Source organism: Alligator mississippiensis, chromosome 4 (genome assembly GCF_030867095.1).
Source record: "Alligator mississippiensis isolate rAllMis1 chromosome 4, rAllMis1, whole genome shotgun sequence".
In the NCBI taxonomy this organism is placed as follows: Eukaryota; Metazoa; Chordata; order Crocodylia; family Alligatoridae; genus Alligator; species Alligator mississippiensis.
Window position 1 is genome coordinate 170,139,779 of NC_081827.1, and position 456,854 is coordinate 170,596,632.

Sequence of the window (456,854 nt, forward strand, 5' to 3'; positions counted from 1 at the left end):
CCTGCGCCCAGCCCCGCCGTGTTCAGCCCGCGGCTTCGCCTTCTCGAGTCTGGACGTTTCCTCCGTGTTGGCGCCCGGTGTTTGCAGTCTTGCTTCTCGACCTCTGGTGGGCTGAGGTCCCGGACTTGAGAATCGGGCGGGGAGGGCGCTGGCCCGTAGCCCCCGGGGCGCCGAGTCCAGGCGGTGGGGCGGGGAGGACGCCCGCCAGGGCCCCGGGGTGGGCGGCCGGGAGGAGGATGGCGGCAGGCTGCCACCATGCCTGGGGGTGAGGAGAGGGACTGAGTTCTGCCTGCTCCGGCCATGCGGTTTCGGGAGGATTGCGTTCTGCCCAGTCCAGGTGACTCGGAACGGGTCCGGGGTATTTGACCTGGAACACGAAATGTAGTATTAAAAAAAAAAAAATTCCCTCCCAACTGCCTGGTAACTTTAGCAGGGCCGCGTTCCTCGCCCTACTTCGCTCCCGTCCCTGAGCAGAGTATCACTGGGCAGTGTCCACTAGCTCCTTGGGCGCTTTTGAGGGTCTGTGGGTGCTGTCCGGCGTCCTGGGCCTGGCCCACGCCCCTGAAGGATGACAAATAGGCCTGGTAACTTGACCCTGTTCGGAGGCGGTTCAAACTTCCCGTGCCGGCCAATGGAGCTTGGCGCCTGCAGGGAGATGTTGGGCCGTGTTGATGTTCATCCTAAGTCCCTCCAGGGCTGTCACTAGTTGTGACTGTCGCACTTTTGTTCCTGTGGCTATCGGTGTTTCATCCAGTGGCTGTGCTGTGGAGAGGAAGCTTTTCTGTGATTTTACCACAATGTGGCCGTATAAGAGGAGCATCTTGTCTTCTGCCTCCTACGTTGTTTGCTCAGTCACCTCAAGCAAAGCAATTCTATCCACTGGAGAGAACCATCCATCAGCAACCAGCTAGGACTGGCAGTCACGAGGCTGCACCACACAGACCTGTCCTCTTCTTCCTTGCTCTTGCCGCCCCCACTCTCCTCAGTGACCACAGGAAGAACACCCAGCATCTCTGAGCCTGACCAAGTAACTAAAGCCTCACCAAACACCATTGCTTTCCAGCACTCCTGTGTTCCCAGTGTCGATCTGAATATCTTTATTACTACTATTATTTAAATATATATAATTATATTTGATTATATAGAATGGGATATAGCTATGCCCCATTCTATCCAGAAAGTTTAATACACTTATCTTCCCAAAACCCCTGTGAGGGAGACTCAGACACTTGTTCCCAGTGTGCAGAAAGGGAACGGAGGGACAGGAAGGCTAGGCAACTTGCTTGGGGTCACACAGGCAATCTGTGGCAGACCAGGAACTGGAATCCAGGCCCCCTGAGTACTAGGTTAGTGGCCTAACTACAGTGTCATTGTACCTTTAAAAATATCACAAAAAGAGATGTGAGGGGCTAGACATCTCCCTTTAGACATCTCCCTTAGACTAGACATTAGGAAGAACTTCACAGTTAGAGTGGCCAAAGTCTGGAATGGGCTCCCAAGGGAGGTGGCGCTCTCCCCTACCCTGGGGGTCTTCAAGAGGAGGTTAGATAGGCATCTAGCTGGGGTCATCTAAACCCAGCACTCTTTCCTGCCTATGCAGGGGGTCAGACTCAATCTATTAAGGTCCCTTCCGACCCTAACATCTATGAATCTTTTAAAAATGTCCAGAGGAACAAAGGCTCCATGCTACCTTCCTCACCCCCCACCTCAGGAGACTTTCCAAAGGAAAGCAAAAAGGTGGGAGCAATTGAGGGAATGAGGTCTGCTTTGTTTTCTTCTCCAAGCCCATTCAGGAGCCAAGTCATGCTACCAGTCTCCTCCATGTTCCTGGAGAGTTTGCAGGTTTGGGTGGAAGTCATGGAATCACCGAGACTCCAGGTTCATTTGAGTTGGCATTTCTGAGGGCTCCACACACAGACTTTGCATCCAAGATCTGTAGTCTCTGAAGGCTGATGGTCCATCCCTGCCCCCAACTCTTCAGCACACAGGGCAAATTCACAGTGCTACTAAGCCAATTAGTTTGTATGTTGTGAGAGAAGAGGAGCTGGCTTGCAATCAATGGATGCCCTGAACTGTGGGGCTGTATTGCCCACACTAGTCATTAGAACCATGTGCTGCTCTCTCATCTCTTTTGGTACTCACTACAGCAGCCTGTGGGTCCCTACTGCCACAGCAAGGATGGAAGATAAGAGTCCAGGAGATGCTGAATTAGACCCTTGCTTGAGACGAGGGTAGATGGCCGGCGTGGCCAACTTGCAGCACATGTACTGCAAGCAGCACAGGTAGCCTCTGTACATGGTACACAGCAGATCAGGGAAAAGGCAGGCAGCGCAACAACAGACTGCAGAAAACAGAGCAGCAGTTCAGGCAGGGAGCACAAGGTGGGCAGCAGAAAGCAGAGCAGCAGATCAGAAAGATGGAGGGAAGCAGAGTGGTACTTGGGGAGGGTGTCAGGGTAACTTGTAGCACACCTGTCAAAAAGGTTGACCCCCACTGGAGCAACCTAAGCCAGTGCCACCCCATGTCTCCCCTAGGACATGGGTCCTGTTCACCTCTTTGTCCTACTACAGGCCAGCCTGGTTGCTTCAGCTTCCGCAGGGACTCATGCAGGGATGGGTGTTGTTGTTATCATTCATATTAGACTTATTAACTGTTCATTACTAGCATTATCATTATTAAAATTAGCATCTAAGTCTCACATGTATTTTAACTGCCTTATGGCTATTAATTCATGCTCCTTGTGGCCCTCATTAGAATAAGAGCAGCGAGTGAAGATGATAACAACAATCACTATAATTGTTTGTTATTGCCACTGTTGATTACTTCACTGTGCAGTGCTTCTTGCCAGTCACACCCCCTGAGGCACCCTGGCAGCAGCAGAACACAGGGGAGCTACGCAGTTCCCAACCCTCTGCTACTTACAGCTACCACCTGCTCTGTTGCTTCTGCTTTTCACGCTGCCTCACCCTTCTAGATCCACCTACACCTCCACGCCCCTGGAGGTGCCCCACGGGGTAAGGAATATCCACCCATACTCAGTCAGCATCCTCCCTATTTGGTTTCTCCTGCTCCTCTTGCCTCGTGACAGTGAATGAAGCCCTTCACCACCCAGCTGTGTGTCTGGGCTGAGAAGCAAAAAAGCCTGCCTGTCTACCTCTGAGAGGAGGGCAAGTGTCCAGCATAAACACAATAGATCATTACTGCTATGCAAGGTGTCTTGTGTGTGTCAGTTCACTGAGGTTTGAGGGAATGAGCTAAGATGGTGTCGCAGCTGTGGTCACCCTTCACAGCCAGGGAATGGAAGTATTGTTAGTATTTGTATTGTGGGACTGCCTGCAGGCCCCTGGTCAGAACTGGGCCCTCTTTGAATGAGGCATCCCTGAATGAAATGCATAAAATGACAATCCCTGCGCTGATGCATAGGCAGCAGGAAATAGGGCTCTTAGCATCTTCCATTTGTAAAACTGCTTGTTTCCTGAGCCTGAGCCTGGAAAGTGGCCAGTGTCTAATAACGGGACTGGATGAGAGTTACAGTGTCAGTATAAGCAGCCCCCTGTTCATTCCTCACTGCACAGATTCCTATAAGCCCTCTACATAAGATCTGCCATTTACTGGGTAAACCATAGGTCCATCTTGCCCAGTATTGTGTGTCAGACAGTGGCCAAGAGTAGACAGTGAAAGGGAGAGTGAACTGGGGATGACCAGGGTTTTTTGCCACTTCTCTCACTTGCAGTCCCCAGCATTTAAGGTCTAGGCAGTTGATTCAGAGGCTGTACCCCTAACTTCTGTGCTCAATAGCTACTGATGCATATTTCCTCCAAGAATTTGTCCCACCCCTTTCTTGAATCAGGCTAAACTGACAGCTTCTACAACATCTGATGGCAATGAGTTCCACAATGCAATTACAAAGAAAACAAAGAGAAACTCTGACCTTTCAGAGGCCTCATTCAGTGGCTTTAGGGAATCCCAAGCCTTCCACCCCCATCTATCAGGCATCTACATCTACGGTTGAATTTGTAACTTGAACCAATTGCACGCCTGGACTGGGAATGGGGGCTCCCCCTTATAACGATTACACTGTTAGGTTTAGTAAGAGAAGGGAAGAAATGGTAGAGAGGGAAATAAATACTTTTTTAAAAATGTATTTATTTATTTGTGAATTTGGTTAAATTCTCATGACATTTTAACCGCTGGATCAGTGGCACTGGAGATCCAGAGAAGGGGAAGGAATATTGTGCCACCGGGTTGTGCCCTGCAGGAAGTCACCCTGTCCCAGTGGGTGTGCTCTGTAGAAGACATCAGCTGTTCAGCACTCCCTGAACAAACAGCATCCCAGAAATTCATGGACCTGCTGCCAGTCTGGGACACGGAGCCCCATTGGGCTCACATCAGCAAGGGGTGCAAGCAACAGCTGCGTTAGTTTCCTACAACCAGCACTCACCTCCTTACCCTCCGAGATGTGGCCTGCAAGGAGCCCCACAGTCCAGATCTGACCTGGGACCAGGATGAGTTTGGCACCCCTGAGATCACTGAAGTTATTCAGACAAGTAAAATGGCAGCATTTTGTGAGGAATTATACAGGTTAACACATGATACATAATGAAGAAGCATACCACATTTAACACTACCTATATTAAATGGGTTTGGTTAAACAATACCAGCAGTGACAAGTTACTGTGTCAAACCTGGGGAATGATATGACACTGTATTAAATAAAGTTTAAAAGGGTTTAGGATACCAGTTACAAGTTAGTACTGTGACCACTGTTTAATCAAGACAGGATTGCCGCGTGCTCAGATAGCATCAAGTAATGTGAAGGTGCCTAATCACATGTCAAAGCCAAAGCTCTAGGTTTTAATGCAGATTAGGGAGCCCATTTCTCTCAGTTCTCAGGAGGCCTCATTCCAGGGGGACTGAGATCTCTTGGCAACTTTCGTTAGAGGCAAGTGAATTCTTTGACAGGGCTCCAGTGGGATCTAGCCACAGTCACTAGGTGAAATCTTTTTCCAATCATCTTAGCTAAAAAGCCCTGGAGATTCCAGGTCTGATCCTTGATTACATTTCCTATGGATTCCTATGAAAAACATAGGAAATCCAATGCCAAAAGCTACCTGTTGGTAACAACACTGATGCTCTCACGGCATCCAAGTGATCAGTTAGTGCTGAAGCTGAAGGAACAACCTTCAGGCTGCTGCCTTGTGAATGTAGGCACATCCTTAAGTCTTCAACCACACAGTCATGTACAGTTTCACACAGGCTAAGTGAATACTTAGGTGTCTTCTGTAACTGGAAAGGAAGGTGCTTAACCCAGTTGGGGGTGGTGCAGGCGCCTACCCTGGAGATCTTCAAAAGGAAACTGGATGCACACCTTGCTGGGGTCATATCTGACCCCAGCAGCGCTTCCTGCCCAGAGGAGGGGGGCTGGACCTGATGATCTCATGAGGTCCCTTCCAGCCCTAAACTTCTGTAAATCTGTAAACCCTGCAGGCTGCTCCAGTAAGAGAGGTTTCCTAGTGCTTGCCTGTTTGCAATGCCCTCCTGTTTGTTTTTTTTCTGCCCAAGTCTCGCCTGTTGCCAGAGGACTGGACACTTAGTGAAGAGAATCAGGCCCTGCATGCACTCAGGCTCCTGTCTTATTTTCTCATCTCTGGGCCTTGCTTGCACATTTGAATGAAAGCAAGATAGAAACCAGTCCTAGAGTTGTTTCACATTGTCAAGCACTGATTTTTACAGCTGGGTGGCTCTTTTTATCCTGTGCTAATTACTTTGCAAGTGACTGGTCTAAATTTATTGCCAGATTAACCAGTGAATTGTGTGATAATTAGCTCCCCTCCACATGTGCAAGTAAAGGTGCAATGGGATCTAATGTAAGGCCCTGGCCCCAGCAATGGGATCTAATGTACAATCCCTCAATTGTGCCTCCTGGCATGCATGTGTGGCATGGAAGGAAGTGTGACTGTGTGAATTGTGCCTCCTGCCATGCCACAGATGCATGGCAGGAGGCACACTGTATTAGATCCCATCGTGCCTTATTGCCAGTGCAGGGGGAGCCCAATCCCAGGCTCCCCCTGCATCAGCAAGAAGCAAGCTCTTGCTGCTGGGAGCCCCTTGGCTGAAAGGCTCCCAGCTGCAACGGCACCCCACGCACCTCCAGGACTGGGAGACGCAGCTGCCGCGATCTCCCAGTCTCAAGGGTGCGTGAACCCCACCGCGAGTCAGGGAGACATCTGCGGCAATCTCCCTACCCCAGGGGTTTCACGCACACCCAGCACTGGCAGCTGGGACCCAGCTGGGTCCAGGCACCAGGAGACACACTACAGGGACACACTGTCTGCAGCTGGGGGACCCTGGGTCTAAGAGTCACAGGCCCAGCTGGGCAAGGTGCACCCTGTGGCTGGCAGCCCACAGCACTTTAAAAAAAAAGAAAAGAAAGAAAGAAATGTTTCGTGTTCCCAGCCAAATCAAAACCAAATACACGAGTCAGTCCAACACCACAAGTGGCCCTACAACGGGCAAACATCCACCACCCGCACCAAGGGCTTCCAATATTTCCAGAGCCCCTGGCAGGCAACAGCCCGGAGGCTCGGGGGCCCCCAGGTTTCACCTGCTCTCAGCCATATGGTGGCAGGAGCAAGCCATGTCCACGAAGCTGGCTTCAAGCCCCATGCCCTCGGCGAGTAGCACACCAGGCCAGCGGGGCAGGTCTCCCGGGGAGCGCCGCAGGAAAGCTGCCGTCCCGGACCCGGACCCTTGGCGCGTCCCCCGCCAGCACACCTGCACACGGGATCGCCCCGCTGTAAAGCCGGCCCCCCAGCTGTGGGATCTTGGCTGGTCCCAAAGTCACTGGGCCGGTCGCGATCGGCCCCCGTGTGCAGAGGGGCCGGATCAGCCGCCTCCACGCGGGCCCGCTCCTCATCCCCGCGCTCCAGCTCCGGCTCCACAGCCTCCTCCCTCCCCGGATGCCGGTGCGTGGGGCCGGGTCCCCTCCCCTCCCCTCCCCTCCTCCCCCCGCCCCGCGCAGGCCGGAGGGTCCCGGGGCCGCGGCCACTAGGTGGCTCCGGCTCGGAGCTTCCTGCGCCGCGGCCGCTGCATCCCGGTGGTGCCCGCGCAGGGCCCGGCCGCTCGCCCGCAGCCTGCAGGTAAGTGGGGCCGGGGCCGCGCCCGAGCGGGGGCTGCCAGGGGCCCTGGCACCGGGTCCCATCTGCAACCCGCCGGCGTGTGCCCCCGCCTGCTGGCCCTGGTGCCCTGGAAGAGGCGATGGGCAAGGATTTGGGGCTCAGGAGGAGGTAGGAGGCACCCCAATCCTCCCAGGGACTGGGAGGATCCTCGGCCGTGGGGCAGGCAGGCTCCTGGAGGGCATGAGCCCCCTTCCCGGGACCCCCGCGGTGCTGCCGGAGAGGGGGCGCAGCCCCGAACACACAGCTCTCAGGTGAGGGGCGACGGCACGGGAGGATGCCGCGGTCCCGGCCTGTTGGCGCAGCCAGGGCTCTCCGTGGCTTCAGCCCCCTGATTTGGGGACGTCTGCCATGCAGGATCCACAGTCGCATCGAGGAGTGGGGTTGCGAGGCAGCCTGGGGGTAAGGAGCCAGTTTGGAGTGACTGGGGCCAAATCGGGGCTTCCCGTGACCGACCTGCTTGGCGTAGGCATGACTGGAAGGTAGGTGCCAGCCTGGGGCCCGGGTGACCCAGTGGTGGGTTGTCCCTGGAGCAGCAAGGACTGACAGACAGTTTTTGGTTTCAGGTGCTGGTGAATTTCTCTGGGGGCCCAGGAGCGCACCAGGTGCCTGGTCGGAGGGTGTCACTGCAGGGACAGGATGCAGGAGAGTTACGAGTCTGTGATCTCTCTGGGTAAGGCCTGCGGGTCCATGGGATCACAGGGTCCCTGAGGTTGGCTTTGGGCTCCTGCCTGGCCCCTTGGCTTTTCTGAGCAGTCTGCCCTTCTAGATCACTTCCTCTGCCACAGAGAAGGAGACTCAGAAATAAGGCAACTATACTAATGGCTCCTCTCAGGGCTGTCAGGAGGGCAGGAGTAATTTCGTAGTAGGTAGGGTCGGAAGGGACCTGGTAGATCATCAAGTCCGACCCCCTGCCATGGCAGGAAAGAGTAGTGGGGTCACATGACCCCAGCAAGGTGTTCATCCAGCCTCCTCTTAAAGACCCCCAGGGTAGGAGCCAGCACCACTTCTCTTAGAAGTTGGTTCCAGATCCTAGCCATCCTGACAGTGAAGTAGCGCCTCCTGATATCTAGCCTGAATCTACAGGAGAGTAATACCTCCCCTCCTGAAGAGTAACACCTGCTTCCAGCATCTTTCATCTCTATTTGGGAGTGTAGACATGAGCAAATGGCTTATTCCTCTGCCCAAGTCATCAGGTCCCCTAATGCCTAGGTCCCATCCTCTTCCCCCCCCCCCCCCAGGGACACAGCTCACCCACCAGTAGGCACTAGACTTTCCCTAAACTCCTCCAGACAGTTTCTACCATCTGTTCAGACTTCTGTTCCCACCCTCAATGAGCCCCTGTCCCCCACAAACATGCTGCAAAGAGAGGGACCAGGCTTGGGACCAAGACGTTTCCTTATAGCACCTACTAGACACATTATTTCTAGTGTCACAGGTGGGTGCTGTGCTTCAGAGAAACACACGACAACTGCCTTTCCCAAGGAGACTGCTCATTGCACTCGTAAGCAAGGAAGCTGCTCTCTGAAAATCCAGGCCAAAAACTTCCTCTGGAAGGGATATTTCCACTTTCCTCAGTCATATGGGCAAATGCCTTTGACCTTGGGCTGCAAGCAGCCTGAAACTTCCACTGCTCAATGTTTTAAATGTCCCTGAGGGGTCCCCCACCCCCAATCTGGGCTGAATATTTGCCCTGGTTTTTCTTTTGTCTTCAGGCCAGAACTTTATTCTTTGTTGCACAGAGAAACTGACTCCAACACAGAGGGTTTTTGCCCTTAGTTTCGCAGTTTGTCAGGAAGGGTTGGATGGCGAGAAGCTTCATGTGGGAGTCAAGGTCAGGCTGATCTCGTATGTGAAGTGTCTCATCACTCCCCCCTTCTGTTTTCTGTCAGCGGAAGAAATTGCCATCAACTGGCCCCAGATTGCTGCCTTTGCAGAAGCCCATCGTCGACGAGGCCTGCCCTTTGGTAAGTTATTGTGGGGAAGGAAGGCTGCAGCTTCTGCAGGAGCGCATGGGGACCGCGTGTCTTTGTGTACGGTCAAAATCGGCTAGCAGGAAGAAGAGAGCCTTTGCTGTGTGTGGCCTCTTTCCATACTGTGGTTGGAGCCTGGGCAATGGGATGGAGCAGGGCAGGAGCAAGGGATTGTGGCTTGCTCCATATTGGCTGTGGCCCTGGAGCTACAGAGCGGCTCTTCCAATGGGGGAGGATTGTGTGGGGGCTGCAGCTTTCCTGCTAGGGCTGGATTTGTTCTGCTTCCTGAGCATAGTCAGCCTCTGGCAGATTGTCTGGGAATGGCGGTATTACTTTGTGTTCTCTCGTGCCTATGGCAGAACCAGGCAGCTTGAGACACCTCCCCCCCCTTTCCCTGCTGCCCCCAGCCATGCTCTGGACATTTTAATGAAAGCCACATTCATTACAATACCAATAGGAAACCAGATTCACCCAGAAGGTCAAGGAAGACAGTCCTCCCTGGGCCTGCCCTTCAGGCTTTCATCAACTTTGTGGCTCTGACAACCCCGGCCCTCACCTGCTGTTAGTTCTTGTTAGCAATTGTGATAGTTACTTCTACTATTACCAGCCTGCCTTTGACACCTGCTGCAGGGCTAGCCTGGAAGATCTGTTCTTGAAAGGGCCAGGAGGAGGTCAGTAGGCTAATGGCTCCACATTTCCATGCTGTCTGCACTGCTCTCTGCCCTCTGAGGAGGGAGGAGTTAATCAGTTACAAGGAGTCTTGTAGTTTTCTCCAAACTTAGCCAGGTCTAGAGACTCCCAGGGCCTGGGGGAGAGACCTTCCCAAAGGTGCTGTATTTGGGTTTTGAGGCAAGCATCAAACCTAGCCTGGCATATAATGGTTTGTGCCTCTCTTCCTGACCAGGGCTGCAATCTCTTATGATCCAAACAGACATCACATTTGTGCTGCTTTGCCTATTGTATGCCAGGAAATTCCCCTGCAGGGGATTCCTATGGCCTGCATCTGCAAGTGAGGATCTGCCTGATTGCAGCTATGTGCATCAAGTTGGGAAGCAGGACCTGGGGCTGTTGTCCTACAGGATCAGGCCCCTGAAGACCTGGAAGCAGCAGGAACCTAACCCTGCTGGTTAATGGCCCTAGCAAGACTTCTAGATGGCAGTGAAGCGGATCACTTGGGCCAGGACACATTCCAGTGTAGCTGATCCTGCTCCAAAATCAACATCTCTTTTATAGCCTCAGCCTCCATTTTCCTCTCGGGCACCCCAGAGCCTTTCAAAGGTCCCTTTGAACCAGGGGAACTACCTCTACATGCTCCACAAATTTGACTACATACACCTTGGCTAACTGCAGTCTGTCTATCCATGCATAAACATGTACCCTAGAAAAGCTGTTGACAGTATTTCTTACCTTAGCCTGATGCCAGTACCCTTTTGATCCTGATCCCACCCCCGCCACACAGCTTATGTTTCCCTGCTAATTGTAATTGATAGCAAAGTGGAACTTGCTGTGGATCTGGGGCCTGTGTGTTGCAAATACCCTTCTCCTTGCTCTAACCCAGCCGTATTCAAGACAGACCTGTTACAATGAGTTTGATTGCTAACGTCTGCAAAGAGTCCATCTACACTGAGTACGCTCTATCCCCTCCCAGCTCCTAGACTGAACTGCAGGGTCTCAGAGGCAGCACCATAATTCATTCCCTGGGCACCGGGCAACAACAGAGGCAGGGATCTCTGGACACAATAGTCCATAGTCACGTAATTAAAAACTTGAGTGTGATTCATCCACTCCAGGGGGCTGAATAAGTATGCAACAGCATCTGGCTTCTGGCATTAGTTAACTTCTGAGTGCTATCCTTTGCAAATCTGTATCATAGAGAATTAGGGCTGGAAGGGACCTCCAGAAGTCATCTAGTCCAACCCCCTGCCTGAGGCAGGATCATCTCTATATGGACCATAACCTGACCTCTACTTAAATCTACCATCACCCCTAACACAACACAGACCTAACCCCCTAACCTGCCATAGGTAAAGCAGGGGAAGCATGACAGCCAGTGTCCTGCTTCTATGACATGTTGTCAATATTGTCTCAAGAGGTTCTGGGTAGAGGACCATGCCTCCCACTACAGAGGAAGGCAAAAACCGCCATAATCCATACCAAGCTGACAATGGGGTAAAATTCCTCCCTGACCCCAAATATGGTAATCAGTCAGACCCTGAGCAGAGGGGCAAAACCCTTTAGATCCTCCAGCTTTGGTCCCAGCAGGAGCAATATTTTCATCAGTTATCTGGAAGATGGGATAGAGTGCACCCTCAGCAAGTTTAAAGATGACACCAAGATGTGGGGAGTAGTAGATATACTGGAGGGTAGGACTAGGATTCAGAGAGACCTCAACAAATTGGAGTATTGGACTAAAAGAAATATCTTGAAGTTCAATAAGGACAAGTGCAAAGTCCTGCACTTAGATGGAACAATCCCATGCATTGTTACAGGCTGAGGACTGACTGGCTAAGCAGCAGCTCTGCAGAAAAGGACTGGAGGATTACAGTAGGCAGTAAGCTGAATATGAGCCAACAGTGTGCCTCTGTTGTAAAGAAGGCTAACAGCATACTAGGCTGCATTAGTAGGAATGTTGCCAGCCGATTGAGGGAAGTAATTATTCTCTTCTATTCGGGACTGGTAAAGCTACATGTGGAGTACTGTGTCCAGTTTTGGACCCCTCACTACAGAAGGGATGTGGACAAATTGGAGAGAGTGCAACAGAAGACAACAAAACTGGTTAGGGGGTTGGAGAACAGGAGGCTGGGGGAACGGGGCTTATTTAGTCTGGAGAAGAGAAGACCAAGGGGGAATTTAATAGTTTTCAGTTACCTAAAGGGTGGTTTCAAAGAGGAGGGAGCTATACTGCTCTCAGTGGCAGAACAAGGAGCAATGGTCTCAAGTTGTAGCAAGGGAACTAAAGCACTGGAACACATTTTCCAGAGAGGTTGTGGAGTCTCCATCCTTGGAGGTTTTTAAGACCCAGCTAGACAAAGCCTTGGCTGGGATGATATAGCTGGAGATACTCCTGCTTTGAGCAGGGGGTTGGACTAGATGACCTCCTGAGGTCCCTTCCAACCCTCATTTTCTATGACTGGCATACCCCAGTCAAAATTCCTAGCCTTGGCTATAGCCAGCACCCAGTGAGAGGAAGTTGGATAACAAAGAAGCAGAATTGCCTGAGACAGAGGCATTGGGCCATCCAGCGTTTGTCTACCCTGAGTCAGACCATAGTAGGGATCCACATTGACACCCACTCTGCTCATGCTGCATACTGAAAAACTGTCAGGTAGCTGCTTTTGTTTGTATGTCCATGGCCTGCCTAGTGCTGGTCCTGGGTGAGGCATGTTCCTGAGAACAGCAGTGGTCACCCCCCAGCACCACTCAAAGCCATCACTAGACACTTTTTTCATCATATGCTACATGCACAGTGAGGGGGGTAAAGTGTGTTTCCCTAGCCCTGTCTGTCCTGTTGTGGACACACTGACAGAGAACTTACAGTTTTAGGGGACTTTTTGTGCCCCCTGCTGGGAAACTGGCCACATGCAGACATTTATTTTCTCCTGAGAGAGTCTCTGCTCTCCCAGGAAAAACCACAATTATGCAGATGTTCAAGCTTTTTCTCCCAAAGAAAAAATGACTACCAGGAGAAAAAGAATCTGGGAACAAACAGGATTAAATCATTCCTAGGAGAGTTTCTCCTGGGAGAGTGAACACTGCCTGTTCCAGCTCTCCCCTCAGCTCCACTCCACCCTTCTACCACCTTCCTTTCAATGGCCCCTCTCCTTTCCCTTTCCATATAGATGACCCCATCCTGACTAAACCCAATGCCCTCAAATTAATCATGGCTCTAACTTAGTGCCATGTCATGATTACACTACCTTTTCTCCTCCCTATGTCTTGTCTGTTTAGATTGTAAGCTCTTTGGGGCAGGGACTGGCTGCTACTCTGTGTTTGTACAGTGCTTGGTGCAGTGGGACACTTTTCTTGGCTGGGCTTTAGATGCTGAAGGTGCAGCATAGGTGAAGTTGGGATACAAGGTGTTTTAGACCTACCTGGATTCTAGGTGTGGAGTTGATGTGACTCCAGAATTAAAATCCTTCTTCTCCTCCTGGGGTTGATGTGACCCAGGTGTAATTCATAGCAGTCTCAGGACACTGTGGACTGTGCCCTCAGCATTATAAGATCATCCCAATTCACTTGCCATGGTGGAGGAGCAATGGGATCAGGAAAGAGCCATTCCTCTCCATCCTGTCCTACTTTCCACGGCCAGATATTCAGCCCTTGCCCTGTGCCCCCTGGATATAGTGAGTAGGGCTGTATTTTTCCCTGTACCCCCCACCCCCTATTTCATAATGATGTTGGCATCTCCTCATTACCATGCTAATGTCCGAGTTCATAATACAGTCATGCAGCAGTTGTCACACTATATGCCAGCTTTCTGCTTTGCTCCTGCATGCTCCTCTTGGTCCCTGGATTTTCCGGTGTATCCAAGCCAAACAGGTGCTTCCCCACTGGAATTGCCATCACAGCTACTTACTGTTATGTGAGGCAAGGGTCCCTCTGGGATGATTTGGCCCAGTTTATACAACAGGGGCAGACCCTATTTTGTTGGGGGCTTACATGGTTTCTAATGTTACAAGCACACAGGGCCCCCTGGCCACTGAAGCCTCTTGACCTCCCTTCTGACTGTACAGTTGTCAACATGGAGCCAAGACAGAGACAGCTGGAGCCAACCCTGGTTCAAGCAGCAGCCACCACTGGCCAGGGAGGAGGGGCTGTCTTCCCAGACTTCCGGAAGCAGCTGCGGGCAATCCTGCAAACTGTAGGCCGGAGGCAAGTGGAGAAGATGCTGCGGGAGCTGGTGAAGGAACAGAAGCAAGAAGAGAAAGCCAAGCGGCGCAGAAGAGCTGCAAAGAGCCCCGGGGATGGAGGTGTGGAGTGAGGGGAACAGGAGCAACACAGGGAAGGAGGGTTGGTGGAGGAGGGTCCTAGGAGAAGCAGTGTGAGGGCACAGTGGGATTCAATCCCAGCTGCCCCTGGCATAGCACGTAAATGTCTCCACTATTGCTTGTCCCTATCTGTGTAATGGGGAGAAGGGTACCTATTTCCAGTCTGGTAATTGGGAGGGTTGGTTATGGAGGGAAGTCAGTAACTCACCTTGCCACACTCTAGGGAAGGGCACCAGGAGGCCCAGCTCCTGACTGTGGTCTTGTCTGAAGTCACTGGGCTTCGCCTCTCCCCTACCCCCACCCCTTCAAAGCCTTTATCTCCAGTGGTATGACACTTCAAGTTGTCTCTCTGTTCAAGCAGGTGGCAGAATGCTGAATGCAAAGGAGGGGACGGCCCCTATGGAAGAACATGCAAAGAAAGGGGAAGGCCCCGGGGCATTCCCTGAAAGCCCCACTGGAAAAGTTCCTGAGGGCCCTGAGCAGAAAGCAGCCCCTGCATGCCCGCAGAGCTCAGAAGGGCTCCAGAAGGACCCTCTAGCTAAGGCACAGGGCAAGGCCATACATGGGGGAGGTTGCAAGAAAGCTAAGGACACCAGAGTCCATGAGAAAACCCAGGTGGAGAAGCACAGGCCAGATGCCAGTGAGGACTGCCCAGAGAACTGCGGCTGTGACTTGCAGAGACCCCACCCATTCAGCGAACATGAAAAGAGTTTCATGCAAGGTTTGTCCCTCCAGCCCCAGAGCCCCCGCCTGACAGAGAGCCCCCATCCCTGCCTGGAGCATGGGAAGCACCTCCTCCAGGAGGTGGAGCCCCCATCCCAGCTGTGGACCCTTCAAGGGGAAGGCCCCTCAGAATGCCTGGACAGCAGGAGGCACAGCGGTGTGAACCCTGCCCTCCTCCAGCCCCGGGGAGCCCCACCAGGTGGGGGGCAGCCTCCCCCTGTGTGCTCAGGCAGCGGGAGACGCTGCAGTGGGACTACTGGCCTGCGGCCTCAGAGACTCCACTCCCATCCATGTATGGCCTGCGGGAAGGGCCCTGCCCGAGGCTCCCACCTCCAGAGACACCCACACACCCACACGGGAGAGAGGCCCTCTCTGTGCTCTAGCTGTGGCAGACGCTGCATCTGGGTCACCCACCCTCCCCGGCCCCGCAGAGCCCATCTCCCTGAAAAGCCTCAGCAGGGCACTGACCTGGCAGTGGAAGCACCGGGCCTGGCTATGGCAGCAGCGGTGGTGGCACCCTGTGCCCCAAGCGGACGGCGGTCATACCCATGCCTGGAATGTGGGAAGGGCTTCACGCAGCGCTCGGCTCTGAGCAAGCATCGGCGCATCCATACCGGGGAGCGACCCCACCAGTGCACAGACTGTGGAAAGCGCTTCCTACAGCGCTCGGACCTCACCATCCACCGGCGCCGGCACACGGGTGAGCGCCCTTACCGCTGCCCCCAATGTGGCCAGCGCTTCAGCGTCAGCTCCAACCTGGCCAAGCACCGACGTGCCCACCTGGGCCAACGCCCCTTCGGCTGTGCTGTCTGTGGCAAGGGTTTCATCCAGCGCTCTGAGTTGGTCATCCACCAGCGCTCCCACACAGGTGAGCGCCCCTACACCTGCTCTGCCTGTGGGAAGGGCTTCAGCCGCCGCTCCCACCTCACCCGCCACCAGAGAACCCACATGCGGGAGCGCTGGCCCACCCCCATCCTGCCCTGCCCCACCACTACCACTGAGTCTGCATGCAGCCCACCCCACCATGGCCCCACATCAGGCACCTTGCCACTGCCCACTGTGTCCCAGGATTTGTCATGGGCCATATCCAAGTCCTCCCCTTCCAGTGCTTTCTCCCTGCCCTCCAGTTCATAGAATCATAGAAGTAGGGTCAGAAGGGACCTTGTAGATCTTCAAGTCCGACCCCCTGCCTGGGCAGGAGGAAAACTGGGCTCAAATGACCCCAGCCAGGTAGGCATCAAGCCACTTCTTAAAGACCCCCAGGGTAGGAGCTAGCACCACTTCCCTTGGAAGTTGGTTCCAGATCCTAGCCGCCCTTGCTGTGAAGTAGTTCCTACGGATGTCTAATCTAAACCTACTGTCCAACAACTTGTGGCCGTTATTCCTTGTTATCCCGGGGGGTGCTAGGGGAAACAAGGTCTCCCCCAAACCCTTCTGGTCCCCCCCAGTGAGTTTATAGACGGTCACCAGGTCCCCCCTCAGCCTTCTCTTGTGAAGGCTGAACAGGTTCAGGTCCCATAGCCTCTCATTGAAGGGTCTGCCCTGCTCTCCCCAGATCATGCGGGTGGCCGTCCTCTGGACCCTTTCAATGTTGTTCACATCCCTCTTGAAGTGGGGTGCCCAGAACTGGACACAGTACTCCAGCTGTGGCCTGACCAGTGTCGCGTAGAGTTAATATAGCCCATGGTGTCTGTGGCCTCTGAGGCCTTGGTCACTTGTGTGGTCTCCCCTACCCCGCTCACTGGGCTCTTCACTTCTGCCTCACCAGCCCACCCAGCCCTGCCTCTGCCTTCACCCCCTGCTGCCCCTACCCTGCCCCTCTCTCTGAGCCCTGCTAAACCTGGCCTCTCTCTTGAGCAAAGTCCATGCCAGCCACCTCCAGCCCTGTGTCTCTGTCTCCAGCTCCTCCTTCCCCTCCCCACAACTGCTTCTGGGGTTGAAGTGACCTGAGGTTTTCCTCCTTCAGTCCACCCTCAATGCCTCCCTCCCTTGGCCCACTCTATCTTTCCATCAGCCATTCTGCTTTCTGAGGCTTGGCCGACTCTCCTCTATGCCCATCTGTCCCCCTTCCCCAGGCGCCTTGCCTCCACTGCCCAGACTTCCTCACCCAGCAAGCCCAGCGATGCTGAAAAACAGAGGACCAAATTTCCACCTACAATTGGCACCAATACCCAGTGCACATCCAGCTCTGAACCACCTGGCTGTTTCTGTTGCTACCTCGGTGAGAGCAGAGTTCATTTAGAAACTCTCGCTCAACTCTCCTGGATCCTGGCTTCAAAACCCTCTTCCCCACAGAGCAAGACTGAGGCTAACCAACTGATTACTAGTGACACAATATACAAGTGGGAGAGGTGGCAGAAACATTGCTTTTTGGGACAAGTCAGCCAAGGCTGAGAACTATGAATTTGCTGCAGTGGTGAGAGACAGAGTGAATGTCTTGGTAGCCTCAAATGAAGCCTTCTGTGAACTAGAAAGAATTGCTATGGGCATCCTGGGAGCAAATGGGAGGGGGTCAGCAGGACCCAGACCCACAGAGATATTTAGGCACTTCAATTTCCATTGAGTTCCATAGGGGTTCGGTTGATAGAGTTAGAAACCACACCAGTGGGTTGGAGCCCAGATCCTAAGAGCCTGGTCCAAGCTATAGGTGAGACAATTCAGCAGGTGAAAACAAAAGCAAAGGTTAGGCTGGACTGAGAGGCTGAGCCTCAGGGTCTAGTCAGCAGCTCTGTCACAGAGACCTGCCTGGGAGCAACTTGAATTGGTTTCCCACCTCCAGACATGGACATCCGAAGAGAAATAAAAGTCTTTACTAAGATCTAGGAATGACCACTGGAGGTGCTGAAACTTCATCCTGCTAAAAGCAACTGCTGGCAGCCAGAGGAAATCCAAGGCTCCCTGAAAGCTCCAAGCAAACTCGAGTCTTTCCATGGAGCAGACACACACAGATTCCTTTGACCTTGAGACTGGGCTAGTGTCCCCTGGCTGCTGGCCCCTTTGTTACTTTCAAAGCCTTGTTTTGTTTATAGGGGGAGGGGAGGGTGGGATTTGGAAGCAGGTGTAGACTCAGTAAGGGTGAAGATGTGATGGTCTTTGGACATGGAGATGAGGGGAGGGGGGGGAAACATGATTTTTTTGAAAAAAATTATTCTTGCTTTGAATTAGGAGTGATAAAGTAGAACTTTGTTTACCAAATCGCCAGCCTGGACTCATATATCACAGGTACAAAGGAACCTTAAATAGAGTAAGAGGAGGCATATCTGTTTGACGGCCTTGTCAGACTATGCTGTAAGCCAAGCAAATTTTATCAGCCTAGTGCTGTTCAGCTTAATGGAGCAGTTGCATGTTAAGGCAAAAAAAACTGATTGCCCCTTCCCTGCACAGCTATGACTTGCCACTAGCAGCTTGGTGAGCACAAGTAGGACAAGGAGCTAGGGGAAGGACAGGCTCCCTGCTCTCTGGGCAGAGCAAGTGCTGCAACCCCAGCTCCTGGAAGCCATGGTGCCTCCCACCACTGCTTTGACTGGTTCTGTTTCCCTGGGAGCTGAGCCAGCCAGATCCGAACAGGGGAGAGAACAGCATGACTCGTACCTGACTCCATTGCCTGTTGGGAGCAGAGCCAGCTGCATCCGAGCAGAGGAGGGCACTGTGTTGCCTGGATGTGGCTCTGCTCCCCATGGGGGGCAGAGCCAGCCAGGTCTGGCAGGTAGTGGAGCCAGGTCTGAGCAACACGCTTCCCACTCTGACCCAGCTGGTTCTGCTCCCGGCGGACCAAGCAGTGGCAGGAGTCACAGTGGGTACACTGCCTGCTGGGATGCTGGAGGACTTCAACTTGGGCAGAAAAACTGCGGAGTGTACACAAGTTACTAAAATAACAACAAAATTAGGCAGATGGGAGATAATCCTGCCCTGGTGTGGGGTAACATTAAGCTGAATACATAGTGCTTTAAGCCACTTAAAAGGTGTTAACATCCAGCCAGTCCAGGAGTTAAGAGCTGCAGAAGCCACCTAAAGTAACAAGTGTAACAAGGTCCTGAGTCTTTAGGTTACTGAAGGCCAGGAATTTTGTAGGCCATCAGCTCTGCCAGAGCTTCCAGTAAGGACAGTGGGGAAACCACTAGCAGATAACATTAGGACCTGCTAGGTGCTGTACTCGAGGAACTAATGCACGCCGATTTGGTCCTAACTAAAGCTGGCTGGTTATTTGCCAACAAGCGTTGTGCCCCTGTCCTGCACGTCTGCAATATGAACATAACATTTTCAAGGTTTCCGTCCTTATCTTCACGGTGCTCTGTGAGCTGGGCTCAAGATGTAAAAGATGGGGTAAGGCTCTTGGATGAGGGGGTTAACAACTCCGTATTCAGGCACCCTGACTTTACCAACACAGGAAAAGCTTGTCTGTGGAAGGGACAGATCTTTCTTGGATGATGGTTCAAAATGGGATAAAGGGAACCCACTTTACAATGTAACACAGGGATACGTTCCAAAACCTTGACTGCACTGACCCCCAGACCCATTTCTACCACTACTACAAGACAGTTTTGGTACTCACCAACAGCATGCAATATACACAAGCACAGGGCAGTATAATAATGGGGATGACAGCTACACAAACACGTGTCGCAGACAATGAGCAAGGAGCACAGATCCACACAGGAGACTATTTTGGTGCACGTCACTCCCACAATGCACTGCACAAAGCAGCTGACTGCTGGCTTCCACCACACCAATAGCGTAAGAGTGAATTTACCTCGCATATAATGAATTTTTGGTATAAAAAGGGTCATAGGTTCATAGATTCATAGATTTAGGGTCGGAAGGGACCTAAGTAGATCTTCAAGTCCTACCCCCTGCCCCAGGCAGGAGAGAAAACTGCTCATATGACCCCAGTTAGGTGATTATCTAGCCTCCTCTTAAAGACCCCCAGGGTAGGAGCCAGCGCCACTTCCCTTGGAAGTTGGTTCCAGGTCCTAGCCGCCCTGACTGTGAAGTAGCGCCTCCTGATACCCAGCCTGAATCTGCTCTCTGTCAGCTTATGGCCGTTGTTCCTTGTTACTCCGGGAGGCGTTCAGGGGAACAAGATCTCTCCCATTCCCCGCTGGTCCCCCCGGTAAGTTTATAGATGGCCACCAGGTCCCCTCTCAGCCTTCTCTTGTGGAGGCTGAACAGGTTCAGGTCCCTTAGCCTCTCCTCATAGGGTCTGCCCTGCTGTTTCTGGATCATGCGAGTGGCCCTCCTCTGGACCCTCTCCATGCTGTCCACATCCCTCCTGAAGTGCAGCACCCAGAACTGGATGCAGTACTCCAACTGCGGCCTGACCAGTGTCTCATAGAGGGGGAGGATCACTTCCTTAGCCCTGCTTGTGATGCATCTGTGGATGCATGACAAGGTGCAGCTGGCCTTACTGACTGTGTCCACACATTGGCAGCCCATGTTCATTTTGGAATCGATAATGACTCGAAGATCCTTTTCTGCCTCTGTGCTTTTGAGCAGGGAGTTCCCCAACCTGTAGGTATGCTGCTGGTTCTTACTGCCCAAGTGCAGTACCTTGCACTTGTCAGTGTTGAATCTCATCCTATTCTCATTCGCCCATCCCTGTAACCTGTCCAGGTCCAGCTGTATCCTGACCCCCCCACTCCTAGCGTGCCCACCTCACCCCAAATTTGGTGTCATCAGCAAATTTGAACAGGGTGCTTTTCACCCCCTCATCCAAGTCGCTAATAAAGAAACTGAACAGTGCAGGCCCGAGGACCAAACCCTGGGGGACTCCATTGCCCACATCCCTCCAGGTCGAATATGACCCATCCACCACCACTCTCTAGGTGCGACCCCTCAACCAATTTGTTACCCATTTGACTGTGTAGGCATCAATGCCACAGTCGCCTAGCTTTTTAATGGAAATGGGGTGGGAGACAGTGACAAAGTCCTTCCTAAAGTCCAGAAAAACTACGTCCACCATGACACCTGCGTCCAATGATTTTGTGACCTGATCATAGAAGGCAATCAGGTTGGTCTGACAGGACCTGCCCCTAATGAACCCATGCTGGTTGCCCCTGAGCATCATCCCCCCTGCTGGTCCTTCCCAGATGTGCTCCTGGATAATCTCAAAGAGCTTCCCCAGGATCGAAGTAAGACTAATGAGCCTATGGTTGCCCGGGTCCTCCCTCCTCCCTTTTTTTGAAAATGGGGACCACATTGGCCTTCTTCCAGTCATCTGGCACCTCGCCAGAGCACCATGAGTGCTCGTAAAGCCGTGCCGGGGCACCTCGATAACCCCTGCCAATTCCCTCAGCACCCTGGGGTGGAGAGCATCTGGACCTGGTGACCTGAACATGTCCCGCCCCTCGAGAAGTTCCCTAACTCAGTCCTCCCCGACCCTAGGCCTGGCGGAGTTTCTCCTGAGTCCGTCCTGAATCTTAGTGGGGGAGTCCCGGTCCCTGCACAAAAAAATGGAGGCAAAGAAATTATTAAAAAGGTCTGCCTTTTCCTCTGGTGCAACCACCAGATTGCCAAGCGTATCCTGCAGGGGCCCTGCATTACCCGGTGCCTTCTTCATACTCCCTATGTATTTAAAAAAAGGACTTTTTGTTGTCCTTGATCCTAGCCCTCATTCCGTATCTGCCTTAGCTTTCCTGACCGCCCCCCTACAAACCTGAGCGATGGAGGTATACTCCTCTTTGGTGATAGCCCCTCCCTTCCACTGGGTGTACACCTCCTTTTTGGCTTTCAGGCTTCCTGAATGCCTTTGGTGAGCCAGGGGGACTTTTGAGCACTCTTGCCCCCTTTGATTCTCATTGGGACTGTCACCCCTTGGGCTCAGAGGATCGTCTCCTTAAAGAATGACCATTAGTCTTGGACACGCAGTTCCCCTACCCTCCAGGACCCCAGTGCCTCTCCTACCAATCTCTTCAACTCATTGAAACTGGCCCTCTTGAAGTCAAGGGCTATTGCCTTGCTGCAGGCCCTTGACACCCTGCGCTGGATGGTGAATTCCAGTAGGCGAATTCCAGTAGGGTCATCACATAAGAGCAAATCCGCACATGCAGAACCCGCATAAAGCGACGAAAACCTGTACATATTTATGCAGTCCCACCTTCTCCAATATAGGACATCCAAGCCAACTGACAAAGCCCAGACCTCCCCATGAGAGAGAACAAAACACACACAACAGCTATGGACTGTGTTACTGAACACACTTACAGAGGGTATTCAGACACTGCAGTGATGACAAGGGTGGACAGAATGGGGGGGTATGGATAAGATGATGGTTATGCCTCACCTGTACAGACATTGTATGAAGGTGTACTCACCTGTCTGTAGACCCAGCCAACTGACCACCTCTTCACCAAGGCACAACACTGCCTCAACCACGTCACAATTGGCTCCTCAGTGACTGGAGGGTTGGGAATGTGGCTGTGACTTTTCTGATTCCCAGCCTCATTGTGGGGAGGCAGCCCTTAGACCAGGGGTGGGCAAAATGTGGCCCATGGGCTGAATGTGGCCTGCCAGGCCATTCTATCTGGCTCGCAGGGTCCCTAAAAAATTTAGAAAATTAATAACTATCTGTCCTTGGCTGCCTGTCATGTGGCCCTCGATGGCTTGCCAAAACTCAGTAAGCGGCCCTCCGCCCAAGATAATTGCCCGTCCCTGCCTTAGACTCTGTCCACCCCATTTTTCCCTCAAGTGTGAATAGGCCCTTTCAAATTTCCCCATGAGCTAGTTGGATCTATGACATAAGTTTCATCTTGACTCAGGTACCTCAGTTAGTGCCATCAAATTCACAGGACAGAATTGAAAGTCTTTCAGGACTAGACTGTTTGCTAGCACAGCTCTGCTCAACTTGGGGTGGCCCAAGGCAGGGATGGAACTTGGATGACTTGTGCAGCTGCCAGCCTACAAAAAGGGTCCTAGGGTCTATCCCTACTGGTCACCAACCCTAGAGGCCCTGGAGCTGGGTACTACCTACCTACCCCTGTGCTCTGGACCTTGGTTTTTGCCTGTCTTAAAAATAGTCAAGGCTCCTCACCCCTTGCTCAGCGGGGCTATTACTCTGGATTCCATTGTGTAGCCTGAGGCCCATCTCCTGGAGTGTTGAGACTATAGGAGGAGACTTTTGGTTTCCTTTTCCTGGGGCTCCTGGCTGGGGAGCCCACTGGGAAATGTGGCCCTAAAGGATCAATATCCTGGGGGCTCTGGTGCATGATCTGACAATCCCACAGTTTTGGGGTGGGGAGGGCTGACTCCTCATAGATGCCTCAGGAGATCAGCTGGGCTATGCCATCCACTGGCCCAGGGGCATGTTAAATTGGGTCCATCTTGCTCCATCCAGGCTGTCTCTGTGGGACATTGCCTCTGACAAAGCCATGCCTTCTATGCCTCTGACTATGCAAAAGGCAACTGGCAGAGCTGGCACTGGTAGGTGGGAGATGGAGCAGCTGGAAAAAGCCACCCTCCTCTGACAGCAAGAGGTGGGTGTCTGAGCCCTGCAGCAGCTGAGTGACAAGGTACAGGAAAGGGGGGACTTGAAGCACATGGCCTAACACCTGGGGGGGTGGGGGGTGTTCCCTGCCACCCAGTGGGGCAAGTGTGCTGAGGACCTGGGCCAGCCACTCCTGCAGGGCCCCATCTCAGTCTATACAAGTCATTTGAACCCCTATCCAAACATAGTTTCATAGTTTCCAGGGTCGGAAGGGACCTGAATAGATCATCAAGTCTGACCCCTTGCCCTGGGCAGGAATGAGTGCTGGGATCATAATACCCCAGCCAGATATCTATCCAACCTCCTCTTGAAGACCCCCAAGGTAGGGGAGCGCACCACCTCCCTTGGGAGCCCATTCCAGAGCCTGGCAGCCCTAACCATAAAGTAGTACCTCCTGATATCAAGCCTGAACCTGCTCTCAATCAATTTGTGGCCGTTATTCCTTGTTATCCCAGGTGGTGCCCAAAGGAACAGAGCTTCACTTATTTTCCGCTGGTCCCCCCTGGTGAGTTTATAGATGGCCACCATCCATCCCCTGTCAGTCATAGATCCCCTGTCAGTCTTCTCTTGTGGAGGCTGAATAGATTCAGGCCCTTTAGTCTATTTTCGTAGGGCCTGACCTGCTGTCCCCTGACCATGCGAGTGGCCCTCCTCTGGACCCTCTAGAGTGCTAGCCACATCCCTCTTGAAGTGTGGTGCCCAGAACTGGATGCAGTATTCCAACTGTGGCCTGACCAACACTGCATAGAGGGGAAGGATCACCTCCCTGGACCTGCTTGTGCTGTAGATGCACGACAAGGTGCGGTTAGCCTTCCTGACTGCTTCCTCGCATTGGTGGCTCGTGTCCATCCTGGAGTCAACAATGACTCAAAGATCCCTTTCAGCCACTGTGTAGTTGAGAAGGGTGTTCCCCAGCCTATAGGTGTATTGCTGGTTCCTTCTCCCTAGATGCAGTACCCTGTACTTGTCTGCGTTGAATTCCATCCTAGTATCATCCACCCACCTCTGTAACCCATCTAGATCTAGCTGGATTTTGTCCCTCCTTTCCAGTGTGCCCACTTCTCCCCACATCTTTGTTTCATCAGCAAATTTGGGCAGCGTGCTTTCCACACCCACCTCCAAGTCACTGATAAAGATGTTGAATAGCACAGGCCCGAGGACCAAGCCCTGGGGAACTCCACTGCCCACATCACTCCAGGTCAAAAACAACCCGTCCACCACCACTGTCTGGGTGCAACCATCGAGCCAATTTGCCACCCATCTGACTGTGTAGGCATCAGTGCCACAGTTGCCTAGTGTTTTTATGAGAATGGGGTGCTAAACACCATCAAAGGCCTTCTTGAAGTTCAGGTAGACGACATCTATCTCAACACCCACATCCAAGGACTTTGTGACCTGGTTGTAAAAGCATGGAGAGCCCTGCTGGGAGGTCACTGCTAAAAGCTCCCGAGACAGGTTCCAGAGTGGTCCATGGTGCACAGCTCTCAAGCACCGCAGGGAAACCAAGCCATGGACACCACCCACGTGACCTTAGGTGGAGCTGCCGTGATGGCCACTGAGGCAGCAGCCGGAGCAGGGAACACAATGCCCTCCATGTATGCCCAACAGGGGATGCTGAAGTATCTGCCCCGGGGCCTCTCCACAGCCAAGAGCCAAGCTGCCAGCTGTCTTCATGCTGCTCTAGCTTTCCTCTAGTACCTGACAGCTGGGGCTGCAGAGGAAGAGGCTGGGGCCCCTGACAGCCCTGGCCACTGGACAGTTATGCAGCCAGCCAGGGTGGCCAGTCAGATCCCAAGGCAGGCAAGGGCACCGACCTGCACTGCCAGCTCAGGAGTTTCGATACAGCCCATGAGGAGCTGCAATTAGGCAGCAAGGTACACACTCTTTCCCCCAATTCCCACCTCCCCCCATCCTGGGCTGGGCTGCTGGGACATTTGGGAAATGTTGATCCAGTGCAGAAGCTGCGTCACTGGCCAAGAACCTGTTGCATCAGCTGTGGCACAAGGCCGATGCTGCTCAACTCTACTGTCAGGAGCAGGCAGGTCTCATCTGGCCTGTTCCATGTCTGCAGCTGCCTTAGAAGAGGCCCCTGGGCAGTCCTAGCAACAGGGCTCATGAACCAGGAGCCCCTAACACCTGCAGAGACCCTGAGAAGCAGAAGATGCTGCTGCCCCCTGCCACTTACATGTCCAGCACCATGCATGCAGGGTGCAGTGCTCTGAGCACCTGCAGTTTGGTCCCTGACCTGGTTGGGGATGTTCCAGCAGAAAGGGAAGAGTAAACTGTTCTGGGCTGTGAGCAGGGAGTACAGGACCTCACAGCAGCCTCTGCCCCTCACAGCAGTCTCTGCCCCTCACAGCCCAGGGCATCAAACTGGATCATTTACACAGGCTGCCAAGCCAATAACCACTGTTGACGTAAGTGGCTTGGAGATAAGAACTGACCCATGCCATCAGTTCAGACTTTTGCAGCTCCGGCGGCTGTAACTGGCACAAAGTCCACTGCTGACGTGCCCCCAGCACTGCCTTGCTGGCTGTGGCCTAAGGGCACCTGGCAGCAGGGACCAGAGGTCCTTTGTCCTGTGCTGTCAAGTATAAAAGCCAGCTGGGGCCCTGCCAGGGGCTGTACCATAAGGCTCTCCCAAGATGTAAAGGGCAAAGCAAAAGCCAGTGTTCCCCACCTCTATGCCCAGGGCCTGGGAAGAGGGAGACCTAGAGCCTAGTGGGCTCCTACCACTCACCCCAAAGGCAGACCGGGCCATGAAGAGATGCCTCAGGGCTCCAGCAATGCATTGGCTCTTCTGGCCCTTGGGGTGAGAAGCCCTTTGCTTCTTGGGGAAAGATCCCATGTGCACCAAAAGGAACACTCATGCTCTGCAGGGCAAATGCAGTGATTTCTGCCATCTTAAGCACACATTGATGCTAGCATCAAAGGCCGAGGGGCACTGAGCCCCACCCTGGTGGACGCCAGCATGACACAGGCCACACTGTATTATGCAAGGCACTAGGTCCTGGCCCTGTGGCACCAGCCCCCAAGCCTTGCTGTAATTTCGGCACCTAGCTCCACAGTACCCATGTGAGGACCTGTGCCTGGGGTAAGAGGACAGAGCCCTGCCCTGAGGCCCAAGTGCAGGGTCTCTGTGGTGCCTTGCTGCTCCAGTGCTGTGGGGTGGGGCAGACTGCAAGTGCTGTGGGTGGCTGTGGCAGCTAGGGTAAGTGGGAAGGCTCCAGGCCCCAAGACCAAGCCTGGCCACATGGGGTGCTGAGAACATGTGCTGCCCTCTGCTCCCCTCCACTTAACAAGAAACTCAGTGGCGTCATGTCCGCCCCTCCTCCCCCGCATCCACCCAAGACATCAACCCACAGCTGCTGCCACTTCCAGGGCTCTGGGCTGCTCTTCCCCAGTGCTGATGCCTCTGCAGAGTCACTGCAGCAAGATCCCCAGTTCCAGCCTCCAGACCTTGCTCAGATGCAAGGGGCCACCCATCCTTCAGGGCAGCTCTCTGAGACGGCCCAGGACATCCTGGAGCCCAGCAGCAGGAAGAAGTACTGGCTGGGCAGGCCTGCATGGATGGCTGCTGCCTGCACACGGTGCATTTCAACAGGCCTGAGTCTTCTATTTCCTGACATTGCAGGGTGCTGATGGGGAGGGGGCTGGAATGCATTCCTTCCCACCCAGCTAGTGCAGTCAACAGCCATTTTGGCTGAGGGAACACACTGCACCAGGCACTTCCCAAACACAAAGGCAGAGGCCACCTGTCCTCTGCAATGAGAACAAACCTCAAAGGTGGTGCCAGGTTGTGTGCTGGGTCCTGGTACCAGTGGCTGGACCATAGATGCCCTGCTGAGCCAGGACACAAGGCCCAGTTGGAGACCAGTAGGTACATTCGCATGCAAGAACTAGCCCTCAGCGCACAAGCACTTGGGAGCTGTCCTGGTCTGGGAGTTTTATAGATTTCATAGACATTAGTGGTATAAGGGACCTTGCAAGATCATCGGGTCCAGCTCCCCACCCAAGGGGCAGGAATTCTCCTGGGGTCAAATGATCCTAGCAAAATAAGCATCCAAACATGTCTTAAAGGTGTCCAGAGTAGGTGCTTGCACCACTTCTGCAGGGAGTCTGTTCCAGACTTTGGGAACCCTGACAGTAAAGAAGTTTTTTCTTATGTCCAGTCTAAACCAGTCTTCCCGGAGTTTGTGACCGTTAGACCTTGTCTTGCCTTGGGGTGTCCTGGTGAACAGATGCTCCCCCAGTTCCAAAGTTGTTACCCAGATTGCAGGTAACCCTGTGGGCTGGCTACTGATAAGAGAGACAGAAACAGATGGACTTTTTATTTGCTTGTGTTTCAAAACAGAAAACCAAACATTTATCCCAAAGTCTATCTGGCTACCCTTGACAGCACAACATAGATTCTCACCTATATCAGTAGAGGAGAGTGCCATGCAGATTGGCATTTGGTCTTCTTGAATTCTCTGCGTTCTCCAAATTTTCCTCCAGCCAATATCCCATATTTCTAAATGGCTGGTTCTAATATTCTAATGAATGACCTCTGGTTGGTTTTAAATATCTTTGTTTCACTGAAACTTTTGGAACTGAACCAAACTAGATCTTTCATGGACTTTGAAGGTGTCAGTTAGTTGGGATTTATATCCTCCAGCAAGTAAAAAAGAGAAGGTTTCTTATCTCCTTTCCTTCCCCATTGTGGAATGCTGTTCAGCACTGTCCTGCTTCTTCTTTACCTTAGCTTATGATTTTCTTTGATGGCTGTTTCATTTTTACAAATTATCTAAGCATCTTAATAAAAATATATCTGTTATAGCAAAATAGCGTCTAATACATTTGGTTGCATCTATCATTACTAGTAATATTTTTAAAATAAAGCTATGAGATAGTGTATTTGGATTATTTAATGTACAATCTTCCCTTATAATGTCTCCTTTTAGGCCTTGTGATTTGTTTAACAGTATCTCATTACTGGTTTAGTTAGACACGTTGAAGTCTTCTTTTACTCTGCTGATCAAGCTAGTTGTCACATCTGCAAAGGTTCATGTTACAGTCACTCAGAAACAGGCTTTGGGTCCTTCTGCTTAGCCACACTCTGCAGCTTGGCTGACAAGTCTTGGCCCTTGGCATCACTCAAGTGCCTGGGGATTAATAGCTTCCTGCTTGTAGCTCTGCGGCTACCCAGCTACAGGGAGACCCCTCCCCATCCAGTCCTCACTCACCCACGGTTCTGCAGGCAGTGGAAAACTCCCAGCCAGGCCTGGCTGATTCTGGAGGCAGGTGGGGGTGGGGGGGCAGGAGAGAGGGAAGTGCCTTACGTCATTCACCCCTAGGCAGCAGGCATTGGTCCTTCACTCAGCTTCAGGCATTGCCCTCACTTGGGATGCACAGCATAGCTCTGGCACCACAGCAATACCAGATCCTAGCCCTGTGCTGCACAGGAGCCATGGGGCCCTGCTTTATCCCAGAGTATATTGGAGATGTACATAAGGAAGCCCTGTACTCCAACACAGCCGCAGTGCCACAGCTGGGTGCATCCACTTTCTCTGGGGAGCTGCTGCCAGGACACCTGTGTCTTCCACAGCTCCCCTCCCATCTACCACTCGGTGTTTTGGTGTGTAAGAGTGAGATGGGCAGGAAGCCAGGATTAGAATTCCCTGGCCCCTTCCTGGCCCAGTTTCACTTCCTCGTCAGCTCAGCAATGAGCTGTTGCTTCATTTCCCAGAAACTCAGAGGCTGCTGAGAAGTGGTAAGACTCTGAGCGAGGAAGTGGGGCTGGGAGGGGGGACAAATGCTCCAGACAACAAGATTCCATTCAAAAGTTTTTATTGACACCATTAAAAATAGAACCTTTTCCATTCGAGTCTTGTGCCTGCCTCCTCCTGAGATTCCACCATGGAAACGCACTCAGGAAATGGGCATTTTGGTCCTTGTGCCAACAGCAGCATTAAATAGAAACCACCACGATTACAAAAATAATTTAATCTCCAGGGCAGGGGGTTAAATAGACATAAATAGAACAAGGCCCCAAGGAGGGTGACTAACTGTGTCCAGGCAAAAACGTGGACAGAGCAAAACGAAGACAGAACCTTCTAATGAGCTCAGAAGGGCACCTCCATCGGAGGGGGGCTGCGGGGTCAGCTCCAGGTCCTGTCACAATCATCCGCAGCGAGCTGCCTGGAGGCGCTGTCGTGGCAGAACCTCAGCCTGTGGGCCGAACAGCTTCTTTGCCTGGGCCTCGAAAGCTGTCACCATCTGCTTCACCACCTCATCGAAGAACAGGGTGGCCAGCCGGGAATGTAGGATAGACTTGAACTCGAAAGAGACCTGGAGGGAAGATGCAGAGCCTCACAATGGGGCTGGCTTAGGGTTCAGGGTTGCCCCAGTCTCAAGATGTGACAGGCTTTGGCCACCCTTGACTCTCTCCAGAGGAGATGCCAGCAGGCTATAGGGTCCCCTCATCATAACCATTTGGGGGTGGAGGTTGAAAGCCCAGCATGCTTCCTGGACTGCATGAAGCAACCCGTGGCAAGAAGCCAGAGGCAGAGACCAGCCAGCACCCTCCCACACCACCCAGCATCACCAAAGGGCCAGCTCAGCAGGGACACTTACCGAGAAGTCTAATGTGCAGGTATCTGGCTGCCCTGGCCGCCCTGGCCCAAACTGCCACAGTGTCTCCAGGTGGTTGAACATCCGGCCATCGTTGCACACAGCCTGTGGAAGAGGGAGCCACCTGCCTCAGTTTCAGCTGGCTTGGGCCTGGCCGCAGCTGCCAGAAGTCACCTTAGAAGGGCTGCTGCTGCTTCATCACAGCCAACCCTGAGGAGCAGCTGGCACCAGTGGCACAGAGATTGCACTGATGCTGGCAACCAGTGCCCGCTGTCTCCCTGCTCATGATTAAGTCTTAGCAACTGTAAATGCTCACAGGAAGCTCTGAAAGTGGGAGCAAGTGAAGAGGGCACTGCCCAACTAGACACCTGGAGCATCCATGTGCAGGCCAGGTGGCCCATGATGGATAGCAGCTGCATCAGCCTGCTTTGGGGGAATACCCATGCATCAGCTCCCAAGGAGGTGGGAGCTCTTTTATTATTAGCCCAGAGCTTCCCCAAACTGGATCAGATACCAGAGCAGTCTTTTGAGCTGATGCTGGCATTCTGGAATCCCATGATGGGAGATGGGGGCATCTACACAAATGCTATCTGGAAGCTGTGTGGAAACCATCCCAACAGCTGCCCAAAGGTTTAACAACCATGCATCCTCAGTGCCTGGGAAACCATGGCCAGTGTCCTGCTGCACCTAGGTGCCCCCCACTTGATATGCCTCAGAGTGATCTGCCAAGGTGCTGAACAGCTGATCCTCCCACAGACATGAGATAGGGGCCATGGAAGCTCAGTGCCTCCAAGCCAGGCACCAGGTCTCAAGCTGACCACCCAGCAGTCTCTGCACCACCCCTTCCCACCCTCCCCTTGGGAAAATCCCAGCTGCAGCCCCCTGCCAGCCCCTTACCCGGATCTGATGGGGGCTCAGGGAGATTTCAGAGATGTAGCGCTCCACCAGGGGTGAAAAGCCAACTTCCAGCTCTGCCCTCATGAGCCCTTTGCGGTGGGACAGGACCCTGGAGCTGTTGCACCATGGCACGAATAGCCGGTAGCTCTCAATGTTGGCCACCACATTGTACATCTGCTTCATTGAGTACCTGCCACAGGGAGAGGAAGGGGGCTTCAGCAGAGACAGCGAGGGGATTGCTGCAGCTCATAGACCTTATTGGGGGGGGGGGGGGGTGCACAGCTGCCTGCTTGCTCCAGCCCTTCTTTGCAACAGGTCATCCAGCTGCTCTCCACCAAGCAGATGGGGTTACCAGGAAACAGCCTGTTCCTTGGGCGGGGAAAGGCTTGAAGGGTCCCACAGGGGGCTGGTGACCCTAAGCTGCCCCCTGCCCACTCCAGAGCTCCCAGGGAGCTAGTGCTCCCACCCTGAGCTCCCTCCAGGACATCAGAGTTCCCGGCCCCCCCCCCCCCGCACTCACCCCACGACGCGCGCCTCCGAGTACTCCATCCGCTTGTTGCCCAGCAGAGGGGCTGCCAGGTGCAGAAAGGGCCTCGCCTGCTGGCTCAGGATTGGAGCCGGAGCTGGAGGGCGCTGCTTGGGGGTGCATAGTGCTAGCACAGCGCAGGAGCTCAGGCACCTGAGAGAGAGAAGACAGAAGCCTGTGAGAGAGGGAGCCCCTGACAGCCTTGCCACCCCATCGCTCTGCAGGTCCCCCGGGATGGGAAGGGGGAGCCCCAACCCCATGGGAATGTGGAGCCCCAGCCCCAGGGCTCGGCGCTGCTCCGATCTCGGCTCCCTCTGACTCCCACCCACCACCCACACCGGGGACCGCGACCTACGCAGGCACCCGAGCTTTGCTGGGCCCCTGCTCCCACCATCGTGGCCCTGCTCACCTGCCCCTGTCCCCCAGCAGCGCCCAGCCCAGTGCAGCGCCCCGAGCGCTCCCAGCCATGGTTTGGCTCTGCCCGTCCAGAGCGCCGGCATCCTCCTAACTCTGCCCATGACGTCAGTGGAGGGGATGTCCCCGCCCACGTGACACTCCCAGTGATGTCACGGAGGAGTGTCCCGCCGGGCCAGTGGGACAAAGGGTGCTGCATCCAGCCAGGCTTGCCCCCTGGCAGGCACAGCAGCCCCACAGGGACAGGAGCAGGGGGTGGTGGGGAGCTGGGGCTGGAAGCCACCCCGGCCTGGCACTGGGGGAGATGTCCCGCTGCAGCCCAGCCCCTGCCACAGCCCCCTGGGCCTCACCAGGTCACAAGCCTCAAACTCAGGAGTCCCAAGCCAGGCTCTGCTGGATTTGGGCACCTGCAGGGACCTCACCTGGGCCTTCCCCAGCCTCCCCCCAGGTCTGACCCAATTAGGCAGGCAGGCTTCTTTGAGTAGCTGTGGTATCTTTTATTAGACCAACTGAGTAGTCGGAAAAAAGTTCTTAGCAAGCTTTTGGGTGCAGTCACTCTTCTTCAGACATAGGGAGTCACTGCTGTTCTGAGGCTCCAAGAAATGAGAGAAGCTAAAAGTATGGCAGGATGTCAGTGAGAATGTAAATAGGCAGAAATTAGAAAGACAAAAGGTAAAGCACGGAAGGGGAGGAGGGAGTAAAAAAGCAGGAGTGGGGGTGGGAAAGAAAGCCAAAGGTGAGTAAGGGAGACACTACAGTGGTGGTAATTGAAGGTGGAGAAGAGGCTGTCTGTGAAAAAGGAAATAGCTAGAAATTAGGAAGACAACCATCAAAAAAGCGGTGGGGGAGGGTTGTGAAAAGGAAAATGTAAAAGATCAGGTCAGGCAGGTACCTGGTGAATCAGATGTCTGGCAGATTGTAATGCATCATAAAATCAATGTCTATATTGAGTTCATGATTCTTTGTATCCAGTAGATTTATAAAGTGAAGTTTGTAGGCTTGTCTATGAAAGGAGTTTTGTAAGTTCCCTTTGAGGATTAGAACTGAGAGATGGGAGAGGGAGTGATTGTCCTGTAAGGAGTGTGCCCTCGAAGGTAGTTAGGCATTCCTGTCATTGGATGCACACCGAAAATCTATCATTCTGGTGCACAGCTGTTGTTTGGTTTCTCCAAAATATTTTCCATCAGGGCATTTGGTGCACTAGATGAGATCTATAACATTTCTGGAGGAGCAGCTGTAAGATCCAGGAATGGTGATGGTTCTGTTGTGTGGGGCATAGTTATAGTGGGGGTGGTGGAGATGTGTTGGCAGGTTTTGCATTTCTTGTCCTGGCATGGTCTAGATCCAGTTGGTGTGGTTTGGGTTATAGGGAGATTGCTTCTGGTGATGAGGTTAGTGAGGTTCAGTGCTTATTTAAAAGCTAGAATCGGTGGTTCTGGAAAGAAGTCTTTAAGAATTGGGTCTTCTTCTAGTATGGGTTGCAATTGCTTGAGTATTTTCTGTGTAGGTTCCAGGGAAGGGTGATATGTCATAACTAATGGTGTGCAATATGTGGGGATTTTCTTTTTGTACTGCAGCAAATCTTCAAGTGGTATCCAGGTGGCTCTTTCAAAAGTGCAATCTGTCTCTCACATTGGCTTCTGGAGGAGGGAGGGAGACAGCTGGCTCCTGCGCTTCTTGGAAGAGCAGCCACCCAGATTATCCTGTTGGCAGAGCAAGGCACCAACATGCAGGTGCCACCAGCTGGGAGCTGAAAGGCCCCTCTGCCCAACAGCCCAGGGGGGGACTGCAGCCAGCTAGAGAATGCCAGGCCCAATACATCTAGTGAGGGCAACAGAGCAGCTGTCACAGAGAGATGGAAAGGAAGGAAGGAAGTCCAAGAAAGCTGGAGCACACGTCTCCCGTCTTGCAGAAGGAAGGGAGGGATGGGGAGAAGAGGTGCCCTGGCCAATAGGGCACACTGGGACATAAAGCAATAAAGCTCTTTGATTACTCCTGCTTAATCAAAGCAGCTTCTGCTGAGCTCAGGTTTGGGCTCCAGCCCACAGCAGCAAGCAGTGTGGGACACACAGCTGTCTACTCTTTTTGGGTCTATGCATGTCCGGTTGCTGTTATGCAAGTGACCCAGAGTTAATTCAGACAGCCAGGAAAAGAGTACAATGACTTGTTTTCTTCCTGGAGGGCTCCAGCCAGACTGGATCAATTGTACAACTGTTTCCTGCTATTACTGTAGCCCCAGGAGTAAAGTCCTCACTCACCCCCACATTCCATGAGAGTGGGCATAGGTGACAGCACCAACACACCTGCCTGGCTTACCCTGGCATTCAGGAAGTCAGACCAGCAGGCCCAGCGGAATTTTTTGCAGGCCTTACAGGTGGAGCATGGTCATGGTAGCACCAGGTCAGGGCTTGGTTATACAAGTCATTCTGTAAACTCTGGCTGCTCCTGATCTGGGAGGTGACTCACACTGGGAATATGCAGAACAGAGGACAAACATCCCATCCCAGCGCAGCCACTGCGCCAGACCAGCTGGTCTGAATCAGTCAGTTTGGGATGTAATTTCTCTTCCTCCATGAGCTAAGGAATGTTCCAGTTCTTACCGCTTATCCTCCAGCCTTTTGCCTGTCTGTCCAATAGCACTTTGCCCTCAGAGACCGCTGGCTTGGGAAGACTCCATTTCTGGCACAAGAGAACGCAAAGCCCAAGATCCTCAGATTCCATCTGAGGTCTCCAGGGTATCCACCCTGTGGGGCTGGGTTCACTCAATCAAATGGCTCCCAGCAGCTGAGGGGGATCAGAATTTTCTCCTTGGAGGTGTGAAAGGGTCTCAAGGGTAAAATGAAGCAGTGTCACTCAGATCAGTATTTTCTCCTGGGTACATCAAATGAATCCTCACAGGACCAAAGACAAGCAGGTCCACACTTGCTTGCATGAGCCCAGTCCCTCCTGGGGATGGCAGAGATGGAAACCACATCCTCTAATTAGGGGCTACTGTGACAAGAACATCATGGGACTGAGGAACAGCAGGGATAGGGGGCTCGCTGGAGCAGACTCAGCCAGGGAGATTTCTAGGCTGAGAAGGAAAGAACTCTGTCAAGAGCAGCCCACATGCCCATTCAGCAAGGGGTGATGCAGAGACATTTTACCTTTATCACTAGATCAGCTAAATAAGGATTAACATTTTGCAGCTGTGGGGCAGAGCTCCTGACCCAGCCTCCTGCCACAGGCTGCATATCCCCACCAGCCCTAGAGCAGCCCAAGCTGCCTGTGCTTACCCTCACTGCAACTTCTCTGGCAGGGAGAGCAGCAGGAAGGGCTGCAGAGCAGTACCATGGCTATGCTCCACCTATAAGGACTGCTCCGGGCACCTGGGTGCCTCTCATTCCCTCATGCTAAGTCAGACCTTCATGGGCCTGAATCCAAACTCTTCATAGGCCAGATCCAGCCTGGAGGCTGTTTAGCACTGGACCTTGAGCTAAACCAAGCATCCGTGACAGTAAAAGCCTGCAGGGATGAAGCAAGCAGCTGTTTCTGTTTAGCCTATGGCACTGTAGAAGAGGTAAAAAAGAAAAAAGCCACTCAATTCCAGAAAAGCCCTGCAGGGAACCCTGCCACCAGTCTAACTACATCAGTGTGACTCCAAATGGTTGCCCAACTGGTGGCCCATGGGTTACATGTGACCTGTGACGGATTTAATTCTGGTCTACAGGGCTTCTTGGCACAGCTGCAAGAGCTGCTGCATTAGCATGGCTCCAGAACCCGGAGGGCGAATGCCCCTGCTGCTCACCCCTGTACCCCAATCCCTGCTGCCAGTGACTCAATTCAGTGGCAGAGGAAAGGGAGATGAACAGCAGTGTTTATCCCCTGGTTCCAGCAGCCACTACTGAGCTGCCACCAGAGATGTGTCATCTGGCCCATGAGAAGCCATGAAGTCTGGATCACACAGGGCCAAATAAGCTGGACAGCTCTTAGCTCATCCCAGTATAAGCCTCCCACCCTTAGATGACTTACAGTGCCTCAGATTCCCCGACAGAAGTTTAATTGAGTAAGCATTTCCTCTGGGCCATCTGGAACCAGCAACACTTGTTCCCATCAAAGGACATGGCAAAGAATACAAAGGAAAGGGGAGGAATCAGAGGTGCTAGGAGTGGTGCACACAATTTTAAATCAAAGTATTAGCTTCCCAGGGAGAGGACCTATGTGACTTGAGGCCCTTAGACCTCTTGGCCAGAGCTGCTCCCCCTGCTGGCTGCCTGGCACCATGGCAAGCTTCATTGTACAGTCATTTCAATACAAGTTATTATTTCTAGCTGGGCACACAGCAGTCATATCTGGATCCTGCACCAGTGATTTGGGGCTGTCTGCTGATATATGAACAAAAGCACTGGGCACTTCTCAAATGCACTCAGGTGCTTAAGGCAGGCTCTGGGCACAGAAGGTCTGGCACAGGTATGGAAAGCTCAGAGCAAACTGCCATACAAGCTCCACACCTCACAGCCCAAACCAAGCACCCACATCCTATCTAAGGCTTGGGCAGAGCTGTTAGAATACAGCAGAGGCTGGATCCCTCCAGCAAATCAGATCCTAGTCCTTCATCAAAGCTCTTGCTACACTGATCCATGGGGAGGGTACACAGTAGGGCATTCAATCTCATCTCACTGCACCCACGGACACAGGAAGGAGAGAACAGTCCAGACAAGGAGTCTCAGGATACCTCCAAGATAACACAATCTGGACCCACAACCCTGCTATGTAGCAAGAGCTCTGCACAGGGTGTTTGTGCAATCCCTCTCAGAAGCCTTGGGCTGGCATCACCCAGGCTTGACACGTGCCAGCCAGACAATGGCACCAGCCAACAAAAGGGCAAGCTCTCTAAGGTCCCAGTAGTTCCCGGGCCCTGTCCTGGGCCAGATCTGGACCCTGCAGTTACTGCAGGGAACCTGGGCTGCACTATGAGTGGCAGAGGAGGGGATACCAGAGCCCTCTCTAACAGCACCCATCACAAGCCCCTGGGCTCCTCTCTGTGACAGAACTGCTTGACCTTAGATGCATGCTGCCACAGGGCAGAGCTTCAGAATTAGGGTGCAACACAGAGGAAGCCAGCATGGCAGAGGAAAACAGTCACCACACGGAGACAGATGCTACAAGAAATTGACCTTTAACCATCACACACGTACAGGTAACAAGACATCCAGCACCATGCAGCCTGCAAGGCAGGACAGCATAGCCCACTCTTGATGGTAGTGAGAAGGTGAGCATACTCATTGACCACAGCAGCTCCAAATCAGGTAGGGGGGAGCAGAGCTGGGCTTGCTACTGGGGTTCACTGTGGGGCACAGCCTAGGATGGTGACAGGAACACCAGCTTGGCACAAACCTGTTCTGTGTACTCAGCAGGTGCAGAGGCCATTTGCCTCATCAGAGAAGAGCTGCTCCTGCCTCACTGGCTGATGTCCATATTACCAACTCAGAGTGACCACAGGTAGCTACCCCTCCCATGCCCTGCTGCCCCTTGGTCCTAACCTTCAACAACAGTAAAGCAGAACAGTCCATGCCCACAGCCCTGCACCCTCTCAGTGCAAAGAATTTGCAGTGAGCAGCTGTAACCACCCCAATAGGATCCAAACCATGCCCTGCTTGCTGAGGGCATGTAATGTAAGGACCCAGTACCAGATGCACAGCCATAGGGCTGTTCAGGCCCTCCAGCAGGTCCCGCCAGTGCAGTTCTTGCCAGTCTGACTGTGCACCAAGGTAAGACAAAAATAAGAGGAATGACGGAGGGGTGCAGGACTTTAATCGGGGGGGATGCGCTGCTGCAGCAGAGCCCAGGCCTTCTCCACCTGCCAGAGAGCAGACACAGGAAAGCAAGTGAGCAATACAGTGGCAGAGGCCAGGCTGGCCCTATAGACAGGGCATTGATTCCAGCCATGTGAGGAGGGAGGTGTCCTCTCACTGAGCAGGAATGAAACTCCCAGGATAGGGAGGGCCAATGCCTTTCAAGCTATGGTTAGGGACTTTCAGGTCACCCCAGGACAGTGGCACTAGCAGGATGTGTGTGTGGCTATCCCTGGCCATTTTATTCCACTGTCACCTATTTCCACTGCACTACAGCAGCAACTAGCTACCTACCCAAATGCACTGCCTTCCAAGGAGCTCAGGATGTCTTACCCCCTGCTTGGAAGGGAGAAGAGAACAGCACAGATCCTACATAAGGGAGTGACACAAGGAACCTCTGGCTCCTTGTCACTTCCATCCATGGGCAAAGACATGAATCACTTGGCTGCTCCTACACACCAGGGGAGCCTATCCACACATTAACACTCAACCTGATTGTAACTGTTATGGCAGTGCCAGCAAGCTTGGCTTGTCCAAGGCTTCATGAGGCAAGCCAAGTCCTACCCTGGCTGGGTTGTCTATGCCAGAGGTTCCCAGTCAGTGGGCCATGGCCCAGTATTGGGCCACGAAGGAAGGGTTGGCTGCTGGGTCAGGCCCCTGGGGTGAGGGAGGAAGTGGGGCTGAGGCACCCAATAGAACCACAAGCAGCTCATCTGGGGGGCAACTCCTGCTGCTGTGTGCACCCCACCAGTCTGCAGTATAAAAAAGGTTAGGAACCACTGGTCTATGCTACAACACTTACATCCTCTATGTTGGCTCATACTGCAGGGCACTTGAGGCTTGCCAGAGCTGTGTGTCTAGCAATGAAATTGGACCCCAAGACCCTCCTGCCCTCTGATTATGTAAATTTCAGCTGACCTACACTTCCAGGCAGCCATTCACTGGCTAGACACAGTCATAATAATAGAATCATAGAAATTAAGGGCTGGAAGGGACCTCTAAAGATCGAGTCCAACCCCCCTTGCTCTGGGGAGGAAGATCAAATGATCCCAGCAAGATTTCTGTCTAGTCTCCCCTTGAAGACTTCCAAGGTTGGAGACTGCACCACCTCCTCGGGAAGTCTATTCCAGATTCAGGTCACCCTTACCAAAAAGTTCTTCCTTACATCCAACCTGAAATCATCCTCTAACAGTTTATTGCCACTACTCCTTGTCCTCCCCTGGGGCACCCTAGGGAACAGCTTTTCTCTCAGTTCCCAATATTCACCCCTTACATACTTGGCCACTAAGTCTTGCTTCAGTCTTCTCTTCCCCAGGCTGAACAGTCCCAGATCCCTTAGTCTCTCCTTATAAGATTTATAGATTTCATAGACATTAGGGCTGGAAGGGACCTTGGAAGATCATCGAGTCCTGCCCCCTGCCCAAAGGGCAGGAAGTCAGCTGGGGTCATAGGATCCCAGCAAGATAAGCATCCAGTTTCATCTTGAAGGTGTTCAATGTAGGTGCTTGAACCACCTCCGGTGGCAGGCAGTTCCAGACCTTGGGGGCTCGGACACTAAAGAAATTCTTCCTTATGTCCAGCCTGAAACGGTCTTGCAGTAGTTTATGACCATTCGACCTAGTCGTCATCCCTTGGGGCGCTCTGGTGAACAAACGTTCCCCCAGATACTGGTGGTCACCCCTGATAAACTTATAGGTGGCCATCAGATCACCCCTGAGCCTGCACTTTTCCAGGCTAAAGAGCCCCGGGGCTCTCAGCCTGTCATAGTAGGGTCTGTTTCCCTGACCTCTGATCATGCACGTGGCTCTTCTCTGGACTCTCTCAAGCTTCTCCACATCCTTTTTGAATTGTGGAGCCCAAAACTGCACGCAGTACTCCAGCTGCAGCCTCACTAAGGCCGAGTACAAGGGGAGAATGACATCCTGGGCCCTTAATCTTTCTTGTGGCCATTCTCTGGACCCTTTCAAGATTCTCCATGTCTTTTTTGAAACGTGGTGCCCAGAACTGGACACAGTACTCCAGCTGGGGTCTCATCAGCACCAAGTAGAGAGGAAGTATCACTTCCTTAGCCCTGCTTGCAATGCAAAGGCTAATGCATCCCAGTATATTATTAGCTCTGTTGATTACAGTGTTGCACTGGTGGCTCATGTTCATCCTGTGATCAGCCTTAACCCCAAGGTCCCTTTCAGACAGCATGCTGACCAGGACATCTCTTCCTAACCTATATTCATGTTGCTGGTTACTTCTCCCTAGATGAAGCACTCTGCATTTATCTTTACTGAACTGCATCCGATTCTGCTTCACCCACCTTTCTAGCTTGTCCAGGTCCACTTGGATCCGCATCCTATCCCACAGCACAGGGGTTCCCCAAAGTTTTTATGCCACGGCCCGGCAAAACACAGCCCTGAAGCAACCACGGCCTGGCAAACTGCAGCCCAACAGTCACAGACTACTGTGGCTGGAATTTCTGACCCGAAGACAAGTAAAAATACCCCCACATCCTGGTCAGGGGGTGGGCCAAACCCTATACTACCACGGGCAAAAGGAGCCACAGTTTGCCAGTACTGGGCTGCAGCCCAGGGATTGAGAACCCCTGCCCTAGCGTAACCACTTTTCCCTGCAACTTAGTATCATCCACAAACTTGGCCAGTGTGGTTTCCACATCCTCATCTAAATTGTTGATAAAGATGTTGAACAGCACGGGGCCAAAAACTGAACCCTGCAGGACACCACTGGCCACCTCCCACCAAGATGATACAGTTCCATGATTCTCACCTGCCTGTGGGTGACTTCAGGCTCCCACAGAGTACACAACACAACATGCGACTGCTCCACCCTCTGACTGTTAGTCAGCTGGCTTTGCAGTCTGCTCCGAGCTGCCTCCTCACTCAGCCCGTCCCTGGCCATGATGCGACTCAGAGCCTGGGAACACCAAGAGAAGAGAGTCATTTGCACGTGCAGAAGCCAGGAATCAGTCACTAACCCCAAATGGGTGAGGCGGGACATCACCTACCTCCGTCTCTGGGATGATGGCTGTCCACACTTCATGGACCATGTCTGACCAGCCAGCCTCCAGCAGCACAGCAGCATCCAACACGCACACGGCCTTACCTATGGGAAAAGGCAGCTGCCATTAGGGGCTGCTCATGCCAGCCACCTCATGGGTTCTGGCAGACTGGCGACAGAGAATCACTTTATCACCAAGCAAGAAAACTCCATGCAGAAGAGAAAGCTGCAGGCATCACACTGGGAGGTGCTTACATATTTCAAACTTGATAGAAACACCTTCACTGGGCAAGATGGGAGAAATGCCTCTCAAGCTAGCAGTATTCTGGGGTACTTCTCCCTGGGGCCTCACATGATGCTTTATCACTGCTTCAAATCTGGGTTAAGAACCAGTTGAGGCCTTCTGGAGTGGGGGATATGGTGGGGCATTTCAACTCTTTAATCAAAAGCTTGTAGCCCATGCCTGAAAGCAGACAGCCCCATTCCAACCAAAAGGCTGAGATGCACAGCAGTGCTGAGAGGCAGACATGGCTTCCAGCAAAGCATAAACATTTGAGTTGGGAAAATTGAACAGCACAAAGCTGATAAGAAGTCTGGGCAGCTGCCAACTGGGGTTTGAGGCAAGCTATAGCTCTGGTGTGTACTCTGTGGCAGTGTGACACGATGTCCCACCCCTCTGTTTTCGTTAAAAGCAGACAATCCTGGTCACCTTGAACAACTGCCTCGTTGATCTGCTTCTTCACCATCTGGGCAATCACAGGCCACACAATGTCTGTGAGAGACTTCAGCTGTTCCTAAGAAAGGGGCATGATGGAACTTCAATTACTTGCATTAAAAGACAGTGACAGATTACCCGGGTAACCCCACATGTGAAATGCAGGGGCTGCTGTGGAAGGCACCCCTAATCTGCCTCCTCCTGCAGAGGCCCCAGGGTTTCCAGATGACTTGTATCCCCCTGAATGGAGGGGAGGGGCACACTTGGGAAAGAAGGCACAACCCTCTATCTCCTGCTCTCAGGTGGCTCCACTATCCATAGCAGTGTCTCAGCCACAGCTAATGAAGAGGAGAAGCCTTTCCCAGCCAGCAGAGAGCAGTGGAACTCAGAGGTTCTGTCAGCCCCAAGCAGACCAGCAGCCAGGTGATACCAAGACTCAGAGAGGAAGGAATCCTAGAGACTGATCCCTACCACACCCAGCTCAGTGGGTCCCAAATGGGATTCTCACTGCTGAACTATGTAGGAAGAGTAGGAGCCCAGGAGAGAGGAAAGTAGAGCAATGACCCATGTGCTCACCACTGCACTGCCTGCTCCTGCTAGGGGCAAGTCTGGGCCACACAGCGCCATCAGACCAAGCCAGTGCTCAGACCATCCACAAGAGATGTGCTCCCAGAATCAGCATGTGGAAAGCCCAACAACTGGGTCCCACCCTGGCAAAGAGGAAAGGGAAGGCATATGGCTCCCTCGGCAGCAGGGAAAGGCTGCTGGTTCATAGATTTCATAGATTTCTAGGGTCGGAAGGGACCTGTTAGATCATCAAGTCCGACCCCCTGCTCTGGGCAGGAGAGAGTGCTGGGGTCAAGTAACCTCAGCCAGGTGCTTGTCTAATCTTCTTTTGAACACCTCCAAAGAAGGAGAAAGCAACACCTCCCTTGGAAGCCCGTTCCATATTTTGGCAATGCTCATCATAAAGAATTTCTTCCTGATGTCCAATCTAAATCTACTCTCCTTCAGTTTATGGCCATTGTTTCTAGTAACCCTGAAGGGTGCCCTGGTATTGCTGGTTTCCAGCAATAGATAAAAAACACTCTTGAGAGCCAGGTCAGAGAGAACAACAGGCAGCCATGTGTCAGCAGTGCCAAAGCAGGAAACAACAAGCTGGGGCCAAAGGAGAAGAGCCCTCAGTGGTTAAATATTGACATTCGGCTGAGTTGGTTTTACCTGGTTCCCAAACACTTTGGCCCCAAGGACTTTCCTGTTAATCGTTCCATCTTCATTCAGCAGGTCTGGAAAACAAAAAGGCAGCAGGTTTCTACAAAAACAAAAAAGGACACAGTTCAGATCCCCCCCAAACAGCCCAGCCACAGGGGACAAGCTTCAATGCTAAGGAAGGAGGGCATCTCCACTTGGGGTTCTCTCAAAGAGACACTTCCAAAAGAGTGGGAAGGAGGCTGCAAGTGCCAGGGAGGGGCCTTTCATGGTTTTTTGCACGTGAATCAAAGGACAGATTGCTTTTCTCTGGATACTCTGACATTCCTAAGGGAAATTGGGTCCTTTCTTGCTCCAGCAGGAGAACCTGTAAATCTCAGCTGGAAAAAGGAGAGGTCTCACCCTTTAAGAGAGAATTCCTTTCTCCCACCTGCTCATTAGGCAGCAGAGTTTAAAAGAAATCAAACAGAAACCCTATAAACTCCCAGTGATCTGCTCAGATGTCATGCGGCTAGACACCCAATCACCAAGGCCTCTGCCAAAGCAGACAAGACCTGTCTGTCTCATGGAAAAGACCAAAGTTATGTTTATGAACAACCTACTAGGCTTCCCTACAAATCAGCATTTTCCCAGTTCCCCTTGCAGAACCCCTCTGAAGTAGAAGATCAGCTCATGTGCTGCCTGCAAGGCTTAGTGCCACATAGCACAGTACAGCTACCACCTTTTACATAGAAGCCAGGTCTAGCAAGGCTACATTACATTGCACTATACACACACTATTGTTACATTGCACTATACACACAGTAGCTTCTGCTTGACCCCAGTGACAGCATGGCACCCTGGGTCCTGTGTACTGAAGACAAAGACACTGTTTTATGCCACCACAGGCAGCCTCCCCCAACACTTCTTAGATCAACAAGTCTGGGTACCTTTGTTTTGCAGGGTCTTCCTGCCCCCACCCCCTAAACAGCTTAGGGGCTCCCAACCCAACATGTATAGAACAGCTCCTCTCTGTGATGCAACAGTGGCAAGCAGCTGTTTGTTCAGTTCAGACCCATCCTCTGCTGCCAAGTTAAGCAACAGCCACAATCTCCCTCTAGAGAGCTAGGCACTCTACCGCTTCACAAGCAGCCATTCTCCAGTAGGGGGAAGCACACATTAGCAAACCCCCTGGGCACAAGGCAGAGTTGAAACATCAATGCACCACACAAGGTGCATTCCAACCAGACTTTGCTCCCTGTCATCAGCTCCTCATGGACACATTCTCCAAGGAAATGCTAGTTCTGGGACAAGGCCCAAGCCAGAAGGACAGAGAGACAGTGCGGAGGTGGCAACCCATCCCCTTTGCCCTACGGCTCCCTGCAAGGTTGCTAGCTGTACCTGCTCCAAATGCCTCCACCACCTGCTCATAGGCAGGGCCTCCTGGGGCATATGCCTCATGGCCCAGCCTGTCGACATCAACCAGGTAGGCTCCAAGGTGCTCCAGGTGCCTGGCAATGGAACTCTTTCCACTTCCTGTGCCTCCAGTCAGACCAATCACATATGGGCAAGAAGGGAGGTCCAAGTCTTTCTAAGGAAGGAAAAGAAAAGTCAGAGACTCTGGTGGGGGCAGGAAAGGCTGGGGAGAGGAGAGGGCCTGCATGTGAACCCTGTACAAGCCCTGGAGATGGCAGGACCAGTTGGACGCTCCTCCATGAAACATGATCACAGACATGGAATTAATCTGGCTCAGGGGCTCTCCTTTTGTCCAACAAGAGGATGATACTAACACAGGCCAGTCTGTCACTGCCCTCTAAAATTTCTTCCCTGTGGTTGAAAGGGCCACCACATCCCTCTCCTTCTAGCTTGGTAGTCCAGGGGGAGGAAGCTGTCAACAAATCATCCTGGCATCCATGTACACTCTCATCTTCATTCTAGCAAGCATCTCAACAACTTATATATAGTGTCTACAGACCCCCCTAAGATCTTCCCAAAGCCGCTGGTCCTGTCCAGAATTGACCGCCTGGTGTCCCCTGATCCTGTCCCCATGTTCCTGCTCGCATTCCTGCCCTTACATGGCATAAGACATGTGGCACTTCCATCATCTTCTTCACCCAACCCTTGAGGTCCAATAGACTGATTTCCTCCACCAGGAAAAAGGCCACAATAAACCCGCAGACTAGAGGTCTTGTGACAAGGCAGTTCCTCTAGTTACCAACCTCATACCTGTGGGGGCTGCAGCAGTGTCCCGAGCAGCCTGTGCCGGAGGCTGGAAGAGCTGATCTTTTCTTCTTCATTTTCACTATGCCGGAGATCTTTAACCAATGGGATCTCATGGAGAGCCAGCTCAGGGAGCCCCTGGGACAGAACAGGCACCACACTGCCATGAGAGGGTTGAGAGCCACCAGCACCCACTCCCCAAAAGAAGGCAAAGCCATGGCAGCATCTATGCAGCCCACTGTGGAAGCCCCAGGAATTAATCTGTTGGCAAGAAGTGCCAGAGCCAGAGCCAGGCAGGAGGTCATGGCCTCATATTGAATAATGAGACTGGTGTAACTGCAACTTCACCTGCTGCCACCCACCACAGGTGGGGAGATGGTGATGGAAGGAAGACCCTAGAGCCAGGTAGGAAGATACCTGCCAGGCCAGGGCTGATTTCCAAGGAATCAAGAATTTCTTTCCACCAGGAGGGACAACTTCCCTAGCACCCTGCAGGCCCCAGATCAACCAGTAACTGTAGCCTGGACAAGCAGGCTAATCTGCAATTGGTGTTCTGGAGATTCGGGCAAGAGCAGCCAGTGCTAAGTACAGACACATTACTAAGCTAGAACACTGGTCTGTCCATAAGCCAGGGAACAGAGCCTAACCTGTTAGGTTAGGGGCTGTCAGAGCTGCTAGGATGCCACTGGGGGGGTGGGGTCAGCGGCACTCAAACCCTCACCTTCCAGCATGCAGAGAGAGGGTCATTTTTCTTTTGCATGAGGAGCATGCCCTGCTGAAGGCAAGGAAGCCTAGCCTGCTACAAAGGCCCAGCAGTGAGGCCGCGAAGTCCAATCAAACCCCAACTTAAAAAATAAACCCCAGCTCAAAGTGACAAATGTACAGGACCCACCTCCTCAGCAGCAGGCCCTGCAGCACTGTACTGGAGCCAAAGGCCAACTGCATGCACCACAGAGCAGAACACAGCATCTGCCACTACAGCAATTCACTGTGGGCTGCCCAGTCAGCATCACCCCAGGCAAGTCTCCAGCCCAGACATGAGCTGGATCATTCCCTCCCAGGGTACAGTTAACAATGGAGGAGCAGAGGGAAAAGAAGGTATCTTCCTCTGGCCCAGAGGGGGTGTGGGCAGAAAGATATGGCTTTACACTCGCTGCTGTGAGCCAGGCATTCATCAGCAAACTTCAAAGATCCCAAGGGAGGGCAATGTTTCTGCAGAAGGCCACAAGAGCCCCAGCAAAGTGGTACAGATAAGCCCTGGCCATGGCTGCCAATATACCCCACAAAAGGAGGCTTCCTCATCATGGCAGGGGGATCACTGTGTGGGAAAGGAGGGGTATAGGACCCAACACACTGCATTGCTCTGTTCAATCCAACCATTCCCTGCACTCTCCACTCAGAACCTTCTCTTTGGAGAGTTCACTGTTCTCTGAACCCTCTGCATCCTCCCCACCCAACATGCTTCAGGTGGGCAAGTCATCCCCCCAGCAAGTATCACTAAGCAAGCAATCACATTGACAGCTCACAGCAAGAGGTGCACGTGTGGAGAGCCCAGGGCAGGCCTTGCAGATTGGGGCTGGGGGGCACTGGCAGGCCTCTGCAGGGTGGATCTCATAACTGGGATAAAAGGGAGGGGCTTGCAGGTCAGGACTACAGTGCAATGAGAGCTATCCAGTGTGCCCCACTACACCTTGCACTCCCAGGGCCCTATGTTCAGTGCTACCAGATTTATTCACAGATGCCAGGAGCAAACAACCGAGTGAGGCAGGGATGTATTCAAAGTCAGCTGTAAGGGCATTACATTTTCCAGTCTCTTCTTGTTCACGGCCACCCCTCCCTTGCGAGTTTCCTCACTGACTACTATACACTTCAGGTCAGGGTCCGTTATCGATGGGCCATAGGGATCTAGCAGAGGCACAGTGTCATAACGCAAAGAGGGCTTGATGTCCACCAGGAACTCACAGAGCTTCTCCACTCGCTTCTCATAGGGCTGGATTAGCTCCTTTAGCAGCTTATCTGGAAGGGACAGGAAACACCAAAGGGAATTAGCTCAACAGAACAGAGACCCCCACACCAGGAGCTAGCAGAAAACAAGGATGGAAGGGAAGGGCCAGGAAGGATGGCACAGAAAGCATTAGCAACCCTGGAACAACCCGAGTTCTCTCCTGCACTGCTGGGACATCACATCAGCAACCTCCCCACAGTGGAGGCTCCTCTGCATCAGAGAAAAGCATCACTCTGGGGACATGATGACGGTACAACTCCTTGGGTACACTATCAGAGGAATGTCGCCTCTGCACAAAGCAGCCACCAGGACAAAGTGACTCAGCTTCACTCTGCTTGGCAAGGAAAATTTAACAGTGGATGGCCTGAGAAAAAGGGCAACATACCTGTCATAAACAAACCAGGCAGCAAGGTATATTCAAGAGATGCAAAGAAGATAACAACCCTCCTCCTCTCCAACACAACAGCCCCAAGTTCTCAGCATCTTTTCAATGCAGATGCTGCTACATTCCCACTGGCCAAGTCAAATGAACAGAAGCAGCCTGACAAGTCTCACTTATGAGCTCTAGCTCATTTCAAGTTCTCAGGCACAAGGCCAATGCAGTGCTGCAGAGGAAAGGCTAAGGACATAAACCCACAGGCACATTATTAGTCCTCCCCCCTCCCACAGGGCTTGGAAAAGTCTCCTTATAAAGGTTACAAACTGTGAAGCGCTCTCCTATCTCATTAATAAGCAAGGCTTCTTAATTACCACCAAGCCCACAGCATTGAAGCATCTCTTCCATTCCTACTGACAAAAGCCCAACTTCCCTCTCCTTTCTCTTTCAGGGTCTCTCTCAGGAATTTCCCCCTCCTGCCATCTACACAAACCACTTTAGCAGACCCCTCCCCACACCATCATGCTTGACAACACAACTGTGCTCACAGGCCGTACAAATGGCTCCCTTCTGTGCCGCTGCAGCTTAGAGAATCAGAGGGAAGAGAGGAGCAAAGGTAAGAGGATAACCGATCAGGGCAACTCCAGTTTTACACCCCACTCACTTTCCAGGAGATTCTTGTCAGAGATGCCCAGAAGAAGCCGGTTCTCAGCCAGCATGCAGCACGTGCTCAGAAGGATCTTGTGGGCGTTATGTAGCCTATCAAAAGTGCCTCCTACAACAATGTCACCATAGCTGTGCAGGGACATGCCATCCCAGTCTGGTTTCTGCAAGGGCTGCTCCCCCTCTCCTGTGCCCGGCTCATAGTCTGGGTACAGCAGCACAGAGATAAGATTGGGCCAGCAGCTGTAACAGCTGGTGGCATAACGCTCCAGCTGCTGCTTCACGGGGTTGTACTGGCCCCCATCGCTGGTCTGAAAATCAGTCAGGACCACCTCAGGTGGGTGGGAGAGATTTTGCACTGAGGATAGTGACTGTGGCGCCAGGCTCTGGTTGCGGATGTTGGTCAACAGGACCCGCACGTCCAAGTGGCCGTGAGCGTCAGCATCCGCGTACAGCTTGTTGATGACGTTGTAGACTTCACGCGTAGCTGGCACATAGGTGGACTTGGGTTGTGACGAGCCTGTTAGACTGAGCCCTGGCTGCAGGTGAATGTAGAGTGTGTCCTCCACAATCCGGGAGGCTGAGGCCAGGATGGGCACAAGGCGTGGGGACAAGGCAGACAGTGGGGCTGTGAGCACCAGCAGGCCCGAGTGGAAGACAGACATGCTGCCTGGAACAGACACACGGACAGGCAGGAAAAGGCAGTTAGCTGCGTCAGTCTGATGCCAGGCAGAAGGCAGGGCAGCCTAGCAGCTAACTAGCTCAGAGGAGCACAGGTGTTCAGAGGTGACAGCCAACTTCATCAGGGGCTATGAGCCTGACACAGCACCTGATGAAGTAGGTCAGAGGGTCTCAACCTTTTTAGACTCAAGGCAGCCCTCAGGCAATGCCAGCTCTCCGCTTGCACTTGTTTTCTGACTAGAGAAAAAGAGCACAGCAAGTCTTCTGCTGCAAAGAGCTCAGGAAGACCACAGCTAGGCAGCTTTTTAATGTTACGGATTCCCAAAATCTCCTGTGAATCACGTCTGCACACTCAACGGTGCCGCGGCAGCCAGGAAAGGGCCTCCAGGCAGCCCAGGATGCCGTGGCCCAGTCGGGAATCACAGAAGTGTACTGTTGCCTATGACAGTTCACGCCTCTGACCCAGGCAGATCCAGCCAGCGGCTCCAGCCCTTTCCAGCCAACGGCAGCCCGGCCCACGCCGGCTCTTGGCTCCTGCTCGACTTGGGCTACAGCCAAACAGCAGCATGCGCCTTGTGGCGCACAGAGCTCAGGCAACTGCAGCCGGATGGGTCGAGCCGACAGAGCAGCGGGTCGGGCCGAGAGGGACCTCCTTTGGGACGTGCCTGGGCCTGTCACGCGAGTCCCGCCCACCCCGTCACGCTGCCCGCGGCACCCGGGAGGAGCTCAGGCACCCTGGGGGGCACAACCGCCCGGCCCGGCCCGGGGCACACGCAGGCGGGAGGAGCCGCCGGTGGCAGCGGGAGGAGAAACCGCACCGCCGGCCCCACCACGAAGAGGGGCGGGGGGTGACGTCAGCGAGCGGCCAACGGTCACTCACCGAGCGCCGAGCTCGAGGCGGCCGCCGCCCCCGCTCGGCTTCCCTGAAGCCCTGACCCGGAAGTGCTCCGTCACCTGCCGGAAGTTCATCACCCCAGAGGGAGGGGCGGCAACTCCTTTCCTTCCACCCACCCCAGCAGCCGACGCGCAGTCAGCTAGCGCCGGGCAGCTCGCGGCTCTGGCCCCGAGAGCTCTCGCGAGAGGAGGCCGCGGGCGGGGCCGGCGTGGAACAGAGGGAGTGACTTGAGCGGGTGGGGGCGGGGCTTGGGAGCTTATTCTAAGCCCCGGCACAAGGACGTGAACAGGGACACGGACACGGAGGAATGCGACGTGGGGCGTTTATTGACCCGGGTCGCGGCCGCGGCGCGGGGTGTGCGGCGCGCCTGCCCGTCTGATGGGGGCGTGTGCACACGTCCGTGCGTGTTGCGATGCGTAAGCGCATGTGTGTGCAGGTGTGTGAGCGCACGTGCGTATGTGCCTATAGATGTGTGTGCACGCCCATGCGTGTGAGCATGTGTCTGCGTGTCAGTGGCTGTAGAGCAGCAGGCTGAGTCCGCACGGGATCCTCCGTGGCCACGGCTGGGGGTTGCCATGATAAGGCTTCACCTGAATGGAAAAGACAAAGTGCGCTGAGCCGGCGGGGAAGGAGGGAGAGAGACCACAACACACACGTGGGAACGGGACTGTCCCGTCTCCTGCTGCCCCAGTCGTACACACGGGGCCTTCGTGCCTCATGACAGCTGTGTAGACCATAGGCAGCTGGCACGTCCCGTTTGCTCCCTGCAGCCAGGCTGCTCCAGCTTGGAGAGCGCGATGGGCAATGGGTCATAACACTGTCCAGTGCCGTAGCAGTGAAGTTTGGCACCCAGGGCAAAGCCTGCAGTGGCAACCCACCCTCGCCCCACACACAGATCCAGGGGGAGCACCCCCCATGCTTGCTCTGGAGTGCATGCAGCTGCAGAAGCCACCCTTCCCCCGTCCCTGCACCCTCCCCCCCCCCCCAACAAGCTGCTCACAGCTCTGTCCCGTGCTCCACCCCAGCTGGGCAGCACCTGTTGCCGCCCCTTTACTTTGGTGCCTGGAGCAGTTGCCCCACTCACCCCCCACCTTGTCATGGCACTGGCACTGTTAGCTAAAGGTTGGGAAGCAGAGAAGACTGTTCACAATACTGAAGATGCCCAACCCTTCCCTGGAGCTTTCCTCCTAAGGGCTCCTTGCAGCCCCCTCTTTCTTATTTTTTTTTAATTTCATGTCCTAGGTTGACTCAGCCACATCAATTCTGAAATCTATCGACTGAGCAGAACTCAATCATGCAAATCTGGGTGGCACTGCCACCGCAAGTATCCTCTTCCCAGACTTATCAGCCTGGGGCTTCAGATACTTCCAAAGCCATAGCAGGCATCCTACGTGCAGGCCCAAGCCCAGAAGTCTTGGGGTTCAGATGCCCCCAAGTGTTGCTTGCCCTTAAGCAACAGGCCAAAGGAGCAAGCTAGGGGGAAGTCCCCCATCTCCATAAAATAGGGGTGTAGCTGAGATTGCTCATGGGGGGGGCTGCCTGCAGTGCAAGGACAGGTCTCCACCTTTTACTGCATGTAGACATTCAGAGATCAGGAAGCAAATCTTCCTTTCTAATCACAGCAGGAAACCACCTGGACTGATACTACAGTATCTCCCCTGCCAGCCCTGTCTTTAGAAGGGGGATCAGAGTCATCCCCCTGCCTACCCCCTGGAGCACAAGGAGCAGAGGAGACATTTCTGAGGGCCCCAGCTGCTCACAACTGAGATCTCAAACATGCCGTGCTTGGATTCCAGCCCGGAAATCAAGGTTCTGTTGGCTAAGCCTGCACTTGTGTGGGAAGCTCCCGTAGCTAAGCAGCGCTTTCAACCCCCAGCATTGTCTGCATCTTGCCCTTGAAGTCACCATTAAAAAAGTGGGGGGGGAATAGAGCAATTACCTGCTGTTGGCTCAGCCTAGTAGTGCACGCCCATCACAGCAGCAGCCTCCAGGTCTTCCCCCTCCTGCCTCCTATAGCTCCCGTGCTCATGATTCCTTGGCGGTGGGATGAAGGCTGGTCCAGTCCTCTCCACGTGGATCCCTCTACTGCTGAAATAGTTCTGCAGGGCACTTAGGAACTGCGGAGGGAACCATTTCGGAGTCAGCTGGGGACCAACCTAGAAGCAGCCCTGATAGCTGCTAGCACAGGCTTCATCCTGCCTGCTGCTGGCACCACGCCTAGCCCCTGCAGCCCTTGTTTGGCAAGGGAGCAAACAGCACAGACCTGGAAACCACTGGGGAAGACTACATCTGCCTGGTGACTGAGCACTGTTGGCCCCAGCCCTTTCCTTCGCTGCTGTGGAACCTGGATCCCCAGAGACCCCAGCCTGTGCCAGGAGTGCTGCACTTTAGGGACAAGACCCCATTGTTGTCCGGTAGCCTTTAGGCTTTAGCTTGGGTCATTGTGTCAACATTCTTCTCAGTCCAGGAACAGCAGCAAGTGGGGAGAACCTCGCAGGTTTGTAGCTGGTCTGAGCTTTCATTCCTTCAGAGGGTTTGACCCATTCCTGGGCCTGCCAGTGCGTGAAGGCCCTGCCCTCAGCCCTACTTGCTCTGCCTATGAAGGGAACCAGAGGCATGCAGACATGGGAAGCAGGCTCAGAGGGCTCTCAAGGTACACGGAGTACCACCATGTCCCCCCTTGACGCTCCATGTCAGGGGAAGAGTTTTGCTCTTCAAGCCAAAAAGCTTTTGCTGTCCCCAGCAGCAGGGTGGTACTTGGCTGCCTTGCTTCCCTGCCATGGGTCAGTCCAATGACTGTGAGCCTCCCTTGAGTTGGCATTCCCATGGGAGGATAATCTGTCTGCTCTCAAACACCAGTTGTGCCTCCCATGGGTGGGAGACAAGGAGAGCAAGAGGCCTCAGCCATCGTGGCTGAGAAATTCATCTGGTACTCACGTGTTGTTTAGATACTTCTCTGCTCATTATTGAGGCCCTAATGGGCACTTGAAAATAAGCCTCCTGCACAACAGGCACCTCCAGAGGCAGCAGGGAAAGCCAAGTGGCCATTCTCAAGGGCTACACTAATGATGCAGCAGCCTTAAAACCACTCACTGCCTCCCTAATTTCCTTTGATCCTGGGCCCGTGTAATGGAGAAGAGCCTCGCCCCTTCCTTCAAATCTAAAAGCTTCAGGCAAGAGATGTGTTCACCCCTCAAGAGCCACTTTCAACCCCTGCCTCTCTGTAAATGGCAGCCCCTGGGTGCTGTATCTAGCCCAGTTCAGCTTCTGCCTCTGCTGTCCTGAGAAAGCAGCGTGCAAAACAGCTTGGCCCCAAAATGCAGAGGGGGCCTTTTGGCCCAGCCCTCCACTCCTCACCAGCTCTCTGTTCTCCGGCACTTCCAGTGGGTTCCACCTCCCATTCTGCTGGGGTCTGTTTGAAGGCCGGGCCTCTGCCAGCAGGCACAGGAGGCTCAAGAGGGTGACTCGAAGCATCAGGTCCATCTCTGGAAGTAGCCTCTGCTAGCTGCAAGGAAAAAGGACATTACATGTCATGACCCCCAGGGATCCCGGCCAAAGGCAGTGCTGGAGTAGCAGCATCCTAAGGCATCTGGGAGTATATGGCAGACGTGGTAATTAGACTGAGGAAGCCTGCCCTGAAAATACTTGCCTGCGTGTGAAAGCAAAGGGGTTAATCCTTACGCCACACTTCAAATGCACCAGCCACTGATCTACTACTATGCGTGTGTTTGTGACCCTCCTCCCGGCATCTTACCTGCCTGCCCATTCCTTCTGTAACACGCTTGGGCATTCCTGGTGCTGAACTCCTTCCGAACATCCTGGGTAATCCCCTACTCTGACCACCCCTCCAGGGAAGTGATTTGCTTTTTCAGACCTGTTGCTGCAAAGGTATGCTGAGTTATTGTGTTATTTTTTGGGATTTTATGCCAAGGGAATAGTCATCGTGTGTCCTATCCAATAGGCAAGGGGAGTCTGGAAGACCCCTCTAGCTGGCCATGTTTATTATTATAAACCCAGTGATTGGATTCCCCCATACTTTCCCCTTCAGTAGGTTTGATTCCACCCTGAGACAAACACAAAGCCCATGGAGGTTTCTTACCTGTGCTTTCTCTGCTCCTGCTGTCCTCAGTGCCAAGCCCAGCATCTAGCAGGCAGCCTTTCCCTCCTTATATATCCAGCCCTATGCCCCTGGGGTGGGTAGGCAGGGAAAGGGGGAAGAGACAGCAACTTGCAAAGCCCCCGCCCCCTTTCTCAGGGAGGTGGTGGGTGGATATGTATTTGCCAAGTGAATGGTGTCAGCCCTTGGGAAGACATAGGGTAGGGAGGTCACCAGGTTTATCTTCTGTGCTCAGACAGCACCAAAGTTGCTCAAAGGATCCCTCATGGAGACAGGCAGTCCTGAGACGCATGAGGTGCAGAACCTCTTGACGTGGGAGACTCACTCCCCTGTCTCAGAGTAGGTGAGCCTAGGCTTTGGAAATGGAGTCACTGTAGGCAACGTGACCGCACCGTGCTGGGCAGCTAGCCGTGAGGCACCCCGAGTGGTGGATGCAGCCAGTTTCACCTGTTTCCTTTGACAGCAGGAGTTGAGTGGTCAAGGACCCAAGCACTTCAGTGTGACTGCCCTACCCCTGTTGCCTATGGTTGGACTTGCCTGTGCTGTTGCACCCGGTGCTAACAAAGTGCAGGGTTCCACCAGAGAGGCTTTGTGCACAACCACCCCCACTCTCTTGATGCACTTGGACCCCTGACCCGTAATCCCCCTCCCCATCCCACTGGTGCATCTATTCTGTTCCACCCAGTTCTTTTGCTGGGCTCCACACCACAGAACCTGTGCACCATCCTGTCATGTACCGAGCAACATGAATCATGTCCATCACATGTGACTGGGTCTCTCCTCCTCTCCCCACAAGGGGTCCTGATGTGGTGGCCTGGTTTGCTTGCGTAAGGTTTTTAACTGCCCCAGTTGCTACATGCTCATGTTAGAGCAGGTCAGAGCAATGTTCCTGGCATGGAGAGCAGGAGATGGGGAGATCCAAGCTGGGCCTTCCCTCCTGGGTGAGGGTTTGTTCCACAGTCTTAGGCCATCAGTGCACCTCCACACACCCTGCACCTTCCCTGTAGCAGGGAGGGCATTGCAGTGGGTGGTACAGGGGCAGCAGCTAGAGAATTCCTGCTGCTGGGGGAAGTGTCACATGTTTGCCACTGACATGCATGTTGAGCAGCCAAAAACCCACCTGGTTTTGGTTGCCAGAAAAGGAAATGACATTTCCCCCTGCAGGAATCAGCCACTGGCTGCTCCTTCTGAACCAGCATTGCTTCTCTGTCCTGTGCATGGCCCAGGCTGGAGCCAGAGCTATTGCAGGGAAGGTGCAGGGTGTGGAGAGCTAGGGGTCAGGGGGACAGGAGGGTAAGGTACCCCCTTGTTCCAGTCCAGTGCCCCCCTTAGGCAGCACCCCTGGTTCATGCCCTGCTTGCCCACCCATCGTTTTGCTCCTGTAGCCCAATCTGTGCCAAACCTTGGTCTCTGGCACAGCCCAGCCTGATGCGTCATGAGGAGTTGTGCTGGGATCAAGGAGCTGTGCTTCCATACGAAGGACAGAGCAGGCAGGTTGGGCCAGGGCTCCTGGGTTTTCTTCCTGGTCTGGCAGGGAAGTGGAGGCTAGCGGTTGGAATGGGGTGAGAGAAACCCAGTGAACAGGACTTTGTTCTCTTCCCACCAAGGGCTGTAGACCAGTCAACTGATCAAGAGCCCACCAAAGTGAGGGAAAGGACCACCATCAATGACAGCAGGCTTCTGTGACTCTATTTGCCCTCCTCCATACTGCAAAGAGGAGCCTGCCTCCCTCCTGTATCCAGTGGGTGTGTTTGCAGAGTGTCCAAGGAGGGGGGAACAGGAAGCTAAGCCAACACAGTAGCAGAGCAAACTCATTGCCAGAGACAGACGGCTGCTTGGCCAGGTAAATAGAGACAGCAGCTCCTGGCACTATGCAGAAGGTGTGGCTGGCGCTCCCCTTTCCCATGGGAGTTTCTGGCCCTCCTGTATCTGAACAATCCTGTGGGAATTGGAGAGACCTACCTGCCACCTAATTAGGTAATGGGAACATGCTGTGCCAGGAGCACTTCCTCATCTGCCTGGATGCAAAGGGGCTATCACAAGAGAGGTAGAGACTCTGTCTCCTAGGACTGCCGATCACATTGCTGGCTCAGGACCAGCCTCCATATTAATTCATTCAGGATGCTAATCACCTCCAGAGTATGAAGGAATGAATTACCCATGAAATGTGACTTTTCCCTGGCCCAGCTAAAGATAAAGCTCTTGCCGGAAAATGTAGGTTTTGCTTGTGTGCAAAAGGCACAGGGCATGATGGAGAGCTGTGGCCCAAATCCCCAGTCTGCCTGCCAGGCACAACAGAACAGCACAGCTGAGCCTGTCTTGGACAGTGAGCGCAGATATGGTCAGAGCAGCAGAGTGGCTGTGATTCTCTTGGTCCTGCTGATGGAAATACCCAGTCACTGTGGAAGGGACAAGGGCCAGGTCCTACCGCGTGACTGCAGCACTCTTCCTATTTTCCATTCCCGGCATGCACTCGGCTGGCTTTTATTACCTGGGCACCAGAGTCCACTGGGGGTGGGGACTGCACACTGGTCAAGGGACAAATGGGAAAGAAACCATAAAATGACTTAGGGTATAAAACTCTTCCACAAAATACCTCACAGGCTCCTCAGAGCCTTTGGGAATTCAGCAAGTCCTTGGCACTGGCTGGCCCTGTTAGCCAAGTGCTGCCAGCCCAGAAGGTATGTAAAGGCATTATGATGGGTCCTCAAGGGCCATTCTATCCAAGCCCCATTGACACTGGCAGTGACCTTGCCCTGAACAAGCAAGAGGGAAGGAAAGCTTCCTGAGCTCCTCCAGTCCCCCAGCTCCTGCAGTCCCATGCCTGTAGAATACAGCAGCATCTTCTGTTAATGGCAGGACAATGGATATAAGGCCAAATACCCTGCTAGCAGGACTCCATAGTACTTCTCCAGAGAAGTGCTCCTTGCATCTGTTTCCTTCTTTCCAAGCAGAGAGTCACATGCTACATAGAACCAGTGGTATGCAGGGATGCTGGGACCATGGGAAAAGCAAGCCAAGAGACAGAGAACAGAATCCAGGGAGACTAGACCACATCTGTCCTTTGAGAGTCACAGCCCAGCCCCCAGCTCAAGGTGCTGTGGGTACAGCCACACCAAGGCATCCTCTCAGACAGCTCTCTCAAAAATCACTCTTCAAGGAGTAGCTGTCTCCCTAAAACCTCCTGGAGACAGATGGGTTGTGATGTGTGCCTTGAGGCCATCTTTGGCCGGGAGGGTGGGGAGGGGGAGTTCCCATGCAGAGGCAGTGCAGAGAGAATGCTCTGCTAGTTGCTCCTTTCCCCTGCTGTTAAGGGACCCCTGTCATGCTCATTTCCCTGCTCACAGCAAGGGCAGGGCCTCCACCGGCTTGTCCCTAGGTTGCACAGCTTCCACTCCTCTCCAGGAGACATACATATCCCCAACCTGTCCCCCACCACCACCCCTTGTGCACACACAGGTGATTCAAGAGTTCCCCAGTGGATGAAGGGAAGTGACACTGCTGTGGACCAGGTGCCACCCACCTAGTCCCTGCCCCCAGGTTTGGTTTCACACCCTCAACTGGTTGGACCCCTGGGACAGCCACTTCTACAAACCCCAGCTCCACCTTCCCCCTCCAGCAGAGGGAAGGGGCTGTGGCCTGGGTTGTTCCAGACCTCAGACCAGGTCCTCCTGGTCTTACCCTACAAACACATCATGCAGGAAGGAGGCAGGGTCAAGCCTGAGGGACAAGAACTGCTCAGGATAAATTGAGTAAATAATTAAGCTCTGTCATGGAACATGATCAAATGACAGTAAAGGTGAGCACCCAAAGCACAGGTTGCCTGTAGGAGATGAGCTAAGCAAGCCTAAGGCCTTCACTGGGGGCTGGATGCGAATAGTGGTGTAGGTAGTATGGAGCAGTGGGTACATGCAGGCAGGAACACCATGGAGACATGGGGAAAGCTGCAGACAGCCCAACACTCTTGTCCAGGGACAGATCCAGGGAAGTGTAGTGGCACAGTTACACCCACCTCTGATTCCTGCTGCCCACAAACTTTAAAACCAACTACCTGGGAGGGGCAGCAACATTTCTAGTCAGACAGTGCTGAGGGAGTCAGTTGACTTCATGGCTCATTCTAATCTGCCTGATCCTTTCTAAACCCTTCATTCCACAGGTGTTAACCCCCCTCTATCCTTTTTAATGGTCTTGATGTTCCACCAATCAAACTAACCCTTCTTTTGCCATTCTGCTGTCTCTTAGCTGCTCCTGGTAGTGAAACTCTTATTTTACAGCCCTGCAGCTTGTGTTTAACTAATTCCAACAAATTTGTGTTTGCTTTTGCTTCAAGTTCAAACTGAAGAGTACAGCTCTAGGTCCATAGCATATTAGTAAAGCTTGTAGTTCATTTTTAACTGGAGAAAAACTTGTGTTTTCTATGTGATGATGCACTGCACCATCTGCACTCCTGTTTTCAAAATTCTAGATCCATCCATGCTCTTGTCACAAGAACTAGGAAGAGAGAACAAGCAGAAGTGAGTGCTTTCGAGTACAGTATTGCCTGGAGACAGAAGTCTTGAATCCTGGGACAGGAAACCACTCCTGCCATGCACACGGAAGCAGGACTCTGTGTGCATCACTTGCAAACAAGTAGGATCACCTCAAAGGAACACTCAATGCTATCATTGACTTATAGTGCCAACAGCCAACTGGTCTGTGAACACTTCCCCATAGATTTCATAGACAGGGCTGGAAAGGACCTCGGAAGATTGAGTCCAGACCCTTGCCCGAAAGGCAGGAAGTCAGCTGGGGTCATAGGATCCCAGCAAGATAAGCATCCAATTTATTCTTGAAGGTGTTCAATGTAGGTGCTTGAACCACCTCCGATGGCAGGCTATTCCAGACGTTGGGGGCTTGGACAGTAAAGAATTTCTTCCTTATGTTCAGCCTGAAATGGTCTTGCAGTAGTTTATAACTGTTTGACCTCGTCATCCCTTGGGGCGCTCTGGTGAACAAACGTTCCCCCAGATCCTGGTGGTCACCCCTGATAAACTTATAAGCGGCCACCAGATCACCCCTGAGCCTGCGCTTTTCCAGGCTAAAGAACCCCATAGCTCTCAGCCTGTTGTCGTAAGGTCTGTTTTCCTGACCTCTGATCATGCACGTGGCTCTTCTCTGGACTCTCTCAAGCTTCTCCACATCTTTTTTATATTGTGGGGCCCAAAACTGGACGCAGTACTCCAGCTGCGGCCTCACCAAGGCCAAGTACAAGAGGAGAATAACGTCCTGGGATTTGCTTGAGAAGTATCTATGGATGCAAGCCAGCATTTTGCTCGCTTTACTAGCCACAGTATCGCATTAAAGGCTCATGTTCATCTTGTGGCCAATGATGACTCATGGGTCCCCAGGGGGAATGGCTGTCAAGCCCTCACCTTCTTTCTGCTCCCCCTGGAGCTTGCTATCCCCCCCACCCAGCTCTGGAGCTGCTCCCTCACCCCTGAAAAATGTATGGGTGAAACTGTGCCAGCAGCTGGCATGGATGGGACAATGATGGAAGAGCTGGGCCTGGTGCTGTCTGCTGGCTGTTCAGCGCTGGCTGTGGCACCCACGCTGCTTTGCTTGTCCTGTCCTGCCTGCTCAGCTGAGCCCCACGGCACAATCTGCAGAATGCCGCCTAGCCCCGAGTCTTCATCTGTGCTTCTTCCTTGCGGGAAAGGGCTGTAACTTGGCTGGAAGTTAAAGAAGCAGCTGTTGGCAGCGCATCCTGTACCTGGCACTGCAGAAGCCATGTGTGAAGGAGGCATGTAGTGAACTTCCCTAGGGAGAGGGAGCAGGGCCCCCAGCTGCCAGAAAGGGGCAGCTCAGGTAATTTGCAGACAGTCTTGGGCATCCTCAGACAACCCTCAGCCTACTAGCTCAGGCTACTCTGGCCCTCCTCCGCCATGTCCGATGCACTGGGGTCCTCCCTTGACCCTACATGAAGCTAACTTCATCACAACCTGCTGCCAAGCACAATGTGCCACTAACCTGACCAGCTGCTGCCTCAGCTGAACCCCAGCTCCATCACTCACAGCGGGCTACTCAAAGGCCTCCTCCCTTGCTGCATTGCCATTAGCATCATGTAGCAAGAGTTCACTGCCAGGGAGAAGGAAATGGCTGGGTAAATTCTGGGGCAACCCAGAAGAGGAACCCTGAGCAACCAAGTTGCCTTCAAAGCTAGTAACTAAGGCACAGTAGGCTCATGACCGGCACTATACACCCTGGGTGCTTCTGATGGCAAGGATTGAGCTGGGTGACTCTGGAGGTCTCTTTCTGCACACAGTTCTATGTTGCTAGCAGGCCTCAAGGAGAGGCCCCAGCAGGGAATCATAGAAAGTAGGGCTGGAAGGGACCCCAGGAGGGCATCTAGTCCAGCCCCCTGCTTAAGGAAGAATTGTCCATGACTCAAGCATTGCAGCCAAGTGTCCATCTAAGCAGCTCCTGAAAACTTTGTGAACACCCCTCATGCACAACTACCAGGCACAGTGCCCAAAATATCAAGAATATTCTAACTTGCCACAGATAAAGCAGGTGAAAGAGGGCACTGTCAATGTCCTGCTACCGCAAGGATAGAGGTAATTTGTTACAAAACTTTTGAGAGATCCAAGAAATAGGGCCATGCTCGCTGTTATGTTCCATGCCACAGTCCGTGTCAATCTGATCATAGGATAAAATTCCTTCCTGGTCCCAAATGTGGTGAATGGTGTGACCCTGACCAGAGGAGCAAAACCTTCCAACTGGGAAACTGCTGGGTTTAAGTCCTAGAAAAAGCATCTCTACACCCTGGCCTTGGCTTCAGCTAAAACCCAGTGCTTCTGAGAAAGACAAAAATAAGGCCCTCCAGACACTAATAGCTAACAGGAAGGAGGAAAAAAAATCCTTGCCAGCCCCATGTGGCAACAAGCAAAGCCCAGAAGCCTAGGAAAACTAAACACCTTCCACTCTGCACTGCAACCTGGGGACCGCAAACACAGCCCCACACATCTCACACCCTGCCTGGAGAGCCAAAACTTCCTTATATGTCCCTCTGTCCTCTCATAAACTTGTCCCAGCTCTTTAATCTTGTTTCAGGACCAAGCTAGTTGTGAAGCTCTGCACAGTTTTCCTGTTGCCGAGCATGGTCCTCTCCAATTCCCACCCTCTCTGTGCTGCAGGGCTTTATCTCGTTATTTCTAAATGTGTGAGGATCTCCTGGGCTTCTATAAGTTTCTCTTCACAGCACATCTCGGCATTGCTACTCCTAAATCACCCCTGACCAATGCTTATCCAACCTCTTCTTGAACATCTCCAATGAAGGGGATACTACACCTTCCTTAGGCAGGCTATTCCACTGCCTCACTATTTTAACAATAAAGAAGTCTAAACCTACATTGCTGCAATTTCAAGCCATTGCTATCCAGCCTTCTGCAGAGAGGGAAAAAAGCTGTTCTCCATATCTGGGGCAGCTTTTCAGATATTTGAAGATTGCTATCATGTCTCCTCTTAATCACCTTTTATAGGAGCTGAACTTCCTTATTTCTTTCAACCTCTCCTCATATAGCTTGCCTTCCTCAACCTTTTATCCTTTTACTCACACACTTCGGGCCCTCTGTAACTTCTCCACATCCTTTTTAAATGCAGAGCTGAGGACTGCACACAGTACTTAAGATGAGGCCTAAAGAGCACCAAGTCATGGCACTACCACTGATGCAGCCCCAAACCACATCCACCCTCTTTGTAGCTGCAAAACAGGGAAGGGTGCAGAACCAGTTGGGGCTTGTATCAGAACCAGAGGCTCACACGTCTGTTTCTTCAATGCCAAAAAAGAAAAAGGCAGGCTCTGAGTTGTCAGCCCTCATGCCTGAGAAGAAATGTTTTTGCACTTGTCCTGAGCATAACCAGAAGTCCAAAGGCAGCCTGAAAGAGGCACTTACTGAAGGGAGAACCCCTTCCTCTGCCCCCAGCCTCTTTCATGGGGCATTCATGACTAGAATTCCCCCTGGCACTTCAGGGCATGCATTAACTGCTGAAATGCCAGTTGTACGATAGAACTGGGAGGGGCTGGGCACTGGTAGGGGGGAGGATGGCCAGGAGGAAAGATGCACAGAGGCCAGAGGGAGAGAAGCAAAGGGTAGGGGGACAGCAGGAGAGTGGTGCAGGGTATGACAGTGCAGTTCTGAGCCTGGCCAGGGACAGTTCTCCCCTCGTACCTCCCACAGGTGACAGCTCCAACGTAGTAGGGTAGGGCTGAGCATGCAGTCCCAGCCCAGGGCCACATTAATTAGAGCTTCCTCTGCTGCCACTGAGACTCCTGTGCTCCCCATAATGCAGGGAGGCCAAGGACCTTGTTTAGAAGTCTCCCATCCAGGGCAGGACCTTGCCATGGCTACTAAGGGCCATCAAGCTCTAACCAGCTCCTGGAGGATCCCACAGCCCATGTCCAGTGCTGAACACCCCCACCAGCAGAGCAGGTCTCCAGTTTGCTCCAGCAAGCAGCCTGGCTCATGAAGGCAGGACGCGCACCTCATGCTCAGAGGCTGTAGGCAGCTGCCCACGCTGGGCTCTGTGCCTTGGTTTTGCACTGGGGAGTCCCCATGCAGCTAACTGGGTGATAGGTGAGCTGCTGGTTCTGGGAAGGATAAGCTGCTGGTTCTGGGAAGACCAAGCAACCGTGTGCATGTTGAAATGTTACTAATGATCATTGCCTGAGGGAGCAGGCAGAACCATCACCAGCCCTGCTCTGTGTCCTTCCTCATGCCTGGCACACACAGCAGGGGAGCACCAGGCCCTCCACCCAGATAAAGTCTCCCTGACCCTGCTGGGCCCTGGCCACCTGCCCACCCTATGCTCCATTCTCTGTTGCTTCAGTGCAGCTTTCACAGCTCTGCTTTGCAAAGATTTTAGCAACTAGCAGGGATTCCTGCAGGGCAGGCAAAACTCAAACGAGGCCCCCTCTGCTCCCACGCTGCCTTGACCTTCCTGCAGCAAATTCCTCGCACAGTTTAACTTCCATAAGTGCTTGGCCTCTGCACTGGGGCTGCCAGCAAGATGGACAGAGCCAAGAGCCAGGAGCCAAGCGAAGAGCAGATGGATTTATTTAAGCCATTCTACCTCAAGGGAGGAGCAGAGCCCCTGGTACAAAACCAGAGCAATGGGGGCATCCAAAGGAGAAGGGCACCATGTTGAGCCAGGATCATTTGCCCAAGGTGTCCATGCTGCTTCCCCCTTAGGCCTGGTCTCCCTGGGGCTCACTGGTGGAGAACACGAACTTGTGCATGGCTTGGACGTACTCAGAGCCATCAGGGCTCAAGAGCTTGAGCCTGGTGAGTGGCATGAAGAACTGGGTGGTGAAGCAGCGCAGGGGTGGGTTGGGGGTGCAGATGGCATCCAGGAACACCTGGCAAAGGATGAGGAGGTTCAGGTCAGGAGGAGCTGGCTCTCAGGCAAGGCATGGTGCCTGCCAGGGACTGTCACCCTTCCTTTGGGACACTGGTCTTGCTATGCTGTCAGTGACTGGTGTGGAGCTCTGCACACTGCAGTGCCCCCTGGAGCAGCCCCCACACAGAGCTCCTGTGCCAGAGAGGCCTGGGGTGCAAACTTCATGCCTCCGCTCCCTCAATCACTTGTGTAGGCAGGGCAGGGGAAGCTGGAGCCAACCAGGCACCCCCATCTCCCCAGGGACATGAGGCTAGAGATAGGCTCTAAAAGGAGCAGTTTCTCTAGATAACATAGGTAAACCACTTTCCCCAAGCCAGTCAGCTGCTCTCACAGGGCTCGTCCGGCTTCTGGTTCCAAGGTTAATTCTAGCCCCTTGTCCCACCCAATCCAGGTGCCTGGGCAGAAAAGTAGCAAGAAGCCAAGAGTGACCTGCAGGACCTCGTCGGTGTCCTGAGCAGCGTCCTGGAAGAGGCTCTGGCAGTGCTGGAAGTACTGGCAGTACAGGGCATACGTTTTGGGGTCCAGGCCTTGCAGCTCATGGCCCTCAGGGTCCATACTCTGCATGTTGGACAGGAAGCTCGTGTTGACAGGGCCGCACTCGATCAGAGTGATGCTGCAGAAGGAGAGAGCGGCAAAAAACAGGGCTGCAACTCTAGCCAGCCCATCACCAGCACCGCAAACAGAGCCCAACCCCACTCAGCAGACACCCCTGAAACAGGCCTCCTCACACAGATAACAGACAGAGTGCTGCATTTCAGCTGAGGGGTAGGGGCACATGGCATATACTTCAAGTGGCACATCTTAAAGCAACAGCCCTGCAGAAGTGCTAAAATATGTAAGAGATGCCACACAGTCAGACCACAGGTCCATCCAGCCCAGTGTACTGCATCTCACAGGGCACTGAGCAGATACCAAGGGGAAGAATATTTATGCAGAGCCTATCTGGACTAATCTATCTCTTACCCCTCTCTCCCTCCAGCTTCCAGCATTCAGAGATCTAGGAAGTCCTGTTTTTGAGGCTGCACCCTATCAGGCTTGAAACCAGTGGATGGACCCGTCCTCCACAAATTTGCCCAGTCCCCTTTTGAGCCCAGTTAAATGATTTGTCTCCACCACATTCTGTGGCAAGGGGTTTCACACTTACATGCTGTGTGAAAAAAAAAATTGTTTGTCTTAAACTTGCTACATCATTCATCACCTATCCCCTGTCCTAGTAGTGTGAGCAACAGTAAACAGTCAGTCCCCATTCACTTCCTTCACACCATTCATGATAGACCTCAACCATATCCTCCCTCAGTTACCTTTTCTCTAAGCTGAAAAGCTCCAGCCTGTTTTCTCTCTCCTTATGCAGAAGTTTCTCCAGCTCCCTGGTCATCATTCCTGCCTGTCTCTGTCCCTCTCTGGAGTCTCCAATGCCTCCTGATATCCCTGGCATTTCCACACCAGAGGCTGGAGGGTGGCTTTGCCTTACATTAGTGAGACCAGGGCTGGAATATTTGAGCCTCTCTCTTGGGTCCATGTTTCCAAAGAGAAAAAATGCCAGGCAGGGAGCAGGGGAATGAACTCAATCTGGTCAGCCTCTCTGAGGGAGAGGGGAGAAGGGGCAAGAGTCTTAATGGATTGATGGATCACTAGTTTTCCTACAGGTATTCTGTACCCCCTGGAGCCTCTGTGGGGTACCCGGATAATGAGGCTTAGTTTCCCCAGGCTTCGGGGGGGGGCTGGGGAGGGAAGGGTTAAGTCAGTGCTATTAACTTTGTGCGCTTCTCTTTAAAAAAACCTACACACATCCCTCTGTAACTGAACCTGTGTCACACCCTGCTAGAGGCCCTGGCACAGCAAGTCCCTGCACATCCTGGCACTCACTGGATGTTGAACTCCTGCAGGACAATTGCCAGGCTCTCGCACAGACCTTCCACAGCAAATTTGCTGGCGCAGTACACGGCATTGAACGGCACCCCTAGGACAGGGAGAGAAGACCACGAGCAAGGGTCACACTGTAGGGCAGCTGATGGCCCAAGCATGTCACTCCCATCCTCACCCTGGACAATGCATGCTGGGTGAGGAGTAGTTCTGGGTCTCCCCTAAATCCCCCAAGGTTTCTCCCTCCCAATCTCCAGTGCAGCAGCAGCAGCTGCATCTTGCACCCTGGGACCAGCCTGTTGTGACAGACCCAAGTCCAAGGAGCAGGTGAAGCAGGAAGGCTGGAGCTTCCCTGGGAGGTCAGGACTTCCCCTGGGCCTGGTGAAGTGTGCCTAGTTCTGGGCAGTGGAGGACACAGCAAGCTTTAGGAACAGGGCTATGCAGCCTGGGCTGGGATCCTATCCCCCCACAGGGCTCCTCACCTTGCAGAGCCCCCACACTGCTAGTGATGATGATCTTGCCAGCCTTGCGGCACTTCATGCCAGGCAGGAAAGCCTGGATGGTGTTGATGGTCCCAAACAGATTCACATCAAAAACGACTTTTATGGCTTCTTGGGAGCAGGTCTCCAAGGGACCCATCAGCCCCACTCCTGCATTGCACACTGGGGCAAGAGAAACACCACACAGACCTGCTGTTACTAGGGCACCCCATTAATGCAGTGCCCCCATTGCCCACCCCACACATCCCATGGTCTGGAGACAGGCCCCAAAATGTCATGACTGGTGTGGGCTGAGCCTTTAGGGCTCTCCTTTCACAGCCCTTACTCCGTTTTTTGGCTGGAAATTCCTTGTTCCTTTCTCCTGCAGAGGCCCAGGGGGGCTGGGGTGGATCCCCTCCAGAGCTGCTGCCTGAGGGACACATGCACAGCTGGTGTGGCACCTAAAGGGGGACGTGGCTGCATTCCCCTGGTGCCGTGCCCACCTGGCCAGGAAGCTGAAACTCCTTCAGCTCTGAAAGGGCCCCCTTCCCTGCGGCTGGATGCAGGATCAGGAAGTAAGAGGACATGGAGGGAGCAGCAGCGAGGCTGCCACTGGTGGAAGCAGGGGCCCAGCAGGGCAGGGCTCACCCAGCACATCCACATGCTGCTCTGGCACCCGCTGAATAGCTGAGGCCACCGAGGCCGGGTTGGTGACATCCAGCTGCAGGATCTCCAGGGTATCCCTGTGGCAACCCTGCACGCACTCCAGCAGCCGCTCCTTTTTGGCCAGGTCACGCATGGTAGCAAAGACTAAGAGAGAGCGAGAGTCCAGTTGGGGGGGGGGGGGAGGGGGGTTGGTGTTCATGATCCCACCCCCACAGCACAGGGAGCAACAGGGGGATATGGGGAATTCCTTGTCCCTAGGGGACCCCCCAGCTGAGACCATGAAAAGTCCTCCCCATGAAGACTGTTCCTAAGCCCTGGGGCTGGTGCAGGGACGCCAAGAGCAAGGACACCTCCCAAATGCCCCCTACCACAGAGGAGATATCAGTGCTCCTGCTCAGACTGGCAGTCTAGGAGATGGCCTGCCCCACCTGCCCCACCAGTGTGCTGGCCCGAGGCATTGCTTTCCTCCAGAGCCATGAGGGAACAGAACAAGCAACAACTCCTCCAGCCCCTGGGATGCAGCCCACAGGAGTGATCAAAGCAGGGTACTCATCTGCACAGAACAGGGGCAGCAACTGCCCAACCAATGGCCTGAGAGGCTCAGTATGGTGTGTTCCCTGGTTGAGAATCACTGGTTTCAAAGGTGCTGTGCCACCCCGTCCCTAGGCAGGCCCCTCCCTGCAGCACACCCAGGGAGTGTCCCCATCTCAAACCTACAGCCACCCCTCCCCTGGCCTGGGGTCCCACAGGCCTGTTCCTTCCACACAGGACCACACACGCAACCCGAGGACCCTGGGACACTATCACTAGCCCAAGTTGGGGGTGCAGGCTGCTAAACCCTAGGGTGCCTGTTACCTTTAAACCTCTGGGAGCTGTCGGAGGCCAAGCGCACGGCTAACCCCAGGCCGATCCCTGAAGAGCAGCCGGTGATGAGTACCACAGTCTTTTCCATTGCCAGATCTTGGATGGCGCTTCAGACACTTCTGCAGCTTACAGAGTTTAAAGAGCCTTGGAGCAATCTTCCCCTCCCAGCACCAGCTGCACTCTCTTATTTTGTCTGGTGCCTTATCTCAAGGCTCTTCCACATGCCTCCTCTGCCCTTGATGGATTCTCTGTTTTGCCTTCAGGCTTTCAGCCCCCAGGATAAACCTCAGCCAAGGTGACCCAGGTACAAGCTGACAGGGGACTGGATGCCTAGATTCTGTGGGAGCAGGGAGAGGGAGAAGAGGTTGAGGAAGTAGAAGGTGGGCACTGGGGCAGGATTTGGGACTGGGATGAGTCATTGGCAGGGGGAAGAACAGCACCCCCAGTTGCCAAAACATGGACGCCATGATCAAGCCATGACCCCAAGTCCCCACCAGCGGGGAGGGAGCAACTAGCTCGTACACAGCACCTTTCCCAGAGTCTTATGGATACTAGGCAGGTCTCACCAGTGTGTGTGTGGGGGGCAGGGGGGTGCTGTCCCTAGTTTTCCGAGAGTGAGCAGAGATGCAGGGATAACGTCTCACCCAAGGCCCCTGACCAATCCTAGAACACAGCCAGGTGCCGACCCCAGGACCTTGAGCCCCAAACCACTGACAAGCAGTACTGCTTCCCTGGTGGGGATATAACACATAGCAGTAGTGCCTGGGACCCCTTAACAAGCAGGATCTAAGCCTCTAAGACTTCATGCTTGCCATAAGAACCAGGGGTTCTTGGACCAATTCTGCCCAAAATGACTTCAGCTCCTGCCATGCTGGAGTCTACAAGAAGCCTTAGTGAGGTGACTGCCAGGGCCTTCAGAACATCCCCCTCCATGCATCAGGCCTGGGGGATATAGCATGGAGTCACTCCTGAGAATGGGCATCACACACACTGGCTTCATCCCTGAACATAGCACAATACCACCCCCTCCCCCCAGACCCCTAAAACATCCCATCATCAACCAGATCTGCAGAGGCTCTGCCCTCACTTCCCTTCCCCAGACTAGACCCCTGACTCAGCTCTTTGAGCTTCCAAACAGCCTTATGTGGCTCTTTGGAGTAAGGCTGGCAAGAAACCTGCTGAGCTGTCTGATCCTGCCCTATGAGTCACAACACAGGACCCTTCCTGGGTGCCAAACTGGTGCTATATCCCAGCACCCAGGTAAGATTCCACCCCCCACCCTGGGAACTGTTATTCAGGACAGACTGACCAACGAGATGAAGTGACTTGCCCAGGACACCCAGAAAGGATGTGGCAGAGCAGGGAATGGAGCCAGCTCTCCCAGGGCCCTGCCTATGCCCTAAGCTTTGCCTGAGCCTTTGACAGCACAAGGGAAAGAGTGCCAAGCAGAGTGCTCCCCACCCCAACTCAGAGCCACGTGTTCATTTAAGACTCCACTTCCATGCAGCTTGAATGGTATTCTGCTACCTTACCAGCAAACTCCACTACAAGGCTTCAAGAGCAAAGCTGGGTCCCATGATGCCATGCCAGCCTGTAAGCAAGGGTGTGTGGAGGAGGGAGAGGCTGCCCCTGTACCACCAGTCTCTGGCATGCACGGTATTGTGGCTAGCTTGCAGCTATCAATTCCAGCAGTAACGGTTCCCACAGATGTGCCCTGCTGGCAGGAGGGAGTGAGTCACCGCACCCACCCTTCCCACTCTGCTCCTGGGCATGTGGAGGGCTGGGAGATGGCATCCATCTGCCGTGAGACTCCTAGTTTTTGCAGCTGCTTCCCTTACCATGACAGCAGGAGAGCGCATTCACCCCCCACCCCCACACAGATGCACTCACCCCAACACACACACACGCACCCAGCTATCAGATTCCAGGCCTTTAATCATTATGTTCTTCAGGCACATTAAGGAAGACCTCAGGAAAGTGCTGCCAGTTCCAAGCACTTTTATACAGCTGTATAATAAATGTTAGGCTAACATGCCCCCCACCCCCCTGCAGCCCCAGCCCTCAGCAAGGTTTGCTCTGGCAGACAGGAGAGCAACCAGTCAGCAGAGAGAGCATGAGCTCAATGGCATCTCAAGCTGGTCCATGAGGGGCAAGGCCTGGGGGAACCTTAAGGTGGAGAGGTGTTGGGAGCGGTTCTTCAGTGTATAAAAATACTATCCCAGTAAAAAAATATTTGTAAAGTGTCCCTTTGCTTTAATTTGAAGGCACTGAGTCCTGTGAAGTGGGTTGGCACAGAGAGGGGAGGTAATCATGGCAACCTGGCCAAGGCAATGCAAGCCCAGGGTAGAGCCAGCAGCAATGGGGAGAGCCCTGTGCAGGCGGCCAGCTGTCCCACCATGGCTCTGCCACTGCTCAGGTATGCAGGGAGGGGAGCAGGGACAGCCCTGGGCCTAGCAGAGGCTCTCCGGGGCTGCAGGAGGTGACCTCTGCAAGCTAGGGACTGCTGGTGGAGGCAGTCAACATGAAGGTGCGTTGGCCTGGGCAGAGGGTGAGAGCTGCAGGAAACCCTGGGAGTCAAGCAGTGCTGTGTCCCTGCCATGGCCCCCAGAAGAGCCAGGCGCATTTCAGAGCAGACTTACACTAAGACCAGCCCTGCCGGTCTCTCCCCACTGCTGAGGCTGAGGGATCTGCCCCTCTGGCCTCAGCTGGGTTCCCATGCTGCCACCTGCTCAGCTCCAAAGCAATTATTTCCCAGGACCTCCGGGAAGAACCTCCCCTCTTGTTTGCAAATAAGGAGCAGCTGGCAGTGGCAGGCAAAGTGCTTCCTGCACAGCAGGCTTTGCCTGCAGGGAGGGCCCTGCCCATATTCGCTTGGCCCTGCGGTAGTTAAAGAAGCCACAGCATGTACAATCCCACCTCTCCTGTGCACCCCTCACCCCCACCCATCCAGGAGGCAGTTTTCTCAGGGGAGAGAAAGCCCCCTGCCATGCATGGCAGTCTGCATGCCTGACTCAGAATCCCCCATATTGCCCCGACCCAGCCACAATCTCCCTTCTACCCACCTCCCTGAAACACTGCAACTGGCTACCAGGGACTGGCCCCATTGAAGTAGCCAGCTCCCTGGGGGCCAGCGCAGAATCAGATGTTGCAGTACATCGCCTAGGAGCAACTTTCACCATCAGCTGCATGGCAGGGGTGGGCAGGGGCTCCCAGCCCAGCACTGCTGCCTCCTGGTTCCATCCCTGCCCACAGGGAGAAGTCTGCACATGCAGTGTGAGCCCCTTGCTTGGCCTCTCCCTTCAGGCTCCTGGCCTTCATCCAAGCCTTGGCAGGGGCTGAGGGTGAGGGAGACCTTGGGCCTTCATTCCTGCATCTCTGGGATGCAAGAGACCAGGCAGAGGCAGAGGCCTGTGCCCTGCATGGATGGCCCCTCTCCCTGCTTCCCCCATGGCCCAGGCTGGCCCCACAGGCAGGCACCTCTGACACAGGGCTTCTTTATGCAGCACCCATGCGGATCCTCTGCATGGAGCCAGGGTAGTATTTGAGGAAGATCTTTCGGACGATCTCCAGTGTGTCACCAACTGGCTTGGAGGAATAGTGCTTCCCATTGTAGATGAAGCCCCTCTCCACCTGGAAGACGGCCTGGTTGAACTGGTCTTGGTGGAAGGGAGTGCCAGTGTTGAGGCTCTCCACCAGGGCTGAGACAAAGAGGCTCCAGCGCACACCATAGTAATCCAGCACCAGCCCCCCAAACTCCTTGTTGGCATAGTCCAGGATATTGCCAGTGGGCCCCCACAGTGTCAGTTGGTTGCGGGCATTCAGGTCATACAACTCAGCTTCCTTGTCACTGGTGGCCATAGCCTGAGCCTCCTCCAGCCAGCGGCCCAACAGGAAGTGGCTGTCGCTGGACAGGAGGCTGTCCAACTCCGGAAGCAGGTCATAGACCAGCACGCCTCCAGCAGTGAGCAGGTCTGGCAGCGAGTGGCTTTGGAAGGCCTGCTTGATCTCCAGGTAGTAATCACCCACCAACTGCTGCATGGCCTGGCGGGTCACATCCACCAGGTCATAGCGGAAAAGGGGGCTGGCACCCAGTTCATCTGCAGCACCCACCAGCAGCTGCCAGGCCTCATAGACATCACTCTTGTTGTACCACAGCTCCGTGTTCATGCGCAGGGATGGGCGGTGCACCAGGGGACTGTGGTTGTGGTTCACACAGGGCCCTGAGCAGTTGTAGACACTGCGTAGAAGCAGCTGCCAGGCGCCAATGGCCCTTGCATTCTTGGCACCGTAGCGTCGCTCAGCATAGTTCGCGATCCACAGCGGGAGGTCGAGCAGCTCCCAGCGCCAGCCCAGCTCATTCATCAGCTCGTACATCACGTCATTCTGCTCGATACCCTCTGGGGTCAGGCCAGTGCCCACCATGGTGGAGTTAGGGAAGTGCCGGGCATCGAAAGGGCCATGGTTGACGCTCTCCACTGCACCAAAGAGTCCATGGTTGCCACCAAAGTTGTGAAGCATGCACCAGATGAAGGGCTGCCCATAGAAGGACTCTGTCCACAGGTACACAGGCGCTGACTCAGCAGCAAGGTCCAACACAATCATGCGACCCAGGGGCACACCCTGCAGCAGTGCCCGTACCTGTGCTGGCTGCCAAAAATCTGGCTGGTGGTGGAACAGCCAGCCCTGCATGAGCCACAGGGCACGAGGGTCAGCTGGAGACAGACACAGCAATCAGTGAAGGACACAGTGACGCCAAAGCCCCGTGCTCCTGAAAACAGCCCCACCCCTTCCCTATACACATCACTGCATTACAGCATCTGCAAATGGAGCTGGCATCTGCATATGGAGTTTGGGAGGGAAGGAATCTCTCTACTCCACTTTGGGACATGGCTGTGACCTCTTCCTCACACTTTCTGCTTTCCCCCCCCACACACACACATACACACACACTACAGCCAGAAGGCAGTGGCTATGGCATTGACCAGGGATGCAAGGGAATGGGAGAGCCCATTTCAAGTCCCTGCTCTGCCCCACTTGGACCAGAGCCTTGAACCTTAGATCCCACATCCCAGGTGAGAGCCCTGACCCAGCAACAGACTGTAAACTGGTAGGTCTCTCCTCCTTTGCCCACCCCTTCCCCCTCTCTTCCCTTGGTTCTCAGCAGAAATCCCACCCTAGCCTGCATCTCCCTGCCTTCCTCCTACCTCCAGTCATAGATCGGAAGACAGCAGCGCTGACCCCCGACAGGTAGGCAGGGTCAGAGGAAAGGGGCCTCATCTCGTTGAAGGTGTCAGCACTGTAGATGTGATCTGTGCCAAATTCCTTGATCATCTCCTTCAAGAAGAGGGTCCCAATCACTTGGAACATGGGGTCCTGAGGGTCCAGGAGGTAGGAGCACGAGTACGAGCAGTCAAAGTTGCCCCAGCTGCCAAGCCTAGTGACATTTACTCGAGGGAAAACCCTGTAGTGCAGAGAAGCAGTCAGGAAGTAAGAGCAGGGACTGGGGCCCTGTGCATCTCCACCATGCACCAGGCCCACAGACTTCCCCAGAGACTGCCAGACAGATGGAAGAGAGACAGAGCCAGGCCCACCCAGAAGACCAGACTATAGAGGCTTTACAGGGGTCTCTGGGAAGGCAGGGAGTGTTTCTGTTGTTTTCTGACACACAAGGTCATGTCATAGCTCAGAGTTGCTTATATGCACCGAGGAGCAGGCAGATACTCATCAGGGAGCATGAATTAAGCCAGGGCTAAACAGTACCCTTTAAGCCCCACCCAGAAGCATGTACACATGGCACGTACCTCAAGATGCCCTGGGGCACATGCCCCGCAAAGGCTGGCAGCACTGGGATCATCCCCAACGATCGCATCCTCTCTAGGATCCTGTACTGGGAGAGAGGAGGAACAACGGCATCACGTGGCTCAAACAGGAAGGCAGATGCTGTTCAGGAACCCTTGGAGGGGACTGGGCTACCTCCTTGCTGGGTTATGCATGTGCCAGTGCATGCAGTCACTGCTGGAGTCCCACAACTCTCAGACACAGGCCAAGGGGAAATGTAGTATAGGCCAGGGTGCACTCTAAGCTCAGAGAGAAGCAGCAGGCCCTTAGGCTCTCCAGCAGCTCTCCCTGGCTGAAGCAGAGAGTAGCATGCTTGGGCCTTGCAGGGGGATGTATCAGGATGGACATGTGTGCATTGGTCTACTTGACTGCCACCCCTTCCCCCACTCCCCACAACAGTCCAGGCCAGGTACCTGCAAGTAGAGCTGCTTTAGGTTCCAGGCATGAGGCAACGGCCCTGCCCATTTGTGCAGGTTCCCCATGCGGTTCCATGCCAGGAAGGCTGGCCCGGTGAAGTACTCATCTATCTCTGACTGGTTCAGGCCCAAGGACAGGTACACCTGGAGCAGAGTGGGAGGAGGGAAGCATGCAGAGAGCCAAGTCAGCGCTTCTAGCTGCCTACTTTTGGGCTCCAGTGAGAGGACAGGGTTAGCCTCAGCCTCTGTGGCTCTTCCTGGGTGGCCCCGAGGCTGCTAATACTGAGGTGTGGCTATGTCAAGGCGTGTTAGCTTGGATGTGCTCCACGCTCAGCAACAGCAATGCAACAGATTCCTGTCGGGAACAGGAGGCAGCAGCCTTGGCCACCCAGGATAGTGGCACAACCGCTATCCTCCGGAAGCAACTGACACACCTCCAGATGCAATTCCAGTCACTGAGGAATCAAAGTCTCCCAAGAAGCACAAGCAAGACCCCCACCCCATGGCTTCCCTTAAGACACAAAACAAATACTCAACCCTCTGCCAAATAGCCTCCTGCCCGGTGAATGCCAGTGCCAGGTTGATGCCACTGAGTGCCATCCAGTCAATCTCCTTCTCCCAGCGAGCCCAGTCCCACCACACGTACGAGTAGCTCTGAGTACAAACGTTTTGGTAGTAGCGGAACCTGGGAGGGCAGACGAATGGAGGTACATTAGCAAACATGCTGAGCACCTGGTAAAAGTCCCTTCCAAGATCCCTCTGCAAAGCCAAGCCAGTTAGGGCAGCAACAGCAAGGGAAACCAGGACATGGGGACCTTGTAACAGAGGCACAAAATGACAAAGCTGCATCCCCAGGCAGCACTGGCCCCACTGGGTCTGGAGACTGATTGGCTGCTTCAACCCACAGGTGGGAAGTCTTACCATACCATCCCCTGACCCCTTATGTTTAGCATTTCAGTCAGAACAGTTTGGGGCTGATTCTACCCTCCCACCCCAATGGTGGGAGCTAATGGACAGCCTAACTGGGAGGCTAAATCAGCTGCTTCCCCAAGGCTGTACCTCCCCTTACATAAGTAGCAATGGTCATTGTCCAAGGCTAGTGAAGTGCAAGCAGCGAGCAAGGGCAGGAGGAGGAAGTGCCAAGGCCAAAGAAGTGCCTTGCAAAGCAGATCGCTCCCCTTTCATCTCCTGCTGTGCTGGCACTCACTGTGGGGGAAGTTTCTCACTGACCTCAGCAACCAGCTATCACACGCTGCTCTGTCATACAGCAACAAAAAAGGCTGGGCCATCCCTGCAACTCCCTGAGCGTGTCCTTTGGAGTTAGGACAGCAGCAAATGCAACCTGTTGTCTGGCTCTGTGCCTTCAGGCTGACAGGGAGAACTAGCTACACCAGATGACCAGCCAAGCACCAGGGCCAGGCTCATATGTCTTTGGAGGGGAGATACTCGGTTTCCAAAGGACCATATGTGTAACCCCTCAGCTCCTGGAGCCTTTCTTCCCTCCACGTGGCAAAACCAGTCAAGTTTTTCAACCCACCACGTGCCTGCCAGGACCTTTGCAAACTTACACGCAGGGGGACAGATCCTCTAACAAGCCCCAGGGTCAAAGCTAATTGTCAGAGGGATGCTGGAGTGAGACAGACTCAAATGGGGACATGGCAGCACACAAACAGGGAGCACTGGTCCATACGGACAGTGCAGAGACAATACTGCATGCCCCTGCAGCTGCTCCAGCCCATCATGGAGGCTGCTGCTTGCCTGGGCAGCTCCCAGCAGTGGAACATGGCTCTATTGCAAAATAGGGCCCTTCCTATGACAAAACCCTCTTCTGCATCAGCCCAAAACACTCCAAGGGAAGGACAGCTGAATGGCTATGGCAAGGAAGTGACATTAGCAGTCTAAATCAGGAAGAAACTCCCCCATCTCCAAATCCCAGTCATTCTCCTACCAATTGCTCAATAAGACGCGTCCAAGTACACACATGGTGTAAGCTCCACTGAGTTTGTTGCCTCACACCACTGGCAAACACCCATTGTACCCAAGGGCCATGTAGGATAGGGGTTCAGAGGGCAAGTATGCCTGCAATGAGGGGAGAGGCTCCCAGCTGCAGAAAAAACTCTGAGCCCTGGTGGACAGGCAGAAGATAGGCAAAGAAAAACCCAATCCAAGCCTCCTCCACACCTGGATAGGGGTAGGGCTGTACTGGATGGAGCTCCTGGGAGCCTGCTTTTAACACCCCCCCCCCCCATGTGTCCTCAGTCCCAGAGCCTTGGAGAAAGGAACAGGCAACAGCTGGTTTTCCCTTTTTCCTGAGGAGACTTCAATGGTGGGGAGAATCTGACAGGGAACAACACCCCAGAGTCCCAAGGAGGCCTCTGTCACCCACAGGGGCACAACAGTGGGATGAAGAGTTGTGCCCTCAGTAAACCAGGAAGAAAACAAACATGTAGCACTTCCAAACGCCTATCTCAGGGCAACAGCAGTGCAGGGAAGCTGGGCTAGAGACTGCACCCAGGGGCTTCCCTCCACTCCCTATGCTAGAACTGGCCCCAGTAACCAAGAGCACCAGTGATATCTCCCCACCATCATCCCCTTGCCATAGAAACTGAGCCAGAAGAAGGTGAAGAGTGACCACAAGCACGACAGACCAGCAGCAGCAGGTAGAAGTGCCCATGGATCTGGGCTCTGACTACCTGTCCCTGGTGGCTAGTCCTGCCTGCAGGAGGGGCTGGCTCCAGTCAGCTGAACCAGCCAGGATGGTCCCCAGGTGCCTGGCCACAGAGCCGTGCACCTGGGGAGAGCAGTAGTTGCCCCAGCCACCCTGTCTGGCCTGTGCACAGTGAGACATGCCCCCATGGCCCAGCCTCCCCATGCACCAACTACAGCCGAGCAAGCAGCTCGACCCTCAGAACCACCAAACCCAGGAGTTCCTGTGTGTGTGTACCCATGTGCATGTACCTGTGTGCATGCATGTGCATACCCATACGAGTACCTGTGCGTGCACGCACATGCCCATGTGAGTACCTGTGCACCTGTGAGCACCTGCATAACCACCCGTGTGTCTGTGAGTGTACCCACGGGAGGACCTATGCATGCACCCACATACTCATGAGTACCTGTGTGTGTGCACATGCACCTGTGTGGACCTGTGTGTATGCATATACCCATGTGAGCACCTGTGTGCACGTGTTCCTGTGTGCCCCTGCACATGCAGACCTATGCGTGTGCACATGTACCTGTGTGCGCCCCTGCGTGTGCATACCCATGTGAGGACCTGTGCGCGTGTACGTGTACCTGTGAGCACCCGTGTGCCTGTGTGCAAACCCATGTGAGCACCTGTGAGTGTGCATGTGTACCCATGTAAGCACCCTTGTGCTCCTGCATGTGCATACCCATGTGAGCACCTGTGTGAACCACCTGTGTGCACGCCCGCGTGTGCTGGTGCACGTGCGCGTCCGCGTGAGGACCTGCGCGCGCCCCCGCACGTGTGCCCGCGCGTGCCAGCAGGTTACCTGTGGGGGCTGGCGGCGCGGACGGGGTCGGGCAGGCGGGGTAGCGGGTCGGGCAGGCGCAGCTGCGCGCCGGCCCAGGCCACGTGGGCGCCGCAGAAGTCGCGCAGGTAGCGGTAGGCGCCGGCGGCCGCCGCCACCCCGCTGGAGCCGGCCACGTGCAGGCGCTCGGGGCCGCCGGGCGGGGAGCTGAGGCGGTAGCAGTCACCGCCGCCCGCCGCGCCCAGCGACCGGTTCACCGACACGCCGATGGCGGCGGCGGCGCGCGGCCCCAGCACCCGCCGCAGTAGCTCCCGCACGGCTGCCGCCTGCCGCGCCTCGCCCGCCCGCGGCCCCCGCCACGGCGCCTCGGCCCGGCCCGGCGGCGCCAGCAGCACCAGCGGCAGTGGCGGCAGCAGCAGCAGCAGCAGCAGCGCGGAGAGCGCCATGGCCTGGCCCGCTCTGCCCCGGCCGCTCCGCCCCTCCCCTCCCCTCCCCTCCGCGCCCGGCGCCGCCCCGCGCCTGCGGCCGCCCCACCCGCCGGGCCGCGCTCCCCGGGGGCTGCCCTGCCCTGCCCTGCCCTGCCCGACCGCCCTCGGGACTGAGGTGTCTCTAGGCAGCTCGGGCCGGTGCTCGGCCGCCTTCGCAGCCGCTTCCTCCCCATCTGCACCCGCAGCGCCCCTGCTGCTGGAGCCTGAAGCCCTTGTCTCCTGTGAAGCCCATCTCCTCTGCGATTTTTTTTTTTAATTTCATGTGGCAGGCCTCTTGAAGGATCAAATCAAGCTTCTTAACTTGGCAGGGGAAATACCATGTATCTGTGTCCAAGAAGACAGTTTTCCTGAACCGCACCCCGGGAGAACTGCTCTTCTGGCATGGTCCAGTCCCCGCCGAGCTGTGGCGGCTTTAAGGCCACTTTATGGAAATGGAAGCCTCCTCCCTTGCTTGCTCCGAGGAGGGCCTTATGACTGAGGGCAAGCGAAATTCGGGGGTATCCGAACCCCAAGCCTCCAGGCTTGGGCCTGCAAGTAGGATGCCTGCCAAAGGGTTTGGAAACACCTGAAGCCCCAGGTGCAGGTGCAGGATGTTTGCCGGTTGTAGGGCCACTTATGGTTCTGGACTCTTGGATATGAAGTTAGTTTTGGCTAATTTGGTCTTGGATACAAATTTTTAAAAAAATCATGTCTTGGGCCAAATCAGTTTCAAATTCTGTCAGCTGAGCAAGAGTTCAAGTCCATGTGGTGTTCCCTCAAGGGCTGCCCTGGAGATGCCAGGAATTCGATAAAAATCTCCAGGAGACTGCTGAGAGCCACCCAGGAGATAATGATAGGGCATTACATTTAAATAAATTCATTAAAATAAATATTAAATGTTGAATTTGATTTTATACAGTAGTCTAGTGGGCTTTTAAAATGTAATAGTAATGTGCATTTGCCTTCCTGATGTTAAGTCTGCGCACTGTAGCTTAGCTGGAACTGATATGCACAAGCACGCGGGCACATGTGCATTGTGGCAGGTGTGCAAACAGACCTGGCAACCCTAGCTACCACTGGCAAATCTCTGTCCCACTCTTCAGCCTGGAGCTTCAGATATTCCCAAATCCATGGCAGGCCCCAAGTCCAGGCCTTGAAGTTCAGATGCTTCCAAGTCTCACTTGCCCTTAGCCCAAAGGTCAAAGGAGCAGGGTAGGGAGAAATCCCCCATCTCCATAAAAATAAAGCATGTAGCTGAGATCCTCCTACTGAGAAGCTATGGTAGACATTGAATCATCTTTAGTGAAAAGTGCCAAAAAGCCCTGCTGAAGCACCCAATCTTTACACACACTGCAGAGCTGGGGTGAAGTAACCTGCTGCTGTTTCTGATAAACCTGGTTTTTGGGGTTTCTTTTTTAATGTCTGCAAGCAGAAAATGGCAGTGGCTCATGGGTGCTGAGCACCCACTAATTTTTTTCAGTGGGTGCTTGAGCCCCAGAGCACCCATGAAGTCGACGCCTATGATATTAGACTCTCATGGGGAGCCCGGTCTGCAGAGCACTGGACAGGTCTCCACCCTTTACTACACAACACCATTCAAGGTGATCTTGGCCCTGGGAACAGACCAGTGCAGCCCAGAACAGGTTGAATTTTATTAGCAGATGGTAAGAATCATGAACCAAAAAGATGACAAAGCCATAAGGGAAATTCAGAGTGCCCAAGCAAGGGACTAACATAAGAGGGATGGGGGCAAGGAGGGGAATGCAACTAGGTTACAGGAAATACAATGTTAGCCAGCTAAGCCCAGAGGCAGGGGAAGGGGAGGAAGGGAGGTCGCAACATTGAGAGAGAAAGAAGGTAGATGCACACAAACCCAGTACAATGGTCCGCAATGGTGGAGGGGGTAGGTTAAAGAAAGTTTCTCAGTTTATAGAGGTCTTATGGCAGGGGGCCTCTTCGGGTGGAGCAGAGTGGTCTGTTGTCAAAGATTCCTCTCAGAGCCCATCAGGTGCAGAGGCGGGTTCAGGCAGTTGCCTCTGGGGGTCTGGCGGCAGTCGGTCTGGCGGGGTTGGTGTACTGGCAGTGGCCCATGATGTGCTCAATGTAAACATCATGGGAAACAGCAGATGGTGTCAGACACCATGAGGCAGTGCATCAGCTTGGCATAGCAGTGGGAGATGCAGGCATGCAAGACGCTCTTGTTGCTGGGGTCCCAGGCTCCGAGCAGTCCCATGATGAGCATGTCAGCTGTCACGTTGTAGCCGCAGCCTCTCAGGATGTTGGCCAGTGGGGCATACTTCTGCTTGCAAAGCCAGAACTGGTTGACTTTTATTAGTAGATGTTAAGGATTGTAAATCCAAAAAGATGACAAAGCCGATAGGGAAAAACAGAGCGCCCGGGCGAGGGACTAACTATAGAAGGATGGGGGTAAGGTTGGGAATGCAACTAGGTTACATGCGATACAAAGTTAGCCAACTAAGCCCCGGGGTAAGGGGAGAGGGGAGCGGGGAAGGAGAGCGGGGGGTTTCGCGACGCTGAGAGAAAAAGAGGATAGAAACACACATACCTGTGACAATGGTCCGCAATGGTGGAAGAAGTGGTCCGAGGAAAAAGTGTCTCAGTCTATATATAGTCTATCACGGGGGTCCTCTTTGGGTGGTGCAGGGTTGTCGTTCGTTGTTGATGAATCCTCTTGAAGCGAAGGTCCATCTGGTGCAGGGGGGGGGGGGTTCAGGTGGTCCCCTCTGGGTCCGGTCCGGCGGCTGTTCTCCTGGTGAGGTCTGTGTACTGGCGGTGGCCCATGATATGCTCCACGTAAATGTTGCGGGACCACCGGATGGTGTCGGACACCATGAGGCAGCGCATCAGCTTGGCGTAACGGCGGGAGATGCGGCAGGCACACAGGACGCTCTCGTTACTGGGGTCCCAAGCTCTGAACGTTCCCACGATGAGTGCGTCGACTGTCACGTCATAGCCGTGGCCCCTCAAGGTGTCGGCCAGCGGGGCATACTTCTCCCGCTTGCGAGCCCGGGCATCTGTGAAGGCTTGGCGCTGGTTCTCGAACGGGATGGTGACGTCCATGATGACTATCTTCTTGGCCTCCTCGTCGGAGGACTACACTTGATCTGAGCCAAAAGGCCAAGAAGCAATGGACATACCCTGAGTCAAAATGCTGAGAAGCAATATATTTATTTATTATTTATTTAAACTTTCCATATTCCAAGCCAAATTAGCCAAACCAAATTCCAAATCCAAGAGTTAGTCCAGAACCATAAGTGACCCTACTACCAGCAAACATCCTCCACCCCCATCTGGGGCTTCAGATGTTTCCAAAACCTTTGGTGGGCATCCTACTTGCAGGCCCAAGCCCAGAGGCTTGAGATTCAGATGCCCCCGAGTTCTGCTTGCCCTCAGCCGTAAGGTCCCAGAGGTAAGCCAGGGAGGAGTCTCCCATTTCCATAAAGTGGGCTTAAAGCCAAGACCTTCCCATTTCAACAGCTAATTGGGAGGTGTCCAATATATTACCTTGGCAGGTATTATCCCTGTGCCAGGAGAGCGGTCTTCCCCAGTGCAGCTAAGAAAACCGCCTTTGTGATCACAGTGTTTCCCTTGCCCGGTAAACAGAGACTATGCTTGATCTGAGCTTTCAAGAGGCCAAGAAGCAATAATTGCCCAGTGGTATCTCACACTCATGGTCTCAGTGTTCCCCTGGTCAAGCTCACCTGTCTCCCCAGCAGCCACCACGCTTGCCCAAGCTAGGGTGACCAGCATGGCTTCAGCAACCCTCAAGCACCAGCTGCCACCTCAACCAAGCTGCAGCCCATTTCAAGGTAAAATGTCTTGCCCACGAAGCAGAGAAAAGTGTGGAGTAAGGAAAAGGAAAGGAATCCCAGCCTGCAGCCTATTCTCCTCTGTGGAAAGACCCGCGACCTCCGTGTACAGGTCTGTGACTCAAGGATTGGCCACTTAAGTCACTTCAAGACCCACCAATGAGCCATGGTAGAGATCATCCTTGAATCAAGGGATTGCTGTTGCCACCGATGACCTTTCCCCTGCAATTCTGCAATTCACAGCTCTTGCTGATGTAGCTCCTAGTTCCCAACCCTACAGACAGTTTTTAACTCTAGCTAGAAACATGAACTCTGGTGTGGAAACCTGAACTGGGGTGAATGTCAAGGTAGGTGCAGAAATAGCTTTCAGTGAGGCACTGGATGCACTGTCAGGATGCTCAGGAAGGCTAGATTTTGTTTTATGAATCTGAAAAACAGGCATCCATTTCATTCTAATGACAATGGGACTAATGCAACCACGTTTTTTATTACTTTTTGCCTAGCTTCTTGCATTGTTTAAGGCATAATGAATGATGCAGCAAAGTAATGCACATTCCAGTAAAGTGCAGATGGTGAAGTGTGGCACATTTTTCTCCAGTCAAAAAGAAACTAGGGGCTTTACTAATAAGCTGGGGGCCCAGGGCTGTATTCTTCTGTTCGAGATTGAAGCAAAAGCAAACATAACTTTATTGGGATGTGTGTTCATAATAGTTTCATAGCACTTAGGGGTCAGAAGGGACCTGAATAGATCATCTAGTCTAACCCCCCATCACTGGTTGGAGCACATGCTGGGATCACACGACCCCAGACAGGTGTTCATCCAACCTCTTTTTGAATTTACCCAAGGTAGGAGCGAAGAACACTTCCCTAGGAAGTTGGTTCCAGATTCTAGCTTCCCTGACAGCGAAATACTGCCTCCTGATCTCTAACCTGAACCTATTCTCCAGCAGCTTCTGGCCATTGTTTCTCGTCACCCCAGGTGCTCCTGGGGGGAATAGGACCCTTCCTATTTGCTGCTGATCTCCCCTAACAAGTTTGTAGGCAGCCACCAAATCCCCCCTCAGCCTCTGCTTGCTGAGGCTGAACATGTTCAGGTCCCTCAGCCTCTTCTCATAGGGCCTGCCCTGTTACCTTCCAACCAAGCAGGTGGCCCTCCTCTGAACCCTCTTGAGGCAGGCCACATCCTTCTTAAAGTGCAGTGCCCAGAACTGGACGCAGTACTCCAAATGAGGCCAGACCAATGTCACATAGAGGGGGAGTATCACCTCTCTGGACTGGCTTGAGATGCATCTTTGGATGCACGACAAGGTGCGGCTGGCTTTGCTGGCTGCGGTCTGGCATTGGTGGCTCATGTTCATCTTGGAGTCAGTAATGACTCCAAGATCCCTTTCCGCCTCTGTGCTCACAAGGGGGGAGCTCCCCAGCTTATATGTATGCTGTGGATTCCTTCTCCCCAGGTGCAGCACCCTGCATTTATCTACATTGAACCTCATCCTATTACCATCCTCCCACTTCCGTAGTCTGTCTAAGTCTAATTGCAGTCTCTCTCTCCCTTTGAGCGTACCTACCTCTCCCCACATCTTGGTGTCATCAGCAAACTTGGACAACGTGTTTTCTACCTCCTCGTCCAAGTCGCTGATGAAGATGTTGAACAGTGTAGGCCCCAGGACCGAGCCCTGGGGGACCCCACTGTTCACATCCCGCCAGGTCGAGTACAACCCATCCACCACCACTCTCTGCGTGTGCCCCATCAGCCAATATGTGACCCATCCAACTGTGTAGGCATCAATGCCACAGTTGCTCAGTGTTAATTTGCTATATCATATATGGTGTATAAAAAGCACAAAAATAGGCAAAAAAATCATCAAAATATGCTTTGTTAGCTGTACCCTCATTAGAATCATAGAGAAGTAGGATTGGAAGGGACCTCCAGAGGTCATTTAGTTCAAACCCCTGCCTGAGGCAGGATCATCCCTATCCAAACCATCCTCTGCAATCCATAATCTAAACTCAGCATAAGACTCCCATCAACCCTGACACAACTTCATCATGCTCAGCAGCAGGGGCCAGCACTCTTGGGCTTCGGGGCTCCCATGTATTTCTGTCAGCAAAGGCTTCTGTTCCTTGTTTCACTTGATTTTCCATCTGTTGGTGCTTGCTGGAATTCCCCCAAAAGAGATAGCTGCAGTGCTGTGGAAAGAGTATGCGGGTATGTGTATGCCCCGCCCTGCCCTCCCACAGGACCAAAGGCAGGGACTGCTCCCAGCCACAGTCATGGGCAGCAGACCGCACTGATTGCAGAAGAACGGCACATGCTGGTGAGCTGTCCTGGCTGCTAGGAAGTGACTGCACCCTCTCCAGAGAACCAGTAAGAGGCACGAGGGAGCATAGAGCAGGTTGCAGAGTCCTAAAGCCAGGATCTCACCAAACCAGTCAAATGGAGCAGACTCTGCTCTCTGCATTGGTATAAGCCAGTGATTCACAGCCAGGGTGCTGGGGCACCTTGGGGTACGTTAAGATTCTTTCAAGGGTGGCATGGGACACCACACAATGTCAGTACTTTTGGATGTGCAAACACAATTCATGAGATCAAACCAGAGATTTCAAATAGGAATGTGTTAAACACATTCTGCCCTGTTGTGGTCTTTCTGAGTTCTTTTGCAACAGAAGAATAGCTCTATTATTTTTCTGTAGTAAAAAAAAAAGTGAAAACTAAGAGCTGGCATTTTCCAAAGGGTGCCTTGAGTCTAATGAGGAATACCTCAAATTTTAAAAGGTTGAGAGCCACTTGTACAAGCACAGTGCAGTGATCTGGGAACCCATCCTGGCATCCATACCTTCCTCAGGGCTCTCAGTCCATAGGAGATGCTTGGATGGATGTCCCTTCCAGCCCCTTGAGTGGCCGGTGGAGCCTGTCCAGGAGCGAGCTGAGACTGGATTTCCGAATGTAAACTCCCACTAGAATCTAGGGCCAGAAGTCCCCAGGGAAGGCAAAGAAGTCATGGGAAGGGCAGGCTGCAATGTGCTCAGTGCTTCTAGCCAGTGGTTTTACCCAGGACCCATTCCCTGGTCCCCTCCCTAAGCTGCCACAAGGGCCAAAGGTGCCTTCCAGAAATGCAAATTCAAAGCAGGATGTCGTCAGCTGCGTCAACGAAATGATGTTCTCCTGCTTCCCAGGCCAGCTGGGACTGCACTGTTGAGCTGTTCACTGCCCAGCAAGCTTCTGTTTCCCCAGGTCCCCAGCTGCCAGGCCCAGTGCTTGCCTGCTGCTGCTCCTTGTTGCTGATGGAAGGCACAGAGCCCCACTGCTGGTTCACCCCTTGAACAGCCCCACTGACCTCAGCAGCTCTGCAGGGCTTCCCATCCCATGAGGATAACCCATGGGCCATCCATCCCTCCTGGGCCTGTCCCTCTCAGCCTGTCCAGTCCCCTGGGCCCTGTTTTACCGCTGAGGGGTGGTAAATCCACACGCTTCCCCAGTGCATCAAGGCCCGGACTGGCTCCACCCAAAGCTGCCTCCTGCCTACTTCCCTGTTTATTTTGGCTGTTTTCCATCTCCGCTGGGCTACAGCATCTCCAGGGATTTGTGTCTCTGAGGCAAGGGCTTGTTCATGCTCCAGGAATAGCAAACCAGGTACCAAACAGTGGCTGTCTCCTTGCCCCAGCAAATGTTTCCTGCAGCAAGTGGGGTCAGACCCAGACCAGACAGGTGTAGTCAAACATGACTCAACCCACGCGATGTCAGTGCTAGCGGAGACAGGAAGGAGCCATTGGGGTAAAACCACCAGCTGTTACGGTTCCTCCACCACTATCCCACAATGCACCAGAGCCCTTTCAAGTCCTCAAGTGGAGAGAGAGTGCAGTGGGTCAGACCACAAAACAGCTGGCTAGTGCCCAAGCCTGTCCTTGATGCCCTTCTGTTCAGCTGCTTCAGGTCAGAACAATGCAGGACCCTGCGCTGACATGCCCCAGTGACCGTAGGCACTTCCATGCCACGGTGCTAGCCTGGCAGTGGTAGATCAGGCAGAAAGGGGCCTTGCTCCGCTCTGCTCTGCTCTCAGAGGTCCTGTAATGGGCATCTGCAGTCACTAGTTCCATAGGCCTTGCTTGGCCCAAGGACACACTAGCCCTGTGGGCCCCAAACAGCCCTGGAAATGTTGATCCTGGAAATATTCCTCCCCACTGCATGAACTTTCCATGGGGTTCAGGTGCCCCCTGCTGGAAGGCTGCACAACAGCAGGGGAAGAGCCCAGCCTAGGTGAAGGGTCACCCAAGCAGAGGTCTGTGTTTTCTGCCCCAGCTCCCTTAGAATCACTGCCTCCAATGTGCCCTCCAGTTTATGGGTGGCCAGAGTCCAACATGGGGCCCTGACATGCTAGGGTGGTGAAGCACCCACAGCTTGCACTGGTCTCAGGAGCAGCTGCACATGTTCAAAGGGAAGGTGCCTTAAGGCAGGAACCTGCACCCAGCAGCCACTTCTGGGCCCACCAGCCTCTCTCTCCTCTCCTCAAACTGGTGTCTCAGATAGGTTGAAACCAGGGGATGTTCCACTGGGTGTTCAGCTTGTCATATGGGCAGCCTCCATGGTATTTGCATTGTCACTTCTGGCTCCCTGGCTACAAGGAGCCCTGCAGGGCCCATTGCTACAGCCTTGGAGGGTCTTCAACCCCTCACACCCCGCCCCTGCTGCCAGGGGAGGCCCTGCCTTGCTGCAGAAGGTCTCCATGGGGCTGGAAGGGAAAATGCTGCACCTACCCATCTCTTAGTGAGCAAATCCCTCTCTGGGAACATATGCTCAGACCAGCCAGCAGGAGGAGCAGCAGGTCCAGGGAATGGCACCAGTGCCCAGGATTGGGAACACCAGAGTTCTCTGGGCTTGTGCGGAGTGGGTTGTTTTGAACAGGGCCACGTGAGCTCTGTCCCATTGTGCAGCCCGTGCGTGGTGGAGAGGAGGCCCTTCATAGTGCCCAGCAGGAAACCTGGTTACATAACAGATCTGTTGTTTCTATTATAAGATGCCAGTGGTTTCTAGGGGAGCTCCATAGTGTCTGGAGGACACCAGGCTGGGTGACGGGCATGTGGGTGCAGGCCAGATGTCGGTGCATGGGGGAGGTGTGGGCTAGCCCCTGGCGCCTGGTACCTCATGCACAAGGTTCAGAGGGTGAGATGCGGGCCAGGTGCATGCCTTTGGTCCTGTGGGCATGCAGACTCAGTGCATACTGGGGAAGGTGCCTGAGCGCAGGGCTTGGGGCATGCACACAGCTATTCCTGCCTTCTAAGAGGCTGGTTCCCACCTAAAGAAGCACATACTGGGGGTGAGGGGCATCTCAAAGTGAGCTGGCTGCAGCTCAGCCCCTCTCCAACCCCTTCAAGCCAGGCTGGGGTAGCTGCAACTAAGCCACCAGCAGCAAGATGGCCTTTGCAGCAGGTAGTTCTGTCTACCTCCCCCTGCCCCCACAATCCCCACAGCCCACAGTGGGGACTGAGGAGTGGTAAATCCATGCACCTCCCCAGTGCATAAAACCCCTGACCGGCTCCACCCAGAGCTGCCTCCTGCCCACTTCCCTGTTTATTTTGGCTGTTTTCCATCTTTTCTGTGAACAATAGATGGGAAGGCGAATTCAGCCTGGGCGATTCCTCCCTCCCCCTAGCAGAGGCCAGCTGGCTGCCAGCCTTTCTGGCCTCTGGGGTAGGAAACTGGGAGCAGGGAGAACCAGGGTGGGTTTGGTTCCCAGCAGGGAACAAAAAAAAGAGGTGCCTGTAGCTGTCAGCATCTGTTCCCTGCTCTTGGGGCTTCTATGAGTCCAAACAGGGAACTTCTGTTCCCATCTCAGCCCCGCTCAGTTCTCTGTGCCTCAGCTTGCCTTTCTGTAAAATAGGGCTAAAATTTGTGCTATGGAAACTGGTGCTCCTACTGAAGGAGGTGCTGAGCAGGGCAGGGCACCCCTGCAGGGCCAAAAGCTCTTTGACACAAGCAGGGTTAATGCTGTTACATATAATCATTCCCCTCTCTGGCTTATTCCCACAAAGGCTGGGAGGGTGCCCAAGGTGCATTTGTGTCTGGGGTAGATGGCAGCAGGAAGTAGACTGAGAGGCTCCCAGAGAACCTACAGCGCACACCTAGGCCCACACAGCTGGCACAGCTGCTGGGCCGCAGGTGCACTGGGCTTGGGTCTGGGCTGTGGGGTATGCCTTCCAAGGAAGGGGCCTGAGCCTAACTCTGCTGAACTGCAGCAAAGTCCTGAATGCAAAGCCTTCACAGGCTTTGTGGGAACCTGCCCTCCCCCTCAGCAACCCGGTGCCCAGGCACCTCTAGGGCCAAACAGGGCTTGCAACCTCAGAGTCTATGTCTATCATGCTCCAACACACATGCCTGACACTTGATGGCACCTGCTCCCTTTCCAGAGGCCCCACAGGGTGTAAGCTGGAGAAGGAAGGGGGAGGTTTCAGTCCCCTGGAAAAAGGAGCCCACATCCCAACAACACCCTCTGCACATCCACCCTCTTGCCAGTAGCCTCCTCTGAGAACGCAGGGCCTTGCCAGGCCCCAGGACCTGAGGTCTGGTCTTGCCAGGGCTGAAATTCAAGGGCAAGGGGAGGCTGCCCTGCTTTGGGGATGCCCTCAAGAATACCCATCTATAGGACTAATGACCAGATCCCTGCACCATCAGCAAAGAGGCTGTGGTAAGGAGGCGAGTCTAGGCAGGCCCTGGCTGAGACAGGCTGGGGCAGAGCTGCCAGGTAACGAGTGCGAATAACACCGTAATTTATGGATTCTTCTGATGTAACAATTCTCCAGCCCTGGTGCGAGGCGTGGAGCTGCACCCGCACACAGGGCAGGGTGGGGAGCTGGGTGCCTGCCAGGCAGGCCAGGGACACAGAGCGAAAGGCAGGGCAGGCACGAGCACCGGCATGGCACACTTTCCTCAGCTGGGCCCAGCAGAGGATGGATTTACCAGCCATGGGCGGAAAGTGCAGAGCAGGGCTCAGGACAGGGCATCTCTTCACAGCACTGAGGGGCTGAGCCTGGGGTGGACCTCACCCTGTGATGGGCAGGATTTCTGCATACCCTCTGTTTTTCCATGCCACAGCTTTGCCAGTGCCCCTCAGTCCTCATTCACAGGCCCCTGTGAGCCCAGCCCTGGGCTCCTGCCAGCTGTGCCAGTGCCCTTCTTTCCTGACCCATAGGCCCTGTGATGCCAGCCCTGTGCTGCCTGCATGCACCTGCATGAGAGACCCAGCTGAGGTCTTCCTTTGTTTCTGTTACACCTGAGGGTCCCTCCATGGTTTGAGAGACCCAGCCAACGGTCACCAGAGCATTAAGCCTGCTCCCGGGGGGCAGCCCGTTCACTGGGGTACCAGCATGGAGCACACTGGGGGGTGGCCTCCATGCTGACAACCCCTGCCCCAGATGCTCCTGCCTCACAGCCCCTTCTGCCCCACACAGTGCACATCACCCACCCTGTGCCCTTTGAGAGGTGAGGGGGGACTTGGTGGCCTGCAGCGTTCAGAGGGGGATGGCAGTGGGGGGGGGAGAAATAGCTTTTGCTATTGAGGTGGGAGGCCCTTGGCAGCTCTGGGGAAGGGCTGACCCCAGAGCCAGGCAGCCTTGTTCCCATAACCTTCATACCACCCACTCCCTCAGGCTGCTCCTGTCCAGGCTCTTATCAGTTTGGCCTCTTTCCCAGTGGCCACTGGAAACAAAAAACTGGTGGGGGGGGCTGGCGTCTTGGGTTATCAGTATTTGTGGGGCCCTGGCCTGTGGACAGAGGCTCCCTGGCAGCCCCCAGCTCCCTCTGCTGCAGTGGTGGGAACCCATCGCCCGTAGCAGAGCACTGCAGTTCCACCCCAGTGCCTTTACTGCCCTGTGATCATTTTGCTTGGAGCTAGCTGCCTCTTCCTGACTCAGTTAACCCCACCAGCCAATTTTCCTCAGACCTGAGGGTCTCCCAGGGAAGTAGGGTGGGGAGCATGAGCTAACACAGGGATATGGGGCTGGGCAGGATTCTTGGGTTTCATTGATAGTTCTCAGCAGTCAAGGAAACCCTTCCCCCCACTTTCCCATGGAGGCTGCAGGGAGGATGCCCCTGCCCCACCATCTTGGGGCGTTTACCAAGGTGCTGTGGGTAAGAGATGCAAGAGCCACTTGTCCCAGCAAAGGCTGCACCAGCACCTCAGGCTGCTCGTGGTGTTTGAAATGAGCACAGAACCATAGCAGTCTAGAGGGGATGAGGCTGTGAGCTCTGGAGCCTGGCCGTGTGAGTCCAACAACCCAGGCTGGCTCTGTAGCACCGTGAGGGGGCAAGGCCATGCACCTGCCTTCTGCCCTATGACGGTCCCAGCAGACCAGGCAATTGGGCTGGAGACAGATGAGATTCTCCAGCAAATGTGGCCCAACAGGGTGCCCTTCCCTGTCTCCTCTCCTCCCCACTGAGTGGAGAACCACCCCTATCCCCTGTGCCAGCTGCAAGTTACCAAATCCGCCAAGGAGGAACCCCCATGGTGGGTGGGGCCCATTGGGACAGCTGGAGCAGCAGGAGTGTAGTGGGTAGGCCCTGGCTGCCTCTGCAGCCCTCCCTCCCAGCCTCTGCCCCAGTGCAGTAAGGTCAATCCCTGTTCCATAACCCAAAGCAATCCCCCCCCTTTTCCCCCCAGCTGCAGCCCAGGATGGTGACAGAAGCTAACTGATGGACTCAATCCCGCCTGGAATTTCCTGACATTGAAAAGGAACCATGGGACTCAACCTAGGACAGGCCCTAGGATACAGCCAGCCTGCCGCAGCACTAGTTTAAGACAGCAGCAGCCTTGGGGATCCAAAATGAAAGATCAAAGCCCAGCAGGAGCCTGGTTACACCCCAGCAAGGGGTGCCTGGCAGGGAGAGGGGAGGCTTGGTGCTCAGACCTTCAGAGCCTTTGCTTTGTACAGGGGCAGGGCCTGGAACAATGGCATGGGGGAGGAAGACCAGGGGCCTCAGACCCCCGACCCTGGCCCAGTGCTACAAAGACTGATGCTGAGGTCTCCCAACCTTGGGAGGCAAGGAACCTCAGCACACCGCCCTTGCCACAGGGATGGAGAAACTGAGGAAGAGAGGGGCAAGCATTTCCCATGAGATCGAACTGTAAGCCAGGAGCACAGACAGAGAGACCCCAAATATTTTTGCCTTCCAACCTGATCTGCTGTCACCCCCTCCCCACCCCTCTCCCAGAGCTGAGCTAGAACCCAGGGGTGCCTGTACACGAGCACAGAGGCTGCTCCAACGCTCTGTAATTACAGCATGTCAGAGAAGACTCAATTAACTGAGTCTGCTGGAGCATGGTAATTACACTCCAGCAGCCTCCCACATCTCATGTAACAGTTTCTCCACGCTTCAAAATGGTGGCAGGGGCACTTGAACTAAAGCTTGTTTGACAAGGACACTGATACAGGAGACACCGCAGCACTTTAATTTAAGTGGTTCCCAGAGCCAGTCTAATTAAAGCACTGCCTCCCCACCATCCTTGGAGCAGCATGTGTAAAAGTGCTCCAGGAGTCCTGGCTCCCTGCACCCTCCCTGGTCTATGCTCCTGTATCCCCGGCTGTGTGTGATGGCCTCTGTTTGGTTCCCTGTTCTGCCTCCCCTGGTGCTACCCTGAGCCTGCTGCCCGTCCTCCCTTCCCCACTCCCCAGCTCCAGGCATGATGCAGGAGCTTGTCCTCAATCTGGGATGCCCCCTGCTTCTGAGAAAACCTTTGGGATCCCTTAGATGGGAGCAGGACGGTAGAGGAGTCCATAAGTGCCCAGGGCACCACTCTGTCCTCAGGCTCTGTGCTCTAAGAGTTTGGTGTCAGGCCCATGCCCACGTATGGGGTCAGGGCATAGGGTGGCCCTAAGATCCTGCATCTCTCCAGGCCTCTGGTGATGGCTGAGATGCTGGGAGGACCCAGGAGCTGGCACCTGGGCTGAAGACACAGTGGTCCCCTTGGCAGGCCCCCTATCAGGGCTGGGGAGACTCCCCTTTGCTGGTTGCCAGCCCCTGCAGTCACTCATGGCCCAGGCCTCTCCCTGTTTACAGCCAGCACCATTAGCATGAGAAGAGGGGCTTTGTCCCCTGACAGCTGTCTGCTGTGCCTGTCCCTGCCCCCACTCCTGTTTCTAGCCAGATGCCACAAGGATTTGGGCTCAGGCTGAGGGATTCTTGACCTGGCAGGCTCAGAGCTGCTGCACCTGGTTGTACTGTCATGGGGTGAGGGGGTTCCCCTGGCCAGAGCTGTGTCAGTCCCTGAGGAGATTGCTTTGTGGGACTGACAGGGGTCAGGCATCTGCCCAGTCCCCCTCCCTCACGCACCTCCCTGTCCTCCAAATCTCTGCCCAGACAGGTGGCTCCTTACCTGCAGCCCTTTGTGGGAAGAGCCTGGCTGCCTGCCCCATGGCACAGCAGGGCACTGACCACTAGTGGGGGCATGGCTGGGAAGCTGCTGGCAGGAGCTGGAAAGCAGGCTTACTCTGGTGCTGGCACTGGGGCTGCCAAGAGACATGCTGTCTTTGGCAGGCAAAGGGGAAAGAGGCCAGGAGCAGAATCCCTACAGCTACCTCTGGCCATAGGCCATACCAGCTCCCTGCCCCCTGATTGTACCATGGAGGCGAGGCCCTTCTCTATGGACAACCCTTTGCAGAGGGCCCCTATTTCAGCAGTGCTCTGGGTGCCCAGCTGTGGAAGTGGGGAAGGGGCTGGGAGGAGTCACAGATATCAGGCTGGCAGCACATCACATACTCAGCACATGTTCCCTCCCAGACTGGCCAGGCCTCTACCTCCTGCCCCTAGGAGTGAGCCCCAACCCCAGCCCCATCAGTGAGCTGGATGCAGGGCTCATTCCAGCTCTTAGAGGCACAGTGTACCCATCATGTGCCTTCCAGGCACTCAGCAGCCCCTCACAGTAACTGGAGCAGAGATCAAGCAGTTGATAGTGTCCCCAGGAGCCCTTGGCAGAGGCATATGGGTTGGGGGACACTGGAGTTCCTTGTGCAGAAGAGCTGTTGGTGGGGAGAGGAGGTCCCATAGCTCCAATCAGCCTCCAAGCTCTGTGTCTGGTTCCCAGGTGGCCCAGTTCCTTGCTCCCTGTCCTGTCAGTCCCTCACACTGACCACATTCATCCTACCCCAAACCACCAAATTCTGAGGGCAGAGGACTCTTGGCTATAGTAGGTAGAGCCAGAACACCAGTGGGGGACAAGCCAGGCTGCAGCTGAGGGGCAGATGTCTAACACAGAAGGGCATGAGCCTGCAGAAGAGCAGACCTACAAAGGTAAGGCAGCTTTCACAGCACCTGGAGGCCTGAATTACATCTAGAGGTGCTGGTGCTCAGCCAGAAGGGACAGCTGGGTGGAGAGGGCTCTAGCATGAGCCCCCCTGGGAGGTCAGATTGGACAAGCACACCCTCCTAGCTTTCAGCTACATGAACACACTCCCCACAGCCTGCCTGGCTCTGCCTTGCTCTCCCTGCTACCATCCTGGCTGGTTTCCATTGGGGATGGAGTCTCCCAGTGAGGCTCCAGGGGTTGGTCTGGGGGCCCCTATCACAGTAAGAAAGGACTCACTCCGGGGCAACTGGGGCCTGAATCAGAACTGGGGGAGCCCAACCCATTCCACACCACTCCTCTGCGCCTCATGTTTGGGTGCCCATGGAAGGTGCAGGAGTTGGGTGTCTGGGCTGTGCAGTGCAGCTCGCCCAGGGGTGGCATCTGTAGACTTGGTTCCACTTGGCCAGCTAGGTTTTGGGGTGGTGGCTGTTCTGGGGGAAGGTGATGTGGCATAGCCAGGGCTGGGATGGAGGTGGGGGTAGTGAGGGACTGGGGTATGAGCGGCACTGCTGTGGTTTCATAGATCTCATATGTGTTCGGGCTGGAAGGGACCTCGAAGATCATCAAGTCCAGCACCCTGCCCCAGGGGCAGGAAGTCAGCTAGGGTCAAAGGACCCCAGCAAGATAAGCATCCAAACGTTTCTTGAATAAATCCAGAGTAGGTGCCTGCACCACCTCTGCAGGGAGTCTATTCCAGACTTGGGACAGGCAGGAGCCAGTGACTGCAGCACTGCCCCTTCCCCCCCCCCCCCCCCCCCCCCCCCCCCCGCCTGTGCTCACACAATAAAACATGAAAGAATTCCAAGTGGAAAGATTTTAATGGGATTTGGGGTGAGCGCGCCAGGCAGGAAATGCCTGAGCATCGCCAGGGGAATCTGGGCCCAGCTCTGAGCCTGCCGGCTCCTGCTGTATGGGGACAGATACTGCTGAGGCCTGGTGACCTGGGTTCTGGTCTGAATTGGACCAGCACTTGCTTGGGACAAGGATCTGCAGCTGCAGGGACATATGGTGTCTGATTCCCCTCCCCCACTCAGGTTTGTGAGAAAGAAGAGTCCTGTGTCAGCCCCAGTGTGACATGCTGAACCCAAATGGCACCAGCAGCCACTACTGAGTCCATGTGAGTGCAACCCCTCTGTGTCCCATGGTGGGAAGCACAACCTCAGCCATCCTGTCCCTGGGCACTGAGTTACCTGGGGCAAGGGGTGAAGAGAGAGGGTGTTTTGCTCCCTCATTCAAAGTGCCCCTCTCTTCCTTAACCAGAGAGAGTGTTGATGATTCAAACCCAGCACATCACAAGGGGAGCCAGGAGCACCCTTGGGCCATTTTGGGGGAGGGGGCACCAGGAAACCCACCCTGCAGTAGAGAGGGCATCAGGACACCTCTCTGGGCTACAGGCCTGTCCCTTGGACTGGATTTCTCCTGGCAGGTTCTCCTGTGGGGGGAACAAGCAGACCAGATTCAGCTTGCTGCACATCTCCACCCTGCAGACACCCTGCCCAGCTGGTCACTCCACACCTTGCCCCAATCCCTGCTCTCGGGCCACCCTGATTCCTGTGTCCAGATCCAGGTTTGCTGGGGACGGAGGGAGCAGAGCAGACCAGAGAGGTTTCTCCCCATGAATCCAACCCTAAGTGCTGCATAGAGAGCAGCAAGAGCTACAAGGAAAGATAGGGTCTGCTTTCCAGGTACAGGGGGGTGTCTCCAGGAGGGCCAGGGGGATACAGTGGAGGAGGCCCTCACACCTGTCATGGGGCTGCCAGGGGTTGTGGGAGGGGAGACATGAGGATTACAGTGTGCTGTGGCTGCACTGCCCTGAGCACCAGCACCCAGCTGCCCCCATCCCCACCCCCACCCAGTGGCTGCTGGCTCATGGCCAAGCCCGCCCGGCCCCATGGCCCCAGCCCCCCCCGGGCCACATACTTCTCATATTTTTGGTGCACTAAGTGGAGGGGACTCAGCTGAGGTTTCCTGTTTATATGAAGCAGCCTCTCCGGCCCAGGCTGCAGCTGGCTTGGGGGCAGGGGTTGGGGAGCAGGGGGTGTTGGGGGTCATGCTGCAGATGTCCCCATGGAACTCGTCTGCTCTCCCCAGGGCAGCACAGACCCAGAGCAGCTCCTGGCCTGGTCCTCCATCCAGGGCTGAGCTAGGACTTAGCTTTAGGGTCCCCTGCCCAATCTAAGTCCTGGGGTAAGGGCTGCTTCCCAGTTGATGGGCCAGGCCTTGGCCCCTCCCATTCCTCCACATTGTTCAGGGACTTGGCCTAGACCCACAGTGGACTCTGCAGCCCCTGTGGGCTATCCAGGGCTGTTTGCACTCGGGTAACATCTAGCCCCTTGGCAGAGCTGCTCCTCTCTGCCCTCTGCTACCTATCACTTCTTAGGATGGGCACTGTCCCCTTGGGGCTCACCCCTGCCAGCTGGACTTTCATCTACCCCGATATGCGGGGCCAGGGGCTGCTGCAGGGTGGGATGGGGGAGCTAGGGCAGGAGACCCCTACAGACTCCCCTTCCACAATGGGAAGGTGCTACATATGAGATACCCTGTTATGGTTGTCAGGCCACCCCACGTGGATGGCTTATTGCCCAGGGCCAGTTCAGCACCAGCACAGCAGCCTCGTCCTCTGGGCTTGTTGGGCCCTGGAGAATTCAGCTTGTGGAATTCAGCCCTGGGCTTTGCTTTTGAGGGGAGAGGGGATTCCAGTGTTTGAATCAGGGTGGGCAGGGGCCAGGACTCCTGGGTTCAACCCTGGCTCTGCTACTGGCTCAGGATATGGTCACAGGTGGCCCTTGCCCTGCTCTGTGCCTGTCTTCCATGGGTGTAAGAAGAGCATTGATCCCCATGCAGAAGAACTGTCCTGGCCTGCATCTCAGTATCCCAATTGGATCCCAGCCTGGGCATCTCCACTCTAGGCAACCCAGCAGCCTCCACCTTACACCATGCTGTGGCTCATGTGCTCTCACCTACGGCAGGTTGCTGATGTTGCCCCACAGCTGTCCGGCAGCTCCATTTTAGGGCAATGACCCCCTATAAGCTGACTGCGGGGGGAACTCCAGGACTGGCTACCTGAGGAAATGCCAGTGCTGTGCTGCCCTTACTGCTGCACCTATGTTACAACCAGGCATCTCTGAGGCATCACCCTGTCGATGAAGTCATCAGGCAGCATTTAATGAGACCTGGGTGTTGCTGGCTCCCTGTGCCCAGAGAACAGCTGAGCTCTGTGAGCCCCAGACTAATAAGCATTAAACCCAAAGCAGCCAGCACAGTGATTTAAGGAGAATAGGAGATGGACAGCAGCAGTTTGATCACCCGGTTGCCCTGGCTGGTGCAACCCAGAGTGGCCCCCTTGGCTGAGTCTCCTTAGGGTGCCGGCAGCACTCTTTTCCCCACTGGAGATGACTTCAGGAAGCTCAGCAGAACTGCAGGCTCCTTATGGATAGAGTCAGCCCCTTCATCAGGGATGTCGTATCTTGGCTGCCACAAAGCAGTTTGTGCTGCTGGAGTGCTGGGCAACACAGAGACCCACCCCTTTAGAGCTGTCTTCCCCATCTGCACTGTTCCTGCAAGCTCAGGCCAAGGGGCAGCGACCCTCAGTTCAGCACTGTCTGCAGGAGTTCAGGCCCAGAAGGAGCAAGGGGCACTCCCCCTCCAACAGCTAGCTCCTGCCCAGCCCTGCGCTGCATGACAGGTTGGCGGGGGCTGAGGGGAGGTGTTGGCACCCTACGCTGTGTGAAATGAGCCGTGGGGCTGTATCGTTCCCTTCCCCGCTTGCCGGCGAGTCCAGACAGGCAGGTCTGTTTGCAGCCGCGGCAGCTCATCCATCGCAAAACCCCAGGAGAACTGTACTCAGCGAGTGTGTGGGGCACAGGCCCCCCATCCAAACCCAGAAACCCATCAGCTGGGGCTGAACCCCCAGGCTCCTGCTTCTCCCTACCCATCACCATGGAGCTGTGGCCCTCATCAAGTGCCATGCTCTCTGCCAGCCACTGATCCTCCTTGACCACAAATTCTCCCTCAAAAGTAGGGGTAGGGGACAGACAGATCCTCTGGGGCTGGACTATGACCAGCAGTGTGCCCTCCTGCTAGGTGAAAAGGTTCCCATCCCTGGGTCCAGCACCCTGGAACTGACACAAAATGAACTTTATAAAGCACCTTCGAGTCAGCCTCCCCTGAGGGAACAGAGCCCTGGCACAGGCACAGTGCTGTGGGCTGTGAGTGCCCCCATGGCCAAGGGGAGGGGACGCTGCGTTCATAGGGTGGGCGGGGGGTGGTCTCCAGCTGCCGTCTGGTCTGTGCATGAGTGTCTGGACAGCCAGACGCCCTCTTGGGCTGGGCAGCCGAGAGCCAGTGTGGGCTGCAGAGTGAAGCAGCTCATCAAGATTCCCCATGTCGCTCCCGTCTCCTGCACGGATGGAATTCCGGTCACAAGCCCTTATCTGTGCTGGGTGTAAGAAAGCCTCTCAATCGGGCTATTCATGGGGAAGTTTGCTTTGCCGGCCCCCTCCCCCACCCCAGCTCCAATCCCCCTCTTTGTTGCATTTCCCCCCCTTCCCACTCTGGGCTGATGTCAGTGGGGCCCCTAGTTAGCACTGGTCCCACCAGCCCATGGAGGGCAGCCCCTGGGGGCACTGGGAAAGCTGTGCTGACAGGAGCCCCCAAAGGCTGGGTGATTTGGGGTCCAGCAAGAACACAGAGGCTGGGGCTGGGGCTGCTGCCTCCATGGGTGGGAGGGAGTGAGCCTGAGTGAGAGGCAGGGGCTCTGGGCATCAGGGGATTCCTAGAGGAAGGATGCCATGTGGGAGTGTGGTCTCTCTCAGCCACCAACAAGAGCCTGACAGCAGATGTCTCTGGGCATCTGCTGCACGAGTGTTCCTGCTGCCTCCCCTGCGTGTTCTGCTTCCCTTCCTCTCCTACAATGTGGGTTATGGGCAGCAACTCTCCTCCTGCTTCCCCAGAGCTGGGAGCCTCATGCTGGTGAAGGGGAGGAGATGGCAATGCAGCCTTTGGTGTGACAGGTGCCTCAGAGCTGTCAAAGTGATTATTCACGGTCTGGAATGAGTCAGGACAGTGACTCAGGGCTGATGGCTGGCATTTCCTTGAAAGGTCTCAGCCAGTCCCACTGCCTGCCCCCCGAGAGTCCTCTGGCAGGTTTCCTTCAAAGGAGAGGAAAAGCAGAGACAGTGGCTTCCTCCAGCAGGGGCTCCTTTGTCTGGAGCAGCCTGACCTCCTCCCAGGCAGCTCCCCCAGCTCTGCCAAGGTGCCTTGCAGCTGAAGTGTTGGGCTTCAGGGCCACAAAGGTGGGCAAGGCCTAGCTACTATGTCCTGGCACCAAGGAGCACAGGACTTTAGCCTGAACCCGGCTCTACAACCTGCTGGGTGCTTGTTTCCCTGGTGAATCAGCTTTCCTGTAAAAAACTCTGCCTCATTTTCAGCTTGCCTTTGCCTGTCTTCAGCTTCTAGATGCTGGTTCTAGGTCTGACCTTATGGGCTTCACTAAATGGCCATTGTATATCTGGCATTTCCTCCCCATGTCACCACGGAGATGCTGTGAGCCAAATAGACAGTGCTCCTAACACCTCCTCCTGTGGGGCACGTTCTCCAGCATTCTGCCCTGGATATTCCTGGCTCTGTCTCCAGCCCCTACACCTAGGGCCTGCCGTAGCCCACTAGGCCTGAGCCTACCCAGGGTCCCAGTGTTGGAGGCAAGGTCTCTGCTGCCTGGCACTGCATGGGACCAGCACTTACAGGCTGCCTGGCAGTGGGCAGTCCTGCCCCTGATTTCCCACACACTGAGCCCACCCCTCTCCTTACACCTCAACTGAGAAGCTTCCTCCTGCCTCAGGGCTTTCTGGCTCCGTGATCCTGGCAGCTCTGCAGTTGTGCTGGTGACAACATGCTGGGGCCCCTGTCATTAAGCAGGATCTTCAAGGATCCTGAATGTGGTGCCACATGTGGTGCCACATGCCAGCTTCTGCCCAGGACCAGTGAACACAGAGGAACCCAGGGGCGCCCCGCCAGGCTGCTGCTGAGTGAGGGGCAGCACCAGACCCGCAGGACTGCACTTGCCAGCCTCAGCAAGGGCAGTCCTGGGAGGGAGGGAGGATACAGCTCCTTCCCGTCAATAATAGAACAGGAGGCGCAAACAGCCCACGAGGAAAGATGAGGGGACTTGGGACCCATCTCTCTGTGCGGCTGGGTGACGTCTCCCTGCTCCCTCTTGCACAAGGGGCTGCGAGCTCGGCCCCGGGGCCTGCGCAACACCCAGCACAGCCAGGCCGAGCCCTGGGGGTCTTCTGGCTGGGGGGCCAGAGCAGACGAGGCGAGTTGGTTGTTGCAGAGTCTGCTGTAACACCAACAGCGGAGGAGGGCTCCTGGCTGAGGGGCAAGAAACGCGGGGGTGCTGCTGGGGGGCAAACAACAAGCCTTGTTAGTGCAGGGTCTACATTAGTGAACAAAGGGGCCGCCCTGGGCACCAAGCCCGGCGCCTGGGCTGCCCCAGCCCGGCGGAGGGGCCGGGGGCGGGGCCGGGCTGAGCTCCGCCTCCCCCGCCGGGCTCGGCCGCTGAGTGCGCTCCCGCTGTGCACAACCAGCTGCCAGCAGCGCGGCGCGGATCCCACCCGGCGGCTCCCCCAGGACCCGGGCTGACCCCGGGCAGGACGGGCAGCAGCTCCAGGCAGCCAGCGCCAGCCCGGGCACCTCCTGCCAGCATCCCCCGCCGCTGGACCAGTCCCCTGGGCTCCATCCCTCGGGGCATCTCCTGCCAGGACCAGGATGAGCCGCCAGGGCATGATCACCCAGGCACAGACCCGCATCCGCACGGACCCCTTCGCCGACAGCTACAGCCTAATGGGCAAGGAGCTGGGCAGGTGAGCCCAGGGGGGAAGCGGGGGCTGCTGGTGTGCAGGGCAGGGTACTATACCTCCCCACTTTGCCCCCTCTCTTCTCCTCTCACACAGGGGCCTGTGCGCCCCCCCAGCTGTGCCACTCCAAGGCTGGCAGGCAGCAGGATCCCTCCATTCCTGACTGGCCTGGGACATCACCTCGCTGGGGGCACTTGACCGCAGTTGTCTTTTCCTGCCTAGTGCAAGGGGACTGGACCCGATGATCTACAGGGTCCCTCCCAGCCCCGAACAGCTATGAATCCGGGTGCAAGTGGAATTGGCGCCTGGTTGTGGGCACACATTTGTGTGAGCAGTGGGTGAATAAAGTCTGGAGGGTTGTAGCAGTGGGGAGAGAGGAGGGTCCGGGGTGAATGGGTTGGGTAGTGTGTTACCTTAGTGAAATAGCTCGGGGTTTGTGTCTGCACATGAGTGTGCATATGTGTGATAGGCTCAGTGTAAAGAGCTTTGGTGTGTGTGTCACTCCCAGTGAACAATTTAGGGTTTGTACCTGTGTGTCGTGTGTGCATGTATCCTTGCAGGTGTTTTTCTCTGCCATTCTGGGTGAATGGGCTCAGAGGATGCGTTGTTCTGTGCATACAGACATTTAAGGTTTGTGTGCACGAAGTGTTATGTGTGTGTGTTGCTCTGTATGAGTGGATTTGGGGTATGGAAACAAGGTTGAGGGTTAGCATGTGTGCGTGCTTGTATATGTGTGTGTGCGTACATGCATGCATGCACAGTTTGTACAAATGGGGCTGGGAGTGTATGAATATATTCAGGATTGGTGTGCGCTTGTTGCTTGGTGTGAATACATTTGGGGTGTATGCTGCTCTGTGTGTGTGGAGTTTCAGGGTTGGTGTGCATGAGGCAGCGTATGTGTGTGCACACCTTGTTCAGGGTAAATGGGGATGGGGAGTGTAGTGCTCTGTGGGTACATGGACTGCGGGTCTTGTGTATGTGTTGACAAATGGGGTTGGGGTATGTGGAAACATAGGTTCAGGATCTGTGTGTGAGACAGTGTGTGTGTGCATGGGCATGTGTGTGCGTGCGCGCATGTTGTTCCATGTGAATGGGGTACGTGCAGCTCCATGCCTCTCTTTCAGGCAGCGCAGCCAGAGAGGTGAGTTCTACATTGCCAGCCCCTCTGCAGCCCGGTTAATTAGCAAACAGCCCGGCTGGGAGCAAGTCAGCTCAACTCTTCTTGGCAGCACCCACTGGGGAGGCTGCCAGAGTCGACAGCACAGAAACATCCCTTCTCAGAGTGTCGGAAGTTGGTAGCTGAGCTGCAAACACCCAGTGAGAGCAAGAAGGGGGGTGGGGGATAGATGCAGTGCTCTTGGCTCTGAAACAGCCTGCAATGCAGCTGTACTCAAAGGGGCAGGCTCTGAAGCGGGGCAACTGGGGTGAGGAGGAGCAGCCAGGGGGGTGAATGCAAGTGCTTAGGAATGAGACCCCATTCTGTGGTGCTGCCACCTCTGAGCCAGGCAGACGGAGCCCCATGCCCACATGTGTTGGGAGGCAGCCTCAAGGCTGCTGCTGGAGAGTCGCTGTGCATTGAGTTGTGGCTGGATGTTTCTCTTCTAAGAAGTTCCTTCCTTGGGTTCTCAGTACTGTCCTGTGGCTTTTTTACCTGTGGGTCACATGTAGTAGGGACCTTTCCCTGCATCCCAAGACCTAGGTGAGGGTCATCTCTCTCTCACAGTGGCAATATCCTCACCTGATCCCACAATGCCAGGCTAAAGCTGCAATTTGGCTCTCTCCTTCTATGGCTATTGGCAGCACCACAGAGGGGGCACAGAGGCAGCTTGCCTGGGGGGAGTGGGGGAGGGCACAGTCACCCCCCTCTGATGCAAAAATATCACCATTATAAACTTCTTCAGGGCCTTGAAATAACCTAGCGGGGGTAGAGGGTGACACAGAAAGTGGCCTATCTCTGTCACGTCTCTGACTCTCCTCCCTTTCATCACTGATTCGTGACTAGTTCCCCTTTTCAGAGAACCATCAAAGATGCCTAGACCAAGCTGCAGGGTCTAGGACAAGTGCAGGGCTGGACACAGGCATAGGCAAACTGGGCAGCTGCCCAAGGGGCAGACAAAAAGCAAGGCTGAAAATATCCATTTTTTTGTCTGGTTATTATTATTATCATCATTATCCCTGGCAAAGGGGGGCCTGATACTAAAAGTTCACCCGGGGCCACCAGGAGTCTAATTATGGTGCTGGAGAAGGGTTACGTATGCAGGTGCAGAGCTTTGGGAGGCTAGTCTCTCTGTCTCATGTGCACTGACCCAGACATGGCCACCCACATGCTCTACACCACCCCCAGAGACCTTCCCCAGGGGTTGTACTTGGCCAAATGCTTTACTTTCACCAGCACTTGAATTTGGGGGCAATATTGGAGCTGCCTTCCAAGAGCCATTTTGGGTTCTAGTTTGCATTTGTCCCACTGTCTCCAGCCTTCCCGCTAGAAGGTAGAGGGGCTTGGGGCTGGCAGTGAGGGGCTCCTGCCGCTTTGCTTCCCTACGCTTCAGAGCTCTGCAAACAAGCTCATTTGGCTTCTTTCTGATCAGAAGCTAAGTGTGATGTGGTTTCTTGGTTGCGCTGATGGAACAAGCTGAGGCTTTAGCTACTGATTTCCTGTGAGTGAAGAAAGAGGCCACTCTTTCCAGTTGGCTCAGCAGCTTGGAGCCCTGCTGGTTCTCGGTATGTGTCACTCCGCACAGATCTGTCTAACTGAGTCATTGAGAGATCTTTGGATCTCCTCTCCCAGCAGGTGAACTGTCCCCTGTAAATAGCTCAAGCAGCCCTGAGCGTTGGGTCGTTCCCTTTATTTATCCGATTGCTGGCATTTTAAAAGCATCCCTGGATTTTTCTGTGATGACACTGGAGTCCCTTGTCCATCCCTGCTATATTTAGTTGCACGTGTCTGTTGGACTGTCTGGGGCCAGATGTCTGCACTAGGATTTTTTATAAGGAGGTTATTTTTGTGTTGGGAGCCCGCTGGCCTTGACTGTGGTCAACGCCCTGGCATTTTACTGTGGCTCATTGCTCACAGTCCAAGGCACATTGGCCCATTTGCTGGCCCCATATTCAGGCCCTGAGAAATGTCACCTGAGGAATCTGCTGGGCCTGGTGCTCTCACCTCCTTCTGTACCAGGCCTCATCCTGGGCAAACTTCTTTGATGGCTGTGCTGCTGCTCCTCAGTCCTGGCCCACAGTGCCCCCTGCATCCCCTCCTGGGGCTACTCCAGGGCTGGGTCTCTTCCTCACAGGTCTTGCTTACCAGGCTGGATGTGCCCAATGGAAGTGCTCTGTCCCCAGTTCTTGGACCCAGGAGCCATAAGGCAACTCCTGGGAATCCGGCGTACTGTGTGACAAATCAGCATGGGCCCAGATGAGTGACGCTGCCCCCACTTAGCCCCCTGGCACTGTCTGATCATACTGTTACTCCAAGGAGCTTTCTGGATATTGGCCCAGACCCGGCACTCTCTGGTACTGGTGTTTCCTGGAGGCCTTGCCCTGGGCACTGAGTGAAACAGGGCATGGGAACCTCCTTTTGGGCACCTGGCCCATGCTTGCTTCAGGGTGGGGCCCTGCCCTTCAGTGCCCTTAGGACCCCTCCTTCAGGAGCACACAGCGTGGAAGTCAGTGTCTCATTTCCTGCAGGAGGAGACATTCAGGCAGAGTCTGCTTTGGCCGCTCAGATTAGCACAGGGTACCCTGGGGACCACACCACAGTGTGGGAATGCAGAGTGGAGGTGGGGCTTGGGCTCAGCTGCTCTGCAAAGCCTTTGCTCACCAGGGCTTTGCCCATAGCAGCTGGAGGGTGGCTGGGTCACGAGGCTTAGCTTATTGCCAGTGGAAGCTGAGCCCCTCGTGCTGTCCAGGTGCCCATCTGCAGCAACGAAGCATGTGGGCACTAGTGGAGGGTGATGAGCCCCTTCTTTGCTCAGAGTGCTGGCCGGAAACAGCCCTCTGCAGCAAAATGCTTCCAGCTTCCTCACCATTAGGGCAATGAACAGGCTTTCTGTCCCTCCCAGTGCCTGTCCCTGGGACACATCAGGACGAGGATTGTGGGCAGGCACAGGCTGGAGGGGCTAGGAAGCAATATGCTGGGAAGGGGGCAGTGGCTGGAGCAAGGGCCTGATGGAGGGTTCCCAAGGGACTGCCTTGCCCAGAGCTAGTGCACCTGTTCCTGCAGCTCCCCCTGCCAACCCAAGCCTGGGGCTTCGGCTCCAGCAGCCCCTGCCCAGCTCTGTGCTGTCTGGTCTGCAAGACAGCTGCAAACTCTTTGCAGATCTTGGCTGCCACCTCACCAGGCTGCAGGGATGGGTTTCGCTCAGAGGGCAGGGCCTAAATCCACACCCCAGCTCCAGCTGGTGTCAGCACCAGGCTGGTGGGTGAGCCTCTGTGGGGAGGGGAACTGGCAGGGGCATTTCTAGCCTGCGATAGTAACAGCTGAACTGAGGATAGGCTTTCCACAGAGCTGCAGCCTGTGCAGAATTTCCAGCCCCCACTGGCAGCCCAGTTCAGCAGCACAGAGACCAGGGTGCTGGCTCCCAAATACTCCAGGCTCCCTCATGGTCTTAGGCTGGCTGACCTCTGAATAAGGCTGACCGTACCCAAATAAGGCTGACCCGACTCAAATCAGAGACATCCTGCTGAGGCTGTGGGGTGTGGGTGAGAAAGGGGTGCCAAGGCTGGCTTAGCCTAGGCCTACAGGTCAGGACACATTGTCACCAGCAGAGCTGGAGAGAGCCCAGTGCTGCAGTAGCAGGGGGACTATGGATTAACACACAGGCTTAACCCCTTTAGCGTGGCTCCTACCACTGGGATGCTCCTGAACCACCATCCCTGTGGCTTCCTGTATTGAAATCGTAACCTGTTTTTGCATGAGCAGGAGCAATGGCCTAGTTCTGGCTTGGGGAAAGAAACGGTATCACTTTTGTAGGGGAGGCTGGTGGGCATGACAGCCCTGGAAGGCACCAGCAGAGCTGTATATTTCAGCAGGAAGCTGAGAGTTGGAGTGGTTGGGGGCTGTGGCTCACTAGAGCCTCTGTATAGGAATCCCGCAGCAGCCCCTCAGTTTTCAGCTATAACTCTCACTCTGGGGACACCAGTGAGAGTAGTGGGGTGAAGCACAGGGCCTGGTTTTTGCGAATGCAAGATCCTCTTGCTATAGAGAACACAGTTCACTTGGTGCACGTGTCCACAGCTCTGGCAGGTGAGGGGGCGGATGGGCATCCCACCCGTTGGAGGCTCCATGGGCAGTGCCCTTGGCTGGAACCCAGGCCACAGGGCCTTGGTGGCGCTTGGGACCTAAGGACACTGCAGTAGGCCAGGGGATGGCTAGGTGGTGTGGCCTGTAATGTGCCATCTGGTGCCCTTGTGGAGGGGACAGAGGAGTCCTCTCCCTGGTGGCACTTGCTAACTGCATTGCATTGGCTTCATCTTATTTTTCTGTGGGGCCAAAGACACAAGACTGGGTGGAAGACAGGCTGTGCTGAGCACTCAGGTAGTCCCGAGCACCTCTGTGCTGGCTGGAGCAGCCCCTGCCTCTGCAGCACAGGACAACACGTCAGACCTTAGTGGGGCTGTGAGCAGGGTTTAGGGGGTGCTTCTGGCTGGTAGTGGGATGGTCTACTCCAGCTGAGGTAACAGCATCCCTCTTGAAGCCAGAGGCTGCAGGCTTGTTACAGGTTTAGCAGGGTCCCAGTAGTTTGAGGCAGGGACAGGTTTCTGAAGCTCTCAGCCCAGCCCATGGCTTTGGCTGGAACCTGCTGGGCTCTTAATGCATTTTGCTTGAGTTCTTGGATTTGTCCAAGCCCAAGCTGTGGGGCAGTGGAGGTGGGGAAGACCCAGACAGACCAGGGCTGCTGAGGTAAATGTGGCTGGAGTGCTGTGTCCCCATGATATAGAATAGTCACAAGAGCAGCTGGGGCATTTGGGCCAGCCCTGACCCTAGGTGTGGCATGCACCAGCCTGTGACTTAAGCACAGGGAGGTCACAGCACCTCCCCACTGGTTGCTGCCTGGGCTCTAGCTGGAGTGTAGCAGGCACAGCATGGATGAGCAGGTGCCCTGCGTGCCCAGGGACTGGGATTCTGGTGCCTGGCATGCCGTGGTCCTGTGATCGTCTCTGCTTCAAGCTACCATCTCCCCAGGAGCAGGGCCTGCTGCCCAGGACAGATGGTTTCCATTAGGAGATGGAGGTTCCTGGAAACAGCAGCACGAGGCTGCAGAGCCACTGGCTTAGGGAATGTTCTGTTCAGGAATGTCGGCTTCCTGCTGCTGGGTGACCCTTCTGCCCGCAGGGACAGAGCTCCCCCTCTCCCCACAACTGCTCCTACAACATGGCTGCTTCTCCCTGGTGATCCTCTATGGGACGCTTCTTCTGGCAGGGGCCAGTGCTCACAGTAGATGCCAAGAGCGTTGCAGCTCTGGGATCAGGCCTGCTGGGCAAGGCCTGAATAGAAGACAAGTTGAGGGGCCGGGGGTCATGGGTTACATTGCTGGACCTGTTGTATGGTTAATGGGATGTTTTAGGGGCTTTATATGGGGGGTACTGCCTGTGCAGTGTAGGGGGGTTCAGCTGCTGGGCTGTGCAGCTCCCAGATCCCCTTCGTAGCAGCACATAGTAGTGCTGGGAGGGCAAATGTCTGCCCTGCTACAAGCCCATCTCAAGCTCCCATTGCTCTCTCCCTGGGCTCCTGCATCAGTCTGAGGCAAAGTAGCACTGTGTGGGCCTAGGCCATGGCTCTGCAGGCTGGGTGCAGGGGTGGGTGAAGGCTCCTTCTTTCTCTCTGTGTTCCAAGCTCTGGCTTAATACCAGGCTGCTCCTGTATTGCTGTCTTCAACAGCTTCCTGTGGTGAATGCACAGCTGATGGCCTGGGCATATTTCCTGCTGGGGTGCAGGGCAGGGAGAGTAGTGTCCCTCTTGCAGAGAACAGGAGCAGGCACTACAGCCTGAGGAGGTGGGGAGCATTGTCTACAGACCAGGACTCTAAGGTTCGGCCTATGGACCACCCCCTCCCAGGTGCGAGGGTCTGGGAGGCACCATCCACATACAAGTGCAGGGTATAGTGGGTCTCCAGGCCATGGAGCAGGCTGGGCCCCTTTTGTGCAAGGGCAGCTACCATGAGAGCAGGTGAGAGGAGGCAGAAATGGAAGGTGGTAGAGAGGATGGGATAGGGCAGGGGTGGGCCATGCCATGCAGGGAGGGAAGGGGCATCGGAGGGGCGCAGGTCTATGCATAGGTGCCTTATGGCTGCTCTCCGCAGGGGGAAGTTTGCGGTGGTGAAGAAGTGCCAGGAGAAGGCCACGGGCAAGGAGTTTGCAGCCAAGTTCCTGCGAAAGCGGCGCAAGGGTGAGGACTGCCGACCAGATATCCTGCATGAGGTTGCTGTGCTGGAGATGGCTGCCCCCAGCCCCCACGTGGTGGATCTGCATGAGGTCTATGAGACACCCGCCGAGATCGTGCTGGTTCTTGAGTGGTAAGTTGGGGCCAGGAGCCCCATGGCTCAGATGGGGCTCAGCGCTGTCAGGGTGGGGAGATGGGTTGTGGGAGTAAAATGAGGGGAGCGAGCAGTTTGGGACATCTCCTGTGTACTCTGTGCACCCAACTGCCTTCTCTTGCTTTTGCCTCCTTACACTCAGGCTGGTGCTGGGGCACCAGATGGGCACTCTGGCTGTGAGGGATGAAGGCTGCAGCCCAGGCCCATTTGTATGGTAGCTAGGGGGTGGCAGCAGGGCTGAGCCATGCCATAGTAGTACATGAGTGAGCCTAGGGGAACAACTGGCCAGAGGTGGCTACCTCAGCATACTAGGAGCTGCCTAACACTGCTTAGCACCCGTGCTTGCACTCCTGCTGCCTAAGGAAGGAGTTCTCAGTGTACCGTGCGCACGGCAGGAAGTGACTTAACCAGAGCGTGTCTGAGAAATGGTGTCAGCTCTACTTCTCAGCAACCTTTCTGGGCAGCTGCTGAAGCTCTGGGCCACATCCTCCCCACACGGCTCCACCACAGCACCCTGTCTGGGTCCCCTAGGAGTACGACTTCCTGGCTGGGGCCTCTGCAAGAACCTGGCTGTGCACAATTACCAGGAAAGAGACCCAGGTGACACTGGGACAGTGACGCAGGGAAGGTGTCACATTGCGGGGACTGACACCCCTCTCCTCTGCTAGGGTGCTGATGGGCTGAGGGCCTGACCAAGGGGGAGGAGTGGTGCACAGAGGCACTGCATGGCTGTCTCTGGGAGGTGCTGTCTGTAGAGGGGGAGCTGGCTCTCTCCTGCGCCCGGGACCAGAGTCTTGACGTAGAGGACAGAGCCCGTACCACTGACAGGGTCCCTGGAGGGACCTGCTCCTCTCCTCTTCCATCCCCTCCTTCCTCCTTGCCCAGGAAGTTCTCCCCTGTGAAGAGAGGAAAACTCAGCCCAGCTCTTGGGCCTCGGTGCTAGATGGGATGCCTGCCTGGACTGACAGGCTGCTTCCTGACAGGATTTGTTTGATACAGGGACCCAGGGCTGCTGGAGACCATAGTGGCTGCCCCTGCATCCCTGCCAGCTTCTTCAGTGGCCCTGGAAATTGTGGGAGCTGCCCAGGAAGGGCTGGGCTGGCCTGGGCTGCTGAGCCAGCTATTGCCAGTGCAGCACCAGGTGTTTGTGAGGCATAATGAGTGCCTTGGAGGCTAATGATACCCTCAGGCATGCACATGGGTATAAATACTGTGCCATCTAATTACATAGCACCCAATGGGTGGCTGGGCCAGGTGGGGTGCTGCGTGAGATTTGGGGATGGGGGTGAAACAATCCGCTCTGGGTCACTTCCAAGAGCTGCCCCTAGCCTCAGCAACCAGGTCCTGCAGAGCAAGGGTGGGGTGGGGAATCCATCACCTAATGCACAAGGCCCCCAAACCAGGACACAACCCCTGGCAGGATGGCCCCAGATAGGCCCCTTGGCATATGTCTGATGCTAAGCCAGGTGGGGAAATATGCGTGGGTGACATCCTCTTGGAGACGCAGTGTTGAGCTCCCGGAAGTGGCCTGTGGTTTGGAGCCTGAACTGCAAGGTGGCTGGGCCTGCACTGCAACCACAGGGACCGAAAACAAGACGTGCAACTCATTTCCAAGTAAATGCCATCTGATCTGAGCGCTTAGTCTCATTCTCACCCCTACCTACAGCTGCATTCAGAAGGGGCAGCTCAAATCAGAGCCCTCATGTAGTATCTAGGACAGTCCCAGCCCCTGGAGTTGACCACTTAAATAAGCAGATGAGGGGCAGGGTAGACCACAGGTGTAGAGAGGAGAAGGCATGCAGTGGGGCTTGCACAGCAGGTCACTAGAAGCCAGGCGTTGTGACTCCCAGCCTGGTGGCCCATGATCTGCATGTATGTTCTTTCCCTGAGTTGTGGTGGCAGAAGAGGATTGGGTTTGCCTACAGCAGCGTGGCCCAAGCTGAGGACTTGCAAGGACAAGTCTTGGCACTCCACAGTCGACTCAGGGCAAGGTCCCGCCTCCTGCTATGCAGGAGAAAACTCACTGGTTGCAGAAAGGAGTAGGAGCATCTCCCAGAAGTGGGGCCTTGCCCCACACTGCCATTTCAAGCTGTTTTCTCCCACCCCAAGGAGGACAGGCTTGGACTCCAGCTTCCTAGGCAAACTGGCCCCACAAGAGGCCCCAGCCTGCACAGAGCAGCATGTGTAGGGAATCCATCTCCTCAGTGCTCAAGCACCTCAGACATGATTGAAGACAGTCAGTCTGGGCACTAGGGCAGTGCTGTTACCTGAGGTGCAGCCAAGGAGCTAAGGGCTGGTCCACACTGAAGTCACTGTGACTGTAGTGCTTTGGAGAGGTCTCCAAGCTGGCTGTAACTGAATATCAGAAGCAATCTAGCCATGGCATAACAGAACACAGTGCAGACTGATCTGTGCAGAGAGGCTCCATGACTGCAGCACAGACATAATCTGAGGCCCCCAGAAGTGATTGGTCAGGATTACTCAGGGTGTCTGTGGCAGGGCTGGGAACCTTGGTTACCCATTGCTTTGTCTGGTGCCCTGAACACTGCTCTGCGTTGGCTGGGTCCTTCTTGTGTTGGCTTGGTGGTGCTATTGGTCTGGCTTTACAGGAGATTCCTGGAAAGGCACCAGCATCAGAGGCAGTGTGGGTCATTCTGGCACAGGACAGGACATGCCCTCTCCCACATAGGTTTGAGCAGAGCCAGGAGTGGCCCCTCCCCACAATTAGCCAGAGCATGAGGCTGGCCCTTACCTGGGGTCCCCCTGTAGCTGCCTTGGGGGCAGCCTGGAGCCATGTGCGGTGCTGCAGCCCAAGCCCCACCTGGTTGTGTTTGCTTTGCCGGAGTGCTGGCAGGACTCACTGCAGAGGCGTGCCTGGCGGCAGCTGCACCTCACGTTCCCCAGCACGGTAGAGTCTGCTCCCAAGCAGGTGAGACGTGCCAGATTGACAGCCGTACAAGGCAAAGTGCTGGATCTAGAGAACAAGCACAGCACAGGGTGGGACAGGATCCCTCCTCTGCCTCAGCCTCCCACTCTCCCTCCTCAGGCCTCTGCACAGGGACCCCAGGCACCTGGGCAGAAGGGGAAGAGATGGGGCAAGCTGCACTCTTTAGGGGAGGGCCCATCTATGTCTCTAAACCTGACCAGTCCTGGGTCATCCTGGTGACCTGCCAGTGGCAAGCCATTTAACTAGATGTTGGAAATGGCATGGCCTAGGATACAGGCATCAAAGTGCCCTGTGCCATCTTGCCCAGCTGCAGTGCAACCTCCATCTCCCCTATCACCCTGCAAGCATGCTGATATTTGTGGAAGCAAGCCCCCCACTCCAGCCTTCACTTGCCCTGCCCTGTTGGCTCCTGCCTGTGGCTGTAGGAGGCGGGGGTGAGGGAAGGCTGTATTCCCAGATGATGGCAGCTGGGCTTTGCTGGTAGCTGGGGAAGTGCCACATCTGCCAAGACGCCAGCCACCATGAGAAAGGGAGTCTGGGTTTCAGTCCACATGGGTGCCAGGTCCTGACCAGTAGCTGTCTGAGGAAGCTAGGATGAGCAGCAGCTGGGAGGACACTGGCTCACGGTGCCTTCTCTGAGCCTTCTCCATTCACTGACTTCTGGTGGGAGGCGCTGACCAGAAGTCTGCACAACTGCTGCCCTCCTGCCTGGCATTTCCTCAGCCTAGTGATTCTGTGAGCTGCAATGACCCCACCAAACCAAGGGTGCCCCATGCTGGGGAAGGAAGGCCTCTCTGTTCAGCAGCTTCAAAAACACCTTTCCCTGCTCTTTGTTTCCTTCTGAACATTCAGGATCTACCGGTCGTGCTGCCTGGCATCCAACCCAGCAACAGGCCATAGCCTCAGCCTCTGCTTGGCTATGTGGGTGGCACCTGTTATCGCCTCCTAATGGCAGATACAGAAATGGGGTCAGGGCAGAGTCTGTCTCCTTGATTTCCTTTGGTCACCTTGGAGGTGCTGGCAAAGGAAACGTGGCAGCCTGTCCATGGGGCACTCTGAGACTGGGCAGACAGGAGGGCAATGGGCAAACATGCAATCACGTCACTGTCTGCTCCCTCCTGGGCCTTCACTGGGTATCAAAGCACAAATCCTGCTTGAGCAACTGCCCCCCCCGGGGCTTCCAGATGGGCCTTCTCCATCCTGTTGGGGCCTGTGGTTCTGTGACCCCACAACAAGGAGGCTGGAGAAGCCACACACCCGTTTGATGTAGAGACACCCTCTGCCCCAGTGTTAAACCCTGTCAGTGACCAGAGCACATTCAGTTCTGGGTGGCTCCCTCTGCAGCTTCCCCTACAGCCCAGCCAGAGCCCTAGCTGGTGGTTGGGGGTGGGGGGTGTATGTGAAGCAGGGATCCCTGCACACATGCACCCCCCACCAACCCTATGATGTGCCTCGTGCTACTCCACCCCAGTGGTGTGTCTGATGCATCCCCATGTCCCACCTCCTGCCCAGGGCTGACCTGGTAGTTGGGGTGATGGGACACGCAGGGTGCTGGTGGGTGGCATGCATGGCCTTGCCCCTCCTGCCGCTGGCACTGTTTACATGGTTACATAACAGCCCCACCCTTGTGGGTGAGTAATAGGATCAGCTGGCTCTAGTGCTGGAGTTCAAGCCAGGACGCTGAATCGCACAGCATTGGCCCAGGAGGCAATGGGAAGTGGGTGGGTCCTACAGGAGAGGGGCCTGGAACCCTCTTCCCTCCACGTGACCTGTGCCCAGGCATGGTCACCCTACCCAATGGGTGTGGAGCAGGCTGCAGTGCCACTTATCAGTTCCCAGGACTGGGACACTACCCACACATAGGTCAATACCTGGCTGTCTTGTGGGCAGCCTTGGCCTGGCTGAACTGTGTTTGTGCATCCAGGAAAGGAGTGTGCCAGGGTCTGAATGGGCAACTTAGGGAGGGTGATGCTGATGGGCAACATGCCCTGCACCCACTCTGGGGAGGAAAGAGCCAGGACTCCTGGGTTCTAGCCTTGATTCTAGGGGGGGGAATGGCATTTAGTGGGTTGGAGCAGACCGGTGGGGGCTGAGAGTCAGAGCAGAAGTGTTGGCTGCAGGTCTTGGTTCCAACAGCCCTTCACCTGCCCCTTCCCATCTGTGTTGCAGTGCGGATGGAGGAGAGATCTTCCACCAGTGCGTGGCAGAGCAAGATGAGGCCTTCACTGAAAAAGATGTCATCCGGCTGGTCCGGCAGATCCTGAGCGGTGTCTCCTACTTGCACAGGAACAATGTTGTCCACCTGGACCTGAAGGTACCAGCCCCACTGGGGTGGGGGTGGCAGGACCTAGTGGTTCTTCCTGCTTTCTGCAGGGCTGGTGCCAATCCTGAGCTTGTGGTCCAGAACCTCGCTGCCAAGCTGGGTATTTCTGGGAATGTTTACATGTGTTCTGGGGGTGGCGGTGATACATTTTTAAGTGTGGGGATGCTGATACATGAGACACAGGAGGCTGCTGGAACACAGTAATTGCCACACTCCAGCAGACTCGCTTAATTGAGTCTGCTCCAACACACTGTAATTCCAGCATGTCAGAGCAGCCTCTGCACTCATGTATAGGTGCCCTCTGGTCCCAGAGAGCAGTGTCTGTCTGTGGCCATCTATCTGTGCCCAGATCAGAATTGGCTGGTGTCCCTCTTGGGAGAGCACTGGTCACATCCTGTTCCTTCCTCACTCAAGCTCTGAATCCTTCCTGCCCCTGTAGCCCCAGAACATCCTGCTCACCTGCAGCAGCCCCTTAGGCGACATCCGCATTGTGGACTTCGGCCTATCCCGGCAGGTGGACGCCGTGCAGGAGGTGCGCGAGATTTTGGGCACCCCAGAGTATGTAGGTAAGTGGTGCATTGGGCACAGAACAGCCACCCTGGGGGTGGGGGACTGCAGGCCTGGCTCAGCCAGTCTGTCCTGAGCACCTGCGTTCTGAGCCCCATGTCCCAGGATTCCCCCACATACACCCCTCCCTCCAGTGGCGAAGGGGAGTAGTGCCTGGGTCCTCTCTGCTTCTGCGGCCTATTCACTGGATGGTATGCAGCATGCAACCCACCCACCCCTGCCCAGAGGTACTGATCTGCTAGCACACTAGCAGGAACAGCTGGCACATGTGGGGCTCTGAATCCTGGGAGGTACTGGAGGAGCTTCAAGCTAGTTGTACAGTCCTTAATTCCCCTGTATTTCCCTTTGTAGCCCCTGAGATCCTGAACTATGAGCCTATCAGCACAGCCACCGACATGTGGTAGGTCACTCTGCCCTCTCTTGGCTAGCTCTGAGCTGCTGCAGACAGGCCGGGGCTGAGGTGTCTGTTTGTCCTTCTGTCATGTTGGGGTAAGGGGCTGGGTGCCCGCAGGCTCAGCAGTTCAGCACTCTGAACTGAGTCGCATCACCCTTGCCCCAGTTGCATGCTCCCTGGATTGGGAGGAAGTAGTGTCATGCATTGCCACAGTGAGTGCAGTGCTGAGATCTTGTTCACCCCCTGGGCACTACATTCACTGGCAGGAGCACTGGAGATGCAGGAATCTGCCCATGCCCCACCCCCCCATAGATATTCTCTCCCACAGATGGCAACGGCCCAGCAGAGCCCACCTAGAAGCGGGTGCGTGGTGTTTCCCTCTCTCAGCAGGGATGCCCACAATGTGGGGGAGTTGCCTCATGGGGTGGTAACACCTCAGCCAGGGTTGGGGCCCTGTTGTGAGTAGCAGGGGAAGGTAAATGTGGCACAATATAGAGGCCTGGGTATCCCCCAGGCTCATGCAACTGCCCAGCCTCAGGGACAAAAGCTCAGCTTGTTGAAGGGGGAGCACTTGGGGGCAAGGAGCTTGACCCAAGGACCTCACAGGCCCCAGGGTCAGCCTTGGGAAGGGCCCTGCAAGTAATCACAGGAGGCAGTGAGTCTCAGGCCTTTGGCCTTGCCTTCCAGGGTAGCTTCATCTCCCAGCCCTGACCCAACCAGAGCAGGTTAGCAGAGAACAGCGGCTTCTTGGTGATGTTGTCTCCATTGCCAGTCTCTCCACTGGCTCCTCATGACCAACTCCTTCCCCCCCCCCACAGGAGCATTGGCGTCCTGACCTATGTAATGCTGACAGGTGAGTCGCCCTTCCTGGGTGACACCAAGCAAGAGACCTTCTTGAACATCTCCCAGGTGAACGTGGAGTACCCATCTGATGTCTTTGAGGGCATCTCCGACCTGGCCATTGAATTCATCCAGTCCCTGCTCATTAAGAATCCCAGGTACCTGCTGTTGCCGCCTCACCTGCCCCAATGGCCTCGTGCATGTGGGGTCCCTGGGCAGAAGCTGCCAGCTGAGCCCTCATCTTGTGGTGGGCTGCGACAAGGGAATTGTCCAGATTTGGACTTGCGATGACTGTAGGGCTATTCAGCGATGTGCTTGATGGTGGTAGAGGGGGGAGCACTTGGGAGGAATTTGCTTGTTGCTGGGATGTCACCCTGCTGCCCTGTACATCAGAGTACATGGGGCAGGGGTTAGCTGGGCTCTCTGCAGGGGCAGAGGTGGCTGTCCTGAGCTGGGGGATGTGTCCTGTGCGTGAGGCTGGGGGCGCTGTGGGGACACCTGGGCTGCAGACACTAGCCCTGTTCTTCTCCTTGCAGGAAACGAGCCCAAGCTGAGCAGTGTCTCCAGCACCCCTGGCTCTCACCATCACCTACTTTGGAGCTGTCATCCCCACTGCTGGTAGAATCGGAGCTGGTGGCAGGGAGCGAGGACAGCAGCCCAGAAGAGGCCCAGGAGCTAGTGCTGGTGACTTCCTACACGGTGCGCCGCCCCTGTCGGCAGCCGCAGGAGACAGAGCTGGCTGGCACGGGAAAGACGTTCCCAGCACTGCAAGAGATTGCCCAGGAGCTGGTGTGCTGAGCCACGTACCATGCGCCCTTGCCTGCTGCCTCAAAGGATCATGCGCTGGACTTGCTGCTGCCCCAGGCCTGCTGGCTGCTTCAGGCCTGTGGTGCCTGCCCTGGAGTCAGGCAGCCCCTATACTCCAAAGGGGTGGATGCCCCAGAGTGGGGGTCTCCTGCTTGCTGACCAACCCCAGGAGGGGAGTAGCTCTGCCTTAGGGTCTCTCAGGAGCCAGATGGATGCCCAGCTGCTGGAGGCACCTGTGCTACTGCGCATGGAGCTGAGACTCTTGTGTAAATAGGTTTGTGGGGGGATGGAGCCCCCAAGCAGGGCAGTAGCTGCTTCCAGTGCTCCAGAGAGTATGGGAAGGTTGCTTATGTCTGCTGTGCATGCGGAGGGAGGGAGATGCCCTGCTACTGGTCAGGGATTGCTTGTTGGGGTGTCATGTCCCCAGTAGCCAAACCCTCCCCCTCACTTAGGCAGCAACTGCAGGAAGAAGCTGCCCTGATACCTCTGTGGCACCCCTGAAAGATTTTGGGTTTCTGCAAAGGGGGATGTTCTGACCGAGGGAGCGCTCCTGGTCACAGGACTCAGGCTGGAACTGGAACCTCTACAGAAGCAGGTCCTGGAGCTCAGTGTCCCCAGGCAGGCCTGGCAGCTGCACAAGGAGCACCATATTCTGGCAGGGCTGTGCCCTCTGGATTGCTGGTGGAGCCCCCACCAGCCCACCATGGAGCCCCATCTCCCTGGAACAAGGAAGCACTGCCAGGGGGGAGCTGGGCCTACAACCAATGCAGGCAGTAACTGCATCTTTTTGGGGTGCACTGGGACCCAGCCCATCCCTGCAAATAGGCTTCATCGGGGGAGCTGACGTGCTTTGTAAATGGTTTCTGAACAGCTTTAATTAGCTGATTATTTAATAGCCCTGCTGGGTGGGGGGAGGGGAGGGCTAGAGGGTGAAGGCTCACATGCTTCCCGCTCTGTCAATGGGCCATGGGCAGGCTCCAGCTCCCAGGGATGCTGCTACCTGCACCTCACTTGTTATTCAGGGTGCCCTGGTACCAGGGAAATTAGCCGGCTGTGGGGGCAGCATTGCTGCCTTCCTGCCCTCCCCATTGAGGCCACTGCCTCAGATACTTCTGGGGTGTGAGGGGGAACTGCCAGGAGTGGGGCAGTTTCTTGGATAGAGGGTAGAAGCAGTGGGGGCTGGCAGGGGGTTGATACAGAGCCCAGGAATTGATGTGCCCCCATCTCCCATTCACTGTCTTGTGTCCTGGGTCCATCTGCTCTGCAACATACATGACTCAAGCACAGGAAAATCAGTGGCTCAAAAGGCCCCATGTCTTGTAAAACCTCCCAGTGCCCTTGGCTGGATGTGGCAACAGCCAGGGGGAGGGGGATTCCCAGCCATGGCCACCTCTACCCCATGTAGGTATTTGAAGCAGAGGGGCCCCAGGGGGCTGTTGTTGCAGGGGAGTGATGGTCCCAGGAGGGAACACGCTGCTGTCTGTTGCCACTTGTTACTTGGTTGCTGGATTTTGTTTTTTAAATAAAGGATTAATGTTGATCTATGCAAAGGCTCTTGTTCCTCTCCCCTGCTCCTGCGGGTACCTGCTGCATAGCCCCTCCCAGTCTGAGCAGTTACTGACCCTCAGCCCCATGCCCAAGGCCTGACCAGCTGGGCCTGGCCTCAGTCCCTACCAAGACCCCTGACTCCCAGCTGGCCCCAAGCAAGACTTCCCCCTGCACCTGCTTGTGTGTCAGGCTAGCACGGCTCTGCCATGCACAATGAGCTCCATGCAGGGAGGGCAGGACAGACAGTTGTTGGCTCCTAGGCTTCAGTGGGGCACTGGGACCCCTGGGCACTGCCTATGTGCTGGGCACCAGGGCCATGCCCTAACTGCACCTGCTCTGCAGAGGGAACACCCACAGGCTGCACTGGTGCCTACCAGGGGCAGGAGCAGGAGCGGTTTGCAAGTGTGGCTCATGTAGCAATGTGTGGGAAGGATGGAAATCGGCTTGGCCCCAATCTCTTGGGTAGATCCTGTGCAGATGCCAGGCTGGCTGGCTGGGCACACCCCGCTCTGCCCACTCCCCAGCAGCAGGAGATGGCACACACCCATTTCAGAGCAAGGGGACAAGCCAAGGTGCTGGCATGGTCCCACTACAACAGCTTGGTCTCTCATGGCCAACCAGTGGCAGGACAAAGCTGTTGCCCAACAGCACAAATGGGAGAGGAAACCTGACTTACTCAGAGACACTCAGGGCAAAGAGGAGCACTTAGATGTCAGAGCCCTTTTCTTTGCTGCCTGAACCTCGGGGCCATCCTGTCGCTGGGGCACCCAGCCTGGGTGGGGCCTACACCTGCACCATAAGTATGTGACCAGCTGCATGGCCCCGACCTGGGACTCCAAGGCTGGGAGCTCTGATGGCACCTGCAGCAGAAGGATGGGGCAAGGCCATGCCTCCCCTGTGCCCAGGCTGGGGCATCCATCTCCCTTCTCCAGAGGCTGCTCAGGTGTCAGCAGGCCCCTGGCTGAGCTGCCTTCCTAAGAGCATTGCGGGTAAGTGCTCTTGCTGTGGGCAGATGCATGGGTCTCTGCTCTCGCTTCAGCTGCAGTGAGAAGACACTTTGCTTGGTCCTCCCCAGGCCCCTGCCCACACTCAGCACTCACTGACATGAGCTAAGCACGGAGCCAGCATGCGTGCACCCGACAGGAACCTGGGCATGAGGAGTGGCAGCACAGGCCCAACAGCCCCCAGCCGTACCACACAAGTTCACACAGCCACACGCATGTGCACACGGCTGGGCGCTGCCCCCAGCACGGGAGGGTCTCTCACAGGCAGGTGCCAAGGCCTGCGCCAACTTTGAAGGCTGTGTGCCACACAGTCAGTCGGCGCTGGTGGTGGGCTTTGGGCAGGGCATCTCACCCCCAGCACTGCAGCTGCCCTCGGAGCAGGCCCGGGCCCAGCTCCTTCCACACGGGGCCCTTTGGAAACAAGGAGCAAGGTCTCCTCTGCCCTGGGAGCAGAGCACCCGCCGCCAGCAGGGCCAGAGCTGCCCCATGGCGGTGCCCCCAGGATCCGAGCTGCCCCCTGTGCGTGCCAAGGGGGCAGCTCATACGGCCACGTGCAGCAGTGCCATGCCAAGGCCATGGCCGGGCCTGTCCCAGCTCCACGTGCAGAGCGCAGTGGCCGGCCCCCTCCCTGCCCCTGGGCTTCGCCTCCCTGCTCCCCTCAGCGCAGCCCCAGCCGCCCCGCTCTGCACAGCAGCCCCTGGAGCAGGTCTCAGGGCCCCGCCTCCCCCAGGGCTGGCACCCTGAGGAACCCGCACCCGCCTTAGCCGCAGCCCCGGGACGCCCGACGGGACAGGCCCCGCTCGCAGCCTCTGCTGCCACCTGGCGGCCGCCCGGCGCCCTGCGAGCAAGGCCGGGCCCTTCCCTGCTGCTGCCCCCACAGGCCGAGGAGTTGGGCCCCCGGCTCTGCGGCAGCCCTTCCCCGGGAGGAGCCGGGCGCGGGGCAGAACTGCTGGAGGGGGAGAACGCGCGGATGAAAGTTGCTTGTCCCAAAGCAGCTCCAGTTGCCCAGCGCGCAGCGTGCGAGCGGGGGAGGGAGGGGTCGGACTCCCCGCGCATGCGCAGAGGGGCGCTCTGCCAGCGAGGCCCGCCTGGCTCTAGGCAGCTGTGCTCCAAGATGGCGGCGCCCAGCGCGGGGGACGAGCCGGGCGGCGGCGGCTTCGGGCTGTGGCTGTTGGGGCGGCTGGAGGCGCTGGGGCTGGACCGGGCCGTGTACGGCGCCTACATCGAGGGGCTGCTGCGGGAGGAGGAGAGCGACGAGGAGCGGCTGGACGCGCTGCGCGGGGTGCTGGCCGCTTGCTTGGTGAGCGCCGCCGGGCCGGGGCACGGGGCCCGCACGTCACGGGGGCCCGCGGTGTCACAAAGCCCCGCGACCCGCCCAGGCTGCGCTGCTGCCCCGTGGAGCCGGCGCTGCCCCTCCCGGGAGCCCAGCCGAGGCCTGGGGCCCCTTGCCCCGGGCTCGGGGCCCGCCCGGCTGCGGCACTTTGGCGAGCAAGTAGCACCGCCCTCCCCTTTCCTCCCGCGGCCGGCTCCCCAAGTGGGTCGGGGCCGGGCCGCACACGGGTCATGGTCCCTTCTCCCCCCATGTGGACCAGGCGGCCCCCCTCCACCTGGCCAGATGGGGCTCTGCCCTGTGTACCCTGGGGCCGGCTGGGCTGCTGGCTGAGCACTGCTGGACTAACTGAATGGGAGATGCATAAGCTTTTGGGAGCAAGAGCTCAGGTCAGCAGCTGCTCTGGAAGGATGCAGGCTCTGAGCGCGCAATTCAGACATAAAAGATGAAGAAGGGAGGGCGGCAGGGCTAAGAGAGGCAAAGAGGAGACAAACCCATGGGGACAGAGGACAGAAAAGTTAATCTAGGGAATGGGTAGCTTGGTGCAGGGCCTCCTCATGGTACAAGGTAAATGTGTTGTCAAGATCCCCAGTGCACTGAGGTATGCCGAGTCTCTTGAGTATTCGAGGGGCATGCTGGTCTGGTCTCTGTATCTGGACTGGAAGGTTTCTTGTAACTGATGATCCAGAGAGGGCCAGGGAGTAAGTGAGAAGCAAGGGTTTTGGTTTCTTTTCAGGAATCATTTTTATTGGAGCAGCTGTGCAGTTGTAAGAGCTGTTGGACAGAACTTCAGCCAGAACCTCAGCCCCTGAAGAAAGGCAGTTTACCCAAAAGTTTGTCTAATATTCTCCCACTGACACAGTTGGTCCAATAAATTAGAACATCCAAAGGCCCTTGCTTCTGTCCTTTAAGGCAGTTAGTGAATGAGACAGGTGAGTTGTTCCTGCAGAGGGTTTCTGAGGACATGGTTACGCTGATGGAGTTTCCCCGAGTCTGGGGACTCCGAAGCAAAAGTAGGAGGTAAGTGTTTTGGGACAGCTGCACAGGAATGAACAGCCATGCCAGGAAGGAGCCACCCTGGATTGAAACCAGGGTAACATCTCCTGTGTTAAAACAGATTTACATCTGTTCAAGCGTTTGTACACTGAGAAGACAATGCTTTCCCTTCCTTTTCTTCCTCTCTTTAGGGGCAGTTCCTGTTCATGTGTCAGTGGCCTAAGTGAAAAATATGCAGTGAATTTTGGTGACAGTTTCCTATTTTGCTAATTATTCCCTGGTCCCTAGACTTGCATTTTAGGGGGAGGCCCTGGACAAAATCATGGAGAAGCAGGTGCTGGCAGCTGGCTGGTTCTCAGTATTAGCTGAGTTTCTGTGATATTCATGCTGATTGCTTCCCATTTCTCCTTTCTCTTGGTTCAGTTGGCAGTGAGCAAACTTGGATTGTTTGCTTATCTTTCTTTCTCTGCTGACACAGTATTGAATGTTGATTAGATAATTGCTGATCCATCCCTAGGGAGCTCTTTTGGAATGATAGAGGGCTTTCCTTGCTTATCCTGCTCAAGAAGAGACAGTTGGCTGTGTAGGTCTGAATCATAAGCAGGGCAGGGTGGCACCTGAGAGAGTAACTGGTTCAGAGACATAATAAGGTTTTGTAGGCAACTGTCTGGCTGTTATCTACAAGAGCATATGCCTCTAACCAGTTAGTCTCTAAGGTGTGTGCCATCCTGCCGTGCTTTGTTGTTTAAGGTCTGTGTAAAGCTGTAGAGGGAGAGACAGTGAGATGGTACAGGCTATGATCTCTCCAGTATGTTGGTGAAACTTACTACTATACCTCTTAGTTTCATTAGGTGTATTAGAATAGTTGCCGACCTTTCTGAGTGTCCACTGGCATTGTGATGACAAGAAGTTGACAGATGAGACTGAAGCTTGGGAGGAGAATTAGAAAATAGTGGGAAATTTATATTAGCCCTCAGCCAGAGGGCTTCTGTTACACAGATTCATAACCTGGAAGGCTTTTGGGATCCTACATGTATCTGCATAGCCAGGTAGCAGAAGTGGTTAAATGTTTCTGTTCTCTTCTGTGTCTAGTTAAGATTTCCACCCAAGTACTTTAAGGTGGTCTTTTCGGTACCTTGAGCCCAGGTCATGGAGAACTTTGAAGATAAGTACTGCAAAAAGATGGGTAGAGAGTGGGAGACAGGTCTGCCAAGCCTGTCCCCTGTGCTGAGAAGATGTGTTAGCTGCCTGTCCTAGTTGGAATTTCCTAAGGGCTGAATTTATGCAGGTTGACTGAGAAATAACAAAGGTTTGTGTAACAAAGCCAGATCATTGTCCACCAGAATAAATATTTCCTAGCCAACTGGAGAGCATAGTGACACATGCTGCTATGGGAGATCTTCATGTCAGTGAGAAGTCCAAAGGTACTTCCAAAATAAATGACCAATTGTGCATGTGCACTTTGAATTGAAAGAGACTCTACCATGACTGCAGGGTTGTCAGTATATGTTCTTCTGCCACCAGCATTGTCTCTACCTTGCCTGGGGTCAGTTTCCCTTGGCTGTTCCTCATTCAGGTTTTGGGTCAGTTTAGAGGCAGTGTGGTCATATATGGTGAATGAGAGAACTAAGATACTGTGATTTATTGGCCCTTGAGTCCTATCATTTAAACAGATGCTTGCAAGTGAATGTTGAATGGGCCTGAGACTCCAAGATGAGAGGTAAAGTGGTGTGTCCTTCTCCCTTGCCTAATGCTACCAGAAGGGTTCAAATCATTGTAGTGTATTCTTGGGACCCTTGCTCTCTCTTTCACTCAGGACAGCAGTGTCTCATGGTTAACAGTCTTGAATATTGCAGAACAGTTAAAGAGGATGAGATATGACATCTGTCCCATCCTGTCCACTGACAGGAGGAGACAGTCTATCAGTGCTACCAGTGCAGTTTCAGTTCAATTTATTGGTCTGAATCCAGCTTGTTTTGGGTCTAGAATATTACCTTTAGTTAGATGAACTTGTATATTTGGCTACTTGTGTATGATCTTGCTTATGAATGGAAAGGTTGACACTTGGGCAGTAGGTGACTAGAACCAATATATCAGGATGTCTTTCTTCAGCACTGTTTGGACTAGAGTAGAGGTTGGCTGTCCCAGAGGTTCAGCTGTAACAAGTCATCTCTGTTTCACACTAAGATGAGAAAAGTACACACACAATCTCCCACAATGCTGCAAAGCCACTGAGGGGCTGTTTCATAATCTCTAGTGACACTTGTGTAGGGATCAGGTGAATAACACTGCCTGAAAGTGAGGAAGGTGAACTGGCTAAAGGGATTTTAAACTTTTTTTTTGAAAGTGTGTAGTTCAGATAAACAAGGTTCCTTGGGTGAATTTGATATCTTTTATTAGACCAACCCAAATAGTTGGAGCATAGTTATTAAGCAAGCTTTTGAGTTCAAAAACCCTTCGTCAGACTAAGGAAGTTTTAGCAGTTGGCGTGTGCTCTTCCTGGATGGAATGAAAAGTAAAGAAGCCAGGGGCTGGGCTGGGGAGTCAGTTGCCAGGCAGATTATAATGTATCAAAAATCCAATGTCTATGTTTAGTCCATGATCTCTAGTATCCAGGAGGTTGATGAAATGGAGCTCATAGGCTCCTCTCTGGGAAGTGTTATGTAAGTTTCCCTTGAGGATCAGGACTGAGAGATTGGAGAGAGAGTGGCCCTCCTGTGAGAAATGTGCCCCCACCGGTAATTGGGTGTTTCTGTCTTTGATGGATTTCCGGTGTGCGTTCATTCTTGTGCACAGTTGTTGTTTGGTCTCTCCTACATAGTTCAGATAGACATACTTGGGTTTCAACTCAGTAAGCGACTTAAGCACATGCTTAATGAGAGGTCTCCCTTCACAAGCTACATTTTTCAGGCTTGACTCTTTGCATTCAGATTATTTGGGGTTGGCATTTTCCATATTTTGAGTGTTGCTGATTCTAAGGCAGATGTACCTTTTTTAAAACTGAATTCTCTCTTTCCATGCTAGGAAGAAGACCTATTACAAGATGCTTGCAGGGAAATAGTCAAGAAATGGTCTGAATCTCAGATGGTTGAAGCCAAAGAGAAAAAAGAAGGTAGAACTGATTTTTTTTTTTTTTTGGGGGGGGGGGGCGCATGCCCATGGCCAAATACTATCTGCAACTTAAGAACACTGTTAAGATTGAAATTGTGTGTTTTAACAAAAGTAAATACTCTTGGGAAAACCCTACAATTGTTAACTTTCACAGACTGTTTTTCACCTATGCAGCTCCTTATTTACAACTTATCTTGAAACATGAGCCCCAGTTGGTCAGTTTTGCTTCTGGTCCTCTTTCACTAGTGCACAGCTCGTATGAGAATTCATAATCCTTGGGGAGTTCATGACTTCTGACAGAAAAAGAAGTCTCTCCTCACAAAAAAATTAAGTCTTGGTCTACACTTAAGCTTGTAATAGGGCTGTGTTGCTGGAATGGGCTCCTGGGCCTAGAGTCCAGTGCTTTGTTTTCAGGCAATCCCTTGCAAGGAATCCCCCAAAAGCACCCCTTCAAACCCTCACTCCCAACTGCAAGGCATGAAACAAGGGATGCCCTATATTATGCTGTAGATAAAAGTGGGGAAAATGAGGAAATGGCCAGTGCCCTGCCACTGGAATGACAGGAAAGAAGCTTGGTTTTAATAGATGCTCAGAAGATTCTATAGCATACATATCCTCTCCTTAGACTTAGAGGAAGGCAATCCCCCCCTTGCTAATCTGACTTAAGGGGACAATTCCTTCCTGATCCTAAATTTGGCAGTCACTGTGATCCTGAGTGGAAAACCAAGACCCTCTAGCCAGAACCCTGTAAGCTTTCAAAATAATGGCAGCAATAGCAGTGCACCGCAGTCAAAACATTCTGCTATTTCCCCAACTGCTGGCTCTAGCGAGTGGTCTGAAGAAGACGGGGATGTGTGTGGAACTTTCCGGTTCCTTCAGGCAATCGGTAAAACCCCTAGAGCAGAGTTGGCAGCATTTTTGGGCAGAGTCCCCAAAACACCCGTTACCTCAACTTGTAAGATGTTGGCATGCCAGAGGTGGATGGCAGGGGAGCTGCAAGGGGCCTGATCCTTGTGGCGGCATAGCCCTGGCCCCTTCCCCTCAGTCTGCCCCAGGGCACACGTCCCAAGCAGAATGCCTTCACATGTCACACTCTGGCACCCGTGCCAGGGATTACCTACCCCTCCCCTAAAGGATGGGATTGCTAGGCACCTACCACACTGCAAGGAAGTTACCTGTATACCCTGAGAGGATGTAATCACATTTTGATCGCTATTTACCTTTTGGGTTGTTAGAGCTTTTAGTGACCTCAAAACTTACGTCCTGTTACTGCAAGTCCTTGTAACAGCGTGACAGTTATGTTGGGCTCTGTTGCTTGGGGTAACTGCTATGATAATAGAGGACTCTTGAGAAGGTTTAAAGGGGCACAATTAACTTGCACCTGGCCCCAAATCTAATTTTAATTCTAAATCCAAATTTTATGGAAACTAGATCTCTTGAAACCTAACACCTCCTAGGAATGTTTCCACACTTTAAAAAAAAAAGTTTAAACACTAATATTCTTGAGACAAGCAAATCCTATTGTGATGCTAAGAAACTGACATTGAAGGTAGGTGTAAATAGTGGATTCATTGTTATTTTTCACTGTCCAAATGGAGTTTTTAGCATAAATAATGTGGTGTTTGTTTATATTTAAACAAATTATTTCACATAAGCAATCACTCAGCAAGCAGTACCCACCAACTGCTCAAAGTAGTGTCCTGCATTGGGTCAGTACCTGCAGGTGATCTGCAAAATGGGTTGGGTTTGGGTGGGAATGTGAACTACTTGTTTGGCAGTTTGGATGTGGGTCTGAAGAAAATTTTTTTTTGAGTTAGACTTGGGTCGGAATATAAGCCTCACCACTGGCTGCTGACAGACGTGAAACAAAATGCACTTTACCGGAAGTGGCACTGTGGATGAGATCAAACAAAGAAGGAAGAATGGCTACGAAGGAGATCATACAAAAGATAGATCAGGGCGTGTCACCATTTGAACACTGACACGCTGCTTTCGGTAAAGTTGTGTTTTGATTTTCTTTTCATGTCTGTCAGCAGCTGCTTTGTTTGAGTGTTCATTTGGTTGTTTTGGGGCCTTGTGCTTTGAGCCAGAGACCTGTGTGGGTCTGGTTTTAAAGGCCCACTTCTGACCCACACCCAACATTATACAACCAGACCTGCAACAACTCCTTACCCGCAAACTGGCCTGACCTGAACTCTGTTAAAGTTAAAAACGCTGCTGACAGACATTAAAAAGAAAAACACATGCTTTCCTGGAAGTAGCAGTGCATTAGTTTGACCCGGCTCTGCAGCATCTTTATAGATAGGGTGTCATAGTGGGGCTTTTTTGGTGCCCAGCCTAGACAGACACTGCAGAACTGGGTTAAACAAACACGCTGCTGCTTCTGGGAAAGCACAGTGATTTTATTTCCCCCCACATCTGTCAGCAGCTTTTTTAACTTTGTTGCTAATGTGGGTTGTGGGTTCAGGTCCGGCCATATAATGTCAGGTGCGGGTCGGAAGCAGACCTTTAAAATCAGACCCGTGCAGGTCTCTGGCTCAAATCTCGTGTCCCAAAAACAACCAAATGAATGCCTACCAAACACAGAAAGACCAAGCTCACTTATGGTCCAGGAGCAGGATTTGGTGCCTGACTCCTTCCTCTTCCTCCTCTTGTCCCCTAGTGAACTGCTTGCAAACTGCCGTTTGCTCACTCCAGCTTCACTTAATCCAGGGGTGGGCAAAATGTGGCCCGTGGACTAGATGCGGCCTGCCAGCCCATTTTATTCGGCCCACGGGGCCCCTAAAAAATTTAGAAAATTAATATTTATCTGCCCCTGGCTGCCTGTCATATGGTCCTCGATTGCTTGCCAAAACTCAGTGTGCGGCCCTCCGCCCAAAATAATTGCCCACTTCTGACTTAATTTAACTTGGTGGTTGTGCAACAGGCAAAGAGATTGTTTACAAACCTGACGTTTTGGTGAAATTTGTCTACAACTTCTAAGGAGAGGCTTAGAGCAGAATAGATTTTCATTGACTGGAATGATATTGCTAGAAGTACACCGATACATTGGTCTCATATCAGATAGGGATTGATACAGGGAAAATTGACAGTATCGGAAACTTTTTTTTTTTTTTTTTTTGCCTGATATGACCGATAAATGCCCCATGCATGTGGGCAGCTGCAGCATGCATGCGGCCAGGAATGCACCCCAGCAGCTCGAAGAGCAGCATTGGGTTGGTAAGTCTGTTGTGTGGGGAAGGGGCGTGGGGGGCAGGGCAGGGAGGTAGATTGAGGCCCCTGCAGTGAAGGAGGGAGAGGGGCAGGGGCAGATGCTGCTCAGCTGGGGCAGGGCGCGGGACAGCCGTGAGCGACTCGTCTGGGGGGTGCAGGGGGAGTGGGGCAGCTCCCACTGCTGCATGCACCCGAGCAGGGGGCACAGGGGGCACGTGCCTCCAGATCTGCGCACGGGGCAAGGCAGGCTGTTGCTGGGGCCGTGCCGGGCTCTTCCCGGCTGGGGGTTGAGCAGGGCTGTGTTTGGGGCAGGCAGTGGTGCTGGGAGGGGGGCTGTGGTGAATTTTGGGGTGGCCATAGCCCACCCCAAAGCTCCTCTCCCAGCACCACCACTGCCCACCCTGAGCACAGCCTGGCTCAGCTCCTGCCAAGAAGAGCCTGGGACTGCCCCATCCTGTAGCAGCAGCCTACCCCACCCTGTGTGCAGATCTGTCCCCCATGCCTCCCTGAGGATGCATGCAGGCTGCCCCCCACACCCTGCGGATGAGGTACTTGCGGCTCCATCGCACACGCCACCCCAGCTGAGCAGCGCCTGTCCCAGCCCCACTCCCTCCCTCACCACGGGGCCCTTGATCAGTCCCCCACATCCCGACTTACCAGCACAACACTGGTCTCCAAGCTGCCTGGCTGCATATCAGAATCTGATCAGCATTGGTCAACATGGCTCCTTAAAAATCAGCCGTCGGTATTGGCCCAAAAAATCTCTGTTGATGCACCCCTAGTTATTACTGTATTTACTCACATACCATACATGCTTTTTTTTTTTAAATTAGCCTTCCAAAATTGGGATGCATCTTAAATAGGAAAGTTGATTTTCTGCAAAGAAATTTAAGCATGTGACGGCTGCTCTAGGTTGTGCTTCTCTTCTTTGACAGAAGGGAAAAAGTGCACCCTTCAAGGCTATAGTTTTAACTCTATTATGGCCAATGAGTACTAGAACTGTATTTTGAAAACTACAGTCAAATATTGAGTGATGCTGAGGAGTAAGCCCTGCCCCGCCTGCCTAAGGCCAACACTGCCATGTTGAGCCTGTGGATTCTGGAAAATTATTTTTTTCCCCTTCCCAAAACAAGGTGAATGTATTATTTGGGAATATATGGTATGTAAGCAAATATGGTAGAGAAATGGGAGTCCCTTTATCTTTGCCATAGGCTTTATTTATGCTGAATGCACCCATACCTTATGTGAGAGAGCCTGACATTGCCTTCTACTATGTTAGTAGTCCCATGAGCTGTGTTCCTTCCCTGAGGCTAAAATCAGTGCTGTTATGGAATAAGGAAAATACTTGCTTCAGCACAGGGACAGAGACCTCGCCTCTTATTGCATGGAAAAATGCTATATGATCTTTCACATGTACAGAAAGCGGAAATGCCTTCTTACAAATCAAAGATGGCAGGTTAAACTGCTGTAGTGAGGATCAAATTGACCCCCTCCAGCAGCCAGTGGCTTCAACACTAAGTAATAGCTCTGCAATAATATAAACTCCTTCAGGTTACAGGTTTGATATGGGAGGGAGGGGAACAGCACTGCTCCTAGTTCTTCTGAACAAGATGCCTAGTATTCTGCACCCCTCACTCTATGTTACAGCTTTGGTAACAGCTGAACCCTTTGCCCTAGGTAAATGCCAGAGGTCCAAGGAAGGAGAGTATGAGGGAGGGTTTTTTGGCAAAACTCCTTTCTTTTTAATCCCTTAGTCAGGTGCTACTGGCATATTCATCCCCTGAGGTGGCTGCATATCAGTTTTGATATACATGCAGTTACAGTGAAGCTTCCTTAAAGATTTTGTGGACATACAAGCCAGTGTCTCTTGAACAAAGGCCTATCACATCTGTCTAGATAGGCGAGAACTGCAAGCTCCTAGCTGTCGTAGAGGCTCTCATTAATGTCCTGATTTCTTTCCTTGCCAGATGAGATCCAGGCAATTGCCAGTATGATTGAAAAGCAGGCCCAGATTGTGGTGAAGCCAAAGGAAGTTTCCCAGGAAGAAAAACAGAGGAAAGCTGCCCTCCTAGCTCAGTATGCCAATGTAACAGATGAGGAAGAATATCCTTTTCCTATAGCAAGCACTCTACTCAGGTTGCTTTGTGGGTTGCTTTGTGGGCAATAACTTATATCTCTCCCAAGGCTTTCTTGCCCTTTTGCATTTTAGTTCATGCTCTGGGGCCATGCAGCTCACCTTTTTTGTTTATAGTTAGCTTGGCAGTAGTTGCACCCCGAGGCACAGTCCCTGTTACTGCCAAGCTTCCCCAGTAAGCAAAGTCAAGGCAGGGATGGCTCCAAACTACTGGATATGGGAGGCTGTTAGAAAACTGTCAGACTTGTTTCGCTCACTGGTTCTTTCAGTCCAACATCCTGTTTCCAGACTGTCGGCCCATTACCTCTGGTATCTTGCCTCTGGCAGCAGTTGGTACCTAGTACTTTGAAGGGATGTGCTTTAAGAACAAATAAATCCATCTCTATATTGCACCTAGCCAGCTTTCCAGTGCTGCATTCCTGACAATGGGCAGAAATCTGTCCCTACTCTGCAGTGATCTAGCACTCTCCAAAAGGAGTCTGGCTGTGGACTGCCAGCTGCTGCCTCTCTTTTAGCACTGCCTTGCCCCCCTCAAACTTCAGGACCCATCAGCAACGCAGACTAGGCCATAGGCAGAGACAGCTTGTGGGATCTGTCCTTGGAAGCAGTTCCAGGCAACAGAATATGCTGGCCGCAGTAGCCTACCACCAAGGCATTGGTAATAGCTGAAGTATGGTATGCAACAACTTTCTGGAGGAAAATCCCTTACACCGGTCTTATTAGTGTTTACATGGGGCAGGTTTGCAGTTCCCTCTTTACATTGTTGGAGGACAGGCTCTTCATCAATGTTGGGTAGTTAAAAGAAGGAAGCTCTTGCCTGGGAAACTGAGCAGGTAACAGGGAATGGGATTCTGAATATGCATTCCTTGCTCTGGGTGACCTTGAGCAAATCTCTTGATCAATTTCTGGCCCCTCCCCTGGGTGCGAGTATTGGATGTATTTTTAGATTATAGGAGGAGCGACTAGTGGAACAAAGTTTTGTTAATAGCCTCCACATTTCCTTAACTCTTGCACTGGAGAGGATGAACAGAATGGCTCCATCGCTGCAGCATTGCCCATTGGGTCAGACAAATGTATCCTTTTAAAACCTTAGCTTGCTTATCTGTCAAGAGATGAGTTCTGCCTGAAATTCCATTTTCCCCCTCCCTGTACTGGCTTTTGCTACTGCTTTTAAACTTCGTGTGTAGTATTTTTCATTAGTCTCCTGCATTATCCTGATGCCTTCTGTTGAAGGTACAGGTACATCCTCTGCTTTCTGTGAATAGGTTTGGGCCAACTCTAAACAATCCTGAGTGTCTTCCCCAGGGTCTCAGAAAGGAAAGAGGAGATTCGTACAACTGGCTGTGTGGAGGGACAAATGGAATTACAGCTCTAATGGTGCTATCCATGTTATCAAATTCCAGGTAGCTGTGCCACAGCTGGAGATCCAACTCAGATACTGGGGCAGGTGGAAGCTGTAACCATAAATTTAACCTGAAATTTGTGGAGAATTTACCTAAAACTTGCTGGGATTTGTCTCTGCATTTTGCAGGCGATTTGTGCACCTCTGGGACTGCACTAGGGAGAGCTCTGCAAAGCTGTCCTGTGTTCAGGCTACTCTCAAGGCAGTGTCCTGAGTCTTTCTGTGAAGGGCAGTATAGACACATGTCCCAGGACATCTCAAGAGGCATGCCTGCTGTGGGTCACAAACCCCTGCTAGCCACTTAAGGAGCCACAATGCCCTTCCTGGTCCCTAGTCTTCTCCTATCCCCCTCTACCCCAACTTGCTTTTCTCCTGCCACTTGCTGTACCAGACCACCAGAGGTTGAGGGGGCTAGTGGGGTTGGGCCTGGATATGCATAAGTTGTGAGATGCCCTAGGAAGGACTGTCTCCTACTTCTCTGGTCATGCTGGGGTTGCTTCCTCCCCTCCCCTCACTGTTGTGTCTGGTCTATCTCTGCTCCCTTTACCACAATGTGCCAGCTCCTTACCTGATTAAGCTGGGCTCATATCTGCTTCTCTGGCCAGTAAACAAGGGGCTGTACCTTTCTGCTAGGAGCAGGACTAGATGGGACCGGGATGTAGTACAGTCTGCTTCAGGGGACATGGGGGGGTTTCTGGGCTGCACAGGATCAGGGCCCTGAAGCCTTGGGAGCCCGTGTTCAGCTTTCCCTGTTTTTAGAGGTATGCCTCAAGTTGAAATCCCCTGGCATGCCTCTGCAGGGAGGAAAAGCTGGGGGTCTCCACTTGCAGAGGTGTGCACCAAGTGTTGTCCCATAGGATCAGGCTTCTGGGACCAGAAAGGACCCAACCATGTGGGAACACAGGTGACATCTGTTTCACCCAGTGAAGTGCATCAACTGTGCTGGGACACATCTCAGCACAGCTGATCCGCTTCATTGGGCAATGTCTATGGTCTTAGGTTGTTACTGCTACAGTTAACACACACCTAACACTCATTTTAGGAAGTAAGAAATCAGCATGCCCCTGGCAGACTGCATCCTTTGTCCTCCTTAACTTACATCCAGCTTTGTTTCGGAACACAAACATGGAGGATGTCATGAACGCAAGGAAGCTGGAGAGAGAGCTTCTGCGAGATGAGTGCCAGAAGAAGAAAGAGCAAGACAGGCTCCAGCGAGAAAAGGACAAGCTAGCCAAGCAGGAACGGAAAGAGAAGGAAAAGAAAAGGACACAGAAGGGAGAACGGAAGCGATAGCTGTGGTTTTTCCCGTTGGACTTTTTCAGAGGATAAAAATGAATTCTGCATATCGTGTGTTCTAAAATGGCAACAGCAGCTTGGGGCAGGCAGCGGGCAAGCAGGTCTTTGGAAGCATTTCCTCTTGTTTACACAACAAAAAGAAATTGCAAACACTTTTTCAACTGAAAATGTGCCATGTGCGTGTGGTGTGAAATGTGCCGGTAGATTGTTGTGGCCAATGTCTGTACCAAAGAACTATGAAGTGACTACTTTCTCTCTTCAGATCATTCATTTTACTTGGAATGAGGTGTAGGAGGGGCTTCCAAAATGGCTGCAGCTTTGCACTGCCCTCAGACCTGCAGCAATGGCATGTTATTTTACTTGGGTGTAACCAAAGCCCTGGTTTCTGAGATGCAGCTGAAGGCAAGCTTCTGTGGGCTGAACATGAATTTGGTGTAGCCTTGCAAAATTTGGTTTAACTGGGGCAAACAGTGTTTTTTTTGGAAAGTGAATAAAACCCAAGTTTGGGGGTTTTTTGATCGTGGTTGGAGTGAGTGGGTAATATTTATGCTGAGCTGGTAGATATTCACCTTAATTCTGCAAGAGCCTTATGAAATATAGGGCCATGAAACACTAACTTGCTGCTGTTTCACAAGGGGTTCCTCTGTCCTGGGGAAGTGCCATAGTACTCTGGATATTGTGCAGAGTGGTGATAGAAACATCAAGACTTGACCCCAGTATCCTGGAGAACAGAGATCTCTCTGGAACTGAGATGGGTAGTGTAGGTTTTATTGTGTATGAAATTGTTTCATGGGTTTTGTTTACACTTAAGGATTTTTTTCTAACCTCTCCAGGGTGGTTGGAGCAGAAAGGGACAGTGTAATATATAATATATATTTTTAAATGATGGTGGCCTGCAAGCACCTTGTCTATACTCAGTACTACTGGTGTAGCTGCATCAGCAGAAACATGTTGGTGCAGGTGCAGCCTTGGAGCAGAGAAATGTTAGCAGATACATCTGAACAAATGAATGGCTAATGATCTGTGCTCTTATGGCCTTTCCTCTCAAACTACAAAGCCTCTGCAAAAAGAAACACTAGTCTTCCCAAGTTCTGTTTCCCTGCATTGCTCTTCACAGTGGCTTGGGATGAACAATTAACTTGTGCATCAGCCACATTTAGCAGCAGTGTATGCTTTCTGCTAGGTCAGAGCATAATGCACATGCAAGACTTTTCTGACACCAGGCAGCTACTGAATCTACTGAGTGAGTTCCACACAAAATCTACTAAAGGTCAGTGCATTCTATTCAGCAAACTGTTGAGAGTGCAAATACTGGATTGCTTTACCTTTTGATTCAGATAATAAAAGTGTTTGGGCCAAGAATAAGGAGTGTTCTATCTTTTTTTCCTGGGCATACTCCCCAGAGCACTGCAGCAAACAGCATTAACATCTTCCATATTACACACACCTTTTCCTCAAAATGTTTTGTTCAGGCTTTTTCCAAGTTCTAAGATATAAGCCTTAAAAAACAAAACAGAAAAAACGTGCATCTCTTCAAAGGTCTGCAAAAGTGTAATTAATTTGTTTTATATAAAACTACCTGTGACTCCTCTGAATTTGATAAGCATCATGGGTGAGTTTTTGCAGCATGTCTGCAAATTCTCCACTCATCTCCGCATACAGTCATGTAGCGCACACGTGCTTTACTGCAGTTGACTAATTAGCTCCATACAGGCTGCATCACAGTCTACACATGCTCTGGTATTGGGGTGCAGTAAATTAACTAACTCCATCAGGGACAGTACTATCCAAGTCAGGCTAATTGCATATGCTACAATGCACATGTAGGTGTTGACAGGCTGGCTGGGGCATGAGGGTGCTTATGTGTGGGGGCTGCCTGCTGCCAACCCATGCACTCTAGCACACTTGTGCCCTTGCCAGCCCTGACACTGCTGCCTAGAGCTGACCCTCTGGACTCCTGCCAGCCCAGAACTACTCTGCCCCAGCAAAAAGTGCTGCAATCCCAGGCACATGTAGACACTACCCAGGAGCAGCTGACTCCAGTGCGAACTGTGCTGGAGTCTTGTCCCCTTACTAGTACATGTAAATGCACCTAGGGAGAATGAGGTTAGCTCTGCTCCTGAACTCTTGCATGTCTTTAGTTGTGGATGACTAGACCTAAACTGCAGTAAGTTGGTTTATCCAGTGAAACTGCAGCATTTAAACTCCCCACCTCGTTCTTTGTCAGACATCAAACCACTGCCACTCTTGGAAGGAAATCAAGTGATTCCTGCACTTTCCAGTAGGGCCTTGACATGGTTTAAGTGGGATTAGGTTCAGCAACTGCTCCACTGGTCCTTGAGAGCAGTAATTGGTAACATCCAGTCAGCAGGCAAGTTTTGTGGGGGGTTTTTATAAAAGTAACAAACTTTTAGAATCAAAACACTTCTAAGAAAAAATATCTTAGCCCAATAGAGATGTCCTGACTACTAAGGAGAGAGGCAATTAGCTGTTAGTGTGAAGCATGGGCAACTGGTGCCTCTCGAGCCAGGGGGTGTTCCTATTTCCCCACAAAGTCCCAATACCTGTGCATCAGGGAGTGGCAAAGGCAGCCGGCTCCATTGTGTGGGGCTTTCCCTGGTGGTGCACAAGTGTGGGAGCTGCATGTGCACTGCAGAGAGCCCTGTGCAACAGAGGTGGGCTAGCCTGGCTAGGTTCCTCACCCCCACGTGCAGTGCTGGCCAGTCGTGTGCCACCGGTGTCAGCACCTGCTACTGGCAGGGGCTGTGCACCATGGGCAGTGGGAGCGCAAAGCTCAGATGGGCAGAGGGTGGGCCCCCCCCCCCCCCCCCATTGCCCATCTGAGCTTTGGGCTCCCTTCCCACACCCCACCGGGTGCAGGCTCCATACTGCCCCAGGCTCATACTCTGCTCTCCCATCCAGCTGTAGCTCCCTCCTGCCCCCCCACTCCTGCTACTTCCCTACCTGGTGCCTGGAGTGAGTGGGCTGCTGAAGAAGCTGAGCAGGTCCCTCAGTGGCTGCAGCAGTGGCAGCAGCAGCATTGCCCAGAAGCTCTACACCCACTGGACCGGGCCATTCTGGGCATAAAGGTGGAAGCAAGGTGCAAGAGAGTATGTTGTGTGTGTGTGGCGGAGGGGTGTATATGTTAGCACCTCGCTCCCACCCTCATGGGTGGAAGAGCTGGGTGGGGCACAATTAGTTGGTGGGTATCTGCAGGCTGGATGAAATTGCCCATTGGGCCAGATCCGGCCCGCAAGCCGTATTTTGCCTGCCCCTGTTCCAAGAGATATAATCAAGTTACAGTGCTATCCTTCTTTAAATATTATTTAAGCTAATTCAATTGTAAATTAAGTATTCATATTTAGAAAAGTTAGGCTGCTTAAATATGTCTCAGACGGCTGAAGCCGACTTGAGGAGGACTGCTGATTACTCGGCCGTCAGGCGGGCTGGTGGATGGAGAGGCGGGACACAGCGTATTGGTTGCAAAATAACTTTTACTTTAGCTTTACTTACACCGCTGGTGGTTGCGACGCAGGTGGTAAGGTTGCTTACGTAGTTACAGGTAACAAGTTGCTTGCGGGGTTATAGGTAACTGGCGACCAGAACGAGCTGGCGAGTTTGTAGACAGTAATGAGCATGCAGGATGAAGGATACGTCGGGACAGTCGAGGACGGGGAGATGTTGGAGGATGGCCAGTCTGCCAGCTTTTCTCTTCCACATGGCAAAGTTCTCTACACTCTACCACATGCTCAGAGCTCTCCGACTTGGGCGGAAGCTGCACGGATTTTTATATGTTTAGAGTAGACAATAACAGACTGCCAGGTAGGAATAGCTAATGAGGCAGAACGTACCAAATTTGCAGTTATTCAAGGCAGTTCTATTGTGACAGGGGCACTCAACTTATTTGGTTATGACATGCTCCCTTGACCATGTCACAATAGACAAGGGAATTAGGTTACAAGTAATTTTCGTCTAGAAACTCGTCGTCTTTACAAGGTTCAAGTGGTAAACGGGTATATACATAAGCAGATAACTTAACAAATCGCTTTTTAACAAACTGTAAAATACAACAACCCATACATACAACAATGGCTATTACTATTAATGGTAAACACAAGGTAATGAGGGGAGTTAATAAATGCATTAACCAAGATGACGTGTCCCATCCCATCCAGCCGAAAACGTTGGCTAACCATCCCTTTCCGATCCCAGCGATGTTGTTGGTGTCTGCGGCAATTTGTTTTATGCGGTCGAGTTGATCTTCTAGTGGAATAGTAATGTTAGGTATGCTAATAAAACAGTGTTCCCTAGACAGATTAAGGAATTGACACACGCTTCCCAGATGTAGTAACATCGTGTTGAGGGCTAAGCGGTTTTGCATGGTCATGTGCGATGTAGCCTGCAATTGCTGGTTTAATAACCGTAGGGATGCTTCGGTACTATTGGCTAAAAGCTCAACTTGTTCAGCTAACTTAGCGATAGCGACTCTCGCCTTACCTATCCCTATTCCCCATGCAAAATAACCTTCAAGTGCCCACATGAACTTTTGGTTGAATTTTTCTTTGTCCGTTAACTCGCTCCACACCGGAGCGCGTCACTTATGGCGACGAAGTACAGCCAGACTACTTGGGTGAGATGTGTCAATACTTAAGGGGGAGCAGAGCATAACTGTACTCAAAAAGCATTGGACGCCCGTTAAGGCGGCCGGGAGGTTAGTATAAAGCTGCCCGTCCGAACAAGCCCATAGCAGCCCTAAAGGGGCCGGCGTACTAATTAACGCACAGCTCTGACCTTTTCATGCAACTAAAGCTACCTTGCGAGGGAGATTGGCCGTGTTGGGGGCCACGTCGTAGCCATGGCACCACTGACTGAGTCTGGCCGCCCTTAAGATGGGGTAAAAATACGAGCGCCAATCTTGGGCACCCAGTACATTGATGGCTAGCGACCCATTCCAAGAGACTAAAGATCGGGGCTGCTGAAGGACGGATGGAATTGGGCCAGACTCATTTCATGCCCTCGTTTTGTTTGGGCCTGGGGGAAGGGCTAGGTACCATGTTGGAGTAATGGCTGTGGGGTTCCAGACTAACGAATTATCGTTCCTGGACCACTTTACTCCCTCTGGGTTAATCCCCCATGGTATCTCTGAACACGCAATGTTATAGAAGAGCCGAACGGGGGCAGGTGGAAACACAGCCTCCAATCTGCAGACAGAGCGGTTCATTTTAGCTAAGGTCAAGTTATGCGGCCATGAATACCGATGATAGACGGTGTGTTGGCGCTGAGAATATAAGAGTGTTGAGTTATCATAATATTGGGGTTCGGATTGGTGTTTCGGGCTTTGAACCACTTATCAACAGTAAGAGGGTATACAAATGGGGTTAACACCGGGTCTTTAACAGAAATAGGTAGGCGTAAGCATGCGGTGAGTCCTGACTCACTACTATCTCCCCTGATGTTCGCCCAGAGTGATAAAAGGGAGAGGACCAAGTTAGAAGTTGCGAAGTCAGGTCCATTCACGAAGGAACCCGTCGGGAACAGCAGAAGCATGGCGATGATCCCGTTCACAACATGTGAAGCAGCCATCACTGTGTCGACCCAAATGTGATGATCGAGCAGCTGTAGATTGCCGCTTCGTCACCGCCAGGCCTACAAGGAAACAAAAGAAACAAAAGAAAACCGTAATCGGGTTCACTACAAGGAAACTGGGTGATCGGCGGAACGACGAGTCAACCAGTTGTGGTGAACAATAATGGGGGGACGATCGGGCCTTTCCTCCAATAGGACAGAATAGGTGTTGGAATACTGTTCCGACCGTTGAACCGTTCCCTTGTAGACTTGTGGATGAGATTGACGAGGGTGCGGTATCGAAACCCACACTAACTCATCGGGTTGGAATTTAGGTTCCCAGGGTAGAGGTTTCTTGGGATCGGCCTCGTCCCATAAGGGCTTTGCGGTGTTCATCGAAATGAGGACGTCATGATTATGCTTAGTCCAGTTTTTGTACGTCCCTCCCCCTCTGAGGCGAAGTTGTTCTTTGTATAAGCTAATGTGTCACTCTACAATGCCGTTGGATTGTGGGTGGTACGGCAAATGGAGATGCCATGCGATATTGTGAAGACGAGCGAATTTGTCTAGAGCGTTAGAGTTAAACAGGGGTCCTCTGTCAGACTGAATTTCATGGGGTGGTTGCCAGGCGGCAAATGCAGCGGTTAAGGCGGAGACAATGGCAGTGGCGTTGCTCTTCCGCAAGGGAATGACTTGTAACTGGCGCGTTCCCAAATCAACGATGACTAATCCCTTATTTGGTGTTTTGGACCCCGGGAGGGGCCCAAGCAGGTCTATTTGCCAGACTTTCCCCGCCTGGAATTGCGAGGGGTTGAAGGCTCCGTCTTGACGTTTGGTTCGATGGCACTTCTCTTTAGCACGTCTCACAGGCTTGTGCTACTTTTTCCCAATCGCGTCGAACTCCATATGAGGTGAGCTCTGTTGCGGCTTGGAGCCAGCGTTGATGGCTGGCCCGCGGTCCCGGGTGACCCCAATTCTCATGAAGCCATGCGAGGAACGGACTTACTTCGGGATTGGGGGTAGTGGTGATGGGAAGAACTACATCGGTCCGGAGTGGATCTTCCAAGAGCTTGTAGATGACCTCATGCACCGGGTTAGTGTCAGGGTGGTGTGACTTGGTGTGCTTAACCAGTGGGAGCCGTGTAAATTTAGTCAAAGTTTCCCAGATGTCTTCCCAATTATTTAAATTTTCGGTGGGAAGGGCTGTGCCAGTAAGGATCTTATAGATGTACTGCGAGTCGATTGCGATGATTGGAACTGAAAGTGTATCATTGTGGTGCATTAGACAGTGTTGCAGTACCTTAAGGAATCCCAGCAGTTCGCATTTTTGAGCAGAATTGTCATCTGGGTGGGCCCAGAGTATTTCCACGTTGTGGCAGGCCTTACAATAGTACCTGTAGCCTCCGCCGTGTCGGGAAGTTCCATCCGAGGCCATCCAGGCCTGGGCGGAGGTTCCATACAGCGTTGGGGGTTTTTCCTCATCCCCTGAGTTGGGATCGGGTGTTATGTCTTCAAATTTCCAGCAGCACCAGTTGTAATGATGGGTGAGCACCAACGTGTTCCACGTCTTAGCTTCTCCTTGAAAATACGGATCGACCTTTTCTGCATCTAGCAAAGGCAACAAGGTGGCAGCAGGAGCACGGAGCATTCCGTGCCCCCTTGCTAATGGCTCTACTAGCTGTCCAGCCAAAAGGATCTTTCCTACGGCCCCATACCGGTGTTGTGCTGCTTGAAGAGTTTTATGAGCGGTGTATACCAGGTCACTGCAAGAGTTGTGCACAACAGCCCACACGTGGTTAGTGGTGAACCCAAGAGTTACGATTAATGGTTCACCAAGGTTGATTGCGTGGAGCTGCGTATCCTTGACAGCGGCTAACAGGCGATGCAGGTTCCGCTGATCCCCTTCCGTCCAAGGTGTGGATTTTCAGGACTTGTCACGGACCTGTCGCTGTAACTTAGTAAGGAGCATTAGATGGCTGGGGTTAACATAGTGCCGGTACCAATTTAAGTGACCCAAAAGCTGCTGAAAATGTCTTTTAGTTACGGGCAGGGGTTTCATTAATGGGTCGATGTCGGGGCTATCATGCGAAATTCCGTGGCGGATAGAGCTGACAAATTGGGTGCTGAGGAACGTGATGTCATTTACGGGATGCAGGCATGACTTTTCCTCGTTAACTGTCCATCCCTCACCTTGAAGGTGGGCTACTAGTTGGTTGACTATGCTGGTAACGATGGAGTTATCATGGCCCATAATAGCAATGTCATCAACATAACTCCAAATTCTTAATTCCTCTTCTGACAGAAGGGTGTGCGAGGCACGAAAGTTCTTTAAGGTACTATTCATAGCACCAGTGGCCAACGATGGAGCGTTGCAGTATCCCTGCGGACAGACCGTCCATTTGTACATAGTGCCCTCGATGCACATATTTAACAGTCCTTCAGGGTCAGTAACCGGAATCGAGAAGAACATGTTCTTTAAGTCTAGGGTGACTCTGACCAACTCGTCTCGCTGAAATTGGGCCATTTCGGACATACATTGTGGTAGGGTGGAAGGGTTGGGTTGCTGAAGTACTTGACACCTTTTGTTGGCCTCCCTACGGATTTTTATATGTTTAGTGTAGCCAATAACAGACTGCCAGGTAGGAATAGCTAATGAGGCAGAATGTACCAAATTTGCAGTTATTCAGGGCAGTTCTATTGTGACAGGGGCACTCAACTTATTTGGTTATGACAAAATACACATAAAAATGCAACACTGTTCCCAACAAAAGCTTATTTATTTCTTACTAGACAGACTAAATTCAGTACAGTATTCTTTGTTGTAACATCCAACATATCTTATGTCAAACTTAAACACTCTTGTGCATTGACTATTGTGGTATGATGATATATTGCTTTTCTGCCCCTATGCAATTCATTATGGCAATACTGCAAGTCATATCAATGATCAATATGGTTCCACTACAGTTTCTCCTGCATTTGCAATCAGTTTCTCTCTCACATCATCTAAAGACAATTTATGTGGTGTGATTACACTTTTTGCAGAACAGGATCTCTAAAACCAGGAAGAACAGGCTTTTAAAATATCAGCATACCTAGCCAAGGGTAGTTCAATAAATTTAATCCACACATTATAGTTTAACTCCATGCTAGAATTGTTAAAACCCCAAGATCTCCTCAGCCACATAATATCAACATTTCACATTAATGAATAAATTATTCAAAGATATTGAGATAAGAAATGCAGAAAAACCTAAGCATTCAATAGCTCTCAAAAAATACAGAAGAAAACTAATAAGTGTAACAAAATATATGCTAACTGATCTCAAACCAAACTAGTCAAAGAGTAACTTTAAAAAAAAAAAGAAAAGAAAAAGAATACTTTTCATAAACTCGTGATACCCTTTTTAAAAAGTATTAAATCAAGGGTATTAGGAACAATACTCATTATTTCAGCTTCTGTGCAGCTTTTCAGGATTCATACTGTGTAATGTTTTGATTACACTTAAATACTTTAAAACAGAGTTATTTTTAGAAAGTATGCATGAATGATTTGAACAAGTTTTACGCTCACTAAATCGCATGGTTTCATAACAGCAGTTTCGGAATATCACTAATTTAGGAGAATCTAGTGCATTTCCTTTCATAAATTTAGATTCTAAAATTTCAAATTTATAAATATGCCTTTTAAATATGTAATTTGTACATTAATATTGGGTATCTTTTGCATTGTTTTCCTCCTGTCTCCAGGTATTAGTTTGATAAGGAAAACATTTTTACATCACAATCACACTTGTGTGTTACTAGACTGCAGCCACTGTTGGTCACAGTCCTAAGATTCATTATTTAAGAATGTACTCACTAACACAAACCTAAAATAAACTTAAATTGAAGAAGTTCCCATTGGTGCTTACCAGCACTGCAGAATGGGCTAACGTTTTAGCTGCTAAAAATAATCAGAGTACTTAAACTGGTAAGTTAATTCTGTCCAGTCAATGTTTTGCAACAGCTATTAACATTTTCTGTTACCTCAGTGTGTTGTCTGGTAATTAGCAATTAGAGTCTTGAGAAGCTGAACTTGCTTCTTCAAAGTATCAACTTTAAATCTGGAAGAAAACTGGTTAGTTTAAGCTGTAAAGGTTCATTTAAATATGAAATACAGGTTTTACCTACACTGATATTTCATTAGTGGGTGTTTGTTTCAGTCCTTTGGTTTATGAGGTTGCTGCTATTCATATTTTCACATGCTTTATCTTCAGACTGTACCATCTCCTGAAAAGCTTTCTCCACGTCTAACTGTCCAGATGTAGTTGTAGTTTTTGGCAAGGTCATCTGAAGCGCACACCAAAGGGTGGTACGTGCTTTGCGTGTTGCTGCACTCATCTCTTTAATTGCCAGAGCAAGCGCAAAGACATCTGTGGGAAGAAAAAGGTGTTACATGTATATAAAATCATTTGAGAAACTGTTTGCTTGGATTCAGATGACGTCCTGAAAAACACTCAAAGCTCTGCACTATCACCCATGAGCAGGGGTGGATCTAGGGTTTAGTACAGGGGAAGGTGCAGCACACCACACCTCAGACTGTGGTGGAGGGTGAGGCAGAGTAGGCAGTCCCTGGGCCAGCAGGGGAGACTGGGGGATGGAGCAGGAAGCAAGTGCAGGAAGGAGGAGGGGACCTGCCCTTGCTGCCACTATTTCTGGCTTACCTGGGTGTGTGGGGCTTCTCTTATTTTACTGGACCTGATGGACAAAGGGGTGGCTGCAGGGAGCAACAGTACAGGATGCCAGGCTCAGCTGAGGACAGCAGCAGCAATGTGTGGGTTCCTCCTTCCTGCACTTCTTGTCCACTTACCCCTCTTCCCACACCAGGCATCCTCTTCCTGCCTCCTAGCATGGCCTAAACCAATAGGCTGTTGGCTAATTTGTGGCTAGGATATGTTTTCCTCTTGAAGAAGTTCTGTTTTGCACAAAATTCAAAGGCCCAGAGGAAGTGTAAGCATGACTCCCTAGCTTAGTGGCATCCACCTGGCAAAAGGATCCTGGATTCAAACTCCTGTTTCAAGGTCTGCATTTTACATTCAACTGTTACCGGACTCCTGGTTCCCTTTTCAAAAGAAAATGCATGGATAGCTACCTTCAGAAGGTGGTTCTAAGCCAGAGGTCAGCAACTTTTTTGGCCAGAATACCAAAAACACCCCAACCTCGACCCATGACTTGGTGTGCCACAGGCAAACAGCAGGGGAGCTGTGAGGGGCCCGATCCTCATTGCTGGTGGCAGGTACACACATGACCTGGGAGGATAGCAGGGGAAAGACTAAGGCTGTGCTGCCCTGGCCTCTTTCCTGCTATGTACCCCGAGGTGCACATGCAGTCGCTGCTGCCACGGAGCTGGTTCTGGGGCTCTAGACCTCGGTGCAGCTGTTTACAGCCTGCCCACCACCTGCTGCAGCTGCCCAGAGCCCTGGCCAGCTATGGTAGACAGCCAGGAGGCTGCAAATAGCTGCACCAGGCTCCAGAGCCCTGGCCAGGCTCCATGGCAGTGGCAGCTATATGTGCACCTCAGGATACACAGTAGGGGAAGGAGCCTGGGGCAGTGCAACCCTGGCCCCTCTTTCCGAGGCACGTGTGTAGCCACCTCTGCTGCCATGGACTCTGGGCAGCTGCTACCTGCCATGGAACCTGGGATGCTCGCAGCAGGGCTTAGCCTCCCCACTGCCTGCTGTGAGCAGCCAGGACTCCATGGCCAGTGGCAGCTGCCCAGAGCCCGGACTGGCTGTGCCATGCGGAGCAAAATGATCTCACATGCCATGCTTTAGCATGTGCGCCACACATTGCTGACACCTGTTTAAGGCTATGCCTCCCAGTAGCACTGAGAAAGTTGCCTAAGCCCCAGAATTTAAAATACACCTCTGTCCTCAGAATTTCCTTATTAGCTAGTTTAAACAGTTCCTCATTCAGCTTCTGTGAATCTAATTCTAAAGACACTTTACTCTTCTCATACACTGTATAAAGAGTCTACATGTCCAACGCAGAGTTGTCAATTCCATTATTGGGGCCTGATGCACAAGTGTCTCTTAAGATCTGGGCCTTGGGCATAGAGCTACATCTATTAAGGCAGAATTTATGCACAATTTGACAAAGTGCTGCCTAAATATTTATATACATGTGAACACCAATATACTTCAGAACATCCATGTGTGTTCCAGAGTTTAGGAAAATATAAGCATTAAAGAATACACAAATCCTGTGCATTTTGTTTAATATCTGCATGATAAGCCTAAGGCAGACTGAAATCAAGAGGCAGGGAGGCACATCTAGTCTCCTAAGTGTATTTATAATGTACCTAGCCAATCAGCCACACCACATATGAACTTAATGTTTTTGGGAGTCTGATTAGTCCTTTAACATTCAACTGTAATATAACTAAAAATAAAAAAAGTGTTCAAGCCTTGTGGTACACTTACAAGATTCAAGATGTATTTTCTAGTGTCTGGTTGGGTAGGAATTCTGAGGAAAGCACAGTCATTTTTGTTAACACTAAATTTGGTTTTGCTATGTAGGGGAACCAGTTTTTGCCCCTCTGTCTAGATACAACTCTTTGCAGCTGGATTTTTAAAGGAAAATCTCTATGACAGTGCACATGTTCTTACATTTCCAACATGGACATCTCCCTGGAGCAATCTATGAAACTGCAATTATTTCTGCAAATTAACAGTTAGCTGTGAAATAATAAAATCATGTCTTCAGGATTATAACTAAAAGAGACACCAAACACTTCAGGATTATTTCTGTGTGCCTTCAAGAAAGGCGCACAGAAATACAACATGGATCATAAGTAATGAGATGGGTGTATTTCACACCAAGAGATAGTTTATAATCTGACCCACATCAATTTATTTTATATATCAACGTATTTGGCTTTTGTGAAAGAACACTTGTGGACATTTCCCCCCGCCCTCCCGGGGGATGGGGGAGAGGAGGGAAGGGAATCCATAATAAATGTAACCACAAAATGTGAAAAGACATGAAACAACATAGTAGCAAAACAAAGGAAGGGAAAGAAAGAGCTACATCCTTCCTCACTAGTTAAACCCTGACTGCTCAGGACTGGGACTGCTCTTTGCTGCCATTGTGAAAGACTTTCAGATCATACATGACATTAAACCACAGTGCAGGAATTTATATCCATTTAAATAGAAATTAATTTAAGTGCCCATGTCTATATGAGGCTTTATGTCACTGAAACCCAGGAGCACATGTGTGAAAGCTGCAAGGCTATGCTTAACTGCTGCCTAGTCCAGAAAGGACATAGGGTGCTAAACACGCTTCCCTTTTCTATACTTCCTTTTCTCTGACCTCCATGGAGCATGCTGGTTGTTATGAATACTGAACAAAAAAAATGCTTCTGCATCTCCAGTATAGCCAGAGACATAGGATGCATAACCATTTTTTAAATCTGCTTACAGAAGCATAGACCTATATTCAGAGAGGACCATGCACAGTATAACCACACTTAAGCACCTAACTCCAAAAGAAGGTTTGAAGCTACAAATCCAAAGTGAAAGGATGTGCTATCTATCTCACTTGAATTTCTCGAAAACCCAAAAAGTTCTTGTCTGTGAAATCCTCTTTGCCAACAACACAGCAATTTTTAATTATTCAAAAGCAGGGCTGGAAAGTATCATGGATCACTTTTCTTGAAGACAGTAGTCATGGGTCAACAAGTTGACTGTCCTCCTGAAGTTAGAATAAATGATGAAAGCCTAGAAGTGGTTGGAAAATTCACTTACTTGGGCTTTACCATCTTGCAAAATTTTGGCTTGGAAACCTAAATAAACACATGCATCGGAAAGGCAAGCAAAACCACGGCTAAACTTCAAGAGAGTTTGGAAAAACAGAGCATTCACTCAATGGGCAAAGGTATCCACCTACAGCACTTAGCTGTCTACTGTATGGCAGCAAAACATGGACTCCTTATGTCAATAAAGAAAACAAGTTTCTATCTTTCATGTCTCTACCATATACCTAGCATAACGTGGTGTAACAAAAATCTCCAAGTTTGCTATTCTGGAATGGGCCAAATACCCCATAGGTTTGTGCTCCTAAGACAGATTCCTCCATTGGTTAGGACTTGTGAATCGTATAAGCAATGGCTGAATCCTCAAGGACACTCTCCATGGCAGGGACGGGCAAAGTCCGGCCCGTGGCCTGGATCTGGTTGGCTGTGGGATCCATTTCCCGCCTGCATGGCTTGGGCCAGTCTCCATGGAGACCCCAGCCACACCTGCATGGGAAAGCTCAGATTGGGGTTGCCATGGAGACCAGCCACAGCTGTCTGGCAGGGGTGTGCAAGCAAGGGATTGTGGCTCTGCCCTGACTCCAGGCTGTCACCGCTGCAAGGAGCAGAGCAGAGCCACAATCCCCTGCCCATGTGCCTCTAGCCAGAGCATGCAGGCTACAGATCATGGCTCTTCCCTGGCTCTGAAGCAAGCTGCCCCCATCGCAAGTTCCCAGCAGCTCCGGAGCAGCCCCCTACACTGCCAGCACAGCTGCAGCTGGTCTCCATGGCAACCCCAACCTGAGCTTTCCTATGCAGGTGCGTCTGGGGTCTCCATGGAGAACGGCCCAAGCCATACAGGCAGGGACTGCTGAGAAATGGGGTCTGGCTGCCGGCCAGATCGGCCATTTTACCCACCCCGATCTATGGTGAGCTGGCCACTGGCAAATGTCAGCTTGGGCAGCCCAAACTATTTTGTTGATGTCTGCAAAAAAAACAATTTGCAAGCTGCACATCTATGACCAATGCTGAGAATTAATTGCTTCAGACTGCTGTGAATGGAAAACTGCCAGGAAGCAGGGCCTACGTCATTTCAAGATGGAGAGGGTCAACAATGAGACAGAGAAGATGCATCAGAGGCTGGCAAGATAAGGCAGTACTCAGCATGCCAGTGCAAACTCAACCAAGTTTATACATACAACTTGCCAGAGGGTCTGCTCGTCATGCACTGGACTCCTCAGCCACTCAAGAAGCTGGGGTGGTACTCAGTAACCCAAAGGTGCAATCTCCATGGTCTCCCAAGACCAATGGCTGCCAATGACGACTAATACGGGCAGTTCCCTGCTTAGTTTGCTGGTTTCCAAAGATTCCATTTCTAGAAGTATTTCTCACAGCTGTTAATTCCACTAAGCCAGTGAATCCTAACCAGGGTACCAAGGAACTTGGGATGTGCCTCCAGGTCTTCTGAAAGTCATCTTGAGGTGTGAGGAGATAAGCAGATAAGTAGATTCCCCACCCCCTACTGCCCAGGCCCTCTGCAAGGGCAGGTTCCCCACCCCCTACTGCCCAGGCCCTCTGCAAAGAGGTAAACATTTTAATATATAAATTAGTTTTTGAAATTAGGTTCCACTTAATTCACAGAAGTTCGAGAGGGTGCCTCAAGTTGAAAACGGTTGAGGACCATTACACCAAGCAGCAACATGCCCTAGTCCCTTTTTGTGGATTTGGGCCTAAGATATGGAATGTATTGATTATAGCTACGTCCTCCTGACCTAGTTTGGTATTTCTCACTCTCTTGATTTAATGGCCAGTGAACATGGCAGTAGTCCTTAAATCATAGTTATTCAGGAAAGGATAGGTAATAAGGAGACAGAAGCAAAGAGTGAAAAGAAATAATTATGTCTTTATTAGTCAACTACACTAGTAATAACTCATTTTCAACTACTTCTCTAGTTTACTGATGAAGCAAACAGTTGAACGGATTAAATCTATGTGCCTAATATTCAAAAGGCTTACTGTATATTCCTAACCAAAAACATATCAACTTAAACCATGGAAATATTGGCCCAATTTTTTGCCCTTCCCCAGGCTAAGCTCAAACCTAGAAACTCAAATCAAAGTCTACTAATGAAAAAAACAATCAAATAAAAACAATATGTTAAGAATTATTCTACCATGGAAAAGTATATATATACCTCTGTCATCTTGGCATTTGGGAGCTCCTTGCCTTTGCCGATTTGAAGCATTTACAATTTCATCCTTTCTACGTGACTGCACTATATGAATTATCTCCAGATGTTTATCAAGAGCAGTAGAAATGTTAGCATGAAGGGGAGAACTGCGAAGACGTTCCATTTTTCCCAGTAAAGTCACAACCTAATGAATATTTTATATCTGTTACAATAGCTCATATACTTTACTTATCTAAAATGTAAGTGAAAATTGAACTGACCAGATTAGTACTAGACAAGCAACACCTTTCTATAAAATATCCTCCAAAAAAGTTAAGCTTTGGAAACAGGCAAAATCCTTGTCAGTAATGTTGGTTTCTCGTTTAGCGAAGATAAACAATGCTTAGTTCTGTGATCATTACAACACCCCAGTATCTAAGTGTTTAGTCTAAGATTCCCAAAATTAATCTAGTGATTATGGGTGCCTCAATGTTTGAATATATAACTTGAAGCTTCTCTAAAAACTAGCTGAATTCAGAAAGTGCTGATCATCTGCTCTATGAAAAGTCAGGCACCTTTGGAAAGAAAAGAGGTAGCAAGTCAAGAATCTGAAATCACCAGTCACCTTTGAACATCTGGATCTTTGCCTTCCTTTCAGATTTTTAGCAGACACAGTATTATGATATCCCCAAGCCATGGGTTGGCAACCTTTTAGAGTAGCAGGCTTCCACTTGTACCCTAGCCACTGCTGCAATCCCCTCCCCACAGCACCCAAGCTGCCTTCTGCCACTTCCACCACGTGCCACTTGATACCTATTCCCAATGGTAATGGGGAAGGCCAAATGTGATGGAGGTGGTAGGCAGCACATGCCACAGGAGGCAAAGACGCTGGCAGGAATCATGCAGGCAGGGATCAGTGGCATGGTGTGGGGCAGAAAGGAGGACACATAAGGCCAAGCTGCATGCCGCTGATTCCCTATGCTACTGCAAGCCAGATCCAAGCACCTCCCAGGCAGGATGTGGCTCAAAGGCTGCTGACCCTGCCATAAAGTAAATGCCAGCATCTCCTTCCAACAAACTTGTAACCCTAGGCTCTAAGAACCATGTTAGAAGAGTAGATTTAAACATACACATGTGCACACACCATAACTGAAATGCTTTGCTATACATTCACCCAAGGAACCTTGTCTGCCTATGTCCTTAGACCAACATGGCTACAACCCAAACCCTTGCTATACATTTAGATTTTTAAAGCTAATTCCCTTGAACAGCTCCACTTTTTCCACTAATAACAGTGGAAATGGATGCGCCTAATTCCTTTCCGGCCAGGGGGTCTCTCAAAGCATTCTCTCTCATAGCTCCTCCTTGGTGGATGGGCAGAACAGCAGGTACCACATAGAAGAAAAACATTCAAAAGAAGGTTTTACCATTCTTGTAATAAGGTACTTAAGACTTAACGTAAAATACTCTGTGTGATACTGGCTACCATGGGGACAAGATTAGTACAGGACAAAGATTTTCAGTTTTATTATCAAAGTTAAATACTTCAATATTGAAGTACTTGGGTTTTTCTGTAACTGAAGATGGTGAATCAAAAGTAACCTGAATTGAAAGGATTCATGGAGGTGACAAAGTATTACACTGGTAAGGATGGGAAGAGAGTCAGAAACAAAGGCCCCATCCTATTCTACCTACTAGGTGCCCAGGCACGATTCTATTCCACGCTGCTCAAGTTTCAGAAAAAGAGTTATCTGCAAGAGGTGGATCGGTCCTCCTCCTCATTGCTGCTTTTTGTGACTTAATAGCATATTCCAAACATAGGTGTATTAACATTTTTTTCAGGGACTTGAACAGGATAGAACACAACCGCACCTGGGCACCTAAACCTATTTACAGGTCTTTCCCCATTCATAACTTTTTACAATATGGCCAAATCTGCAATACATAAGTTTTAAGTGCCACAATGCATAAGTTTTAAGCACCCTGCCTCCTAATGGCATTCAAAGTTCTGAATAAGGCACCTAGGTAAAAGAGTACCTAATTTACAGATCCTGATAGGATGTGGGTGCAAATTAGTTGTTCAGCTGCTCAGAACTTTCAAGGACTAGTCTGCATCTTATATTACCCATAACTGCCATTTAGGTTCCTAAGAACTCTGCTGATGAAAAATTAAGTGCTTAGGAATTGTAAAAGCCTCCAAAGTTAGGTGGCAGCCAGGCGAAAGTTGTATCTAAATTTTGGAATTAGGTGCCTAAGTGGCAATTAAATGCTTAGGTCCTTTTGTTGATCTAGCCTTAAAGCACTAAAGGACATCTGACCAACATAATTAAGTAGCTTAAAAAGTTTAAATTAATTGTAAAGAACTTGAGTGAAGCCTAATGGCTTTGATATAAAGCATCTGTTCCACAGGCCAGGCAAAATAGTTCTAAAGAACTAGAAAAATAAAAGTATGGCAGATTCTTAAAGATCATTTTTCTGTAAATGTTATAGCTTGTGTTTGTTTTAGAACAGAACAGCAGGGGCCAACTTTTTGGCAGGTTTGTAACAAATTAGCCCTGCACCCTTCCCAAGTGCCACTGCAGTCTCTTTCCCTTGTCTGTTCTGCCGCTCTTTCTGCCCTACACTCCCCACTCTATCCACTGCTTTGCTGCCTGACCCCCTCCCCAATCTGCCATGTGCCACACAGACTGTCAGTTGCCATTTGTGGCACATGTGCTGCAGGTGGCCACCCCTGCTTTAGAATATCCTTTCTAACTTTACTTAATTGTATACAAGTATACATTGCTTCCATTAATAACAAGTTCTATGATGTACTTTTTAAAGTTATTTTAAAACTCACTCTGGCTTGTTCACGTAGCTGATCCACAATTAAGCGATCAACTCTTGAAGGGTTTGATGTAAGCCTTGGAATTGGTGTGTTGTTAGTACTAGAAACCTTTTTTCCTGGGTAGTTCTTGGCAAGAGCAGATTCAGTCTGACAAAGAAATGCAAAAACAAAATGTGACCCTTTTTTTTTGGTCAAGTTAATGAAGTGCGTTTTCTAATTTTTCCTGCAAGAAGCAAGAACAAATCAGATTATAAACACATTAAAAAAACAAACAAACAAACAAACAAACCCCAAGAAGCCACTCTTCCTAATAATTCTGCATGTGTACATCCTAAATTAATTAGTAGTTATAGATATCATTTGGATAGCAAAATGTTAGTCTGGATAGTATTCAGTCTACCAGTTTCAAAAAAAGTTACTACCTGATCACTAGCTCTCTAAGGGGGTGAGTAGACAACACGGACATTAATGTAGAGAGCCTGAAAAGTTTAACACGGACAGCTTTTTTTTGGTGCAGTGCATTTTTGTTCACACGAACGGCGCTTTCGAGCAAGTTAAGCCTCGTGTGTCATTCCTCACAGATTTCAGTAAGGGGAGGCAAATACCAATTTACCCCCTGATATGGTAATCCTCTGCATTCTTAAACTGAAATTATTCTGTTCACTCAAAGTAACTGTTATTTAAAATAAGGACTTACTCTAAAGCTTTTATCCTGAAACATGAACACTGAGCACTAATGATGCCACAACACTATGCACCACAGTATTAAGCAACCATTTTTAATAATTATACTTTTTGATTTCTTGAATGAGGCTAATTCATGTATGTTTTAATGGTCATTAATTTGCAGCCAAAAACTAAAGACAGAACAGATTAAATACTGAAAACTTAAGATCAAAATATATTACACACAAGTTGTCTTTAATGCCAAATCAAGTATTGTAAAACCAGGAAACTTAAGTCAAAAGAAATCTGTTAAGATCTGAATATGCAGAGTTAAAACATTATTTTTTTCCCTGTAGGCACACCACAAAACAACCACTAAATTATGAATATGGCATTTTATTTATTTTCAGAAGTAGGTTTTGATGTTTTGGTTATTTTCATCCTCTTAAGTGTTAAATACTGAGCAGTTGAAACCATCTGTGTACATGATTCATACCTTAACATGATCATGACTTCAGTTTAAAATGTACCTCTTTAATTTCCTGAGTAAAATTATCCTGGCATTGTATTTTACCTTATAATGAATTATATGCACCTCAACCTTAATTCAATTTTAACACAGTATTTGTCTAAAGTTATTTTGCGCATGAATAATAATGATAAAAACTGATACTACTATCGATAATGTAATTATTTTTTAAACTGTTGAAAGATTATATTTCATATTTTCAAATATACTTTTACCATCAAATTCACAGCATATGAGGACTTTATTCTACCTATCTAGAGTATCCTAAAACAACCAGGGTACACTGGCCATGTAAAATGAGATTAGAGCTGCTTTGTTTAACTAGAATACCACAAAAGCACCATAAACACAAACCTTACTGTTCACTTCCCTCGTAATCTTTAAATTCCCTTTAATTTTCTATGCACATACACCCATTTCTTTTTCTCTCCTCCTGCATTTTCTAAAGGTATACAGATATAAATATCCCTTTTTCTACCACCTTCCTTGTTCAGCACATCTGTTGCAAAAGTAATTCATGATAACTTTTGCCAGTATATTTCATACCCATAGTTTTTTTAAACAGAGAAGGGCAAATTCTTTTTCAGAAAATCTTGAGAACTGCACTTTCATAACGGCCAGTCTCATTATTCCCAAATAGGGTATAGCCAGCTAAATTGTCAGGAGCTGAAAGCTGTCATATTTGGTGGGGGATAGTCAGTGGCCACAGTCCCATTGAGTACTATAAATGGCAGCCATTTTGAATAAAGTAGTTCTTCAGTTTTCTGTATAAGAGGCTAAAGAACACTTTTTATTAATAGGTGAGTAAATTTGTGAAAAATAATGGATATATTATTGATCCTAAAAAAATCGTCAAATATCAGATATATAGCATATGATTCCACTGAATTTTAATTACAAGGGAAGTCTGAAGAATCTGCTACTAGGATCATTATTAAAATTTAAAAAGGACTACCCCTATGCATTAAAGGATCATTTTAAAACTCATTCAAATTCCTAAATTAGATAATAGATTTACTTGCAATTTCTCCAGAAATTCATTTTATACTCACAGAATAAGCTAGAATTTTGGTGAGTTGTACTCTGTTGCAAATGCAGCCTAAGCTGCAGCCAGAACCAGTGCATGATATCTCTGGAATCAAAGATTATCCTTTCACCTCCCATTCTCATTCTATATCATGAAAGTATTCTTTTCCCTAAATCCCCATAAAGTACTTTACTCTCAAACCTTAAAAAATAAAAATTAAAATAACCAAACAAACAAAAACCTGTCAAGATTTAGACTTGCTGCCTTAGGGGAATAAACTGTCATTTCTAAACTAGACTCATGACAAAGTATACTGGAGTTATCTTTTGCATAAATATTTATTACCTTTTTTCTTTCTTTTTCCAAAGCTCTCCATTGTTCATAACATTCTTCCAGCCTAATATGAAGTTCACTGGCAGGTCCACTACGAGTTTTAATTGGCCTTTGAAATCCAAATGTTGGTACAAAACCAGAGAAAGAACCATCACCATATATCATGTCATTAAAATAAGGATATAAATGACTTAAATCATCATAAGAAAATAAATCATAGGAATCTATCAGAGGAACAACAGAATGACTAAATGGATGAGTGGATCTCAAGGGAAACCCATTCGAACCAAGTTGTTGAAAGTTAGAATTCTGTCTTAAATCACCCATCATAAAATTGTTTGAAAAGCATGAAGCTGGTGCACGATTCACACGGTTACTGACAGCATTACTATCTCCACTTCCTTGTCTATGACTATTAAAGTGACCCTGCGATTCCAACAGATCTTGGTAGGTGTTCTGTGACAATCCATCTAAGTGTTTCTGTCCTTCCTCGGAATCATAATGTCCAACCTGCAACTTACTTTGGAAATTGTGTTTCTTCACATTTTCAATGATCCCATACTGTTGAGGTGAGTAGTTCTCACAAAATCCATTTGACTGCTTTATTTTCTTGTCAGTAACTGCTTCAAAGAGACTCTCCTCTCCAACCTTAGTTAGTCCTTCCATATAATTAGCAGACTGAATTCGTTCTGCAGCATTGTAACCAAAATCAAAACTAGAAAACGCTGATGAATTATCCTGGCAGTATTTCTGAAACAAATTATTATTTAAAGTTAAATTTAAAGATGACAATTGAGGAAAATCATTAGAATGACTGGAACCTTTTGCAGCAGCAGGTAAATGATTCAACTTCAAAGGACCTGTATTCTGGTATGATACAGAAGTATTGGGATTAGTTTGAATACTCATCCAAGCTGGCCTTACATTGGTGCCTGCTGATGTCGTTGCTGAGTGTGATAATAAGCTAAGCGTTTTAAAATATTCAGAACTCTGAGGATCAGATTTGGAAAACTGTTGCTTTTCTGTGGCATTTGCGAACTCACTACTTCCTGGACAAGCTATATGTGATTTTAAACCATACTCTGATTTTAACCCCAGATCGGTAGTAAACGTAGGCTCATTTCCAAATTGCTTTTCTGACAATAGCCCTGCAGTCTTTGAAAATGTGAAGTTCTGCTGATCTGCAATAGTATCTTCCATTTTTTTCTGAATTGCTGGCTTCACTTGAAATAGTTTAGTGTAGGTATCTGTGTCCATAACTGGTGGTTCAGATATTCCATTGGCTAATTTCTTACCATCTTGGACATTAAAGTTTGTACTCTTATTATGTTTTGCTCTAGGATTAGAATATTCGGGGTACCTACAGTAGTCTGTGTTTTCACTGTATCTATTAAATTGTGAAAGAAACATTTCTGCCCGCTTCTGTTGCAACTGTGCATCAGGTCCTTTGGAACATACCTTCTCTCTTCCATAAGAATATGAATCTGCTCCCGATTCTTTTATTGCTTCTGAAAATCCAGTTTGTGGTGTATAAGAATTTTTGTTATATGGATAGTTTTGGAATAGTGGTGTCTTAGCGTTCTCATTAGTCTGCACGTTGTAACAGCTGACATGATCATTCCTAGAAGGGTACAACCACTGCTCTTCAAGGTCTAGGCTAGGAAATCCATGATAAAGTTCATCTGCTTTCTGTTGTGATGCAAGATTACTATTATGCAAGTATTGTTTCTCAGCAGCGGATGTGGATTCACCACTATAAAAAACATGTTGAGATATGGCTGCAACTACGGGCCTTTTACTTTCTGACAACAAATCATGGTGGTCTGCAAGTCTTGTGGTGTTCACAGGCCATACTGATTTTAAATTGGAGGTGCAGGTCCTAGAAAAAGGAAACATGCATATATTTACAAATCTGTCTTTGGTTTTCCTCCCACAGGAAGCACAAAAAGAACTTGGACAATCACTCTTCTTCCCTTTAATCCACCAGTTTCCTTATACGATAGACATCCCACATCCCAATATACTATCATTTCCACCATCCTCCTTTCAACTTTTGTTTGTGATTCCCTTTAATTAGTTTTCATTGACTTTTGACTTGCAAAAAACCCTCCATATCCCTTCCACAGACCACAATGCCTTTAAAGTATTGTCTCCTACTTATGCAGCAATTTGTATATATAAATTATCTGGATGTTATATCTCGCTGGTTCACAACCTGCTTAATTCACAATGAGTTGCCAAATGAAACGTAAGCCACTCAGCCACTTGCTTCAACTTTCACTTCAAAGGGCACCACCTCTTAGATCAGATGAACTTCATCAACTGAGCCACATATCTAACTGCAGAAGCAATGCTATTTAAAATAAAAGCCACTTAAAATAGTTGGAACATCTCAGTGGTCCTGCACACCTATTTGCTTTGGCTTTGTATATCCCTAGATAATTCACAACATCTCATCTCTGCAGGGGGCTTAGGAATCTCTCTCTGCAAAGCATAGGGGTTCTACTGCAACATTTCCAGATAGCAGCACTATCTGAACTGCTCAGAAGAGAAATGTTTTCAACAGGCTATGATGTTCCATGACCATTGTATTTCTCTTAATTTGGAAAAACACCATTGGGTTCAATCTTGTGCTCCATCACAGAAATCCTGTGTAACTTAAGGCAAGTCACTTAGGCCCAGATCAGCAGAAGTACATCAGTGATTAACTTCCATAGACGTCAACAAGCACTAGGTACTCAAATATTTTTAAAGATCTAGACCTAATCCTCCTATACCAGCTTCCTCTCTGTGAAGTAGGCATAATACCTATATTGTAGAATGTTAGGATAAAATAGTTAAAGATTATGCAGTACTCAGAGACCACAGTAATGAGGACCATATAATAGTCATAAAAGCCCCTTCTAAGTTTAGAAAGAGTACAAAAATTCTGTGCATGTAGCCCAAAGTATTTGTTTTAAGGGATAGAAAAAATGACAGATGCATCACAAAATATTAAATGAACTACTGAAAGAAAAGCAAAAAAACCCAACCCCCTCCCTGTTCTTTGTTTATGGGTTTCAATTAACTAGGGGAAGGCATCGGGTGAGGGGAAAAACAAAAACAAACAAGTAAACAAAAAAACCAAAACAAAACAAATCAAACCTACAATTTAAATCAGGATGTCAAACCCAGCTTGTGCTAGGATCCAGACTGTGTGGCTTCTCATGGATTGGACCTGGCCTGGGGCAAAGGCAACTGCAGCATGGCTAGATGGGCTGGCAGTGGGAACAGAGGGACTGGTTGTAGCAGCAGCAGTAATATAAGCAGGACTGTATCAACTGAACCCTCGTTCACCCGCCTGCCTCTAAGGGCCTCAAATTCTGTGGGTGGTCCCACCCCCTACTGGCTATGCCCCCAACTTTCACACCATCAGACCAGATACCACAGTTCTGCAAGCTAGATATAGCCTGTGGGCCCTATCTTTAACACTCTTGATCTAAATCAATCCTGCTGCAGAAAATTAACCGGAGAATGTGGCTATAATATGTTTACTCATTTCCAGAGTACTAGCTAATACAGTACTATTTATAGTACTTGTCAGAATACAAGTTAAAATCTAGTGCAATGATTCTCAACCAGAGTCTTGCAGCACCCTGAGCTCCCATGGTTTGTTTTTTTTTTTTAATTTTTACACAGGTGCCATAAAATATGAGCACTATTAAGTGTGGAAACATCTATATGTGATTTGCAAGATAAGGCCAGAGATTTCAAACAGGAATCCATATAATGTCAAAAACGTTCTGATCTGTTGTGGTCTTTCCAAATCATCTGAAACAGAATTGCTGTATTACTTTTCTGTAGTCAAGAAACAAGCAATAACAAAGAGCTGGCTTCTTCCGAGGGTTGCCTCAAGTCCGATGTTGAGAAACACTGGCCAATAATAATGCAGGCCAGATCAAGCCCACAGTCTGTGAGAAGCCCCATGGGCTATGGCCCTGCATACTAGATCTGCTGCACAGGGTAGTATGGACCCCAATCCCTGTATATGGGTCCAGATGGAAGTGGCACAGGGTCTTGATCCTTACGTATGGGACCAGGCAGAGGCAGCATGATCTGGATCCAGGCATGCTGACCTGATTTGGGGGGGAGGGGGGGGCAGGGTCTGATCTGGCCTGCAGACCTGCCCTATACCAATCATTTGGCCCACAGGGACAAAGGTTGAGTACCACTGGTCTAGTCAGAACTTTTTACATCACCATCTACTTAGTAAAACTGGAAATGGGTTTAAGAGCTACAGACTTCCGCCATCAGTGTATGTTGACTGGTTAAATAAACAAAAACTTGGAAAATAAGTGCTTCTGCAGGAATAAATACACAGTATACTAACCCCTCAGTAAAATATGGCTGTGATTTATCTTGTTCTTCCAAGATGTTAGATACAAGGCCATATAAATCTGTTTCACTACCGTATTCATTTCTTTCAGTCTGAATCCTGAAAGAAAAAAAGAAAAATCTAATCAATATATAATTTCTTTTAAGAAGCCAGGGTAAAATCTTAAGTATAACTCAAACAGTATTCCTCACTTTTTAGTCTTTATTCTGAAGTTGGTTTTAAATCAGTTGAACACTTATTTTTGCTATGCACACCAGATTCTGACAGCATAGTACCTGCTCTACTGCAATTTGTTGAGCTCCTTCAAATTCATGTTGACTTCTAGTAGGTTTGAAGTTATCCAGCACTTGTCAAGCATCTTTACATTTAAAAGGAAAATAACTGATCCCCTCAACATCTATCTTGCCTTGCACTTGTAAAAGTACTTTCCCAGTTTCTCCCTCACGGGCCTTAAATGTTCCAACTACAAGATGTATTTGGCTAATTTATTAAACATCAGGTATAAATGGATATGCATAAAATCCTATAGATGACACAATATGTATCCTTCAGTTAGCAACTATGCAGCTACAGCTTGAGCTTGATTTGTTTTAGCATTTCAGTGGCACAATGCTGGATTAAAAAAAAAAAAAAAAAAAAAAAAGCTTCTTATAATATTTATGTTCCATTAAGACAATGTAGTCAAAGATGAAAAAAATTACCTACAGAGCTAGTAAAATAATAAATTTTCTAAACAACTGTAGGGAAGCCACAAGCAAAATTTAAAGCAGTCTAATCAGAGGAAGCAACTATATATTTACATTCTTCAAAAGTGTTCAAATTAATAATTTCTAAAGAATTTCAAAAGTGCAGCAACACCCCCATAACAGCAAGGACACACACTATTTTCCTCAAAACTAAGATTGTTCTCAAAGACATTTCCACCCCTAAATATGCAGTTAATAGGATTTTCAAAAGTGCCCATTTTCATCTTTATGTGCCTAAATACTTTTCCAAATTTGGCTTTTTGCTATTTAGGTGCTTTTGGAAACTTTGTCTCAAGTTCAAATAAGAAAATATTCCTTTTAACATGTGATATCTCATTTTGTCAAAGTAACCTGTTTAGCATACCTGTTTTTTACACTAATCTGAGAAACAGAAGATTGTTTATCATCTCCATACGTAGACCATGGTGCATATAAGAGAGAAGGATCCACAGAAGCTGGATATTCTGATGCTGTAGAAAGTGAATAACTGTAGGCTGGAGGCAGATCTACACTGTCTTCATTCTGCATTTTAAATACAATAAAAACAATTGGTCAGTGCCAAAAAAACCCCAAAAAAACTCCTAACTATCAAATCGCCATGTCTAAGCTGCCTGTTGGCCAGTGCAAGTAGCAAGCACAGTTTACTGATACCAAAAACAACAATAGGCAATTTTCCTATAGAATTAAGATATTATTAAAGTGTTGCTACTGGCCACTGTCTGGCCCACCAGTGCACAGGAGCATAAAATGAACTCTTTGTTAGCCCAGAATCTAGGCACCACTACAACTTACATGATTAAAACTGAGAATTTTACAAGCAAGATTAATTTCTCTGAATTACAGGAAATGGAAGCCTTGCTATTCTTTAGGCAAGGTTTTTTGAGTAGACATGATATCTTTTATTAGACCAAGTGAATAGCTGGAAAAAAGTTCTTAGCAAGCTTTCAGGCGCAAACACCCTTCACTCCTTGACGGCTCAGAACAGCAGAGACTCATGCTGGAAGAAGGGGGATTGCACCCAAAAGCTTGACAAGAACTTTTTTCCAACTTCTCAGTTGGTCTAATAAAAGATATCACGCCTACTCAAAGAACCTTGCCTACCTATGTCCTTAGACCAATACAGCTACAACCAAAAACCCAGTTGCTATTGTTTAGACAGTTTCAGTTTTCATTTCTCCTATGATAGAAGGATACTTCAATATTCCAGATGTTACAGGAGACAAGTCTTCCAATGAAACAAATTTATTTTCCCAAAAATTTTAATACATGAAAATATGAACAGGTTTTGTAAAATATTAACAAAAAAAGAGAGGCAAGAATTTCTTAGGTTGGTATCTTTTCTTGCACCAATTGCATAAGAAAGTTAGACAAGCTTTCAAATGCATGACATTTTTTATCAGGTCTGACCAGAAGAGCCAGGCAGAAGAGTCTTATGAAGAATGTCTTTATCTGAAAGCTTGTCTAACTCTCCTACACAGGAGGTTCAATAAAAGATATCATCATCATAAAAAATCCTTGTTGCCTCTCGCAGAATTTCAGGACCATCAAGGCTACATCACTCTTACGCTATTTTTGAAGACAGGGAAAGTTTGGAGCTTAAAACACCACAGAATCTTTTCACATAAAAACTTACAAAACAGTACAACTCAGTGGCTACATCAAAGGACAGATTCAGAAGATGGGCTCTATTCTTACCTCTGCTACTGGTTTCCTGAGACACATGCTGGGCAAATCTTTTTATAACAGCCTCCTGCCTCAGTTTGTTTACTGTAAAACAAGAATGCTTAACAGCCGAATGCTACTGAGGATCTAATCCTAGCTCATACTGAATTTAAGAGGAATTTGGCACCCATGAACTTTTGAGGATTTGGGCCTCACCTCTTTTGAGGTCTACAAAAAAAAATCAGGTCACAAATGAAACATAGTAAGGTGATATCTACACCACTGTTTAAACCCAATAGCTCAGCAGTTAAAGATCTAACTTGGGATACAGAAACAACAAGTTCAGAAATGAAAACTCCTCAGCCTGAACTGAGCAGGGACTGAACCCATGTCTCCAAATTCCCACAAGAATGCTGCATCTATTGGACAAAAAACATTTTCTGTCCTCTAAATAAACAACAATTTTAACAAAATTGAACACCTTGAAAGGGAGAGGGAAGAGACTAGAGTCCCTGCCAAAATACTTTACAGCTCAATGATTGGGCTATTTTGGGGTGGTTGGAGACAGTAGTTCCATACCTTTCTTTAAAACAAGTAGAAGAGAAGTGTGAATGAACACCTCCCACATCTAAGGCAAGCACTGTAATCAGTGGGATTTTAGGTAGATGGTGACTGGAACTTTTTACTCATTTGTTTGTAGGGAGGAAGTGACTTGGCTTAGATCAGGGGCAGGCAATTATTTTGGGCAGAGGGCCGCTTACTGAGTTCTGGCAAGCCATCGTGGGCCACATGACAGGCAGCCCAGGGCAGATAAATTTTAATTTTTGAAAAATTTTAAGGGCCCCGCAGGCTGGATAGAATGGCCTGGCAGGACACATCCAGTCCCCAGGCCACATTTTGCCCACCCCTGGCTTAGATGCACGAGAGTTTGTAGCTTTGAAACAAAGTGGAGAGACACTCATCTGTTAAACAGCAGAATTTAGCACCATTTTCCCTTTAATTATCCAGGAAGAAATGTTAAATGGCTCCTCTTCTCTCCATGTGGTGGTTTCTTAGACTCCCATCCTTAGATGCCTAACTCTGCATGGATTGTTTACAGAAGCCTAAGCATCTTGCTTGGGGGTTCTGACTTCTTGGCAGCTGGGTATCAAGAAGTTAGGTGCTACAGCACTTGCAAAATCTAGCCTATGGTGTAAATATGTCTAAAAAGATACCTGAAGGGAAAGCAGAGTAGAGCTAGCTCTTTGAGATGGTTAAGTTTAGTCCACTCCACTTTTGACATCAACTGCCCAGCCCTTCCAGTGACCTTATTTTGCTTTACTTCTAAAACTCACAGAAGCATAATTTGCAACACTGCCTGCCCCTGAACTGGAGGTAAATTATTTCAGGTGGAGGGAAGCTTACTGAGTTTTGGCAAGCCATCAAGGGCTGCATGACAGGCAGCTGGGGGCAAGTAACTATTAATTTTCTAATTTTTTTAGGGGCCCCGCAGGCTGGATAGAATGGCCCAGTGGGATGCTTTTTCCCCACCCCTGCTCTAGCTCCTCTCTTCCAACACCATTTTAGTCTCCCATCTCTTCTGGATCCTACCCTCCCAAATTCATTCAAACTTGATGAAAGCAATTTTGTTCTCTCTGGTCTCAATGCAGGCCTCTATTCCATCTGCATAATTCTCAACCCGTCTACTTTTGATCACATCCTCCTTGACATTTGATTTTTTATCTACATTCACAACTAGCCTCTCCTTGTTCTTCCACTTCTGACTGTTTCTTTACTATCACCTGCCAAGTCCTCATATATTCATCTTTCAGAATTTCAGTCATCCCATCTTTTGTATTTAGCATTTTATATTTAAGTGGTCTCATAGTTTAAACTGTTATCTTTAGATTAGATTCATCTTTCCTCTCTCAAGATATTTCTCTCAACCACTCCTATATCTTCATTTTTCTGACTTTTTTTTGCCTTGTCATCTTGACCTTATTACACACAAGCAGAAGTCCTTATTTTTTTCTCCAGTGCCCCACATTCTCAACTAATATTAACACTATTTAATCCACCTTAATCCATCTCTCATTTCCCCATGCAAACATAAAAGCTTTTTTCACCCTTCTCCATGCATACAGAATGCTCAGTATGAACATCCGCTCTACTTTTCTCATTTTAATTTCTCCTCAAAATCTACGTATGAAAACGTCTGTAAGGCAAGAGCCCAGTAATGACAGTGACTATTCATCATAATAGGATTTTTTTTTTGGAAGATACTTGACTATGCCTTCCTCTAAAGTCGCTTGCCTAAGAGGTAGGGATCACATCTTTCTGTTTATACAGATCCCTACCACTCTGAGTAGGGCCATGGGGTACCATTTAATCTTTATATTTTTATAGGCCTGATGCCAACAACCTTTGAGGGGAGTACCCCATTATTGTGAAGCACCTTCCTGTTATTCTGACAGTTTTCAAATGGAAGCATTTATTTGAGAATTCATGTCATTGCAATGATACAGAGAATATTTTGGTTGGTCAAAGAAAGCAAATATTGGACACAGTAGTGGATCCCTTTCTTTCCAGTGAGGAAAGAGCAGAAACAGAAGAATGAAGAAGTTGAAAACAGTAGTCAGTTTCCTTCACTAGTGTTGGGAAGAAATGAAAAAAAGTCATCCATCCACATATGAGTACCAGCTTTTTAAATAAACATTTATTTCAAAGCAAAAACATACAAAACTTTTGCATGGGTTGCTGTACAGACAGCTGGATTAAATATAACATTTTTGGTTGGATTTGTTTTACTCAAAGAAAGAAAAACATACCTGTAAATATATACAGATACATTTATTAACTTAGAAACAGTTAAGCAAACCTGTGATTTGTAGCAGTCATAAAATGAGCCAGAGCCTGTCATATTAATGCTACTGAATACATCAGGCAGCCTGCTGCTGGTCTCTGCAGTGCTCCAACAGCCACTGGTGCTCCTGAATGCAACTTTAGGCTATGAAGACAAGGGCGAGGGTAGAAGATGTAATTACATGTGGAGTCAGGTAGAAGCAATCTCCCCCCACCTCCCACATGACCCTGCAGATTCCACCATTGAAGCTAAAACCCCTTTATATACAGAGTCCTAATGACTCCTTCCCCTCAGTTATGCATGGAAGGTTAAAAAGCAGTTCACAAAGGCAACTTTTGCTCTCTTTCCCCACCCCAGTTCCAAATCGCCCAACCAGGGAGCTACGCAGCTCGCAGCACTGTTGCCAGGCCTATGAAAATTATCGCAGTCGTACCATAGTTTCAATCCTTGTACAACGTATAATCAATACTAGTAAAAGTGCCCAAAACGTACACTGATTTTTGAGGCAACTAACTGATGCAGCAAACGCAAAACCCAAGTCACTCCCAGGGAGCCTTAACTGACTTTTGTGTTTGCTGTCAGCAGTTTCTTGAAGCCTTTCTTTATTTCTAGGCAAGCAGCTGTAACTTTGGGAACCCCCTGGCTCGCTGGTGGGTTACAGTGATCCATATCAAGTCAGTAAGACTTATTTACATATTTATTTATTGCATATTTTTCAGTGTACAAGTTTTTCAGCCAACACGATAATTTCGAGCTTCCGATATGATATTTAAGACGTGGCAACGCTGCCTCCTCCAGACTGCAACAGCTACTGGCGGCCCCAGGGAAGCCCCATCACGAGCCCTTTCCCCAGCAGCAGGTGTCAGCGGACCCAATCCCCGAGTCAGAGAGGGCCTGGGCGGCCCTGTGGTCACAGCCCAGAGCCCCCGCAGCTACCACGCCGCTCCACGGGACGCTCACCTCCATGGGCGACCCCTAGCGGGACTGGCGCAGGGGTCGCCCCACAGGCAACGCGGTCACTTAGCGGGCGAGGCAGAGTCGCTGCCGCCGCACCACCTCCATGGCCGGAGCCGCCTCCCCTCAGCCGCACTGAGGTGCCAAGCGGCCGTTACCGCCTCGCCCGGCGCCGGGGGGAGGGGGTGGCACGGGCTGCCCTCGAGCGCCGGCCGCGGCTGCCTCGCGCCACGCGATTGGCCGCCCTCCCGCGCCCCCCACCAATGAGGAGCCGCCCCTCCTCTCCCTCGCGCCCTCGCCCCAACGCCTCGTCTGCCCGCGAGAAGGTGGGAGGTGCGCGCAGTGCCCCGTCCTCCTCCAATCAGGAGCCGCCTTGCGGAGCCGGCCAGCCAGCACGCGCTCGGGGCGCCGGCGCCGGCCTGCTCCTCCACCCACTTGCGACCGCTCCCCTCTGATTGGGCCGCCTGCCGACCAATGGGGAGGGGAGAAGTGTGGTGTTTACCCGGAGACATGCGGGAGGCAGTTGGAGCGGCTTCAGCCTCTTCCCGCTCGAAACGGGCGGCGGCTTTCATTGGCACTCTGCACAGAAGGGCTCGGGGAAGCCGGACGGCGATTGGCTAAACGCTGCTGCCTGGGCCGGGCTTCCCCGCCTGACCGCTTGTTGCCCTTGCATGGGCCGCCCCGCCCCGCCCCCCAGCCCCGGGCGGGAGTGGCTGGCAGAGCGAGCCTGCAAGCTGGCTTGGCTGCGGGAGGGGTGATGCAAGGGTCGTTAAGGACACGTGAAGCGGGGCCATTGCTCAGACCAGTTTTTCAACCCGTGAGTCGCAAGAACATGTGAAGGGGTCCTGAACAACCTTGAAAAATGGATTCCCCATTAAAGGGGGAAACGGTGGCTTTTCCCTCGCAGGCTGGCAGCCTTCCAGCTTGCGAGGGGCTGCCCCCATGCCTCACACACTGGTCAGGAGTGAGAGGCACTGGGTCCAGACTGGCCATTGAAATTCACAGATGGGTCCTGGTCCAAAAAAGGTTGAGAAGCACTGGTGGGAGCCATTCCATCTTTGTTTGAAATCAGAGCACCCCTCCTTCATTATCCCACGTTTTGGCCGTTGCAGTTACCCACCCTGCATGTAAAAGGTCAGGTGGGCCATGCAAGTATTGTTACCATGTGTGCGGCATCACAGGTTCCCCAGCCCCCCTGCTTCTCTCAGAGTAGCCAGCCCCTGAAGCCACCAGCTTCTTGGACTCTGAGACCTGGGCCTTTGGTTTCTGACCTTAATTATTCACGGTCCCCCTTCAGAGAGCTAGCTGCCTTCTGGCATAGCTCGTGGAGGGATATACGCTCTTTGAGGGTGGAGCGCATCAGCCCCCACGCTCAAGAAAGCGGTGGTCTTTTGAAAGCAAAAGAAAGTTTATTGGTCCTCAGGGTTTCAATAGGCAAAGTCCTTCTGCTCCAAACAGTTGCTGTCAGCAAAGGCAGCCCCAGCTCTTCTGTCTCAAGCCTCTCTGACAGCTATCTGCCTTTCTCCCTCATCTCTGGGCATCTCTCCTTTAGGACCCTCTTCCAGGCATCCTGCTGACACAAGACACAGCAGGGAGCCCCTGCAGGTGCCTGGCTGGAGTCCACTTGATGCGTCGGTATACGCAGATTAGCTCTTTGTTGCTAGATGGCCCATTACCTTTTAATAGGTCTCCCCAGCTCTACATCCAAACATAATCAACCCCTTCTATAACTAGTTTGTACACAGGGGAAAAAGGCACAATATTATTTAAACCAGGACTATTATGACAAAACTGTTATCTGACACACGTGGCAACACCGGTCTCATGGCTTAAAGGTAGTCTGAGACTTAACTCGAAGGAACTGAATGGAGGTGCCCGTCTGTTCTTGGGATTCGCCAAGCTTAGCTCTCTCTTGGAGTTAAACACCTCAGGCCAGCTCAACAGTCTCTGAGTAAGACCAGCCTGCCCCATTATACTTAAAATCCTTGTGGTCAGGGCACCTGGGACATGACACACCTATTTTCAAGTCTGTACCCCAAGTAATTCAAAGAGAAACTTCAATAGAAGGCTCCCATAAACCTAAGAGTGCGCCCTAGCCATCAGGCTATGGGAAATTCCAGGGTAAATATCTGTTTTTCCTGCTGAAGTGTTTTCAATAAAGGACAAGTGTTTGTATTAAAGGACAAGTACTTAATTATACAGATTAATTTAGCTCACCTGTGTACATGGGTTAATTTAAACAACATACACTTTAATAGCACCAAATGCAAGGTTAGACAGTCAGAGATTCGGAGTTTAGGGTCAGAAGCATTAAGGACAACAGACCATCTGACTTTAGGAGTATTACATGTCCTTTGATTACATCCAGTTTATCCTCTTTGAGCCCAATAAAACATTTAATTAAAGCATGTGTTCCAGAAAGACAGTTCTTGATCTGAAGATATTGATGGACAGAAAATCCACAACTTCCTTCAGTAGTTTGTTCCAGTGATTAATGACCGTCACTCTTAAAAATATACATGTAGAATGCGAAATATATAATTTGAATGTCTGGCTTCAGTTTCTAAGCATCTGTTCTTGTTCTGCTTTTCTCCTCTCAGTTAAAGTTCCCTTTGCTATTCAGTATTTTCTTTGGTGAAGGAGAAAGCAGAGGATGGACTTTCATGTACTTTCAAGTCGACTGTCAGAGTACATTTTATACCATTTGTACTGATTACCATTGGAATGAGTGTCTTTAGTTGGAAGGCAGGGCAGAGATGTACCTTACAGGCTAACTAAATCAGAGATTCATAAGCTTTCATGAGCCTGAGCTCACTTCATCAGATGCTTTGCCATAAAATAAGGCCTTAGATATCTTCAGGTCAGCAATGAGAGTGAAAGATCTGTATCTAGACCATCACAGCTCAACTTTCTTAAGCATGCTGTCAATGCTATAAAAATTACCACAATTAAGGACTTTGGTGTTGAGAATCTTGCTTTACCATTTCATCTTGCAGATAGATTGAAGGCAGCACATATGGAATTCAGCAAGCCTTCCAACACAGTAGCAATTTCTAGTCCATGTCACAACCATAAAGGAGCATGACCATCCACTATTCATTAGTTTAATGCTGCTCCTTGTCTAAAGGTGGTGTGTCAATATTCCAAAGGCAGAGCTGGCTTTGACTATGGATATCTCATCTCTTCATCAGTGGGATGAGTGGATATCTCATCTCTTCATCATTTATAGTATATTGTTACACCATGCTCCCTATGTATTAAAACCTCTCCTGGAATCAAGAAGTGTTGTTAATTGTAATAAACAGATGTGTGCAGTACTTCAGTTTTCTTTAGACTGATCACAAAACAAACAGTGCTTGGCTACACAAGCAAAGTGATTGATTGAATGAGAGTGACTTGAGTGAATGTGCTTACCAGCTAACAACAAAAAAAAGCTTTCCAATGAACACATTTACCACTCTTTTGCAAGCATAGAAACACTGCAGATTCAGCAACTTCCCAACTAAAAAAGTAATCCTCTGGCAATGTCACAAAATGCCACACCAGCACAGGTAAGGACAGGATGGAAAAGTGAATGGGAGCATCTAACATTGTTTGTGCCATTCATGACTGGAAATAGGTCAGAAAACTTGTTTTCTGCTACTCAGGTCATCACCCCACCATGAACAGATCATGCAACAAAAATTAATTTTGTGCAGTACTCAAAGGTATAAATACGTTTCCAGGGTTCCTCACAATTTGCAGTGTCAAGAGATTTAGGTAGGTCAAGGAACACAATGAAAAGATCATGGTTTTGATCTTTTGAATATGAAAGGCTATTAAAATTGTTTATGCAACCTTTTTCAGTGTTGACTCCATGTCTCTAATTTACTCTTGCAATGCAAATGTGAGACAAGAGCTAATCTGTTTCAAGATGATTTGCATCAAATTAGTCCTGATGTATTCTTTCAACACAGCTGAGAACTTCAGAAGCCATCTTGTATACCGTATCCCAAACAAGTTTGCAGGTTCTCAGTTTCCACTGTGCTCTATGGGAAGTACTTTCATGAGTTTCTGCTGCTGTTCAGAGAGTGTTGGAAGACTAAAGAATTGTGAAAACATTTTGTTTTTCCTCACTGGTCTGGGATGCTGTCAGTCTTGTTTGAGATCAGCATGGGGAGATCTGATTTCTTATGAGTCTCTGGTCTTAGCAGCAGCCAGTGCCTCTCATGACACAGTTGAGCCTAATGTCATGGAAACTTCTACATTGTACAATTAATATAATCAATCACATGCTCCTGTAGTGAATGCAACTGCATGCAGATTAATTTATACTTGTTGGACTATGTGTTGATGCTGAACATACTGCTCAGTATGTTTTGTTAGTGTGAACATTACCATTTCTATGCTGACCCATTACATTACTCCATGCTATGCAGTTTCAACCAATCCTGTGTTTGCAATTACTAAATACAATCAGTTTATTGCTACATAGAACTGATACGACGACACCGTTGAGGTTTTTCCAGCAAAACTGATCAAGTCCACACTCAAAGCTTCCCTGTGGTAGCAGAATACTTTGTCTACTTGTAGAGTGACACTTGCTTTGAGAACGACAGAAGGCTTCTGCCACTCCTGGAAAGCTACCAGGAAGCACAAGTAGGTGTGACCAAGCTTTCTGCTAGCAGCTGAGGCCCCTTTAATAGCTGGTGTTCTCAGGGTACACAGCTGCTGTAGTGGCGCTGCATGGAGCCATCAGAAGTTCTATAGGTGTGTATGTACTCTAGCAGTTTTCCTGTGATGGTAGCTGTGTCTGCAGAACCTCTGTTGACATAAGGCTTGTAATGTAGACAAGCATGGAGGATTAACAGTGTCTATAAATAATAAAAGACTGGAACTGCCTTTTGCAGAATGCAGATACATAAGTACTCCTACTGCAGTCCCTTTCATTTATACCTAAATTTAAGATGTAGCCATTTTAAAAAGCAAGGTTTTTAATATTAAAAAACAAACAAAAAACCAACAGCAAAAAAAAAAAAAAAGCAAGTCAGGATTAAGGCAAACTGATTTTTTGCCTATTCAGGTATCTGTCTACAATTGATTCCTTCAGACCTTTTAATTGCTGAGTTCCTGTTTCTGAGGTTTACTCTACAATTCGAAACCAATTGACAGAAGCATCATCTGCTCCTTAGGTTCTGTGAGCTTACTACAGTGAGTTGCTGCTTTACAATAAAAGTACCACTACAAACAAATGATCCATCCTCTCACAACTGTACTCTTCTTTCTAAATTCAGCTTTTTTTTGCCACTAGACAATACACTTTTCCTGGGGATCCAAGAAGGTAAAAATTAGTTGGACGGTCATCTCAACATTCTTCCCAAATAGACACATCTAATCCCTCCAAGAATGTAAGCCATCACTTGAAAACAAATGTTTTTACAGCTGTTTGACTCTACTTGAATATTCTAAACTTACTGTGAGTCAAGTGTACTGTTCTGTGAAAAAAGAGAAAGCCTACATCAGCTACTTCATATGGGCATCCCTGAAGTGTTCAGCTCTCATCAAGTTTGATGTAAACAAGTGACTACACAGTAACCAGAGGAGTTACTGGGCAGTAGCATTGCCAAACAGCTTTCAGGTGAAGCTGACTGCACAGTAGCTCATTACTATGTACTGCACAGTAGCAACAAGTTACTGCACAGTCAGGCTCTTGTGTAGATGCAGCCAGGTTTCTGCAAAACAGTGCCATTAAGGTTTATTGCCTGCACCAATATATTTGCAATGTTGCATTGTATGTATGGTGCTAGCACCATGCAAACTTAATTCCTGGCTTTAGATATTAAATTATTTGTGCTGCAGTAGTCAGACAATCTTCTGTTTGAGCCACATAGCCACTTTTTGTATCAAGGTTAACTCCTTCTGGGTTTTTTGTTTTTTTTTGTTTGTTTTGTGTTTAGGAACAAACAAACAAAAACACAACACAAAATCATAAAACCCACAAAACCAAAAGTTGCAGCATTAGTTCTTGGGTACATAAGAAATATGCATGTTTCTATAAGGCATCTTCAGCATTTTCTTAGAGACAGAGGGCAACTACTTTTTTCTTGAGCATGTCTAACCTAAGCAGCAAGGAAAATTAACTTGTGCAGAGTTCCACACTAGGAGCAGCTAAATGCATCTAGTACCCAAGCTAGCCTGGGTATTCCCACATTGCACAGTATTTTGTAGTGTAGATAAACACCAGTCAAATGAACAGCAATGAGTATGATCTGTGTTCAGTCATGGCTGTACTAAGTTTCACTAGTAACTACTCCCACTTGAACTCAAGGTACAACTCCGTTAACCAGCAGCAGCAGACGACTATCTCGTAGCAGTTCAGTACTACAAGGGGGATTGTGTCACAAATTTGAAACCATTATGAATTACAAAAAACTTCTTTCCATTAGATGACAGTTATTTTTTAGTGGTAGAGTAGAGCAACACAGCCATAATGGTCCAGGAATTATGCAAAAGGTATGAATAGCATAGGACTTGTTTGTTTTGGGGGGGGGGGGGGGGGAGGAGGAAAAAGAAATACAGACCAACTAAATAGGTAGAAGGGTTAGATTAGCTTCTTTAACAAAACAGGTGACCTAAAGTAGTAAGAGATATTACCCTACAAAATCCTTGCCTCAGATGACTACTTTGACATCTCCCCACCCCCAAACACACTAGATGGTGCCAAAGAAATGCAACCAAGAAGGAACCAGCTCCAGCAATGCAAAGCTTATGTAAAGAATGGGCATGGAAAAAAGAAAAAGGAGTCACTTCTTGTGTTAGGGGGACCCCCTTCCTCTCAATTTGCTTGGATCTGGACTTCCTCTTGTGGAAGAGGAATAGAGTAGCTTCTTTATGCATCTGTGGGAAGCAGCTGATACTTTAAAGGCTTGTCTATACAAGAGGGAGAAATACACAAAGTTAATATGCTTCACTACAAAATACCAAACAGCATGCCATCACAAGGATCCATGTTACAATGGGTAACACCCATGAAACAAGTTTGTGGCAACAAGTTTTCTAGTGGAGAAGAGGAACCAAAACAACCACCACATGCATAACTCTCTCAAATCCATGTTGCTTCTTTTTCAGAGAACCTTCTTCTAGGAAAGCCTGCAGCTCCTGGGTTGAGGCTTGGTGCCTTCTCTCCAGAGCCAGCTCTCCCTTGGCACCTTGTGACTCACAAAAGATGCCACCACATGTGCAAACCAACAGTTATTCCATTGCTATTTCTATTCCAGTACTGCTAGAACAAACAGTGTTCCTGTTGCCAGGGCAAACCCATATCAAAATTCAAACAATCTTGAATTAGGTCCAGGAGAGAGTAGGAATCCCTTGATTAGTACAGATGCTATACCACTGAAGTTCACACTAGAGACACCAGTGAAGTGGCTGGAGAATAATAGGTTGCACTGATCTTGGTCTATCCGCAACAAAATAATTTCTCATTTCAAGATAGATTTTCTTTATTATAGTAGCATCTCTGAAGTGCACAACATTGTTAAAAAGAATTCAGATACAGGATTTGGCTTTTATTAGATTCATGCTTTACATTCCTCCCCACTCTGGATTCATATGTTTAAAGCTTAAATTTTGAGACACAATTTATGATTCTTTTTAAATGAAGTTTCCCCCTCCCCAAGTGGTCACAAGTATTAAAAATAAACCTTTAAGAGGCAAAACATTAAACTTCACATTGTGTTCAATGTTTGTGCAAAGCATCATTGCACAAAGCTCACTAGCCTTTTCTTCCACATTGGGTCCATGTGGAACAGACACACTAAGTAGAAATTTCAGGTGAGATGAACCAACTAAAAGAAGGTCAAGAGAGAAGTTGTCAGACACAGGACTGAAGAACTTGGCAAAATGCATGCAGTTTGACAACAGTGAATGGATTCCAGTAATGAGAACTGCAGTGTTAGTGTCCACATGGATCTGCCTACCAGGTGCAGCTAATCTATCTGTCCTAATCCCCAAAGTTGCTTCACCTCTCCCCCTTGATACCAAAAGGCTGAAATGCAGACAAATTAATAAGGTTCCCCAGAATAAATTTTGGATGATCATAAACAAACAAACAAACAACTTGTGCAAGATAAAATCATCTTTAAGTAGTGAATATCCTGCTAGTCTGGGATACTTGTATAAAGAGAGTGGGAGGCAATGCTTTTGGACGTCCATTTCAAGGCTAGTGATTAAAATACTGAAATTACACCAGTCACTTGGCTCTTCTTTTTTCAAGCTTCACTCTGGCCATCTTACAGCAGCCCCTTTAAAGTGCTCATTGCCCAGCTGACTTTTCTACTGGGATGGCAAATGGATTAGCTACAGAAAGATAATCTGTGAATGGGGTTGATGAAGCCTTGGTCCAAACAACCCCTAACAACATTGACAATGAGGTATGTTATATATGGGAGAACAGGTTAGACCAACTCCACTAGAGAACATAAAATGGTCTCAACTGATGATCAACCTCAACAGGAAACATCTTACACTACAAGAATACTTTTGCTCAGGGTGTGCAGTAGCAAGTAGCATGCTGGTTTATACGGTTCTATGACGTTAGTCAGGACTATTAAAAGCTATGTTTCTCCTCAAAAGTGAATGAAAGGAATCAAATTGTGCTACAAAACAGGCTACACAGAGGAGGTGTAGAAGACTTAACACAAAACACTATTAAACTAGAATTCAGATTTTACACAAGAGGTTTTTCCCCCCTCCAACTGACCAGGTTCTTTTTTCTGATCAAGTACCATGATATCCTTCAAGTTTTCCCTTGCTGGTGGAAGAATGCTACATTGCTATGGAAGGTAGTGTTTAAAATACAATACAGTTGGTTTCGTTTTATAGCATGTTTAAGGCACAGTGTGAGAAAAGCTGCTCCCATTTTCAGATCCATGCACACACCCATACATGCACTCTTGCAAAACAGCAGAGCAGGGCTCACTTTGCTAAGATATGCCACAAAGGGATCATTTCTGGTTTTTAAGCTGGTTGGACAGCCAATCCAAACCCTCATAAAGCCCATCTCCGCTGGTGGCACACGTTGCTTGGATGTACCAGTTTCTCTGACGAAGGGAATGCAAGCCAAGTTTGTCTGTGATCTCTGCAGCATTCATAGCATTGGGAAGATCCTGTGGGGAAAGTCAAATCAGACAGTCTTGTAACAAGGGACACAATTAGTCTTTTAAAGTGAAACAGGCAAGAACATTTCAATAGGAGACTGTCCCATGTCAAGCTACAGAGATCTCCAACCCAGTAGAAGTGCTGAGGAAGCCACTAGAGGAAAAGCTGCAATGCAGAACTGTTCAGGGACCACAAGAGATAAGAAAGTCAATAGAGGCTATAGTTGAACTAGTAACTGTGTCTAAAGCTTAACAACTTTCAGTTATCCCTGAAAGCTTTTAAATGAAAGGGAGAGTAGCATAGTTATAATAAATAAGTTGGAGTTCTTTTAAAGTGGTCTAGAAATCCATATTTGGATGCATGTTTGTATTTAAAGTTTACTGTGGCAAAGCACATAGTATTCACCAACCTGTCCATTGCAAGAGAAATAGTGGGAGGGGAGGGAGGAGCAGAAGAACGAGCAAGTCTTTCAGGCAAAATACTAAAAGCTGGCACAGTTTACAAGCATATTAGAAAAAGATACCTAAAAGAATCCAGACAGCTGCATTCAGCAACAGTGCAGACTGACATTAGGTCAACTTTGCAAGAGAAACTATAAAATTTTACCAGCTCTGATACAAAGTCAATTTATCCAACCTGACCACGAGGAGAAAGTTTAGGACATTTTACTTGCTCCACCCCAGAAGCACTCTTCCTAGGATGCCTTACAAAGCTGTATCCTCCTGAAACATGTGCAACTGGGGGGGGGGGGGCTTGCCCACTGTCTCTGGGTAGTACTTAACAATAGGGCAGTCCCTATGACGAGCTTAGTATAGCACTGGCTTCAAATTGTCAACTATGTTAACTTCAAGAAGAAAAAAAAAAAAGTCTATCCATAGCCAGTTAACTGGCTATCTGGAAAGCTTTGACTGGTTAAGTTCAGATAGCAAGGTCCATAAGAGCCTGGAAGAGGCCAAGACAAGATGGTACCTTACCTGCTTGTTGACAAACACTAGTAACACAGCATCCCGCAACTCATCTTCTGCTAACATTCTGGTGAGTTCTTCTCGTGCTTCATTTACCCTCTCCCTGTCATTGCTGTCCACAACAAAGATTAAGCCTAGTTAGGAAGTCAGAGGACATGAGTCATCAGTGTTCAGCAATAATTGGATCATTTTGATCTACTTCAGCAGAAGGAATGAGAAGGACACATTAAGCTTTGGACACGTAACCAAGACAATTACTCGACCTTTCATAAGGCAAACCACCCAAGTTTATGTCAAAATAAGCATACAAACAAAAATGAACATTAAGATGGTACACACTCTTTATCTCAGCCTGGTAAAGAGATGGACAATTATTTGGGCTGGAGTGCTACTTAAGCAGTTTTAGTGAGATGCTGCAGGGGAATGAGGGGCCACTTTTGGCCCCACGATCCTAGCCCCAGCCCCAATCACCACCTTGTGATCCAGGCCCCAGCCCCATGCTGTTATTGCCCTGAGATCCTAGCCCTGGCTGCTACTCCCTACTTACTCATGGCCCCATTCCATACAACCAGCCAACCATGCCCTGCCCATAGGGGTCCTAGGCTAGTCTTTGTGGAGACCCCACCTACCCCAGCAGTGGGAATGGAGTGGACTGGCAGCAGCCAGGCAGTGAGCTGCTGTTCTGGGAGCTGCTGGGAAGTGGAGTTTAGCCACTGTACCACCCCTGGCAAGCTACATGCAGAGGGCAGCAGGACTGGCCACATGTGCCACAGCCTGGGCTGCCCCCTGTGCCTGGGCCAAGGGACCTACTGCAGGCCAGATAAAAACCCCTGGGCAAGCCATATTTTGGCCATCCTGGTCTAGTAACTTGTAGGAACTAGTCAGTCATTCTCCATACTGTACTTTGTTCTTCACTGAGCCATCAAATAACTCTAGATCCCCCCCATACCATTCTATATAGTCTGCTTCCTGCATGTCCTGCTGTCCTCTGCCAAGCCAGAGTGTAGCATTTAGACAACAGGTGTGTCCAAAGCATCCAGAGTTTTTCCCCCATTGCCATATTAATGATATCTTTTGCATCTATCCTTTCCCAATAGCCTTGATGGCTACAATAAACCACTTTACCTACCACGTTTCCAGAATTTGGAAGTGTCAAGTTGACAGTGGGACAAAATGTCTTGTAGCCTCTAGCAGACCATTCTGCTGTATGGAGCATACACTGAACTTTTAGGCCATGAACACAACTTGTTAGCTCATGCAAAAAAAATCAAGATGTCCCAAAAACACACACAAAAAAGAGCAAGCTGTAAACAAACTATTAAACCTTTCAACATAAAACAGCTGCTGTCAGGACATATCAGGCCCCAGACAAAGTCAAGGGCAATTTTTTAATGCTTTCAAGCATGGCTTTCAGGCGTGCACACCCTGCCTGATTGAGGCAACTGGTTTGCCAGCTGTCTCCCCTCATATTGGCTTGCTCCCTCAGTCTAGGTCACCACTGGCCTTTGTATTCTACTGCTCTGCCATCACTGTGACCACATGCAAAAAGAATACACATACTTCCTTTCTACAAAGCACCTCAGTACCTTCAAAGAAGCTTGGTTTGCACAGGTCTAGTTGTGGAAGCAGCAGGGTTCCTGGACCTCTTCACATTTGAGATGCACAAGTTCAGAGCAGTAACAACATTATGGTGTCAGGCATGTGTTCCTGCACTAGCACAATGGTCTGTAGTACAGCTCACTGGCCAAGCATCTCAAGTGATCCTACAATGGACATTAACCCGTGGACACTAGCTGTGCCACAGCTCCTGCTACAGAAGAAGGGCCAAGTCTTACTGGAGGATGCCAATGCAGTGACAAGCCTCAGTGAGACTGTAAATCAGAAGCACTGAAAAGCAAAACCAGAGAGGTCCTGCCATCAGATGGATGCTCAATGATCTTTCCACAGACTACTCTACTTATCTTCCACAGAATGCTCAGTCAGATTATGTCGCAAAATAAGGATACGTACTAAAGGTAAACAATATTTATATAGGGCATTTGCCTACCTGAAGGAGCATGTACACAACCAGGGAAGCAAGTGCTTACCTTGAGTGTTCTGGAAGTAGTGGCGCCAGAGCGGTCTGATTTTGTCCTGGCCACCAACATCCCAGACTGTGAAACTTATATTTTTGTATTCAACTGTCTCGACATTGAAACCTGAAACAAAAGTGTTAGCAAGCTGAGTATATGTAACTAGTCACCAGGGCCACCCACCATCTAATAGAGTAGACTACATGTTTTCCCTTGCTTACCCTTAATCCAAGACAGAAAGAGACCTTTTAAAAAGTGTTAAACTTGAGAAGGAGGCAGCACTCTTTATTCAAATACAATTATTTAAGTGGAATATGATAGTTTAGTCATATGCAGCTATACTCAGTTATAGATAAGGACATACATGTACTATTGGAACTGAAATTTAAAGTATAACGAACAATCTTTCCAGTTTGGAATTTGGCCCAACTCTGAAGTTCATACCCAATGCCCTTTCAGTGGTATTGTGGATCTGCAGCAAGTCACAGCCACTCTGGACTATTTAACACAGCAGACTGGAACTGCTGTAATGCTCCCTACTATTTGGGGAGTGATGGTTCTACACAGATGCTAAGGGAAGATCAACTCCTGCAGCACTCAAGAATAGTCTCAAATTGTTTCCTGTTTAGGTGCTAATCCAAGCCAAGCCTGCCTGTTTTTAGCTGGGAAGGTGGGGAAGTGAAAGAGGGGAATAGAAGTTCACAGCACAAAAAGGACAACTTTATGCTGTAGAAGAACATGCTCTTTCCCTCTGCCCCCATCCACTTTCTACAGCACCATCACTTAACTGAACCATATGTTGAATAGACAGAGGCAGATTATATGAACAAACCAAAGTGGTTAGGAAGGAATCTTAGCTACATCAGAATTAAGTTAGTATATGCTATTTATTAATATTTTCTGCAGTTTAATTATAAGTCTGGTATTCTAGGTTTCGTAACTCCTTTAGGTCAGCAAACATCAGATTATGTGGTTCAGGCTACCCAACACTGGCCGGAGAATCGCTCAACAATGCCTGCATCTTCACCAGTAGTTTACTGTTCTACACAGAACAGTATTGCTGCTTTGTACTTTTGAAAGGTTGCAGTGTTCTGCCTAACAAGCACTTTGCAGATGAAGCAGTCTGTATTAGTCTGAAGCTCCTCAGATAAGAGGAACTGCAGAAATGAAAGAATTGCATCAGCCCAGCACTAAGTTTTCTGGGCAACTAAGTTCACAAAGTTTGTAAACAGGCAAAATAGAGTGTTTAGCATTAAACACATTTTGAAGAACCTCCAATATTTGGTTCCGTGTTAAAATTTGAAGCACTTGTATCAAACAAGCCAGGAGCTCCATGCAATGTTTAGTGTAAAGGCTTTTAGGAAAAAATAAATCAGAGGTTTCTGCATGCACAGTATAATAGAGTATCCTAGTTCTGAGAAAAGGTACTTGGATTACAGACACTGATTAAGCCTCCAGTATCACCTGAGGAAGACTTGAGAAAGTAACAGCTTTGCTGTATCCCAGGGGCAGGCAATTATTTCAGGTGGAGGGCCACTTAGTTTTGGCAAGCCACTGAGGGCTGCATGACAGGCAGCCAGGGTCAGATGAACATTAATCTTCTAAATTTTTAGGGGCCCCACAGGCTGGATAGAATGGCCTGGTGGGCCGTATCTGGCCCACACCTGCTGTATCCCCTCAGCATTTCAAACATTAAGTAAAAGCCTTTTGGGATGGAATTAGGAAGCACAACAGTTTTGTTACTGATGTATGAGTGGTAACTTAAAAGCTCTAATGGGCATTCTAGCAGATAAAACACTTTCTGCCATAGTAGAGGCCTTCAGAATAACCCTATTGCATTGGATCTAGACCCATTTACCAGTATCTTAATTGAAATAGTTGCATGCTTAGATCTACAGTGATGCCCTGTTTATAGCTGTGCTAAGGAACGTGTTTTACCTGGCCACATGAACACTCAAACCCAGCTCTTATTATTAGCACTTTACTGTTGAAATATTATGCTCTTCACCTCTAGCTTGCAGATTCAAGGCAGTAACTCAACCTTTCCACTTGAAGATCTTTATAGTTAGTTCAGGAGTAGAAGAACTAGCTTAACTCAGGTTTCCCCAATTCATAAAAAACACTGGCCTTAAGTGACTTACATTTCACCGTGTCAAACCCCCATCAGTCAAAACCCACCACTATTAATATTTTGCATTAGAATGAAGTGGTCACTAATCATTTTAGTATCAGTATGTAAAATAAAGTTAAAATTCTATTCCCAGACCAGGCTCCTCCACTCACAATCACTGGCACTAGCATGAGCTGTGAACATATAGCAGGGAAATTAGAGCTAGCATTAGAGTCCACTGTGAACCAAATCAGTAAGACAGTTCCTTCTTCATTTGTAAAACCTACCTATTGTTGGAATAGTGGTCACAATCTCCCCCAGCTTAAGCTTGTAAAGGATGGTAGTTTTCCCTGCTGCATCCAAGCCTACCATTAGAATTCGCATTTCTTTCTTTCCAAAGAGGTTTTTGAACAATTTTTCAAAGATGTTCCCCATTGTAGCAATGTCTGCAAAAAAAAAAAAAAGAGACATACTTATTTAAGATCCCCTTTGTCAATCACTGGCACTTTATCGTGGATCAGCAGATGCATGACGAACAGATCCAAGGAGGTGATACTTTCCCTCTATCGGGCGCTGGTCAGACCGCAGTTGGAATACTGTGTGCAGTTTTGGGCGCCGCACTTCAAGAGGGATGCGGATAACCTGGAGAGGGTCCAGAGAAGGGCCACTCGTATGGTTAAGGGCTTGCAGGCCAAGCCCTATGAGGAGAGACTGGGGCACCTGGACCTCTTCAGCCTCCGCAAGAGAAGGTTGAGAGGCGACCATGTGGCTGCCTATAAGTTCATCACGGGGGCACAGAAGGGAATTGGTGAGGTTTTGTTCACCAAGGCGCCCCCAGGGGTTACAAGAAATAATGGCCACAAGCTAGTAGAGCGCAGATTTAGACTAGACATTAGGAAGAATTTCTTCACAGTTAGAGTAGCCAAAGTCTGGAATGGGCTCCCAAGAGAGGTGGTGCTCTCCCCTACCCTGGGGGTCTTCAAGAGGAGGTTAGATAGGCATCTAGCTGGGGTCATCTAGACCCAGCACTCTTTCCTGCCTGTGCAGGGGGTCGAACTCGATCTATTGAGGTCCCTTCCGACCCTAGCATCTATGAATCTATGAATCACACAAGCATGCAAAAAAGCTTGGTAGCCTTCTTTACACTGCAAAGAGTAAGCTATAATCTTATTTAAATACACCTTTTCAGAAGGTTCTTTAGAACAGCATTTCTCAACCCATGGGTCACAAGAATATGAGAGTTGTGAACAAACTTTAAAAATGGATTCTCCCTAAAAGGAGACAGAAGTGGGAAATCGTGACTTCCCTTGGAGGCTGACACGAGTTCCAGCCTGCAAGGGGCTGCTTGCCCCCCTCCCCCCAAACACCCGCTCCCTGACTACACACTGGTGGTTTGTGGGTGGGGAGCAGGAGTGAGGGACCCTGGGTTGGGACTGGCCATTGTATGTTCACAAATGGGTCCTGGTCCAAAAAAAGTTGAGAACCACTGCTTTAGAACACCATCACCATACTTTCAGTGATCACTGAAACATGCAAGAGTCCCCTCCTTTTCTCCCCTAGAAGTTTGGGGTCCTGTGAGCCATGTTTCCTCATATTTACTTATTCAGACAACTGTTACCAGCTGTTTTAAAGCAATCAAGACCAAAAGTAACTGAACTAGTTTGAGTGCTAAATCAAACACTGAGAGTTTAATGAGAAGTGAAAAACCACTAAGTTGGGCAAAGCAGCTTGGTGTGACAACTAACAGCATTAACAGTTTCACTAGTTAGGAACCAGCAGTATTTCTAAAGCACAGAGTATACCCCACTTACATGTATACCAGGTTAACATCCTATTTGCTTAACTGCATAAGGCAATGCTAGTACCCAGTTTACTGTCCACTGCTCACATTGCAAGCAGTAAGCACTTAACTAATGTTTCACTGCATAGCATCGGTCAACTCCCACTATAAACACTCCTAAAGGATGCAACCCTGTTCATGGTATAATTTTTGTATCCCCAGATCCATGTAGCTCCCATCATTTTAAAGGCTTCTAGTGACAACTGACAGTCACCATCAAAAGCTTTTAAAGTACTGCAAGCTCATCTATTCCAGAACTGCCAATACCACAGCATGGTTTGCACTGGCTACATGTCCCAAAGTAGATAGAGTATAGCACTGAAGTGTTTGAAAGCCATCACAAAATCCCCATGACCCAAGCACAGCAGTCTTGCAATCCTTGCAGAGCTGGTCATTTGCCTCCCCTCCCCACCCCCCAAAGTGTTTCTGGGAACTATACCTTAAGGCAAATCAAACCCAAGAAGTTACTAAGTAACACTTTCTCCCATTTACAGTTAATTCTGACACTACTCAGTGTGTGGAGTATCCACTTCATGTTTCCAGAGTTGAGCAAGCAACCTCAGTGCTAAACAGGCAAGCAGCTGTCATGGTGCAAAAATAGCTAATCTCTTCCTCCCATTCTCCCCCGACTCTCTCCACCCAAAGAAAAAAAAAAAAAAAAAAAAAAAGAGAATGGAAGTGTAGACTAAGCATATGCCCAAAGCCTTGCAAGAGAGCCAGTACCAGTGTTATTAGCTACAGCCCTGCTGCCTAGCCCAAGTGGCACTGCCTTTTCCTTACAGGAACACTATCAGATACCAAACATAGGCTTTGTTTGCAAACAAGGAAGTCAACGGTGAGAGAGGACTCAACACATGCAAAACTATAAGAAGCTGAGGGCAGCAGCAACCTTAGGGGAGGGCAAACCAGGCGACCACCTGTAGCCCCACACTTTATAAAAATAAGTTACACTAAATATTTATTATTAGTATTGTAGTAAGATACTTTTATTGCCATTTCAGGAACAGGGCAAAGTTCAGTTGCAATTGAAAGTGTCCAACTTGCTTATAGGTCATCAAAAATTAAGCCTTTAAGGGGCCCCAAATGACTCTTGCCCAGAGCCCCAACAACCCTAAGGCCATCACTGCTATGGGGAAGAGACTTCTGCACTTCCTTGTATTTTCCCAGGGCCCACAACACTGGGGATGCTCTGCCAGGCAAGGAGAATCCCATGTCCACTATGACATCATGTACAAGAAGATGTTGAGAGACATGTGTCTTACACAGCTATAGAGGCACATACATGGTGGAGAGCAGCCAGAGCATTTCAGGAACCCGGCAGGGAGGAGAGAACAGCACCTGCAGCCACCCGATGCAGCCAGCCCAGGGGCTCACAGTGGACAAGGACGCCGGGAGGAAGGCTGGCTTCCTCTCTGTCCCGCAGCCGCAAGTGAAGCAAGCTGGGGCTCGCAAAAGCTTGTGCCCCTCCAACGCCACAAGCCCAGAAGGTGCATCTTCCTCAACCCTTCGCTTTTTTTCTGGGGCCGGGGCCCTGCTTCCAAGCGTGCGGGGGCGGACACAGCTCTGGGTGGCCAGAGCCCCCCTCTCAGGGGCTGGCCTTCACGGACACCCCCTCCTCCGCAGGCTGCGCCCCTCCACCGACAACCCGCCCACGGCCCCTGGAGCCACGTGGAAAGAAACAGACATGCGAACCTCGGGGCGACCCCACCCCGCTCACCTGGCGGCTGCCGCCCGCAGCGGCGCAGCTCCCGCTCCTCACTCTATGGCGTCTGCAGGACGCTGCGAGCCCCACCTACTTCCCCCTGCCCCGCCAATCAGGAGAGGCGCTCCCGGCCACGCTAGCCAATGAAGCAACAATGGGGCCGAAAGCAGCGTAACCTGAAGCACAGAAGAGAGCTCAGACACTCCCACGTGACACCTCTGCCGGCCCTCACGTTTATAACCCTCTGCCCCGGGAGGCCTGACCAATGGGCGCGCAACAGCTTGAGCGGGCCGTCCAATGGCGGCCGCGGCCTAAACCGGCTGGCCAATCCCTGAGCGGGGCCCGGCACTAGCCGTACTTAAGGAACGCTCCGCCGGGTGTTCTATTATTAGAGTCGTGGTGTTAGCTGCCGGCTTCGGGCCTGGTCATGTATCCCGTCCGGCCGACCCCAAGCCCAGTCGTGCTGCTTGTACCCTCGGCCCAGGCACTGTCTGCCAGAGCCCCTCGGGTCCGCAGCAGGGGCCCGGGGCAGGCCGAGCCGCCTTGAGCTACTTCAGGGAACCTGCGGGTAGTGTGAGGAGAGGAGCGAGGTGCTAAGCAGAAGGCAGGCTAGGGCTGCCCCTGCCTGACGGTGCCTCTCGCGGCCTGCTCCTCTGCGAGGAGAGCGCTGTCACGCATTTGCTTTTGCAATGGGCACTGCTCCATTCACAGGAAGTTATGGAGGGCATCTTGAGTCTGGAGAGGTTGAGAACCAAGGTGGTTGCTCTGAGCCCTTCAGCACCTCTGTGTGCATCAGACCCCCCTCCCCCACCTTGCAGATTGCTGACTGGGGGGAGTCCCTGGCTGGGACAGGCCAAATCTTGTCTGAGGAGGCTGAGGTTGATTCTTTAGTGAAAGAAGCTCCTGGTCCCAGAGGGAGGCACTGAAGCTTTTTTGGAAATCCCTACTATAAACTGAAGTATTGAGTCATAACCCATGAAAGTTATTAGTGATAAATTGTAATGGAGCTTGGGAATGAAACCAATTATGCTGGACTGAAGACAGAAAATGCTTCCTGGGTCACCCCAAGTGCCTTGTTGCAGGACTAGCAAACTCATAACATTTTGGATTAGGCACTGCCTCTGCCCCACAGCTCGCCTTTCCAGTGAACTGCGGCCCTAAGAAGCCTCCCCAAGTCCTTTGGTTTCATACCTGCTCAGGGGCCCATGCAAAACTAACATAGACATTTCTGTCCAGTTGCCAGAGGTCTACTCTTAAAACTGAATTATGATTGACACCACTGTGTGTATTCTCAGCAGAGACGATGGAGAAAGATGGATGACTGAGGTAATATGTCCTGTTTCCTCAGAAAAAATTCTTCTTTTCCTGTACCTGTGGATAAATCACTCCATCACAGTTTACAGGTAACTTGCTTTGCAGCTCTTTACTGATTCAGTAGAGGCTGACAACATTCAATTACTCCACAGGACAGGAACTGGAAAGCTTCTCCCTACACCATGTACCTTGATCTGGACCTGAAGGGACTTCTCTAGGCTTCAGAATGGAGCTCAGTCAGCAGTATCCATTCAGTTGTTTCCTCTTTTGAGGCTGCCGATGATCACAATTTCCACTCTGGATCCTTCTCATTGTTCTTTGTAGTGCCTATTTTCTTCCTTAATGTGCTGTATTTGAGGACAGCACATAAGCCTTTTCCCTTGCACTGCACAACACTGTCTACTGAGTCTTTTACTGTAATATTAATAGCCTTTATTCTGCTCACAGATGAGAAACCTCTGTGTTATGAGATGTGATTAGGGATAGAGGCAAGGCAGAATGATTTTCCTTGTCGGAGAGATGCTTTCGAATTACTGCATTATAAATTTGCCCTTGTGCTGCAACTTGACATTCAGGAGTTTATTAGACATCACAGGAATAGTATAAGCTGCTACCTGTTGAATTAGTTTTTTGTATTTTAAGTTTTTACCTGATTAGTTAGTGCCTTCTCTGTGTATTTAAATTCGGTCTGTAAGTTTATCTCCTTTTCCAAAGGAATTTTTTTGATCCAAACATTGTTTTTACCTCCCTTTCCCATCTTATCTACCTGAAGTCTTCCCCCAACCTTCTCCCTTATCATTCCCAGGGTCTGTCCCCCGGATGCATGCTTTGGAGCTTAAAGTTTAGGGGGACAGTGTTTTTTCCCAAGTGAGGTACTAACAGACATGTTTCACTGTCCAGACCCTAATGTCTCAGCTAGGGGTATGGTGTCTCAGCAGGTATGGGGACTGCAGCTTTACCAACATGGCAGATGAAATCGAATCCCTAGAGCTTCTGTCCTATCATTGCAGGATGCCCCCCCTTTTCCCTGATGTGACTCTGGTAAAGGTGACTGAAGCGGCGAGAAGCCCCCACAGTCGCAGAGGACACTGGGGACAAACCTTGGTGTTCCCGGAGGGAGAGAGAGCACCCCAGGAAACTTACTGTCTGGATGGGCTGGGGCAGCGCAGGAGCCATGCGACCGGTTCTTCAAACAGCTGCTTCCCAGGCGAGGCGGCACCCAGCTGATTGCAGCAGCTGACATTGCCACCGCAGGAAATTTAAAAACCTCGCCAGAAGCTGGCAGGGGAGAAAAGGAAGTCAGCTGGGAACACGCTGGCTGGGCGGGTGCTGGCTGTGGCATCACAGAAGACACTGCCCCACAGCAAAGGAGAGGGAGCAGTGTCTGGCATCAGGCTGGGGATGGGCAATCCTCAGCCCCTCAGCATTAAATCATTCCAGAGGCCTCCCTTTTGGTGGAGGATGCCAGATGCCTGTGGCTCAGACCCTTGAGACCAGGGAGTGAGGCTCCAGGCTTATCATAGTTTCATAGTAGCTAGGGTCAGGAGGGACCTGAACAGATCATCTAGCCTGACCCCCTGCCACAGGCAGGAATGAATGCTGGGTTCACAAGACCCCAGACAGGTGATCACCCAACCTCCTCTTGAATATGCCCAAGGTAGGGGCAAAGACCACTTCCCTGGGAAGCTGGTTCCAGATTTTGGCCACCCTAACTGTAAAATATTACCTTCTGATCTCTAACCTAAACCTATTCTCCATCAGCTTATGACCATTGTTCCTCATCACCCCAGGTGGTGCTGGGGAGAAAAGAGCTCTGCCTATTTGCTGTTGATCCCCCCTGATGAGCTTGTAGACAGCCACCAGGTCCCCCCTCAGCCTCCTCTTGCTGAGGCTGAACAGGTTCAGGTCCTTCAGTCTCTCCTCATAGGGCCTGTCCTGCTGCCCTCTCACCACGCGGGTGGCCCTTCTCTGAACCCTCTCCAGGTTGGCCACATCCCTTTTGAAGTGCGGCGCCCAGTACTGGACCTCAGTACTCCAACTGCGGCCTGACCAAAGTCGCATAGAGGGGGAGTATCACCTCTTTGGACCGGCTTGAGATGCACCTTTGGATGCATGACAAGGTATGGCTGGCCTTGCTGGCTGCGGTCTGGCATTGGTGGCTCATGTTCATCTTGGAGTCAATAATGACTCCAAGATCCCTTTCCGCCTCTGTGCTTTCAAGAGGGGAACTCCCCAGCCTGTATGTATGCTGTGGATTCCTTCTCCCAAGGTGCAGCACCCTGCATTTGTCTACATTGAACCCCATCCTATTCTCATCTGCCCACTTTTGTAGTCTGTCTAAATCTAGTTGCAACCTCTCCCTCCCTTCAAGTGTGTCCACCTCGCCCCACATCTTAGTGTCATCAGCAAATTTGGACAGGATGCTTTCCACCCCCTTGTCCAAGTCGCTGATGAAGATGTTAAACAGTGTGGGCCCTAGGACCGAGCCCTGGGGAACCTCACTGCTCACATCTTGCCAGTTTAAGTATGATCTGTCCACCACTACTCTCAGGGTGCGCCCCATCAGCTAATTTTTTACCCATCCAACTGTGTAGGCATCAATGCCACAGTCGCTTAATTTATTGATGAGGATGGGGTGAGAGATAGTGTCAAAGGCCTTCTTAAAGTCTAGAAAGACTACGTCCATGGCGACACCATCATCCAAGGATGTAGTTACTTGGTCATAAAAGGCAATCAGGTTGGTCAGGCAGGACCTACCTTTGATGAACCCATGCTAATCCCCTGAGCATGATCTCCCCTGCTGGTCCCCCATAGATGTGCTCCTTGATGATTCTATCCAAGATCTTCCCGAGCACCGAGGTGAGGCTTACAGGCCTATAGTTACTTGGGTCCTCCCTCCCTTTATTAAAAATTGGGACTACATTAGCCAGTTTCCAATCCCTACCTCTGATAAGGGACAATCCCCAAGATTGTCCCTTATCAACATCCCAGTGATGGGCCGGACTACTGAAGCCAACGCCGGACCCCATAGTTAAGGGGCCAACGTAGATCGTCGGGGCAACAAGCGGAATATCTGAGTGGACAGGGTGTAGGGGAGGCAGAGCCCTAAGGAACACCGCAGCACACTTGTGAGTACCCTGTCTTCGGGCCTATAGGGGAAGAGAACACCGCTGAACCTTCTCTTCATACACCAACAAGTCGTGGCAGGCAAGTGGGGGGACCCCGACCTAGGGGGCGGTGTTTTACTCACAGCACCTACTCGAGGCATTACAGTGACCGAACAGTGGAGAAAGGAGATGTTCACTGAGGCAGGATGCAGACCCTCTACTTATGCTCTCCTCCTTCTGGAGGAGATGGTGCTTTTAGGTGACTTCCAGAGGTGGAAGAGGCAAGCAAGCTATGACCGGTCTGCAGAGATAACAAGCATCCCTTTGAATGTGAGGTTCACATTCAACAGCTACTTGAGAGAGCGGTATGAGTATCTTGCTCCCCATGACTTGCAAGAGATCAAAACAGTCATGAATGAGACTCTAGCCTAGTGCATAGTTTGGGCTTCTCTCCCTCACCCTCGGGAGAGTCCTTGCTCCCCCAACATTGCAACATACTGGCTGAAGGCATGCTTTGAAACTCATAGCATAAAGGCGAGAACACTACAAGCATCCATGCCTACAATGCCCTCCCCCTCCAAGCCTATCCTCAATGCTGTCACCACTAGAAGACAGTGCACTGCTCCATAAAAAGCCTGTGGTGACACTGGACAGTTCTTTTAAACCTCCTTCTCCTGCAGGCGAGAACCAGGGATGCAGGGCAAAACAAATCATAGAATCACTGAGAAGTAGGGTAGAAGGGACTTACTTCCAGAGGTCACCTAGTCCAGCCCCCTGCCTAAGGCAGGATCATCTCCATCCAACCATCTCATACAAACCTATAATCTAATCTCTTTGTAAAACTACCATCAACCCTGATGCAACACAGGGCATATCATCTTAATCTGCCACAGGTAAAGCAGATCGACTATGGTGGCCAATGTCCTGGTGCTGCAAAGGTTGTTGATACATGTTCAAGAGATTGCAGGAAGAGGACCATGCCCCCCCCCCCCCCAACTGACCCTGACCCAACCCCTAAACGGAACAGAAGAGGGACATTTTTTCCAGCAACTTCCTCACCCCCCGCTAGCCCTTGACATCCCATGATGACCACCCTCTGGTGTTTGCTCATCTCTGTGGAACCTAAACAGGACTCAATGCACCATCACCGTCCCTTCAACAAGCAATCAATACTAGTGGACACCAGCGTGGCAGGGGGGTGAAGTAATCAGCCCGACTGTAAAAAAAAAAAAAAAAAGCTACCTTTGGGACTGTTCTGTTTCCTGTTAACCTGTGAGTGGCCCTGCAGGAATGAGGTGTCAGCAGATAACTTAAAGACCTGTTAAGTGCAGGGGAGCTCACAGGAACCCACTGTAGAATGGACACAGATCTATGAGTGAACAACGCACATTGTTCCCCCAATGCCAAGGTTTAATTGTCCCGTCCATCTGCATGCCCACCTCCAACAGCAGCCACTGGGGATGGAGGCATGGATGTGGGGACACCCTGGACAGGTGGGTAGTACTATGCCACTGCCCCACCTTTGTGCACCCTCAAGCAAAGCATGTCTCTGTCTGCCTTGCTCACAGGGTCTAAGCCTGTACTCATTACAGGGGCCAATGATAAGGTTGCATAAGTAAGACGGGTGGGGAGCAGGGCCTGTGCAACAGCATGAGGTTTAGTTTGAAAAAGTGGCCTCTGGTTTTGTGACCAACTTGCACCAGGGTGTTTTAGAAGTATTGAGCACTATAGACTGCAGCAGGCATGAAGCTGTGATGGCTATCTCAAGCTAGACACCCAAAGTCAGGTTGCTTTGGAAAATCTATTCCCCAGGCTTATGGAACATAGATGTGACAGCTTGCTGGGTCTAAAAATAAACAATCTGATTGTATTTAACACTTACTTTGTATTTGATTTTGTCTGGGATCTTACAGACCAACTGGAGCATCTTTACTATGGAAAAACATTCAAGTCTCAGCTTCCAGGAGGGGATGAAAATTAAGGCAACCATTAACTCCTGCTGGGCTAAGCTTCAACAACAATCTACCCTTCCTGCCCTTGAATGCTTCTGTTTCTTCTTGAGGTGTTTGATTTGCTCCTTGCACTGCATGGTAGTTGATTTGACACCTGTCTCTACTAGGCTTTTAAAATCAGCTCATCTGGATAACCGTGGGTGAAATTCTATTATTTGGAATATTTGGACCAGTGATTTTCCAGAATCACACCAGCCAGTTAGCAGCTTTCTGCATGCAAAGCACCTCGTCGTTTTCAGGGCTGGACCAAGCAATATAGAAACTGAAGCAAGCTGGATGGGAAATGAAGGGTTAAAATGCCAAACAAATACTTATGAATCCGCTGATAGCACATGATGCAAAATAGGGAAGCGGAAAGTGACATGATGGATCCAAGGGTTAGAAAAACCTGGGAATGACAGTGAAGGACTATTTGGACTCAAGCACAGCACAATAGCAAAATAACTTGCTAGGGAGCACAGCAGTTATACATTAGCTTGGTTCCATACCTCCAAAAGAGCCTGTCAGCTCAGGTTTTACTTGCTTATGGATGTATGCATAAGAGCTGGGAGGGTATATAATAAGTGCTTCAGCACCGTTGCCGGCTGCAAAATATAACTAGGCTCCACTGTATCTACATGCCATGAATCAAGTATAAAGCGGTGATCTCTCTAAGAAAAATGCTGCAGTCAGTGCAGATACCACTCTGCTTTTGAGTCACGTTTGATAGTTGCAGAGTTGCATTTAGATACAAAATATTGCAGGAATTATCTGATGATCCTTATTTCTGAGTCACTCTATGTTGTGAAATACAACACAGAAAGAAATTGTATGGTGTACAGCAATGGTATGGTGTGGTTATAACCAGAAAAGTGTCTGGACAAAAGATTGGTTCAGAGAAGTTCCTTCCCAACCCACTCAGGTCTACTGCATAAACCTTATGCAGGTCTTTTCTGCTCCTGTGGTCCTCTGTCTGCAACTAGAGAGGCTTTTGCTCAATTTTTCCACCTTCCAGCTGGTCTCACTCCACAGATCCTTCACCTAAAGCTAAAGGTCATCTTGCTATTTCATAGACTCTTCCCCAAACTCAGGCTGCCCTTTATAGCCCAGCAATTAGCATAAATGACTAGAGTAAACAGCTAGACATTAGGGTGGATGACAGGAATCAGTTAAATTCTATTTGTAAAAAAGCAGGAGAGTCCTAAACTACTTTAATGCAGTACTGCCATTTCACTTGCAAAATCTCCCCTTTAGGAATGCTTCATTCTCTATGCTACCACCAGTTTAGCAGTGTCATCTCATGTGTGCTAGAGCTAAGCAAACTGCAAAGCACAGTAATTTTTCACTTAAAATATGTTTCTCTTGGGTCCCTATCCTGCAAAATTTTATGCAACTGGCTGGGGCCCACTCATATATAAAAAATGAATTGCACAAGTAGCTATTTGTAGAATCCAGACTATATAAAGATACACAACACAAGCCCCTGATGAGCCAAGATTGTACTGCAGATCACCTCAAGCCAGCTTCTGACGGATACCCACATGCTCTCAGCAACTGACTTTTGAAGTTCTCATTACCACACCTGAGTTGAGCAGGCAATTGTGCCTTTGCCGTGGAGTGCCTCACTGGCCACGTGTGGAAATCCACCAGGGTCCATTCCTCCCTGCTTTTAAAAGGATTCTAAACTGATGTTTTTCCTCCAAAGCTGTTTTTAGAATAAAGCTGGGGTGCCAGAGCAGTTATTTTCCCTCCCCTGTCCTTGATATTTCCTTCTTACTCTTACTAGGTCTTCACCTGCTTTATCTTGTCAAAGTTACTAAATTTTAACTTATCATTATGCCAACTTCTCACAAGCAAGAGGGGGTAACTAGACAAAAATACCAGAGAAACTAAGAGGATTTATTAGCTCAAGGACAAGAAACAGCAGCAAGTAGCTGCAAAATGGTAACCATAGAGATGAAAAGACCAGTTTTAAAAGGCATACTGGGAAAAAATGTTCCCATTGACAGGTAACCTTGCACTAGGGAAAGTTAGTACCAAATAATATTATAAAGAAAGGACTCCTAGGACAGAGGTTCTCTCTGTGTGTCATATACCTTCATATTGGGGCATAGAAGTAAAGTTGTGCAGTTCTCTGAGCACTGGAGCAGAGGAAGAGATTTTTTTGTGTCATGACAGGGTGACAAAAGCTTCCTTTACCTCTACTCATTGTGTTGCCCTTGTGTTTGTCAGGCTGAAAAAAAAATTAGAAATTTAAAAAATCTGCAATAATTTAAGGGTTTTAAATTTGTATCAATATGCATTACAATTTTTGTTTGTTTGTAACAATATCACCTTGCTGAGTCACAATCAGCCTTATAAACTCCAGAAATCCTCTTCTGCAGTATTGTGCTCACCCATACGTTCCCCATTTTGTATTTGTGCATTTCACTGTTCCTTTCCCAAGTATTTTGAAGTTTGCCTTATTTAACATTACTTTTTTTTTTAATTTATCAAGATCCTTTTGAATCCTATTCCTGTCTTCTAAAGTGATGTCAACTGAAAATAAGGATACTGAAGAGAACTAGACTCAGGAAAGACCCTCTGGGAATCCCTCTTTATTACTACCTCTTTCTAGTTTGACATTGAGCTATTGATGGCTGCCAGTCCAATCAGTTATGTACCCACTTAATGGTAGCTTCATTAGATCATATTTTATTAGCTTATCTTTCAGAATATTGCATTCTTATGAGAAGGATTTGAATAGTATGCAATAAATAAGGCCAAAAGCCATACACACAGAACAGTGAAAATAAAACAAAAATTGGATGGCTGCTCCATCAGCAAGTATCATTCATCTTATGCACTGACAGATGTGGGATCCTTTTACAGAACAGCATGTGAACATGCCATTAAATAATGCACAGTCAGCTTTAATATTTGTATTTCTTAATTTCTGTATGCCTGGTTTTGCAACCTTAACATTTTTTATCTGACTTGCCTTGCAGCAAAACAAAAAATCTTCATCATGGCTGTGACACCAGCATGCTAATGAAAACACATATCCCTGCTCAAAAGGATTACAGTCTAAATGGTCATATACATCAGACAGACAGATGGACAGAAAAGTGGGCATGGGAGGGAGCAGGATAACAGAAACAATAGACTGTTTTATCATCTTCTAGTTTCTTGCACAATTTTTAGGTTGTATGATATGTAATGCAATTGTGTGGTGATGCATTCGTTCTGCACAATGGTGTCATAAATACCACACACATTAATGTTGTATTAGCATATAGCAAGGGTGTCAAACAGAGATGTGGGTTTTCCAGAACATTTTGAATTGGAAAATTTTCTGGAATGCCCTAAATAGAGCATGATCTGATTTAGCACGTCTATTTGACTTATATTTAGTAAACAAACCTAAAAAAGTTCCCCCATGTTAATTTTATGTCCCAATAGCCAGAAGTATTTGAACTGAAATATATGATTGGGAAAAAAATTAAGTACAGCACACTTAATGTGGTTTAAATGTTATATTTTAACAAATTCAAAGCTTTATGTGGAAATAAATAATTTTTATTGGAATACTTGTAAAAATGTAAGGACAATGCACAATAGTGTGTACTTCCCTTACACTGTTTGTTTAAACTTAAGAAAAAAAACAAAGGCACTGAAGACTGTCAACACTAATTTTAGCACACCCAAAGAACTGTGCATGATATGCCATGGTTGCCCACTCATCTACTTCAACAGCGTCTAACTCTCTTCCACTGAGGTCATTGCGGCACCTCCAGTTTCACTGTCACTATCTGGAGAATCACTTGTACTACTTATTAGTTTCATTTCAGAATCAGATTGAGACAAACCTGATTCAGAACTACTTGAACCACATTCTCGTTCACTAAAGGATGGTTTTACCAATGAGTCTATGGGCAAGGGCACCTTATCATCACACTGCATCTTCTTCATTAATTGCACTTCTGACTGATTCTCCAGAAGCAAGAGATTTTGAGAAATTGAAACAAACTTAGCCAGGACCGGCCCGCAATTTTTGGGGGCTCCCTGCAACAAATAGTTTTGGGGGGCCCTGACTTGAAGAAGCTGGTGGCGGCAGCAGTGGGGGAGGGTGGCAAGCAGCTGGACATGAAGCCAGCGGCAGTGGTGGCAGTGTCGGCAACAGGGCGGGGGAGGGGGGGGGGGGGCGGGGTGGATGGTATTGAGCAGCCAGATGCAGGGAGCCCCTTAGCTGTAGGACCCACTGTGGCCACAGGTTTTGCAGCATAGAACAGGCTGGCCATGAGATTAGTGGTGTGTTCATTTGGTTTTGATTTGACCTGCACAGCCAATTAGGTGAATTCATAACTTGATTTTTGGTTTGGATTATTCTGTGAGTGTATTTACCCTCTTGTTTATAAATCAGTAAAACATGTATGTACTCTCTCATACACTTCCTAGGGATAATCACCTGAAAAGCATTAATTACAACTTTGAAACTGCCAAGCTTGCCTAATATTGTATTGGCATCTATTTATTGTTACTACTGAATTTTGCAAAACAATGAATTTTTAGAAATGGAAAATCTCCCATGGAAAAAATAAAGCACTGGAAAATTTTCCACCCCATGTCTCTGGTGTCAAATATGCAGGCCCTGGGTCAGATCCAGCCTGCAGAGCCCTACCATGGAGCCTGCCCTATGGGCCCTGGACCAGCCCCAGGCACAGACTGCAAGACAGGGCATAGACCAGGGGTATCAAACTCATCTGGCTCCAAACCTCTCTGGGGCTGGTGGTAGGACGGGGCCGGTTCAGGGCATGCACTGGTTCTGGCATGGGGAGGAGGGGGGGTCTGTCCTGCAGACAAACCCTGTGCAGTCACCTACCCTGGAAATCTTCACAAGGAGACTGGGCAGTCACCTCGCTGGGCTCCAGTTGTCTTTTCCTGCCTAGTGCAGGGGGCTGGACCCGATGATCTACAAGGTCCCGTCCAGCCCCGAACCGCTATGAAGCCATGTGCCCCTTCTCGGGCCCGCGGAGCTGGATAGGGTGGACACCCCTTCCCCCATGGAGTCAGTGACGTTGCATGCGGCTGTCCCTGCAATCCCTGTGCCCCGAGAGCCGTCAGCGCAAAGACTCACAGCCGGCGCGCGCGGAAGCACTGCCCGGAGGCGAGCAGCGAAGGCGGCACCACGGCGCAACTCAGCCACGCCGGCAGCGCGTGACGTCCGGCCGCTGCAGGGCGATCTCTGGCCACGCCCCTCACGCTGCGTCGTGCGTAGCGGGGCGGGGAGCCGCGGCAGCTGCCTGTCAGTCGGCGCTGGGAGCCGGACGCACCGGGTCAAGATGGCGGGACGGGTGAGTGAGCTGGTGCGGCAGGGCAGGACCGCATTGCCCCTCTCCCGCGCTCCTGCCCGCCTCGCGGCGGCTTATCCTCCCCGGGGCAGCAGCGTGTCCTTCCCGCTCCGCCCCTGCCCCTGCCCCTGCCCGCGGGCGGGGTCCCTGGAGGCGACGCAGCCCTCGCCCGGGGCCGAACCGGCTGCACGCATGGCCCGCAGGCGCCCAGTGGGGCCCGCGGGGTTCAGGTGTTGCTGGCCGTGACACCCCCCCGGTGCCGCAGTCCCTGGGGCCACCGGGCCCGTGTCAGGTGCGTACCCCGCTGCCCAGAGGTTTTCGGAGCTTGGGGACCCAAAACAGTGTCCCTCCCCCTCCTTTTTTTTCTGTCAAAGAAACAAGTGAAAATTAAGAGCTGGTGTTTTCCAAACAGCCCCTCTCATCCACGGCTGAGTGAGAGCGGGCCCACGCTGCGTAAAAGGATGCCGTCCTTGTTTTTGCTTCTAGTGCTGGAACCACAATAAAAATGAGAGCAGCGACAACCCCTGGAACAGCTGGCTTCATCTGTTTGGGTCTCCCCCTCTTCCCGTTTCCTCCCGCACCCCTGAGAGATCACTGCACATGCGCTAGTCTTTGTTGTCAGGACATGACGGGTAGCGAAACAGGGCTGTCTCATATCGTGTAAACTCTTCCATGTTTTATTTTTACCACCCTGTATCAGATGTTGTCTGGATTTTCCTCTGATCCATCACCTGTCCCGTCACGTTTTTTTGGAATTTGCTAGAAATGGTGCTGTTTTTACAGCAGAAGGGGGAACTCACATGCAGCAGTCTGGCCTGATGGTGCGAAGGATGACGACGAAATGGTTGCATGGTGCAGTGTTTTTAACTGCGCGAGAACACGTCTGGTTGTGCTGCTGGCTTTTCTGGGTGAAGTTAGGTAGGGTGAATCTCCAGGTTTACGATTGCGAGTAAAGGAGAGTGCTTGTAGGATTTCTTTCTTTTTCTAGAAGCAGAGTGGCAAATGTTATTTAAAAAATAAAGGCTTAACTGCACCAACTTATCTTTTCCAGCACTGAGTGTTGCATGAGCAAGTCTTATTTTAAGGACTAGTGGAGCTAAAGCACCGAGTCTCATATGCTTAAAACCTAATAACCCTTCCATCCCCTTAAGAGCATGCTATTCTAGCATCAAAATGCAACTTGTCAAATGATGGGTGCCTTCAAATAATACTGTATGGCTAATATAGGTGTTCCATTGTGTTCACAACATAATCAAAACAGAGAATAAATGCTCGTGAAATCTAAGAAGCCTGACTGAGAGGAAAGTAGTCTATTTTTAAGGGAAAAAGTGATTTTAGTCACAAACATCTATTGCTTGTTTAATGTTCCTATAACTCCGTTGTGGCATTATCTTTGAACTTTTTAAAAGTTGAATGGTGTTGCCTACAGTTTCCAAACATTTTTCCTGATACGCAGTTGGTTTAAGTACATTGCAGCTCGCCAAACATGAAGTGTTTAGACTGAAAATAGTCTATGCCAAGAGGCTGTCTCAATCTGAACACCTTTTTTTGTTTGTTTTTTGGAAGTTTCAGCTAAGACCGGTTAGGCTATTTCATAGATTCATAGAAGTAGGGTCGGAAGGGACCTTGTAGATCATCAAGAGAATGCAGTTGGGGGGGAAAAAACAAACGTGTTTCTGTAGTGTCTCCATGCCTTACTGCAAGGATTTGAAATTTGGTAAGACGTGACTAGTATCAGGGGATGTGCCTTTTAGCTTCCCTCCATGTAAGCTTGTCTGAGAAGGCCTCTGAGTAAAACCCTCTGCACATGCTCAGCAGAAAATTCGCTGAAGACTCAGTAAATGCTAAGCATACTCAAGTCCAGGTTGTTGAAGCTGAGCTGGATTTGATCTGCTTCTTGTGGCTGCTGCACCAATAGCCAAAAGTACAAAGATGATTTTTCTGTGCTCTCTCTGCTGCTGTGTTGCAGCCTGCAGAATAGTACAGAGGTAACAAATGTTTTTGCTTGAGTTGGCTTGAATGCTGGAAGCAGGTTACCTGCAGCAGCGTTTGGATGAGCTAATTTACTCTGCTTTTTCAATTAGGTAAAGCTACCTTGGGTATGTTGTTTTGGTGCAGTCTTCAGCATACACATACTTGGGCCAGGGTTGACTTACTAAAATGAATGTTGTTGCTATTTAAAGATTTTATTATTAAAAATAAAGATGTTTAAAATGAAACTTGACTATAATACAAGATGGTAAAGCCTAAACAATGTACAACTGCCTAAAACATTAAAATAAATAATCCTCTAGCAGAAGCTTTGAGTTACAGGCTGCAAGCTTTTCTATATTAAAGAACTGGGGGAAGAGAACATCTGACTTCTGAGGGAGGTCAGGTATTATGAATATGGCACAACTACAATATTAAGAGAGTGATTCTGTAGGGTACTGGATGCAAAAGACTGACAAAGAGTCCAGGTCCCAATGCCTGAGGTAACTGAGTCCAGGAGATGCCAACATGGGTCTCAGCATGATTACATTTCAGTTACCACCCTAAGGTAGCTCTTTGACATGACTCAAAAGTTCATTCCGTAGTGAAAGTGTGGGGGTTCACCTTTTTGGGTGGCATGCCACTAATTAGCCCTAAACACTCTCTGAGTGCCATTGTGATCCCCTTCCTCTGTCTAATCTACTGCTCTGCTTTCTGCTCCCTTCTCTGTACCTGATCTCCTGCTCTGCTTTTTGCTTTCTGCCCTCCTCATCTGTCATATTTAGAGACTTCCCATGCTGCTGTGTGGCACTCATGCTGCAGGTTGGTCACCCTGATCTAGTGAGTAGGAATATATATTTCAGTATTTTCTAACATACCAAAATGTAACATTAATATTAATATTAAAATTAATTGATAATTATTTGAAAATATGATGCTGTAATGCTTTTTAAATTCATGTCTACAGCTAAGCAGATTCTCCTAGATTTAAGAAAGATGCATCAAATTTGGTGCAAAGGCTCTATTTAGTAGGAGCTAGATAGCAGCATAAGAGCAGGGGATAGTGAAACGGTGTGGATCATTCAGAAGCTAGAACATGGTTCCATGTAACAATTTCTGTATTTGCTGCTATCTTGAATAGCAGTGATGGGGGAAATGCCTCACTTCAGAATTTTAAAGCTCTTGGGTTTGCCTTCCTGAATGATTAAAAAATCAAAATAATGAAGTGTTAATATTAGGAAATGACTTTTAAAATACTGCTCTAGAAAGAAATTACTCGGATTTAGTTTAGAGCATTCTTCCTGTTACTGCAGTCATGGCTGGGCTGCTCAGATTGTTTGTGACCTTGACTCTGAGGAGGAGTAAAGAAGAGTTAATCCTCTGTCCCTCCTCCCCATGAAAGAAAGGTATTTTAATATCTTCATGCAGAGAGTAGTTCACCTTTGGTTTTGTACTGAAGGTCAGAGTTCTGAAATACAGAGGGGCCAAATACTGGAGGCTTTTTATTTCCACTTCTGCTTTACTCCATGGCTTTTGTAGTATATAGATGCTCTTATTACCTTGAAATCCACCTTTTAACTTTAAACATATAGGTATTAAAGATTATTTATATCATGCCCAAACCACCTTCAAATCTGTATATTGTCAGGGAGAGAGAACATTCTCAAGCTATTATAGGGTGATTGTGGGCTTTACAGAGACACTTGTGTAATGCTGGAATTGCTATCAGGTGATATGATAGTGATAATTCATTACAAACCTGTTACCTGAAATTCACCTGTGAGTTCCCTCCCAAAGCCTATTTTGGGGATATTGTACAGGAACCTGTGGACACCAATGACAAGGCTTTACCATTTTGAAATATGTTGTATCTGCAATCTAGAGTAGCCTAGTTCTGGTTTATTTTGTTCTGTCATTTGGGGCTCAAAAAATACTTGACAGAAAGTGAATTTTAACAGTTTAGACTAAAATGGTATAATGAAGAACAATGTCTGTGTAGTCTTTTCATTTCTAAAATTACTAGGTTTGCCTGAGTCGTCATCACCAATGATTTTTTCAGTTGGGTTCCTAGGAGATATTGCTTCCTTTTATACTGCTAGAGAGGGCCGTGTGATTTGAATGAAATGCCTTGCGGGCATTCAGAGAGTAAACAGGTAAATAGTAATAGAAATTGCCAAGCTTGGCAAATTCTGTATGGCAGAGATGATATCTCAGTGCTTTACAATACTGGGATGCTGTTGGCACATAATGTTATGCACCTTGTCTTCTATATCTGTCTCCAAGGAACAGAGAGACCCCTCTACACACACTCGCTGTGCTTGAAGTAACCTAGTAGAAACACTGAAATGGTTAGGATGTTTCACTGTTTGTTAGTCTTTGGTCTCGCCTCCTTCCCCATTCCCTTTTAACATATGGAATCAAAATCTTCAGATACAAGGTGTCATTAGACATCTATAAAAACATATTAACTTTTGGACTAATTTAGCTTTTCCTCTGCTGATGTGATATTCATCCATTTTCTTTTTTGAGGTCATTTATTTTTCTTGGTAGTAATCTTAGTATAATACGTTGAATTGGCTTAAAATAAGAGGGAGCTTTATACTTCAACATTAAAAGGTGGTGTCATCTTAACACTTGTATCTGAATTGGTCCAAGGCAGGGGTGGGCAATTATTTCGAGCAGAGGGCCACTTACTGAGTTTTGGCACGCCATCGAGAGCCGCATGACAGGCAGCCAGGGGCAGATAAATATTAATTTTCTACATTTTTAGGGGCCCTGTGGGCTGGATAAAATGGTCTGGTGGGCCACATCCGGCTCCTGGGATGCATTTTGCCCGCCCCTGGTCCAAGGGATTCCCATGTAAGATCTTCAGCCTTAAGAGATTCATAGATTCATAGATATTAGGGTTGGAAGGAACCTCAGGAGATCATTGAGTCTGACCCCCTGCATAGGCAGGAAAGTGTGCTGGGTTTAGATGACCCCAGCCAGATGCCTATCTAACCTCCTCTTGGAGACTCCCAGGGTAGGGGAGAGCACCACCTCCCTTGGGAGCCCATTCCAGATTTTGGCCACCCTTACCATGAAGAAGTTCTTCCTGATGTCCAGTCTAAATCTGCTTTCAGCTAGCTTATGGCCATTATTTCTTGTAACCCCCAGGGGCGCCTTAGTGAGTAGAGCCTCACCAATTCCCTTCTTCGACCCCATGATGAATTTATAGTCAGCCACAAGGTCACCTCTCAACCTTCTCTTGCAGAGGCTGAAGAGGTCCAGGTGCCCTGAATAAACTGTAGGCACGCCTCATGCAAGACTGTCCCAGGTACTCTGCTGACTCAACTTTTCTGTTCTCCCTCTCCCTCAACTTTTTAAAGTTGCATTTTAATACTCTAAATGTTAACAAACATATTGATGTTCCGTGGTTTTTACATTTTTCCATTATTTTTGACAGTGAATATAGGGTCTGATCCATTTCAATTCAATTTTACTTTCTGGGTTTCATGCTGAAGCTCATGGTTGTAAGTGCCACAGAAGGAACATTTAAATTCAAACTATAAGGTCTTTGTACTAGATTTTAAAAAATCATGACACATCCATTCATAGACTCTTATGAACCTGACTCTGTGCTAAATTGGCTGCCTCGTCACATGAGCTCTCACAAACCCTATGAGATCCGCTGGACCTTCCCCATTGACATACTGAACTGGTGGGCTGGGAGAAACATCACCTAGACCAGGGGTTCTCAACCTTTTTGTGCTGAGGACCAGCAAGCCGTGGACCAGCAAGCCATGGACCAGCAGTGACTGGCATACTGTGGGCCAGGTAGCCAACCCTTTTTCATACTCAGTATAAAAGTTGAGTCTGCAGTATGCTGGTCACTGCTAGTCTGCGGTTTGCTGGTCTGTGGTCACTTCTGGTCCAGCAGCTAACCCTTTGTGGCCCAGCACTGGGCCGTGGCCCAGCACTGGGCCATTGCCCAGGGGTTGGGAACCCCTGACCTAGACAAGAGAAATAGGGAAACTGATGGAAAAAGATGCAAATACCTTAGGTGAACAGACCTACTCACCCTGTGGACTGACCTATCCATTGTTTTCTGCTCTTCAGGAGCCAGCCATAGATGAGAGGGAGAGCAGCTGAAACACTGACAAACAAGCAGGCAGCAAGATATGTTTTGTTCTGGGCCATTTTCCTTTCACCTTTTGGCAAGAGACATGCAAGTCAAGTGTTACCTTGCTGTCGGGTTCTGAGAAACAAAATGGCTCTTTCATGTCAAGGATATCCCTGCCTTCAGCAGGAGCTTAACTAATATCTATAAAAAGCCTATTTGGGAATCATCTCATAGTGACCATTCATGGGTTACACTTACTGCTGTGCCAAACAAAATGTGGGTCTCCTTTCAGGGTCTCTCTTCAGTGACCATTTGATATCTTGGTGATAGACACTTTTGGCTCATGAAGATCTGGGAAGTAGGTGTTAGGTTGTCTTCTAGCTTGGGTGCGAGGCTATTCCAAGAAATTTTACAGCTCCTCTCTCTACTCCAATGAGAGCTCTCCCTTGGGACTAAATTGTGGACTAAACACCTTGTACTGAACATTCTTCTGATCGTTTTTCAGGAATGCACTGGAAGTCCGTCTTTAAAGTTTGTCAACCTGCTTACATTCTAGTTTGGCAAGGAGCTTTTTGTAGGTTAAGGCCTTATCAGGGGGCAGTAGTGCTGCACACTTGATGCCAAAGTTTGCTAAGTAGTAAAGCAGTCTTTATTCTAAAAATCAAACCTAGTTACAGGAAATATTTTTTCCATTTCTTTTCACCCATATGTAAAACATCTAAAAATTAATCTGGCATACTGCTGGTGTCAGGAGAGCTCCAAAATTAACACTGAATGCAGTACCCAATTCAGAAATTACTACTAGTCTGCAGTGCCAAAGTAACTGCTCCTGGCACAGCTTCAGTTATTAGGTGGATAAATCTTTGCACTTCAAATACTAAGGGAGAAGCCACTTGTCTTCTATGAGTTTTTGAGAGAATATTATTTAATCATGGAAACCTGGTAGTTGGAAGAGTCATAGGCAGTGGTGAACCAGATATAGGAGGGTACCTGATTGTGTTTTGTACCTTCATTAAGTTTTACCATTTAAATTTTTGCATTTTATCATTTCCTGCTGTTAGCAAGGAGGTTCTGCACTCTGTGCTTTTCAGTTACTGATACGACACATCTTCCTGCTTATTTTTTTCTGCTCTTGGTAACGGACTGCTATGGAACATCCCATTGCAATGGGAAATCTTTCCGTGCAAAAAAACAGGAAAACTTTTCTTTTTGGTAGCAGACAAGTACCCAAATGGATTGCAATGAGCCTTACTCCTGATTGAAGTCCTTTGGAGACAAGTACTGCATTTGTCAAACAGGTTGTTCTGGAACTGGCCACACCTTTAAAGCCTTTCCCATTTTGAGGCTATGCCTCTACCATTGATCTTCAGGTTTTGAAGAGATTTAAGATCTTCCTTCTCTCACAATCCTGTACCAGGATGAAAATGGCTGTTTCTGGATGTTTCTTGCTTTCTGGAGCACTTACCATTAGGGGTTCACCGACAGAGATTTTTGGCGCTGATACTGATAGCCTGTTTTTAAGGAGGCATATCGGCCGATACGGATACAATTTCTGATACAGCTGCATGCGGCTGGTAAGTCTCTTGTGGTAGAAGGGGAAGCGGGAAGGAAAGGGGTGTGGAGGGGCAGATCAAGGCCCCTGTGGTGAGGGAGGGAGTGGGACTGGGGTTGGGACAGGTGCTGCCCAGCTGGGGTGGGGCGGGTGTGGGATGGAGCCACAGCTTGTCCAAGGGGTGCAGGGATGGGGGGGGGGGTGGCTCCTGCTGTTGTGTGCACCCTGGAAGGGCGTGGGAGAAGGCAATTGCATACACTTTCAATTTTTGTTTGGCTTAGCTAAACAAGCCTTTCTCTACATATGGTCCAGTTCTTCTTTCTTGAATATGGGTGACCAGAATTCACAGATTCACAGAAGTTTAGGGCTGGAAGGGACCTCATGAGATCATCGGGTCCAGCCCCCCCTGCTGTGGGCAGGAAAGACTGCTGGGGTCAAATAACTCCAGCAAGGTGTGCATCCAGTCTCCTTTTGAAGATCTCCAGGGTAGGTGCCTGCACCCCCCCCTGCTGGGAGTCTAGTCTAGAGTCTGGTCACATGAACCGTGAAGAAGTTTTTCCTTATATCCAGTCTGAAATCTAGGATTTTATGATCGTTGCCCTGGGGCACTTTGGTGAATAGTTGTTGTTCACCTAGCCCCTAATGCTCTCCCCTAAGAGTTGCCACCAAATCCCCCTGAAACCTTCTCTTTTCCAGGCTGAACAGTCCCATATCTGCCAGCTTTTCCTCATATGGCTTGCTCTTCAGGCCTCTAATCATACGAGTGGCTTCTCTGTGTGTACAGTATTTTAAGTGAGCTCTTTCCAATGCCTTATATCAGGGGTTTTCAACCTTTTAAAATAAGTATACCCCTTCTGTCTCAGTTTCAGCTCATGTACCCCTTTATATTTTTTTCTTGTTTTTAAGGGGCAGTGTTGGGGGAGGACAGATCCAGACCCCTGTGGTGACGGAGGGAGGGAGTGGGGCAGGAGCAGGTGCTGCACAGCCAAGGCAGAGCACAGGATGGAGCTGGGAGCGGCTTGTCCGGGGGATGGGGGGCAGCTCCCGCCACTGCACACGCCCTGGGGGAGCCATGAGAGGTGTATCCCTGGATCTGTGCTTGAGGCAGGGTGGTATGCCACCATGGGCTGGGACCGGGGCAGCACTGGGCAGGGAACTACCCCTTCTGTCTACTGTAGATAACTTTTCCTGATACAGCCTGTAAACTTGTGATTTTACCAGGCACATCATATTAGTGATTCATAGTCATTCTGTAATTTAAGTAGGACACTCAGGTCTTTATCCTCCTCCTCAACTTCTGAGGTAGTCCCCATCTCCTTCAGTTTAACTAATAATTTGCACTTGATGGTGTCACAAGCTTCACTGAAATCCAGATTAGAGCTATTACAATTAGATTTCTCTCTAGAAAAACAGCTGTCTTGAGAGGTAGATCTAGTTGCGATCTACCTTTAGTAAGCCAATGTATTTTATTCTGTTTTCATTTGTATTCGTGTCTTTAATTATTCTTCCCTTCAAATTTTTTTCTCAGGTGTATGCAAAGCTTTAGGTTTGGCTAAGCCTATATCTTCCATGGTCACTTATTCTCTCTTGAATAATAATCACAATACCTGTTTTCTTGAAATCACATGGTACTGTCTCTGAACTGATAGCAAGGATTTAAAAAAAAATTTTCAGACTTCTGATTTGTATGCTGGTTCTTTATTTGATAGGGATTATCCAGTCCTCCTGACTTTAATGTATTTAGCTCTTTGAGGTTGGCTTCTACCTCAGCTATGGTAATTCCATTTCTCTACCATTAGTCCCCTTACCCATCTTTCTTTGTTCCCATGGTCAGCATCTGTGTCCTCATTAAAGGCTGAGGCAAAGCATTCCTTTTAGAATTTAGGCTATATCTGGATTTTTTGGCAATTTTGCCTGCATTCTGACTTCATAACAGCCTTCATAGAATCATAGAAAATTTGGGTTGGAAGGGACCTCAAGAGGTCATCTAGTCCAACCCCCTGCTCAAAGCAGGACCATCTCCAACTAGATCACTCCAGCCAAGGCTTTGTTTAGCTAGGGCTTAGAAATTTCAAAGGATGGAGACTCCACAACCTCTATGGGTAACCTGTTCCAGTGCTTTTTACTACCTTCCTAGTGAGAAAGTTCTTCCTAATATCTAACCTAAATTTCCCTTGCTGCAACTTGAGACCACTGCTCCTTGTTCTGTCATCTGCCACCCCGAGAACAGTCTAGCTCCATCTTCTTCAGAACCCCCCTTCAGGCAGTTGAAGGCTGCTATTAAATCCCCCTTTAGTCCCTTCTTCTCCAGACTAAATAAGCTTAGTTCCCTCAGCCTCTCCTCTGAAGTCATGTACCCCAGCCCCCAAACCATTTTTGTTGCCCTCCACTGGACTTTCTCCAACTTGCCCACATTCTTTCTGTAGTGGGGGGCCCAAAACTGAACACAGTACTCCAGATGTGGCCTCACCAGTGTCAGACAGTCAGATAATCATTTCCCTTGATCTGCTGGCAACACTCCTACTAATGCAGTTCGGAATGCTGTTAGCCTTCTTTGCAACAAGGGCATACTGGCTCATGTTTAGCTGCTTGTCCACTGTAACCCCCAGGCCCTTTTCTGCAGAGCTGCTGCTTAGCCAGTCAGTCCCCAGCCTATAGCGGTGCGTTGGATTGTTCTGTCGTATGTGCAGGACTTTGCACATGTCTTTGTTGAACATCATATGGTCCAATCCTCTAATTTGTTGAGGTCTGTCTGAATCCTAGGCCTACCCTCCAGCATATTCACTACTCCCCTCAGCTTGGTGTCATCTATGAACTTGCTGAAGTTGTACGCTGTCCCATCTTCCAGGTTGTTGATATTGAACAAAACTGTCCCCAGGACTGACCCCTGGGGCACTCCACTTAATGCTGGCTGCTAACTAGACATTGATCCACTGACTACTACCCTCTGAGCCTGATGATCCAGCCAGTTTTCTATCCACCTTCATTAAACCCATACTTCCTTAGCTTGCTTGCAAGAATATAGCAAGGCTTTTGATGTGGTCTCCCCACAAAAATCAAGATATATAACGTCCACTGCTCTTCCCACATCTACAGAGCCAGTCATCTCATCATTAGGGATCTGGGTTTTCTGTTTCCCATGGAAAATCACAGATTTTTTCCTTTAAAGGAGAAAAATGCAGGAAACCATGGGGTTCCCCTTGTGTGCTGGCAGAGATCCAGCCTATGAAGTGCTGCTTGGGGCTGGGAGAAATAGGATGCAGGGGGTGCCATGTGCATGTGTGCGCATGGACACATGCATATGGCCAGCAATACAGCCAGGCAGTGGTGGAGAACAGTTCCCCCAGCTACCTGCAGGTTAAGTCTATGAGGGGAAGGACATAGGCAACATGGGGAGGAACTGGGAGGAGGATGCAGACTGAGGTGGAGGTGGCTACGGTGAGGGAGGGAGTGGGGCAGGGTTGGCAGCTGGGGCTGGGGGTGGTGCCTGGGGTGCTGTGACTTGGGAGTGAGGGGCATATGGTACCCAGAGCAGCGCAGCAGGGACAGGAGGAGGAAGGTGAGCTAAGAAGTACCTGGACAGCTGCAGTAGCAGCAGAAGCAGCCCTGCTGGGAAACTGTGTGCACTGGCCAGGGCCAGGGTGGTGCCCTTGGGCATGGGGTGGGTGTAGGCTGCCCTGGGTGGGAACAGTTGGGGCTCAGCTCCATGTGAAGTGCTGTTGGGGGCACTTGCAGGTCAGGTGGGGTGGGTATGGACTGCACTTGCACCACATTGCCTGGGCAAACTGCTGCACGCACCCTCTGCCACTTTCCTCTCTTCCTCACCCATGACCGCCTCCTGGGACCTTGTGCATGAGTGACCCCCCATGCCTGCACAGGCAGCACCCACCCCCCCTTCACAATATATAAGAGTAAGACTTATTTTGAGCTATTATGCAATTGCCCCTGTATACGCTACTCAAAAAAATATATCAGTACAAAAATTCTTTTTTGAAATAACATTTTAAAATGTTATAGTAGATGTTTGATTTTTAGTATACGACTTGTTTTTTTATCTATAATTTGGTAAAATGATATATTTTGAAAGATTTTGTGTGCAGCCCTCAACAGCTCACCAAAACTCATTAAGTGGCCCACCAGCTGAAATAATTGCCCAACTCTGTGCTAGAGAATGGCCTTGCTGGCTGATTGCCTAGTACCACTGAGTATTGTTCTGTATGGCAGTACATCCAACTTCTGGCAAAAAATTTCCCTGCATCTGTTTTTTATTATTTATTTATTTATGGCAAACATTTGAATGCCCTTAGAAATGCTTGTAATGGAAAAAGTACAAAAAATACTTCTGTAATAATTGGTTAGGTTTGACTTCTTGGAACTTACTTTCTGATGGTTTTCCTCAGACCAACCCATTCTCAGGGATAATAGTCTCACTTTGAAATATATCTTAGAAACATTTATACAACTCCAACTAAAATTGAAAATGTTGTTCTCAGTGCAGTGTTTCAGCCCTCTCCCTCTATTAGACATTTCTAAAGTAGATGCCTTGGGATGACAGTGCAATCCCTGTAGCCAGGATTTTGCTGTATATGATGTAACAGCTGGTGCAGCTAGATCATCTGTTCTGGAGTTATTTTGAGATTTGTATGCATTTTGCTTAAATTTTCTAAACCAGATGTCAGACTTCTTTAGAACACCACTAACTTTTTCATGAAGAGGATGTTATATTTGTGAAATAAGGTTAGGAACAAAAAACAGAATTTCTAGTTCAGCAACAGAGTATGAAGATCACTTAGATTCCTTAACATTCAAAACTTGAAAGTAATTTCAGATACTTTTACTGCTCTAAGTTAAGGAAACTTTTAAAAAAGAGCTTTTTAATATTTTCTAAGGGTTCTACAGAGACTTTGTGTTTACATGATAATTCTATGCATGACCCATTAGGATGGAGAGAGCCTGCCTTTAGGATTAGCACTTTAAGAAAACTGCACAGATGGTATCTTCTCTAACCTCTCCAAAGCCTGGTGATTTGTTGAAAATGCATGCTATTGGCTGCTTGTCCTGTTTATTCTGTTTTGAAAATTGCCTAATGTGGGTATGGTGTTCAGTTTGCATGTGTAAAGTGGCATGCATGTTTTAATGGTGCTCTAGAAATACTGATTTTATAAACTTCAGTGTTGGTTTTTGATAAACTTGATAATGGTGCTTTTCATTGATGCAAATGTATTAACCAAGGATAGCTTTAGAATAAGATTTAACAGGCTTCTTGATCCATTTTGTTAGTGTAATAGAGCAGGGGTGCCAACTTCAAACGGTTTGGAGGGCCACATTCCCTCTTTCAGGTACCTATGGATGGCATCCCAGCTCTTGCGTTTTGGGGTTGTGGCCATGGTGGCAGAGCTTCCCATGGCACAAAGCCACACCCTAGTGAGAGGTGGCATGCTGGCAGCCTTGGCAACACTACAGGCAAAGCTTCTGCCACTGTGGCCAGAGCCCCAGCTGACCACGTTTTGGTCATGGTGGCAGGGCTTCTTGTTGCAGCACACTGCCTTGGTGCGAGCTAGGGTGCTGCCAACCTAAGCAGCGTCATGGACAGAGTTCCACCTCTGGCTGCAGCGGTGAGCCTTCCCATGGCAGTAGTCAAAGCCCTGTCTTTTGCAGGGTTACCAGGAGCTCCACCAGAACTGTTGGCAGCAACCTCTCTACTGTGGCTGAAACCAGGTCTCTGGCCATGGGGTGTAGGCCTTTCCACAGAGAGAGCCAGCACCTTGACAAGAGCTGGGTGCTATCACCCTGAGCAGCATTGGGGTTCCCATGGTGGTAGCCTACATCCCAGAGCCAGAGTGCTGGCAGCCCAAGAAGCACAGTAGGCAAACCCTGCCATTGTAGCCAGAGCCAGGGCTCTGGTTAGGTGCTGGGATGTCCAGTGGTAGAGATCAGTGCCACGGGAAGAGCCAGGGTGCAGACATCTCCAGTGGCACTATAGCCAGAAGCTCCACCACTGCAGTCAGAGCCCTCTGAGCCAGACTCTTCCCTCATCTCTAGCTATGGTGACAGGACTTCTGCCTGCAGTGCTGCTTGGTGCTGCTTTCCTTGGGGTACTGGCTGCTGCTGCAGGATGCCCTACCGCTAGAGTCAGGGCAAAAATCTGCAGGCCAGATGACCTGGATCAGCTGGCTGGATCTGGTCTGTGGACTATATGCTTGACACCTCTGTGATAGATTCCCTGAGTGGATATCATGAGCAAGTGTTGTGAGACAAACACTCAGATGTCATCTTGTGCTGTGTACCTGAATTTAGGTTCTGTGCTGAGATGTGATTATGTTGTAAGCGGAAGAATTGATTAAAGATGAAAAGTGTAGTAATATATTGCAGATGGGGCCAATCTGCAGCATGAGTGCCATAAGTTGCATATGCAGCCTCAGTATGTGGCACAGCAGATCAGTAACAGATAAGGCAGAAAGCAGGAGATAAGGCAGGGAGCACAGGGCAGGAAGCAGAAAGCAGAGCAGGAGATCAGGCAGAGGAAGGAGAACAGGGCTAACTTGTGACATCCCTGCCAGAAAGGTTAGTGCCCACTTATAGTGCTTGGCAGGGGCTGAACAACAAATTTAAGAACAAACAACATCTAGGCCAGTTAGTAAAACATAACATGTAGGTGTGTCCACTTTGGCACCTGCCTAAGAACAAGGGACCCTAATGTGAGGAATATACAAGTCTGTACACTGTAGGACCTAATTCAGAGCAAGCAGGCACAGTTTTGTTAGCCTTGCTTCCATGCACTTGTATCCTTTATAATCCTTTATTTATCCTTTAAAATAAGTTAGCCCTTATTTTACCGACATCATCAATACCTGAAGCATTGCTATCATACTGATATACATGCAGAACACAAATGTCATAGTACACTTGTTTCCTTTACAACATTATGTTTGTAATATAAAAATAAAGGTGACATGAAGGACCTTGTACACAGGAAATATAAGGTTTATCAGAGCATGGGGAGCAGGAGTAAGCAGATAAAAGTAGCTCAAGGCTTTGAGCATCTTCAGTTGTTTGTTACCTGGAACTGTTTAGGAGTTTTTTCAGGTTAGTATCCTACAGGGTTTTTTTGCTTGGCTCTTGACTGAGAGCTGTAGAACCTCTGGAATGGTGAACCGGGGGAATTGGTTTGCAGCCCTTCCTTGCTTCTGCAATACTATTTTTCTCACCTTTTATATGCAGATTTATATGCAGAATTTGTTTAAAATCCTTATTTTTAGCTTTGAAGAAATAGCAGTAAAGTAATTCATTTAAAATGTCAACAAGTGATGCCCATAAAACATAGGTGGGCAGTTATTTGGGCTGGAGTCCACTTAAGGAGTTTTGCTGAGCTCTTGGATGGGGAGGAGAGGACCTATCCGCAGCCCTTTCACAGCTGTTTACTTTGCACAGCAGTGTCCGGGAGTGGGGTGGGTGGGGCTGGGGCAGAGCTGTGATTTGCTCCTCACATGTCCCTGCAACAGGCACCAGTTCTGCAGGGAACCTATGTCCATCTCAGGGACATGTGGGGAGCAGATCACAGCTCTGACCTGAGCCCCGGTCCTGGTCTGTGATTCCGGCCCCACTACCACCACCTGTTCCACTCCTAGATGCCACATCCCACCTACCTGCAGCCCGATCCCTTCTGCCCGGGTAAGCGCACCCTGCTTGTGGGGGTCCTGAGTCAGTCTCCATGGAGACCCCGCCTGTCCTTTCCATTTGGCATCTCTGGCAGTGGATGTGGGGCGAACAAGCCTGGGGTGCCCAGGCAGTGGGGCTGGGGCTTGGGCTGGTGGCAGTGGTGGGGTGCACACCTGCTCCCAGGTGGCAGCAGGGGCTGCCAAGAAGCCAAGTCTGGCTTCTGCACTGTGCTGCCCCTGTTCTGCTGCTTAGCCCTGTAACCTGGTGGGTTGTGCCAGGTGGCACTTCTGCACCCAAGGGCAGAGACACCAGCTGCATGCACCATGGTGCCCACTGCACCTGGGCCAGGCAGGGCTAAGAGACCTGCTGTGGGCCACATGGAATCACTTGGGGGGCCAAATCCAGCCTGTGGGCTGTTTTACCCACCCCTGCCATAAAGCTTGAGGAATTATGATGGGCAATAAATTATTTTACTGAAATCTACACAGAAAAACTGTTCTCTGAATCAACTGCTTTAATAATCAAAGACAGTTCTGGTGTTTAAATGAAATATGTGATGTGGTAGGGGATAATGCATAATGGTGGCATAGTGTTCAGGAATACATCATAATTGTCCAAGATGTGGCCACTGTAAAATTCTTGTGCATACAAATTCTTATCCCTGCAGTAACGGTGTTTGGGGTTGGACAGGGCTTCCAGTAGGCAAAGCAAATTGGTTTTAAAATTCTCTTAATTCTATACTGAGAAGGTAGGATTAGATGTATAACTCATAATCCATTAACTGTTTGGTATCTGCAGACCATCACTCAAAAGTCTCTTTAGCTGTTAAACAAACCTCAAGGGCTGTGTTAAAATCCTGAAGATCCTTCTGGGTATTGACAGATGAGGGCTGTGTTAAATCTTAAAGATCCTTCTGGGTGTTGACAGATATGACAATTGAAACATTAAGTGAAACATTTGGAAATACTTCAAAAAAGAAATGTTTTATCCAGGGGACACACACATCCCTGAAATGTTTTCAGAACTAGCTAGTGTATGCAACATTACTTCTGCTGAACAGAGCCATTCTACTGCATCAGATGTCTAATATTGATAGGGATCTACCGCCACTACGATTTTTGTGGAAACTATGAATTTGGGCAGGCCCTGCGAAAAAGCTTGGGGTCTGCGGTTTTGGCAGGCTCCCAGGAAAAAAAAAACCTCACTGAAAATAAAATGCTGGCTCCATCTAGGGAACCAGCAGTCCTTGTGGTTGCTGCAGCCTGGTCATGCAGCCCACGGTGGGAGACAGAGGGGGAAGGGAAAGGGGCTGCCAGCATGGCAAGATGGCACCACTCTGCCCCTCGCAGCTGATTGCCTGCAAGGGCTGCCAGTCATGTGGCTCTGCCCCTTGCCACCAGTCAGGAGAAGTCATCTGCAGACTGGATTGTATTAACCATGGTGTCAATATGGACTGGATTCTTATCCAGTAATTTGAACTACTTGTTTACTTTGGTGTCCCTCCAGTTGCTAATGCCTTGTTCATCCCAATTGATTTAATCAACCCATCCATTACCTTTCTTAGCAGTTTCCCCTCTCCCTCCCTTTCACTTATACCTGTCTTTTCTTTCTGCTTGACCATTTGTACCATCTGACAAAATATGTTGTTCCCTACAAAAGCTCATGCTTCTCTGAATCAGCTAGTCTGTAAGGTGCCATATTGCCCTATCTTCTGCCTAAATTAAATGTATAATATAGGAAGCCTAGCCCACATTTGAGTATCTGGTTCTCAGTGCAAGGAACAAAATCTCCCAGCTTTAAGTGCTATTTTATGACCTGCTCTGTAGGATTAGGAAGTTAATCTTTCCTGTGTCAAATGAAGAGCATCTTTGCTTTTTTTTTTTTTTTACAAAGGCAGTGTGTTTATCTCCTATTCATTAAAAACTGATAATTTAGTGGCTTCTGAGCTGGAAAACATCATCTCCAATATGTCATTTAGTGCCCTCCAGTTCTCTATTTTACTAGGACTTAAATTTCATATTTACAGTTTAATTATTTTGAGTTTACTTTAACTTTATTCTTGCTGAATAAAATCCAAAGGCTGTCCTAGGGACCTCCCTTCAGACTCAATTCATTCTGCTTCATTGATATGCCAAACTTTTTCCACAGGATACTTTTTCTGACTTGAATAGACTAGGCACAGATTTTTATGCATGAGCTATATGTTAAAATAGCTGGAAAGAGATGGTTTTGTGGCTTAAGTCTGTCTTGAAATACTGGACCTTGTAGTACTATTGAGTTAATTCAGAATGTTAATCTTCTGCAGTAGAGAAATTGGAATGCATACAACCATTAGGATCTAAATTATTTATTTGCTATAGAGCCTTGTTTGTTCTGTTGGACACTAAAGTAATTTTTGTAAAATTGCCTTTGAGTCTATATGAAAACTTTACATGAAGTGTTTCCTTTCCTACTATTGTACAATATGACTTTGTACAGGTTAATTGCTGCTGTGATCCCAGAGATGGCTAATTCCAAGCCATGCTGTAATGAAGTGGCTTGTCCAGATACTTGTTTCCAGAATGAAAAGTGTTGCATAAGTGTAACATTTATTTTCAGCATCAGTGATCCTCCTGCCATTATATTCTCATAGTTGTTCTTCACACCTTCAGTAATGAGTTGATGCTAGTGTTAAGATTTGGAGTGATACATCATAAGGTAGGGAGGAACGCTTCCTACTGTGCAGCATAGGAGGTATTATTATAACCTATAGTCTTATTGCAGACTGGAAGGTGAACTTAAGTAGGCCATAACGAAGTATGTTCATGTGTGATTGCAGCTAGGACATAGCTGTAGTGGGGTGGAGGGAGGCTGGCAGCTGGAAAAACCTCAAAGTAGAGATCCATCTAGACTTTGGATTCCAGCTATCCTTTAGAGAACCTCCTCTGTCTTGTTAGGGGAGATTCCTCATCTGACATACCTGAGCAGGTTGATCACATCACAGCTATACCTGCAGGGAGCTGGGGGATGAGGAATTCCTCATAAGAATGTCTCCTTTTCTGTCATAGGCATCGCGGCAGCTTATGCCCCAAGTCTGGTTGAGTGCTCAAGGTTTACTTTGGGCTGCAAACCTGTCCAGGACCTTAAAAAAATACCTGTATAGCCAACTTGTGCTGACCTCTCTGCTGTGTGACTGTACTGTTGCCTATATCCATTCTTAGCTCAAATACAGTTGCCCCTCTTGCCAGTATCATAGCAAGGGTAGTGCACTATTGCCAGGCACCCTTGCACAGAGGTGCCAAATTAAATGGAAGTAACAATGCACAGAGTGTGTGTGTGTTGGTGGGGTGCTTTTCACATGACCTGCAGTAGGTGCCAAAATGTCTGGCTACAGCTGGACCAGAGGATGGTTTGGGATGTGTCAGTGTGGAAGACAGCTAGGCAAATAAATACAGATGCATCAAGAAACTTTTTATTATACAAAAGCTTGCAGAATGGGATGCCTGTATTGCTTTATAGAGCTGTGCCACTACATTTATGTGTCTCTATATAAACACAAGGGGTGTTACAGAGTGCTGAGCAAAGTTCAAAGCAACCTATTAAAGATTTGACTTCCATATACTAGATTCTTGCTATTATGTGTAGGTAGCAGTCTGTCACTTGGGATTAAAAATGTGTTTGAGGGTCAGTGTCATAATTGGTTCTTTAATTCAGAACCCCCTGGGGCAGGTATTGCATATCAAATATGTTTAGCTGCAGTTTTGTTTGCTGGAACAGTAAGTATGATTCACACAGAAGCCAAAGCAACAATGCTGAAGTAGCAAACTTGTTTCAAACAAGGCATTGACAACCTGAGGATTGTTCTTACAAGATAGATCAAATTTCTTTTTCCAAGCATGCTGCAGTGTATTTTTCGTGCTGAAAAATTATGAATTGAATCAAATGCCACCTTTTGGTACTGGCAGGCATATTCAAATTTCTTCGAGATGAAAAACAATTCTGGTTTGCAATTTTTATTTGTGTCAAGGGACAGCCTTTAAGCCATAAAACACTATTTACTTCTGTGCTCAAGTGAATTAATGTTAAATAATGTATAGGCATATATGTACTTCAAGAATTTTAGTTTTACCTGACTCAGCCTGGTTCTTTTAATTTTTCCTAACATTGAGAATTCTGGGTGACAAAGCATCCCTGCTTATAAATGTGCAGAGACTATTTTCTCCTGCTTGCCCCCAGTTACTCCAGAAAGGCCAAAGGGGAAAAATGGAGCAGAACAGTGACTCATCACAGGAAGCCTGCTTGGGGCAAGAGCTCAAATTATGCAAGAACAGTGACAGTGCTATTTGTTCTCATGTTGCAGTTCAAGTTTGTGCTTTGAACTAGAGAAAGGCCATTTGGAAGGAGAATGCTTTTTAAGCTAGTGAATATATAGGACCAACATGTCCACCAACTCTTACGTGTTGACCAACTCGCATGGTGATTCTGTAGTTGCCAGGTCCAGTGGAAAAAGAGTTTGATCAAATGTAGGAACACTGGATGAAAAAAACAGAGCCTGCTTATTTGGTTACCTATAAAGGCAGGTGGTACTTCTACCTAAATGTGATCCAGCATTGTTATAAATTAACAGTTCTTGTTTAGATTGGCAATTTAGGCTATAGCTTGAGTCTGCAAACCAAATGTTTAAAAAATGGTATTGTGGCATTTCATGTTTATTTTCTGTCCGTGACTCCATATCAAATGTCTTCCTTTTACAAGTAGGAGGTTCATGTTCCCTTCCAGAGATTCCCTTCAGATGAGCCTAATTCTCATCTTTCACAGCTGTTTTTCTAGAGTAACTCCATTAATGTAAATGGATACAGAAGTATAATGAAGACAGATGCTCCTATTCCACCCTTCTCCCTCCTATTCCTTGCTGCTGTTGCTACCCTGTGCAGTGTATACTGCTGTGGCGGGAGCATGACCTTTTAGAATAGTCATGTTTAATTTTTTGGCTTTTTTTGGAAGCTGACAAGATTTTGCTGACATGCAAATGATAAGAAGAAGAAATGACATGTTTCAAAAGTCTCTGCTAAATCTGAATAGTTTCTTAAGAGAAAAAAGGTTGATTCTGTCTGTACACTTCTTATTTTCTGTTAAATCTGATAGGCTTGCTAAAAACAATTGAGCTTTTAAAGCTGATTATTAAAGATTATTGGTTATATTTCCAATAATGTTAGGTAACCTAAATATAGGGCTGTGGGATCCTCCTGAGGTGAATTATCTTGTAAACATTTTTTTAATGTTGGTCTGAAAATTAATGATTCAGTCTTTCATAGTAAGGGATGGGACAGGGAGTTTTTTTTGTTTGGTTTTTTTTTTTAATGGAGCATTTTTGATGTATGATAATTTTTAATGCAGAGATTCTGTGGAAGTGCAGAGTGATCAGTTCAGAATTATAATACTGAAAACAACCATGAAGTAGTAGAAGTCCAGTTGAAGTGATAACTTTTGAGATTATTAAATTTACTCTTTTATTAAAGCAGCTGAAAAGGATGGGGGACTGAGGATTCTCTCCTTGTTTTTTTTCTTTGTGTCCATGCAAGTGCTCCTTTCCATCAGTGGATTGGTGTTAGCAATGCAGTCAAACTTCAGTTTTCTATGCAACACCTATGAATGCATTTGTATAGGATTGTTTTGGCAGTTTTGTTTTTGTGTGGCTTTTAAACATGTTTTTTTCACACTTTTCTTCACTTTTCCTTTCCCCACCCCTCCAAAAATAATTAGTGTTTGCTTGCAGACACAAAAAAAACCCAAGATGGTGCTTAAACTCGACACCTTCCCATGCTGAGCTCCATGCATGCCCAGAAGAGACAGTGTGTTACTTCAAGCCAGCTTGCCTGATTTCTGTAAAGATCAGGTGCGTTAGTGGGCACTTTAGTGGGGCTTTTTTGGCACTATTACCTAATAGCTGATTGAATTGTTTGATTCAAAAAGCCTTGTTGAAGAGCCCAATCTTAAGAGACACTGCAGAGCCGGATCGAAGTAATGAGCTGCTTCTTATGGTAAAGTATGTTTTAACATCTGCAAGCAGCGAAATAAATAATCCTGATCCTCATGTTTTGACGTATCAAGTTACTTCTTATATACAAGGAAAGGTCTCCTAGGCCTGTAATCTCAGTGTCATATATGACAAATCTCTTCCTCCTCATCCATTATCCTAGGTATGTCCTGTTCCTACTTCCTCATCCTATGTGATTTATCCCTGCCTATGCCTCCTCCCTCCCTCAATTTGAAACTTTTTTTTACCCTGAATGAGGCAGACCATTACAGGTATCTTTTTTTTTTTTTACTGCCTCTGCTCCTGTTTGTTTTAAAATCTACCTTCCAAAGTTGCAGTGGTTTCCCTCTGCTCACTTTCCCTCCCCCTGCCCCCCTCACCTGCCGCCCTCCATGCCCCCTTTTTAAATCTATTCATTGGCTTCCTGTTTCTCTCTGTCAAATTCATGTTGTTCTTTGTCATTACAAGGCACTATATGACCTCACCCCTGTCAACCTCATTAGTCTTGCTTCTTTTTTTTTTCTCCTGCATTCCACCTTCTGTTCTCAGCTTTATGCTTTCTGTGCTGGACGTAGTACCCACAACAGATGAGTCCATCCACTTTGCTGGTGTTCTTTTTGATCAGATCCCTCTTTTAGGATGTCTTCAAATGGTGTTGTCCCTCTTAATCTTCTCAGTGGCCCCCAGGCCCTAGGCAGCAGCACTTTTATAATACCATTTGTTTTCTTGCCCTAAAGTGCTTACTGTCTAAGAAGGGCAAGATTATGTAGGTTTATCCAGGTCTGTACATGCTGTGTAGATTAAAGGAGCTATGTAATATCTGTTTTAACTTGTAACTTGTGCATTAGGGATAAATAAAATGCACAGGGTAGGTTTACACTCTCTGGATGTTAAAACATGCTTATTAGTGAAATTTTTTTTTGCTTGCCTAGCAAGGTCTTTTTGTGTTGTGTATATATGGGACTGATTAGCCATTATTTCCTCGGGATTCTGAAGCTGCAGCATAATGTTATGGATCAAGAGTCCTTTCTTTCTAGTTAAGATTTAACTAGCTGTCTTTTATCTTCTCTGCAACTTTGTCCAACTGGGCATGTATAGATCCTTAACTTGTTCCAGGAGAGAAATATTTGGAAAGTTTATGGAAAACTGGACAGTTTGAGAGAGAGGGTTAAAGTTGGGGTCACTTCACTTGTGTTTCCATATGTACAGTCTTCACATTATAATATAAAATGTTTATAGGGAATCCTTAAATTTAGTAACTTTTATCAACTCCAATTACATGCATATCAGAAAGCAGCATGACTTGCTTACTGTATAGCATAATATGGATCTCTTGTAAGCTTATTGCATACATTATAACAAACATTGCTCATATGTCCAATTTAGGTGCATAAACTAGTTAAGTGTGTAGCAGTTTTTCAACCCTTTGTTCTACTTTGTAATTCAGTTGTATTCTTTTTAACTGCTTAATAATTGGCTCCAGAAGTAGTAAATGGAAAGCAGTTGTCCAGGTCTGCTATTAAAAGCCTGGAAAAGGATTGGAGCTAGTTGTTTCAGGGTAGCAAATAGTACAGCATTTGACCCATCTTCCACTGCACAGTCAGACTGTTTTTCTGCCAGCACTTTGAGTTATCTTCAGAATTATATATGGAACATGGTGCGTGCAACATGTTTTCTATGCCTAGTGTTACTAAGAAGGCTTATTATTTTCCAGGTGATTTTAGGAAAGTCGTATGTAGAAGTTGCAGCTTTCATCTTATCCAGAGGTTCCAGGGCGTAGATGTCTGGTCAGTTTATGCTTTAGAGAAAAACTGTTGCAAGTGTTTTTAGAAATCAATGGTATAAGAAGGTGCATTTTGCTCCTGACAGCAAACTCTGCATCTCCCTGGCATTATAAGTGCTACTATGATCTCAAGTGGGCAGTTTGCTTCCCATCTCATTAGTGAAGTATGAAAAATGTATGACAAAATGTGATGCTTGCATTTTTTGCATTGTTAGTGATTCCTCCCCTCCTTTTATTTTTTCCAATAGACTATGCAAGCCGCAAGATGTCCCACAGATGAACTGTCCTTAACTAACTGTGCTGTGGTGAATGAGAAGGACTTCCAGTCTGGCCAGTAAGTATCCACTATCACTCTTTTTTTAAGAAGTCCCAGAGAGTGATGCTTTAGCCTGAACACTATCAGTAACAGTTATGAAATGGACTTGTACCCAGAATCTAGATGTGCAAGGGCTTGATGAATAAGGATAGGTATCTCTGTTTTCAGAACAAGCATAGGGTTGGCAAGTTAGCACAGTCTTGCACTGCATTATCTTCAGAGGTTAAAAATGAGGGTGTGGCTTCTTCCTAAATTTATCTTTAGACGTAAGCAAAGAGGGTGCTTTTCAGTTCAGTATTAGTATACAAAATATGGGATGAACTAGTCCTATAGCCTAGTATCCAAGACAGGTGTTTTTAGATTGCTGTACTATTTTTTTTCTTTAATAGAATTTCTGTCTGAGAGCAAATGCTGGCAGGGTTCCTTTCAGGTAAGCCTCCTGCTGCTGCTTCAACATCAGAACTGATAAAGCTTTCTATTTAAGGCTTCTTTTTTAACCATGACCACCTGCTGCTGTTCTGATTATCTAGGAAAGGAGCAGCCTGAAAGGAGCACCCTATTTCCATCTTATGTAGCCTTTTTTTTGCTATGGGGGATATGGTCATCTGAAAACTCAGTACAGGCTGGAAACTCCTCCCAGCTCTCTGTATGATGACAGATAGGTCCTTAGGGATGCATTTTAAGTATTAAAAGGATTTTTCATGTTTCTGTGTGTGGGTCTGTGCATAGTGAAAATGTGTAGGATGGTGTTTCTCCACCTTGCTGCTTCAGAGGAAAAACACATATTTTAAGGCTTTTCAGCTTCTGACCTGAGATCCATTTAACTCCTCCAACATGAGCTACCATGGAGAGCTCCTTTAACTCAGGGAGCTGTCCCAGCCCACCAGTTATGATCTGTACCTGATCCGATAGAAGAGAGGAGGTGGCACTGGTAGGATGGCAAAAATTCCTTGCCTCCTGAAGCTGAGCATCATTTTTGGCTCCTGCATTCCTCAGTGGTCTTTGGACATGGTTTTGAACAGTGTACTTGCAATGTATTGTCCCAATTCATAATGGAGAGCTCTTCTTTTAGACTGCAAATTAAGGTACAGTTAATTGTTGATTTAAAAAATAAGGAATAGATAGTCCTTGTGACAAAGGCTTGAAGTAATTTTTTTTAAAGACTTTTTAAAAATAATTGGCCTGCTGCCTTTGGGATAGTGTGTAAAGCAAGGCGGAGAGAACAGTTAATCACGTCACATGCTGAAATGTACACTTATCTTGGCAGTATGAAATTGAAGTCTCCTTTGTTCAGATTCAAAAGCCTTTTGCCTTGTGCTTGGAATATGAAACTAGGCCATTCGGATTGCTTCTCTTAAGTTCTTGTACTTGTGTATAGGCATCCAAGTATAGTCTTGTACAGGAGATTCACCAAGTGAATCTGAACATGGTAAAATGGAAGGATTTCTGCCTGTCCTTGGAGAGTATATAGCCATTCAGGTTAGAAAGCTAGCTATTGTGTATAACAATAGGTGAGCCGGCATACTTTTGAAGCTGCTGTGTAGAAGGCTAGTTTGCTGTAGACATTGGCTTCTTTCCTCCTCCTTATGAATGCTTAAAATAGATTGGAGAAAAACACTCCCAAATAGCAGTTAGTAATGGAGCAAAATGCAGTAGTAGAAGTGTAAATATCCAGTTAAACTTTCTGGTTAAAATGTGTGCCCCGAAAGGAGTTAGATGGGGTTCCTGTGAATTGCACTCTGGTTTGGGCAGTGAAATCCTACATGTGTTCTTTTCTTTTGTGAATATTGCCCTTACCCTCTTTGCCTCAGTTCCCTATCTGTAAAATGGGGTACTCACTACAAATAATATTTTAAGTGTTCAGATACTAAGATAAGTAAGGCCATGCAAGAGGCAGGTGCCAATAGGTTGTCTGCATACATTGTACTTGCACAAATAAATATGAGTGGGTCACTTTCACAGTTTTCTTAACCTTTCCTCAAAATGGATTTCTTTTATTAATAAGCGACATTTATTTTTTTGCATGCTAAGAATTAGCATCTTTGCTAACCTTTCCTAAATGAAGTAATGGAAGAACCTAAGTTCTAGACCTGTAGGAGTCAACTGTCTTCATTATGGTACTGTATAGATAACTTATATGCTGCATGTATGAAAGTACAGAGAATAGTGATTACAAATTGGTGTATTGTAATCATAAAAGTGCTGGGTATGCTGCTATGTAAATTTATCACTCAGCCTAATAGGTTTGCTTGTTTTCAAGAATTTAAAGCTTGGTTGGGAACCATCACTGATTGTTGTTAATAACTAGAAATTGCTCTTAAGCTATAAGCCTGGAATGCAGAAGAATTGTTACAATATTAGACCAGAGTCAAAGAGCATAATCATTTATCTGCAATGCAGAAAATCTGAGTGAGCCCATCTCTGTTATCTGTAGTTCTGCCATAAAGCTGCATACAATCAGTTGACTTATTAATTTATAAATGAATGCTTGTCATATTACCTGGTCCTTGATTGACTAAAGAGAAGGTGTTAGCAGCAGCATATCCTGAAGTGGGCTGCATGCAACTTAATACCTTGTTAAGCAAAGAAGCCATGGCATGATTCTAAACCAACAAGCTAGGGCACTAGGTTTCAATAAGATCCTTTGAAGGGTGCTATGAGGTGTGAGGAAATAAGCAGATAAGCTATGCAGGTAAACCAAGCTCAGGTTTTTCCCTGCCCAGACGATCCTACATCTCTTCAGTCCCTGTGTAAAGAGGTAGGTAGTGCAATATATACATTTAGTTTCTGAAATTGGGTGCCACTCAGTTGACATGGAGGGGTGGCTCAAGCTGTGGAGGGGTGGCTCAAGTCCAAAAAGGCTGAGAACCACTGAGCTATGAAAAAATCATTGTATCTTAAATTTCTATATTATGTTTAGATATTCTCATCAATCCCAAAGCACTCTGGAAACAAACATGCATACAAAAAGTAGGCAGTCAACTCCATGGTGCTGAGGACAGCAGCATGGTAAAGAAGTGTCTGGGCAGGGAATACTATATTTACTCACCTACCATACACGCACCTTTTCCCAAAAAATCAACCCCTCTAAAATTGGGGAAGCTGATTTTTTTTTTTTTTTTGCCCAGAATAGAAGGACCCTGCTTTCATTCCTGCTCTAACAAACAGCAGTGGCAACATTTCTGTTCAGGTAGCTGAGGGAGTCATTTGAATTAATGGCTCACTGTTCTTCAATTCACAGGTGTTAACAATTCTCTCTCCTCTTTACTGGTCTTGATGTTTCACTAATCATGTTCTTCTGGCAGTTTTGCTGTCTACTAGTTACTTGGGTCTCTCTCCTGCTTCACAGCCCTGCATACTGTTTTAGCGGTCTTAAAATTTGTAGAACCATCCAAGGAAGTCAATCATAGCTAGGGTTACAGCTTTTTGAGCAGGAAGGGAAGAGTGAGCAAGCTGAAGATTAGGCTCTGTTCCTGCTCTGTGTAGCTATAACTAGAAAAAATATTTTTTCTTCATTCTGTCTTCCCAAAAACAAGTTGTGTGACTTACTTACAGACATGTAGTATGTAAGAAAATACAGTACTTTTAAACAGGAACCCACCATGCCTTGGAGAAGGTGGCTAAGGGATCTGCAACATCTTAATGGTTTTAAAAGTTCATTTCAGTTTAGTTTTTCTCAGACACAGAAAGCTGCTCATATAATTTATCTGGGATTGCATGCTCCCCATGCCCTCCCGGGGTGTGCACAGCAGTAGGAACCGCTGCACCCCCCTCTCCCCACCCACTCCAGATGAGCCACTCACAGGTCTGTCCCTGCTCTGCCCTTGCACCAGCCTCACTCTCTCCCTCACAGCAAGGGCCTCGATCTGCCCTTCCCACACCCCTTTCCTCCACCCTCGCCTCTTCCCCCACAACAGACTTACCAGCCAGGTGCCGCTCTCCATGCTTCCTGGCTGCATATCGGGATGGGATCAGTATCGGCTGATATGGCTCACTAAAAATTGGCTATCAGTATTGGCCCAAAAGATCTCTTGGTGCATCCCTAGCTTTTCCCACACTAGCTGATGCAAAATTCACATTTAGCATCTCCATTTGTGGGAATATACTGACTTGGGCTTTGAACTTGTATGCAAATTACTATTCATCATCTTTTCATCAGGCCAGAGTACTGGTGTTGAGCTGCCTGCATATAAATACAAGGGGCCATGCTACCTCCATGCAAAGGTAGAATGGTTATTGGACAAGTGGTGAAGAATCTGAACACTAAAACACTATCTTATGGAAGACCGATTCATTATTGCCACCAAAGGTTCTGCTGCAAAGGTTCACAACGAATCTTCTGTTTTCCAGAAGGGTCTGTATAACTTTTGTGAAGTACAAGGACTTAATCATCGCTAACAAGGAGGTGTAAGGAATAAATTATATCATAGGCAGCTGATAGAACACCAAATACAGCAGGGATTTTTTTCCAAGACCCTCCCACAGCCATCTTCAATATCTTATGTCAAACTTAATATCTGTCTTTTACTAGACGGTCCAATTTGGAAGTCAGTCTGTTCAGTGAGCAAAAGTAGTTTTAATAATTTGTAAAGTTAGTTAGCAATGTACATCTAAGCTATCTGAATGGTTTAGTACAGAAGTAAAATAGGCCATTTTTTTTTCTAACATGTTTAATAATGATTGCACTGCTTAATGTCTGACAGAGGTTTGATCATTTGATAATAGTGTGCACCCCTTTCCTGCTAAGCTACAGCTAGTGTACTCTGGTAAGTTAAGTCATCATAGCGCTCATTAGTTATTGCTGGATATGTGGAGAGTTCATGGATTATCAGTCCTGCTTTTTGCCATTTAGCTATATTGCTGCCCAGGGGTACCTGGCAGAAATCAATCTTTGAAAGCAGGTGCTCACCAGCAGCAATGTTGTTGTCTCTAAATTGGGTCATGTAAAAACTTTTTGCAGCTATGCTTCACAGAATGTCTAATTCATTTGGTAACTTAGGAACACATTCTGTGTGGTATCCACAAACTATGAAGTGTATTCTTCTTGGAGGCAGGAGTATAGTGCCAATACAGCCACTGTCGTTTTCAGGCATTCATTTGTTAAGTTGAACAGCTATCACAGAAAGTTGGGGTTGGAAGGGACCTCATGAGGTCATCTAGTCCAACCTCCTGCTCAAAGCAAGACCATCCCCACTAGGTCATCCCAGCCAAAACTTTGTATAGGCAGGTTTTGAAAACAGCCAAAGATGGAGCTTCCACCACCTCTATGAGTAATGTGTTCCAGTGTTTTACTACCCTCCTAGTGAGAAAATTCTTCCTCATATCTAACTTAAACTTCCCTTGCTGCAACTTGAGACTGTTGCTCCTTGTTCTGTTATCTCTCACCACTGATAACAGTCTAGCTCCATCCTCTTTCGAATCCCATGTAGTTGAAGGCTGCTGTTAAATCCCCTGTCAGTTCTCTCTTCTCTAGACTAAATAAGCCTGGTTCCCTTAGCCTGTCCTCATAAGTCATGTGCCCCAGCCCCCTCACCATTTTTGTTACCCTTTGCTGGACTCTTTCCAATTTGTCCATATTCTTTCTGTATTGGGGGCCCCAAAACTGAACACATACTCCAGATGTGTCCTTACCAGTGCCAAATAGAGGGGGACAATGACTTCCCTCAATCGGCTGGCAATGCTTTTACTAACTCAACCTAGTATGCTGTTAGCCTTCTTTACAGCAAGGGCACACTGTTGGCTCATATTCAGATTATTGTCCATTGTAACCCCCAGATGCTTTTCTGCAGACCTGCTGTTTAGCCAGCCGGTCCCCAGCCTGTATTGGTACATGGGATTGTTCCATCCTAAGTGCAGGACTTTGCACTTGTCCTTGTTGAACCTCATGAGATTCCTTTTGCCCCAATCCTCCAATGTGTCTACATTACTCTGAATCCTAGCCCTACCCTCCAGCATATCTACTACTCCCCCCAGCTTGATGTCATCTGCAGACTTATTGAGGGTTCACTCAGTGCCATCTTCCTGGTCATTGATGAAGATGGTGAACAAAGCCAGCCCCAGAACTGACCCCTGGGGTACTCCACTTGATACCAGCTGCCAACTAGGCATCAAACCATTGATTACTACTCTAAGCCCGATGCTCCAGCCAGTTTTCTATCTACTTTACAGTCCATTTATCCAGCCCATACTCCCTTAGCTTGCCTGCAAGAATGTCATGGGAGACCATATCAAAAGCCTTGCTAAAATCAAGGTACCCCACATCCACAGATCCAGTCATCTCATAGAAGGCAGTCAGATTGGTCAGGCATGACTTGCCCCTGGTGAATCCATGCTGGCTGTTCCTAATCACCTTTTTCTTCTCCAAGTGCTTAGAAATGAATTCCTTGAGGATCTGCGCCACGATTTTTCCAGGAACTGAGATGAGGCTGACTGGTCTGTAGTTCCCTGGATCCTCCTTTTTCCCTTTCTTAAATATGGGCACTGTTTGCCCTTTTCCTGATTGCCATGAGTTCTCAAAGATGATGGCTAGTGACTGTTAGCAATTAAAAACCTAGGATTCCGAACTAGCTCAGGGATTGACACGACACCTTGTTCGATGAGTGACAGAAAGACTTTATTTACTAGAAGTATTCAAAATCAAGTCAAGTGAGCCCAAACCAAATTAAAGTCCAGTAATTAGCTATAAGGTGATGATTTCTCACCAAACAGGCGACGAAGAGACCGTCTGTTTCTCTTCAAGTTCCCTAGTAAGTCGGACACATCAGCAGCTGGTGTCAGAGAGATTTCTCACTGTTGAAGTGTGCATGTTGTTTGCTGTTTTACTGCCTCTTATACCCTTAGTTTAGCATCTTCAAAGCATTCTTTTAGTTGTATAAATCAAGAGAGAGTCCCAAGCAGTAACTGACAGGAAAAGCCTGCTCATTACTGGTTATCAGAAATTTCTAATTCTTCTTCAGTGACAAGAGGTTATCCCAGTACTGATTAACAACCAGGAAAAACATACATGTCCTTGGACTAAATCAGGAGGAGACATCTATCACATATGAAGAATGTCTCTTCCTACACATAAACACGAGTTAATCGCAAAAGAAATATTTACCATACTAATTAATCAAGGATAGACATTTCACATGGTTAGACACCAGACAACTGTGAGCCTGCCTGAAATCATCCTGAATATAGCAAGATAAGCTGGAAGAGATGCTTCATTATTCCTTCTCAGGTGGCCTAGCCATGAACTCACATCCTCTTGCATTCTGCAGTTAGCATCAGTATTCTGTATTTTAACTTTTGTGAGTAGGCCCAAACTTAGCATGAGTTTCAGAGTCATCAGTGGCTCTGCAGTCATATTGGCCAACTCCCTCGGCACCCTTGGATGCAACGCGTTTGGCCCTATGGACTTGTACACATGAAGCTTTTCTAGGTAGTCCCTAACCTGTTCTTTCACCACTGAGGGCTTCTCCCCACAAACTATGCTGCCTAGTGCAGTAGATCTCAAGATCTTTGTTGAAAACCATGCAGTTAAGCTTTATTGAAGTTGAAATGATATTGGAAGGTCACAGTGCTAGGTTTGATAGTAGCATTTATGCCAGCTGGGCGATGTCTATAAATTCAGTTGGCCCTGGGTATGACTGTAAACTGCATGCAACTGGAGGGCCTGGTGGCAACACGGTGGAGCTACTCATGGTGGGGTAGCTCATATAAAATACCACAATATTGCAACCCAGAGTAAAGCAAGTATAGGGTGCCTCAAAACTCTAGTCCCCACTACCTTTTGATTTTGCTCCTGGATTGGAGAAAGGTTAAGGGACATCATACTGACAAATGTGCCCTTGCTGAGGCATTAGACAGCAGCAGTTCTTAACTGTTGTTGTCTGGCAGAAGCTACAACCATTGAGGCACTGAGTGTCTGGACTCAGTGTGGCCTTTGGATTCTCAGTGATCTAAAGCAATGAATGGTTTCCAACCTTTTTTGTACCAGGTGTTACCAGATTTGCTCATCACTTTGGGGTGCACTCATTTATTAGGGGTGTGTTTCTGGGGTCTCTGTAATTCTGTCAATGTGCTGCTTGTGTTACTTGTGTTTTTATATGAAGCTGTATCTCTCCCTTCTGCAAGTCCTCACCCCCCAATGGAGCTATCTATCAGGACTCAGTTTCAATGGGGCTGGGTTCATCCAGCCACCAGATCAGTCATGCATACACAGATTAACATGACATGCCTGACCCAGTCAGGTTGATCAGCATGTACAGGCTGATACCCTCATATGCCAGGAATCAGTTCATCAGGGCAACAAAATGCAGTCAGACACAAGCACACAGGTGAACAGAATACCTCTGAATCAGGCTGGGTGTCCAGCTGACACCCTCATGGGCCAGCATTCAGTTCATTAGGGCACGTCTAAGCCAAACTGGGTCAGTCAGCCTATACAAGCTGATCCCCTTATATGTCTCAAACTCAGCACGTCCCAATCTTTTGCTGTAACCGTCCTAGTAGTGGTAGTCTCTTGATGAGCAGACCCCACAGTATTTTGGGGCTTTACAGGGATATTTGGCTTAGGTAAAAGAAGTGTTGCTGCAGAGCAAGCTGGGAAGGTGAAGTAGAGAAGGAAAAATGCATCCGGTTACCATCAGTTTGACTATAAAAGTTATTTATTGCTAAGTATATGGAATTTATGATGGTACTAGTAATAACAGCCATGCAAGGAAAAACAAATAAAAACAATGACAATATTACCCTGGTTCAATTAAGTATTTGGAGAAACCTAGCTCAAACTTAACTAATAAAATTCAGGTTCAGAAAGCTATGCCTAGAGAGAAAGAGAGAGAGAAAGGAAGAGAGCAAGAGCTGGGATCAAACCGTTCCAAGGTAATTGGGCGGTTTGTTGACAGGCAAAGTTCCTAGCACGATTGTTGAATGTTAAACGGGCGACCAGAAGAGACTATCTGTTTATCCCATCTTCTCGAAAACAACAGCGGATGGTGTCAGAGAGATTTCTTCCTTTTGAAGCACACTGTTTGCTGTTTTACATCTTTCTTATACCCTTAGTCCAGCCTCTTCAAAGCATTCTTTTAATTGTGTAAATCAAGAGGGTCCCAAGCCGTAAATGACAGGGAAAATCCTATTTATATAATCGGTTTCAATTTAAATGAATTATCCCCTTGTCACTGAAAAAGGTATCTGGTTTGAAACATCTCAAGAAACTGATTAACAACCAGGAAAAACAAAGTTTTAAGCAGTAACCAGACACTTAGAAGCCGTCTTGATATTATTATGAATATAGAAGAGAAACTGGAAGGGATACCACATTATTTATTCTCAGATGGCCTAGCTATGCTTGTACTGTCAAGTCAGCACCAGTGTTTTGTATTTTACCTGTTGTGAATAAACCTCAGCTTAGCATGACTTTCAGATCGTACTGTAGTCTTTTACTGGTGCCTTGATTTGGTCTGTTTTCTAAAACAGTTAAATCCCAAGGGCACATGGAACATACTTCAGGGGACTGATTACTTGGAGTGTTCATAAACTTTGTGGGGAGGCCTTCCACCAGTCATCCTGGGAAATGTAGGAAATTGTGGTCAGGGCTCCAACGGGCTGGATGTTGTGATGAGCCCTTAACCATTGTTCAAATGTCGCCCAGACCCCCTCTGACTCGGTCTCTTGCCTCGGCATTCCCTAACCTGGCAACTGAGTTTTAGTAAATCAAGTTTAAATAGGCCTCTCATACTGGGACGGGAGAATGTATGGCCCAAGATGCCTATTAAGCTTTTCTTCTGCTTAGTTCTGGTTAGGTGATGTGTGGGGGAAGAAAAAGTCCTTTGTAAGTCCAGCAAGCTGGGTGCCAGCGTTCCCTCAGGAACACAGAGCTGACAGATAACACAGGACCCATTTGTAAACATCAATGGCCAGTCCCAACTCAGTTGTGTTCATGCCCCACACTCCCGACCTGCTGCCCCCAGGCTCCAACCTCCCAGTGTGTGGGGCAGGAGGTGGGTGTGTGGGGTGCAGGGGAGGTGGGCAAGCACTCCCTTGCAGGCTGGAGCTCTGCTAGCCTGCAAGGGAAGAACCAGAGTTGCAACCTTTTTCTTATTTAGGAGAATCCACTTTTAAAGTTTGTTTGAGACCCTTTCATATATTCTGGCAACCCATGTGTTGGGAAGTGCTGGTCTAGAAGGGGGGATGGTTGGTCTTGGGCAGCCTCCACTCTTCCATACTCTTGCCTGGGCGTATGCATCAAAGGTTTTGGTATGATGGTTGCAGGACTCCCTACAAGTGGATTCATCAGGCACCTGACTAGACCTCTTACATGTACACCATGATCTAGAGGAGCAATAGTTGCCTACACTATGAAGTTTGTATTGGGTCCAGCCCAGCTCTGGGTTGCTGAAAGTCATACCCTATTCAACTTGAGTGGTTTTAGACCCTGCTTTGAGTGCTTACTTCTCATCATACATTGCACAGAGAGCTGAAGTATAGGGTCATGACTTGCCCCAGAGGAACAGGTGCCCCATAGTTTAGGTAAGGACATCTAAGTCCTTTACCTGATCTGACCCTAAATCCATTAAGCCATTCTTAGTGCAACAATTTTTAAACTGCATTTTTGGTCATGTTTGAAATGCTTTTTGGCCAAGCTATGTCCCTGGTTACATTAAATACTGCAGTTCCTGAAATGGATTATAGAATGACTTTTTTTTTTAAGGTCTTATTAAATTATGCATGATGCATAGAAAAGACACAGCATGTGAAAAGTTAAACAGTGAAAAATTTACTCTGAAAAACATGTTGTCATGAAAAAAATGATACTGGGGAAGTTTGCCCATATGTGTGTGGCTGATCACGCTCCAAACTGATGACAAAACCACAGCTCTCTATGAAATGGTCAGGAAGGATCTTCAAAAAGCAGGGGGGGGCTGTAATTGCTTTGTTGGGCTTTTTTCCAGTGAACACTTTGCTCCCTGTAACATTCTTTGAGAGCTGCAGACTAACGTGCCTATTGCTACTGCTGTGTTTCGTTTTAACTGCTTGTTTATGTCCATTTTGTTTTACCTGTTGCCTTTGAAACCCTCCAGCACAACCGTGTCTCAGGAAATTCACAGATACACATTTCTTCCAGTGACAGGGATAGCAAAATATGATGGTGCCCCCACAGCATGTTATTTTCTCAGTATTGTGGCCAATGGCCTAGTAAACACTTACACTGTTATGATGACTTTTATTGTGGAATTTTATCTCCTCAGATTTAGTATATAAGCAGTGTACAGCAAAGACTTTGGGACCAGTCATGGTCTTTTCCTTCCATTTGCAGTCTTGCATTCAGTCACAGTAAAAGTGTCAAATACTGTTCTGCAAATGTTCAGTGTATTTTGCATGAAAAACATCTGAAGTAAATTAGTTCTTTGGAGATCAGTGAAATATTAGTGCACAGATGTGTTTAAAGGCTTGAGTTGCAAAACTGACCTTATTTGGGTTTGGGCATGTCTGCATCTAGGGTTTTTGTTCAGACCTAACCCTTGTGGTAATTGGCAGGGTAAGGGTGGGGTGTTTAAACAGAAGGGATGCCTTTTGGTGTATGTGGATAAGCTTCTGTATCCATGTGACACTTCATTAAAGACATAAATGCTGTTAAATTAAATTAACTCCACTATGTAATTAAAGAATTTTTTGCAAAAATGTAGTTGGTCTAGTAAAAGATATCACCTCTCCCATGAGTTCTGATTTCTTAACTCCACTAAGACTCTTTACAAGCATGTGCCTATTTACAAAACCCTTCATTTTTTTCCATTGTAGCACTAGAATGTAATTATTCTTATATACTTGAATGCTAAAGTTATGTATGGTGCTTTATATATTGAAGTAAAATGCTGATTTCTCTCTTTTAGACATGTAATCGTGAGGACTTCTCCAAACCACAGATACGTGTTCACACTGAGAACTCATTCATCTGTTGTTCCAGGGAGCATTGCATTCAGCTTGCCTCAGGTGATTGTGTGGTTTCACTTATTAATTACTAGGAAACAGGCAAAATGGGTTTTAAATGTGAGGAGACACTTCTATAATGTCAGATCGTTCAAGTTAAGAATTTCAATAAGAAAGGAAATATCTGTGTAGATAGAGCTTAGCTAGGATTTTAGGGAAGACTCTTGAGAACATCAGTAAATCTCCCATTAGTTCTTCACTACTTCTTTTCTTTTTTTTTAGATATAATTAAAATAGAAACAAAATGAATAATAGCAGTAATTTGCTTCAGTTTAATTTTTTAAAAGTACGTTATTGACTTCTCAGCACTTTTAGTCACTGTTTCTGTTTTGACAGTGAGGTAAAAGTTAATTCTGTGGGTCTTTTAGATAGCAGCATGAAGAAGGTTGGACTTGATGAGAGTTGTCCTCAATAGCCATTGCAGCTATTTTGTTGGGTTTGACCATTGATTTTGAAGTAGATGGATGTAATATTTTTCAAACAAAGACATCAGAGAGAGGAAAATCATGATTTCAAATATTTTTGTCACTATTGCTTTTTTGTTTCCTTTTCATTGTCAGTATTTTGTTATATCTTATTGGAGCTGCTTTACTGTTCAATCTATGCTGAAGTGCCAATGTTTCCTAACAGCTCCAATGAGGAAGTGAGCTGTTCTTGTGTGCAAATGGATGACAGCTGTCTGTCTAAAGTTTTTTTTTTAATTCTTTTACAGCGAAAATGGGCTGGACTCTCCATTGGACAAGATATAGATGGTAGGTCAAACACCTCAATGTAAAATTAACACATACCGATCAAAAACAACTCTTTCATTGGTTCCAAACTAAAGTGAAACTGGGCTGGAATTGTCAGCTCTTCTGTTGTCTGACTGAAAGTAACTTTGCTTCCTGCCAGACTGAAGTGTTGATCTTATGGCTGTGGACTTCTTATATCCAGCTGTCAGGAGATTTGGATGAGTTTTCTTGCCACATGCCAGTATGGTGTGTTAGAAGATGAGTACAGCAAATCCATGTAATAATCTGCTGCTTGTTTCACTTGGGTTTCTTTAGGCCTATGATTTTTAACCAGGGTGCTGAAGCCACACAATGTTCAGTGTTAAATGTACAAACATAATTCACAAGATAAACCAAGGGATTGCAACAGGAATCCATAGTGTTAAAACCATTCTGACCTGACATGGTCTTTCCAAGTTCTTTGTAATAGAAGAATTGCTCTGTTATTTTTCTGTATTTAAAAAAAAAAAGTGTGAGATCTAAGAGCTGGCACTTTCTGAGGGCTGACTTGAATCTGAAAAGGTTGAGAATCAATGGGCATTTATACACACTTTTTTTTCCAGTGGTGTGCTGATTGATGCTAAATTCACATTTAGCATCTCCATTTGTGGGAATATACTGACTTGGGCTTTGAACTTGTATGCAAATTACTATTCATCATCTTTTCATCAGGCCAAAGTACTGGTGTTGAGTTGCCTCCATGTAAATATAAGGGACCATGCTACCTCCATGCAAAGGTAGAATGATTATTGGGCAAGTGGTGAAGAATCCGAACGCTATCTTATGGAAGACCGATACATTATTGGCACCAAAGATTCTGCTGCAAAGGTTCACAACGAATCTTCTGTTTTCCAGAAGGGTCTGTATAACTTTTGTGAAGTACAAGGACTTAATCATCGCTAACAAGGAGGTGTTAGGAATAAATTATTGAGTCTGCTTCCCACGTGAGCTGAGGTGAACTGCACTGCACCCTGTACAGTTGTATAAGTGGCGAAATGTGTGTCGGCATGTAGAAAATGGCGGTGCGCTTTTGAACTAAAGCACCTCCAAGGTGTTTTAGTTCAAAAGCTCACCATCGCCATTTTCTCAGGGCTGATGTGCATTTTGCTGCTTATACAACTGCAACACCTACGTATGTAAAAATACCCATTGTGTTAGCCAGATTAGGAAATGACAAGAGTGACTTTGGGTGTTGCCAATGTCGAACTCTGGAGAGCTGAGGTTAGGAAGCTTTTGAGGCTGAGGGCTGTTATAGTATATCATCATATTCCAGCTTGCCAGACCGTAGGGCTTTGTGAATAGTATTGGTGTTCTGGTAAATGTGTGTTTAAAATACATTTCTATTATAATGCCAGCTATGACAGCATATATGCATGTGTCTAAATAATGTTTAATCTATTCCTGAAAAAATAAGTTTCGTTATTTTAGTGTGTAGGCCAAGCAATACAAATAAACCAGCCTAGCGTAGATGTTAAGTAATAGCTGTCTTAATATTAGAAAGTGATGTTATACAGGAGAATACTGCTATTGGCTGTCAGGTTACTAACGCCTACCAGCATGTAGCTAAATCCCATGTTAGGTGAAGGGTCCTACTTTAAATCCCATTCACCCATTGTCTGCCCATGTGCTCATCTAGTCTTTACTCTAAACTCTTCAGAGACATTAGTGGCTTGGCATTTGCTGCCACTTAGCATGGAGGTCTGAACTAATCCTTGCCTTTGCTTTTGTTCTTGCTTGTGGGTGTGATCAGGCAATGTTTTTGTGGAGCAAAAATTTGAAGATTTGAAGTTAGAGGAACAGTTAATCCATGTTTTTGGTGCTTTCGCGACTATTAACAGTAGTAGAAGTCAGTTTTCAAATACAGACCAACTTAACTAACAAGACTGAGGAGTTCCTTAGTTGCTCCTCTCTGGGAATTGCATACAAGTTAATACTGATTATTGTCTTTCAATTCAGGTGTGCTACTATGCGTGTCTAGCCGCTCTGCCCCTATGGGTCTCCTATTTATGTTTAACTGAAGCTGTTGTGCTGAGATGCTGTGTTTCTATGTCTCTGTCTCTCTTCTAATACAAACCTCCTTTGTATAATGTCTCTGGCTTCCTCTTTTTCTCTCAGTCTGTTTTTCCTTCACCTCCCTCTTGCTATCTTCTTTGTCCTCTCCTGTCTTCTCTTATTTTAATACTTAGTGTTAACATTAGCTGTGGTGTCAACACTGGAAGCATTAGCAATGATTGCTATCAAGTATTGGTTGCAATAATTGCCAGCAACTCAGCATGCCGTGCATGCTGTCTAAGGGAGATCAATTGTGCAATGCCAGATTGGGATTACACATTTGAGGTGTAGTCCTGTATTGTATAATGAACTTGGAAAATTAAGAAATAATAATTAAAAAAAATCCTCTGAAGTACCTTAAAAACAGATATTTGGTAACAGATATTTCATACCCTTCATAATGTTGTCAGTTAAAAATATTCTGCTTTGTAAGCAGTCGTGCTCCTACTAATTCAGAATAGCTAGAATTTTTCAGGAAGGCATCCTATAATGTAGTGTTAATGGCATCCATCACTCTTGTAATACTGATCTAAGGTCATTACAAATTCATGAGCTCATTTTCTTGGATGAGCAATGCTTTGGCTTCTCTGACGCACTGAGGGAATAACTCCAGCTCCTACCAAAAGTAGAAGAAGGAAGGGGGAGGTGGGGAACCATTTATCCCTCCAGCCTGCCCTAAGGTCTTTCAAAAGCTTTTGAATGCATACGTGAAACAAGTGTCTCAGTTTGACCAATGGCCTGCCTAAGATGAGAGAAAATCCTTCCATCCAAGCAACCACCTAATGCTTCCTACAGTCTCAAATTCTTTAATGAGTTTGGACACTGGAACACCAGTAGCTGAGTGCTCTACTTGAGCGCTCTCTCCAAGACAGTGAGTGCCTTTGCTAGTGCCTTCACACAGTTCAAACACTTTAAATTTCAAGGCTTTGGAGGTGCTCAGTTACACAGCCTCCATCCCCACCTTCTACCACCATTTTAAGAAATTAAACAAATATGTATAATATAAATGAAGAGATAGAATAACCTCTCTAGCTTACCTGGAATTTGGGACGTGCTAAAAGATTAATTATATTAGTCTCTTGTTCCATGTTACAGCATTAGTCAAATCCCACACCCATTGCATAATTTTTTTCAGTGCTTGCTGGCGAGGAATTTTTCAAATTTGGGTACATGAATATGCAAACTGCATAATGGTGATCAAGTAAGAACCTAATATGGTAACTAATTTGATTGCCTGGATAGTTCTGTCTGTACTACACATAAGTCGGCAATGTACCACAATCTCTCTTACCTCCACTGAGTAGCACATTAGTTTGCCATGCTTGTTTCTGTATGTTGTGTTTAATTTTACAGTTTGAATAGATTAAAAGTACTCAACTTGCTACCATATTGCCAAGATGCTCAGTTTTTAAAACTGACTTCAGTTCCAAAATGAAGAATTTTATAGATATATCTGGTTCTTCACAGGCCTGCTGTGGTGAGAGGATCAAGACAAGCCTTGTGTTTGTTTGCAGGAGGGTCAAACTAACTTTTGAGCTCTCTTAACTTTTGAACACTTACCTCTCTTTTTTCAGCTTGACTCTTTTTCCTTACAAAAATATTTTGTATATGGATATACATAATCTTTAGTCCATTAGTATGTGAAGATGCCTGTAATTAGAAAGATTGTCCCTCTGCCTGTACTGTTTCTCTTCCTTACTTGTGGTGTTGCATTTCAAAGCTAATCTAAATGCAAGGAAGGAAGAGCATTTCTAAAACTAAGGTGATGTTATTGACTATCTTTTTTTCCTGATTACTTCCATGAATATGTTAAGTCATATGTTTATAAATCATGTTAAATCTTTTAACTAGAGAAATGCATGCTTCTGTCTACTGTTTTAAAACCTGACAGGTGAATTCAGTTTTTATAGGTGCCTTTTGCATTCTTACCTTAGAAGACATTTGGCAGCCCTAATGTGATCTCTGCCACTGTAAAGTATGTAGGGACAACCTGGTGATTAGAGCAGGGAGCAAGGGATATTTATACCAACTTCATAGTGAGTCTGGGCACTCCAGTGATGAACAAGCCCTGCCCGTGTGTATGCGCCAAGTTTGCAAATTAGCTCGTGTAGATGGCTTAGGAGTGAGCCTGAGCGTATGCTTCGGCACTGTGCTGAGGCTCCCTATCCTAAGGTGTGCCAAACCTGATTCTGAACCATCTTTGGCTCATTTGTGGACCTGGGTGTGTACAAGCGGGGCTTGTTTCTATGCGCAAGCTCACTGGGAAGGAGGTATGAACATACCTTTTTATTAAGGCTGTGCCTAACAGCTGTTTCAATTTAGTTTCAGATTTGATCGTTTCGGAGGACAGCGATTCGTTTTGGTGTTTTGGATCACTGTCCTGTTTCATTTTGGCCGAATCTCCTCCAAATCTGTTCTGAACAGGCTGCAAGCTTCGCACAGCCCTACCCAGCTGGGCAGGGCTTGGGGCCTCAGCGGGGAACAGGACAGAAGTGTGGGCCCTCGGAACTGGGTGCCAGGTTTCAGCAGGCTGCCGCTGCAGGCTGGGACCAGCAGCAGCACTGCAGTCTTCTCAGTGTGGGCTGCACCAAGCAGCTGCTGCTGGCCCCAACCTGCCTACGCCTCCTGGGAAGAGCTGGGGAAATGATCAGAGAGCTGGAGAATCGAATCTGGAGCTAGATGTCAATATCAGAGCAGTCCTTCCCCCCCTTTTTCCCTCCCTGCTTCTTAGTTTTTGTTTCCCTGCAAGCCTAGCTCTGAAACTCTGAAATTCTCCAAAACATTTCTGGAACATCTTGGAGTCTTCTGTTTCAATTCAGATTTGGTGTTTCAGGCACTGGAACAGCCTGAAACACCTCCAACATGAAATGGCTGCCGAAATTTCGCACAGCCCTACTTTTTATGTTGGAGCTTCAGGAATTTATACCTGCTCTGGCAAACAGACTCCAACTTTGGGAAGGTAGCTTGGTTTGTCTCTCTGTTTGTTTAGTGACACAGCTTCTTTATGTTAAGGGTGCCCAGGGGTATCTTGTGTTCCTCCAGAATGGGGATCCAGCAAAGCTCAAACTTTTCAGACTGATGAAATAAGGTCATACTAGTATGTACCCTAAATCTGCTTTCTCAGTCAAAGATTCATAATACACAGGATACACACCCACACCCTGCCTCCTAGTTAGTGCAGAACGTTCGAGGAAAAGTACATGTGACCTGCATAAGAAAAATGTAATTCCTCTATCCCCCTGTGAAGACAAAACTTGTCTTCCCCTAGAGGGCATTGGGCATCAGGCAGACCTTTCACACAGTCCTTTCTTGTGTGGGTTTAGCGTGTTCAGTTCTTAATTTTGGACTATTTTTTAATGCCATTCAAGAAGCATACAACACTTTTTTTTTTTAAGGTATATACCTATCACAGAATCATAAATTATACGTTGGCATTGAGCAGCACATTCTAATGCTGATGTAGCTGTAAGAAGAGCTTCACCATCACATACAGTAGGTATTTGGGGGAGATTCTAATGCAGATTTTAAATATGGAGTAATGCTTTTCCAGTGTCATGGCCCATTTGTTGTGGTTCTCTTCTTTCATCTGGCTTTATACCATGAGATCAATGAGGCTCTGTTGTCAGAAGCAACAGTGAACTGTTTGCAAGGAATCAGGCATTCTGTGTACTAGAAAAGTTTTTATGTAGTATGGATTTTTAAAGCCTTGAGTGAAGTGACTTGGGAATTGCACTTGCCAGCCAAGTAGGCCACCACTTTAGTATTAATATTCTATATAATTGGGCAAGTTTATCACCAGTTCTACAGCATATTAAGTACTTAACAGGATCCCAATGCAACTCTGATAATGCTGAAGCTTTTTTTTTTCTTTTCAAGTATCCCCATACACCTTTGACAAGGTCAAGCACTGCATTGGCACAATGACAATTGAGATAGACTTTCTGCAGAAGAAGAGTATTGACTCTAATCCATATGACTCGGACAAGATGGCAGCTGAGTTTATCCAACAGTTCAACAACCAGGCATTCTCAGTAGGACAACAGGTGTGATGTTTGTTGTTCATGATTTCAGCCACTCCCATTCCCTTATTGTCTTGGTGACAAACTCACTGGTATGTGCAGTATTATGAAATATTAAGGGAATGCTTAAGTAAACTTGTTGTGGAGCATTCCCATTGTTTGTTTAGAGCAGAGGGTGTTTTGTACAGAGACCGTCTATAATGATAGTGTCAGTGCTTCAGTGTCTGCATTGGAGAATATGAACACAGTGTTGCAAAACCTGTCCTTTTCATGGTTTTCTCCTAAAGGAAAGTTAAGGGTGTTTTTTTTGGCAACTTTGGGAGATCTGGGCTATATTGCTAACTCAGTCATAGATTTCTTGAGTCAAAATCAGGCCTGATATAAGTGAATGGATCCCTTTTGTTATGCTGGGCAAGCTGCTTTAATTGAATCAGGTTTCTGCTTCCTCATCAGTTATTCCCTCATTAATGTGGTTTATTTTTTCCCCAGTCAGTCTCCTGCCGTGACTTCCTTGAAGTGTTTTTGTTCAGAACACTATTTTGACACTGAGCCAGTTTCATTGTGGAATGAAACTGCAAAAGGCAACATGCTGTTTTGTGTTGTAGAGTAAGATTCTAGTTCTCTTAAACTTTTAAGGACAGGAATGGACTAATTCATTTTCTCTTTGTGAGGTTGATAAACTTTTCCTTTGTAATGGAGTGCAAGCAGTCATTGACAAAGACCTGGAAAGTGAGCCTTAGAGTTAAACTACCCTCACTTTGCACAGCTGGGAGGGGGTCTTTGGTTAGTTTGAGGGAGAATATGAAAAGAAGTAATACAAAAAGACAAGGTTCTTGGAGGGAAAGGGTAGAAGACTTCTCCTGAGAGAAAAAGCTACGTAAGGGAGTGGGGAGAGGAAGAGCAGGTAAGGAAAAAGAACACTTGAAAACTAGAATGAAGAGCTGAGCTATTTTTATGGTCTGAGATTGTTTGTTTATTGGAGGGGTCAAAACCAAAGAGAGGTCCCCAAGAGGGCAGCAGCTCTTCAGTTTGTAGTGAAGCACATGGTTTATTATGAGAGAGAGACATTTTTGCCCTGGAAGGGGTGAGACACTAAAAGAATCTGGCCAGAAGGCAAGGTCCTGGACGTAGGAGATAATCAGAAGGACCCACATGGGAATGCTCTGGGGATGCTAAGCTTACTGACAACTTCACTCAGAATCCCATTTCTCAAAACCAACTGTGGAAAACCCCATCAAAATGTGTGATTCCTTTTCAGCAAGGTAAATCTTTGTTTTCTTTCCCCTCCCCACTTCTTTCCACAGCTCGTGTTCAATTTTAACGATAAGCTTTTTAGCCTTTTAGTAAAGGATATCGAAGCCATGGATCCCAGCATCCTGAAAGGCGAGCCCAGCACAGGCAAAAAACAGAAGGTAGGGATAGTGGGATTTATGGTAGAAACTGACTCTAAGGAAATGCATTTTATTCTCCTCTTGTACTCACCAGCCTTTTGCTGTCAATTTTTTTGGAGTGCAAATGCACAGTTAAGCCACCCAAACAACTACATGGTAAGAAGAAAAATGAAACAAGGTATTTTAAACATAAGTTTAATCTGGAAAGTACAAATATCATGAGTTTATCATGATAGTATATTGCTCTAGGGCAGAGCTTGGTTACTTGTGTATGCTGCTGGTTTATTGTGCAATTCCATGTTTTAATATACTTACATTTTATTAGATCAAACCTTTAATTCTGAACTTTCTCAGTTTGTAAAGCTTGCTTTGTGGATTTTTGTATTCCTCTAAAACTTTTTATCTTAAAGTTTAGTATATCAATAACTTAAACTATCTATTTGGGAGTTGCTTGTTTTCTTAGTCAAATTCATCTTCCCTACTAATTAATAGAATCTTCTCATTTTTCTGCTGGCAGGAAGGTGAGGGTTTGCTTCTCCAGCTGTATTGGGCTCATTGCAGAAATAACACATTAATACACGTGCTTTCAGAGTTGCATGTTGAATTTGAAGTGTTGGCAACTACATTTCATAGCAGAGAACCAACTTTACTCTTTGCAGTACAGATGAGCTGTGCCGAACTAAATTCATTGAGGGGACAGACAGAAGTGCAACTCCCCGCTGTAACTCATGGCGCTTCACAGGAAGCACTATGAGTTACAGCAATCCCCCGGACCCAACAGATATTTGTTGTTGGATCCTGGGGGCTGGGGGATTGAATTGCAGTTTAGAGTGGCTGTGAGTCTGCAGCTGCTCTCCCCTAGGTCTTCCCCTCCCCACTCCCAGCACCAGTGCTGTCTTCAGAATGGGAGGGGGGTAAGGGAGAGGAGGGAGATCAGTCTGGGGGTTGCCTAGCAAGCACTGGAGAGTTGGGCGGATGGATTGGGATCAGGCCCTTTTTAAAGGACTCTGAAGCTGTGCAGTTCTGTAAAGGCAGAGATGTAGAGCGCTTTCTGTGGCTGATCACATGACAACGTTGCTTGTGTAAGCACTCTGAGTGTCAGAGCCTTTAAAAAAAAGAAACCAGCTTTATAGTTCTTTTTAATTATCAGGACTGTTTGGGTATAAGAAAGCTTATAACTACAAGTTGTCACTCAGTAGTGACAGATGGATCTAATGGCTCTAATCTGACTATTCACATTCATTTGACAGCAAATTCCTTCAAAATGGAGCTTGTTTTGCAATGCTTCCCATCTTTTTGGGGGAAGTTAGTAGGGACCATCCACAGAAGACTGACTCTGAAGTCCACAGAATCTGAAGTCAAGACTGACTTCGAAGTTTAACAATTTGTGTTTGCCCCCATACACAGATTGAAGTGGGTCTGGTTATTGGGAACAGTCAAGTCGCATTTGAAAAGGCTGAAAACTCCTCTCTCAATCTGATTGGTAAGTTCTTTTGTACTCGGCACGAAGGCAGTGTAACACCCATTGCTCCATTGTAGCACGGAAAGCTAATATTTACTGACTATTTACTCACTAGAGTAGTCATGTAGGTCTTTATACCATGCTCACCAAGGAATCTATAACACATGCAGTATAAAAAGGTGGGTCTGAAACTCTAAACAGAAAAGGCTATTCAGCTTCCCTTTTCTATTTAGTTTTCTAACCCCACTACACCTGATAGTGGCTTCTGCAGGTATTTATTGACTCTGAATTTTTTTTAATAATGTGGAGTTGAACTTATTCATAAGCAGAGTAGTACAGTTTTAAATGAAAGTATGTATCATCACTTTATTTTTCAATTAAAATTTCAAGCAAATTGAGGGTATATATAATCAGATTTGAAAAATTGTACTGTTACAAGTTTAGAATAAAAATTAAATGAACCGAATTGTAAATGCTGCTGTTTTCCAAAGGCATGGCTAATAGAATGTCTCCATTACATTTTATATTGTAGAACAAGAGGCTAAAGTTGTATTTTTATGATAAAGTCTTAGAGACACAAAATCTTTTGTCGCTTCGAAGCAAAATTACTTCTGAGTCAGTAACTTTTTCATTGTTAGCAGTTTCTTAAAGTGATCTTTTTTATACGCACTAGCCAAAATTGTTAAAAGCAACAGCCTGAAATCATAGTTTGAAGGCTTTTGTAAATTTAATCTCTACTTCACTTAGGAGAACAATTCCCATCGACTTCAAACTACAAACTCAATGTGACAGGAAAATATATATTTGTAAGAGCATCTCAGATCTCTAAGGTACTCAGGCTAGCAATTAAAGATTTTTGCAAAAATCTAGCTGGTCTAATAAAAGATATCACCTGTACCATGAGTTCTGATTCCTTTTTATTTCCTGGATCTCTCAGCTTTTAAAAATTCAGTCTAGACCAGGGGTTGGCATCCTAAAGCCTATGATCCAGATCCAAAACAGAGCTATTAAGTCAGAGCACTTCAGCAATGTTTTGGCGGGGGGGGGGGGGGGGGGGGGGGGCTTTGCCAGCATGGTAGCAGCTACAGGCACTGGAATTGTAAGCAGAAGGGGGTGCAGGAGTAGGAGGTGGAGACTAGTCCCAGCCCTGGCAGAATAGGCCAGGTTGGAAGCAGCCTGTGGTTGGAGCTCCACAGCAAAATGTTGCTGACGTCTGATCAAGGTGAAGATGAAGGCAGAAGATTTGCCTGTCTGCTATAATTGTGGTTGTCATTTTCACAGTAAAGATGTTGAGTCTTATCTTTTAAAACTTAATGAGTTTTTTTTAATATAAAATTTCTTAGAAAAGGTTTTATGTAAAACTTGAAATTCTATTGGCAATTAAGAAACTAACTAAACACTTACAAAATAATCTTTCATACAACCTGAATTCAATGCCTTTGTGCCTATGTTTTATAATGTAGTCTTTAATTGCACAGCCGTTCTGGGTTTGTTTGTTTGTTTTTTCTACAGGCCCCTTCCTAGTTCAGAGCACAGGGTAGCTATTACTCTAAAAGTGCAGCAGCTGCCCAGTGTGTCTTTTTCCGTCAGTGTGAAACTCCAGACGTTAGATACCATGTGTCATCTGCTTCATAAACTATGCAACCTGCTTCATAAACTACACAAATTTGATTGATTCTCTAAGCACTGTTTGTCTTTTGTATTAAATAAGGCTGGGGTCCTTTGAAAGAATTGCACATGACCATGTAATAAAACAGAATCATAAAGGGGAATTGAATTTGCACAGATTATTACTACATATGTAGTACGGGGAAAAATAAATAAAAGCCATCCATTAGAAAGAATTCATAGTGTACAATTCCACAGGAGAGTTGAAAGGAGATACCTAAAAATTATACAACTGACTGCAACAGAGGAAGCAGTCATGTTTTACTAGTCTACTGTTCATGATCATTGATGAACAGGTTCTCTCAACTCTCAGGCATGTGTTTGTATGATCCATTAGAGAAGAAATTAGGATATGAGATTTTTTGACCTGGTCTGAGGCTAGATAAAGACATTTGGAGAGGTTAGATCATCACATTTTAAAAATGGCCACCCAATCTAACTTGGTTTGCTCAGGTGTGAACCTTACACTAGTTAGGTGGATCCAAGTGTGAACTGTACAAAAGTTCAGGACAGTTAGATTGGCTTGGCCATTTTTAAGACTAATCTAAGTTAACTCTACCTTCAAGGTGTACCTAACTTAGATCAAGTTGGCCATTTTTAGATCGATCTAACTGTCCTGAACTTCTGTACAATTCCCAGGCCTGAGAGAGCCCAGCCACTGGCCTCAGCCCAGGAGCTGTGCTTTTCCTACCTGCTCCTGTGTCACCAGCCTATTTGTAGCCCCCCTGCTCCCCCCCCACTCTGAAATAGCCAGCATGCCTCCCTGCCTCCACCACCCATCCTGCTAAATACACCATCCTTCAAGCCTCTCCTGGTGCCAGTCTAGTGCTGGGAGCTGAGCAAGTAAGTTGGGGGTGGGGGAGGTTGGTTTGCTGGTGGGGAGCAGTTGTTCATATGGGGGCGAGGGGGTTGGGAGGCTAAAACAGCTCCTGGTCCTGGGGCATGGGGAGGAGAGCACCCCTCCCAAGTCCCTGTGGACCCTGTGAGTCCTTTGATCCTGTCAAGCCCTCTTGGACCCCAGGAACTGCCCTTCAGATGCCACCTGCCCCCCCTTTCTCTTCCTCCCCCAACTGATTTCTGCCCCTCCTCCATCCCAACTTACCTTGGATCAAGTGGCCATTTTTAACTTGATCTAACCTCCCTGAATGTCTGTATGTACCTTAATTTAGGCCCATGGACAACCTTGTGCCAAATCCAAGTGTCATCATTTTTCTTCTTCACTGGTGTATCACACAGTGTTAATTGTTTAATATAGTTTGATTCTTTGATAAGCACTTTCCAGTATGTTATGGATAACTATATTGTTAAAAAGTAGGGCATAAAACTACAACAAATGTGTGCATTAAGGGTAACTGGCAACTAAGTGCTATTTTTTAAATTTCAAATTGCCTTTGCTCTCTATTTTGAATTAATCCAGTTCTCTTCATTTGTTAATATCAGTTTTATTCCTGTTTTCTAGCAAAAGTGTTTCAAATAAATTAATGAGTTTTATAATTACAAAATCAAAATGTGTCCATCCAGCTTTTTAATGTTTTAATATACTTCTGTAATATACGTCAAGTTTAGCCAGAAGGGGGCAGGATAGACTAAGAATAACTAATGCAGCCAGTAATTTGAGCAACATCTGTGTTCCTAACTGCTAGTTAGATGTAAAAGGAGAGTATGTATACAGTAATTCCAAGGAATCAAAGGATTCATGTTCACTATTAATTTTTGCAACCCTATACTAGGCTTATAATTCCCTGTTTTTCTTGATCAGAGTAATATAACATTATTTTTCAGTGTTTTTTATAGTGAGGAACCATAGAGATTAACGATAGCACCAATTAACACTCACTCCTAATGCTGGATTTTTCAATCCAACATGCTAGCCTAATATAAGGGGTGAGATGGTGTTTCCAGTACCCATGCCTGTACTTTTATGGTCTCTGTATTTGGCTCTGTCTCTGATTTGGAGTCCACATGATTTGTACCATACACGATGCCTCCTTGAATTCTAGGATTGCTACTTCTAGGTAGTTTCACAATGGATGTTAACAAAGCAAAGCAAAATCGCCAGAAAATCAGTGTGGAGAGTAAAAGTTTGAGTGCAGTGTTCCATGTAATATCTGTTGCAATGCTTTTTGCAAGCTGAATGGATTGAGCTTGAAATGGAACTACTTCTTTTGATTGGTGGCATCTCAGTTGTGTTTTTATTATAGCGTTTGTGCTTAATATAATCATTTTCTGTTATTGAAGGCAACTACCTAATGTGTGTTTTTTAAAAAACAATCCAAGTTCTCGTGGGGGGAATAAAGGTTTCGTATATATTTATTTTAATAAACTTGTGGAGTTTATCACAATGGTGTTTGTAACAGTATTGTGTGTAGACTATAAAATCTATGCTGGTGTTTCCTCCAGCATATCTAATTGGCTGCAATTCTGTAGTGCCCAATCTATGAAGTGGTTTCTTTTTCTATTAAGGTAAATCCAAGACCAAGGAGAACCGCCAGTCAATTATCAATCCTGACTGGAATTTTGAGAAGATGGGGATAGGAGGCCTTGACAAAGAGTTTTCAGACATCTTCCGAAGAGCATTTGCTTCTCGCGTTTTTCCACCTGAGATAGTGGAGCAGATGGGTGAGTATAGTACCAAGAAACATACCTATATGATAGGTATTCAGGCCTAGTTCTGCTTCAGATGGATCAGATACCAACTACCTGTATGATAACTCTGTGTATTAGTCAATTTATTTAGCTAAGGGAACCTGGTGAAATAGGAAAGCATACTCTTCTCACAGTTTTCAAACCTCTATGGTGCTTTATTTATTTAACTGACTAAACAGTGCAGTCTAAAAGTAACTGAAATGTTCAACACTGTAGGATACTTAGTTTTGTGTAGATACTTTTGTTAGAGTCCATATAACCTTTTTTCTTTCCAAGTGGACAGGGAACTTATTCATACTGATACTTTCATCCTTGACTTATTAGTAGTGGCCTCTTTGCTCAAATCAGACAGGATAGTCCATCTTTATTTTTCTCGAGTTTGACTTGAACATGATATCCTTTTACATTCTTCATTATTGATCTTATTGCAAAACTACATTCTCATATGCCTGACTAGTTTTGGACTGTCTGAATAAACCACACAGGATGCGATGCCTGTTAGAATTTGTAGAATCTACTAAACCCAAGTATAGCATTGTTTAGGGCAGGAAGGGTGGCTGGCTATGCTCTTGGTGAACTAACTTGTCTGGCATATCACTTAACTCCTGATTTCAGAGGTAGTTGCTGCTATAGCAGGCAAGCAAGCTTGTACTGTAGGATTCCAGTTTTGTCAGCCATAGCTGCAGCTGATGCTGATGCCATGTTTAGCTTTGGCTCACTTCATTATATTGCTGGACTGTTTAAATTCTGGATCTGCGGTAGCCCATGTTGATACCTGTCTTTCAGATGCACACTTATGTGTTCATCTGTCACTGCCTGACCTGTCTTTATTTCTAGCACTCATGAGATTGTGAACTTTCTAGTTTAGTTTCAGTGGGAGAAGCAGGAAGTTGCCATAGTAGCTGAGCTGTCAGGTTTTCTTTCATATCCATTCAAGAGTTTGCCCAATGTCCAGTTAGGATATTGAGCAGTAATATTACTAGATTGAATGTGCAGTGATACCCATCTGATGCAGGGCAAGATGAGGAAAACCATTAAGATACTAAAGACTGAACAAGGTTAGTGCCTGATCAAGTGTTTTCCCCTTTACCTTTTTACTTCATATGGGACAGTAGCCAGGATCTGCTGAATTCTCCTTCTGCCTCTCTTGGATATGTCATTTTATTCTTGTTCCTCAATGTGAAGGTCTTGGTCCTACTAACATACATAGCTCTATGAGAGTATTGGCATTGCTCTTCTACAGAGTGGAGGATGGAAGGGGTGCAATAAGGGGATTGAGGTAGAGGGAGGAAAACCTGGGCTATTATCTTGAGCTCATCTTTTTTCTTCTTACTGAAAGTGGTGCAAACATAGTTGAGGCAGCTGTTCATCAAATAAAGGTTAAGGTCTTAATGGAATGAAGAAAAATGATAGATGAAGGCTTTCATCACCTGAATCTTGACATTTGAAATAGCCATGATGTGTTATCTTCACAACAGTGATGCACCATTACTTGGCCCGTAGTGTTTCTGTGGCCAAAGAAGATTCAGGCATTGAAATATTTCTTCAGTTGAGTTTAAAAGAGATTGCATGAGGAGATTTGAAAGAATTTCAGTTCCTTTTCCTAGTTTTGATGCAACTACACCTACAGTTGCTTCAACAGAATACTGAATGACAGCACATTAACCAATAAAACACCACAATAAGATTATATTTCTCCAATGTTCTCATTGGCTTGAGATACCTTTAAATGCAAGACACTCTTATTGTGTGCAAAAATTGACTCTGCAAATGTAATGCTGAGATGGCAGCAGTATAATTCAGAGGTCAAGAACTTTGGGTATGTCTAGAAATTGGGACGCCTCTAGGCACAATCTGTTCTCCTTTGAAAGGCTGCCATAAAGCAGGGAGAAAAACTGTTCTCCTCTGCTATAGAGGGCAGGACATAAGGCAGTGGATTTAATCTACAGCAAAGTAAACTTGGATTAAATTTTAGGAAAAATTTTCCAAGTGTAAGAATGGTAAGACAGTGGAACCAAGCTGCCTAGAGAAACTGTAGAATCTCCTTCAGTAGAGGTTTTCAAGAGGAGCCTGACTAGGCATCTGTCTGAAATGGTTTAGGAATAGTATGTCCTCTGCTGTGTAGAGGTTTGGACTAAGTGGTCCTGGAAAACCCCTTCCAACCCTATTACGGTTCTCATGTTCAGGCCTTTCTTTTTCTTCCTGTATTAAGCAAACCATGTTACTAAAATGATTTTTCTTTGAAAGAGTACTAGTGTATTGAATACCACTGGCAATGAGTTAGAGATTGCCATGTTTGTATAAATACATAGACCCTTGCCTCTGCATGTTTACACACATACTACACAAAGAAGTATTTTGCTGGGAAGGGAAGGTTAAGACTCCCTGCAGAACTTTCCTGTTCTCTCAGATGAACCCTAGGGCTAAAGAGCTTATCTGAAATTTGAAAAAACAAAGCTTTCTGACACTCTCCCCCCCCTCCCCCATATTAGTCATAACTTGCTCTTCAACTATGTTTCAGATCTCAAATGTCAATGTGACATCTGTTCAGGTTAACATATAATTTATTAGGAAAGGAAAAGAAAGCAATTGCTTGCTATCTACAACTGCAGAAGTTGCCCTTTTCTATTTGGTGTGGAGTGCATGCACATTGCCTTGTGTTCAGAAGGCAATAAATATGCCATTTTCTACTCTTAACTGCATAGAGACTGTATTGACCCTTTAAGAATTGCTTGTAATGTGTGGTTTCCATAACTTTCAAAGTATGTTTAGAGATGGACCATATAAATTATCAGTAGCCACCCAGATCTGTAAAGGACAGGCCACTGTGAAAGGACACTGTGAAATCTGGTGTATGAGAGCTGAAAACTTAGGAGACATATTTTGTCACAACTCCTTTTGGTATTAAGAACCTCTGTGCTAAAGTAGTCCTGTGATTATTTCCTGGAAGTATGGGTTTAAAAGCATGCGGTTTGCCTTCCAAAACAGAATCTAATTTTTATATGGGCAAACTGAATGATGAGGAACTTCCAGTGTGAATTGTGAATAGCTGAGGGTGTTACCAAAATTGCATCATGCTTGGTGTAGCTGAAGGTTTCCATTAGTCTCTCTTATTGCTGTGGTACCATTTAGGAGCCCCGGTCATGGATTATGGCCCCATTGTTGTAGGTCAGGGGAGCATGATGGGGGGGGAAAAGGAAATCAGAAAGTGGGACGGGTTGGGATTAAGATGGGGAACTGGGGCTAGTAACCACTGGGTGGGGGCAAAGGAGACAGGCCTGACAAGGAGGTAGAAAGTAGGACAGAACTGGGACTGGCAGGGCAAAGAGATTTAGGACTAGGAGCTGGGGAATGCTAGGACATCATGTTTGAATGAGAATAACACACAGGCTGGGAGCAGAGAAATGGAGAGACCTGAGGAAACTTGGAATTTGTTTTGCAGATGTGAAATACTCTGTGATGCGAAATAGTGTGTAAAATTGAGTCCCAGGGGGATCAAATTAGAGGATACTTTTGACCTTAATATCTGTGCCTCAGCTTTCATCTGTAAAGTGAGGAGAAAATCCATTTACTTCACAGGGTGTTGTCAAAATAAATTCATTTATGTTAGTAAAGCTGATGAGCACCATGGCGAAGCCCCCGAGGAAATGAACAATTCTGTCTTGAGAGCAAGGTTTGTAAATAAGGCCTGGCACCATGCCTTGCACAATGGGGAGAAAACAACATTTTGAATAGTTGTTCATCCAGTGGGTACAATCCATTCTGTGCACTAGATGAGGCAGGGGTCCTGTGAAAAAGTAGCCTTCAGTGATGTGGGTAAATATGGTCTCATAGTGCATATGCACAAGCAGGCTAAGTTTAGACTTTATAAGCTGCTTTTGAATATTTGACATTGTAATCATAATCCTGTTCTTTTACTGTAGCTTGTGTGTAATTTTTCTCTATGTAGGAATGGAGCTTTTCATAGTTCTTGAAACCATTATCAGTTCTATCCATAGCCTCCTTTTAAATGTTGTGGCACCAGTGTAGATTACCAGACCTTCCTTTTCAGAAGGGAGTGTGATTAGTGGTTAGTGCAGTGAATTGGAAGCCAGGACTCCATGGTTTATTACCAACTTTACCATTGACTTCAATAATGAAACGTCACACTATATGTTTACATTGCACTTTATGGAGCCAGAGATAAGACCTGTTCTTACTACAAAGAAATTGCTGTTTAAGTAAATATTCTGCTGGCTTGATTGCAGGTTATTCTTGCACTTAGTTGTAAACTGCATATTTCATGTAATTACAGCAATTGCTTAACCTCTGTTACATGGATTTAGTAAGCGTACATGGGATGGAGTGGCAGCCACAATCAATTCATTTGGGAGATAAAAGTGTTAACCAGGGGAAAGCTCATGAAATGATTATGCTGAATGTCCTGTGTAGTATGCCCCTGTCCCTATGAAAATCAAGAGAGGATTGAACCCCTTCACTAGTGGGCAAAGAGTAAGGGGAACCTTAAATTGTCCAAGTTATTAGACCTAGGGAGAATGACTTGAAGGGGCAGGAGGTAGAATTGATGCTTCCTGAAGTGGAAGAATCAATTATAAAGCATAAGTTTTTCAGGATGGAGTTGGGGAGAGAAGAAAACTCCTCATTAGGGCAAAAGAGTTACTCTGTAGTTTCATGTAATGGGAAATTCATGAATTGGGCCCCAAGCAGGTAGGAGAAGGAAGTACCTGGGGCGTTAACCACTTTTCTGCAGTTGAATAGAGCTCTAATACAGCTGTAATCACAGAATAAAACTCCTCCTCAACTCTTGCAAAGAGACCCTTGGTTGCAGGTAGTTGTCCTGCTCTGTTTGTTTGGGCACACAGTGGTACTGTTAGGGCAGCCAGCAGCCCATCCGTATTCATTTGTTTGTAATTTTTTTAAAGTCCATTGCATTTCTAGGCACTTGGCTTTCAAGTAAAGTAGCATCCAGCTTTTAATACTAAAGGCTGCAGAAAATTGCTAGTGAGCCTTGTGGGTATTAACAGCCAGATGATGCACATGAATTACAAATAAATGTAAGCTCATCAATGATCATACTTAATATTAAATTAGATATTTGGCTACACATTTATTATCAAGCTGTTAAAAGATGAGGTAGTTGCTCTTTTGCTGCTGCAGTGGTGGCTAATGGGTAGATTAGTTTGTTTTGTATCCACTGTGAATTTGCCATCACAATCCCATTTTGGATTATGTTTTTTGATTGTGTAGCCAAAGGCACTTTGTGTATGTTGGAAACTTGTACTTAGGGATGATTTATTCTCATTTTTATCACATTCCATCTGAACAAAACTGATAAATGTCCTACCATTGCCATAAATCTAGTCGGAGCCTTCTGTATGTAATATATGTGCATTAAAAAAAAAAAGAAAACAAAATAAAAACCTTCCCTTCATGGCTATACAATGGATAATGAAGAAAAGCTGGGAGAGGTGGTTTTTAATGGCTTAGTAAGACCATACTGATATTTGTGGATGGATTTTTTCTTTGTAGTAGCATGTGATTCATTATGTCAAGCATCTGGTCTTTAAAATCTATTTAAAAAAAAATTCTGGTAGTTGAGAAATAGGACTGTACATACTCCAGCCTTTGGAGTAAGAAGCAGGAGCAAGTTTCTTCAGTGTAACTTCTTGTCAATAGTACTTAAATCCCACAGAGGTTAACTAGAGGTAGTGTATCTAGGTAGGAATAATGGAAGGCTTATTTGATGAGTGGAAGGGGAAATTCCATCCAACTGTGTGTTAATGGAAAATTTCTCTTCCATGCGTGGCAGGTGAAGGCTTGGAACCATAATCATACCCTAACCTGCTTGAAGATTAATGTATAAAGATAAATATCTCTCCTGCTGTATTCAAGGCTGGTAGGTTTCTACAGATGTTGGTTTCTCTTAGGTGCACCTGAATGATATGATCATACCAGAATGCTTTGATTTTAAGTCAAGGGGGAATTACAGCGCTAAATAGGAAAATCCCTTATCCATTTAGGCAATTTTGTGTTGATGTTTCAAGGGAGGCAATGTATTAGGAGAAATAAATTAATGGTTATTAAAGTTAGTTTAATTTTTGCTAACTTGGAACTCTGACCAGAGTTTCCATTTGTGTTTCTATCACAAATGACCTTGTAGTAATGGCCCTGCCATTGTCTCTTTGAATCTTTATCAGTGTCTCCTAATTTTATTACCTGTTGATGTCTTTTTTTCTTGCCTATTTTGCAGTTTGGATCTACATATGTATCGTTAGAGACTGAATCGGTAATTAAATTGTGAGATAATCCAGTATCCTATTACATAAATGACCTTAAACCTAGTGATAGTCCTAATACTTAGCCTGGTGAGTTAAATTATTTGCAGACAAGCATTTCTGAGTTCATAAGAGCCTCATAATAGTATTGACATTTGGTCATGCTGGTACAATCTGCAGAGTGAAGATAAAACTTAATCAAAACTCCTCCTGGGTGCATGGAATTACAATGTGATTTGGGATGTAGTATTTTTAGTTTGTCATCACCTGTCTATTTTAACCAAGGCCTGTTTGTTTTAATTTTTGGCCAGGTTGATGTAGCTGTGCAAGAAAATTGTCTGATCGTAACAGTATGTAGCTTCCTATTTGAAAGGAACTCTTTGCTTTAGCCTCTACAGGCAGAAGTTGCATACAGACTGGTTTAAGTGAACAGAAACTGGTTTCAACCTGTAACAGAACATAAGTTCAGTACACATAAACCAGTTTCAAAATGTCTGAAACTGGTTTAAGATAAAGCTGGTTGAATGTAGTATCAGACTTAGCTGATTTAGGTCAAACCAGTTTATGTAACTTCTGTCCCAGATTCCTTCCTGGTTCATGTTAAATCAGAGTCTCCCAGCATGCTTTCCAGCCTTGAGCTGTGCTGTCTGCTCTAGAGAGCAGGGCTGGCCCCACCCCTCTGCCCCTTAGCCCGAGCAGTGAGGGCTGGCTGACAATGGTTGTGGGGGCAAAGCCCAGCTGGGGATATAACCCAGTCTATGGGGAGTGGAGAAGACTGCCCTCCCCCAGGCAAACCCCGGCTGGGGTCTGGGACCAGTGAGAGGGGTTAAACACCCCTTCCCCTGCTCAAACTTACTTCTAGCTGCAACTGTGGACTACAAATCCCAGAGGCACCTGGAAGCAGGAAGAAGTGATGAACAACCCTGCAGTGTCCTGCTGCTGTAATTCTGGCCTGCAAATCCCAGAGACCTTGGGGACAGCAGGAAGAGGAGGTGAACATGCAGCCAGAGAACCGTGCTCTAGTGACCCCCTGGCTTCTGGCCTGAGACACTGCAGGCATGTGGGTTCATTTCTTGAATCAAAGGTCTGTTCACTGCAGTCTTTGCAGGTTAGTCTAAACTGCACAGATTAAATTGAGACAGAAGTGATTTGGCCTCGGGCTTTTTGACTGTCTGTACCTAGCCCTTGACATCCCTGTGAAGCAGAGGATTAGCATTAGCCTCAATTTTCAGATGGAGGAAAAGCAGAGCTAGGGATTATTAAGTCACTTGCCAAGAAGCTAGTATTGGAGCTGGGACTTACAGCACCACTGTTCCTGGTCCTGCATTTTTAGGCTAGGAACAGACCTTCCAGGTAAGTTGTGCCTCTTTGTCCCAGAACAGAATATCCCTGAATTGGCTTGTACAAACATTGCCCTTCTAATCTGGGTTTAGTGAGTGGCTGAATGCACTGCCACTTTTCTGTCATTGATTCAGTGATCCCAGTCCCATCACTGCACACTTTGCCATTTTAACATGTGTATTGTAATTTTACAGAAAGTAAAGTGTTGCAAAACGAAGGAGTACAATTCAGTCTCAGTAGCTTGTCTCCTCATCATGGCCCTTTATGCAGGTGTTCTATGTGAAAATGTATGCATTCAGTGTAGCTTGCCTGCCTGTTGCAAGAGATTCCCAAACTTGTTTGTGTTACATGTGCCTTGACTTGTCAGTAGCTTTTTGTTACCCTTTCTTGACTGAGCATGGTGGGGCTGTCTAAGCATCAACTGGTTTCTGTGCTTGGGATTCCCCTCCAGAGCATCACTCATCATCCAAATCCTGCCTTGCACTTTTTGGCTACATAGGAGATCATGTTCCCCCACAAAATGTGCTAACAATCCCTTTCTTGACACTAATTTGACAGGGATTGCTTCTAATTCATCATTGCTGTGCTCATTCTTGTGTAAAATTGGTCTTTACTGCCATTATTTTGTTTTTGTTTTTGATTTTGGGATGCTTGAAAGTTGACTAACAAATTCTTTCACACATGTCTCTTTAATAATACCTTTCTTGTGGTAAAGCTTTTATTGTTTTCTCAGCACAAAATGTGTCAGCTTTGCTGTGTTAGGCAATATTTCACTTAGTTTTCAGAATACTTTACAAGGCAAAATTCTAAGCATTGCTAGTGTTGCTCCGTTGAAACAGTATAATTTTTTGTTTTATTAAATGTCTATGTGTATTCATAATGTGCAAACATCAGAGAGGTGTAAGAGAAAGGGAAGTGGAGAAACATACAGGTCAGAATACCTTGCAGAATACAGTTATTCAAATTGAAATTAACATGTTTAAGTATCCATCATAGTGCCGGAGGAGCAGGGAAATGAAATAGCAGTGTAATATTAGTATGTTGTTGTAAGAGAGATGACATCGCTTAGTAATAGTTCAGACAATAAAATTAACTGGCTTCTTTACCATCATAGATTTTTATGTACTTTAACATACGTTGCTACCATTACAGGTATGAATGCAAAAGTCTTATTGTGTTAGGTGCTATGTGTAGCGTGAAATACTGTCTCCTGAAGAATCTGAAACGTAACTCAGACCAAACGAAGAGCAAGAGGAAGGTATTGTTATCTGCATCTAAACTCCTGACCATTTGACTTGCTCAAAGTCACTCTGCTTGTACCCATGGTTCTAGAAGCTGAACCTGTCTTCAGGTTCCAGGCCTTAAGACCATTGCCTTTTTTCCTCTATTAAACCAGTAAATTGAACACTGCAAGAGTTTTAATTCAGGCGTTACATAATAATGTAGAACAGTACTAATACAGAAAGTCAAATATTTGATAAGAGGAATCTAATCTCTAAAAATAAAAATGATTTACGAAGTGAGCAACTTCTGACACTAAGCTGGTTCCAGTGAGTAATGTTTTTTTCTTTGCCAAACAATTTAACATTCAGGCTTCTTAGACTGATCTGATCTAATCTACTGGGAGACAAGCATAGCTCTTAAACAGGTTCAGGTCTCTCCTGTTTTTCCCCTTCTCCCCCTCCCCCCACCTGTACCCTACACACCTTTGGCATCTTAATTTGCCACTGGAAATTCAAAGCAAATTACTTTATCTTATTGAAGTTAGATTCCAGCAGTTAGGGCTTCCATCCTTTCCCGTCCCCCTGTCCAGAATGTATGTGGGATTCTCTGGGTGCAGGGGAATAAAATAGAACCTAGTCTAGTGAATCTCCCTACCTGTTTGCATAGGTATTCCTGAGCTCAAATCAATCATTCAAAAGAGTTTTCCTGTTTATAGATTGTTCTAGGCTTGTCAGTCTAATTCATTCACCATATAGGGCCTGGCAGGAGCTTACTTCATCATGAAAAGGTTAGGTCCTTTGGGTTTTTTTCTCCTTCAGCAATATGTCTTGGAGACCTGCTTGCTGAGTATAGCAAGAATGTGAAAGCACTGATTTTTTTGGGGTGAGAGAATCATCAGCAAAAGTAAAAATTGTCCTGGGTACCTTCTGTGGGCTGAACGGAATCCTAATAGTCTGCTGAAGTAACAGAGGAGAGGTATTAAGTCTGTGTAGACTGAACTCCCCATTATCTATCCTTTCTCCCACTTTATGGCTACAGCTAACGGAAGGCACTCCTTGTTCTTTAGTTGTGTACTGTGAGAACATTTTAACCCTATACTGATCCCTGCAGATAGTGTAAACTTAGCGTTGCTGGTCTCTGTCCTTAATATACAAGCTAATAAGATTGTTCCCTACTGCTTTAAATTCATATATATATATATATATATATATATGAGCGAGAGCGTGTGTGTGAGAGAGTGAATAGGGATTTGCTTTGGATTCAGTCGATTTGGAGGACAGTGTTTCGATTCAGAGATTCAGCCATAGACTATAATGGGAAATCACTGAATTACCTATAACTTTGTCATTTTTTGGCAGATTGAGATGAAAACAGCAGGGATGGCAGCCCCTTCTGAGGGCATGAGGCATGCCAGATTTCAAGGAGATAGGTGCAGGGGTTTCTGGGAAACTGCACCTGAAGCTTCTGAAAGCAAAACTTGACATGTGCGTGTTAAGGTGCAGCAGGATGAAACCAGTGTGGATGGTAGCCTGGAACAGGGGGGCTTTCGCGGTGCTCAGGCAGAAACAGCTCACAAAAGAGACAGAAAGGCTGCAGACAGAGGCTTATGTGCTGTTTCTATGTCCCTCCCCCAGAGCACTGTGATTGGAAGGGGACTCAGGGAAAGATCACAGTCACTGGTCAGCTACAGATGTTAGTCTTCTTCCCTCCGCCCCTTCTCAGTTTCTGTTCCCCTGAAAGACTGCCTTCCGAATCTTTTCCGAATCAATTTGGAGGGGGGTTTTTGGTGTCCCAGTTCGATTCAGATTCCGTGATTCAGGCTCCAAATTGCGCCGAATCTTCTCCAAATCGAATCAGCGACCAAAGCTTTGCACGCTCATATATATATAAAATAATAAAATAAAATAAATGCGCCCATTCCCCCACATACCCACCCTCTGCCCTTCCCTAACCCACCAAACACAGTTCCTTAGTCCAAGCCCCAATTGGGGTTTCTAGTTTCAGTTTATTCACTGTACTTGTTGTTGTCGCTGTCACTTCCGCTGCTGCTGTTCCTGTTGTTGTCCTTGCTGTCTCTGGGTCCAGTTGCATCATTGTCCTCTTCGTTCTCCTTGTCCACTTCCCCTCCCAGGGGGACTTTGAACAGTCTGTGCCAAGTGTTGCTTTTCCAGTGTTGTCAAGAGTTGGCTGCGCGTCTTCTCCATCCTCGTCCACTGATTTCCGGTAGTAGGACTGGACTTTGCTCAGAAACATTCTGACGCAGTCCGTTTCCTTGAGCTCAGTGTGCCTATATAACAGGAGGTTCCTGCATTGCCACAGGGTGCTCCTGACATGGGTCACAAACTGGTCAAAGCAGGCTGTCTGGGGCCCCTGATGTTTAGTCTGCTGTCTGTACAGCACTGCCTCCCTTGTCATCAGCCTGAGTGCTGTCACTTCCTCAAGGAGCCGGCTTACCTTTTCCCACACTTCTCTGGCCTACTGCTTTAAATCCATATATTTCTCTGTCTTTGTTTTCCTGTGTCACTTTCATCAGAAACTAGTTCTGGCAGCAACCCCTGTTGCACATGCAGGTTTTTGTATTTGGTGAGCTTGCTCTAGCCTTAATCCTCTAGTACAATTAATGGAAAAACTAGCCAGGCATTTCATGTTTTGGATCCTGAATTCATCAATATGCTCTCTGCTTCTGTGCTGGAGGGCCTTCTTAGAATTTCTGAGAGAAGTCTACTTGGGAACTTCCTTGTACTTTTTGCATGTAGGATCTCATCTGTAAATGTTTCATTAAATATGTTTATCTGTGTTCGGTAAATAGCACTTTAGCATATGCTTTTGATATGGGGAGGAGGGCAGGAGAGGAGGAGATACTTGGTTTTTCCTAATAGTCCTGTAGCTTCTTGAATCTGAGCAGAAAAAAACATTACTAAAATAGCTTTTCTATCCTGCAGTCTTGGCAGAAATTCTTCTTTTGGTTACTCACCCAGCTGGTATGTTTGGGCTTCACACACTAGACCTGTATGCTTTAAGTTTCCTTTAGTTTGAATGGGCTCCACAAATGTGTCTTCCCTGTCTTTCATTGACTGTCTTTCTGGACATAGGCTATATCTGTTACCCCTTCACAGAAATTGGACTTCTATGGTCCATATGCTTTAAGCTGCTGACAGGTGTTTGTTTAAAGGTTCAGTGGGATCTAATCCTTGATCTCAACAGTTGTACCTCCTGCAATGCCACACATGCATGGCAGGAGGCATGATTTGAGGACTTATTCATGGGAAGATCTGGTGGCAGCCACTCTGCTCTACTTTTGCTCTCACTCAAGAATCATGCAACAGAGCCTAGTAAAGTACAGTTGTAGACAAAAGAGAACAGATCATAAGCTGTGCATACAGTGATGCAAGAAATTGTTACAATGGGCCACTTCCTTGGTCTCATTTTGGGATATCTTTCAGTTGGGTCATATATGCACAAGTGTGGCATACATTGTTCTTAGAAGTTTGATTTTGCATTTAATTGTATTGAAGTGGGACTTGCTTAAGTGAGCTGATCCTACCGAGTGATCTGCATTTGCTTGGCACAACTGGCTTGTTCCTCCGCAAGCTTCACTAGGACTGATGTGATATTTTTTAGGTAATACATAATTAGGCTGTGGAAATCATTACCATGCAAGTACAATTCCCTGAGGGTGAGGAGAGGGAGTGGCAGCCTGGTCTTACCTCCCTTTGGCAGTGTGATGGGTGTGCAGTTAGCTCTCTGAGTTCATCAGCATGTCGGAATAGCTCCTGCCAGAGCTCTGAGCTCTTAGCCTGTGTTGGAACAGGCTCTCATCCCATCTTTTCCCTTGCCGCTGAATTCAGTAGGATGGGGAGGAAGAGAGAGCAGAGTGGGAGCACTCACCCCTTGGGCTTCGGAGCTGTATAAAAGCAGGGGCTCTGGCCTGAGTCTGTGCCAACTAGCTGGTGGGCTTGGAGCAGAGTAGCACAGGTAGAACTCAGGCAGAAGCTGCACTGACATGCTGGTGAGCTTAAGAGAGCTCATTGCACACCTTTCAGACTGCCAAAGCGGGTGTTGCTGCACTACCTTGCATCGTCCTGGATCTTCCCAAATTGCCATGGGATATTGTTCAGGCCAAGAATTTGGCAAAATTTTAGAAGGGGCTTTGGAAATTCATATAGCTATCCAGAGTTGTCACTAACCAGAATTTGAAATGTATATAAATTAAAGATTCATGTTCTAAGTTGTCTGTTAAGTTTGTGTTTGGTTTTTTTTTAAGGTCAGACCTTCATGACAGAAAGATTATGCTGAGTATTGGTACTGTAGGGTAGTAGTTCCCAACCTCTCTTATACTATGGACTGGTGGGAGTGGGACAGGGCACACAGAGCCTGCTGCCTCCCTTCTGGGGCTGCCCCAGTGCCCAGCTTTAACCTTGCATGTGACTGCCAGCGGCAGAAGCCTCTTGTCTGGGTGGACAGACAGGGGTCTGAGTTGCCATGACCCAGCAGCCAACCCTTTGAGGCCCGGTACCAGGCTGCGGCCCAGTGGTTGGGAACTTCTGCTGTAGGGTTTTTGCACCTTCTTCTGAAAACAGTAGCATGGGTTTGATCCAGGCTGACAGTTCTATATTCCCGGTTCTGTTTTATTGATAAGATATTATACTGGGTCAAAAACACATTTGTTACAGGACCCACGTAGAAACACTGGATTGGGTGTGGCAATTCCCTAGTCACTGGTACATTTGTTTGTATCTTTCAGTTTGCCTCTTTTTAATAAGCTTGTTTCTGTTTTAGGTTGCAAGCATGTGAAAGGTATCCTGTTATATGGACCGCCAGGCTGTGGTAAAACACTTATGGCAAGACAGATTGGCAAGATGCTGAATGCCAGAGAACCAAAAGTGGTTAATGGTCCAGAAATCCTTAACAAATATGTAGGCGAGTCAGAGGCCAACATCCGCAAGCTCTTCGCTGATGCAGAAGAGGAACAAAGGAGGGTAATGCAAGAATAAATATCACTGTCAAGATACACACATGTGAAGAATAACTAAAGAGGAGGTTTATAATGACAAATTTATTGTCTTGAGCATTTAGTGTGACTCACTGATCCATCTGTGGTCACACTTACCCACTGAATCATTATGACAGCAGGGCAGTAGTTTTCTCTGTTAGCAAAATAATGTTATCTCCAGGCTAATTCTTTTTCAGTCTTCTTCTGTATGCAAAAGGTATTGCAGTTTCCCTTATCAGCTGCCATAACTTCTGTCATCTTTTGGGCCCAATGATCTTGGGGGTGGTGAGGAGACAGCTACAACTATGTTGCCCTTGTCCAGTAGAGGAGTTCAAAGTAGAATAGAAGCGCTTGTTTAGAGAAAAGAAGCTGTTGATCCCTTGCTTGACAGTGTCCTTGTGAACCTGGGAGCGTTTCAAAGTGTTTTACGTGATTTTTTTATGCTACTTTTGGATGATGTTTTCTCTGACTGTTTTGCATTATACAGTGTGGCAGCTGCTCAGAATAGGATGTGAGCAAGGAAATGGGTGCTAAATGTTACCCTCAGGCCTCTAATCCTCTGCCATTGAAGTCAGTAGGAGTTTTACCCCTGACTTCAGCAGGCACAAGATAAAGGCACAAGTGTGGGATAAGCTTAAATGCCTAAAATTCACATTTCCTTGGTCCCAGGATTATAGGATATCTCAGTCTGTCATTAATGATCATTGCTGAAAACAAGCTAGCAAGTAGAAACAATATTGCAAAACTAGGTTAGGTACAGTGATTTTTTTCCTTGCCAATGGTAGTGTTGGAGACAAGGGTGTGAATTAATAATATTTCTCTGGCGGTTAAAGATGCAGTCAGTACTAAAGGTTGGGCCTTTTTTCTAGCTATCTGAAAATGAAAGGTCCAAATACCATTTCTTATGTGCTGGGCAGAAGGAATAAGCTGTTACGTGGCTCTTGGTTGTTTGTACCTGCTACTAGGAAAGTGTTGTACCTGTGATGCTCCTCAGCCAAATTTAGTATGCCTTTTATGGTAGATGGTAGCAAAAAGCATCTTATACAGAAAAGATTTTCTAGATCCAGTGTTGCTAGACACATTTTTTTTAATGAAACATGTGGTAAAAATTTGCACTTTAAGAGACTTGTTGCTCAATTTCAGCTGTGTGGTTCTGGGAAGAGTGTTAATTAGAGCTGGTCCATCTCCACAGAGCTCCTTCCCTCCTGCTCTTATAATAAAAGTAACATCTGTGGACTCCTTCTCCTTTGAGGTAACACACCTGATGAAATAGACCCTAGATTGGCTGGGGGAGCTTGTCCTGATGACAGGTTATGAGATTAGGAAGGTCTTGGAAAGGTCAGTATTGTAATGATTTGTGCCTGGGGAAGATTGCCAAGGTGACAGCATATTCACACAGTGTTCACATTGTGGACAGCAGACACTGGAAACAAAATTCTTTTTGAGGAAGAATTTTGGAGAGGAGAAAAACTGCATGACAACGTAAGACTGTGCTGAGCAAGTATTCTGTACTGTGTTTTTTCCCAGTCACACCTGGTTAGGCTTTGAGTCCTGAAGTGAATGATCCTTCTATTGCTGGTATTTGAAAACGTGCTTAGGAAGATGTAGCATGATACTCCTGAGGGTTGCACATTTCTGTAGGATGAATGTATTGTAGACACTAGGGTCTGCTTTTATTCCCCCACGGGCTTCCTATATGCCACTGTCCATTGTCCTCTCTAGTCTAGGGGACTTGTTGCAGCTTCTTCCACCCACTCATGGTAGATGTTTTGTCCTCTCTGCATATATTATGAAAGCTCTCTGTGTGCCTCTTCCCTCCCCCATACCTGGGGCCCTGTGTTTCCTCTTCCAACCTTCCCCTTTCCTGCACACTGTTTTCTTTCACCAACTTTCATTTCCCCACAATTCTGGGTTAGAGCTTCTGCATGTCTGTCCATCAATTCCCCTATCTGGGTCCCAGCTTCTCACCACTACCACTCCACAAATATGAAGTCCTACAAGAAGGAGCAATGATGTAAACACTGCTGAAATAAGGTCCAGGTCTGGTGCCTGCAGTTCAAAGTGTAGGTTAGTAAACTGAAGAGGAACCAGAGCAGAGGCCCAAAGATGGTGAAAGGCTTGAAAAACACGCCTTCCAATGAGAGTCCTGAGGAGCTTAGGGTAATTATCAAAGAAGCCTTTAAAGGTGACAACGGAAGCTTTTCAGACTTGGATAAGATATAGCAGCTGGAACCAGAGGGTAGAGAAAATAACATGGAAAAGGGAGTTTCTTTTTATCATTGGAACAATATATCAAGAGTCATAGTGGGTTCTCCATCACTGGCAATTTGTTAAATAAATGGGATCATAGAATTGGAAAATTAGGGTTGGCAGTGACCTCAGAAGGTCATCTAGTTCAACCCTCTGCTCGAGCAGGGACATCCCCAACTAGATCATCTCAGCCAAGGCTTTGTCTAGATAGGCCTTAAAAACTTCCTAGGATGGAGTCTCCGCAACCTCTCTGAGTAAAATGTTTCAATGCTTCACTACCCTCCCTGTGAGAATTTTTGCTAATATCTAACCTAAATTTCCCTTGCTGCAACTTGAAACGATTGCTCCTTGTTCTGTCATCTGCCACCACTGAGAACTGTTTAGCTCCATCCTCTTTGGAACCATCCTTCAGGTGTTTGAAGGCTGCTATTAAATCCCCCCTCAATCTTCTCTTCTCCAGACTAAATAAGCCCAGTTTCCTCAGCTTGATCTCATAAGTCACATGCCCCAGCCCCCTCACCATTTTCATTGCCCTCTGCTGGACTCTCCCCAATTTGTTCCCATCCTTTCTGTAGTGGGGGGCCCAAAACTGAACACAGTACTCCAGATGTGGCCTCGCCAGTGTCTGATAGTCCCATAATCACTTCACTTGATCTGCTGGCCACGCTCTTATTAATGCAACCCAGTATGCCTTCAGCCTTGTTGGCAACAAGGGCTCATTGTTGGTTTATATTCTGCTTCTGGTCCACTGTAACCCCTGGTCCTGCAAAGCTGCTGCTTAGCTAGTTGGTCCCTAGCCTGTAGTGGTACATAGGATTGTTCTGTCCTAAGTGCCGGACTCTGCACTTGTCCTTATTGAACCTCATGAGATTTATTTTGGTTCAATCCTCTAGTTTGTTGAGGTCTCTCTGAATCCTAGTCCTACTGCTCCTGCAGCTTGGTGTCATCTGTGAACTTGCTGAGGTTGCACTCCATCTCATCTTCCAGATCAGTGATGAAAATATTGAACAAAACCAGCCCCATGACCAACCCTTAAGACACTCCGCTTGATACTGGCTGCCAGCTAGAACTGAGCCTGATCCTCTGAGTACCAATCCAGCCAGGTTTTGGTCCACTTTACAGTCTGTTCATCCAACCTATATTTCCTTAGCTTGCTTGTGAACATGTGTTGTGGGAGACTGTATCAAAAGCCTTGCTGAAGTCAAGGTATATCACATCTACTGTTCAGCCCACATCCGCAGAGCCAGACATCTCATCATAGAAGGCAGTCAGGTTGATTAGGCATGACTTGCCTTAGTGAATCCATGCTGACTGTTCCTAATCACCTTCACCTTCAAGTGCTTAGAAATTGATTCTTTGAGGACCTGCTTCATGATTTTTCCAGGAACTGAGGTGAGGCTGACTGGTCTGTAGTTCCCCAGATTCTCCTTCCTCCCTTTCTTAAACACGGGCACTATATTTGCCCTTTTCTCCAATCATCCGTGATCCTCCTCTTGTTGCTGACATACTTGTAGAAACCCTTCTTGTCACCTTTCATGTCCCCTGCTAGCTGCAGTTGCAACTGTGCTTTGGCCTTCCTGACTTCATCCTTGCATTCCCGAGCAATACTCTTATACTCCTCCCTAGTTGTTTTTCCAAGTTTCCACTTCTTATAAGCTTCCTTTTTGTGTGTTAGCGTCCTGAACAGTTTGTTGCTAAGCCAAGCTGGTCTTCTGCCATATTGCTTGTCTTCCTGCACATCAGGATGGTTTGTTACTGTGCCCTCAGTAAGGTTTCTTTAAAGTACAGCCAACTGTCCTGGGCTCCTCTCCCCTTCAGACTGGTCCCCCAGGGGATCCTGCCCGTGAGTTCCCGGAATGAGTTGAAGTCTGTGTTTCTGTAGTCCAGGGTCTGTACTCAGCTGCTCTCCTTCCTTCCTTTCCTCAGGATCCTGAACTTAGTTGTCTAAAGCTGCTCCCAAATGCACACGTTTTGCAGTGGTCCTTGGAAGGTCATCAGATTAAGGCTAGTTTTGATTGAACAGCCAAGAGCAAATTCCATGGTAATACTCAGCTAGCCTCCCTCTTTCATGGCAAGGAGGATCCAACTCTGGTGTCCCTCCTGACAGACAACAGCACTATTAATATGGGAGAGGGAAAGGTAGTTTTTAAAGTAAAAAAGTCCCAAGCTCATAACTAATGCCCTAACCTCTACTCAGTCCATTTCTTTCCTTTCTCACATCTTTGTGACAAGGTATTTAGCAGAATTCACAGATTTTGTTGGAATCTGATGGGCTGTACCAAGAGTGCTTGTGCTTTGGCCTTGAACTTGCAACCTCTTGGGCTGTCAACTATACACCTTGGCACCCATGCCATCCTGCGCCCTCTGTCCCCCCGGGTGTTTTTCTAAAACATGTTCTGTGGTTCAAACAAAAGTTAGTTCAGGGAAATGCTGTAACCTTTTACACAAGAGGTCAGACCAGAGCATCCTAATGGTCCCTCCAGTCTTAAAATTTCTTAATCGCTCCCACCTCCACCTCTGGTCTGCCTACCTCAGGGCCTCTCTTCCCCCACAATCAGAGCTTGCTCCCAGGCCTCTTGAGGACCCTGTCATTTCCATTTCCATCAGCTATCCCTCTGATCAATGCTGTTTACCTTCTCTAGTCCTCTGTCCCCCTCTGCTCTGTGCAGGCAGTATCAGGGGAAAACAGAGAGATTACACTGCCTGCAGCACCAGGCAGTCATAGGGCTCTGATTTTCTTTTGAATGAGGTTTATCTGGTGGCCCACTAGCAACAAAAAATTGATACCTAGAGCATTCCTAGGTTGTGTTTAGGGTTTGTTTGGGTTTTGGTTTTTTTTTTTTTTTTTTGGGGGGGGAGGGGGGCAGGATTTATTATGTCAGCCCTTTAAAAATTGTTATGCTACAGGCAAACAAAGAAATGCTATCAGGCTGTGTGTAGGTCAGCCAGTTGCTGAGCCAATTATGGCATGTATCTTGTAATCATGGCTAAAACTCCAGAACAGTTACAATTGGTCAAGATTTGAATCTATTCCCAGCACAATTATAGGCTGTAATAACGTTGTATTCAAATACACTTCTGCTAGTGACATCTTTTGAATCTGATTTTTGCTTTATAGCTCAGGCTGTAATATGTACAAGGTTTTAAAATGGTAGTGTTCTTTTGGTAAGCATTTTCTTTTTGTATCTAAATAAGTGCCCAATCCAGGAGAGCAGACTTTATGTGAATATTATTTTTGCTCATAAAAATATACAGGTTACCTGTTCCCATTTAAGCCATTAAAGTAACTTTCGACTTTTTGTTCTTACTGCAGAATATGTACTGACTGCAGTATTTACACATAAGCAACTCCAGGGAGGGTTGTGGTCCCACTGTTTGTGTAGAATATGAGATCATATCAATATCTAGCATCTGCAGTCTTAAAAGTGCAAGTTTATGATGCTTTTGTGATATGAGCAAACCAAGATGACAGTTGTGCCTTTTTAGAAATATGGAAGTATATTAGGAGAAGCCAAGTGGCAAAAAAATGTATGCTTCTCTTAAAGGGCTTCTGGTATTCTGGGCATTGTCTAAACATGTTTCTCTCTCATTAACTAGCATGTCCTATAACATTTTAAAAGCCTGATGTAGCTATAGCATACACTGTGTCTAGCCCCTCCTCTCATGGCCAAGTTAAGCCTAAATTAGCTCAATTATGTTAGGGGCAGCCTCACCTAGTCTTGAAATGTATGTGTCAGCACATGCTGGCTAAGGTGTAGTTAATAACACTACTTTAAATCCTAGTTCAGACAGGCCCCTAGAATGTTTGTTCTGGTAGGATAAGAAGTAGACATAAGAGATCTGATGACCACACACTGCTTGCTCACTGATGAAATGTCCCCATTTGAGTAGCAGGAACTCAAGGTAGCACATTGACTGTTTAGTTGGAGTCTTTTTAGGAAAGAATTACCAGATTTTAGCAATATTTTTTTTTCTTTCCAACAGCTTGGGGCAAACAGCGGTCTGCACATCATAATCTTTGATGAGATTGATGCCATCTGCAAGCAGAGAGGGAGCATGGCAGGCAGCACTGGAGTTCATGATACTGTTGTTAACCAGCTCTTGTCTAAAATTGATGGCGTGGAGCAGCTGAATAACATCTTGGTCATTGGTATGAAAATTTCAAGCTTGATGCCAGTTTGTTAAAGAGCAGGGTGTGTAAGAGACATGAGACCTGCATGTTCTGGATGTTTAAAGGTTTGTTTTTGAGGTGAAGTGGTTATGCTAAGGAAGCTTTCAGTAACGGAAGAGCAGCATTTCATCCTTGATTTGGAAATGTAGGTCACTAGGCCTGCTTTGCAGACATGGAAGAAAAAAAACGCTTTACCAGAAGAAACAGCACGTTACATAGACCCAATTCTGCAGCATCTGTATAGATCCGGTGTTTCAGTGAGGCTTTTTGGTGCTTTTATCTAACAGCTGATTGAATCAGCTGTTAGATAAGTGCCAAAAAAGCCCACAAAAGCACCCACTTTATACAAATGTTGTAGAGCCAGGTCCAACTAAAGCGCTGCCTCTTCTGGGCATGTGCTGGGCTCAGCGAGGGAGCACACCGAATTTAAAGTAAAGCTTTTTTCTTTTTTCCCCCCATGTCTGCAGGCAGCCAAAGTGTACCTTTTCTCACCAGCTCTAATGGAAGTTGTAAAATTCCCCTCTTACCAGGAGGGAGGAGTGGAGCCATGGGTGAAAGGCTTCCTGTGCATCCCTAGCCCTGGGGCATGCAGATTTGGGGAATGCATAGGGAGTCTTTCCCTCTGTTCCACTTCCCTATCAAACCAGTTTAGAAGAGGCAGTGGGGCAGAGCCCCCAGCCTGCTCCCCAGACTAGGAAATCCTTGGTCTGGGGAAGCGTAGGAAGCATTGCCCCATCGCTGTGGGGAAGGCTTCCCTGGCTCTGGTTCCCAGCGCCGCAGGCTTTTAAATTGCCATGCGCATTGCCGAAGTGGGCAGCAGGAGTGGCAGCATGAAGCTGGAGGCATGGAGAAGCAGGCGTGCAGAGGCTGTACCTGAGCCTGGTTTCTGATCCCACCAGCTTTGAAATCACTATCCCTGCTACCCACCTGGGTGGTGTGGCTGTCAAAGGGAAACTGGTGGGGCTGGGAGTCAAGCTTGGGAAGAACCACCATGAGCCTGATTCCTGGCCTCTCCATTGCTGTCCCTGCCTCCCAGCTTGTGGTCCCTGGTTTTGGAAAGAGTGAGGGGAGAGCAGCAGCAGCTGCTCCCGTCCCAGACCAGTCCAGGAAAGAAGGGGAATAGGAGGGGAAAGACCCCAGCCCCTTTTCCCAAACCAGGCAGTCCTCAGTCTGGAAAGAGGCTGGGTGCATTGCCCTATTGCCTCTCTCCCCTCTGAGACCAGGCTGAGAGAGGAGAGTACTAGTGTTCATTTTCATGGGAGAGAGTTTCTCTTGGAAGATCTTTCTCCTGGAGGGAGCATGTTTCCCCCAGGAGAAATTGGATGAATGTTTGTATTTTCTGCCATTTCTCTTTGTAGAAAGATAGTGGCTTTTGTAGAGTGTGACCTTTCAGTGCAGTGCTCTGTACTAGGTCTCTGCAAAGCTTTGGTCACTAATTCAGTTGGAGGAAATTTGGCAGTCAGATCTCCGAATCCAAATTGAATCAGGAGACCCATTAATCTCTCAGAATCAAATCGGAAGCCTCTGATTCACTTCGGAGAGATTCGACGATTCAGCCATAGACACAGCTTTATATGTTTTTTTTCTACATACCTCCAAGTACCAGGTGCGGCTCATGAATGGTGAAATGGTGGGACAGATGGAACATCTCATGGGAGTGCAGGGGGGTTCCCTGTGTGCTCAGCGACACACCCAGAAGTAGACCAGAAGTACTTCCAGTTCACTTCTGGGTTTGCCACCAAGTACGCAGGCCCCCCTCCCCCCCCAGTGCTCCTATGGGACATGCCATCCACCCCACCATCTCAGCATTCACGAGTCACACCTGTTACCTCGAGGTATGTAGAAAAAACATATAAAGCTGTGTCTATGGCCAAATTGCTGATTCTTCAAATCAGAATCGAATCTTCAGATTCGGCCAAATCGAATTGGGATAGTGACCCTAATCAGCGAATTGAATCACTGTCCCCTGAATCAGGCTGAATCTGAATCAGATACTGCCTGATTTGCACACCCCTACTGTGTACCTATGCATGGTATGTGCAGGGGCTGATAAACCTTCCATAGCCTCAGCTATAAGAGCAGTACATCTTAATTCAAGCGGAGAAGGATCTTGTGTTTATATCCAAAGGTGTTAAGTTTGATTGCTGTTGCCAGAAACCCACCATGATGTTACATAGGCCTCCAAAAGTGCTGAGGTATTTTTCATCTGTATTTTCTCCCTCTAGCTGTACAAAATATGTTTGATGTTCTGTTGTTGAATAGAAACTTAGTGAGCTTACGTTCTGTTAGTGATTTTTTTTTTGTTCCCAATTTTGTTTTTAGGAATGACTAACCGACCAGACCTGATTGATGAGGCACTGCTGAGACCTGGGAGATTGGAAGTGAAAATGGAGATTGGTAAGCAGTTTGCTGTGGCTCAGTATATGACATCAAATTGACTTACTGCTACAAGATAGGGCTCAGACTAGAAATCACTAGCTCATGACTAGAACACTGCTGCACAAAATTTGGCAGCTCTGTTTTATGAAGATTATTTAATTGGTCAATTTGCATATATGTTCAGTCATAAATATCTCTCCTGAAAATGGTGTGGTGTTGATGCTGATAGGGAGGTATGGTGGCAGAGCTGTTAAGGACCTTCACTGTAGCTCCAGAAGCTTGAATTCAAGCTCTATTTTGGGCTTGTTCCAAAGACTGCCACCAGTCTACTGTGTAATTCAGCTAGGGAAGTGATTCTTATCCAGGGTGTTGCAGCACCCCACCCCGGGGTGCCATGAGATTGTTTTCAGTGTCACAGGGTGCTGCACAATGTTAGTACTGGTAGGTGTGCATACACCTACACATGATTCACAAAATTAAACTCAAATTTCAAATGAGAATCCATAGTGTCAAAAAAACATTCTGACCTGCTGTAGTCTTTATGAATTTGTTGCAACAGAAGAATTGCTCTTTTTTTCTGTAGTCAAAAAATGAATGCATCCAAAGAGCTGGCACTTTTGGAGGGGTACTTTGAGTCAAAGGTTGAGAACCACTGAGTTAAGGGGTCAAAGTCAGCTGGCTATGCTGCTGGGTTTCCTTTGTCCATCCTTTGTGTTCCATTACTAATAAAGACAGGCATGCGTTAACTATGCTAGTGCTAGGGTCCACTAGACTTTGGAGAACTTTTGACAACCTTTTTTTAACTTTTATTACTGGTAAGAAAACAGTGGCTTGACACCAATTTTCCATCAAGAAGTGGGAGTGATGTGGGTATGTAAGACCTTGTTCTTTGCACCTTTCAGAAGACCAAAAAACCCCTAATAATGTAAAAAATGGTTGAGTTTTCAATAATGCAAAAAAGACAGAAGTACTTAATAAATATTTTTCTGTAGTTGGGGCAAGAGCTAGTGGTTATACTTGTATCGAATGGTAAAATAAATTTTATTCTAGTAGTTACTAAGGAAGATTTTAGGCAGCAAATACCAAAGCTAACTATTTTGTAGCCAGCAGGATAATTGGACATCTTGCATCTTAATTTTTTAAAAGTGGGCTGAAGAGCTGCTGTTAATATTAATGGCCTGTTGATATTGGTTTTTTCAATAAGTTTTGCACACCAGAGAAGTTCTGGAATAAAGCTAATTTGTGTGACACTGTATAAAAGGAGTAAATGAGATCACCTGGAACATTATAGACCTCTTAGCCTGATATTGATCCCAGACAGAATGGGAACAGCTGATTTGGGATTCAGTTAACAAAGAATAAAAGGTGGGCAATATAATAAATCAGTGCATGCATGGAAAATTGTTTTCATCTGACTTTGATATTTGTTTTGATGAGATCTGAAAGTTTCATTGATTTAAGGTAATGACCGTGTAATAAACTTCTGTAAAGAATGTTGCGCTTTACCCTACAACATGGTTTAAGACATGAGAGCAGTATAAAATAAACATGGTATGTATGATGTTGATTAAAAGGAAATTAAATAAGTTTCAAAATATTATTTAAATAGGGAGTTTGTCTCTAGTACCACAAGGAACTTGTCTTGGCCATATGCTGTTTATATATGTACAGTAAAAGCTCTGTTATCCGGTATCCCCTGGGAATGGGAGATGCCAGTTAATCAAATATGCTGGTTAATCTAATGTGCACGGTCTGGTGCACTCCCTGGCATCAGTGCGCTGGGGGACAGGGAGGGGGACCCTGTGCAGGCTGCTTTGCGCCACTCAGACTGCTTTGCCCAGGGCTGTGGGCTGAAGAAGTGGCAAAGAAAAACTCTGCTTGCAGCAGCAAAACCCGGCAGTGGTACTTCCAGATTCGCTTTTGCCGCATCCCTTGGATGCCAGTTGATAGAGTTTTCTAGCTAATAAAGTTCCGGTTAACACAGCTTTTGCTGTATCTACTTTGGTTAAGCCATAAGGTGCAAATCTACCCTGTCTTCTACTTGAGTTCAGACTAACATGGCTAGCTACATCTCGTATTGGTAAGACCCCACTTGTGGTAAACATATTGGTATAGAATTATAAGGTGGTAAGATATTCTTAGACAATGGTTACTACAAGGAATTGTTGTTCACAGGAGACTTTAGTTTCCCAGAAATTAGAGAATATATGCTGCTAATAATGGTAGGAATCTACAGAATCTTAAATGTGATTGGTAACAGCAATAATCAGTAAACCATCAAAAGGCAAACATAATTTTGGACATGACTTTGGTAAGGATCTTTTAGAACAGTGTGACCAACCTTTTTGGTGGGAGTGCCGCAATTTAGCCCTGCCCCAGCCCCTTGCTGCTCTGCTTTCTGCTCCCTGTGCTGTGCTGCATACTCCCTCCCCAATCTGCCATGTGACACTTCTGGCACGTGTGCTGCAGGTTGGCTACCCCTATTCTAGAGGAGCTGACTATAGAAATACCTTTTATCTTGAATCATTGAGGCTAAGTACAGACAGTCAAAAAGCCCAAGGCTGAATCTGTTCAATCTGATTGCACGTTAGTCTAAGCTGCATAGATTCAATCGATAAGCCAAGTGAACAGACATTCACTTTTGATTCTGGAAATGCAGCCGCACACCTGCAGCGGCCCAGGTCAGAAGCTGGGGAGTGCTAGAGCACACCTCTCTGCTTGGCAGGAGCAGGCAGCTTGAGCCAAGGCTAGCCCTCCCACCCAGCAAGAGGTATGGGGATTGTGGGGGAAATGCAAAGCATCCTAGGATGTTGGGGTACTGAGTTAACTTGAATCTGGAGGGGATCTGGGGCAGAAGTTCAATAAACCGATTTAACCTAATCAGTTAAGTCTGATACTGCATTATTGGCCATTTTGAAAGTGGTTTATGTGCATTAAACTTCTGTTGTTACAGATTTGAACCAGTTTCTGATCACTTATACCAGTTTGTGTGTAATTGCTGTCCCTAGCCATGAGCATGAGTTGATTCAGTTTAAATGGAAGGTTAAAGGTAGTATTATAACTCATTTTCTTAATTCTAAATGGACAAACTTATGGCAAGCCAAGGGACTGAAGAACCTGAGGACTTGAATGTAAAGGACCATGAATGGCACGTGCCCCCGGCAACTGGTGGGGCACGGCTACACCAGCAGTGGGAGCCCAGTGGTTGTGAGTGGGGAGCTTCCATAGATGCCACTGGCACTGTCAGCCAGGGGGTGGGGGGGAGGAGTGCAAACCAGGGGTTGGCGACCACCTGCAGGCTCCACCAGCAGCAGCGGTGGCAGCCAGGGGTAATCGTGGACTGCCTGCAGATGCCGCCAGCACTGCCGGTGGCGTGGCAAGTGGTGGCCGCCCACAGATGCTGCCAACCTTGTCGGCGGCGCCTTTTTGCAGGGGGTGCACCGCCATGCGCAGGGGGTACACATGCACCCCTACGTGTTGCCCCTGTGAAGGAAGTTGGTAATTTGTCTTTAAATTAATGGTGCAAGCAAATATAATTTTGGAGCTTGTGTCCCTAGCTACTGTTAAAAATGTGCAGAAAAGGCTTCATGAATGACCACTTCAAAAAATGAATTAGGACTAGTTAGAGCAGGGGTTGGCAGTGTTTTCGGGCAAAGTGCCAAAAACACATACAACCTTGATTTATAAGATGTTGGCATGCCAGGAGCAGATAGCAGGGGAACTGCAAGGGGTCCAGTCCTTGTGGCTGCATGCCCTTCCCCACAGTCTACCCCAAGGCACATGTGCCAATCAAAATGTCTTTGTGCCACGCTCTGGCACCCATGCCAGGGGTTTACCTATTACTGAGTTAGAGGATTTACAAGGAATGAAAAAAGGACTGATAAGCTTTGGGGAAAACATGCTAGAAAGCTGTCCTAAGGGTCAGAAAATGTAGGGACGAAGAGAAAAAATGCTAGATTTTTGCATAGGATACCAAAACAAATTATAAAATGTTCTTCAGTTGCATAGATAAGCAGAAAGATCAAGGGAAAAAGCAAGGCCATTGTGCAGTGAGGACAGGCACACATTAAAGAAAATGCATGTATGACCCAAAACTAAATATATATGTTGCCTTAGATATTTAGTAAAACGTTGTTAAATATGGGCACTAAGGCAGGATGACTAATGAAAATAGTGATATGGAAACGTACATTACCATATTCAAGGTGAAAGCAAAACTTGAAGAGACTAACATGCTTAAATTGGGGAGAATCTATTATTTCTATCTCAGAATTCTGAAAGAACAGACACATGGAAGCCCAGGTCCAGTAGCAAAGACTTTTTAATAAATGTAAGTAAATGGTGGTTGTATTACATGACTGGAGAATAGCAAACGTTGCACCTTTAATTTAAGAAGTGTTTTAAAAAAATCTAGGTATTAGCTTGACTTTAGGTGCGTGCAAGGCTATAGAACAAATCTAGATGGAAAGAATAAATAAATACCTGGAAACAAATGGAAAATGTGATAAGATACAGTATGCATTTACCAAAGGTATTTTGTACCTAACCTATTAACTTCATTTAAGATAACCATTTTTTCTAGACAAAGCAAATGCAGTAGATCTTTTTCTTAAAGGGCTGGAGCCGCGGCAGGCGGGGCAGCCATAGAGGGGTGCTGAGACAAGGGAAGGGTCGAGGGGGAGGCTCATGGCAGAGCCTCCCATGCAGCGAGGGGCAGCAGGGATCACCGCCCTCCGCCTAGCAGCACCCGCTGAGTTCGGGCTTTTTTAAAAAGAAATGCTGGGAGCTCGGGCAGTCAGGGCAGCCATTGCTGGGCTGGGGGGATGGGCCTAGCTAATTCGGAGATTCAGGACTGATTCGAATCACCGAATTGAATCACTGTCCCCCAAATTGGCCAATCCGAAGCGAATTCTAGCCGCTTTGCACAGGCCTAATAAAGAGTATACTCTGAGGAGACCAGAAAGAGCTTGCCTTCATTAGTAAAATGAAGTCTTAATTTGGATATGATTGCTACTAGAGGTGCACCGATACATCAGTCCCATATCGGATTGGCACCGATATGTGGAAAATTGACTGTATTGGAAATCAATTTTTTTAGGCTGATGTGGCCGATAATACCACTGGTAAATACCCTGTGCATGGGCTCAGCTGCAGTGGAGCATGCAAGTGGCGAGGAGCACAGCCTGGCAGCATGCAGAGCAGCTGGGTCTGGCTGGTTGTGGGGAAAGGGGCGAGAGGGGAGGGAAGGGGCATGGTGGGGGACAGATTGAGACCCCTGTGGTGAGGGAGAGGGTGGAGCTGGGGCAGGAACAGGGGTAAGAGCTGCACAGTTGTGGTGGGGTGGGCACAGGATGGAGCCGCAAGTGGCTTATCTGAGGGGCTTAGGGAGGAGATGGTGGATTCTGCCATTGTACACACCCTGGGCGGGCATGGGTGGGGGTGTGCCCCAGATCGGCATGGGGTGGGGGCTGGGCCAGGCTGAGCTCAGGGTGGGTGGTGGTAGCACTGGGAGGAGGGGTGGGGGGGGGGGGGGGGCTATGGTGAATTTTGTGGTGGCTGCAGGTCCCCCCCATAACCCCCTCCCAGTGCTGCCGCAGCCTGGCCCAGCCCCCCCCCCCCACCTTGCACAGATCCAGGGGCACACCCCCCCCCCCCCCCCATGCCTCCTGGACAAGCCACTTGTGCCTCTGTCCCATGCTCTGCCCTGGCTGGGCAGTCTCTGCCTCAGCCCTAGTCCCAGCCCTACTCCCTCCCTCACTGTTGGGGGAGTGGGGGGGGTCTCAATCCCTCCCCCGTCTCCCCTTCCACCCACAACAGGTTTACCAGCCAGTCACTGCTCTCCATGCTGCCCAGCTGCATATTGGAATTGGATTGGTATCAGCTGATATGGCTCGCTAAAGATCAGCCATCGGTATCGGCCCAAATATTCTCTACCAGTGCACCCCTAATTGCTACATATAAATATGTTAATGATTGTCAATCTTGGAAGGAAAAGTGCTATTTAAGCTAAAAAAAATAATATTGATACAAGAATAACTGAGTATAAACAGTCTAAGTAACTTTAAGCTGGAAATTACAACATTTCTAATCATCAGAACAGTGAGGTTCTGAAAGAACCTCCCAAAGTAGTAGGAACAAAGCCAGCGTGGGAGGCAGGAATAAAACACAAGAATCCACTCTGCAAATTACTTGCTTCATGATCTTTGGGCAAGACACTTAATCCTTGGGTGCCATCTGTAAAATGACAATAATTGTAAGCTGCTGGAGGCTTAATGATTTGATGTTCCTTGAGTTCTCAAATGAAAGACACTATGAAGTACTCTACCCTGTGAGAACAGGCTGTCCATGCTCAGGAGCAGCCCTGTATGCATGGTCTCTAAAGAAAAGTGAGGGCTCCCAGTCTTACTTTATCCTCAAGATGGAGCATTGAGGCAATGGTATGATCATAGTTCAAGGCCTGACATGCTCTCTTTCTGTATATCTCAGGTTTACCAGATGAGAAGGGTCGGACTCAGATTCTTCATATCCATACCTCAAGAATGCGGGACCATCAACTGCTGGCTGTAGATGTAGATATTAAGGAACTGGCTGTAGAGACCAAAAATTTCAGTGGTGCTGAATTAGAGGGTCTTGTGCGAGCTGCACAGTCCACTGCTATGAACAGACACATAAAGGTTAGTCATGATTTCCCATATAGGCATCAAATGGCAATAATGGCTGTGCAATTTGTTCACTTCTATGATATGTTTTCTTCTGAGTGTATGATGGAGCCTTCAGGTACCTCAGAATTTGGGTATCTTGCATGAATTACAAGCTGCAAGCCCATAACTCTTATGTGGACAAAATGTCTATTTTTTCCATCCCCTGCACACGTCCTTTAAATGCCCCACATGTAACCCTGTATGAATGTGCAAGTGAATTGGCTTACTTATAAATCTGAGAACCTTGACAGATGTTACACTTAATATATGTGATGAATTGGTTAATCATGTCATAAGTAGTGACCTGGCCACACATTCATTCAATTAATGTCACAATAAAATGAAAAATAAGCCACAAAATTATTGCACAAAATATGTGTAATAACTTTGTGGCTGGTTCCTATCACACCTTTAACTGAACAAGTGGCCAGTGCTCCCAGTCTCTGCAGCATGCTGGAGCCCTTCAAGACTCCCATGTGCTCCAGAGGCTCGGAGCACTGGTCATTTGATTGGAGGGTCCCAGCCAGGAGAACGTTGGACCCTTTGGCTCCTATGCCCTCCCCTGGCTGAAGGCTCCGTCAGCTGATCAGAGCTCCCAGTTTGAGAAGTGAATGGAGTCTTTGGCCAAGGCTTTATGTGCTCCCCTAGCTGTGAATGCCCATCAGCTGATTGGGACTCCCAGCTGGTGGAGTGCATGGACCCTTTGGCTCTATGCTGCCCTCTGGCTGGGAGCCCGATCAGTTGACAGATGCTCCCAGCTGGAGGAGCGCATCAGGGACAAGCTTGCTACTTTCTGATGCAGGGGGAGCCTGGGATTGTTATTCGGGGTTCCCCCTGCACTGGCAATATGGCACAATGAGATCTGATTCTGGATCCCAGAGTCATGCCTGCTACCATGCACATGTGGTGTGTGAGGAAGCGTGATTACATAACTTATCATAGAAGTAGGGTCGGAAGGGACCTTGTAGATCTTCAAGTCCGACCCCCTGCCTAGGCAGGAGGAAAACTGGGCTCAATTGACCCCAGTCATGTAGGCATCAAGCCGCTTCTTAAAGACCCCCAGGGTAGGAGCTATCACCACTTCCCTTGGAAGTTGGTTCCAGATCCTAGCCGCCCTGACTGTGAAGTAGTTCTTATGGATGTCTAATCTAAACCTACTCTCCAACAACTTGTGGCCGTTATTCCTTGTTATCCTGGGGGGCACTAGGGGAAACAAGGTCTCCCCCAAACCCTTCTGGTCCCCCCTAGTGAGTTTATAGACAGTCACCAGGTCCCCCCTCAGCCTTCTCTTGTGAAGGCTGAACAGGTTCAGGTCCCGTAGCCTCTCATTGTAGGGTCTGCCCTGCTGTCCCCGGATCATGTGGGTGGCCCTCCTCTGGACACTCTCAATGTTGTCCACATCCCTCTTGAAGTGGGGTGCCCAGAACTGGACACAGTACTCCAGCTGTGGCCTGACCAGTGTCGTGTAGAGGGGGAGGATCACCTCGTTGGACCTGTGCATGGACCTGTGCCCTGAATGAACTTAAGAATGTAGCTACCATTTATTGGGTCAGACCATAGGTCCATCTTGCCCAGTCTTCTATGTCACACAGTGGCAGAGTCAATGCTGAAAGAGTGACCATAGTATTACCAGGTTTTTTTTCCACTGTTCCTCTCTCACTAGAAGCCTCTACATTTAGCACCTGTTAGGATCATGCATCAGGTTCTATCACACCCTTAATTTAATGTCTATCAGGGACCTGATTCATCAGCATGTTCATAAAAAGAATTCAAGGAAACTATTTAAACTCGATGTGCTGTTTTGGAGACAAATGGACTTGTATGTTTGGGTAGCTCATGGCACTAATGGAAGTTCTTTTGGGCCAGTGTGGATCCCATGGTAGGTGTATAAGATAACGGAGTCCTTTTTATTAGGGTGAAGCTAGCAGGTGTCAGATATCCTCTTTAGAGCTTAAGACTGTTGTTGCAAAAATTGTGAAGAACCTTCATGCCACCCACTCCTTTGATTTGGACACTTTGAAATAAGAGGAAGAGTAGATTTCTCTCTCAACCAGTTCCCTGCCCTGCTAAACTCGCTTGAGGGGGTTGAGGGATTCTATGACACTTGTGAAAAACCATGTACCAAGCAGGCAGGTTTCATATAGACTTCCTGTCCTATAGTGGCCTTATCTACCTCGCAGGTGGATGTAACTGATGTCTGTTCTGTTTGGGGGAGAATTATACCTTTGAAAGGTGGTCTGTGTGCTAGCCATTTTCTTCAAGGACATTCTGTCTAGGGACATTCTGTTGAAGCTTCATCTGCCAGAGAAGTCTGTACTTGTCACTTCTGACCTACAGGAAGTGCTGTTGGGCCTTGGAAACCAAAGAAGTCAAAACTAGTTGGGTTCCATCAAGCAAACATCCTGTTATGGGGTTGGAAGAGAGAACTCTGTGGAAGGCACCAGTAACATCACTGACAGCTTCAATACCAAGGGCTAGCCTGCTTGAACCTGACCATTACCCTCACTTTCATAGTAGTGGCTATTGACTCACGTCTCAGGACACCACCCTCTCCCACATGTCAAGTGATTCTGCTCCCCAGTTCCTCATAGGCCAGGCCACCCAGTCCACAGCTATGTCAGCCTCCAAGAGCAGGCAGAAGGCCAGCAACAATCTCTGTCTAAGGAATCATCCTTGTTGCCTGGTGATGCAGTGGCACTGCCCCTTCTGTTAATGACTTAACTTGGGCTTTCCCAGATTTTTTCCCCAGTGTATGGATCTCTGGATGTTGAAACCACAGTAAGACCGGGAAAGCCATGCAAATTGGCCTCTATATGTGATAGCATCTGCTAGACTTCTCCTGCAAACCCTACACCTCTGACGGTTCATGAACAGGAAGGTCTTGAGATCACTACCTCATCCCTTTGCAGAACTGGTGGCTGGAACCCAAGTATATCTGAGAAGGAGTACTGTTTTCAGCCTCTCCCTGACATGGGCCTTAATTATGGATATATAAGGGATAGGTTGGAGAATTTACCCTACCCGCCTGCAGATTAAAAGGAGCAAGCCCTCTGAAAATGAAGATGACATGAGAATTCATGTACCGGTATATGTCCTGGAACTCAGAGTCAGTATACTAGCCTGTAGGGCATTGCTGCTGCTTCTCACATTCCCCGATGCATATTGTACTGGACAGTACTGCTGTTTGAACTAAACAAATGAGAAGAGAGGTTCCTGGTTCCATTTCCTTTCACTGGAAGCCATCAGATTCAATACATATTGAAGCTACTGTGTGTTGATAGCAAGAGTTATCTGCCTTCTGAATGTCTTCAATAACTGCGCAGATTTTAGCAGTTAGTCTGTTACCCATCCCAAGGGATTCCTGCAGAGGACCATTAGGGAGCCAATGTTGCATTTTGGAGGCCTGGGGGCAAGATCTATTCAGTGTGAAGGAAAATGTCAAACTTTCCTTGACAGGGCAGGAACCTGGGGTGGTTATCAGATGTTTTTCTGCTACCATGCTGTCACAGCCTCCTGTGTGTTTTTCAGCCAGTTTTTTTTTTTTGTTATCCAGAGTCAGATAAGAAATGCATGATCATCCTTCCTAGGTGACACAGGTGGTTCTGGGTGATAGGCCTTCTATGGAAGTCCGTTCAGCCACCAGTTTAGGTCATAGAGTATCCATTTTTAACTTCAAAGCACCCACTGTCAGATGCTCTGACCCAGATGCAAAGTTGTTTTGTTTCTAGAGACTGGATGTTAGCTAGGTTAAGTACCATGGACAGTAGCTTATTTAGGTGAGTCCAAGGGTTCCTTTTATAAAGAGAACTAGCCAATTCCCTGTCAAGAATGGAGGGGAGGGCATGCAGGGACAGTGTTGCGACCTGCCAGCACAGAAGTGTGCCCCCTGCCCCGCCACCACCTGTCCCTCCCAGTTTGTTTCCCTTGCCCCCTCTGTCCATAACGTTCTGGGCCTCGCAGCCAGTCACTGCCAGCCCTCTCGGGAGTGCGTGCGCAGTTGGCCCCAAAGTGTTACCGACTGACAGACTAAACCCTTTGTTATATTAGAATAAGACCTCTACCAGAGAGACTTTTTTCAAAATTGCAGGGGCTCTAGATATGAGTGGTCTAACATAACATAGACCCTGTGCAAATTACTATATAGAAAATACAGTAATTGCAGCATTTAAAACTTTCCTACTCTTTTTCCTTTTTTTAAGCTCTGTTAAGGTCCACCTCACAGCATTCTTGGTTGTGAACCTGTCCCTGTCTGGAACCTTGATTATCATCCTCTTGAGAGAAGACTAAATGGTCACCTTGCTGGGGTCACCTGACCCCCAGTTATCTTTCCTGCTTGGTGCAGGGGGCTGGACCCGATGATCTTCCAAGGTCCCTTCCGGCCTTACAATCTATGAGACTTATGGGGCTTCACTTTGACCCTCTTTCAGGCTGTTCTTTATTTTCTGTCTTTCTGAACATGATCTTCCCAGTTGTTGTCATCTCAGCTAGGAGACAGAATGTAAGCTGCAAACACATATGGCTTACCATCCCTGCACGACATTTAATGGGGACAAAGACAGGAGTGGTGTGTTTAAAATTTAATTCTAAATTCACCCCTAAGTGATCTCATCTTATTAATTTGCATCTAACACAGTCAATCAGATTGTCTTTTTTCCAAAAACTCTCTGCCGGGAGAGAAATTGAATGCTTCTGGAGTCTCTGTTCCCTTGTTGAGAGAACCAAACAATTCATATGGTCTCCATGGCTGTCTGTTCTAAATGCCAAGTCCTCTTGCCCCCAGAAATATCTAAATAGGTAATACAATGTATATTGTGGTATAAGCAGATGGCTGCTATTCTTCTCCCAATAAAGACAAGGATTATTTTGCCATAGTTCAAGTGACATCCTCTACCAGTTTCAGAAATATGCCAGCTTGCAAAACCTGTAGCCAGTGACAAGGAGTAACCCTTTGACCCATGTCAAACGTTTTTTGGACTTAACAGCGAAGGCTGGCAGAACAGCATTACAGTTGCTGTTCAGGTGATGTTCCTTGTCCCACAGTACTGCAGCAAAGCTGCTTGCCAGTCATCTGCAGCAGGATCCAGATGGATTCATAGTTGAAAAAAGAATAGTTACTTATGCCAATTTAACTGGGGTGTTCTGAGATATTGGGCTATGATCATTATTTTGCGATGCCACTCCTTCCTACCAAATGTAAAAACTAAACTGTAGTAATTTGGCAGTTTGTGTCTATAAGAGTAAATTGCCCTGGTACTCTTGCATGTATGGTGGAATAGAGTAAAACTTGCAGTGGATTAGCTGATGCACGGTAAATCACGTCCCCTCACTCCCTTGCCCCAGTCTCTTTAACTTGGTATAATTTGTTTATCACTCTTTATCCTGTTATTGTTTCACATCTGTGCACTAGTAATTCCCTGATTGTATTCCCCAGCCCTCCTTCTAGGGAGAAGAAAGTGTCAATGCACAACTTTCTTCTACTGCTTTGGACTAGTCACACTGGCTTAATTCCTTCTTGTGGATCATCAGCCAACTTAAGTTCTCCATGAAACTCATGTAGTCCATGTGTCTTCTGTGAGTTTGCAGAGGTCTAACTGAGATAACTAAGTAAAGACTTCTGATGATGCACAAGAAGTATAATCCAGCATGTTCTCCCTTATGCTGTTTTTATAGATATGTCTGTTTAAAATGTTACTGAAGTCTTTAAAATCAGTAGCTATCTTGTACAGAGTGGAGTCATTTTTTGCTAGACTCTTTTTCAGAGCAGAAGCACACTAAGGCGCCATTTCGGTGTATGTCAAGATCTGAGATATTCACTAAGCTTATAATGCAGTATTTTATAATGAAATGAGTTCTTGCTTTCTCAGTGTTCATCACTTATTAAGGTTGTTGCATCTGTAACTGGACAGAAGAGATAAGAACCATGAAATGTCAAGTTAGGAGATGAATCAAAATGTAAAAAGCACTATTTGACAGTGTTGAAATGTGGATTAATTAGTTCATACAGGTGTAGGCTGAAAGACATGGCTCCTTTACTTCATCGTCCAAAACTGGTGCGAATATAACGCAGATGAGAGCCTTTCTTAATTCCACATATGCTTGTCATGTATAGAAGGAAAATACAAGGTGAATAAAAGTGTACTTTATCTTTTAAGTACAATGATTATGATAATGTATTGTCTTACATTTTAGTATAGAAGACGCATATCAGGCAGTTTTTTCTAATTACAAAAACTTGTAACTGATTTAAAAAAAAAAGAATGTGTTTAGATTCTTCAACTATGTATGCTTGTCTTTATGGCTGCAGAGTATTTTGAGATTAAATGTTAGGGATGGAAGAGACTTTTTACATTAGAACAGTGATTTTTCAACCAGGGTGCCATGAGATCTTTTTATGGGTGCCACACAATATTAGCTTTGTTAGATGTGCAGACATCTACATATGTTTAAGCTTGTGAATCCAGAGATTTCAAATAAGAATCCATAGTATCAAAAACACTCTGACCTGTTATGTCAAAGTGTTCCTGACATAGAACTCTTCCTGAGTTCTTTGCAACAGAAGAATTGCTCTGTTATGTTTCAGTAGTCTAAAAAGGAGTGAAAACTAAGAGCTGATATTTTTCTGAGGTGTGCCTTCAATCTAATGAGAGGTGCCTTGAGTTTAATAAGGTTAAGATACCACTGAATTTGATTATCTAATAAATTCCTCTAACCACTGCAAACTTTAGTCCCCCAACATGTCAAACTAATCAGAGCTTTAATAGTATCAAGCACTGCTTCTCTTTTTCAGATCAGTAAAGCAAACATAGTTCAACATACAGTGCTCTTTTCCGTTTTTGGTTTTGTTTTTTTTTTTTTTTGGACAAGCTATGTTTAACTTAAATATGTCACCAAAATATAGCTAACACACAGTCATTTTTTCCTGGAGCTTAATTAGTTTAGGAGTTCAGACCTCTACACCATTTTTAGCTGTTTCTGATGAAGCTTTCAAATCATGACTTCAGTGCCAGGTTTCTATTTCTTACCCAATAGTGAGCTTCCACAGTTTGTTTTGGGCATCTGCATCTCCCCTGTCAAAAGGTTCTTAAGCTTAGTTTTAGCAGGTGAAGTTAGAGTATAAATGTGCATTCAGGCAGACAGCCATTTTTAAAGAACCGTTCTTTTGTTATGTTTTGCCCATGTCCTTAGACCAACACGGCAACAACCTATACTCCTGTTATTTTTGTTAGAACTTTCTTAGGTTCATCTCCGAGGTGGGCCTTTCCTAAGTTGCTGTTAGATCTTCTGACCTGTTTACTTTGATAAGTTCACCTTTTGTTCAAAGATGCTCAAAACCTAGTTAAACCTTTTTCCAACAGCTCTAGTCTTTGAGCCCTTCCTCCACTAGTTTCTCTAGAAACAGTTGGGGACTCATTGTAACAAGATCAAGGCTTGCTGCAAATTGCCTGAAAGGCTTAAGGAGCATGGTAAAGCCAGTGTAAAAGTTCAGGATCAGATTAGCAAACAGAACTATTTGCTCTGTTACCATTATTGAAAGCAAAATGAATGCTGAAATCGCACTTCTTTGTCCTAGACAAGTAAATTGCCTGGAGCTCCCAGTGAAGACAATTTAAAGGTTTTAAGTTCTTTTTTAATCTTTTTTTTTTCCCCCCAAACTTATTGAGCACCCACAACTGTGGCTGAAATCAGTGCAGATGCTCATGTACATGTACCTGAGCTAATGATTTTCTCTCCATGCTGTGCCATTTTTCAATGATCCTGATTAGGTGAATTGTAGGAATCTAATTCAGGCAAGCGCAATTCCCTCTTAATGCATGTTACTATAAATACAGGCAGTCCTAGACTTACAACTGTTCGAGTTACGATGAACAGCAGTTGCAACATTTGTAAATTGACACCTGGCTTTCAAAGTTCTGGCATGGGATTCAATTTTACGATGCTGGATATAGCATCTGTCATGGTGGGAGGGGAGGGGAAAGGGAAGGGGCATGGGGAGGCAGATCAAGGCCCCTGTGATGAGAGAGGGACTGGGGCTGGGACAGGCTGGGGCAAGCACTGCCCAGCTGGGGCTGCACCAGGATCTGGGAGCTGGGGCTATGGCTGGGTGCAGGAGAAGCCACGGCTCATCTGGCTGTTCCCGCAAGTGCCAGGTGGGCAGTGCTGGGACTGTGCTGGGCTTCACTCTGGTGGTGCTGGGAGCAAGGGCTTTGGGCAGCCACAGGAGAAGCTGTGGCTCATCCAGCTGCTTCTCCTCTGCTGTCCCCGTGGTGAGGTGGGCAGTGCTGGGCTGAGCTCCGAGGGCTGTGGGCAGCCTTGCGTTGGTTGGGGAGTAGCGGGGGAGCAGTCGGACAAGCCACAGCTGCGCTCCACAGGCTATGGCCGGCCACGAGAGAAGTGGTGGGCTCCCCCCTTGGTGAGGTGGAGCTACCCATAGCACCTGGAGCATAGCCCAGCATTGCCCGCCTCACTGTGGGGCAAGCATCAGGGGAGCAGCTGGATGAGCTGTGGCTTCTCCCTCAGCCGCCCATAGCCCTCAAAGTGCAGCTGCAGCTCGTCTGGCTGCTCACCCACTGCTCCCTCTGTGGTGAGGTGAACAGTGCCGGGCTGTGCTCCAGGGGCTATGGGCGGCTGCGGGAGAAGCCACAGCTTGTCCGGCTGCTTCCCCCACAGCAAGGCTGGCAGTGCTGGGCTGCTCCCACAGACACCCATAGCCCCCACTCTGGCAGCACTCAGAGCAGGAGCTATAGGCGGCTGCAGGAGAAGCTGCGGCTTGTCCGGCTGCTCCCACTGGGGCAAGGTAGGCAGTGCTGGGGCTGCACCGGGCTGAAGACCTGGATCGGGCCCAGAGGAAAAGAGGATTGGGCCTGCAGCCACTTTTGCTTGCAGGAGCCTCCAGAAGCTGCCAGGGGCCCTCTGGGCAGTGCAGGGATGCAACTGAGGCCACTGGGGGCAGCATGAGGCAATGGGGACCCGGCACAGTGGACTGGAAGGCCGGGTAGGCTCCCCCCAGTTGAATCAGGTGCCTGAGGTTTCAGGCAGCAGTGGCCCAGCTTGCCCCACCCCCCACACTGGCCCAAGGGGGTGCTGCTGCCTCAGAGGGAAGGCCCAGGTCCCCCCACATGGCAGGGGCTGGGCAGCTTGCCAGCAGGTCGCCCTCTGGCCCTGGAGCAGGCGGGGAGGCTCAGCAGTAGCAAGGATTGGGCCCACCGCCACTTGACCTAGAAACAGGCCCTTCTGGCTGACAGGGAAGAGTCTGGCTTGCCCTGTAGGGAGGGGGCAAGGCCACTGGCAGGGCAGGGGCAAGGGGTGTGGTAGAAGCCAGGCAGACTTAAGCCTGGATGTGGGGGGGCTTTTTTTTGTTGGCTTATGCCCCTGGTGGTAGGGCAGCCCCTCTGTGCCTCCCTACCTGGTTGCTCACAGCAGTGCTGGGAGTGTGGGCTATGGGTGGGTGCAAGAGAGGCCACAGATCATCCGGCAGCTCCTGCCGCTTGTCCTAGAGGGCATGGGGGACGGACATGGATGTGTGCCTCCAGAACTAGTTGGGACCGTGCTCAGCAGGCTGCGCTTGGGGCAGATCCATGAGCACGCTCCCCCCAAGTACAGTATAAATAAATAAATAAATGTAGCTGTATTACTTGTTTATGATTGATTGAGTACTATACAAAATTCTGAGTTATTTTTGGTGAAAATAGGGTATCAGGCCTTGGTTCAGGAACCAATCCCCCATGTATAACATTTTTTCCTATGGGAAAATCAGTTTAGAGTTGCAACGTTTTGACTTAAGATGCAGTTTTCAGGAACCAAATGTGTCATAAGTCCGAGGACTGCCTGTACTATATTTACTCTTGTTTTAAATAAGGAAGCTGATTTCCACGCCAAAATGGAGACATGGGGGTATTGTAATGGCTGTGTGGGCTGATTCGATTTTGGGCATGCTGGGGGAGCAGAACCCACTCATAGTCACTTACTCTCTCCTTGCAACCAAAGCTTTAACCTTCTCACAGCCACTGTCAAATTGACAGCAGCTGTTGGCTGAACTGATTTGGCAGCAGCTTTGAGAGGGTTAAAGCTTTAGCTTTACTGACACTAAGGTGTGGATTCTGTCACTGGAAAAATCTTTTTTCTTTTCCTCCATTCTGTCTTCCCAAAACAAGGTGCACACCTTATTTGGGGAGGGGGGATGTGAAAAAATATGATATTATTACTATTAATATTTTTCAGTGCTAAAGATTTGCAGCCCCTTTAAAATCTCTGCAACCAGTGTTTGACATGTTATCTTGCATTATGTTCATCTCATTGCAGCAGTCTAACTTGTCAGCCTTGCTTAATTTCTTCATACAAAATGTTATTAGGCCACAAAGTGAGATGGTAGAGTAATCTAATTGCTTTTGCTGCTATCAGGGCCACATGCAAGAATAATCATCCTTAGGCTTTTATAATGCCAAGAATGGGCCTTCCTTGTTTTTGTCCATTCAGCGTCCAGTACCATCGTTGGTTAAGCTTAAATATACATTTTTTTCTTATTAACGGAGCCAGATATGTTGTTCTGGAATCTGTAATATTCTACAAGCCCTGTATGTGGGGAGAGATGTGTAAAATTTCCCCCCTTTGCCAATATTCAGCTGCGGTCTACGGTGCTATCTTTGTCATAGGGAACTTCAGACCCCAGAATCCGTTGTTCTCTGTGCTGAGAGAGTCAGTGAGGGAGTGAACAACTTGAATTATGAGATGTGTCCAGAGTGTCTCTGGGCACTTGCACAGAAACCAAGTATTTATTCTCACCTGCAGGTACCTTGTACACTCACCCCACAAATCGTTGCTTCTTTCAGAGGTCCCAGTCCGGTGGATTAGTCAGGTATCTGGGATTGCATTGGCCAAAGTGCAAATTTTTGAATTCCAAATCCTAATTTCTAGAGTGATCCAGCTGCATTGGAGCATTTAATGACCCTGGAGACATTGATGATGCAAGATGCAGTAAGACATGAAGCCACTTTCATTGCAAGTTATGCCTGGCTTAAAAATGAGGAGAAATTTGTTTAAATTTCGAAGGAAATAATATGCAACTTATGGGGTAGTATAGAAAGTTTCATAAAGTCTGTCAAGGCAACACTTGGATAGATCATGAATTGTCACTTATTAACTATGAGTGAAATGAAGTCATTGTTATGCCACTTGTTCTCTCAGAGTTGGCTACTATTCTATCACTTTACCATTAAATACATTTTCTTTTGCAAATCTGTTCACTTCTGCCTGCTTTTGTACTTAATCCTTCTCTTTGTGTCTGCAAACTACGGCTCAGGATCTGAAAATGACTGTGGCAGTAGTGCCAGTGGCAAAAACTGATTCTTTTATCTATATGGTCTTAAGGTGTGAGAAATCACCCCAAATCCATTTATAATTCCTGATTGATGCCCAGGGCGATCAAGGTTTCAAAGTACTGTAAACCTACAAGCTAATCCTCATAAAAGAAGGAGCTTTGCATTTCACTGTTTGATGAAAACATTCTGCAGCCTATGAAAGAGTTTTCCTGAAAATGATTTGACAGAAGCTTAAAATGTACTAGCAGCAGTGTTGGCAACACAGTGTGACCTATCAGCACCATTTCTGCTTTTTGTTGTGTGTAAGCAACCATTCTCAAATGATGAGAGAAGCCTCTTATGTCCCTACCAGTCAGAAATATACACTCTTCATCACTCATTTCTAAAGGTTCCCTATTTAGAGGGCAGTGAATTGAGGTTGAAGGAAGGGGAGTCATTTATGTCACCTTGAAATGGCAATTCTTCATGGAAAGGCCAGCATGTGAAATTTTCCACTTATTGGCTCTTCTAAACAATATTGATAGTGTCAGTTTCAGGAAGGCAGTTTGATCCAGGAGCGAAATAATAGGCTCTTAGGAATGGCTTTGCTGCTTAATATATATATATATATATATATATATATATATAATACACACATACATATATGGCTTTGCTGTTTAATATAGGAGAAACAAATGGAAATCTAAAATTTTAAGATTCCCATGTAAATACTACTGTTGAGGAGGAAGCGGCATGGCCGGAGCACCAAGCTAGGATCGAAGAGCTCCAGGTCCAGACCAAAAATAGACTGGAGCATCTACAGGTTATGTACTGTAATGCCTAAATTTTAGATGAGTGATTTCTACTCCACCAGAGTGGAATCTAAAACCCAGAGCTAAGTGCCTAGGCTCCCTTTGTAGCATATGAGGAGAGTCAAGCATCTGGAAGGGTGATCTATACAGCCTGTATTCTGAGTGGGGGAACAACCCAGAGCTAGCCGATAGGAAAAGTAAGCAGATGGGTGTTCTAAACCCCATCCCTCTTGGGCATTAAGCAACAGAATCAAGTGTCTAAAGAAGGATCCTCACTCCACTCAGGATCCAGAGCCCAGAACCCCCTCTTGAAGGTAGATTCCTGCAAGTATTTTTCAAAAGCAAATAACTGGAAATTGTTCTTTTAAAATGTGGCTGAAAGTGGGGGTGGCATGGTGGCTGCCTTTGTGTAAGAGTCTACTGGGCAGAGCACTCACCCAGGACAGAGATAGCTGGAGTTTAGGCCTTCTTCAAGCCAAGGAGAGTCAAATCCATATTTCCTTCTTCTTAGGGTAGTATCTGAACCACCAGATTGCAGAAAAGTTGAGGGGGAGGAGTTACTTTTTACTCTTCTTGTTGAAGCTGGGAAACTGCAACCAAATGCGCATGATTCATGGGGTCCAAAGAACAAGCAAGAAGGTACATGACTGTGTAAAGTAGTACTCGCATCATCTAACTGGAAGAATGGAGTCCTCAGCTCCAGTTTCTGCTCCTAGGATTTTTTTGTTTTGTTTTGTATCCAGTGAATGCTGATGGGAAAAGTACATAATATTCAAGAAGCAAAGACTGGAGCCCAGGGTGCCCACTTCCCAGATGAATGTATTAACTATTGGGCTGTTTTGTGTTCTGCGGAGGTGTTCCCTTAATCCTCCTTTGTGGATTCAATTTAAGTCATTGAAACCAGAGAAAAACTAGGATGCTTGCGTGGGAGGTGGGGTGTTTCCAGTAAAACAGAATAGTATTAACAGAAGAGATTAAAAAAGGCCCTACCTTTGTAGATGCTCTGGTTGTGGCATCCCCATGAATAATGGGGGAGATGGGTGCAGATTTCAAGCAGGATGGATTTGATCTTACATGTCTTCCAACCCAAATGAGTGCTCTAACCATAGAGATATCAAATAGAGGGTACATTGCCATTGATGGTTTTGGAGAATTGTGGAATCTAGTGCCCAAAATATTTTTCAGCCAAAAGAGAACTTAACTTGAAACTGCAAATAGCTTTGGAACCCAAACTACATTTTTCAGCAAACTTTGTTTGCTGAAATATATTTTATCCTGTTCTATTCCCGATTTGTTTTTCCAGTTTGAGCATTAACTCTCTCTGTATCTTTGGGTAATGCACTAGGCTGTCTTCTTGTGAAATGAACACCTTACAGGCTCAGTCTTTTGAACTGTGTGCCTTAGTTTCCTAACTAGTAAAATAAGAAGACTGCTGCTAAATGGTCTGATATGGGCTTTAAGAGCAAGTAGAGTTGTGATTCACCTTGGAAGTGAAAATCGGTAGCAGCACGTGCCAAACAGATGTTGAGTACTAATGTAGGATATCTTCATATTGTATTTTTTGGTGTATGGCATGTGCGTCAAATCCTCTGAATAATGGAGGCCGATGGAAGTCTGGAACAAACTGTAACCTGTGCTCTGTTGCTTTTCTTTTAACATATTTTCTTTTGTCTTTATTAGGCCAGCACCAAAGTAGAGGTGGATATGGAGAAGGCAGAATGTCTGCAAGTGACAAGAGGAGACTTCTTGGCCTCTCTAGAGAATGATATCAAGCCAGTGAGTACTTACTGCCTAACCCATAAAATAAAGTGGAGAGTGCAGGACTAGAATAGATGATCCCTCATATAACTACTACATTTAATGTAATGTAGTAATGATGCCACAGCTTGGATTTTGGGTCCATTATGGTGGCTTCATAAATTTGACCCTGTCAAACAACACTTCCCTCCCCCGTCCCTTTCATCACAACAGACTTACCAGCTGTGCACAGCTGTATCTGAAATCAGATCAGTATTGGCCAATATGCCTCCTTAAAAATCATCTATCGGTATTGGCCCCCCAAATCTCTATCAGTGCACCCCTATTCATAACCTAATAATACAGCTGGTGATCAGATTCCAGAGATTACTATATATAGAATACTCCATAATTTATACAGTAACAGCTCTGTTATCCGGCATACCCTAGGAATGGGGGATACTGGATAACAAAATATGCCAGTTAATTGAGCAGCCTGAACAGGCATCCTTGCCTGTTCAGGCCCCCACTTCTCCCACTGTGTCCGGGGCATCGCCGATCCTCCTGCAGGCCCTGTGGGCCCCACGGAACAGGAGGCGGGCCCCGCACAGCCTGTTATGCTCCCAGGCTGTGGGTACTCAGCAGCACAGGCTGCTTTGCCCTGGACCGCAGGGGCTTGGAGAAACCGGAAGTGCCACAGAGGGCACTTCCGGTTTCACTTAACTGGCATGCCAGCTTGCAAGGTAAACAGGGCATGCTGGCTTGTAAGGTACCAGTTACCAGAGCTTTTAGTGTAGTAAAACCCTTTAAAACATCCTGCTCTATGTCCTTGTCGTGTCTAGTGTTTTAACTCCTTACTTAGCTGAAATGTCTGAAATGTCTTAATACTGATACTGATGATCTTAATAACTGAAGTATCTTAATTATTATTGAAACTGTCCGCTACATTGCCTGTCACTCTACTGATGTCTAGTAGGGCCGTGCAAAGCTTCAGGCCCTGATTCGATTCGATGAAGATTTGGCCTAATTCGGTGGCTGAATCTCCGAATCCAAATAGAATCGGAGGACCCTTTAATCCCTCTGAATCGATTCGGAGATTTGGACATAGACACAGCTTTAAATGTGTTTTCTACATACCTCTTGGTAGCAGGGGCTCTTGAGTGCTGTGATGCTGGGGCACATGAAGTGTCCCACAGAAGCACGCAAGGCTCCCCAGCACGCTCGGCAGAAGACCCGCAAGCGGACCAGAAGCACTTCCGGTCCACTTCCAGGTCTGCCAGGGAGCAGACCGGGGACCACCCCCCTCCCCCGGGTCAGTGACTGCTGGGTCCTGGGACACCCAGGGTCCCCCTGTGACCAATCACTGAGCCAGGGAGGCACCAGGGGGGGGCCCAGCATGCTCCCCGGCAGACCTGGAAGCGGACTGGAAGTACTTCTGGTCCACTTCCAGATTTGCCGCCGAGCACATGAAGGGCCCCCTGTGCTCCTGTGGGACATTCCATGCACCCCAGCATCGCAACGATCGAGAGCCATGCCTGCTACCTCAAGGTATATAGAAAAAACTTTTAAAGCTGTGTCTATGTCCGAATTGCTGATTCTTCAAATTGGCATCAAATCTTCAGATTCAGATTTGGCCGAATCGAATCGGACAGTGATCTGAATCAATGAATCAAATCACTGTCCACAATTCTGGCCGAATCCGAATTGAATATGGCCCGCTTTGCACACCCCTAATGTCTAGTGGCCTCTGCCATTAGACAGTGGTTCTTACCCCTGATAACAATTTCTTCTTTTCTCCAAATATAGGCATTTGGAACCAACCAGGAAGATTATGCAAGTTATATTATGAATGGTATTATCAAGTGGGGTGACCCTGTAACAAGGGTTTTGGAAGATGGGGAATTGCTTGTCCAACAAACCAAAAACAGTGACCGAACTCCATTGGTTAGCGTTCTTTTGGAAGGTAAATTTAGAGAAATTAATGTATGGTCCTGTAATTGTGAATAATGTAATTGTACTAGATACCCAGACATGAGACTAAAAATCACTAATCAAAATAAAAAACATGATTACTACTTGAAAATGTGATTAGATGGATAAATGTTGCTTTGGATAATAAAATTGACTTCTGTAGTTTTGAGGAACAACGTTCCAGGAACATCAAAATGGAGTAAATGCTCATAACTAGTACTCTCTGACTCAGTTATCTTTTTCTTCCTAAACAGGTTATAGTTACCTTATTTGGTTTGTTTTTGTTTTCTGTTTTGCTTGCAGCTTCTCTGAACAGTTCCCAAGATAATTGTTTATTTATTGCTTATTTTTTTCGGTTTGCTGTTCTTGACCGGTACCTAAAATTACATTATTGATTCATTTGAATTGAGCTCATGATGTATGGTATGTTCATGATACCATGTTGATTTAGGTTTTTGGTGCAGCTATTTGCAATTTTTTCCATATTTATGTGGAGTTCCACCAGCCAGCTTTTTTGCTACAACATTCACGGAAGTCAAATGAACAAGAGCATGAAAACAGTTCAAGAAAATTCTAAGCAACTATTGTTTCTGTTTTTCACTAGTTTCTCTTCCTTTTGTACAGGTCCCCCACACAGTGGGAAGACTGCCTTAGCAGCAAAGATTTCAGAAGAATCCAACTTCCCCTTTATCAAGATCTGTTCTCCTGATAAGATGATTGGCTTTTCTGAAACTGCCAAGTGCCAAGCTATAAAGAAGGTATTTATGGGTATTACTGTAATTGACTTGAATCTGATTCCCAGACTCTCCAACGTGAGATTGAGAGGTTGTGCTCTCTGCACTGAATATAAATCCCCTGCCTCATTATTTGTTCAGAAGGCTGTGTGGCTGTTGATGCAGGCATTGATCCAACAGCTCTCTTTGTGAACTGAGAGACTTATACAATGCAGGTGTTGCCAGAAAAGAGGATAGTACTTAAGTTTGTGGACACCAACTCATCTTTCAATTCATAATTTAAATGTATACAAAGTGTTCTTTTATGTTTGCAAAGTAGTTTGATTGATCAGACATCATTGGTCAAGTCAGTTTGAGATGCCAATTTCCTATTTTAAATCCCTCCATCTTCCTATTTTTATATATAAGAATAAGGTCAGTTTTGTTTCTTAGATAAAACTGAATGAAGAAAGATTTGTATTGAGGGAAATTAAATTAAGTGAAATATATCACATCATTTTTGTACGGCTGTCTGCTTTATTGTACTATTCTGTTGTGAAATATAATGGAAAATATTGCTGTTCATCTTGCATATTGCTTGCTTATAAACAAATGAAGTAACTTGTTATAATCTGCTGGCGTAAATGAGCTAAAATGAGCTTTGGAGAGCTTTCGAGAGATGGCAAAATATGTTAAATGCCAGTTTAACATATATATGTACAATTGATGGATTAAAAGGCAGGGTGTCAGCTTCTCTGTGGTATTTCACATGCCTGCTCCTACCATGGGGTGAATAGAAGCTTAAACCCAAATAACTTTACCTGTCTTTCAAAACTAGCTTGCCCCAGGTCAGCTGCTACTTACAGGGGGTTTAAGCAGACACATGAATGGCTATAATGGAGCAACTGAAATGCAGTACAACTCCAGCACCACCGTCACCATCCTTAACTTGCTATGATTTTTTGGCCTCAAGTAAATATTTATTTATTTAGTGAATAAAGTCCAGTTTCTTTTGGAGACATAAGATTAAATTTTTTTGTTTTTACTACAAAAGTGATGTTTTTGCATATGTAATCTTGGTACTAATTTAAAATTAGTAAAATGAGTCATCACAAATGCTATAGTTTTATACTTGAGATTTGTGCCAATAAAATTTTTTTTTTTATAGATTTTTGATGATGCATACAAATCCCAGCTCAGCTGTGTGGTGGTAGATGACATTGAAAGACTTTTAGGTAAGTCTGAGAGTTAGCTATGAACCAGATTCAAATAGCCATGGTAAGCACTTTGACTTAGATATGGCCCCACCTAACTTTAAGAGCACCTGGTTCAGGTGGGCGATTCAGAATGACCTGGTTGGGCACCTAGGATCCTAGAATGGAGAGACTCCACAGACACTAAAGAGAAGTTTGGGTGTAAGCTTTTAGATTCTTTATATAGAGAATGAGGAGCACTAAACACCTCCAAAGGGCAGTTTTGAAAGCTTGGGAGAGTGGTTTTGAATCAGGGCACCATGAGAAACTGCCAAGGGTGCTCTGATGCTGGCACCACTGTGGGGTGAAATGGCCACATGCTTCTCTATTTCCAGAAAGCATATTGCTACAGTAGCTTCTCAATTTGACTCCAGAAAGGTGCACCTACCACATTAGTTTATACAGACAAATGTGCTGCTTTTGCAACAGCTCTTTCTGGTTTGACTCTGATGACCTCTTGAAAATCAACACTCTTGAAAATCAACAGCAATTCTACCTTGTGGCAGAAGCATCTGTCTCCAAGCTGTCACTACCATGGGTAAAACTCTCATGTGCATTTTGGTTTTCAGGAGACGCATCAGGGCTGAACTGGGAAGAGTTTACAGCACCAGGGATGGGGGAATTGCCCTGGGGTAACTAAGAAAAGAACTTGGTCCAGTAGTTCCCAAATCCCATCAGTGGCCAGGAGCTATTGCTCTGGGAGCACTGGGCCAGTCATAGCTAGGGGAGTTTTCCCTACTAATGGCCTGAAGGTATTCATATAATATTGGGGACATAATATGTTTACATCATGTATAGAATATAATTATATTATTATAATTAAGGGTGCACCGATAAAGATTTTTTAGGCCGATATTGATGGATGATTATTAATTGATTATTAATGAGCCATATCAGCCGATACCAATCAAATTGCTGATATGCAACCCAGCAGCTTGGAAAGCAGCGTCTGGCTGGTAAGTCTGTTGGGGTGAAGGGGCAGGGGGGACTGGAAGGGGCATAGGGGGCATATCAAGGACCCTGCAGTGAGGGAGGGAGTGAGACTGGGGCAGGGGCAGAGGCTGCCCAGCTGGGGCGGGGCGTGGAACAGAGCCTCAAGCAGCTCATCCAGGGGGCACAGGGAGGTGGGGAGCAGCTCCTGTCACTGTGTGCACCCCTGGGGGAGAAACGGGGTGCATGTGCCCCCTGGATCTGTGCGCAAGGTGTGGGCGGGATGGAGCCAGGGCTGATGCCAGGCTTTTTCTGGCGGGAGGGCTGGGCTGGGGCTGTGCTTGGGGACGGCACCAGCGGTGCTAGGAGAGAGGTTACAGAGGGACTACGGCTAATTCTGGGGTGGCTGTAGCCCACCCCGTAGCCCCCCCTCCCAGCACTGCTGCCGCCTGCTAAATACAGCTCCCTCACAGAGAAGAACTCAACACCACCCCTAGCCCCATCCTGCAGCGGCAGCCTGCTGTCACCCCGCACACAGATCCAGGGGGCATGTACCTCCCCTGGAGGTGAATGCAGCAGTGGGAGCTGCTTCCCCTACACCCCGGACAAGTTGCACACAGCTCCGTCTCACTCCCTGCCCCATCCCAGCTGGGAAGCACTTGCCACAGCCCCAGTCTGACTCCGTCCCTCACCATGGGGGCTTCGATTTCCCCCCACACACCTTTTCCCTCCCAACAGACTTACCGGCCAGACGCTGATCTCCAAGCTGTTGGGCTGGCTGTATGCATGCACACAGCATTTATCGGCAACATTATTGGCCACGTCAACCAAAAAAAGCTGATTTCCAATAATGTAAATTTTCCTTTTATCAGTGCTGATGTATTATAATGCTAATGTTACAACGCTAAGTATATTTTATTAGCTTTTTTTAATGGAGTGCTGCTACGTTCTGAAAAGTTTTGGAGGGGTGCCTCAAGTCTAAAAAGGTTAAGAACTACTGGCTTAGAGGCAGCCAATGGTAATTGATAAGCATGAGAGTATGTCTGAACTGTAGCCTTCATAGGAGCTTAGACACTTGACTCCAGCTACCTGTTAATAGTGTCTTTTCACTACCGTTATACTCTTTTTTTAAATGCTTGTGTTTCATACAATTGGATTTTCCCATTATTCATATTTATAATAAACATATGGAATATGAAAAACCTGGCTAATGTGGTTCTGTGAGATAAGCATAGCTCATCTAAGTGAATTAGATTTGGGCTTCACTTTGTCTTCTGACTAGTTTGCCCTCAAGATGTCAAACTATTTTTTAGTTATGCATTCTCTAGGACAGTTCCTGAGCCGTTCTAGATAGCACAGTAACATTAAAAAAAAAAAAAAAAAGGGGGGGGGGGCACATTGCATCAGAGTACCAGTCCCGGATGTTACCCCAGGTGGGGGTGGGCCAGAAAAATAGAAGTGGCTGCACTGCCAGGCCATCCACTGCCATGCTGCCAGCAGTGCAGCCAGTGACACTGCCCTGCCCTTGTTCCACTGCACTTAGGGCACTCAGGCACCATGTTAAAACTCTGGGGCAGCAGTTGTGTTTTGAAAGAGAGGCTACTTATCCATAAGGAAGCTTAATCACATTGTGCTTGTTTCTTTGCCATTTGGGAAACAAATTTTAAAAATCTTTTTTTTTCTGTTGTTTCATTGGACTCCAAGGCTGAGTGTAAAGGTTTTCCTTAAATCACCTGCTGTCATTTAAGCAGAAAATTTGGAATTTCAATTCAGTCAATCTGAGTCAGCACAATATTAACTTAAATATACCTCCCCTTTGTACTGAAGTTTGTCCCACGTGATTAAGACGTGACTTTATTGACTGCTGAATTAGGAAAGGTAGGCACCTGAAATCTAATTTCTAGCAGTGATAGCTCCTCATCTTCTAAAATGATGTGGAAAGGGCTTCCCTAGTTGTATAACTGGTGCATGAGGGGAAAATACTTTTAAGACCAATAACTTTTTTCCCAGCTCCTATTTGGGAAAAGTTTGATTCTTGATGTTTAATGTAAAATCTAGGGGCATTGATGCACATGCTGGGGGTGGGGGGTGCTTTTAATTAAAACGGCCCTGAGAGCTGCTTTAATTGAAACATCCAGAGTGTCTCGTGTATCAGCATCCACATGCTTTAAAATGGTGATGGGGGCACTTTATCTAAAGCTTATTAAACAAGCTTTAGATAAAGTGCTCCCACCACCATTTTGAAGCTCAGGGTTGCTGATACATGAGAAGCAGGAGGCTACCACGCTCCAGCAGACTCAGTCAAGTCCACTCTGCTGCGCTGGAACTAGTGTCGGGGCAGCCTTCCTGCTCATGTACAGGCACCCTAGAAGTTTAGATGTGCGTATGTCCATAAGCTATAAAAAAGAAAAATAATTTTTTAAATCGGTGCTTTTTCCATTTCAGATTATGTTCCAATTGGACCACGGTTCTCCAACTTGGTGTTGCAGGCTCTTCTTGTATTGCTAAAAAAGGTTCCTCCTCACGTAAGTGTTTTGGTAGTAATAGAGCATTCTCTTTCGTTAGGACTCCTTTTGCACTAGAGGTTTTCATACTTTGCTGACAGACCAGTGGCTGAAGGATGTCCAAGTACTATTGCTTGAATAAAGATATTGGTCTCTGAGTTAACCATGACTCTGCTATTTGTTCAGTGAAATATTTCCAATATAACCCCAAAACACTAAGCCGCCCTAAGAAAGCAGCAGTTTGAACACGTGTCAAGTTTACAGGATGAAGATGAAAACTCTTTGGTCACTGATTTTCCCCAAAGACTTAAGCCCCAGTCCCCCCCAACCTGCCCCCCTCCTCCAGTCTGATTTTACCATTCTTTATTTTCTCATTTAAACAGAAAAAAGACAGTTTTCTTAATTGTATTTAAGGTTTCTTGATTGAGCGTGGATTTTTAGAGCTTGTGGGCTTCAGTTGAAATCCCCACAGACTAATGCAGATAGTGTTTGGGAACGGCTACAGTAGAGAATGATACTAAAGGCTGACAGATCATTCCTAGTTACAACTTGGTTTCAAAAGGTCTTTGTACTTGCATTCCCTGACATGATGAAATGTTAATGACCTTGTAACTGTCACCTTAATTTGGTCCGTATTGCAGGAAGAAAGCTTTTCTTCTGTTCTCTAGCGCTCTTTCTGGCTCCTCATAGATTCATAGATGTTAGGGTCGGAAGGGACCACAATAGGTCATCAAGTCTGACCCCCTGTCGTGCACAGAAAAGAGCACTGGGGTTAGATGACCCCAGCTAGGTGCTTGTCCAGTGTCCTCTTGAAGACCCCCAGGGTAGGGGAGAGCATTACCTTCCTTGGAAGCCCATTCCAGATTCTGGCAACCCTTGCTGTGAAGAAGTTCTTTCTAATGTCCAGCCTAAATCTGCTCTCCATCAATTTGTGGCCATTGTTCCTAGTTACTCCAGGGGGTGCCCTAGTAAATAGAGCATCTCCTATTCCCTGCTGCCCTCCCCTGATGAATTTTATAGGCAGCCATAAGATCACCTTTCAGCCTTCCCTTGCAAAGGCTGAAGAGATCTAGGACCCTCAGTCTCTCCTTGTATGGTCAGAGGCCTGCAGGCAAGGTCTTACAAGTACCCCTCCTCTGAACCCTCTCACGGTTCTCTGCATCCCTCTTGAAGTGTGGCACCCAAAACTGGATGCAGTACTCCAACTGCGGCCTGATCAGTGCCACATACAGGGGAAGCATCACCTCCGTGGACCTGTTTGTCATGCATCTGCTAATGCATGATAAAGTGCGGTTAGCCTTGTTGATCACTTCATCACACTGACAACTCATGTTCATCTTGGAGTCAACTGTGACTCCACTGCTGAGAACGTCATCCCCCAGCCTGTAAGTGTGTTGATGGTTCTTTTTGCCCAGGTGCAGCACTTTGCACTTGTCTTCGTTGAGCAGCATCCTATTTTGTTCTGCCCATTTTTCCAACCTGTCCAGATCCGCCTTCATTTGTTCCCTACCCTCTGGTGTGTTAACTTTGCCCCATAATTTGGTATCATCTGCAAACTTGGACAGGGTGCTCTCCACTCCCTTGTCCAAGTCACTGATGAAGACATTGAATAGCACCAGTCCAAGGACTGAGCCTTGCGGGACTCCACTGCCCACATCTTTCCAGGTTGATATCGACCCATCCACCACTACTGTCTGGGTGCGACCCCTAAGCCAATTTGCCACCCAGCTGACTGTAATCATCTGCATCACAGCATGTCACTTTATTTATGAGAACAGAATGAGATACCATATCAAAGGCCTTCTTAAAGTCTAGGTAGATGATGTCTATCTTGACTCCTGCGTCTAAGTGTTTTGTGACCTGGTCATAAAAAGAAACAAGGTTAGTCAGGCAGGATCTACCTGCAATGAATCCGTGCTGATTTCCTTTCAGCATTATTTCCCCTGGTGGGCTCCCACAAATGTGATCCTTAATGATTTTTTCCAGAGTTTTCCCAAGGATAGAGGTGAGACTAAATGGCCTATAGTTTCCTGGTTCCTTCCTTCCTCTCCTTGAAAATAGGGACCACACTGGCCCTTTTCCAGTCCTCTGGGACCTGACTGGAACACCATAAGTGCTCAGACAGCCGTGCCAGCAGCTCTGCTATGACACTAGCCAATTCCTTCAGCACCCTTAGATGAAGTTCATCCGAGCCCGCTAATTTGAATGAATCCAGCTCTTCCAAGTACCCCTTCACTAAGTCTGTGCTAACAGTTGGTGGGCTGGTGTCCCTCCTGTGTCTGTCTGTGATCCAATTGGTAGATTTGTCTTGGTCTGTGTCTAGGAATAGAGATGCAAAGAACTCACTGAAGAGCTCTGCTTTGTCCCCCCTCTCTCTGTCACCAATTGCCCCACTTTGTCCTGTAGGGGTCCTGTGCTACTCTACACCTTCCTTTTGCTCCCTATATACCTGAAGAAGGACATTTTGTTGTCCTTAAATTTTTATCGCCAGCTTAAGTTCTAATCCTGCTTTGGCTTTCCTAGCTGATTCCCTGCAAGTGCGAGTCAGGGAGGTATGCTCCTCCTTGGTAGCTACTCCGTTTCCACAGCCTGTATACCTCTTTCTTTGCCCTTAAGCTTTCCTGGACTTCCCTGTTCAACCAAGAGGGCTTCTTGGCCCCTTTGCCCCCTTTTATGCGCAATGGGATTGTCTCTTTCTGTGCCCATGGGATTGCTCTATTGAGGAACGACCACCCTTCTTGGACCCCCATTTTGCCAATGCTCTTGAGCTTTAACGCCTCCTGAGCACACTGAAGTTAGCTTTTCTGAAGTCTAGTACTTTGGACCTGCTGGTTAGTTTACCCACCCTTCGCCAGATAGTGAATTCAATCAATCGATGGTCACTATCCCCTAGGTTACCTTGTACCTGCAGATTCCTCACCAGGTAATCCCCTGTAGCTAACACCAAGGCCAACAAGGCATTTCCCCTAGTAGGATCGTATACCTCCTGCGTTAGCTGGAGGTCCTTTATGCCTGTTAAGAACCTATGTGAGCGGTTAGATTTGACTGACTGCTCCTCCCAGCAGATGTCCGGGTAGTTTAGGACACCCATGACAACCATATCTCTCAACTGTATGGCCTCTGAGAGCTGTTCGGAGAATTCCAGTTCTAGCTCATCCTCCAGGTGTGGTGGTCTATAGTAGACCCCCACTACCAAGTCCCTTCCCCCCCCCCCTTGTATCCTGACCCAGAGTACCTTGGTTTGGCCCTCCTCTGATTCCATCTTGATTATAGAGGATGTATATTGTTCCTTAACGTAGAAAGCAACCGCATCCCCTTTCTTCCCCACTCTATCCCGTCTCTACACTTGTAACCTTCAATGTCTTTGGTAAGCTGCTTTGGATAGAGACCTTTTTTTATCTGTGTAAATTGCTAAGAAAATAATTTATTTAAATGATTAAAATATATAGTATCCAATGAGAAGATGGATTGTTTCAGTTCTTTCTAGCATTTGGAGAGATTTTTTTTAAATGTCTATTTAAATTAAATTATATGGCATACTCCTGATGTTAGCATTTCTTACCTTGGTTCTGAGCTAAAGAGTTATGCACTTGATACTGCATCTAGGCTTCCTTATAGTTGGAAACTGGTTTCTTGCCGATTTATTGTTTTAGGGTCTTTTCACAATGCCATAAGTGTTATTATGCCTTTCATAATTTTCTAACATGGTTATGAAAGTAACAGCTTAAAATCAGAAGAAATGGTTATATAAGATTTGTGTCCCTAAATAAACTGAATGCGTTTCCACTTCAGCAAGAAACTTCAGATACCATTAAAGATCTCATAAAACGAATGATAGCCAGGTCCTTGATGCATTAATGCTAACTGCATTAAAAAAGAACTGTCCTTGCAGCTACTGTTGCTAATATCTTTTAATTCTTACTATAGTTACTAATGTGGAATTAGTAATGGAAGTTAATACTAACAGCCCATGGTTTACTGGAGGAAGACAAAACATATATTTGGATTTGTATGCATGTCCACTGCTTATGATTCACTGCTAGGTGAACTCCTGTTAGCACAGTAGGTCTCATAGGCCTCGATGTAGTGCTTGGGTCTCTGACCTTTATATTTGTTCCTAGGGATTGTTACTCTGATATTTCAGGTACTGTTGAGGTGAGGGTGTTTGGTTTTGATCATGCATATTGTAGAGATGATCTGTAGCACGTTTCTGATGCTTTGTGTGTTCCTCACACTCCTGCTATGGTAGGTGGGGTGGAGAATTTTTCGTTTTTCTTTTCTTTCCTTTTTTCTTTTTTCTTTTTTTTTTTTTTTTTTTCAAACACAAACTAGGGCAGGAGAGGGACATCCTTTCCCCACTCCATGATGGGGTACCTCTCCTCTGAAGGATGACGTTTGTAATGTGGGACTTTGATTTGGGGAAACAAGGAGATGGAGAGAGTCAGAACTTTCCTATGGAACAAAGTTCAGGAGAGAGAAGTGGGAATTTGAGAGAGGAAATAATTAACAGGCAATATTATGTGATCAGTAGTTCCACAATTAATAATTATTCTGAACTAGCTACTGCTTTCACTGCTTGTGGTTATGATTTTGCAGACTGAAATACATGGTTATCTTGTAAGTAGCAGCAGTGGGACTGCTTATGTGCATTAACTGAAGCCAGCAAGTATGTAAGGCTCTGCAGAGCTGAGGTTCAGACTCAGCCCTAATAAATATGGGAATGCCCTGACCCTTACCAGGCACATCCAAAGCACTGATGAGAATTGCTATTGAATAGCTGAAGAGGCAACATTCATCTCATGCACCGCTGTCAAATAGGCCTTTTCGCTTTATTTCTATGTCAAAAAGACATGAAATATGCATAGTATAGTTTGACACAGCTCTAGAGCTATAGGAACCACAGAGCAGTTGAAACCACAAACATGGGGTATGGGAGACAGGCATAATGTCTCAGCAGTACATATTTGTAGTGATGAGTTGTTATATATGCTAAGATTGCATATTCACACAGTGTTGTCACATCACTCACGGTATGTACTCTTAATCTGCAAACGGCTTCCCACAACTATTATGGGCAAAGTGAGTATGGAAGAAGGGCATTTCTGGGCCACTGTATTATTATGCACCAAGATGCATGGCTCTCTGTTAAATTGGCTTATGAAAGCTGCCTCCCAGACTCCCCCTTTCCCCATTGTGACTGTATTAGTCTTTGCACTTCTCGTGTGGGACTAAAAATGCAAGTCAGACACTAGCCTTTGGGTTGCTGAGCTTTCTGGCTTGTTCACTTTTTAAAATTTTTGTAAAGTAAATATGTAAGATTTTAAAGAACTATAATCGGCTCCAAGTTTGCTTTAAACTCCCTGTTGCATTCCACGATTCATAGGTTTGGGGGGTTTTGTTTGGTTTTTGAGCAGTGTTTTAAAAGTGGTATCTATTACTAGTTCAGGAAGACGGAAAAACATTGCATTTAGTTTAGCATCTTTTTAACACTAATTAAAAAGCTTTTCTAAAATGGATTGAAGAGAACAAAATAAAACATGTTCTCTTGGGTCTTTATTTCAATCAAGTTTCCCTGTGTTATGCAGGAGAAGAGATTGGGGGGGATAGAAAGATTGAAAAGGGCTGTCTCAGCAGGGAGCCAAGCCGGAGAAAAGGACTTCTCTGAGAACTAAGCAGCAGCAGCTCTGAAAGCCTAAGAGGCTGCTTCATCTACATGCAGAGTCACACAAGGCATGGGGACGCTCACCAGCCTCACAGAGGTTTCACATGTGCTTCCCTGCTGGTTCCTATGAAAAGCTAACAATTGGCTCAGAGGGTGAAAGACCATCGCAGCATCCCCTTGCTAAGCTGGACGTACAATTTGTTCAGTGTTATGAAATGTCTGGCTTAAGGAGGTACTCTTGGGCACCCTTGCAGATGCTCTTCCAGTGCCCCCAGAGGCCCCCCAGCCTAGCTTCTTTTTGGGACTTCTGTTTTTTGCAGATTTATGAAAATTATACTGGGTGGGGGAACATACTCCTTGTCTGGTGTAGTCCCCGTGCAGCATACTGATGCATCAGCATTGCTTGCTGAGTGTGAGCATGTGGGATACTAGATTTTTAAAAGGAGAAAAAATCCAATCCTATTTATACTTACTGATGCACTTTTATTGATGCACATTTAGAGTAACTCTTAGTTGAATTACTCTGGGTTTATATCTGTACACCTGAAAGCAGGGTCTACCTTACTATGTGACCTCCCTAGTCCCTATCATTGGAAGGATTACAGTCACCCCTTAATCCATATTAAAAAGCTGTGAGGACCAAACAAGAGCAAATAGTTTTTATTCACAATCCAGCCTAGAAGCTTAAAATGCCCTAGCTTGTTTTCCTCTCTACTGTTTCCCAGCTGTAATGTAGCTACAACTCCTCAGTTGGGCCTGGGAATCCTGGGAATGGTAGGATTTGTTGAATTTGTTACATACTTTGGAGCCCTGTTTTGTTCTCTTGAGAATGTAAATAATCCTTGTGTATAGCAGAGCCCCCATGTAACTTGTATACAATTTCATTGAAGTCAGTAAAATAGCATGATGAACACTGAAAAATCTCCATTTCTTCTGAAGAAATAATTTTGAAAATAATCGCCCCTTTTCATCTTGGGTCTCAAAGTGCTTTACAAATCTAGCTACGTATTATCTCCATTATATTGATGGGCCATTTGCGGCAAAGAGAGAATAGGGCAAAAAGGCATACCCAAAGTTATCCAGAGGCAGAGCGAGGAAAAGAACTGAGGTTTTCAGACTACAAGCCTTCTAAGTGATGAGGTGTCTTACACTGTACTTAGTAATGCTCTGTAGTGTTTAAACAGCTGCTACTTTTCAGTAGTAGCCAAATTTTAAGTGGTACAGTTAGAGAGCTGTTGTAGCTGAGATTGTCTAGGAAATCAGTAACAGGCAAGAATTTTGGGGGATTTTTTTCTTCTCTGTAACGAATCTCTAAAGCAGGAGACCTGACAGTGGGAACCTATATAACTTGCATGTAGCAGATTTGGTCCCTTATGAGGTTTTTCTCTGGGCGGTGCATCAATCTGAGTTCAGAGTGCCCAAAATGATTAACACTGAAGTCAGGGGAAGTTGAACAGTCGGCTCCTCTGAGGGTCAGACCATGGTGTTTCCTGTGCTTTGACCTGTAGTAACTGGTTAGAAGTGGACTTGGCAATATCCTCGTTTTGTGTTATCTAATTAACCCTTATCATGAAGTACTAACACATCACAGTGCCTTATTATCTCAGAGGAACATAGACTGCAGGAGATTTGCTGCAGAAACTAATGGAAAAACTTAAGTAGGTTTCTCATAGTTGCATGATCTTTTCCGGAACATCCTTCCTTTGGTATTTGGTTCAGTTGAAAAAAGACTCCAAAACTCTGAGAAAAAAGCTTCAGACAAGTTTAGCTTAGAGCTTACTCTTCCGTACCTGGTAAGGATCTAGCTCAGGCTCCAGTGTTGTCTTTGTCTGTTTCTCCCATTCTTTCCTCAGCTTCCTCCTGAACTTGTTACTAGGGTTTGTCATCATTTTTTGGGGTTTTTTTTTTTTGGGGGGGGGGGGGGGGGGAGTGTCTTGAAGCCTTTTAAACTTTTGTTGAAATTTTGAGTTTTGGATTAAACAAATTTTTTCCTAAAAAAGTGTCTGCTTTCTTTGACATTTTCCTGTCTTTTCTTTTTTTTTAATTTGCATGCTACAGTTACCGCAACTAACTTTTAATTTCCATGACTGATTTACCTCTATCATAAACTGCTTTGATCTAGACCTATGATGAATCTCCTGCCTGAATTCAGTTAGTCTGTTCTACTGATCTGGAAGGTTTTTGTAGTTGCTCAGATGGCATCCAGGAGTCTGGATCTGTACATACAAAGGCTAAGGTTTAATACAGGCAACGAAAGTTGGATGGAAATTCTGTCTGTGGCCTCCATCCTGCACCCCCCCCCCCCCAAGTATTGCAGATTTTGATTGAGTCTGTGTTCCTGCCTTACTTCTATTCCAAGCATGTTTTGCGTGTTTTAAGCAAGTTGAGGACACATGTTCAGTCTTGACTCTGAAACTGCCATCTTGGGACAGTATCAGGGGCCCTCTGCATCATTTGAATATTATGTTTTGTGGTTCGTGGTGGGGGGTGATTTAAGTTTCCTTTTTAAGACTGAATGCATCATACAGCTTCCAGGCCTTTGTTTAAAATCTGTTTTATTAGAACTGAGACCCACAAAAGGGGCAAGGATTAGTCTTGTCTTTGTGTAGCAAAAGGCTTAGATGTCTCTTAGTTTCTTTTATTCTTTTCAGTCTCTCTCTAAGTGCTTTAGCTGAAGGATAAACACCTGACTGATTTGGTGGCCAGTCTTTCTCACTTTAATTTTTTTTTTACCTGTGCTGTCTCTTGCAGGAGTGAAGATTCAGTCCCACTTAAATGCAGTTGGACATTCCTTATGTTTTTAGTCTGCACATGTAGGACCTATTTTAGCTGGGGATTAAACTTGTTTTACAAATGTAGATGAAATATATTTTCTTCCTGAAAGCTCTAGATAAGTAATCTTAAAAAAAAAAAAAAAAAAAAGTGCATATGAATAACCATATGGTAATGCCTTTGTGCACTTCTGAAGATCATATCTTACAAGTCGAGACGTGTTTGCCCTGGGTCATGACCTTCCTTGTACTGCGTTACTCTTGTTTAACAACACTAAAAGCAAAACTGAAATTAGCTCCTCAGATAGTTACGAGTCTCTGTATTTCCCAATCTTTCATCAGCCAGGGGAGGAATCTAATCTGTTAAAATATGAAAATGAATTAAGTAAAATAGTAGTTGGTGGAAAAATAAGCCTGTTTGGTGTGAAAAGACTTCTCTCTTCAGTGGAGATATGTTCAAATTATAATGGTTTTCATCCTTTCCTCAGAGGTTCTGAAAAAACCTTCATAAAATGAACTCACCTTTTGGGGCTAGACTAAGACTCCAAGAGATGCTTGTCTAGGGATGTACAGGAAATTGAAAGCAGAGTCTAGAAGAGAGCCTGGGTATACCTGGCTGTTGCTGCTGGTCACAGCTAGGCTGTGATACAAAAGAGATATGTATAATAATGAACATTTTGTGTGAACCATTTGAAAACAAGAGGTTCACAAAAGCTGCTGAAAGACATTGCCTAATTGTGTACTGAGTATTTTGGAGAACACAGATGCTTCTGCAAAGAGCTTGTAATCTCTGAATTTAACTGAAGCAGAAGTGATGAAAAGGGGAGAAACTGGTTAAGAGATGTATGCATGTCCCAGCGGTGTGTTCACACTGGCATTCATGAGACGGTTATTGAAATTATGCAGTCATATCGCTATCTCATAGTAAATGTATCCATATGCTTGCAAGAGGCATTGAAAGAAGGCCTAGACCTCAAAATATGACTGTGCCAACAGGTATATTATTGACAAGTCCATGGCAGTAATTAGTACCTCTTTAACCTTCTTCAGTGTTCAAGATCCTTGTTTGTTTTGGGCTAGAACTAGTGATAGCTGAATATGACATTTTGCTATGTCTCATGTTTTCTGTGTTTTTTAAATATTAAAGGAAAAGTATGGAGGAAGCAGGAAAGTTGAAGGGGTTATCCAACAGCCTTGTCCAAAATAATATGAATTATAATACATCCTGAGATTGGTCATTCCAGCTAGTCAAAAGTTTAATCATTCTTAGTTGCACCTTATATGACCAGCTTTCCTCCATGTTCTGTATAAGCTGGGGTTTTTTTTATATGTATAGGTGTGTGGGTATATATGTATACATTATAAGCAGTGTGTGTGTGTTAGCTACCACTGGAATTCAGCTACCACTGCAACTTGCTTATATCCCTGAATTCCAGTGCAAGCTAATGGCAGGTTGCAGTTGCTCAGTATCTAAAATTCAGCCCTATGGTTATCAAGATTGCTTGTCCACTAAGTACATGCTCTCTTCTGCCTGCCAGCCAAATTCTACCTTAAGTAATTCTGTTGGTAACTAGAAATATTATTAAAATGAACGGTTTTAAGGGTTGTTCACACTCCATAAGTTTTTGAATTTTGCTCTGAAGTGATCATTGAGTCTGCAGGTACATAGCAATATAACACCAACCTGTGGGGAGGCGGATTCTTGCTTCAGTCCTGAGATGCTCACAGATGAATATGTCCCTTAATTCTAGGTATTGCTCTTTAGTTAGTTGATGAGTGGAGCAGGTTGAATACTTAAAACAGAGTCCCCAATTAACCAAAATTATTTGGATAGCCTGGTGTGCTGACACTGTTTATAAACCTTTTAGTTCTCTGGGAACATTCGTATGCGTGACTTCTCTTGTTAACAAAAAGTCTGTGGAATGTGCATGTCTCACAGCTTACTTTGTAGAGTATATTTTTAAGAATCAGATGTTTAAGATGTGTTGGTTAACAAGCTAATCTGACATGGAATGGAAAAGTTGTAGTTCTAATATGTTAGCTGGTTAAGGCAAGCCCTAGGGCTGATCATCTAATGGATATTAAAATATAGTTTTGCCCTGCCTAGGTTTGAGATGTGCTTCTAGCATATAGATATGGCACTTGTGGTCTCCACTCTCCTACCCTGATCCCAGAGTGACCATTAGAAGTATTCTCTGGACAGCGAATAAAACAAGTCATTCTTGTCAAGTAACAGTGAATATCTGTCTGCTGCTCGCAATGGATGGGAAAATTAGTGTTTAAAGAAAAGATTGTGGAGAAGTTCTAGCATATCATCCCTGGCACGGAATGGAGCCACTGTTGTCCTCGGCTTTCGTGGCTAGAGGGGAGATTTTGGGGAAAATCAGTGACAGACACTGAAATCAATTGTAACTCCTGTTTATGCTACAGGGCTCCTCACAATGCTACATGAGCCCTGTGATCTGGAGGTAGAAGTTGTTGCTCTGAAAAACATGCATCTCCCAGCTCTGCTCAGTGGGAGTTAATTCTGAATTTTAAATAACGACCAGAGCCTGGATACATTGCAGACTTGCACTTGTCATTTTACATTGGTTTTGTATAAACTCTTCCACTGTTCAGAGTGGACAAATGACCAACTCTCCCAGGGTACCTTTTACCTTGGACCCTGTTACAGAGCGTGGTTGTTGGGTGGCGGGGGGAACCTGTTTGTATTAAGTAAATGGGTAACCCATAATAGGAGCAAATGCTGTACAACTGCACTAGAGCTACTTACACTACTGTAGTTTTACCCCTGATTTTTTTTTTCCTGGAACAACTTCACAGGATTCTAGTTGACTACATGGGTAAGACTGCCTGTCACGTTGGTTTTCTGGTTACACCGGTATAAATGTGTATTGTGTCCAGCCCCTCTGTCACTGAAGGCTATTTTAGCAGAAAAAAACTGAGATGCAATGGATCATGGATGGGGCTTTACTTGTCAGAAGGCCCCTGTAGTGATAGTCATGAAACAGTATAATTTCCATAGTCTAACTACTTTTCACTGGCCTTGTGCGTAGTTTTGTAAAAAGGTATGCTGAGGAATTTAAGTGCTAAATATGGTTTTTCTCCTCATCTCAAACAACATTTTTTCATTTGCTCTATAAAGGAGTTTGTTTTCCTTGAATTTTACCTAAATACCCCAATGCTGATTCCTGTGCTTCTTCCTGTTCTCAGATTTTCTTCCTCTTTTTATGAACAGGGTCGTAAACTTCTAATCATTGGAACCACCAGCCGCAAAGATGTCCTGCAGGAAATGGAGATGCTGGATGCTTTCAGCACCACCATCCATGTACCTAACATCGTGACAGGGGAACAACTGATGGAGGCCTTGGAGGTGAGGAGAAGCTCGTGAATGACAAGCAAGCTAAGAGATTACCTGAAAGTCCTCCCAGCTGGTGGTGTGAATAACTCCATGCAGCAGAGGACTTAATGAACTATAAAAGCTGCCTGTAAGGGACAGTGCAGCAGATCTGCATTTGCTGACTTGGATATAATGGCACAATACCAGGTTTTGTTGAATGTAGTGAATCCAATTCTGTGAGGCACTGAACTTCCATTACGTCAATTATGGCAAATGAGGGGTGTGCAGCGTTCTACAGATGAGCTGCACGCAGATACGAGCCCAAGGTGGGTTCCGGACCCATGCTGCATAGGACCATAGTTTGTGGTAGTTATTGATGGTGCTACCAATAACCTTGCATCCAGAGCTATAGCACAGCCTTGCAAAATTTATACTTCACATAGGCAAGTAAAATCATTAGCGTTTCTATTTTCATTGAACAGAGGTAGGCAAGTAGTGTGTGTGTGGTTGGTTCTGTATGAGTTTTTCAAGTTTGCTCTAGCACCTAACACTGCATAGGGAAAACTAGTGTAGGAAATAATATTCAGAAAGCAAATCAGTCAAAGATCAGCTGTTTATCCTGTTAGTTCAAACAGTTATGCTGTGAAAGAACCAGGGAAATGTACTGTTTAATATCCCACATCCAGGCATTAGTCCTTACCTCTTTTCAAGACTAAGCTAAGGAATATTTTTTAACTCTTCACTGTGTCTGCACCAGTATGACTGGCGCAGTTGCCTTTCTAATGTTTCTAGCTGCCTTATGATTTTATTTTCAGCTTCTGGGGAGCTTCAAAGATAAAGAGCGCAGCACAATTGCACAGCAAGTCAAAGGGAAGAAAGTCTGGATTGGCATCAAGAAGCTGCTAATGTTGATCGAGATGTCACTACAGGTAAGAGACTTTTTGCTTGCAAGGTATATTGGTATGACTAGAACATTCTTAAGGTTTCTACAGGCCTTTACCTCTGTATCTGGGTCAGTTGTGCTTTGAATGTCACATTTCAGATACCCTTATAACAGTGTTCAGCTCCAGTCAACAAAGAGATCACCTGGACTCAATTGACTTGAGGTCTTTAAAAAACAAAAAAAAACCCTGGCTCATAGGTTATGGAAAATTGTAGTTTGAAGAAGAGGAGCATCTGCCAACCAGAGAAACTGGAAATGTGCCTTTCATGAACTGCCTTCTCTACTGCACAAGCAATGCATTTAAGATTGCAGATAATGATAATTTGGGGTGGGGGTCATGAAAAAGGTGCTTATGCAGGTGTATAGGCTCTTTCCCTGAAAGAAAATAAATCTGTCAGACCGTCCAGCTGCTCTTCTCTTTATTTTCCACTTTCAGCACTTAAAAGGAAATAATTGCATAGAGTACAAATATGTGGCGCTTAACACTCCCTCCCCCCACACCCTTTATCTCCTGTGCCTGCAAGCCAGTCATCAAGCTCATGCTCAACAGTATGTGTAGAGTAGACCAAAAAAAAAGAGAGAGGGTGTAGCATTTGTGCCTAATCCTCAGTGGCTGAGGTGTCATCACCTTTTTCCATGTGAGCCCTTCCCCCACCTTCTCTTCTTTCACATCAGATGGATTTGGTGCAGGTGAGTGAACTATTTTTTAGCAATTCTTAAGAGAGGCTGAGCATAAGTGAAGAGGCATGTACTTTAGTAGCATATAAGTCATGTATCCTTTCTGTTCACCATTCTCAAGTCTGTTAAAACTTGCACAGCACTAAGGATCTGCTCTGACTGGATGTCACCTAAGGGAATAAAGTCATTTATCTAGATTACTTTTTCCTCTCTTTCCCTTGACTCTTAATTCCATACCTACAGGCAAGTCAGTAAGTCATTGCTCACATACACTAAATGTATTTAATCAGTGCAGACCTGCAGGGATTGACTGGCTCAGTTGCAGCCAGTTTCACTTTGCAAAATACCCTTGACAATACAGTCCCCTATTTCTCTTTTCAGAATAGTTATTTATTTCTTTTATTAGACTTTTCCCTGGACACTGATGCTCTTAATGCTCCAGGGTGAAAGATCAAGGGCCATTCTGAGACTGGGGTGAAGGTGGAAATAAAATTGCACCCAGTTTTTCCCCCAGGTGCATGCCAAGATGGCAAGCTGTGTTGCTGGAGGGTCAGGTTATCATTAGTAAGCAGGCTGCTGTCCTGGAATGTTTCAAAAGTCAGGTTTGTTTGTTGCAATCCAAGTACATGTTCAAGCATTTCAAGTTATTTTTGTTATTATTAATGAATTGCTCATTCTGTAGATGATTCCAAAACCTGATGGACCAACTGTAAGGGAAGTCAGAAGTGTTATACCTTGGGTTCTAATCACTTCATGTATATACTCCATTGCAAGTCCGAGCTGTTCACTCTCCTCTGATGCACTTAATTGTTCTAAATGCAGCTAATCTTTTGTATGTTCACAAGAGATTAGAGATTGGTCATGATCATAAATATTAAGCACCATAATGATGATCTTATCTGGCCTTCTCCATTGACATTCCATTGCTTATAAGTGAAGGGAAGCCTCAGGCCTGTACCTCTGAGCTTGGTGTGAGTGCAGCACTTCTACAAAGAATCTAATCCCAGTTTAGAAACTTTTAAGTGCTGGAGAATCTCTCATGTTTCTTGATAATTGGTTACATTGGTGGGTTAACTTCACTGCAGAAAAAATTCGCACCTTCCTGTAGTCTGAAATTGTTTGGCTTCAACTTCCAATCACTTGGTGTAGTTATGCCGCTCTTCTGCTCGATCTATGTGATCTATTGGAAGTCATTTACCCTTGTAGGTATTCATAAACTGATCAAATCACCTCATAAGTCTCTCTAGTACAGGGGTGGGCAAAATGTAGCCCTCCAGGCCATTCCATCTGGCCTGTGGGGCCCCTAAAATATTTAGAAAGTTAATATTTATCTGCCCTTGGCTGCCTGTCATGCAGCCCTAGATGGCTTGCCAAAACTCAGTAAGCAGCCCTCCACCCGAAATAATTGCCTGCCCTTGCTGTAGTATGTTCAGTAGATTGCAGTTCTTCATCTCAAGGGCTAAGTCCAGGCAGTCAAAAAGCCTGAGGCTGAATCGATTCAATCTAGGTAGCTTCCTCTAAGTTGCGTAGGTTGAATGGCTAATCAACTGAGCTGACATTCAGTTTTCAATTGGGTAAGGTGGAGGGAGGCCTGCACTGACCCAGGCCAGTAAACAGGGGTGCTAGAGCACATCTCCTAGGCTGCTGGCCACTGCCAGCCCAGCCATTTGTCCCCAACCCGCTGTTGTCCCCCCACAGGGAGTTAAGGAGCCCCCTGCCTGGGTGCTGGCCCACCTTGGGAGAGCCTTACCCTCAGGGGGTTTCCCCAGCCTGGGGTCCCCAGCCCCCAGGCAGCCCTGGGGAGCTGAAGGGAATTCTCCCCCCCCCCCCCTTCCCAGCTGCTAATTTGCTCCAGCCACTGCCCAGGAGAGAGAGAGAAGTCCTCCCAGCTGGGTACCTATCTGTACAGCCCAACATGAGGGCAATGGGGAGTCCCCACCTTGGTGGGCTTCCCCCTACCCCACCCCAGGGTCCTTGAGCCTGGGGCAGCTTAGGCAGCTGAGGGCAGTTTTTCCCCTCCCAAACCCCAGAGCTGCTTGCCTTAGTTCCTGTGAGTCTTGTGGATAGCCCAGGGAGCAGAGGGAAGTTGCTGTGCTCCCCTGCGTTAGTTCTGCTTCAGACTCAAAGCAGATCAGGCAAAACCATCTGGGTAGGAGCAGAAGAATTTCCCTCTGCTCTGAGGCTGCCTGAGACTTGCAAGGGTTAAGGTAAGCAGCTCTGGGGTTTGGGAGGAGAAGAATTCCCCTTCACTCCTGTGGGTTGCCCCAGGCTGGGAGAACTCTGGGCTGGGGTAGGGGGAAGACCCCCAAGACAGGGGCACCTTGGTGTCCCCATGCAGGGCTACATGGGTAGGCACCTAGCCCAAAGGACTTTTCCCTCCCTCCTATGGCAGCTGCCAAAGCAATCAGTTGCTGGGAAGGGGGAGGGCTGCCGAAGGTCTGAAAAGGACCTACCACAGGGGCTTCTCCCCCCTCCCCCCCCAACTTGTGCTGTGTCATTTCTAGTTAGGGAGGTTTGGGGGTCTGTTCCCCTGTCCCCTAATGGACACAGGCAGGAAGTAGGCTAAGGAGCAGGAAGGCAAGGCAGTTCCTGTTCCACTGGAGCAGGCAGCATAGCCCAGGGATGCAGAGCATCCTGGGATGCTGGAGGACTGCGAGTTAACTTGAACCAGGAGGTTTCCAGTGCTTGAAACATTCTGGTAGCTCCTCCCTGTCCTGTTTTTCAGCTTGTCAACTTGCTTTTGGAAACAGGAAACTCCATAATTTTTTCTTGCTAGTACCGTGCATGGTGTCAATACCAGCTTTCTACCCGCCACCTCATTTTAGAGGTAGGGGTTGCGTTTGCCCCCTTAGCCCCTTAATTGTACTGTGCAGTTGTTTGGTTTCTAAAATGTTCTTTAAGGCCTTTTCCAAGTTGCTACTCTCCCAGATAGATGTCTTTGTCCTAAAATTGTGACATACATGGTTGGTTCCTGGATTATGGCTTTTCAGTTAAAATGTAGGCCCCTTAAGACCCATGAGTGACATGGCCTGCTATTTAAATCATGCAAATGGAATCAGATATTTGGGAAAATCACATTAATTTCTTATTATTAAGGCTACCAGCTTAATCCAATCCATAGTGTTCCAGGTTATTTGCACTGGATCAGTGTGGCTTAGTAGTTCATATCTTATTACTGCTACTTTCCTTATTACTTAAAGGGGAGCACTAAGCTTGTGCCAAGCTGTTTATACCTCATTAAGGTTTATTTTATTCTTCAGAGCACTGGCAGACAATCAAGTCATTTGTCCCCATAGTCTGCAAGTTGGCTGCAGGAGCAGACATATACCTGAGAAAAAAGCATTCAGCCTTATGGTACACAGTGCTCATGTTGAGCATTTCATGGCTGCCAAACGAGCCTGATATATGCAGCTTAGACTATAGTTGAATTGAAATGCATGCTCAAGTGAGTCTAAATTGCTAAATGATGCAAATTCCTCTATATAAATAAGTTGGCCTTTAATTATTTACCATTCCACTAATCTGCTTTATCTGTAGACTTTATTAGAAATTACTGTCAAAGATCTGGAATGAAACATAAGGACTCTGAATAGTATTTGATTCTGTATACTGTATAAGAGAGTGCCTCCCTGCTAATTTCAGGCTGCCTTTGTTTTGTGTGTAGATGGATCCAGAGTACCGTGCAAGAAAATTTCTGGCACTCCTGAGAGAAGAAGGGGCGTAAGTAGTGGCCATATTTTAAAGGAGAATTTTAAATGCCATTCCATCCTCAGATACATGGATATTTGCAAGCATCTGAGGCAAGTGTTGGGCTCTTGAACATCAATGAGATTTTTTTCTGAAACTTCCTTTTAGAACTTTTTCCACCTACTGCAATACAAGTGATTTCCCAGTGCTGGTAAAGACCTCTAAATACATTTTAATCCTATCCTTTTCTTGATTACCTCGGTTTCTTTACTTGCTTATTGATTGGAGATTAGGACCGTGACTTGGGGTTTTTTTGCTTGTTTGTTGGGGTTTTTTAATTATAGAAAATCAGCTGTAACCCCCATGTGTCCATCTAACGTTGGGTTGCTACCTGTTGGCCACAGTATTGTCTCCCTTTTCCCACCTTATGCAGAAGAAGTGCCCTGTCATGAAATAACTGGAAATACGGCTAGGCCCAATGTTGACACCCTGACTTCCCAAAAGCCTACTCAAATGCACACAGTGCAGTCTCTGTGCTGAGGGGTAGAAGTTTGCAGGACTGTCAGGCATTTGTGTATACTCTAGGTGTTTCAGTGTGCACCTGAGCTGCTTCAGATATCTCTTTCAAATGGTTTTGATCTGTTTTATAGTAATCTACTTGGCTGAGTGAAGATGGACCATACGCAGAGATCAGTGGCTGTGGAAGTGACCAAGCAAGAGAATACACACTGGGATCTTTGTTCATCTGTACAACACGCTGGATAAAGCAAAATGCTCACCCACCTTCAAAAAACCCACTTGCAGTTTGCATGTTTAGTGCAATACAATGTCCTCTTTTATTCAGTGTCTTAAATATTTTGATGTCTTGTGGAAGGTTCAGTCTCCTTTTAGAATTCTGTGCTTTTGTTTCTGTGCAGGCTAGGGTGCATTCTCGCTCTGGTTTAGCATGGGAGAAATGCCCTATCAGCCCTTTAAGTCTTGAAGCTAAAACTCATTTATGTCCAGCATTACGTTAATATCATAATGTGATACTCTTCCTATAGGAAAATAAGACCTACTTTTGACCTACTTTGGTAAAGTCTGGGTGTATTGAAATGCTAGTTTGTGATATCCCCATTCTGACAGTAAATGCTTTTCTCTATAGTTGTCTTGTATGCTCTAATGAGATTGACTATCAATCCACATAGACAATACCATAACATTAAACAGCTGTTTTGGGCAAACAAAGAACTAGGATTGGCTTTTCTGTGATGATTCCTAAATGCAAGGTACTGTAGTCACACTGCCATCAAAAGCAAGGCTCAGTGATATCCTAGAGGTTACACCCCTTTTCCTCTTGACATTGTACTTTTGTGGCCCAGTTGGAGAGTCTCTGGCTGCCACCAGTAGTGACTGGAGGAGGCAGTGATATGTATTGATCAAAGCAGGGGCCCTGCTGTGAGTAGATGCACAAATTTAAAAAGATCCAATATTTATAAAGCTGGAAAGAATTTTTCTCAGTGTAGAAAACTTTAGAATCTTAATGTCAATTGAGATTCAAAATGTTATTTAAAATAATTGTGATTGCAATATTTGTGACTCGCACTGGTATTAATTAGTATATTCAAATTCTGCTTTCCTGGTGAGCTGCTAGGGCTGAAAACAGTCATGCTGTCTTTCTTCCCTTGCAAAGCAGGGTTCCTTACTAAGCTTTGTGTACTCTGCAGGAAATGTGTTGCCAGTGCAGTCACAAGTTTCCATTCTTGTACTGAAATAAAGGAATGTACCTTGGCTATATAGCACCTAGCCAAGATGAGCCCTGGATGTGTTTTGCTGAGAACTGAGTGAGAATGCTCTTCTCTTGTTAAATTTAGCTCAGCTTATTTTGTACCGGTGTGTGGAGCATGCTGCTACATTTTCTTCACCCTCAGCTGGGTGAGGCAAGCAATCAAAGCCATCTGCAGGAACTTAAAGCCAGTGTGACTTCCTAAGCTGCCTAGGCATGCTGCCAAGAGCTAGCAACTCAAAAACCCAAAGAGGTTCAGAGCACCCTCCTTCTCTGGGAATGTCCTTTGGCCCCTTGGTTGAAGGCAAACCATTCTCTAGACCCTGCTGTGTATTTAGAGTGGAGTCAGAGAACCTGGTTGTGTGTATTAGCCTCTCTTCTCCTTGATTTATTTTCCCTCAGTCAGCGGTGTTATATTATGGTGACTTGTGAGTTCCAGTGGCCAGTATACCTTCTCCCCCTTGTGTATGATCTTGCAACTTTCATTTGTTCCCTTCTTCCCCCAGCGCTGGTGAAAGCAGCACACATTAACTTATGTCTCAGAATAAATGATGTAAAAATTTTTATTGTGTTTCTTTTGTCCAAAGCTGTATTGAGAAGCGTAAATATATGATTTAAATGCAAATGAATGGATGCAATAAAAGGCACAAATACCTGGAAAGACTCAGTAGATTGAATTGTCTTTTGGTGGAGGAGTGGGCCTGTGTCAAGACCTGGACACATGTAATGGTGAAGAAGTACTTGCCAGTACTAAGGAGGATGTCAAACAATATCTCCTAGCAGTAAATATTTTTAACTCCAGCAGGCCCTGCTTCCTTGCATACAAGAGTCCCAAAAGAGTTGGCTGAGAAAAATCACTTCCCTCCCCCACAACAAACTTAGTATTTAGCAAATCTTTGAATAGAGGTGGGGGGGAGTCCAAAAGACTGGAGAAATGCTAAAGTTATAGCAGTGTTCAAAAGACAGAAGCAGGAAGACCTGCTTAATATAAGCTGGTTAGCCTGACATCTCATGCAAATTAAGAAAAAAGCTGATAGAGGATTCAGTTGATAAAGTAGTAAAGGATAGGAATATAATTAATGCCAGTCAGCATGGTTTCATGGAAAATAGGTCTTGTCAAACAAACCTGATTTCATTCTTTGAGATTACAAGTATGGTTGATATAGGCAACTGCATAGATATAATAGGCTTAGAATTTTGTAAGGTGTTTGACTTAATACTGCATGACATTCTGATTTTAGAAAAATAGCATTATACAATAGCATTGAAGCACATGTTAAATGGATTAAGAACTGGCTAACTGACAGATCTCAAACAGTACTTGTAAATGAGGAATCATCATAGCCTGTTAGTGTGTGTAGTGGTTCTAGAGGGACCAGTCCTAGGCCAGATGCTATTTAGTGTTTTCACCCATGATCTGGATATAAATATACAATCGCTACTGATAACTTGCAGAGGATGCCCAGATTTGCAAAATGGTAAATAATCCATACAGTCATATAGCAACAGATGCAGCTAGGAAAAATGGATGCAGGCTATCTTTACAGAATGAAGGAACGTACTCAAGAGAACATGATACTGAAAGGCTTAAGGGATTGAAGTGGACAAACAACTTGATGTGGGCTCCCAGTACAATTCTGTGGTAAAAAGGGCTCATGCTGTTGTTGAAAGTACAGATGATTTTGCCTCTGCATAGGACTATGGTGAAACTGATACTGGAATACTATATCTACTTTGAGTGTCATCATTGGAAAAAAGATCTTGAAAAATGGGAGAGGGTGCAGAAAAGGCTTGCAAAAATTAGGCAGAGTTTAGATGGTGAACAGAATGCACATTCACCTTTTGACTGGGGGTGCAAATCTTAGACTGAGTTCTGCCATTTTTAAACCAGTTTCTGTGCGCTGATCTTCTGTTATGGATATAGACCGGTTTTGTGTGCCGAGCTTCTGTTAAGGGTATAAACTAGTTTCCGATCACTTATCCTGGTAAAAGTGTAGTGTCTGTACCTGGCCTTAGAAGTCAGTCTAGTTTATCCAAAAGAAGGTCAGTAGGCTGCTTCATTACAGAGAAAAGATGCACAGGTTCTTTAGAATTCAAGGATTCTTTAGTCAAGTAGAGAAAGGCAAAACAGGGACTAATGGCTGGAAGTCAAAAACCAGAGACAGTCACATGAGAAATCAGGGAAAATGTTTAACTTTGAAGCTGCTGAACCTCAGGAGCAAACCACCAAAGGCAAATGGTGGGCTTTCGCATGTGCTCTCTCTCATGCACTCTCTCTCTTTCCCACCCCCTCCCCCCTGAAAATATGCTTTAAGTCAGATACCAGTAAGGAGCTCACCAACAAGGGTAAACAAGTGAAATTCTCTGGCTTCAGATATAAAGGAGCTCAAAACAGTGATTTAATGGCTCCTGCTGACCTTAAGCTCTATGGACATTTATACATGTGCTCTGGGGTGCAAGGGGTTTGCTTTAATTAGAGTGGCTCTGAGAGCTGCTCTAATTAAAGTGTCTGCAGCGTCAGGTATTCAGCTTCTCGTGCTTCAAAATAGCTTGTTCAAGCTTCAGTTAGAGTACCACCACCACCACCATTTTGAAAAGCAGGGGCGCTGAATACATGTTATGCAGAGGCTGCTGGCACTCTAATTAGCACACTTCAGCAGACTCGATTAATTATCATGCGTTGGAACAGAGCTTCATCACGTGTATAGGTGCCCTATGAATCTATGAATTTGAGCAGTCTATACACTTAATTGCTGCACAGGTTTAATCTGTTTGCCACTTGAGGTTACTAAATAAGATCAATTTATCTTACTTACAGGTCTTTATCTGTGAAATTTCACCATAGAGACAGAGTTGAGGGGATCTCAGTAAGGTCTACCACCATGGTAGATTGTTCTCTTTAGCATCACTTTATTGGTCTTAATTGATGGGGTGATGTTTTCATGCAGCTACCTGTCTAAAGAGTTGGCTTCTCCTGCAGATACAATTTAGCACTGGCCTTAAAGAACACAAAGGCTTCATAACCAGTAAATCACACAGGCTCTCAAAGTCAATCAGTTTAAGATCATTTACCTTCTCTTTAATGTCTTATACAGAAAAAACTGCAAGTTGAAATATATTTTTCTCCAAATATATATATTTATATAATATATACTCTTAGTTAACTCCAAGGTATATACATTGTGTAATAAATAAGGCTTATAAAAAGAGAAATTTTCTGAATATAAAATAAAAAAAATCAACAACTTCTACAATTTTGTACAAAACTTTGGATACAGCAGGTTGATGGGAAGGATTTTTCATTCAGTGCTAGAATATCTGGCTACAGTGAAAATGATTACAAGGTAATAAATGTGTTATTAAATACCTTTTTCTTGATTTAAAACAAAAAGAAAAGACTCTTCCTTAAAGTTGGGTACTTGAAGTCTCCCCAGACACAAGATTTTAACATATAACTTTTAAATAAAATGCACATTATAAGGCTGTTTATTTCCAAAATACGGAGGATTATTTTTATAACACTCCTGTAATTTTTTTCTTTTTTTAAGGTAGAAAGTACTGTTGTTGGACTCCTGTGGCTTTGTTCTTGTCTACAAGGGAATTTTCCAGCATAGCTATATCTGTTCCACTATAGCTATTCCAGTATATATTCCCATTTGGACATGCTCTTCTGGAATAAAATGATGTTTATTCTAGATAGATAGATTGCTTAGCTGTAGTGGAATATACAGCCTGCTCTAAGTCTTCTTCTATGTCAGAAAATGTCCCTGAGCAGACAAGTCCTTGAAAAGCATCAGGCTGTTAAAGGCTAACTATACAACTTTTATAAGAGGGATCAGTGAGCTCTTCATTGGGAAGCACCTCCTTACTGTCACTTTTGAGGACACCTGCAGGAGCCCCACTAGTTTTTTGTCAGCAGCAGATTTTTTAAAGGAGCAGAAAAGATTTTGGTCTGATGATCTGGCCAGCCACAAAATTGAAATGAGTGGGCCATCTACTGTGTCCATCTATTATGTTCTGTGAGAACTGGATTTCTTCCCTTCTACACTGCCCTGGATCAGATAATGTACTGTTTTTTTGTGAAATAAATAGTGGCGAAGGGGACTTATTTCAGCATTAAAATGAGATTTTTATTTATTTATTTTTTTTATCGTTTCTGGGGCAATTTGTCAAGGTTGAAGTTGGTCAATTTGCCAAACATCGGTTTGAAGGATAAAAGGTAGAGCAAAAGCAGTTCTACCAGTGAGGTACAACCTGGCTAAATCATAGTGCCTCATCATCCATTTCTTGATTACAGGAGTATCTACCAGGCTCCTACAGCTGTAACAGGAGATAAGCTTTCTAATGTCAAGGTTTGATGTACTGTGGATACCTAGGGTTTTAGTTCAGATTCATGGCAATGTGGTGCAACGGAAGGTCAGAGGAATTCTCTCTGATCCATTCCATCTAGCTACTCCATGTGCAGGTAACATCTTATCTGCATGCCTCGACTTCTGCAAAGATGTTGAAATAGTCTCCAGCAGTAATATGTCATGGAACATGCATGTAGTCACGCATGCAACTCAAAGCTATCTGTAAGGGTATAGATGTGCTAGCATCTGGGCTGAAGCCCTCATGTGAACAAATTACTAATGTTTCCATGCCCTACACTAGTCTAATAGAAAGAAGACAGGTCTATCACTGCACCTCTGGTCTTAGCAATCAATTGTGCATCAGCTGCCCTAAATCAACATTGAATGTTTATAATTCTTTCTTTTTGCTGGATAAAGTTGTGGATTGATTATGATAAGTTTGATGCGAGATGAGTACCAAAGAGGAATTCTAAGCCAAAGGGAGCCCCCATTCCATAGTTACTGCCACCCAGTCTTTTAGATCCCAGCATTAGAGAACATATGGTATGTTGAATGACAGACTGGGGTAGGATGACCATTACCCATTGCTCTGTTAGTAGGAGATGGCTGGCATGAGCCCAAGTAGAATGGGTAGTAGTACTGTTATTTTAAGAACTTTTTTTTTTTTTTTTTAAATATGTGCAAAGAAAAGGGATGAATTTATACAGATCAGACCTTGGACAACCTGGAAATAGAGTAACCCCTTCTTAAGAATAACATACATCAGCTATAGCATGGAAAGAATCCCAAAGGGGTTAAGGGAAAAGTTCCCATTTAATGGGTCACGGTTTTACCACATATGCTCTGGTTTTTAGTCCATTTGTCCTCTGTCTGGAACCATGAGCACAAGCCTTGGCTCTGGAGTCTGTTCTTCCCAATGGAATTAGGGTGAATCTTAGTCATTTGCTTCACCTGCTTCTAGGAACCTTTAAGGTGAAGGGAAAACAAAATTAATAAGCCAACAGTTGCTGTTCACTTGCTCGCTTCAAACAGAAGCTGTTTTTCCATAGTGACTGCACAGAATTCAAAGGAGACCAGCTGAAGAGAACCCTGAGCCAACTATTTGTTTCTTCACAGAATTTGTATGTTTTTAGATCATTTGCTTCTGCCATATGGAATATCCAGGCAAGGCAGATGGTGCTGACCCATCTCAAGACTCTTAGCACAGCCTAAGTATTTATACCAATTTGAAAGTGCAGAAGCTGGAGAAAGGAGGAGCTAGTTCAATCAAAGGCCTTGAGCCTTTGCCAGGAATACTCTGACCTGAGAGCAGCAGAGGAGTTACAGATCTATAAAGCAGAAGCCTACATTTTTCCCCTTGTATTTGGTTAAATCCATTCCTCCTTTAATACTAGGCAATAATAAAAGGCAAATCCAGACTCCATAGCTGTGTGATAAGAGCAACTTATACCTGGAAGACTCTGCCATTGTCCCAATGCATTGCTGTCTTGACTCCAAACACCCTAGACTTAGGCCCTTCTCACACATTCACTTGCAACCATTGGAAATAATTGGAATGTTGCGATATATTCAAGTTGGCACCTGTTAGGGTGGTGTTACATGTTCACTTGTGAAAGTTGCACGTCATTGAAATGTAGCGGCTTATTAAAGTTTGTGCATGTTAGGAGATAAACCTCACCTGAAAGGGAACAACTTTGTCATGCCATGGGGCACTTAGCATGTGTTAAACTGCTTGCATGTGCATCTGCTTGTGTTTTAAGTGCACTGAGTGGGTGTTCAGTGTACAACACCATCTTTACACTTCTCTGTAAATACATTTCCTGTTGATCCAGATCAGCCCCCGTCCCATCTCTAGAGTATGCTGTCTGTCATGACAGACAGAGCAGAACTAGTAAAAGTTCGTAGATTTAGTCAGTAGATCTAGGTGGATGTGACTGGTCTCAAAGCTCTAGACTGCAGAACTAGACTTGTGGTTAGTGTTGGTTTTGAAGGAAATGTTTCTTTCTGCTATAACTAGCCAGGTGCTTTGTTTTTCTATAACATCTTTTGAAGCATGAGGGTGCTGTATGGAGAAAGACCCCAGTGCCTTACTGCTCTGGCACAAGCTCCTTTCAGCTGGCAACCTACCTGTGGTGTTTACTTGCAGGTATGAACATCGTAGACCCGGATGCATTCCTGGCAGCTCACATAGCAGCACCAGTGGAAGATGCAGTGGCACTTTTCTTTCCGCTTCTCAGTCCTGGTGTTGTGACCACGTCCACAGCACAGCAAGTCACAGCCATCGATCCCATGAGAAGTGACGTTGCATGTTCTGTCCCGTGTCCCAAACGAGCCAGTCTCTGGGTTGGGCTCACAAAAGTTGGGGGAGTTCTCATAGTAAACCAGGTCCCGCTCTGTTGGAGGCTTGAAAAGGGCATACTTGGCACGCAGCGTTTCTACCCAGCCCCGGGACTCCCGGTGTTTCTCCACCACCATTTCTGAGGCACTGTCGTACTTATCCTTCAGGTAGTCACCAATAGCCCGAAAATCTGGCTGTGCCCACCAGCAGGTCTTAACCTCGCAGCTTCCCGAGAGGCCATGACACTTGCATTTTAGGTGCATGTGATCCAGGATAGTCTGTCCAGAAAAAGCATACAATCGCACAGAGACTTTAACCCCCACTGACTTGGTTTTGTGTTCCCCCTTTTGTGACTGCGTGCATTTAGACCTGAGGATGGACATGAACTTTGGTCTGTGGTGATAGGGGACAAGATGAAGAGCAGTGGCCTCAAACTGCTGCAGAGAAAACTTAGGTTGCCAATTAGAAGGGACTTTTTTACTATGAGGGTGGTTGAGCATTGGGACAGGCTACCTAGAGAAATTGTGGAATCTCCATTCTTGGAAGTTTTCAAGAACAGGTTGGGCAGACATTTGGCTGGGCTGGTATAGTCAAGGATAATCCTGCCTTGAGCAAGGGCTGGACTAGATGATTTTGTAATGCCCCTTCCAGTCCTACTTTCCTATGATGCTATTATATGAGTAAGGTTTGAGAACTGCAGACAAATTTCTAACCACCTTTCCTCCCCACCCCACCTCACGCCACCCCTGTACACTTAGCCCATCATAGAAAGGCTGCTGTCCAAATTAGCTGCACCAAGTTGGATCTTGGCCTTGCTAATAAGGGGCAGACAAGGAGGTAGGAGTCTGAGTCCCAGCTCTGCAGCAGGCTTGCTGTGTGTCCTCGTACAAATCGTTTCGGCTTGAAACTTTCAAATTGATCCCTGTGTGGGATGCCCAACAAGAGATGGCCTTTGGTCTGCTTTCCTAAAACTCTGGGACTCCAAGCCTTTTGCTGGCTTCACCTGGAATTGTAGGTACTCAGCACTTCTGAAACTTGCACCCCTTCTTGGAAATGTGGGCCTTACCCTTTGAGTTTCTCTGCCCTAAAGTGCAGATAATGTTGACTGTCCTCAAGGTAGCTCACCTGAGCGCTCCTATTAGAAGACATGAGGAACTCCATCTTTGACCCATACTATTAACTTTTTTAGTACTAAAAACCTATTTTAGATTTGGCAGAAATAACCCACATAATCTAACTCTTAATTTTGATAAGTGAAGGGTGAAAGGCAAAATCATTTCCCATTTTGGAAACACAAGTGCTTAATATGTGCTAAAGGTCTGTGACTCCCATGGGTTTGTCAATTTTATCCCCCTTATGCAGATGGGAAAACTAAGGCACAAAGCAGTTTAAGATTACATGATGAGACTCCTGCAGTTCCCAGCCTTCCTACACGCAGAGTCTGCTTTGCTTCCTGGATCTGCTGATTTGGATCAAAAAGGGTTTCTGGTTATGAGACTGCAGTAAGTTTTCAAGATTGGCTCCAAAACAGTCACCTTAGTGTGGATCAGAAAATCACTGGTTTCTGTTAAAGTTATGAGGCCTTTGGTTTAGGAAGGTTCTGCCAGTTTCTTGTAAAGGAAAAGATGTCAAGTGAGAGCATGAATTAAATGAATCCAAGCGCCTCTCCTTGCAAGCATTTCTGTCTTCTGTGGCTGTATCATTAAAACTTGCACAGGAGCAACATCGTGCATTGTGTGGGAAATAGTTTTGACAACATTTGGGGACAAGGCATAACCAATAGTGGATTTCTGTATTCACTAGTGCAGTGGTTCTCAACCAGGAGCCCAGGGTGCTGCCAGATCCTTTGAAGGGTGCACGGTGTGAGGAGATAAGCCAGGCTCATGCTTGTCTCTGCCTGAATGATCCCCTACCCCTTACTGCCCAGTCCCTGTTTACTGTAGCATATAATATTTGTTTTGAAAATGAGGTGCCACTCAAGTCACAGATGTTATGGAGGTATGCTTCAAGTCCAAAAAGGTTAAGAGCCACTGCACTAGTGGAAGCCATGTCCTACCGGTAGGTTCCTGGGGGTTGCATGTTTTGTGTCCTTGAGTCTAGGTCTGATGACTTGGAGTGAGGGAGGGCTCTAGTGACTACAGCCTGAGGATGGGTTGAAACTGAGTTTGTGAAATCTCTTGCAAGCAAGGAGTTATGTGCTCCAGCTAGTACAGAGAGGAGTCATGCAGACTTCTCTCTACCACTTCCAGCCTTGCCACCTGCAGTGCTACAAGCCTGGCCTGCTGGCCGGTCATTGCCAACTGGGAAATGCTGGGGATGCAAATCACTGTGCTCCTCAAGTTCTTTCCCTTGCTGACTCAGGAGTTAATAATCCCTTGGTCATTACATGGGGATATGGCTGGCACTGTCTTGCAAGGAGAGTCACCCTGAGAGCATGGGTGCCTTAACTGAGGGGAGAGAATAGGGTTAGCATAGCCAGTTGTGCCAAACATATTACCCTGCTTCTTTGTCTCAATCTGGATGTGCCTGAATAGAGAGCAGCGGTGGGTCCATGTTCAGGGATGCTGTAGTGCTAATCTGCAGCTATATGAGAGCTCTCCAGTGCCCATTAATGAGTCAAGCCCTGATCCAACCCCCAGGAAGGAAGTGTTCCCATTCCCTGGAATGTCACAGCAGCTGGATCAGGTCATCAGGTATACAAAGAACTATAGTCTGCTCTGGTTTGTCACATGGGAGCTGGAGGAAAGGCACTCACCGTTCTGCCTGCTTCATTGTTGTGTCTGTTCATGGCAGATCGGGCATCTGGACGGTTCTCTCGGGCATCTGCAAACTCCCGGGAGACCAGCACGCCGAAGTCAGCATCCTCGCTGCAACCACCCCATTTCCAGCCCTCACCCGGAGGTCCCTTGTGGTGTGAGTCGCACCCGCAGATGGTGGAGGTACCCTCAGCACAGGAGCGGGTGACAGCAAAGGCCACACCAGCCGAAGCAATGGCATGGACAAAGGCAGACTCTCGTGTGGCTGGGAACAAGAAAGAGCCCACAGGATTATCTGGTAGGACAATATACAGCCATTTCCCTGCCCCAGACCCAATCCCAACACCTGTGGATCCCATTAGAAAGGGGGTTGTGTTTTTCAGACGTAATGGAAAATTAAATCCTGTTCCCGCTCCTGCACCTCCCCCCAGATTAGCATAGCTTGGTGCTAGGGAACAGACCGGTGCTTTGGATATATGCAGAGGGGAATATCAATGGGTGAGACAACCCCAGGAAGACTCCAGGCCTGGGGTTCACACTTCCCAACTGAAGTTCACATATTTGAGAAGTTCAGAAGAAAGTCACAAGAACAATTTGTGATCCAGAAATCTGCTGTCCAAGGGAAAAAGAAAAGGGCTCAGTCTGTTCAGCTTCTCTTGGATCCATTTAAGTGGTGACTTGATCAGAGTTTGTAGGGTCCTAAACAGGGAAATGATTTCTGACAACAGGGGCTCTTTAATCCCTCAGATGGAGACAGAACAAAGTCTAACATCTGAGACCAAAGTCTAAGCAAAACCAGACTAGGAATCAGCCCCACATTTTTAGCAATAATGGCTGTCAGTCATTAGAAAATATGTGATCTAGGAATTCTCTGGCCTTCAGAGTCTTTAAATCAAGCCTAGATGCCTTGCAGAAAGACTGGATTTCAGCCTGAAATTATATAAGCGCAGCATCACAGTCCAAACACTAAGATTCTGTGTTATATTGGAGGCTCAAATGGAGAGTTGTAGGGCTCAGGGGCACTTGGTTTGTTTTAAGAAGTGGTCTTTCAGATTTAAGTCTTGAACATCTCATTAATAAGGTGGGATCCTGAAATAAAGGAGCTTATGGGAAACTATCTTCCCTGAAACAGAATACAAGTAGGTACTTGGAGAAAGTGCATGTTCTAGGTACAAGGCCAAGGAGAAGCAATCTTCTGGGCTTTGCAAAGGCTTCAAGGTAAAACTCCCACTGCTATGCTTCCAGATGCTAAGGGAGTGCAAAAGGTTTGTACAAAAGGCAAAGAACAAGCTAAACCTAGTGCAATGATGTTTAAACTGCTGAATACCTGTGGTGAAATGCTTATGAGACATCTCTGAATCTGAATCAAGCCAAGTGAGATCAGTGAGGAGGAGCAGAGGGGTCTTCTTGCTGTTGCTGTGTGATGATGACATCCAAGGGCAAGACTACTGACTCTCTTGCTCCCTAGAAAACTTGAGATGTCAGTGCTCTGTAGTGCTAGAGAATGGAGGTGACAGCGTCACTTGGAGGGAAAAGAGTGTGGGGACAAGAAGTCCAGCTATGGCCATGGGCAAGTCACCTTCACTGTCTCATCTCCCCTCCATGGCTCAGAAATACACATGGAATTCCTGTGTAACCTCAGGCAGTCTCTCTCTTAGGTACAAGGCTCTCACAATGTTGTTAAGTTAGTCACATCCATGAAACAAAACTCAACAACTGCACAGGAGGCTTCAGCTTCCAGAGCTCAGCTAGTTCCTGTTTGTTGCTAAGGTAAAGCTTGTTGTTTCACAAGAAGGACTAACTTTTCCTCACCCAGCATGAGGCTGACCTAAGTCTTAAAAAATGTTTCTGCACAGTCAAGAGGATTTCTGGGATGTCACTGTGGGTAAGAATGCAATGCTATCTCCAAGCACTTTATACTACTAAATGTCACCCCGTATCTCCTACTTCAATTCTCAAGGTCATCCGGTTCCTCCTGTATAATATTCTCATTCTCCCATGTATCACTGCATCAGATGCTTTGTTGAAGTCCAGATAGATTAGCAATCCACCTCATTTCTCTTGTCTAGAAAATCAGTTTATCTTATCAAAGTGAGAGATCAGGTTAGTCTGGAATGATCTATTCTTTATCTCAGGATTCATGAGGTCGTGGACTTCATGTTGTACATCATACCTGTTCCCCTCTAGTTCCATGTCTTCAAGTATTTTTTCCTTTGTTCTAAAGTCTTGCCTAGCATTGAGGGCAGACTCATACACAATCACTTTTTACCCTTCTTAAATGTAGGCACTACCTTTACTCTTCTCCAATCATATGGTGCCACATCTAACTTGAGGAATTTATTAAAAATTGCTCCTTTCAAGCCTGCTCTTTCATGTGCCAGCTCATTCAGAACTCCGAACCGGAGATTATCTGGTCTCCCAGACTTGAGTGCATTGAGCAATTTTAGGTTTTGCTTCCACCTCAGATGTCCTAACTTCCATATATATGCCTGGATTCCCATTAGCCATTCTACTTGCTACCTTTTTGCCCTCCTCCTACATCCTCCTCACTGAGGTATTCCTTTAGTGTCTGGGCACACTTGTATTAGCTTCTGTCTACACCAAGAAGATTTCTGGACCTAAAGTAGTGGCTTCTGTCCTGGCCTTCTGCTGTCTGTAGCTACCATTCACTATAGATACTAGGGCCAGTGAAGCTGGCATAGTGCTCTATTGGCTCAACAATATGGAGATAAAAAAGAGTAAATGTATATGAGAGCAAAACCTTGAATGAAACAGAGAAAGATTACTCCACAACTAAGAAAAAGCTGTTGGTAGTGGTGACCTTCTCCAGATGCCATCATTTCCTGGGTAGATCTTCATTCATTCAGAAGGTTCCATAATTTCTATGAATCCATAAGGATTCATGGAAATTAGCTAGCTAGTAGCCCAGTACTGGCCCAGTAGCTTTGAACAGCTTATTCAGCTACACTACTGGATTAGATACCAGCCAGAGAGGCAGAACACTAAGCTGATGCCCTGAACAGGAACCCAAGCCTGGACAATATCAACCAAGAGACCAGAAATAGAAAAATACCAGCTTAACAAAAGCCTTTACCCCAGAAGACAGGGTCATCAGTGATGGAGGAGAAGCTCCACTTCAGGACAGAAGAAGCAAAAAGTTTGAAAGAGACACAAACCACAGACCCAGTAGCTTCCTGTCTGAGGCACTGGAAGGAAGGAGGGATTTCTAGATCTTTTGGAACAGGTCCTGGCAGACCTAGGCACCTCTGGACAGAAAATCCACATCTGACTTCCATCAAGAGCAAGCATACTTGAAAGCTCTCGAGTATATGGGCCAATACACTTAACCGGTGGTCCTGAGGGTCAGTTCCTGACACCCAGAAGTCATCACGTGGCAGGGGCACTGGCATTAGAGAAGCTTGCCAAAAGTGTTCTGTCTTGGATACTGCTGGCCTGGTTGGTTCAGGCATGTCAAGGACCAGGTCATTCTACATCGGCACACTGCAGTTACCCTCTCTTGAATGATGCTCTAGAATTTCTTCTCCAGGTAGGCAGAGATCCATCCACTCCCTGATCATAAAACACTAGATGGTTGCTAATGTGTATAAGAAGCTTGTCTACCAGTACAGTACTCCTTCTCTCCTGCGCAGGTCTCAGAAGTTCAGCTTTTAGTCCTGCATATTCCAAGAGATGTGTGACATGCTGGAGGTAAATAAGACCAACACTGCACCTTACCACCGACAGTCAGACAGCCTGGAAAAACATCCCAATTGTACATTGACAGCTGAATTGGCATCTCTAATAGATGCCAGCAAAACTGGGATAGCTTACTTCCCTGTCCTGATAACTGACAGGACTAGCGTGTGATTGTCCCAAGGTACACACCACTCTGTGATATTTGGGCACGAGCTTACCCTCCCTGGCAAAATTGCTGAATGGCCCAGAAATGAGAGAAGTGTTCGTTGATCCCATAGCAGAGGGATATTTAGCACAGATGGAAGCATGGGCAGATCTAGGATTATCAAGAGGGGGTGCAAATGGTGAAGTACTAGGGGCCTAGGGCTATATTATTCAGTTTAAGATCAAAGCAAAAACAAATATATCTTTATTGGAATGTGCATTAACTTGCTATATCATATAATGTATAAAAACCACAACTAGGCAAAAATAATCAAAATATGTTGTTTCATTAGTCCTGTAGTCATTAGAATTCAATGTACATCTCTTTCAGATTCAGCAGACAAAATCTAGCCTTCCTGAGCATCTTGACAGTGCAGCCAATGCTTCACTGAAAGTTATTTCTACACCTGAGTTAATGTTTTTAGCTAGAATTTAAAAAAAAGTCTGCAGAGCTGTGAAATAGGAGCTACATTACTAGGAGCTGCTAACAAATAGAAGAAATGCAGGAGAAAGGATGGCTTGATTAGTGGAACATCAACAATAAAAAGGAGAGAGGGTCATTAACACCTGCAGAATTAAGAGTTTAAAAGGAATCAGGTAAATTGCAATGAGCCATGAAGTCAAATGACTCCCTCACTGCTGTTTGAATAGAGATGCTGTTGTCAATGCCAGGCAATTGGATTTAAACTTTGGATGGACCGGGAATCAAAAGGGGCGGGAGGAGGGGCAGGGAAGGGGTGCAACTGTACCAATGCATCTCTCCTGGATCCACTCCTGGCTGGAAGCAATCCTCAGCGCAATCAGCAAAGTAAGAAAACGCTGACCACCCAGAGACAGAAGGGGCACTACCATTTATGGGAGTTTGCCCAGAAGTACTTGCAGCATGATGGGTATGGGCCAGGAATCACAGAAAAAGGAGATGTCTGGATGCTAAGCTGCAAGAGAAGCACAAGGGTCCAGACAAGAGTGATCAGCAGAGCTGGCAGAGATACTCTGTGAGCTCTCCCTTTTTTGGGTGGGAACACTACAACAGGCTACATGTCTGGTTTATACAGGTATTTAGGTGCCTGCCTCCCGCTGAACTCATGGCTCACACCAACCTTAAGTCTGTTCCTCCAGAGCTGGCAATGGTCCAGGGCATTTGCTGCGTTAGGTGCTACAGTACTTAATGGTGGAGGGCTTTGGTGGCATTGCTTGGCAGAGCTGTGATTACAATGAGACATGGAGTTCTAACCTCTATCCTCTGACCCCTGACCTCGTGCTCAAAGGAAAACAGTGCATGTGTGCCTGGAGAGGCCTGATAGCTCTCCTCATGGTTGTGAGGTCCATAGGCTATGGCAGTGCATGGAGATCTGCCTGCCATGGGAATATCAGCAGTGATATAAGAATAATCTGTGGGTTGGATGGGTAAGTGAAATCACGATGCTAGATGTGTGTGAGGGTGCTGTTTCCATGTAATAGGTCAAGTGGTTGAGTGTAGAGTAGGTGGGAGTGGTCCATCTGTGTTGGATAGCAAATAGACAAGGGCACACTGGATCATTGCTCAAAGAGGGCAGAGTTAAGGTGATGTTGACCTGTACCTTTACTCTTCTCCCCCTCTTCCGATTTTTTCAAGGTTGTTTTTTTTTCTGTCAGGAAGCTCAGTCTCTGAGGACTGAGCACTGGATTTGCATGTCAAACTCCTCAGCTCTACCCTCAACTCTGCAGTTGACTACTGATCTCAGGGACACTCAGGGAAATGGAGTCACCAACTTATGCCCTACTTTTCCCCACTATGAAGTGGGGATGATGGTGTCTCAGTTCGCAGTGTGGCTGTGAGAGCTGAAGAGTACTGCTATAGCATGCTGTAGAGCATGCTGAATGCACAGAAGAAGAAGCCCAGCTTTTAAGTGACCTGAGTATCAGTCCCGGTGAATAAATGGGCTCTAACCAGAGTACTGTTATGGCAAGAATTGCCAGATGGCACAATTACACAGAGTTTTATTTTCAGTTCTCTTTTCTGTAGACAAGTGAGTCTGTAGCCTCTGAGGAAGTGCTGTTTTGTTGTGTGTTGGTTAGATCAGTGGTGGCCAGCTTTTTGGACTGGCATGCCACATACTAGCCATGCATCCTACCCAAGTGCCACCCCAATCCCTTTCCACCGGCCAGTTGGCTGCTTTGCTTTCCTCTCCTTGCCTTGTGCTCCCTGTCCAGTCTGCTGCTTTGCTTTCTGCTCCTTGCCCTATTTGCCAGTGTGCTGCCTGTCTCCTCCCTGTCTGCTGCAAGCCATATGCAGAGCCTGCTCATGCCACTTGAGGCACATGTGCTGTAGATTGGCAATCCCTGGGTTATGCAGCCATCCTTTTAGGGAGAAGCTGAGTTCTCCACTTTATGCTCCAAATGTGGGGACAGTCTGTGGGACTGAGCATTTCTACAAAAGGGGATGGCCTGTGTGCTGTATGACTGCCTTTTTCCTAGGACTGCCATTTTTTGTCAGTGGGAACAGAAAACCCATGTTGGAGGAGCACCAAGCTCCGAGCCTGCATTCTGCATGCACGAGCTGGAAGAAGTTCTGGCTACAGCTACGTTTAATCAGGGTTATTTCTGTCCTCTCGGTAGGGCCTTAGCAGCTATTTTGCCAGGAGCTGTGCTCAAGGGCTATCAGCTGAGATTTGGTAGCCACAGGTTGGTAGGGAAGACAACAGAGGTTCCCGGGGTGGGAGAAGGGCCTGGAAATACAAACGAAAAGACTTGAAAATCTCCTCTAGGCCTGCACAAGGAGTTGGGAGAATTTCCCAGCAATGAAATGAGCGAGCAAAGTTCCCAGAACCAGGGGAGGGGCCAGAGAGGGAGGATTAGAGAGATCTTGACAGTGCACCACTGCGACTGTCTCCCAGCCAGGCCCGTTACCTGCTGGGACACTCAATTTGCCATTGTTCCCTCAGTGTCACACTATATTACCAGCATAATGTGGAATGTTTCCGCCGGCCAGCGTACCCACGGCACAGAGAGCTGGCATTCCCCGAGAGCACCTCGTAGCAACGGGGCAGTGTTCCCCTGTCCTGCCGTCACCCTCCAATCCCGCCAGCCGGGCTGGGAAATCCCTATTGATGGCTCTCCCCCAGCCCCCACCCGGATCAGAATGGCTAAAGGGCGTGTGAATGGTGCAGCAATTTGAAACGACTACAGCGCTGGGACGGTATCGCTCCCCCTGCCTCACAGTAGGGGAGGAAGCTTAGCTCTTTCTCATCAGTATAAGCTTATTTTGCTCTCTCCCTCTCTCTGTTCCCTCCCCCTCCCCTTAAGTCTCTGGAGTTTATATCAAGGCTGCCCCCTGATCCCACACACCTCTGTTTAGATGCAAATGACCACAAGCATCACGGCTGAGAAAAGCCACGGGTTATCTCGGTGCTGTCTGCCTTTTCACAACTCGTGCCACAGACTCTGCGCCCCTCTGCCTAGCCCAGCAAGGGCCTATGGCCAGCCCACTTCCAGCTCTCTTCCACCGTACAGTCTGAACCCACTGTCTTGTTAACGGGAGCTGGGCACCTCTTATAGGTGCCTCAGGCTGTGGCCCAGGCTCTCAGCCTGAGGCTGCCTTGAGGTAACTGGACCCCCTAGGCTAAAGGAAGTGTGTGTGTGCATGTATATATTGGGGTGTGTGTGTGGATGCCCTGGAAGGACAAAGAGTGAAAAATCCTGCTGTTCTGAAAGGGGCAGGGAGGGGAGCGAAGCTGGATTTTTCAGAGAGCTCAGCATGTTGGGAACAGGTTGGTGGCTGAGCGCTATTGAGTCTGGCCTACAGCATGTAAAATCCCAGAGGTGAGGGGGCCAGGGCCACTGGGAGAGGTTGTCCTCCAATCTGGTTGCTGCTGGTTCTCTTCACCTTGTTCTGGTTCCTTTCATAAGCACCCCTAATGCTTCTACAGCTCCCTCTCAGAAACACTAACTCTTCCTAGTTCACAGGTGCAGACACCCAGGTGCTGAGCAGAGAAGGGCCCCCAGCCCAAGGTTGTGCAGCAAGTCAGTGGAAGACCTAGGAATGGGAGTGACTCCCAGCCCCATGCTCCCATACTGTGTCTTCTCAGAAGCAAGACTTTGGTGGCATCTGGTCCTTGTTCCTTGTGAATAGGGGCTCTCTATATCCCTAGCACTACAAGAGTCCCAAGAGGGCTCCGCTGAGGCCTTCCACCTGCTGGACTCTTGGAAGCAGGGAAGGGAGATTAAATAAAAACATGGGAGGGATCTGTACTCTGCTGCATTTGGACAGGGACTTGCAGGATGCTGCCCTCAGCACCTGGGCACACCTAGGGACAAGTGCTGCACTGGAGGAATGGGGAGCCCCACCAAAGGGAAGGGACCAAAGTGGTACTGTGGCCTTCAGATTCTTGGCCAGACGGAGGAGACTGGAGCTGCCTCATAGGAACATTTAATGTGCTTCTCTACTCTGGCAAGTCCCTGGGACACATGGTGTGCAGGGAGTGGCACCTCAAGACGAAACAAGGCTGAAGCCACTGCTGCTGGTTCCTGCCAGGTTTCAGTCTCCCCTGGCTGTCACTTGATGGGTTGAATATTCCTAAGCCCCAGAGAAAAAAGTGAGGTTTGGGGGCAGGGTGGCACAGTCCTTCTCCATCTCTCTTCCATCCCCACCAAAGTAGGTTTCACAGAAATGCTTCATACTTCCCAAGGACTCATCCTAGTGCTGTCTGCCCAAGCTAAGCCTCTCCCCTTTGCACACAAGGTCCAGTCTGAAGGATGCTGCAGCATGTCTACTTGGAGAGTGAGCTTTCCCATGTGCGCTCTGACCCTTTGGCATGGCAGGAGACAGTCCTCCACAGGGCCTCTGGCTCCCACCTGAGGAGAGGGGGTGTTCTGATCTCAGTAGCTCTCTTTTACCAAAGAAAACTCCCCCAGAAAGTAACAGCAGCAGCAATGGGTGGACTTATCTGCTGGACATTTGCTCTTGTAAGCATCTGAAATAGGAACTGGCACCTTCCTCTACCTTAGGTCCAAACACCTTGAAGGGCAGAGCTTAGGCCCTGTCCCTTTATTCAGCATTTGTCACTGGACCGCTGACATAGCTCTGGCTTTTGTGGATCTCCTTCCCCCCAGCATTGTCTAGGGGGCCTGGGGACCTAACACAGGGTGGCTGATTCCACGGGGTAGCAGGGAGCTTCTATGTGCCTGCTTTTCCCTTAGTTTTACCTTGCCACACCATCACACTCTTTGGGTCAAGGCTGGGTGCCCAGAGTGACCAGGACTGACCTTGGTTGGATCCTCTAGAAACTTCTAGGAGACAAATATCACCCCTCTCCCCCCAACCCCAACAACTTCCTGCTGGTTGAGCCAGGCCCTGACTCCCTTACCTTTATCCAGAACTGGCCCAAAGATGGCCAAGCTGTCATCGATGGTGGTGCAGTTCCAGCGCCGGCCCCGGAACTGGTGCTGACATTCCTGGATGCCCAGCTTCACCCCCTCAGCCACGCTGGGCATGATCTCGATGTAGTTCCGGCAGAAGCGGAGCTGCTTGGGGACCAGGCCTGGGATGGAGCCGCACAGGATCGGCTGGGATCCCAGCGAGGTGTACTGCTGGCCTAAAGCAAGGGACCTGGGAGGGAAAGCAGACAACAGGTAGGGGCATTTGTGAGACTGTGCCACAATGGGAGAAATTTAGCTGGAGTTGCCCTCCCTGGCCCAGGTCCTTCCATTCTCCATGTCTTTACTGAGGATCCTTCTCCCCAGCCAGGGATGAGATAACCATGCAGGGTGACTTCCATAGTTAAGGCCACTGGTTTGCAAAGTGCTTGGAGACTCTGAAACAAAAGGAGCTGTAGCAGCACAGATGTTAAATTCAGCAGCAGAGCCCAGCAAGAGGGCACAGAGAGGAGATACCTTGCACTCTGCCAGGGAAATCAGCAGTGGCAATGGGATCTAGTAGGGAAAGCACTCGGGAAACCTGTGTTCTACTACTCAGCTCTGCCACTGGCACACCATGTGACCTGGGTGGTAATATGCTCCTTTTTTCTCTCATTCTACTTTGAGCGTAAGTTTCAGCACAGGGACCTGCCCTCACTGAGTGCTTATACAAAGCCCAGCACAGTGAGGTTTCAATCACAGCTGAGGGTTCTGGGTGCCAACACCATGTTGCCAGCAATGGCAATGCAATCAGCAACAGAGGGAGCAGTAGAACGCAGGAGTCCTGCTTCCAAGCCCTAATTGGTCAAATAGATTGTAGTAATTTAGGCATGGCATGAAAGTGAGATGTCATAATGAATTGTCCCTAGAGGAACCAGGAGCAGCCAGATGAGCTCTTCCCTCTATGAGAACTCCCAGAGGAGCAGCCTTCTCCTTTCACAGGCTCTGTGAGTTCAGACTGGAGGTCCTGGGGGAGCCTGGTTGGGTTGGGGCAGGCTGGGGAGTATTCCTAGGAGAATGGCACCAGGTGAAGAAGGAGCTCCTGGCAAGAATCAAGATCTAGGCAGGGGCTAGGCAGGGGTGGCACCTTCCTGTTGAGACCACATATAGGAATCACTTCACCCACAACAGCAAAATCACCATTCCAGGGCAGGGTCACAGCTAGTGACCCTGCTATATGTCAAATGTGCACTGACCAGTTGCTACTGGGTGACACCTGCTGATAGACTTAGCAAGGAAATGTCCTGGCCAGAACAGGGCCTTTCCAATCTGAGCCCTGGGTTTCTCCATATGGGTGAGTGTAGTGCTGACAGATGAGCGTGCCTTCTTCCACAGGGAAGAGGGCAGCAGCACTGTGCATTCTACATATTCCCTGTGTGCCCAGCTCCTGCTGCAGGCAAGAACCCTCGAAGAAGCAGGTGGTGATGGAGCCAGTGGGAGCTTTGAGCAGTGAGGACTTTCAGGGCCTGGGCAGGATGCACAGCATCAGGCTGTTCTTGCCCAAGCCCGGAAAGCACCATTTGAACAAGCGCCTAGCTCTGGTACCAACACATTTGTCCCTTAACCATGGAAATCATAACCTATGGTGATGTGACATATCCTGACACATCTGGCTCATACCACTCCAAACACTCTGGCCTGACAGTCTGTACTGAGGGTCTAATAGTGCTGGTCAGTTCAGTTGAGCCCTCCCACCAAAAAATCCTGTCCCATTGTAATGCCATGCTGCTTTTTGGAAATCCCAGCACTGACACCAGCATGAAGAAAAAATGAGCTCACTTTCTAATTTTGCTGCTTTGATACATGTGCATCCAGAACCCAGCGCCCCTTCCTAGACACAGCTGGTACCCAGATAAGGCATAATGTCCTCAAGGAATCCAGCTATTTTTATTCTGTACTTTGATATTTTTCTAACTACATCCTTGTTTTGCATGAGTTGATATGGCTGGGCCATGCAGTGCCAGTGCTTGGCTACAGGGGTAGGAAGCTAAGTGGAAGGACCTTTTCATACTGCTGCTTGTGCTCTGAGACCCTCATCTTCCAATGAGGAGAAAAAGAGCTGCAGCACAGCTTCTTGGATTGCTTTCCAATGCCTCACAGAACTTCAGCTGCCCAGGGCACTTTACAGGTACTAACTACTGCTGGGACAGAGATGGGATGACCTGCTTCTCCCAGGTTCTCCGCAGAAGCAAAGGAAAGAACATTATTGTTGTGTAGAAGACAGCGTCCCATCTCTGAAGGCTGAGGACACAATTAGAGGATCCTGTATCCTGCATCTCTTTCCAATCAACAAGGAAGAACTGGGTGCAAACATGAATGTGATCAGAAATGTGGGCGGAAGCAATCATGGTATGATAGAATTTGTGAAACAGCAAAACAAGGGCACTGGACTTCAGAATACAGCAGATTCAATCAGCTCAGAGAAACAGCAGGTGAGGTCCCACTAATAGGGAGTCTGAAGGAGTCTTAGAGGGCTGGCAGTTCCTTGGACCGTAGTATTGGAGTCTCTACAAGAAGAGGGATATAGGTAAGAAGTTACAGGAGGGCAGTATGGCTTCACAAGAGTGTCATAGCAGAATCAAAGGAGAAACACACAGGTAATGGAAGGAAGGAAGTATAACAATACCAACATTCCAAAAAAGGTGAAAAATGTGATACAACTGGCAAGGGATGCTGAAGATGACAAGGAGTTCTACCAATATGTCTGATGGGAAAGAAAGACCAAGGAAATTGTGGATCTTCTGCTTACTGGTGAAGGTGAGCTATTAATGGGAAACTTAAGGAAAGCGGAGCTCCTCAGTAACTACTTTGCCTCAGTCTTCACAGTAAAAATAAACTGCGACCAGACAGCTAACAAAATTAATATAAACAAAAAAGAGAAACGGATGCAGGTTATAAAAGAACCTTTTGACAAATGTGAATGAATTTAAGCCCAATTAAATGAATCCCAAAGTACTGAAAGAACTTGCTGCAGAATCTCTGAGCCACTAGCAAAGTCTTGAGTGACAGGCAAGGGCCCAAAAGAAGGGGCTATGAACTAACTTAGTGTTCACCTTTAAAAAGGTAAAAAAGAAGGGCCTGGGGAATGTGGGAAGTTACTAGAGCAAATGATAACAGTCAGTATGTAAACACTAGGGCTGTGCAAAGCTTCGGTAGCCGATTTGATTTGGAGGAGATTCGGCCCAATTCAGCAGCCAAATCTTCTAATCCAAATCGAATTGGGAGACCCATTAAAACATCCAAATCGAATAAGAAGCCTCTGAATCAATTTGGAGTGATACGGAGATTCGGAAGATTTGCAGCAAACAGAAACTGAGAAGAGGGAGGGGGACGGGGTGATCTTCCATATATGGAAAAGGCTGAGAGGGGGAAAACATTTTGAGGTGCACTTTCACAGAACCCCCTGCACCTATCCCCTTGAAACGTAGCAGGCTTATGCCCTCAGAAGGGGCTACCATCCCTGCTGAATCTGTAAAAAAAATGACAAAGTTATAGGTATTTTAGTGATTCCCCATTATAGTCTATGGCCAAATCTTCAAATCGGTGCCGAATCTCTGAATCAGAATTGGCCAAATCGAACTGGGACAGTGATTCAAGTCACCAGATCGAATCACTGTCCCCCGAATGGGCCAAATCTGAATCCAAAGCCAATACTTGCTGCTTCTGTCAGGCCTAGTAAACACCTCAAGGAAAATGGGGTGGTCTCTGGGTGGTAACATGGATTTAAGGATAAATCTTGCCAAACCACATTGCTTTCCATCTTTCACAAGGCTAATGTTTTGATAGATGCAGAATGCAGTGGACATAATATTCCTCCACTTCAGTAAGGTTTTTGACACAGTCCCACGTGACACTATTGGAAGTAGACTGGAGAAACATAGGCTAGATAGTTACTGTTAGGTGGATACAGAATTGGCTGAATAACCTTAAGCAAAGACTAACTAAAAATGGACTGAGGTTAGAATGGCAGGAGCTCTGCAAAGAGTTTGACAGGAGCCTGTTTTGTGTACAGTCCTATTTAACACATTTCTTAATGACCTGGGTAATGGAATAGAGAGCATCCTGATTGTATCTGTAGATGGCGTACAACCTTGGAGGGCAGAGTTAGAGTTCAAATAGATTTTGAAAATTAGACAACTGGATGATAGCAAACAAAATGAAATTGAGTGAAAACAAACATAAGGTGGTGTATCTAGGGAAGAAAAACTGAACTCACACATACAGAATGGGGGATAATTGGCTTGGCTATAGCACTCAGCAGGAGCCAGCAAATGGGAGAGTAAACAGGGAAGTTTGCAGGGGACCTTATTGTGGGGCAAGAAAAAAAGGAGCAGAATCTGGTTCCTAGTGCCTGAAAGCTGAGTTTGGTCTGTTTGCTTGCTGGTGGTGGGGACCATGCATGAGTATGTAGGCCACATGCTTAGTGCATGTGATGAGTTCTGCTTGCTGAATGTTTGCAGGGGGAGGAGTTCCCACCTATGGCCCTGCCTGTGCCCTAATGAGGGGGCCAGAGCTAGTGCAGGCTAAGGAGAACATAAAAGGGAATGCCTAAGTGAACAGAAAGGATGCAAAGGCAAATGACAAAGATGCCAGAAGGGTTGGAACATGAGCTGTATGCGGATGTTCAAGCATCAGAGAGATGGAAGTTCTACGTGTGTGCTTTAAGGTTTGCTCCAAGACTGTGTAATACATGTTTCTCAGTCTGCTGAGAACAGATACAGGCTACAGTTATACATAAGTAAACTGCCTAGGATGATGCACACAACAGTGCAGGGGTGACTCATGGAGGGCACATGCACCCACTGAGTGTGGCGGTGCACCCCTTGCAAAAAGGTGCCGCCAATCGCCACTCACCACCTCACTGCTGACACGGCTGGTGGCATCTGTGGGCAGTCCACGATCACCTCTGGCCACCGCCGATGCTGCTGGCGGCACCTGTGGGTGGTCACCAACCCCTGGTCAGCGCTCGTCATCCCTCTCCCCCTCGGTCCCCCATCGCCGACAGTGCCATTGGTGTCTGTGGGAGCTCCACGCTTACCGCTGCTGGACTCCCACTGCTGCCAGCGCAGCCATGCCCCTCCAACCACCAGGGGCATGTACCGTTCATGCAGCAGTGGCCACGTAAGGCAAGAGCCACATTCTGAAATAAATGAACCCCCACAAGCACCTTTGCTCTCAGCAGCACTGAGGGAAAAAAGGATTTCTGCAAGTGACAGATAAAGTAACGGCATACAATGCAAATTCTGGCTATAGCCCAGGGACATCATCAATATGGGGATAGACCTGGGATGCCTTATGGAGAACTTCACTTGGAAACCCTGACATGAATCCACTTTGGTAGTCATCATGTGGAGTAGTAATCCCTTCAGAGAAGGAACCTAGAAAACAGGCTGATGTCTTTGTAGAGAGGGTAGTTTTAAAGGGAGTTAGTCTTTGGATCACCAGTATAGTAGCTGTTTACAACCAGGCAAACTCCATACATGCCTCAGACTCTTATACATTAGCAAATTCTACAATTCATCTGTGTTTGTTCACCAACCATTGACGGCATCCTGCCCATACTTACAAAAGCAAAGGCCTTATTTATTTTAGATTCCAGCTAAGGGTTCTGCCAGGTAAAAACAGATGAAAACAGCTTTTTGGCAGCTTTCTGACCCCCTTAGGCAAGAGCAGACTTGTATAAATGCTAAGTGAATGTCATGTAATTGTGCTCAGTTGTGGAGACTCTCTTGAAGAGGCTGATGCAGATCATGACTGTAACCTGCCAGCTCTCCTCAATGGATATGATACATGAATCTCAGAGTGAATAAATGTTGGGGATAGAGACCTGACAGTACATGGAAGTATCCTCCACAAAGGCAGATAGTAAGGTTATAATATTTAAACACATGCATCCTGAAATGTCAGCTAGCCAACACTTTAGTCATGTTGGGTCTGAAGCAAGTCTGTGTACAAGGCTCCAGATGTCCTGAATCGGCCAAGAGTAAGCAACGAGGTCAATGACTTCAGCCAATTCAACATCTAAAAGAATAACTACCAAGGGAAGTACTTGTGATATACAAAATACCAAAGAGCTCCCTGCAGTCCAGAAAGAGCTGCTTAATGAACAGCCTGAGTCTAACAACAGAGACAAGATGGGGGCAGGAAGATCTGTGCAAAGTGTAGCACCAAGCTCAGCTGTGGTCAAAGGCAATTGTATTACTGCTCGAGTCATTTCCTGAGGAAAACTGTCCTTACCAGTTTTTCAGAGATGACACCGATAAATTCTACTGTCTGCTTTCACCAAAGGGAAATAGGAATTTATAGATTCCTAGAGCTGAAGGCCAGAAGAGACCATTAGAGCATTTAACCTGATCCCACAAACCATAATGTTTCAACAGTGAGCCCTGAGCTGAGCCCAGGAGCTTGCATTCGACTGAAGCATCTCTTCTAGAAAAGCACCCTGTCTCAATTTGATGACATAACTGAAAATCACTACTTTCCTCCAGAGCTTGCTATAGGGGTTCTTGTCACCCTCACCATGATATATTTGTGCCTAATTTCTCACGTGAACTCATTTGGATTCAGCTTCCAGCCACTGTCTCTTGTTACGCTTTTCTCTTCTGTTTAAAGAGCCTTTTAGTACATGATATTTTCATGAAGGAATTTATCTGTATACTATAATTGTGCTACCGCTCAGTCTTTCTTTCGATAAACTAAGTGGATTGAGCTCTTTATGTCTGCCATTATAAGGCATGTTCTCTAGCTTTTGAATAATTTGGGCAGCTCTTTTCTGTACTCGCTCCAGTTTTTCACTATTACTTTAAAAACATGGGTATCAGATCTGTATTCCAATGTCAGCCTCATCTGTGACATACAGAAAGGCAAAATTGCCTCCCTGCTCCTATTCAGTACTCAGCTGTGTACACACCCAAGAACACATTTGTTTTCTGGCCATAACATTGCCCTGGGCATTATGTTGAGTTTGCTTATCCGCTACAACCAACAAAATCCTCTTCAGGGTCACTGTTAGCCAAGACTCTGTTCTACATTTCCATAGACATGGCCTGAATTCCCCAGTCTAACTGAGTGGGCATTTTGTTTGAATTGTCCAGTTTTCCTAGTGATCCAGACTGCAATTTATGACTGCCATGACCTCATCATTATTTAGCAATCCTCCAAGATTTGTGTCAAATGTAAATTTTATCAACAGTCATTTTATTGTAAGTTCTAAGTCATGTGACTATCAGGCCTAAACCTACCCACTGAAGGTTATTTCCCAGTTGACAATTGCTTTTGGGCTGTATCAGTTCCTAGTCCATTTAATGTGTAATTTTCTTGACCTTGACCTTGTGTGGTGTTATTTTTTTTAAATCAGAACATCATACATTACTAAGCCAAACACCTTACAAGAGTTTACATCTATGCAGTTACTTTTATCAATCAAATTTGTAATTTCATCTAAGAATGAAATCAGGTTTGCTCAACAAGACCTGTTTTCCATAAATCCATGTGACAGTAAGTATGAAACCAGGAGCAGAAACTTATTAGAAGCTTGAAGTAACTTGGATGAAGAAATAACTTGGTGAAATTCTCTGAAGTGGGTAATCCAGGAGCTCAGACTAGATCAGTCTGGCCACAAGTGCCACAGGTGGCCTCTCTGTGTGGCATGCAGTAGATCAGGGAGGGGACAGGAAACTGGCAGATGAGGCAGGGAGCAGAAAGCAGAGCAGCAGATTAGGCAGGGGTACAGGGTAGGAAGCAAAAAGCAGAAGCCAGGTTGGTCAAGGAGCATGGGGTAGGGAGCAGAAAGCAGAGCAGCATATCAGGTAGGGGATGGGATTAGAGTGGCACTTGGGGAGGGTGCAGGGCTAATTTGTGACATACCTGCCAAAAAAGTTGGTTCCCACTGAACTAGATCATCATAATGGTCCTTTCTGACCTTAAAAAGATGTGGAAATCTACTAGCCTTGACATTTCTTGAAAGCAAACAGCAATAGAAGGAAGGAACACAGGATAGAAGTATGCCGTGTTGGAAGGGTTGTAACGGTGACTAGCAATTTCAAGGATCAAGTTAACTGAAATGATTTCGTTTCCATTATAACAGTGGAAAGAAGATGAAACCTGGGTTCTAGGTCTGCACTCTGCAGATTCAATGGTATTAGAAGAGGGGTGGGCAAAGTGGTGGATCCAGCCAATGGCTGGACTCCATTTCCCAGCAGCCCTGGTGGTGGTGGCTCCTTCGACTGCCACTGCTGGACCCAGCCCTGATGCCTGGGCACTCCAGCCCATCTACCCCACACCCACTGCCAGGGGCAGGACCTGTGTGGGCAGGGCACATAGCCAGGTGGCTGGAATGAGGCCACAGCCAGAAGTGATATGGGCAGGCAAGGCTGGGAAGACCCCAGGATCTTGAGGTGGTTAAAGCATGCGGCTCTCACACCCCTGCAATGGGTGCAGGTTCCGCAGGCAGGAATATGCGGGCATCAGATCATGGCATTGCACCCATCCCATGCTGTCACCACTCCAAAATCCCAGGGTCTCCATGCAGATTGGCCAGGAGTCACACAGGCAGCTGTCCGGGGCTAGGGATGGGGCTGGGATCTTGGGGTGGTGACAGCACGAGTCCAGGGTAGAAACCATGACCCGCTCCTTGCACCCCGATTCCTGTGGAACCCACACCCATTGCAGGGGCATGTGGGCCGCAGAAATCGGCTTTACCCTGGCCCTGACTCTGTGCTGTTGCCACCCCAAAATCCTGGGGCCCCACCTGCCTATCTTGCTCCCAGCAGTGGCCCCATTCCACCCACCTGGCCATATGCCCTGCCTGCATGTGTCTTGCCCCTGGCAGTGGGTGTGGGGTGGACGGGTTGGGGTGGCCGGGCAGCAGGGTTTGGTCCAGCAGCAGCAGCCAGAGGAGCCACTGCCACAGGGGCTTCCAGGAAATAGCATTAGTCTGCGGTGGGCCGGATCCAGCTTGTGGACTGTATTTTGCCCACTCCTACACTAGAAGCTCATGGCAGTCACAGGCAGGAGTTTTGCTCTCTGCCAATGCACAGGGAACACATGAAATGTTGAAGAAGGCTCCTTTCTCAGAACCCAGTGGGTCTGCCCATCAGTATAATGGTGCTTTGCTCATTTTCCCCAGGTCGTTGTACCTAAGCATTGCTAAGGGCCCCAGTAGGGACCCTATTTCAGTTCACCACCACTCTACACTACTAGATGCCAACTAGTCCTGGCTTCATCATGCCAACATTGACCCACTGGTGCATGCTATGCGTCTCCCTTTGTGTCTACCCCTCAGCATAGGGGAGTTGTTACAATCTGACTAGCAGAGCTTCTGACTCTTTAGCTCCAGCTGTAATAGCAGCTCCTACTTTTAGCTTTGAAGGTCCCCAATTCAAATCTTGGCATGTCACCCAAGAGACAGTAAACACATTGATACCACATAAATAGTTGTATCTGGGTCCAAAGCACTTATAGGCTCAATGACTGTTCTGGTCTCCCTGCTTTTCCAGGCCAAGACCATCTATACTTTCTAGATAGGACAAGCCTTTCTTGCTTTCCTCTCCTGTGCTCCCTGTAACAGCTTCTGCCCCGTTCTCTTCAATAGCTTTCCATTGCTTCGTCTTTAGACTACCTTCTCCTGCTCTGCACCAGTCCCTTAGGCATTGTGGCAGCTGCCACACACACTGCATGTTAAGTGGCATTTCAGCCTTCTCTCTGAAGTCCCTGGCTTTGAATATGATGCTGAGAGCTGTGGGAACCAGCTAATATCTTTGAGCAGGCAGCATGGTCTAATGCAGTGGTTCTCTACTTCGTTAGACTCAAAGCACCCATCAGAAAATGCCAGCTCTTAGGGTTTGGGGTTTTTTTTAATTTCAGAAACATAATAAAGCAATTATTCTGTTGTGAAGAACTCAGAAAGACCATAGCAGGGCAGAATGTGTTTAACTCCATGGATACCTATTTGAAATATCTGGTTGTATCTTGGGAATCATATTTGCACACCTAACAGTGCCAACCTTGTGCAACAATCCGCAACACCCCTGAAAGGATCTCGAGGTACCCCAGCATGCCATGGCACCCTGCTTGAGAATCAGTGGTCTAAGCAATAAGGCACTGTCTTGGGAGTAACTCAGTGAGTTGCCAAGTGCTTATGGCTCACAAAGTTTGCAGTCTTCTTTTGTGTAGGCTCAGTAGCCCTAAAAAGAAAGCCAGGAGCCCACTTTCTTGAGTTGGGCCACTTAGCTTTATCTCCCCAACCATCTGTGTCACTGGGACAGTCAAAGGTCCAACTGGAAAGTGGTAGGGTAGAAAGGCAGGACCTCTCTCCCTAGCCCTACTCTCAAACTAAGCTTTGCCTATATGACTCGAGACTTAAATTAATCTCCCTCCAAATTTGTGAACGAGCCTACTCTTACAGCTGTGTACATGCCCCCTACTCCCTTAGCCCTTTGGCTCCCCATTTAAGCCAGAAATCCCTGGCAGTTACACCCGGCAGCTTGAGAATCTTTGCTCTGATCTCACTGAGCTAATGGAGTCAGTGCTTGGGGTGTTGTGCATGAAGAACAATGGAATCTATTCAAAGCCAGGTCCAGTACCTTGAATTCTCAGACCAGCTCTGTACTGGTTTCTGCACTGAGGCAGGCGTGGGTACCCAGTAAAGGAGAAATACATTGAAAAGGCAGCTCTCTCCCAAGGATCTATAGACTCCACTGGCAGAGACAGTCTCCAGCTCTTGAAAGACAAAACACAGCAAGAATTCTAGTGCCTGCAGGGATGCTTCAGACAGAGCGCATGCTGACCTGCTTTTGAGCTTTTCCCAAGGCCAGCACTCTGCCTCCAGTCACACTTTGACATGACATGAGTTAAAATAGCCATTCCCCAGCTTCCCCTGCAGGAAGCTGACAGCTACTCTCTCACCTGGGCCAGATGCAGCACCCAAACATTGTGTGTGGTCTAGAATCGTAGCCTAGACTGCAGACATCAGAAACGCCACAGACAGAGGCTGGATGAGCTGCTCTCATCTTTGTGCATTCCTGAATGTGAGAGAACAGAAGTGTGTGGAGAGTGGGAGTATGGGGGACGAGAGGAAGGGACGATGCACATGATGTGTCCATGTAAAGTATCTCTGCACAGGGGGTGGGAGGCAGCGAGCATGTGTGCACATGGGCATGTAAAGGATGATGGCACAGTGTGAGGGAAATCCCTATTCTCCTAGCTATTTAATCCTCTAAATCACTTTGAAAAAACTGACATTCTCTGCCGGGCCAGTGACTCCCTTTGTTCCCATCTTATAGAGCCAGTTGCATGGGATAAGTAAATTAATTCCAATATTGTTCTGGGGTGACTAGGCAACACTGCAGGATGACAAGGGGTAGGGGTGGGCAGCCTTCAGAACTGGCCATGCCCACCTCAGTTTAGCTTCTAAAACTATTACAGGAAATTATCTACCACCGACCCTCCCCACTGCCATTACGGCACAGACTACAAGGCAGCAGCCATCTTGCACCTGGGCCACAGGGTGGTAGGATGGCTCATGGGTCTGTTTGCAGTTACCTCTTTTGATCTCCACACCAGTCTTCCTGTTGGAGCTCTCAAGCCTTCAGCTCACGTGCTCAGGTACCCCTGACAGTCTGATGCTGGCTTGTTCCTTTACCAGTGGAGAAGAGAAGCCATTGCACTAGCCTTGTATCACTAGCATCACTAACGAGCGGGCTTCCCAAGGAGCATTCAAAGATTGGACAGACCCAGTTTGAAGAGGAACCTAATTGTTGAAGTGGGAAATTGCAGTGAGGTCAACAACCTGTCTTGAAATGAGTGTAATAACACTTTGAGCACAGTCTCTTCATGCTATCCTCCTCCATGCTCTTTGCCTACATTCCAGTGTGGCCCTGCAAGGCAGGCTTGACTTTTTTTAATTTTGCAGCTGAGACATTGCTGATCTTTTCTCTCCCTTTTTTCCTCTTTATGTAATGGTCCCATCTCCTTCCAGTGCCCTAAATAGGTCAAATTCCCTCCCTGCTACTCCCTTTCTGTAACATTTGTCTTCAAGCACATCCTCTTCTCCTTGTGCCACTGAGTGAAAGGTCCCTGAGGATAAGAAATCTTCCCAATATAAAACCATATTCATGGGCAACTGGTGCCTCCTGAGTCTGAGGGGGCACCAGCAGCCAACTGCTGACTGGTGGGGGGGGTGGTCTCCCAGCGGTTGATCATTGACCCCAAAAGTGCTGGCAGCAAAACCAGAAGCTGTTGGTGCTTCTCTTGGCACCCCCATTCCCCAGCCAGCGAGGGCCAATCTCAGGTGGGGCATGTGCCCCCCCACCCCATGCATTGCCTATGGCCATATTAAAGAATTCAGGACTGGCCCAGTGCAGACTGCACTGAAATTAAGAAAGGGGATGTTAGCTGGAAAATAAGGAACAGCTGTCTTCCAACGAGATCTACTGGACAGGATATTCTCCTGAGGGGCAGTGTGAAAACTATTGCTGGGGACATTGAAAACCGGACTAAGCAAAACCCTGAGAATCATGTAAAAAAGAAACAATCCTGTCCAGAGGCAGAACTAGGTGAGCCAGTTCCTGGTGATTTTGCTGTCATCTTTTAATTATGTGCAATGCCCAGTCAGAAGAAATAAACACTATCAAGGGAAGGATGATTTATTTTGGATCTGTCATGTCCTGCCCCTGGCTGTTAACATGGAGTCAGGTGAGCAACACCAGTATTGTTAGGAGGCATTGCTATTACAGGGATGGCTGGCTTGGACTCCACTGGAATCAGGGCCAAGAATGGATCCCAGATTTTCCAACTGAATTTGAACAAAAAATGGCCTTTTATCCAAAGGTTTGTTGTGTTTAGAGTTTTCCAGGGTTGTGAAAATGAGGGGAGAATGAGAATGAAAGGGCAGAGGGGAGATCTGGCTGACATGGTGTGTGGTAGTGGTTTTCAGAGCTTGTCTGTAGATGGACAGTGGTGTATTGCCATGCAAAAGCTGTCCAGCCACCCCGCCATTCCTGCCACCCTGTCCACTCACTTCATGTGCTACTGGATAAATGTATTTAGCCCATAAAACTTGCCCTGTAGGTTAGAAGCAAAGGCTTTTCCTGTCAGAAACTGAAAAAGTTTCACATAAAAAATGTCTGAAAAGGAATGAAATGATCTGTCTACCTTTCTAAAAAATGTTTGCTGATAAATCCTACAATTTTCTGACCAGCTCTAGAGTTGGTCTAGGCTGATGGGGTGGGGGGGACCTGTACCTACTGTGTGCATGTTAGAGCAGGGGTTATCTACTTGGCTTGGAGGAGAAATGGAAGACCTTGATGCTTAAGAAGGAATTAATTTATACCTCCCTCCACCCCCCCGGCAGGATTTACTCCCTCTCCCCATGATCTTATACTCCACTGTGAGCCAGGACAGTCTGTAGGCCAGTAAGCACAGGAAGTCTTTGGATGCCATCTCTGCACAATAGCAGCACCCTGTCCCTTGAGGCTTTGTAGCATTCCTCACATTGTTCATCCTTTCCTCCTCTGAAGAAGCTCCTCATCTAAAGGGCAAATGTAGATGTGTTACATGCATCTTTAACCATGCTGTGCTGTTTCCCTTGACTACCTCATTAGAAAGAGCTTATACTCTCAGCTCAGGATCCTCACAAGCTCAGTGACAATAGGGCTCAGATCAGTGTATAATCCATACGGAAATACGTGACATTGTGCCTCAGGTGGAGCCCTGGAGAAGGCAGCTGGGTGCAGTGGAGTTAGACTTCAGTCAAAGAAGAAAAAACACAAAGTAATTGCCTCACAGGAAGGGACCGTCTTGGACGCCATCTAATCCAGTACCCTGACTCCAAGACCCCGACCAAGTCCCTGAACCTCTTGGTCAGCCTCCTCCTGGTCCTAGCTAAACTGGCCATCTATCTCACCAGGAAGGAGGCTCTGGCTGGGGGGACCCCCAGTAACTGTGGGGCCATCTTCCTGTCCCTTATCTGAGTGCTGGGGGGAGACCCAGCAGGGAGTGTGAGGAGGTAAGTGAAGTGTGAGGAGAAAAGCAGGTAAGTGCAGGTTCAGGCTCTCCCCTGACCACACTGTCTGGCCCTTCTGCAAGGAGGTAAGTACTGTAATAAATGCCTAGTTGTTGAGGTGGGGTGTTGTTCAAGTCACAGAACTTAAGGAGGGGTGCCTCGAGTCTAAACAGGTGGAGAACCACTGCTGCAAGCTTTCCACCCATCAGCTACCCTTATAGCACAAGGCTGAAAGCTGTGGGCTCCAACCCATGATTCAGGTTAAGACAACATTAATTTAAGATAACATCAGGAGCCTGACATCGTGGTTGGAACTATTTTCATTAGCAGTGAACACAGATGGGGTTTCTTACTATGGGCTTAGTGTTGCATTTTCGTGAAAAGAAGCTGCCCCTTTCAGAATAGGATGGAGCACACCGTATAGAGGTTTTTTGCAGACTGACGCTGTGCCTGGGAGATTTTGACTGTGTGTAGCAGAGAGGGGTGAGCCCTGGTCAGCTCTAGAAAGGTAAGGGCTGGATTTATTACAATTGTCTTTCTAGAAAGAAACTTGAAGGTGTAATGGAAGGCCGACAAGGGGTTGGCCTAGATTCACAGTTGTTGGCCCTGAATGGACCTTTGGTGGCCCCTGGACTAGGGTGTTCGTTTTATACCAGACCATCCTGTTTTTAAACCCTTGGTCCCCTTTCCATTTCTGAATGAGGAACGGATTGCAAAAAGTCCTGTTTTTCAGTTTGTTGGTGGAATACATGTCAATCATTTGTCCTTACAATTCTATTGGCTGTGCCTAAAGGTGGGGTGGTGCACAGCCAGGGGGAGCAGGGTTCGGAGCCAGCCAGGGAGGGAGGAAGGTGGCCTTTTTGTTGTGGCCTCGCCCCTTGCTACTGATTGACCAAGGGACCCAGTGGCCCCACTCCTCACTGCTGATTGGCCGCAGAGGTGGTGGCCTTGCTCCTCACCACTGATTGGCCGAAGGAGCTGGTGGTCCCACCTTTCACCAAGGGGATGTCCTCTATTCTGGAGATGTGTCAGTGGCCACCCCACCCTAGACAGATGGCTTGGGTGAACTCTGTTGTAGCAGCCTTGGCACTAGGTGTTAGACAAGAACTTCCTGGACTAGCGAGACTGAACTCCCTGTGCTGCCTCTAGTGCAGAGCTCCCCAACCTTCATGGCCCATGGGCAATGCTGTGAGCAACGCCAGACCTTGCTCTCCCTCTCAACAACAGGTGTAACCTTTGGATCTCCTGTGGCTGTGAGAAGGGTCTGAGTCATGGGTGGGGAACTGCTGCTCCAGATTTCTCCCGCAGCAGGGATGAGTTGAAAGCCTGGGCTACTGCCGTCCTGCAAGTATTCAGAGGGCTTCATGGACCAGAGCAACATGAGCACTAGATCTGCAGCACTTCTGTAAAGCCAGTGAACTCATTCATGATATCATTTGCATAAAGGTGCACCTGGAGTGGCACAAAACATGGCAGCTGTGTGCAAAGCTCCCTTTACCTTAGTTGTGCAATTCCCCCCCACCATGAAATCAATCATGAGGCTACCACTAATACCTTTATTTCCCTCCTTCACATGGCATGGAGAACCCTTCCTCAATATTTGGGGAAGCTGGAAGTCATTCAGAATCACTCCTAAGCCCTTAATCACAAAGAAATTATCCAAATGTCCCTCTGACACCATCCCAAAGTGACAGACCAGGACATGTCATCCACTCTGGGCTCTAGTTGATTCGTGGTCAGGGTCCTGTGGCTCCTCAGGCTCTCTACACTGCCTCCTTCTGCTGGCACATCTTTACAACAGGGGAGAGATGAGGGAAGGAGTCATGGCACATCCTCCATAGGAAACTGTACCTTTAAGATGCTCAGGCAACTGCCAGCTGTGATCGGCTGTTGTGTTGCTCGTGTCGCACAATGCTGATCAGTTAGAAACATCTTATTTTAAGTGTCCCCTTGTAGGGCAGAGCCAATAACAAATGTACCATGTCCTCATACCTTAACTTGTTTCACTTCTTGTGTAGGCCAGCTTTGAGTAGGCTGGGTTAGACATGTAACTGAAAAGTCCCCCTTTATTCCCAGTTTAACAGACTGGTGGAAAATGGCATCAGCCCTATAGCACGCATCAGAAACGTGCAAAATCAGGGTGTTCTTCTGTATTTAGCAGTACTTTGTTACAGACCAGCACCCATGAAGCACAAGTTTCCACCAGCTGGTGTTATTTTGAAATTAGAGTAAAACTCTAAACAAAAATGCCCGTGCTATTACAATCAAATGTCAGAATCAGGAGAACTGCATATAGGCAGATGGGTAAGGCAAAACACCTATATGATTTTATTTATTTTTTGGTCCCTAAGAGGTGTCACCACTTTCTAGGATATATCAGTGATAGGAAACAATGGTGCCAAAGAGCAGGATGTTGCAAAATGCAGCCTGGCAAGTATTTGAGATTGTCAGCCCAGAAGGACATAGGCAACACCTCCCCCAGGATCCAGAAGTGAGGGAGCAACGGGGCCATTTTGCCCAAGCTAGTTTTAGACAGGCCAGCAGACTGAGACAGCATGAGCTACATGATAAGCCACATAACCAGAACTAGTAGACTGAGTGCCACTGACGCTTCGTATGATAGTGAAAGGCACCTCAGACTTAACTGAGCACTAGTAATAGGCTGCATATGTGTGTTTGTAATTCAGTATTAGGCTAATGTTGATTGTTAATTGTTGTTATTGCCACACTGGCTATGAAAGTAAGATGTGGGGAACTGGACATTTAAGAAGCTATGGCATGGATGCTTCTTAGTGCCAGGGACTAGTTTCAGACCCATGAGAGACACCTAAGAGAATGGACAGACAAAGAAAAATCATTTTCGAAAACTGAGGACACACCAAAGGCCAGATACTGAAAAGACACGTGAAGTAGCAGATAGTATTTAGTAGCAGATAGTATTTAGACACCTGAAGTAGCAGATAGTAGCTAAGGACTTTGGAAAATCCCATTAGCTGCCTCATTCTCACTGCAATCAATGGGAGTGAGGCACTAAGGGTGCCTATACACTAAGGGTGCCTATACACATGCGGTTTGTAACAGCACATTGGAGCAGAGTCAATGAATTGAGTCTGCTGGAGCTTAAGGGCTCAGCCCCCAAATTTAAACAGTTAAAGCCTCCACTCAGCTGCCACGTAACTCTATAGAGATGCCTGCAGTCCCAATATGCCTAGGGAGTTAGTAAGGAAAATCTCCTAAGGGCTGAAATATTTGTTGCATGCTCAGAACCACCTACCTCTTGACAGGCCTGAACAGCAGTCTGCCTAGCTCACAGGCACATGCCTATGGGATTCACCGACCAACCCCACCATGTCTAGGTCAGTGAAGAATGCAGGCTGGCGGAGCAGCATGACTATTGCAAAGGCTGTTACTGTGTTCTGGCTTTACAGCAGTGCCCCAACTGCACGGCTAACCCCAGGCCAACAGGCAGGCAGGCAGGTAACACCTACCACACTGGGCCTTGCACAAAGGACAAGTGGTACTACACTTCCTGCTCCCCGCTACCCGCCTCTGACAGTGAAGGCCTAGTGGTCAGAGCCCTCACATGGGCTTGAGAGACCTGAACCATATCTGCTGGAAACTGTCCTCAGCTGTGGAGTATTCTGGGGTGGGATCGTCTCAGCCTATCCTGTCAAAACCACTCCCCTGCGCATGGCATGACTGAAGAGTCACAGGAGCAGGGTGCTGAAATCTTCTGGTGAGCTGGGCCTTGATCTGTCCTTGCTGCAGTCCTGCAGGCACCAGGGTGTCTGTCCGGGTGTTAATGTGTGTCTGGAAGGCCACTAGGTGGTGCTGGAGAGCAGTCGTGGCTGAGCTCAGTGACAATGCACTTTGCAGTCGCAGCAAAACCGCTGCAGCTACTGTTATGCGGCTCTGGGGCTATGGCAATGCCCCAGCAAGTGCTGCTGCCCCTGACATCGCACTGAAGCCGGTTATTGATAAATGGACACTTAACATTACCAGTCTGGCCCATAGAGGAGTTCCCATTGCAAGTCCTTCAGCCCCTCTGGTGAGGCAGGATGGGTCTGTGCCTCAGGTGGTCAGCAGGGTATAAACTCAAATTCAATTTAGAAATGAACTACAGGTGCCCACATCCTTCATGCAAAGGAGAAGATGGTGTGGAAAACTTGTCCATGCCTTGTTCTGGGGCTGTATTAACCTTCTGAGCTCCTCCTCTGACTGTCAAGCTGGCTGGTGTGTACTTGCCCTATGTGAGACGGACATTGGGGGCATACAGTGGTTCCAAAGGCACCTTTTTGGGCCAGCTTCTGCTACTGGGCTGTCTTCTCCCAATGCCAGCTGTGTGAGCCCCTGAGAGCTTGAGCTGTGAATGCAGATTATCCCTCAAGCCCCCTGCTAAATACCACTGTGGACAGCTCTGCCATTTCTTCTGAGCACTGAGGTTTTGGCTCCTGCTGCATGCCACCCCACTAGGACTTGGGAAGCCTATAACCATGTTTTCAGATCAGCCAAGTGAAAAGTCCCTTCTGACCGATTGTCTGCCTCCCTGATTTCACCTCCTGGGGAAGAATATCCAATCATTAACTGCTGCAAAAGACGGCAGAGCCCTGTCCCTCCCTCTCTCCTCCACTTCAGAACCTGAGAGAAGTGTTTGAGTAGAGCAGATACAAATTTCACAGGGCAGGAGGAGGGAGCAGGAAAAACCCAGCAGCTGAAGGTGGCCCCTCTCCTCCCTGATTTCTTGTGAGAAGTAGCTCAGCTCTTCACTTTTCCTCTCTGCCCTCACCCCCCCTTTGCAACCCAAAGGGGAAAAGTGGAGGGAGAAGCTGCTGGAGCTGCCTCCAGTAAAGGTTCAGGAGGAGCGGACACCATGTGTGTATGTCTTTCTGGCATGGTTTAGTACCCGCCAAGGTGTTAGGTCTTAAAGCCCACTTTATGGAAATGGGAGGCTCCTCCCTAGCTTGCTTCTGCGGCCATATGGCTGAGGGCAGGCGAAACTTAGGGGCATCCGAACCCCAAGCCTCCAGGCTTGGGCCTGCATGTAGGATGCCTGCCAAAAGACTTTGGAAGTATCTGAAGCCCCTGGTGGGGGTGGAGGATGTTTGCTGGTTGTAGGTCCACCTATGGTTCTGGACTGACTCACAGATTTGGACTTGATTTGGCTGATTTGGTTTGGAACATGAAAATTTTCTTTAAAAAAAAAAAAAGTGTATGTCTTTGAGGGGGTGTTAACAGACAGGTGGAAGGTAGGGGCTGCAGAATTGATATGGGGCTGGGAGACACAGGATTAGTTGATGTGAGAATGGCCAGTCCCAGATGTACGGGCAGGAGCTGGAAGCCCCACCTGGCTGGACAGCAGTTTCTGCAAAGGCTGTGGAGTTTGATCCTGGTCAGCTCCTCTAGTTGAAGTCAACATCATTCTCCTCCCCATCTTTGCATGTGCCATAATGGCTGAAACAGTCCCCTCCAATTGTGAGGGCAGAGGGGGTGCAAAGCCAGGGAGGCAGTGTAATTTTTGGTGGTTAATGTGTGGACATTGAGCCCACCTCTATCTGAATGCTGGGAAATGTACCTCCAACCCCCATTTTGGGTGTTGGGGATCTTGCTGTGCCCATAGTGAATGAACTTCTGTGCATAACCCTGCAGCTCTCCCCTGCAAAACCCCCCTACCCCTACTTGGGGACATGGCTGAGAAGCAGGAACGTTTCCTGCTGGTTTGAAGGGACATTCAGTTGTGAAGCCCCAGCACAACCTGCTCAGACCCAGCAATGAAGCAGCCTGGCTGCAGCGCTCAGGGCATGGAAGGCCCTTCCTTACACAACAGACTAGGTGAGCGGTGCGGTTCCACAGAAGAATTATCCCCCAGGGGCTGAGCAGGGCCCTGGGCCTGGCTCTGCTTCCCCCCCGGGTGGAGTTGGGGTGGATGATCTTTTCTGGATAGCCACACTTTCCCTGGCTCTGCTGCCAAACTGTTGTTGTCAGAAGAGAAAATCCACCCTGGGCAGTAAGGTGAGGTTCATTTTAGTGCTTGGAGAAAGTATGTAGGTTTCCCCTCAGCATGGCACATCCAGCCAAGTCAAATTCTCTTCACAGAGAGCTAGTACCCATGAGGTGTTTGCTAGACTGCACTAGTGCTTCTGCATGGATTGCAAGCCAAGGATAGTTTTACTGACACCACATTTACCCTGCCTGCTCCTAAGACCATCCCCGTGCCATGGTGTGTCCCCAGTACAGCCAACACCCAGCAATCTGAGCATGGCAATGGAGGTTATGCCTGTCTTTCACACAGTTCTTTGGGCAGGGATTGTTTTTGCTTCCAATTAAAGCAGGATGCAACACATATTGCCTTTGCTGTTGCAGGATGATCTGGAGCAGTGGGGGCCAGGCTTTTTGGCAGGCATGCCACAAATTAGCCCTGCACCCTCTCCAAGTGCCCTCTCCTTCCCCTGCCTGATCCGCTGCTCTGCTTTCTGATTCCTTCCCTGTGCTCCTTGGCCAATCTGCTACTTTGCTTTCTGCTCCCTGCCCTATCTGCCACTGTGCTCCCTGCTTCCTCCCTGATCTGCCTCATGGCACACACCAAGGCTGCCCATGGCACAGGTGGGCCACCCCTAAATTAGGGCATTAGGTACACACCAGTCAAGGCCATACTCAGACCATGATTGAGATGGAGAGGGCCAGGTCCAAGCTTTGTCCAAACTTTGTGACCATTTGAGTCTAGCTCACAGGATGAGCCTCACCTGAGGACAGGGACTGCATAACAAGCTGAACACGGCTTTGGTTCCAGACCTGTGTGAACTACCCATAGAAGAGTACTTGGTGCTCTGCATCTCATGTGATCCATGCACCCCACCTGCTCTGAGGAGGGGGAAGATGTTCAAAGCCCTCCTTTGTTCTTCCTATTTGCTGGGCTCTAGGCAGCTCCCTGTTTAGTGGTGGTGCTCTCTGAACTGGGCATTGGACGTGACCAGCTTTCTCCATTGACAGGAAAGAGAGCCAAGGTGCCTAGCACTGTTTTTTAATAACCTTCCTGGGGCCAGGTGCCTAACTGCAACACCTTCCTTGGAGGTACCTAAAGTGCCTCCCTGGAACTTGGCCATGGAGTGTGTCTGCCTGCTTCCCCTACAGCAGCTGTTGCTGAATGCAGGAACTAATGCCTCGCAGGGCATGGGACTGAAAACCAACTTCTGCTCTCTGATCTGGCTGACTTGAAGCAAGTCATTGCACCCTCATCATCACTGTTTAGAAAAGTATTTTGAATCCTACCATGGGGAAGCTTGGAAGTGGCAAGCCTGATGCTACAGTGGTAGTGGTAGGGTACTGGGGATAAGAGTGATGATGGACGTTTGTCTGAAGGCACGCAGGACATTGACACCCATGTAACCTTAAAGGGCACCCATGTCTCTGAAAAGGCAAGTTGCTCTGTCCCCTACTTTATTTTTTCTCTATCTCCTTCGCTAGTTTCCACCCCTTCCCTCATCTGATCCAAATGCATTTTCTGTGCCACAAAGAGAACAGGCTTCAACATTTTTCAGGAGTCCTGTCATGTCTTATCAGATCAGCCTGGAGCTCTAGGTTGGGAGCTCAGCATGTTGGAGTACAGTAGAGAAATTCACATTCCACAGACTCCGGTGGAACTGTCCCCAGCCCCCATCCTGACACTACCTAAGTCCACTTCCTTCCAGTTCCCTACAGTGAGGGCCACCTCTTGACATCTTGGTTCTTGCCGGTCCAGAGTGTTATGTGTCCCTCTGTGCTCCTGTCCACCAAAGGAGAGCTCCACTCACAGGTCTTCATGAGATCTCTTGAACACTGTCCTCATTTCCTTTCCTCACTGTCCAAAGACAGGTACACCCCAAAATGGATCAAAGTGAGAGGATGAGACTTCATTGTTATATCTCATGTGAAAGTTGGTAGCTCCAGCAGGAAAGACCTTCCTCACCCAGTGCTACAGCCACAAGCTCAATACTGTCTCCAGAGGAACCATTTGGAGCACTGCTGCTCCCTGGAAAATCTAAGCATTCCTTTCAGGTCTCCTGTCATGGACAAAGGTGAGCAGTGGGTGCCTCAAGTTCTGGTGTTTAGTTTAGTTATCTGCAAAGCAGGATGAATAATAAGATAGCAAAATTTTCCAATAAGTGTTGTTCAGGTTAGTCAAGTCCAGAGAAGAACAAAGAGCTTCAGAGTGCTCCAACCAAGGTAGGTGAGTGGGCAATGCAATGGTAAATTTTGTTCAGCATTGATAAACACAGAGAGATCAGCAGTGGGGAGGAAATATACACAACTGTTTTGTAAAGCAATTTAAAAAAAAATCTAGGATGCCCATTATTTTGATTGGGCCATGACCTAAAACTGCAGGCTGCTCAGTGACCACTTACAGCAAACACATTCTGTATGATTCACACATACCAACGGCATTTGTTTGCAGTATCCTGTTTGTCTCCTTTAGTGAACACAATCATTAGTTCAAAATTCAGTCTTACATGTTTAGTTGCCTACCTATTTGATCACTGCTCACAGTAGACACTAGTTGATCTCTGCTGCCTCTAAGTTGGGTGTGTATCCATGTGTGGAACTGCTTTTCTGTGCTCCTCGAGCTGAAAAGGGCAGGCACCTGTCTGTTTGCATCTTCCTCCATGTTCAGCCAGTTCCCTGCTGCCCATGTTCCCTGTCCTCCATGTTCAGCCAGTTCCCTGCAGTCATCTGGAGCACAGAAGGCAGGGTCCTGCTACATGGCAGAGGAGGCAACAAACTACCTACAGGCAAAAGCTGCAGGTGCCATCACCTGCACGGCCAACAAGGTGACAGAGCAGCCCCACCTGTAGCAGCATCCTGCCTATTATTTTAGACAGCAGCTGGCATGGGGCTGCCAAGTTTCACATGGTTCCAGTGACTTTTATTTGAATTAGATAATGAACCAATTTACATGTTTGCAACCAGCAATAAAATCCAGTTTCAAGAATTGTGTGGATTAGTAAAGATAAGTGTTGCCTGTCTGGTTACAGAAGCCCTCTGATTCTCTACTGGGCACCTGAGGGTGACGGGTGAGTTGTCCCACCAACCTCAGTCCCCATCTACTTTACAAGAAGCAGCAGTTCTCCGTGGTTCATGAAGTTCTGGGCCTCTCTGTTGAGTCAGCCAGAATCACCCATCCACTGCCCTCAGTCTTCTTCAGATGAATTCTATTGCTACTAACATTGTTACCAGTATTGTTCACTTTGACCGCATTATCTTACCCAGTTCCCTAGTAATTTGTTTTTGACGAAGTCATCTCTTCAAGAAAGGTGCTCAGTCTAGATATCAAGACATCAAGAGGTGAAGAATCCACCACTTCTGTCCTTCCTTGTTTCAGTGCTCTGCCACCCTCTTCTGTTTGAATGTTTTCCCTTAGTTTCTCATTTGAATGGCCAGAGGCTGAAGCCAGAAAAATTGGGTCTTGTATGTATGCCTTTCTCCACTAAGTCAGAGTACCTTTTGATACCAGATATTTTCTTCATATGAAGAAAATTGCACTTAAAGCAACATTATAGCAATTGTAGAGTTATACATCAATCCTTTGGATAAGAACTCAAATCAATTTAGCTTTAAAGCCTTACACTCACTATCAGGTAAATTCTCCATCTCTCAAATTCTTTTTGCAGGTCCTTACTGCCTTCTGATTTTTTTTCAACATCCTTTTCAAGATGTTGATGCCAGAAGTGTATGCAGTTTTCTCAGCAGTAGTGAGAGGTCAAGGCATGTACTTACTTCTATAGTGCATGCCCCATTCATATATCCAGGTATCACATTGACCAATTTTTGCTACAGCATTATACTGAGAGCTGCTTGTCCACTAAGAGACTCCCATTCTATAAATAGGACAAGAAATTCCTTGTTCCTACACACAGGAATTTTCATTTGGCTATATATAATTAACGCATTTTGTTTGAATAGGCCTAGTGTACCAGGTGACCCAGATTATTCTGTACCACTGCTCTGTCCTCAGTATTAATGGCAGTTCCTCCAATCTTGGGATCATCAGCAAAGGTTTAGTTAATGGTAACATTGCGTTCACTTCCAGTTTATTGCTGAAAAATCTTGAACGCTGAGTCTAGTACCAGTCCCTATGGAAGAACTACAAACTCTGAGAGTTAATGATGCTTCCTAACCCAGTTAATGAGTGTGTCATTGTTCAGCTGTCCAAAGCCAAATGCCCTACAAAAGCTTACATGTATAAGGTCTTCCTTTTCCAACTGGGGCAAAGATCTTGGATCATTAGGAACTTGTACTCAAAAAGTAGCATCAGCCTAACTTTGCTTTGATCTCACATGCTCAGATCATTGCAAAATTGCCTCTTAAATAGCCTAGATAATAGATGATTAAGCCATGGAGGGCCTAGGACAGACCCATTCCAAGGTCATGGCAGGTTTGTTTGGTCACTTAAATCACTGCTAGAAGACATGTTTCTAACAAAGGCTTCCCCAAAGGAAACATGGCTTGGGGGGAGAGGTGACCAGACACTCTAGGATGAGCAGGGTGAACTTGGTAGCTCCCCCAAAGCAATAGTGGGCAAGATCTTGATCCCTGCATGCACTCAGACCCCACTGAAGTCAATGGCAGTATGCCCGAGGAATGCCCACCAAGGTGAGGTGCTGCCATTGAGTATTTAGTAACAGATTACAATCACTGTAGACTTGCAATTTCTCATTGTGCAATTGTGCCACTGAACAAACAAATCTGCTGTTGCATCTATTACATTATCCCTAGCTACTGGTGAATAGATTGTGGTTGCTGCAGCAACACCATTTTCCTGACAGGAGCCCATCTCAGGAGCGTAGCTGAAGTTTGGGTGACTCAGGGCCCTGTTGTAGTCTTGAAAGTGTTTTGGCATCTGTTTGCTCCCCTTTGTCTGGATACTGCACATGAGTAGGTTCTGACTTACTTGTTGGAATGGTGAGGGTGGGGGCAGGGCCTCAGCTGTGGAGTCTGCTTCACTTCTTCATGGAAGCAAGCTGAATAAAGTTGCTGACAAGGGTGTGTATGGGGCGGGGGGGAAATCAGGGCTCTTTTGTGCAGAAACGTATAAAAAAAATAAATGTTATGTTCAGATGGCTTGTTCAAAGCAATGTCACTCTGCGTTTAGAAAACACAATCAAGTGATTTGCTATGGGAGGGAACCTATTCTATAGGGCTGGTGATAATATTATTCGGTCTTCAATTTACATAAATGCATATAATTTGCATATGTAAATCAGGGCTCCCAGTGAGATTTTTCACCATTTTCCTCAGAAGGGCGAGATGCCACCTCTGCAGTTCAGTTGGAAACTTTGCTCACCCCAAACCAGCAAGACTTGGCAGAGCTGCTAACTGGGGATTTGCATACATACAGTGTGCGGCTGTGTCCATCTCACCAGTCAGTGCCAGCTCCTGCCCCCACCCCTCGCCCCTTTCCACTGGCTTCCAGGCAGCTCTGCCAAGCTTTCACAAGAATAGGGAAAATTAAAAATCAATTTTTCCTACTTCACCCCTCACACTTTCCCAAATACATAGACAGGAGGCTGCAGTATGAAACCAAAGTCCCTACTAACATGAAGGAGAAACAGGAAAACTGTTCAGTGCAGTCTACTGCAGAATGTAAGGGAAGGGAAAATTACTAGGTCTAACCCTCCTCCCCCCCTTTATGGCCACATCTCTCAGAAATAGGAGGAGCTCTCTCATTATGTATCGTGGTCACATTTGTGATGCAGGAACCAGAGCAGGGATCTAACCATGTGCCTGCTAGAGGGGAACAGCTATTAATACCAGCCGAGCTGGGCAGGATTCAAACTAGAGACATACAGATGAAAGGCTCACTAGTGACATGCTGAGTCACGCATCCCAACCCAGTGAGAACATAACACAAACCAAAATCCAAGCTATAAACACAATAGCAAAACAGGTCTTGAATCTAATGTCCAAGTAATTTTCCAAGACAAACCTTCTCTGATGGAAAATCATACCAGCAACCAGCAAAGTCCTCACAACAGGAACAGATGGGACTTCCTGGGTCATCAACTCCAGTCCCTGCCACTGCAGGCATTACCCCAGTCCCTTCTGCACAAGTCTCAACCCCCAATTTAAAGCCATTGGGTCTTCTTGAATCACAGGAAGGTGGCTGCAAATTGTTCTTGTAGCCAGGAACTGCCTTGTTCCCCTGTTAAGGATTACAACAGAGTTGAAATCCAGAAGGTTTAAAGCCACAAGCAGTTTTTTTCCCCCTTCTGCTACAGGGGGAGCAGCATGTGAACCAGCACCATGCACTTCCCAACTTTATACGTTTGCCTTCACTGCAGCCTCTACTTGATGTATAATTCAAGTGTTGCCTCAACCCAAATCCCACTTACACAACAAGTCTCTAGGCCTGAATTCAGTAGTACTTTAAGCTCCAGTTAGCTGGCCCAGGGATGCGTGCTAAAGCTTGAATACTGTCAGGTTGAGTAGCAGCAATGTAGTGTAGCTTGCATCTGCAGCTCACATTAGCATGACATAGCAGTAGGTAATCCAAGTACTCAGTGCACCTCCAGTCTTGTTTCGCAATTTGGCTTCTCTCTGATTTGAGCCAGGCTAACTCAAGAGAAGCAGCTTGACCTAAATGGTGTAGGGCAGACAAGCCTAGAGTCACACCAGAGTTTTGTGAATATTTGTCAGATGGCAGAGTACTCTTGGCATCAGGATTCCTAGCTCTTGGAGCAGATGTGTCCTGTAAGCAGCATAGCCACATATAACAGTGTCCCAGGATGGGAAGAGGATTACCAGCTAGAGCAGTGGTTATCAACCTTTTCTTTTTTTTAACAGGACCCATTTGTAAACATCAATAGCCAGTCTAGACCCAGGAAATAGTTCAAGTAGAAAATGGCCCCCTGGCCCTGCGCAGTGTCCCTCACTCCCAAGCTGCTGGCCCCCACCCACAGACCCAACCCCCTGTGTGTGGGGTAGGGAGCATGTGGGGCAAGGGAGGCCCCAAGCAGGCCCTTGCGGGCTGGAACTCTTCCAGCCTGCAAGAGAAAACCCACGGTTTCCCATGCTTTTCTCCTTTAAAAAAGAATCCATTTTTGAAGTTTGTTCACAATCCTTTCATATATTCTTGCAACCCACTGGCTGAGAAACACTGGTCTAGAATAGGCTCTAGCCAAGGCTCTGATTAATGCTTTGAAAGAAAGGGGACAGACACCTATCATTATGGGTATGGACCATGTGAAAACAGAGGTGCACCCTGCAGCCCCCTAGGGGCTGGATTTAGGACTAATGCCTTTGCTCAGTGTTTCCCTACTAGCTACCCCTGGGTGCAAAAGTGACAATTTTCACCCTATCCGGCCACAGAAAGTTGTCTACAGCCATGACCAAACAAGTGCATGGCTGCAGACAGCTTAAAAAATGGCCACTTGGCAGAAAAGCTGAACTCTCATTCCATGTGGGGGTCAGATGAAGACATTTCAAAACAGCATCTTCTGTAACTTCTGTCTGTGCTGCCTCCCAACCTCAAACTGTTTGCAGAATGGGGGGGGGAGGAAGGAAGTGGAGGGTGTTCAGTCTTTCAGTCTGGGTGGTTTTCAGCCCCCACAAGAAGGTGGGGTGGGTATATTGCAGCCCCACTCCCACAAGGGGGAAACCCCTAGAAAGAGCTTCCTCTGCTCCCTTTCCACGCTCCCATTCTGCAGCAGGGACAGACTGGGAGAGAGGAGAGGCAGTTGCCAGCAGCTAGATTCCTCTCTCCCCTAGGACCAGCAGTGAATTTCTGTTTGGTCTGGGAGAATAGCTTAACTCAGAATGCCGCCTGCAAACGATTCCCATTTATAGCAGGGAGCTGCACATCTGTCTGCACAATCTAGGGAGCCATTTGCTCAATATATAGGCTTTTTGGATACTATTCTTGAGGTGCCTGTTTTGGTGTCCTGTACAGGGAGCCCAGGCACCCAACTCAGGGTTAGGAGTTCTACTCCAGGGACAGGAACCTCAAAGTTAAATTTTAGGCACCTCAGTATCCATCTTTTAAGTGCCTAGGTACTTTATCATTTCTGATCTGCGGTCTTACAGTTTAGTACATCCTCCTTCAGACTGCAAGATTTGGGATGGTGCATTTTTTTCTCCCTGATCTCTCATAATAGTGTCCAGCCAGTTTTTTTCTCATCACATTACCTGTACTGGCTTGTGGAAAAAGGGGCAGAGGATGCCACAGCATCCACAGAGCTGACAACATGGCAGCATGGTTGTGCAAAGCAATGACCAGGACCTTGTCCTGAAGCAGTTTCAACCTAGGACCATTAAAAACATTGTTACAGTAGCAACCTGGCTACATGCAAGTAGTCAATTAATAAACAAAGTACCAGGAATTGATAACATAGTCCCCTGGTTTTAAAGACCAAACAAACAGAAACATTCTCTACCAAAATGCACAGGGTTTCTGTGACAACAGAGCTTCTTCATGGCCAATGGACAGACTGAAGTGGCTGTGAGACAGACAAAAAGCAAGGCAGAGAGGCTTTGCTGAACACTTCCAGGGGAAAGCGCTTCTTCTTAAACTATAGCAATTTCAGCTATAAGAAGATGAAAGCAATATGCAAACAATCTTAGATACTTTAGGATAATTTTGCCTTAAAAAGGTATAGGCTAGGAGAGGCCCAAATTCAATACATCAGAACAGAATCAACCTGGAACTAACGCCCAATATGCAAGCATGCTGTACCAGGTTTCCCAAATCACATAAATCCAACCCACTTGCTGACAATTACTGTAGGTGTCAATAAATAATGAAGCCAGAGCACATGCATTGCTACAGTCAGCTTAGGAACTGAATCAGGCAGCAGGAATTCACTGCAGTTACAAACAAGCAGCTACAACAATTGAAAGCAGTAAGTACATCCTTTCTACTGTCACTAACACAAATACAAAGAGATTGTTGGATTGCAAAGTATTACCTTATTGTGGGAAACCATATGGGAAAGGTAGATGTGTATCATTAGATGCCAATAATACTTATAGCAGGAAAAGAAGTCACACTGTAAAGCTTGCAGATCAAGCTGAAAACACCACTGTAACACCCTCATCAGCGGTGGGACTGTAAGAGGCACAGGAAAAAGGTGTTTTGCACAACTAACACTCCCACTGCCACCAAGCTAAATGTTCTGTATGCCAAATAGTCACCCTTGGGTGGCTTTCCTGCTGGTTTAAGAGACAACTCTATTTTAAACATGTTTTTATACTTAAACATTATTTAAGAAGTAATAATGGTTTACAAGGTCCAGCATCTTCCCCCAGCTGCCTCTGGGAGTCAGCACAGCAAGGTTGCCTCATGTACTACCCATGGGGCATTGGTTTCATTGATTCTTGATCGCTGTGTGTGCAGGTGGTGGCTGGATGATCATTCTCACTGTGAGAGAGACCTGTAAGCAAACAGTGCCTGGCCTCCTGTTGTCCCCTCATGCTCCCACCAGTTGGCTCCTTCTTGCAGCACCAGGTTCCTTAGACAAGCAGCTCCGTCCTCAGGAAGATGGCTGAGTTTGGCCTGATGGCCCAGCACAAAACGCAGCTCTGTTCGTGCTGCTGGTTTGCAAAGGTTAGACGCTTTGCTATTGTACTGGTACTCCTGGGCCAGCAGAAAATTAAAGCAAGACTGTAGAAGAGGAAGGAGGCCAGGAGACCTGACTTCTTCTGTACTCTTGGGCAAACTCTTCTCATCCTCTCTCTGTTCAGACTTATCAGGGCAGAAGCCTTTTCAAAAGTGTCTCCACTCACTGTGCCCCTGAGCAGCACCTGGTGCAATGGCTTTCTCACCTTAATTGAGGTCTACCCACACAACTACAATACACATCAAACAAAGTACTAGGTCTTGGCTGAACATCAAAAACATATTTTTAAAGCTAGAGCCAAGGGTGCTTTTGATTCCTTGGACTTGCACCCTCCAGCTAAGAAAGAGCTGTCTCTCCGGCAGTGAAAAAGCTGACAGCCTTAAAATTAGTGAGGCAGACAGCGGTGTAAACTGCCTAGGTTCCAGCTTCTCTTGATGTCAAGTCCTGTGGTCCTGGTTGGTATCTGGCTTCTGACACCTGCCTGTAACTCTTAATTTCTGAGCTGGGTGTGGTATGTGATTTCTTAACCTTTTCAAAGGAGGATTCAAAACCAGATACAAGCAGGTCATGTTTTTCCCCCCTATTGGAGTATTTGTTGTGTGTATATATATAATAGCTAATGTGATAAATAGAAGATGTAAAAGGCCTTATGCATGCATCCTTCTGTTTTACTGGTTCCCAAAGCACCTGGCTCTTGGATTTGGGACCTTGAGGAATGTATTTTTTCCATCTTCTCAGCAGCACATGTATAGCATGGTTCACCTGCTGGGGTCTTTTAAATGTATCTACCACTGCAGGGCCCCTGGGCGTTGTTGGGACATTTCTGGTTTTTTGTTTGTGGCATGCAACAGCGTAGAATCCTGGAAGCTTATGTGTTAGTTTAACTCCAAGTTATTTGGGCTCAGGATAGGAATTTCCAGGTGGAATTCAATGGCATGTAATAGATGGGGAATTGGACTAAATTATGTCATGGCCCCTTCTAAATGGCTTTCAACATCTGCAGTTTTCAGAGCTAAAATCTGGGCCTGGATATTACACAGTGCAGAAATTGGTCTTAGAAGCATTGTAAATGTGCTAAAATCATGGAAAACATATATTATTTTTTCAAGGAGACACCATAGGCTCCCAAATAACATTCCAGGAAAGGGAGAGGTAGGGGAATGCCCTAACCAAAAATCAGAATCTAAACCTCTGTATCAGTTATTGACTATGACTATGAAGTTCCTTTTGAAGTTATACTGGGAAAAACAGCTTGGTAGAACTCACTTCAAAATTCTCCTGGCTCTTACAAATTCATTGTTTTATCTGTTCTCTGGGCTTCTTGGAATTTGACCTGGCAAACAGGAGATATTTTTTAACTGGATCTTGCAAGTATCTGTGACCTAAGCATGTTCTCTTGGTTCCCTTGTTTTAAGACTGCCTAATAGTTAAGAGAACTTCCTGGGTATTTTGAGCAATAGTATCTTAGGAGCGCAAGCATGGCTATTTCTATCTGTTTACCTATTTGAAAAGAGAGAAGAAGGGAGAATCTGGAGACATGTAAATCTTATTAAACTTGCATTAGCTTTTTATTCTAAGGGCTATTTACTATTTTTGCAGTTTGTCACGTCTCCTGAAAAATAAATGGTTAATCCCATTCCTGATTTTTTAGACCATACCCACTCAATCCCTCCTCCAACCCCCCTAAATATTTACTATATATTATTTTTTTCTAGTATGCTTTTTAATACATTAATTAACAAAAGGGAAAAGACAGATTGTGACTTTAAAAGTATCTGATTTTGGGAGAAGGGTTATTGCTGCTGATTTTATTTCTTTATTTTAAACTCTCTTAGTGTATTTTACCAAACTGTTTATTTTATTAATATCTACGTTATGCTCTCTGGTTTATGGCTAAGATAGTGTATGCATAAACTTGTGGTACAACCAGACACTAGATACCATCTGCAATTACATCAGCCCCCTGGCATTGATGATAAAAGATAATAACCTTTTTCAGAGGTTTACTAAGGTAAATATGTAAAGATTATTTCCCTGTCCACTCCATTTTTATGTATTGATCCAGTCTACCGATCGTGTAATTCCTTAAGACTCCCATATCTATAACACTGTCAGTCTGGTTTTTAAGGTTCTCCTGCAGAAGATCTGCTACTCTGCATTGTACTTGTGTGATAGTAGTTTTGTTTGGGGCCTCTGAATTTGACCTCAGCACAACACAAGGTTTTAAAACCAATATTGAAGGAAAGACTAATCCATTTTCCATTTACCTCCATGTCCTGGGGCAAAACACTGCTTGGTACTAGGCATGTCTATGTATCCATAAACATTCTTTTGTTAATGCTCATTAAATTTAATACGTCCATTAGGGGTACTAGAAAAAGGTGCATTCACCTATTTTAATGCACAATAATGAAAGCGCACAGGTTTTTGTAACACTTTCAAGCACTTTAAAATAGGCTAATATGCATTAAAGCACACATGTAGATGTGCCCAGTTTTATGTAAGGTAGATATTGTCATGCTAACCCAATATCCTTCTTTAAGAACATAACTGACTTCTTAAGCAAATCCAGTGTAATGGACTAGGTTTAAACAAAGCATCTGATCCAGTGCTTTACAGAAATGAATGATGTATGGTCGAAAGGATGGGGATTAATAGGAGGACAGTGAAGAGGGAAGAAAGCTGGCTGACAGGGAAGCCACTTTTCCCTGAATGAGAAGCAACTACTGTGATAATCTCCACAGTTCCAGATACCAAACTGTTCAACCTGGCTTCTGTGCTTAAATCTTCATTAAAAAATGTAAAAAATTAAAAACTCCCTATTTTAAGTGCGGTGACCAGCCCTTGGACAGGTCTCTGTGTACCTGGAGCCTTAGCCTCGTAACGTGTACAAGCGCTCCGTGATTAGATTGTGCCTTTAGGCTGGGAGGGAGGATCTGTATTGTTAACAAAGGGATCCTTCTTGGGTCACAAGATAGTCCACAAGACAGCCTTGGTCTTTTCAGACAAATGTTTGGTTGTTGTGGCTGCTGCCACCTTCTGAGCCAGCAGTTACACGCAGCTCCCTTCAGAGCACAGATTTTTTTTTCTCCAGCAATTCAGTGTCTGAATGGAGTTTATTATGCAACACTGAACAAATGTCATTGCCATCTTTCATTAATAGTATCTGTTCTTATTCAAAGGGCAGAGAAATGGCAAACAGCTGTTCTTACATTAAGCATCAGTTCCACTGGACTCTTTGTTCATGACAGTCAATTCTTCTTGCCATACAAGTCTGACTAAAGCAAAGCTGTCAGTATAGGTCCCCTCCCCCTTTCCTTCAATCTCTGCTATTACCAGTCTTGACTCTAGACAAATCCTTTCCTACTAGCCTGTGTTGGGCCAGCCCAGCTGCTGCAGAGTTTTGTACCTTACTAGGTTCATGCAGGATCCCAAAACAATGAATTAATTCACATTTGAGCTCTCTGACATTTTGCAGGTGTGAACTGGGCTCATGGAAACATGCAGCAGAGATGCTGTTGCTACAAATGGCATTCAAACCTTGATTACAGAGCTGGGGTATGGAAGCAGCAAAGAGATGTGAGTCTAGCAAGGAGACAATGGAACAGATTGAGAGGAAAGCCCATGAGCCGCCAGTATTTACACGGGATAGTTCCTTACGAGAAAACATTTTCCACTGATTTTATATTAGTGTAAATGATATAGTAGGATCTACTAGCACTGTTCTGCTCAGGGCCTACTTCTGAGTACTTATCTGAGAAATGCAGGGCAAATGTTTCTTTCAGTACTTTCAGTGAAAGGCCCAGTTCCATTTGCCCAGACAGTGTGCAGTTCAGAGAAGTTGTGTGTATTTATTAGAAAGTAAGTGTCGGCCTTAAAGGACAAAACCTATACATAAAGTCTGAAACACAACTAGACACTTACGGTAAATCTTCAAGAGAACAGGGCTTCCAAACTGTGGATGAAACTGGCCTATATGCTTCTTGTTGTCAATTGCTGTTTTTATTCTAAGGGCTTTTACTGAGATCAGGACTTCATTGGTAAAAAAGAAATGCTCTCTGCCACAAAGAGCTTACAGTCTCTTTGGAAAAGGCAGACAGAATGCAGGGGGGAGGACAAAAGCACAGAGAGGGGAACTCACTTTTGCAACATCAGCTAGCAGATCAGACTCAAATGCAGATCTCTCACAATCTAGCTCCTCTTCTACCTATTAAACTGCTGCATCTTGTCACCTCACTAAAGCAGTGTGCAGGGTTAGTGCCATAGCAACTAAGTTTGGCACCCGGGGCAAAGCCCACAGTGGCAGCCCGCCCTTGCCCCATGCACAGATCTGGGGGGCACGCCCCTTGCCCCCATGCTTGCCTGGGAGTGCATGAAGCGGCGGGAGCTGCCCGTCCCCTGTCCCCACGCCCCCTAAACTCACAGCTCCATCCTGTGCTCCACTCTGGCTGGACAGTGTCCTATTGGCACCCCTTGGCTTCAGCGCCTGGGGTGGTCGCCCTGCTCACCCTGCTTTGCTACAGCACTGTGCAGGGTGCAAACCTGAATTTCTGTCTGCCTGAGTTGTTTCACTCACTGCAGCATTTCCTAAATGTTTGAGGTTTATGCCCGCCACAGTGAAGTCAGCCACTCCTTGCACCCCTTCCTACCGTCCTCGCTGCTGACTGTTGCCACTATCCTGCTTTGGTGCTCCCCCGTGGAGCCTTCCCTTGCTCCCTCACCCAGGGGGGCATGCCCCACAGTTTGGGAAATGCCACCTCTCAGTATAACAGAAGTTAGCTCCACTCTTGGCTTTGACACAGATTCTGCGAGTCATTTCTCCTCTGCCTCAGTTTCCTCAGCGTGCTGACAGGAGCTCTCATGAGTTAGGTGAGAAGCTGATATTTGCAAAGTGCTCTGAAGTGGTAGTGCCACCTGGATATTATCAGTGGTGAGAGTTTGACAAATTCTGCCTTTGAGAGCAGGTTACTGTTTCCTCTCGTGTATTTTCTATGTGAATTCAGATTGAGGGTTTAGCTTTGCAGAATGATCCCAAACAGTTTACTGCCCTCACTGGGTATCTGGGCCTTGGCAAGGCGTCATAGCTTGCTAGATTTAGGCTACTTTCTCCCAGCTAGGGCTAGGTTCTTTTCTGATATTCCCAAAATGCAAGGATGTATAAAAAGGGTTTTCATTTGCTTTCTTTAGCACAGTCCTCGCCAGTGCTCCCTGCCTGTATGATGCACTGTTCTGTCCCCTGTAGCCTATAGTAATTGCAAACGCAAGTGGAAACTCATAATTACTTCCTATAAAGTTAAACACCTTCCTTTCACTCAAGATGAGGGGAAAAGACATAAGAAGGGGTAGATGTCCCACAAAAATATAAACACATTAAGTGCTGTGTAGTATCACCAGAAGTGATAAAAAATGCCAAATGTTTTTTTCAGGAAGCTTCAAAACATTTGTTTTCAGGCTTTTTTGCCTTTTTGTTAAAATAAAAAAATAAATAACCCCCACCCCCATCTATTTTCTTTAATTTTTTTTTTTTATTATTAAAAACTGGAACTCAAAAGAATGTCTATAGGCACATCTACATATACAATTAATTTGAAGCAATAAACTCTGGCACTTATTGCACTGGAGTTTATTGTTTCTGGGCACACCATTTGAACGTGCACCCAGGACTGCAGCAGACTGAGCTGGGTTGGAGCAGTTCCAGCTGGTAGGATCCTGCAGGGGTCATCCTGCCAGCCCCGGCCTGCTTCAACCAGGCTCAGTGCACTGTGGAGGGACTGGCTGGGGTACAAAAGTGCTGCAGTGCAGGGCTACCTGGCAGGTAGTCTCCACAATTAAGCACCCTCAAGTCCCAGCCAGCTAGGTCAGCATCTGCATGTGCACTCCTGTGCAGAAGAACGCCACAGCAGACTAGTACTTGTATTTACAAGTACTAGCAGCAGGGTAGTACTTGTATTAACTCTTGTATTTACAAGTACTACCCTGCTGCAGAGTTGATTAGTTTCCTATGACTTAATAGGACTGCATGTGTAGATGCGAGATGTTTACTGCAGACCTAATTAGTCTACTCCACAGTAAATGCCTTGTGTAGATGTGCCTTATTATGAAAACTTATTTCAGGTTAAAAAAAACAAACAACCCAAACTTTTTTTTAATTGCAAAACTGGAAATTAGAAATAATAAATTACAGGTTTTCAGAAAAATAGTTTAATTCGGCCCTGTGGCTATCTTTGAGTAAAAGAAAAAGGAATAGATTTCATGGTACTCTAGTACTGACCCAAATTTTATCATCTTAGAAGCCTGTAACTTCCTGATGGTGGGTAAATTTTGAGCATGTTTCTGCATCCATAAAATAGGGTCAGAGCTGAGCACTTGTACCTTCATTTCCCTGGTTTGTTTTTTTTTTCACTTATGAACAAGGATGCACCTGCTGGAGAAGGGAAGGCTGCCTTTGGAAAGTTGGGCTCTTACCTACAATATATAGAATTTAATATCCAAACTCTAATTCTGTCTCAGGCATTTAGACCCAGTTGTATAAAGGTACTTAAATGCCTAAACTCATCATTTAGGCATCACTAATATACTTAGAAATGCTGCTTAGCTGCTGACCACCTTACCAAGCACCCTACTGCTGAGCCTAATTCATGCTGTAACCTGGAAATGTGAAGGTGAATTCCCACAGTAGGTTTCCCCTTGTGTGGAGCTTTGTTACATAGGAGTGCACAGAGCATACTTTGAGGGGCCTGACCCTTGTACATATTTTTTCCTAGAGTAACCTAGTGATCAACTCCCTGGTCCTATAACCATTATAATAATCGATAATAGTCACAAAGTAGAAAAACACCAAAAGGAGAGATTCCAACTTGATTAATAATGTACTGGTTAGGGCTTTCTGCCAGAAGGTGAGTTTTAAATTCATGCTCTGATTCTCCAGTTGTTTCACATTTGGTCGTGTCTACATGAGATGCTGATTGTGCAGTAGCCTGACACTACTGTGCAGTAGTGTTGCATGGCAAAAACCGTGACATGATGCTACTGAGCAGTAGCATCATTAAAAAGGTGTTCGTCAGTGCTATTGCTCTGTAACTTGGGTTACTGTGCAGTCATTTAGTACTCATTTTTACAAGTACCAAATGATTATGCAGTAACGACTGTATCGTCAGGGCGTGTCTGCATGTTCATTAATGCGCCCTAGTTATTACGCATTAAATTTAGTACTTGATTAACCAAATACTAACTAAATGCTCAGTACCTTGTGCTACTTTGCAGTAGCACTAACACATGGTTTTTTTGTGATGCTTACTATGCAGTAGCCTAATAACACTGCACAGTAGCATATTAGCATGGTTTTTGACCAGCATGCTACTGCACAGGGTTATTAGGCTACTGCGCAGTAAGCATCTTGTGTAGACGTGCCCTTGCTGTCTCGTGTAAGATGTGGCCATTTTTGTAGCAGACGAGGCTTGGGTCTTAATGCCGGGAGATAATTCCCAGCCCAGGATCCAGCAAGGAGGTAAGCCCCTCCCTTGCAAGAGATAAGTTTCATCATCCACTGTCAGGTATGAAATAATACAATATTTGAGTTTATCTAGTTTCAATTTCCAGCTGCTGGATCTTGAGCCTTTGTCTGCTGGTCTGAAAAGCCTCTTATCAATACAGGTTCTCCATGTAGGTAAATGTAGGCAATAATTAAGTTACTGTTGGGTTCACCTGCCCTTTGACTAGCTAAGCAGACTGAGCTCCTAGAGTCTTGTACTATAACTATAAGGCATATTTTCCACTCTTTTCATTATGTGTGTAGTTCTTCCCTTAGCTCTCTCCAATTTATGAACATCTTCCTTGACCTGCGAATATCAGAACTGAGCATACAGTATCCCAGTAACCAAATGAAGAGGCATTGTAACATTATTGCTCCTACAGAGGAGTCCCCTGTTTATACACCCGAGGATTGCCATTAACCCCTTGGGCTGCAGCATCTCAGTAGGGGCTCCTATACCAGTATGATCCCTCCTCCATATGAGTCCTTTTCAGTTATGAATTCCCAGGATGATGTCCCCCCAACTCTAAGTCCTGCCAGCATTCTGTGTTGTGAGAGATATGATTGTACATTTGGCCATACTAAAGCACATACCATTTGTTTGTGCCCATCTTACCAAGCAATACCAGACTGTTCTGTCTCAGAGATGTTTATTGTTGTTCTTCCCACAGCCCTGCCTTCCCTAGCAACTGTCCTCTCTTTATAAGCTGCAGTATCAGTAATTGGAGACCTGTGATATCTCAAGTCTTACATAAAGCTGCAGTTTCTGCAGACAAGCTATTACATGGGAATCCTGGCTTTCACCAAAAATTGTACTTTTGTAGACACATGTTTGCAGGAAAAAATCTTGAAAATGTGACCAAAATGAATCCACAGAGCAAATAAAATAAAGGGCCCAGTTAATATTTAAAAGAAAACTGATTTTTTTTTTTTTTGGAGTCTTTTTTTAATTTGGGGTTGGTAGCTGCTGTAGTGAATATGGCTTTGTAAGCCATCTCTCTGCTCCTCTGCACTAAAAGGGCAGTTCTTCTGGGATCTAGATCCTTTTGTTCTAACACTTAAGTTGATGCCACTTGGCTTTCTTAGGGGTGTTGGAATGGATCCCCCATAAATCATGACATTCCTCGAGATTCTGCACCTCCCCAGCAAAAAAGTGATAGTACTTCATATATAATTAGCAGTTCTGATCTGTCCTCCTTTTCTTCCTGGATTTTTCCTTCCCTTTTTTAATTCACCTCTCCCATGGTTCTGTACCAATATAAAGTCTTCACTTAAGACCCCAAACTTTACCCCATAGGTCATCTGTCTCATTTAGCACACAGGATGGACAGTGGTCAAGGCCATGTAATGAAGGAAACAGGTGTCTATGGAAATCCTGTCTCACTTGTAAAACTTGGACAGTCTGTAGTAAATCAGGCTGTGTAACCAGGGAAAAGAAAGAGTCTATGATTAGTGTGGTTGAATGCTGCCCTGAAGAGCTGGATTCTCTCCTTCCCTCTGCCACTGAGTTTCTGTGTGGTGCTGGGCAAGGCACTGAAAGCAAACTTTTCAGAGGAGGCCACTAAATGCCTGTGCTTAATCTTCTGGGAGCTTTGTGAAGATTTTCATAAATGCTGAGTACTCAAAGCCCCAAGCAAAATCCACAAGAGCTGTGCCCTGAACATGTAAAGTCCTATAGCGTACCCTTGGCATCTCAAGCTGGGCACCCAAAGCTTGGCATTCAAAGCTAGTGGACTTCTGACATCTTTGACCTTAATCTGTCCGTGCCTCAGGTCCACTCTTTTAAAGTTGGAGTGATGATATCATCTTACCTCATTCAGGCATGATCAGGCTAAGCAGTGCAGAAAAGCCCATGAAGAAATCTCTGGTTCTGTATTGAGAGAGAGGCTTAGGTGGTGGCTAATAAATAAGGTCTAAATGGCCTCATTGAATTAGAAACGGAAATATAATGCTTCTGCTCCTTGAATGAAGTTATTTCATGCATCCTATGCAGTGAGTGGATCCTGTGAAAAATTTGGTATGTAATTCAAGACCATAGTGTGATGTATCCAGACAAAGGACTGAATTAAGGTAGCACTGGGAACTGTAAATGCAATGTCTTCTAATTCGGAAGTGCTTGACTTTGAACACTTAATGTTCTTCCAAAACAGCTTTTTGCATGTTAGCAGCATACAGATATTGAACCTTGGTGCAAGGTAAATGCTAGTCTGGGAGAGGTGCTTCATAGTTGGTAGGGTCGGAAGGGACCTAAGCAGATCTAGTTCGACCCCCTGCCATGGGCAGGAAAGGATGCTGGGGTCAAATGACCCCAGCTTGGTGGCTGTCTAGCCTCCTTTTGAAGACCCCCAGGGTAGGGGCAAGCACCACTTCCTTTGGAAGTTGGTTCCAACTCCTAGCCACCCTGACCGTGAAGTAGTACTTCCTGATATCTAGTCTGAATCTACTCTCAGTCAATTTATGGCCATTGTTCCTTGTTACCAACAGTAGTGCTAGGGGAAACAGGGACTCTCCCATTGCCTGCTGGTCCCCCTTGGCAAGTTTATAGGCGGCCACCAGATCCCCTCTCAGCCTTCTCTTGTGAAGGCTGAACAGGTTCAGGTCCCTTAGCCTCTCCTCATAGGGTCTGCCCTGCTGCCCCCTGACCATGTGAGTGGCCCTCCTCTGGACCCTCTCCATGCTGTCCACATCCCTCCTGAAGTGCAGAGCCCAGAATTGGATGCAGTACTCCAACTGTGGCCTGACCAGTGTTGCATAGAGAGGGAGGATCACTTCCTTGAACCTGCTCGTGTTGCATCTGTGGATGCATGACAAAGTGCAGCTAGCCTTCGTGACTATGTCCCCACATTAGTGGCCCATGTTCATCTGGAAATCAGTAGTGACTCCAAGATCCTTCGCTGCCTCTGTGCTGATGAGAAGGGAGTTCCCCAGTCTGTAGGTCTGCTGCTGGTTCTTCCTCCCCAGGTGCAACACCTTGCACTTTTCTGTATTGAAGCCCATCCTATTCTCATCCACCCACCTCTGTAACCTGTCAAGATCTAGTTATAGCCTGGCGTGCTCCCTTCTCCCCACATCTTAGTGTCATCTGCGAACTTGAACAAGGTGCTTTTCACCCCCTCGTCCAAATCGCCAATGAAGATGTTGAACAGTGCGGGCTCAAGGACTGAGCCCTGGGGAACCCCACTGCCCACATCCCTCCAGGTCGAAAATGACCCATCCACCACCACTCTCTGGGTGCGGCCCTCCAGCCAATTTGCAACCCATCCGACTGTGTAGGCGTTGACACCAGAGACGCCTAATTTTTTAATGAGGATGGGGTGAGAAACAGTACCCCCGCTCCTTAACAGGCAGTTCTGGAACCTTTGATTTACAAGAAAAATAGGGTACAATTTAGCCAGCAGAAGAGTAGCATACTAGCACAGGCTGTATGTTTCCATACTTGTCCAGTAAAAACTGTTTTCCCCCTGCAGCTCCCAAACATCTTGCAGCTCATCTCGCCATAGCTAATATGCTGTCATCTGATGGAATGAGTTTTGATCACTTGAAACAATCTTCCTAATAAACCATCCAGTTTCATATTAACACTGAAAATAATCTAGCTGTAGCAGCTAAAGTATTTTAATGGAACGTCGGTTTAAAAAGTGTATTGTCATGATACAGTCTGCTGTTTAAAATTAGCAAAAACCCTACGGTAGGTCTTGAAGTGGGGACCCTCAGAGCTAAAAGCATGAGCCCTATGGGGGTAACTCCTCTAGCTGTCACCTGTACTAGACTCTTATCCCTTTATGAAGACCAGCCACTAGGGGAGTCTGAACACCAGTGTTCTCTTTATGTGGGTGACTCACGCAATGGAGAATGTACCTGTCCATTAACATGCACTCTGACCAGCATTTTGAAAAGCAGACCCTGGACGAGTCTACACGTATGCTTTAATGTACATTAGCTTATTTTAATACGTATTAAAGCATCACAAAAAAGTGCTCTTTAGCTAATACACATTAAAATAGGCTAATTCACATTTTTCTAGTCCCTCACAATGGAGGGCACCTATACACATAATGTACCTCTGCTCTGACATGTGCTAATTGGCATATGTTGGAACAGACTCGATTAATTGAGTCTGCTGGAATGTACAAATTAGCGTGCGCTTCAGCAGGTTCTGTGTCACATGTAGTCAGTGTCCCTGCATTTCAAAATGGCAGTGGGGGTACTTTAACTAAAGCTTGTTGAATGAGCTCTCGGAGCCACTCTAATTAAAGAGCCCACAGCACGTGTATAGATGCCCTGAAGTACTAGATTTCATGCACATTACCTAAAGCACATTAATGAATGTGTGAATGTGCCCCTTGGTGCATTAATCGAGTCTGCTGGAGAGCCTGCAGATTAATCGAGTCTGCTGGAGTGTGGTAATTACCATGCTCCAGCCAACCTCCGCGTTTTGTGTATTGGCATGCCTGCCATAGGTGGAGGGAGACATTTGGGGGAGGGGCTGAGCATGTGTGTGCATGCACACCCGCAGGAGAGAAAGACTATAGGGGAAAGGTCTGTGTGGGGAGGGAGTGGGGCTGGGGCTGGGACTGGGCAGGGATTGGGAGGGAGTGGAACCAAGCCAGGCCCAGGATTGGGGCCGGGGCCGGGGCCCACTGTGCCCATGCAGCTGCCCCTTCCCCCATGCCTGGGTTCATTGCCCAATGCTAGTAGCCCCTGTGCCAATTAATCTGCCACCCCCTAGCCCCACAGCAGCCCCAGCTGCCTCCCTGCCCTGGCCCTGCACTGCCTGGGGGGGCCAACCTCGGCTGCACTGCTGGGTTGGAGGGAACAAAGCCCCCAGGACCCCTACACCCGCCCAGGGGCAGTGCAGGGTGTGGGACAAAGCCATAGCTCAACTGGGGCGCATGGGGAGGGGGGTGGTGGCTCCCACCGCTGCATGCATCCTGGGGGCTCACGGAAGGTGTGTGCCCCCAGATCTGTGCAAAGCAGGGCAGGCTGCTGCTGTGGGCTGGGGCCAAGCTGTTCCTGGGGTGGGGGTGGGGGGCAGGCTGTGCTTGGGGTGGACGGTGGCAGTGCTGGGGAGGGACTGGTGAATTTTGGGGTGGCTGCAGCCCCCCCCCCCATAACCCCCTCCCAGTGCTGCCGCTGCCCACTCCAGCCCATAGTGGCAGCCTGCCTTGCCCCATGCAGATCCGGGGACACACCCGCCATGCCTCCTGGGGTGTGCATAGCAGTAGGAGCCGTGCCCCCCGGAAGAGCCACTCGCGGCTAAGTCCTGTGCCTCACCGGCTGTGCAGCATCTGCCCCTCCCCTAGCCCCACTCCCACTCCCTCCCCACCCCTGCTGCAACCGCCGGAAGCCCTCTGCCAGGCTGCCTTGAGGCCCTACCAGTGCCCCGCATTGGGGGGGGGGCGGGACTAAGCCCTGTTAACCATCCCCCCTCCCCCTCCACTGCCTATGATCCCTGTGCTTCAAAATGTCAGTGGGGGCACTTTAACTAAAGCTTGTTGAATGAGCTTTAATTCAAGTGCCCCCAGCACTGTTTTGAAGCATGGGGGTGCTAATACACGAGATGCTGCGGCGCTTTAATTACAGCAGATCTTGGAACCACGTGGATTAAATCCCACTCTTCCCCCCCACCCCCAGAGCATGTGTAAAAGTGCCTATTATGTCCTCCACCTGGGGTCTGAAGATTTACTAGGCTGCTTGTTGTGCCTTTTGCTTCAATAAAAGGAAAGGTTCTGTAACAGAGACTGAGCTGGCAGCTCTGCTGGTGGTAAACATGGCAAAATAGACTTCAGCTCCCTGTCCTGTACCTGACTATGCTCTGGCCATGTACTAGAAGTAGTAAAGCAGCTGATGTGGTTCTCACATGCAGAGAGACCTGGAAGGATCAGGAAGAACCTGTCACTTCTGCAGTCGATTCCTCCTTGTCATTGTACATTTATTGAAGGTAAAGTGGAGCATTTAGTTTGGGAGACCTCCTTGTCCATCTCCCCAGGATGATCACTGTTTATTATTCCAGGTCCAGTAACAGGTGCTCCAGGCAGGATGATAGCCACCTTTCACTTGGCACTGCTCATACTCATGGGGAGAAATAGAGGGTTTAGGCACTGCAGCTCAAATTCATAACCCAGGATTTAGGCACTGCAACTCTGATTAACTTTATAAGTCCCCTGCAACCTAAGAGAATTCACAACCCAGCCTTGGAATCGTGGGCATTTACACACATGCTCCAGGAGGTAGTGGGGGAAAGAGGTGCTTTAATTAGAATGGCTCTGAGGGCTACTCTAATTAAAGTGCCCAGAGCATCACATGTGTCAGTGACCCTGTGCTGAAAAATGGTGGTGGGGGCACTTTTAACTAAAGCTCATTGAGAGAGCTTCAGTTAAAGTAACCCGCCACCATTTTTCAGTGTGGGGACACTGACACACGTGACACTGGAGTCTGCTGGAAAACAGTAATTACCACACTCCATCAGACTAGGTGCATGTGTATAGGCACCCATAGAATCATAGAAAATTAGGGTTGGAAGGGACCTAAGAAGGTCATCTAGTCCAAGTCTAGTTGGGGATGATATTCAAAGCAGGACCATCCCCAAGTAGATCATCCTAGCCACAGCTTTGTCTAGCCAGGTCTTAAAAATCTCCAAAGATGGAGATTACACAACCTCTCTGGGTAACCTGTTCCAGTGTTTTACTACCCTCATCGTGAGAGTTTTTTCTAATATCTAACCTAAACTTCCCTTGCTGCAACTTGAGACCGTTGCTCCTTGTTCTGGCATCTGCTACTACTGACAACAGTCTAGCTCCATCCTCTTTGTAACTACCATTCAGGTAGTTGAAGGTGGTTATTAAATCCCTTCAGTCTTCTCTTCCCCAAACTAACTAAGCCCAGTTCCCTCAGCCTCTCCTCATAAGTAGAGACTTAGCAAATTTGCAATTTCATGATTTTCATGGAAACTGCAAATTCAGTGGGTTCCCATGAAAAAATGCAGAGACCATGAAAAGGCACAACATTGGCAGAGAGCAGGGCATAAAAAAAGAGCTGCAAAAACAGAAAAGAGTGGAAAGCCCTCATTTACTGAAGCACAAGGAGAAGAGTGGAGGTGGGGTATATTTTTGCAGCAGAGCATGGCAGGCCCACCTTCCCCCCCACACCTTTGATTGACCAAGGGACCCCAGAAGTCCCACCATCTGTCAAGCTCCAGGGAAGGGCAAGACTTCCAGGGCCCCTTGCCAGTCAGTGTTATGGGGGTTGGGGTGAGATGAGTTCTTGTGTTCTGCTGCAAAAATGGTTCCAAGTGCCAGACTTGGACCGCAAAATTGCGGGGGGCAGCCACCCTGAATTCAGTAGGTCCCTACTTTATAAGTCCTGTTCCCCAGCCCCATAACCATTTTTGTTGCCCTCTGCTGGATTCTCTCCAATTTGTCCACATTCTTTCTGTAGAGGGGGGCCTGAAACTGAACACAGTTCTCTAGATGTGGTCTCACCAGTGCTAAATGGAGGAGAAGAATTGCTTCCCTCAATCTGCTGACAGTGCTCCTACTAATACAGCCCAGTATGCCATTAGTCTTCTTCCCAACAAGTGCATGGTGTTGGCTCATATTCAGCTTATTGTCCGCTGTAACCCCCAGGTCCTTTTCTGCAGAGTTGCTGCTTAGCCAGTCAGTCCCCAGCCCATATCGGTGCATGGGATTGTTCTGTCCTAGGTACAGGACTTTGTACTTGTCCTTACTGAACTTCATGAGAGTTCTTTTGGCCCAGTCCTCCTACTTGTCTAGGTCTCTCTGAGTCCTAGCCCTAACATTCAGCATATCTACTACTCCCCCCAGCTTGATGTCATCTGTAAACTTGCTGAGCATGTACTCCATCCCATCTTCCAGATCATTGATGAAGGTATTGAACAAAACTAGCCCCAAGACCAGCCTCTAGGGCACTCTACTTGATACTGCCTACCAACTAGACATCGAGCCATTGATTACGACCTTTGGGCATATCTACACATTGCCATATGACAATGTTACTACGGTGCCGTGCTTTAGTACTTCCTTGTGTAAGTACTAAAGCACAGCACAGTATGGGTGGTTACTGTGCCGTGCATGCAGAACCAGTTAGATTTTGCTGTTACATTGCTGCAGTGGCAGGCTGTAACTGGGGAGTGCACCGCTACGGTGATGTAGCTGGTGATCACGTGTAGACCCGTGTGTTTGCTACATCGCTGTAGCACGCTATACAGTGACATAGCGTGTTGCTAAGTTGCTGTAGGGCAATGTGTAGATGCACTTCTTGAGCCCAAAGATCCAGCCAATTTCCTATCCACCTTATAGTCCACTAATTCAATCCATATTTCCTTAGCCTGTTTGTGAGAATACTGTGGGAGACCACATCAAAAGCCTTGCTGAAGTCAAGGTATATCACATCCACTTCTCTCCCTGCATCCACAGAGCCAATCATCTCATCATGCATTTCCCGAACAACCTGTGGGGAGAGTAATGCCCCTAAGCACAGTATTCTCAGTACTCCTGAGACAGCAGGAAATGCCTAGGAGGTATTTCCAAAATCTAACTTGACCACTGGGCCATTGGATAAAGGGAGTGGGGCACATCTGTATTATATTGGGGTTTACCCTAGAACACAGATCTGGTCCTGCAAGTGATCTAAGCAGGAGAATGCCTATTTTGTGAATCCTGATAAGGCTTAGGCATGAGATATCTACTGAATAGTAGTGTTGTCAGGACTTAGGTAGGTGTCGAATATAGCCCTTACTGTCTGAATAGGCAAGGCAGGACAACAGCAGAGAGGAAACAGTGTCCAGGCCATACAGTAGGTCAGTAGCAGGGTCAGAAATCACACTCAGGTCTTATGACTCAGAGCACTGTCCTACACCTTGCCATTTCAGGATCATTAGGGTTCTCCTTTTGAGTTTTTGATGACTGGAATTTGGCTTCTCTGAACCAATTTATCTAGGTCGGGAATCAGCAACATTTTTGGAGCAAAGGGCTGATGTAACACAGCTCGGTCTGAGGCAGGCTGGTGCTTCCAACGCTCCTTCTGCCACCAGCTCCCACTGAAACCCCCCACACTACTGCACAGCTGCCAAATTGCCCTGCTGATATCTAGGATTCTTGGGCCTGATGAAATGGCTTGGCAGGCTGGATCTGGCCTGTTGACTGTAGATTACCATCCACTGATCTAGGTCCTTAGACTGACCCCAGTCACGCATGTGCATGAGTTTGGATGATGAGACCTCATCTTTTAGATAGATTGTAGCACTATCTGCATGGGGACACTGGGAAGTCATGTAGAAGCTGGGACACTGACATAGCTACTGGGCAGGGCTGGAAACTCCTTAAAGGAATGTTGTTAAGAATAAAGCTCCTCCACAGAACATTATAGCTGCCTTTTCCTTCTTCTTGCAGTGTCTATGTGCTGCACTAATAGTTGTAGCTTTTCTAACCAACAGGGGTTCTTGAAAACTGCTTTACTGCAATAAACCAAAATCAGTGCCTACAATAACAAACTAATGGATGTACATAAGCAATGGAAGAAAGACGTTTTGCTAAGGAAAAAGATGTTAATGTGCAAGCTTTAATAGGGAGGGGGAAGAAAAAGATAATTATTTCCCAGATCTTGTATAATTTGCATTTCATGGCAATCTTTAGTGGCCCTCAAAAATGCAGGTTTCACAGATGCACAGAAGAGCCAGGCCTTGCCCAGCAGAGCTGGCCATCTCTGGTCGCACCCAGAGAGTTGTAGTTGATGGGTCGGTATCAACCTGGAAGGGTGTGGGCAGTGGGATCCTGCAGGGCTCGGTCCTTGGACCAATACTCTTCAATATCTTCATCAGCGACTTGGACGAGGGAGTGAAGTGTACTCTGTCCAAGTTTGCGGATGACACAAAACTGTGGGGAGAAGTGGACATGCCGGAGGGCAGGGAACAACTACAAGCAGACCTGGACAGGTTGGACATATGGGCGGAAAACAACAGAATGCAATTCAACAAGGAGAAATACAAAGTGCTGCACCTAGGGAGGAAAAATGTCCAGCATACCTACTGCCTAGGAAATGACCTGCTTGGTGGAACGGAAGCAGAAGGGGATCTTGGAGTCCTAGTGGACTCCAAGATGAACATGAGTTGGCAGTGTGACGAAGCCATCAGAAAAGCTAATGGCACTTTATCATGCATCAGCAGATGCATGATGAACAGATCCAAGGAGGTGATACTTCCCCTCTATCGGGCGCTGGTCAGACCACAGTTGGAATACTGTGTGCAGTTTTGGGCGCCACACTTCAAGAGGGATGCGGATAACCTGGAGAGGGTCCAGAGAAGGGCCGCTCGTATGGTTAAGGGCTTGCAGGCCAAGCCCTATGAGGAGAGACTGGGGCACCTGGACCTCTTCAGCCTCTGCAAGAAAAGGTTGAGAGGCGACCTTGTGGCTGCCTATAAGTTCATCACAGGGGCACAGAAAGGAATTGATGAGGTTTTATTCACCAAGGCGCCCCCAGGGGTTACAAGAAATAATGGCCACAAGCTAGCAGAGAGCAGATTTAGACTGGACATTAGGAAGAACTTCTTCACAGTTCGAGTGTCCAAGGTCTGGAACAGGATCCCAAGGGAGGTGGTGCTCTCCCCTATCTTGGGGGTCTTCAAGAGGAGGTTAGATAAGCATCTAGTTGGGGTCATCTAAACCCAGCACTCGTTCCTGCCTTTGCAGGGGGTCAGACTTGATGATCTATTGAGGTCCCTTCCGACCCTAGCATCTATGAATCTAAGTGGGCAAGGCAGAAAACTGACAGGAGAAGCACCTACTGCTTTCCCCATTTGAAAAATCCATCTGTCTCAGAGTTGGCTGACTTGCCCAGGGCAATGCATGGGCAGAACTGTACCCGGCTCTTCTGAGCTCCAGACTTGTGGCTTAACCACAAGACCATCCTTTTACCAATATGTATCTGCCTTTCTTTAACATTAGCATAACACATGTTGTGGGTGGGGGGGAAGGGGATGACCCTGATCTGATGAGACACTCTCATTCCTTACCTGTGCTTTTCCCCCATGGCACCCTCTGCATTGCATTTTGGTACGTTATTTATAGATTTTTGTCAGCTGAAGGTCAGTACAGGGTAGCCGGCTCAGTTACATCTTCCTACAGCTCCTGGCCTACTGGTACCTTACTTATTTATTACTTACATGTGCATGATATAAAATTCTTCTGTAATACCCTTCCCCAGCTTCAGAGTCATTGCTTAATGCGTAAAATGCTATATGCAAATGGGATCATTTTCAGACTTCCCGAGTGAGCTTTCAGGTCCAGTGCAGTAGTAACAGAAGACCTTAGTGGTAAGGACTAGCAGCTCTTTTCTGTACAGGGCATAGAAAGGGTTGTATTATAAAACAAAAGTGTATCAGACTTGAAGATTAATGCTTTGCAAAGCATTGGAAAATAAACAAAATAGGGTAAAAAAAAAACAAGGGTGGTGTACTGGGAGACATACATTTATTCTCAGATCTGAGTGCTGGGTGATATAGGATTTTTTTTCTCTCACTCAGATTGACACAGATAGGAGGAGGCTTAGGGGGAGAAAACAATCCCTGTGAAGTGATACAATTAGTCTATTCCCTCCCCTGGTTAATTAAACAATACAAGTACTTGTGGGCTGCCAAGAGATGTATTCTTTTCCTTTTATTGCTATGTTTTTCAGCATAGACTGTTGGACCAGAAGTGGCCACTGTGATCCTCTGGTCTGACCTGCTGTTTAACAAAGGCCAGAGATTGTCATGCAGTAACTCCTGCATCAAGCCCATGGCTTCTGCCTGAGCTCTCACAGGTCATTAAGAAAGAGGGAGGATCTTGAAGTACTGTACAGATCTCAAACGATGGAGAACCCACAACATCCCAGCTGATCTGTTCCAACTGTAAAAACAGGCACTTTATTTCTGCTCTGAGTTTGTTAAACTGGAACCTCCAGCTATTGAATCCAATTCTGCCTTGCTGGATTAGGTCTGTTAGCCTTCAGCTAGGAGAAATCTGTTTGCCTTGCAGGCACTCATGGACTGAGATCAAGGGACTGCTTACCCATCTCTTAGACAAATTAAATAGATTAAGCTGCTTAGTCCCTCCTTCACATGTCTTCAATTTATGATCAGCTTTCTGTCCATTTACTGGGCCCTAAAACCTCTCAAATTGACTAGTAACAGTTCTCAGACAAAAGACAAAGGGCTGGATTCTGTCCTGCCTTGTTGCAGTGTTTTTGTGGGCAGGACTTCAGGATCCAGTTATAGGTCTGCCTAAGGGACATGTGTGGCCCTATAACAGTAATATTTTGGCACCTCACAATCTCTAATGAATTGATCCTCGCAGCACCTGAGGAGGCAGGAGCATGCCATTATTGTCATCTTTCTTATGGGAAATCACTGTTACCCACGGCCTCATCTTTCCTTATGTTCCAAAGCCAAAACCTGCTAAACCAAATCCTCTTCATTTTGCAGCTGATTTACGGTTTTATCTGCCTTTCCTTGTAATTTCTGTCTGCTTCTGCTTTCACTCTAGTTTGCTGTAAAGCACCCGGATGACTTGTCAGTGCCTACATGGGCATTTGGACACAGCAGGAAGATGCATAAACATCGCTTAATGAAGTTTTTGGTATCTAAGTCACACAATGGCATTTTACTTAGCTTCGCATTACAGCTTGAATCATATACATTTTTGCAAATGACTAACTTTGTCTCTACTGTGCGTGCTCAGAAGCAATTCACTACATCTCCAGGAGTCTAACCCTTTTTACATTGCTACAATTTAGCTTGGCCATAGAGGGACACTAAACTGAGACTGGGGCGTGGGAAAGGACAGTGCCATCCACATTTTACAAAGGCGTGTAGCAGTTAAGGCATGTGCTCTGAGCAGGGCACCCAGGTTCTAGGGCCACCTACCCAAAAGGGGATTTGGTTCCTGACTTCCTAGATCACACATGGCATCCTTATCAAAAGGCCAAGCTCAAGTAAGCGTATCTTTCTCATGAGGCTAAGTCACTGAACAGCCAAAAAGGAACCTGACAGCAGTTTGCAGGGGTGAGTGCTGCCCTGGTGGGGAGGGACTGAGCCTGTTTCCAGTGTTGTTTGTGTATTTTGTATTACAGCATCGTTGGAAAAACTGCTCACAATGCACAGGGGACAGAGCACAGGTTTCTCCCCCAGGGCGCTGTGCCCCACCTGATACTCCATACCTGTGGTGCTTGCTGGTGTCAAGGCTGCACTATTTGGAAGGTTTTCTTGTGGCAGCTCTCATTACAGTATCTCTTCACACAAGAAGGGCCGCTTGGCAGAGAGGACACAAAATCTCTAATAAGAAGCGCGGTGTGTGCTTGGAGAGAGGCAAAGACATTCTGTTGGATTAGTGATAACAAGTCTCAACATCTCAGACTTCCATTTCAGAAGCAAGTGTACCATACTCAGCCTTCTCCAGCCAGCTGTCACTAGCCCATCCTGCCTTGTGGGACACCACCTAATTCTCTCCTGAAAGCAGACTTTGCTTCTGCAATCTCTTACTATGCAGCTCTTACTATGCAATCTCTTACTATGCATCTAAATTACACAGAAGAGCATACCAGTGAGAGAAGACCCAATTTTTTTCAGGTCACCTGGGGCACTGCAGGCCAGAGTCCTCTCTCTCATGGATGCAACTCTATTGGGCCAATTCCTGCTGCTGGTTACTGAAATACAATCCAAAATAGTGCCATGACTTAAAAGGGGATTACTCTAGATATGCATCAGTGTACATAGGGGTTTAGGTTGTAGCCGTGCTGGTCTAAGTGTACATAGTGCATTTGGCATTACAGGGGCATTGGGAAGAGGAGAAGAATTGTTATAGTATTGTCCATATAGATATCTATCCGCTCAAGTCAGAACTCTGCTAAGACGAGTATCTTAGTCAGGAGAAACAGAATTTCAAGCAGATAGAGGCATCTTAGCATATGCTAAATATCCATCAGAATGAATAAAGAGCCAGACACCCCCTCAGTAATAAAGACCCGCCCCTGGAGATGTCTAAGTGCTTCTCATTGAAATGAATAGAACACCTTTATGTTTTTTCAGGGCAAGGTAGAATTCACCTCTTAGAACAGTTAAGGTGTGTACTATGTCCCCACTGAAATCACAGGAGAACTACAAGACTACAGAGAATGCCAGCAGCTATACATTGGGTGCATCTACACATGCTCATTTACTGCACAGTAACTGAAATTACTGTGCAGTATGGGCACGCATCTACATGTGCACACCTGTACTGTGCAGTATATATGACAACTTACACTGACCATCATTCAGGTATCAAATTTACACTCAGTTAGTTACTGCACAGTACTACACATGTAGATGCCTTACTGCGCATTAACACTGTGTTTGTGGACTAACATTAGTCCAAGTCAGTCTCTACACAGCGTTAATGCACTTTAACACCTGCATGTGTAGATGCCAGCCTATTCCTGCTTACGGAGCAGTAATTTTCTGCACGGTAAATTTAAGTTGGCATTAATGCATGTGTAGACATGCCCGTTCAGCGCCTAGTGAGTGAAATTTTTTTAGTTAGACATGCTGGGCTGAATTCTAACATACTTTTGAAGCTAGACCATGGAAGGAATAGGGCTGATGAGTATATAATCAAATGTTTTATTTAGAGAGGAGCTTGAGAAGCAGTTTGTAGATCCAGATTTTGAACAAGCCAAAATTGTGGGTTTCTGTTCACTTATTTATAAACTCATAGAAAAGTAGGACTGGAAGGGACCTCAAGAGGTCATCTAGCACAACCCTCTTATTACTTGAAGTATTCAAATTGGACGTTACTTTTGCCTATGTGCATTCCCATTCACTTCAACGTTTCATGTGTGTATGAGAGTCTTGCTGAACAGGGGCTTCTTTTGGGAAGGTTTGTATATAAAATGTACATTATAAGCATGGACTGTAATCATTTCTCTTACTTGGTCTCAGATAAAATGGAGCCTGAATCACAGTCAGTACTAGGTGTGGGTTCGACTTTGCAGAACCAGAGTTCATCCCCATTTCCTTGCCTGATTCTCTAGTGTTAATTACTAGAAAGAGAGGCTTACAATCTAGCTCTGTAACCATTAGTGCAGGAGAAGACCCAATGACTGCAAAGTAAGTCTGTTGGGGTAAGAGAGTAGGATCAAGCCTTTAAAGATTCATCCAGCAGACATTGATACTGGACTTGATTTGAACTTGTGCTGTCTTATCCCACCAGGCTGGGCTTGGGACAACTCCACATTAGGCTTCTGACTAGCAATTGATGGAATGTAATGGCTCCAAAAGTTAGGAAGTATTTCTACATCACAGCTGTCCAGCTGCTGCTACCAGGTCTGGATACTACATGCCAAAGTGTGTATGACAAGCTAATGCTCTTTCCTGGCAAGCTGCAACGCACAAGAGAAACTCTACCCCGCAGCCTCTTGCTCTTCAGTGAGTAAGCACATGGGTCCATCTGTGTGAAGCAGCTGGTAGATCTGGGCTTAACGTCACCCTTCTAACACTACTAATGAGCCCATGTTACTTCTTGATGTCCAGGAAACAGGGTGAAAATACAAAGCCAAATTTGTATTATGAAAATGGACAAAGGATACTTTTGGGTGCCTAGGTGCTGTGGTGATGACCAGTCTAATACTATGGCACTGGCAGTTGCAGTAAAAGAGAAAGGAGGGAGCAATTGTATTTTATCGTACTGATAAAATAAAATGAATCAAAAACACCCTCAGAACTTTTTTTTTTCCTTCCGTCCCCAACCCCTTGCCTGTCATGTGGTTAGTTCATTTCTAGCCTGCCCGGAATCTTTTAATTGAGCTGTACAAAAATCAGGATTATTCTAGAGACCTTGGAGTGATCTTGCTAGTCTAGGCGCTCTCTGTCATTGCCCAGTGTTTCTTTAGCACTGGCTGCAATAGTCTCCCCACAACAGGATGACACTTCTCTCCTGTATACCATTCTGACCCAAGTACTCCGATAGGGTCAAATGTCTGCAAATGAAAGTGAAATTTAGACTGAAGAGTCAAGCATTCCATTGTGTGCTAGGAAGATACCTGGTAGGGTTGCGCTGATCTGATAGCATAGACCTATGAATCCCAAATTGAGCAGCCTACCTGAAGGCATGGTAATCAGCACTCTGCTCACAGAGGCTGGTCTATGGGTAAAGGTCATGGGAACCATGAAGATACTTGAAGGGCTTGTTAAATTGGCAGTCTGTAAAAGGTGTTCTTCCTGCTAAGCTCTATTGCACAGTGAGTCAGGGCTTGATCTAAAAAGAAAATAAGTGTGTACCTGAAGTGTCACTGACTCCAGCGGGACTTAAGCATGTATTTAAAGTTAAAACTACTGTATGTCCACAGGCTTTACTGAACTGAAGCCTGATTTCTGGAACTTGAGTTGTAACTAATTTTTCCTGCTTTAGCAAGTATGGACATAGCAGGGAGGCTCCACAAGAAACCAGGTAGCCTCTGTTGCAGATACTTGTTCCCTTCCACTCCAAAAAGTCTCTTAAAGCTTTGTCGTTCAATGTCCTCCTACTTCCTTCTTAAGGCACAGTCACCCCATGATAGTAAAATAGATTCCTTCAGCAGTTTGAACACTGGACAATTCAAGGTACAGATTGCTTGGAGGCAACTTTTATGCAGAAGGTTTGTTTAACCCTCTCCCCTCCTATGCTCACTGTCCACCAAGCCCCAGTTACTTCTCTGAGTGACCAGAAAACATGTCCATTATTTTGTATCCTTTCTTGCCAGGGGAAGCCTGCTGCAGTTTCTGGGAAGGGCAGCCCACCAAAGTGGTGTGTTTCCCTATGAACAGGGAGAAGAGTTATTTTAAGGAGGGGAACCTCCACGTGAGAAGGATCACGGACTCATCTCGTCCACTTCCTGACTTCACTTAGTGAGAGCTAACTGGCTATGGTTGTTCACATTCAGGCTGAGACCCAAATGGACGCTAGCAGAGCTGGTGTCGCAACAAAGTCCAGTCAGCCCATGCCGCTTCCAAAGGAATGTTGTAGTCTTTGCATACAGCCTTGCAACTTTGATCTGTGTTCCCAATGGTGGCACCCCCTCCTCAAGCCCATGCAGCAGGGCTTCAGTGACCTGCTTACTAAACAAGGGGGAGAGAGGTGTAAAGGAATTTAAGCGACAGGTCTGTGTTTTGGTGGGTGCTTCTTGCCCTATGCTGAAGCCCTAAAACTAAGCGCTTATGATCAGAGTGAGGAAAACATTTTACTTTTCAGGAAGATGAATGCTGAGATTTAGCCATTTGAGTCTCCCCAGTTTGTAAGAATTAAGAATTACACTCCTAGTGGTGGCATTAGCCAGGCTTTCACTCCAGCCATAACAAATATTCTGTCTTAATTTCCCCAATAATTAGCAGACTTTTTCCAAAAAAGAAAATCCATCTCAAATCCTTCTTCAAAATACTCTGCAGACATGGCAGCCCATTTCCAAGTTTGCTGCCACCGACTTCTTTGCATTTCCATGTTTGCACAAAATAAAATTGTTGTTATTATTAAGTGTTTTTTCCAGAAAGGGAAAAACAGTAAAATGATTTTAGGCGACCAGTTTCAACTTTTCTCCCCTGCCTCGTAGACTCTTAGGTATAAAAGCCTCCTACCTGCCATGTACAGAGACCTATGAGTCTTGTTCCAGTGATCTGATGATAAACATAAATTGACTGGAGTACTGTATGAAACAATTCAGCATCTGCTGTCTTCAAGTGACTCCTGCTTTTTGTATGTTACATTTTTGTTTGTAGGGATCTAAAATGCTATTGATTCAGTGTAGTTAATATGGTTTTTTTCAAATGTGGAATAGCTTAGGGAATGTTATCAGCCACATTGGAAGGTAAAGCTGATTTATTTTACTGTTGGTACAAGAAAACAAATCCAGTATCTGTGATTTTCTTTTAAAAATATTAATCTTACATGGGGTTTATTAATTAATACTTTCACAGGTGCCATTTGGTTCCCCAGCATATTTGCCAGACTAAATATTCATGACAGAATACAACAAAAGGAAAGAAAGTATCTAAAAAACTAAAGCAGTCAAAATGAAAATGGAGTTAAGTCATAATGGATTGATCACTTTTTAAAAAGAAAGGGGAGGAGATGGCTAACTAAAAACGAAAGGCAAAGTCCTCTGACAGATGAAAATGATATTGCACACTGACTAAAAAGATATCCCTGTATACATTTAAAAAACATGACTACAATGGCTGAGACTGAAGACTTTAAGAGACATCTCAATTTGTGCCAGCAGAAAACTATGTAATATCCTTTAAAAATGAATCCCAAACTTTGAATTAATTACCAGTCAAAACAGCAGAAATTGCATTTGGAATCAGGCAGACAATCGTGGCGAGCTGTGGAGAGCGAAGGGTGAGAAGGGGAACACACACACAACCCCCCATACACCTCATCTCTAATAATTAATCAATTCATTAATTAATCACAAAAAATGGAGGGGAGGGGAATCTTACCACCAAATTGGGTAACCGGCTAAGACCTTTGTGCCACTGAAGAGAAAAGATAAAATTAATCCAAGCAGGTGGTAATCCATTAGTCCAGGCTGGTGCAAGGGAAAAAGCTGAGTGAAGTTTTCAGAAAAACATTAAGGGTGAAAATGAAGAATTCCCCCCCACCACAAAAATAGTCGAACAAAGTCCCTTGAAGTGCAGAATGACTTTCTGGCTTGTCAGAAACGCACCTCTCCAAGCCTTCCCCCCCCCCCCCCCCCCACCCCCCTGTAGATCATCCAAAAGCTTCTATTAAAAAGTGCAGGGCTTGAAGATGTCAGCAGGCAGCCAATCAGACTGCATGGCCTAAGGTAAGGGATGATTCTATAGTTCAGGGCTGTCAATCATTCCAACCCCCCCCCCCCCCCCCAACTGGCCCCACAACTTTGTTCCTAGCCCTCACTGGGGAAGGGCACAGACAAACCCTTTCACAAGAGACCTTGCTGGGATAATTAGACTTTTTTTATTTATTTTTTTTATTTTTTGGTAAAGTTCACTTAGGAGCCCAGGACGCACGGCCCCTGCATCTGGATTGGCATGACAACACTTTGAAAGGTAAGAAGGGGGATATTTCTGATTCCTCTTAATCCCAGGGTTGGGAAGGGATAGATGACTTGATTCTTTAGTTGGTAGCTAAGGTAAACATTAACCCCTTGCAGCGTGCAAAGAGAGTCGTGGTGAGGGCATGCCAGAGGACTCTCTTACATTTTTTTTTTTAAGTGAGTTAACTTCATGGACTGAATCAGTCTGAATCTTTAGATCAAGGCAGCACAGTGCAGTGGTTGGGGCAGGGAGGCTTCAGAGTCAGGACTCCTGAGTGGGGAAGAATATAATGTGATGGCTAAAGAAGGGGAGATGAAAGTCGGGACTTTTGGGGAAGATCTACTCTGCCTCTGGACTGCACGAAGAAGTACAGTAAGGCCTGGCCTGCGCACCCCACACACACTGCACCTGAAGAAATGCAACGTAGCTGCCCTTAGCATGGTGCCTGGCACATGCTAGTTAACACTCCCAAGGCAGAGGTGTAATGCTGTGCACCAGCACTGCACCAAAGGCTGCTATGTTACATGACTTTGGGGTGTAGTGGGCACTCAGCAGCATGCTGTACTTCACTATAGCGCTCTCTAGCACAGGTGGAAGGCAGTGTAGATGTGCTTTTTGTTTCTTTTCCTGACTCTGCCATTCATCTACTGTGACTTGGGGAAAGTTACTTCCTCTCCCTGTGCCTCTGTTTACCCATCTGTGAAGTAGGGATAATGTCCTACCTCACTGGTGCGTCGGTTGTGCATAAATTAACTTCCTTTGTTTGAGATCTTTGGATGAGAGGTGTCACAGAAGGGCGAAGTATTAGCAAAAATAACATGTAAATACAATGGAAGAACATTAATCCTTATTTATCATGCCAGTTCCATTGCAGAGGTCACAAGTGACAAACAGGCACAAAACATCTTACCATAACTCAGCTGTTTCTGTTTTGTTTTTGGCTGTTGTTTTTGTCCATGGTAAATGGAAACTAAGCTATAATAATTTAGGCCCTCTTTCATTTTTGGGTAAATGATTATGGTATAGCTTTGCTTATTGCAGCTTCAGTCTGGACAGATGAAACAGTTACAATGGATGAATGGACACATGTTCTTAGGTGGTAAGTCCCTGATCTCTCTTTAAAGAAGTATAAATGTGCAACTATCCAGGCACTCAGTAAGTTATTTTTTTTAAAAGAAGTAGAATATCTTTAGCTCATACAAATTAACATAAACCATCCAGTTTATACAAGCTCAAGCTTATAAGGAGTCAGATCAGCAGACATAAAATCAAGCCTGGGGGAGTGGAAATAACAGAAATTTGAGGTCTGGTCTCAGGCAACTTAATGCATCTGCTCACTTTCAAAAGCTGTAAACCCCTCTCCAGGTACCAAGGCTATGGGCACCAAAAACATTTCTGTACAGAACTATGGACATGGACTAAGCCAAGTCCTGAAGTTTTTATTCCATGATTTTGGTGATTAGGAATATAGATCTTGCCTGAGGGACAGTGTATAACTATATGAGGGCTTTACCAGATCAAAAGAACAGCCGCCATCTCACCAGGCAGCATACATCAGTGAGAGGCCTCCTGCCAGGGGCTCTGTACTGGGCATGGGTGGACACTGTAGTGTATTTTCGTATCTGCTGTAAGGTCCCTTATGCTAATTGTCAATGGGCTCAATCTAAAGTACCACAGAGCAGGTTTCTTTTCTGGGGCATGCTGTGACAGTTACAGTCAGTGGAGATGTTATAACCAGCCCACTCTTTTTATAAAGTTGAAGGCCAAAAGGGACTGTTATATCATGTCATTTGGCCTGGACTATCACAGGCCATGAAATTTGACTTGTACCGAGACCAATAACTTAGGTTAAAATAAGGAATTTCAGTGTTCAGGACTCTAAATTGTTGTTTGTAACAGGCAGGGAATAGGAGAGATCATGATAACATCTGTCCAGGTGGTCTCATGAGCTCCATGCTGCAGAGGAAGATCAACCCTTCCCCCTGACTCCCTGCAGTCCCAGCCAGTCTGACTTGGGGGAATTTTCTTTTTGACCCCATATCTCACCATCAGTTAGACCCTGAGTGTAGTCAGTGAGATTCACCAGCCAGGCATCTAAGAAGAAGGATTCTCTACATCTCAACTTATTGGTTCCACCATTCACTTTCCTATCCGCAGATGTGGAGAATCCTGATGCTTCAGAAATCTCTAGACCAGAGGTCAGCAACCTACAGCTCACAGAGCAGGTGGCTGCCACAGCATTTGGAAATGGGGGGCTCTCTCTGCTCTGCACCACAGTCAGTCACTTGGGGCTCTGGCAGAGGGGTGCTTTTGCTGCTCCACACTCCAGCTGAATGGCAAGGAAAAGTTGTGGCTGGGTCCTAACAACCACTCACCTGTGACTTACACTGGGTTATTCTGATCCCTACTCTAGACTATAACACCAGGAGAGAAGAATGAAAATCAACCCAAACAGAATGCATCTGGCCATTTGTACATCAAGGAATAAAATTCCTGTTTCTTTAAAGACTGTAGCATCCCAGGAAATGTTTCTCCCAGAGACAATCTCCTGGAAACAACCCAATTATTTAGGGCTCAAATCCCAAAGACCTTACTTACTATTTAATCAAGACAATCTCCCTCTGGGAGAGATGACAAGATCTGGCCCAGGAAGAACTGAGCAAGTTAGACAGAGAATTATGTGCAACCGTCAGGAAGGTGGAGGAGAATTTGTTATCAATTAGGCTTTCCCAGTAAACTGTTTTGTCTCCCCAGTAGTCCAGGTGCTTAACACCATAAAGACTGGTAGTGGAGGACCAAGTTCATCATCACTGAAGTACAGGGGAGGAGGCCATAATATCTTGAGAAGAAGAACCTTCAGACTACTCAGCTGTGCTCAGATTTGTTGGTCCCCAGCATCAGGGACTGTGCCAGAGGCAGTTTTTGAAAGAAAAATAACCAGGTCATTTGTGAAATCTTTTACCTGATCCAAAGTCCACTGAAGTCATTGGGAGTTTTTCTGTTGGTTTTTTTTTTTTTGTGGGTTTTTGATCTGGTCCCATATGTGTTTCACATAGGCCATAGTATCTTTTTTTGAAAGCTAGGGTTGCGATTGTTTTGAAATTAAGACGTGAATTTGGTGACTGAAGGATTGTCCATGTGTTTTTCCTTTTCCCTCCTGCCCGTCCTGCTAAAAGTGAGAGCTAAGGATTGAGGGGTATAGGATGTAGCCATGTTGGTCTAAGGACAGGCAGACAAAGTTCTTTGGGTAAATCTGGTATCTTTTATTAGACCAACTCAAATAGTTGGAAAGAATTCTTCTTTGCAAGCTTTTGGGCACAAACACCCTTCGTCAGGCAAAACTTCCACAGACTTCAGTGGTGTCAGACTAAGACCCTGAAGTCTTAAAATTTCACTTCTCCTGAAAGAATACCTGGGGAGGTGGGGTGCAGCAAGGGGTGGGGGTTGACTTGGCTTTTTTGTAGGAAATCAGTGTTATTCAGTGGAATTCCTTCTGCAGGAAGGCAGTCTTCAGTTAGGACACATGGAATGTGCTTTGATTTATGACTGAGTTGAGGTTTGTTAGCAGATTTGTGCAGATGTGCAGATTTTAAAATAGTCATGCATGGTGTTTCCGCTGGATCACCTGCTTCAACATGCAGAGTCAGAGCAGCTACGGTGGTGGGTTCCCTGAAAATTTTGCCCATCTTCACTTGTATGTACTTATGTGGACCTTCCAAATACTGTAGTTAGGATCAAATTCCAGTCTCAGATCTATTGAGAATTCTGTTGATCCCTCTGTCTGGTCTTTAACAGTGTTGCTATCTCTGATTTTTTCCCTGGTGCAACTGAGATGAGAATCTGTTCTTTAAATCCTAAAATAAATATATAGAAAACTTCATGCCAACTTGACCCATCAAATGTGGAATGTAGATCCTTCTGCTGTGGATCCCTCTTTTAAATTGGAGTCCTAAGGGTAAATGAAAGGTGTTAAAAGGGGCAGGATTTGAATAAAGGGGTGGATTGGTGTCATTGGCTGACATGTCAGTGACATTTCCTGGGAGTCTTTTGGACTGAATAGATCACTGTAGTTTGACAACCCAATTCAAATTGTCCAGACAGAGGGGTTATTCAAGGAAGCTAGTGAGCAGATAACTAACTGATTACTCTTGGTATAAAGCTTTTCTCTGCCGGTATAAAAGGTTAGCACCTAGTTGCAAATTTCAGAATAGAAACAAGCACTGAACTGTCTTAAAGTGCAGGGCTGTTTGGTGTCCCAGCATTCATCTGTGCTTCCTTCTAATTCAGTTCAACAAAAGCCCAGAAATGGATTAGTGAAACCTCCATTTAGGACATGTGTTTCACTCACACTGTGAGGTGCTGTAGCTCTGGCCTCTAATTTCCTGTCTCTTTTTCCTTCTCTCTTCTAAATTTTTCTTCATCATTCTTCAGAGTCCTGCTAGCAGGGAGAGACAAAGTGGAAGCAGCCACTGGATTTGTCTGGGGCAGGTGATGGGGTCGTGGAGTCTGTCTGGGCTTGTTTCCATTCTGCAGTACTTTTAGCTAACCAGCTCCAAACATTAGACACTGGAGCTAAAACCAGGTCTGGTGCAACTCTATTGCCTTCAGTGGAATTACTCCAGGAAATAATCTGACTGAATACTCATGCAAATAACTTAAAACAGGCTGTTGAGTGCATGAAGGAGATAAAAGTAGCAGAGGAAGAGCTGTCTCTGTCTGGAAGAGTCATCAAATTTCCCAATTTTTAGCAAGACAAGAATGCAGAGGGCTGTGTGACTGTACAGGTCTTCACACAGTAGCTCAGTGCTGCTGTGTACAAGGGCTAGTGGAGGCTGCCTCTGGGGCCAAGTCATGCTGAGAACTATGTGGCTTCCCTGCTCTGAGCAGGGCACCGGGTGAACAAGGTAGGATGTGGGTGGGGAGGAGATGGGTCTGACATCATTGTCCACCTGCCAGAGAGGTGTTTAGTTGCATTCTCTCCTCAGACACCCTCGTGGCTATAGCACCAGAGTAGCATGGGCCCCACGTATCAGTGTTCCCAGTGTTGCAGGATCCAGGGGCCCTGCATGACAGAACACTGCATAATTAAATCCAGGAGAAACCAAATTGCATTGTGCAAACCAAATTCCTGATGAGATGAGTGATTCTAGTGTTACCAGATCCTGACCCTTGAAGAAAAGGGGCCAGGGCCAGATGCTCAGCTTGACTTGCTGGGGGAGGCAAGAGAATCTATAACAACTGAGCCCTACATTTTGTCAACAGAATTATGGCTGCTGAGGGCTAGATGCACCTAAGGGCTTTACTGCTCCAGCCTTCACCGCTGCACCTAACAACTATAAATTTCCCTGCTGTCTCTTGGAAGCTTCAGCCCCAAGTGAGGCATCCTGGTTCCCTGTACAATGCAGAGGGAGAGAGTTAGACATCTCAGAATGGGATCCACAAAAGCCAGCATGCTGGGCAGGGAGCTGCCAAGAGAAGCTGGCCAACAGAAATGCTGAAGCTCAGTCTGGAGATTCAGCCCTGTGTTACTGAGCTAAATTACAGGCTTCAGCAAGGCACCTTCCTCCCCTTTGGATTCACAGCCACAAAGTCTTGGTTGAAGCGAGCCACCTACACAAGCCCCTTCTCACAGACTGTAGCTGGTGAATGAGGAAGTGCACACTCCCCTTTACCAGCAGACTGGTTATGAAAGCACACGCTAAGATGATGCAACATCCACGTTCTGTTCCACTTCTGATGGAAGGGCCTTAAACCTCCACTTCCAAGAACAGTGCCTACAGGATAGAGTGGAGTCTGGGTTGGGGCACTCTGTCCCTCCTGATGAAGTTCAGCTTTCCATGGAATAGCTAAATATTCAATGGACCTGAGAAAGTGATCATTCACTGTTTACATCGCTCACCTGGACAGGATAGGGGGAGCTGGTTTCCCATTTCTTATCCCTGAGTAGTCGGATATTATATACAAAAGGTAACACATTCAACCTGGGAGATTAGGTGAGCCCTACCTCAGACTGGCCTGGAATCTGGTAGTCCAGGCATTCTCTTCAAAGGTGGGGATGTGGGTTCAAATCCCCTCCAGTAGCAGAAGGAGTTGAACCTGAGTCTCCCAATTGCTGGGTGAGTGTTCTAACAACTTGAGCAAAGGGGGAAGGGTGCCGCCCTCTTTTGTGCAGAGGCTGGTTTGGTAGGTGTGCTCTGAACTTGCCAGTGGCTTGGCTCTACCATCAGGAGGACACCTAATTTGTAAATCCCATTGGGCTTCGGTGTCAGCTAAGTGTCTAACTACTTAGCACTGTCAAAACTAAGGTACCAATGGCCATGCCCTTGAGCAACCATTTAAGGGCCAAAGTCAAACTGGTGAACTAAGTAGATGCCTATATGGGATTTAGGCGTGATGTACCCAGTATGGTATTTATATTTACTAATAATAATTAGTATTATTATTGTTGTTGTTATTATTATGGGGCTGCAGCCCACCTTACCCTTAATTGTCCAGTTGTTAGAGCTTTCAATCAGGAAGTGGAAGACCTTGAATCTAAGCCATCTGCAGCCTGAAGGGATTCAGATCCATATCTGTTTTCCAGGAGAGTGCCATAACCACCCTTCTATAGAACAGACTGTATGGGCATCATCCACTTCTCCTGAGGTTACTCCTGTTTGAACAGGTTTGGTGTTTTCTATGGGCTAGCTCTAGGCAGCTCTCCAGGCAGCATCCAGACTCTCTGAATTGTCCTTTGTAGGTGTCTAACCCCATCTCCTTGAATTCCCTCCTGAAGCCAGATGCCTGACCTGGAGACATGCCAAAACCTACACTGGAGGTATTTAAGGGGCCAATTGGGCTTTTCCTGTTCTTATTCCTGTTTTCATGGGCTTCCAGGCTGCGGTGGTGACAGAGTTAGAATTTCCAAGATCTACAATTTGAACTTTGCTGTTTTTCATGGTGGTTAATCCTTTTGTGGCTCTAGTCCTTAAGGCATTCCTTATCCAGGGAATTTTTTAATCAGCCACAGCAATCCTCCTCTGAACTGCAGGTGAACAAATTGAGTCCTTACCCCTTCCTCAACAAGAAAACTCTGACCTTTCCTGGAACATAGCTTTACTGCGAACCTGGAAACAGCTTAGCATAATCCTCCATCTCAGCATCCTTACTGTCTTAGCTGTCCCCAGGGGTTTTCTGCAGGACTTTCTTTGTCCCATATCCTTAGCTCTTTAGCTCCTCTGGCCCTAGCAGAATCTCTGCTCCCCCTCTCATCCCTGTTTTGCCTGGAGTTACCTAGACTTGACATCCAGCTGCTGTTACCTGGAATATTAATGCAGCTGCTTAGCATCTGAAATGAGGCTGACTCAGCAGAAGTACTTCCCTGCCGTGTGTGTGTGTGTGTGTGTGTGTGTGTAAGAGGTGGGGGTTACATGGTCACATGAGTATAGCAAGATACAACTGAGCCCTTGACCCACATTACAACACCACAGAGGAAGAGGAAAGACAGAGCCACGGGGATACAGATAGCACATGGCTTCCTTGGCCAACTGACCTGCAATCTGTGTGCATGCACTAGCTCACGTTAAAGTTTCCTGGGAGGTGGCAAATGTGTCCTCTCCTGTTAGACTGCTGGATCCACATGCATGTATATTACTCAAGCGGAAGTTGCATAGGATCTATAAACAGGTCTCTGTCTTATGCTGGGTCCATTCCCATATCTGTCAGTCATTTATGTTCCATGCATTCTTAGCCAGTGCCTGCATTGCACCTATCTGCCTGGTGCCTGCATCCACATTCCCAGACTACAGGCTGCTGTCTGTAGGGAAAGGTAACTGTCCAACATGGGGAATACCTGTAACATGCTCTCTATTGAGCTCCACCATCTACTGACTGCTGTGATGTGTTTCTGCTTAGCACTTACCAAAGCAATTACTTTCCAGGCCAAAGGTTGAATGCCTGGTTCTGCTCTCACTTATATTGGTGTAAATTAGTAGTTCCACTAAAATTAATTGTGTCACACTGGTGTAAACAGAGGAAAGCAATTGCAAAGATGGTGGTGATGGTGATGGGAAACCTGGGATTAGCAAGGATTTTTATTAACACATCTTTTTTTTCAATGAATGTTGTTGTGCATGTGCCCTTCCCCCACTTCCCATCATCCATCCCCTCACTCTGTGATAACTGTCTCCCACTGTTCATTGTTGGAAGAGATGTTGTGGTGGTGTTAGTTTTATGTAGAAGTTTTTACTGTGGAAAGCTGTGGCAAGTAGCAGGAAATGTTGATCTTTGGCTTCATCTATTTAACTGGATTCTTTTTTTTTTTTTTGAGAGTTGCTCTCTAGGAACCAGGTACTGGAGTTTTGGCTGAGAATCCTGCATATAAAGGGATTGTCTAGGTGCTGTTTGACCACTTCTGTTCAAGGACTGGTGTATGCTGCATGCTGAGGTATTACCACATGATGAATAGAAATCATTAAGTCCACCACCTGAAGGCAGCCACCCCTCCAGAAGAGCTCTGCAGGTGCTGTGCAACAGGGTAGGTCAAGAACTACAGAACCGTCCCATAGACTAACTCCCAGGCAATTTTTAAAAAGAATAATGACAATATAATATAACTAGGACACTGCTACTGGCACCCACTCCTAGTGAGAACTTCCATGAAAACAAGGAGTTGAGACATCAATTTTATGCAATAATAGGAAGATAATAACTGAAACAGCACAGTGTTATCTTCCCCCCAGTGGGGCATGGCTTCAGTAAGGACTTGGTGGGGAAGGAGCTATCTACACTGTGGCAGCAAAGAGAGGCAGTGGGGAAACCCCAGTGCCATTTCTTGCAACTATCTCCAGCTTTCCATCCAAGTACTGATCAGGCCCAACAGCCTAATGGGCACAGCCCAGAAGGACAGTTATAGCATTAGTTATAATCTCCCTCTGCTGAAACCCTCTGCCTTTCTATTCTAAGGTTTTGTACTGGCCGTCACCAAGATATTGAAACAGCTCCCAGGCAGACTCATGAGACATCTGAGAAGTTCCTGGGAGTTCTTGAAGTGGCCTTTTCACCTTTTTGGGATTTTATGTAATCAAGTTAGACTTAGTAATAATTCAGGACACAAGAGATGTGTGATTGGAAAGACTATTCACCTGTGTATGACAGCAGCTGTAAGTATGTGTGGCTTTGCTATTGGGAAAGGTCAAATGGAGGGCTTATGTAGCTCTATATCTAAAGGAAATCACTGTTCTAGAGGGAAGGGAGAATGAGATCAACACCAAGGGAGGACCCCAGTGCAGAAAGCCTTTTTCCCTTTCCCAAGGCTCTAATCTGGGGATGTCCTAGGGGCAGGAGGATATAAAATGATGAAATGGGGCTGGTATTCTTGCTGCTGGCTATAATTTCCCAGCCTGTTGTAACTTGAAGTCATGGGCCAAATACAGCTCTGATGTCATCTGGAACAAAATCATTAAAGCCAAAGAAGCTATATCCGCTTACTCCAGTGCTATGTATCCCCAGTCACTGCCCATGAACCCCACACAGGATCATTTTTGGTCAGCAGAAGTAACTCAAGCTCAGCTGCAGGAGTTTACCACTGCTGTTCCCTCATCTGTCATGCTACCACACTGCTCCCATTCAGAGACTTCTCATAGCTGTGGCTCTGCCACAGTTATGGGTAGAGAACCAGTCTGGCTTGATCTAGTATTGGCATTATCCATTTATACTGTTCACCCATAATTCCCCCTGAGTCCAGTGATGCCAAGAAGCCAGGGTTGCAGCTAAGGCACTGCATCCTGCTCTGCAGAGCTTGCCCACTTAGTATTGATCAGGATCAGTCACAAATAGCAGTTTGCACTCACTTCTCCTGCTAGCTGTCTCTCGCTAGCTTTATCTGCTCTGCCCATGAATGCAACACATGCAAGGGATGATTGACCAGATGCTACTCTTCCTTGCACCTTGTATTGCCCTCTGTATTCAAACTGAGTGTGAAACCACTACTGTTCTGAGCTGGCAGCACTTTGTATGCACATTGCATGCTGTGGGCATAGACCCAAGCAAGGAGCAGTGGAGAATCAGTCACTGAAATCCCAGTTTCCAAGAAAACCATGCGCACAGCTTGCTCTCAGCTCAATGTGCTGTGCTACATTGGAATATTTGGCTAGGAGCTCTTTTGGTCTAAACATCTGGGGATAGCAGGGTCAGGGAGCACGGGTTGCTAGCTATACCCCTTCTGAGAAAGGAGTTCTCAGTTCAGGAGTCCTAAACATTGTGTCAGGAAGGGATGTTGGGCCAAATTCAGAGGCAAGGCTATTGAAATCTGAGAGAAACCAAATTGCCATGTTATATCACAGGGGTGGCCAGAGTTACTTGCCCTGGGAGCCATATCCAATCCTCCACCGAAGTTCAAGACCTGGAGAGTGGGGGGGGAGGGAGAAGAGGGGTTGCTGAGCAACCAGGAGTAGAGGTGACCCCCCCTGCACCACCGAGTTGCTTCGGCTTTCCCTGCGGGGATGCACCCCAGGGTAAGCGGCGCAGCTGCAGCCCCTGCCCCAGCAGCCCGGCAGTCCCGGAGAGAGAGAAGGAGGGAGGAGGGCGGGCTTGGGGCACGCTCTCTGCGGGGAAACCCAGAGCGGCAGGAGGTGCTGGGCTGCAGCGTCCCCCAGAGCCACCTCGGGGAGACGTGGATGAGGCTTCAGCCAATTTCCAGAGAGCCGCAAGTACCATGCCAGTGAGCTGCAGTTTGGCCACCGTGGTTATATCCCAAGGGAAGCGGTAGAAGGCACAGAGCAGGCCAGTGCAACCGTGGGTAAGGTAGGTAGGCTTGCTCCTGACTTGGGCCTGTGGTATCTAGGTGTGGGCCCCATGTGTATCGGGACCACAGCTTTACGTTGTTCCTATCCCAGCAGTTGGGTTGGGCCCAGCTGGTTATAACTGGAGGAAGTTGCACAGATGGGTTGGGGGTGACTCTTGGGTAGGAGGCAGCTGCGTTCAGACACCTCTATTCTAGACCTGTAAAAACTACACGGGACTTGAAGCCACACAGGAGGGCAGACTGGGAGTGAAGGGCCTCGGGGTGGCGGGAAGGAGGCAGGAGGGGGTGCCCACCAGGCCAGCAAGTCCCCCTGTGTTCCCGCTCTCCCGTGAGCAGCCAGCAGAGATGTCAGCAGGGCAGCTGCGGCGCTGGCGGTGAGGCAGGCAGCGGGGCCGAGGCAGCCGGGTAGGGATTCAATCCTGGGCCTTGGGGAGGGAAGTTTTAATGACACCACAACAACAACAACAACAAAAGAGGAAAGGGGGAAAGGAAGAAAAGGCTCCTGCAGGGCTGGTTGCCACGGAGACCACAAGGAAGTTTGAACCAGTCCTGCTCTTTTCACAGCCGCCTTTGAGCCAAGGAGGGAATTATGGCCGGTAATAAAAGGAGACATGTGGCCCTTTGCTCATAAGGACCGGCCTCTGCAGTTAGGAGGCTTCAGCTCATTTTCCCTCTTGTCTCCTCCTGTAATTATACATTCTGATCTCAGGAAAAAAAAAGAAAAAACTAGGACAAGGCTCCCGCACCCCCTTCTCCACCGGGACCCAGCCCTGGAGCCCAGACAGCTATCTCTTTCAGCCGATTGTTCCCCTGCCCGAATCACCCTCTCCAACCCCCCACACTTCCTCTATAGCCATGACATTTTTACATGTTTAGAGCCGATAAACAGCTAGAAGTGCCTCTCTTGCCTCAGCTGCCTCTGTACAAAACAGCTCAGAGACATCCCACGCAGGGTCGGGGAGCTTCTGTGAGGTACTGAGGAACACTTTCCCACTTGCAGCCGCTCTTAGGTCTTCCAGGGAAAATCTGTGCCCGTTGAGTGGTGGATTGGTCTGGCCAGCTGCTGGAAATAAACCCTAAAGGACTTAATTCTTCCTGGCTTAGCTACATGCTTCCTCCTCTGACTTTAGGAGGATTTGAGTTGAGGAAAAATCCTATAGAATACCAGCCAAGGCTTGTATTTTAGCCAAATAGTTGCTGTTCCCTACCCTTGGCTGTTATTATTTATAATTTCTATTATGGTAGAGACCCCCACACAGACCAGGCTGTATTGTGGAACATACTATATAACTGTACCATCTCTGCCCCAAAATCCTCTGCTCTAAATAGACAGGAGAAATGGCAAAAGGAGAAGCACTGATGTGGAGAAGAGCAGTGACTCACCCAAGATCACACCACGGTGCATGACTAGTGAGGAGCTGGGGACATATCCAAGATCTCCTTACACCTAGTCTAGTGTGCTGTCACCAGCTCCACTAGGCCTTCCCTTTAGATATTCCTATAAATTCTTATTTGGGGAGCTGGCAATGACCCTAGACCAAGTTGCCTAACATTTCCTACAATAATGGATCCTTGTAATGTTTTCTTTGAGGAGCTCTCCTTCTGCCGTTATTTGGAGCTGGTCCTTCCTGGTCAGCTGGAGGATTCCTCTTGGGTTTTAGACATGCCTTTTCTTTTCCCCACTATGTTTCATTCAGATCTGTTCAAGATATGAATGATGACAAAAATGGCCTTCTCTCCCTGTAGCTTGTGTTGTAAGGAACGTGTTGACAGCCTGTCAAAATCACTAGACAGTCTGAGCCTGGGCTCAAGTCACTCGCAAAGCCAAAGGACAGGTATGCTGGGGGAAAAGAGCTAACTTGGTGACCACCCTCCTCTATAGCCCCCCTTGTCTACAACATTGCTCTGGGGCAGAAGGTGGGAAAGTGAGAGAGCACCAGGCCAGGCATTCCCCAAATCCAACACCAGGACTGGCCTCCCATTCCCATCAGAGATAACAGCCTTTTTCTGTTGCCAGTTTGCATAACCAATCCTGTAGCTTGAAAAGTAGCAGGTGGGACTCAAGGTCAGGGTTCAGATGCTGATAAATGATGGGGGAGTACTTACAGTTGCATATAATGGAACTGGTTTCTATTCGTTTCTTTAAAAGAAAAACAGGAAATTCTACTCTTCTCCCTTCCGTGTTAAAAGAACATGATATAAGTTTTTAGGATATACATACAAGCTCGCAAAAGAAAGGAAATAGAATATTTACACATGCCCAGGAAATCTTTATGTGTGCGTTAAGACACAGTTTTCAACTACATGATTGTATCCTAGCTTTCCACTGGTCCCCTGCCTCTTTCTGTGCACAGGATTAGTGTCCAAGGCACAGAATTAAGGTGCGGCAAACTATTCATCAGTTTTCCCTAATTGTTATGTACTTGATTTTCCAACCCAAGTAACATTATCTTAGCATAGTGTTTGTATAGTAGTAGTAGTAGTAGTAATGAACAACATTTCAATAACCAAGAGATCCCCAAGTGCTTCACTAGCTCTAGCCATTGCAGCATAGGAGAAATGTTTCTTTGGCAGCCACATGACAGTTCTGATTAGCACAGAGGCAGTATGAGATGGGCCAACAGGGAATTTGGGCAGTACCTTAGCTTTATCTCCCCTACCCATTTGGATCACTAGAGTGGTTGGGGTTGGAGGTTGTTTCTCTGTCTTGACTGAGATGCCTCCTTTCTGAAACTGAAGATCTCCCCCCACATCCTTGGGGAGATAGAATTGAGCATCTGGAGGGAGAGAATGGGAGGGAAGGGGAGGTACTGCTAAGCATGGAAGAGAAAGGAAAGGGTGCTGAGAGTGGTGGGGATTCTTACCTGATTCAGGGATTTCATTTGGGGACTTTATCATTTGATTGTTGTCTTGCCTCTCCCAAAAATAAAGACATTAGAAGACATTTTGTAGCAAAAGATGAAACCAGGTTATTTATCCCCTGAACTCCCCTGCACATCCACAGCTGGTAGAGGGCAGAAATAGTGCTGCCAGCTTGGGCTAACATGAATTATGATTAAAGCAAATTTGACCCTTGCTGCAAGAACTTCCTGCTGCTGCAGGATTTGCACTGGGTTCCCAGGAGAGGGGTCCGGAGAATGCTCACAAGCAGACAGCCTCTGTCAGTGGCAGCCAGGCCCCAGAAAGAATGGGGCAGCTTCCTGGCCAGACTCATTTGTTGCTCAGGTTCTGATCCAGCCTGGCACTCCCCTCACCAGCAGTGCAGGGATGTGGCCAAGTCAGGATTGCCAACAAAGATTGGCCTGGTTTCTGGTTCTCCGGTTCTCTCCTAAATGCAATGGTGTGCAGTAGAAAGTCATTCCACCCAATACTCAAGGGCACAGACACTGTCTTTCATATTCCTACATGATTTATCATGAAGGGTTGAACCCACAACACACCTTAATTTCACTTCCGCAACAGTAGCAGCAGACAGTGATAGTCTTATAACTGTGCAAATAGCTAAAATTCTTGATTTTTTTTTTTTTTTTTTTTTTTTTTTTTTTTTTTTTGCTTCACTGGATATTACCGAAAAAGAGAAAGGAAAAAAAAATCAAAACGGGAATTTAGTTTCAGGTTGATCCAAAATGGAAAGTTCTCACATTGCTCGGCATATGAAAGAGTCTATGACATAGTTTTGAGTTGAACAAGACATTTTGTTTGACTTGAAGCAAAATGTGTTGTCTTGCACTCAAGCAATTTTTCAAGACTTTTAATTAAGAAGGAAATATACCTATAGATCAGAAAACAGCCAAATGCAAAGCTGTTTAAAATTGAAAAATATATATGTTTTGGCTACTTGGAATTTTTTTCCAACACCATCAATTTGCCAAAACCAAGAAGAATGCATTAAATGCTTCTGTCACCAAAACTGCCTTTTTTACTGAAAACAGTTTCACTGGAAAGGTTTCCCTCACCTCAAATTATACTGCATATGGAGCAAACTGTATAAGGAGACAACACTGTACTTTGTCTGGTGTTGACCAGTGTTTGTGAGACCTCAGGGTATGCTGTGCTTTGAGATGTTTTATCTCTTTTCCTGGTGCTGGGAGGAGAATGTGATCTTATAGTTAAAAACAATGTAGCAAAGGTGACACTAGTCCTGTTTAGGCTGTCTACTAGGAGGACTAAACATAAGACTTCTAGATGTAAATGCTGGAGAACTGAGGCAAAGAATCCGGTCGTTACATACCACCATTAGCACAGTCTTAAGCAACGTGTGTTGTCATGCTAGAAGTTGACCCATTGCATTAGTTTGAACTACAGATACAGCTAATATAGGATGCTGTTTCTGGAAGACTTGCTGGTGAAGAGTAAGAGGCTTGAGCTGTATTGTATTAGGGGTCTGGGGATCGCTTCCCGGCTCTGCCAACAATATACATTGCATTGCATGACCTCCCATTTATCCAAGCTGTGAGTCTGGAGAACAATATAGATGCCTTCTTCCTCCCCCAGTGCACAAAACATAGGACTGCAAAAAACCACAGAAAACTCACTGCAGTCAGGGGAAGAGTTTGGGCTAGAGCTCATGGTCTCCACATTACTGCAAGCCTGCTAGTGTATAGGGCTTTGTATGGTTTGATTTAGGCTCTGCTTCCCCAGATTTCTGTGTAAACAATACTTTTCATGTCATCATGACAGGGCTGAGAGCTGGGGCCAAAATTAACATGATAAATTTAGAAAAATTGGCAGTATTGTGACTGGCAGGTTGCTTCCCAAGATGACTTGTCTGCCTTCTGTTACCACAGTACCTGAGGCCCTCTCAACATTTTTACCAAGACAATGTTAGTTACAAATGAAGAATGAAGCACAAAAATGAAATAACTGCCCAAGGTGACTCAGAGAATTTATGTTAGAGCAAGGACTAGAACCCAAGCCCTAGGGTAGGATACAAACTGGTGGCCCATCCTTGCTCTCTAAAATGTTAGCCAAGATCCAGTCACTGAAGAGAAGCCTTGCAAAGAACTCTGCTCTGAGAAAGAGGAGTGTCTCATTGGGTTGGCCAGAGCCTGATTCACAGTAGTTCTGCTTGCTTTGGAATTTTACAGCCCTCTTTTCAGCCACAGTTGTATTTTTAAAGAACTTATTCAGACTGGAACAACTCAACATGGGAGTCATTGGTAAAACTGAAAAAAAGTGGGGAGGTGTCAGCTGAATATTGAGGACCGTGTGAGAGAGGACAGTGTGACCATGAAACAATCTTCCTATGTTTCACTCCTCACAGCTGCTCAGCCTGGAGTGAGGAGCAGATACAAACAGTGAATACTCCAGGCATAGTTTTAGTTATTTCTTTGCTTCTTGTTTGAACCCCTGCTACTGCCATCATGCAGTTATTGTACCTGCTCACTCCTGTTGAGTGTCAGGGGAACAGCAGTTGAGTCATGTCACAGTCCAGAACTCCACATGTCCAAATACAGGACTGTTGGTTTCTGCAGGCATGCTCCACACAGATACCTATGCACAAGCACAGTGCTTCAACCCTCTGTTTTCATGATTATGTGTGCAGTGGAACAGTGTGTGCACAAACACAGGGATATCACATTGTGAATTGTCTATGTCATGCCTGCGTTGATGGGGATGATTTTGTGCCTTGGAGTAGAGCATGCACAGTGATGTTGCAGATGTTGATGCAGTCAATGGTGAGCCCACATGTGGCAGGGTGGAGTATGGTGGGTCCTGCACATACCTCACCCTGTGGTAATATGGTCCTGTGGGCCTCCTGCATTCATTGGTGGCCTTTGCCTCCCTCTGGGGACTAGACTGTATAGAGGCTTAAGGCTTCTGTTTTCTCTGAGTTGAGGCCTATTCTTTTAATTCATCTAGCTGACTACATACATTTTAGGTTCATAGTTCCACCCCTGCAGACACACTGACCTGGGACCTTGTTAACCATAATATTAACATGTCCCACCCCATGAAGGTGCACACTGTAGGTATGGATACAACATAATGGCTGTCCTACCATACATGCAGGTGAGACTGCCACATCAGCCCACAACTAACTACTCCTAGGGCTGGAGGTAACCCTCCAGATAGTGGGGAAAGACCTCACTCCCAGCCTGCCACATATTAGCATTGCTAGAGTCACAGCAGAGGGATCACGGCTCAACCACCATCTGCTCTGAAAAAAGGAGGCCCACACACATCCCAGTAGGGCAAGAGGGGGTTCATTTGGACTCTACTGTGCTCTCCAAAGTGTAACTTAGGCCAAAATGGAGCAGGAACATTTGAGCCAGCCAACAAGACAGAAAAAACCTGGGAGGTACCTTTTCTAACTCACTGCAAGATATACTGGAGAAGTGCCTTCTAATATCAAACGTACTGCCTAGGGACATCCTTTGGGCTACATTGCCACCAGGTGGCCATGGAAAGGCCATGCCATTTTTTAATAGCAAATGTGTTTTCATATGGAATTCCTCTTAGGTTAAGATGCCCTTTTCCTAAGCCAGGAAGGAGGAAGCGTTCCTATATTTTCCTAGTGATTTATGCACTATATTTTGAGACTTGGGATCCTAAAATAAGGCATCTAAATTTATATTTAGGCATCTAAATACTTGACCTGGTTTTCAGAACAGATGAGTACCAACAGCTGTGCCCTTATCTGCCCTTGAAGGTTCGGGTCCATGATTAAAAATTGTATCACCTAGTGCCATAAAATGCCTTCCAAAGCAATGGTGCTGCTTGTCCTGTAGCACTGCCACCGGAGAAACTGAGAATGTGAGCAGGAAGAATTAGAGAGTGACACATACATAGATAACAGAGACCTGCATTTAGTAGTGAATGGAGAATGTGTGTAGGCAGCTGAGGCATCAGATTAGGAAACCAAAAGTGTCAAGCCAGGAAATTAAGTGTGTATCCAACCTTTTGGACTGCTAAAAGAATGGTAACATTTACCGTAAAGGAACACTCAGCTGCCCAAACATGCAGAAGGGTATGTAGTTGGATATAGTTTCAGTTGCTTTATCTTTAATTCTTCATATAATTAAATTTCAAAAAGCAATTTTTAACCCTTCCCCAATTCCTCATGATAAGACCTACATCAGTTCCTACCACCTTCAGTTCAGACCCAAATGTGCTTTTCTTTTGTCCAGGTTCTTATCAACCGGATGTCTGTCCTCTCTCATTTACAAACTATGGCATTCCTCCATTTAGCTGTATTTGCATCAGAAATGGTATATTTTTAAGCTAAAGCTGAAGTTACTGGTAGTATAAGTTGTTTGGGACATTCTCTAGCTCTATGTCACTGACTTACCCCTCTTTATGGAACACCAGTGTACTTTTTCCAGTGTCAAATCTCTCCTGAAATCATACTTCTCCCAAGGTATATCTCACAATATATACCTACTGGACACAGAATGATGGAGTTAATGATTGGTGATCCATTTGTTTCCAGGTCATCTTATGCACTGCAGGCTAGAGTCTTCTCTCACTTGCTCTGGTATAGATTTACAGACAGAAATGGAGGGGAGCTAGTTATAAAGGTAAAACTTGGGTAGGGTATTAGAGAGACGGAAAAAATGAGGATGGATGGATATAGAAATAGAGAGACAAATGGATAGGGATGGGTAGATGCTGAATGCTAGATAAAGATGAGCACACCCAGAAAACAGACAACCCTAATGCTTCTTTGGTTGCATGCTTTCATCCCAGTACAAGGGCACAGTATGCCTGATGTGTTGTTCTTTGCCTGCAGCTTTCAAAACTACCTTTAAGATTGGCAGAATAAAAGCAAAGAGCATGGGCATCTTCATCCTCTGTGATCTGAGGCTCCTTTTGCCCATGCTAGGTATCATCCCAAGCTGCCAAGAGAGCCACAGGGCATGGAAAGACTAGGATATTCAGGCATGTCCCAGGCAACAGGCTTGATACTGAGACTATATTTGTGTGCAAGATGGTAGAGAGAGGAGAGGTAGATCTATATATACGGAAGATGTGTGGGTGAGCAAGAGAAACAATATGCTCACACTAGGTCAGACTGCATGTGGGAGTGCATATTAGAACATTTAACCGTGCATGAGACCCAGAGAACTCAGACTCAAGGAATCATGTCTGTGCGCTTGGCAGAACCACTCCTACCCCATGGGTTCACCTTTCTATCTCCCTTGCTCTCTTCCATGTTCAGCCTGAGCAACTAACTATGGGTGAAAGCTCTACAAACGTGTTTTACATGAAATCAATTAGAACAGCTCTGACCTGAAAAGTTAGATGGCTTTTTAGTACTCTGTCTGCAGGCTGGCAGACAATTCTTAAGTGGCCTGCTTGTTCCTTTGCAGGTGATGGGGAGGGTGGTGAGCTTCATAGATTTTTAGCTCATCTGGCACAATGGCAACCCTTCTCACACCACATAGCAGAGGTGAGGGGCTGGGGCAGAGAAACCTTTACATTTAAAGCAGTTTAAATATAAGTCAGGAGGTGAAATACAGATTCAAAAAAAAAAAAAGTCAGTGGAGATCAGGTATCAGTATCTGAATTCCAGGTGTAGGCCTGAAAACTTAAAAACCTGAAAAACATGCAAAGTGTTGCAAGCTCCAGAGCCAGTTACTTTGCATGTTCTGCCCTCTGGATTAATCAGTTTTACTGGGCTCAGTGTGGATTTCATAAGGCTAAGAATGTTACCCAGTACTTAGCAGCAAAACTAAATACAGGAAGAAAAGACTTTAAGTACAAGATACCAGACATTTTAAATGAGAACAGTCAGGAAATGCAACTAAGGCAGGTTGAAAACAAAAAGCGGGGCCATCTGCATAAATGTGGACAAATATGCTATGAGCAAATATGCCTGTAACTGTAGTTTCTTGGAGAATCCTCTACTGGAGATCACCTGTCTGGGCCACTTGCCTGGACCTGGTGAGTCCAGGGTGGAGGGTTGGATTCATAGTAGGGGCTGTCTTTTCTGTGTGGATGGGGAGATCAGTGAGCACCAGAAAGTGCTGCAACTTTACTAAGAGAGTCCAGGGATATGGATGCCTAAGACTTGGCTGGAGGGGCTGAAGGAATCTGAAGTGATTAACTCACCAGGGCGTTATATGAAAGTACATGGGTGCATCTACATGAGACATTTACTGTGCATTAAACTAATTAGCTGTACAATAAACATCTGAGTGTCTACACATGCACCCCTATTAGGCTGGAGTAAATTAATTTACAGCAGGATAGTACTTGTATTTGTACAAGTACTGGAGTGGCTGAGATGACCCAGCATGACATGTGTAGACATTGCCTCGGCTGGCACAAGGGTACTTCAGTGTGGGGGCTGCCTTCTGGCTAGCCCTGTGCTGAAGCACTTTTGTGCCCCAGCAAGACCCTCTGCAGCATGTTGAACAAGGAGCAGCCCCAGGATGGCAGGCTGACCCCATGGACCCCCCTGCCAGCCAGGGCTGCTCTGACCCAGCTTAACATGCAGACACGTGCCCAGGAGCGATAAGCTCCTGATCAATAAGCTCCAGAGTCTATTGATGTGCATTAATAGGCACATGTATATGTGCCCCATATTGCCTAAGTTGATGCCATTCTTGATGCTGGATTACTTCTTTGGCCCCCAAGAGCTCCAGGCAAAGCAGTACATAGTTTTGGAGTGTCTGAGTTGACTCACCATGGCAGAGTTTAAGTATCTCAGACCAGGGTTACCTTGCAAGGATGTAAGTGCATTCCTTGGTGGTAGAGACCACCTTGCTTAGCCTAACTTCTGAGCCAGGCCAGGCATCTTGGTTTAAGAGACCAGAGGCAATTTTGATTAGAAGGGATGTCATAGGGTAGCAGGGTCCAGGGAAGCTCCTGTAGGTCTCTCTTTCCCTTGCATTGTTGAGGCAAGTGGTAGCCTGAGGATTGCACAGGGCATTTGAAAAGTCTTGGCTCTCTCACATGTCACTGGCAGAGCCCAGTCAGTCAGAGCGGTAACTTGTTGGGGCAGGGAGGTAGCTGTTTACAGCCCCGAGTGAGACATGATACAATCCAGCAACTCCACTGTAGTTTGGTCCCACCTGCATTCTTCTAGCTGGTTGTTCTGACAAAGGTGTCCTAGAACAAGGCAAATGCCCCCCCCTCCCCCCCCGCCCCTTGCTTCAGGCTTTGAAAAAGAAAAATGCAGACATACATGCCTATGTGTCATGGCCAAACACAGCTCTAAACAAAGATCAGTGATAAAATGCTGACATGGAATTGGGGTGTTAGAGAGACTAAAAGACACAATGAGATATTGGAAATGGGTTCATCAGGTATGGAACAAAGTCTTCTATTCATCAGTCATACAGAGGCGGATCTAGGGTGGCCACCATAGAGGACAGTCCGGTTGTCCTCTGTCTTGTATTGATATGAAACTGGGCACCTTTATGTCCTCTATTTTTCTCTTGAAGCATGTTGAAGCTATTTCTTGAAGAGAAAAATAGGGGACATAAAGGCATCGAGTTTCATATAAAAAGAGGACAGAGGACACAGTAGCAGAAAACTGGAATGTCCTCCATGATGGCCACCCTAGGCAGGTCACAGTCCTGTCCTACTTCCTCTGGTAGGTAGTGCAAAGACCTGGAGAGTGCTGGCTGAGTTGTGCCAGAGGGCAGGTCAGTAGGGGGCTCTGTGCCAATTCAGGGGTGAAAAACAGTATGGAAGATCTAGGACTTCCTTAAAAAGGCCCTTGCCCCAGGCTCACTCTTCATCCCAGGCAGTCCTGCCTATCCAAGCATTGAGAGGGGGGAGTTTATGACATGAGCACAGAACCCCACCCCCAGGCTCCAAAGCAGAACTGCAAAGCTGTGGATGATTGCCCTGAAAACCCAGACCCTTGAGTACAATCTTGCCAGTTCAGGCCCAGTTCCTTGCGCTGAGTAAAGGGTTGGGGGTTAGCAAGACCCCAACCTGACACAAGGCATTTGTAATCAGTTGTACTGAGTCCCTTCCCATCCCCATTTCCTTCCATTAGCAGGAAGAATTGCCAGTATCCGAATGCAGTGTCATGCTGGCCTGTGCACACCACCCCAGCTAGTGCAGCTCCTGCAGCCACGACCCATTTACACACTGCACAGAGTCCAAAGAGCCACAGGGAGGAGCTTGTTTCTACTCTGGCACCAAGTCTGGATCTGGAGTTAAAACTTCTTCCTTTTGGGCTGTTTGATGAAGGCAGAAGCTGGCTCGGCCCTTTTACAAAACCGATCCAGAGTGACTGGAGCTTTGCAAAGCTCTTGGATGGGAGGACCACTCAGGAAGAATAGGACTCCTGTAGGAAGCACTGTATGCAGCCCAGCAGATCACAGGGTGGGTTAAGGGCGACACCATGTGGTGATACAGGGAGTATCATCAATTTTTTAATTGATCAAATTGGCTTAAGAGCTGAGCCAGTGCTAAGGACTCTCCAAGCAAAGATGTATCCCCTCTGTGGACAGCAGAACACGACTGGCATTCACACCTTACAATTATTACACAGAACATAGTGTAATGTTAGCTCAGGTTGCTCTCCTCAGACACTGAAAAACTAAGAAATAAACCTGGATGATCAACAAGTACACTGGTGTTTCTCTGCCATCAGCATTATACTGCTTATTAACTTTGATATGCTACTGGTCTCCCTCCACAGCATCTTGTTAATACCCAAGGCTTTGTAACATACCGTGTAAGCCTTAACTCCCAACATCTACATAAAGAAGACAGGAGGAAAAAATTATTTACTTTTATGAACTCCAAAAAAGAGAGCCCACTCTCACAAAAGAGGATTAGGCTTTTAATATATATCTCCTTCTTGCATGTTTGCTGGATTTTAAGGCAGCATTTCAGTGTGAGATAAGATCTGAACAATTAAAAAAAATATATAAATCAGAGATAAAATAAAAAAGAAATAATACTGAGCCTTGCAAAGAATTACAACAATATAGTGAATGTGGCAGCTGAAGTGAGTGGTCAGGTATGGAGGCACAATATTGGATTAACTGTGACCATTGCTACTCAGAAAATGGTCTGTTGTGTGTAAAAGATACAGGGCATGACCTAGCAAAGAATGTCATTAGTCAGTGCAGTGCTTTCAAACAGGTGACACTGAAGTCAATATCAACAGTAGAGTAAGTGGGGCTGCAGAAATGGGACAAATCTGCTGCTGATGCGAAGAGAGACAGGTCAGTGTTTAGTGAACATCCTTGATGTTTTTGAACTGGCTTAGCTCAAATCATTGCCAAAGTATTTTTTTCCCTTAGAAATTCATAAACAAGGAAATACTGAGGTGCAAACTCTTGATGCCAAGCAGTCTGCAAGAAAAAGTCAGAATGAAATCTCCAGATACACTTTTCACAAAAAGGCTTGGAAGAGCAGAGAGATAATTAAAGCAAACAACTACTGGGTTTCTTTCTTTGTACTTTTTAGGACATTTCTGCTCTGCAAAGTCCACTGCACAGGAAATCCAAAGCTCCCTGCATTCTCTTCTCTGTGGTTCTATTTTTTTCCCTAGTCAAGCATATGTTATTACTAGCAGCTCTTCCTCTTCTTTTCCTCTCTGAAACAATTCAATGATGCAACCTCGATCATGGCTTTGCCACCCCTCCCCCCAGCACTTCCTGGTGCCAGCCTAAAGGGGTGGGTGCATCAGAGGCACAATGCTGCAGCAGTAGCAGAGAAGGCATTTTCAGGGTCATTTGCTGCATGAGGCTTCCCCTTCCCATTCCTATTGCAAAATCTCCCACTTTATCCCTGCCTCAGGGACATTAACCTCTTCCCTCCTATTGTCCAGGCTACCTTACTATGTATTTTTGAGGTACAGTGGGGTTCTCTGTCTCAGTCCTAACACAGACTGCTAGATATTTGGTGGGGAACATGTTCACCTTCCCTAGCCCTCTCCCTCCCAATCTGGTTTGCTCAGGGTGGCAGGTATGGGGAGCAATGGCAGCAGTCAGAGCAAAGCCTTATGTATTGTGCGCAGATGGCCTCTTCCAACTTGTGCAACCCCCAGTGCAGCCATTAACGATCTTAGGTCTTCTGTGAGTCATTCCAAAGCAGAGGTGGCATTCTCGCTCATATATACATGCCTACAGAGTACTCAGAAATAAGTCCAGCACAGCAAGCTTTCATCAACAGGGAAGTCGTTAGCAGTGTTGACATTCATTCTGCCACAATGAAGTCTTGGAGCCAAATCTTCATCTTTTGAATGTCAGTTCTCCCCGCTCAAAGCTATTGTTTTATGCTGCCTGCAAACTGAGGCAGACATCACTGCTTTGGTTTCTATTCAGAATGTGTTTAAAGTTGTCTTTGCAACCATAAAGACTAAACTTAGAAGCTGATTCTCACAAGGAGAAATACACTAAATAAGTGGTTCCCAAACTGGTTCACAGACCACTAGTGGTCAGTGAAGCCATGGTAAGCGGTAGCTAGCTTGCAGATCTCAATGAATTGTTATAACATTATCAGTTATAAGGCGATAAGGGGACGTAGTGATCTATGAGGGCCTGACAGAAATTATGATAGTTTGACAGTGGTCCAAAATTACAAGATCATTTTTGTCTCTGATTTCTCTAAGTCACTTGCTTCTATTCCCTTGTGCTCTTCACCCTTCAAAGTCTTTCTTCATGTGACTGCTCCATAGATGCTGTTTCCTCTCTGATGTGGACTCAACACATGGTTTACAGCCAATTTTTTCAAAAGCATTGTTGTCAGATTTTTGATCAATCAGCACCCAAAGCTCTTGAAAATTTTACATCAAGTGGTGGAGAGCTCTTTCAAAAATTCTGGCTTTAAGATCACCTACAGAAAGGTGGATACTGTAAATAAAAATATTCAGGAACATATATTTGAATGAAAACATTGTATTCACCTGCATAGCATCCATTACCCTCTTTACACTCTTGGTCTGCAGGTTCAGAGGTGTGAAACTTGGCTTCAGAGGAAACAGCCATTCTTGCACATGCAGCTCCATAGGTCACAATTCCACTTGGCAATGCTGATACTGCCTTGATTACCTTCTTCTCCCTTTAGTCATCCAGTGGCTCTGTCTGGCTTACGTGGCCTAATCACAAATAGCAACTATCGAACAATCAACGATTGAGTCATATCAAAGAATGTGCAAGCAAGTCCATGGGCTGGAATGTATTTGTACAACATTCCTGGCCAATTTCAAACACATTTTTAACTATCAAAGTCTATTTATAAGCAGTTGACAAATGGAATAAAGACTAACGTTTATTCACTTCATCCAGATTTCTTACTGACTTATAGAAGTGTGTTGGATAGATTGTTCTAAACACAGACTTGATGGCACAGGGAACTTTGCCCTAATTTTTAAAACTGGTCAAAATTAGGAAAAAAAATATTTTTTTCTAAGTCCTCACAGCTCTCCAGGTTTCAGAAAGGAAGACATTTCTATTGAGGGCAGTGCTATCAGCTGAACAGAGCACTGGGCACAGGAACTTAGAGGCGACCTGTATTCTGTTGCTAGCTCTGTGACTTCACGGCTGATGATCATGGACATGTTAGTGTCCCTCTGTGCCTCAGTTTCCACAACTGTAATAAGGATGAAGATACCTTCATTTGTAAAAAGCATGGATGGAAAGCTAGTCTTATTTCACAAAATAAGTGTTTTGTTCTTGCTTCTCATAGCCCATTTTCTGCCTTTTTCTCCTTTTTAAATTGTTTCTATTTTGCCACTGAAAGATAATGGAGAAGAGGTATAAAATGAAAAAGAGAAAGGAAACCAAGAAAAACCCAAGTTTTCCTTTCTGATGTAATAAAAATAGAGTTTTGAAACCATGTCCATTTTGCATGAAACTAGCCAATTTAGATTAAAGACATTTTTTGATTTAAATAATGTTGTTGAAAAACTTCTCTCAGCTCTACTTCTTCATGCACTTCTAAAGGATGCTCAAACACTGCAGTGATGAAGAAAGCATGAGAAGCTCTTTAGAATAGAATAGAAGTAGAGAATCCTGTAGTTGGACTATTACAAACCTTACTCTTGACATGCTGCCCCATGGTAATGGGTGACTGGGACTGGTGCACTTTACCTACAGTTGAAACCAAGGTAAACTGAACCAATACATGTCAGGATCAAAATAAAGCAATTCCTTGAACCTAGAGGGCACATCTGCACATACATTAATGCACCGTAGGTCCTGCACACTAGCTTTAGTACCTGTAATAACAGATAATAACTGAATGCACAGTAACCAGAGCTACTGCACAGTAGTGCTGGCACATGCCTTTTTAGTGTCACTAATGTGCAGTAGACTCATTCTACTGTGCATTAGCACAATAGCATGGCTTTTGCCATGGAACACTAATGCACAATAGAATTAATCTACTGTACATTTGGTGTCTCATGTAGACGCACCCAGAGACTCCCTGCTTAGAGCGCCCATGGCCCATCCTTGCGCTGTGGCCCTGCTTTTTTGTTAGGTAGCAGTAAGTTTCAGAGTTAAGATGAATGGAGTGGTTCAACTCTCCTGAAACTGTTGTTTCAGGTTATGTAAAAACTAAGTCAGGAATTAGAAAGTTTGTAATCATCAGAGCGGTGACATCCTGGAACAGCCTTTTAATAGGTGTGGAGGGTCCACAAAGCTATCTTGAAGATGAAGACTGACCCATTTATAAAGGATTCTATGACAATGGTTGTCTATGATAGCAAGGGCCAGACTTGAGGTACTTCTAGCATCATGTTCTTATCAGTCATACTTGATTCATGACTTCAAGCTTTTTAATTGTATCCTTCATAACTAGAAACATTGCTCTGGCTGAGATTCTGATCCCTTTTTGTGATTTCAGGAGCTGGGGGTCTTGGCCTGGGCCTGTTAGGTAGGAGTTAGGAATGTGTGCTTTTTGGTTAGACTTCTGGCCTGGCTGAGGCTTGACCTTATAGATACCTCACCTAGGTAGGCACCTTGTCCCAGGAGGGTAGTTCATATAGATGGGATTGGATATCTCAGATCCCTTGACAATCAACAGAGATAGCTAGGCACCAAGAACTATCCAATAGGAAATGGTAGCTACAGGGGTCTGTCTGAACTTCCATTCACTTCCAGAGATTAGGCCTCTAAGTGAAGGATGTGCCTTAGGCACTTCTGATCAGTTGGGAACTAAAATGCGGTGCCTAATTGCTGCTGTTGCTGCCACCCCCTTTTTGCAAAATGACATAATGGTTAGAGCACTAGGCTGACTGCTTCAATCACTAAGCTATTATGCAAACGTGGGACTCACCAACACCACTCCACCCTGTGTTTTTGAGTGACAGAAAGCATACTGAACTCCATATTGCTGGTGTATGCTATGCACAGTCTGAGGGTACCTTATGATCAGGCCTCTCTGGATACTTAGGTAGAGTTTAGACACCTCGCAAGCACTGATCTAGATCACAAAGGAGCTTAGGCAGAAGTGTGGCACTTAGCTGCTCAAGTTTGATTACTTCTGACCATATGCAGAAACATAATTTAGTCACTTAGGGAATTTTTGAGGCCAAAGCATGGGCCTTGAATGAATGTGGATACCTAAGAGGTTTGGTAGCAACTATAGCAGGGTATCTGGTCATTTATGTGGCCTGGTCATTTTATGTGGCCTTCAATTCAAAAACATACTTTCCGGGCTGGTTTGGGGGGCCATGTCTTTGCGGGGAGCAGGAGAGGTAGATTATACCACCCCTACATTGGGCTCTACTAGGGCACGAGTGGGCCATATCAATGCCAGTTGCAGGGGGGGGAACATGGGCTATACCAATGCAGGTTTGCAGCCCTACCAATGTAGCCTGGGAGGAGAAAGGGAGGCAGTGCCATGCGAATGGTGCCAGGAAGCAAGCAGACTGTACCAATGTTGAGGGGTGGTACGGTGGGCTGTACCAAGCTGGGCTCCGGTGGGGGTGGGGGTGGCAGAACTCCCTGGGCAGCCCCAAGTGTGGTGCAGGGGAGGGGTGCAGTGGCTTGTGAGGAGCTGTTGGTGTGGGGGGAAGGGCGGGTGTCCCACGTGGGCTTGCACCAAGAGTAGCTCCCCCTGCCACCTCCGCCTCTTCTCCCACCGGGGTGTGTGGGAGGCTCCCAGCTCACCAGCATGACATTGACTCACAAGTTGCCTGTTGGCACCCCTTCGCTTCAGTGCCTGGGGCAGTTACCCCGCTCGCCCCTCCCTTGCTATGGTACTGCACCCTTGGATGCTTTTGAAGATTCTGTTTTTAGTGCATCTGCTTTAGTCCATCCCAATGCATGTCATGTTTTGCAGAGGGTGGTGCAGTGCATCTGGGATTTACGGTAGTACTAAGAAACTGGTGTGGTTTCACTGCCACTCTGTCTGCAGTATCGCTGTGATGGCAGATCTGGGGCTGGACCACATGTCATATTTCCTGACAAAAGAAAAATTGTTATGAGTGGTTGTGACAGGACAAACTCGAGGCCAGATCACAAGTTGGCCTACCCGCCTACCTAGGGCAGTCTGCCCTAACTCGGCTGCCATGACTTGAATGTTCACATTGATTAAGTGGGAGGCTGCCCTTACACTACCCTGATGCCAGGGTCCGCTATCCATGGCTCCAAACCTACCCTACACTGTGGCCCATGCCTCGCAGATGGCATCGTGAGTTCTTAATGACTGTGGCCCCACATTGAGCCCCATTACACTCTAGTCTGGATGCCAACTAGATCCCTCTTAATCAAGCAGCCTCAATCCCTGCCATCGCTCAAGACAGGCAGCTTCCTAGACCTTCTTCCCTCTTGGGTGTGGTGCCTCTCTGGGACCTTTGGCCATACAAGCCCTGGCCCACCTCCAGGCCAGTCAGAACCCCAGGCCCCTAGCTCTGGGCATCCCTCGTGGTGGGCACTCTGGCTCTTTTGACCATCCTGGTCCTGGCCCCAGCATTGACCAGTCGAGGGTTTTGTCTAGGCTCTCACGCTGCTTGCCCACTCTCTCTTAGATGGGCCTGCCTTCTCGGGCCCTACTATGGGGTTACCCACCTGTCGTGGGGGCTGGGGTTATTAAGGTGCCCCGACCCGCCTTTCATCAGGGAAGTGAGTGGTCCTGGTATTTGAGTGGTGCTGCTGTGCCACCAGCAGGGTGCAGTTTTAGGTCATGCCCAAGACCAGAAGCCTCCAAACCATCCCCATAGCTCCTGCCCTTACCTCCAAGATGTTCCTGAGCCATAGGTCAGTCAGCTGATGTTTTTCTCTCTGCCACTGGCAGCAAACTGCTGCTTCAACCTATAAGTACTGGGTCCTAAAATGGCCACCCTAATCAGGCACCTGCCGGCTGCCTGCCTCCAGCCCTTAAAGTAGCAAGCATCCAAAGGTGCACTCCCACAGTGGTTTAATAAGAAGCCTATCTGAAACTAACAAGGATCATCCAGGTTGGCATTTGACAGCCAGTCTGTGAGATGGGTTGTTCAGCCTTCATGAGAATAGCCATAATCACTGTTAAGGCAGCTTTATATCCTCAGTGGTCTGCTTCTTTGAGAATGCAAAAACAACCCAGACTGATAACTTAAGCTGTGAATCCATCCAGACAGGTCCCAGTACAATAGGTCCTCTTTCTGACTGGAGCCTTTGGACACAACATCATAATAAATATTTAATATGGCAGCTATGTCAACTAGACTACTGCCATCAGGGTGATTTCAGGCAAGGAGAAGAGGTCCTTGTGACCTCTAACGGCAGGTTCTACCCCCGTCTCAATCTTGGTCAAGGGGCACCCACTTCTTGTAAATTGACTGGGTACATGTTTTTTATATATGTGCATTTGTGTATGCATATCTATGCATATGGCCATGCATGAACATACTCCTCTGTGTAATAACTGCAATGTTATGGGCTCTTTACAAAAGAACACTGTACATTAGATGCACATTGTATATTAAAAATCTGTCCCAGTGAGAGCTGCTGGGTGCTGAGCACTCCTACAAATTTGGCCCTCCTTTTTTGTATGAGCAAATTTAGACTTGTGTGCATGAGAAGCAAGTCTGGATATTTGTGACTGTGTTTAAGTGCATGTGTGAGTCTATATGGGTGAGTCAATATCAGGGATTCTCAGCCAGGCTGTTGCCGCACCCTGGGGTGCCTTGAGATCTTCCAAGGGATCTGTGGGGTATCACACAATGTTAGCACTGTTAGGTATGCACACATGATTTACAGCCTAAATCCAGAGATTTCAAACAGTTAAAAGTGTTCTGATCTATTGTGGTCTTTCTGAGCTCTGCAACAAAAGAATTGGTCTATTATTTTTTGTAGTAAAAAATCAAGTAAAAATTACGAGCAGAAATGTTCAAGGGTGCCTTGAGTCTAGTGAGGGATGTCTTGGGCCTGAAAAGTGGTTGAGAGTCACTGGTTCGTATGAAAGTATCCATACTTTGTGTGTTTAAATGTGACTATGTGGGCACATCTACACAAGATATTTATTGCACAGTTGACTAATTAGCCGCACAATAAAACATCACTGTCTACATGTACGGTGCTATTAGGATGGAGTCAATTAATTAACTCTGCTGTAGGATAGTACTGCCAGACACAAGTACTGTCCTACAGTGAAGCTATTTAATTCTGCTGCAACACACATGTAAATATTGCTTGTTGGCTAGCCCTTTACTGAAGCACCCTTGTGCCCCAGCCAGCCCCTCTGCAGCATGTTGAGTTAGGTCAGAGCAGCCCCAGGTTGGCAAACTGACCCTCAGGGCCCCCTGCTAGCTGGAGTTGCTCTGCCCCAGCTCAAGGTGCTGCAATCCCAGTTGCACATGCAAACACAGTGCCTGGGAGCAATGAATTCTAGAGCAAACTGCACTGGAGTTTATTCAGCCACATAAATTGCACGTGTAGACATGCCCTCTCTATGTGAATGTGTTCAGAAGCGCATGTTTGTCTTTATTAAGATGTGCCAGCATGCTTGTCTGTGAATGTGTGGGTGTGTCCATGACAGTTTTAGGACACTCATTTGTATTTGTGTGTTGACTGCCCCCAGATGGTATGTTTATAGATGTATATATATACCAATCTTTTCTTCACTGATTTTTACTTCGATCTAAGCTCTTTTTCTACAGGCTTTCTGTTTTATAAAATCCGTACCCCATGATGATGCTGGACAGACAATATAATTGCTAAGGTAACCGTTTTAAGTGGGATTCTTCTTAGCTGCATGTGCACTCATTAATAAAAGGTGCTTTTGCAAGAGTCCCTCAGTGTTCTAATAGGACTTTTAAGCCCTGAACATTTTGTGCTGTTCTACATAAATACTGAAATGTCCTGAGGACTTTGCATGTAACACGCTACAAAGTTATGAAGTATGTAGCTGCCTCCTGGTCTGCTTCTTTAATTCTTGTGCTTTTATATTTCCAGTTTTAAGTTTTCAGGCTTCCTGCCTTCTGCTCTCCATAGGGTTCTTCTTTGGGGGAGTTGCAGTGGCAGAGAAATGAAGGGCCTTGGCACATGTTCAAATTAAAGCTGGATAGAAAACAGCTATAAAGTTCTTATACATTTTCAAGCACTAACTTTGTATCTGGTTGGCTCTTTTTGTAGCTGGGTGGACATTTTTATGGCATAATAATTACTTTGCACATATGGATCTAAATTTATTGCAGGGTTAACCAGCTAATTGTGTAATATATGTAACCTGTGACAGGGGCCTAAGGTATTCTTTGATATGGCTCTAGAGCTGAGAGTTCAAGCCTTGCTCTAGACTTATACCAAAATCTTCCCTCAGTTGACCATTTATAAGTGGGTACTGATTATCCAGGAGTCAAAGGCAGCCAGATGTGATGCAAGCCCAGATTACAAGAGAATCTAGTATGTTCTAACCCTAGGTTTGAACTGCTGCAGAGCAGGGTTAGATTAAATCAGGAAGAAAAAAACAAAACAAAACAAACTTTTTTACTGTTGGAACAGTAGGAGGATGAAACAGGATGCCTGGGGAAGCTGTGGAATCTGCAGTACTTCACTGTAAGTTTTAAAGAAGAAGCTGAATGAGCATTGGTTGAACAGGTGGTTTAGGAATAGTGCACCTGATGTATGTGCAGGGGGTTGGACCTGAGGGCCTTTCCTACCCAATGATACTATGCTCATCTATAAGAGGGGCTGCCAGGGTGGGGCAAACCTTTGTCTATGGTTGCATCTGAGTGCCTCACACCCCCTAGTTTTACAGGAGGTCCTGTCAGATAAGCCTGGCTATGTTTCTTAGCTGAGGACACTGGAGGAAGGAAACACAGAGGGATAAAGTGACTTGGCCAAGGGTAACCCCAGGAGCTGGCAGCAGAGAAGGAACCAGAAGCTCTGATGGACTTTCTTTCCTGTCCTGTTCCTACAGTACAGATCTCATTGCAGCCTTCAGGAAGATGTGCACAGGGCTACTGGATGAGCAGAACAGCCCTGTCCAGCTGCAGTAGGGCAGAGGTGGGGGTCAGGCAAAGGAGAGTGGGGATGGAGGTGGGGACATGAGCTCAGGGGACTCGGGTGTCCTCTGGGAAATTGGATGTATGGCCTGGGTGTGACAAGAGATTAGTCAGTTCTGGAGTGACATTTGTACACACCTCTGATTTGAGCATAGTTACTGTCTATGGTATAGCTCAAGCTGAAGTATCAAGTCCTATCTGCACTTGTCATGTCCTCCTGTTAGATGGGTTTAAGCCTCACCAGCAAGGATCGGCCCTTGACTGCCTATTCCAGCAAGGATCGACCCTCTTGACTTCAGCAGCATCCAAATTTCACTCACAGTCTCTGAACTCCGTTTCAGTCACCTGCCTGTCCCAGAAATCACACTCTGCATCTCAGTGGAGGAACAACTCCAGCTCTTGCCTTCACACTGCAAGGCTTGAAACCATGATGCTTCATTTAAAAGCCACACTCTAAACACATTGGTCTGGCAAGAAAAAGCAAAGCAATCACTGCCCCCTGAAACAGCATGTTACCCCTCTGCTCTTTCCCTGCTCCTGAGCAGAGGAGTGGGAAACAGCCCCCCATATCCCCGGAAGATCCTTTTTTGGACTTTTGCTTGGGGGATTTACAATGTCTTTGACCCCTTCACGCGGCCCCTCACCCCAACCTATGTTTGCTGGAAAAGAAGAAATGACCGTGCCGGGCAGCACTGCGGGGTGGAGAAGACCCCAGTGTGCTCGGAGCTGTATATACACCCCTCCTAGAACGTTCATACAACCCTCCTAGAACGTTCGTACACCGCCCCCGAACGTTCATACACCCCGCTAGAACGGCCCCTGCTGCAGCCAGGTTAAGTCCCCAGCTGAGGAAGCCCGAGTCCTACGCCCGCATGCCCCTTCTCTAGCGCCCAGGGACCAGCAGCCCCGTGCCTGCCCCCTGCCTCGCTGCGGGCTGTCAGACGGGGCTCCAGCCGGCTGGCTTCGCGGGCTGCCTGGGGCTGGTGGGAGAGGTCCCGGGTCCCTGCGGGGCTGCCCCGGCGCCGAGGGGCGCGGCAGCAGGTGGGCAGCCCCTCCCGCCCGCACCCCGGCGGCGGGGCGGGGAGGGGGCCGGGGAGCGCAGTCTCCCGGGGGCCCCGCCCCAGCCCAGCCCGGCTTAAAGCGGCTCGAAGACCCTGCCGCCGGGCAGCGCGCTGAGGAGCGGAGCCGGTCGCAGGATGAGCTCGCGGACATCGCTGCGCCTGGCCGCCCTGTGCATGCTGCTGCTGCCGCCCGCGTGTGCCTACTTCGGGTCAGCGCGTCCGGCCCCCCCTCGCGGTGTCTGCGGCTCTGCCCGGCCCGGATCGGCTCCGTGCCCCCCTCCCGCCGGCTCCCCGCTTCCTCTTTCTCCGGCGCTTCTCTGCTTCCAGCCCCCGGAGACCCGCGACCCCCGGCGGAGCGTGCGTGACAGCCGGCAGCTAGGCAGGGTGCAGGCACGGGGCTGCTGGTCTCCGGAAGCTAAAGAAGGGGCGTCCGGGTGCAGGATTCGGGCTTTCTTAGCTGGGGGCTTAACCTGGCTGCAGCACTGAACGTTCTAGGGCGGATGTATGAACGTTCTAGCGGGGCATAAGTACAGCTCCGAGCACGCTGGGGTCCTCCCAGTCCCGCAGTGCTGCCCGGCACGGACATTTCTTCCCTTCCAACAAAGACAGGTTGTGCGGGGGAGCGGGAAGGAGTCAAAAACTGTAAATTCCTGAAGCAAAAATCCTGAAAGGGATCACTAGGGGATTTGGGGGGGTGGGGAGCGGGGTGCTATTGCACCCCTTTCCCACGGGAGCAGGGCAAGAGCAGAGGGGCAACATGCTGTTTCAGGCAGAAGCGGTTGATTTCTTTGCTTTTCCTTGCCAAATGAATGTGTTCAGAGTGCGGCTTTTAAATGAAGCACTGGTAGTTTGAAGTGCTGCGGTGTGAAGGCAAGAGCTGGAGTTGTTCGTCCGCTGAGATGCAGAGTGTGACTTAGGGGGCAGGCAGGTTACTGAAATGCAGTTCAGAGAGAGTGAGTGAAATTTGGATGCCATTGAAGTCAAGAGGGCTGGTCCTTGCTGGAATAGGCAGTATGATGATGAGGCTTAAACACACCTACCAGGAGGACATGGGACAAGGGCAAATAGGACTTGATACTTAAGCCTGGGCCATTCTATAGGGATAACTGTGCTCATATTAGAGGTGTGTACAGATGTCAGCTCCAGAACTGACCAATCTCTTGCCATTCCTTCAGATATAGACATTTTTTTTTCTTAAAAAGATGTCAAAATTGGATTTAGTATCTTGGAAGAAAACAGAATTTCTTGACTAAGAAAATGGATTTTTCTCTCTAACTTGCTCGGACCTGTCCTGGGAAAACCCCTTCCAGACAACTTTACAAATTACTTGGGCAATGAAACATTCCTTTCTACGCTTTGGCCCTTCAGAAAGGTATCCCTGTTACCTCTGTGAGGGGGGCTGTTAATTTCACCAGAGTATTTATAGTGCATAGAGGTTCGTGTCTATTTTTGTTACCCCCTGCCCCAAGTAGAAGGCGATGCCACTGTATACATTTAAGGCTCTTTTACAATAATGATACCTTTTATTGCAGGTGGTTGCATTAAATATTCTTGAGATGCAAGAAGATGAATAAATGAGAAGGCTGCTAGAACTGCCTGTAAGATCCTGAGCTAGATCTTGGCTGGTGTGAATCAGAATAGCTCCATTCACTTCAATAGAGCTATTTTAACACACACCAGGTAAGAATCTGGCCCGCTCTGACCCTACAAATACATACCTGAATGGTCCAATTGAAGAGACTACTTGCATGGACAAAATGATGAACCTGAGTGCTTACAGAATTTGTACTCTTTGGCCCAAATTATTTGACTACAACTTTTGTTAACAAAGCAAGGATGTCTTAAATCAGAAGGAGTTTAGGTTTATACTTCTAATCTACATTTTTGGTGTGACTTTTCTTATTCTTAAAGTGTATATCAACAATGGGCTATCCTTTATAGGCTATCCTTTATAGCCTGTCATTTTTGGAAATTAAGATATAAAGGCTATCCTTTATAGCCTGTCATTTTTGGAAATTAAGAACAGATATAAACACATACCTTGTACACAACTGGGAAATAGTAAGTACTGTTTGGCTTTTTAGTTACAGGATGTATAAACTGTGGACCATACAAAGTAAAACTAAATATTCTTGTATTCCTTTCACAGCTATCATTTCCTTAACACAAAACAAATATTGAATATTACTCTAGCTGAATTCAGTTGTTTAAGTAACTCAGATGATTCCTGATCTCATAACAATGATCCTTTGGTTATTAGAATGCCTTTCTTAGCCGCCTTTTATTCCCATGAAATGTAAAGTGGGGGTCTGATATAACCATTCTCTTTGTGGCTTGGGCATCTCAGAATTTGAGCTTGGGATTTCCCTGCTTTGTTACATGTTGTCCTTAAGGCATTAAGGATTTTTGCAGTGACGTGCTGTATAAGAACTCTCACCTTTTAACTTCCAGTTTTTAATTGAAAACTGAAAAAGCTTAGAGAATTAAGAAAAATAAATTAAAACATAAGCACTGGCTGAATTGTTTTGGAATGTTTTATGAAAAAAGTAGTAATGCATGGAAGCATATTGATATTTTTCAGGAACAGACTAGAGGGGTGATTGTTAGGGAACTCTGTCAGAGACATAGGCAAGGTATAACAAAAATGACTTTAATCTAGGACAGATGCAAGATGGCTATTTAAGGGGAGTAACGGGGCACCTCTGCGTCCTGATTCAGCAGTCCATCTGTACTCTGCAAAGCTTAGGTGTAAACACTTCCTTAACTTTGTTTCCAAAGCCCCAAGTCAGTAGTGCTGATGATCATTTGGATGCTGATTGTACCTAGAACATGATCTGTTACCAGGACAATGGAAAGAGTTATTTAGAGAAGCCCAATGAACGTGGTAGAGGGACCAGGGAAAGAGGCTTATTGGTCAACATGTATATATGAAAGGAGAGGAATTACTCAGGGTGATCAAAGGCTGCTTGAGTAGGAATATTTGGAGGAAACTTAAGATGAAGGAATGTATTCTTAATAGATCTGTTATTGTGCAGTAGGGACAGATTTTGGAAGAACTTGCTCTTTTATTGGGCTCTTTGAAATCTGGTGTTGGGATTCTGTATAGGCATTGGATCTGATCTTCTTGCATAGAGCAGTTGGCAGGATTAGGGCCAGAAAATAAAGATGTAAGGTTTCCATTTAACAACTAAAGGAGGAATAGAAAATAATGTCCATATGCAAGCTAACTCTTGCAAAGCATGCTGGAATTTCCCTGCTCATTAAATTCCTGATCTTGCAATCTTAATGTTATATTAACTCTATGTTTTTACCTTTAATTTCCTAGAGGCTTTTCTTTTCTTTTTCCCTTTAGGAAAAGAGAATCAAGCTGTGTGGGGCACAAACAAATTGTATGGGACACAAATAATGTGGCAATTTGAGGCAGGGGCAGTGCGTATATATTCAGGTACACGATTCCTGCAGCTGAGAGCACTGAGTTCAAACTTGTCGAATCCATGGGGAAACATTGAGAAGTTGTTTCTTTCCTATTGAGAGAAACTAGCAGTGGCTCAAACCTTAGCTGCTATGAATCTCCTAGCAACAATTTCTGAAGATCCCAGTTTCCTCTACATCTACTGGGCCTTGCACTCTACCTCTCCCCACACTCTGGTCTCTTGTTCCTCCCAATAGTGCCCCTCTCTCGTATTCAAACAGTATGCCCTTGACAGTCCCCTCCCTGTTAATCTTGCAGTTCCATACACTCCCAACTTTTTAAAAATTGCATCCTGCCAGAAATGTCTTACTTTTCCCTGCCTCCTCCTCCCTTCCTATGCAGTTCCTCCAGAAAGCCTGTTGACCTTTACTGAGCCTGGTACCCATGTTAGGTCCTGGCAGCTTGAGGGCTCTCAGCCACTCACCTCCTTCTTTGGCACAGTCTTGCTTTAGAGGGAGGGTGCAGGACTTTCGAAAAAGTAGAGAGCCTTCCAGAAGGGCTGGCAGGGCAGCCACCTTTAAGAAAGCAGAGGTTAAGGCAGACTGAGAAGGGAAGCCTCTTGGATAAGGACTTGCTCAACAGGCAGAGGAGGAAGACTGTTCAGAGGGAGACTATTCAGAGCCAAGGGGAAGGGCTCAAACACTGCTAAATTGGAGGGGGGGTACGAACGTTGCATGCCTCCCAAGCCTGGGGGAGCATGGCGACTGCTCGCAGGTAGCTGGGACATGGTGGTGGCAAGCAGGGAGCTTCTGCAGGTGGCTGTGGCAGTGTTGGCGGCAGTGGGCAGGTGTGGCAAGCAGTGACTGCCCGCAGGCGCTGCCGGTAGCGTTGGCGGTGGCCAGTGTCAAAGGGTGCGCTGCCAATCTCAGGGCGTTCATGTGCACAGTGGCAATGTTGAGAGTGCCAGTGCACCCCCTGACCGGCCGCGCTCGCCGCTTAGGCGACAGGCAGGGGACAGGAGAGAGCTCCAGCGCCCCCCCTGCAAATGCTGGCTGGGGAGTGGAGCCCTGTGGCACTCCCAGCCGCAGCAGTCACTTCTGTAAGGGATTGGCCTCAGTGATCAGCCGTCTCATGATCAGTCATGAGGGGACGCTGCCCTGTCGGCAGGATCAGCTGAAGGGGAACCCCCCAGATGTTGGGGGGGCACATGCCCCCTGTGACTAAGGTGGCACTAGTTGCCCATGCATGTGCACTCCCTACATGTCGCCAGTGGAGGTGGGGGGTTGAGAACCATGGGGACACATTATTGAGGCTCAAGGCAGAGGGGCAGAAATGATGCAGTGATCTGAAGTACAGACTAAACTGAACGCCTTCAAGAGACATTTGGATGTTTATCTTGCTGGGATCGTATGACCCCTTGACTTCCTGCTCCTGGGGCAGGGGGCTGGACTTGATGATCTTCCAAGGTCCCTTCCAGCCCTAATGTCTATGAAATCTATGAGTTGTTTGGAGCTGAGGGTGGGGATGTTGGAATTAAGTCTTCATGTAGAGCAGAGGGGACACAAATCTGAGAATGTCTGAAAAGAGTTTATAATGACAGGGTGAATCGCAAGTGGCCAGGAGGCTGTGAGGGACAAAAGGAGGTCTAGACATGGAGGACTGCCCAAGAGAGCTGGGGAGGGTGGTGGGAAGAAGCTAAGCAACTGGGAGCTGAGAGGATTTGAAAGGAAGGGCTGGAATCAGGAAGGAGAGGGCAGGGATCTGGAAGAGAATGGTAACAGGTGAGAAGGGCAGAGGTGATGTAGAGAGAACGTTGCAGACCTGTCCCTCTCTGGAAATCCAAACAAGTATTTAAAGTTTTCTTTTTGCGATGTATGCTGGTAATTCAACCTCATTTGCCAGTGGCAAGTTCCCTTGGCAAGGAATTCCAGAGAACCACCAACTAGAACTGCTGCTGTAAAATCTATTATGAATGCATGACACTCTTCTGAGATGGGGGTGTCACACCTCACATTTTAGGATGTTCTGTAACAGATGCCATGGGCCTGTCCTTGTCACCCACACATTGAATAGTTTTGCGTGCCTCACTGCAGTCTGTTGACAGCTTCCCCACTTCTGTTGGGCTACTTCTAGCCTTGAAGCCTGATTAGTTTACCTGGCAAGAGAGAAGTTTCAAAAAAAGTTAGAATATGTGGACATTTTTCTGTAACCTTTTCCTTGCCAGGGATCACTTCTGTATGAGGACTAGTTGTTTTAATTGGATTTCATATTCATCTTGGTAATCAAAAGTCCCAAAGTCTTTCAGTATTGATAATTCTGTATGAATGCAATTCTGCAAATCCAGAACACTGATCAGTTTATTTGACCTGCCTCAAGTGTCCATCAGAAACTGCTGCAATTCTTCTTTGCAACTTCTCTCAAGAATATCCTTTGACACAGAGGAAGCACTGAGTAGTATCACATTCTGTCCTGTCAGATATTCAGTCTCCCATTGGCTCATCAGCATGAAACTAATAGGAGTCTTAAATGGGTGGGGATTTTGGCCATAGGTTTCTGAATGTTCTTGGAAGGATTTCTGAGGAATGTAGCTCTCCTGGTGAGCCCTTTGCTACAGCTCTGATGTAAAAAGTCCATATTGATTACAGGCCAATAATGTAAGACATCTCCAAACCATCATAATAGTATGTGGAAAGGGGCTGGGGGGAGATTTTTTCAACTAAGATTAAGAGCTGGAGTCTGCAGTATCCCTCTGGTTGGGAAGATACATGGCTCTTGATAGAATTGATATCTTTAGGCTTCTGGATACAGAAAATGCTGTGGTTCTCTTTGCCTCCCAGAGTGACACAGCTGATGATGTCAATTTTTTCCTGAGAGCTAAACACTTGCAGAGAGTACATTCTCATGAAAGGTGCCGCACTGTGCCTGAAGAAGGAAGAGCAACATAGCAAGAAATCAGGTGAAAGGGGTGTCTAAATAAACTGTGTGGTTACATTGTAAGAGACTGAATTAAGCTGGTGGCAGAGAAGTGGTAGGAAAAGAGACAGGAGAAAACTCTGAAGCAATTAGAGTGACCCCAGGGAAGTGGTATGCCGGTACCATATTGTAGGTAAGGGCTTGCAGTCCCTTCTACCTAATAGTGAAATACCTACACCTAAAATTATGTGGTCCTTTTCCAGCATGGTCAGCTCCATGGGTGGATCCAGAGGGGTTGCAGTAGTGTGATCTCACACCCCTGCCTTTGGTTGTATCTCACATAAGCTCCCAACAAAGGATCTTCCCAGAGCCTTTGCTTTTGCTCAGCCTGAGCCCAAAGTGAATGTTTTTGCCACTGCTTGTCCCCTCCTTTCTCTTGCTGCTGAATTCAGCAGGGAGCCTAAGAGTGAGCAGCAGCAGCTTTCACCTCCTGGGCTCCCAAGCTGCATGAATCAAGACCTCTAGCAAGCAGAACCCACTTGGTGAGCTCAGAGCTCATGTGGTTCTCCAGCAGGAGCTTGCTGCACATGTATGGCACAGCCAAAGTGAGGGTTATCCCCCTCATCCTGTTCTTGAATCCACTACTGGTCAGCTCTGACCTCTTTTCTTCTAGGTGTCTGTGTATGCTGTGTACATGGGGCAAACCTTCAGGAGCAAACCTTCTAGAGCACAGGTTGTATGTAGACATTAGATCTGTGGCTGCTCTCAATGCCCTTGTGGAGGCGTATTGAGCCATGAGCACTCTGAGCTAATTGTCTTGGGCTGCAGCTTACAGAATCATGATAGCATGTGAATCACAGTTTAGTTTTTGAATGGACTCTTCTATTCTTTGTGGCAGGGGAGAAAAGCGTGAAATATGAGTGTATGTAAGTGATAAATTAACATCTGCCTAGGCTTCAGAGAGGATGAAACAATAGCTTTGAGGACCTTATTTACTTCTATAGGACATTGTCTCCATGGCCCCTATTGTGCAGATACCCTGTCAACTTCACCACAGAGAGCACTCTGTAACAGGAGTCCAGCAGGCCCACGTACCTACCCATGTCAATACACCTTCACTGCTGAGATGAGTACAAGGGAACATTGCTTCTGCCACCACCCTGATGCAAATGCTGATGGCTTGCAGTTTCTAGTCTGGAGAGGATACGAAGCTCTGTGCTACTGCCCCATAAAGCAGAGGTAGGATGGAGAAGGATGCTACGACATCTAGGACTCTTGATTGCATTAATTTGCTTCTTTGTTTTTTGGCCAAAAAAATTTCCCCCACTTCTGTGTAGTGTTTCTGAGCCCTGGTTAGCTATATTAGCTAGCTCTGAAGTAGCATCAGATAGAAAATGGGATAGAATGAAACAAATTTTCTTTAACAAGAGCAAGGAACACTTGGATTGAAAGGTGGCAGAGACAGAGACAATAAAAGAAATTATTTTTTGCATGACACAATTTCCCTGTGGAACCTGCTGCATTTAAGGACACAGCAGTATTCTAAGAAAATCGGTCACTTACCTGAATAACATGAACTTCCAGAATAACATGAACTAACACGTTTGTAAGATCTGTTAAGCCGCAATGTTCATGTTTTAAACAAATCTATCTACTGGTATTAGGAGGAGACCTAATCTGGGAGAAGCTAATCCCACATATTTCTTGAGAAATTTTTTGCACCTTTCTTGGTGGGGCCATGTACACGTGACAAAAAGTTATGAGAAATCGTCGTTTGTTTAACAGAATGGCTTCACCGTGTACATGTGCACAATTTTTTTTGTGTTAAAATTTATTTGAGCATGGCGACTTAGACCACCTTGGATATATTTTAGTTTGATCAGGGCAAATTGTCCCATTTTGGATAAAAAATTGTGCATGTGTACATGTCTGGTGGCTGGAGAAAGGGGCAGGGATGGTGCATGGGGTGCTGAAAACTCGGATGTGCTTGGGGAAGCTCAGGCTTGGCAAGCCGCCTTCTCTGGCCTTCTCTGGCCTCCCTGCTGCCTTCTTGATTTTAGCAAGGCTTCCTAGCCACCTAGCCACCCTCCTGCCACCTTCCTGCACTGCCCCAGGGGCAATCCAGCCCATTCCTGGGTGGTCCCAGGCAGCAGGAAAGTAGTGGGGACAGTGCACGGGGCGCTGGAAGCCCACCAAGCCAGAGCTTCCCCAAGCATGCCCGGGCTTCCAGCGCCCCGTGCACTGTTGGATTGGGCTGGGTGCTGCCTGCGAGCTGGGGCAGCACCTGCCTAACTAGCACCCTGCCCAGGTGTCCCCAAGGGATGCCGCCACTGTGGAGGGAAGCACGGGTCCCCCTGCAGCCCAGGGGCTGCATGGCCTGGAAGTAGCTTGCATAGGCAGGCTTCGGGAAGCGGGGCGTGGAAGCAGTGAGCTCAATCCTTTTTTTCCCTGTGGAGCCTGCCTGCCTCTCCTGTGACCAGGGGACAAGCTGCCAGCGGCCCCTGAGCTATGGGGGGCCCTGGACCTTCCCTCCACAGGGACGGCGCCTGGGCAGGGCAGGCTGCTAGTGGGCAGGTGCTGCCTGGGGGGTGCCATGGTGGTGAAGGAAAGGACCAGGGCTCCCCGCAGCTCAGGGGCCATTGGCAGCTCACTTCCTGGCTGCAGGAGAGGCAGGCAGGCTCCCTAAGGAAAAAGAAAAAAGGATCGAGTTCCTCCTTGCTTTTTTTTTTTTCCTCAGAGTGATGGAAGCCCCTAAACTGAAATGGTGGGTTACACTTAAAATGCCCAGAAATTGAAAATCCACCATTTCACTTTAGGGGAATGAAACCCCCCTCACATGTATGAACTCCCTGAGGCGTTTCGTGCTGGTGACTGTAAGAGCCCAGAAACAGGACTAGATGGATTGTAGATCTGATCCATTCTGGAAATGCCTGTTTCCATTGGCTTCCACTCAGACTGGCATCATAATTACTAACTCTGCCTGACATTCATACCAGATACTTGTGTGCAAATTGATGCTACATTCATGGAGTTTCCCCTTGAAACACTGACTCAGATTAGTGCCTTAGCTGACATCATTGATAAACGTTCTTTAAGCCCATGTTTTAAAAATAGGACCAGTCTCTTCTCAAACCCATATCAGGGAACTGAAACCAGTGCCCATCTTTCCTTCTCTTGATTCTGCATATAGCTGGGCAGAAGTAGTTTTGAGGCAAGCTGTTTTCTATGTGTAGGAAATCTCATCAGGACCAAACATCCTTGTGAGATCATTTTGCAGAAAACTGAAGTTTGGTGACCCTTTCTGAGCTACCTCTGACCCTCTTATGACCGCACAGACCCTAGTGGCCTGATCCCACAAATTAAGGACCCTCTATGCGTGCTGACTTCTGCAGTAGTGGAGGATGCTGAGGATTACACACGATTAGGCCCTCCTTAAAGATATCTTGAGCAGCTGGAAAGTTGCTGGAAAGAGATTAAAGGAAAATGATGAATTAAGCAAAGTGCTTAGACAAAAAAAAAAGCAGAGAGAAACGAAGGTTTGAGATCTTTATTGTTTTTCAAAATTACTAACAGGTGTGCATTAATTCAAAGGTTGAGTTTTTTGTTTTTTTTTTTGCTGTATGATCTGTGCTTAGATAATAAAGCTCTAAATCATCTGACAACAACTCCTACAATTTGGCGGTGTGCACATACCTGCATGTTTTATGTTTCATTTTGTTTGCGAGAATGTGGTTGTACCGTAATCTTGATCCATTTCATGTTTTACCTCATGAAACACAGTTAGGATCAGAACCTGCAAACTGCTGTTCACATAATAATTCCTATAACTTTTAGGCAGTGGGTAGATTTCTGGCCTGCGAGACCTAGGCTCTGTTCAGATCTCAGCGACTGACCAACTGTGTTACCTGGGGCAAATCGCTTCAGTTCAGCATCTCTGTTGCCTTCTGCGGTTTTAATTGTAAACTGTCAAGAATAGAGATTTTCTTTTGCTATGTGCATGTGCCCACACAATGGGGCTCCAATTTCAGTGGAGGCTGCCAGGCACTGTTGTAATACAAATAACTGGTGTTGGTGCTATAACTGGCATGAAGAAGGCTATTATTTAGTACCAGGTGTGCCAAGTGTCTTTGATTATCAGATTAACTGCATAGTCTATTTGGCTTCTGATGCATTTCTTCTATCATATGGGCCCCAGGCTTGCTTGGTGTGGGCAAACAGGACCAGATCCCTACCAGTCAGCCTCAAGTGGCTGCAAAATCCATTAGCACCTCCATTTTGGTCTGAAAAGATGATTTCTTGCCTAGACATAGGCTCCTGGCATGCTCAAAAGCAAGCCATTTCAAACATTTGGACACCTCACTCCTGTTGTGATGCAGACTGGAGCTGCAGAGGTGTCCAAATTCTACCCAAGCCCCAGACAGGTCCTGTCTATTTAGGCACCACAGAACGTGCACAGCTTGCACCAAGAGCACTAAGTCCAGCACGTGTGGTTCTTTCACCCAGAACTGCAGCTGGTAGTGGTACTAGTGGAGCCCATCTTTTGCACTTTAATCTGCCTAGCAGTTAAATCACTAACCCAGGAAATGGAAGACATGGTTTCTATGCCTATCTTAGGCTCAAGGGATTTGAATCCATGTCTCTCCCTTGCCAGGAATGTGTTATAATCACCAAGCTTTCAGAGTGGATTGGGTACCCACCAACCCTCCTGTGGAAGCTGGACTGCTGGGCAAAGAAAATGCAAGAGTTATGGGGCCAGGAAGATGAAATGTAAGAGGGAGCCTGACCTTGGCACTTGATGAGGGCTCTTGGTGGGGATGTGGGAAACCTCCAATGGCTGTCTAATGTAAAATACATAAATAAATAGTCTTGGGAACAGGACTTATTTCCTGCACGCTAGTCAAACTCTGCTCTGATGATGCAATTCATTTCCTTAGGAGCTTTGTCTGTGGTAGCCAGCACCATAGCATGAGAGTGATTCACAAATATTAATTAATATGTTGCAACAGCCTCCTGAAAGGTGGCGTTTTCCCTATTTTATAAGCAGTGTCCTAAGGGACAAATTATTTTTAGCTGATGAACATAGTGATCATCTACTCTGACCTCCTGTAACAAACACCATAGAACTTCCCGGACTTAATTCCTGTGCAAACTGAAGAAAAGCTTTTAAAAAAAATTGGTCTTAATTTAAAGATATTATGTGGTCACAAATTCACCATAATACTATTACCATATTTTTTCTTGCATACAACATGGCCTGGAATAAGATGTGCACCTTGTTTTTGGAAGGCAGCATGAAGGAAAAAAGATCTTCTCCTGTAGTAAGTAAATAGGTACCTTGCCTCACTGTAAAAAGTGTGCAAGTCTGCATTTTTTTCAAGCTCTAACTTCCACCAATGGAAACACAGTTTCATAGTTTCATAGTAGGTAGGTCGGAAGGGACCTGAGGAGATCATCAAGTCCGACCCCCTGCCCTGGGCAGGAAAGAATACTGGGGTCAAACGACCCCAGCTAGGTGATTACCTAGCCTCCTTTTGAAGACCCCCAGGGTAGGAGCCAGCACCACTTCCCTTGGAAGTTGGTTACAGATCCTAGCCGCCCTGACTGTGAAGTAGCGCCTCTTGATGTCTAGTGTGAATCTACTCTCAGTCAACTTATGGCCATTATTCCTCATTACTCCCGGTAGAGCTCGGGGGAACAGGGACTCTCCCATTGCCTGCTGGTCCCCCTTGGCCAGTTTGTAGATGGCCACCAGATACCCTCTCAGCCTTCTCTTGTGGAGGCTGAACAGGTTTAGGTCCTGTAGCCTTTGGTTGTAGGGCCTGCCTTGCTGCCCGCCCTGATCATGCAAGTGGCCCTCCTCTGGACCGTCTCGATGTTGTCCACATCCCTCCTGAAGTGCGGCGCCTAGAACTGGACGCAGTACTCCAACTGCAGCCTGACCAGTGTCGCATACAGGGGGAGGATCACCTCCTTGGACCTGCTTGTGATGCATCTGTGGATGCATGACAAGGTGCGGTTAGCCTTCCTGACCGCATCCCCACATTGGCGGCCCATGTTCATCTTGGAATAAATAGTGACACCAAGATCCTTTCCTGTCTCTGTGCTGACAAAAAGGGAGTTCCCCAGCCTGTAGGTGTGCTGCTGGTTCCTCCTCCCCAGCTGCAGTACCTTGCACTTGCCAGTGTTGAATCCCATCCTGTTCTCATCCGCCCACCCCTGTAACCTGTCTAGAGCTAGTTGCAGCCTGTCCCTCTCCTCCAGCATATCCACTTCTCTCCACAATTTAGTGTCATCTGCAAATTTGAACAAGGTGCTTTTCACCCCCTTGTCCAAGTCGCTGATGAAGATGTTGAACAGTGTGGACCTGTGGACCGAGCCCTGGGGGACCCTGCTGCCCGCATCCCTCCAGGTCGAAAAAGACTGTGTAGGCATCAACGCCACAGTCACCTAATTTTCGTAATGAGAATGGGGTGAGAAACAGTGTCGAAGGTCTTCCTAAAGTCCAGAAAGACTACGTCCACCACGACACCTGCATCCAAGGATTTTGTGACCTGGTCATAGAAGGCCACCAGGTTGGTCTGACAGGACCTGCCTCTAATGAACCCATGTTGGTTGCCCCTAAGCATGATCTCCCCTGCTGGTCCCTTGCAGATGTGCACCTGGATAATTTTCTCAAAGAGCTTCCCCAGGACTGAGGTAACACTAACGGGCCTGTAGTTTCCTGGGTCCTTCTTCCTCCCTTTTTTGAAAATGGGGACCACATTGGCCCTTTTCCAGTCCTCCAGCACCTTGCCAGAGCACCATGAGTGCTCATAAAGCCATGCCAGGGGTCCCTCATTGACCTCTGCTAATTCCCTCAGCACTCTGGGGTGGAGATCGTCAGGACCTGCTGACCTGAACACATCTAGATCCACCAGAAGTTCCCTGACTAGGTCCTCTCTGACCCTGGGCCTGGCAGCGCCTCGCCTGGGTCCATTGGGGATCTCAATGTGAGGGATGACCTGGTCCCTGCTCAAAAAGATGGAGGCAAAGAAATTGTTAAAGAGGTTAGCTTTGTCATCTGGTGTGACCACCAGATTTCCTAGCGTATCCTGCAGAGGCCCTACTTTACCCGGTACCTTCTTTTTACCCCGTATGTAGTTAAAAAAGGACTTCTTGTTGTCCTTGATCCGGGTCACTAGTCCCAGTTCCACATCCGCCTTAGATGGAACAGTTATACCTTTGACAGACAGATTTTCCACAGGTATTTATGACCACTGTTACATAGTGGTCAAATCATGTTGTCACCCTTTTGTAAATTAAACAGATTGTACTCCTTGAATCTTTCACTATAGGGGAAGTCTTTACACCTTTTCAGCATTCTCAGGTGCTCTTCCCTTCTTTACAACTCTTCAGCATTTTCTTGTGGAATTGTGGACGTCAGCTCTGAACACAGTGTTCCAGCAGCTGTCACACCAGTACCAAAGACAGAAGTAAAATAACCTCCCTACTCCTACTGGAGATTTCATCGTTCACATTCAGGGATACCATTAGCTTTGGCCACAACACCTCAGAAGAAGGTCATGTTTAGTTGATTATTCACCATTATCCCAAAGTCTTTCAAGTTACTTCTTCCTAAGATAGTCCTCCATTTTATAAGTATGGTCTAATTATTTTTTTGTTCGTGGAGATAATGCCTCAGATTGTACTAGAACACGTATCATTTGCTTATCCCCAGTTTAGCAAATGATCCCTATTACTCTGCCAATGACCCATCCTTCTCCTTCTTCACCACGCTCCAAATCTGTATCATTTGCAGAGTTTATCAGTAACTGTTCATTTCTTCCATGTCAGTAGTACAGTGTTAAATAGCAGAAGGCCAAGAACCAATCCCTGTGACTGAAGTCAAAATAGTCACTCTGTGGGTGTCCCATTTGGGACATCATCAGCAAAAATGAACAGAGGTCTGTGAAACATGAATTGTGAGGAAAGGCTGAAAGAACTGGGATTATTTATTTTGAAGAGCAGAAGACAGAGAGGGTAGTGGATAAACTATCAAATGCCTGAAGGACAGTTTTAAAGAGGATAGAAAGTATTCTTTGTGGCTGCATGGACATGAGGCAATTGTTTTAAATTGCAGCAAGGGAATTGTAGGTTAAAGATAAGAAAGAACTTTCTCACTGGGACGGTAATTAAGCATTGCAATAGGCGACCCAGAGAGGTTGTACAATCTCCACCTTGGAAGCTTTTATGAGCGGGTTAGACAAACACTTGGCTGGGATGGGTTAGTTGTGGATGATCCTGCTTTGAGCAGGGGGTTGGATTCGATGACTACACAAGGTTCATTCCAGCCCTACTTTCTATGATCCTTTTTTTTTTCGGGATATGCTAACATTACATAACACTTCATATATTCAGTGCATAGCTCCTCTTGAATTCTGAAAAGTTTGCTGTGAGTGACTTATTCAGTATGACACAGGAACTCTGTGACACATGCAAGAGTAGAATGGTTTTCTAAAGCAGCATTACACTACTTTAACCCCATGCAACTGTCCTTCTTCCTGTAGCACCCCATCTCATTTGCAATGTGCTTTTTAACTTCTGCTACCAATGAAGCAGAGGACCTACAGACAACATCCTCCTTCACTGTACAGTGCTGATTTTATTGCCAGTGTAGGTCCATGCTATGCACTGAATGAGACTGTGGGTAAAAGTAGCATGTGATTGTGTAATTAAAGACTAAAATATATACAAGGTGGCCAAACTGATATTGCAAAGACAATTTGAACTCTGGCATTTCTTAACTTCTTATTGGGCACGTCTGCATGTGTGCTTTAATGTGCAGTAGCCTATTCTACTGTGCGTTGAAGTGGTGCATAAAAAAAGATACTAATACGTTAATGCACATTCAGCATTATCTAAAAAGCGCTACTGCACATTAACACATTAGTACCTGCGTATTAGAGGGCACTTTTATATGTGCTCTGGGTGGGGGGGGGAGAGGGGGGGTGCTTTAATTAGAGCAGCTCTGAGAACTGCTCTAATCAGTGTTGCAGCATCTCATGTAGCAGTGTCCTCATGCTTCAAAATGGCAGCAGGGGTGCTTGAACTAAAGCTCTTTTTGGCCCCACCAGGGCCAAATTAATGCATAGGCAAACCAGGCACATGTCTAGGGCCCTAAGTGAAGAAGGGGCCCAGTTGTGCTTATTTTACATATTATAATTATTGAGTGAAAAAAGTAGGTGCCCATGAGTTTGTTTGCCTAGGGCCCACTAAAGGGTTAATCTGGCCCTGGCCCTCACCACCATTTTTAAGCATGGTGATGCTGACACACAAGATGCAGGAGGCTGCTGGAGCGCGGTAATTCCCACACTCTGGCAGATGCAATTTGCTCATGTATAGGCACCCGGAGATACTAAACTTAATGCACATTAGAAAAAATGCATTAATGCACATGTAGAAGCACCTATTGATTTACTTACTAACCTCTTAATGTGGTTTTATGTGTGATTTCCTTTCTTTCATTTTCTTTAAAGTTAACTTGTAAAACCCTAAATGTTACCACATGGCATTATACTGACACCCACGTGGGCTATCAGCAGCGCTGAAACCTTTATCTTGACTGGACAAACTTCTTTTACTTGAGACAATGCAGTAACTGAGAGGATGACAAACTCCTACTGCTGTGTGGACTGTCCTTTGCCAGGGGACAGTAGGGGAGTGTTGAGGCATGAGAAATCGGGGTCCCATTCCAGGTTCTGGAGGAGCACTTTCTCATAGGCACAGACTTCTGATCATTTTTCTTACCCATGTTTGTCCCTTTCTATCCAACTTCTTCAGCTTGTCCAAGTCCTTTTTCTTCTCCAGCCCCTCTGCTCCCCTGGGTCCTAGTAAAGGTGTATTTGCCTGATCACTTTTCCCTCTCCCTGATATAACTGTTGCCCCCTCTGCATTCTTAATCATGTGGTTTCTGCCTCCATGCTTCTGAGATGCCAGCAGGGAATGATTGAGAACATGGGAGAAAATGTTCTTGCTATCTCCTCCAGCATTTGGGCCCAACCTGCCTCACAGCAGGAACAGCAAGAAAAGACCATGTTGGGTGGAGCCGTCATAGCTGCTCTCTGGGGACGGTGCATATTTGGTGAAGTCTCATGTAGAACTGTGGGGACTGAGACATGCTCCATGAGGATTTACTCTTTGGCACTATTAGCCAGCAAGTATCTCCAGATCATGTCCAAACTGCAACTTTTCTCATCATCGGGGATCCTGGTTTTCTCTGATTTAAAAAAAAAAATCTCCAATTTTTGGTTTAAAAGTAGTAACCCCAAATCTACATTTTTCCATGATTAAAATGAAACAACACCATATATACATCTATACATTAGTGATGTTTCATTTTAATCATAGAAAAATGTGGATTTGGGGTTACTTTTTTTAATCCAAAAATTGGGGATTTTTTTTAAATCAGAGAAAGCCAGGATCCCTCCCATCATAAACTTATACCTTGGCCAAATCTGACTGATTTTTTTTGGGCTTAAGAAAGGTACCTGTCTGACATAAAGGCTACCCTGTCAAACTGCAGGACTCTGCTTCACAGCCCGGGGGGCAAGAGTTGTTCAAAGAAGATGTTGTCAGAATGTTTTTAACATGAACAAAACCACTTATTTTTTTCAGATCTCATTTTGAGAAATTTTCCTAACCAGTTCAGCCTGAGACAGGTAATCTACTATGGAAGATAGCTCAGAGAAAGAGTGGGAAATGCTGAACAACACTAATAAGCAATGCAATGAGCCTGTCCTGTAACTTCCAGTTAAAACAAAAAAAAATGGGGAAAGGGATTATTCCTGTTTAAGACCCTAAAATATTTTTACAGAGAAAAACACAAGGTGAGAAAATAAAGCATAGCCTTTTCTTCTGCATCATGCCCTCAAGCATTAGGAAATCTTTCTTTGCATGGAGTCAAGCCCCAGTACTGCAAAAACTGGATCATATGCCAAACTTATCGTATGCCACGGCTGAGTTCAAGTGCCACTGACTTCAGTAGAGTTACATGTATGCTTTAGTGTTGCCCTGAACTGGGACGTAAACACACAGTATTGTGCACTGTTGTCACCTGTTGGATGGCATCAAACATGCAGTCATCAAGAGTTCATTCTGCACCCTAATACCTGCAGGGGAAGATGAACTTGTGGTCCCCACCTTCTAGCTCCTGAACTCCTGCTGTATGAGCTGAGGCCTGTGGCCTGTGGCTCTATATTTATGGCAATTATTTGTGTCATGTGACTTCAGGAGCAATGATGTGGGGACTCTTTCTGCTGGCTTCTCTCTCTGCTGGGTGGTCTCATGATTGCCTTGTGAGCTACAGCTGCTGCTGTCAGGGATGGGGGGGTCAGATGGGTGGGGAGCTGAACCTCCATACCCTGTTGAGAGGGAAGCAGAAGTAACCCCTAATGCTATGGGAGAAGGAAGAGCCCAGCCAGCTAACAGGAGTAGAAAAGGAAGCATATGCCCCCTACCAAAATCAATAAGAGGGAATGCTGCTGCCTCACAAATATTTGATAAGGAATTCATCTTCTTTGGTCGACCAGACATGGAACAGTTGGGTAAAGTTTAGTATATAGAGGATGAGTAGTGGGTATGGGAAGAACTTGCCCTGGATCTCTTCAGCCTCTGCAAGAGAAAGCTGAGAGATGATCTTGTGGCCACCTCCAAATGGGGTAACAAGGAATAGGAGATCCTTTGTTTACCAGTGCACTTCTTGGAGTTACTAGGAACAACGGCCATAAACTGATGGAGAACAGATTTAAGTTAGACATCAGGAAGAACTTCTTTACGGTAAGGGTTGCCAGAATCTGGAGTGGGCTTCCTAAGGAGGTGGTGCTCTCCCCTACCTTGAGGGTCTTTAAGAGGAGGCTGGACATGCATCTGGCTGCAGCACTCTTTCCTGCCCAGGGCAGGGGGTTGGACACGATGATCTGCTAAGGTCCCTTCCAACCCAAACATCTATGAATTTATGAATCTATGAACTTTGAATGTAGTTGGGTGTGGAGCTCCAAAGGTATCTTAGCATTAGAGTGCTGGAGTAGGTGTGTAGACCATTAGGTATTAGTGTTGAAGGGTGAGGCTTCCATACCTTTTGGAGGACTGCATTTGTGGCTTCTAGTGATGAATAAGCTAAGGGCCATGAGGTATTAGGATGGTTAGGCAGGGGCAGGGGTGGGGGGGGGAGGAGAGGGGATGTTTGGTTAGACTTTTCCATGAGGCATGTATTCTTCCTGGAAAAATCATGGTAATCTGGGGCTTGGGGGATGGATAAGGATGGTCCAGTCAACTTGGATAAGGATGGTCCAGTCAACTATGAAGTCCAGTCAACAGTTCTGTGAGATTTGTTGTAGGACAGCAGTAACTGCTGCACTAAGCACATGTGCAACCATGGATAAAGGGTACCTTGTCTAAACTACTTGTTTTACTATAGACTCCTCAGGTGAGTTGCTTAGAGTGGAAACAGATGTAGAATCATAGAAAATGAGGGTTGAAAGGGATTCAGGAGATCATTTAGTCCAACCTCCTGCTCAAAGCAGGACCACCCCCAACTATAATATCCCAGCCAAGGCTTTGTCTAGCCGAGTCTTAAAAACCGTTGCCATAAAAATGTTCATGGTAGCACAAAGGCCAAGCAAACAGATGTCCATACCCCTTGTCATACCATAAATGCCCAAAACTTGTAGCTGCAACATAGGTGGCATCAATATGCACTGCTTTCTTGCAGCTGACATCTGTTAGGTTTATGGTGGGAGAGCGTGATCAGCCTGGAGTTGTCTGCACTCTCCAGCTGCCCCAAGCAGGTGCTTCAGGGGCCTGAGTCTATGTGCCCTGGGAATTCCCACACAGGATTGGGCCCCTCAAGTCCTGGGAGTGCCTGCCCAGCCTTCCCCTCTTACAGAGACACATCCCAAGGAATCTCCAAGGCATGTCTCTGTAAGCAGGGAACACGTCTCCTGTTGTCCCTCAGGATCCAGCTAGTGTCTGATGCTGGACAATGGGTGACATATTTTGCCCAGTGAAGTAGACCAAATGTGGTGGGGACACATCCTGCCACCACTTATCCACGTCATTTGGCAGTATCTGCTAATGCTCTCGGCCTCAGTATTTTTAATTTATACAGTGAAAATAATATGCTGAGAATAAACCGCCCTACTTCAAAGGTGCTGTGAGGTTTTTAATTTGGGGGTGGGGGGGTGTTTCTGATTGTTTAGTATTCCCATCCATCAGCTCAACAACAAAAACAGGGTTGAATGAATTCATATAATCATGGAAAATTAGGGTTGGAAGGGACCACAGGAGGTCATCTAGTCCAACCCCCTGCTCAAAGCAGAACCATCCCCAACTAGGTCATCCCAGCCAAGGCTTTGTCTAGCTGGGTCTTAAACCTCCAAGGATAGAGTCCACAACCTCTCTGGGTAACCTGTTCCAGTTCTTTACTACCCTCCTGGTGAGAAAATGCTTCCTAATATCTAACCTAAACTTCCCTTGCCGCAACTTGAGACCATTGCTCCTTGTTCTGTCATCTCTCACCACTGAGAACAGTCCAGCTCCATCCTCTTTGGAACCCCCTTCAGGTAGTTGAAGACTGCTATTAAATCCTCTCTCATTCTTCTCTTCTCTAAACTAAATAAGCCCAGTTTCTTCAGCCTCTCCTCAGAAGTCATGTGCCTCAGCCTCCTCACCATTTTCATTGCCCTCTGCTGGACTCTCTCCAATGTGTCCACATCCTTTCTGTAGAGGGGGGCCCAAAACTGAAGACATTACTCCAGATGTGGTCTCACCAATGCTAAATAGAGGAGAATAATCACTTCCCTTGACCTGCTGACAACAGACACCTACCAGTGCAGCCCAGTATGCCATTAGCATACTAGCATTAGTCTTCTTGGCAATGGGGGCACACTACTGACTCGTATTTAGCTTATTGTCTACTGTAACCCCCAGGTCCTTTTCTGCAGAGGTGCTGCCCAGCCAGTCAGCCTCCAGCCTGTACTGGTACATGGGATTCTTCTGTCCTAAGTGCAGGACTTTGCACTTGTCCTTATTGAACCTCATGAGATTTCTTTTGGCCCAATCCTCCAATTTGTCTAGGTCACTCTGAATCCTAGCCCTACCCTCCAGCATATCTACTACTCCCCCCAACTTGGTGTCATCTGCAGACTTGCTGAGGGTGCACTCTATGCCATCTTCCAGGTTGTTGCTGAAGACATTGAACAACAAAACCAGTTGCAGGTCTGACCTCTGCAGCATTCCACTTGATACTGGCTGCCAACTAGACATTGAGCCATTGATTACTATCGTCTGAGCCTGATGCTCCAGCCAGTTTTCTATCCACCTTGCAGTCCATTCATCCAGCCCATACTTCCTTAGCTTGCCTGTGAGTGTTGTGGGGGACAGCATCAAAAGTCTTGCTAAAATCAAGATATACCACATCCACTGGTCTCCCCGTGTCCACAGAGCCATCATAGAAGGCAATCAGGTTGGTTGCATGACTTGCCCTTAGTGAATCCATGCTGACTGTGCCTAATCACCTTCTCCTCCTCCAAATCCTTAGAAATGAATTCCTTGAGGATCTGCTCCATGATTTTTCCATGAGGCTGACCTGTAGTTTCCTGGATCCTCCTTTTTCTCTTTTTTCTCCTTTTTCTCCTTTTTCTCTTTTTCTCTTAAAGATGGGCACTATGTTTGTTCTTTTCCAATCATCCAGGACGTCTCTTGATCACCGTGAATTTTCAAAGATGATGGCTAGCAGCTCTGCAATCATACCAGCCAACTCCCTCAGCACTCTTGGGTGCATCCCGTCCTGCCCTGTGTATATGTCCAGCTTTTCTATAGTCCCTAACCTGGTCTTTTGCCACTATTTGCTGCTCACCTCCTCTCCAAACTGTGCTGCCTGGTGTAGTAGTCTGGGAGCTGACCTTGCCTGTGAAGACTGAGGTGAAAAAGGCATTGAGCACTTCAGCCTTTTTTGCATCCTCTGTTACTAGGTTGCCTTCTCCATTCAGTAAGGGACCCACAGTTTTGCTGATCTTCCTTTTGTTACTGACATACTTGTAGAAACCTTTCTTGTTACATGTCACAACTTTTGCTAGCTGCAACTCCAGGTGTGCTTTGGCAAATCAGACTGAAAATCACATGCGCACACCCAGACTTAAACTTCCAGCTTTTTATTACAAGCTTAACACTTAGGCCCTTCAGCCATAGAACATGCCTGTTCTTCTGTGGTGTTAGTTATTTAAAATTCAACTATGACTTCTTGACTTATGCTGTTTCTGACCACAAATATCTGTCCTCTATTGTAATCAGAACTCTAGTGGTAGAGGCAATATCTTTTATTAGATCAACTAGGTCATTGAAAAAATATTTCTTTATTTGCAAGCTTCCAGGCTCACGTGCCCTTCCTCAGGCAAAGGACCACAACATAACTTCCTTACCCAGGAGAAACATTCCATCACTAATCCTCCTGTAAAATATGAAACAAGTTCACAAGAAAGAAGCAAAATTCAGCATCCTACTTGCCATCAGACACCTTTGAGATAAATAAACTACTCCAATATTTATCCAAACCTAATTTGCATAGAATGAACTTTTCCACCAGTGGAACTTACACCATCCTCCAGTTCCCCTGTGCATTATGAAGTTTCATTTCTACCTGGGACAAATTTTACAATCTTTGCATTCTCCTTTGCCTGCGGACGGGTGCGTGAGCCCAAAAGTTTGAGAATAAAGAAATATTTTTCAATGATCTAGTTGGTCTAATAAAAGATATCGCCTCTACCACAAGAGTTTTGACTGCTTTTGCCTTTAGACCAACACAGCTACAACCTATTAGGGCTGTGCAAAGCTTTGGGTGCTGATTCGATTTGGAGGAGATTTGGCCCGATTCAGTGGCCAGATCTCTGAATCTGAATCGAATCGGGGGACCAAGTAAAAGGTCCGAGCTGATTCGAAGGTCTCCAAATCAATTTGGAAAATATTTGGAGAGCTTTGATTTTGGACAGTCCCCGGTGGCTGCAGCAGGGAGCTGTGGCCAGACTCGGAGCTGGTAAGTAGGGGTGAGGGAGGGGAGAGGAGACCATGGGGGGAACCCCTACCAGGCCGCATCCCCTGCCTGCTCCCCCAGCCTCCCCAACCCCTGCCTGCTCCTCCAGCCTCCACATGGCTGCACCATCCACCCCAGCTCCCGGTGCTTTAAAAAAAAGTCCCACTCACTGGGTGCAGCCGGGCAGGGGGGAGCAATCCCTGCTGCCCCCACTGCTCCCCACTGCCCCATGCTGCATGGGAGGCTCTGCCATGAGCCCCCCAACCCCTGCTACTCCCCCAGCCCCACTTTGGTTGCCCTGCCCGCCCCAGCTTTGGCCCTTTAAGAAAAAACACGAGAAAAACCCCAGGACTCACCACTCCTGCAGCTGTCTCATGGCTTCAGGGGCCTTGTGCAGAGCCCCCCATGTGGCACGGGGCAGTGGGGATTACCCCTGCTGGGCAGGAATGGTGAGTGTGTGTGGGGGAGGGAGTTCTCATTTTTTTTCTTAAAGGCAGAGCCCCCCCATGTGGCGTGTGGCAGTGGGGGGCAGCGGGAATCTCCCCCCTGCCTGGTAGCACCTGCTGAGTTGGGGCTTTTTTTCAAACTGCCAGGAGCTGGGCCGGGCAGGGCAGCTATTGCTGGGCTGGGAGAGTGGGCAGGGGATGGGCCCAGGTAATTCAAACATTTGGCAGCAGCTGAATCTCATAATCAGATTTGGCCAGATCGAATCGGGACAGTGATTCGGATCACCGAATCAAATCGCTGTCCTCTGAATCAGCCGAATCCAAAGCGAATGCTAGCCGCTTCACACGGGCCTAGTGAATACTTACTCTCCGCACTGCCGCTGGGAAAGAATGTGTTGGAGTGGTCCAGGAAGTGTATGAGACAAGGATTTTTTGTTATATCTTTTATTAGTTCAGCTGTGTACCTGGGAAGGATGCTGGGCAAGCTTTTGGGCATCAAGTGCCATTCCTCAGGTCACTTGTCCAACAGCTCTTCCAACTATACAGTTGTTCCAAAAAAAAGGAATCACAAGAATCCTTGCCCCTCGGGGTGGATAGACAGGAAATTTACCAATTTCCCAGCCTGGTTTAATGATTAACTGGCATTTCTTTCTGGCTGGCTCTAAGTCATGAACAAGAAGGAACATTACGTGTTTGGGCAGGGGAAATGATAGCATCTATCCATGGACTACAAGTTTCACACTAACTCTCTGCTGCCGGAGCTGCCCAGCAACTTGCTAGGCTCCAGACACATTCCATGTGTCCACACGGGTAGCTCCAAAGGGTGAGTCGATGCCTAGCCCAGCAGTTGCTCTTGCAGCTGACACAACGTCTGGAAGTCACCTGGAGTAGGTCTGATCTATGGAATCATGAAAGGATATTACTGAGGCCCTGTCCATGGTTGGAGGAGATGGGGCAGAAGGGAAGCGCTAACTGATTCTTCTGTTAGGACCCTACCCCACATTCAAATTAAAGCTGGATAGAAACCAGCTATCTAGTTGTTGCCCATTGTCAAGCACTAATTTTGTAACTGATTGGCTCTTAAGAGCTGTATAGACATTTTTATGGTGTGATAATTACTTTGTACATGGGGCCAGTCTAAATTTATTGCACATTTAACCAGTTAATTGCGTAATGTATGTAATGTGTGGCAGGGGCCTTTGTCTACATAGACTGGATGCAAACTTACAGGGTGGGTAATAGCTCCTGGGGATTCTCTAAAGATAAATGAGGGGTGGAGTACTTCTTGTGGCTGACAGTTCAGGAAAAAAAACATTTCTTGTGAGATTTTCATTTATCTAGCTAGAATCCCTGGAGCACTTACTCTTGCTGCCCTTTGGGGCAGTATCTGTGGGGCCTCGTAATTCTCCCTGGTATTCCTCAGCTAAGAGCAGCCCTGACTAGAACTGTTTGAAAACCTAATTTTCCCAATTCTAGAAAACTGGGATGTGGATAGATTTCATTTTCAGTCAGTCTAAACACTTTATTTCATTTAAACATATTTTTTCTGTTAAGCTTTAAAAAAAAAAAATTTTAAGAACCTTTACTTAAAATATGTTTGGAAACAAAACATTGTTTTGAAATGAAATATTGAAACATTTCATTTTTTTAAAGTTAGGTAAATATTTCTACGTTTTCAGCTCTATTTCAGGTTTCTCCAAGTTGTTTCAGGTTGATTTGCAAAATTTGGTTGGCCAAGTTTTAGGTTTTTTTGCTGAAAAAAAGAAAAGTTTTCCTTGAAAATTGTTGCCTGCTATAGTTGTCCTAACCCTGCTGTGTATAGTCTCTCCTCTGTCCTGTCAGTCACAGCTACTTACAGTGACACTGTAGAACTTAATGCATAGGTAGGTCTGAAGGAATGTGATTAACATGCCAGAGAGCAAGTACATTCTCATGAATCATGACATGTAGCAGCCTGCAGTATCACTGTGCATGAATTGGCCTGTTAAACTGTAGACAAATAAACATCTGCATGTGACTGTGGAAATACTGGGAATGCTAAAAAACTAAGACTTGAATCCCAAGCATGAGATCGTATAAACTTATCCCCTTTCAGGTCTAAGTGGAAAATTTGCAGTCGGTGTACCACAGCTGTTGACTGTAGGGGTGCTTAGAGTTATGCATCTTCTGTTTCCTCTGCAACTTTAGTCCTGGCCACCCTGCTTTGATTAGTGCTGGGATGGGGTACCAGATCTAATGCATCAGTGGCTAGATATGCCACTGGCCAGTCCTCAGAGTCAGAAAGTGTCCTAGCCAGTAGCTTTCTGAAGACCATCCTTTGGATCTTTTCTCCTTTGACTTGCCTCTCTCTCTCGTCTCTCCTCTGTCAGCCTTACTGGAAAGGAAGCTCTGACCCACTTCCCTTTGCTGGGCCCATCAACAAACCCTGCCCAAGGGAAGGTGCACCTTAAGCAATGCGACTTGCTCAAGCTGTCCCGTAAGCAGAAGAGGCTTTGCCGTCGGGAGCCTGGGCTGGCAGAGACCTTGCGAGATGCCATCCGGCTTGGGATCATGGAGTGCCAGTACCAGTTTCGCAATGAGCGCTGGAACTGCAGCTTGGAAGGACGGACCAGTCTCCTGAAGCGAGGTACAGACCAGTCCCTGGCATGTAGTAGAACATAATTTTCAGTGTAGTAGCTCCTGATTGAGCACTTGAGTTTACTTTGCAGAACCTCTCTCTCCTGGGAAACTGGGGGAGGTGCTACCTGTTGCAATGTGAATTCCTGATCCTTGGGAAAAGGACCAAGAACAGACTTCTCGCACAGGCAACCAAACAACTTTCTGGTAGCTGCTTGTGGCTGTTCCTGACTGAGTCTGGATTTGAACCAGCCACCTAGAAGTAAAAGATTCTTTAAATTAAGGCTTAAAACCATGAACCTTCACCTTAAGCAGGGAGGTTATGTAGTAGCATGTTCAGTACCTAACCCATTATCTAAGTACATAGTAAACAGACTCCCTGGAATGAAATGTGTTGAGTATACTGTGTTTGTAGCCCTACCACCTCAGGCAGTGATCTCTGATTTCAAGTGTGAAACAGATTGAAATCTGGCCGGCACTTCTATGGGAGATAGCCAGCATCAGTTTGCTTTCTTGAGCTGGAGACTGAAGAAACTGCAAGCTTCTCCCCTGAGTTGGTATTACGAGGAGGGTGTAGAGTTGGGAGGTGATACTGACCTCACCAATGCCTTTATGAGGCATTTTTGTACAACTGCCTCCTCTTCTGGTGTTCACACATCAAATAGGATACTGAAAAATCAGAAAAGTTCAGAGACCCGCTCTATAGGAATGATTGGAGATCTCACTGATAAGGCAGGCTTTCCATACTAAAGGCACTCAAAAACTACTTAGTTTGCAAGACAGGCTTAAACAGTGACTCGATCAGTGTAAACACACCTAACGCATGAAGATTTCTGAAAGTCAGGGCTCCTTAATCTAGCAGATAAAGGCACAAAGAGAACCAATGGCTGGAGGCTTAAAGCTGGACAGATTCAAGATAGAAATAAAGTGACATTTTACAATGAGGGCAGCTAACCACTTGGACAATTAACTTGGGATTGTGATGGGTTCTCTGTCATTTCGGATCTTTTAAAATCAAAATCTGATGTTTTCAAAGAAATGCTGGAGCTCAGAAGTGGCCAACCTACAGCACACATGCCACAGGCAGCCTGTGTGTGTGGTACATGGCAGATCGGGGAGGGAGTAGTTTGCATACAGAATTGCTGTACTCAGAGACCCTGACCTTGGCTCTGTAAGCCTCACCAGATGCTACAACCACCACTATAGGAGCCCAGAATCAAAAGATCACAAAGGTGGCTTAGTCATACTAGCATGTGCACACATATGCTCTGTATATGGACTGTGAGGATTGGGCTGTTTCTCTAAGATACAGAAGAGATTCTCCTTAACATACTAGATCAAACTCTGTCCTGACATGTGTCCCCACATACCTGCCCTTCTTGACTACCCATTGAGTCAGCCTTAACAGGAAAGATGGAGGTGCTCTTAATTCTGTTTAGCACATGGTCTACTGGTTAGGGCCCTTTGCTGGGAAGTCAGATATATGGATACAATCCCCACCTGGGTGAGGGGGGCCTAGAACCTGGGCCTCCCGCTTCCTGTGCTAGAATCTTGCTAAAAAATGGAAACATATATTTTCTTAAGGAAGTGGGACTTAAAATGCCAACAAATGTCCCAAAGTACCTCTTATATAGTTAACTTTACCATTCAGCAGCTAGATTTGACTCTGTGAATGAAATAACTTACTGCTGTCCTGAATATATTACTCCAACACAGTGACTTTTTTAGGATATCGAAATGTGTTTGAGACCTATTTTACATAAAGCCATATTGATTGGTATGAAGTATAGTGGCAAACTTTAATTCTTCATTGACTGGTCTGTATCAGCCTTCCCATGATTTTGTCTGAGATCAGTTCAAAATTCATTTTCCTTAAACTCAAGAGTAGCTTTTTTTCCCCCTAGTTTTTTTTTTCAGAACTACCCCTGTACCCCAGGATTTGTTAAGTATCAACATCAGTGGCTCAGATCTCCTTGGCCAATTTCCATTAAACTCTTTGGGCACATCTACATGCGCATTAAGGCACTTTTACTAAAGTGCTTTAAATTTAGTACCTCCAATGTGACATACTAAACAAATGCACATTAGGTTGTGTTAATGCACAGTAAGAATTCCACACTTTTTTTTAGGTGACGCTTAATGCACAGTAGTGTATTTTACTGCGCATTAGCATAATAGCGCTTTTTTATGTGATGCTTTAATGAGCAGTAAAGTAGGCTACACTAAATAGGATCATGGACTACTATAACAGCTTATATGGTCATAGATCTATATTAAACAACACAAAAACTCCCATTTGATTCATAGGAAAAAAGAACAAATGAAACATTTTCAAATAATTTTTTTCCATTCCCTGAAAAATGTTGACTTCTTGTCACAATCTGAGAAATCTTTAAATATCCCATAGAACAAATTCTGAATTGATTGTTTTTCAGCAAATTTGACTAAATAAGGTGTGTTCATTGACTTTAACATGCCACTCATGCTTCAGTAATACCAGTTATATCAAATTTAACATTTCTGATTTCTCTTTTACACTGGTGGGTGGGTATTGGGTGATGCTCTTCTCTTTATATTTCTTAATATCGTTGGCACTTTGTGTTCATCATATCCTATGTATGAGTTGTTTGTATATTTGTGCTATTTACCCTCTGGTACCCTCTCCTTCTGCTAATAGTTTAACATACTGACTAATCTGTCCACTACTTTACCTACTACCAAGATGGAGGTAAGACAAGCAATATACTCCCTTCTCCCTTTAGAAGGGGGCCCAGTGTTTCTTTTTATGCCTGGAGTTGGGGAAGTCAGCTATGCTGGTGAATACCAACACCTTTACCATTCCAAGCCTCTCAATGTTTCTCTTACGCAGGTTTCAAGGAAACTGCTTTCCTCTATGCAGCGTCCTCTGCAGCTCTTACCCACTCCCTGGCCAGGGCATGCAGTGCTGGGCGCATGGAGCGCTGTACCTGTGATGACTCTCCGGACCTGGAGAACCGCAAGGCTTGGCAGTGGGGGGTGTGTGGGGACAATCTCAAATACAGCACCAAATTCCTCAAAAACTTCCTAGGCCAGAAGAAGATTGGCAAAGACCTGCGGGCCAAGGTAGACATCCACAACACCAACGTGGGAATCAAGGTGAGCTTGCCCAGAACAGAGCAGGGTCAGATGCAAGCATCTTGAATCATCCTCAGTCCCATCCTTGATGAGAGTGGGTTGTTCATTGCTCTTTACTGCAGAACTGCTTATTGTGTGTCATAGGCCCTATACCACTGACAACTAGTAGAATATTCTCCTTTAGCTCTGGTGGCAGGAGTTTGCATTTTCAAAGGAGACAAGATGTGTTCTATACCCACTACTTCTGTCATATCCTGAGTGACCACATTGTGCTGTCTGACTGTTTCAGTCCATCCATAGTCCTGTGCAATGACTATGTACCATTAGGGTCCTTCTGACTTTTGAGTATAGCAAGGCATGCTAGTGCATAGCTAGAAATGGGATGCTTGGCTTCTACCACAGCTTTGTTGATAACTTACTGGGTGACACTATGCAAATCACCTTAGAGTTCTGGGTCAGAAGAAACCATCAGATTGTTAGGTCAGACTAGATGCATATTTCAGGCCATTGAATTCCTCCTAGTTATCCCTTTGCTTGGTTAAAGACATCTAGTTTTGATTAGAAGACCTCAAGGTAGAGAGAGTCCACAATTTCCTAAGTAGTTGGTTACAACAGTTATTCTGTTGTAACAAACAGCCTTTGCTATTCACAACTTGTGTCTAAAATGGATTTGGGTGGTTCTTCTGCCCTTCTCTGCTAGACTGAAGAGTTCTCTAATCCCTACCATTTTCTTCCCATAGATGTATTTGGCCACTGCAATCAAATTACATCACAATCTTCTCTTAGAGCTCAATCTATTTGTATTTTTAAAGTTTGTCAATGTAAGGCATTTTCTCAAGATCTCTAGCCACTTTAGTACTTTCCTTTTTTATGTACCTTTGTTTCCCTACATGTAAAATGTGAAAAATGAAGCTGAAGCACTTTGAGATACCCTGTACGTGGAGTCTGCAGTGTTACATACACTAACCCATGGTCCCAGCAGTTGGTAACTAGAGTTTCTCTTCCTCCTCAGGCTGTGAAAAATGGTCTCAAAACCACATGCAAGTGTCATGGTGTCTCAGGTTCCTGTGCTGTGCGAACCTGCTGGAAGCAGCTCTCTCCATTCCATGAGACTGGCAAGCTACTCAAGCTTCGCTATGATGATGCTATCAAGGTCTTTAGTGCCACCAATGATGCTGTGGGGCATTCTGAACTCGTGGGGCCACAGAAACATGGCCACTCCTCCAAAAACCCTACTTCTCCACGCCCGACTGACTTGGTGTATGTGGAGGACTCGCCTAGCTTCTGTCGGCCCAGCAAGTACTCACTGGGCACTGCTGGAAGGACATGCTCTCGGGAGGCCAACTGTGACAGCATGTGCTGTGGACGTGGCTACAATACTCAGAGTCAGATGGTCACCTTCTCCTGCCACTGCCAGGTGCAGTGGTGCTGCTATGTGGAGTGTCAACAGTGTATGCAGGAAGAGGTTGTTTATAGCTGCAAGCAATAATGTCAGGTGTTATCAGGCCAGGAAAGGAGAGGTATACAAATGAAAGGTAATAATGAGGCAGAGGCAGGCACAGCTTCCTGCAAGGCACTTGATATTAGCTCCTGCTCTCTCCATGCTGAGAATCCCTGACACACGGTGTACTGGATAGCTCCATCTATGAGGGATGCAGTATCAGAAGCTGTGTCAGGTAGAGATGAGGAAGGAAGGCAGAGAGGCTGGGGAGAAATGAGTTGTAAGACTTCAGGGATACTGAAGCAATAAGGGTCCCTTTTTAAATTAAACCTTGTTCTTGACGGGAGCTGCATGAATACTGCTCCCTACATTTTGTATATAAATGCATTAGGGAGGCTAACCATAAAGGCTCAGGGGCCTTGGCACTGAAAGGTAGCAAGGAAGAAAGGCAGTAAGTGGACCAGGTAGTGGACGCAGATATAATTGGAACGTCAAGGTTGCTGAACTGAGACAAAATGACACTGGCAAAAGGAGGGGGGGTTTAATATGCTACTCCCTGGGAACTAGCTGGGTTCTCTCTGCTCTGGATTCTAGTCATGCGCTGATGAGTTCCCTCATCTTGGTGTCACAGACAAACTCTGAGTTATAGTCAGCTAACTATTTCTAAGTTTGCGTGCACATTTTAGTGATAAACGTGGATGTGCGTGCACACCCACTGTAGCAGTAAACTAAAAGGTTCAAGGTGGAAATGACTACCAGGCAATCTCTGCCTTTGAGTGACGATATGAAATGTGAAGCACCATGTACTAGTATGCCCAATGTCTTCTGCACCTCTGCAGGAGCAAACACTGGAGCAGGGCTGTTCTCTGCCTTTCATGCTGTGTCCTGCTGTGGACGCTGATCTGAACATCTCTTATCTCCTAAATAGCCAGCCATGGCCATATACTCCAAACTGGTACTACCAAGGTGCATGGTATTTTCTTCAACATGCACTTTAGCCCTTGGCAGATCAGGTGCAAGACTGCAGAGCTTAAACAAAGACACTGGGCACGTCCTACAAGATCGCAGCCTCTTCCATTGACTTGATTTGGGGGGGACAGGACACTTGTCAGTATTTCAGTGGTGCAGTTTAAACCTGCTAGTACTTCTAAGCTCTTGCAGGAAGCCTCTTCCACAGACGGAGCTGGGTAAGTGGCTCAGTTAACATTTGTGTCTTTAAAAGGTACAAAAGAGAAGGCAGTTTTTGTTACTGGATCAATGCCCTTATACCAGTGGTATCACAGTGTATAAGAGGGACTGCTTTGCAAATTCAGTAGCTATTATGTTTGTCCAAGGCATTCACAAATAAATGACTCCAGCCAGAAGTGTAAGAGAGTGCTACCAGACTGGTAGACACAGAATATGTTGTAAATATAAAGTAAAACTCTATGCATCAGCATTAGCAGATTTAACAGAAGGTAATTTAAGATTCATGCATACAGATTCAATGCATTCACAGATCTCACAATAGCTATTTAGCAAGAGCCAGAAGAATACTCTGCTCCCTCAGCTGGACACTCAGGGTTGCTGACTTTTTGGTTAAACCCACTTACCCTATGCTGTGCTCACAGGCATGACTGCTTGCTGGCAGATACTGAAGGAAGTCAGTTGGGAGAAGTATGGGTGCTGCTGACTGTTATCCAGCCCTCTGAATGAATGGGGGAACAGTGAGGAGCCAGACTCTCATTTGAGGCTGTCACAGCTTTTTCCAAAGAGTGCTCAAGCTTTGTGACATGATGGAAGATGGAAATGCTTCAACCTATGGTAAAACATGAGGGGTGAAATGAGCTCACTGGAATCTACCGTAAGCTGCCAAATGCAAGAAGAGCCTTTATCTCATTCTCCCACACCTGCAGGATGTATGGGTGACAGTATTAGAGATATTTGCCTCTCACAAATCTTCATTGTGGGGTATGAACCTGGCTTATGGACTAAAAGCTGAATTGGACCCTGGGATCTGAACTGGGCAGTGTTTGTGGGCAGCTGAATTATCTTCAAAAGCTGGTGAGGCCATGTATGTGATTCCAAGCCTTAAACAGACCCTGAGCCTGAACTTCTAACGTACCCTTGATCTGGGTCCTAACAAGGTGGTAGAATATTCATGCAACCACTAGTTCCCTTTCAGCTCACTGGCTTTGAGATTGTAAATTCAGCACATACTCTGTTTGTTTGGACTGGGTCCTGCTTTTAAAAAAAGTTGAAGTCAACTGGCTCAAAGCAGATCTTGGTCTTTATTAATTGATAGTTGGAATTCACTGTGATTCTTCTGGCAACCTACAGTTCTCATAATGGATTTATCCCTTTCATCCCATAATCTGGCTCATGATGACTTAAAGTGTAAATGCTATCAAAGTGCTTATGACAGACATGTTAGAGCCAATCGGGGATAATTAGTCTTAATTTTTTTACCACCCTAAATACCTCAGGAATTAGTAATGAGTAGACCATTAATTATGTGTTAGTGCTGATCCTTTAAGATTTTAAGGCTTCCCACAAATCTGAGTACTAAGCAGTGGGTAAAAACTAGGAAGCAATAGCAGCTGCTTACCATGAAGGGTTAAAATTGCCTGTAATGGATATACTGCTCTGCCTTGTGCCATGGTACCAATCTGCCCCTGCACTGATGGCATGTACAGACCTGAGTACCTATAATGAATATGGCATTTCCATATGCTTCAATGGGGGCAACATGGCACTGCAGCTTTGACAGCTCTTATGCATGTATCGTAAGTAGTGTAATCTTTGGATCCTGCTGCAGGCAGTCAGTTTGTTTCAAAATTGTGAAATTTTTCTCATGCAATTCTTTTGTGGAAAACAAAACCAGGAGGAGGAAATGATGTCACAATGTCCTGAGGCCTTGTGGAAAGTGCATGAACTGAGCAATCAGGAGCTCTAGTCCTGGCTCGTCCATTGACTGCTGCTCTAACACTTCTGTTCACTTCACAACTCATCCTGCAAACCAAGGTCTTAGGCTGTTGCGGGCAAGTATCATTCACTTGCTTGATGGATCAGATAGCAGAGTTTGTATATGGTCTCTACAGAACAATAAGGTTCCAGTAACAAAGTCAAGTCTCTTGCTTTGCCAAAAAAGTCTTTTCAGAAGGAAAATTGCTTCTGTTACTCTCTCCTGACACAGTGTGGCTCAGTGTTATGCTGGAGCAGCTGGGCCCCAGAGAAGTTATGGCTTTGATTTTTCAGTGTGCAGTGGGCTGGTGCCTTAGCTCACATGGGGAGATACACTTGTGTTCAAACCTGTCAGAGGACTCAAACAGGATGGCTGCGATGTGTGGCTGTGCTATCACAATCTCTTCCCAGAGTCAGAAATGCACCTGAGGATCCTGATGCTTAGCATCTCCTGCTTTCTCACAAATACTGGTGGAGCCCACTGATAAAGCATATGCTATCTCTGTGTGCTTGATCCATATGCAGCAGGCTAACTTGCTGTTCCACCTTTTCCACCTTTCCAGTTCCCTATATTGATAAGACAAAAAGGGTCAGAAGGCAGCTTGGGAGCTCATCTAGTCTGATCTCCTCTTCAAGATACAATCACCCTAGACAAAATGCTTAAAATATCTAGTGATGAAGAATCAACAAGCTTTCTACATAATTGATTCCAGTGCTTAATAATCCTCATAGTTCAAAAATCCTTCCTAATAGCCAACCTTACTGCAGCTTAATCCTCCTTACTACTTACCCTATGTTTTTTGCACAGAGAACAATTGAGCACCATCCTCTTGACAGCATTCCTTTTTGCATGGGAAACTGGTGCCTGCTGATCCCCGGGGGGTGGGGGGTGGGGAAGGCACCATGAGCCAAGCGCCAACTGGGGGGGATCCCCCAGCAGCCAATTGGAAGTGCCAGCAGCAAACCCAGAAGTGCTGCTGGTGCTTCTTTTGGCACCCCCACATTCTTGGGGGGGCACTGGCCATCACCCCCCACTCCCCAGACAGCGGCAGCCAATCTCAGAGGGGGCATGTGACCCTTCTACGCATTGGTTGTGCCTTTTTGTGTTTGAAGAGTGTTATCAAATTCACCTATAGTCTCAAATAATCCCAATTCTTCCAACCTTTCCTTGCATTCTGTTTGTTTTCTAGAGCTCTAATATATTTGTTGCTGTTCTCTGGACTCTTTCCAGTTTGTCCACAATTGTCTTGAACTGTGATGCCAAAGCTAGACACTGTCTACTGGGTGAGGCTTCAAGAGTACCAAATGGAAAGATGGATTCAAATTGTTTGTCTTGGAGGCAACAATCCTGTTAATATATCCCAGTATCCTATTAGATTTCTTTTTTAACAGTATTTTTTTGTTGATATATATTCAGTTTATGATCTCCTGTAATCCATTGATCTTTTTCTGCCTAGCCAGTCATTACACTAGTTTGTATTAGTGTATTTAATTGTTCCTTTCTAAGTGTAGTAGCTTGCCCATATCTTTAAGTAACTTCAGCCTGTCTATTTCAGACCATCTTCCCCATTTATGAGAGTCCTAACCCTGTGTTCTAAAGTGCCTGCCAACCTATACAACTGACATCATCCACAGTCTTATTAAGTGTACACTTGATACACTCAATTCCATTCTCTAAGTTATTAATGAAGATACTGAATAGTACTAGGCCCAGGATAGACCCCTGGGAAATCCTTTTTGACACAGTCTTCAGTTTGACATTGATCCATTGATGGCTAGTCAGTGAGTTTGATTGTCCAAGCAGTTATGCACTGACCTTCACAGTAGTTTCTTTAAACCTGTATTCCCTTAGCTTGCTTATGAGAGACCATGAAAACCTGTGTCAAACGCCTTACTAAAGTCAAGGCATGTTATACCCACTACTTCCCCTGCCATCAGTAAGGGCATTCATCTTGTCACAGAAGAAAATTTGGTTGAATAGACATGATTTGCTCTTGACACATCTATGTTGGCTGTTACTTAGTATCTAGGTGCTTGCAAATTAATTGATAATATAATCCAGGATCTTTCTACATCCTACAGTTAGACTGACAGGTCTGTAATTCCTAATCTTCTGGAACCTCACCTGGCCTCCATGAGGTCTCAGAGCTAATAGTCAATGACTCTTCAGTTGCTTAGGCTAATTCTAAGTACCCTAGGTTGAATGTAATCAAATCCTACTGATTTTAAAATCTAGTCTTTTCTAATAATCTCTAATTTTACTTTCTCTATTCTTGGCTGAATTACCTAGGTCTTGTTTTTGACACTAGTTGTGCTTGTTATCTGGCCGTAGACCTTTCTTGTGAAGACTGATTTAAAGGAGGCATTAACTGCTTCTTCTCCACTTTGCCCATTATTGGAAGATGAGGTGGGGCGGGGAGGGCACAGGTGATACAGCTAACCTACTCTAATAGTCTGGCCCTTCTAAGCATCCAGCGATAAAGCAAGCATGTGCTGCAATAATTTTTTTCTTTCTCCGATTTGGAAAGTCCCAGATAAATGGAGCAGTTCCCCCAGGCTGGAAACATGCCTGGCTTTGTCTGAGGCAGTGAAAAAAATATGTATATTTCCAACTGGAATCTTCATTCTGCCTTAAACTGTGATGTAACCTCACACTGTTCCACTCTACAAGTGGAAGTTTTTCAGCAGTAAGTTAGGTGGTTTGTGTAAGGTAGATTTTAGAAAAAATGTCAAAAAGCTTGTAAAAGGATTCCTTAAGCAGAAAGGTGGGTACAGCCATGTCAGGATATGATCAGACTACTAGAGCTTACAGTTTTGACACTTAGTTTCATGGGCTTTACACAGCTCAGCTTTGACCTCAGCAGAAGCCATACACACTTAAAAACATATTTTGGATTTGGTTACTCCAATATAAATGTAAAGTTTGTTTGTTTTTTTTTAAATGAGAGGAATTATTTTGGATTTACTCTGGAGAATAGAATTTGTCTCAAAGTAAAATAAGCCATCCTGGATAACCAGGGGTCTCTGAGGAAACAGAAGTAATGAAAGAGATGCTTTTATTTGCAAGCAATTGAGAAAAGAACTGTATTCTTTTTGGAATTATCTCATCAGATATAAACCTTCAAGTTGTAAGTGTCACTCCTGCTCAATTAGCACTGGAGCACAGCTGTGGCTGCTGGCTCACTACATGGAAGGTAGGGATTCAGGATTTTAGATGTGTTTTCTGAGTAGTACCCAAAGTCTCTGGTAGCTGATGGGAATTGCACAGTATCATATATGCAGTCAAACCTCCCTCCTACAACTATCCTAGTCGGGTCTGTGCTCAACTCCAATTTCATTACTGTCACCTGGAATGTTTGACCAGCTCCTCTGTCCTTAATATGACAATGCAACTTGCCTGGAAAAAATGAAGTTGTGGAAGATATTGTTTGTATAGTTATAGTATCAGGGAGTCCCTTGACTTGGACAAAGACCCATCTCAACTAGATGCCATACAAACGTGTAACAAAGATGGTCCCTGCCCCAAAATAAATAAATGAACTGATCTTTCCTCATTCTAAATTCACTGCACTGCTGGTTTGATGCTCTTTAGTGTCTTACACTGTGTCATCCAATCATTGTATGCTTGGCAGAGAGAAAAATCTGTGTTTAAACACTGACCCGGCTTTCTTTGGTGCGGTCTGCTCTTCAGATCCCTTTCTCAAGCAAAGTGAAGTTAAGCAAAGTGACATTAAGAATCAGTTTAATCTTGCAGTTTGTCATTTGGTTGACATTAAGTAAGACTATATATCCAAATATCTTTGGCAAAAAAAATGGCTAAGAGGTTTATTTAATCTCTGACTTGCTTCCAAACCTAATGAAGCCCTTTGGGGGAGAGATGGGCTTCTAGTTTAAAAAAACCCCACAAAAAAAAACAGCTGGGCACTTTCAGCTTTGGCCAGCAGCCTCTGCCAGTGACTGTCTATCTGGAAACCAGAAAATGCAAACAAATTAGGAAAATTGATAATAAATAACTCTATAAAAGTTTTCAATAATTAATGGATACTGAGGTATACTAATACTGATCCAGCAACATAGATGGATAAATGCTACAATTTTGCAACTGTGGTCTGATATTTATTATGGATGAAAGGAAATTAAAGGGTGACATGATAAGTTTTTAAATATTTGAAAAGCTGCCATAAAGAGGATAACAAACAATTGTTCTTCCTAGCGACTGAAGTCCGGACAAAAAGTAATTGGTCTAAACTTCAAAAAAAAGGATTCTGGTTAAGCCTCAAAAAAGCTTCCTAAATGTCAGAGCAGGTATGTGTTGCAACAAGCTGCCTGGGGAAATTGCAGAATCTCCTTCACTGGAAAATGTCAGGGATGGTAGAGGTTTTTCCAGCCCTGTGAATCTCTGATTCTGGAGGTGGCAAAATTTTAACCCAGTTCTATTTTTTTCTCCAAAACCCTACTTGCCAGTAGCTTCCATAAGGCTGTTAAGATAAATGCCTAGCCATATAGGTTTTCCTTTTTGTGCAGGAAGAGTCTTTCCTTTTCCACCTGTCCCCTGGGACTTAGTTTGGTCAGTTGGTCCTAATCATACAATGCTTTCATTGAAGCCTAAACAACTTGCTTCTTGATTTTAACAGGATCTGGCCCCATGGCATGCAAAATAATACCTTGGTCAGTTGTTCAGGTAATGCAAGAAAGAGAGTGAAGAGACAAGGGTAGGAAACATTGCTACAATGTGAGAGTTTGAAGACTGATCCCACTTCTACTGAAGTTAAAGCGACTCTTTCTACTGAGTTGTATGTTTTGAGTTGTAATCCCTGTGGGGGTGGGGGATTTGAAGGCAAAAAGAGCCATTCAGAAGAAGAAGGAGCTGTGTGATAGAAGCCCCAGAGAGCTGTGGGTAAGAGACAATGATGGGAGCCATGAGAGGAAAGGCTTTCTTCCCAGAGCTCCGTATCCCATACCAATTAAGATCTTTACTAGTCCATCATTGCTGCATGGAAGTAGGACTTATAGCTTCACGTTTGGACTTGCTGCTTTAACCAGCTTGCTAATATGCAGGGTGTACTGATGTTTGGCTGTAGCAGGCACCAGTAGTGGCAGCACTTCACCCAAGCACTGTTATGTACCTATGGAAGTGGTAGGTGTCTTCCCTGAGACCCCCCATTCACAAAGCACGTATGCACATGCATGAACCCCATTTGACATTAATAGGGTTTAGCATGTGCTTACTGTGAAACACATGGCTAAGTGCAATTCTGAATTGGCACTTGACAAATGGTATGCGGTATCTGTGCTGAGCTGGCTAAAAAGGTGGCAGAACATTCTTGCTGCTTCTCTGTTATCTTCCACTTGAGCCAGCTGAGTTTTCTTGCCCATATTTGACTCAAATGAGGCCAATTATACTGACATCTGCTTTTTAGAAGTATTGGCACTAGATGTCTTTATAGAACCGGAGTTAGGGGAGGGGAGAGATGACCATCATCTG

General features: G+C 47.2%; 12 protein-coding genes and 2 long non-coding RNA genes across 24 annotated transcripts; 7 read left to right on the forward strand and 7 right to left on the reverse strand.

The window, feature by feature from the left end:
- The first annotated feature begins 7,021 nt into the window (after window positions 1-7,021).
- LOC102565652 (endothelial zinc finger protein induced by tumor necrosis factor alpha) lies at window positions 7,022-23,749 on the forward strand. 4 transcript variants are annotated; one of them, XM_014594173.3, is made up of 6 exons: window positions 7,022-7,429; window positions 7,533-7,657; window positions 7,742-7,848; window positions 9,068-9,142; window positions 13,882-14,118; window positions 14,495-23,749. In XM_014594173.3, the coding sequence occupies exons 3-6, from the start codon at window positions 7,815-7,817 to the stop codon at window positions 15,991-15,993; spliced, it is 1,845 nt and encodes a 614-aa protein (XP_014449659.1). In that variant the 5' UTR covers window positions 7,022-7,429; window positions 7,533-7,657; window positions 7,742-7,814; the 3' UTR covers window positions 15,994-23,749. The 4 variants fall into 4 exon arrangements, with proteins under 4 accessions (XP_014449659.1, XP_019347561.1, XP_006260467.1 ...); XM_019492016.2 differs by having other exon boundaries at window positions 7,022-7,139; XM_006260405.4 differs by having other exon boundaries at window positions 7,024-7,429; window positions 14,498-23,749.
- Window positions 23,750-29,150: 5,401 nt separating this feature from the next.
- Window positions 29,151-40,480, reverse strand: LOC102568370 (coenzyme Q-binding protein COQ10 homolog B, mitochondrial). 2 transcript variants are annotated; one of them, XM_059727068.1, is made up of 5 exons: window positions 40,397-40,480; window positions 31,368-31,526; window positions 30,848-31,037; window positions 29,954-30,055; window positions 29,151-29,668 (listed from the first exon to the last, which is right to left on the reverse strand). In XM_059727068.1, the coding sequence occupies exons 1-5, from the start codon at window positions 40,441-40,443 to the stop codon at window positions 29,501-29,503; spliced, it is 666 nt and encodes a 221-aa protein (XP_059583051.1). In that variant the 5' UTR covers window positions 40,444-40,480; the 3' UTR covers window positions 29,151-29,500. The 2 variants fall into 2 exon arrangements, with proteins under 2 accessions (XP_059583051.1, XP_014449661.1); XM_014594175.3 differs by lacking the exon at window positions 40,397-40,480 and adding an exon at window positions 31,783-35,774.
- COASY (Coenzyme A synthase) lies at window positions 36,930-49,343 on the reverse strand. Its single transcript, XM_014594177.3, has 9 exons — window positions 47,796-49,343; window positions 46,552-46,766; window positions 44,757-44,888; window positions 43,932-44,121; window positions 42,564-42,628; window positions 41,337-41,421; window positions 40,635-40,732; window positions 40,397-40,543; window positions 36,930-37,626 (listed from the first exon to the last, which is right to left on the reverse strand). The coding sequence occupies exons 1-9, from the start codon at window positions 48,457-48,459 to the stop codon at window positions 37,579-37,581; spliced, it is 1,644 nt and encodes a 547-aa protein (XP_014449663.1). The 5' UTR covers window positions 48,460-49,343; the 3' UTR covers window positions 36,930-37,578.
- Window positions 49,344-62,562: 13,219 nt separating this feature from the next.
- Window positions 62,563-67,106, reverse strand: HSD17B1 (hydroxysteroid 17-beta dehydrogenase 1). Of its 3 annotated transcripts, none has more exons than XM_014594178.3 (6): window positions 66,786-67,106; window positions 65,913-66,074; window positions 65,268-65,447; window positions 64,789-64,882; window positions 63,361-63,535; window positions 62,563-62,881 (listed from the first exon to the last, which is right to left on the reverse strand). In XM_014594178.3, the coding sequence occupies exons 1-6, from the start codon at window positions 66,880-66,882 to the stop codon at window positions 62,711-62,713; spliced, it is 879 nt and encodes a 292-aa protein (XP_014449664.1). In that variant the 5' UTR covers window positions 66,883-67,106; the 3' UTR covers window positions 62,563-62,710. The 3 variants fall into 3 exon arrangements, with proteins under 3 accessions (XP_014449664.1, XP_006260465.1, XP_006260463.1); XM_006260403.4 differs by having other exon boundaries at window positions 63,352-63,535; window positions 66,786-67,096; XM_006260401.4 differs by lacking the exon at window positions 65,913-66,074 and having other exon boundaries at window positions 63,352-63,535; window positions 66,786-67,101.
- Window positions 67,107-68,711: 1,605 nt separating this feature from the next.
- On the reverse strand, window positions 68,712-77,016 carry NAGLU (N-acetyl-alpha-glucosaminidase). The gene is made up of 6 exons (XM_014594364.2): window positions 76,561-77,016; window positions 73,586-73,733; window positions 73,046-73,192; window positions 72,596-72,681; window positions 71,999-72,255; window positions 68,712-71,506 (listed from the first exon to the last, which is right to left on the reverse strand). The coding sequence occupies exons 1-6, from the start codon at window positions 76,983-76,985 to the stop codon at window positions 70,290-70,292; spliced, it is 2,280 nt and encodes a 759-aa protein (XP_014449850.2). The 5' UTR covers window positions 76,986-77,016; the 3' UTR covers window positions 68,712-70,289.
- A 21,719-nt stretch (window positions 77,017-98,735) lies between these two features.
- On the forward strand, window positions 98,736-115,983 carry LOC102564338 (serine/threonine-protein kinase 17A). Its single transcript, XM_006260399.4, has 7 exons — window positions 98,736-99,035; window positions 106,328-106,540; window positions 111,678-111,822; window positions 112,271-112,397; window positions 112,750-112,798; window positions 113,611-113,790; window positions 114,169-115,983. Exons 1-7 carry the CDS (start codon window positions 98,941-98,943, stop codon window positions 114,428-114,430), a joined length of 1,071 nt encoding a protein of 356 aa, XP_006260461.1. The 5' UTR covers window positions 98,736-98,940; the 3' UTR covers window positions 114,431-115,983.
- Window positions 115,984-118,063: 2,080 nt separating this feature from the next.
- CCDC43 (coiled-coil domain containing 43) lies at window positions 118,064-131,838 on the forward strand. Its single transcript, XM_006260398.3, has 5 exons — window positions 118,064-118,291; window positions 122,342-122,429; window positions 127,609-127,744; window positions 128,790-128,848; window positions 130,283-131,838. Exons 1-5 carry the CDS (start codon window positions 118,106-118,108, stop codon window positions 130,468-130,470), a joined length of 657 nt encoding a protein of 218 aa, XP_006260460.1. The 5' UTR covers window positions 118,064-118,105; the 3' UTR covers window positions 130,471-131,838.
- A 6,958-nt stretch (window positions 131,839-138,796) lies between these two features.
- On the reverse strand, window positions 138,797-162,209 carry MEIOC (meiosis specific with coiled-coil domain). 2 transcript variants are annotated; one of them, XM_014594180.3, is made up of 8 exons: window positions 161,954-162,207; window positions 161,009-161,137; window positions 156,854-157,011; window positions 155,738-155,842; window positions 151,381-153,247; window positions 148,826-148,960; window positions 146,011-146,191; window positions 138,797-140,453 (listed from the first exon to the last, which is right to left on the reverse strand). In XM_014594180.3, the coding sequence occupies exons 1-8, from the start codon at window positions 161,957-161,959 to the stop codon at window positions 140,224-140,226; spliced, it is 2,811 nt and encodes a 936-aa protein (XP_014449666.2). In that variant the 5' UTR covers window positions 161,960-162,207; the 3' UTR covers window positions 138,797-140,223. The 2 variants fall into 2 exon arrangements, with proteins under 2 accessions (XP_014449666.2, XP_019347788.2); XM_019492243.2 differs by lacking the exon at window positions 146,011-146,191 and having other exon boundaries at window positions 140,330-140,453; window positions 161,954-162,209.
- A 7,194-nt stretch (window positions 162,210-169,403) lies between these two features.
- Window positions 169,404-191,229, reverse strand: LOC102563474 (ADP-ribosylation factor 2). Of its 2 annotated transcripts, none has more exons than XM_059727069.1 (5): window positions 191,048-191,229; window positions 176,520-176,678; window positions 174,138-174,248; window positions 172,060-172,184; window positions 169,404-171,093 (listed from the first exon to the last, which is right to left on the reverse strand). In XM_059727069.1, exons 2-5 carry the CDS (start codon window positions 176,665-176,667, stop codon window positions 170,932-170,934), a joined length of 546 nt encoding a protein of 181 aa, XP_059583052.1. In that variant the 5' UTR covers window positions 176,668-176,678; window positions 191,048-191,229; the 3' UTR covers window positions 169,404-170,931. The 2 variants fall into 2 exon arrangements, with proteins under 2 accessions (XP_059583052.1, XP_006260457.1); XM_006260395.4 differs by lacking the exon at window positions 191,048-191,229 and adding an exon at window positions 179,790-179,979.
- Window positions 191,230-191,428: 199 nt separating this feature from the next.
- On the forward strand, window positions 191,429-310,954 carry NSF (N-ethylmaleimide sensitive factor, vesicle fusing ATPase). Of its 3 annotated transcripts, none has more exons than XM_014594182.3 (21): window positions 191,429-191,519; window positions 214,848-214,933; window positions 226,795-226,894; window positions 227,604-227,643; window positions 233,590-233,756; window positions 235,037-235,144; window positions 236,531-236,606; window positions 240,717-240,872; window positions 254,519-254,718; window positions 260,967-261,132; window positions 263,476-263,550; window positions 270,019-270,206; window positions 284,020-284,115; window positions 285,883-286,039; window positions 286,672-286,805; window positions 287,929-287,995; window positions 291,389-291,468; window positions 303,119-303,253; window positions 304,036-304,149; window positions 308,506-308,561; window positions 309,179-310,954. In XM_014594182.3, the coding sequence occupies exons 1-21, from the start codon at window positions 191,508-191,510 to the stop codon at window positions 309,192-309,194; spliced, it is 2,229 nt and encodes a 742-aa protein (XP_014449668.1). In that variant the 5' UTR covers window positions 191,429-191,507; the 3' UTR covers window positions 309,195-310,954. The 3 variants fall into 3 exon arrangements, with proteins under 3 accessions (XP_014449668.1, XP_019347787.1, XP_019347786.1); XM_019492242.2 differs by lacking the exon at window positions 191,429-191,519 and adding an exon at window positions 196,784-196,803; XM_019492241.2 differs by lacking the exon at window positions 191,429-191,519 and adding an exon at window positions 199,140-199,163.
- Window positions 310,955-313,346: 2,392 nt separating this feature from the next.
- Window positions 313,347-384,838, reverse strand: WNT3 (Wnt family member 3). Its single transcript, XM_006260394.3, has 5 exons — window positions 384,653-384,838; window positions 328,985-329,226; window positions 319,739-320,004; window positions 316,773-317,261; window positions 313,347-315,610 (listed from the first exon to the last, which is right to left on the reverse strand). Exons 1-4 carry the CDS (start codon window positions 384,730-384,732, stop codon window positions 316,782-316,784), a joined length of 1,068 nt encoding a protein of 355 aa, XP_006260456.1. The 5' UTR covers window positions 384,733-384,838; the 3' UTR covers window positions 313,347-315,610; window positions 316,773-316,781.
- Window positions 357,837-386,331, forward strand: LOC109284264 (uncharacterized). Its single transcript, XR_002091642.2, has 3 exons — window positions 357,837-357,902; window positions 385,181-385,243; window positions 386,273-386,331. It is a non-coding gene; the product is annotated as an uncharacterized LOC109284264 (long non-coding RNA).
- A 5,340-nt stretch (window positions 386,332-391,671) lies between these two features.
- Window positions 391,672-394,704, forward strand: LOC106738515 (uncharacterized). Its single transcript, XR_001371603.3, has 4 exons — window positions 391,672-391,895; window positions 391,971-392,048; window positions 393,540-393,746; window positions 394,175-394,704. It is a non-coding gene; the product is annotated as an uncharacterized LOC106738515 (long non-coding RNA).
- A 23,784-nt stretch (window positions 394,705-418,488) lies between these two features.
- Window positions 418,489-454,934, forward strand: WNT9B (Wnt family member 9B). The gene is made up of 4 exons (XM_019492346.2): window positions 418,489-418,630; window positions 443,625-443,881; window positions 446,741-447,006; window positions 447,998-454,934. The coding sequence occupies exons 1-4, from the start codon at window positions 418,557-418,559 to the stop codon at window positions 448,472-448,474; spliced, it is 1,074 nt and encodes a 357-aa protein (XP_019347891.1). The 5' UTR covers window positions 418,489-418,556; the 3' UTR covers window positions 448,475-454,934.
- The last annotated feature ends 1,920 nt before the right edge of the window (window positions 454,935-456,854 follow it).

Bases quoted from the DNA above. Each gene is read 5' to 3' on its own strand.
- LOC102565652 (XM_014594173.3), top strand. From the start codon at position 7,815: ATGCAGGAGAGTTACGAGTCTGTGATCTCTCTGG. The intron at 7,849-9,067 runs GTAAGGCCTGCG...GTTTTCTGTCAG, and splicing joins CGAGTCTGTGATCTCTCTGG to CGGAAGAAATTGCCATCAAC. The intron at 14,119-14,494 runs GTGTGGAGTGAG...TCTCTGTTCAAG, and splicing joins AAAGAGCCCCGGGGATGGAG to CAGGTGGCAGAATGCTGAAT.
- LOC102568370 (XM_014594175.3), bottom strand. From the start codon at position 31,841: ATGGCTGGGAGCGCTCGGGGCGCTGCACTGGGCTGGGCGCTGCTGGGG. The intron at 31,038-31,367 runs GTGAGTGCGGGG...TCCCTGTGGCAG, and splicing joins TCGGAGGCGCGCGTCGTGGG to GTACTCAATGAAGCAGATGT. The intron at 29,669-29,953 runs GTAAGTGTCCCT...TCTTCCCTCCAG, and splicing joins CCTGCACATTAGACTTCTCG to GTCTCTTTCGAGTTCAAGTC.
- COASY (XM_014594177.3), bottom strand. From the start codon at position 48,459: ATGTCTGTCTTCCACTCGGGCCTGCTGGTGCTCACAGCCCCACTGTCT. The intron at 44,122-44,756 runs GTATGAGGTTGG...TTCCTTCCTTAG, and splicing joins CACTGCTGCAGCCCCCACAG to AAAGACTTGGACCTCCCTTC. The intron at 40,733-41,336 runs GTGACCAGGATT...CTTTTCCCATAG, and splicing joins CAACGAGGCAGTTGTTCAAG to GTAAGGCCGTGTGCGTGTTG.
- HSD17B1 (XM_006260403.4), bottom strand. From the start codon at position 66,882: ATGGAAAAGACTGTGGTACTCATCACCGGCTGCTCTTCAGGGATCGGC. The intron at 66,075-66,785 runs GTAACAGGCACC...GCTCTCTCTTAG, and splicing joins CAGCTCCCAGAGGTTTAAAG to TCTTTGCTACCATGCGTGAC. The intron at 62,882-63,351 runs GTCACTCTTGGC...ATCCTTTGCCAG, and splicing joins ACACCGACGAGGTCCTGCAG to GTGTTCCTGGATGCCATCTG.
- NAGLU (XM_014594364.2), bottom strand. From the start codon at position 76,985: ATGGCGCTCTCCGCGCTGCTGCTGCTGCTGCTGCTGCCGCCACTGCCG. The intron at 73,734-76,560 runs GTAACCTGCTGG...CTGCCCTCCCAG, and splicing joins CGCGCCGCCAGCCCCCACAG to GTTCCGCTACTACCAAAACG. The intron at 71,507-71,998 runs GTAGGAGGAAGG...GTCTGTCTCCAG, and splicing joins CTTCCGATCTATGACTGGAG to CTGACCCTCGTGCCCTGTGG.
- LOC102564338 (XM_006260399.4), top strand. From the start codon at position 98,941: ATGAGCCGCCAGGGCATGATCACCCAGGCACAGACCCGCATCCGCACG. The intron at 111,823-112,270 runs GTACCAGCCCCA...CTGCCCCTGTAG, and splicing joins TTGTCCACCTGGACCTGAAG to CCCCAGAACATCCTGCTCAC. The intron at 112,799-113,610 runs GTAGGTCACTCT...CCCCCCCCACAG, and splicing joins AGCACAGCCACCGACATGTG to GAGCATTGGCGTCCTGACCT.
- CCDC43 (XM_006260398.3), top strand. From the start codon at position 118,106: ATGGCGGCGCCCAGCGCGGGGGACGAGCCGGGCGGCGGCGGCTTCGGG. The intron at 118,292-122,341 runs GTGAGCGCCGCC...TTTCCATGCTAG, and splicing joins GGGTGCTGGCCGCTTGCTTG to GAAGAAGACCTATTACAAGA. The intron at 128,849-130,282 runs GTATCCTTTTAA...ACTTACATCCAG, and splicing joins GCCCATTGGGTCAGACAAAT to CTTTGTTTCGGAACACAAAC.
- MEIOC (XM_014594180.3), bottom strand. The intron at 157,012-161,008 runs GTTTGCTTAACT...TTTAAAATGCAG, and splicing joins ATGACTGCTACAAATCACAG to AATGAAGACAGTGTAGATCT. The intron at 146,192-148,825 runs GTGAGTTTTAAA...AATATTCATTAG, and splicing joins AGCTACGTGAACAAGCCAGA to GTTGTGACTTTACTGGGAAA.
- LOC102563474 (XM_059727069.1), bottom strand. From the start codon at position 176,667: ATGGGGAACATCTTTGAAAAATTGTTCAAAAACCTCTTTGGAAAGAAA. The intron at 174,249-176,519 runs GTAGGTTTTACA...CTTTTGTTTCAG, and splicing joins GACCACTATTCCAACAATAG to GTTTCAATGTCGAGACAGTT. The intron at 171,094-172,059 runs GTAAGGTACCAT...CTTTCCCCACAG, and splicing joins TAGTGTTTGTCAACAAGCAG to GATCTTCCCAATGCTATGAA.
- NSF (XM_014594182.3), top strand. The intron at 236,607-240,716 runs GTAAGTTCTTTT...TTTTCTATTAAG, and splicing joins CTCCTCTCTCAATCTGATTG to GTAAATCCAAGACCAAGGAG. The intron at 287,996-291,388 runs GTAAGTCTGAGA...TTTCCATTTCAG, and splicing joins TGACATTGAAAGACTTTTAG to ATTATGTTCCAATTGGACCA.
- WNT3 (XM_006260394.3), bottom strand. From the start codon at position 384,732: ATGGATTACCACCTGCTTGGATTAATTTTATCTTTTCTCTTCAGTGGC. The intron at 329,227-384,652 runs GTAAGATTCCCC...TTTCCCTCCCAG, and splicing joins GCCGGTTACCCAATTTGGTG to GTCCCTTGCTTTAGGCCAGC. The intron at 317,262-319,738 runs GTGAGTGCCTTT...TTTTCTGGACAG, and splicing joins ACAATGAAGCAGGCAGAACG to ACTATCCTGGATCACATGCA.
- WNT9B (XM_019492346.2), top strand. From the start codon at position 418,557: ATGAGCTCGCGGACATCGCTGCGCCTGGCCGCCCTGTGCATGCTGCTG. The intron at 418,631-443,624 runs GTCAGCGCGTCC...CTCCTCTGTCAG, and splicing joins CCCGCGTGTGCCTACTTCGG to CCTTACTGGAAAGGAAGCTC. The intron at 447,007-447,997 runs GTGAGCTTGCCC...CTTCCTCCTCAG, and splicing joins ACACCAACGTGGGAATCAAG to GCTGTGAAAAATGGTCTCAA.